This window comes from Bombus huntii, chromosome 1 (genome assembly GCF_024542735.1).
Source record: "Bombus huntii isolate Logan2020A chromosome 1, iyBomHunt1.1, whole genome shotgun sequence".
Taxonomy (NCBI): domain Eukaryota; kingdom Metazoa; phylum Arthropoda; class Insecta; order Hymenoptera; family Apidae; genus Bombus; species Bombus huntii.
The window spans coordinates 11,074,542-11,534,305 of NC_066238.1; the positions used below are offsets into that span (position 1 = coordinate 11,074,542).

Below are 459,764 nucleotides of genomic sequence, written 5' to 3' on the forward strand. Positions count from 1 at the left end.
AGCGGTAGATTTTGTTTGAATCAAACGGTGATCGATGACTCGGGCTTACATTGGGTTTAGGTGTGACACAGCATTTAGGAGAAACAGTGGTGGCAACGCATAAAACGCGAATACTCCTGAAGCGTTTATATGCAACATTGAAAATATGATGTATTTAATCGCTTTTCGTTTTCTTCTAAAAAGAATTCTGTTCTCACTGATTCTACATCATACGATTCTTGCTTGAATAACTTTGTATGTAAAATTCTGAAACAGCGATTATTACGCTTAAGCCTCGTTCGGATTAGTTAAGCGATTTGAAAGCAAAATGGCTTGACTAAGGTGAAGAAACGTAAGAATTTGACGGGATATTTTAATTCAAGTAAATGATAGGTTCACACTAGAAACATTTTTCCGATGGAAACACGCTTCTCGCAATTTCACGATACGTAGAATTCTACCAATCACAATTCCCCATAAGCAAAAATAAATATCCCACGGTAGAACAAGATTAACATTACTCAAACTAACCGCGTTTTCCGTTAGAGATAACGCGTTTTCATATCGAGTCGATCGAAGGGTGAAAGCGTGGGCGGAGAAGGGAGTCACAACGAGATTGAGTCCCCGCAATAATCCATCGCGAATTACGTACTCTGACGACGCTTCGTCGTCGACGTTAATCCAGAAAGGCCGACGTGATTGGCAGTGTCAGGCCGTGGGATGAAGCGCCGTGGCGCTGGCAACCGAAGCGCAAGGAGAGTAATTTGTATTCACGTTAGGTGTTGTCTCGCCACCTGGCAGCCCGGCCATCCCTTCTCGTCCTATCCGCCAGTCGCCCACACCTTTTCTCCCTCTCTTCCCTCTCCTTCTGCCATTCTCATCCTTCTCGTCCTTCTCATCTTGTCTCTGCCCCGACGCGCTGTCCGTCCCGCCAGCTTGACGTATGTCCCCATCGATCACTTTCCTCGCAACCCCCTTCTGGCTCGCGTTTCCACGTCCACCTTGCAGTGCGCAGCGCGCCGCGCCATTGAAATTCCAACCGGGTATAATAAGGTTTTATTGCTTTCGCGGCTGGGCTCGAAAACAAAAGGGAGAAGGTCGAAGGGTACCAAGCAAGATAGAGCGGGGGGCTGCTTGCAGAGGACCGACTTCCGAGAAGTTCCGTTCGGAAGATACGTAGTTACAACCGGGAGTCTCGTTAAATCACCAACGACTATTTAAGAGATGGATGTTTGCGTATTCGAAAATCCCGATTTTAAATCGGTAAACGGATCGTTAACTTGGAGATGGTCCTTCGTCTTTCGAGAAAGAAACGATAAACGAAGAGAAGTTCAAATTGTTAATGGAAACGGAAGAGTTCGTAACTCGAATCGTTGAACTTGGAACATTTGATGTTTTTTAGTAGTCTGTTATTTTTCTCGAAGTAAGTGTCACACGTGACGTGTCATTCGATGAAGCGAAATGGAGAAATATCCGTGCTTCGTATTTCGTTTCGCGCCGACGATAAAAGCGACGTATTAAATACGATCCTATTGTTCGTCAAATTCTATTCGATATCGTTATCGATCCGGGAGTTGAACTGGCTAATTCGTGCTGGAAGAAGCGGACGAGCGAGATCGATCGGAACGACGACGCGGAAATAATCGGCAAACAGGCAATATATCAGTAGGGTTTCGGACCGGATACGCGTCGTACGGACTTGTTAACCAAAAACAAATACGACTGGGGTAGGTTCTAACACGAGTCAAGGCCCATGGGATTATCCATCCCATCTCGTTTTCGTCGCGTCCCTGTCAACCACCATCTGGTCTTGCTTTTGACGATTTATTCTTATTGGATGTTTCCTTTCCTCTTTCCGCGAGGAAACATCGCGTAGTAATAAGAAGCAAAAGAAAAAAGAACGAAATCGCACGTACGTCGTCGTATTATGCAAACAGAAGCAAAAAGGAGCCGGGTCAAACAGAAAATACGTATTTCCATGCCGACAAGATAAGAGGTATGAAAGGGACGCTCTTCGTACGAGCTGGATAAAAATTTCTGTTGGGAACGTTGGGGAGATTTGCGGACTACGAGAGAGATATCGCGAAACGTACATTGAAAATTTGGTAAAAAGGATGCACATGTTCGTCGGAGTTGCAGGTGCGAAAATTTACAGGAAACGCGTCCGAATTCCCTGAGCCAACACGAAATCGCTCGTTCCCACAGGCATCGACCGTGTGTTTTCATAAGATACGAAAGAGAAAGTCAAAGCACGGCCCGTATCTCTCCCCATAGAGAACCGTAGCTACCGAAATAGATGGATATTAACAACGTTGCACGGTACTTCCTGGAATGTATACTTTCTCAAACAAGTAGAACGTCTTTTTCTTTTCCTTCTCTACTAACGGACACGGACGAATAGTGAATATTCCTTGTCGTGGAAGGGAACAAGATCTTAGAGAGAGAGGAGAGGTATCGTTTCTTGGCCACGGGTCAACATTTATCACATTCAGAGGTTCGCCACTCGTTGCGCGGTACAAGTGTACGTGGACGAAGGTATCCTTTGATCATCTTCCCATCTGGTGTAAAAGATTTAGACCGACCAGCCCATGCTCTTTCATCCCTGCATCGTTCTGTCTGCGAGGCGGGCTTTGCCTCCCTTTCTCGCTCTCTTAGCGAACCTCTCGCCGCCACGGCCGTTTGGGAATACAGCCATTATCCTCTCGACATACAGATGAAAGCGAAACCTGACCACGGAATGGATTTATCCGGGAAAATGCGGCATAAAGGGGGACGAAAGTTTTCCGCTAATGCTGCCGCAGACGTTACGCGACCGCGGTCTATTTTAAAAAATATCCCTCGGTATTTTAATCGCGCTACCTTCTACTTTGTAACTTCCTTCTCTTTTAGCGCGACGTACGTTTTTAAGCAACAGCTTGCGCGCACGCGATTTCTCTCTTTGCTCTTCTTCGCAAGTTTCCCACGAACCGAGGCGATCGTTTCATCGAACGGATATTCACCGCCCGATGAGATCCACGGATATCAAGGTACCCGCCGCTCTACTTCCATAAATTCATAAATCCACCGATTTTGTTTCACTGGCGTTACGTCTAGGTGTTACGTAAATGCATACATTACGATTTTGAATTCGCTCGTGGCAATGCGCGCCCGTATACGAGGGTAAAAGCGTGCGCGTAAGCTGCGGTAACCACGCTGTAACCTTGGCAATTTAGACGTAAATCGCATTCTCGGCACCGCGGAACTTTCGCATGGCGATATTGTTCTGACACTACGCAAACACACAACGAACGGAGCGCAATTCCGGTACGGGTGTAGCCAAGGCTATGAATTATGCAACCCCTATTGGTTGCCAGCACCCTCCGGTGGACTAGCACAATCCTCGTATTCCACTCTCGCCCTGCCCTCTCTCTCTCTGCCCTCTCATCTGCTGTCTCTTCCTTCCTATTTACCTGCCTCTCCCTCCCTCACCCGTAACAATTCCACTAAATGTACCTATTGTATCGACCAACTCCTTCCAATATCGCATTCGATGCCACAATTTCGTCGCGGTCCGTTAGCATTCCGGTCGACTGATTTTTTGATCGTTCGAGCAACGTTGCGTCACATGGTCCCGCTGTATCGAACAACACCTGTTTGCGAATTGCGTGTTATTACGTCGAGAATATCGATCCATCGACTGATTGGAAATGAGGCTATAATTGCGTGCAAAAATTTTACAAACTGAGCCGGTTTCGCAGCTTTACTTGGAATAATAGGGAATAAAAATATCTCGTTATTCGTTAGAATGTGTAGAATTCCATAATCCGTTCGTCCGTATTCATTATCGCGTGAATAAGCGGGAAACAGGCTGCAGTGGTCAGATTTTTCGGACCTTTAAAAACCGATCTATTGTAGAACACAGGGCGCGACACACGCGTGCGTATACGTTCTCGTGCTGCGAGCTAGACGTAGTATTTACGGCTAACAATAAATCCCTTTCAAAGGCACACGCAGCGAGTCCATTTAGCGTTTTCTTCCCGCTTACATACAACGAACGTAGTAATTACTCGTTAAGAGCACGGAGGTTCACAGAGGGAGAGAAAGCAGGCTTAAATTCTGCAATGCGTCATTTCGTTCGTGCCATTAAAACTGTTGAGATCAGCCTGGCAAAGTAAAGAGAGAGAGAAACAGCGAGAGAGAGAGAGAGAGAGAGAGAGAGAGAGAGGAAAGCAGATTGAGCAAGAGGGATGAAGAGAGGATGAAGAAGGAAAGCTAAGCGGAAAGAGACTCGTAGGAAAGCGAACTGGAGATTTCGACACAGAGTAAGACAGAGGGCGAGGGGGTGAACAGAGTAACGCGAGAAAGGATCTGAAAAAAGAGCGAGCTTTTCTCGATTCGCGACTGTGCTATGCAGTGGTAGCGTGGCATTTGAAACGCTTAAAAAAGAACGCGTCGTAAAAAGGACTGGATACTTTGATGCGGGTTGTACGTTTTATCTTGAAAAAAGGGGAGGTGCGAGGACCGAAGGGTGCTTTTCTCCCCGTTTTCCGTTCTGTCCTCTGGCGCTAAAGAGTCGCGGCTGCTATCTTCCTTCCGCAACGCCATTGCTAACGGGCTGCCGTTATCAATGGCCCTAGCCTAATGATTTTCAAGCGGACCAACCGCTTCGATCCTTCGCCACTAGACTGCCTGCAGACATCGTTCACCATCCAGTGGCCACGATGAATATTTAACGACAACATATAAAATATGATATGCAGCGTAAAATCGTGGCTAAATTGTTCACCCCTGGCAAACTCTCATTAATTTCAGCATCGTTCAATGATAATAATGTCCTCGTGCGAAGTGATTCATGAAATCGTCGTTGACGTTTATTTCTGCTTTATTTATTATCAGATCAAGGCACGGCTGGTTTACGATTAAATCGAAGTGTGGCTTAATTAGCCGGCTAAACGATCCTTTAATTCGAGGATAGAGGAGAAATCTTGATAGCGGTGTTCGGCTCGTCAACCGTGAATATGTTTCAACGATGAAGCTCATCCGGTGGTTTCGGATGATTAATGGATTATCTTTGGTTAAATGCATCGACTTGAGAAATACCAATCTGGAGGTACGAGAACTGGTCAGGAAATTTTGGTCAAAGTTCAATGAGCTGGTAACATTCTGACATATATAGGAATATTGTAGCATCCTGATTATCCTAAAGAGAAACGTAATCTTTTCGAAACAGACCTTCATTGAAATTATTCGCCTTTATGGAAATCACAGCGTAGTCAAACAACAATTTTTTTCAGCGTAAAACGCGTCGTGCGTTTACCTGCATATTTGTAGCTTACGCTTTACAACTGCGACATACATCTCGTAAAACGTGCTGGGGGCGTCGCTGACAACGATAAACGTAAACACGTTTTTGCGCGGGCCGCAAAAAGATGTAAAATAAATCTGTCCGCAGTAAGGAAGGCAGGGTATTTGGTAGACTTGCCTTTGGGTAGAATCAGTTTCTAGTATTTTAAAAAAGAAACAAAGGGAACGATATTTGCGATGCAGAATAGATTTATCATGGAATTCTACAAGGAATTTCCATTACAGGGAAGAAGCTTTTCACCGTCGATTGTCACAGATCGAAAGACTGGATATCGTTTATCGATTCCATTGCGCGACGATAAATTGATCTTCGACCACACCTCCGGCCAAGACGGATGATTTATATCGTTATTATTTCGCGGCGGGCATTAATAGTCTGGCAAACACGGTGGAAACATGTCAGACGCACGCGAAACAGCGAAATTCCACGGGGGGACGTGCACTTTTATTCGTCTGCTTCTTTTCCCTGTCGCGGATCGTTAATCATTCGCCTCGCAGCGAAGAAGGAACAACGCCGAAACAACGAGAGAGAAAAATAGAGCGCGATGAATGGAAAAAATAGTGAACCGAGCTGGGAATTTTTCAGTCAAGCGCTACATCACGTCGTGAAAAACACCACACGTAGTCCCACGGGGGTGTTCATGACGCTATTCAAATGTCTAGAACCTCGTACCTTGCCCAGGAAGATACATTTATAATAGCGGGCGCATTTAGCATGTCACTCGAAAATTATGTTCCATTCTGCGAGAAGAACGTAAATTAATTACGTACGTTCACGATCTGGATACTTGATTCCTTTTTTGCCACTTTATCTGGGTATGACATCCAGAAGCATTTTCTGAGCTATTTCTCGAACGACTTCATTTTATTTATCGTACACTAGCGAATATTTAATATCGCAGCAGACCAATATTTTAAACCATGCAACATGAAAAATTCATATAGGAATTACATAAGAATTTATGTAGTTTATATAACCTCCAATTTTACAGGAATTCACTTCTCGAAAACGTTCGATTTCTTATCGATCCCTAAGACAGTTTGTCAATGATCTGTCGACATTCGTTTTGATATTTCTCGCAATAGCTGTTGCCCTTGAATCCTTCGAGTTCCAACTCTACATTCAACTCCGCTGGAAGATACATATTGCGCCACTGTAATATTTTAATCTCTCAACCAATTCAAATATAGTTAGTCGCAGGAGCATCTGCAACCTTTCGAAGGACTTCTCAAGGCTGTTTACGGTAGCGCCGAGTCTTCCCTGTGAGGTACGATGAAAAGGTAGACTTTCATAAGAGGTGCTGATACAATTCCACTGTATGGTATGTACGACGTGTAGTCTCTCGGGTTACCCTGCGCTGGTGTACCGTTACTCGTGCGTGTGTGCGCGTATACATGTGTTCACATAGGCCCCGAAGAGCAAGGATCGATAACACCGGTCGCGAACGGGGTACATTAAGGCTATTTTACGAGTATAGGATATCTGGAAAGCAATACTCTATTCTTGAGGATCCTTTAGGTGGCGCGATCTTTACGGCATAGTATACATGCCTCCGACATTGTAGAGTTGACAGGAAAAGAGAGATACACCCCCGTGGCATGCTACGCTTCTTTGAGGTTGCGTACCCCCATAGTCATGGGGCGCGAGATTAATTCCATTTTTCCTTGAAGTGAACCGAAAGCAACTTGACTTACGCTTCTTGCAACAGTGGCTTAACTATTAATTAATGTTTGTCATGAACATTTTTGTCAGGGTTCTTAAAATTTGACGAATCTTTCTACGTTAAAAGTCCCTAGCCAGTAACTTGTCCGTAGTCAGTGTAATTTTAAAGAAGCGTCATTTTACAACATACGGTATGGATATTTTGAAAAACGAAAGAAAAACATTTTCATTCAGGCTGCTCGTCTTATTGTATGGTTGAAATGATTCGTAAAAATGAACGTATCTCGCGTTGTCATGATATTACGACACGCAGAATGGAACTTTCACTGCACGTTACTGAAATGTGCCACCTTGACATCTTATGAAAGGGTAATGAGACGTATTCACGAAGGGGCGGATCTCTAAAGTTTATATTCTTGTTCGTATAGCGGCTGATTTGTTCTATCCTGAAATCATTCCGTTTCACAATCATCCTTCGAATCGCGAAGATTTATTCGAGATTTATTCTAGGAAAACAAATATTTATTACCAATTATTTATTAGCCACGATATATCACGGATTATGGATAAATTTGATGATATTTGATCGTAAAGGGAAGATGGAATCGCAAGAAGCATCGATCGAGCGTGTCGATCGGGCATTTATACGTGTCGCTAATGAAAACCGACAGCAATATATCCTACTGTCGCGTCTTTGCTCTCCCGAGATCCTCCTTCTAATATTAAGGGACCATCCCGACTGCGTTAATTAGTAAACTCGCTGGCTGGCTCGGTTCTAGCGTTGCTAATGAGAATTTGAGTAATGACGGTGTTCTCGCGACTTGTCCTCTTCGTCTCTTGGCAAATTTGCCGATGTGCCAGTGTCAAGACCCACCGAGATCGATAGCTCCTTTGAGCGTATTTGCGGGAATATTGCTCCGGTTCTCGATAACCTATCTGATATTCCTCGGTACGACCACGCTCTACGCTGCCGATTTAAAATAGTTCATTGAACATATATTATAATACCTTTTGCGATTTACTTTTAGATTCTAGTATTCTAGAAATTCAGGATATTCACCAATCTGGATGTTAGCAGTTTAGTAGGAATATCGTTAAAAGATTGTAGCCTAGCTATATTAAAATAAGAGTTAAAAATAAAGATCTACGTTAAAAATGTGTGCTTAATGCAAAGTAAATACAAGATTTCTTATTACTGTAATATCTCATATGTTTATCTACATGTAATGAAAACACGTACACTTAATTGGATATTTGCAGCAATTACGACACTAAGGCAATTTCAAATGGTCTCCAGTGAATGGAACGAAACGTGACCGATGATAACTGTCGGTAGAAAGTAACCGAACCGCAAGAATAAGACATTATTAGCGATACTCTAATTCAACCGTGTGGTACCCGGTTATTTTCAACGAGTGAACCGTATCGAATGGGTTGGCACACGAAAAGTTTCCATTAATTACACGTACCGACTTACCCGCTGGCAGTGGAATCGTAAAAGACCGGCTGAGTAACCTATTTTTACCCTCGATCTGCATGCACCGAGAGAGATTTAAATATGCATCAGAATGATAATGAAAAAGCAGAGTTCTAAATCTCGTGGGATTCGTCTCGCTTTGTTTCGCTCTGGTTCTCTATGACTCCGATAAATTCAATCGACCTGCTTGCGCGTTTGTTGCTTGTTCCTTATCTCGAGGTAGCTTCGATTTGAAACACGTATACCGGCAGTCTTAAGGACGTCTCCGGTCCTTTGTATTCTTAGCTACTGAAGGGGGTTATCGACGAACAAATTGGGGTTGGAAGCTCGTGGATCGTGGCGCCACCCTGGTAAAAAGCGCTCAACTACGAGGGGATAGCTCGAAACAACCCTCCGTTGGTCTCGGTATTCGTTCACGTTTCTCGAGCCGACTGGTTGGTCGAGATACAGATTCGAGTCTGACTTCTACGTTCACCACTAGAGGGAGCATGTGCTTTGTAAAGCAAGCAAACTATTGTTATTTTCTCTTTTGTTTGTTATATTTTGATATTGATATCGTTTCCTTATTTATAACGTTCCTTATATAACGTTTCATTATTTACATTCATATATTAATTGAAAGAGAATACTGAAAGGTTTTACGTGTTTTTGACAAGAAGTTTTATATAATATGAATTTCATCGGAATAAAGGCCCCGGAAATTGTCGGCTCAAATTCCATTGTTTTTTAATTTCAAGACAAAAAGGGGAAAACAAATATCCGATAATATAAACGTTTCACAAACGCACACACATTTTAAACCATAGCACCTCGAAGCTGATAAACACTTCGAAAAAGGTTGCTCGTTCTTCATGTGGTACTTTATCACAGTTCAGACACTAATACCCGCCATATCTCTTAATGAAAAGTGAAATGTCTTTGGAAGCCGGTCTTGCCTCCCCAGCCTATGTAAGACCAACCTAAAACTCGAACCAGAGAAAACGGTTCTCGCCTTTGTCGAGTGTTCTTTTTGGCAAGGAACCTTCTCGCGTGCTGCACCGCGACGAGAGAGAAAGTCGAATGGAAAATTATTTACGACTTATTCATACCGCGGGCCAGACTCAGAAGGGAGGGTTGCGCGTTAAAAGTTCCAGCAATATATCGCGCCTTCCTTATTGTCTATGCAAATCCTTGCCCCAACTCTGTTAAAAATACCCCCTTGTATCTGAACTCCCACCCTCTTGAGCTCGCCCGTTTTGCCGGCTCTCGTCTCGACGGAGAACGTCGACGGGAAGAAAAAGGGGGTTGGAAAGGCAAACGGAGGGAACAAGGGGGGAAAATAGAAGAAGCAGACACGAAGGAGAAGAGCTTCGATATACCCGCCTACGTCGTGGCTCCAATCTTATTTTTCCACGAGGCGCCGCCTCCTTTAATTTATCTGAATTTAAATTTAACGAGAAATACCGGGGCTATAACGGGGTGGGGGTGGAAAATCGGTGGTCGACTGCCGCGGGAGCTGCTTCGATTACTCCACGGCATCTGCGCCCGAAAGCTCCGGCAAAGCTCGGGACTCAAGGTCGCTAACTAGTCCCTATATTTCTCGAGCTTTAAATATTTCGCGGATTTCGCAGCAAAAGGACCAATCTCTTAAGTAGCTGCGACCTGATTTAGTAGACGGCGAAGTTCGCGGCTACCTAAAGTTTGCGCAGTCCTTAATGACGCCCTTTCCGATATTACGGAAGTATTATCGAGATTCCATTTTGCCAGATGCGAAGAGCGGATTAAATGTATCTTATCGGCGAACGGTTTGCACACGGGACCATGATCGCGTTGCAGGTGCCCGTCTAGTACGAGTCGATACCCGGTACGCTGTCATTAAGGCGTCGCCTAATTTGCCTCTGAAAACTTTCGACACGATTACCACTGACATGAGAAGTGGCGGGTGAAGCATATGGTTAAAGGACGGGGAAGCTTCAGTTATTACGTAAGTACGAGGCGAGTATTCCATTAATCAAGTTAGACGCGACTTCGCAACCAACTTGTTAGCAGGATGACGACCGGGTGACGAAAGAAAGAGATAAATTGAAATGGTGGAAGAGAGCGTTTAACATTTTATGTAGCGGGTGGTAAGTTTAACGCGTAAAATGATTATTCGTAGTTAAAGTGATGCGTACTTCAGTACTCCGCCTTATAATTTTAATAAAGATCTTCCATCATTATTAATAAAAGAGGAGCGGTGAAAGCCTTACAATGTATAAAGTCGAGCGGTAAAAATGTTAATCCGAGGGGGTGACGACATGGAAACGCTTAGCCGGTTTATGTTACAACGATTTAACGAAAGATTGTAGGTACGAGATTGAATTTGAGACGAAATATCGCTTCATTCGGTTGACAAGTATTAAAAAACGAAAGAAACGTGGGTAAATTCGTTTTACGTTTTACGGTTTCCGGCGTCTCGTGACTTAACCGCATTTGATCAAAGCTGTAGCTCGTCCGCGACTTGTACATCGTGACATCAGCCCGTTCTTTAAGATCTTCGCAGCATCGGGTGCAGCTTATGCATAAATATACATGCTAAAATTGTGTACACTAAATTTCGTCCTTTTGTGGAAGCGAAGGCTTGACGAAGCTCGACGAGGCTCGATCTTCCAGGCTTTGGTCGAAGAAGCGGACAGAGCATACGCGAAAAGGAGTGGCAGACAGAATTCAGTTTTGAAAGAGGTCACCACCCTATAAGAAGAAGGGTAGTGCAACCGCCGCGCTGCCCTGAAATATGGCGTTTCTGCATTTAGCTTTCGAATGCCTTTCGAGCAGCCTCGTTATCTTTGTCAAAGGGGATCTCTGGAACGCGGAACAAAAGGAAAGTGCGGCTGGCACGAAGGGTGGTGCGCAGAAAGAGCGGAGAATAATTTATTCTAACGAAGAACCGCAATTAACAAAATGTCGCTCCTTTTTAAACGACGGCTATCTTTTTCAAAATCGTTCGAGTTGCTTTCATCATTTTCGCGAGAAACTCGACGGACTGGGCGAAGTAAATTTTAATGAACAACGAACATTAACAAGCCGCCCGTCTTTCTACTTTGAACATTTATTTTGCAAGTAAGAATAATCATAAAAATAACTGTAAAATTATAGGAGAAAATGTTCAAACTGCTAGATACTATTATTATCATGTATGTATAGTATATATTTATGTATTATGCGTTATTTTGTATGCATATCTTCGAAGCTGATTATCCGTACGAAAGCAAACATTGGAACGCGATCACCGATTGCGTCTATATATTCTTACATAAGTAACATTCCCATGCGAATAAAATAAGCTACATCATCGGAGTGTTCCGCCTCGCCTCCTCAAATCTCGTCTAGTCTTCGATAAAGCCTAAGGGTACCACGTTTCAAGGGAAAATCCTTATTTGTTCGGCGTTTTGCTTAATGGGAGATCCATCTTTTCCCTTCAGGAGGGATTTACGAAAGCCTTATGGGAAAGTATGCGATGTGCCAGTACTCGTAGCGATGAAGATTAAACGAACCTTTTGAAGGATTTATACCATAAAAAAAAAGAAGGTAGCAAAGAAATGAAGTTCCCCGATCTACGATAATGACATTGCAACTTTGTTCTCGATATTTCGCGTACGCATCTATTTGTGAGTTCGCGTTGTTATAAATATCGTTAAACGTGTAATGTATGTGCCGCTTATAGGAGGACATTTTTTATGGGCATTAAATTCGCGTTTTACCCTCGCGAAACGCGGGTATTTATATTCATTGTTTAATATTTATGATCGAGGTCACGCGTAAAATAGCTTGACATAAACGAAACGGGACGAAGTCATGGTGTTTTCCATGGGGAACGATATCGAAAAACAATTGCTGGTGATAAATAAGAAAAATTGATTCGACGGAAGGGAGATGGCTAACGCCTACGTACTCGATTTCCCCCTGTTACCAAGACGTATATCCCACCACAACCCTACGATATCGAAAACCATACAATATTTACGCTTTCGCCAGCAAACGCATAAATATTTCAGGAACAGCGGCCCTTTAACCGCGACGCTCGCGAAACAGACCTCTCCCCTTCGATTGATCGTATATTACCTTTATTCTGCTATACCAACCGATATAAAGTCAGAAAAGTAATGCAAAGTATCTCTTTTTCGCGATATTCAATTAAATGGAAATTCTCTATGGATATTCATGAATATAGACGCGGAGTATCTAAAAATTAGAAAGATCTACAGAGGAAAGGCGGTTAAAATTCCAGCGAGTTCTTTGACCGATAAAAAATATGGTGACGAAGTAATTAACTATGTCATAAAGAGAATTTCTGTGGGTTAACTGGAGTATCATTTTTGTCCCCTTGAGTCCAAGGAAATATTCATATGGAGCCATAGGTTTTGCGAATGTACGTGATTTCGATATCATCGCGAAGATTATTATGGATCTGTAAGTTTGAACGACCTTCGAGACATCGATAGCGACAACTCCTATGCCGTGGAGTCCGAGTTCAGCAACAGTGACAACATCCAGATTATAGGAACCGATAGCAGTAACATAGCCTAGGGTCGTAGCAATCGATGAAGATGACCCTCACTTGAAATCAGTAGCATGGACATTAAGGTCGTGAAAGTCAACGACATACTCGACTATTCGATTCGATCTTTATTTCGCGATCTTTATTTTGGTAGCTACACTAAAAACTTACAACTTCTTCTATAAAAGGTAATCAGTATTTGTGTCAATGTTTGGCGTCCTTCCCGGTAGTTCTAGATTTATCAATAAAATATTAAAACGATAAAAAGTCCCCAGTAGCACTCAAATACCTACTTGCAAAAACATTACGGTCAATTAAAGTAAAAGAATGTTCAACGACTGGAGTGGTACTTTTTCAGCTAAGATAGAAGTAATGGGAAATGAGAAAAATAGCGAACTGCTGCTTCTATGCAATGTCCCCGGCCGTCTGACTAATTGGTAATTAGGCGACGCGCAATTAATCATACCTCTTAACCCCCTTCTTTCCTTTCCCGGTCGAGCCAACCGAGAATCTCGAGTCGAGGAGCTTGAATGTTTAGGTCTATTCAGCTTGGCCATTCGTTAATGAAGTCGCGTGTCGGGACGCCAAGTTCATTTCCCTCTGAATGCGACGAGTCCGAGAATCATAATTACTGTATTCTGTACGCATATCCCTGCTGATGCGAAACGTGCACACGCCCACTCGGCTCCGCCCGGAATCTCGATTAAACCCATGGCCAAACGATACTGGAATCACCAGCACTCACGAGCATGTGATCGTGACCACGAATATTCTGTTTACCAGCGTGTCCAAATTCTAGTCCTTTCATTAAGCTTCTGTTTTATAGTTTAACGTTATCACGTCAGACTATCTTCCATATTCCATGCAGTTAAATTAAATCAATTAAACAATTTCATATGGAATTATTAAACGTTCCAAAGTCTCCACGTTACAGGTACCTATTACATTTTTTCATATATGATTCTTTTTTTATCTCATCGTTCCTTTTGCTTTTTGATTATAATAGTCAAACGTATTCCATAATTGTCTTCTTTCGGTACGTAATTTATGCTTATCGCGTACCAGCTTCACAGACTTCCTTTGATCTTTTCGATAGATCGATTTCAATGCAACGACGCACGGAATGCCAATCAATCGCACGACCCATTTGGATATGGCGTCGCGGTCAGCTGTTCTATGAATTCTCTTTTATCCGTCGAAAACTGAGCTATGTCACACGAATCGGCATTGGCGCACGACCACACGGGTGTTAGCGCATCGACGTTCGCCAATGTGGACGGAGCCGTGTTCGCGCATACACACCAGTGAGAAACCGCAGGTCGTAGAAATATATGTACCTTCGGTGGAGGGGTGATTGTATAACATGATCAGCACCCGGTGCACGCCTATAACGTTTTGATTATAGGGCACTCGCATTTGACTCCGTTAAACCTGATGCCGGGATTTGGCTGCAACTCGTGCCGACTTCGAATCGAACCAATCATCGCCAGCTCGTGATATCGAAGTCGCAATGTTCACGCTCGGTTTAAACCGCTTACACTAACGAATACGTTATACACGTTGTATTAAGATGCCGTTAAGGTTGAGTAACGAGGCAATCGATATATTGCCAGCCGGATCGTTGATAATCGAGGCGTCTCCATTTAGCTTCCCCCCCGTCTGATTGCAAAGTTTATTTTACCGTTTAACCCGCGTAAGAAGTTTCATCGTGTTCCATTTATGTCAACGATGATTGCGTTTTAATATAGATCAACGATATACGATCTTCGTTCGATTTTTTTGACCGAAGGTTGGTCAAACGTTAATTCGAAATGCCGAGTTCGGTACAAGCCACGACACGCTTTATCCGTGTGCTTTGTTCGTTTAATACAGTTCCGCGGATGATATACGCCGACTTCGTGCGCAGGTAAATAATCTGGCACAAAGAATCTTACGATCCTATGTGTTCCAAACGTCTTTCACGCGCAATTATTTATACCGATGATGGAGTTCTCGAGGAAAAGTACCGTTGGAAAATAACGCACGACATTTCTCTGCATCGCTTCACAATCGGTGCAGTGGTATCGAACTTAATTGTAGCTGTCGATCCGGCCGCGCACGTTGGATTTAATTCGAGCGTGAGCTACCTAAAGCGGTGCACAACCGAGCAGCTAATCAACGTGCCGTTCTCCCTCTGTATTTACAGTACTGTCGATTCCTTCTCAGCCTCGATATTCCTGCTCGTATGCAGCTTTGTATCTCACGTTATGTAGACACAGAACGTAAATATCCTGTTCAGGTATTTGTACACTTTGCGATGCATTTATCGTTTCCTGGCTGGTCTGTGACTTCACTCGATTGTAACCGCTGTCACGTGTACGTGACCCATTTACTTCAGTTTGTTTTTTAACCCAACAAAACTGATACGTGGACTTTTGACGGACACGAACAGCCGTTCAATCAGTGAACACGTCGATGTAATTATTGTGTAATATCGGCTCTTGCTCGTTATTTAAGAAGCACGCAAAAGTAATTCGCCTGTGGTGTTCTCGCGCGTGAAAAGCAAAAACCTGGATAATAGCATTACACATACGCAAAAAATAAATGGAGTTGGATGTTATCGACATAAAATACATTCTTGCTGGAACTGGAGATATTTCCAGAGCTGCTTTACAGTACATATTACGAACGATTTCAAAATGGGTATAGAAACGTTGAAGTAGAAAACTATTCAACCTAAACTCTTTAATTATATTTCGTTACGACGTTTTACATTGCTAGCCAATCAACTAACTACGATTAAATAGATTTCTCTTTATAATAATAGGATCAGATCGGGGTGGAATTGAGGAAAACGGTAAACGTTACATAATGGAAAAATACTCGGGAATATATTATGTAACAGGTATTATCTCTAAGATTCAAGCAACATGTAATAGAGAATCGTTCGCGCTATTATCAATCACACTTCTAAGAATATCGATCGTTCGACTATGTCATGGGTCAACAACGACCCACGCAGAGAACATTCAATCACGTCGTATAGCGCGTTTCCGGATTACATTATTAAAACAGAATATCGTAGAATTTGCACGCACAAGTGTTGTGCGAGTCAACAAGAGGATTTCCTCAACAAGCGGATCCCTCGAGATTTCGCCGCCGCGATTTCCAGTTGCTCAGCTTTTCTACTTTTAAGCGACGCGTAGATAAGAACGATAGGATTAGATTTACCACCGGATGCAAACCATTTCACGTAACCTACGTCGTGAAAAAACTGAACGGAAAGCGATAAACAACGCGTCACGCCGCGTTTTAAGACATCAAACCGATCGTGTGTTAGGAAAGATATACTACAACGTTCGCCAAATGGATTATTGGCCGCCCGACGTGAGCAGTAAAAAGAAATAGAGAACAAAATGAGAGAAAGATTGAAACGCATGGCCGCTGGCCATGGTACCAGAAAACGTTTACAAAGAAACAGAAAAGATGGTAATTGAATTTTGTTGATTGCAAAACGCGAAATCGAAACGACGATGCTCTAATAACGATCAGCCCAATAAAACCGAGGTATGTAACGTGCAAACGCAAACGATCCTGTCACGACAATTGCAATTGTCACGTGAAATGAGAATAGCGTGTCTCCGTGCTATTCTCTCTGCCCTTCTCCGCGTGTTTAATCACTCTTGGCCCGCGTATCCTTTCAAAGGATGATAATACGTGCTCGAAAACTAACAGTCAGACAACCATTAATTTTAATCCTCCAGCGAATCGTTCGTTTGAACTACGATCTCGGCGCGATCTCTCCTTCTCTCACAACAGACTCAAAGAACACTATGAGCATGTATAGTTCTATGCCATGTTCAGGCATCGAGGAGCATAGCAAGATTGAGAAAAAACTCATGATTCCATTCGCGAGCAAAACAAAATTATAGGAATCCATCAATGTCTGCCGGTCATGCCGGCACGTTTGCCAACTGTAAATACAAAGCGAGAAAGGAACGTAAAAGAAACCACGTGGTTAGACTATAGACGCAGAGGATGTTAAATTGTGGCAATTAACTCGATACGTCGTCTTTTTTGACTATGGTCAAAGAAAACAAGTGTTTCAGTGTACGTCGAAGATAAAAGGATAATGTACGCTTGCTATCGGATAATGTAATTTACGTAATTAGTTGAGTCAAGCAGCTTGTAAAGAGAAATCTCGGAATTTAAGATACGTTTGGAGCAAGCACAATTTACTTTCGAAACACGTGTGTATAAATATTATTTTAAAGGGGTTCCATCTTAATTTCATAATTTAATTATCCTACTAATACGTTGGCAGAATACAATAAATTCCAACTTGAGAGATTGAAATATTTTTGCTAGCAATATTTATGTAACAGTATTTATAGTAATATTTGTCCTATTTTTGTTTCCTTATTGAAATCTTAGGACGCTCACGTATTTTTACAATAAATCACAAATCACGACAGAAACATATTAGGGAAACGTCGTGTATCAGAAACAATATGAATGCATCCATCTTGCGAATCCATTCTCTGATAAATGGGGCCGGTGGACAAAAAGACGCCGTGCTGATTTTGATATGTTATTAAAAAAGGTAGGGAGGGAGGAAATATATCAGATAAGACGAAAGAAAGGGTGAATGGGCGAGCATGTGGTCAATTCTTGGGTGTCGGGTAGTTGCGCAGAGGACAACCCTGATTGGTCCGTCGCCGCCGGTCGGCTGACGCGGCTTGTGGCTTTCGGCTCGACGAGCTTGCCTCGACTCGCTCAGTCGCACTCGAACCGCGCATCGGTGAGGGTGCTGTGTCGCCCTCTCTCGGCACCTTCTCCTTTCGGTGTATGCGTGTGTGCGTACTTACGGGAGCGGTTGCCACGCGAGTCGTACCACGTTGTCCTCTACGTTTTTTTTTCTCGTTTCGATTCGCGCTCGACTGGGACAGTCAATTACGAAGAATTATTAAATAACCGAACTTTCAAGGTGAAAACAGTACGAAATCCTATACATCAGGCGATACGTATCTTAACGGTTTTTTTGTGTTCCTTGTTTACCTTCGACAGTCGGTAAGAAAGTAAAACAACTCGTAAATGTGCGACAGAATAACATTTGAATTTTATATATTGGCACTATTGTTTCACATCGTTAGTGTTATCGTTTGAAATTTTCATGCCGACCGTTTGTAAATTTTGATAGTACATTGTACTGGTATGTTCTCTGATTTTACGTGTTGCGTGGTTTAGAACGGAAAATTTAAAGTAGTTTAACGAATGTAATTGGCAATTTCATTTTAAATTGGACGGATGGTTGAATGCAGTCATATATGAGGTGTCAACAACTTTAACGACATAAACTGTCAACATACTCACCGTGCGCTCCATCTTGAAATCGGGTAACGATTCGACTTTTGCCAGATGATTATTCGAGCTCGTGCTTTCGATCGCCAGTTGTTTTCTTTTCGGCCACTCGAGTTCGACGATCCTTTAAAAGGATATCGGACGCCATTGAATGTTCGGTACTGTTCCCAGTCGGCGCGAGGACACAGTGAATAGTCGGTGCGCGCGTGTTTGTCGTCGTCGTGCAGTTCGTACTCACGGGAGTACGGGGAGTGCGGGAAATAGATCGTCTTCGGCGTAATCTGGCGTTGACGTGACCTAGCCTAACGTAACTTTTGTTTGGGACATCGGTCGCCTCCATTCCATCATCTATCCTACTGTTTCATCCATTCGGTGGTCTCGTGTGTGTGCCTATCTTTTCTGGAGTTGTGTACGACTACATCGAACTACAGCGGGACTGACCTCATACGTTTTTCTGGTACGTAATGCGTTATATTTATTTATTATGGCAGTTTGTCGCACCGATTTATGAATAGGTGTCATGGTTGCACAACCTAAGTTTCGATACCATTTCGAACGATCGTGGTATTTATCTAACAGTTCTCTCTCAGTATAATAACGATTTTATGGAAATTAATGTGTTGTTTTAATTAGAATTTCACAATGAACTGTTCGTGTTATCACCTTACTTGTTTGTTTAGAACTTCTCGATACGGAAAGTACATATTACATGTTTCACGAAATGAGACGCCATTTTGATAAGCTTATATTACTTCGATATTTTGCGATACATCGCACGGTGAAAAATTTATGAACGCGTTTCAAAGCGAAATTAAAAAGCAAAATATTGGCATGCTCGGGCGTTTTTGTAAATTTGTTCGTATTTTTTTAGGTTGTATCCGCTCTCGAAGATAGTTTTTAATCGAAATACGATATAACCGTCGGATTTATGTCGCGGATACGGTATTTCAGAGAACACGAAAATTGGATTTCAATTTCGCTCGCAATATCTTCCTGTTCAAAAATTGTTGATTCGAATTGAATATAGAAGAGACGTTCGTTCTCGTCGCAATATTTTCCAGGCTTCTAATATCTATGTCGACATTGCGCGCATAAATAATTTTCGCCGTTACCAATATTGGAAAACGTTCCTTCGATACCATAAAACACATACCGGGATTATAATTCATTCCCGCTAATATTCAAATTTTCCTCATGCTGATACGTTTGTATTTTGTAATCAGCTATAATTACCGTGCCTTATAAAATACGCGATAAAAATTATTTTCCATCAGTCTCATAAATATATAGATAGAAATATTAATTAACAACATATTACATTTCAAAGCAATATTATAATTTAGGTTTTAGGAATTGATAATAGATATAAAAAAATTATCCTATAATTTACTTTGTTTTAATATGGTAGTTTTGAGTGGTACATTCAGTTAACTTTCTTAATAACATTTAGGACCAACATTATCTCGTGTAAAATTGCAAAAAACGTATGAAACATCTGTTCGCTAACGGATTCATTAATTTTGCTAGTTTCGATTTTCAAACGCTCCTCAAACGGAATAGTAAATAACGTTAAACATAAGAGGACTGCGACGCGCTCGGCCGTCCACGAATTTTTCATTTTACTTGAAAATTCATAACACGAGTCTCGTTTCGTTAAGCGTGTCGTGCCCTCTTCCGAGCGTGTCCCGTTGCAAAGAGTTGCTTCGCCGCAGAAATAATATTCGCTTTGGTGAGTTCAAAGCTTTGCCAAACCGCGGCTAGCAGCGGAGCCTGTTGGCACATGGTGCTGAAAATAGGCGGACACCAGCGGTGGTATTGCATCTTTCATCACGGGCCCGTTTGGAACTGCTGTTCCAGTATCTAGAACCGTGATTAGAGAAAAGAAAAAAAAAAAAGGAAAACACGAGGACGGGGTGGTGGGCGCTAATTGGTTAATGCCCGCCATTACGAGGTTTACAACGGAGCTGCTAAAGGGAATTAAAAATAGCTGGCCTCCACTCGAGTGCACTGGCCAAGAGGACACTTTTCGTTCTTTTATTACCTCCTTATTCATCGTTTTCATCGGTGCTGCCGTTAATCGAGAATGCGCAAAACATTTCGAGCAGAGGTCGTTTCGTGGAACTAAATTTCACTCTCGTCTCTTAATTTTCACGTAAACTCGTTTCGTTTTGGTAAAGTTTGAATCCCGCCAATCCTGTTTTACTTCCCTTCATTTCGATTCCCCGTCGTTATACGTTTGCCTTCTGCTTGTTTGTTGAATTCCTTCTTTCCCTTTCAGCCTAATACTCTCGTACATGGAAATCAATGGAATTTCTCTACTTTTTGTTCCTCCGCCTTTTTCCTCCGTCTTCCAAGCTGTCGCTCTTGTTCGGTTTCGCTTTGTTGCTCGGTCACGCGCATTCTCGGTATTCATTTCCACGAGCACGCAGAATCGTCAGCAGCTTCTCGTCGATCGGACAATCACGCTAAGGTCGCGAAAACACTTCGTAACAACGTTCTTATCGCGTTTCATGACTCGCGACCTCGTGGCACGTAATCCGGTGATTAGGGCTAGTCGAATGTTTCACTCGCTGCTCGAACACGAACCGATCTGGTTCAACATTTTCTGGTTCCTTTAAACAAACAAGAACCGTGTACGGGCTTCTTGTCGATCCGTCTCTTACCACGACATTTCCTCCCCACCAGGGTTTTATTGAAATCGTATTTATTGAAATGCCGTTGACGTTTTGCAATCTGTAAAATCATTCTGTTTGATTTCACGGACGATATCAACGCATTGTTTAATTCCGTTCTACGCGATTTAATCAGCATCATGGTTTATTAATTAAATTACGCGTTTTATCGCAATCTGCACAAGTTTAATTGCTAAATGACGTTGGCAAGGTTTTGGCTATTTTGGTGAATGAAAATTCATGTAATATGATAAGCGGTCACTTTGTCCTGTTTCGGGAGCACTAGTTACGTATGTTTCATCCATTTCATGGATTTGTACATTCCATAAGAGAAATTCTTTTTACGATATGCGTATGCGAATGAAGGAATTGAGGAAATGTAGGAATCGAGATGCTTTCTATGGAACAGTACCTGTAGGAATGTTGTATACGAGTATAGTATAGGAAACGTCGAACTTTTTTCTCTCTAGTCTTTTTATCGATAATCTGCGTACACGTAAGGATACGCGCATAAATGCAGAGCTCCCTGGCATTCGTAATAGCGAAAGTATGAGAAATTGAAAGATTCCAGATAGCGGGGGTTAGAGTTCTCCAGTGACGTGCAAGTCCACGGAGTCACGTGAGGTCGAGTGACTTACACCATCGTCCTTACTACACAGAAATACACTTACGCGCTGCGACATTCATTTTCTGCTATCGTGAGTTGTACCTAGGCGGCAGGCGAGTCGCAAGATTGAAAAATTCCAGATAAAAATGTTACATTGCATTTTCCACACTCTCGAACGCTTTTGAGCAACGAGTATACAGCGAGTATACAGCCCGACCGTGTACATGGATGGGGTCTTATTTTATATCTTTTTTGCTCAGTTTTGCGTAATAAAAGCAGCTACTTCCATGTTTATTTATTATTTAATAAAGTTATAGTCTTTCTAACACTTGGAATAATTTGAAAATATTAATAAAATATAGTAGAAAATTTCGGGAAGATATTTTTGATAGATTCTAGACGAATAGATATAATTTCTATAAAAAGAGAGATATTTCGTGAAAGATATGTTTTAGCTAGTCGACGAACGTAAACGAGTTTTGCAACGTTAAATTTTCACAAAAGCTAATGTCTTTCTTAATTAGCGTCAATTATTTTGATAAAAGATCAGACGATCTTCAATGTAAAAGAGACACTCCTAATTATTATTTCGTTAATCTTTTATATATTTCAAATTACGATAAGCATTACGAAGCATTCTCTAACTCTGCTTTCTAGTTAGTTTGCGGAAGGTATGAGGATCTCGCATAGCATTATATTTGTGCAACCTTTTTATAGGAAGAAACTTTGATATTTCTTTTACAAGACTATTTCTTTTCCGAATTCGAATGTATCCAGCAATTTAAAAGTTATACTTTGAAGATTCGTAACTTTGATATCGCTAAAGATAATTGGATCGAAGGTTATAGTGCGAAATGTAGGAATTCCGAAACGAATTTCGGGCTGATCGTTCAATTACATTTTTTTCCCGATTGAAATTTACTATGCCGTCTTATTCTTTCGATAGAAGACGAGTCAAATGATAAACGATTGTAATTTTTACTGCCGCTAAACAATTAGTCGCAATTACAATTCACTTTGACAGCTAATTGGTATCAATGGTTTATAAAATCCAAATTCGTCGTAGATATATTATTATGTAATTCACTGTGTTTTGTTTCGTTAAGTTACATTTATTTGTGACAAGATCTGCTCTTAATCACCAGATCGGTACGTGTCTTCCTTTAATTCTTTCCCAGACCTTATTAAAACTAAGCATCCGTCAAGCGGCGCAATAACGCGTCGAACGATTTCGTGTTCATTGTGTATTTAAGGGTCCATAAAGTAGCAATGTCGCGAAAATTTGTCTCGGCGTGCGAGAGGGCGTCAGATGGCTGGTAGCGAAATTTGCATAAAGGGATTGCGACGAGGGACGTTCTCGTTTTCGTTTTTGGGGTTTTCGCCACGCGGTATCCTCGCCCGTTTCGTTCCACGAACGCCACGAAAATGCAAACGAACACAGAACGTACCATTTTCTCACGTAATTGGTTTCAAGCGAAATGAGACGATTTTCATTGCATCGTCCCCTATCTTGTATCTTGTCGCGATCGTATCGCGAAAATGGCAGTCGTTTCACATTCCCCCACTTTCTTTGCTCTACACGTACAAATTTTCGATATTATACAACGGCGGCTGTTAAAATACGCGAGTCATCGATTCGACGTAATTGAACTACCATTCACGAGCTGACAATAATATTTAGCCACCCAGACAGGCTCGACTGCCGAGACCACTTTGTCGTTCCCGAACTAAACTCCGGCAGTGTCGTTCCTCACATGGTAATAGCGCAAGTTCACGACGAGATTCGATAGCGTTTAGTTACCTGGTGTACAGGGTGGAAAGACTGCTCGCGGTCGCTGCCATTAACACATACACGAGGGCCCCTCGTGTGGAGGAAGACGGCGGTGCATTTATGGACGGTCGCACAGGATGCAGTGACAAGCAGCGTACGTTTCAGTCGGCGGCAGCACTTAAAATTTCCATTTACTCGTTGCACGCAGCCGTTCGTATTGACGTACGCTTAGGTACGTTTTCGAGAGGGTTTCGCGGACGAACGACGAAGAACGCAGCAGCCCCCTCGGTCGTCGAAGTCACTGCACCCGTCCTCCGCCGTTGGAACAAGCTTGGAAAAAGACGATGTTTAACGCGAAAATGTTTTGAAGCATAATGGCAACACTTGACCGAAATACCGGGCGGGGAGTGGAAAGAAGCGTTCTCAAAGGCGGCGATACCAGCAGCAGACTTCTTGCATTTGCGCGTGAAACACATACGACAGAGAACGGACCAGAAAGTATAAAGCAGCGGATAAAAGCGTAATTTCGAAGACGCATCAGGAATTCTCTGTGCGAGGTAGACGTCTTTGTGGATGGATATGTGTTCGGTCGTTATGCAGAAATGTCTCCAAGGAGTCTCCGTAGAGATCACTTGGCGTCACTGTGAAAGGAAACACGATCGAATAAAAGTTCATCGTTTAGGAAGAGGTATTTCTTCGTTTTTCCTTCGTAAACTTTTTAGAGACGCTTCGTAGAAAATTGGAAGATACTTGGTAATCATGCGCTTGGTTCTCGCGCGTGTATCAAAGAATCGAGGCGAATGCGATAGTCGCTTCAGGATCGATAGAAATTGGGAACGCTTGAAGCCTGTGCGTTAACTCCATGATGCTCAGCTCGTTGTCCGGGATCGATTCTCGTTACAAGGGGAATTGCTGATAGCAGGGAAAAGAGTTCGGATACTTTGTACGATAATACATTAGGTCTCTTTTGTATTCTACGACGCAAATAGAACGATTCCCTTTTACCGATGACATCCCACTTTCCATCGAAGATAGACATTCTCCTTGATTTATAAATCATCGAACACATCGAATCGTCTTTGAAAGGCGGTAAAGCATTTAGAATTCAACGTTCGTGTCTGGCTCGTGCCTAAAAAAAGAACTTGAAGAACTTGAACGCAAAACTACATATATGTTTCCTCCCGTTGCACGCGTTTCGCGCCAATACCTATCCAATATTCTGGCAGACGTTATTGAAAATTTGCGTAAAAAACAACACAGGATAGGGGGACGATGTAGCAGCAGCTCCTGTATTTAACTTTCGAATAAGGACGCTCATCTCTTCGTATCCTTCAAGTATTTCGGTAACAGCGTCGTTGACCATTCGGAGTTCAACTTGGAATCTGCAAAATTGTAAACATCTAGAAACAACGCCAATACCTTCGTTGCCTCCTTCGTTTGGAAGCTCGATTTGGAAACAGAGGCCTGTGAAAATAGAAGAGAGAAGAAACTAATGTTGAAATTAAGAGCATCTTTAGGAGATCTTTTGCTAGCTTGTGAACGAGCTCGGTGGGACATTGGTCCGTGGAATTTCAACATATCCGACATACCTGGACAATTTAGTTTTTACACGGAACGAGATGGAAGGTGGCACGGTTGAAATCGACGTGAAGCTCTGCATTACTGCGCCATCGGTGCGATCTGCGTATCAGGAACGCAATTACACCACGTGCAGAATGCAATTATTGGAATTCAATTAATGAGAGCTGTCGGATTCCGTGCCAGATTCACCAAGCAGGAACAAGAAACTAATGATAATTAGGTGTATGTGGGTGAAAAAAATTGAGCCAGATAGTCGAGATTCCGACGTTCCTGTTAAGGATGTTCCTTGGAGATCGAAAGGATAACTTTTCCGTGAAAGTTCGATACGCCTGTGTTAACGCTTCGGCACGTCGCACCTGTTTCAGAAATTGATGCTTCTACGAGACTCCCGTGGGACAAGACGTGTGGAGTTCTCTTAAATAAGGGATCGAGCTCAGACACGGCAACTTGGAAATTGCGGCCGTGACGTGGTTGCGGTGATCCCTCACGTGCGATCACGATCACCCCTTGGATAAACAGCTATCCCCTTTGTCTTTCGTTCGTCTTTGCGTTTTCCCTGTTCCGGTTGCTTACCAAAGTCGCAAAGACAGCCTCTTTCCAGGATTTTGATATCTAATACCTGTTGAAATTGAGCCACGTAATTGCTCGCCTTCGGCTTCATTTCACCTCTAGAATGAATAATTTAAACGTCGAGTGAGATAATTAAATTTGGTGGAATGTATTTATATAAATTTATTGAACGTCAAGGTACCTTTATAAAAAGATTATTTCATTAATAGAAGAATTTCATTTCCTTCGCTTCGTGTATTTAGTATACTTCATTTATTAAAATGTCTTAACAAACCAATTATTCTTGTAACTGGGACATTTACAAGGGCAGTCAAAATATGGTACAAAGGATTTCGCGCGACGTAAATGGTTTTACAGCTACCAAGTCGGTGGCTGTTCAAAGTGCGATGCTCGACAAAGGCTGTGAACACGGACAGAATGTAATTACCGCGCGAAGTGTACCCGTTTCCCCTTTTTCATTTTAGTTACAACGATACAATGCGTAGTGCAAAAATTACCTACGCGGCCTGAGCCACGTTTCGGAGCTTTATCGCGTTTTAACGTCACCGCGTTGGGCCAATATTAAGCGCGATATAAACGGCGAGTCGTGCTCAATTTGCTAGACGAGGTGAAAATGAGACTAAAAAACGTGCCGTGGGCTTTACTGAGAGTTTTCGGCCGTCGCAGAGTTACCCCTCGCTGTGTTTTATTTTTTCACGACGGACATGCCGTATCAGCATGGAAAGTGGAGCAGGTTACAGCGTTTGTGGTTCATATGTAGGCTAGATATTTTCGTGTCTTTGCAACTATGCCGCGTTGTATTTTCTTCGTTCAACTACCCCATCCATCCCTTTTCTCCATTATCTATCTCTTACTCTCTCTCACTTTTTCCCCTTTAATCTTGTCTTTTTTCCCGACCCAACCCGGGGACAGGCGAATATTTTACGCGACTGATATTGCGGGACAGGCACCGGTACCACCGCTACAAATGATAACGTGAAAACGTTTTGCCGAGATTCCTCTTCTCTTTCACGGTTGACTGCGGGTGAAAAATATAGAGAGCTCGCTCGAACCACATTATCTCGGAGTGCGCGTTGATATTGATACTATGTTGCGTGAAAACCAGTAGGAAATTTCAGCACTGCTGGAAAAATGAATTTGTGACATAGTACCGTTAAGTACATGTAGCTCAATGTATTTTCGATCGGTCGAAACTCGACCGCGATTTGACGCGATCTTTCAAACACAATGTACTATCCAACAACTGCATATTGGTTGGATAGTATACGTGTCATTTTATTCGTGTACACGTGTTGTTAATGATAATATCAGGACGTTAAATGATATAACACTTCATCGGATAAATGGAGGTGATAAAGTCGGGGTTACATTGCGGGTGACTGACATTTTAATTCAATTAGGATTCGTACGCGAGCTTCCGTAGATTTCATTTATTAAGTATTTTACGAGGAACTAGGACAGCGCGAGCTCTTCTCTAATTTATTGTGTTCGGAGAAACGAAAATTTTTCTTTTTCCTTAGAACAGTTTAGTCGGTCATTCGGAGAGGTTTCACGTTTTAATTCTAGAAGACAGTAAGACATCCTAAAAAGCAGTATTTCTACTTGAAATAATTACTGTTGTATTATGTTACGGTAGTTTACATGACTCAGTGGCGTTTATCCTGGATGCACATTTAGATAACTGACCGGAGGAAATTAATAGATAATGTCGTTAGGTTGCAATGTCTGGAAATAAATTTTCTTAAAATGGGCATTCTTAAAAAGAAGCAAGCAAATTAATAGCTAATCTGTATCGTAGAACTTCCGCTATTTAATATCAATTCAAGTGCAATGTGTCATCTAGGTCAAGCGATTCGTATTCATAGTCATGTGCAGCTGACGGATAATCATGAAATTCGCACCATTATAGTCCGAATCTCGGGCATTTGAAAGTCATTTGAAGGTCATCGAAGGTTACAGAGGTTATGTTATTGTCACTAAAGGTCAATAAAGGTCCTTGAGGTCGTGTCACTGGTCATTCATAGTCAAAGTTCATAAAGCCCATGTCATTATCGTTCAAGCTAATTGAAAATTTCTAAAAATCGAGGTTATGTCATTGACATGCAAAATGATTCAGAATATATGTATATATATTCAGCAGAATATTTATATAATTTGTGCGCAAAAATATTGCAATTTATTTTTAAATAATTTTGATTTTCCAAGAACGTTTTGATTTTAGGGAACGTTCAGTATCCCTCAGCATGTTTCGATACCTTATATCGTCATGTAAATCATGGCTACGGTCACAGTGTTTGAAGTTCGTTCACGCTTCTTCATCGCGCTCGACCGAAAAGCGGAAATAGAGAGCTTACCGAAGGTAAATTTTCGTGTGTCCCGTTTTCGAGAAAATCACGAGATACTGTCGAGGGTTTTAACGGAGCACGGCCACGTACTCGTCGTTAAATTAAGCTGAACGGTTCGGTTCTACAAACAAATCAAACTGTCCTGAAAGAGGTTCGATTGTCGCTTTGTGGCGCCCGGTTTTCAGAGTTTCTCAATAATGGAGAAATCGGTGATTGGATTGTCCTATGTATCATTATGCTTTCGTCATCTCTGCTTTTGAGCCAGATATCGGATGATATTATGCTAATTGACTACGTGCTCGAATGTATAATATCTTAACGATGATTGGAAATTATTTTTGATAAATACATCGCCACTGTGGAGAAAAAATTTATGGAAGAAGAAACGTGCAGTTTAACTATTTTCAATCTCGTTTAATCCTATGTTTTTCCATATCGTTCGATATTATTAAAGAACAGGAAGATGATTTATGTTTCTTCATTTTTCGTGATATTTTATAGCGACTGTTTTTTTACAATCAGCTTGAATTGACGTTTTACTCGAAGCAGAAAATAGGAAGTTATCGGAACGGGACCGTGTATTTCTTTGATCATGGATTTACACATCGCAATAAGCAATTTTTCTTGATAAAGCTGCCTCGAAAAAATTTGTATTGGCGCTTTCCTCACGAGAGTTATGGTTAAGCAAGTGGGACAGTGGTCCTGTGCCGTGGGTCAACGAAGTAAATTTACGCCGATGAGAAAATTCCACGTGTATTGGATCGCCCCGATGAAATGAAATTAAATTTTCGTAAAGCTGTTCCGGGATAAAATCGAATTCACGGTTGTCTTGGCCAGGCCTGCCTGTTCAAATTACAGCGAATCAATTTGATATAGTATATAACGTCAAAAATTCTAGCCGATTCGGTTAACTCCGGCTATCGAATCGAAGTAATACGGAAAATTGTCAACTTCAATCGTCAACCTGTATCGTGCAGCTTGATCGATATCAATTTATAGATGGATGCATCGTATTTTCAAAAGTATACTAAATCCAAGAAGATTAATAGAAGGCGATTTCAGAATTTCGATATGTCGATATACTAGTTTACTAGATAGACCATTGTATTTAGTTTCATCATTTTGTATACCGTTTCATATTTCTTTCAAATATTTCAGTATCGTCTCATAACGTCCTTTAACGTCATAAAAAAGAAAGAATAGGGTGAGCTTCGTATAAGAAAATAAAGTTAAACCTGTATCCATGGCCCTCCATCCGCCTACCTTTCTCTTTGATATTCTAATGTTTCTCCAACCTTTTAGAACCGCTACTTTATTCAATTTTTTCAACCCTGTGCTCTCACATAATGTATCCATCTGGAAATTAAGATGTATTACCTCTTATACACACAAAAAAGAAAAAAAAAAGGAAAAGAAAGTAAGAGACACGATTGCCGCGCTTTTCTATGGATAAATTTGATATTTCAAAGCTTACTGTTTATCATCCAAACATATTTTTTTCTAAATTCTTTGTTACATTATGTTTACAGTTTATCAGCATATATTTCCTTGATTAGTAACAAAGTTATAATCGAACGTCACTCGTTTTATGATTATACATCATCGTTTAATTTTCATACGCTCTCATTTTAACGACATCGTCAAATTGAATTTTTATGGCTATTAAACGAGATGTCGGCTGATAGTTAGAACGGATTCGATTGTTTGAATATTGAGGCTTCAATTCTGAAAACGAGTGAACTGTACCTTGTTAACAAAGATTTCCACGAACGCGAAAGTTAGCATATTACAAGGCTTCGCTTGCGAAGTATACGTAACTGTATTCGTTTGTCAATTTCCTATAATAAATCCCGAGTGTTCAGTGTTCAACGGCAGCGTATCCGATGACATAACGCTGTAAATCACAGACACCAGTTGCGTAGTGGTGGGAAAATAGTTGTTGAATTAATATCTTCGCCTTTCATGCACGATCTGTTTTATCAGGAAGGAATAGAAAGATGGATAGGTGGATGGGTCTAGGGAACAAAATTCTTTCGGTATCAATCTCTGTTCGATAAAATCTCGGATTGATCGATCGCGCTTTCTGACATGCCGCGGAGATCTTTTTTATTCCTGCCGTTCTGTAATATCTTGTTTTATGGTTCGCGTAGTAATAGAAACGTCTGTGATTAAATTTATTTCACTCGAATGATCCGCAATTTATTACAGCTGCTCCTAAATTTTCCTGCATCGCGTTACCTGTCGATATTCTTTCCCCGTGCCGTCCTTCACGCACGTATCTATACACTCGTGAAATTCACGAGTTCGTTTAGATGTGTTTCATTTTCCGCCGATAAAGAGAGAAAAAAAGAAGATGGAATTCGACAATCGTTTCTGTAGTCTATTTAACATTTAATTTCATATATATCTCGAACCGTAGATTGCTGGCATTCTTCTTTCCAGTTACCTTTTCAGACCTTGTCACGTACCGAGAACACGATGATTTTTATTATTGTATGTTGGAAACGTTAATACCTTGGTCTTGGGAAGCGGCGGAGCCTCGTAATCCGTTTACTCGTTCCATTCCGTACTTTTTCTTTTGTCGCTGATGAACGCAGCTTATTTCTGCATCGATAGCTTCGTAATCCTCTAATTTTGCTTTCTGAGAAATCTACGCACGTTGGATTAATTAAAGGACAAAAAAAAAAAAAGTAAAAAGGGAAGAAACCGAACGGGCTGGAAGAGGGTTAGAAAAGGGAAAAGACGGGAAGGGTGAAGGACTCCCAGCAACGCTGTCAATAAAGCCTTAATTGTCACGCAGAGCGCGGTCGATCGCAGAAGTGGCCTTGTTAAACATCGATTGGCATATCGGAAAGTTCTGCCAATGACGGTATATCTAGAAAAATCGTGATTTAAACTACCAACCCCTTCTTACAGCGTTCGTAGCCTCGACCTCTTCCTCCATGCTGCACTCCTCTCCTCTACGTTTCCTTCTCCGATCTTTATTATTCCTCGTGACTCGGTGGCTCGTTTTGCACATTTTGTTCTTTTCTTTTCCTCCTGGGAGCACTCGCACATGCACTCGCATTCGTTTCCGACCCGTGATTTTCTAAAAGGCTCTCGTACGGTGCCTGAAATCTGTTCTCGGTTTCTCTTCCTTCTTTTTTCTTCTCTTTCCATCTTCATCCAACTCCTTGTCTCGTTCTTACGACCTTCGAGAAAAACAAAAAATGTCGTTCCCGCGATGCTTTCGTCGAATTTCACATCCGCCGCGCGGCGAACAGGATCGTTCAAATTAAAATCGCGATTCGATCGATTAAACTTGCGTTAATTTCCTGTCGATCCTGTCGTCGTTTTGCAACGACAGAGGGTGTTTCGGTATTTTAAATGGCTGGACGCTTATCAGCGAAACGTTCAATTAAAATGTCGATGCTTGGATTAGAGTCACACGAACGACAGCTTAATCGAAAGATTACCCATCCCGGCGAACCTGTCCCTCGATTGCCGATAAAACGCCGCATGAATGCAAATTTACCACGAAACTTGCCTCGTAATCAGCGTGATTATCTGTACGTGATCGAGCCGCGCCTCCTCCGAGACGTTGTGCGTTATTTTGCTCGCGAGCCTCCGTCAAAGGAGTCGAAATCGTGTCACGTACGTACAAGTTTCGACATTTTTTCGCAATCAGCTTATCCGCGCCCATCTCTGCCGGCTATTCGATTTAAATTGATCGTTTTATCAGGCCGTTTATGTCGAGATGTCTTATGACGTGGCTTTTCGCTCGGATTACCTGCGAATGTTTACGCCGCGGCTCGATAAGCGCCTTGATATCACATTACTAGCTAGGTAATTATAATTAAACTCTTACTAATAGTTCGCCGGCGACCGCTCTACGATGCTATAACTGCGATGCTGTACTAACGAACTCGAATAGAACGTTCAATTAAATGCTACTTAGCACAACCGATCCAGAATCCTGCTTTCGCTCCCGCTATCCCTCCTCTTTCCTACGTTTGCCACGTCGAACGGGGGATCTTCTGCCACGCTAATCACCATCCCATACTACTGAAAACGCGCTCAAACCTCACACCAACGAACCGTATATCCTCCAGAAGGAGATGAAATTGTTCGATGGTTCGTAGTCTCCTGTAACCTTCGACAAAACGACGAACTTGCTGGCTTTCGACGCTGATGTAACTGGGTCGGCTACCAGCTGGTCGACGAGGGCGTTATTGGCCCGCTTAATATTCGGATAATTTGTCGATGATTTCTCTCTTAGCCTTCCCTTCTTAGGCAAAATAATTCTCTCGCATTTGCAAGGGAAATTTCACTCCTTCGTATATTAGTTTTGAAATGGCTCATTTCGTTAAAACGTTTGACGTGTATAATTTTGGAGTATATCATTTCGAAAGACTTAGATTTTAATAGTTTTAGTTTGCAAATGACGAACAGAGTTAATAATGTAGTTGAAGCCAAACGTTTAATTAAGTTGAAATTTTTAGAATCGAAAATTATGACATACTTTCAGACGTATTTGCGAATCATACAGCAATGAATATTGCAGGCATATTTGAACACCATTTGCCAAACGATCCATTCGAAAGGTTTCTAACATGGTGTTTTAGCTCTAACGGGATGAAATATCGTTTGACCTGTAACATCTATTGTTACTCACTATCGGGCTCGCGAATATTTATCATTTCGTTGCTGCTCGATGGAAGCATGTGCGAATATTCCCCGCGTTTCATTCTGAAAATCGGTAATTTATCAGACGTTGCATTTCCATACAAATTCACATTTTAAACTTTCTATTCCCACCCCTTCCCCTTTCTCTCTTTCTCTCTCTCTCTCTCTCTCTCGTTTTTTTTCTTTTTTTTTTTATTCGAATGAAAACTCGCAATTTTACCTTTTCATTGAGAATAAAACATTTTCCGAAGTTTAACCCCATTAACGATCGTAACAACAATAATAACGAGCGACGTCGAATGCAGTCAAATATTCCTAACGTTCCGATAATAAAATTTAACAACAGAATTTCAATAAATTAATGTCAATAAAACTTCAATAACGAAATTCCGGGCGCAACTTCCGATACGTCAGCATACGCGCGAAACGTATACCGCGATACGCTCGTTTAAAATTATTTGCTTCGTGCACACACACACACACGTTAACCTGTAACGAATTTCAACACGAGAAAAATCGTGGTTGCGGGAAAGTGAATTTATATTCAACAGCACTCGAGTTCTATTCCGTCGCTATCCATTTTATACGGAACCGTCTTCCACTGCAATCCGGCTTTAAGCATTCGTGAGATTTTGATCGTCGACTCTGCGCAGAGCTCGAAATTTATAAAAAAAGTTTGACGCATATGTGTAAAACCTGTCGGTGTCGCGTTATAAAAGTAAAATTCAACGTTCAGAAGCATAAATTGCAGTATGGAAACCATGAAAGTTCTAATTTGCTTTTAGTCGCCTTCGCAAAAAGAACAAAAGCGAGATAAAAGAGATTGGTAACGCAAATACTCGAAATCACACCGCCTATCATAAAATTCGAGCGCTTTTGATATCTCTATTTCAATTTCAAAAGCATCGCTATTAAACATGTTTGAATGACGATCGGCTCTCAAACGCAGCGTGCTAATACTTCATTAGAATCCCGACGCGTGGGCTCGCGCGATCGCAGGTGCAAAATCGTCACGTCGTTGCGACAGCTGCAACTACCTGACAGGTTGCGATCGTGCCAAGCACGTTGTTTAACGATAATTATAACGTCGCCATTTAGTGGACGCAACGATTGTATAACGGGTGTGCATGTGTTGTTAGCATGTATGCTGGTGCTAAAATTCAGAACCAGGAGGAATTTCTCAAAACCTCGCTTTCTATCCCGGTCCAACCGTTTCCAAGAGAGACAACGGGAAACATTGGCCGTCTAGCGTTCCACTTTCCCCGCAGTTGTTATCATTATAGTGTCTCGCTCCGGCGAATTTATCTTGGACCATATTTCTTGTTCCGGCGCACTCCAGAGACTCTGGGGATGAGTTAGATTCGAACGTTCGATATTACGCCGCTATCTCTGTGACCGTGGTGCCGCTTTATAGTTGCACGGGATGCCTCGAAATACGTCGCGTATCGCTGCTTAGCGCCATTTCACTTTCACGCGTGTATTCGTGTCCCTCACCTCGCGCACGTGTATGCTCATGCAGTATACGTCGCGATGAAAACAAGCTTGATATATTGGATTGGCCATGGGAGGTGCTAAAATTGCGCGGAGCTACTGTGTTTTCAATATTCCAACGAGATTCCGTGGGATACCGAAGCTGAAAATGGCGAACGAATTCGATACCTCGGTGAAATTAGGTATTTAGGAAAACGATCGAAACACATCGAAAGGATATTGCCGTCGTTTATCTTCGCGTCGCGTCCTGCAGCTGAATTTTTATTAAATGTGGATTTTATGAAGCGACGGTTTGAAAGGTAAATGATGAAAGATTTGGCTATTCTTTTCCCGATACGCGTATTATATTCTGTATCGCGAATATAGAGTACCTACCATGGGAAATATTGATTCTGTCTGGTGAACGATAATTTCTCGTTACCATTTTATGATGCCGCTGAATTATTACGTTTATGAAGCGGGTGTATATATTCGCGTGTGAAATATTATCCTAATGAGTGGTAGGTTTCAGTGAACCGGCTATTTCGAGGTATAATATTCGAGTGCGCATAGAATAGTCAATTAATTTCGTAACTCATATTTAGCCGTGACATAGAATATTATATTATGCGGCGTGTAAAATTATGAAACGAAAATTTCGTATTATCGGCTCATTTATCCAGAATTGCTACGCTCCGGTAAAAAGCTCGCGGCGTTATAATCGAAGAAGCGTCGCGGATATTATAATCATTCTGCTTTCCGCTCACAAGATAATTGTGTTCATCCCATCGAAGTCGTTGAACCTGCTAATTACACTCGATTGCTGGAAAATGTGTACCAACGTATGCGTCATTAACAGCCAACTAAACGATGCACGTTACATTTTCTTTACTTCGAACCCGAGAACCTGTTAACGAGAGTCGCTATCATTCGAAGTAAAATACGGCTAATGTACGGTGGAAAATTTTCGACGTGGTAATTCTTCGCGTCGAAAGCGACGAATGATTGATCGTTTGGTTCAATGCTCTTTGCGCTGACTTCCACTTGATTTAGATTAATGAAACGAAGCTTAGCCTTTTATCTCGCGTAAGTATACGTCGTTTCTAATATGCGTGTAATTGTAATATCACTGTAAATCATATCAATACCGCGAATGTAATAATATCACGGTGCGTTTACTCATAGATTCATATTTATTTTAAACATACAATTGCAGATGAAAGTTTAACATTATTACATGTTCCATACCATCCAAAGATCTTGAGGCGAAATCAGGCTGGCATACCATTTTCTTAGAAGACCATTTAGTAAAAACTTTATCGAAGTTATTAACAAGACAAATTAGCAGGAGATTGCCATTTGCAATCAAACAATGTTTCAAGATTCAGATGACACGTTTTTAACATTTTAATTACAATACGATCTCCTAGTGGACAGATACATCGAAGTTCGCGTTCCGATTATCTATACAACGTAACGTGTTCGTATCTCTACTCGTTCCATTGGGATTATTTATATACTTTTTGGTGAAAGCTGGAATCACGAACTGTTCGGTGAAATTGGCCAGTGGCAATATCTGTGACGTTCGATTAAACTACGGTGTCGTGTAATCTCGAATGGATCACTTTCAGATTCGCTTTAAGAAAATAAAATATTCACCTAGCCATTTCCGCTTTGCACGAATTTCCGGCGATGATTCGCGGGTGTATTCCCAGACCGCGCGACCGACTAATAGCGACTACCGTTTCGAAATAAAGCGAACGGTGCAATTCTCTGCATGTTATCATTGACGTGTGTGAAATTTCAAAGCGAGAACTCGTTTTAATCACGCGGTTCGCTCTCGGGGATTATTTTCGCCATGTTCAGAACACCGGGCGCGCCTACAATCGGCAGATACGAATCGGAGATGCCCCGATAGTTCGAGTCTCGCGTCGCTCTGGGTATTGCCGCGTGCATTCGTTCTTTCAAACGAATTACACGCTCGGTAAAAACAATGCCAGGTATTATTTCTTGTTGCGTACCACTGCTCGTTTTCGTATCGACAAATGTTCCCGGGATATTCTTATTCGTCGATCTGTCGTTGATCTTCGTTGCAAGTTGATCTTATACAACTTTTATAGAACTCTTCTATAGAACGTATTTAATCGTCATTCGGATCGAATTTATGGCGATTATCATGATATCGTGCGAACAACATGCGCGCGTGGGAAGCCTCGCAAATTCACTGCAATTACAAACGAGAGCGAATCGAAATGAAAAATAAAAATGGTGAAAAGGGGGTATAACCGGGGAAATTCGTTGGTAATTTCCGATTGTGTGGCAGCTCGTTTGATTCCCGCGACTCGATGGAACTGACCACGCGCGACAACGTTCTCGCATCGGCGCGCCTCACGACGAAGATTTTTAAATTCACTGATCGTTCGAAACGGTCATAGGTTAACAATAAGTTTGCTCAGTGAGATAACATCGTTTATTTGATGGGAAATCGCGAGGTTGGGATCGGATGAAGCGGGTCGCAACGCGATTTCGGGGAATCATTTTCAACGTGCACGGCTCGTCGCGTGCATAATTGAGTGTGCATACGCACGTACATACGTAGGTACTAGACGCATACGTATCGTTGAACGTTACGATAGTTTCCGGTCGTAACGGAAACCGGCTGGTGTTCGTTGTGTCGATACGACTCGTTGAACCGTGTGTTCACCACCAAATTGTACGTGTGCTGTAGTAGGTTGTATACGCGGCGTAAGGCAGCATGATACCGTCGATTAATTCTGAAAAGCTCGAAAGCGCCCGCGGCGTCGTCGAAGCATTATGCGATCGGTAGACGCGCGCAGACTGTAGCTTCCGTGGCTCGCGCTTCTATACGCGTGTGAATGCATCGGAATGTCGGAGGCCGAACAATGTTGGCGCCGATGTAATTGTCACCTGTGAATATCGGTCCTCACAGTCTGACGATCGCATTATGTACGATGCTCGAATTTTCGGAACGAGTCTGGACGGCTCGTTATCGCTGGCTGCGAGTTACGCTCCGGCGTTAGCTTCGTTAAAAACGATCGCCGACGATCATGTTCCGTGTGCTCATAATTTTTAGTTAACGATAGTTGGCGGAATTTGGCCGATCGAATTATACATACTTGTTTATTTGTTTGTCAGGTCTTGTGAAAAATTCGAACGTTTTTTGGCGGCCTGTGATGAAATAATGTTTATCTTTTTAATTATCATAGAATCTATCGCATTTAATCGCGTTCCTTTAATGGTTTTTTTAAAAATTGTGCAGTTAATCTCAAAGTTAAATCGACGACGAGTCTATCGATATACGATATCCGGTAACCAACGACAACTATACACGAATAGCCGAAAAATTATGACGGAATAATTTGTGGAATTCTGCGGAAGAAGTATCTGTTAGTTTGCTATGTAATACCGTCTTTACAATTTGGGAGCAATCAATTTCTTAGTAAATTAGTCTTTTAGAAGCAAAACATCGCGTGACCTGTCCGGCGATTTTGAAACTCCGAAAATTACTAACTTTGAAAATTGCACGTGCGATGTAAAAAATCGATGGTGGAAACACGCGAAAGTATAAAATTTCGTTTCAAAGAGATTTGCTGTGAAATCAAAAGAACGCGTTAGCTGGCTAATTGGCCATGATTTTCAGTAGTAATAAAGGTCGTAGTTCTCGAAGAATTTCCAACTTGATCAGGCGTACGTTAATAAGGTAGCAAGATTCCGAGGCTGATATTTACGCCTTCACGGAGGGAATTCCTGTGTAAAATGAAGGCGCGAGCGCTCGCGAAATTTGAGAGCTGCACGGAAATCATATTTCGCCGATATTACTTTCCGACGTGACGACGAGGTAGCTCGGTAAACAACAAGACGAATGAATGTTTGGAATCTTGACAAATGCAAGGAACTATGGCACTTCGGTGCGGTACGGTGCTTCGTATACGTTCGCCGGAAAACGTTCGTCGGTCTCAAGTGAAATACGATGGCATACGGTCCGACAATATTTAATTGCTCCTTCTGGCGGAATAACTTGCTGCTTGGATAATAATGCCGGAAGGTATGGGAACCTATTGTCGAAGAAAGGGAAACTTCATCGTGAAGGAAATTGTTCAGTTTCCTCGCGCTGATTCTGCCAAAATTTCGAGAGAATATCGAGACATTTCCGTGGTGCTCGTTCCCTTAGAACGTTCGATAAAATTTTCGAGTCTGTACGATCTTATAACAAATTCTACCTACGGTAAATATCACGGTAAATACTTCATTATTTATTGCTTATTGTTTATTTATTGTTTACGGGAATAACTCGTTAGAACATATAAAGTTGATAGACAAGAAGAATGTACGTATATACATATAGAATAAACATTACAATTACAACTAAAACTACAATGAAGTATATAACTTTTATAATAACGTATAATAACTGTTTGATGGTGGAAGAAGATTCAGAGAATATATCAATTGCGGAAAGTGCATTATTAATGTTAAGGATCATGCGATTTATGCTGCTGCGGTAAGCAAACTCAGTGTTGCGTGGTTGAACCTGAAAAATTTCGTGGTGACACAGATTTCTCACTGAAGCATTAATTGTGGATCTCTCGGTAATATCGAGGCAGTCTGTGAGACCATTAGACACTTTACGTTGAAATAGGATGTTACGGAGCCTTCTCTTACTTTCCAATGATGTAAAGCCAAGATCAAACGGAATTGGTCGATAGTCGTGGCAGGTGATTGTAACAGGCTCACCACGGTGTTTCGCAGCTATGTATGAGAATCTGTACGATCATCGCTAAAGTTTCAAAGTTAACAAATCTCGGATTCTATCGCTTCTAACGCAAATAAATTTTCAGGAGTTACTGGATTCTTTCGCGCGATATTAAAAAAGTTTTCAAGGTTTAAGTTATCGACGTATCGTGAGTAGATTTTTGTCTTTTAATTCTATGGGTTGGAGAGCATGCAAACAATGGCTAATCGCCAAAGAGCAGGAGACATCGGGTCGCGAATTATCGGGAACAGTTTGAACGGTAGGCGGACACGTCTAGCCACACCTGTTCGACGATTATCGATTTTCGGAACGTTTCGATGTGGAATCCAAACGTCGTTGGTAGACCTCGCGGCAACCGCCACCCGTCGACCTGACGTGTTATCGATTATCTGTCCCTGGCTATGAATAATCGCGTTCAAGTCCTGTATTACGACCGAGACTTTCAACGGAAGACCAGGTTAACCGCGAACTTGGACGATCGATCGCGCCGAATTCCTGGATCGTTCGAAAGTTGCCTGGAAAGAAGCTGCCGGTGGAATCATTGGTATTCGCCACTAAGATCGCTCTCGAGAAATCTAGAATAGATAGTTTTATTGAATCACAGAGGAATTTGGGGTTTCATTGTTCGAAATCAACGAAATTTAATCTCTGTTCGCTTAAACGTGTCAAGTTACTCTTTTTCATCGTGTTTCGCGGGGGTATTTGGCAGCTTTTGTAGAATTTATACGGATGGTATTAAAGGTTGATAAATTTTAATAGGTATCGATTGACCCGCTAATTCGAGTTAACACTGTGAAATTTTGTCCATCGGCGATTATTACATTCAATCGATTGGGCCGCGCGAGGAATTGATCCTATATCAATTACCAATTGCATTATCTATTTTAACGATATTACTATCTTACGTTTCAATAACGCTCGACACAATTACGTCGATCAGCTCTCGCTGTTGCATGCGCGCGTGTCGTGATTGAAAAACAACCGTTGCATGGAGCAACGTTAAATATGTATTTATAGCTCCCTCGTTGTCGCCGTTGTTTAACATTAAATACAGTACATTGTAGCTCAACGAGCGCATACGCGTCAAACAATAATCCGTATTGTGCACTTTGACCGATCATTTTGAAAGTTATCTTGGTACGGGCGAATCGGATTAATAGCGTTTACTCGTCGTTCGATGTGTATCTTAGAAGTTAGTTGAACGGGAATTAAAAAGTGAAATTAAAAACGGGAATTAAAAAGTGAAATTAAAGAGGAAGAAAAAATATTGAGAAATTTAAACGATCGAAAGTAGAAGAGGAATCAACTGGAGGAAGGGCTGCGTACAAAAATTGATATCTACAGGCAGGCACGAAATTGCAGCGGGAAGGCCGCGTGTCGGGAAAATCAATTCGCCGCTACAAATCCATTATTAACTCAATCTAGTCAATTTTAGACTTGATTCGGCTCGATTCTGAGGCTTCGCGCGAAGCAACAGTTTCTTCCTTTTCCCTGGACGTAACCTCGTAATAATTTATTTCTATCCATGAGAAGTGCGCCGGAGAGGGAAAAAACGCCGTAATACCGTCATCGATCGAAGTCCGCCAATAAAATTGCCTACACGGTTTCATTCGCGCAGAGCTTTTCAAGCAACGAGAGGAATGTTCGGAAATAGACGTCGAAATGTAAACGGCGAGAATTTGAGAATTTTGTACTGCTCGCAATTTTTCCAGTTCCAACGAACCAACCAACCGCGATGGACGATGAATTCGTCGACATCCAACGAACGAATTCTTCTCTATCTCGCGCTATTCTACGTCTTTGTCCCGCGACTATCGCGTCGTTGTAGTCCGTGTTCCGTGATCGAGATTGCAACCTTGCTGTGAAACAGGATAGATAAAAAAAAAGAAAGAAGAGTAACCGAGGATCGCGCGGAATCTCAACACTGAACGAAACTGGAGACATCGGTTTCGCGCTGACTTGATACCCGACAAAAGGTGAGGAATTCCTTGTAGCCGCATCAACCGTCTTACCGCCTCTTACCTTCTTTGTGGCTGCTTAAGGAGGGAAAAAGGGGAGCAAGCATCGTAAAGAATGTCTTGTTCTTGGCAATCGTCCGAATATCTCGGTCTATATAGACACGCCGCGAGGTATAAACGTCGGGAAACCGGCATTCGAGTTATTCCAATATTCAGAGATAGATGTATAACTACTACGGGCTTTTGCTTCGTCCTTCTCTTTTCATCACGCGCGAACTACCATTTCCCGCTTCCGTCTGTTTCCCGATTTCGCTCGTACTGACCCTGTCGTCTTCCGGACCTTCTACGCCACTCGCTCCTCTCTGCTCCTGTTCTTTGCTCTCATTTTTGCCTTTCCTCTTTTTCTGCTCTTCTTTTCTTTCTCGTTCTTCTTTCTTTTTTTATTTCCCTCTGTACGCGGTAGATTTTAATCTTGGCAGTTTTTCACCGTTTCGTACCTCTCGCTGCTTCCATTTTAGAAGTTCTACCATTTCAGTCGCGCCACTTTTCTCGCGCGTTTGTCACTCTGTCTCACCTTCGGCATAGTACTTCCGCGCCTACTGGCTCGTGCAAAGAGTCTCCCAGGGCGTATCCATTGTATCTATGTCTCCGGATACGGAAGGTACGAATGTACTCGCGCGATCCTCCGGGATTCATATATACTGTATATCTGTCTAAGTGGCAAGATGATATTTTCCACCTACGGGACTTCCCTTTATTTCGATACACGGTCTATGCGTGTCTTGCTTTTTCTCACTGGCCTCTACCATCCGCTTTTCCCCGCTTGTCCAACTTTCCAATTATTTCAGATTTTTATTTTCGTTTAGCGAACCGACGTGTGAACTATTAACTGGTATTTCTAAAACACCGCTCGCTGTTTCGGATTTCAACAAAGTCAACCAATTATCAGTGTGATTGTTCGCTAATTAGCAACTTGTTGAGAAAGCGAGACGAATAAGCTGCCGTTTCCTGAAACTTTTGATGAGAATGTCTCTTACGTTGACGCTGCGACGTTTGAAAAAACCGTCTACATGCGTCTTTTTGTTACATTCCCCGTTAGTTCAGCGTCGCTGTCGTCGTCGTAGTCGTTTACTTTTTTCCCTCATCGTTTGTTTTTTACCCGGAACGCCAGTTCTTTATGACTCTTCTCAATTCCTTCCTCTCCGGCGTTCTTTTCTATTTAAGAATTTCGGGCCTACCCCAGGCGTCCCACCTCTCTCTCGCTGCCTCTCTTACCGCTATCCCACCTCGCTCCCTTTCGCGACGCCACGGAATAATTTAAAAGCTCATTAGCTCTGCCATTTCTTAAGTTCGGGATAAAGTTGGCGGTAGGTCTTAGGAACGCGGGTTTCAGTCGTTCCCTCTGCTCCCCCGCCGCCGTCCTGTACCGCCCATCCTTTTGCTGCACTTCCTCTTCGTTTCCTTACTATCCATGTAGCTCAGGATTCAGCTAGGGATCGTGGTGGTCGTGTCGGTGGCGACGCTGATGGTGATGGCGGTAGGAGCGGTTCACAGAGAGAGGAAAGGAATATAGGAAGGGGGTTGAGGGCTTCGCTCGAGGGGACTTGGTGCTGGTTATATAGCCGCAGCCTGGCCTCCACCACATTGGTTTGTCGAGCCATTAATCGGAACAGCTTTATACCAGGAGATTTATATTGGATTAGGTTGTGGGGACTAGCGGTGGTTTAGTTTGAAGGCTCTTCGTCTCATCTCACTGCCAACCCCCACTACTCGTTTGGTCGCCTGGTCGCCCCCAAGTCGGTTAACTACTATCACCCCGTTTAATGAACGTCATTCCACGGAATTTCTTTCATCCTTTTGGCCTCTTTTCTTTTTGTCGCTCGGGTTCTTTGAAGTTTATTAAAGAACCAACGCGGCCACGACGTGAGCTGGAGATTGGTAAACCGATGCCACTTCCGTTCCTCCAGGTTTTTCCTTGAGTGTCGGGCTCGCGGTTGTAATTAGTATTCTCCCAGCGTAGAAGTTATTACGTGACGGTACTTATAATTAAAGTACTTGTATGTTCAACGAATGGAAGTGCTGTGTAGGGAACCGAGAGGCATAGTCGAGGAAAAGGAAAAAGTAGGAGACGAAGGGCGGGCTGGGGGGGGGGGAGGAAGAAAAATAGAATAAAAGTTAGAACGAATGCGAGAAGTTATAAGAATCGCGCGGTATTAGGATAAGCTTTTGTTTGGTTAACTCCGTTCCAAGGACCAAGCAGCACCTGCATCGATCCGAACTGCCTATTTTTGAACTCCCTTGTTATCCTGGCCGTATCTAAAGTTCGCGTGTGTTCGCCCGGTGCTTTCGGGAAAATCAATACTTGATCGTGCGTCACCTTCGAAACTTTATTCGCCGTCCGATCGTTGGAACAAATATTTTATCCGACGCGTCGGAAAAGATAACGATCCTATGGAAAATATGCGATGAAAAATTTTCCACTCTGCTTTCATCGCGTTATAGAACGCAAATGGAATTCGATATTCATTCGGTTAAGAGATTTTTCCCAGGGCAACGCACACCCACGCGATTTCCTTTCATCTCGTTTTTGTCAAAGCGACGCCATCAGTGACTAGGATAAAATTTAATAAATTCGAGGATGAGGAAACCCTCTCCTTCACCTGGTATCAATGTCGACGGGGGGAAAGAACCACAAAGTGATGTTTGATGCATTACGCTTCATCATAGTTCGCTGATCAAACCACTTTAAAGAGTCAACGTTTCATAAAACACTTTCATGATTTAGTACTTTATACGTAAGTCGTCTGCTTGATACGTATTACATTACATCGTCAGCAGAAAGAAGGTATCGATGATAGAGATTCCAGTTTATCCGATTTTTCAGATCCCTTCACTATTGCGAAATGAAATCGGGTATCACCGTTAAATCACCATCGTTCGTTTTGTAACCCTGGAACGGTTAACGAGATCGTTAAGAGATCGCAATTAACATTAAGCATGTCCCTGTCATGGTTTCATATAAATTGTTAGAATTATCGCATAATGTTCACGAAACTGCTCAAGCTCACGAAACCTGCCCGAAATCAGACCTGTACTCCGCTGTTGAGTTATGACGGCTGGATAACATGAGCTGAACTTCGCGACGTATTAGTTAATCCTTCAGTGATGTGCACGGCCGTGAGAATAGTTTCTAGTAAAAAAAACTCGTTCCCTTTGATCCGTGATCGTACGACCAAAGTTTCATGATGACGTTAATTTCCTCTTTCGTAATATCGCTGTGATTTATGTTGTTGCGGAATATTTGGGCCACTCGGAAGCCGAATTAGTCAAGTTCGCCTTTCAGAAACAAATAATTTACAAGTTTATTTATCGCAGGATGGCATGGATAGTAATACATTCTAAGATACATTTAAAACACAGTGTCTGTAACATCGTGTTTCAATTTATGTAGTTGACCGATGTGACTTTTGAGCAGCTCGTTTGATCAGCCTTATTTTTCTGTCAAGAAACGCGTCAAATACTCGCATCAATATATTTTTAATCAGAAATCTTCATTTCTTATCGATTACACCTCGATTTCGTTTGGTGGAACAGTGAAATAGAAACGTACAAACGAACGACTTATTTCGTGAAACTCGCGTGATCGTCTAAAGCGATCGCCGCTGATCTCTTCATCGTCGCAATAAAATGTTGAACGGCAAGGAATCATCGTTGAAGAGAGACGTCTAAGTGTCAGAATCTCCGTGGTGAAAGGCGCTGTCGGAAGCCCGCGAACCGGAGCGTGTACGTCCGGACGTGGAACCTCACGGCGGACTAGTTAACTCTGTTTCTACTTCCAGCCACGGTAACCGAGATATCTCGGCGCGAGTCGTTGGAAAATTTCGCTAGTAGGAAGCGTTGCGGCCGCAGAGGTGCCTATTTTCTTCCGTGTACAGAGCACCGGTGACCGGTTTGAGAGTTTTGCATACGAATACCTACGCGTGAAACGAAAGAGGTTTCCAGTAGAAACATCGACTCTCCTGCGGTGGAGTTTCCAGTCCGACCAAAACGCGCTAATTTCGGACGTTTTCGGAAGACCGATGGACGAAAGGGGGCCCAATTAACTCGCCCACAGCATTTCGTTTAATGAGATTTAATGATCGTGCACCAGGGCGAAAGTGTAGCAATTACCGTCGTTTTTTGCATTTTAATCCCGAGACTTGCTCATTTACATAATTATTTAATTGAAAATTAACGCAGATTATTTACGCAGATTATTAAGATTTCAGAAGGTTATTAACGCAGTTCGTATTTTTGTTTTAACTCATTAGGTCAATTATATCGGCTTGTCAGATATATGCATCTTTTTATAAATATTTATAAATCGACATCACGTGTAATTCTACTTCAACAAAAACAGGTTAATACTAAAATTCTTATTTATCAGTTTTATCGATGCATAAGAGAAATTTCGCTAAATCGTACGAAAAATCGAGAACGCGCGTAACCTCGTCGGCTAAACATTTACCACGCGATCGAGCTTTCTCTTCGTCATCGATCAGTCGTGCTAGCCGAGCTGGTCCATTGATTTCACGATGTTGATTATGCCGCGGCTAGGATGGGTTTAAATTTCACGCTCCACCGGTGAACCCCGTGGGTGTGATAAGGTTACGTAGCGGAGAGCTTTAAGCTGCTATTGAGTACACGAGGTTTAGCGGTTACCCTTCGCGCGAACAAGAAATTCCACTTGGAAGCCCGAGCGCGAATATTAGATATCTCGTCGTACGGCGTTGTTGGCGTTGAAATTATTGCCACGGGGGGATAGGGATCGTTTCGATGCGTTTCACGGCTTGCGGTTGTGCAAAGGGCAAGTCGAAAGGGGAACATAAGAAAGAAGGCAAGTAAGGATAGCGCGCATTGCAACTAGCTATTCGCGAGTTGATCCTCGTCGATTCCCAGGAGTGACACCGCAATCGATACATACGACCTGCAAACCATCGTTTTCTTGCTCGTTGCGCGCACTTTCGCCTCGTTGCATGCTGTTTCTACACGTTTCACGAATCGCTATGGCCAGCCATTCCATTACGATTCGTGCATCGAAAAACTTCTATTTCGTAAAACTGTTGAAGACGTGTAATCAAATGCTTTCAATCATATCAAAATACGAAGGAATTGATTAGAAATTGGAAATTCCCGGACAAGAAAGAGGAAATCTTTAGAGAAGCTGGAATAATAAGCTTGCATAAATTGTTTTAAGATTCCTTCAATAACGCGGTATTAAATGAAACGCAGACACGCTGTTTCTCGAATGCAAATATGAGTTTGCCAGTGCTGTTAGAGTCTTATCGCGTGAAAATAGCGCCGCGATAGCGTGCAATGAAAGTCTCGGATCCGTACAAATTGAAGCGTACAGGGACACCGTGGCAAGAAAATAGTACGCAAATGTGAATATAGAAAACAGTTGAACGGTGTTGATGTTATAACGTGTAACAGGGTTATTTTCTTCAGACTGATATTCGTTGAAGCTCGCCAGTAGCAATTTTAAACGTAAACACGATTGCAAGTGAGAAGGCGGAAACAAACATTTATTCGAACATTTTCATTAGCTTCGTGTCTCGAAACTCGCCTATCTATTTCACGATACCGTGGCTGCTGCACTTTCAGTATCGTAGCAAGATACTGCGAACGAGAAGTTTCGCAAAGTACCATCGTAAATGAACTGAAAACAGTAATAACCTGAGCGAAACCAGGACAAAAGAACTCGACTCATGGATCTTGATGAAGATAGAAAACGTTAGAAAGAAACTGATCGTAATCATTTCGTGGCGCATATCAAAGAAAAGGAGAAATCATTTCTATCAGCGATCGTCTATGATACACGGAAGCTTCTAATATTCTGCCGATACGAGATCTAGAGACTTATCTTACTTTCTCGTAACCTATTAGGTACTCATCGTATCGAGGTAACATTTTCCTAATACACCGCAAAAGTTCGTTTAATGCGAAAAGCTTTCGAAAAGATTGCTACTACACTGATGTATCGAACAGTTGCAACCCGAACTTCTTGGATATGACTCTGAAGTTACATCTTCATAAAATGACTCTGACGTTGCTGGATCTAGCTTCAAGTGACTTCAAGATTGTTAGGTCCCAAAGATTTTGTATTCATTTCATGTTAACTGAACTCTGTTGTATATGAGATAGAAATTGATGATGATATCCTCTCCAGAGTAGGTTTTTATTACTTTTCCCCGATTACTATCGTGGAAAGTTATTTCGAGTTAGATCGATTTACTTATTTGAAATACAAACAACACGAGATATAGTGAACGGATTACGTGTATCTTTCTTCCTGATATTTATAAAATTCAGTCTAAAACGGCGCATATTTCAGCCGTTCGAATAAAAGCTTTTTTCTGTTCGATTTACATAAACGCGATTTCCCTAAAACTTTCAACGCGGCGCGTGCTTTTTTCCACCCAAAGATAAATAAATCATAACGTCGCGTGCATTTCAGCGACGACATCGTCGCTCGCGACTTTCTTCTCGAGAAAAAGCTACGGCGGAAAAAGTTTTTCCCCGCAACTGTCTGAATTCGTAAAGAACAGTTCCGCGGAAGCGGCGAAGATCGCGGAAACGTCGTAAGTCGCGATCATGGAGTTAGCTCGCATTATCGCCGCTTATTCTGCCGCTTCCGCGAGAGAAACACGCAAACGTTAAGAGCTAACCAGCTGACAGACTGTTTCGAAACTTCTCTGCCGCTTCTTCACCTTCCGTGTCCCTTTCGTTTCGCTGGCTGGCTTGTTGACTGGCTTGGCTGACTCGAAATTCGTCGAAGGAACTCGGCCAACTGCTTGGCGGAAGGAGAAAAGGGGCGACGAAATCTAACCTCGCGGGAGCGAGAGCGAAAGCCAGCCAGTTTCCGGTTTCTTGGACACATCCCGTGCGGAAAGTTTTGATTTAACAGACACGCCCTGCTCTGGATTCTCGGCCCGACTGAAGTAACTTGATTTTCAGAATGGCTTGTCATCTCGACTACCAACCGGCCTATCCCTTCTCCTGAATATAATAACCTCGTTGTTCCCCATCTGTGGTTCTTTATCCTCGTTTCCTCGTCTTTGTTGTACAACGCGACCTTTCCCATTGTTTCTCTCGGCTCTTATTTCCTCTTCTAGTCCCCGTTATTCTTTCCGCTTTTCCGTTTTCCTCACATGGAGTTGCTCGACACCCTCGCCTAGTTGCCTCGTGCTCGAAATAAAGCTACTCTGGTTTCCACGTGTTACCAAGAAACACGTTACATCGTATGGTATCGGTATCTACTCTATCGAATTCTCGTTACGGGTATCCTGGATCGAATTCGTCAATTATTGGGCAAACTTCCGCGATGATTCGAGTCTCTCAAGGGGATCGCTGTTCTAGTTAATTTCTTGGTTCGGCGAACACTCAGTCATTGTGATTAGGACGATCGAACTTACCCGAAGAGGCTTCAGAGAAAGTAGATATATATTTCTGTATAACGAACTGTGATATATTTGACCGGAGTAGGTAACATATATAACAAATATAAACAATTAAAACAGAAGAAAAAGAACAGGGGTGTTTAAGGTTTATTTTGAATGGTAAAAAATTAAATTTTCTTTGCCTTTATACGCACGAAAGTACGCTTTGAACGGTATACGGGTCGATATTAACGAGATATTGTTAGTGACGTGGAAAATTTTGGACAACACACAGACGCTGTTTAACATTCAGAGATCGCGTGACAGGTTAATTAAATACTTTGTACATGGATTTCTACGGGTAAATTTCGCAGTGTCCGTGAGATACTAATTAATACATGCACACAAAGTGGAACAGCATAGGAACGTTAAATGCTTCACTACACAAAGCATGATATGGTGTAGGCAACTCATTTGTTCCAACCATAGAAGGTCATCCTCCTAGAATTTACGTGTATCGCGGTGAGATAGAGTGTAGAGGCAAGAGATGAAGTATGATAGGAAGCTGAGAGCGGCAGGGGAGGGGAGAGTTAAAGACAGACGAAGAAGATAGGGAAGTATAGCGGTCGAAACAAGGATGCAAAGGCGAAACACAAAGACGCAACAATATTCTCCTTCCATCGTACTTCAGTTAGCTTGCATTATAAACCAGAAATTTAGTGCTACCCTGGGATCAACCACTCTCGAGGAGAGTACCACTTCCTAGCAACGACCCTAATAATGCCATTAGATACATCGCGAATCCCTAATCTGGGGTTAGAAACTTGCATAATTCTCGACTAGCGCCTCGCTTGAGTTTGCTGCTTCAAACTTGGCTGCCAAAACTCGCGCTCGCGCGCGAGTAAGCCAACGATGTTGTATTCTAAAATCATTCGCTCAAATATTACACTCCTGAGTAATAAGTTTGCCCTCGTTCGCGATTGAAACTTCGCGTTGGCTTTGTTTCACGATCGTGGAGCCGAGCAATCGAAATCGATACGATCTGTAAGCGTTAGAACGATGGATGGATGGTGTTCTACTCGGGAATAGTATCGATTATTTCGTAAGGCAAGCCTCTGGCACGTGGACGTCCCCGATTCGCTTTAAGTACGACGTACCGATATCGGCAGTCTGGTAATGAAAGCTCCGCCCGTAGTAATTACTTTATCGATACAGTATGGTATACAGCGATTTTTCTCAATTTCCTCGCTTATATCCCCAAGGTTCCGCGGCCTCTTCCGAAGAGCTTGGGGATTTATTTATAGAGTAGCCATCGCGGACATAAGTTTGTCAGACAAGAACCGTGGGTTGCGGAGGGCAAGGATAGAGAGCAAGGGCAAAAGGAGAGGGATCTGTAAAGGGTGCGAGCAGAATGGAAGCAGAATGATGGATTTTATATCTATACATAGGTATAGTATAGGAACTAGTGGCCATGATACGCCTCGGAAAATCACCAGGGACGAACGATGCTTTCACGAACTTTGCCGCGAGTTCTCGACTCCTAGCCATTTTACCTCTGTCTCTGTTTCATCTTTATTCCTGTCGTCTTCCTTCGCTACTTTCCTTTTTCCGACCTTCGTTATCTTTATAGTTTCGTGATCTTTCGCTGTTCCTGCATATCTAATCACGATTGCCCATTTCTGTCGCCTTGTTTTCTATCAATTAATATAAAACTACTTTCTCGGTTGACGTTCCTTTAATAGCGTAATTTCGATCCACTTCTTTTTATACGGTCAAATTTGTCAGTGGCTCCTATTGCAGATCGTTAAGTCGTACTTTGTTCCACGCTTCTGCTTTTATCGAGACCATGATGCTCATCTAAATTCTCCATCGCATTGGTCATGAGTAAGTGGTCGCTATTCGAGAAAGTTTTGCAGCAGACCTGCCTGATTGAGATTTCTCGCCGTACTAATGTACCAATCTCCATAGTAAGTAATCATCACAGCATCTCTAGGAAACTTCTTAATTTTTCTACTTAACGGGACGTGCCGCCATATTAAGCAAATTATATTCCCTAATGATCCGATAATCATTATGGTTAAAGACGGAGATAAAAGAGTAAATGTAAATGTAAATGTAATGTAAAAAAAGAGTAAATGTCGATATAGGATAATATTAAGTATGGCAAGTGAAGTTAAATACAGCCTTTTTAAGGACCAACATTTTTGGCGAAAGAACATCATCTTTCATAGAGGCTATCCATGAGTCACTTTGCATGTCATCAATGTGAAAATGAAAACCTGCGTGCCATTTGAATCGTAAACACAATCGTGCATACGATTGATACGCGCCGTGTGTATAATTACGTAGAGGATCATAGTGATGCGGTTTATCTGAGCAAACGATGGATCTACGAATATCTGATTGAGCAAAAGGTAACATCGATCGGACCCGAATTTATGCGCCTAAACGTGTGTTTATTGATGAGACGGCTGCAGGCGAAAATACCTTAATGGCTTCGTTACGCACGGCGGAATTTTCAAATTCACCCCTAGGCAATTGTTGGGGCTACATGATAATACGTTCTGGCGTATTGCGAGTTTCAAGTGTTTCCTTCACATACGAGCATTTAATTAGTTTACACAGTCTCCATTATACCATATAATGCACGAATTTCCAAACGAAGTTTAAATTCTAATACGATAATGTTTATAATCATAAGTCAAGATGGAAATGTTAATCGTATAAAAAATAATACGCCCGTATCCGACGTTATGTTAAAACATTATAGGCGTGGTAAAGTGTATTAGCTGCTTAAGTGTAAAGTATTCAGCGAGTATGGACGTAGAAATACAAGCAATAAAGAATGGGTTTACAGTCAGGTTTGCAGTCGAAAGGGGACAGTATTGTCCGGTTCGCATATTAAGTTATCAGATCAATTAGAGTTATTGCTTTATTCCGGCTCAACGCTTCGAAAGTTTTCGCGGAGCTGAGCTAGCTCGTTACCCAGCCAATTTTGCGGCTCGAGCGAAAACCGACGGAGTGTGAAGCTCGACTAAAGTATTCGCGGAAAACAAATAGCGTAAGGCAAATGGCGAAGAGTTCCGTTATTTTTCACCGTTGTCGACCAAGTCAAACAGATTCACCGACTCCTGCAACAACTACCGGTTTTATTCCAGAGCTTTTTCCCCCTTTCTGACCCCTCTGCTCCGCCTCTTTTTTATTTAATTCAACGACCGTAGAATTTCACGTTTGAGCGCGAGATGAGAAACGAAAGGTGAAAAGTTGCCATTCGATTGTCGGATACGCGAAAAGTTTGGGAAATAGTTTTCCATTGATTTACCGCTGCGCGTCTCCTTCCTCTCCGCTCCATCTGCTCTACATAGATCCCATAGTTAACGCGAAATTCGAAACTCGTGATTCGTCGTCGTCGAAATGAAATATTATCGGGACAATGGTGGGTGTTCTGTAATTGTTCGTCGTAATGTTTCATCCCTGTCGTGATGGTCGGGACATGGTCAAGAGTTCATTAATCGCAAATCGTCGACGTTTAAGTAACGACGGAAAAGGGTGAAGTACAACTGGCAGCGAGCCACTGTGATTTTAACAGAATCAAGATTTTCGTTGACTTTTTATCGTCGTCCCTCTATATCATCGCGTTTCCGATCGTAGCGGGTCAAGTTCGTTAACATAAAGGAATTCAAGGATGCTGTGAATGAATTCGCTCTAACGACCGGGCAGGGAGTGTCACTTACCGGAAACGACGGCGGCCGAATCGATAGCGTGCGGTTCGAGTACTTCGTGAGATCTTTCATAACATTAGGCGAGCCGAGCACTCGGCAAACGACACTTCTCGATCGTTTCAAGATCTGCCAGCCACTGTTGCTGCCATACTTTACTCGATCTTGAAGCAACTAGGACGCGAGAGAAAAAAATCAAGTTTAAAGATCGGACCGATAATCACCAGATTGCGAACAATGAAGTGTGAAATTTTTCTGTTTTCTCTTCAGAAATTCTTCAGCGAAGTGTAGCGATTAAAGAAGTAGGGTAAAGTAAAATGTAAGATAGTGTGATAATGAGGATAAGACGAGGAAAGAATATATTTGAGAAAATCGATACAGAACTCTTGCCCGCGTGTCTTTGTATGAACTTGCAGTTCTACTTCTGACCATATTCATAAAGGGAATACAGAATGAAACGCTTAAATCCGTTACAAGAAACTTTATTCCTTTTCATTATACGAGGAATCACATAGAATATCTACATCGAATTATCGATGTAACAATTTTCTCTGAATATCAAATACCTTTTTCTTCTTGAAGAAGATAACATTGTTCTTTGCTTAAATAATATTTCCAATATCTATGTAACTATATCTAACATATTATCATATACTTAAAAATCTATTGTACGTATTATCAGTGATAAGATCTACTTCTCTCTCTCTTTTTTCCAAAATCTTTATTTGTCCACCGATAATAATAATTCATCGCCTCATCGTTCGTCACCCTTAAGACTTTCCCCCATTACGTCTTCATGAACATGGGGAAACAGATTCATCACAGAGACAGTTCATTCGTGGAAACGAACGTGCGCAGATCGCATTGTAGCACCTCCGCCGTAAAGTTTATTAGATTGAAACTCGCAGTCACGACGAAGCAGTATACATGGATGTTTTATCGGTAACAGGCTCTCATACACGTTCCTGTCTTTTGAGCACAGTCGGTGCTTTAATGGCGTCCTGAGCCACGCTTTCGAGGTATTTATACGCGCATCAAACCGACTGTGCAAGCTCAAAGCGCAGTCTGCGCGATCTCAAATACCTCTGGACTCTTTCATTCGCTCCTCCTCGAAAAGCCATCCAAGTGAGACGACGCTGTAACGAGTGCACAAACCAATCCCCTTTTTTACCTCCTCGCTCCTTCTGATGCACCCTTCCTTTTGCTTTTCGACTTTCCGTCGTCGTCTCAGCCATTTATTTTTCCCTCGTTCTCGACGATTCATGTGTTCACGCATGCCGACGAACTTTCTTCGTATTCTGGTTCGCGCGTTTTCCATCGTCTACGATGCAAACGAGTCGCCTAAGACCGATTTACATTTCCATTAGTTGGCTGGTCTCGCGTCGATAAATCTGGTCACTTTTCTTGTAGGTGCTAGCTGCACCCGAGACACAACGAAACGCACACGTTCTCTCTGTTTGTCTGCCGTTGCGGTACCGATGGCCAGACCTAATTTCATTAACGGCGGTTTACGACGCGTTCGCCGTGAAAATCTCTATGCAAACCGAGTTACGCCCGCCTCTTCCATTTATGCTTTCGTACACCGTTTGAAATATTCGATTGTGAATAGAAAAACCAGCTATACGAATTGTTTGATTCATTGAAACGATTGTTTCTTTTTTTGTGCTAATTCTTTTAACACGTTCCGTAGCTACGGGGAAACAAGTGTTTCGTAGAATTTTAAATCCGAGAGTGAAAACGTTACATTGGAATATTTAATCGGCAAATGAAATAATATTTTATACGGAAATCTTACTTCGATATTCTCTTGAATTTGCTGTGAATTTTATTTGAATACTTTATAGCGAGGATCGTAAATCACAGGTGCTTTACTTGGAATACTGTTAGAGAGTGTCATAGTAGTGAGATCTATGCACCGCTTCTTATGCAAGATGTAAGACCAGTAATTAACAATAGCGTATCGCGCTGTACTTTCTAGGCATTGTCATCACACACGTCACGCGTTGTGTAAAGTCATAAATCTATTCTCATTCAACTATAATAGCTATGGACTGCAATATGTGTTAACCCTTTGACATAGAATGTTTCTAATAGTTACTTGAGCGATCGTTAGCTATTTAGCATCGTGTTAACGCATGGCATTATAAGGAAAAGAGTTAAAATTAATAGCAAAGCAGACTATAGATTTTTACGCTTCATGTTTTTATGGACACGACTAAAGAGATGGAACTTAAGCAAAGATTCGTTTTACATATTAAAAATTACAACGAGTACTCTGCTTTGAATATTTTATATATCACTAATTGTATTATTGTATTTACTGCTTTTCTGTATTTTAAAATTTTAGCCATATAATTTAGAAGCCATCTAAATTATTTCTTTCCTAACAAATCTAATACACGGCTCACCTAACTATTACAATACATCGTATTTCTAATTCATAAAACGTGAAACTACGAATTGTTTCACATTCTAATGAAATAAATATCCAGGTTAGCGTTCTCGTAGAAGGAAATTGAATAATAATTCCATGGGAAATTTAGGAGAGCATTGGGAAGATAGAGAGAGATAGGAGGCATCGAGAGAAAAGGATGCTCGTCGGGCATAAACTGGAGAACGATGTTGCGAAGTCGTAAATCACTCTCTTAACGAAAATCTTTGTTGCAATTTATGCGAGGCGAGCCGGTAAATCATTTCGCGAACCGATGGGGCAATTTATAACAATTAAGTGCGCGGCTCCGCCGTGACTGCTCCGAGGCAGCGCGAAGGAGCTTTTCTCGTTGAGAAAAGGAGGCTGTAGCTGGCTCTGCGCGTGAGAACCGTAATAAGTCTTAATAAGTACGCCGGTAGCGGCACACGCTTTGAGAAAGCCGTGCGGTCGTGTTCCTTCTTTTCCCTTTGCTCCTTTTCTCTACGCTCCATCCTCTATTGAGGCCAGAGTATTGACTCGGTTGCATTCTTTCGCGGCGATAAAAAAAAAACTCGGAACGTCAATTATTCTATGAAAGCTTAATTACACTCGGTACCCTCGTTTTTATTAAATATTTGACTCGGTTCGTTGAGATAGGAGTAGAATCTGGATGTTGAGCTTAAAATGTGATTGCTCTTTTAAACAATCCTTGTTCCTTCTTGCAAGAGACATTCTATTTTAGTCGTTAATACTACATAATAACGATGGCTTCTCTTCGGAGTAAAGTTTCAAGTTTCAAAGTAAAGATCAATAGTTTGAGATCGACATCATTTTGTAAGGTAAGCTTATGTTTTCAAAGACATTCAACGATGACAGTGTAGAAGCCGTTATTTTTATCGCGATAAATGTCTTTTCATTCACAGCGTAACAGTGTCTTTTCATCCCTTATACATAGTCGATGATTATCTTTACGTTTTTTGAGTCTTGTCGTTTGTTGTCGACTCGACATCACTTTGAGCAACTTTCAACGATTGGACCAAGTATTAGATGTAGGTTAAGCAGACGAACAACACATTGGGGCGAGGGATGAACGAATTCATAGGATAACGGGTCAGGTGAAGCTTAATCTCAAAGATCTCTGACATGAATCTCGAGGTGGAGATTTATTGCCTCGTAATATACGAGCAGCTAGTCGAGTCCAGTAATGTTACCCACCACGAGAATTATGCTCTGTCGAGACATGAGATTTTGGACTCTCACCCCTGTAAGTTTTCATATCTCTGTGATAGGAAACCATAGAATCAGTAGTACGATCGCTATCGAACGATCTATTAATCCATGAGCAATAGGAGAAGTCCGTACACAAAATCGTAGGTATATTATAGTTGTGTCCATAATTAATTTAAGGAATTTCAAAATCATTTGACAATTACTTTTTTTCATATTGTATATTATACTTTTATTACTGTATATTAATAATAATGGAAGCACTCTAAGCAAATAATAAATTTCTTTTACAAATTAAAAAGTTGTAGGATCCGAAATCTATACAATTTTGTAGAGATTTCCTCTAACAAGCCTTTCGTGTCTTCACAGGCACGTCACCCTGGTTACACCCTATTTTCTTCACCCTTTTTTTCGTCCTTGGCTCTAACGATTAGTATGCCTGTTGAGAAACCGCTCTTGATTATCATATTCCCATTGAAGACGATTTCGGTTGGATTCCAGTAATTTGCCGGTGCACCGCGAGGAATATTCATTAAGCGAGATACGGGGAACGCGATAAAAATTCTAGAAATTTAGCCAGTCCAACGTTTCTTGATTTTTCCGCCGGCCGGAAGCTCTTTATTTGATCTTAACGCATATCCTGCTCGTTAAGATGCAGACGGGCGAAGGAGGAGTGTGAGTCACTGGTTCGTTGAGTCACCAGCCAGCCGCCGTGCCGGTGCGCCGAAATTCCGGATGCGCCAATTACGCAGCCCGATAATGAAACGAGCTTTTGCCAAAAAGTGCATCGCCCCAATAATGGTCACTTACTGTCAGGTCAGCCTATTGTATTATTGTCAACCTTTGTATTAACACTTGGTAATAACAATAGTTTCGTCGCTAATGGAACGGTATGTACACATCTGATTGTTCCTTTCACTACTGACAACATAAAAAAAATTATTTTCGCAGTCATTATAAAAGAATTTAATTTTCTTCCTTATTAGAGAATTATTTATAAAAGATCGACGTATTAAGAGATTTCGATCGATCGACTGCGAGATTTTGGTATAAATTTTGTAGTTTTTAAATATCAACGAAACACACTGACAAATTCATTCAGTTCACGCAGTGACGATGTAACGTCTAGCTCGTTTCCCAGGGACGAACTTTGAAAATCGATTTTTGCAAAGCCAGCGTAATTACAATGACGGATCCAATTAGAGCGAACGAGGCTCTGGGTGTCGCGTAAGTGCACCGAGAATTCGCTAAAAGTGAGTATTCTCGTCAGGTATTCTGATTGGAATATCTAATCAGGAGTCTATGAGGACCCCGGAGACGAGACCGCCAATTTGAACCGGTGCCAGCGCTTTCTGCGTGACATTGGTCTCGTTGGCAAACGTCGAGCTCGGCTGAGTCGAATTGAAACTTGAACATTCGTCTAGCGTTTCCTTTTTTCCCCCCTTTTCTTTCACTAAAAAAACTCAAATTGCTGATCCTCCAAGTTTACCTGCAAGTATATGTTTTCGCACGATGCAACGAAATTTTAGTTAATACCCTAATGACTGAACTTTTGCTGGTTGAATTCACTTATCCGAATATGAGCTCCTATTATGGGCGGTGAAAAATAATAGGGAGAATTGACGAGATCCTATTATACGGACTCCAATTATAGAGTCTGTGTGATCGTCGACAAGCTCAGCTACATATATGAACTTGCACTGTACTGATGATTTTGACTGTACGTGGAATCGAGATGCGACGAACGATAGAGCTGTAATTACAGATAGCGGGGAAACGTATGCCTGCGTTGTAACATGATGTAAAAGTCACCGATACTTCTGTTCACCCCCGTTATATTGCACACCCTCGACCGCGTCTAGACGCTTCGTGCAGTCGAGTGTTATCGTGAGTGGTAGATACGGCATGTGGAGCGAATGACTCAACGGTTTGTACAGCTCGTGTGTTGTATGCTGTTACGTGTCCCAGACACGTTTTGCAACATTCTGCAATCTAGGGTGACATATTGCTCGGCAACGCGAAAAAACCGTGCTCTACCTTTGTACGACTGGAAGGGACGTCAGCGGTAGCTTTGCTCCTACTAGAAAGTCAAGAAAACCTACACATCGTGGTATGACTTGTTCACGGGTGCTACGTTTGACACGTTCACTGCGGATTTCATTTTCATCTTCCACGATGCTCTGTGCTAACAAATAGTTTTCGTACAATACCTATCTGTATATCGTAAAATTTTAAAAGTGTGTTTTACACGAATTTTATGAATTCAGTGAAATTTAGTAGATTTTTTCATCATCTTCCATATTCAATCTTTATTTGTAATGCAGGAGGAATCATCGTTAACACGAAGCTTGAATATCTCGTTTTATATAAATAAATTACAGGAACATTTTTACCCCTATGTGACGACTGTTATACATTTACTTGAGAAGTAAAATAGTTCATATAGTTTGATAGAATAATAAGTGTAATTTAAAAATGGATTGGAAAATTCTCGTCGAAAGACGTGATATTGATATTATTGTACCTTAAAGATAGTACTTTAACGTTAACATTTAAAATTCACTGGTTAAACCAGTATGTGGAAAATGAGGTGTTTCGTCGTTACCTTTGCTAATACTATCGATCGCAATGCGTTGCCGATTGCTGCGCAAGATACAGTAGCGATTGAATCTAAATAACGATACAGAGTCTACCATATGCTCCTGTTTCGTACAGGATGAATATTCTGATGTAGCGGGCTGTCAGGTTTAGCACACAATCAAGCATTATCAGGTACGGTCAGACGGTAATTAATGGCTCGGCCTGGTCAAACAGTAATCAATAATCAATGGTCACTCATAATCAGGTCAATGGTACGAAGCCACATCACTTAGATCGGATCTAAACGTCATATCAAATTCAAAGGTAAACATCGGTATATACCGAACGGCTGGTCACCGTATGTTCTGTTAGCCGAAGTCCAAATACAATGTGCATCCGTGAATGAATCCCTTTAATTATTTTATCCCTTCTCGCGGACGATATTCATTTAAAAAGGAACGATTCGTATTAACGATAATTCGTAAAACGATAATATAGGATATTCATCAAATGCAAATGCAAATGTATGTTGGTGACGATGTGCCTTTAAGAATTTTCAAAGATAGTTCGACGATATTTTGAGTTGGAAGGATTTATGGTAGATGCTTAGACCGTACGTACCTGGTCAGTGAGAGTGCGAATGGAATTGTGTAAATGCTCAACGATAACTATACCTACTATCTCGAAGACACATTGCTGTCAGATATCGAAAGATTGATTGTTAGGCACGAGAGAGTTTAAGTACAGCAAGTAATCCCAGGTTACGTTGTCTTAACACTAAAACTAACCAAATGACTCGTATTAAATTCTTCGTTTTTGCTATACTTTTAATTAACAATATATAACATACGTAAATACATATTAAAAATCGATCATTCTTGTGCTATAGAATAGAAATATTATTCGTGAAAGAACTATCTCCATAGTAAAAAAGATGAAGGTGCTTTCTGATTCGAGGACTACGAAGAACATCAGGCAATTGATCTCACAACTTGAAAAAATATTTGAGTGACCCACGCAGTAATTTGGCAATAAAATTTTCTTTGCCGAATAAAAATTTCTAGCGTAGATATTTTTTCAGTTGAAACAGAGAATTCGCATCAAAGAAACAAACGCCACTTTATGGGGAAGTAAAGAGGAGGAGGATGAGACTGGAAGCTTGGAAGTGGAGGCAACAACGATTAAGGTTACACCTCGACCTCTAACCTCAGCTCCACGTTCGCGTGGAATCTCTTCTGGCAATAGCAGCCTCGAGTCGAAGCTTCCTTGCTCGTTCGCGAATACGTAGAGCTGCGAGTCTCGTGCAGCCAGTGCAGAAGCTATTACTCGACGAAAACTTACTTTTCTCGGGGAAATTACTTTCACGAAGTATCTTATTTCGTCGGCGACGCGAGGAGAACGGCGCGGCGTCGTTGCTTTCCCATTTTCGAGATTTCACCGCCGAAGGAGCGGCCGGCAGGATCACGGAAATGCGCCTGCGCCATTAAGCGTATTTTCGGGTGGCTTAGGCTTCATGCTCATAGATCAAGACAGCTAGAAACAGAGTAGGCTTCCAATTGAATGGGGTCGATCGTTTACTCGCGTGGACAACATCGTTCAACCAAATTAAATAAAGTTTCCAGTAGGATAAATACAACGAGTGATACCCTAATTGTTTGGAGGGGTTGGTTTTATGAAGGGTCTCTCGGGATACGAACGTTTTGATTATATTTGAAAATAGGGGAACTATGATTGATACCTTTATGCGGATGAATTTTCTATTTATCAATGACATATGGATGGATGTTAATTTTTGTGCAATTTTCGTGAAACGTTTACAACACGCTTATACGATGTCAAAAATATCATTTCAGCGTTTAACAGATACGTTTACAGTTTACACAAGCCAAATTTTATAGTTTCCCGATTCGAATCGGGCAGATATTATCGAGCGATAAACGCTGTTATTACCAATTTCGAGAAATCCTTCCTCCGTTGCAACGCTCTCATCCCCATCGGTCGGTCTTTTGTGAATTCTTCAACATATCGAGCCTGTAATCCGATATCGACAAATCCGGTTAAAACGAAAACAGTCACTTAATACATCAAGTGGAACAGGCTGAACATTTGTTGAGCTCTCTGCAAATCCTGGAATCCATATCGTTGGTAGGTCGCTGTACCAGCAACAACGGGACGAAATTTCGCTGCAACTTTTCGCTATACCATGCCAAGGTTTTTCTTAATATCATAGAAACGGACTTTAATCGGATAACGTCGAAATAGCTACGGGATTAAAGAACAAATCGATTGGATTTTCATAATTCTTTTAGAGAAAAGAAAGAAAGCAAAGAAAGAAAAAGAAAGAGACATACTTAATTATTAAGGATCTTAAAATAAAACGCGCATTTCACTTCGACCGGAATATTCACGGAAATTACCACGGAAATAGGCAAAATAGAATCTCTTGCGCGAGGTAAGCCAGAATGTGGGTTAGGAAGCTCTAATCAGAATACATTGAATTATACGGTTATCGTGGCCACGCATAACGTTGCATAATGCGAAGCATTCGATCAATTATGCGACGATATTTGTGCTTAATTATGCAAGTAAGCCAGGCATTCTCGCGCCGTTATCGGCAATCACTTTTCGGCCCCGATATTCGCGCGGATTACAGATTCCTAATCACCGATGCCGTTTGTCCAACTTCGCACGATCCGATCGCGATAATTAACGAACCGTTACAGGCGAAATGATTTTCACGTTTGAATTATTCTTCCGTTAATTCCATTCCAACCGCTAATGCTTCCATCTTCTATTGAAATCGGACGAGAGAGGCGCGCGTCCGATCGCGCTAATAACACGCCGTATCCTTTTCGATTTCTCTTCCGACTGTTCCTCATTTGGTTCTTATCTACTCGCGGACGCTTCTGGCCCCGAGGCAAAGAATTTGCAGTTTTAATTATTACTCTCAATACTTCACCGGGTTCCGCGAAAAATTAGATTTCCGGCCGGAATGGTTTCAGCCTCCGCCCGGGGATTACCGCTCGTAATTCAACTTGACGGGCGTCAGCGGAGCTCGATACGGAAAGGAATCACGTTTAATTCTTAAATTTGCCTGATAATCCAGTTACCGTGGACTTCATAGTCTCGATCGATCGGATTCGATTCGATTCCCGGTCACTGGACACGCTGCTTTCGATATCGATGGCGAACAGTATGTACGTGCGAATGAAACAAGATGGAAAAACCAGTGGATTCGCTTAGTGAGAGGGATGAGAGCGTAAAAGAGAAAATCTAGAGTGGCAGTTAACAAGAAGATAACAGGAACACGCGTGCTCGGGGATGAAAGAGGCAAAAAGCGTCTGCTTGAGATCGTGGCACGCGACCACTTGCATTTCATCCCTTTGCCCCTTCGTTGCTCGTCTCACCCTGGCTCCCTGACTATCACTCAACGTCTTAACCCTTTCGTAACGAGTAGACGGTACGCGTGTCAGCGTCTACCAACGAAGAAGCTTTCTACCAGTGTCTTCTTCTTAGCGCTGGTTAACCTTTCGTCTCTTCCATCTGTTTATTTCTCTCCGTAAGAGCCGTCTCTCGGTTCTTCATCCTCGTCTTTGTCTTTCCATTGGTCGTCGTGATTTCGCTCCCAAGATCTCTCGTGTTCTCGCGACCAACGTTATGTCTGAGATCTTTATGACTCGACGTAAAGGCAAACGACCTCGTCGTCACTCTCTCTGGCTATTCGGCCGGAAAGAGAGGCCGAAAGGCGGAGGACCGCGTGAAAGAGGAAACGCTAGTCGGCGAAGGAAATAAAGCATTTCGCGAGGCGACTGAATGCAGAAGGAAAGGGACAGAGGGGATGGGCGCATAATTTTCGTTTCTTCCGCGGCCGTATTTCGCGGAGACAATGCCGCCTGGGAACCGCAATCCTGGATGCAACCGACCCAGAAAACACGTCTGGGATTACTGTACAACGATAGCTTGCTTTTCTACCATGCCTATTTGTCTCTGCGGCTACGCGTCCACACTTTCGTCCGGCAATGGCTGTACGGGGGAACTGAACTACGTGAAACAAAAGTGCGAGATGGTTTCTTTTTCGTGGTACGGAGAGACATAGAGAGAAAGAGAGAGAGAGAGAGAAGAAAGTTAAGGACAAGCGATTAGACATAGCCGGCAGACGTTACCGTGAGAGCGTGATTCTGGATTGGACGGGCAGATTAAGTTCTTCTATGTATATACTTTGTGATTATCCCGTGAAATCATGGTTGGAGACGATTAGTGTTTTTATAGCCATAATATTGTCATTAAAATACTGCGTATACGAACGTTCGCGTCTTAAACGAGTTTAAAGTGGAATTTCTTATGATGAAAAGAAGTTAATAATGTCTAGGAAATGGGAATTGGAAAGATCTAAATTATGTATCGTACTTAAAAATGTATTTTATTATGTAACCGGAATTTCTACTTTGTTGTTTATGTTAGGTGGCTGGATTAACCTGTGATTAAAGATAGATTAAGTCTACCTGTAATTTCCAGGAACTACCGATTTAATTTGACGTTGATAGTCGTGCCAGATGTAGACCTCGATCGTACAGTATCTACTCTGTTACGACAGTGAACGTTCGAACTCACAGTGCATTTGCCTCGATCGAATATCTGGGTGGTTCGTTTTAATTAACATCACGTCTCTACGTAATAGTGAAAAATGAAATATTCCGTTAATTGAACGATTCGAAATAGGAAGAGGTAAGATAAACGTCGTTCAAAGCACGTCAACCTCTAACCGACGTTCACATATCGATTCCCTATGGAATCTCTTTGGCGGAGATTGCCTGGATCGTCCGGTTGAATGCGCGGGAACCGAACTACGGAAGATGGGAAACTTCCGAATGCGGACGGGGTCCAGGTCGAAGTTTCTTGTTAAATTTGTAAGGCTAGAAACTTTTTCTATTATTAAATTCGCGACGTAGGTTATCTAGCGACCCCCTTAACTCTTATTCCGATAGAAGCTGGAAGCCAATCGCGTTATTCCGCGAATTAAACGCGATCCATCGACATATTCCACGGTGGTATTCGGAAAACTGGAAAAGTTGCTCCTGCAGCGCGGAAAACTTTGTATAGAAGCTAGATATTCTCAATAATAATAAGAAATGATTGTTAACGATAAATTATTGTTATTACCTTTGTTCTATCGGGTCGTTGAGAAAGTTCGTAGCGTTCCTGAAAATCGATACTTGCAACTTCTATCGAATAATGAAATACTGGTAACTCAGAATTGGTCAATATAAAGGGAACTATCTTGAACGAAATAACGTCAGAAATCATGCTAGGAGCTTAGCTGCAGCTTTACAAGTACTTTCGAAAAAAACTTTTACAAATCTTCTTAAAACATTTTTTACAAACATCTTTACAATTTCACAAAAGATCGAATATGTTGAGGCTTACTCAAGATCGATAAAAGTATGTTAAACTAAAAACTACTTCAAAAAATTTATTTCTTAAAAGATCGAAATATTATTTAAATCACGGAACTATTTGAAAAGGTACTGAAATTATTATTCAACGAAGTGCTAATCTTGTGGAAATATATTGTCTTAAAATTTTTCTTTCATTTCTAAGAACTTCCAGTACTATAAAACAATGTACGTATATATATATAATGCTGGTATAATAAGAAATAGGAAAATATAAGAATCTCCATGTTTCTCTGCCACGATATTTCAATACGAATAAGATCCGTGGCATTCGGCGCTGAGTTCGCGGAACTAACCTCGCAATGTAACGCCGTGTCATCGAATGAATTCGTTATTAGACTAAATAACTCTCCAGCGAACCGAAGGGACAGACAAGCGAATAGACGAAGCCATCCACAAAGTTACTCGATGAATCCGCTAGGAATAGTTTGTCAGTGTCTTCGTCAAATTTCCAACCAGTCGCGATACAATCTCGCTCCCGTTTTCGCATTAAATCAGACGTAGGTTGGTACGCGAGCGTATTTGCACGACCTCGCCGCGCGGTTCTGTGCCGTCGCATCTCGCGACGTCTACGAATTCCTTAAGCGAAATATTATACAGGAAAGCAGCCATGGTACAGGCGGATATGCGCGCCAGGCCTGTGTTTTATTGCCGGCACGCTTGGATAAATATGCGGACGCTTCCACCACGACCTCCTACTCGGCCGTAAAAATGATAAAGAAGGGTATCGGCTGGCCGATCGGACTGAGATGTAGAAATACATACGGAAACGCGCTGTCGCGAACGCGGCTACCTCTTCCGCCCGTCCTCGAATCAATATTGAATCCTTTTCCACTGTCACGACCGATTTCAAACTTCTTATCGCGTCGTTTCTGCCGCGAATCGTTTTCCCCGCGCTTGTACTTATAGGCAATTTTGCACACGATCGTCGAGATATCGAATTTATCTATTCGAGTAGTAGGAAGCATAGATCTTTACACGGAACAGCTTCGAGCTTACTAGAATTAACTTATCGCTTCTGATTTCACGTGTGCTTGCAGGCTTTCCAATCGCAGACGAAGATGCAGTGAAACGTTGGACGCGCCGAGACACATCCCCCCACGATCGGTGAGTACTTTTTTCTATCCAATCGTGTCTTTTCATTCGTATTACCTTTAAGTCGCGAACCCACCGCGTTGGAATGCGATTGGCTGTCTCAATCGGAATCGAGTTCGAACGGTAATATCGTTGGCGGTGGCTTAAAAATTTCTAAGCCCCCGGAACCGAAGATTCGTGGCTTCCTACGAAAAGTGCCCAAAACTTTCCCGGCACGAGACGTTCTCGACCGCGATGATTTCCAAGCGTGGAATATTATTCGGTCGAGCGAGCTGATCGGCCCACCGGCTGCACAGGGCGTCTCTCATGAATTTCATAAAGTTTCATCCGTCCTGTACATTGGAAGTTTCACGAGGCCCGTGAAAATTGGCGCCTTTCGACGCTCGCCTAAAGCTCCGTCCAAATCGAAATCTAAGCTGCGGCATCAATATACGGCGGCTCGTACTATAAATCCTGGTCGCTTTTCTCGCTGGGAAATGGGGTTACGAGATGCGGCTGCTGCGACCGACCAATCCAATCAAGTTACCTGAGAGACTTATGACAGGAATTTCATAAAACGAGGAAGAAAGGGCAGCTTTAGGCAACGACGAACGACTACGATAATTCAGACGATTTTCAGCTTTTTACTATATCCCCATCTTATTTCTTGTTCATCAGCATTTAAACTATATTCTTAATCGATTTTCAAAGGTTTTATCAACGCGACCACTCCATTACTCGGTCAATGATATCAACTTTGTGCCCCGGTATAGTTCCAGCTACCAAGAACACCCGTTTCATCGAATCTATTAATTTAATTTCAAACGCGACCGGGCTTTAAACGTCGCTAGTCATCGTACGTCCATCTGTGTCTGTCCTGAGCTCCGTGTAAAATTCATTCCCCCTTTATAACAATAACGACCCTCCGTTCTCTGCGTTCGCTCGCTGAATCATTCATGTTGTCGAGGGGGTCAGGTTTGTGGAGTGTTCGTCAGCTACCGTGCGATTAACGTGCATTAGCCAAGGCAACTTCGCGTCCCCGAAGAGGGCAAAAGTGGCCTTACAGGGAACGAGGAAGCTTCGAAACGCGCTCCCACCACGCTACTGTATCCTATTGTCGCTCTACCTCGTTTCCCCGCCTCGTCGTTAATAGAAACGTGTCCGTACATTTAATTTTTATTTCATTATCCTCAGATATCGTAGCTACTAGATTCGTTGTTTTTTTAAACTCCCCCATCCCTCCATCTTTTCATTTTGAACTCGCGACAATTTTGTATTACGAACGAATAACTTCTTCCTCTCCCTAACAATATCTCGGATGAAGTTCTGGAGAGACTCGATCAAAAGATCGAGAATGCTAGTCGACGAAAACGAAACATGGCTAGAAAAGCAATAGAAGAAACAACTGGCCGGAGCTTAACTACGAAATTGAAACGAAAATGCCATACTGTATCCCATACGCGAAGGAAGAAAGAAACAGAAGCCGATTAAACGCTTTGTTTTCTTCCACTCTCTTAGCTCTTACCCTTTTCTTCTCCGCTCGCCTCTTACATTCTGCTCGAGAAAATCCAGTCGATGCTGGCAGAGTCTAGGCACAGGCAGAAATCCGCGGAAGCGAAGGCAAGGCTAAGTCCGTTGCGAGAATGCGTAAGCGAATTACTGAAGTTCCTCGGCGAAGAGGCTCGGGATCGAGGGTAAAAATCCTTTGAGCGCCTTCGTCGAGGCTCCGACATCGGGATGATCGACGAGGGAGCTGGGGAATGCTCGATCTTCGTTACTAGTGGAGACGCATTAATTCGTGATAATACGATCGTCAGACTTCAGCCACTGAGTACAGTGACAGTGATTTCGCGATGTTTAATTGGCTAGCGAATTGATCGATTCGTGTTTTAACGCCTTTGATACGGTGCTCGTTCGCCGCGTAGTGTCACTTTACGATAACCATAATACTTATCTAAATCGGACGATATCTAATAATTATTTAAATTGAGAAATTGCACAAGAACTGACAAACTACGTATACGTAATGAAGTGCCGGAACGACCAAACGAGAGAACGTATACAATCGATTAAAAATGATAGTAGGCTGTATCTACATTTTTGGAAATTGACGAGTTTAACCGATTGTCGACTAGACGCTCGTAGTGAAAAAGTTAAGGAACGTTCTTCGATTCCTGTATAGAATAACTCGAAAGAGATTCGAGATTGCCATGGCCCGAGCTATTGACTTTTTCCCACTCGTCGGAATAAACTACCTTTTTAGACGGTGACTTCTTTGTATCGAGAACGCGCGCTGCTGTGAGTTCCTAGGATTTCTTGCGGTCGCAGTGATACGCAATCCTGATCGTATAAATTCGTTCGTATCCCTTTCTCTAGGTCTCGTTCTGCCGAATGTAGGGCGTGGTTCAAGGAAAATACGGTCGAATAGCATACAGCGATGAAACCGTTTCCTTCTTCCGATCCTGCAATCGAAACGAGCTCGGCCTGCTCTTCGTCGAATCGAAACAACGATTACGCGGACGCTGTTGCTTCATTGCAGAAACTCGCTACTATTTTGCGACGAAAGCCTCGAACGTATAGTTTCGTATCGACGCTGTTGTTATCAGAAATAATAAGGTCGCAGGCAACGGCGGGTATCCCGTGGGAATCGGTTTGTTTGACGTGGTTCCACGACGATTCACCCACCCACTGACCGAACAACGCATCACCACTTGACCGACTTTTCCGATTATTTCTGATAACCTTGTTCATCTTCTAGTTCTGTTCGTCTAGTTTCTCCGATAACATTTCGCAGGGTATTTCGACATGGAATATATATCGAAAATGTATCTAGATATTACGTTGAAAGATGGAAGAGCAAATTGCAAACTATTGCGGTTTATTAGATAATTAGAAAAATTGGAGGAATAACCAATGGAGATCTGGCAAACGGTACGTTTAGCTTTGGTACAGGTGAAATATGCAGATACCGCGTTTGTATGCATATGCAACAGTGGCCACAGTATAAATACCATATTGTGGGAAAATATTTAATGACGTATCGACAAATGTGAACCGCGCGAGGATTACACAGGGCTCTGCGGCACATCGGTTTCCATTCCACGCTACCACTGATTGGTAATGTTTAATGTTTAACCAAAAAACGGTTAACTACATTTGTAACATCGCGCATCGTCGTTATTCGATAGCAACATTCGAGAAGAACGACCTTTTTACATAAATTTTTGATCATTTTAAAATTATAATTGAACAATATTAACATCTGTTGACAGTTATAATTACAGAAGTGCAAAAATGTTTAGATTCAGATCGTTAAATTCTTATTATTAGGATTCAACAATTTAAAGAATGTAAAAATACGTATATCGGAGTTTTGTTATAAAAAGACGAAAGCTTCGAATTGGTAAAATAAAAGGTTACTTGATCCATTTATAAAATGTTGTATAATAAAACTATATTATACATACGTTATCGACTATAAATAGATCTCGTATAAATGCGCCATGCTGAATGAGTTTTGAAATCTTTTTAAAAGAATGCGAACGAACTCGTTAGACAATCTAATTTTTCTTAAAAATATCCATTGTTCTTGCATTTTATTAGGAAAAATAGAAATAAAGGTAAAAGTATTACGCCTATTAAACCGCACGAAGTATGCAATTACACCAATAAGGATGGCTCTGTCTTAAAATCGGCATCGAGCGGAAGGAAGGAGAGTGGGGCGCAAGATTCTAGCGTCGAAGGCGTTAAGCTAAGCCGTAATCGTCTTATTCCGTGTTAAATCTCTTCTTCGCCCGGCCTTCCGTTCCTCGAAAGCGCTTCCGACTACAGTGCCGACGATATGACTTGGCGCTATTGTCTCGAGCTTACAGGCACGGCTACACGCTTATAAGCCGCTGGCTTCGGAATGCAAGGATTAAAAGCCCGTCTTGCTTTCTTTGAGGAGAACCTCCGACGGCATGGTTGAAATGCTCCGTTGCCGTAATGTCACTCCGACCGACGACAAAATAAATCAAGAATTCGCGACCAGCGTACGCATCGTTTCACTGGTCTCTCCCCTTTTTTCTTTTTACCTTATTTCTACTGAATTTCATATTCTTCTTTTCAAAGGGTCCCAGGAATTCTACAGAAACACTGCTCGGATTCAATTAGAGGAATTGTCATGTCATTGAGTGGAATACTTTTTTTTTAATTCCACTTTCAAAGCGAAAAAAAGATTTCAAGGAAAAGAACGTAGAATATTTTTCGAGGTTTTTGTGGAAATTTTTCTCGACTTTGTAAGGGTATTACGTTGATATTGTAGCGCATTTTAATATAATTAATTTTGTAATATAATTGCAACTATTCGTGGTTTTCGCCGAAGGAGTATCCATAAAGCGGCGTTTAAAATCGTACGCGTTATTCGGTAGTATTATAGTTCTTACGCTAATGTGCTACGATGATCTACGTTATTTCATCAAACACTTTGTACAGCGTTTATACGAGAATTTTATTCGCCATATCTATCATATTCCTGAAACGTTTTATGGTTATCTTAAATTACGTTGAAATAAATTTTGGATACTACGTATGGCCCGTAGTGCGGATAGTCGGTCGGTCGTCAAACCTTTCTGTGTATCGGTATGACCGTATGATTTAACGAAACGGGCAAAGCGTTTAACAAAACGGAGAAGATATCGTACAAGATGGACCGGACATTCGGGTTTTTACGCAAAGGAAACGTTTCACTTTGTCAAGCCAGATTCGATATCACGGATATCGGACTAACACAGTGCAATTGGGGAGTCTAGAATTCGAACTCTTATATAGGTTCCATGGAACTTTACGGCTTCGAGTATGCTCATATTTTCCACCGGTTCAGACATTCTTGCGTGTTTTACGACGACTGACGAGACGACAGCTATAGCGAATAATAACGAGGGAAAGGTCAAGAAATTCCGATAACGCGATTCGAGTCTCGGAATTCCGCGTGAAATAAAAATCCGATCCAATTTGAGGTTTACGATCCCGCGATCCTATTTCTTCGTAAAAGCGTTGACGATAAATAATTTCGAACACATTCCATCGTCAAGAAAATCAAGATCCCTTTGTTATATTTCCATGATAAAAGGGATTATTCCTGGAGAATATTCCTGGCGTACTACGGGTCTAAGAAAGCTCGATCGACGTCTCGAGATCGCTCAACGTCTTCCGCATTATCAATTTAAAGCTACCTTTCTCTCATCTTCTATTCTATCGCAAATTCTATTTCCACGCTGATTTGTCTTCTCCCTTCAGGCGGACGCACGGCCTCGTAGCGCAAAAGTATCTCGCGCATCCCCATAGACCTCGGTGAAAGAAACCTTTTCTTCGGCCGGAAGGAAAGAATAAATATTTGTTTCGCGGAAATAGCGTGTAACCGTGAAAACAATCGATCCGACCGACGAAACCGAAACGCCAAACGGATTTGCACGGATCGAAGCCACGGATTCTGTCGTTGAAATCGACGATCTTCGAACGTAATCCGGAATGGTCCTCTTTAGGATCGTTTCTATGCGCGCGTCGCAAGGTCGTTCACCGAAAGATTCTGCTGATTCTTTCTGGACTACTTTGCTGAGGGGAATAATGCCGTCCTCCACGAACGACAACACGATCCTGCTTTACTCGAACCGATTCGTTGACCGATTATTAGCCGGTCTGGCGAACCATTCACCTCGACATGGCTGCCGCTTCGCTTCTATTCTATACACGGAACGTCTTTATGCACCGCGACATAAACTTCCATGGAGGTCGGAAAGAAGAGCGGAAAGTGCTGTCGAGAATGCCAAAAACCTTTCGTTGGCAGAGTGCACGGACAACAGAATATCGGCTCGGTGGCTTTAGCGGTCTACGATCACCGGTTAAGGGGGAAAACGACACGAGGCTTTCCATGTCGAGTGTCGTGTTTCTTCGTCGTTGATGCTGTTACGTATAGAAACTGGAAAAATTCTTTTTCAAGCTTCTGTGCAGGAAGAATTTTAGCCAAGCATTTATTAAAAAATTTGTGCTAACTTTTTTACATTCCGCATTAGAGGTATGCATACCATGAGAATTCTTGGGAGTCCTTGGCTAACTATACTGTTCGTGTAAATATGTCCTCTGACCTGACCTCCATTGTCTCAGCGTTTATGACAATTAATGTAGCTTTGAACGGAAGCTCTCAGAGTACCGTGGCTACACCTTGTGCAACTCTATTAGGCTCCTGTCCCCAATTCCTAGCTATCAGTAGGTGACAAGCGGAGCAAATTACAATTTTGTCTTTTCATCGGTTCATTCGACTAGACCTGATTCTCGTGGTTATAAAGAAATTTTTTACCTCAGCCTTGTTTTTAGTTTGAACGTGAGCGATCTATCAGAAAGAACTCTTTTAGCGTTTAAGCTTTATCGATGAGCGCCTTTCCTTTTTCTCCATTTCGTTCAACCTCGTTTTCTCTTTCATTTACAGCACCACAAATACGTCGACTTCTATAATACTATAACTGTCGAAAGAGTATATAAAGTAACAAATAAGATTTTACAGCGTATAGCTAGCTGGTCGAACGTTGAACGTAGGTCGGTTAACGAGAAACGCGTAAAATACGGCTGACAGTGGCAACTTAGAAGGCGCTAATATCTAAGCAGGGTGTATTCGCAGAATATAGTAGGCGATAGCGGAGAAGCTGGCTAATAACGTGGAAGATTACACTGGCCGCTTTTGGCAACGCGCGTACTTTCCCCACGAAGCGATCACCCCATGGATCGAATAGCCTAGATTCCCCTACCTCCTATTTTACCACCATCGTTGGCTCTCCGTGGCGAGATAAATTTTACAAATCGCCCGCGGCTCGATGCTACACGATCCTGCGTTTTACCACGTTATTATATTATACCCTCCGCCGCGCCGGACCGGCTGTAACGCAAGACAAACACATACGTCCCTGACAAATGAATTTTATTACACGATTTCTGGGATTTGCACGACATTAATTAAATCCAGACTTTACGGATGGAACGAGTATCTTCCGCTCCAATTCGAATCTTCCTTTTCACGTCTTGTTCCGGATCCTCTGGCACGTTTATTTTAAAGTTACTTTTCCAGCAACGGATTACCGGATAATACGATTCTCAACGTTTAACGAATAAAACTTCTTTTCAAAGATATTTCATAATCCCCGATGTTAATAAAAATGACGACTTTTAGTGAAACTCTGGACAGATGATAATAACGATCTCAGAAATGGAAAACAAATACTCTCGGAGGAAATACACAGGCTCGAAAAGGTATTCGAATGCTTGTAGGCACTTTTCAATTTCGTTAATACTTTTACGAGTGAACGAGCACAAATGTATAGAAATGTATGTATCTGATGTATAGAAATTACAAGATATTCAATGCAAGTGTATATTTCGCAAAGACCGACATGATATTTAAATATCAATTATCCATCCTATTGATATCAATTATCCGTCCTATTGGTAGATCTCAATGTGCAGTGAGTGGTACTTAACCGTACTTAACATTTACAATATACTGAAGATAGATTCATGCTTTATACTAATTTTTTCATTGAATATTATGTTTACAATAAACGTCTTGTAATTTCTATATACATGGCAAATTGGTTTTAAATTCTACCAATATAATCACGTCGTATTTCGCTATAGTATAGTACTAGTGGAACGTCGAAATTGTTTATACAACGTATACAATATAGACGTAAAAATTTTCTATGGTAAGTGTTCGAATACTTTCGTTAGCCGTCAATTTGGCATTCGAATTTCTGCCATTATAGAAAATGCAATCCCCTGAAAACGAGTGGAAGGCGGCCGGAACAACAAAGAAAACGAACGCCGCGAACTTGACGCGAATACCGACAAACTGGTGACTGGATTTCTCCAGTCGAAATTCGCCTGTCCGAGCTTCGTGCTTGTTAGTCTAATTACTTGTAAGTGGAGTTGCGGCCGTAACGAACCAACCGACCGGCTGCTCCAAAACTTCTCGACGAGTAAACACGCTCGGTGCCGCAATATTATTCGGCCGATCCCTACTCACCACAACCCCCTTTCCACCCCTGTTCGTTTTCCTCTCGTCTCCCTGCGTGTAGCGTCCCTCTTTTTCTTCATTCACCCTCCGAGCTTCGCGAGCAATCTTCTTTGCGCAACCAGCAATTTTCTCCGACCGCGGGCGAACGACTTCTTCGAACAAGTTTTCATAAGAAGCAATTTCGCGGCAGGGGTAACTGCTTCCAATGCATTATACTTCCTCGTTACAATACTTTCCATCAGTTCACGAAATTCTATTTCTGGTTCATGATAAATAAATCAATTTAATCGGGCTGGTTTGTTACCCGCCGCGCAGATTGCTCTTTTTGCTGAATTTCGTCTCTGAGATCGTGATTTGTGCGTTATTTTGCACGTTAGGTGTATTTCTGCCTTTTTACGTATTCTTGGTATTAGTAAATGTGCACGTATTCTCATATATTATTCAGTTCAGAGGTAGTTATGTGAATAATTAAGAGGATTAGGTTTCAAAATATAAGTACGCCGAGTATATTCGGCAAATATTTTTTAATTCACAGTCTACAAGAATTATATTCATGATTTATGAAATTCGTACAAGCACTTTTTAACTCTCGACAGCTGCTAATATCTGAATTTTGTAGATTTCCTGGTATATTTTCTTGTCAAATTTTTTTTCGCAATATCCTCGTTTCGTTTATAATTTTAAATATTCTCAAGCCTCCCCATTCGCATTTAAATCTTCGTTTTTCCCTCTGAAATATTTTTTAGTATAAAGCTAATGGAACTGAAACTTCTCGTACGTGTATTTACTCGAAAGCATTTATACTCGAAACTAAAATTTCTCACACGCGTAACACGACGATATTAGTTAACTCGTCCACGTTCTGATTCTGAAAACAGAGGGCAGAATTTCCATTGTGCTTTATAAAGTTATTGTTAGCTTAAGCAACGCAGAGTTATACGAACTGACACGGAGCAGACGGTACTTTTTTTTTCGCAGCAACAGCGTAACGCTGCACCTCGTGCCCGATGAATTCCCATATATCGTAATCAGCTTAAGAACGGATGCGCGAGTGTTCATTCAAGCGTGTCTCATAGTATTTGCCCGCAGTAAACTTACACGGGAACGACGATGGGCTGAATGCACGTTGCCGTCACAAAGGAAAAAGAAGCGCGACTGGCGAACCCCCTGTGAAAACAGCCTCGCGGAAAAATTTGTTTATTCCGGTATACGGCCGTACGGGAAGAAGCTTCGTCTTCTGGCGACGTTGAATCACGTTGTGTACACTGTCTCGGTAAATTTCGCTAGCATTTCGCGTAAACATAATTAACCTGCAATAATTTCGCTCGCGGTGGAAATTCGTGTTTCACCATACCTTTCGCGGACGATAGTGGGTCACGTCATTTGAAATTATTTCTCGTTTCCTCTGCGTTCGAATTAATCTTGTAACAAATTAAACAGATCGAATCGAAAGATTTTTGAGACATATGTGTATCTTTATGGTACACGTTTGAGGATAGCTTTTGCCAAAAGTGAATTTCAGTTCAAACGAAAGTTACGTTTTAACTATGTTGCTTTTCCATGCTATGTCTATGTTTTAATAATCTATTAAATAATATAATAATGATTATGGATGAATACAGGGATTATACAAATTTACGGCTATTATATAACTTTCGACTCGAATGATTCATTCGCTATTCTCTGTCTCCCTCTCTGTCTCCCTCTTTCTCCCTCTCTCTTAAAAGCTTCACACGCACATCACACAGTCTTGTTAGACGCAGATAAATTTTCATGCATCCTAATCTGTGTGTGCGTTCTCCGAATAAATCTTTACTCATTATCGATACCTCGGTATAAACAGCCGCTCAGTTCATTATCATTTCATATGAATCATTTACGGGAATCCTCTCTTCCGCTCAAATTCGCGCAAAATTTTCGCTCAAAATTATGGCACCATATGTACCTTAACAAGCAACGAACGTATTAACTCTCCGTTAGCTTTACGTTATACATTCGCAACCTGTGTGAATCAGAACCGAGTATGATACACCCATCGGTTGGTTTAGATGCATCGTGTCGCGTTGCAGATGAACATCGCGTGTATTTAGTAAAGAAAACGAAGGGAATTTGAGCGTTCGATCGCAAAAGCAGCGAAGCAGCCATGAGCAAAGCTTATCGCCGGAATAAACTTCAAAGTCGCTTAATGGCAAAACTAATTACAGACGGCGTTCCGCGCACGGTCGCATGGCAGTGTACAGCTGCCGGGATTAGCGTGACGTGCTTTTCGTGTCCCCTTTTACGGCCGGCACGCAGTTCTCAATGATAACATGGTCGCTTTCGAGTTTCGAGGCTTGAAAATTGAAAAACTTACGGCCGCGCTTTCTGCTTGAGCTTAATGCGTCCAGGAAGTAGCCGGTAAGCACGAGTGCTTTCGTGACATCGGTAACCTAACTTTTCTTTTTCGTTCTTTCGTTCTTTCAAACTTAGCCGTTTTTCCTCTTAAAGTCGTCTATTAAATGGGAAGATTAATTTCTGAATAATTAATCGTCCCGTAAGAGGTTATTATGTCAGACAGTGGGTATATATTCGAGTTCTTCTTTCGACGAAACGTCGTTTCGTTCCTCGCAGTATGCTCGTCGTTTATCCATTGTTAAAAAGTTTCTCGATGTTATCACGATGCAGGTCCCGATTCTATGCACGCTTTCATTAATACCAATAAAAACACCCTCGCCCTCGTGCTGGATTTTTTTCACGCGGTTAGTCGAAACACGCACATTCTTGGAATTCTTATTTTCCAAACGAACCCTTGATAGTATTTAACACTCGTAAAAGTCATTCACACTAGCGGCGCTAACGAGCTCGACATACGTAGCGAAATTTTCTCCCGAATCCTGCTGGCATATTTTCTCATCGCGTTGTATTAACGGAGTCGCGAAATAATTGCTTAGCACGGTGAAGTGACCACGATGAAAATTTTAAGTGGAATTTAACCATATAACCGTGGCTGGTACAGCGCTCCCTCTGTATTTTCAATTTTGCAATTTTCAACGGTGTCCCTTATTGAAACGTTAATTAATCTCCCTACCCTTCGATCATCCTTCGTGCGTTTACTTTTCAGCGTCAACGTAAACAATTTTATTAAAAGAGCAAATTAAAATTCTTTAATCCCGAATAATTATTCGAGTAATCCGACGTCCCCTTTTAAGCCACGTTTCATCCGAACGATCGTCGAGATAAGAAAGTAATTTTTTCACCATCATTCCAGGGAAAAATTGCGGATAATTTCGGGTGTACCATGGCACACAAAAACTTTCAGTGGAATTAACCTAATTACTTTCAAACGTGAGGGCCGTTAAACTGCGACGTTGCGCGTACCGGAGTAATCCTAACGTTTCGGGGAACGACGCTGTTAAAATCACTGTTCTGGAATGCGACTGCGTTCTGCCTCGCGAGAAACGTTTACCGTCAGACCGGCGATGTATGTAGCAGCGTATAAGACGTCAGCGGCGTGCACCGGCTACCCCCGCCGCCACGGGCTTCGTTACAATTTATTCCATGCTCGTCCTTTGTAATTAAAAAAGCCCCGATTCATTAGGAGCGTCGCCTTAGAATTTAATTGCTTCGCCGATGGAATTTCTTCCGGTGGAATAACAAACCACCGGCTGAAAGAGAATTTTAACGGAACGCTGCGGCGGATTTCCGGAATTACGTTTGTAATTCAACCCGCCTGGGAGATGCTGGCTGCGCGGAACGAGGAAACGTTAGAGACGTCTTCGACGAAAATACCAGTTCTCGTCGAATTACGATGTAAATATCCGAATGCTACACTGTTTAGTTCTTTATCGGAAGTGCTAGGAAATGCAGGAATTATGTCTTTACATAGTCTACTTTAACGTTTTCCAAACATTATTTCAAAAGTTATTTCTAGCTCAGTCGGTACCTGTTGGAATACGTCATATATCGACGCGATACGACTCATTAAAATATAAGGATATTTTGTGATCTGCAGACTCGATCGAGATGATGTGCAAAATGATAGTTCATTCATAGAAGTCATTCATATACATTATAGAAAGCGTATACTCGCGTAGAAGTTAGTTTTCTTTTTTTTCATCTTAATAATCACTTTGTAAATGCAAGCTTGCGTGTAATGTAATGCTTGTGTTTAAGCAGTGTAACCTTTTCTTTTTGTGTTTACTAATGTACTTCTTTCTATCGCTGATCGCTAAATCTTCCAAGCAATTATAAGGAGAAATTTTAGCAATACCCATAAATAACAAAGTATCAAGTCCTTAGAACTGAAACCAAAAACGATCGTCTCACGTGTAAACTCGTAATTCGCCTATAATCGATTGCACGCGGCATCGTAGCCAGCTGCACGTTTGTTCCAATTACATCCCGGACCATTACGGCGTATATGCTATTATAGTATACGCAATAAACTCTCGAGGCAATGCTGAATATTTATTACTATGGCGCGTGTTTACGTTGCACAATGGCACGGGAACCAGCCGAAGACGGCATCATAGAGGATTTCTACTCATTGCGACTCTATCCTAATCTAAGAAGACGAGTGCCGAGTGAAACAGAGACGGCTGTTTGGAAGACGCGAATCGCATAATTGGAGAACGCGTCGTGTCACTCGAAAGACAAGTAACTTGGATTCGTTGATATGACCCAGTGCGCAGAGGGAAGCAATCGAGTTAGGTTAGTTACGTCGAATTCAGGCTGCCACAATGGATGAACCGAAGGCTCGTACGTCCCGTGGAAACGAGTGCGCCAGGCTATAAAGAGTATCTTTACGTTTGCTGGAACTGGCGCGACCTGATCCACTGTAATGAGAGACTTTAGAAGCCTATGTGTACCTGTCTCCTCTGTACACACACGAACGGAACACAATTATTGTCGACAAAAGTTCTCTCTCGGTTTACTTTGCAAGTTATGTTCCTTCGAGAGAACCTGTTCACCGTGCCAGAACCACGTGCTCCTTACCCGAGGAGGAATTTAGTGTTGATACGATGGAATCGATCGTGGAAAAGCAACCTAAAAAATTCACTTTTATTGCTTGCTTGGTTGTTGGATCCCTGAATTATTACTGAGGATTTATCGCTTTAAAATGGCAGAAAATTGTGTTGTGTGTGTGGCCTGTCGAGGGAACAAAAGAATCTGAATCAGAGGATTAATAAGTTTAGCGTTTAAACGTTGAAATGAAATAATTTAACGTATAAATAACACAAGCAGCAGATGAAAAATTCAAAGCAGTATAATTAAGTATCATTGGATAAATCAATGGTATTTCTCTGGATGATATTTTATAACGGTATTGTAAAAGAGCGTTTTATATCAGATTAATATATTGGGTAAAAATAGGGAGAGTGAGGGTAGATACCGTAACGTTAAATGGTAATTAAATATCAGATTAACAAATGATCCTTCTACGGCGGAGGAAGAAATGTAAAGGGTGTAATTGAAGCCGATCCGACACGAATCGGCTTTCACGAATTCCCCTCTTTTTTCCTCTACAGTGGATTAATTAATCCACATCGTGGCTCTTTCATTATCGCAACGTCGGGACACGGTATACATAAATTACGTGTCGTGCCAGAGCGACAATGTCCAACGCCATTTTTCTGTTCAGTAGCAGCTTGTCACAGTACGCATATACAGGGTGATGCAGTAACTATTATTGGTTTTATATACTGGAAACGGTAGAGATAACGAGTTAACTTTTATAAACTTGAAATTAAAAAAACGAAATACGATAGATTTGTATGTGAAAGCTCTAACAATAGCTCAATTAAATACTATTGGATTCCGTATTGGATTTCATATGGGAATTTCCGGAAACAAGGGTGCCGATTGTTAGTGAAACCAATACCAATCCAAATACTGCCGATGTACTGGAACAAATACGTAACATTAATAAAATAGTTTTATCACGATAAAGACCCTTTTCTTCATAAAGCAGATTTTTTATACACAGCTTTTATTTTAATTATATATACATATAGCAATTACGAAATATCAATAACATTTACTGTGCTTGTATACGATTTTATGAAAGTAGTAGCAGATTACAATTAAGAATTGAGAAATAAGTAAACCGAATAAGGATAGATAGCTGTAAGGAAAAGTGGACAGTCTACGATAAAACATTGTTAGCAGCGTAACCAATTTAGACTGTAACTCTCTCTTCATAATCTTAAATGTATGTAAATCGTTTAATTAACAGTTTCAAGTAGAATTCGAATCCCAAAAATATCTACAAAAACAATCTCAATTAAAATTTTGGAACTAAGAAAGCTTTCTTATTTTTTCATAAAGTTCGGCGTTATACGATATGTCATCGACATGTTTCATTCTCTTCCAAGCCTTTTCCATTCAATGAAACAATCCGTATACGGTCTCGATGCCATCGCGTGTATTAGAAAAAGTCGTTAATTACGTTGGCGGATGGATTTTGTGGCTGACAGACCGGTCTTTCCGGCGTAATAATGTTTTAAAAAACGACTATTTCGCGAGTTTACATAGTAATAAAGAAGCACGACATGTTTACGAATAAATATGATGATAAATATGAAACGTCGAATGCCGCTCGTTTATTAACGATTTCGTCTTTGCATCAAAACGAGCGAAGCGTCAAATGAGTGGTCGGTATTTCCACAAACGATGAGCCGTATTCGTAATCGCCAGTAGTGAAACCTTCGTACAATAACGCGATTGCGATTTGTGGCAAGCAACAATAAAGTAATCAATGCGGATTTTTGCTGATAGCGATCCTTACCTATCTGCAACGTGAATTTTGAATGGCCACGAGTGACCCAATAGTCAAGCGCTTTATCAATATGATTCGAACAAACAAAGTGTCGCTTTTGTGAATTAGCCTCGAAATTTTGAAGTTGAAAACGCAATAGTTTTTATTGCGTATAATAGGATTATATGGAAAAAATTCCAACGTTTGGAATTCGTTGCTCGTGAAAAACAAAAAGATTAGCCAAAAAGAGCATCGTTAAAAATACTTCGTATGTTTTTCCTATCGCGACATTTCGTTTATCGATCGATCTGTAAAATGGTTTCTAGAGAGGCTCGTGGTTATTTGCGTTCGAGGAAGACGCATTTTGAACCAAAAAGATCGCCACGAAAGATGACGCCCCGCTTCATTAAAGACGCGTTGGGAGCGCGCGTACAAGAGACGGACTGGTGCAGCAACAAAAAAGAAGAGCAAGGGAAAAAGAAAAAGAAGTGCGGCGTCCAACTTTGAAACTCAAATAAGGTACTTAACAAGTGTCGGGGCGGTTTCGAGGTTGGAAAGATGGACGAAAGAGAGTTTTCCTCCCGAAAGCTTCAGAGCGCACCAAGTTTCTTCGCTATGCTCAACTTTGTATCGTGATGCAAAAAGTGCCCGCTAATTTTGTCCCTCGGCCTGTACGTATGCATAAAACGCAGCCGAAAGTTCTCGACCAGGAATACCGATGCTCGTTGTGATAAACTTCATGGACATTCGAGTTTTATACCAGGGTATACTAGAGCTTTTGTATTTTTGTATCCATCGTGAAATAGGCGAATGCCATTCAGAGTCACTTCTTTTGTTCGTGTCTCTTGTATTACAATTTTTTAATGAATAATATTAGTTACAACTACGCGATCTTATTTCTTTAACTGTTTTCTCAATGCTGACTGGTAACGATAATTTCTTCTCATAACGCACGTAAGCCGCGTAAATTGAACGAAAGTCGCGAATTCAGTTATATGTAGCAACCAGACGTAATCGAAACGATTCGTTTCGTGTGAACGAACGAACTAGATATTACATATGGCAGCGATAAAAGGAAGGAACGGAAACTAACAGGGAAAAAAAGCCGTGTATTTTAAGCGAAAACACGTATTTACTTTCGCGGAGTAACGGGTACACGCGATAGTTGCGAGTCGACGAGTTTTCGGTTAAAAATATGCGGCCAATTTACCAGGGAAATTGTTCCATGAGAATTTCATAAATCACCGGCCAAATATCAATTACGTCGCGATGCATTTCCACGAGGAGCAAGCGAGGGAGCAGAGAAAAAGGAAGATGTAGCAGGAGGAAAAGAGAAATGGAGAGAGAGAAAGAGAGAGCTGTTAAAAAGTGGAACTACGCAACGATTAGCGTAAATGGCTCTCCCTCTGTTTCCCAGGCCTGTAACCGGGTTATTTTTCTCAGTTTATACACGTCACCGTGCAGAAAGCCGAGGAAAACGCTCTCTTGCCAGTCGATACACGCGTACCATGAACGGCCCGAGTTTCAGAACAATGTCTTTCCTGGAAGCGGCGAGCTTCATTGCGAGAACAACGTCGAGGTAGCTCTTTAATCACGCCCAGCTGCACCGTCAGGGAGAGAGGGGCGGAAGTTTCTAGTTAAACAATACGAGAGGTTGAAACTACCCTTTCCGCGTTCGTTGTTCGCAGCCGTAACTAAATTTTAATAAACTTTCGATCGAATGGAATCCTAGGCAAACTCTATATAATCCTCTCGATTCTTCGCCTGTGGCCCGAGGAGACTCGCCTCGAATTATTTTTTACGATCGATTCACCTTTAAAACTCCGGCAAGCTCGCCCGGCTAATGGTTTCTCGATAAAAATTAATAACCGGCGATACTCGTATCAGCTACAGACGCGTTTGCAGAAACCGAAGAGTCGACCCGAGCCTTCGAAGCTTTAAAGAAGATACTCGTGCAGAGACTACTTCCTCGAGTATTTTCGATATCCGGTGAACTGATTCGTACCACTCGAAATTTCCAGTGGATTACCAATCGATTACCAGTCGATTACCAGTCGATTACCACTCCAAACCTCGAATCATCGAATATTTCGTATTTCCGTTCCATTTCATTCTGTTCCATACGCGATAGTTTTCAACATAATTAACATACCACTCGAAGCGAAAGGATTATACAGCAGGGTTGAGGGATTTGCACGCATACTAGGAAGTAACACACGGTCGAAACAATGTGCAGGTACGTACATATCAGTGACTCGCAGGCCTTTAAAGACGAACACGCATTGCGAAGCGGCGGAATCCCGAAGTCGAAACTCACTTTGACGAGGAAGTTAAGCACGAGGAACTTGCGCTCCGCTCGTCTTCGTAATTTGACAAGCGGAATTCATGGCACGCGGCACACAAGGAAAAATCCAGCCAGAGGGTTGGGTCGGTTCCGTGAACACGCGAGAACTTCCATTGCTTCTACAGGTAATTGACGAACTGCTCGGCAACGATTTTGGATAAAATATCGAGGCTCGTTGAATCTCGCCTGCTGCATCATCCAATTTCGTAATACTTATCTCGATTTTCCAACCGAATTTCCAACCACATTTCCACTTGACTACGTTCCAGGCGATGCCATCTTTAAACGATACGCGTTACTCTCCGAAGAAAAGTCTGATTCAGGTTTTTAAGCGGCTGTAACCGGCGAGAAAGAAGAGAAAGACGATTTCTGCGCTGAAGTTCCCCGGAGGTGGCTTTATCTTCGTGGATCAACGTGACCCAACGAGCGGATCGTGATCTCCGAACGAATCGCCTGACGGTGTAGAGGGTTACACCTGGTGGAACGACTCTCCAAGTGTTTGCTCGTTCGAAATCGTTGAACGTGAATGCCGGTACGTACGGTTGTCGACGCTGGTTTGTGTGGTCACGTGGCAAACAATGAAAATCGGAAGTTCGTAGGATCTGTGAAAAGTTTGGCATATCGATCGCTCTCTCCGTAGTATAAATTGGCTTTTCGTGCGGATCCGTAGGATCGAATGTGTAGAAGTGAATTTTCGAATTTATCTTTAGGCTATAAGTAAGAATCCGAGGGGCAGTTACGATTTTACAGAGAAGGAATAAATCTCGTAAGGAGGTCGAGAGGATCGAAATAACAAGTAGCCGGATTGCTACATAGGTGAAATAGAGTTGGTGCAACATTTCTGTAAGGAAGGGGGGGGGGGGAGGAAGAATTGGTCGATCCAATTGTCCGACCGGGATTCGAAAGCCTGGCTCCTTCGTTTATTGCCCTTACAGATTGAACTCGCTGGGTCAACAAATCTCCTCTTTATACCTAATAATCGATAACGTTTGCTGTCTATAAAACCTGTCGGCGTACGACCAAAAAATGCACGTCGATTTTGCAATTACATGGTCTGTAAAACTTGGTTCGAATGTTAGGCCTGGAAAAAGAAAACCTTGCGCGGATCCGGTTAGTTCGTTCGTTCGAACGATTCGTCGAACGAGCATGAAATCCAACCTTTCTCCGGGTTCAATAAATTCAGCTTGACGATCTCTTTTCTCTATTGCGTAGCAAACAACACGGAATATCCGATTAACCGTAAGCTATAGCGAGCGCAAGAACCGAAACAGCGAGTCGATGCTAATTGGCAGAGGCGAGCAGAATAATTTCCAACTAAAGATACAAACCAGCGTTCAGTGAACCGATAAACCGTGTCGCGAGACCGCCCTGCTGGACACAAAGGATCTTTTTCGCAGGGGCGGCTATCGCCTCACCATGGAAACAAAGTGTACAACTTGCACGCACAAACCCACGAACGCACCTGTCCAACACACACACACACATATGTAACACGAGACGACGCAACGACTCGCATCGAGCGCGTCATACAGAGGGAGAGGCGTGCGAGAACGACGTTGACGAACTGTGAAGAATCCGATTCTCGGGGGTGATAATCGATTATAACTAGTTAGCCCGTCACGCCGCGCCGGCGGCCAACTGATGTGCGATAAACACATCACCCAATTACTTGCGGTGAATCGGGTTGCGTTCACGGCACGCAACGCTGTCAACCAACACACAACACGCGCGCAAAGACGAAGCAAGCAGTCGCGTAAGTATACACACGTCAATGCGCCTGGCCATTCGGGGATACTTTCGTACAAAGCACACGCCCGAGGATGGATCGGGAACAAGCTGTAGCGAAAGCTCGTTTCATCCTGCGATGTTGCATCCACAGTCGTGCAAAGCGGAGCTTTGCTCGCTTATCGCTAGACGATGGTACAAGCGTATACAGGCGTTCGGTGGACCGTGGTTTCGCATTGTCGCATCGTCGTAGGCCGTTGAATCGCGCCCGCATCGTCTGGTCGAGTGCGTGCGAACACGAAAATTGAATTTCGCGCGCTGCCAGGGCGGAAAAAAGGAGGGGCCGTACGTCGCATGCAAAAAGTTTCACCGGATGCTCTGCCGACTTTCACCGGCCACGTTTCTCCCTTTTCCTCTTTTTCTTCCATTGTTCTCTCTCTACCTAGCGTTCGACCAGTCTCTGTTTTCTCGCGCGTTTTACGTACGTCCTCTGTCGACCACCCTTTCTACATCCAGCGCCCACCCATCTCCACCCGTCTGAATTTTCACCCTTCCGCGGGAGCGTCGGATAACTTTCGGCTGGTTGGAAATTTGATTCGAGAAACGCGTTGTGACGTTTCGCACTGATGATAGGCCGGGAAATAGCCGATGCAGAAGAGTGATTTCTGCGCGTGGTTATTCGGAAAATTCGTGGAATTCGGTACAACTTCGTGTCAATGTAAAAACAATCCTTTTTAGTTTCAATTATATTTATCATTAGAGCCTGATAGCATGTGATTCTTTCTACGATGACAATATTAGTCCTCTTTATGAAATAGCGTCCCTTAATGTAATCTGTAGAATGTTCTCATCTCTAATGCGGAAAATTGCCACGAAAAAAATGATGCGATCATGGGAAACTGATGTTTCTAAGGACGATGAAGGAACAATAAAAAACTAACATCACGTAGAGATATTACGATCACGATTATGATATTAGAAAATCGTATAATTTTAAGGACAACATTGCGAAAGCTTTTCTTTTCTCTTTAGAAAATTGGGGCTCGCAGAGGCATAATCGTGCAACGCGCGGAAACATTGATTCGAAAGCAACGCCCAGTCGATTTGCATGCGTCACTCGGCCCCTCTTTCACTCTCTCTCGTTCCCTCTTCTCGCAGGTCGAGACCCATTTACGGGGCGTAGACTTGCAACCTATTATCGACGAACTGATTCGCCGATGTTATTGCTCTTAAATGGCCTTGGACATGCCGCTGGTTTTTAAGAAATCTAAAAGCTTTCGTTCTCTGATACGCGTGGGTGGATTAATCGGCCGTTCTTGCGCTTCGAGTGTCATATTTTATTCTGGACTTTTGAGTGCTGTGGTTTTGGAGTGCTGCGGTTTTGGAGTGGTGCTATATTCATCGACCATTTCCCGACTACTTTTGCAATTTCTGTTTTTGTTGGCGGAATTTTAAACGTATAACTTTAAACTTGCTCGAGATTCTGGGAACTCGATATTTTCAAATGTAAGTTAATTTTAAAAGACCCAACTTTGTGAGCAGCAGAGTATTTTATTTAGTAATGAATCATAATGAATCAAGAGAGGCATCGTGCTAAATTGATGCTGCGCGCCGTGTACCATGCGTCATAGGTTGAAATGCGTCATTTCGAGATAAGATAAACGTAATGGACGGGTGCGCCACGGAAAGTTTAGTATTAGCGGATAGTTTGTAAGGGGATAGACTTTTCTCCCGCCACTCACGGGGACAGCTTGAAATGCGAATAACCTGTCCGTACTTCGCAAACAGAATACCGAATTTACATATTTAAATGTTTGATGGTATTCCAAAGTTGGATCGAGGATGATTCGGCAGTATAGGCTTTTGCAGGTTGTGCTTTGATGCATGACTCCATTTCAAATGTTGGCTAAAGTAGTTCGAGTTAAAAGCACATTTAATTAAATAAAGTGACGACTGTTTTTATTTAAATTTCTAAAAATTATATGCTATATGACGATGGACATTGCATATATGTATATGTATAAAAGTAATAATAAATCATTTGCTATACATATATTTAAACCTTTAAACCCAATATATTAATGCAAAATTTTTACGAATAATGAAAATGCAAAGTAATACGACACAAGGAAAGTAAAGATGTCTGTCACCACTTCTATTTCGTGGATTCTCGTGGGATCCGATTAGGACACCACCCCGAGCTCGGTTAGCGTCACCCAGAAGTTGTGGGATTCGCCTGGTGTCACCCTAAATTGTAGGATTTGGCTAGCCCAGATTCGTAGGTCTCGATTGGCGCCATCGAGGAATCCTGGGATTTGACAGATTGACGCGATCTAGACCACAACATACGTCCCTTTTCTAACTCTCATACAGCGTAATGGAATTGATAATGTATCTAGTAGAATTATATGTATTGCTTGGTACTTCTAAAATATCCGACAATTGTTAACTTTTTTTAGTTTAATTGCTATCTTTATTTTCTAATATCTTTTACACAATCAGGATCCTATAACTTCTGCTCTTCGTTTCTAGTTCAATGCACGTGACAACTCGAGATTATATAAACTGCCAAAATATTTAACCAAAAGTTTCGAATCACTTTCTCAATTGCTGTATCTGTATCGAGTCTTTCAATAATTTTGTTATTAATCGTAACTCGATGCTATAGATATCAATAATGATTTCCTCGCTTCAATAAATTTCCGAGAGAAAGATTCTTTAACACTAGAAATACCACACTAATCAAAATGACTGGTTCTACAATTTTATAAATGTATCAACTATCATTTAGAGATCATGGTCCCAGATGGATTAATAATACCAAAAATGTACTACATAACATGGAATTCCTTCCGTAAGAAATTAATAAATCAATAAATATACAAATATTCTATTATTACGTATTTTTTAAAAACAAGCCATTTTGACTGATTTTGGTAGAAATAGCTTCGTGTTAACTATCGGTAGTTCTAGTGTCAAATTAATAGAATTCAGAATTCCTGTGTCTTATAGAATACCCATTTCGAGACTTTTTACGTCTCTGTCTCTTCAAAGCAGCTGCCTGTTCCATACCTCACTGAACCAACAATCTTCCCGTAAATCAAGAATTAAAAGTTGGTGCAAATCAATCTTGAGCACTGGCGATCCAATGGAAGGTTGAGTCGAGGACGTAGATCGAAATCGATAACAGAATCCCGTTCGGTTAATCTCGAGATGATTTGCTCGCAACCGGAGACAACTTTTATCCACGGGTTTCTGGTTACACAGAAGTTTCTACTTTCTTCCGCGAGGTGTGCCTAATCTCCGGCTGTCTGTCAGGAATCGACGCGAAGCGGCGTAAATTTCTCCAGTCTCCTTTTGGAAAGCAGGAAATGAGATTACTTAATCCACGTTGTTCCAGCATCGAGACCAACCGTGAAAATGAAATATTCCGCGTTACCGCGGAATAGAACCGGAGCTTGAATGTTCGTCGACGCCGTTCGTGTTAATCTAATCCTGGCTGAAAGTAATTTTAGCGGTGGACGGTTAATTTGCCGCGACGCGTATTCTTCGCGGCAGTTTCGCTACAGTGCGGTGCGCCGAGAGAAAAAAACGCTGCGTTTTACCGACATCTGCGGACCGACGTTTTTTTTATGTTTGCCCAGCGGTTTCGTTGAAACATCGAGGTTAACGAAACGATCGATAACGTGTTGATAAAATTACTTTTCGGAGTTGAACGACAGCGATTTCCTCGAAACGCACAATGTAATAGACGATATATAAATACGCACAGAACAATGGGTTGATTGAAATCAAAGTGTAGTATTTTATGGATACTGATTTAGTTAGAAGCCGTCCGAATTTAAAATGAGGTTGTATATTTCATAATATAATAACGAGTTTGTAAATATAAAATCTGAAAGTGTGTGAAATATTTATTTGTCGTATTTCATTTTTTTGGAAGATGAAAATAATGTTCCATCTGAGATATATTCGAATGGAAATTACAACAAGCATGACTTCTTACTAAGTAATTGCATAGAAATCACAGTCGTGTCACTCAATTTATTGCAACACGTGTTGTTGAATCAACGATAAATGGTAACTTGACTTTAATTATTGAAATATCGAAACGTAAAAGGAAGGAAACTTTATAAATTTATTACGGTTAATTACGAACTATTTACAAAACAAAGTCTTACAATCTCCTAGAAAATTTCATAACTTTAAATGTAAATGCTCGAACGTATCGTTTAACAGAATATTGTAGGCATATTTGGATGCATGAACGCATCGAGCCGTTGTTCCAAGCGTGTTTAACGAGGCTCGTTATGATGATATATTAATTTCATTACTTTACAGTTCCTTCGGCGCGAATACGACTTTATGAAATTGACCGTTAATCCACGTTTATTGCCTCTCGTTTTACGTCCGCCCCCCGTTTTCCCGAGGCCCTGATTTCGCATGGAACCCCCGAAGGACAGGCATTTCCATCGACGTGCCTCGAGAAGTCGCCAACTAAGTAGTTGCTTTCCACTGTAATCACGAATACGCTTCCCTTCGGGACACATTACGTCCTGCGACGCGAACACTCGAGGACAATATCGTCCAATGATCATCCTTTCGACCCTCGGCACCGTTATTTTCTACTCAACTTGTGTGTTCTATGTTCGCGCTTCTACTCAGGACCGAAGTCCTCCAGCGTTAATCCTCCTACGGGCTAATTGCACCTTTTAAGCTGTGTTTCCCGGTATATGCTATGTTCTAAGAAACTACTCTCCGAATCTAAGTGGAATATTGTCTAAATATTCGCGAGGAAAATTCGTAATCGTAGCATTTCTTTGATGAAAGAATTTTCCTATATTTTTCTTACTGATATTTTTCTTTATGAATTGGACATGTGTATAAAAAATATAATTCGAAATAAACTATCTTGCAAGTTTCCAGTATAACTTTCGAATTCAGATGGAGAAAAGGAATAGAAAAAGAAGTTTCATAACAGGAGTTATTTATGAGATTTTTATCTAGTTTGTAAATATAAAACGAATAAAGATTTTTAAGAGCTTTCGTAATTGTCAATTGAAACATTAACGCTAACGTTAAATTTATAACTAAAACGGAGCGATCTGAAGCAATTTGTACAATCCGTCTTCTTCCAGAAAACCTTCTTCGATTATTTATACCTCTGAATGTTAATTTCCGATAGATTAATTTACTATGCAAACTTCTACCTTCGATACCATCGTTCGTAATTATAATGGCATACAGGTTGTACGGAAATTTCATATTCTGTTCGAGACTATAGCCGAAGACCACTGATCACCTGTACTTCAAATCAACCCCGAAATCAATTACGTTTTGTTGGACCGTGTTACAGTAGGATGTAACTTTTGGTTCAACTATCTCCAACAATATCATTGGCCGAACAGGAAGCAGCGCAGAAGGTGGTGTTATATAATTTAGCTGGTTTCCCCTTGATTTCAACGTTGTTTGATCTGGTGACCCGTCGCACTAATGTTCTCCCGTGAGTTTACGCGCGGCTGTACACACAATCTCCGCGCATATTTGTGTATTCGATAGAGCAAGTGCCTCGTCGTGGTGCATCATCGTTGTTCCATTGAATGCAGACGCTTCGCATCATCTGTCGCTGAAGTTGATTGCGGTGCCAGGCCAAGTATGTGTATCGCCGTGTCTACAGTGAGAGGAGAAATTGAGGAACCTGTTTCGAGATCACCGCCTGGAAATATTTACGAATGTTCCCAAACACGGTGTGTTGCTCTCCCAGGATTTTGTACAACGTGGATTTCCTCCATCCGTGAAATATAAATCTTTGATTTGTATAGAATTTTGGTAAAAGGAAGAGTATCTGCGATTTCTAAAGGACAGGATTATCATTCAAAACGTGTATTCGGAATCCTTGTCAAAGATAATCTCGAAAGCACCATGTACCCCGTGCTATTTCTGTAAAAATCTTCTGTATCGCAAGGACGGTTTTCATGGAAGAAAGATTTGATGTTTTCGGTAGAACTCGTATTCGATATCTATAAGAAAGTAAAATAAGATTCAACTGCTTCTGCGAGGACGTACGGTTCTTTTGTAATAGAAATCTACGATATCTCTTGAATAAGATTGCTATGATACGACGATTCATGGTTCTCTGAAAATCCACGTATACGATTCCTATCGTACGTGTATCCACTTCATTGCACAATATCAGCTTTCATCTTTATCCTGTCGTTATTTCAACCCCTCCGTTTTGTTTGACTTTCTTTCGCGGAGAAGCGTTTACACGTCGTTGGAGAAACGTCTGGACGAGCAAGGTAACGAGCACACGCGACACGCCATGTCTGAAGGACGTTATTGTTAATTTTCTAGTCGTGGTAGGTTGCTGCTCGCCGATGACGCTAAAACGACAGCGCTCGTTGCAACCCTTGGCTTCGTTTACGGTCGTCGTTTAAGTCGCGAGTGGTGCCCTCGTTATCTCTCGACAGATGTGTTTACAGAGCGTGCCAACTATCCTTCATCTTGAACGTTCCTTGACTTTTCGTTGTATCTACGCTTTGATTAATTACCACGAAAAATCACTGCTGACTTTTGTTACCAAGGATTTCTTAGGAAAACAATACTACGTTCATGCGTTTATTCCGCAATTTTCGATCGAATTGCGCTTTTATGCTACTTGAACATTTTCTTGAATTTGACTAAAATACGAAGAAAATCGTTTTTGGTATCTGTGACTTTTCATTTCTATTATATAATTGAAACCAAAGGGGATTTAGAAATCAAAATTTGGTCACCGTGGCGGGTATAATCTTCACGGTCGGATATCAAAGTTTGCATGCTGCAGCATTTTCGTAAGCGAATTGACGGAATTCTATGAAACTAAGAGTTCGAAACTTTAGCTAGGACGAAGTAGAGTTAATTTAGAATATTAGAGTTTTGCTTCAATTTCTATAGGTAAATGTAAGGCACTGTGTACGCGTCTGTAGTTTTCAATGCGTCAATCAGTGTTACCTTAATTTAAGAGCTGACTAAATGACGGAGGTTACTATATTACTCTGACGATTCTCTTGCATCAGAAGGATTCGTGTCAACATGGAATTTTCAAAAGTCCTCGTCTAACTATCTCGTTCATACGACTATATCCTTTGAGCTGACTTCAACTGCCCTCGCATTTAAAGTAAGAGCCTGTTAAGGAGCCTTACTAATGACTTCACTAACAGACTCCGGACTAACTCTTCCTTTTCTTTCCCTTCATCTTCCCGTCTCTCTTCACTTCCTTCTCTTCGTTACAGCGACGTGCTATTATTAGAAATGGAGAGTCAATGTTGTATCGTTTATAATTTTACGTTCTTTGGAGAAAAAGATGAATTTTCTATTCGATGAAATTCTTTTTCCGAGGAAAACGAAGTATTTACTCTTTCCCCTTTGTCGAAACAAGTTTCTGGAAATACTTTTATAGAATCTTGAATTATAATATTGGAGTTTCGAGAGTTTGTAGCTGTATATACCTGCTTAGGTGAATTGGTATAACAGAGGCAACCGAATATCGGTAGTCTCGATTTTCACGCGAGCAAGGCGACATAGCATTCTTTACGAGTATCGTTCACAAGTATCGTTCACAAGTATCGTTCACAAGTATCGTTTCAATATATTCTGTATTATAAATTCTAGACTCTCATTGATCGTTTCATTCCTTTACCTTTCTTCTTCTGTTAACCCCTGACAATATGAAATTTTAGATATCGTAGAGTACGATCTTCCAGAGCAAAATATAGAAATGACACATTACTTTCAAGTAGTATTATGGAAAATTCTATACCCATATAGTAGAAATTATTGGGAAATAAGTCATTCGCGTAACAAGAGTTTAACTGATTCTCGCCACTGACTTGACTTTTTGTTTATGCGATAGTAGTTCGAGCTCACATAAGTAGAATCAGTCAAGAGTCAGACACTATTTCTACTGCACCAGTGACCAGATCGCAATACATTTTCTAAATTAAAACGAACTACGTAACTTTGTCAATGGTAAGTGCAACGCCTGTGTTAATGAAACTTCCAAATGTTCTATGTAACACGCGTAATATGTTTTTGAAAGACGTCTACGAGCGTTCGAATACTTTCACGAGCCACTGTAGCTTTTTGAGCAAATATCCGACTCCGACTAGATGTGTAGCATCATTTTATATCAGCTTTCACTAGACGAATAAAATAAACGCCACGCCAGTAGCGATTACGTTTGCATGTCGAACGAAACATCTTCTTTATGGAGAGCGGCGATTTCGGGGTGAATATCATCGCGATCTGAATCCGTAGTACGGCCGGGGTGCTCGACGCTGCCGGAAATTGGAAAACATTGGTTATCGGGCGGATCTCTCGACGATTTTACGAGCTCACCCTCGGATTCGGGGCTGGCATCGGCCATTGAACGGCCATCGAACGGCCATCGCGACGATAACGTTGACAGCGTGGATGAAGCGTCGCGACCATTCGTGCACTTGGAGGCCTCGCTCGAGCGCGTAAGTCACGTAATTTTGTTTGCATTCGCCGTGGCGATAGAACACGGGAAATCTGGCTGTCGAAACCGGTGATTTAACCATGCGAATTCCTGCTTCGACTCCCCGCGTAATTTGTTTGACCAATTAAAATGTAAAACAGTCGTCCACGCGGAAGCCGAGCACGCGAATAAACGTCCGTCTCGTTTTTCGAGATTCGCTTTAATCGAACAACGTTGGTTTGTTTCACGGTTTCTAATCTCGCCGGGCTCTTGACTTTCCCCTTTTCGTTGATAGAAGAGGGTGGATAGAATATGTAATCTTGGTTGCTTGCGTTAATTGCGTATGTTTAATTCGTGGTGAACGGCTCGTGAATAAGGGTAGCTGTGTAGGTTTAATGGACTATAGTATGAAGGGTTCTGTAACAAATGAAATATATCTCTTTTCTTTCTTTCTGTATATTTAACGCCCTTTGTTTTCTGTCTACACTTTCCTTCGATTTACGTGGAAAAAATTCGTTTGATTATATTATCGTACATTTACATTATTGAAGGTACGTGTTGGAATATTTTGCTAGAGTTATGGTAACATTATTTTTTTGAATTGTGTATTGCATTAAGTTTATAATTCCTCGATGTAATCGTAGAGTTGGAGTGTTTGCATTAATTGCTTGATATATTTCCTATTGATTTGGAAAGATCTTTTTTACCTGATGTATCCAGTACATTTGCATATTAGTTTTTAAAAAGATACTTTATTATAATATTTGTAACTATTACGTGTAGCCATAACAATAAATAAAATTGATAGAAGTGCACACTTCTGGAAGCAGATTTGATTTCGAAGTATTTTCGACGCTGACCCTCGTTAAATAAAAAAGTTGGACGCATGACGTTGTCTCAATTCCTTACACTGTTATCTGCGAAGATAATTATTTCCAGCATCGTCGTTCATTACATCAATATGTTGATATCTCCGGTGTTTCATTTATTCGGCGTATTTATTTCTTCTGATGCGTGTCTAATCCCCGAGCATTCGTTTACATTAATTTACAAACACCAGCTATCCTATCCGTTTTTGCAAGTATCGTTACATCGAATAATCTGCCGGCCTCGACGAAAATATAAAATCATCGCCGAATGGAAACGAAATCCGATTAATTTTGAATATTAATTCACGTAGGATTAACGTTGTCCGGGTGCACGTGGGGTTCCATTTTAATCTAATTTTAATTGAATCGCGATCCATCTAACGCGCTCGCGACTACCGATTTTAAGCCGCGCGAAACAACAAGCCTCGCGTACGATTTCCCTTTTCCTCTTTTTCTTTTTTTCTCTTTTTTTTTTTTTTTTTTTTTTACCGAGTAGGCCCTTTCACGCGTACTTCCGTCGGCTATTTTTCTCAAACATTAACGTCGCTGTGCGCGCAGAATTTGCTACAAAGCGGCAAACAATACCGGCAAGACAAAGAAAGGAAAACTAAGGGTAGTAAAGAGCTTTGAAAGTTGCTCCAGAGGCTGTTCAGGCGCTAGTCCGAATGGGCACAGAGAACAAAAATCCACGGGACTACACGGTAATTCAGAGAAGTACGTCATTTAATATTCCTAATCAACTTTTTACTCGAATTACCATCGTACCGTAAAAAGAGAGAGAGAGAGAGAAAGAGGCGATTCAAAAGACGAATGAATTTCACGTTTCTCGCGTTTAAACTTCGTATGGTTCCTGAGTTTAAAACAATTAACAATTCTATGAGATAATTGGTCTTATTGCGTTTAACAAGACGAACAAAATTTGATGGAGCTATATAACTGACAGTTTAATCAGTCGATGTAATTAAAAGTAGACGCAGATGAGCTTCCTTCCTTAAAGATTAACTTCTCAAAACATAGAGCTGCCAGAAGTTCTATTATCGCGCGTGCCCCGAAATCTTGTAAATTACGCGAGCTTACGGCCAAATTCTCGACTATAAAAGGAACGAGCGCAAGAACCGCATTCTCAAAGTATTAAGGAAAAAAGAGAAGCGGTGGAGGGAAAAAGGAGGATCGGAAGCGTGTGGTCGAGGAGAAAGAAACGAGAGAGAATCGCGAGAGAGGCTCGCGCGGATCGATCGTTGGAGGCCAAGTTTTCTCGTCGGTTTCATCGACTTCGTATCGACGGAAGGCCAGGCCAATTACGTACGATTCCCATTGCCTTGAGTATATTATCAAACGGCGTTCGAAAGTTAGCCTTCCATCTCCTCGATCTCGCTCGATGGCAACTTCGCGTGGTAGGAAAAGAAAAAAAAAAAAAAAACAAGCAACAGGAAACTTTATTTTTTCTTACCCGCATCTCCTCGTAATTCTCCTCTCCGTCTTACCTCTAATCATCAATCTCTCTTCCTGTTCGGTCTTGCTCATTTCCGTATCTTCGAGATTCGCCGTTTCTTCGCCGATGATTCGAACGAGAAGCCCGAAACCAGTTCGAAAAGCTTCGACAGGCCGTACAGTCGGATAGTTAAACGAACATCGAGAAGAAGGTGGCGAAGGAGATTGGGAAGGAGGAAAGTTGGGCAACTTACAGCCGACGAGTCTAATCGTCCAAGTCGCAGCCAAAGGTTTATTCCCGGCCGAGAGCCGAGTCTGATTTATGACGCGGGGAACCGGAGAAACGGCTCCCGCTTGGTTTGGTTTCCGCTGATCGATAGATCGGAACGAATTATCAACGTCGATTCTCCGGAACTCTGATTGGTTCTACGAATCACTCACGGTAGAGCGGAAGGTTCGACGTACTGGCTGGAAATATCCTCGTTCGTTTTACATTTCGAGATGATCAGATGCGCGATTTCTCGATTCCGTGGCATTTCATCGTGAACGTCTTACGGGTAAAATCCGAGCGATGAATAGACGTTTGGTTCTTTTCGTCGGCCGAACTCGTGTTCTCGTTTCACGGTTCTATTTGGTGTGGTATTTTGGAAAATACTTGTTCAAAGAAGCGATAATTAACGAAGTTCTGAGCGAAGGCTCGTGTTGCTGATTTATTTTAAACTTACTCGTTTCGCGCTCGACTTGCCGCGAAAGGGATTCCGATTACGGATTTCAATCCACCGTGCGGGAATTCTGATTTCCAAGAGAAATCATTTCACCAAGGAGACCACTTTATACCTCCTGTAGCTCTCAATTTGCGTAGTCCGCCCCCGCTACGTTGGATCAGCGAGTCACGGATACGAACAGCCGCGAGCTATTCTTCAATCAGGTCTGCTCATCGCAAGGATCAATCAATGAAAGTCTCTCCCGCTAGATCGTTGTAAAAAATGTTTGATCGAGCACGTTCGAAAGAGGAAGAGACCTCTTCGATATGGAGATTGTCGGGTAGTCTTGAGAGAGGAACGATCTTCTGGGAGAAACGATGAAGAGACGTTCATCGTCTATGTAGGAGAAAAAGTATTCTCTCGTAATACAAAGAAGAAACATAATAGGATTCTGTAAAAAGAATTTATCGTTTATCACAAGACATACATTTTTTTTTTATATAGTATCAGACGTTCCAATTTCAGAAACAAAGAACTTTCTGTTGATCGTGGAAAGCGTTTTATTAAACGCGTCTGAATGTCTTTGGCTGAAAAAAAAAGAAAAGAAAGGCAAATGGAATCGCTTCGGTGTCGATTCGTGTTTCACCGATGATTCTGCCAATTCCATTGACCTAGTTGCATTTTCCGGTCAGAAAGCCGGCTATGTAGATTGAAAGAAGTCTGGAATGCCTGAATAGAACGCAGTGGCGAATAATAACGGAACAGTTGTGACGTTTTGCCAAAGCAATCGTTAATTCGTATTCAAAACAGATCGCGGATATCGTAGCTGCTTCGTGCTTCCATGATGATCCGGCTAATCTTGCTGACCCGGTTGAGGTATCCGTTTATATTACGCTGTTCAAACCTTGGGCAGAACGGGAAGAGAACACAGAGACGGTGTGTGAACGAGATAGCGAGAAGGGAAGAGAGAAGAGTAAGATGGACGGAGATGGGGAAAATCAGGGGCGAAAGAGAGAGAAAGGATGAGATACGTGGCTACACTCCTCGTTCCCCATATTATCTTCGTGCCGCTTTGGTCTACATTGGACACGATCCCGTAACTCATATCACCATGTGTCACCGGCTTAATCTAATTCACGATCGTTGGCCGTCGTAACTCATACGAGAATAATTGGCCGATCGATATTTTGACCGCGACGCCGTACGTCATGCCACCGCACCGTCTCGACGTTCCTGTTCGTCGTGGCTATCTTTCGCACGCCGGACGCACACCGATTTCGTTGCTTCGTAGGACCGCGCGCCACGCTTGTCAACCCTCTCCTTTGATTCAATCGAACGGGTTACATGTACGCTTCATAGATTTGATGAGATTACTATGCTATTGCCTCTGTCTCTGTACAACCGAGAGGATTCGAAACGTTGGATTTAACGATTATTACGATTATTTTATTTTCAAGTATACAGAGCTTGTATATAGGTTTTTTGTGCAATTTTATTTTATGCGACGAATATAAATTTAAATTCAAATAAATGTCTGTATATTTGCAGCACATTTCGTAGTATATTTTATAGTATACAGATATACGACTGTTATCAAAATGGATCAGAAACGATTGAAAAATTCGGTCGAAATGTTTTCAATTATTGGATGTGTACGCGAATTCGCCAGCGAAATTCAAGATCATCGGTTCGACGAAGCGTCAACAGCTGTCCGGTTGCATCAGTGCTCCGATTTTTTCGGCGTGTTGTCATCGATCGAATTCGCAGATGCATTTTTCAAACTCAATATCTAGAGAAAATCGAACGTGCCGTTTTGACAAACAATACGGCAAAGATGCATGTTTTTTTGCAAATGCTACCACCATAGACTGCCCTGAGCGAAATTTGTTTTCGCGTCTTTCCAAAGCGAAATGAACACGACCGTGACGTTTCTGTGCAATAGCGAGCTCGAAAAGTATATTGGAAAGTGGAATTTTTTTCTGTCGCTCTTTTCCTCGTTTTCTCTTCTTTCTGCTTTTGTCTTTTTTCTCGTCCTTTTTTTTGTTCTGTTATTCTAGCTGACAGGCTTCTCGCGTTGATTGATTGTGACGAATAGCCAGTGTTGCGAGGACGTTTGCCTCGTATCGGCTGGTGTGTACGCATTTCAAACACACTCAGAAACGAGTAGCAATTTAATCAGTCGTATATGGTATTGCGCGCGTTGTCACGCTACGATCGCTCGCACGGCTTTTGCCGTTTTTACAAGAACCTTCGATCGTATATCGTACGATAATTCATTTTACGGATTATCCGTGTTATTCCACTCCTTCGCGGAGATATCGCGAAGAAAAAGTGGCGGCAGCAACCTGTAACGTTAATAATATCTTTCCTTATATGCATACTTGGAAAGAAACGAACTTGTGCTTCGATGACGCTCGAAATCATCTCTATCATACTTTCATGCACTGTTTAACTTCCGTAAAGTTCCTACATTATTATCGTAAAAACGTAGAAAATGAACTTTTAAAAATATATTAATATTTCAATGTAGAGATAATATCTGAATTAATTTACAAGAATAGAATACAAGCTGTATATATTTCATTTCAACAGGAGCGTTTTAGAATAATTATCGCACCAGAGAGTGTTCCTGACGTTAGTCGATCAAATCCCGAAACGGTCTGTAGATGACACTCTGTACGTGTCACGATAAATCCCTTTTACTGCGACAATTCAACAGTAATGTCCCGATACGAACAGTTGTAACCCGCGACGACTGTTTCCCCGTTACATCCACTTTATCCGAATCGTTCTCGTTTTTCCGGCACTGATTCTCAAAAGAATCGACGATCGACGGGAGCACGAACGAACCGGTGGAACTATGGCGCCCGAGTGAGCGGGTGAAAAAAACGTCTCGTGCGCCATATATCCGACAAGTAGACGAGAGATATGGGAACGTTGAAAAAGTCGTGAAATAGTTTGGGAGAGCTCGAAACGTGTTTTATGAGAATAGTTAACACGGTTCGGTACACACGCGAAAATTCCTCGATGCAGTAGTCGATCAGTGGTTACCGCGATAAAGAACGAGACACAGGGAGAAATAGACTAAAGTGGACGTAAGAGAAACTCTGTTCATGTTAAAGTGCGAAGTGTGACGGATGAAGAGAAAGAAGAAGAAAACGAAGCAAAAAGAAATGGAGGAAAAAAATAGAAAACGCGAAAATGCCATTCGAGAAGGGTGGGATACTTGAACTTTCTGGCAAGTTTCGAGCACCGAGCTACTCGAGAAGTTTTCAGCTGGCTGCTTTCGCCCTTCTTCCATAGATTTACCCGTTTTGCTCATCGGCGGCGAGTTTCTGCAATTTGCGCTCGCAACATCGCTTCAATTATAGGACAGGCAGATTCGCCGCTCATTAAAAGCGGTCAGGGTCCGTTCTTCTTTCGTGCTCGTTCGACAGACCTTTCCATCTTTCGAACAGTCTATCCAACTTCTTCTTTTCTTAACCTCGTTACTTCCGATACAGGCTCGATCGACTGGCTCCAAATAAAGGCGAATTTATCTAAAGTTGAAGTTTTCGAGGAGCACCGAGCAGCGGCAGCCACTCGAACAATAAGCATTCCGTTCTGCCTCCTCCCTTACTTCCTTCTACTACCCATTCCTTCGGCCTTTCTTATTAATTTCTAATTAATTCAACGAGAATATCTGCGAGACGGCAGACGGCAGATCTATTCAACAACGTCCGTCTGTGACCATCGATCTTGACCTCGTTCCGCCGCCTTTCTGCGCGTTCGATGACCGATAAAAAAAGCAAATATAAAAGGAGAAGGAAGATAGAGAAACATTTGTCAATTGGGAGTAATTCATTCGCGATTCCTTATCTGTAACAATTCGAATAGGTCGGCTTGTTTTCTGTCGATGCATGAAATACGATGCGTCTAGAGGCTCGACCGATTTAACGAACCGCCATCGAAATTGCGCTCGTTCGCCGGTAACGCGGTGTAAATATTAGAAAGCGGCTATTCTGTAACGCCATCCGTCCCGCTGGGAACAATTCGTTGATTTCTGCGCGCACGCAGATTCGATCGCCATTATCGCGACCAATATCGAACCTGTACGATGTCCGATACGTTCTCGTGAATATTTCGATGAAACGCGTCACGATTTTTCTTGTTTCGAGAAACGAGCGAACGATCGGAACAAGGTGAAACGGTGACGTACGCCGGAGAGATAAAATATGGAAACGAAGGCCGGTATAATTCATCCGTGCGTTATTCGCGTAAATTTGTATAGCGTCGAGTAAAGTCGTCCAGCCCGCTTTAAAGCGTACATTTACATGGAACAGTCCGTATCATCGGATCTCCCGGCTTGGTCCAGGCTTGAACTAACGGATTACCGCCAGCTAATCCCCCGCGGAAAATGTAGAATCATTAATACGCGTTGATGGCGCGGTGTCTGTGCGGTGGCCGCGTATTATCCTAGTCCGCAGACTCGTCAATATGTATCGATGAATTAACGCGGGCATAATAAATTCACGTCGGTTTTTATGCTGCGATCGCATGTTAATCATGGTAGGGTTAGGTTGCTGTGTCAATTTTCCATGATATTTAGTTGGTTATATCAGGGAATTTTTATAACATAGTTCGTGTAAAGACACGATGAACTTATCATAATTTCGTTGAATGATAACCGATTGTATTTATATAGCAAGTGACGGATTCAAACGTTACAGATTGAGTACATAAGATTAAAACATGAAAGAAATGGCGAAGGCGATCGTTGACTGTTTCGCTATAGCTTACAATTATTTCTATCGTTTCACGGAGACACTATGATAAAGATTCCTACAATAACACGATATGAAAACTTAGAATCCGCAGATAAAAGCCTTACACCATAGTTGATCAAGAATTATCAAAGAGGATACGATAACCGACGCAAAAACCACACGTACGTGTACACGCGGACGAAAACCAAGCTAAACAACATTCAATACCTGATAGAAATGATAATCGGCACGCATATACGCGGGGAATAAGCTCGAAAGGATTTTACCGGGCGCTGGAATTATTTATCATTACGGATTATGGTCGCTCTCGTCGGCTATTAAACAAAACGAAAGCCATAAGAGGGAATATGCGGTATGATGAAATATCCCAGCGGACGAATGGGGAGAGCATTAAATCCACGAGCAATCTTCGCGCATGCAACTAACAGTACCTGCTCGTTCGGGCTTCGACGGCTGTAATCTTGCATTCTGAATTGCTCGGCGAATCGCGATCGCCACTCCGGCAAACGGGAAACGAGCTGAAATTAACGGCCAAGCTACGCTTGCTCGCTCTTATTCGCATAATTAAACAACAAATTTTTCTGTCGACGACCAACGATACCTCCTTATCCCGTTTCGTCCGTGTCCGGTATATGCTGAATTATAATTCACTCGTGTTTGTCGAACTGTTTCGACGAGAATAAAATCGATCGTTCTGCCGAGTCAACGACTGTCGATCAATCGAGGACGAGCTTCATCGTTATTATTCCCGTTTGCAGCTTTTGAAACGGCACACCGTGTCTTGCCTTTGATGTCAAAAGACGTACGAGTGGTGACCCTTCCGTTAACGATATGTCGAAGCTGCGATTTGAATCGAGACTTTATAATGGAACGATATCTCCGAGAGGATCGTTGTACACCTAGAACAGGCGGCGATCAATATTCTCCTGTTTGAGCCACGGTTTCTACACACATATTCGTGCTTGAAAAATACACCCCATATTGCCAGCTCTTCGCGTTGTGAAGATAGGCACAAAAAGTTGCGAAAGAGAACTTATTATTGCGTTGGGTGTCACATTTGACGTTACAGTGAATTCGGATTCATCGTATGTTGGAATACAACGATATTAATCTCATACAGATGAGGTGAAAGATCGAACGGATTCTTCCCTTCGTTGCCCAGCGATATCCCCACTAGCGTGCGTTCATTAGATGTACCGCGGCGGCTGGCGCGTGTATGCTCTTCCGAGAATTCGGCGGAAGAAGCGTAAGGATATGGATGAAACATTGGGCACGTCGGTGTCCTGCTTTGACGGCGTAGCGCTTTGTATCGCGAAGCTGCTTGAAGGCTCCGTGGCACGTGCCGCCACACAGGCATCTACACAGGTCATACTCATTATTGCATAGAGAGTGGGGTTCAAAATCTCTTCAGGGGTCATGGGTCACTAAGTCAGTCAGTCTGAGAATAACTAGCCAACTGTCAACATTCCACAATACTCACTTATATTTCCTGTAATTTTTGTTTAATAAATATCACATAATATTATTTCAACATAAACATTGTGTCTTCCACAGATTATTAATCTTAATTTCGAGATTAAATTCTAACGTCGTAGTGCCGAGTTAATTTAGTTTGAGGAGAGTTTGAGGAATGTTACCCTCTTTGTCCGAGGATATTTTCCTAGAATTCTAGTTTTGCTATAAATTTTGTAAAGTGTTAGAGGTTGATGACGCGAGTATTATTAATTATTCTTGCTGAAATACGTAGCATTGCGCGGAATATCGTGAAAATTGAAACGTGGTAAGGTCAACAGAGTGAAATGAATAGAATTGTATTAATTTTTTCGAAATAATGTTGAATTTGAACGACGCGAATTGAACGACGCGAACCGGTAGGAAACGCTGGTGAATTTTCACCAGTTTTCCAGGCGTGCATTCCGCGTGCCATTGACGCGTAAAATTCGGCCTGGATTTAAATTCCACGGACGACAGAACATCGAACGCATCCGTGATGGGATTGAGTATTTAATTAGGACAATCGAAGGGTAAGATAATTGAATTCCGGAGTCGTTCCACTGGAAAGGCGGGGATGGATCATTCATTATCAATGAATGATCTGTTCTCCAGTGAGCAATCATCTCTTAATTTTCTAGATTGTCGTATGTAAGTATATCTATATGCAATTATTCTAATACGTTACCAATTAATGTCTTTTCGCTTTGAATAACCTTTGAATTATTCAAGAAGAAGCTCAAGCGATAGAAATTACAAATATCCAAACTTTCGAATATGTAATTTATTTCAGTGAAGAACCTTCTTAAGAATTTTCGTTAGTTTTAAAGAGATTATTTTGTCTTCCAACGTTTAAGATTTACTCGTATATATTCGTATTTATCGTAAAATGATTAAAGAACCAACGAGTGTATCATCATAAATGAAAATTCGATTAAACGATAATGGAGAACCTTCCGATCTCTTTTTGCCTGATTTTCGATGGCATCCGGCATTTTTCTTCTCTCCCTTATACACCGTCGGGTGTCCCTTTTTTGGTTCAATTTAATGCCGGCGCGCCAGATATTTGGAATAAAACGTGGAGGAACGTGAAATCGGTGGCTGGTACACGTACATACTGGTGTACGTATCGGAAAACGATTCAGGATCGAAGATGAAAACCGTGGAGCGCATCGTGCACGGTCGACAGTCACCTGGAAGAGTCACGTGGAGAAAAATATCATCGGCTGTGAGTGATATTTGGCGTGAACGGGAGCAAGAAAGACGATTTCGTTTCGCTTTATCTGTTTGCCGTTCCCCGCTGCTTTATTAAACTCGGTTGCTGCCCAACGATAGAGTCATTGCTCTTCCTCCGAAAAATACGCCGATATTAACGCTACAGTTTGAATTTCGAATCCAGGGACTGGAAATTTTAGTTTTTCGAGCCGCTCGTTGCTTATTGAATTTTCACTCGTACGACCATCAATGGAAACCGGACACGAACTTCGTTCAAAACGATTTTGCTTTCAATCAAAATCGGAGAATTTTCGAAGCTAATAACAACTTTGCCCAGTTTGCGGTCCACCAGTGAGGACCTAAACGCATGCGGATTTCGCGTTGGAAAAATCTCGGCACATATATTTTTGCCAGCGTAGCTTGATTTCGCTTAACGATCGCGGCTACTTTTTATCTCGGACCAAAATTTCGAGCATGCCGTTTCCAGGGCAAGAAAAACACAGGGAATAAACGGGCAACGGGGTCAATCCGTGCGTCGAATACGCTTTAAAAAATATGTCGTCCGGTATCTGGTGAGCAAGGAAACACGCCAGCAAATACGTTTTTCACGTGCACCTCACGACAAACAGGATGCGTATCTTTTCTATCGCGATATCTTTCCGTCGCTAGCTGTGTCCAAATAACGCGCGGAATGCTCGTATATTCCTGTCCGACCATGTAAAGCAATTTCCTCGCAAGGACTCGTGCGTTGTTTCGCATCAAAAGGCTGGCGCTTCGTAAATCGCGCGGAAGATGGGTCGTTCGCGTAAGCTCGATGAGAAACGATGCTGTGCAACGGCGGCCGATAGCAGGTGCGGAACACTGGGAAATGAGAAGACAAAGTCCGGCGTTTCTCTCGCAGGTTACCGCTTGCTTCGAATCGCACGATGTACCCGATACGTGTAACATCCGCTGCCTCTTTCTTTTAATCGTATTACCAGACTCTATATACCTAGAACCGATCGAAAATTGAATTAACTGTGTCCAACGGTACCTTTGAAATGGTAACGTTACTTGAGTAAAGAAGAGGATGAATTGCGGTTCGTATCAAATTTAAAATTCCAAAACGAAGTTTATCCCAGTTCTGAAGGTGTTAATGTCCATCGTTCTAAGATATTTACCGTTCCTGTTCTGGTTACTTTTACTTTCCTAGCAATTAATATGGCACGCATCCGCATTAAAAGAGAGCTGGTTTGCTGATATACCTGCTATAAAAATGCCATTAGCAGAGAAATCACGATGATACAAGATAAAAATTTGTCGCTTTCGCTCATACGTGACTATTTGGTCGAATATAAAGTTCCGCGAAGCGTCTTTATCGAGTAAAATCGAATCTACCGTTTCCGCCCTCGCCAGGATGATCCTCCGTTAACTTCGCGAACGTACCACGCCTTCTCTCATCCACGGTTCGTGCCAGATAAAAATTCCCCTACGGGCGGCGACAATGCTTTCGCCGATCGGACGTGACAGGATGAAGAGGTGAGAGGCGAATAGGGTGGAATTTGATACAAATGCATGAGAGACCAGGATGACACGGACCCGGGCGAAAGTGGAGCGAAACAAATAAGGCTGGCTAACGTGGCTTTAGTAGCGGCTATATTTTTTTTCCCTTCCTCTTTTCACTTCGTCCCGGGCATTATTCGGCGCGGAGAGAGCTCCCCGGCCGCTCTATACATATATCAGCACGAGCCAGCCTGTACACGCCTTTATCTCCAAGTATATCGCGCGAGTAGATAGCTGGCGTCCTATATAGGGAATCGTGACTTCGTTTTAAATTCTCTCGACTCGGGGTAACGTCGTTCCGGAGAGAAATCGCCCTTTGCACCGACAATAAGGAACGATAGCGCGGGAGGATGAAGGGCGCGAGTATACATAGGGAGGAAAAGAAGCGAAAGCTTCGTGTAGCTATGCATTTCCTCGATGCACACACCGTACACGTCTCATGGCATCTCCATCGATTTCATCGATCGTTTTTTTTTTTTTCAGCTGATTTACGATGTCGCTCGTCATCAAACTTTACGCTACGTGGCTGTAACGTGACACTCGATTATATGCTTACTTTGCTGGCGACCAAGGAACCCTACTCTATGAATTTTCGAGGCTACATATGATTTTTCGATGAATTTTTCGAACATTATGTGTTACACGAATACTCGATGATTGGTATTATTCGCGTTCCAGGGCGAATAAATAATTGAGTGTCCTGGTTGGAAGGAAGTGGCGTTTCAGTAGATTAGGACGGGTCTAGTCAGATATATCGTTGAAGAGATTTTTCTAAGCCAATTCTTCGATCGAAGAATTTCGAATTTCTGCTCTTAAGTGGGTACTGAATAATGCAATGTGTTATGCAATCGTGTTTCGGTAGATCAGCAACTTCCTGAACGGATATCATATCGAATATCATACTAATTTTTTGAATTATTTCTTTGATGGAAGAATTCTTATCTTTTCTCTTCAAGTGCTGAAAAGTGTAACATTTTACGCGCCAGACATTTTTATGGAGTGACATACTTGATTTATAATAGGGTATGATATAATATTGCTTAGCTCCCAGACCGTAATTAAAATCCAAACTTTGCAACAGATTAAAACTTTACAAGTCGATGCATACTGTATTATAATTAAAATGTAGCTTCCGGTGTCGGCGAACAATAACAAAATTCTATCAACGAAATCCCTTTTGACCATCCATACAAAATAAACGGTTGCGACAAAGGTATTCTTGTAACACGAACTTTCACGAACAATTGCAAACTTCCGAGATGGTTTGTGCTGAACGAAGTTGGCCGAACTGGAAAAATTATTCCACATTCGCAGTGTTTAACATTTGTATAAGAAGCAATCGAGCAAACGCTTACTTGAAGTGTCGGCCGCGAGCAAAATGGAATTTACTGGTAAATGCTTATTTTATTAGGCGCTGATATTTCTTCAATTGCTTGATTGAATTGCTCACTTGGCTGATTTATTCTTGGTTCAAGCGGATTAGTAACAAATGATGTCAAGCGAGCTGATAAGAGGAGTGGAACGTTCCGTTAAAGGAAATGGATTGGCTTAAATGACATAAAATTTTTGTTTCTTCAGCTTCAAGACATAGATCCAAACCCAGTTACAAAACCTAGGTTTATTTCTGATATTTTATTAAATTCACAGCGACTATTCGTGATATTTCAATTTCTACCAGTGTATTATATATGCAGGGTGGTTGGTAACTGGTGGTACAAGCGGAAAGGGGGTGATTCTACGCGAAAGAAGAAGTCGAAAATATAGAACAAAAATTAAAAAAAAATTTTTTTTTTAATTTTTCCATCGAGACAACGACCTACAGTGAGATCCGGTATAACGAGACGTGATAAAGTGCACGCGTACCGAGCGAAAATCCAATGTCGATTTTCTCGAAAACAAAGCCTCAAACGAAAAATTTTTATTCTATATTTTCGACTTCTTTTTTCGCGTAGAATCACCCCTTTTTCGCTTGTATCACCTGTTACCAACCACTCTGTATAATACAATTAGGAGCCATCGGAGAATATTTTCCGTGTCTACGTAAATGTTTCATAATACTCGTTTAAAACGATCCAAAAGTACATTCGCCAGCTTGAATCGCAATTCGAATGATCAAATCAATTTTTCTCCATTAACCTAAAAGTCACTTCGGACAACATAGATATCTCGATCGTCGACGTTGATTCGCACGTTGACTAAAGGCAAGAGCCAAGCGCTAGTATAATTTCAAACTCCTGCCGAAACGTGAACGTGATCGTCTAGAATATATACAAGACCGACGCAACGGTCGACGGAAATCCAGGTCGCCTTATGACGAGGCTGGACCTCCGAAGAATCTTATCGAACTACGTGAAAATCCGTGAACCGAGTTAAGGGTGGAGGACCAATGAAGAAGGTTGGGCTGGACGATCGAAGGACCGACGACACACACGCAAGGTGGAAGGTGTTGAAGCGTAAGTGGATGGAAGAGGGATGATGAGAGAGGATGGAGAGAGGAGTAGGTCGAAAGGAGAACTTAAACGCGGAATAGCGTCGAATAGGCGGCACTCGTCCGGTGCTTCGAGCCGTTCCGCCGATTTAATAACGTAAATTGTGCGCGGCTCGCTTTAGCAGTTCCGTCACGAATTTTTCTAAAGCACACTATCGAGTGTTCGGAATCCTGCTGGGAATACAGAGATCTCTCCCTACAGAACAGGGCTGTGCGCGACATCCCACGAGGCCCTCCTCTAACCAGTCACCTCTTTATTCTTTTCCTCTTTCCGCCGTTGCTCTTCTCGTCTGCTTTTTTCCTCCGTTTTCACGCTTCTCCTTCGTCTCCTTTCCTTCTTTATTTCGTTTCATTATTCCTTTATATCTTTTGTTCTTCCTTCTTCTTTTCATTCCGACATTCGATACAGTCTGACTTCTTCCTTTCTTCTGCATCTCCTAAGTCGATCGCGTCATACGATTCTAGACCATACCGACAGCTTCAGCGTTCTTCGCGTAGATAACTCGAGGTGATGGGACTGCGTCGACGAAAGCTAAACGACGAATTGCAGCCTGGTGCTTACGTGACTCGCATTCGACCGTTTTCCGACTAATATGGCAGCCGTGAAAGCGACATGGTTGAGCTTCCTATCCCAGACGTTCTTACCTCTCGACGACTCCTGCTTTCTTTTCTATTCTACCCCTTCTTGTTCTTTAGACGAGCAACCTTAGGCTTTGAGCTACTTGTAGGGGAGGTCGCGGCTGAAAGAGAATCGGATATGACGGAGACGGTTATACGATATATTGAATCCTGGTACAGAGAACTTGCTGATGGGGTTTCGGGGATGGCGCGACGCTCGCAATTGCGTCCGTAACTCGTAGAACAATAGACTCGGTCGGGAAATGGAGCTTTTCTTCTATAAAGAGGAATTTCAAATTGGTTTACAAGTTCCTTTTTTCCCAGGGCTTGTTTGCCCCCATTTCCTCACGGACTACGGGGAAAATTGAGTTCTATCGATGTCGCGTTACAACGTCGTGTTTACCACTGGATTCGCCCGTACTCTTTTACAACGGACAACTATACGACTCCCTGCTTGTTTCAACCTGGATATCTTTCCACGAAAGACTTCCTGCCTCCGTTGGAGGATAAACAACGAAAGAATACATCGGCCGACCTTTGAATTCTGCTTTGCTTTTCTCTAACGATCGAAAATACACTCGAGTCGAAACCGGTTTCACCGGTGTCTTTCCTTTCTACCGTTGTAAACTCGCGAGAGGGAACAAGCACGAGAAAAAGTATACGAGCAAAGGGAATACGCGAGGAGCAAACTCAAGCGAGGGGTGAGAAAAGCGTAACAGAGCGTCAGAAAATGGAAGGAATCGTAGGTACGGCGTGAAAGGCGTGGCAGCGCGCGTGGTCGAAGAATTTCCAGTTACGAAGGCGCTCGGTATTTGCATGTGAGTAATGAACCTGGCACGATGGGGTTGAAGATGAGACAGAACGCGACGCCCTGGAGGCGGCGAGTCTCGAGGAAAGGACGCGAGCCGAGCTGATATCAGCGCCTACCAGACGCGATAACCTCTCATGTATGAAGTGTAGTTAACCGGCCACTCGGGCAACCCCTCTTCCCAACCCCTTCTTTCGCCCTTACGTCACACCGTCTGAACGACTTCTCTCTTTGTCAAGCTCGTTCCCCTTATTTACCTTCCGCCTCCTTCTTTTCCCCGCTGTTTGTCTCCTCACCATGGGACGGACGTCCCATCTGCCCAGCCGTGCACTTCCATTCTCTGCCACCTAGTTTTCCTATCCAAAGTGCACAGCTCTAGAAGAGTTTGCCGAATAAAAGGGTCCCGGAATGTCGTCCACGGAACTTCCGAAGTCAAATTGAATGAGGACGCTCGCAGCCTGTGATCGGCTCAGGCTCCTGAAATCCGGAATGGAGACTTTATCGATGAAAGTTATTGTTGTCTCGGGAAGAAAATTCCACGAGGCGGTTATGCGGATGGATAACATTAGTTGGTGGCGCAGGAAGATGTGCTCTTTGTCGGAATGGAACGATTGGTTGTATCTTTGAATTGAAGTATCGTTTATAGCATGGGTGAGTATGCAGATCGTGTTGCTATTAAGATACGTTGGTACGTAAAATGGGTATAAAAAGTATTTGCATATCGTTGTATTTATTATTGCGTTTGCATATTAAAATAATCAGGTCCATTAAGTTTGCTGCCATTTGGCAGTACTTTCGTAAGACTACGAAAAATTGCTAATATAAAAATGAAATGTAGGACTTGATAAATTAGGTTCAAATATTTGTTTTTTATAAAATACTAGAAAGAATTTGTTGGAAAGTAACGTTATGTAAAATGGTATGATATCCGATATTCTTAGAATTCGATTCAGAACAATCACTAGAAGGATAAGATAGACAAATTAAAAATGTGTCGAGGTGATACACTTTTATTCGAACTAATTGTTTCTTAATGGAATGTTAGACAAAGTTTCTTGAATTGATAGTTTAAAACTTTACGCAAAAGTTGATTAAGTTAATCCATTGATTAACATCATTATGCTACCAAATATTCTTTTTATGACTTAATCAGAAAAAATCACTATTCAATAACAAGAGAAGAAGTATCGAATATTCGACGAGATATATCTAGTGCCGGTATTTGTTCTCTAACCAGGCGGTGGAAAGAGTTCCTTGATCTGATGACCTAGAATGGACAAAGTTAAAAATATTCATCATTTATGAACAACGAAATTAATAGTATTTCTTATTTTGTTATCGAATCGAAGGAACCGGAGCGAATAACCCAAGATACGTAACTACGAAGAGAATAAACGGTCATTATCTAACGATAATTCCGTTTACGTTGATGTCGGGGTACTTTCTTGAATCTATAGACAGATTCTCTTATAAAGGGAAAAACACACCGACAGAAGAGGGTCACGCTAGTTTTCCCATAAAATCTGCTTTATGGGTTGGGTTGTGTCGCTTCGCGGATGCTACCGAAGTTTCCAGACTGTCGTCATAAAGCGCCATTTTCACTGCTCAGAAGTGCCTAATAGAATTGCAACGTACCACGGAGGAAAGTTACGATTAAAGGATAAACCGTCTTTTTCCCGTCCGTTGTCGCGAGAAGTCGAACAAAAGAAGGCCGTAAGAACGGTCGTGCGATCAATCTTCGATGAACGGGCAAAAGTTTTTTCATTTAATTATTTTTAAGCGGCGCTCACCATCGACTATGGCGTTTATCGTTTGTTTTCTTCGATTTCGGTATCGAACTCGCCACTCTCTGAAAATTGCATTCCAGCCACACCAGGATCGTTTCATTTCCTTTAATATTTTTCATAAAATTACAACGTTACAACGAGGGACAAAAGCAGTCGTGTATTACGCAAAAATGGGCGCAACGATTCAGGTGGCCTTTAATAGCTCCATCATCCACCAAATTACAGTGGATGCTGTTCCCAGCCTCTTTCGCTCGTGATGTACCGAGTGTGCTTTTCACGCAATTATCTCGAAATGGCCTTCGCAACCGATAAGAAGCCACGCACACGGTATAACCAAGAACGAGGGGAGGAAATACGTGGTTCTCCTGTCTCGTAGTTAACATTATCATCTATGTAATTCGTCTGGCAAAACGCGCACATGCATCTTCACGAGTCATCATTATCAAACATATTATTCTTATTCGTTTCATCTGAGAGAATCTTAAAGGATCCACTCGACGTGTCTCGAGCAAGTCTCCAAGTCTGAGAACAAACTCTTATTCGTACTTATTGCGTAACGCGGAGAAACAATTTCCATTTACGTCGATAATGGCCGCCGAGCATGGCGTTCGTCATTAAATCAAGAGGTCGATCACGTATAGATAGATGGCCGCTCATTGAACGGGTAACTAATGGCTCAAGTACGTAACTTGAGTTTTAGCTTTACCGGATAGCGGTTGGCTCTTAAAGAGATTATTTCGAGACCCTCTACTCCGGACCGTTTGGCGAACCATGGCCTATTCCTTGAAGAGCCTCCTATTCTCTTCCTATGGCTGGCTCCTTACGCTTCCTTGACTTCCATGAGGTACTCCGTCTTGTCTTGCCCGGTAACGATGAATATACTCGGCGGAGGATCGAGAAACTGCGGGTTGCCTCTCCTTGCTGTGAATCGGACCGTACCAGCGGGCAAAGTAAAGCGAGAGAACCAGCAGAGGACCGATGGAGTTCATCAAAGAGTGCCATTTATTATTTAGTTTGCTGCCGGGGGAAATTCGAGTAATGGAGTTTTGAGTGGTCGCGATATTTCTTAGTGTCCGCGTGACACGAGGACACTCGCTCGGAAATTTCTTTCGAAGAAAAATTACAAAGGCTCCGACGATATAGTGGTTCTTGACGTTTCTGTTCGGCCGTTATTGGGATATTAATTAAAGATAAGTGCTGAAATTCCCTGTTAAATTGTATCGAAACCTTTACAGTTTATTATTGTACCAGGTGCTTTAAAAGGTAATTTTATGGAAGTATCTATATACGTGTAAGCTGAACATAACTGTAATATTAATCGAGATCTGTTTCTTTGGTAAAGTCCTACATAATTCTGAAGTTTCCTCTCAACTTTCTAAAAGACCGTATCTAATAATAATTTATTAAGATGCTCGTAAAATATGAATACCGCATTCAATTAATATCTCGATAACGTCTGACAATTATCGTCACGAACTACTTTATCTCCGAGCCACTTTCATTACATGCTAAAATATTTTCATCGACAGCTAATTCCGCGTTAAACAAAATGAAATAATCCCTATTACTTGAAATATCCTGTATAATAACAATTTATCAAAGCGCTGCTACAGTTCAAATTCTAACATTTCTCTTCGTCTGACAAGCAATGTCCAGAACTGCTGTATCTATCAGCCACTTCTATCACAGGTTAAAATATTCTTATTAACTGCCGATGTTCCCCATCAAATAAACAGATGGCAATGATTCGTACTTAATTCGAAGCCTACCACTTTTCGTTAACGTTAATTCTGGTTTCCGGCGTTTCATAATAAACGACTACTTTGCGCCGTGAAATAGTAGGCGTTAAAGTTCGCGATAAAAAATGCTACGGCACCCCGTCGTAAACCGGCGCACTCTAAAGGGTGAATCATAATTGCTCACTTTGTCGACGCGGGGGTGCGAGCGAAGCGCAGACCGGCCTGTTAAAATATTTCCTCCGGCTGGCGGCGTTTATTGTTCTCCCTGTTGCCATTTCGTCGTGATAGGCGGCCGCATGCGCGCGCGCGCGTTCTCGTCAGCGCGGCCCATGAAATGTGCTTTTCACGGATACGACGGTCGCTCCAATCAAAGCTCGCGTTCCCTTGCCGAGGAACTGTTCCACTCCGAACGAAATATCGCGAGATTATGCAATTTGCGGGAAACACGCGAAACGCGTACCCATTGTCGTCCCGGGGAGGAGGACCGACGCATCTGGAATACTCGCACAGCTGCTAATTTATGATTTACCGTTACTTTCCCTTTCTACGACCAGCGAGTGTATGGATCCTCGCGTAAAAATGAAACGAGCCACTTGTATTCGTAATTTTCGGTACGTTAAGCGAAACTCGGTGCGCGCACGAAAGGACAGAAACGCGGAAATTGGATGCCACGAAGATTTGTTTTTCGAGGGAAACAGATTGGAGAATCGACCGAGCGTTTAAGGGTCGTCGTTGCGAAGCTTCAGTATTTTTAGATGAGGGTGTACAAAGAAGAAAAATGGCAGCTTTTAGGTTGAAAATGTTACAAGCTACACTTGCGGGAAAAATTGGTTGGTTGTTTGAGAATGCTGGTAATTGAATATTCGGAATATTTGACGATCAATTTGGAGCGATGTTTTTAGAGGGTTGAATAATAATGTTGATTGATTTAAGTAATGTATTGACCGACTGTTTCGGTATAAAAATAGAGAGAATCGTTCGAAAGTATCCAGCAATTGGATAAAATGATTGGTAGCATGAACGAAACGATAAATCAATATGCACGATATGTAACCGTCGACTCTGTGTGAACTCTGTCAGTGCGCTTTTACGTAGCCATCAGGTGGTGTACAGCTGATACGAAACGCTGCCAGGAAAACACGATAAGTCAACAGAACATCGATTTAACACGATGGGAAACTTTTGATAAAATGATTTTTACCTAGGGAAGACAACGTCGTTGTTATACTTACCTTTCTTTTTTCCAGAAACTATCTCGTCTAAAGATTTTCTGGTCGTAAACCAAAATTACTCGTTGGACGTAAAATCGTGAACAAGTCGGGGAACGACCACATTTAAAAGTTCCACCGCGAATAGTTTAGCGACCGTTGGTTACTGACGCGTGAAACATTATTCTATCTTGCGCAGAACAAAGGTTCGCTCTGGTCTGGAAAAAAGTTAAGTCTGTCCATTGTTCCTTCGAAGCACTTGCTTTTCTTTTTTCAGAAGCTAGACTCGAGTCTAGCAATGGAAACGTTTGCGTTTCGAAACCAATGAAATTCTCCGCCGTTGAGTCCTCCACAACGAGTTTTCGAGTTCCGCGCGCGATTCATCTGCACCAACGTCACTGTTTCTCACCGACAATAGCGATACATTGAATAATATCGGGTCCGCTGGAGGACATTGAAACATTTTCTGCCTTACCTTTTAAACAGCTCGTGAAACCGCACTTATTGTTTATTGCAAAATATCGCACAACGAGTTCTGTCGTGTATTGTCGCGCACGCGCGATATACGCATTTTGTATGCGCAAGTATAGAGGCTGGAGTGTGTGTGTAGACGCATCTTGTATTACATGCTGGCGTATTTGCGTGTTGCTTTACATACTGGTGAGTTTGCGCACGTGCGCACACAATGCAGGTCAGCAGATTTTGATGGCTGGATCGGAATACAGAGAGGGCTTCGATTTGTTGTGGGAAGGACGCACAAAGGTTTAAATGGAGTGGAAGTTAATTACAGCAAGTGTGTTATATATGGAAGATATTCGAACGTAATTATTATGATTCGTGATTTTTCAATCAATCGGTGAATTGTTTTAAAAGAATTATTTATTTTCTGGTCGAAGGTCTAACATGTAAAACAGCGAAACACTGTTAACCGGTTGACCAAACAAATAGTACAACGTAAGTGAATTTCGTCATGATCCTAGATAAAATTCAAACCTCGTTTCTACCATGTTAAATCGGACTATTGAATTTTGTACTACATCGAATAACAGCAACCGTGCTTAGCAAATTGCAAGCCGACGTTACCCATTCAGAAACAGTATCAACTTCCATATCAGATAACGTCTTGTATTTACTCATCCCTCTCGTTTTACAACGAACTATCAAAATTCAAATTATCAGCAACGTTTAACACAATAGAAGCTACGTAGAAAAGCACGGTGCATTGTACGATGCCTTTGAATTTTATTTTTTGTTGGACTATACACCGACACATTGTTAAAGAAGGATGTCAAAGTGCCTGTGAGACACATAGATGTTTTTTCATACAACGAAGTTGATGCGATAGGAGAAGGAAAGGTCAGTCAATGCGTGTCGATCGAACAATGTGCATCGTGTTTAGCCATACCATTTGATGCGGTTATTTTTCTTATACTATATTCACGCAATTAATATAAAGTCACTTTAATGTTAAATATATGATAATTTGTAGTTTAGCATTATTACACATTGTGTATTTTCTGTTTACTAGCTCGCTTTCATCATTGCGAAAGAGAATTGTTCATTGATAAACAGTTAAATTCAACATTTTATACGTTATTAAATTACACTGTCGGAACTTGGAGAAAGTTTCATTGGCTGTTGGCTTTCAAAGTATGTGTCAAGTCTCCAACGCTAATAAGGGTTCCTTGAGCGTGCGGCGACCTAGATAAGGTCATAAATCACCTCCCAAAATATCAAGTCTACTTTACCCCCTACTCGAATACCAGCCATTGTCCACTGATCCTAAAGCTCACATAACGCCAAAATCGATCGCAAAGTCACATCCTAATGTCACCCTGACCATTAACCAATGTTAAACGTTAAATCTTCGAAATTACTGTAAAAGTCGTAGAAATGCAATGGCAGAAATGAGTTGAAATCTAACAAGCGTGTAAACCAGAGGTTATAAATCTAACTAAGGGTACGCCAACCGTACTGCGATTCGTGATTTAATAATCCAACCATCATCCGATAATCGGAATTACTCCCTTCTCATCCAAAACACAAATTCGATCGTGTAACATTAATTTGTGACAGAGATAGGATGTAGAAATTGCATTGCCTGTACCTATATCACTACGTTGCGTGAATATCAAGCTAAATGGCACCCAATAATATGCAATACTATTGAGAATATGTAAGTCAGAATTTATTTAAATTTCTCCATACCCAAAGATGATTTTAAATAGTTACATTCAAAAGTTAAAAATTCGCGAAAGATATAGCGCGTGCGTCTTGTATTTTTAGTTTTAAGGTAATTATTTGTTTGTTAGAACTGTGGTTCAGTTACTTCATCTAAAATACAATCGTTTGCTTTTAAACAAATAGTCGATGATCTAATCTGTTGAAGTTGCGTAAGAGAGCATCGTGTCGAAAACTCAAATGTCAGTTTCAGCCGACAGATAAAATAAAACGTTTTTATTTTGAGAAAATACACCCACAGTTTTCCTCCATATCTGTATGGTACGCAAGTACAATTGTAAATTCGTGTAACTCGTGTAAAATATAAATACATATATACGTGCAAATCTTATATTATCAATACTACCAGTATTATTTCAATCTATTTTTAATTAACAAGTTATCAACGAAATACCTTTACTGATTTTAAATTAACACATGCAATGCGTCGCACAAAATCAAAGGGGTTCCTGATGGCGAAAATTGATTTTTCTGTAACATATGTTCATTCGTCCACGCGTTATCCGTAAGAAAAGAAGAAATCCCAATGGCGCGTATGTTCATTCATCTCTCGTATTGGATGTGTTAATCAAGAGGACATTGAAATAAAATGAAACGAATGAGATGAAAATAAAATAAATGAAATGAATTATATCTTATACTTACTCTAATTCTCTTAACACTTAAATTGTAAACGTGGGTATCCCGTGTTCTATCTTGATCAGGTTGAGTTCATCGCAAGGTGGCAGATAAAAAATCTTTCTCTTCCCCTGTGTAAAAAAAGTTATTTGGCAAAAGTTTTACGATAACCTTAATTTAGAACGTTTGTTAGTTAGTTTGTAAGTACCAACTACTGAAAAATGCATCGGACATGAAAGACCCACGTTTTTACACTTTATGAACACCGTAAAAACGTTTACGGTCCAAGGGTTAATTAATATTAATATTTATTCGTCTATTAAAACAAGTGCTTGGTCCGGCTCGTTTATCATAAACCGTTTGTTTTCATTAACTTAAAGCAAAAAATCACGCCAAAGTATCGCAGTTACATAAAAGAAAGTCTCTTGAAAATTCGAATACAGGTCAAAAGCGAGCATCGCCCTGCAGTCAGTCATTGACACGATTCGAACACGTGTTGGTCGCATTGGTCGAATGTCGTATTTGATCGTGTGCTTACACAGGTCCATACGGACGTCGTAGTAGCACGATGAGAGTCGCGTTGGGCTTAACATTGCCACGACATACCTGTATATCATACAGGACATCGGGCGTCGATCGCGGAAACCTGGCCGGCGTCGATTATTGCGTTAGTCGAACGGAAATTAATCGGTCGGTCGCGACCGCTTTTCGCCTCCGGTGTATCGAGTTCGCGTGATTCGTTCTTTCGGCGGGGCGCGTCCGTTTTATGCGATACGCCATCACCCCGCGCAGCTATGATAAATACCGTCGCCTGATTTTCATACAACCGACATTCCACCCTCCTCTCCAAAATGCTGTGGAAAATTTACGAGAAATCGTGGATTCGACGGATTCCAGGATTTATGGAGATTATATTTAGTTATTGAATTCGTTTCGGTGCGCTCGGCTCGTTGTAAACGCGTCAGCTCTTTATTCGATCGACTCAGTGTGAGGATACGTTTCGATCGTATTTCTCTTTGATTCGCTGTTTGAAGTGGTGGAGCGTTTCGTTTTGATAAGCATTTTTAAATATGAATAGCGTTTTTCTCTTTGCGTTTACGTGCCATTTTCGCGGACTGAATATATCAAGGAATTTAAGATTTTTTGGTATCAACAAAAAATTAGAAACACGTGCGGAAATTTCAATTTTTCAATTACAATGGTAAGTGGTAGATTGTTCTCGCCTGTTCCAATTATTACTAAACGTAAATCTGGAAGATTATGTATACGTTATAATTATTTAATCCATATAGATAATGTATTATGCCAGAGTATGTTTCATGGAAAAATATTCCGGTGTTCGTTTGTACATTCGGGTGTACAGGTGCATTCAAATTCTTAACATGCATGTGAATAACGCTTTGATTCCTAATAACCTCTGTCACTATAAAAAAACGCCAATTTTGCTAAAAAGATAAAAAAGTATTGAAATTTTCGAGTAGTCCCAATTCGGCGATCGTTTGCTCTGCATGAATTCGATCGGGGATTTTAAAAACGAACTCCACGTTATTTCTCGTTATTTAATACGTAGGCGGAAATTTCATGAGAGTTCGAAATATTTCTCGTCGAGCGATCGCTTTTATTTTGACCAGTACATTTATTAAGACCGAAAATCTGCCGTTTAGCCGTCCGATAGTTTTACCCGATTGCCGAGTAAGCACGTTCTGTGAATTCCGCTAATTGCTGCGCTGATTGGCGGAAATCCAACGTGTCCAGCCGTACAGAGTGAATGCTGGTCATTAACGCGTTTAAAAGTCCTCGAAATGTTCGAGTTCTACTGATACTCGTCTTCCGGCGCGAATCGAGATTCCGAAATGTCTGGCACGATCGTCGCATCACGTGCAGAATTCGAATTCGAATTCGAATTCGACTTCCAGAAATTCTTTCCACGACGTCCTATTTTTCGAAATATAATTAAAATTTCACTTTGTCGGTGGCAGTTCCGCTACGTCGAAGCTCCGCTCGTTAATTCGATCCCTTTCCCTTTAGAATGTTACCCGGCGTTTCCGCCTTCAAAACGTCGTTTCCCCGTGAATATTAACGCCGACCTCTATTTCTCTCGCCCCACTTCGTTCTTTACCCTTCTACTCGGGTCATTTCAATGCGAGACACCCATCCACGACGGTGTCGTTTGTATAGCAATTTAATTAAGTAAAGCTTTAACACAGATATCTGCTTTCCCGACTAATGAAAAATATAAATTAAGTCGCTTTAATAACAGCGCTGCACTCGGAGAAGGAATAACGAGCCGGTAAAGTATCGTCATCATTCGTGCATCGTCCCCCGTCTTCCTATCACTTGATGCGAAAACGAGGGAAAAGAGCTCGTTTTGTCGTTTGCAATCACTTACACTTAAGATTCGATCTTTGATCCTTTTAATTAAAACACGAACGACAATGGAGGAAATTAAAACTTGTCGAAAGATTGAGAAGGAATCGCAGATTTCTTGGAAAGATATCGACAAACAGGTTTTATCAGAATTTCAGTGGAGCAGGTTGGGCATTAGTCAGACCTCGTCGAGATTCTACGATTCGACGTTTGTGTTCGTTGGCGTTCTATGCTAAGGGAATCGCTCGATTTTAGAAAAATTCTACTCGCTATCGAAGGCTCTTCAACGTCGACTCCTTGTCCATTATACGTACAGTTGAAATGGTGTAGAATTTTTGCGCCGTTCCGTGAAATCGATTTCGATTTTCCGAGAGCTAAGACGAGCCACGCGGTACTCTGTATTGAAATCGAAAGGACCGTCGGAAACTTTACAATTTTTCCTGAGCAGACGATAAACGTTGCACTTTGGTCAACGTTCCGTATATTTTCCGTTGAATGCATGTTGCTTTATCGGTTCTTCGATTCGGTAAGCTGAAATAAATCGAAAATGGAAGAACGCCGCAGCGACAGCGTTCCTGTCGAATATGCAACGATCAAAATACATGAGAGAGAGCGAGAGAGAGAGAGAGAGACAGACACAGAGAGAGAGAGAGAGACAGACAGACACAGAGAGAGAGAGAGAGAGAGAGAGACAGACAGACACAGAGAGAGAGAGAGAGAGAATCAACAGTAAAGATCGATCGCATTTTAATATTACCAACTTGTGCTTTTTATATTGAATAACTTTCTTTCAAAAAAAAAAAGACCAAATTTAACGATATTTTACATTGTAGATAATTTATAATTTCGAAACCATGGAGCTTTCTATCGAATGAAAGTCTCGTATAAAATATTTACTTCTATATTATATGTACTTATGTACAGAATTGACGCGTAACACCGATTAATTCTCTATGTTCGAGCTTTTTATAGAAACTTTGAACTGCAAATTTTTATAGAAACACGATGTAGAATAATTCTGAACAACATCGTTAAGCTTCCCATAGGCTGCAAATACGTTTCCATTTCAATCGTTCTCTAACAATCTGAATAAACATCAATCAGATAAACAACCAAGTACGTAAACTACATTTTTGTAAGAGAAAAAGAAATAAGAATCGTCAGATCATTTTCTTCTTTGTCAGAAACATCTATTGCTATTTACCCATCGAGTAAAAGATTTTCTTACTTCTTGGCCACGGTGAAGCGCGTAATCGCCTTAAACGAATCTCAGACCGACGAAACGCGAACGTTCTTGTCTCATGAAAATTTCACGTGAGCAGTGCGCGGACGTCAAGTTCTAGATCCGACAGAGATCTTTACCGGGCGACAAAGTGTCACGGTGTTCTCCCGATCGAATAACCGTGTTTTCTCGAATCCTCCGGCCGTTCGAAGGAAAGAGACGCGATTATTCGAAGGTAGCGAGGTGAGCACGGCAGAAGAAGGTTAAAGGAGAAACGATCGAGTCGCAATTCAAACAGAATCCTGAAGCTCGAATACGGCGTAATCGAGACGAGGCACGCGTTATCGATTGATCTCTCGAAGGCAAGCTGGATCCGTTCACGAAAAAAGAAACGGTTGGACCTAAGGTGTATCTAACAATGCTCGGGAACTACCTACATAGATGTTATCCTGTTCGAAGAATCGGTAAATCCTTGCTTAACGACGATCGACTTAGAAGACTTTATAGTTTCCTGCACTTTTCTCCCTGTAACACGTTTTCTTCCAGCCCCCAGGGAGGCTTACTCACCGTTCTTCTCTTTCCACCTTTCCCCCCCCCCCCCTTCAAGTAATCCGTGATACATTAGCCGACGTAAAAAAAAAATAACGAGTTTTACGTTTTTACCATCTCTTCTCCAGTGTTGTCCGGAACTTTAATAGGTATATCAACCTTGAATTTTATTAAATGTATTAGGCTTACGACCGTACAGGGTTAGAAAGTTATCCTTGGAGAACGAAAATTATTCCACTGTTTCTGATAAACAATTATTCACAGCGAATAAATAAGCGTTATAAATAAGAGACGTATTCTAATTGAAATACTGTTACCTTCGATAACATAGCAAGTATATACAGTCCTTTCGTGAAATTTAAAAATTCTGAACTGTATTGGAATATTTTTGTAGAGGCAAAATGTGCAACGCAAAACCATCTCATCGAATTGATCAATTTCCTCCAAAATTTCTCTGTCCCATCATCGTGACGTTTGACGAAAAAAGAAACGAAAATGAAATACTAAATACCTTACGTGACGATCTTGTTTCCAATTGCACCTACTTTGCCGCATTCGCCGATTGTCTCGGCCAGACTGCGTTATTTTGTTGGAGCATTCTCTCGACAGGTCGCGACGGCTAGCTGAAAATCTTTCTTGAACGAAGGTGTCGGCGGGGCTTGGTTGTCCCAGGAGGTCGAACGGTAGCTGGCAACCTGTCAGAATTCATTAACTCTGTCGCTTGTATCGTGTTTTTCCCTTTCCACGAGGAAACATGGTTCCCGGGACGGGACCGTTGCACGATTCGCAAAACTCGGTCGGAAGTTGGTAAACCGGCGTCGCGGTGGTTCGCGAAAAACCGTCTGCGATAATTCTGTCTAGTTGGTTGACGACGCGTAAAGGATCCCGCGGGATCGTCGGATAGAAGATCGGTTAAAGAAACTGGCAAGTTGGAAAGGAAGACAAAAAAAGGCCAGGGAGAAAGGCTGACTGGTTGGACGAATGGAAAGGAATGAGCAGTTGGGGGAAAGAGGAGTGGGATCGCGAAGAAGGAAACGGAATAAAATTTGCATCCGAAAATCCTTTCGTTCGGCTCGACCCCCTCGCGTATCCTTAGTCTGTTTCTCTTCTGTCTTGTCTGGCTTCATCCCGCGGTAGGGCTAGGAACGTCGGCTCGTCTGCATACGACGTAATGACGGTGCTCGACATGCCGTGAACGGAAGAAGGAAAGTCCATTGGACGGAAGCCGGGCTCGCTTCCGCATCGTAGAGCCTGTTTCGTGTCCCGTAGGCTTGTTTGCCTTGCACGGGCTATCGAACCGACACAAAAGCTACAACAGGCATCACTCTAGTTTGGGTCCACTCTGTGGAACCTATTCACCGATATCGTTTCTGTCCCCTTTCTTTTCTTTATCGTGTTTGCGCACCTTGTTTTCGATCCGAGTTTATAACAGCTAGATCGAATGAATCGATGGACAAATTGGAATTTGATCGACGATTTCGGAACTGAGAGTCCGCTTTACGATTTTTTCGTAATTTATCTTATATTTAAATCAGTGGCATTCACTGCTGTAATACCGTGTCGAGTGCTACACATCGAAATATTATATGTGGCACGAAGAAAGTATATTTCATGATTTATACAGATGATTCTATATTTTTGGTATTAGAGTGTATAGATAAGTGAATAAAATACGACCCACGAAGACTTTATTAATTAATTTTCACGTTTAAGATCATCTTCATGATATAAATTCTTAAATGAAATTCTATCAAACCAGAGTCACTATCTATACTTTTATCAAGCCTAGTACATGATTTACCTTTGCACTTAATTATTTTTATTGAAGAATCGAAGTTCAAGTTATAATTGAAACTAAGTTTTCTTACTGGTATAACGTATCTTTGTCGAGATGGAAAGAAAATTCGTACCACGAATGCGATTCGATGTTATTCGAAACGTTAAGGATATTAGAAGTAGGATATCAAAGCGTGGAATATGGTGGAAGTTCGCGCGACTGAATTTCTTTCTTTGAAAATGCCCTTCTTCCGTTTAAATGGGCAATTTAAGTGCCTAACGATCCGCTGAAACATTGAAAACGGCTTTTTGCGAATGCGTCGGAGATCCGTCCGGTTAGACGACGAGTCTTGTGTGCGGAATTAAATTAAAATTAAACAGGTTCCTTACTTGTAGGTAAAACCTAGCGTTCCAGAGGTCGGGGAAGGAAGTTTTTTGATATTCACAAATGGTTGCTCGCAAAGAGTACTTGTTAGGTGAATTGCTCGAGAAATTGTTCACAATCCGACGATTCTCATAGAGTTACGCCATGTTGTACCAGGAAGTAGATTCGGTTATGTTATTCTAAAGGCAATTCAGACTTCCCGGAGTATAATTCAATAGAAATTTGAGTGTACCGGAGTGACCGGAAACGACGTTTATTTTTAACGTTTATTAGATAGGGCGTCTAATGAATTCGATTCTTCGCCAGATAACGATGTTGACCCAGTTTTATTTTACATCAGCGTTTCACCTTTCCTTAGCTTTTTCCCATAGTTGGTATTTCTCCATTTATCGCACGATACAATGGTACAAAGCGTAGGTGAGTAATAGGGTATTCAATGCGACGTTGTTTATTTAAAATTTATTGCGATAGCGCATTAACAGAAAACTTATACCAACTTGTAATTTAATACACTGCGTTTTTGGTCTGTGATAAATTACCTGCCTTTGAATCATTTAATCGTTCTTAGAATTAATTTACATGATTTACTCAAAATAGAAACTCGTAACGCACACCAGACAGAGAGAGAGAGAAAGAGAGAGAGAGAAAGAGAGAGAGAGAAAGAGAGAGAGAAAGAGAGAACTTTCTGGTTAAAGGATTTTAGAATTTAAATGAGTTACTGTTAAAGGAAAAGGAAAATGAAAAGCTGAGAGCTCAAGACAGGACATTGTTACAGGTTGCAACGTCGGATCCCAACGTCTTTAAAATTCAAATACACAATCGTGGAAAATAAAGAATGAGAAAAGCGAATTTATCCTGGTTTTCAAATCGTCGTTGGATCGCCTTCTAGAATCCAACTAAAACGTTATGAGAAGTGAAATATACACAAACGTCTATAAGCCAAAGTCAAGAGAATTCATTATAGATCGCGAACTCAGACTTCAAACGTCGAAAAATTCAAGTAAAATAAGGAGAGCAAACCTTGTTAACTCAGCTCCGAAATTCCTTGGCTATCGAATTAAAAAATTGACGACCTTGGCATCTAAATATTCCACCGTTGTGTATAAAGGGATTTGCAAAATGCAATCGAGAGATCATGTCAGCTCGCAAAGCGGAAATTTTTCAAAAAGACGAGCAGTTTTTCGCGGTGTCGTTTAACAACAACGGTGTCACAGTTCAACGAACTATCGCAATGTTGTGTCACTCTAACAACGCACGGTTTACGGTTGCGTGTAATTCGATCTTTTCCACGCTCGTTATTGGCTAACGATCGATAGTTGCGAACAATTAGAGTGAGAGTAAAGGGAAGCGAAGAATATCAACTGAATGATCTCTCGATAATATTTTTTGCCTTTTATTTTTTTTTTTTTTTCGTGCTTTAATCGAACGAGTTTCGTTGCTCTATATTTTCCGTTGGTTTTGCCTGATCTCAACCTACCGACAACAAATCACTTTCGTCGGAAATGGGGAGAACGTACAACCTAATTCTAAACGCGTGGCCACGTGATCGGCTATTCAAAGCGTCCGATCTCGAAGTTCCATTATAGGTTTCGGGTACATGCATACCACCATATCTTACAACCTCAATACAGGACGTAACACTTGTTTCTGACGGCTTTACGAGCCTCTTCGTATTCTATAGCTATATATCAGATAGTATACGGGGTTGGCCTCGCATCCTTGAAATGTTACACGGAAAACAAAGACGTGTTCTTCCCCGCTCGTGTGATATTGAACTTTGCCATCATATATTTATATCAGATAAATTGCGCCGACTTTTCCCATTTCGCCTGTATCGTATAAACGGTAAAAGCAGAAATTTGGTCTTATTTCTTTTCCGAGTTGCTTCGGATGATTGAAATAAAATTATTATTATACTAATTTATGTGTTCCACGTGGAATTTCTTTTTGATACGTAAATTAAATCAAATAGCTATCTTTCGGTAATTATGTCTAGAACTAGCAGAGTAAACCAAATCGATAATTATGATTTTTTCTAGTTTTATAAATCTACAACGTGCTGCATACCTTGTAATTTTAATAATCTATTGAATTATTTTTCTTACCTTTACTCATTCTATATTCATTTTTTTAGAACAAGTTTCATACTTCTGTTTCCAAGAGTTCTAATATTAATCAGCGATATATTTCCCTTACTTTCCCCAATTATTTGTTATTTCTCTATTTTGTATTCATTTTTCATTGTCACGTTTCATTGTTTATCGTTTTGAATTGAATCCTCAAAAAATGCGCCACTTATGAAATAATCTGACATATTTACAACACTACTGATTAAACCAATGCGGTAATTTAACTCCTAGAAATGTAACTACAATAACTAAAATTTAATTACTAGTTCTGATATTATTATTTCCTAGTCTCATTGAAGGCTTTGCTCACGTGTCTGTCACTGACGCACAGTTTCTACTTACATCGTGAATATCCAAAAGTTAAGGCGCATTCAATTAACGCGAGGCAAATCCGTGTTGCGTAAATACAGGCTTAATACATCACATGCCGTTTTAATACCACTATAATGTTGCCAGATTAAAGTTGTACCGCTACTAATTATTTCTAGCCCTTCCAGACTATAGCCGGATTGTTTAGAGCGCGGCCTTCCTTTCGCTCGTACAACCGTTCTACCCACTCGGACTACATACGTACATAGTTGTACACGGTCCGGGAACTTCCTACATAGGACGACGCGGTCGGAATAACTAGGAGTTTCAAACGAATCCCAGGGACGCTTGGTGCACAAATCTATAGCATAGGGGAAAAGGTCGTAGACGAAGTTAAACGACAGAAGTGTACGCCTAACGGATGCTGACGGCAATTGAATTCGGTAAATGACAGAGTCTTTCGTTTTGATCTTTCGATTAATATTTTATAATGGAACATTGTACTACAGGAATGATTCGATCGCAATTACGTTGTCATTCATTAAATATAAAATCAAACGTATAAACCTACATTTATCGACAATAAAATAAGGGTGACATTTCTGTCTTTTTTCATCTTTCGCACGACTCACACAAAATTCTCTAATTTTTTAAACATACCTGAATCATAAAGCAGTCCTTTGAAAAATCTCGCGCATACATTCTTGAAAGAACGTAACACATACGGACTTTCCCATCGAACAAATAATTTTTCTTTTTGAATAGACAAACTTTCCTGAAACTTTAACAAAATTCGTATATTAACTCGTATTGCGGGATAATTTCTACGTGCTCTTTTCGACGGATTCAAGAGTAGATCAAAGCGATAGTCGCGTTAATCAAGAGCATTCAGCTTCGAAGGCTAAAGGTGTGAAAAAATAATGTTGTAACTGAATGCTTGAGATCATAGATCTCTTAGGAATGCCCACGTCGAATGAATCACATAGGGAAATACAGAGAGAGAGAGAGAGAGAATGTGCGAATGTGAGAATAAATAGTCGTAGGAAATACGTATACCAGTGTTTTTCCGAGCATACAATGTATCTAAATCACATTATATTATTATTCAAATATAATATTTCTCGCCTTTCATATTCTACGTGTCAGGTCTATCTATAATGTAATCCAACATTTCTAAAGTATGAAAGAATGTTAGTATGTACACGGATTAAATTCGTTTGTATATTTGATAAATCAAATAAACTGGGATGTATACATCCTTTCATATCTGATAAATCAAATGAATGTAAATGTGTACATTCGTGATGCGAAATTTTTGTTTGGACGCCGTACAAGCAAACCGACGTTAGGATGTCCGCGAGATATGTCAGACGTTAATGTAGCAACGCGAAGCGCATTTGCAACGCCGGTTGTCGTCCATCATCGTCTACACGCGTGAGTTGTGTAAGCTGCGCGTTCGTGTAAAGCAATTGCCATTACACGGTCTCTTAACGTTTTCTCCAGGAACGATCGTGTTCATTAATAACGAAGGCGCAATTAAAATTTTATAGCCGACGAAGTTACATTAATGAATTATTCATGTGGGACACGCGTGATTCTGTGTCTACGTATACTTTGTAAGATTTCTTGTACACGATTTTAAAGCTGGCTCTGACCTACATCGGGGTGAAAAGTTCAATATCCTTGAAATAAAAGCAATCTCGAAGCGTGAATAATATTCCACGTTTTTTTAGCGAATACGACTGTGGAATCATTTTTCTCAAAGTTACGATAAAAATATATTATGTGAAATTGACTTTAAATCCAAATAACGTGAAATAAATTCTCAAAAAGAAAAACATTTCTATGTAAATATCAACTTTATTTGTTCATTTATTATTAGATAAATCGATCATTGATTGGTTGGAATGTACGGTAAAGCTAACTACGATTTCCTCTTTCAATTAACAATAATTACAAAGCGTATGATTTGACCAAGCGCAAACGAATGCTATTAATGCTATTTAACAACATGACATTTAATTGAATCCAATGATGTAGAAGTCGGTCGAGCTTTATATGGCACACAACGACCCGTCCGATCCTCATTCGTGCAGATAGGGGACCTATAGAACCTTATCCGACACGATGGCAACTCGTAGGGCCTGATTTAATGCGAATAGAGCATGATTGGATTCCATTCCATACAGACTCGATTGGATCTTATTCAATGCCGATAAGATTCGATTGAATCACATCCGATACAATAAGATTCGATTGAAATATGTTTGATACCTTCATCGATAAATCATTTGGCAGATATTTCAAAAGATTAGAAAAATATTCCTGTTATAATCCAAAAGCGTTAAGCAAGACTCAAATCTATTGTTTTCTCGTCTGACCTAATGCGGTACTATTCTACTGTGGCTGCCCGTTTCAATGATATGCCGGTAGATCTGTGTCAAGAAATTATCGTAGAATTTAGAACTGTGAATCGATACATAATCTTTTTAAGATTTAAACACGTTTAAGTTTCATTTAGTTAAACAGAGTCGAATCAAATTTCGTTGCGGTGAGATTATGGTTGCATTTGTTACTTCACATAGGCAATGTGAATTGAAGCGGGAGCTTCGCAGTTCTACCGATTTCAAAGAGAAACGATCAAGTTCTGGAAGACCGAATGTCAGGTCGAATTGTACCTGTTTCAAAGAGTTTCGATTGTCCTCTGTAACATCGGAGGATACCTAGTCGAATTCCACTGTCATTCCATTGTGCTCGAATCACCTTATGATAAATTCAACCACCGGTTTCATCGGTAAAATACAAATATGAAACATTGTCTTTGAAAGAATATCTTAATCCGTTTATTAACTAATCGTTTATCTCTTTATACGGTTTTAACGTCAGCTACTACAATAATTTGAATTCGAAGACTTTTACAGAGATATAAATCGTATTAATGTCAATACGTCGACTTATATTACCAACAGGTTTGAAACGTTTGTCAGTGACGTTTCTGTGGCGTCTGCAGAGGATTAACAGGGATTATACTATGCGCAGGTTATCGGCGAGAACACTCACCACCTTTCGGCCATCACGATGCCAGGAACGTGCTCGATGACCGATGCGGTCAGAATCGTCGACAGTTAGTGATGAGGAGGAGCAGGTTGTCGGCTCGCCGATGGCTCAGGTCACCAGCAATATGCCAGTTCTCGAACCCAAGCGGGATCTGGGTCCTTTACGAGGACTTCTGATCGGCGTTTTCCTCCTGCTGTCCCTGCCACGGTGTCGCTGCTTCGACTTGGGTAGGTCAAAAGTTCAACATGTTCTTATAACATAAATTATGTTTCGTTTTTAGTAAGGCAGTTCATTCAGGATGTTATTTCTGTCAAATACTGCTTTACTATAGTAATTTTGATCTGTCAAGTATATATTGCATTGAAAATGATCAATATTTTATTTTTGACATGAATAATAGCTTCCTATTTGATCGTAAAAATTAGTATCACTTTCTTTTTTCTAGAAATGAATTTTCATCGTTTAATATAATTCTATTTAGTAGCATGTATCAGTAAAGAATTGAAATCTGCAACTGTGGTTCCGAAAGATAATTTAATGAAATAATGTAACTTATAAAGTGTTCCATTCTCAGGAGAAATGGATTACATATGGGTTACATATTTCATAAAACAGAAATCAATATAGAAAGTGATAATTTAAAAACACTTTTAAATTCTTCTATGAATAAATTCTATCTCTTCTGCAATGACCGTAACAATAGAAAATGTCCATGTCAATTCGAATATCAATTCCTAAGTAGCTCCTCGTAATACGAGAGACGTCTCATTCATTCTTTTCGGTAATATGATTACATAAATATCCTCATCCAATAAACGTCATCAGACACATACAATCATGCCCGGTTCATAAGAGCGTAAAAAATACTTGATATCACGGGGGGTTAGAAGCTTCTATAATTCACTGGTTGAGCCGTAGTTCAGTAGCAGGTGTGGCCACGATGACCGTCGTTAAAGCGATTTCGACTGGCTGGAAAGGAGAAGATTCTCACACGAATGGGACACGGTCAACAGCCCACGTCCGTGGCTGTAGTCTGTCGTGGAAAACGTATACCCGGTGTCGTCTAACTCATGGTTCGCGCGGGTCATTTCGCCAGATAAAGGAGGAGAAGGTGAAACGAAGGAAAAATATTGTTCCATTTGTGCGGCGACTATTCCACGAAAATGAATTTACCTTAGTTTTGTCTTTCCCGTTGTCTTCCAGCGTAATATCGCCGGATGCTAAAGCGGAGAAAAATTATTCTGGAATTTTTTTCCCCCTTTGTTCTCGCGCGTATACACACACGGGAAAACACACTATGCGGCGAGGTTAAAGTGGGGATGAGGGGTAAGCTACGCGACATGCAGCGCCTCCAGGGATTCTGCACGGATTTCTTTTCCCTTGATACGATACGACAGAGATAGAACGAGTACAAGCATAAGAGAGAGAGAGAGAGAGAGAGAGAGAGAGAAAGAGAGAGAGAAAGAGAGAGAGAGATACAGTTTCCCTGAAAGTCGGGCTGTAAAATTTAAATTTTTCTACTATGCGCATTGGCAGCAACGAGATGGAAGCAAGCCGGAAGCGAGTGCCACTTTGGCCAAGGTAATATACAATTACTACGGCGTGTTGCACGCGCCAACGAGATATGTACGTAGTCGAATGCGATTCTTGGATGCGACACGGACCGCACGAAAATTTTATTGATTTAGCATATTTTCCCGGCATTCAGCCTGGAAATTGGAGGAAAATTACACGTGTACATACGCGGCTGTAACCGCGCGTTATGGAGTCCGCGAGATGAATTTGTAAAGAGGAACGAGGAACGTTTTCCATACCATGCGATGTTAGCGCACCGTTTATTCGTTAACTGCGATCGTCGTGTTTCTTATTTTCGCGTATGGCTCGTTTTTTCAAACGTCGTGTCACGTCACTTTTTATCATCCCTCGAAAATGTCGCGCAAAACGCTCTGTTTTCCATGAGAATTTGCTGTTCTGACGTCTCATTCGCGATGAACTTTTTTGATTTCTTAATTTACATTTACGATACATTACCATCAAATTGCAACGTGCTTGTGTCGAGAAAATTAGAAATGACGGTAAAATACGTGAGAACGTAAATGGAGATATCTGAATAAATCTTCAGGTAAACAATTCTACCCTCAAATTACGTATACATACGTGCGATGTCTAGAACTGTTCAGAATGAACCCCGTCGTTATTCGGAAAGATTAATATTCATTATTTTTCTCCGAGGCCAGGAAGTCGGCCGCTATGGAACTACGCACTCAGTTTCTATTGTACGACCGCAAATGAAATGTCAACGGCACGATGAATTAACAATACTATCTAATAACTGCTCAGACGCAGGCGAGCAGGCATACGGCATACGGCATTGTGCCGATTCATTCGCTCGTGCTATACGCATCCAATGTCTCTTATTGCGTATCACTTACCCGTGATGTGTTTGTACATATTAATTATCATCAACGAAGAAAGTACAGTGGCTACAAACAATATTTGCGCACACCGGTATTTTCCAATGAAATGTTTCTTCATCAGGTTCTACATTTTATTTTTGTACCTAGTAGAAAATTCTCCTAGCGATACGTAAATACTACGATAAATACAACGGTGTACAGATACTTTCCGTAGTAATTATATATCATTCATAATACCTGTGAATTGTCTCCTCCTTTATGCCTTTTCTTCTCTTTTGTTCTATCAGTTTACGTATCGAAGAAAAATCGATCCGACCTCCCTTTCTTTCCTCGCTCTTGAGATTTTTGTATTTCAATTAGCCAGGTTATTTGCATCGAAGGCAGAGAAAACTAGTTGGTTCCCTTTTCAGATGGATTTAATTAACGCCAAATATAATCAAGGCAACGCGCAGAGCCGGCTGCCGATCGATGGGTTTCGGTATTCATGAGTCAATAGGCCATATTATAAAACGGCTCGGGAAGAAAAATGGCGTCAAGGGACGATCTTTCAAATTGCAAATTGATTAGCGCTTTTCTGGTACGCGAAAACGGTAACCGGTTGTATTTCATCGCTCCATGCGTCGCGTCGAATTTATTTTATTGAATCGGGCACTCGTTTTTCCGCCAACTAGTTTAATTAATACGCTTGAACAACGATGAACAATGAGCCCGTTTAAGGATTGGCAGTTTAATTCAAACGAAACGTGAATTATGAACGAACGTTTCGGTGCTTGGCCTTCCGTGTACGTTCGAAATAGAAACAATCCTTTCCCGTTGAATTTTCTGCCAAAGAAGATTATCAACCGACAAGCAAGATATTATTCTCCTCGTATTATTGTCTAGAAGCAGACACGTTTTCTTGAGATACATGCGCATGATACAGTTGCGATTCTGTTACGAGCTTCGTAGTTCAGGATTCCTCTTTGTTCGACTAACCATCAAACGAAAATAATCTGAATTGTACTGCGATAATAAATTGTATTGTCCGCTAAGAATATAACGAATCCACTCATAAATAGGAAGTATAAAGAACGATCGGGTTTGAAATGAATCTTGAATGACGCTATTCAATATTAGAAAATTAATCACTAGTAATAGTTTTATTATAATTTTATCGCATCAACCGATCCCTTTGTCTCTGTTCTTTTTACAATTAATTAATATTATTTGCGTAATTACTTACCTAACCTCGGATACTAGGTTTCAGAAGGAATCCGTCAGCCGTGTAACCAAGTCTAATTGGTGGTTATGTAGCAAAGCACAGAGCTATTTTCCTTCCTCAGCCTTACGGAAACGAACAGAAACACGTGTCAGTTGCAAATGACAGTTGCTTAGAATATCAGACATCTATAGATCAACTAATATTCCTATTAATTAAGATCTTTCTCCAAACAACCATTTGTACAAACCATTAGGTACGCGAAATTGTGATCGTAAGAACAATGAACATACGTGTTTCAAACTACGCCAAGAATATATATACACAAATACCCGTATCTTCCTCTGTACGTTTATGCCACTGACAGATCGTTGCAAACCTTCTCCAGTTCGAATGCTTTCGCAACGAGTCTGTCAGATCCGCAAGTTCCGTGCAATTTTTGGCCAAGAGAGCACCTGCGCGAGGTTCGTGGAACCGCGAACTACACAGTCGGTCTGTTTGCCGCGAGTTCGATAATTACAGCACGGCTCATCTAGTGGCGCAGTTTGCCCCAGTAATGGATGCTGCATAAAGAGGCGCAGTCGGTATTCTGGAAAGCACGATCGAAGTTACACTGACGCCAGGATGGCGACAGTTCTAAGGATTGAATTGCAAAGAGAACTAGGCCGTGCCTATCTGACAAAGTACAGTTTGCACGGCGTAGACGGGCATGCATATTGGCAAGCCGGGGAACAATGGGCGAGCGTGTCGCACGGCAAATGTTTTATTCCAGTGAGCAATTATGTCAGTGTACTTAGAGTTTCCAACGCGTGTGCTCGTCGATGCGCCTCGTCGGGCAACTTCCCCTCTGTGAAGTATACGTTACTCCCATGAAGTTAATTTACCGCGTAGTTTTCATTATCTTTTCTTCCAAACGTTTTAATTTTCGTTCAATACCGGCGTAGCTACCTTTTCCTGTGAGAAACGACTCGTTGCTATTATTTCGGTAGAGCGAAAGTTTCGTTAAAAGTTTTGGATTTAAACGTAATTTACGGGATCGTCGATTTGTCAATGGATTTGTCTATGTAGCTGATAGTGAATAGTTTCAAGGGGAGAACTGGATCCGACGAGAGGTGAATTCAAATTAACGTAAAAGCAATTATTAGTTCGGCGTGGGATTTTAAGTTAACAGGGTACGCTAGCGAGAACTGTTGGTTTATTGTGCCTGGTCGATGTTGAGCGTTTATCGAAAGGAGTTCGTTCTGATTGTGTTTTGGAAATGATTGTTGAACGTGAGGAACTGCAAACAATCTCCCTGGAAATTGTCCTAAACAGAGCTCGGTGAATCAGTCACGTACTCCTGTTAACTGCTTCGCCATATCGACTTGCGTTCCTGCTTAGGCACAATTTAATCGTTCACCGAGATCTATTCATAGAACGTTCTCGATTTTACTATTCCGTTTGTTTTATCATTCTGCGGAACATAATACGCAGTTAACTTTGTAAGAAATGATATCGAAATCATCGATATTAAGCAAAATTTTACCCGCGCGCGGTAATATTTGAATATCGAAGGTAGATTCGCAGAATGCGTAAGTTATAATATGAAAATTTGGAATTTTTTTCATCTAATTATCGTATAGTTAACAGAATTGAATTTTTCTATTCTAAACTAATAACCAGGGGAATATCCAAATTGGAACTGGTGTTTATAACTCCGTTTTTCGCAAAGCCAACGTTCGACTTTCTCGAAAAAGAAACCTTATTTTCGTAAATTTATCTAGCATTGGAAGATGACAAATAATTTCGAATTCCAAGGAGAATTGAAAAGCATGATTTTCGCGATTCGCGTTATTCTATGCATTGTAATTTACAGAATCGACCAGCATAGCTCTTATTTTCAAGATAGAACTCTGAAAATCGATTTTTATAATCCTAATCATAACACGAATTAATCGTTTCAATCGTAAAATCAAAGTTTTCTGACGTACAGAGATAAAGCGTATTAGCGCAACAAGCGAGAACTCGCTCGATGTACTACGTTTTAAGGAAAACAAGTTCGCTCGGCAACGTCTTACACGAAACTGTGATTCGTGCGCAAAGTCGGAAAACCAGTCTATTCTGTTTGTATGTATAAGACAATATATATACATACAAAACAGAACGGTGATGCAGGCGAGTTTGTAGAATTTGGAGAAGTAAGAAGCCAAGACGAAGTTTCGTCGTAGTAACACCGAGTCACCAACATGAACAGAAACTAACTGTATTACTGGTACGCATGACAATCGCAGTTGGTAGAATATCAACTCAAGTTGCGCGATTGCGACTTTCCAGCGACCCACATTTTGCAACTTCATCGTTCGTTAAGTCATTTTCCTGAGCAACAACTTTCTTCTAAACATAGTCGGCTATGTTTGTTTTATCGTCGTTGCAATATCCTCTATTCGAAAAATCATAAGCTTCGCGGCTATTTCCAGTTCAATATCTTTACGAAAATTCGAAACTTCGAAATATTCAAGTACCAATTAAAACGAAACAAACATATCACACTATTCGATACGATAGAACATTGTATTTTTAAATAAATTAAATCAAATTTTTAAATTTTTAAATTTTTAAATAAAATGAATAAAAGCAAATTTTCGTCCGTTATAACGCTGCTTGGCAAAAATCATTGCTAGCGTGTTGGATCTCTCAGGATGCTAGCCAATCCCACGTCCGCTGCATTCTGCAGTTTTGAAACTTTCCAACGTAACAGCAGTTTACTGTGGCTTAAGTGAACCGGCACGATATAGGCTGTCTCGTGCTACGTCACTATGTATTGAACAATTTATTACAGTTGGTTATCTTCGCATAGTTGTACGATCTCTCGTACATGCTATCATTTGTCCGCCAAACGTTTACCCGATAAAGTCACGTAATTTTTACTCGAACAGAGAGCAAAGAAAAGATTGAATCTTTTTAAAGAAAGGATAGCTTCAATCGATAAATATGAAATTAGAATGGTGCAAGATATTTGTGTCAGGTTATGGTTTTGTTTTATCGCCGCTAGTATTTTCGTTCCTTTCGTTTATCGTGGTCAACTGGCAAACTTTTACGGGGAAGGGAACGAGGAAGGAAGTTCGATCGCAGTTTGTCCGTGAACGCCGATTGGGTTCCTTGTGTGCACACAACGAAGTCACACGCCGGTTGCGACTTCTGTTCCCGTGGATTTCGTTGGAGAATTTTCACACGGACCCGTAACCATGCCACTGCAAACTGTACGTACATGTATTTTGCGGTAACGTGGCATTTTCCAAATGAATTCGAAATTCCCGGTGTAAATTCGAGCGTATAAAACAAATTATACGGGCGATCTATTAAAATCAATGCGGCGATTGAAAACAGTTTGTTTGTCATCAGTCAAGTTTTAATTAGCTAGCTAAATAACAAAATACGTTAAATGCGCGCTCGACCCGTGGAAAAGCGTATTTTCTCGTGATTGTTCGTCCAAGTCTAGTTTATGCAGAGTTTCAACCTGAAAATTGCCACCCGTTTCTCATTCATTAACGTTTAATTTTGCGCACGACCAATCCAACCCCACTCTGCTTAATATAAAGCGGCCCATAGTTGACAAAGCGCGCGCGAATAGATATTGAGTTCTGACTAACGCCGTTTCGAATCCTTTCAGGACAATGTACCGCGGCACTGGGCATGGAGAATGGCGAAATCCCCGATGAAGATATATCGGCCAGTTCTATGTACGATCCCAGTCTTGGCCCGAAACATGCCAGGTAAGTGAACAATGATATCGCGAAATGCTCGACTGCAGTTAAGTCGGCCATTTTGATTTAGCGCTATAGTTTCTAGCTTTGTTGAATGCATGCGAGTGCTGCTTGATTGCAATTAATCGATACGAAGGATCTGTTGCTTGAAATTCAAATTCCTTACTAAAACAAGGTATTAAACCAGACGAATACATTGGTTTTCTTTATCGAACGGTTTAACCAAAAGTTACTCTCCCATTTGTCTTAACGATTTGCAAGGAAAAAAAAAAAGAAAATAATACAAGATTAAGAAGTAGAAGATACGAACCTAAAAAAGTTCTACGATTGTATCACAGAATCGGCTTTTAATTCTCGACCGTTAAAGAGACACGGAGTATCGGTTTGCCAGAAGTTAAAGAAGTAAGTACTTACGTTGAACATCGGCCAACTGGTTGGTTTAATCAACTTTGCCCAACTCTCATCCCTCTTTTTTCTCGGTTGTAGGATTAGGTAACGGTTCTTTTCTTCTCGTGATACACTAACCTAACTACGTTATCTCGACGATAGAACATTTTTTTCTTTTCGCAATATGTAACGATACGTTTGCTCAACACGCTGCAATACACACATAACGTGTGTTGGATAGCGGTGAGCGTTTAACTCGGTCGAGTATGTAAACGCAGCGGGTCGTTTCCGACGCGGTGGATATAAATCTCGAGCGTTGGAATGATTAAGCTCGATAATTCGACGTCTGCGGCTCGGAGGTTAAGCCCTCTAATTGCGTCCAGATTCTTTCTGTTTCGCATTCTGGATCGCGTGACGCGCACGAACGTTTCAACAACGCGGCTGCCGGCTGGTATTTAGCGAGTCCACTAGGCGGCTCGGTTTTATTTCTTATTACAACGGCGAGATTAAAATCTCTAGGCTGCCCGGGGCAGCTAGAAGCATCCCGTGCCTTAGCTCGACTGGCATTAAAATGTTAAATAGCACATGGCCTGCAATGCACGCTTATAAAATCCTGTTATCGAGAGCCAGAACGAGTATCAGATAACGAGATGCAAGAACGTAGCTAATAAACTGTAAATATCGAATTAATCGCTAATCGATAGGAAGGGAAAAAATGGCCAAGAAAAAAAAAACGAGGGAAAGTGTTCGAGCAAAAGGATAGGTTCGAATCGATCCTTTTTCACGGTATGAAAGTCGCGAGTAACTTCGTTGGAAGAAAAATCGCGAGGTCAGATTAACCTTGATACACTCGGAAGCCGAGTGTCTATCGTTTGTCAAAAAGAGGAATCGTCTTCCTGACATTTTTACCAGCGATATTACGATCCTGATTCGTTGCGAGCGTCGGACGGCTGACAGCCAAATCGATTCGGCACATTTACGAACCGAGGCAATTTATGAGGGTCGCTAGAAACGCACCGCGGATATCACCGACCCATGTCTGTTAATAATGCGCCTCGACATGCTCCGTTTCGTGACGTTAGAAATAATATTGGGAGAGGCGCGATTTCGCTCTACTCTTTGCTCTTTATTCGCTTTATTAACGGTTCGATTTGGAACCGAAATAGAGTCTTTAACGTCGATGATTCTTTTCAAGCGTTTAAATAGTTCGCCGTTAAAGTTGAGAACGATTTAGTAATACATTATCTGCAATTGGATCATCAGTAATTGTAATTACGCTAAGATACATCATTCAGAAAGATACAGAAACTTTTTTTAAACTATAATATACACATATCTAAAAGATTTCTAATTTTATCAAAATAAATACAAGTTAGAATTCAGATTATTAAACCAATTATAAATTTTCAAACAAAAATATAAATTTCGTGACACAAAATACGGCATGCATTTACAGAAAAAATGAAACAGTGTCCAATTAAGTAAATCGCAGTCCTCTTGTACAATAATATTTCTTTCTTCCCGATTTCGGCGCTATCTCACAGAGCTAAGTAAGACAGAAAGCAACTTATGTACTCGATGAACTCGTTTAGAATCCGTGTACAGGCAGAGAGGGCAGTAGTTTGGTCGTTTCCAGCGAGTTTGCAGGTGCATAGAGCAGGCACGAGCCCGGTTCGATGTAACGGAGGATAGAATCGAGGGAACGAGTGGGTGTTGTAGGGGCGCAGGGGGAGGAACTGGGTAGGGTGAACTCGACCCCTACAAATTACCTCCAATTTCGTGTAAATTCCTCGTTCCTGCGTCAGCATAATACCTGTATTAGGACGGCCAGCTCGGGCTCTTAGGCGGCAATAAATCTGTATTAGGGCGAGGCGTTGCTCCTCTTAGCAAAAGGGGTACAACGCCCCTGGGCCTGGCTAATTTTTCACCACCACGTTTCGTCTACGACCAGCTGTCTGGCAGGATCTCGCCCTAAATACAATTCGTCGGGCAGTGAAAGAGAGACAAAGAGAAAGAGGAAAAGTGTGAGCAGTCGTCGTCCTCTCGATACATTGTCCTCGTTTCGATTTTCACCTCTCTCCAACCGTGACTTCGTGCGACGACGAATTAGCCAACAGTGGCCGCTAATTAGACCGCAATCGTGGAGCTCTAATTCGCTTCTGATTGTACCGCGTCATCGCGTTAATCTTCGCGTGGAATTCCCGGAATCAAGATTCAATTTGAGTTTCCGTATATTCGTTGGTCGAACAACTGCTCTGAAGAGAGAGAGAGAAGAATAGAGGAACTCGTGGAAGATTTTGCCAGATGAAAGCTGGAAATTCGAAACGACACGATATCCACTGCTATGAGTAAGGGTTCGGTGACTGTGCCTGCTTACGTTTATCGCGATACATGCGCGTTATCTCGCCGAGATTGACGATAAGCTCGAACGTGCCACGCTAACGTACGATTATAATTATAGATGGAAGATACGTTTCCATTAGGAGGTTCAACCGTGTATTGCGGTGTAAGATCAACCGCGTTGCAGGATACCTTTGACTCACGAGTTAATTTATCGGTACGACTGCGTTTTTGATGACGAATAAGTTCATCTGATTTCACGTGTTAGATTAATGCCAGTTATTACCCCATAATTTACGAAGTTTCCTCCTGGGAGTAGCTTTATTACGTTAATAGCTACATGTCGTCGTGTTATTTCTTCGTGGATCTATTCCTATTACTTTGTTGTGAAAAAATGACTACAAGGAATAATTACTTGCTTATTAACGTTTATGACTTTCATAAAAAATTCATATTTTCACCTTAAGTATACGTATTACATACAAAAGCGTCGTTCCGAATTGTTTGAGATAGAAACGATGTAGCTTTTATACGTTGTTTGTATTACAAACGTCGTCGTTTGTTAGAAATTCAGGAAAAGCAATCTACTCAATTTCTCGAAGGAACAACACAATTTTTGCGGGAGGTTCTGAAACTTTAAGCAGCCCACCGCTGGGCGCAAACCTGGCTTTTGTCTTCCGTAACAAACAATGTCGCGTTTCGTTCGAGCGTTACAACTCTGACCTATATCCGGCTTTGTGCCGGGCGTTCTCGATTTTCCAGCGTGAAATATGCACTGCATTTCCATCGTATTGTTACCGCACAAAGGTCCGGCTATCGTGGGAAGCGACGGTTTTTGTAATCGGCTAAAAAAATGTTTATCGAAAGGAAGCGCGAAAAAGAAACGTATTTGTCGTCCACTCGCTGTGTAAACCATTTTATACTGTCCTGTCGTGGCCACTCTGGTTTCGCCTATTTCCACACAATGTATCGAGTGGAATTCCTCTGTCAACGAAGACAAAACGCTGTCCTCTGAAATTAATTCGAACATTGTGTTTTTTAATCCTCGACCTTCCACCAGTTCCCGAATGTCAAAACTCTCAAAGTGAAATGTGAACGAAAACGTCATTGTTATTCATGAAAGCTTAAATTTAACGCTATAATGGCCGGTAATGCCGCAGTGTCGTTAGATGGCCGCTAATACTACATTGGTGTCACGTGTTATTTACCTATTTATGCGTTTCTTTAAATATTCATTACCTTTATTTTACTTTTCAAATTGCAATCAATGAATTTTCTTATGAATATAGCGAGAATCACATTTTAAGAATTCTTAATTTGGAAATTATACTTAGGTGAAATTAGATCGACATAGTCTTAATGTTCTATACGTTCGTCCAATATTAATAATGTAATTTAATTTTTATATAAAAAAAGAAATATATTTCTTATAGAATCTCTTATTACACGAAATTGTAAATGCCAGGAAGAAAGGATAGTCATCGTTGATCACGATTAGAACAGTCATCAAGCTAAACTAGGAAACCTGCCAAGATTTCCTTGATACCACTCCCAGAAAGAGCGTGCGAATCGTTGGGGCAGAATCACGTGAAGTAAACTCAGAGAACGGGATACAAGAAGGCTAACGGGGTTACATCGCGAGGACACTCGTTCATTGGGAAAAAAACGAAGATCGATAATGGCTTGCGGGAGTGGATGAGCATCTGTACGTGCTAGGGAAAAAGTTTTCGTTTTCGTGGCCGAGCTTGTGACCGTTCGTATCGTTTTAGAACTGGCACGAGACGGAGGGGCGCACGAAGGAAGAGTCTCGAAAGGCGAGTCGAAGCCAAGTGGGAGAAAGCTACGGTAAAAACGCCAATGATAGAGAGAAAGAGCAGAATGACGAGTTGGAGAAAATAAAAGAAAAAAAGCAGACTGAGAACCAAGTAGGTAGGAAAAAAGGGAGGTGGGAGCCAAGCATGACAGGCCAAAATCTTCGACAGAGGGAGCACGGGGTGAAAAGGCGGAATCACGCAGACATAAAACGTCCTACGGCGTTACGTGCGCTTTCAGCGGTCGAAGCCAACGAAAAATGGTGGCCATATTCTCCCGACCTTCCAACCGGGGCTATCTTCCACTTTGTTACGATTCGAAAACCCCGCTGGCTCTGGTCCCTCTCTCGTTCCAGTGATTTATGAACCGACAACTACACCCTCCGTCCTTCGCCATTCGCCACGGCGTATCCCCCTTCCTTACATCCCCCTCTTCCTTGTATGTCGTAGTCTCCTTTTATTTTTTACTTTTCTACGTTTCGTATCGCCAGGTACGTACCGTGGTCCCGCGTGGCACGACGAGTCTCGATACGTCATATTATGCCCGAAGGAACCGTCTCCCCCTAATAGTCTCTTACACCCCCAGTCGTGACTGTTCGCGTGACGACGTTACACGATCGCATAAATCTTGGCCAGCCGCGTGGACTGTGGCTGTGTATCGATGTAAACCACCGTCGGATTTTCTCTGGCTTCGAACTCGAGCGAAGCCTCGAACGGCTGACCGGTGCGGTTCCAGGGATTTCGGGGCCAAGATCGGCGAATTGTTTCGATAAACGAAATTTACGTGGCAGATGTGTGAAACAGCGCTCGCCCGTTCGAAATACCGGTTCATTCGCGGTCGTTGAACGCGATTTAGGGGGCCGTCGGTGTTGGCCCGAGAGTGAGCACTATTTGGGAAAGAGATTTTGGAAGCGTATGGTTATCGACCTTCCTAAATGGCTATACCATAAGAGCTTCTTGCAATGGTATATGATAATAGGAAGTATCGAGCGAAAGGACGAAAATTTATCGACTAGCGCGTACACGACGATTTCTGTAAGCGTTAAAGTCAACTGTATAGTTTCGTGATTTTTACGGGTATTGATGAAACAGGATGGGACTGAGCTCGACGGAGATAGACGAAACAGTTGGAAATTTCTTAGTGTCATGGTTTATAGCCGCCTGTAAAATTTGAATTCCACCCTTGTAAGTTTGTCCTGCTGATTCTTTAATGCGGCTTTTAAAAGTACCTGCAGATTGAAAATTTTATACCTAACGAAACTAGAACGAGATAGTCGCGCAATTTAACATCGCGGAAAATTCCTTTCCGGAATCTACTCCGTTTTCTGCTTATTTTAAGAAATGTTATCTGGACCTGTCGACTAGAAATGCCCTGACTATTCGACGAATCGGATGACTTGCTAACTTATGCATAATAGCAGTTTTACGATCGAAATAACCCGTCTTAACATTCCATAAAAGTAAACCGTGGAAGCTTTATATCTGGGTGATCAATCGGCAACCATTAAATCGGACGACCCTTGAAAGTGCTTTATCCATGGAAGCCACCCGCCACCGGCCCGCTTATCCTGTTGAAACCTCTTTGTTTCCTGGCTCTCTACATCCGAGACGACTGGTTTCAACGCAGCGAGTTTCCCTTTATCCCAGAGCCGATTCGTTCCGAAAACTCAGTGAAATTCTTATCGTAATTGCACGGTCCTCGACACCGAATCGAGGTTATGCGTTCAACGACGCTCGCCAATTGAAACAAGGAAAATTGTTTGCAAATAATTGCGAATTATTTCCCCTTTCGTTCGAGGGTAATCGTACTTGATCGTCCTAAAATCGATCCTCTATAGCTAAACGTGTCGAAGATTCGTCCAGGAGAAGCCCTTATCGACTGTAAGCCGGTGATTCTCGACGGCTCGTTCTCGATTTTCCTTTTGTTTCCCTCCAGTTGGGATCTGACTGGCGACTCGTTCTATCGAACGCGAATCCTTCTTTCTTTCTTAAACCGTGCAAAACCACTCGACGCGCGGAATGATTCATTTCGAAGAGACGGTAAGAGCGGCCGTTTCAACCGAGATAACATCCAATCGCGCTTTAACAGCGACGTTCTGCCTTCGTTAAATTAACATACTCGTTAAGATGTAACTGGGTCGTCGACCACGGGGATATAGCAAGACTGCGATAAGTTAGCTTGCGCTTTTTGCGCGACTGACGTGAAATGTCTTACGATTTTTCACGTGTCTCCGTCGAACCATGACGCTCGACAGTGGAAAATCCTTGGGGAATTCTATTCATTCCTTAGACAGTCTTTTTCTTATTTTTATCCATGTAAAGGGCCGACAAGGGGAACAGAAATTGAAAGTGGAATTTGAGACGGTTCTTTGGAATTTCTTATGTTTTTTTTTTTTTTGGAAAAATTATATTTAGAAAAAGTCCACGTTCTTGAGCTTCGATGATGGTGCTACGACGATCGTCGCGCGATCTCATGAACTATCATTTCAATGAACACGCCAAAGCAATCAAACATGTATCTACACACATATGTATAATATATAGATTCCTATGCGTCTGACTTCTCACATGTTACATTCATCAGAACACGCAGTGTAGCCGCAACCTTCCTGTTGACAGGTGCTAAATATGAAGCAAATCGTATATGCATTTAAAATTTACATCAATTGCGACTGTCTTCCAAAATTTGTCGTTAAATTTAACAAATGGAACGAAGGAAAGATCGAAATCGGATGTAACAATTTATTTCGGAAAAAATGTCAACGCTCCATGTACGATGAAAAATTGTTCGAAACATTTGAATTGGAAGCACAAGAACGACACTACACGTGATACATATTCATGCGACAATCTTTGCCCACATCCCTATCCAGTTTCACGGGCCTCAAATATTGACGTACAGCTGGACAACAAGCTGCACTATCGACACGAAGTTTGATTTCGTAGCACTGAACTTCATAGAAAATTTTATCGAGTCGATATCCGAGTCGCTTTGACGGAAATCCACTATCTCACGAACGGAACGAGCGCGTTTCATCCTTCGAATTTCGGTATCTTTAACAATTCCTGAATGAATAGTGTCAGAGGCAACTTTATCGTCGGCATGCGAACGTTCGTTCTTTCAGACGGCGGATTAGAATTGAAAATCAGCCGAGGAGGAGCAGGAAATTCGCGTTTGCCGGAAGAAATGCGATCACGTGCCGCCCTAGGCTTACCAACTTTATGATCACCCCGTGCATAAACTTCGTACAAAGACCGTGCTAGTACGCCCACATGCTTTTAGTTTTATTTAAGGTCACTGTCGTTCGTAGACGACAACTGGCCCGTTATTGAATATCGATACTTATCGTAAATCGCGCTGCCGATGTCCGCGTTCTTCTCCCGAGATTCTTCCGCGATTGAAAGAAGAAAGTCGACTATTCAACGTTTACGGGATACTTCTGCAAGTATAATGCACGAACGGCGCCTCGCCAATGCGTGGATTGTCTTTAAAGATTGTTTCTCCGATGTTGGAATCGCGATGCAGACTGTTTGGTAGCGACGATGTGTCTGCGGGTCACGAGTTGTGCAGTAGAGTTTGATACTTTTGAACATTGTTTGATAAGTTTTATCTTATTACCTGTTGCAAGGCTGTACGAAGGAATATTCCGAGTTTCAGCTATTTTTAGCTTTGACTTAAGAAATAAAGTGGCCATAAAAAGTATTACTATGCACCCTTATTTTCAAATGAAGTGCGTTTTTTTATCAGGTTCCATACGTTTCATCTTCATAGGATCACATCTTTGAAGTCGTATGAAAATATATATTACGTTACGAAATTTAACATATTTGGATTTCATTAATTACTGTGTAAATGCTATAATTATACAATGGCGTTTCAATACTTCTCATAGCCACTGTATGAAGAATATGGAGAAATGTTTCAAAGGCAGATAAATGGAATTGCGCTGACATTTGTTTTATTTAAGAAATAACTTTAGAAAGCAATATGAAAATTATACGTATATTTCAGTTTTCTAATGGAGATCTATATTTTTGATATCTACGTATATATGCTCTCTCCTTTACAAAATATTATATTCCAACATGGTATCAAACAAATCATGTTGTATTTAATAAGATAAAATAACGCGTACAACTGGCAGGTTATAAATCAGCTTTTTCAATAATCATAATGAGATGAATCATTTTTACACGAACAGTATGCGACATTTCCGGGCGTTACAAGATTACAAACATCGTATCCATGAAATGCAATCGAGAAATTGGTTCACACATTGTTACGGGTTCCGCGTCCCGATTGTTTTTGAATACAGACGCGAGATCGCGTTATTTCGCATGATTTTAAATTGCGGTTTATTTGTTTTATTGCCATAACAATTTCGTATGCCGTGAAATTGAATGTGGCGTTGGATATCAAGATTACATTTTCGTTAATACGTGTGCTCGTGTATGACATCCGACTATGTTTCAACTTAACTTTGGAACACGAATTTGTGCATTTTCAACAAGGAAATCGTATCTAAACGTCAAGCCAGGTTTAGGACCATGTTTGATTATACAGCAAAAGCAGACAGTAGACTGTCATTAACTCCTAAAATAATCAAAAGTATCCATCGTAATTAACCCATCGGCCACCCTGAAGTTATATCTAACAAAGTCATTTTCTCATATCCCTTGCCAATTTTTATTATCCAATCAGGATCAATTTTTTCTTTCTCCCACTACGTGCAATTGTAATGCAACACTAACATAAGCCAGATTATAATCCAACTACTCTATGCGTGATCATCACATCGCTATGTAAGTAAAACATTCTCAAATCGCTACAAAAATAGTCGACTAGTACTCCATATAGTTTCATCGAGAAAGACGCGATATACATGTATATACGCAATCGCGAGTCCGGCAGAACAGGAATCAACTTTTCTCCAGAGCATCAAGCTGGGAGAGGGGCATTTATTTTTTCATCAAAACGGAGCAAAACAGAAGGATCGTGTGCGTCAAACGCGAAACACGATTCGCGTGAATGCGAATGCAGTCGACAGCGACTGGTGACGGAAATAGAAGAGGGAAAAATGACACGGTCGCTTTGTGAGCTGGTGATATTTTCTGATTTAAAGTAACGAGCGAAAACCGTATCAAGGTATCGAATTTCCATGAAGGAGTTTCGTCGGTCGATCTGCCTGGGGCTTCGGTATTATTCCGCGGCGAGCGAAGCGTAGAAAGACGCAGCCGATAACGAAAATCTATTTGGTTGCTTCCGCGTTCCGCGAGAAGCGTGTGAACACGACCTCAAGCTTCGTACATGGCCGCGTACGTGCATCCTTATTCTACTGTGTTCGTGCGTATCTCACGCCTGGCGCGGCATATGCACGTACCGCTCGATTTTCAGTTTCGATTCATCGGGACCGAGGCGAGTATCGAACCTACGTATCGAACATTCCGCGCTTCTCTTTATTCCCCTTCCGGTCCCCTGTGAAACCGTGAGCAACCGAGACGAAATTCTCGTTAGCGATAACGTGAAATTCTATTTGCAATCATCGGTGACGCGGCGTGTCTGCCTTATCGAGTTCCAGCAGAAAGTCTCTCCTCCGCGAGTTCTTCAACTCGGGATCTTTCTCCCTTCCGTGCATATTTTCGCGAGAAAGCGCTGCGTTTTCTCAGCCAGCCCACCTTCGCTCGTCGTTTCTCGTAAATTCGCGTGCACGTTGGAAATCGGATTTAAAGCGAACCCGATTTTATCGGGATTTCGTTTCGTTCGAGAAGTTTGTCTGTTAAATGTTGGATCGGAATCAACGTTTACCGGCCGCGAAGGTAAGCCGGTAAAAGCGTTATCGTCCCGCCCCCGTCCCTCTTTTCTACGACGATTAAGGTTTCTTTCTAAAGGTTGCAAAGTTTTCGGAACAAAGTGATACGATCTTCTCTTGGTGAATCACCGCACGTAGAGTACAATGTGCTTTTTGTTTCTTTAGTTTCCACTCTTTTCGTTGTATTCTTGATGCGAATGCTCGTTTAATGTACAACAGATCTCCATTTATCTAAACTCCAATTATTGGAATTTTAGTTAATGCCCGTTTAACTGAGCATTACTAAATGAAAACTTTCGTTAGTTGAATTTACTTATCCGAACGCGAGCTGCTATTAAGTTAGTAACGAAAAATAATAGGTAAAGAGGAAAATTGGTAAACTTCTTAATAGGAGTTCGTATAATTCATATAATTATGAGCACCATTTATTTGAACATATCGGGAGATAAACAGTTTATATTGTATTTATAATTGGATTTCATTTAATAGTAAAAGTTCACCAATTTTCTTCTCCGCCTATTATTTTTATTGTTACTCAGATGAACAGAGTTCTACCGTAAACGAAACCGCGAGAAACCGTTGCTATTTTCGTAGACGGTTGTAGCGTGCCATCGCTAGAACAAAGAATCTCGTCTGACGTCGTTACTGACCTAGCACGACCATCCTCTGTCCTGCTCTCACCCTCGTGGAAAACTTTGCTCATCGGGATTGAATTTAGGTTTTGCACGATAGCGGAGAGTTTAAGTCGGTACAACGAGTCCGAAGTTGTTGTAGTAAGTTGTTGTCTCACAAAAGGTGAATCACGTATCTCTCGGCGACGTATGGGCGTCGTACGACGAAAGAGTTTCCGGTCGAGTCACAGGGATGACTTTTGCGGATTGTCGTTTCTGATATATGACGAGCCGAAACTTTGTCCCCGCTTTAGTTTACAGAAGCTTTCATTATGCATGTGCGCCGTCGGAGAGCTCTGTGCCGCGGCAATTTCACTTCGCAAACACTGGTAAATCTCGAATGGAATATTCGATGCGCCCTAGACGGCTGAATTTCATTTTTCCTTAATGGAGTTCGCTATACTATACCACGCTGTCACTGTACCTTCGGTATTTGCATGCTTAAAGGGGTATCGATAAGGGTTTGTTGTCAGAAATTCTCGATTGTCATCCGGAAATTTATTATTATGGACGAAGGATATACTTTACCATTTAAAAGCATCCAAATGTTCGTTTATTTTCGGCAAGAGGTATCTTGATTAAAAAATGACGAATAAATCGAACACCAATCATTTTATTCTTCAGAATATTACATAGAATATTATTATGAGGCGATTCATTTTTAAACGCTAATATACAATAATAAAACTTTTAAGCGATAAAACGTTTGTAATTGCCAAGCTTCGTGGAAGCATTTTGTTGCTTGACAAACTTTTGAATACAGCGATGGTATCTCAATAGTAAACGTGTGCACCAGTGTATGTACTAAAATATATTGCTGCTATACTTTCTAATAAGTAACATAAATCTATAGTCTACTGATTCCATAGAAGAGAAACGAGGGCTTCTTCTAATTATCGATTCATAGACATTTACTTCAATTTGCTACAAGTCGACCAACTTATCCTAACTATTAATTCGTACGTTGAATTGGTCGAATCCGGACAAATTGATCAAAGTCTATGGATGCTTACGCAACGACACTTCGTGACATCTCTTTTGTCTATTAAAGTTAGGGTTATCGAAATATTATCGATCGTGTCGAAAGTAACGTTAGACATTACAGGTATCAAAAGGTTTCGGCTTGATGCTCCAAGGATGATCTCGTAACTTTATCGTTTGCCAGGTTATTGAATACTTCCGATGTGCTGTATAACGCGAGCATTTAATTACGATATTAAGTCCATTGAATATCCAGTGTGCTTTTCAATTATTAAATTCGTTCTAAGGCAACGTTTCATCATGCACGCGTATCTCGTTCGAAACCTGCATAACTCGTACAAAAGCCGTCACAATCTTTGTCCCAACGAATTTAGATACACAAAGGTGTTTCACGGATGGGGAACGTTTTATTTCAGACAACGAAAGCCGCTCGCCGAAAAACACAATTTACCTTTTATTTTCTACGCGGAATGTCTGCCATTGTCGCCGCTGAGATTTCCTTTTTTGCCGAAATTTTTTTTTGTTCCCATTCCTCCATTTTTTTAACATATCGATGTTTCACGTGCCCTTTACAGTCGCGAAATATTCTGGGGAAAACGAAATCCTCGACAACGAACGCCGGTGGAGGCTTTATAACCGATATCGGGCTGAATCGCGCCCGATTCAAAAGTATAAGTTTCCAACGACGAGTTTCAGCGGTGTATCAAGCCGAAACAAAATTAAAAAAAAAAAAAAAAAAAGAAAAGGAGAGAAAGAAACAAGGGAACGTGCTTAACAAGGCCCGCCAGACAGATATTCACGGAGGATAGTCGTTGGACACAGTCGACTATGTATTTCGTCGACTGTCCACCGTTGAAATATGCTCAGCCACGCAGTTTCAATCGTTCCATAGCGATTTCGCGTAGCTTTTGCCGAAAAGTTTCCGCGTTTCCGCGGATATGCTGACTCCCTTTGTTTTCCACCCTCCTTCCATCCTCTGTTCGAAACTGGAACACTCGAAGCATCGATTAAACTACGATTATTCAACAACGTACCAGGTGTGAAAAGTTTTTTGATAATTTATTTAAATCGGTCGCGATAAATTACCGCAGCCGCGGTTACCCTTCTTGTCTCTCATTGTTTCTGTTCGTGTAGACGTTTTCATTATCGCACTAAACTGTCGTCGCGTGTACGCTTTATTCTCGTGATCAGAGGTAGTAGATTAAGGATTTGGAATATCAACTTATCGTAGAACGGTGTTCATTGCAGTACTTGTGTAGGAGTTAGATTTCCGTAAAGGTTTTTGTAGTTGTAAAATATAATTTTCATGCTAGATAGAAACAGTAAAACTCTGTTTATATATACCGCGTTTCAAAACTGCAACATCGTAATAAAATTTTTAATCGCTATACGAGTGCGAAGTACAAAAGTTAAGAAGGCTTCTGATTCTTCGATACATGAAACGCCAGATTTCTCTATTGTAATGTTCTTCTTAAATGCGTATACAGTGTAAAAATGATCTGCTGTTATTTTAAATGGTATAGAGACTGACTGATATGCTACAATCCAAATAACGTTACATCGTTACGTCAGAGTTTCACAAGGGTTAAGCGCGATACAGCAGACACGGGGAAATTGTAGTTACCCCGGACGTGATTTTGTTTCTTGACGGTGTTTGCTCAGTGCTGCGTGATGTTTCCTCTTCCACAGAAGATTAGTTGATCTTATGCTAACGGTTGTTTGCAGTGCAAAATTCAGGCTTGTCACTACCGCGATGAAACTTGACCGCATTCCATGTTTGCGCACATGAGTAAACTGAATTGTACGTATGAAAATGAAGTTAAACATGTATGTACGCTTGTTCCGCACATTTTATACCCATTATCATATAGTTAGTCTCTAATCCCTCAGCTCTGAGAGTTGTGTCCGTCTGTGTCTGTGTTTCCGTTTCTTTATTACAATCTAAAACCTGTAGAAGCTGTAAGCACGTGCAATTGAAAAAACTCTTAACAAATAAATAATATGAGCCTTTCAGAAACTGCAACGACTGCCACATTAATAACGAAGTTCTCAAAAAATGAAATTATCAACTTGCATAAGTTTGTTTATTGCAAAATATTATAAATAAGCGTAAATTTCACGGAAATTCTTAAAAGATTGTAAATTCAACACACCTTTTTTTACTCTTTAATTTATGGGGCTGGTCGATATTGCTTCTCAATGGTTTACATATCAAGTAAAATGGTAACATTAAATTAACTTGCACGAAACGTTATTTTCAAGAGTTTGAGGAAATATCTGTCTATGAAGATTAAAAAAAAAAAAAAAATACGAACGCTTGCAATTATGGATTAAAACGAATAAAGCCTGATTTCAATTTCACATTCCAGACGTTCGCAATTTATCTATCGGTCGAACGGAGAATAAATTGCAAATTAAATTCCAGGTCTCTCGATGCCCTAATTCCCCGCTTACGTTCAATTTACCACTATGTATGTTGTATCTTGGGGTTCCATCCGTGCGTCCGATAAATTTGCCATCAAACGAACGCGACGTTCACGACAAGACCCCAGTCCATCGAAACACGCGACGTCACATCTAGCCGTGCACGAAAGTTCATACGTGGCCCGCATCGAGAACCGATGGAGTCGACAGCTCGAACTCGTGACATCGAAGTAACGAAAATGGGATCGCCCCATTTGCAGATTGAGTTTGACTTGTGGAGGCTCTCCTGGGGGGATCGAGCCGGATGCGTCCCGGCTCCTTCCATCTGTAACTGACGCCAAGGATACGCGAGAAGGACGAAGATAGGGTGATATGGTATTATAAATGTATAAGTCGTCGCTTTTTCATCCGGTTTATCGTGCTTAACGGCGGACTTTGAAAAAGGATCCACGAACGACCCCGCGTGGCTGGTGCTGCCCTCACAGGCCGATGTCGTGCGGAAGCTTAAAGAGCCGGGGGTCGTGACGGTAGAAAAATCGCTCCATTTCCGCCTAATAGATTCGGCAGCAAGGTCTAATTCTGGAACGAGCCCTTATGTAGGATAAGTCCGGTGTAAATTGAAGCGACCCCTTGAAAAAGTTCCTTGAGTAATCTGTACGACGATTGCGGTCTTTGATCCTGCTGGGATATCCCAGTCCTCTTGAATAAAGTAGATGTTGATAACTAAGTTGCTAAAGAAAATAAGAATTCGAGTGAAAGATAAATGAAATCGTTATGTTAACTATTAATTAAATTGTAACTTGAATATTTGAGGTTCATCACGGACCTATTCGTGTTTAGCGAAGAAGCGAACGATATCATCCTGAGAACTTTATTTCGAAGCTTTTCTTATTTGCCCTTCTCGATAGGTTAAAACGGTTTCATAACTCTGGCCGGATGTCATGGATGGCCGTGATTGACGCCTTGCGAATTTTCAAGACGATTTACTAAAAGAGCACGGACCAAAAGAGACGGAAACTAGAAAGAGAAAGAGAGGAAGAAGGGTGGAGTATGAGAAGGAACGGTTCTATTTATTGACAAGTGCTCCGTATCGAGATCCAGGGATCGCTTCGAAATGGAAGCAGAATCAATCCGTGACGTTCCATCGAGCATCGCTGTCATTCAGTATAAGCTTTAATATCGACGGTTCTGGTATGACTGCAGCTTTTTCCTCCCTCGTTCTTCCAGCTCAGACCACGCTGCTTTTCCATCTCCATCTCTCTACTCGTACGCGTACGTACGTACCTCTATGTACTCATTCATGCATACACACATGTACACACGTACGTATGCAAGATTGTATGACGCGCGCACGCGACCGTGTACGGGAATAGAAAAAAAAAAGAGGCTCGATCGAGCTCGCGTAAAATCGCACCGGGGCAGCCGGAATTTTCACGGATCATTTGGCTGATGGCATATTCGGCGGCAGCATTCCCGGCATATTCGATAACCGTTCCCGCAAGCTTCGCAAGCCCGGGAGCAGCAACCAACGAGGGACAGGTGTGCGCGCGAGCGTGAAAGAACGCGCTGCCTCCCTGCTATATATTCGCTTGTTCTCCCGCTTCCCATTGGCACGCCATAACCCGCCGCTTCCCTATAAATCCGTGTCGCCGTTCTCCCATCCCCGCGTGCCCCCCTTTTACGATAGTCCATCGAAAATATTCGATCGACCGAGCAAACTGCGGAGAGACTCGTTGACCTGCGAAACAAGTCGCGCGAGCAAGATTGGAAAAGTTAGGAGGACACGTCTTTGACTCCGGCTGGTAATAGGGATTTCTTTCAGAAGGGACCTTCGGCTAAGTTCCTCGCGAAAGAAGCGTGTCAGCAGGTTTTGGACTGGATAAAGCTCTCACGCTCTAAAACTGCAACTGAATTATTTGTCCACTCGGCGAAGACGAAGGGAAGCAACACGTGGTACTCTTCCTCGGTTGTTTCGCCACGTGTCGTTGCGTATGCAATAAATCAGCCAGCGAGCTGAGCAAGTGCTGTTACTAGATACTACAAGAGTTGATTGTGGTTCTAGGTGTTTCTGGTTGTTTGAGACGTCCAGTTAACTGTGTAGTCGGGGAGAATTGTTTAGTTCGAAGGATATTAGATTGTTGGCGTTTGTTTATGGAATTCTTGGAAGTATTGTTAGAAACAGGCGTTGTTGCTGTGTGAACAAGTATTATATACTATGCTATACTAAATACAAATATTATAGGAAATCACGCAATACGAATGTCAAGATTTGTTGAAAGAGCTTGACGAATATAATAAAAATAAGATTGAGTAGCGACAGATATGAATAAGGGAAATCTTTGATTTAATATGTTCCGTGTAATTGATGAGTTTTCTCAGTATAATATTAAATATATAGCTCTTTTTATAGTTTAACATTGGAAACGGGATAATTCTTAAATGCGTTAAGAATCGTTCTTCTTACAGAGTGTATATCTGACGAAACGAACTGCTAGAAATTTTAATCAGTCAGTTAATGAAAATGTACTGTGATAGTCGGAAATAACATTTGTATTTGCAACGTCTGCGCAGCATTTTATCCAAAGATTTATATCAGTGCACCTTGTTTAATTTAGCTTATATAATTACCAGAGTTAAAATCACAGAAACATAATTACTTCCAAAGGCACTACAGCTCTTACCTTTTGATACGTTTCAGAACCACTGCCCGTATAACTTGCCGTTAAAAAATGTACCCTCGAGACAGAATTAATTACAAGAAGTTGAATTTCCAACAAATCAGTGAAAAATTACCCTTCGATATTTGTTCGAACGGTGAAATACAAGCGGCCAGTTACCATTCACCGAATGTTAAGCTGAAAATCCGAGCGAAGAGGGGCAATATTTATAATTCCCGTCGAGGAAACGACCATTAAGAGATTAAATTACCTCACTGCCTCGAAAATTTCTACAATATCGAATCACTCGTTTCCAATCTCCTCCATCTGTGATCCATTCAATCTTCTTCCTTCATCCTTATTCTCCTCCTTTTTTCCATTTCTATCAGCGGTCCCTTATTTTCTGATACTGGTTTCGTACACTTTTTAAATACATCTCTTAACACATACATACACATATAAAACGTTTCTGAATTTCATTAGCAATGTCCTAATTATATTGGTAGAACTTGAAAACAATCTGAAAATCTATATAGAAGTTGCGAGAGATTTACTGTAAACATATTTAATAGAAAATAAGTACACATAGCGAGTGTTAAAGATTGACCCACTTAATATCGAGACTTATCAATATAATGTTTAAATACTTTTGTATTTTTACTAAATATCCTGTACATTTTGCCATTTATGGATCTACCAATCGAACTTTACCAATATAATTATGGTAAAACATATCTCAGTCTCAGCCTCATTACGATTGTAATAATATTTCAAAATGTTCTGTATAACGCATAATGTATCGATGAAAGCTTTCTCCAAGCGCCCAAATATTTTTATCAACCACTGTATGATCCAGCGTATATTCCGGGCATCGGGCTCGAGCTTGTTAGCCGAAAATGCATACTTTTCAGCGTCACACGAGTGGCTGTTCGTCTTCCGGAGTGCACCGCGCACTGTAATAGTCGCTCATTTCGCGTCTAATTAGAGAGAACGTTAGTTCTCGTCGAAACATTACCGCTATATCGTGCAATGTTCCTAGTTTCACTCGAGTACGAGTGTCTAAGGGGTTTTCATGAATCTGGGAGTGGACCGGGTTGCGTTGACTGCTGCTATCACCGAGATTGCCGTATTATAGAAAAATTTAATTAAATTCGACGTTCGTCGAACGCGCCAGCAGAATCACAGACGAAAGCTAGATGCCGTCATCGCAGCGAACGATGGAAGCTCACGTACGCGGGCAGATAATAAAAGGAATCGAGCGGCCTGCGAACGTGGCTCGAATATCGTTCGCCGTTCAGGGACTAAGTCGTCGAAAGTGACCGCGCCGTAAATTCTTTTCGCTTACACATCGGTGATCGTATTGATTTACGAACGACACCAGCGCTCGACAAGGCAACTTTATAATTCGATTACTATATATATACGGTTTGCACATTCGGTCGTTCATTATTCGGGATGTATCGTCGCGAATTGACAGTACGAGGGTTTAATCCCTCTGTCGACTGGAAAAATTCATCAGGGACGTAGCTCGAGTATAGAATACTGAATAATAGAAGTTAATTTTTCACGGAAGTCTGTACCGTGTACTTCGTATGGGAATAGAACCTTATCTCCTTGAAATCAACACGATTACTTAATCAAATATTGCTGTTTCTTGAAAACTAGCACGAATGTCTGCAGTTTCTAAAGATAAATTACATACCTTAGCCGTTACCATGCCAACTACTTCGCGAAGTGAAAAGAAGAAGATGGAAAGAGAAAAAGAACGAAGCTACCTCGGGTGTTAGTTTTACAGACACGATCGTGATGGCTCATTTTCGAATAACAAACGTAGCCAGGACTCAAGGTTGGCGAGACGAGGATGGTGTTCGGTGTGGCGTGTGGCGGTAACGATCGCAGGTCATTAGCAATGCTAATGCACCTTTCGACTGATGAGGCAGCGTAATGCCTCTCTGGTCGGCCGAGCTTCCACTCGGGCGCATTTCTCAGCGAGGCTACTTTGGAGTGGCCGAGCTATAAGGCTGCTTGGCTTGCTCGGTCGGTTGGTCTTCCTGGCTGCTACCGTAAATTTCCCCGGGACTATTGGCTTCCTATTAGGATCGAACTCCGTAACTATCTTCCAAGAAATTAGAATACTCCAATAGCGGGATTCCATGTAAAACAGCAAAGGGTTAGGCTTCTAATTACGAAGCTGAATTATCTTGTTTCGATTCGATGCATTTTGAGGATGACAGCACGGCACATTTGTTTGAGAGATTTTCATCAATTGATCTAGTTCCTGCTTGAGTCTACCTTTGATATTTTGGAAACTTTTTGTTGATAGAGTTTTGGCAGCGTATGTAGATACAGTCGTAGGATAGACGTCGACATCAGTTTTATATTATGTTAGTGATTGACGCTCAGAGTCTACGTCGATGCAAATATTTTCAAATCTCACTTGGTCTCGACATGTCCCATTTCTTCTTCTCGTCGTTCAATGTTATATAAAGAGTTCAATAAAAGTGTGACATAAGTGAATTTTTGTCCAGAAATATGATAAAATATACAAGAAACGAGACACATTGGTGACGTACACACGTGTTCATTCCTGACATTCATACATTCGTGACAGAATGAATTATACATAAAATGTATAATTCTTTTAGGAATCTTCAACTTTTCTAACTTAACTATTTGCAATCTTCAGTTTTTTTGGTAAACAATTTTTACATAATGTCACATTCACGCCAACGCATACAAGTATCCGCAAATAAAATTGATGTTGAGGCAAAATCAGCAAGAGTTTGAAGGATTAGTTCGAATATTGAAATATAACTATGCGCAGTTTCGTCACTTTTATCAGTCCTCTGCGTCCCTCTTATTAACCAATTTAAAATACGACAACCTTTAACCAACAACAAAGATTCGTGTGTTGAGAGAAGATATACCTATTGTACTATGATCGATCTAACTCACATTCTTTTCTGTATTCGTTTTATTTATCATCTCTACGCACAGAATTTTAGTATTACTCAGAAGAATTTCATCTATCTTTGGAACCTAAGAGGGAAGGTTTCCAGTCCGATGAAGTTGTTACAGTCGCTGTTTATGGTCTCCTGTAGAATTTTATGATTAAAGGTACGAGAACCCTTACGTATCTTTAACTACCGCGTTTCGAACTTCTTTTACGCGTTTCCTGTTCCCGAAACGAGGCAAGTGCAGCGTTTTTCTGGTGGACGAATTTGTTCTGGTTTCAAGAACGAACATAAGAGAAGTCCTCGCGATTCCTCGAGCGTCGTTCTCTTTCATTTTGTTACGGCCGACACTGTAGTGCATCTGGCCACGTTGATGACGCTATTAACGAAAGAAACTGTTATCGCTATCATGCTACGTACTCGGCCATGATTCGATTACGTAAACGCGGCGGAACGCACGCTTCTTGGGAGGTGACCACAATCTTCATTGAAACGTCATGGTTAACGTTTTGCCTTTGCGAGAGTTGTAAACCACTCAGAAGGGAATTAAAGTAATTTCGGTTAGGAACGTCGTGTGATTTTAAGGGAAGAAAGAAAACTCATCAAGATGAAGTGTCGGATCTCTGCAAAAGTCCGAATGTTCTCAAAACCGTTTGCAGATACAGATTTATGATCTTAAATTTAGTGATTCGATATTTACGAGTAAATAAAAAAGGCGTCTTAATGAAATTCAATTTTACAAGAGCTACTTGTGTAATGTACTCGTGAAATCAAAGATATTCAACAAGTGCGATATTCGATACTTGTAAAGTATTTATATTCGAAGGATCTTTTTTATTAGATTGTATACTTGATTTCATAGTATCGATGTGAAAGTACTAGTAAATGACACGAAATTTAATAGACTTCGATCTAATCGACTAGTATATACCTAAATATTAGAAGAAATACAACGGCGTGGCAGTAATTTTTGTAGCCACTGTACATACGTACATTCCGTATTATTTATAGACTTCAAAATGCAAAACAATGTTAATTGTTTTGTCATAGCGTTACAACCAACAGATACCACAAGTTACTTCCTGACGAAAGTAAGACATTGTCTAATAACTTCAAGACATACTAAATTAAAGTATAAATTTACGAACTGTCTGCAAACTTACTCGCGAACTTTCAAAACATTGTATAATCCTTATTAACATTCTAAAATATCATTACGCGTCTCAACCACGCGATGCCGTGCCATCAAACTATATTTCAACGTCAGACATCCATGTAAAAAAATTATACGCATTGGGAACCAGGCTCGACCAACTTTCAAATATTGTCAAGAGAAAAAGGAATAGAAATTTGGTGGCGGGCATCGGTAGCCAGACGTTCTACCATCGTTGTCGAAATTTTCAGCGATCTCTGTGCGGCGGTTAATTTCCTTGCTGACGTAATTAGCCCGCAGGAACGACAGACAATTAGCGACCTCGAGGCGATCGTGGAATCAGTCGGTTGAAGGAGAGGTCGGGGATAACTTTATTCGAACGAAATCCTGGTTGAGGCTGCAGCGTTGCAGGGAATTTCAGCGGTGTGACTAGCTAGGTCTGCGGATAGGATAGACGAAAATGGGCTGAGAAGAGAGAGAGACACGAGGGATAGAAGGAAGGGGGAGAAGAGGGACGAAGCCAGGACATTGTTAACAGCATTGCTGCCTAATTAACCGCAAACGCTTTCAGTGGGTTTCGCCTGGTCTATTGTTTACATGCGGGCATGCCGCCTGTATGATAGTGCTCGACGACCGAACCAGCTGAAATATTTCCATGAAGATTCTCCAGCCGCTTTGTGCCGTACATGCATGGCGTCTATCTGGATCGGGACGTGGATCGTATAGGATACACCGGAAGTAACGTCCACTCGTGGGAAATTCCATGCTTTTCCAGTGAAATCGAGCCTGGACTCTCGATACACCCGCAGCACGATTTCGCTCACGGCGGATCTTTTGTCGGTGAAAATCTTCTTTGCTTTGACGATCACGATGAAGTTTTCTCTTCCTTTCTGCGGATAAGAGGATCGCTGTTACTGGTTGTATAGGGAGATGATCGTAAATAGGGGAATAAATGGATGTATCAGAGGTTGTAGAGTTGTTAATGGTTATAAGATGGAGAGGCGATTATCTTTTTACTTGAAAATATGGTATCATAATATGAGATTCGATAAAAAGTAACGAAAGTTTGGCAGGTTTTAATCGAGATAAGTTATCTTGTCATCGATAAGATGAAGTAAGCACTTGATCCTCTTTCAGGTATTTGGTGTGTTTGAATAAGTGCTTGTAGTTAAGCTTGAAATGTACATACGTCTGATCCATGGTCGCAACAAAATCTTTAATATAAAACATACCGAAATGAAAAATAACATAAGTTGTAGAAATTCTGATCGTTCGACATTTATTACAAACTCCAGTATCGCTGAAATAATCCAAATCGTCTAACCTGTTTTAACACATTCCATTTGTTAAAGTACACCTCACTCGTACCAGAGATCTTAACGAAAATTTTAATATAACGCAGTGCAGAATACGTAAATTCAACAAATCCCAGTGCAATATTTAACCCAAATGTCATCGTCATCAAAATGATCCAAAATATCCAACCAGTCTTCTAACTCGACTGTCAAACTATCCCATTAATCGGAACGATAGATCGCAACGAAATAATAGATTAATTACCAGTAGCAGTTCCGGGTTGAGCTCGGATCGGAACAAAGTATCGCGGCCTGTCAGAGGCAGGGTTTGCCCGCGGCGAGCCAGTGGGTCAGCTTTCATTAATTTTAATTGACGAGGGGAATCCGCGCAATATCGGGGGAAAAAGTTGGCCGGTCTCGCCAACCGGTAGAGGCGAGGGTTTCATTTCAAGACGATTACCGGGCTAACGAGCTTTGAAAATCAAGGAAATTGTATCGCGGCCTAGGAAGTGCAGCCGATGAAGTCCAACGGTCGAGCTGTTTAGCAGCGAGCCACCGCCTCGCGAGCGATAATGAGCCACTCGGATTGAGCCGCGGTTCGCTCGCCCAATATCCTTAATTCCGAAAGCTCGTTGCGCGGGGCAAGTAGAGCTTAAAATTAAACTCTGCCGGCTAACTTTCTTATCGCCCGATGAATCTCTGGCCCGTATATAATGCGATCTTGTTATCGGCCGCGGCAGTATTTTTAGCTGGGAGCACGCGTGGAAAGTCGGCCGTGGTATCTGCTCAGCAAGTGGACTGAACGTGAAGTCACGTATCCCGTATGGATCGGGGCCACGTTCTTCCAGGCTCTCGCTGAATTAAAAACTCGTTTCGTGCTAGAAATTATGGGTCTCGTTTCACGGAATGTCCATGATTGTGTATGGCCAAGGAAACGTTTGGTTGGTTCTTAGGAGGAATATATTAGAACGTATCTCCGTTGGAAGATTATCGTGCGAGGGATTTGTTTGTTGGATAAGAAAATGCTTTACCTCGTGGATCGTTCAAGTTACGAGCATCCAGATTTCGATACGGACGAGATAAATTGTTTCGGCTCGTAAATCGTTGCTTCGAGTATGAAGATACCCGTGAATCGAGCCGAGAATTTTAGGCTTTCGTGTTACATAGTTTCTACGATGTAAGGCATCCGGGAGAAGTCGTATACGGTAGGAATTATATTCTGATGTTTCACCAATATTGTAGTTCGCTTCTCCAGATATTTTGTAGGATAGTTGAGTTGTAGATAGCTTTGTGACTTGTAAAGCGATAAACGTGGAAGAATGATAATTATATTGAAATATGTTTAAAAATTTCTTTCTCTAATCTATTTTTTTTATTTGATGCAACCATTCCCAAACGACATTTAATCTTTTGAAATTCACATAACATTTTGATTATGTTCACATGACAATTTTAAACATTCGGTTCAAATACTCCTCTGTTACACCGTTAACTTTTCCAGGTCAAGTATTGATCATTCGCACTTCCATCGCTTGATAAAATCCTGTCACGTTTACAAAGTCAGTGCATCGTGCAATTCTTAAAGAAGCTATATGATATCTGAAGATATAATTTCAATGCGAAATTGTAACAATACGAATCAAGTATTCTCGAAGTACTTTTTAATAAATTGAGTCTGTTCATTCCGTCGAAGCTACGCAGATATAGGGGGTTGAAGCGTGGATAATAACGGCGTTCCACCGTCGACGAAGTGGCCTGGAATCGAAACTGCTTTGTCGTTGTTCTCCGCGTCGATGTTGTATATAAATGGGTCAGAAACGTGTGCGATGATTAAACGTCGATTGCTTTCCCACCTTGTACCAATGTCTATCTCGCCCTCTCACTATTTTCTTCTCTCTCTCTCTCTCTCTCTCTCTCTCTTATCTTCCACGTCTCCTGACACCAACGTTGAAAGCCATTATCTCGAAATACGGATCGACACACATAAATGATTATAAATAACTCAAAATCGATAGTGAAAAAAGATCCCCAGTTAAACGATTGCTCGTAAATCAATCCACACGCCATTAATTTATACGGGTACATCGGTCGATCGTTGTGTGGAATCACGCTCGTCAAAAAAAAATACAGGTAAAGGCAATGAGTGAGCAAGAAAGAGAGAGAATGAGAGGGGAAGGAGGAAGAGAGAGAGGGAGAGGAAAAAGCAACCATTAATTATTCTAGTACGCGTATCGAAATACTGAGGGTTGGAAAATAATGTTTTTCCCCCTTGGCTGGTGGGAAAGAAAATTTGCTGCACACCCCCAAGTTAAATACAACCTTCATTGCTTATTCATACGAAACAAGGGAGCGGTATCTCCGGCTACCGAAGGAAACACGAAAAGATTCGGCGTTTTTGCACGAGTGTCTCTCGCAGATCCCGTGATATCCACGTAAACGTAGAGTATGCTCTTTGCACGAGAATATTCCCGCGGCGGAGCCGTCGTAATAATTCTTGTCGTAATTCCTCGGTTTCCCAGGCTGAGACAAGACAAGGGCGGCGGCGCTTGGTGCCCGAAAAATATGGTCACGAAGGAGGGCAAGGAGTACCTCGAGGTGAATCTGCACAGTCCGCGTATACTGACGTCCACCAGGACCCAGGGCAGGTTCGGGAACGGCCAGGGGGTCGAGTACACCGAAGAGTACTTCGTCGAATATTGGCGACCAGGGTTCAACAAGTGGGTGCGATGGAGAAATCGACGTGGCATGGAGGTACGTACACACACCTTCTGGCTGCTCGCTGTCGATCGATTCGAAAGCGTCCGGACCTTCTTTTTTACCTTTTTCCTCTTTTTCTGTCGACCTCGCGACCACTCAACTGTCTCTTTTATAGTCGTTAAGAACGCGACGACGTTCGACAACTCCATGGCGCAGCTTTGAATTCATTTAAAAATAGAGTCGATTACGTATTCAGTTGCATTTGCAACGACGTTTCGTCATGCAATCTTTCTAGAATGTTGATTTTAAGCGTATTGATCTATTGAGATTTATTTGTACGAAAGAAATCGTATAAGAGAGTTCGGTAGAGGTATCAAACGGTTTTTAAATGATTAAATTGAAGACTTTTGTTAATTTAAAAAGTCTCGTTTTTGCGAACGTATAAAGTAACGTATAAAAGCAAGAAGAGATTCAGAAGATATAAAAATAAAAGCACGATTAACTGCGCGTTTGCGTTAAGTGGAGAAAAGCAGAGTGGAAGTAGTAATGGATCGCTTATAGTCAGACGCTAGTCTCGGCCGTTCACGCAGACGCTACATCTTCCGGCAACTTTTAATACGTGCATCATCTGGAATTTATTTTGAGAAAAAAATTATTCATCAACTTCGAAACTACGCTTAAACTTTATAAGCACTGTTACTTAAAATTTGTTCAATGCCCCTCGACTAACTCTTTTAGAAGTGATTAAAGACATTACGTGAGCTGTGGTTTTTCATAAGCTTTACCAAGAAATCACGTTAATCGTAAGTATGTCAAGAACTTATAACGAAATCATATAAGTAGTTTATATTTCTATATTTGAAAGCACAATTTCACGTTTCTTTCTTTTTCTTCTTTTCAATTTCGTTATCACAGTTACATTAACAGAGGAGCACGAGAGAAGGACATTCAATTTTAAGACTCAACGAATTTTTTCCAAACTTCGACTCTTTCTTCGCCCGCATTTAAAGTTCTTGCAAATATTACTGGGTACTAAAAGTATAAAGATAAAATAAATATTCATTTCATTACTGTTGAGCGTTTAGTCAGTTTATAGCATTAGACATTTCTAAACTTCAGAATAGTCTGGCAACGATTAACTTTGTGATAAATTTGTACTATGCCAGACTCTCGGACATTTGAGCCGCATCTGATCGACAATTTCGTTGCTATTTCATGCTAAGTTGAACAAATATTACACCTATTATACAAACTATCGCTATTAAAGACTCAGAAGAAGAAACGTATATCTTCTTGACAGAACCACCAAAACACACACATCCTATAAAAAATAATTGCTTATCGTTCCTCTACATATTTACGAACCATTACGGATTAAATCATCACGTGCAACCTTGAATTACTTTTGCAAAAGCTGACGACTAAATTCGATTTCTTTTTTCTGAAGCGTAGCGAATATTGTAGCCGACAGATTTTTATACGAACGACCAATTATAAAGCAATTTCGCGGCGAGAGGCGGCCGTACCGGCAGAATTAATGCGGTGCCACTCTTTATAATTGCTCTCGTCAAGGAAATCGGATTACAGTTTTAGCCTGGCTCCAGTGGAAAAAGGAAGGGGAGAAGAGGGGGCTGGGAACAAAGCGGCGCCGTCGCGTAATTCCATTCTTTTGAACGGGAAAATCTGCAAGTATCACGCGGAAGCTTTGCTCTCGATAGGCCCCGAGGCCGTCCACCATTTGTATTCCCAAACGGTCGAGCGACCGCTTCCAACCCCCGTTTCGTTCACGTTGTGTCGTGAACGCGTATCTATAGCGCGTAAACCGGAGCTGCCTGTGTTAGGTCAGTGTAAGCTGCCGTTACAACGGAGCGACGTGTTAATTAACGTCTCTTTAGCATGATAATCTGTACGCGATATCCATTAGCTCGTCAAAATACATCATGCCCGGTAAAGCGATTTACCGGCGTCAATGAAATTACGAGGAACAGGCCTTCTCGTGACGTCGCCTTAAATTACTATTACGCGCGTGTGCACACGCCAATAACGACGATATGTGTATGGATGAGACGGCAGGGAAGCGCAAGGATGGTCAGTCGCGATTATAACGAGGAGCTTGTGCTCGACGACGTGTTGGGAATTGTATGTCTTACGGATTAGTTACAGGAATTCGTGACAAAATTTTGGAGTAGACATAGAACCGTTTGAATTATTGTTGAAGTATTCCATTGACCGTATTTAGTACAGCGAAAAGGTAGTTTTTATATTCGTGTATTGTGTTTATTTTAATTAATGATTCAGTTACTTTGCAATTGCGTAATCAAAATTGTACATACATCGACGAATTTTTCTTTTTATATGGTATAGGAATATGAAATGGAAAACATACTGGTCTTTGAAAAATACAATATTTCAAGTGAATTCATTTTATTTTATTAAAAAATAATGTTAAAATAATGTAACCGTGATTGATTTTGATATCCTTTGTATACATATGGTTATAGTATTATACTATGAACAATATTGAACGCAATACTACATGGTTTCTGATTACACAGTACAGCTAATTCTCTTTTTAATCTACATCTGTATTTTCTGTCTTTTTAGCTTAAAATACACTATCTTTCTCTCTTTTTCATTCAACTGAGACATTTTATAGACATCTCTGAATATTCGATCATGCAACCAGAACCTCAGGTGCAAGTTGTTTCGCACACTAATCCCGAATGTTCTTGTTTTTACATTCTTCTTTTGCATTTCCAATGTTCGAAACTCTGTGACGCGCAGTTTTTCATTTTCACACCATTGTTGATGCTTTCCTCGCAGCAGAGAGAAATTTCTTATAGAGAATATTATTCAAGTCCCCTCGTTCGTCTCACGAGTACACCTCGTGGGTTAATTCCCTAACGTTCTCTCTAGATTTTCACTAAAATGCTCAGCTTTGCTTGTACTACACAAGAACACAAACCTACCATACACACACGGTCCCTTAAGACTAAACGAATTCTGCGGAAACTAACTAAAGGTACGAAAGCTTCATACTGAAAGATACTCCGAAATGAGCTTGTTCTTACAAAACAACGCTCTAAAATTTTTTCTCTGGTTCACATAAAAAAGAAATTTTACGACGTTATTACACTGCACTTTCTATGATCCTTTTGTACCTGCGGACAGAAAAAAATGTGGTAAATCGTATTATTGATCCAAAGAATTTCTTGGAAATAATATTTTCGTTACTGGACAATAAAAAGCATTAAATTAATAAGAACTCAGAAGATTCTACAATATTTTTATATTGGTATAAATAGTTTATTTTGATAATATATCATTCGTTCAATATTTTACATTTAAAAATTATTGTATCATTAACTTCGAAACCAAATTTCCTTAATAATATATTTCTTAATATTTAAACGACAATAAAAAGCGTTATTACAATTATTTTGTCTAACTAGAAAATACAATGGAAGATCGTTGAAACGATATAATCGAAGAAACCTCGTCCAGTATTGAGAACAAGAATCGCTATTGTTCGCGGTCCAGTTTAATATCGGCAAATGGAATTTTAATGGATACACTGTTCGTTGAAACAGCCAGCACATAATCAATCGTAACGAGCCACGCTCCATTTTTCGATTTGTCTCGCGTTCTTTTCATCACGCGGACGCGTCGATTAAACGATTGTCGCTCGAGACGACCATAAGTGGACGGAACATTCCGTGTTTCTCGATAGTTTCGTTTCCTTTCTATCGACAAATGAACAGGTTCTTCGGTATGCTATGCTCTTCAGCGTTCGACACGTTAAACTTTGCCCTGGAATATCGGAAAAATTGTATTTCATATACGTAGAGCCTTTCATGTTGATATATTCCTTTCCTCTTTAAATTTTCTTCGATATTTTTCATGAAATTTTAATACCAAATTTTCGTGCACCATCGTTGGATAATTAAGCAGCTTCATCGAACATTTGAAATGCAGAAGCTAAAACCGATAAGACTAGAAATTTTCAAAGTCTAATTTAATATGTCAAGTTTGGTAATCTTTTAGACATTTTTTATTTCGGAATATTCCGTCCTTTCACGTTTTACCTGCAAAAAATAAATTATATAGTGCTTACGAGTTTTATTTCTCCATTCTAAGGAAGCTAATAGATAATGATAAGCAGTTTTGAACTTAGCAAACCAAGCAAATCATTATAAGCATATCTTCAATTTCCCTCCTCCACGAAAACAACGTAAAGCGAAGTTATCTGTACTCGACAAGGAAAGTCTCACGTAGTTATTCTTCTCGACCGACTACGATAACTTAGCCTGATATTTCGATACCCGGATGGCACAACGGGAAAGCGTCCACCGCGTCGTGAAAATACTTGTGAAACTCCGGACTGACTTCCGTCACGAAATTGTGTGTCTCGTTATTCGACGAGCCTCTGTCGTCTGAATGCTTCTTGGTGTTCTCCTCATGGCACGAGAGATTCCTCCTTCTGCTCCTTTTTGTCTCTCTCTCTCTCTCTCTCTCTCTCTTGAATGCACACCATACCGACGTCTGCTCGTTTGGGTACACACAACACATACCATCGTGTGTGCTTCATCCGGTGTTCTTCCCATTTTCACGCAGATTCGCTCAAAGCGAGAAAGCAGACGTTAGATTCAGGCTTCTCGGAGAAGGGGTGTACATTCGAAGGAGCAGAGAAGAAGAAGAAGATGGCATATGGCACAGACCAAGAAACAGACAAAGAGAGAAAAAGAGGGAGGAGATAGTTTAAGGGGGAACGGAAGTTAAAGGAGGATAAGCGAGAACACGAACGTTTACCCTGCAGCCTCAATCTGGCCGGTATGTGATCTTTGTGCACGCGCACCTTCCTTTTACTCCTTGCACTTTGAATACGAGCAGGAAGAACGAAAGAGCCCGGTTCACCGGTAGAGAAATGAGAAAGAGCTAGGGCTAGGTAGAAGAAACGAGACACGGGCTGTACGAGGGGTTGGGGAGGAAAAAGCAAAACGACTATGTTATCGCCCCGTTGTACGTGACCCGTGCCCTCTACGGGCATTTTTCTACGGCAGACGCGGCCGCCACTCCCACAAAAAGCAAGGAGGAATGCGAGCGCAACGAAAAACGCGCCTTCCGTTTCCGATCGACCGCCAGCGAAATTTCCATGCCGTCACGATTTCCTTTACCTTCCTGTGAAATATATTAAATGAGAAAGAGAGGGAAAGAGAGGAGAGAGGAGAGAAAGGAGTAACGGAAAGAGTAAGAAAATATTTCCAAGGGCTTCCTTTCGAATAGTTTACGGCGAGGGATACATGCACGCACGAGAATCGACGTTGGAAAACCGGTATGAAGGGTGGATCCGGAAGGTGGAACCAGAAGCGAACCCGTGTCTACCTTCTGAACGGAGAGCGCTATTTTTCCTAGAAAAAATGTATCGCCTTACCGCGAACGCAATTTCCTTCGTTCACGAAGTATATTAAGTGATACGAAAGAAAAGATCAAAGGGATTGTAAACTGTGAACGTCGAGACGCGAGTCGGAAGATTGTTGCTGGAATACTTCGCGATGAACGTACGTGAAACGCGCAAGGGAAATTACTTATCGTTATCGAACGAACTATCACAGAGGTAAGTGCACCTTACATGCGCCGAGTAATAAATTACTATTAGAATTCTTTAATATGAACGGAACTCGCATATAATAAATAAAAGAGAAAATAGAATGACTTTAACATCGTAATTGAATGCAATAAAAAACTCACGTGAATAAGTAAAAAAAGTAATTTCGTTATGAATAATTCATTTAAAAAGAGATTGAAAATCAGAATGTAAAATGTAAATTTAATGTAAGAGACTCGCCGGCGAGTTATGGCGAGTTTAAGGAACAGAGCTTCGCATGCTGTTTGTTAAGATCGAAAGCAGACGATTGTTCGTGTAGCCCATATCTTGACCTAGATTTTCTACGTTTTAAGAGTCCCTTCTAATTTTCTCTTTCGTGCGCGTGCACCATAAGCAGAGACACGAAAATACATTACGAGGCCGCTCCCTGTAACGGAGAATTAAGCCAAAAAGAAGATTCGTTTCAACTCATGGTACAAACAGTGAAAGAGCAAACGATATGCATCAGAACTGCATCCTGATGAAAATGGAACGAGATATGATACCGTACGATACCGTCTTTTCCTTTCGCGTCAGGATGCTCGTTGTCGTTCCTGTGGTGGGACAATTGCCAACCGTGGACGTGTTTCATTAGCGTCCGTGTACCGGCGCCAACAGGAATTACCTCGACCAGCCTCATTTACGACGTTCTTCTACTTACATTCGTTATGAAGTAAGCACCGGCAAATTAAATAACTCTGCAGGGAAATATTATAGGAATGTTGAATTGAGGATAGGATTTTAATACGTGGAACCTGAAGCGAAACGTGATGATAACTACGTCCAATAATGAAATTGCGATAATGTGTTTACTGAAATTTCAAACTCTGAGTTTCAAGTCTTTGAGTCCTGCTTTCTCAATTCCAACTTTTATCGATTCTCCAGGAAAATATTATGAGAAAATATTGTTGAGTAGCGTATAGGATCTTAAATATGTGGAGGCTTAAATTAAATGGAAATGGAATTCATTTAATGATAAAATTGTAATTATGATTTCAGAGGAACTTAAAACTCGTAGCCTCGATTCTTCATTCGTCTTTCTTTATTCTACCTTTCAGCGAGTCTTCAGCTGTTAAGCTATTTTGAAATTTGTATACGATTAGTTTCCTTTCCTTTGTTTCACTACTTCTTTCGTTCGATACAGTCATCCTTAGACGATACTCGGACACGTGCATACACGTAATATCTTCAACGATCATGCACCCTTCATTCATTCAACAATACAACATTTTCCATATGGTTGAATATATATTCGACACACTGCTATTTCCTTATTCTAAACATTTTTTAATATAATATATATGGAGCGGAAAAATATTTGTTTTATCATCAGCGTGAAAAAATTTTGTTTGTCATAATAAAATAATGACAATTATACTAAAAAAAGATACGCGTATCTCCCTCAAATAGTATCAGTGACTGTCGCAGGTGAAAAACAAGTATTTAAAATCTTGTATCTCTGAAAAGTAAAAATATCATTGAACGATGAGTATGAATTGAAACATCAGAATGAAAGTTAATAGGATGGAGAGAGACTACGTTCATTGTTATTCGTAAATTTAAATTTTCAAGAAATCGCGCTGTCGAATAAACACGCTTATAGCGTAATAGCTTTAAATTATAGTAGTAATGGTCGTGCGTGGAATTTATTGCGCATGGAGCTGAGATTCCGGAAGAAAAGGAGGACAGTACACGCGCGAAACAAGACACGGTTGCTCCCTGATGATAACATTCCCAGAGGTGTGTCGCGATAAATCCGCAGGTGAAAGTCAACATGTACCACTATTCTCAGTGAGGCTAAACATATATCCACGTTTTACGTTATTTGAAATAGTCTTTCTGTTGTAACTTCTCGCATCTTTTCAGATTTCCAATGCTACAGACACGGCCAATATATCGATGACTTGTTAATACCTTGAAACATTTCTCTTTGCAATTTGTATTCTAATTTAGTCAAATATCTCATCCTTCTTTCGATTATTATCTAACATTTCAGTTTATACTTTTAAAAATGTTAATTTGTATTTTTTGACTTGAACCTCTTAATTGAATTACTGAATTAAAATTCGAGTTAAAGTTTTCCTTTTGAATTGTTCAACCCGCGTAAGGATTTTTTTCGATGTCAATGGACCTGGTTTCCGAAATCAATTACAAATATCCCAATCTTTTTCAGCAGTGTTTAAAAATTAATAAAGCTTCGGGACAACGTAGAAATATTTTTTTCATGGATCGAATGACATGAAATGAGATAAATAGCCGGTTAAAATGAATTAGAATGCCTTTTAGAATTTATTAAAGCGACAGAGCGATGGCAAAACACGCGTTTGGCGTGTGGAGATGACGAGTCCTCGAGACTTCTGTTTGACTTGGCGACCGCGCGCCGCTTAAGTCCACAGATACCGACGGTAATTTCCATCGAAATTTCAATCTCGTTTATCCGCAAAGTAACTTCCACGAGCCCCGTCCGTCGCAGTGATCCCTCACCCTTCCGTCGCGCTGTTTCACCCCTCAAGCGACCGTCGCGAGAGACTGGCAGCACGTATCGAATTTTAATCAATCACCGATAGGGACAGCCAATTCCAAAGCCAATTAACATATTCATTCTGCGAGTCTGCTCGCTCTTTTTCCACTGATTTCAGTGAAATTCAAATTGCAATATGGTGAGCACCATTACTGGCCGAGCCGTGCAGTCATTACGCGGCAGTCATTACCGAGCGCGTTCGTTCGCAATAATATTACATGGGTCTATAGTATAAAAAGGAAAGAAAAAAAGAGGAAAATAGGGGAAACAAAGAATGTGAGATGGAAAAGATACAGAGGAAAGAGAAAATCAAAGAAACACGGCCTCTATTATCAAGCCTGTCGATTGCGTTCGCTCGATAAAATGAATTTTTATAGTATCGCCTTATTAAAATGGTTCTCGATTCGACGTAATTAAAACAAACCAAAGCAAAGCTTATAGAACTCTCTCGATTTCTCAGTAGCCTAATATTTACAGTCCTACAGGTCTTTCATAATTATAAATCTCCTTCTGTATTGCTTACAGAAATATTGGAGAACTAGAGAATATCGAGGTAAAAGCTCTATGACAACGAAAGTATAAAAGCCATCGCACTTTTATTACGTAATATGTACGTTCACCTAACGTTTTCTGCCGATGGCAAAAATAATTGTTAGAAAAGAGCACTGACCCGCGAAAATAAGCAAGTATCGAGATTCGCGTGGCAAATGAAAATTCAGTGGAATCGAATGACATAGAAGATACTGTACTTGCGCTAGTGATTTTAAAGTCCGTTTATGGTATCATACGTTGGTTAAATTGGTTACTCGATAAGGTTGTCATCTCTACTCGTCAAATTTGTGGCGCGTTTAGAAAATCAACCGAGCTTTTACGAAGAGCCGGAAAGAAATCCCGTTTCATTCCGTCTAGGAATTAAGGAGAGCAATAAAGTTACACGCGACCGAGCCAACAGATATTTCACCTGTCTTTTTTGGATTCGCTCGTGCCCGTCCTCTTCCCAGGAAATTCAATGCGCGACAAGGGGAAACTAGAAAATTTCTCTCTGGCTGCTCGAACATGTAAATGCACAGGGTGTTTCGTGAAAATTTCTGCCTGCTCCCGGGACGATGTCGCGACGGTTCTTGACCGAAAATACGCGTTCGTTCGTGACGGTAAAGGATTTTAAATCTTATCCGGCTGTCAACGCGAAGACAGTGGCGTTATCGTAGTCTTAAAATGCATAAGCAAGACGAGTAAATTTATCTTTTTAACATTAAGTATCTAACTTTTCAACGAGAAATTAATTTTTACTAAAGCGAGTGGAACCAACGTTATATCGACAAACTCCTTTTGATGTGAATAGCGATTTTCTTCGAACACCATTGTTCGAGTTAATTAAGATTCTGGTATAAAAATTTAAGGATACATCATAAAGGTACTAATTATTGTTTCTACACTGTTTGCTTAATATAATTCAAACTACATATCGTTTGAACTGTTCGTGTTTTCGCATTGCAGTGCAATTATTTCACATAAAGACCCGAACTGGCATGGGCCGTGATTAAAATTTCAATGATTGCATTATAAATCAAAATCGCTGGAAACTCTGTTCGCAGTTTCATCATCGACAGTTTCCCGAATGGTTAATACACCAAATCGATTCGCCGAAAGTCGAAGTCGTTTAAATATTTCTCTCGTCTTCGAATCGCCACAATATCAAATATTTGTATCACTGCCGTTATATTTCACGCGTTTGCAATGGAAGAATTGAATAATTCGTATCACAATCGGTAGGGAAATGTCCTAAGGAATATCCAACAGCGGCGAATATATCGTTCGGTAACGATACAAACACGCGGTGTTACGTGTATAATTTATCGCGCGCGTGGTGAGAGCTGTTGGAGGATGTGCGCGCATTTATACAGCATCGAACCGGGTATCGGTGGATTACGGATTACCGGCTCGAACGTGGACACCCTATTAGCAGATTACCGAGCGGCCCTGAAACAATTTTCTACGGCCACACTTCCTCTCTCTCTCTCTCTCTCTCTCTCTCTTTCTACCCCTTTCCCCTTCTGTTCCCCGGCTTTTTTCCGGCGACCAGATCTGCCTGGATTTTTTTTCTTTTTCCAATCTCTCCCTCGGTTCTCTTTCCTCTGTACGCGGCTTTATCAGAGCGCAGGCTCGATCGGTGAGTGCTTCCATCCAGACGAGAGCTCTCACCCCGAGGCACGGAAAAAGATAGGGCTGAATTTTGTTCCTTTTTAGTCCTATCCCCTCCTTCCCCGTAGGTTCGTTTCGCACGATTTTCGGAATATTTCCAGCATCGACCAAATTCGTTTTATCGTAAACGAATGGTTACAACTGGTTGCTAGTGATTTTCAATTCGTGCAACTGTCGATGGTAGTTTCCCAAAATCGACGCTGCTTTGTTCGCGTGACTCGAAAAATTTGATGCCTTTTAACTTCTCTTTTTTTCTGTGCTGGGATTGATTGTTAGAAAATCATCATTCAGGGTATTTGTGAGAAAGTGTACACCAATCGCGTGGACAGCGATGGTTCGTTAAGTCTGTCATGTTTGGTGAAAGAGAATAATAGATTCGAATATAGAATAATAGAATAATAGAAGAATCGTAATAGTCGACTGTAGTACAATTAAATTTGACCACAATTAAAAACATTTGTTTGGTTTAAGTTAGATAGTTATTCTAGGTAACTTGTCTAAATTAAACGAAAATTTTCCATGAAAAATATTCAATACACGAGAATCTGCAGACACTGAAAGAGTATTTTAATCATTGAAACGAAAAATTCAACATCGACGGACTGAATGAATCGACAAACGCATGAATTTTATAAGTAGCAATTTATAGAATCGATCCAATAAACCTTTAATTCACCATTTAATAATATCATTTATTCATTATCTTGGAAACGTCGACTACAGACAATGTTCAAGATCTAAAGAATTAAAGTCGAATAAAGAATTTAAAGTATCTCTACTGAAAATAATTTGCAAAGGGGCTGATACAATTTTTACTTTTGTTAACCCGCGATACCTGTTGGTAGAAGAAAGATGGAGAAGGATGTATATTAAGAAAAAGGGCTCGAGTTCGTTGAGAGAAGACAAATTCGAATTATACGGGTTTTTCGTTAGCTTAACGGGGGAAAGATTTCAGCCGCAAGCGGATTAGAGACAAGCTTCTCACCGGTAACCTCAGGATCGAGATCTCGCTAACGATAATACGCCGTTCCGGAATATTTTCCTCTTACATTGAGCAACAGTCTAACGACCGTGCTCGTTAATGAACATTAACCGAGAGAAGGAAGAGGAAGATGCTTCCTTCGAATGAAATTAAAGGAGAGAACGAACTGGCTCGTTCCTTTTTCGTAGGTGTCGAGAGATGCCATTTGGCTAGTTAAACGTTGCTGCTGCTTCTATATACCGGTTATTTAGTTCTCCGTTTAAACAGATAGAAATGGGAATTGTCAAATTAACGAGGTTTTCATCGCTGGAAATTGGGTTGGGAACAAGATTAAAACGTATATTAACGTGCACAGATGCGTTATTATATCAAAAAATATTACTGTTACATTTTCAAAGTTGTCACAGAGGAACGTTTCCCTATTCTTAATTCTTTGCCTCTTGGCGTTAATTCTTTGCTCCGCTAAATGGATACCGAAACAAGGAATATACCTGCGTCGATCAAGTTTTACACCCTCATCTGCAACGTATAGCTGACACATCATAAAATCTATATGAGCTTTTAGAATATAACTAAAACACGTATCTCAATGACTGCAAGATCCCAATATAGAGTCAGATATTGAGCAGATAAAATCAGAAACCAACATTACATCAAGGAGTTTCGTTTCTTAAGTACAATTTATGTATCTGCAATAATTTGCAAATATCCAGACTTAACAACTTACGGGCAGTACAATCATGCTATGCATAATGCTTATTTCTTTCTACATATTTTTTCTTTTCAAAGTGCAAAGTATTTAAATATCATGTTTATATTTTATATTAAACACTCGATTCACGTTAACGTCAAAAACTTACTCGCTCGCCGTAAAACAGAGGTCTCGTGAATCCGTATTTTTCGAATTTCCTACCTTTGTCTCGTTCTACGAAGTACAACTACGAATTTTGTAAATGTCCCTTTATGAAGCTCCGAAACGACGTCGAAAAACGGTTCCCCAGCCCCCGTAATTCAAACTCTGCGCGCTATTAATTTCGTGGAGCGGAGAAAACGTTCGCGTTATTGCTTTTCCGAGGCGGCTGCGTCGTCTGACAGTCAAAGGTCCCCGCGACTGACTCAAACGATATTAAGGGAACACAACCCGCGATATTTCGTTCACGTTGGATCGAGCACGTTGAAATTAAACAGTTCTTCATTAGTGGGGTCCAGAGTAGCCCCGAAATCGGCCGCAAACAGATTAGAAACGTGGTCTTTTCCGGCGCATTGATACTAGAAAGCAATTGACTACACGGCCCCATGAGAAACGAAACGGAAATGGGACGCGCCGTGTAAGCTCGTTCCGGTTTTTCAGCTCTGTAAGACGAGGCATGGATATCACCTGCTCGGGTTACCTGGCATCGACCTCCTAACCTCGTCGAGATAATGAAACCCGGCAGAAGACGTTGCGCCCGTGGCTTTAATTCCATCAGTACACCACCTTCCCAGAGCAATTCCAATTTGTTCCCCTCCAACGGCTTAAACACCATGCGCGATGGAACGTTTCGTGCTGCTTAAAAAAAAAAGTTCACCCAAGATTTATGGTGCCGTGATGGATAATAAATTGGCTTCTTGCCTAGAAGAGTGATACTACCTAGAAAAGTAAATTATTCAGGATATCGATGGAAAATAGAAAGTTGGAGGGACAACGTTATTAATTACTGAAGTATTTAACGACGATGAAATGCTTGTTCTTTTATAATTGAAGTGTTTGCAATTATAAGAAAGCAGCTTTAATGTTTGAACTAGATTTATTAGAAGAGAAAGGAAGATGCATAGGTTTCATATTGAATGTACAAAAGATTAGTGCTAAGAATATTAATGGATTATGAATTCAAAATACGTTTTCAAAAGTAATTTGATCGATGCCATTGATTGTGAGTTAGTTTTTATTGATTTACGCAAATTAAACGGAGTACAATCTCTAATGAAATATTGTTAATAGATACGTATTCTTTTGAGATTAAAACGAACAGAGAAAAAATGTCTTTGTGAATTGTGACATTCTTTTTGTTAAATTGTATAATTATAACACTTTCATTTTAGTAAATAGATTTTTTTGCAGATCAGTTTTACTGATATTTTAGAATTGATGGCTTTTTACACATGTCACTCTTTGATTAAGTTTATTGGATAGAAATTAATTGAACGTAACTGTATCGTAAATGCAAGCAATTTATTAGGAAGGAAGGATTTTCTTACCGAAGGGGATAAAAGTTGAGTTACTGTAAATAAGGAAATAGCAGATTGTTTATAGTGTGTCTTACCTACGAACACGTAGCTAATAAAATTGTAAACGTATCGTCGAAACTTTTCTGATCCTGTTTCTTATGTTACGACCTGATAGAAAACGCGTGTGTCCTATCGATCGAGGAACCTTCTTAATAACTTCCTGAAAAAATATTTTCACAACGAAAATATGCGATTTTATGATAAGAAGAAAACATTTTTATTAAAGGTTAGGAGAGCAAAACTTGCTAACTTTAGAACTGCTATGGTAGGTTCACACGCTAAATGTCACGAGGGATCTACTTGACACCCGTAAGTTGAAAGTAGATTCTAAGATTTTCAGTCCAAAGTCTCATGCTTATTATCTAAGATTTAGCAAGATTAGTCATCTGTAACTTTCAGTTACAGATGGGATTTCACTAGTTTCGACTTTAAAACGTTAAATACAATTTTTTGGAGAAACTGATTTTTATGAATCTGATCTTAAGAATACCAAGTGCAATGTCTAACTTTGTGAATTCAAACTCGTACTAATTTCAACTCACCAGTACCATCGATGAATATTACTTATCCGTGGTTGCGAATACCAGATGTTACAAAACATTGATTGCCTTTATCACTGTGAATGGTCTGATGGTTCTAAGCTCGTACGAATACTATTTGCTACGTGTCTTGAGTTACGGACACTATGTTCTACAAGTGAAAGTCTACGCAAATCCTTTGTAGGTCCAGGCTTCCAGGCACTAGTCCTTCTTTCTATTGCGATTTTGACTAAAGTTCAGATTTGATTCTAGCAACTAAATCAGATATCCATAAACGTATTATCTCGGAACTGCAACCATATACACACTTTAGCCATGATTCCTTTCATCGTACCTACGTGCAAATTTATCAAGTATAATATCTAAAGCTCACGCTGTCTAATCTGAAACACTAGTGCGACACCTTGGGTCGCGACGACGCACATAATCGCACTGCACAAACACATAAATAACCAGTATAATATACAGGGAATCTCTGGTACAATTGCCATCCTATTGCAACGGCGAGAGCGATCCATCTGAGTCGCCGGATATATGGGCTCCCTTCAGAATGATCCTCCCTCCTTCGAGCACGGATATCAATTTTATGTGTCGGTAGGACGATATCGGCCTCGCTCGCTTCCACCCCATCCTGCTGCTTGTTTATGGCTGTATTAATTATTCCTATCGCGTATTCGCCGAGCTACGCTCGCTTCTATTCCCACACGTTGCTGCAGTTGCAGTTGTAATGCATCCGCGGTCGCTCGTTCCGAGCTAGCCGATATAACCACTCGCTCTCGTGCTCTTTCTCTCTCTCTCTCTCTCTCTCTCTCTCTCTACGCGCAACGGTTTAAGGTTTAAGGGGGCGCGTTCCATTTGCGTGCCGTTTACAACTCGCTGGGCCGCTTACAGCTGCCTGGCCTGTATAACCCTTTGCTGTATTAAGTCCGCGTCAGAACCGCTACGTTGCTACATACGCTGCCAATTCAATGGCCGATTGATTCACAAATAGTAGTACAGCGATCCTCTGATCTTGATACAGCCAAGATGCCAATTAGCAATCAAAAACTAAACATTGTTGAAAGAGGCAAGAAATTGAGATTTTTACTTCAATTTTATTTGAATTTTTTTTTTTAAGTAAGTTGTTATTAATGAGCTTGTGAATTTTAACAATTGCTTTGGCTAGTAGTACGCTACTTTATTTCGTTACTTTTTGTATAAAATAGCCAGTGCTAGCTTGCACATAAAATAGCCTATCAGCAATATGTTAATTAGTAAGGAAAAATTATTACGTAACTATTACCGAATTGCCATGTTTTATTTAAAGGTTTGAAGGAGTAGAAAATAACAAAATTTTCAATTTCATGTTTCTTTTCATGGAAGTGAGGTTGAAAGTTTAAATTGTTTCATTAGCAGGAAGATAAAACGGAGATTGAAAATTACGTTCTCTTTCCTCTGTGATTTTCTTCGAGAATCGTACATAACCGATCTTGGAATCGTTAGAATCTATTTTCAAACGAGAGTCGTCGTTATTAGATCCCCGTGACCCTGAGTTCGCCAGTATCGGCTTCCATGACCCGAGAGGCTCGATATTGGATCCCGTGACCTCGTGTCGTGGACCTCCTGTCTGGCGAGACTGCAGTTATCGACATCGTGTTTCACTTCCTTAAATGTCTTAAATATTTATTCCTTAACCTGCTTACTATTTTCCTTAAAATATCATTAGAATTCTAATTAAAAGAACTAATTAATTTTCTAAACACATCGAAATTCAAATCTATATTCAATTAGACATAAGCTCTTCGCAACAAACATCAAGATTTACCCGCTGATGTTTAACATAAATTAAGTGATTTTCATTGTGTTATGCTCCAACTACGTCATTATAAATCTGTTATTTATTTCTTATACTACACGCTACCAAATATTAAAAAATAATAAAATATGCGAAATTTTTTCGTAGTTGGAAAAATATATTCGATGTTATTATTATTTCAATTTTAATCATTCGTGTATACTTGTACGGAGCAATAAGAAGCTTATTTCAGTGTTTCTAGAATTGTCTGGTATTTTCGAGCAATCTTTTTCTATCGCAGCATTCAGCCAGTAGCTTTGTCATTCAATGGTCAGACACGAAACGCGCTGCTATACGGATGAAAAGGCGCAAAAATGCTGTCGCCTATTTCTAGGTCCGTCTTTCTACAGAAGAGTCGCGACGTCGGATTTCATGGAAACGGCACGATCCATTTAATATATCAGCGAAGACGCCGGCAACATACGACGCTCGGGAATCGTTCGATCCGTGTGAAAAATCTTGGCGAAAATCGGCTTTCGACAGACAGCGTATCATTCCGTGTAACTCACGACCAACTTTCACGATACCGCCGTTATTGATACACGGAAAAGAAGTTTCGAGCAGCACGAATTTTTCGAAAGCTGCATCATTTGAAATATTCATCGTGTGAGCATATAGAATACTGTTGTCGATAAAACAAGTGGAATAAAGGTGAAATCTAGTCGTGCGTCAGAGGGTTTGCACAATTCTGACTACATGATTTGAAACATGGTCCTAAAACATGCTTCTATACTTTCAACACTTTTATATTTTAATACTACGGAACTGTTTTTAGGTGAAATCAGCGTGTTATCGATATTCAAACAATTTTTCGTATTAGAGTTTATAAAATAATTGTTCGTGAGTAATACGAAATTCACATTCTCTGTCTCTTATTTAATTTTATCTTCCTGTGTATTTAGTATTTTTATTCTCTTTTTTTTATTGCCTTCGTTTTCATCATCTTCATCGCTTCCATAATAATGCTATTACATCTATTTCTTTGACAATTTGAGTATGATATTTTCGGCTTCTCAAAAAGCAAGTCCAATCCTTGCCTAATATATTTATATTGTTCAAGGCAAACAAACTGTCAGTGTCTTATTTCGAAAGGCAGATAATTAATCGAATTATTAAAGAAAACTCATAATTTATTTTATTTAGCATAGTTTTATTTAGTAAAATAATACAAAAATATTGAATCATCCGGAATTATTCATAAAATGTGCAATCTTGCATCTACTGTATAATTTCTTGTAAAGAAGGAATCTTCTTTCTACTGATAACTTTCTATAACAACTCTTCTATTATACTGCCCATTTCTTGCTCTATATATACATATAATAATGGCAGAACACCATCAACTTTTCCCTTCACAGTATTATCCTCCCAATTTTGGCCCTACTCGATTCGTCAATACATAAATGGATCTTAAATGAACCTGTGCACGCATAATATCTGATTTCGGTTTCTTACAACAATATGAACACGGCCTGAATATTTGCAGAATATCATCCATCGTGATCTCGTTAAATCAACACCGTGGTGAATATGGTAGACGCGCGAGATCAAAGCAGCCGCGAATACAATTCACATATATCCTGTTACGTTCCTCTCCAAAATAATATACAATCATCCGAATCCACCTTGGTTTTCGCAACAGGAAACGTCAGACGGATCAGATTGCGGCCGCTCATATTTTTCGGATCGAATAACAGATCGGCCCCGTTAGAGATTCTAATCCGAACGGAAAGGCAAACGAAACCCGTGCGCACGTTTGCTCTTCGCACGCGATCGACCAAGTCGCGCATACATACATATATGTACGTACATATATGCAGTCGAGGGTAAAAATAAGTAGACAGGTAGTGGAAATAGGTATCGATGAAATTTCGTTAAATACAGCTTGCTTACACAAAAGTGTAAATATTACTTTCAATTATCTACCACATAATTTGTGAGCACATATCTACCACATAATTTGTGAAAGGATATTTAATAAATAAAACTGAATTACCTATATAATGCTAGAACCGGTTCGATTAAACTTCACTGATTCCTACTTCCACTACTTCTACATTTATTTCTGTATCTACCTGCATATGCGTACACGCGGATTTGCTTCGTTTAGTCAGTCGGATTCGTCGTTCGCGGTTTGATTCTCGGCCTCGATGTTCATATTTCAGGCTCGTATCACGGTTATCCTTCGAGGAGTTACGTTCGGGTAGCTTGTTTCTCGAGAATCGATCGAACGTGGACAGGAAGAGATGGTTCAGACTGAATGGAAAGACGAGAGAAACGAAGCAGCAATGTCCACCGCCTTCATCGAGATTTAACGCTGGCATTTACATTTAGGAGGACCTCTCGAGGTGTTGTTTGCTAATCGGATCCGGAAAATGGTGCTCGTGAAATTCGTTCTGAACGCTGTAAACACGCTCCATTGGTAGTTCGATGCTCCGTCCATCAGCGAGCTTAACAAAACCACCGTCTACCATTCAAGTAGATCTCATCCTGTCTCTGAATCTGAACGTCCAGTCTCGTTGCTCGTTCTTTTATCGTTTCTAGGCTGAAGGAACATTCCAGACATTGGCTGTGCCTCGTTCTTTTGGAGGTTTCGTTAAAAGTTTCCCGTTTTTTTTTGTTTTCGTACCACCACTTCCTTTTATCCGCTCGTTTGCTTTCAATATTCACGGAATGGAGATCGTAGTCGCGAGACTAGTCTGGTTGGCTGAAACCGATGGTGATAAAGGTAAAGGAAGTTCTTGTAGGAAACGTCGATAGAGTGGCTGAATTTTTCTTTTCTTCCCGCACGATTTGTTTGGCATGGTGTTCGGTGGATTGTTGGATGGTTTGAAGTACGAGTATAGCGCGGAAAGTGGCTTTGAAAGGAACAATGACTCGAACCTTTGTCGAACTTTTCTTGTCAATTTTTATTGCGTTAATATTGTGGGAGATGTTCTTGATGTTTTGAAAGGGCGTAAAGACCATATGATCGGTCGAATTTTTGTTATAGTAGAGCGTAAAGTTCAATAAATATGTTACATACTTCCGTAAGATTTGAACAAAAATATCGACCAAATATAGAAATGTTTACTACTTTCGAGGAAATGAATTCATCTACTTGATACATACACATTTGCCACAAAATATTACCAAACTTCCACCAGTAAGATTCGATATTTCATTGCTTGCAAATAAATTTATTTATCAAATTCATTTTCTGTAACATTTATAACAACGTCATAATGCTATTTAATACGGTATCTTCTACTTGAAAATTCATTAAATCTCTAACACACACACTTAACGTTGCTTCTTTAATCAAACGTACTCTGTTTCTAGAAAATCTAACATTAAATTTAATTAAAGAACTAAAGATAAATGATGTACCTAAGAGATTCCAAAACATTCGGTGGTAAAGGACGATGAACGATCTATTTTTATTTTGTGTTTCAGCTTCTAGCTGGTAACAATAATCCGTACTCGGAGAAGGAACAGGTCTTCGACCCTGCGATCGTTGCAACGAAAGTCCGTTTTATTCCTTATACCTCTCACATGCGGATCGTATGCATACGAGTGGAGCTTTATGGTTGTCCGTGGACTGGTGAGTACAATTTATTACAGTTACTTTTGCCTCCTATATCGCAGGATCTTGCTACTTATTTGTGACAAGATATCCACCGCTAAATATTGAAAAGAACGATGCAGTAGTTCCTTCGGCATCGAGTATTTTTATCATGCTGTCAGTACTTTCCGTTTTATCGGATCGAGGAGGGAACTTCTTACCGTTGGAAAAGCGTGCACGCGACCGGGACCGTATTTCCTGCGTTCTGTCAGCGTCGATTTTCCTGCCTCAAAAATCTAATACCATTCTCTGGCTGTCGTTTGTCGCTTACTATAATTCCATTCCTTTTCTAGCACGGTGAATGCAATAAATAGTCGCTGAAAAACTTGCTTCGAATACAAAGTGGTTTACCACTTTAACTATAAAACTACTTTCAAAACCGATCCAGACAGAAATGAAATACGCTTAATCTTGTATTCAGTTGGATTATTGTGAGCCCAAGCTTTATAAGTAGATCGTGAGCGTCTACTTTTTGGTGGGAAGTTTGAGAGTACAAAAATGCAAGAATACATATAATATGGAGGAACATGTAATAGGTTGTGACGTATGAAATATCCGAGTCTTCAGGATTCGTATCACTGAATTCTAAAATGGATGCTTCTAAAAGCATCTGCTTCTAAAAGGTATCTGCGTAGAAAGCTGTTGAGAAATGAAAGTTGTATGTATATATATAAAAGACAAAGTTCTTAACTTCGGTGTAACATACTACGATACATCTAAAAGTGTACAAATGTTTATTGAAGAATAGAAATTCTCAGCGTTATTCGTAACTCCATTACTCATACATTTGCAATCTATTCTACAGATATATAAAATATTCAAACTACAGTACGCGGTGAAACATTTGGAAGATTCCATTTTTAGATTAGACTTTTCCTTCAGATTCCATTTTTAATTGTATTGTCCACAGCAATTCTAAATTTCCAGACAGTTTAAAATTTTACACCGTTTACTTATAAGTTTCTTCCGATTAATTCCTATTCCAAGTTTAGAAGATTGCATGAAACAAAATTTATCAGCTCGACCCAATAGCACAGGTATGTTGCGTTAATTTGACCCCAAATAGGTTCACAAAGTCTCATCTGGTGTAGGAACTTCCAGCTTCGATCGTTATTGCCGTTCTAACAATAGATATTGTTACCTCGTATCGACGTTGTTCGTAGGTGGTGGACGTTTTAAGAAATATTTACACCGACGATGTTTGTTTCCCATTATTGAATCGGTATCGTTCTCGCAGTATCGGAGGGACGTGTATGCACGGTTGAACGATGGGACAGCAGCCGCTTGAAAAGTCGCCCGAATTATCAAGTGTACGATATTTTTATTGGTACGTCGTTAGCGGTGAAAAACAGCGCGACCGTAAACGAAAACTTGCGTGTATTCAGTTTTGGTGTCGGGCCAGCTGTGCAATTACTGTAACAAGAACGAAAATATTTTTCATATGCTGAATGGTGATTCTAGTCGAAATTACTGCAATCGCGACTGCTACGAGCCTCGGTATTACTCTCTGCGTATACGTGCGTGTATTATATGTATGCGCGTATATACAACATATATATTTTTTTGTGAGTTTTTTAACCCCTTCGTGCCCCCATCGCATGAAGCGAACAACACCATGATAAATATAGATACGGTATTTTTATTGCGCTCGAAATTTATCGTTCGTGCCGTTTTATCGGAAAAGAAAGCAATAGGAGGGGAAATCGGTGCCATTTTACCAACGTTCTACACCGCCGGAAGCTCTCTGTTCATTTTTCCCTATCATTCGCGCAAACGGCTAATTTAATACTGTCAAGCTTTTAATCTCATCCTCTTCTCTCGAATAGATATTCGTCGTTGTTGCACGACGGACCATTAAGAATGCAATTGATTATTTTTCGAGCGGTAGCGTCAAAACTCGTACTACGTTCTTCCCTTATTGGCATCTGTCAGTTCTCGTCGCGTCGAAGACGGAAGCTTCGGAATAAAAATCATTTCTCTGTATGTCCTATCGCCGCGAACGTGCCACTCTATCGGATGTCAATCTCCGACGCCGTAATGAGAACGTGCACAGATTAAATTATGCGATTCTTGCGGGTCTCTTAAATACCTGTCGAATGGTAAATTTTATATTTATATTGATGTATATTCTCTTCAATTAGATGTATACTGAAAACCATCGAAATCGCAGAACAATTTTATCTTGTGACTTATTAGATTAAAGTTCGTCCTCGTGTAAAATACGACTCGTGCTTCGGTAAGCTATCTGTGAATCTATATTTGTATTAATTTTCATAAGTTAGAAGGCATATTGACAGAATTCTCTTACAATTTTATTTCTTTATCGATATTATCCAACATTAATTTGATTAAAGTTTTTAAAATTTTAGCAACTATGAAAACAAACAATCTGATATCGGCCACTTCGACGAATTTTAAAAGTAGATCGAGTTACTTAGAAGCCAAATTGACTAATTCCTTTATAAAGTTATTAATTTCACGTTATACCGATACATAACTAATATTCAATATCTCAAGAGAGGAAGCCTTATTTTCATAAATTTATTTATCACATGTAGATACCACAGATGCTTGTAAGTTCCGAAGAACGTTTAAAAATCGTACCAATTATAATTTTCGTTTCTCTATACAATTTAATTTATGAAATCGATCAGCGCGGGTTTTCAGCCACGATCGAGTCTCAATCCTTAAATTACTCACAAACGAACCGTATCACTAAACTCCGGATATCTACGGAAGTTCATATTTCTACGAACACAACGAAAAGAGCAGGACTTAGCCAGATCGCTTATGAATTAAATATACCTAACAAATACTATACTTTGGGATATTTTATATATTTTTTATAATACATGCATTCTGTAAATTTGTACACCTTTAAATTTTCCGTAGCTGCATAAAAATCCGCGGTCTACACGTCAGAATATAAAAAGTAACCACACGGCGTTTGTATAAAGATTCGAAAGTTTCCCGGTGGCGTCTATTTCCTGAGGACGTGCGCTTTATCCAACGACCAAGCGCAATCTTGTCACGTCTCGTCGTGGAATAAAATGTCCGTCTCATCGCCGCTATGATGCATAGTTCACGAACGTACCGTGCTACTACCTTTTTTGTTTTCTCGGTTGCAGACGGCCTGGTGTCGTATTCCATGCCCCAAGGAATTAAGAGAGGATCGGAGGTTGACCTTTCCGACAGAACGTACGACGGCAGGGAAGAAGGAGGTTACCTCTCCGGGGGACTTGGTCAACTTGTCGACGGGCAAAAGGGTCCTGACAACTTCAGATTGGACGTCAGTGGTAACGGGAAAGGTGAGCTGCCTCGTGCTGGAACGAGATTAACGCTAGAGTTTGATCGTGTCTAGATTAGCGTGATAGAATCGTCTGCTACGTTCCGTGCTCGCGAGTTACCAGCTGGTTCGTTTGCTTATTATTTCGTTCCTTCTTCCATCTTTCCCTTTTATCCTTGTTCTTTTTCCTTCTTTCTATTTTTCTTTCTTTCTAGCTCTTGTTCTTTCGTTGTTCTTTTTTTCTTTTCTTCTTTGCGTTACACGTAGAAAGGATCGTTGAAATTCGGCTTGACAGGGCTGGAGGAGCTAGTAAAGGGAGGAAAAGGAGAATGGTCTGCGGGTGGAAAGAAAACAGGATCGTTTAAGCTAACGGGGCTCAGTTTTACGGGAATTAACAATTCTCCTGCGGGTGTTTTCTCGAGTATTATTAAATCTCAATTGTAAATTCGCTGTTTCGTTTCAACGGCGGAATTAAATTTGCTGGGCGTTATCGAACTGCATACATATTACAACAGGTAGAAGTTTCTTTAGCTCTAGTGGAACGTATCGATGATAAAGAAACTCGATGGAGAAGCAAATTGTTTTCTTCGTTCTGTAAGAAAAAGTAATGTATCGATTCTGTAATGAATCGCTAGCTCCGGTCTTTGAAATAGCTCGATTTTTACGTGACAACTTTTTTCTTAAGTATACTATTGTCCTGGAATTAATTATAGTTATTAGAAACGATATAGTAAGACCGAAAAATTGAGTTTTTGGGCGGTGATATCGATTGATACATCCTTTGAAAGTCTCTTAAATTTGAAGCTACACGCATTAATTAAAACTGTACGATATTAAGATCGCTGTTTGCTCAATAACAACAATTAATCTGTTATTGCCAAAAAAAAGAAGCAATTTGAAATTTATGTATTTTTCAAAAAGTCAAAGGTTTTTAATCCTACAAATATATGAATTTCTTCCCTTGATTGATGTCGCCACCTTATTACGTCTTTTCTATCAACCTAACTCATACAGCTCATACGTAGCCAAGTTAACAAAAGATCTCGCGAGGTATCTGCTGCCGGCGCTTAAGCCGGCGAATAAAATTTTCCTCGTGTCGATTCTAGGTGTATAGAGCAGTCTAGATAGTGATAAGAGAATTCTAGGAAGCTATGTCTGCGAAGGCTAGGATACTCGGACTCTTCCGGAGGCAAACGTGTTCCACGTCGCACTCGAATCTGTTCCAATTTACATTTATATTGAACCGCGGACTAGGCTGCGAGCCACGATGCTGTTTACCGGCTCCCAGGATACATTTGTGTCTTTCCATTTACGCCACGGGACAGGCCGAGGCTACGTACTTTCAGCTTCTTAAACTTTTAAACCCGTCGAGACTGCGTGCACCAGCCACTCCTTTCTCTCTATTCTCTGCTTAAACCTCTGTTGCAATCGGAGTCTCTCGAATCGAGAAGAACTGGCCTCTTAGCGTCCTATGCAGCTGCATCCCGTTTCTATTTTCAAAAGACTCGTGAAAATATTTCTTCGCTTCCATTCTTAGTCTGCTTGAGACGATGATGAAGAAGCCACGTCATTGTTTCCATCGTTGTCCAGAAAGTTTCTGTGAAACTTCCGTTTCGTTGGCATGGATGCACTCACTGTTGCATCCTCGTTCTCGTTAATAAGTTTCCTTGGTTTGCATGCAAGAATGGTACGAGAACTGTGATCAGAATGTCAGCGGGAAACGGCTCGTCAGCATCGGAGTGAGTAATTAGGTCATTAGGTAATAACTTTCAGATTGAAGTTTAGCGAACGTCACGACAAGGACAGGGACCGTTGCTGAATCCAATATCGTCAGGCTGAATCTGTGGTATTTTCTAAATTTTTCCGCATCCAGATTTCTTTGATCCGCCGCCTTGTTAATAAATCTTCTCCGTAAATTTTTCGCCAAGCTGTTTTGTTGAATGACGACTTGTTACTCAGCGATGTTATAAATGATTACGCGTACAAAGTTAGTTGTTTTGATGAATGGAGGAGCAAGAAAAAATTTCAACATACAAAATTCGAGTCATTAATAGTCGTCGTAGAAAATTATATAAATGAACTTCGTTCCTCTATCGCTTGCGAAATTATTTAAAAGGTTTAATTAATATATTTTTGTTCCGTACCGCGACCTAGTAATTATACACTTGTCCATTTCTTCATCCACGGTAATTCACAATTCTTTTCTATTTCTATAACAACCTTTCAACACTAGTCGTTTCTAATTTTTTAAACATGCCATGTACGTTTTCTCATTTTTATTTCTCTGTCGTTCCGCTTGTCTAACGTTTTCTTTAACACAATCGCTCGGACCTGCAACAATCCTCAAGGAGTCGTTGCTGTCGTGTCAAAAATTAGTCTTTATCACCACTGATTCGATCTGCCTGCCATAAGGTTTAGTGTTTGCTGTCGAGTCTTTTATTTTCACGATGCATTAAGTCCAGGCGCTCCTTGGTTTCTTCATTACTTGTAATGGTTAAACGTTGGAACATGCGGAATTTCCGCGTGCGTCACTCGAGGCTACGCTCCGTACTAGCGACTGACCTTCAGTTTGGAGGCGACCTGTTCTCATTTTTTCCTATCAGTTTTTCCAATGAATTAGCAACGATGACCGTTGCTCTTACTTCTTCACCGAAAATGTAAATTGACAAATTCTCTTGTCCCATGTTCTAGTTTCCATCTCAAGTTTTCATCTTTTCCACATCCACCACCTATACTTCGCTTGTACTCAGCTCTCCGCACGAGACACACAGAGAAGCGACACTGATCCGCTTACACTTAACATTCATCCGTACGTTCAGCCATCTTTGTGTTCTTTGCGAAATGTATAGCTATATTTAAACTGTAAAACAAGGTGTCAGATTCATTCGAAATATCGTAATCGAAGTAGAGAATCAGCTGGCTCGTGGTGTCGATCCTAATCGAGACGAGAATTTACGACGTCGTTGACAAGTCGCACAGCAGACGCGTTGCTCCGTGAACACAGTCGAACAATCTTTGTAAAACCATTCAAATCAAAGACCACAGGAGAAAGAGAATATTTTGCTTATATTCCTCCCGTCCAAAGAGTTCCAAGTTTCAAGCATGCGAAGTTTTCACAGATACAAATCCACGAAGAATATATCATAATATAAATATTAAAAAGAAATGTAATTAATACAAATGTAAATTACGGAAATACAAATCTACAGAATTTGACAAAGATCAAGAACTCATCTACCATTTCATGACAGTTGATATTTTTTAAATATTCATGAATTCGATCCGAATGCGAAACAAGAAGAAAGTTTCATTAGTATAAAATGTAACATAATATACTATAAAATGAACCAAGAGCGTATTGAATTTTACAATTACTCTCCGTAGAAAACAAGGAATACAGCTCATCGCATTCCTGCCCTTTGGCCTACAGTCATAACCCTTGGAAAAATAGTTCTACACCATGACTACTAAGCTGTTCCTCATCTACGTCGTTTAAATTCTCTTTAGAAATCGATAACACGTGAGCGTATACCGTTTTACGATCACCATACGCTCGGTAGTATAGTTTCAGGATGGTTTAAGTGAGAAAATCATCAAGCTACGGAGAGTTCACGGTGTGGTATATACCCGTTGGTTCGGCGGTTATCTTACGACCCTTCTGAATGTTCAGAATTGATGGTAGATAACGGCCGAAGGCGGCGGCGGCGACGACGACAGGAAACTGGAAACTATTTACTCGGGGGACGATATTAAGGGTGGTTTATATGAAGGAGGATAGATCAGAGCGATATAATGCTGCTGCACTGCTGATCGTGAACATTGTCGATAGAAAGGGAAAGCGGACAGCAAAAGCAGAGGGATGGATGTGCCATGGAAAATCCGAATGCCTACAGCATTCAACGAACACGACGAGTTGAAACGAAACTTCGAACTTTTAATAAGCTCCGAGGGATCGAGGTAGGCTGCCTAGTGGAACAGCTCGACCGATTCCCGCACGAAGGCTGCGTGAAGATGGAGCTGCTTTGTCTTGGTACGCTCGACATCTTCTACGCATCTTTCATCCACCCTCAGAGAATTCGTCGAGGACGAAAGAGAAAAATGCACAGAATTTATAGCGCTAAGAACAAATCTCGGTTGCTTCGGAGAGGTACGATCATCGTGTATCTACTTCTCGTCTTATAAAACGAGATGAGAGGGCAGGAGAAATTGAAACGTAAATAAGAGACGCGATTATGGGGAGAATCTTGGTATCTCGCTGTTGACACGTTGTAATATTATGTTTCTAAAGATATTTCTGTTAACGCAGTGTAGCGTTCCGTATACTGTAATTATTGAAATTTCGAATAGCACGGGGTTGCAAGCTTTGATACGCCTGTGAACGACGGAAACTCGGAACGCGTTCTGAGCTGAATTTTGCAAGGTCACAGGAAGTTTTGGAAGTAGGGTCAGATAGCAATCACTCGACCTTATATTTCAATGTAACAACTAATATATATTCTATACTTAACAAAAAAACAAGTAAAAAACGTATGTAAGAATAGTATATCCGTATACACGATGATTGTGTTGCAAACTCTGTTTAGAATCTATGGCATATTAGTTCTTATAAATAATTTCAATGAGATTTATGTTTTCATGCTATTAATAGTGTATGAAGTTTAGTGATGAACTTTGTGACTTTTTTGCTAATGTATAAAGCTGATAAAACGAGACGTCAGATCACCTCTGCTTTAACATACCCCAAATTCTTCTCATTGAATATTTTCTTTGTAAACGTGAAAGCTCTGGAATTGCATATTCAATCCTTAAACATTCAATTCTTAAACGGAACTCATCATTTCAATGGAACAATGATTGTAGAAAAATCCATCTGATTTTAATTACCATGTGATTACATATTTCTTTTTACAAGAAAGTTTTTTTTTTTAGGTCATTCACAGTAAACTTCCCGGGGAGTTCATTTCGACGAATTCACGTGGAATTCGTAAAATCGCGCGCTCACGAAAGTTCGGCCGGAAAACCGCAGCCAGCGTCCGGTTAAAGGCGGAAATTCGAAGCGAACCGCGAAAAGTAAGAGAGAAACCAGGTTCGGAAAAACGCGTAACTCGCGGTCGCGGCCGGCTTTAGGGTTATTGCAGTCCATTTTCAATCCGCGCGCACTTCCCCCATGGGGCTCGGTGTGTTCGTACGCGAATATACTCGAAACAGTGGTATCTGGCGTCGCGGATCCGTGCAATAACTGCCGCTGCGGCTCCGTACCACGAAACTCTTCCATTTTCCGAAACCGTGTTCCGTTGCGCTTGCGGTGCGTATCCACCGACACACTTTAAAATAGAAGTTCCAGGCCCATATATAGATCTGGAGAATAGTTTTCAATCGAGAACCAGGTTACCGAAAGTTAATTCGAAAAGTAATTAAAACACAGATATGTTAAAATTTTTTTGAAAGATTCGAGAGATTAAAAGGAATTCTTTTTATTTGGAGTTTAAATCCAACAATAAAATAATGTTTCTTTCAATATACTTAGACGCACAAACTCGTGCGTAGTCTTGCATTAAGTAGCTTTTAAACAATAGTCCGTTTCAACGAATCTTAGACAATAGGAACGTTAATAGATCGCGCAATTATAAAAATCAAATTTGTTTAAATCGGGGGAGTGTAGCATAAACTTCTTAGACTTGCCTCAAATTACACAAGTTTACGTCTTGCTTATTATCGTTTAAATAAAATGTGTTTAGGGTTATCGAGCCTTGAACTGCATCACACGATAGTCGATATATTATTTGTTCACGAGATTATCAAGTGATCAATTCCACTGATATTTTACATCAGTTCCACTTTTACGCTCCCATGCGTCAACCAATGATTTATATAACTATCTCAGTCGTTTGCATACAAACTCTAATCGCTTTTGTGATGCTACCGATCTTTTTTTTTTTTTTTTTGTAGTTCTCTCTTTAGATTTAAGCTATCTGTATATAACTCCATTTATAACCACTAATTGCTTACCTTTATTTTTTGTTTCATTCTCTATTATTATTTATCATTATATCATTATATCTTCGTTATTATTAACTTATAACCTGTTATAATCTGTTATATTCGATATTGCAAGAAAGGAATTTATTATTTCTCCCGTAACTTATTTAATTAATTTCATTGAATTTAATAATGTAATATCACGTTACAAACCGTTTGGAAGAATGATAGGAATATCCGAGATAATATTTCGGCGAGGATCGATGATACCCGGAGGCCGACTAACAAAGATAATTCCGGGAAATTAGCAGCAATGGTAAACCAGTGAATATAAATTAGGAGATGGTTTTAGTTCAGTAGCCGGTTACGTTGCCTGTTCCTGAAACTAGAGAATGGTGAGTCGGGTTTTCGACGAGTCACGAAGGTTGATTGTTAATCGGTGGCCAAGAGCTAGTCGAGGGAATGGGGTTGGCCGGAGAAAAGTTGGGAAAGCGATGAAGGTAAGGACGTTTCGTGCGAGGCGTTCTAGTGGACTCGTTAGTAAGGCTTAAACTTTAAACGGACTTTCTTCACACAGACGAGTTTTATATATCTTTCTGCTTTCTTTTCTTTATCGTACGTGTAAATCTAGATTTTAGAAATCTATGTATTTAGTTTGTGTAAGGTTTAGAATATTTCATAGTTTCATTTATATAACTTATTGTTATTATGATAATATTAATAAAATTGTTGTTCTAAAATGTTCTCGTATATGATAATATAATGAAAAATGAGTGGAATGAAAAAAGGATAGGATATCTGTTAAAATGTAAATTCAGGTGACAATATCGATGGAATTAATGTAGCAAAGTATTCTTAGACAGGGTGAGACACAGAACGATGTTTAGCAATCGGAAATGGTCGAGGTAGGGTAAAACAGAAGGGAGGATTCGTTTCGTGCTGAATCCGTTAATGGACTTGTCAGTAACATATAGGGAGGGAAAGAATTGGTTGATCGGATTGCTGGACCGAGGATTCGAATCGAGATTTTTCATTTGTGGACCGATTCCACTAGCAATTGCGCTATCTGTTCTATCGACGAATCTTCCCTTGCCAATCTAAAAAAATTTTTTCGAATTTACATTTTGAATCACGAATCTACCATGTCCCTTTGTGGATATTCAACTTACTCGCTGCTGTTAGAAGAAATTACAATTTTAGTTCATTCCATTCCATTAACATAACATTTACGAATTTAATCATGAAATATGAGATGCGTGTTCTATTTAAATAATTCGCAAAATCTGAATAAAAATTTGAAGGAGACAAGAAAGCAAGTGACGAGACAAAGCAAAAGATTTCATGTTGCGAAGAAACGAGAGAAAGAACGAAGCTACGATCTTTCGCGTTTAAATTCGCCGGTGAAGAGCGCGAATTCAATGCAGTCGCAGATTGCACGAACCGCCTACTATTTCGCATTCAGCTGACGATTAATTAAGGCAACATTCAAAGACCAGCTGTCGTTCGGCTGAAAATAGGTTGGCATTGGGAACGGGCCGAGGCTGAAAGGACATCGCACAATTTGCAACAAATGCGTTCACGTTGAAACAATTTGTTCGTTTGATAGGGACCGGCCCGTTCACACCACGCGGCAAACAGATTTCACGTCATGGCCGATTCACGGATTATTTATGTTACAAATTTTATTGTCTCGTTTATCGGTACGCGGTGTCGATGGGGTAATCGGATCCAACGACGTAACGTATCATTTTTCAGATTCACGAATGGAAATATTCTCGTCGTATTCGAACTCATCGCGTGATGTTCTCGTCCATATTGTTAAAAAATATAAACGAGAGAAACAGAAAAAAGATGCGGAGAAGAAGAGAGAGAGAGAAAGGGAGAACATGAAAAAGGGTACATTTATATGGACGAACGGGACTGAAAAAACAGTCGATCGTTCGATTGTGTTTCAGCCGATCGCCGACGTTGTTAAACTCGAATTAGTCGCGGATTCGAATTTTATCGAACGCCACTGGTCGGTTGTCGAATGGCGGACGCTTCTTGGTACACCGATTCGCTGTGATTGTTGAAGGATCGATGAAAAGACATTTCGTGTAACGTTTTTGTCAGGGTACATTGTGCGGCAGAAGTGTAACGAGGCAGGATTAAAACGTGACAGGTCGATGTTTTTGTCCATCCGTATTCGAACGTTTTAAATCGGTTCGAATGATTCACGGGATGTAGCATTGTATTTTTGCAATAACAAGCTTCTTTTTCTTGTTTAAGGATACGAATGGGTAGGCTGGAGAAACGACACACCAAGTATGCTCGGTCGTCCCGTTGAAATAACCTTCGAATTCGACTATTCGAGGAATTTCACTGCCATACACTTGCACATGAACAATTACTTCACCAAAGACGTGCAGGTACGTTCAACTTCTCTTCATTTAGACTGTGTTGCAAACGTAAAATAACGCAGAAAGATTTCCCCGAAAGTATATTTTCTGTTACGGTATCTCCAAAAGCGATATCCAAACACGATTCTCCAGATTAATCCGCTTAATATTCCGATTATAGCCCCTTCTATGCGGAGATCGATGTTTGTTGAATCAGTATGAACTCGCTGCGAGATCCATGAATTCGGTATAATTCATTAAACTTTGTGGATGACTCGTTAACGAGTAAGAAAGACGTGAAAATCGCTCTTTGAACGTTCCTTAAAGCGAACACGCGTTATCTTAACGAAGCCATAGCTTCGTCGAAATTTTCTCAAATACCTTAAAAGGGAATGAGAAAGATAGAACGAAACGATCCAGAACTTTGAACGACGCCCCATCGTTGTTAAACTCGCGTAAACGATCTCGACTACGTTTATCTCGGAAATCGTGCGATAACGTTGCATCGCGGTTTCCATGGCAAATTCAACGCGTTGTAAAAACGCACTTTATTCAACGCGAAAAAACAAATCCGGTAGCTTTTCCGCGATTCGATGGACAGGGAATTAAATTTTTCATTCGATCGGCCCATATGGTTCGACGCTTTTGCGTAGAGAAACTATTTTGCCTCGGTTGAACGATGGTTATTACGTTGCTCCATATACTCACGCGATACGTACATGTAGCGACGACTGTAGACGAAACAACAACGGGAATGGAAGCTAAAGAAAAAGAAATAACGAAGGAGAAATAAGGTAGAGAGAAAAGAAGAGAAGAATTTCCATCACGTTCAACGATTCCCTCCCCTGTTTATTCGTCTACCAATCGCTTCATCTTCAGCCATGAACGCGACTGTATTCTCTACACATACGTGATTCTTCCGCAGGTCTTTTCCTACGCGAAGGTTTATCTTGGCACCGGTGGAAACCAGTTCAACGGCGAACCCGTCCATTTCTCGTATATACCGGACCTGGTGTTGGAGCAGGCACGTGATGTTACCATAAAGCTTCACTCGCGCGCCGGCCGTTTTCTGAAGCTACAGCTGTATTTCGCGGCGCGCTGGATCATGCTCAGCGAAGTAATCTTCGAATCAGGTAAGGGAAACACAACGGATCTCTCGATAAAAATCTATTTTTCATCCTACTTCCCCACCTCTTCGATTCACATTCCGTAGACGAGAGTGTGTACTCTAGGGTAAGAGAAAAACGGAGACATAGGAAAATAGGTAGAAAAAAAGCTACAGAGACGTCGGTAAGAAACATAAGGGACGAAAGGAGCGAAAGAGGGAAAGGGATCACGGGAATCGGGATAGCGAGATATCGAAAACGAAATAACTTCACACGGATTTCAAGGCTGCCATGGAAACTTCGCCAAGAGTAGAAACCGCATCCGGTGCACGTTTCGAGGCCGTCGCTTGCGAACTTTGGATCAAGACACGGATGAGTTTTAAAGTCCCTCTCTCCGCAGACACCCACCCGGTCGATTCGATTTCCAATTTTAGATGACACGTTCGCCACCGTGACGATAGAATCGTTGAAAAAGATGAAGGATAATCAGGCAGCTGCGCGCGAACGACGATACGTCAGAACGTTCATCCTTGATGGGACGATGAATTCTGGAACGTGGCTGACAGACGAATCGCCGATAGAATTTTTATTCGCGTTCCTTCTCAATAGAATATCTTATACTATGAATTGTTTTATTTAAAACTTTTAAGATTTTTATGTCAGAGAAAAAGTCTCAATAGTGAGTGACGTGGAAGATATATTTTAATTATATAAAGTAAGTACCTGCGAGACAGATTAATATTTATTAAGTTAATAACTCAGAAAGTTCATTCAAAGATTTGAATTTTTAAGTTCCACCTTCTAAATTCAAACTTTTAGAAACAAAGTTCTAAATTCGAAAAATAGATTTCAACTGGATATGTATTATATATAACGAAACTATATTTCATATTTCATATGCAATCGAGAACGCGCGTCTGTTTATCAAAATGTAGCATAATTTACGAAATGAAAGTCGCGTCCACAGCGATCGTGTTAAATAACAAACTCGGTAATGAATATTACAAGTTGAGAAGAAATTTACATTATACTTTAACGACACCTCCCTCTAAACATTCGAGGTTAAGAGAGTGAAGAGAAAAACCGCTCGTTAATTCGAAAATATTCCCGCTGCTTGTAAAACATTCAAAGGCGGTCTCCTCAGTTATTCCGGTGGTGTTTCTCGGTCGACTCGGAAGCATCAACGTCCAAGAAAAAAGGCGAAAGTATACGCGGCACGTTACGCGAATCAGAGCACGTGGTCGCGAAACAGAAGCGAAACTTGGACGGTTGCACCGCGAAGCGCACGCCCTCGAAAACTTTGGTTCCCGTGGCGAACAGCGAAACCGTCGTTAATCATTCTCTCGGTGTTCTATTCCTCCGTTTCCGCGAAAGATAACTTCGATTGCTTATCCTCAAAGTGGCTTGAATTCCTCAGCATCCTCATCCCATGCAATTCGCCTTAGTTTTTTCGCGAACGTGGCGCGAATCGTCCTATTAGACTTCTACTTAATTTCTCGTCCCGTTCCAGCCCTCTACTCTCTTTTATCTCTTTCGTAATTTCGATTCGACCGATTCAATTGAACGGAGTGCACAGATTTTTGTACTACATAAAAGGAAAGGAAAAGTTCGTATAAAAGAAAAAAGAAGAGGAGAATAGCACCACTTTCCAGCAATTTGAGTAAACAAAAGCCAAGAGAAAATCGATCAAAGTTAAATTATTTTTTCAAACTATATTTTCAAGCTATAAATTTATGATCAATTTACACAAGTTTTTGACTATGTAACTCATACCTTTTTTCTTTTCTAACAAAAATACGATTTAAATATCGCAGATTCTCCCTGATAGTTGCAAATCCTTCAATTTTGAAACAATTTTATTATCCATCTGAGAATGGCAGAGAATGACTGGGTTGTATTAAAACGGAAATTTCCAAAGTGGCTACTTTTTTATAGTTCTATTAAAACCAACAATCTCATCTCGCCCTAAGCATTAAGAAGATCACCCTACTAAAATTACGTGATAACCGTATTAATTTCGAGGGTGGTTAGCCCCTTACTGTGTGTTTAAAAGAGCCTCCCCTTCCGTTAACATTCAATTCCTTTGATGGCCGCAAATTTCATTAGTCTCCATTCCTGATGTGCAGTAATCTCCGAATGGAACAACACCGACGATGAAGAGCCGAGGAACAAGAGTGCCATTGTATTGGCGACCGGCAGTCCCTATCAGAATAACGAGGGTCCACTGCAAAGAGACGAAGTAAAGGCCACTTTTAATAAGGAGGAAAACAACGATAATGCCCGTAAGTCTCCCCGTCGGTTTCTGCTATTGTTGCATCGAAGGACACCCTTCGTAATTTTCCGCACGATTTCCACTCTTCTTTATTCCCTTCCCTTTCTCTTCTCTTCCCTTTTTTCCTTCTGCTCTCCAGATCGCTCGTCTTTTTGCTGTTTGGAAGCTGCAGCTTCGAAAATTGAATGCCGATCACGAGCGGCCCTTTCTTTCCCTTGCTCGCTTTTCTCTCTGTTTTTCTCTTCTCTTTATTCGCATTTCACCGGTCGTGTTCGCGATGTTTCGTCGCGAAACCTTTCGCGATATTTCGTCGACGCGCAATAAAGTTGCAAAAAAAGAAGTAGGAATAAAAGAAGAGAAGAGGAATTTTATTTTCAACGGCTTCGTCACGGGTAATTTTTGGCCGAGAGCTTGTCCAGTAACGACACGTTGTATAGCAGCGACACACAATACGTTGTTTCGAAATGTCGAAGAACAGCGTAGCGATCGATCTATGAAATTTTACGCGAAATATAATGTACAATATATCATGCATATTTCCTTAAGGTATTTTGTTAATCGTGATTAATTTAATTATCGATGAATTAAAGCTAACATAGAGACTCTATTTTTCACATATATATTATTTCCTATAGAATCAAGTTAAATTATGTTATGTGTATGAATGTTAATACCTTATGAATACGCTATAGTATTGTAGTATATGTCATTATAAATGCAACAATTCTCGAAGCGAATAAACCATTTGCTCTATTCGGAACGAAAAATTATTTCGAATTTTGAAAGTACTGACTTTCTAACTAGCGCGCATTTGAATTTTCTTCACCTGTTTTGTGAGTCTCCCTTAAAATTCTAAACTCTGTTTTCGTATTTAACTAGCTTTCAGATAATGCAATGAGTACAATGCACGATTGCTTGTACATTTCTAAACATCTGTATGCGGTATCGTGGAACATAACGTACAATGTTGGCGATAAAATGATTACTATATCAGTCACAAGTTGACGTACCCACAATCCTATTACTTTTCAAATGAGCTGTGTACAAACCGAGCGATCGCGATAAACACCAAAAAGCGGTGAAATTGTGTGCAACGCTATAAAAGCAAGATAAAGTGTTTATACGCAGGTTGTACAGCGCTCTAGTTCCTTTCTTCCCGTTCCTTTTTAAATGCACCGTAACGTCTCCCAGGTGTTCTAAAAAATACACGGTCGGTGATCAAAGAAACGGAGCGGAAGAGATCGACAATACTCTCTGCGGCCTCTATAAACCGATAATGTAGCTATGCTTCGTCTTTTGTTTCACCATCCTCGAGTAGAAAGCAAAATCTAATTAATTTCTTTTTCCCCGTTTACTACCACTGCCGAGGGAGCACTTCGCTTTGAATCCAAGTGTTAAAGGAAGTAACTCTTAAAGTACTGACCGCCCCATTCTTTTACCAATCGTTTTATTCGACAAACTGTCCTGTTGTCTTGGAGTTTCTTTTTCTTTTATCCATGCTGCGGACATGAAGTTTAACTGATCGTTATAGTTTCTTCCGTTCGATCGACTTTTCATAAAGTGACCGAATCAGATTATATTGGACTTTTCTCCTTGTTCACGATCCGATTATTCCTATATTATATAATTATATAATTCGTATTATATACTTGTTTGTTTTGTGTATACGTTTACCGAACCTAATTCATGAGGTTCTTGTACACAAACTGCTTGAGAAATCACGAAATTATGAATATGATAATTTAGACGTACTTTGTCCGTATTCGTGCAATTATTATTATTTTACTTGGAATACATTTTTTCTGCATTCAAATAACATCGTAGTCAATCGGTACCTTTGTTACGGCTGTTTGCACGATTCGAGTATTTTCATTGTGAGTTTCTTATTGGTACTTCGAGTCTTACACATAGAAAATAATCATAGAGAATTGTATCGGACAAATATAACGGATGCGCAAGCATTTCTATCTATTGCTTGATAAAAAATTTACGTATAACTGTGCCATGATGAGTAGCATTATCACGCCGGAGAAACCAGATGTACCAAGACGTTATCGCTTCGATCGTTATAACTTGCGTGATACACGCTTTCTATAATAAATGATGCATCGTATTTATCTGTTAGAAATATGATATACGTAAAATATTGGCATTTTTATATTTAAATACAACTAACGACTTAAAGATATAAATCCAAAAAAGGTCCTGTTATTTTTCAAGCATGTACAGATAGCTATAACATGTACCGATTTCTTCAGTAACAAGATAAGATAGAAATAACAATCATGATGTAATTACAAGGTCTGAAACTCCTTTGCCGCGTTATAGTAACACGAAACACGATGTTACGCTGTTGCCAGGAAGAAAATTAAAAGCCTTTACATTCAATCGATACGCATGCAAGATCGCGCTCGGGTACGTTCAGCTTTTCACGCGATGAAACCAATATTCCGTTTCCTGCGTAACGATTCTCAGCTTGCAAAGGGGAGTGGAAGAAGCGGATAAGAAACGTTACGAAGCATAACGTTCGCTTTTCTCTTCGTGCATCCGTACGAGAAGCAACAAAACGAGATGAGTTTCGTAGCGTTCTCAAGTGAAGCACGAAGCTGCTTGAAAATTTCTTTCGAATAACAGGAAACAATGGAGAATAACGAAACAACGTTCGCTCGAACGTTTCCTACTGATTCCTATGAAAGCACTTCCTTTCTGAATAATTTTACGAGACAGACCGAAGGTTATATTTGAACAAAAATGCTTTTTCCAAATTTAAAGTCTCAATTGTCGATCATCCTCAGTGACCAAAGTAAGAAGAAAATCGAATTTTACTTTCTCTTACAAACTTGTATTATACGTTACAGTAACAAACGTGACTTTTGCATCAGTTCGTACTTAAATTAATTAATAAGAATATTTCTATAGTCGTCTACATTTATAGAAACATGCATCGTTAAGAGGCTGCAGATGAATTTGTGAAATTCCTTACGCTCGTTGAAAATTCAAAAGTACGGAAATGTCCAGTATGTATATAATATGCAAAAATATATAAAATATCCGGATTGAAGTACTCGTTATCTCTCATAATTTCTGTTTAGACTCCATACCAATAATAATAGGAATTTACCTAAAAATTGGCATTATACCTATTATTGCAATTTGAACTCGGAAACACTCATAGAAGGAAAAGTCCGCGAGTGACGATTGAAGAACCAATAAAGCTTCAGAATCACGCAGATCACGTGTACGCGTAGGCTTTTTCCGCATTTCTTTCTTTTTCCATTCCGGTTATCCCGTCATCGAGGTGCGTTGAATGACAGTAAAATGACAGACGACAGACGTTCAATCTGGCAATAAAAGCAACGAATCGATAAACTACTGATCGATCGTGATCCAATTACGACGAGCATGATGAACGTAATCATCATTATCGAGCCATCGTGCATTATGCGAAGCTGCCTTCACGATAATATCCAGCGTGATAGGTCGTGTACTTTGGCGTATTAGGTGGCCAGGCTGCATACAGATAGTCGTGTACGCGTACGTGTTTCGTGCATCGCCTACAAACGATCATCTATAACTCGTAAATGCGTTGAAATCGAACGAACGCAAACGACGTTTTGCTCTTCTTTAGTTGCATCGATTGCTTGGTATTCAGCCAGTTATTGGACAATCAGATCTTATCTGTATGAGGCTGGGAACATGAAAGATAATGGAAAATCCAATGCTACAAATGGTCAGATGATCGTTTCGTTCGCGAGGACAAGTAAAATGTCGATAAGTAATTCGAGAGATAATATATGTCTTGACACAAGTGTTTTACATTTTAAGGGATAATATTATATATTATCAAGATATATGTGGATTTTTTTGCCTTTACATATACATACGTCAGTTCCAGACAAAACCAAGGAACCAGAATCGAAGCAGTTCGTCGGTCTCGTTATCGGTATTTTGACCACAGTGATCGTAATGCTCCTGGCGGCCATTATGTTCATTTTTTATAGAAATCGAAGGTTGAAAGCTGCCCTCGCACCTTCGACGTTCTACGATCAACACGGCGACTTGAAGGTAAGAAAAATTCTTCAAACTTGATTAACCGCGATTTATATCGATATGATTTGCTGAATGTACATGTATATATATGTATAGTATATATAGAATATATATATTCTCGTATATCCCATAGAAAATTAGCTATCAGCAGGTTCGCGTTTCAATACTAATTTTCGCTGTAATTCAGCTGTATTTCGCGCGGGTCGATACAGAACAACGAATAAACATACGGAGCATAAATAAAAGAGCAGAACAAACAACAGAATCGCAGAATATTCCGGCTGAATCCAATCAGGCTTGTGAATCCATCGTTTAAAACTTTCGAATTACCTTCGTTTCAGAGTTTACATTAGCCAAGTCTCATTTAAAATCCTGCAGACTGGCCGCATTTATTTTGCCTTTTACCGTTTCGAATCGATTTCACTGTTGTTATACAATGGCACAATATAAATCGTTAGGAACGCGAGACCGTCGCGTTTCCCGTTCGATTTCGTTGCGGCGAGAAAATGAAGCATCGAACGCAACCTCGTTAACGGCTAACGCTTTAATTCGAAGTCAGCAATTTGCCAAATGACCGAGGCGAACTTGTTTCCCAGTGTTACGGGATTTTTCTCGACTATCGCGAGATTCATTTGGAGTCTAATAAAGCGACCGGTAACGCGCGGTTATTTGCTCTCCGTTTTCACTATGCGTTCGACGAAAAAGGCTTTTGAGCAATCATGGAAAACGTCTTGGCGATGTTAGGCGCGCTGACGCTGGATACGAGGCATACAAGTGAAAAAGAGAGGAAGAAGCAGAGTGGTCTGACCAAATATTTTCCTTAAAGCAGCCAAAGGGACGAATGGGATTGCGCATCGATGGTCGAAACGAGGGATCAAAAGGGTTCCTCGATAAATAACCGCTAGCTTCTAACGAACCGAATATTCTTTATAGCAGAGTGTTTTAATTGTAAGGCGGTTGTTGGTGAAAGTGGTCACGTTTACTAAAGTCAGGGATTTTTAGCCATTTTCATCTCGTGCCGCACGTGAGCTAATTATTAAAATTCTGACGCACACCAAAAAATATATTATATATGCTTCGAGACAGGGTACTCACACCGGACAATTTTTTTTATTTGTCAATCTAAGGAAAAAAGGACAATGCCCTTAATTAAAGAGTCAGGTATAGCACGTTTTAAGAATTTTTACTGCATGTAGATGAGAACCAGTGTGTTAGATCTTACCTCGCAAATAATCTACAGTCTCAAAAGTATAAGAGGAGTGTTTGGATAGATAGGTTGGGATTATGGAGCGTCCGTGGAAGGGCAGAATGGAAAAAGTAGAAAGAAGGACGAAAGAGAAGTGATGGGGGAAAAAGAGGAAAAGAGAAGAAGATATCAGAAGTATTGAATAATAGATCAGTTTTAATTCTCGTTGAAAAAAAGTCGAATCTTTCCGTTACAAAGTATTTCATCATCTTTATGATATCAGCGGATACATGTTCGTAAAAATATTTCGAGATACTTAAAACACATGGAGCGAGAATATAAAAGAAGGATCGCTTGCGACCTAACTAGGTCGATGCCCTATATCGGCGCTGTTCAAGTTAAGCTACAGAGCTTAAGTAGTCCCCTTCACTCTGTCTCGATTTACCAAAGAACAGAGTCACTGGCGGACATCAGCTTGGACATGACACACGTATTACTAGAACACGCTCACACTTTCCCAAAGAATACATTGATAAATCTGTCTAAGCGACGACTAAGAATTTTTTTCACTCGTTTTATGGTTGCATCAAAAGTGCAAAAAAGTTTGAATGGATTGCTGAAAATGAAGGCTATGTGACACTTAGTTTGAAAGCAGAACATAGCGCGTATGTTCCAAAGGGATTTTAGTTTATAATGTCGCGTTTAATCCTTGTGATTATTAAAGTATTTTATTCATTACCATCCGACGATAATCGATACTTCTCTCAATAGCAATAGTTCCGCGAGAAATTAATTATAGATTTGTTATCCCTGTTTCAAATTCTGCCAAATCCTCGTGAGTTAGCTTGCAAGAACGTCGAAGATTCACGATAATGTTTAGCGCAAAAAATGTAAGTTATTAAATGTAAAAATATGTATTAAAAATTGTTTGACGAAAATTATTCCAAAGATATATATTTAGAGAAATGGACCAAGTAATGGTCGTCTAACTTCCGATAATAAAAGACAAGAAAATATTTAATGACACGTAGTGGACGCAGTAGGATTAATAACAAGCTGAACTTCGTTCGCGTGAATGGACAGCTAGTCTGAGTCTTGGACCCTTCCTCTGAAGTGTACAGAAGACAGTAATTAACAGATTGCTGAACGATGGGAAATAATAGGAGCCAGACGGTGGCGCTCGTTTCTCCCTAGACGCTTTCCAAACCTATTCTCCAAAAGCGAATTCAACCTTAAGACAGACGCGGTACAATGCTCTGACATTTGCAATTAGAGATGTGACGCCAGGGCTATATTAAAACCGGTAATAAACATTAATTATATTTCCGCGTTTCGCGTAGATGCTTCGAATGGGCGACTTATTGTTCGGGAAAGCTCGAATTATCGTTCTCCTACTGTCTGCTTTAGTAGAACACAATGGATGTTAGACAAAGGAGCTGCGAAATACTTTCGTGATGAATTGTATGGTGTACAATGCCACGATACAAAACTTTATTTAAAAAAATGTTTAGTTTCGAAATCTTGTTTTATTTGTTCCAAGAAAAGTGACAGACTATGCCAATAGATATATAGAAAAATTCAAATTTACTCTTCTATTCAATTCTATTAACATTCTATCCAAATGTATCCTTTATTCTACCATCTTACCGGAAAAAGAAATTCAGCAGAGAATCTAAGGATAGAATTTCTTTATTTCCGTAGGATATCAATATCTCCGTTTTTCCCTTCAATCAATCAAAATTCCAAATTTAATCGTGTCAAATCAAAAACCACTCTTTTATTTCCTCCCGCTAATTCTACCATACTCATAAAAAGAAATGCGACATCACCTACGTTCACGTATGTATTACATTCAACAAAGCACTAAAAAAAAAAAAAAAAAATCTCAAGCACACTTCCTCCTCCCTGAAACGCTGGTATACACAAATAGCGTGGTTCGCGGAGACGCAGCTAATCTTCTCATCGGATCATTACAGAAAGAAACAAGAGCGCTGCCGGTGGGGTTGGCTCACGTTTATTACGAAGAAGCACTCCCGTTAGAAAAGGTCTCGCAGGTCTCCCTGTTTCTCCTCGCGTTGCGTCGTTCAAGTACAACGAACCAATATAATTCCCGCTGAATAAAATTTTTCCCAGCCATGGATATACATATATACCGGCAGTCGGTCGAGCTGACTCCACTTAATTAAAAGAGCTAGTCGTATGACCGTATTGTCGTCGCGAGACGTGCGTTATCTAGCTCGTTCGCCCGCCCATAAGCAAGTCTGTGTACACACGTTCCTGTCCTCCTTTCGTCTCGTTCCACGACGTCACTCCCGACATTAGCCACCTGCTACTTGTCTCGCCTCGACGTTGCAAAGCCCTCGAGTTTCGCGATTTCCCTTTTTTTCTTTCCCCCTTCTCTTTTTTTATTTTTTTTACGTTGGCCGACCTTGTTTCGCTTCCGACAGACTATGAGCTTCCGCTGCGAAAGAAAATTCACGCGAACGTCGATGTCTTGAGAGAAAGGAGAGAAACTCGATTTTGTTAGGTTTGTTTGCTCCAAACTCGGTTTATTTTAAAGATTCTAGCGTGGATGTAGGTGAATTTATGGTGTTATGATTGGTTAGTAGTTTTTATTTTTATGTTATTGCTTGTGGAATTAATACTCAGTTAGTGTTCGTAGAGTGGGTGAGATTTGAGGCTTTGAATTGGAATATTGTCCATTTGAGATGTTTGAAAGTTCAGTTTTAAATTCGGAGTTTCGTCTGAAATCGTTGGAATGGATTTTCGATGGGACTTTGTGTTAGGAGTATTGTCCATTTTTCACAATTATAACTTTTTATGATTCAGTCTCCACATCTGTGATTTTGACTACAATTATTGGAATATAGGTATGTATAATATATGAAACATTGATGAATTTTTGTATTTCAAATTTTTTCACAATTACAATTTTCAAACGTCTAACTTTTGAACCCAAAATTTTGGAAAAGTTAATGTAACGAAATTTTGATGAAGCTTTAACCTAAAATGTTATTTATGCTTTTACAGTTATAATTTTCTAAAATTTGGCCTTTAAACCCGAAATTACGACTGAAATTGTTTTAATAAAACTTTGATAGACTTTTGAATTGCGAGTTTCGTTTATTTCCACAGTAGCAGTTTCCTAAAATATATTCTCTGAAGCTAGAATTTGGACCGTAGGCATTGCAACGAAATTTTGATGAAGCTTTTGTAATTTTCTTAAACCTAGTCTTTGTACCCACAATTTTAACTGAGATCATTGAAATGAAATTTCGATAAATCAAAATAGATATTAAATCGACGTAAAATCGTACTGTACCGTTTCAATTGGCGAGATATCTGCAAAAAGTTGTTATTCGTTTTCTCTATAGAAATATGATTACAAACCCACCATTTTCACCGATAAAACGTTATATGAACAGCGTATACAGCTGCACAAATTCCATTGTCGTGAAGCGAAAAGTTTATCTGATTTTTTCATTGTTGCTTTTAATCCATGAAAAATTTGTGGGCGATATTTCATAGGTTAGTGGAATTCGCTTGATGGAGGGACGATGAGATATTTATACCTTTCAATACGATGGTCGTGTAGGTTTTAAAATAATGAGTGAGGCACTGCCACGATGATGAACGTGTATTGTTAGAACGAAAGCCGGATAGTATTCTTCATGCTCTTCTAGGTTGCTTCAGAGTAGATTTGTTTCGAAATATTTGTACGCAAAATTATTAAATTACTAGTCACGGGTGAGTGAGTCGTGGATGAGAAATACGACGAATACGTGGAACAGTTAATTCCGAATTGTCGAGTTCCTCTGCTACGAATTTCTGCGATTTATGTTCCCAGAGAAATACTAACTTGCTCGATACTAACAGAAACTTTCAACCAGAAATAAATTTTAACGTTTACGATTCATCGATCGCTCTTCAATCAGTGCTTCCACGGCTCATCGACGTTACATAGTGAAATAATCTCTTTCTCTTTTAATGCTATCTTCCTTCATGGCTTCGATGTAATAGCGAGCATAAGCTTGAAGCGTTTCGTATAAATGATCGAAACAATACCAACTTGTTTGAATTTTTTACGTGTTCGTAGTTCGTAGTCGTATTAACGTGCTCTGTAACACAATGTCAGGTTCGTGGCGCTGTTTCACAGTTCGTTACTTTTTAACGTATCGTGAAAAATACGTGTTTTCTGAACGTCAACAGTGACGCTCAACAGGAGTCGGTTTTCTGGCCTGTCGAATAACGGCACATAGAATCGAATTATTCTCTGGTATACTTTTATTTTGTTCTTGGAATTCTCCTTCTTATCTTACAAAATTAATTTTATTCCTTCGTTCACCAGATGTTATTTTTATGTATACGTTTATAATACTTATTTTTAATGAGACACGGCACAATGGAAGTCAGTTTCTTACAACTCAAGTGTATTCACTCTTCTGGTCTTTCAAGTCGTACAGAACTTGCTAAAGACTAACTCGCATATTTCTTCTACCATGACATTTATCCCTGCATTTATACATTTTCTCTCTATTAATTCAGGTAAACTCGGGTGAACTTTGTAAACATTTCAAGAAAAGATTTGAGGGCGTCCATCCAAAAACTTGGATGACTACATACCCTTTTGTGTTTCGAACTCATATTTAAACTTAGATATATTTAAACTTTATACATATTTAAACATATTTAAACACACATACATATTTAAACTTTTATATAATTGTCATTGCCACGTGATGTGAACCATTTATGGAAAATATTAATATGTAAATATTCATAAAATTCAACGTAACGTGAATAGATATACGTAGTATTCAAAGAATTATTCGAATAATAACAAACACACCATGGTTCATGATATATCATACAGTACGAAAAGATTATGAAAACGAAATTATTATAAGAAGCTCTTATGCCACTCGAACATCATAGTTAAAAAACTATATGATCTATCCCTGGATACTCAAAGATACAAACGCGTTAATCTTTTGAGCAACAGACGGAGATTCTAACATCGTTTACCATCTCCTGTCCTTAGACTACAGAAATTTATGTACATTCGTATTTTTACGAATGTGATTAAACAAATTGAAGTTATGTAAATTATTTTCCGCGCCATGTATTGTAAACAGTACTATACTTTGAACGTTTCGTATATTTTTACACATTATCTGCACTTTGAGCATTTCTGCACTTCCAAAATTCTCATAAACGTAGAAAAACCGCAATCCTCGTAACATTATAAACTTTAACGTTTCGAAATATCTACAATTTAATAAAATATAAATCTCTACCTGGTTCCACTTTTTCATATTGATAAAAAAATATAAATTTACGCAAACATCATGTGATTTAATGGCATCATCAACAAATGTCACTTGACAACTCCGTTAATTACCCAGTAAATTTCATCCCCTTCAAAGGAACGGCAGGAATTTCTTCCTCGTTGGTATAATGGGACAAATTTTGTCACTTTCGTTTCGGGTTAGGCTGGCATTGGAACGAAGGCTGGGCCTAGTAACCAGCTGCGAAAGGCACGCGTGATTTCATTAAATTTCATGGAATTTATTATCCTGGAACGGCCCGATCCGTGACGCACGCTAGTAAACGCGCTTTTATTCCGATTCGGTATAGAGTATGCCAGAGGCGTGGTGGCGTTGGTGGCAGCAGGGATCGTAAAATGAGAGGGTGAGCGAGTTGCAGGGTTGGGTGGGAGACGTTCAAAAGTGAGGTAATGCGATTACCGACTTTAGCTGTGGGGTTCGTCGCGATACGAGGGGCGGCCGAGCGAAAACAGATTATTTTAATTTAAAGCAACAAACTCCCTGATTCTCGTATACTGTAATCCTCCCCGCAAATTTGACGTACGCGTGTATCCCGATTGTCACTGCCAGTAGTTTCCTGGTTAAGCATTAGGAGACAATCTGGCCACAGGCTGGACCATCTTCTTGATGAAAGTCAAACAGATTCTGCTACTTTCTTAACGTCCATTATTTTCGTTCCCTCTTTTCTGGTTATCGTTTCTGCTGGTTTTATTATTTTGGTATCTTTTTAGTCAAGTTGATTTACATGAGCTATCTGACTAAAGTTTGGAATTATTAAATGTTACGTAGAATTCAAAGGCTTGAAACGAATTCGATTTGGGCTTCTATCGCCTTAGAAATATTTAGTAAAATGTCCTAGGAATAAAGTGAATTAATGTTGATATACGTGGAATCGATTTGGAATTAACTGACTTCTAATTTACTAACTAATTAATTAACTAATTAGATGCAGGTAAAAAAAAGAAAGGGATACCGAATTTATAGGAGAGTGGTAACAAGTGGCAGAATTTTCATTTTGAAAAAACTGTGGATAAGTGACGTTGTAAAATGGAAGAAATGAAAAATGAATAATGTGCTAGATTCATCGTCCTATTTTTCGAGTTTCCTCTGGACAACATGTTGATTTACCGTGTAGAATGGCCAGAAAGATGGATCGAAGAATTTGGAGGTGGTGCTCATAAAGGTAGAAAAAATGTCATGTTCGTGCAGACCTGTGTATCAATCTTCGTTAAAACTCGGATAATTTATTTGATTTACAACGACGAATGACGTGAGGTGCTTTTTTTTTTTTAGTGTACGTGATTAGACATTTAATATTTGTGTTACAGTGGAAGACAGACACGCGAAACATATTTTACAACAATCTGCAGCGAAAATTTGATTCGAAATAAATATTATATTTGCCTGTCTTTTTTGTGTGTTTATTATTTGCCCCATTTTGTATGCCAATCTTTCTCTCATTATTGTTGGAAAGAAACACAAAACTAAGCGTTAACAGGCGAAATTATACGAATTTAAATTTTCACGTTTTCACAATTTTTGTTTCTATAAATTACGAAGAACAAAAAATCGGATCATTGACTTCCGATAGTTACAGGAATAAAAATAGAGCGGAGAAAAATATAGGAAATGATACAACGTCAACATTTTTTTGATCTTCTGATTTTGATATCAAGCGACTAACTTGATTAATTTAGTATGACAGGCGAAGAAAGGAGAAATCTATCAGATCCAAGAAAAGATATATTAATTCATACCTTTCAAGATTTCAAAAAGATCAAGATATAATTAATCTTATAACAGTAAAAGCATTTGAAATATTTTTGATTTTGAAACTAAATGAAAAGAGGAAATAGCATTGATAGACGTCGTATTGAATTTAAAAATAGTTTCCACGGGAAAAGATGGAAAATGTTACGTATCATGTTTTCTGCAGTAGATCTCAAATACAATCTTCTCGAAATTGAATATACACGCATACGAATAAGCAAAAAATGAAGGCAACATACAAATTGCTCATTCAAATTACGTTTCAATGGATCTTCTAGAACACATTATCAAACAATGAATATTATTAAACTATTATACAAACATGACTAAATACGTGGCTTATTATACAATCCTCCGTACGCTCGCGAGCATGAAATTAAACGATAACATCGAACGTTCGATCATTTGAATTTATAATCGTGGTTCCCTCGATTCAAGCGTACACAGAAACTCAAATCAAAAAATAATAGAATTCAACTGCTATAACTAAATTGTGGTTCGAATGCAACTGAATTCGTCGAAAAAGGACTGGAAATTGGTGAGAGGATAAATGACAGTCTCGCAGGAGGAGGATGTCGAATGGAGGCGGAAAATGTGCAGATATCCGACAGGTTGTGCAGCTTTCGCCGGTACGGGGGCGAAAATGCAGCCATGGTAATGAAAATGGCAAAAAGCACTCCGTCGCTAATTAATGGAAGATCGTTTTGTTCGTGGAATCTACCTTTGGGCGTCTGGGATTTCATCAAGTAGCACCGGGCTCGGTATTTCGATTCACGTTTTTATTACGTTTATCCGTAGCTAATTATATTGCGCCATATTTATCGCATTCGCCAACACGAAATTGCTCTTGATGTGATGCAATTATTTCACCGTGCAATATTACTCTTTGATCGCGATAAAAAAGATAAACATCCCGTAGAGTCTTGGTAATTCGACCATTGTAAAGTTCTCTTCATTTCGAATATTTCCCTCCCAATTTCGAGCTCCTGTTTCCCTTTTACCTTCGCTGCTTTTTACAGCGCGCGCAACCAGCAACGAAAATCTACAAGGAATTTTTTAAACCTTTACCAGAGCTGGCATAATTTAGTTCGTTTCTTGTATTCCCTCTCGAGCTGAAGAACATCGCACCATCTGCAATTACTTTTCAAATTGGTTTTGTAATTTACATAACACGCTCCCGCCTACGTTTCTATCGGAAATCAAGATTCTCTTACGCAATTAAAATAATATTATTCGTGAAAGTTTGCAAGTCACGGGTCGCAAGTTACTGGTGCTAACAAATTTTCTTGTATATTAGTAATTGGTTTGGATACAAATCAAATTTTATGATCAAAGTATCCCATTCGATGTAGAATTGGAAAATTATAAAGGAGAAGCGCTATAATACAATTTATATATTATAATCTGTAAGTTGTCAATTTACTGATATTATTAATTGGAAAATTATTATTCATAACATTTACATGTTCGCGAGATATATGCTCGTAAACAGTTTCCGAATTTCTTCAATGATTTTCAATTTAGGATTAGAAAGGTAACTTCAATCTCACGATAGGAATCGTAGATTATTGAATGTTTTCTTTTTTATTTTCGTAATAAACTCAATACGATGTTGGTTATGGAGAGAAACGTTCTCTATGTTTATGAACAAATACGTCACGATAATAAGTTCGTTGAAGCATTTTCGTTGGTTATAACCAGAAGCTAGTTATATGATGGGTATCGGTCGTCGTTTATTTCATCGAGTTATATCGTGAAACGCCGAGGGCGTATCCATAACGGAAGGCGTTTCAGCAACGTATCGGGCACGATATTTTCCAATAAAAGCGTCTTTGGGTCAATCGAACGTATCCACGTCCACGAAAAGGTTCAGGGATGTATCAATCTAAAGGGTCCTTTTGTGCGGTCAATTGATATACTCGCAACCACGGCAAACACTGTACGACCGGAAGGGAACGTATTATCGTTCTGTCCACGACGTATAGCCTGATTTAAGGGAAATAGTCGATATTTTGGAAGACGACAATACGATGATGATCGTCGTATGTATTGATAAACTGCCCTTTTCCCTTCATTTGGATTGTTTAGCTTTGTTACATTCTTTAAATCGTTTTGGATTTAATCGTGTTTTTCCCATTAAGTATTCACTTTTCTTTATTGGGACGTCTTCTAAATTTAAAAAAAGGCACGAAAGAATTGAAATGTTTAGATTTTATCTTAGCGTATGTGATTTTAAAAGCTTATTTGCTTGTTCCCAAAAAGAAATTTACTAAAATTCGGGAATTATAACGGAATTAATAGAAATAGGATGTAAATATATTATATAATTTAAAATGTAAGTACCACAATGAAAAGCGTCTTTGTAACATTTGTAATTTTATTCCGATTTACAATACATTTTCGTGTATTTATCTTTTCCTGCGCATTAATTTGCATGTTCTTGTTAATGAAATATGCCTGGGTTATAATAACGTTTCGTATGAATAATAAAGGATAAGGACAATATATTGTTTTTAACGTTCGGCGTGTGTTGTTAATTTTCAGCATTGTGCATCGGGGAATTACATTATTCAGTGTTATAAGTGGATTTAAAACGACGAAAAGAGCTTTCAGTAATGTTATTTGAACCGTTCCACGTGCATAAATATTTGGAATTACACGCGTGTTTCTGTGTGAACGATTCCTCTCAATAACTGAAATCGTTTTTCCGGTGATCTCTTTTTTTCAACCGCTCTTTAGATATTTCAATAAAATTCATAAATATCTTTATAAAACGACAATATTTTAATAATGCCATTATATTCAATAATTCCATAAACGACTCCGTTATTAATTCTATAACAGAGAAAACGAATCCGATGAATTATTCTAACAACGAAAACTTCTCTATTTAAATTAAAGGAAAAACCGAACGATTCGACGGGCGTTTGAAACAAGTCACCGGTCGTGAATCAAAGCAGAAACATGGAACTCTCTGCGAGTGATTCTTTCCCTCTCGACGGTGTTTATTGTGTAATTACTATTTTCAATTAACGCACGACGGCCGGGATCGATTATTTTTCGCTTAACCGAAGATCAGTCGAAAATGCCACGCGCTGATTGGTTTTCCCGTAATTAATTTTTCCGACGTTCCGTTGTATCAAATCATACGCAGCTGCCGATCATCGAGGGACTCGTTCGCACGCCCCCGAAGATTTCCACGTTGCCAATTACCTGCGTGTACCCCCGGTTTTCAACGATGGATAGCCGAGTATCGTCGAGCAAACAAGCGACCACGATCGAAATTAACGTCGAACCCTCCGTAGCCTCTATAACGACTCGTTCGATAAAGGATCGTGGCACGTGTACTTTCATACCATTTCCCCTGTTCCATGAAATCACTGATACTCCAAAAGAAACCTGAACGCATCGAGTGATGAATCTCACTGGATCGAGTCAGAACTGGGTACGACTACCAATCGACGTTGCTTCGAATGTCTTGAAGTACCTTCGAATGTCAGGTCATAAGGATTGAGGGAAACAGGGACAAGACTTTAGATAGCCCTGGCGGGCTAAAGAGAGCCGTTAAGAGGATCTGGATGACGCGAAGACGAGCAACGTGCAAGAAAAGGGGCGATCAGAAGTAGAGGGTGATCAGTAGAAAGAAACGACAAGGAAGTAAGGAAAGAAGGTGGAGCGAGAAAGGAAGAGGAGGAAGTGGAAGGGAATCACAGCAAAGAGATTCGAGCAGAATCTCGATGGCTAAGTGGTTATCTTATCTTAACGGTGGTTGCGCGGAGCATCTCGCCAAGTCTGGCACCCTAACGCTTCCTAAACGGAAATTAACACCCCTCCTTAGGTTGCGGTGCCCTTCTCGTCGGGTCGTCTCCGTGACGTTCAAGCGGAGGCAAGCAAAGCAAAAATCAATGGATATTATATCGCGACTCTCCGGAGAACGGTGCTCGACATGATCCCCCTTATCGGTTCTCCGGTGTAGAAGGAAGGAGCTCGGGACACGACGCTTCTGGCGAAGGATTGTTTGTTATACAATGAAAGCGTTAATTTCCTGGGGTGGCACCGTCGATCCAGCCCCGCGTTGACGAGTTCTTTCCTCGTCGTACGAGCCTACGATAACACGCGGAGACTGTCGAGGAACGGGGACGCTCGATAAGGAAACTATATCGGACTGTGTTCCTTCGCGACGAAAATACACGCCGTCGTAACGAGGCTTGTTAATTAATAGAAAAATACAAGCAGTGCTGAAAACAGAGAGTTGAGCTTTTCGCTTCTAAGAGATTCAGGTGTATTATTTTAGAATTGACATTCTCTTTTTTCATCTTTCGTCTATATTTTCGTTTTTTATTTGTAGTTTGTTTTTGGAAGTTTCTTACTTTAACAAATTATTGATTGAAAAGAGAGGTTGATTATGAACGAACGAAGCGATCTGAACGATCCTCTGATCCGATTTCCTCTGCCAGGGAGTGCCGAGACTGATAATTACCCGATGATACGGTTAAATTTTATTCAAGAGAATTACGTGGACCGTTGAATGCGTATCGATGCATTGTGTCGATAATTACGTCGTGTGAAATTATTAGCCACGCTACGCTATGCCGCGGTTCTGTGGTTCTTTCGATCGTGACGACGGCTGATATGCTTTTCATGATAAAACCAGCACCGCGTCGCCCGGAATTGAATTTTGACGGCCGAATCTCTCTTCTATCTTTTGTCTTAAATTCGCAACACGAACGATATTTGGAAAACCTGGAATCGAGCGAGTGATTATTGATCCCGCTTTAAAAATATTGCATAATCCGTAATTGAGTATTCGTTAAAGAAGCAGGCAGGTGTTGTTGAAAAAGTGATGCAGGTGATAGAATATAAAAGGCGTGAGAAAAAACGAGTAAAGAAGCAGTGCCGCGCTCCAAATGAATTATGCATCGGGTATATTATAACATGAAAGTATCAGTTTGGTGTGTAAATATGCAATGAGAATGTAAAACTGGTGGAGAAAAAATTCATGCAAATTTTGCTCATGCCTCGGACAACTTGATTTTCGGTGGTCTTATTTTATTCGACCACTTGAATAACTGTTAACATTTCGCGCACGTATCGATTCGCGTAATCGTCGAACTATACTCCATTTATATATTAATTGTTCATACCTTAATATGTTAGTCATAAATATACACAGAGTATCGTGGATAATTTCTGATCATTACCATAAGTGTATATGTAGATGTGGAAATATTTTGTGTAACCAACAATAACGAATACCTTTGAACGATTTAAATAACCAACAACCGCCAACAAATGAAATTCCTATAAAGGTAATAATTGTAATATATAAATAAAAATTCAGAATAAGGGAACGTTAATAATTATCAGCGTATAATTATCATGAAATACACGGGTGATCGGTTGATCTTTCCTCGGATATTCATAAAACAAAAAGCATGCCTCGATGGGCCATGAATATTCGGAATGCTCGTGGACGGGGTGGGTGCGCTGGGGCGAGACAGAAGTGGTGGCATGAAGTGACGGAAAGTTTCCGGTGGCGTATCGCTTTTACTCGCGTGGTATACACGCGCGACGTGTGCATAAATGTCAGGTACATTAACAGGAACGCTCAATATTCGGCCGCAGGTCTCCGTGCAGGAGGAGGGTGAGGACAAGGGACCAATTTGCCCTCCGCTTCCGGCGCAGTACCACCCGGCCGCCTGCACCATGACGACACCGCAACTACACAAAACTATCACGGATTACAGCGGTTGGTAGCGACGTTAAGTGCGACACTTAAGCCTTTCGAATTCTACGCGTGCATGCACGGTTAGGCCGATTTAAATTAATTCGAACAGAGAACCCCGCTACTCTGAATTTCACGATTATCAACGTGCCCCGCGTAACCCGTTGTCCAGAATTATTAACCGCTAACACGGAGCCCCGCCCCCAGGAACCATTTGATACGGCAAAACTCGAAATTTTCGTAATAAGCCAAAGTAGAGAGTTGGAGCCAACACGCGTTTAACCCTTTGATCGGCTCGGTGTAATATGTTTGCGAGCAAGGCAATGGTTTCGCTGGTAGTTCCAGCAAATGTACAGGTGCGCGAGATTGGGTTAAAATTAATTTAGAGTCTGAGACTGCAATGTGGAAAACTAATATAAAGCATTAACGAAGTGTAGTGGATTCTGTTCCATGGTTTTAATATCCTAGTTGTTCTAAAAATTTATGGATATTATTTTTTAATATATTAACGTGTACGATGGATATGATTTTTTTAATAAAAAGATATTTCAACGTATCAATCGTGTGGTACATGAGAACTATTGAAAGAATTTTTAGTTTTGAAAATTTTTGGATATTTTAAACAAATAATTAACACACTTGTTGAATTCTTCTATTTTTGATTTCAATTCAGTCGCTATTGATTTACGTAGGAAAGTTTTTGAGTTCCATAGTCGCTACATTAAATAATGGTTAATAGAAGCAGAGTACCTCGTAATTTAATGCATCGAGTTCAAAGTTTTTGTCTGCTAAAAGTAAGCGATTTTATGGTAGTTCCGCGGTGGTCTTGCTAACGTTTCATCCCTTCGATATTTGTTAGTGCGCGGTGCAATTTAACAGCGGGGAAAACTCGAAATGAGTGGCTCCACGTTGCGGTGCATTATCGAGTTTGCGTTTGACTAAAATTACATAAAATCGACGGTGGGCTATAGCCATTGGTCGTGATGATAAACGCAACACCTACCACGATATGCAAGCACACAACGTCCGAATTAAATTGCGGGTTAATGATCGATGGATTATTACAGAGTTCATAGTACTTAAAGACGAGGCTTGCACGAGCACAAATCATATACGAGCCTCGTCATTTACCAGGACCCTTTAATTCGTTTTAATTTTTATTCGCAGCTACAAAATGTTCATATATCCATGCATTCCTTCCTCGCTTATTTTCAAATGTTTAAAAGTCAAATGAAATTCCACAATGATTAATTCTCGTATAAAGCTTCATAAAGCTCAAGGAAAAGAATTCAACTTAACAACGAATACTGTTTCAAACCACTGTTTTTTGCCACATCGTGCCTGCATTGCTCAAATAGTTGACCAATTATTTCGTTTTCTGCTACCTTGCCGACGGTACTGTTTCTCAGAACGGTGTAAAATTACCCCGAGTACACTCGAACCAGTAGAATTAAAAATAAATTTCGCTCAGTTAATCCTAACTTTTAGTTCGCTATCAATTAATCACGCAAACTGCGATATATAACGAATAACCTTATATAATGCATCGAGTTAAACTCGTCTGCTAGTCGCGATTTCACTGCAAAATCACATATTTCCCTCTCATTTGAAGCCATCATTCAAAGCACAAGGGGATACATAAAAACTATCATAAACCATCTCAAAGAGAACACAGAGGATAAAACATTCTTATATCATAATAAAACGAACGTGTAACAGAAGAAAGATAGTGCTCGGTAAAAGAAAATGACCGAGAGAGAACTCCCCTAAAAAAGAAACGAAAGAGGAAAAATATAAAACGAGAGGAAGTGCTCGTTTGAAAGTTTCGAGGAACATGAAGCGGGAGCAGGGGCAGGACGCGGGAGGGAGGTTTGAAACGCGCCCGGGGTAATTTCTTTCGTGCACGGCGGCCATCGTGTCTCTAACCTTGTCAAAATTCTTTTTTCCTTTCCGCTCACGGTATCGGCGGACAGGGATCACGGAGGTGCAGCCGGTTATTCCGCTGTTGCTGAGCACGGCGATCAATCTTGCCAGGCCAATTCCGCCGGTTCAAGAATATCCATCTAATCCGCCGCCCATACCGCCACCACCGGAAAAGTATTACGCCAGCACGGAGATCTGTAAGGTGAGTATCAAAAATGTACGGCAGACATGCGATCCGTGACGATTAGTCCTGGTCGCGGAGTAGTTTTGTGGGCTGACGGTGGGAGGGTATTAATGCAGGCCACTTGGCCTGAAACTGTGTCAAACACTGGTTCGTGACTCTGGGATCTTTCGTCGCCATCGTGGCAACTACTTGAATCGTTTCCCTTTCGCGGGCCTTGCCGCGAGCTTGTCCAATGAATCCTCCTAACGCCTCGTTGTTTTCATCAAGCACACATACATACACACGCGCGTGTATGGTCAGTTATGTATTTTACGTTCTATCTTGGTAGAGGCAATTAGCGTCGTGATTAATTTCTTATATTTCATTCTTGTTTTCTTTTTCTTCCAAATTTTTTCGTCCCTTTTCTTCGTCTTTCTCGCTTTTTTTCTTCTTTTTTTTTGTAAATTAGGGCGCTTAAAGTTCGCCGTACAGCGCCCAACGGCGCGTGCTAAAACGATTCGCGCAGAGTATAATGAAGCTTAATGGATGAAAAACAAGGCAACCAAAAAGAACTATCAATCATGACTAATGTGAGACTTGGGAAAGGAAACGTCTTACAAAAGCATACACTGATCACCGGCCGATAGCGTGAGGGCCTGTGATTATTGATTGTATAACGTGCATGTAGTAAACGAGTATTTTAATTTGTACTCTTATTTTTGGACTGACTACGTTTGCCCCAAATCCTTCGCGTGATTTTAACAGTGGAATACTATAGCGAGGTGTTGCTAATTCGCCATTCATTTTTGTTTCGGTTATTTGTGTGAGATGGTAGCTTTTTGTTATATCAGCTATGCGGAAGTCAATGTGATTAAATTTCATTAAAATTAATCGTTTGATTCGTGAATAATTAGACATTCGCCGTTGTAGTCTGATTCTATAATTGAATAGACTTGTTCAATACCATATTGGAAATGTTTCCTATATTATTTGTTTCCTATATAGAGCATACAGCATACAGCTAGCATTATATGTTAAGTATAGCATTGCACGGCTATCCTTTTTGCGGTCCTGCAACTTTCTATATGTCCATGTCGCTTTACTTTCAATCAACATAATAACAAAAATAAAATAAAAACAAGAATAAAAAAGAAACATTAATGATCCAAAAGGTGCAGCAGAAATAAAATTGTAAAAAGAGCTAACATTTATCATTATTAAGTTAACGAGTATAGACTCGTAATGCGATTAAAATGTATGAAAATACCGTAAATGCGAACCAAGAAGAAACTTTGAATTTTCTTCTAAAATATCTCTTCCTAGGTAACCCGATACTGATATCCATGGCATTACCACGTCTTGGTTTTTATTACAGAATTCCCTGCCACCGTTACCGCCGTCTCCGACACCGAGCACGCCGCCGCCAATGAGCGCGAAAGCCTCCAGTAGCATGACAAGCTACAGTCCCGAGGATATGCTTACGGAGGAGGAAGATGAGGTGCCCGAGTGCATCTTAGACTTCCCCCGGGAGAAACTCAACATCGTTGAAAACCTCGGCTGCGGATACTTCGGCGACGTTCACATTTGCGAGGTCGACAGGTTTCCTGGATACGACGAAGTTTTCCGGAACACTAGCAGCGACCTGGTGATCGTTAAGTCCCTGAGACCTGGTTCCTTGGATGCGCTTAGGTAAGGTTCTTGTATTATCGAGCATCGCGGAGTCGTCGAACCGCGCATCATCCGGAAATTTCACGATATTAAGCAAATAATTTCAAAAGTGTCGATAAGAATTATTTTCAGTTTGTTCATATTCGAAATATCAAGACGCGTGGTACAAACTCAAATATTTGCACGGGTATTGTGAAAATAATTGGCAGGAATTGTATATGTTTTTCGTCGAAGAATGTTCGTGGTATAATCATTGTGAAAGTTTTGCTGATAATTTTGAAAAACATGAGGTTTCTTCAGATTTAAACTTTTGCGATACGGTGATAAGTAGTTAGGCGATAGAAATATGGTTCGTTAGATGTTATTAAAATAATTGATAACGATTGTATATATGTATGTTTCGATGAAGAGAATTGATAGTAGAGTACTTTCGAAAGTTCCATTTCAAATTCAAAATTTCACGACAGTCGTATGTTCGGTCGGGTATTATCAAAATAATTGGTAGGAATTGATTGAGATATTTTTCATCGAAGGAGGGTTTCTGGTATAAATTGATTGTACGTATGAAAATTGGCAGAGAATTTCGGTATGACAGCCGGTGCAGAAGCATTGGCTTCGAAATGTATCCAGCTGCAGCGCAATAAATTGCCGTCGTGTCAATAGCAGAGTAATAATTGAGTAATAGTTTGTCGCGTGTGGCGCACGTAGAACGGTTGTTACAGCGCGTGAATGAAAACAACGTATCGGAGGCTGTTATTGACAAACAAGCGAACGATCCTATCCTCTGAACGCATTTACCTTTCTCTGGAATACAAAAAAAAAAAAAAAAAAAAAAGGAGAGAGAAGGAGAAAGGAATGAAATGAAACAGACACCCCATGTAGCGAATCCTATAAAACGAACAGGAAATTATTAAGAGTATCTGTACGAAAGCAAATTATCGGTTCGCGTCTCGAGAATGAATAAACCTTTCAGTCCACGTTCGCTAAGTATTTTTTGTTACGATTTACCGTGGTAATTTCTTCACGCGCTTGTAAGCGAAACAGAAGAGGGCGTCGCATGGAAAATCGGGAATCGATAGCAGCTACGGCCATAATTAAATTAGCCGATAGAAATGAATCGAACAACACGTTATTGGAGTACTCGTTTACGTCGCTAAATACAGTGGCCGGAACTATTAAACGTCCGATATTTCACGCCAATCCAAAAATATGGAAAGTATAGCATAATCGGGAGAAAATTATCCCGCTCAATTATACACCGTTATTCTGATTCATTTACTATCCATCCCAGTCTCCTCTCTCTCGTATCAACCAAACGGGAGAGGAGATTTGCTGTGAAATATAGGGCACCGATAGAAAATTATCCCAATCGATTATATTTAGAGAGGCCGCGTTAATACGATAATTCGATAAACGTGGCGCAAAGTGATTTCGTACATAATGACGTGGCCCGTGTATTAAGTTGCTGCGACGCGATAATGCAGAGAAAGTGTTTAAACGGTCAGTGACTGACGCATAATCGAATAACTTGTCCACGCCGTTGTTACTTTTCGCGACGGGTTGGCCTTTAACGGTTCCTAAAACTGTCTGGATCGTTGCCTACGATTGACAATAGCTTGGTAATTTACAGTACAGAAGTTTCCCTTTGACCTGAACCTCTCTGACGACGCTGCTCGAACCACGAGGAAATTGTTTAAATCCGATCCTGTCTCGACCGTCCTTTTAATAATCGAGTTAAAACGTTTTTAATGCGCACAAAGTAACATTGTGACTTCAAGTTTCTGGTTATGAAGCTTCTTATTAAACAATTCTGAATATATAAGCTTATGAGGGAAAAGTAGAACGCGTGTTGTTTTGATTTCATCCAAGTTTTTGTTAATAATATACTGCATATGAAATGTAATGTATACACTCTGCCAGGTACATATTAATTTTTAATCATAATCATTCAACGCATTCGTAATTGATCAAATTTTTATTAACTGCAGTGATATATGCCAAGAACTAATTTTCAGAATTTCAATTTTGAGATATCTACAGAAATTAAATCTGCCTTTATTAGAATTTTATGATCACCTAATAAAAGAATAATTAATAACAGGGTCATTTTAATTATTTTTGAAACACCAAGCAATACGCATAAACAATATACAGCCATCTTAAGGATATCATAATTCTGAGGTGTATTAATACAATGGAGTAATGAATTATTGACTGTTTATGTATATTTAAATTAAATGTCTTGTAATTTCTATATAGATAGAAAATTATTTATATATAGAGAGCTTGAAACAAATTTGAAAGAAGAAATATGTATATAACTAACAAGCTAAGAGTCGATCGATTTAGGGATTGGAAGGCAAAGAAGTAGGATCGGAGGTACACGATAAAGCGTGTCCCGGCAAGGAACACGCGCTGCGTTATCGCTGGCGCAGCGAAAGGATGATCCGGGTAGACAGGATCGGGGATTACAGAGCTCGGCAACGGAACGTTCGCGGAACGTGTATTGTTGTCGAACGGCCTCTTAACGGGGAACCGGAAATACAATCGTACTGGTTTATTCCTTTTTCGCGCGACAGACCGCCCGATATCCACGCCAGCACAAGAAACGGTAGAATCCTCCCGATAAAAGCGACAAGAAAGAAACCTGTGACGTCTTCTATTGCCTGATATCTTCGATTGGATTTGTTATATCTTCTTTAAAAGATCAGGCAATTTCATTTTCCAGCAAAAAGAAACATTTAAGATAAGCCGTGTTTTCATTGAAACTTTCCGTTTCTCTAAACAGTTCTAAGATATTCTTCACCGTCTTTCATCGTTTCAAACTTTAATTAGAAAAATTCGGTGTGAATTTTCGAAAAACTACGATCCAGCATACGTCACTCGACGAGAAAGTTTCGATTCGCTTCCCTACTACTGAAAAGTTCTTCTCTGACCCCCAGAGAGACGCATTTTCCGGTTTGCGAGTTGACCTGCCATGGCGTTAACCGTGCAACTTCTTTGTCGCTTGAAATTAGCCAAAATAGTGAAATTTATTAATTAAAAGCCAGTGGGACGGGCCGACGTCGAGTTTCCACCGGTTAACGGCCGCCACAATTACTGCCTGAGGAAACCGGCGCAATTCGTTGAAACCAACGCTGCAACTTTACGCCTGACATCGTATAAATGCAGCCGCTTCACGAATAACAACGCGTCCTTACGCAAATAACATACGAATCCATGAAATCGATCTTCGTGCGCTGTTGTTCGTCCCACGACCGAGCCTGCTTCCGACGTTGTTACGTTCAGAAACATAGCCCTTATCGAGATCCTAAATATTAGACAGCTGAAACACAAGCAGCAAGCTCTGTTAAACATGGAACTTGCGAGTGTTCTCGAAACGATAATCGCAACAGTAGCCGTTATCCCTGGGCCCGTGTTACGTAGCTACAATCCCTCTTCTATTCTTGCCGTTGTTTTCCCATCGTTCGTCCCTTTTCGTCGCTCCAAATATATAGAACGAAAAAGAGAAAGATAGAGAAAAAGGAAGAGCTTACGGGTACAACGACGCGATACTCGCAGATAGAGTGCTCACATTATTTCCAGTATATCCGCCAGTATTCAATAGCCGTCTGGTTGGTAGGGCAGCCGACTATAAAGATATTACTTCCGAGTGTCCCATGTATTTTCCAGGATAGAATTTCAACAGGAAGCAAAAAGACTGGCACGGCTGGCCGATCGGAATGTCGCGCGGCTACTCGGCGCCAGCCTCGAAGACGATCCCATGTGCATCGTATCGGAAAATGGCGAGTACGGGGATTTGAATCAATATCTGCAGAGCCACATCGCTGAAACGTCTACTGTGCACACTGCTAAGACCCTCAGGTATAATTAATTACGATGTCTCGTCGGAGAAATGGTACTTATTAAGGATGAGGCAGGATACACTGTAAAGATCGCTATTAGAGTCTTAAAAATGCTATTTGCTTGTATCTTTATTTAGTTTTATACGTCAGTAAGATATTGGTACGGTGAATATCAAAGGATTATAAAGTATCGACAAGATGAATATCAAAAGATTATAAACAGCCTTGTGAAGTATTTCGTTTTCAGTATGATTCTACGATGTGCTTGATATTAAAACCGAAGAAACTTTTATCTAGGATATATGATTACTTTAATTTCGTATGAGTTTATTTGCTGTCAAAGAATTATTTTATGAATGGCTTTATTTCGTTGACTTTTTAGCCATCAATTCGCAACAGCCTGTATAATATAAACTAACTTGACTTGAAAGGCAAGAGGCACAGTGACCTTTAAATATTCAACATATCTTAGAATATGAAAAACTACTGGACAGACCATTTTAACTAACGGGAACACGTTATTTAACTACTAATGTAAGAGAAATAGTAAAACGTATCCAGCGAACTTCGGATAACGTTTTTTCCTTAATTACGACAAACTAAAGCATGCTGTTAAAATGAGGTATCGATTGCTATTGGCACTATCGACACATTGCTGGCGACAAAATGGTGTTCCATTTAACGAGAGAGTTGAGACGCGCAATGAGACCAACCTTTTTCATCTTTTTAGCCCCGCACGCGTATGCACGTCAGTTCGAATGGCGTTGGAGTTGCGCGTGGAAACGCGACGTATCCGCGGATCGTTTGGAAAGTGCTCGAAATACGAGAAATCGGCTGAAAATGAGAGGCAAACGACAGAGAAGATCATCGGTGCTCGTGACAGCTGTCGGCGCACCGTGTTTTTCCCGTGCGTTCGTTTCCGGTGGCCACTGCAAGAGAAACGACCGATAGAGCTCGTTCACTCTTTGTCTTCGTCCAGTGCGGGGAACCGTATCGATCTACAACCAGCTGGAAATTTGCGTACCGAACGACTCCCTGACAAATATTTTGCCACCGATAAAACGAAATAACTCGTCCGCAGTCTGATACATTCGTACGTCACGTGATTTCTAACGAGATAAACGTTTCTCGAAAGTCGGAAAGGAAGGATAAAAAGCACGCGTTGCGTCGGTTCGAATCGGCATACGTTCGACGAGTCGTGCTTCCATTTACGCGTGCCGTACGATGAACGAAAATAAATCGCGCGCGCGAGGAAGTGAACCGAAAACAGAATTCACGCACGTTGCACGAACAAACATATACTCGTCTCTGTCGTTGTACGTTCTTGCTGGTTAGAAACTCGTCGCTATGATAACCGAGAATAATGACGCTACTAAGGATCGATAGTTTTGTGAGAATTTTTATTCGACTATCTTTGGTTGAAATGGTAGGTATAAAGTAGAATGTAAGACAACTGAAACTAAAGAACAAGTATCATTTAACAACTAACTCAGATACACATCTTTTACTCTTCTATTTTTCTATTTCTTTTACTTCTTCCACCAAACTCTTGGGTGTGCTTACATTCTTTCGTATAAATCCTAATTTCATCCTCTTCCTATATTACTATTCTTGTAATTAAAGCGTCCTCTTCAGTATTTTACCATTTTCGCCTTTTAGGAAAAGTTATATTATACATGCTGTTTCAAAATAATGACAAGTATGTATTGTAATTTGGATGAAAAAGGGCAAGGTCGATACAGAGAAAATGATAGAACTTCGGTTTTGTCAGCTTCAAAATGGGACAGAAGAACATTTTAACTAAAAAGGGGAGAAAAAAGAAAAAAAAATAGGAAAGAAAGAAAGAAGGATAGAAAAGGGGCAAACGTTAAGAACGTTCCACTCGTATACAATACTCGCCTTGAATAGGAAATAACACTAAAAAGGGGAAAGACCAACAAAAAGAGCACCAAATTTATATCTACGAATGCAGAAGGGAATGCGGTCGATCTGGCCAGCTTTTGTCGTTAATGCAAATGGTGGACGCGCGTTCGTCTGTGCTTCGAAAGCGTCGTCATTTGCGGTATTGCGAGCCGATACCAACGAGTCGCTTTTGTGTACGGAACGAACGTTTAAACGTGTAGACTACCACGTACACGAAGGCAGAATTTCACTCCGCGAAACTTCTGAACGTAACCGTCTCGTTCTTCGTGTTGCAGTTTCGGCACGTTGGTTTACATGGCCACGCAAATAGCATCCGGCATGAAACACCTCGAGGAAATGGACTTCGTGCATCGGGATCTCGCCACAAGGTAACGACAGACAGTTTCTCATAGATTACTTTAAGCCGAACTTTGTCGATCAGTCATTCCCACGTTCGATGGTACAGCCACGTTGCTGTTTCGCCACATGAACGCAAACGCGTTTTCTCCGTCGACGGTTCGTTCGACCACGGAACGTTACTTTTGTTTGGGCATCCGGTCGATCGCGCATGCTGTTCGAACTGTAACTTCTCTGCTTTGGTATTTCTAGCAAAATTGTCGCTACAGTTTTGTCACATGTTTCGGGGAATGGTATAACGATCGATGGGAAATGTAGCGTGTAACTGTTAATGCACTGGGCGTTCGGGACACTTATATTGTTGTGCTGGTTAATGAGCTTCCACTAAGTGTAATTGCTTTTGTAGGTTTCTATTTTAATTATTTTCGAGTAAATGAATTTTAAATCCATTAATATCTTTATAGTAATGTAACGTTAGGAAAATATAAGGAGAGGAAGGAACAGAGGAGGAAACGTTTTATCTAAGAATCTATTAGAAAAATCATCGATGAAGCTAAATACCCAGAAATGATAAAGTTCTTAGGATAGGAGCGTCGAGAACGGAAATAGTAACGTCTTATTTTACGGTATACTCCATTGAACTGTTACATTTTTCTTGCAAAGTCAGGCAAAAATTGAAGTGTGGACTTGTTAATGAGATCTTCACCTAAGAGTCGCGTGTCTTACGATTAGATACCAGAATACTATAGAAAAGGCCAAATCATAGAAACGTATATTGTGATGATATGTTACGAAATACAGTGATTAGCGATGATTTCCTTAGAAATTTTGCCGCAGTATAAAAGAACTCTTCTACACGAATAAAAATAGCCTTCCAACAACCAATATAGAGCAACAACTGCATCGTTATTTAAAAAAAAACAATTTTTATCATGAACGAAGATTCAAGATGAACATGTATTCTACCAAAAGAAGAATCTTTATTGTATAAGTTACAACGAATAGTCTTATAGACTATAACAAATTGGATAATTACCATATACTTTAATTAACGTTAATAAACATATCCAATTTTCTTTCAACGCTGCCGAAGCGTTGGCAGCATTACGTCGCTACTTCCGAGTCGCATTATAAGGACTAAATTCCCTGGTTACAACGTCGCCAATTCCTAACCAAGGTTCTCAAGCTTCGTCGATGTGGAAATTACCTGGTTCCAGTTGTGCTGGCAGATCTATGGGACGTTCTGCGTGGCAGAACCGTTAAAAGGGAACGAGTGGACCGGAGGATGGCTGGGTCACGTGTTCGAATTATTAACTCTAATCATAAACTTTAATTACAATGGCCCGCGGCGCGGCCGTCGCATAAACGCGAAACGCGCGCGCGGCCTGTGGCGGATGAAATTAATTGCCAGTTGATTTATAGAAACGAGTTCTGAGCAGCGAGAACACACTGGGTAAGCGACTAACTAATGAAAAAAATCATATACAGAAAAAATATATTTTTCTGTATTTTGTTAATTCTTTGCGCTCTCATTAGAATTTTTTACTAAAATAAAGTCTCGTGTTCACTAAACGATTCACTAAATGATCAACGTTTGCTTTGATATAAACGATACGCTGCAACGTGTTTAAAATTTTCTTTTAATTCTGTTTACAAAATGACGCTTATTACTCTTCTGTGGCATACCCATATGTGTACGTACATTCAGTTTCTCTTTGATTCCAAATTAAACAATTATTCCAGAAGATATACGAGAGAGAAAATCGTCGTAAATAAATATTTCACGGTGTACAAAAACCTTTCACCAATAATTAATCTTAACGCTCGATAGTAACATATGCGTTCATTATGTTGCTCAATAAAAGCAAAAATTAATTACCTCAAATAAATTCGTTTGCGAAGAAATTAATATTGATAGCACAGGTCGTTTGCGATTAATCGAAAATCAACCTCCCTGATGTGACTCCACGTTGCGACTCGATTAAAAATGAAGAATATTTCGTCAAATAATCATTGTAGTATGAAAAGATTAATTAGAAAGCTTGTAGCGAAACGCTGAAACGGTCGTTACGGTGTTAAACCATGGCGTGAAAAGATATCCTTGGGAATGCGGTGAAAGCTCGAGGATTGCGGCTATTCCGTGTTACAAGCGAACTGAATACCGCCTCAGTAGCTGCTACTAAACCTCTTCTGTGCTCGATTCGTCGCGGTAAGCGGCCAGTTCCGTGTAGAAATCGGCGTGAAACTTTGAACGATCGTCGCGTTCGACAGAATCACGCTTCCGGTAGAAGCGAGCCGTTTAAAAGCGACGTCCCTCTTGAAAACGATCCTCTAGAGTGCATCGTCGCTCAGCCGAGGCTTAAGAACGCGCGAAAACGCGCGACAGACCGACTCGAAAGATTACCTTGAATTTTCGTTCCGATGAAAATGGTTTTACCTCGAGCCTCAAGTTATCATTCCAGCTTTCCACTCGCTTTAACCCCCCTTTCTCCCTTTTCTGTTATCGGAAACGCTAATTAGCCCTTAAGTAATTAGTAAAATAAAAAAAGGAAGATATATAAGAAAGAAACGAATAGAGTAGAACGATGAGTGACTGTCATCGGTGAAGGGAGGTATGTTGAATCGGAAGGAATTGTTAAGCGGATAACAATGAATTATGGTCCGTAATTAGTGGATAATGACACATGGTACAAAGTTCCGTTCACATCGTTGAATCAGTGCGTGTCACAAGGGAAAACATTCTCATTAGTGGTTTCTTGTTAAATTTAATGGTTGCCAGAAGCTACCCGTGCTTTTGGTTTATTTACATAGCGGTTTGTATTTCGTGTACCTGGCTGGTATCAGAAATATTTAGTGATTTTATGTCTAGCTTACTTGGATAAATTATTTTGTCGGGAATGACACAACGTATGGAGAAGAAAGTAGCAATGTTTAAATAATTGAACGAACGTCAAATGCTTCCTAAAAAAGGGTCCTCCATGAGATAAAACGATGAATTATATAAATTTCACTGGAAGCTTTAATTTTAGCGTTCCAATACTAGCTATGTTTCAGTTGATAATTATAATAGCTTCCAAAGAACTTCGTTTTTTTCATACTTACAAAAATAGACCGGAATATTTGACTAGAAAAGTACACATGATATCTATACGTAGATATATTGACTATGGATCTATAGACTCTTTTTTCAAAAAGTTCTACAATTGTTATTCAAATATGTTCTCGAAACGTAAACTCATACAAGAGAAAAATTACACCCAAAATATAAACTTCCACTTTCTCTGTCGAGATGGATCAAGTCACTGGTCAAACACATATGGATCGTGCGAAAACCATATTCTTCTTTTGGATCGCGTTGATCCAGTCCCGAGATCGTAAACAATCTTCGAAGCGCGATTCACAGCAATACATTCGTGTACGTGTTCGAGTATCGGGATAGGAGAGACTGGAATAATCCACTCGGCCTCGAAGACGGATTATCTCTTGAAGTCTACTGTATTTTCACGTAGCGGGGTGGTTTTGTCGCAGATAAAGAGCGTTGGCTCGAATAGGAAGTCTAGAGGAACGCTATGGTCGATTGAGAAAGCAAAAGAACGAGTAGCTGGGAAATAAAACGGGCCACTTTTTCGCTCAGCGAATATTTAAAATCCTGAATATTGAAAAAGTTAGTGACCACTAATGTGGGTCAGCTGAAAACCATCAGCGGCTGTAGCCACTAGCGTGCCAGCTGTTGTAATAGAAAAAAATGGCGAACTAGAAACTAGAAAGAAAGTGGAATATACGATGGATCGGTTTATTGGTGTGTTACAGAAATTGTTTGGTGAGTCGTGGTTACACGGTGAAAGTATCTGACCTAGGTTCCGGAAGAAACGCCTACGCAGCCGACTACTTCCGGGTCGAAGGGCGACCACTTCTACCGATTCGATGGATGGCCTGGGAATCTATGCTAATGGTAAGTCGTTAATTACCAGTTAATCCGCATCATAGGGAAATGGTTGGTCCTAGTATTGGATTTGTAGCAAAGGTACTCACCCATAGTTTTGTACTTTGATTGGTCAGATTGACGGATCAGGTTTTTTCTGTTTCATTTTCAAAGTTAGAGATTTATTTATGTTCGAGAATAATTGTGTTAGTCTATCTGACAGCACTACGTGTGACAGACAGTTGATACGATGTTTGTCAATGTATTTGATCAATTGACTCAACGGTGGACAGTTGCAGTACGTTCTAATTAAGTCGATTTATCCTTCGCTACTTTTTTCCGGTTGCTTCCTAAATCAAATATCGACGCAATAAATCGTGGGTTCTCTATGTATCCTTCTCTGTATAATTCCGTAATTCCGAAAATGCTTTCAATAGCTCACGGTTACGAGAGGGAAAACGAATCAAGTTTGATCGTGACAGACGCCACACAGCAAATTGTAAACGATTTTTGTCGCCGAAGCATGGGAGGAAAAAATAAAGCGAACGCGATCGAGTGGTTTTATTTCGTGCCGCCTCGGTCAGTGATATTTAAATGGACTATAGCTACGCATCCGCGCGATGAAACTCGGTTTGGCTTTCGCGAATACCCTCTCCCGGTTGTTTTCGCTCTCTTCCCTGCGTTGAAATCAAAGCCTCGCACGTTCCATGCTTCGGCCGATGAAAGTTCCAATTTTTTTCTCCATTCTTTTATTTTTTCTGTTTTTTTTTTTGTGGCTATTTTTGTTGCGCCAATATTTGCCTTAAAGATTCGTACGATCCCCGTTGCGGCGTGTTGAAACAACAGTGATTACCGTTTAATGGCGGCTTCTGTACGTGCTTCGACCCATTTCGACTTCGAATCTGCCTCGATCCAGCGGGATCTGTTTTAACCCTCCTTCTTGTTCAGAAACCTATCCAGCCTGATCCATGCGGATCGGAGGAACTCGAAGTGGATTCAAGCAGTCGAAGCGGGTTCGGGAGCTGCTAGATTAGGTCACATTACGGAGCTAATAACCTAGAACGTTCGCATTTTAATGGTACTTTGATAGTTTTATTGTTTAACAGTATAATTTCATCGAATACTCGTTGGTATGAGAAATTCGAAGTATCGACTAGGAAATATTTAGGGAAATTAAAAAATTAAAGAATTAAAAAACCGATGTATCATCATACGCGAAAATGAAGATCTTTGTTATATTTATTACTATATCTCTTTTTGTCCGGGTTCCCATTTTTTCCTCTGTGCTTATATTGTAAGCAATAACAAATATTTGTACCCTGACATAAAGGGAAAAGTTTCCTAACGTTGAAAGTATGCGTGATATTTTTGAAGCGTACCCAAACCGCCGCGGTGCACAGTTTGCGGTTAGCACGCTCGATAAAAGAAGCAGGGTAAACATCAACGTCTAGTTTGCGGTGGTCGAGCTTTTTAACTTAATTTTTGATGCGCAGCGTAATAACGGCCTGCGCATTTTTTCCAACTACTATACCGATGTTTATTTTTACTCCACGTTTTTAACCAGAGGATGAACAACTATTAGGCTGTCCATGATAAATATCACATTCAAGATGTGATAAGAATGTTCTATTGAAAAAGAAATCTTTAATCGAAGAATAAGCTTTACAAAGAAAAATAATCCGAAAGTCGTTTTTGTATGTTACATTTTCGAGAGATAAAGTATTGCTGCTTAAAGAAAATTACCACTTACTGGCGCATTATAATACAATCATCTACTTGAGAGTGTAATAGATATAAAATATAATAGACTACAGCTTTCTGAACAAAACAATAGAAAAACGAAAATAATTTTTAAATGTTTTATGATTTTAAGATGTTACAAACGTGTACGTCACAGATATTTCATATCTATGTACCCTATACGTATATCCCATACGTATGCGTCATCAATTCTAATCGAAGAAATTTGTCTTTCGATTTCTTTCAATAAAAGGCTTTTCTCAAGGACTTTTATCTGTTTTATAAATGAGAACATTTTGTAAAATTAAGTCAATGTTTGATATCCAAACATCTGAGTTCATGAAAGAAACGTGACAATTTCGTTCGAACGCGAGGTCGTATACGTTTTTCTCTTAATTTATTCGTCATACTATCGAACGACCGTTGTTCAAAAGTAATACAAGCCGGTTAGCATTCATGGACAGGCACGCTGGGAATGAAGTCGCGAAAATACGTTATTCCGCGTAGCGACGCGCGGTTACGGTGAATTTATTGGCAGCGAACGGTATGCCAGTATATCAGTGTAACGAACGGTAGCGTTCGCGCTTTCGCCCAAGCCCGACGTATTTTATTCTCGTGTATCCTGTTTTTAATTTCTCGTTTGTAGCCGTCGATATCGAACTGTCGATCCGCGAAACCGCGAAGCATCAGCCCGATAGAGCTGTCTGCGGTCGCGTGGCATTAACGAATCGGGCTTATTCGCTGTTTTCCTGGGCCTCGTGTCATCGTGAAACCGTCGTAAAAGTCCTGGCCAGAAAACGCGTTTCACCAATTCGTTTTCGATGTCCAACGAATATGTATTTCCTGCTTAACCAACGATTGGAACACGTTCGTTTCATTCGTCGGTTCCCCGTCAAAATTCTGAACGATTTCGTGATCGTTTGTTGGATTGATGGAGGGGTCGAAAAGGGGAGGATGTCGATGTTTACCCTTGGAGAATCTCTGAAAATTCGTATCGTTCTCAAGTGACTAGGGGTGCGTGATTCTTCTGGTGGCAGTTTTTGGGCGTTTCGCAAAGGCAGAAGCAGACTCGTGTTGGAGCGACAAGTGGAATAAGCACGTTCGTGATCAGACACACGATGAGCCGCTCGCTCTCTGTCTTACAGAGGTAATTGGGATCAGGAATATTTGGGGAGACGCGAGTTTCGTGTTAATTGGATGCATCGCAGCTGTAACTGCTAATGTTAGTTTCTCTATAATGACAAGCCTCCGTGCTTTAATTAAATGATAGCGGGTAACGTTAAACTTAATATGCCTTGATCTTTTTCTTGTTTTTAGCGTGTTACGTTATTTTTGCATGATGAGATATCATTTTAACCATTTTAAGAATTTATTCATTAGTACTGTAAGGTTTAATTGCGTAATTTTTAAGAAATAGTATTTATTCATTGTTAATTAAACAATCCTATTTAAACATATAGTGGCAACGATATAAATAGATAAATGTTTACTTGCAAATCTAACGAATTGTATTTTATGAAGGATAAATTCGCATATCTTGTACTTTGAAGCACTGTAAACGATGTATTTAAATTTCTATTTCGAACGATAATTACAAATCACAAGTTAATTTTGATAGAACTTTCCCTGGTTCCTCCCGTTACCTTGACGACTAAAATGTATATTTCAACTACCAATAATTTATGGAATATATTCCAATAAGTTGAAAACCTGTAATAATTAAAATTCCAAATACACGAACAATGCTGGTGACGGAACTATCAATCTAATATTAGTAAATGTAATTTACGGACGAAAACCTATCTGGAAGCCAAAATTCCAATAATTCTCACAGTAAGGACATTCATCTTGTAGATTCTATTCGTGGAAGTGGCTGAGATCGAAGCTTCGATCGACCCATCATCGCGGACCCATTAGCATCGGAAATCGCGTATGAATGAAATCCGTGCAGAAGCAAATTGATAGCTAAATGGTAATTCGACTAAATGGGAAACGAGCGGGCGATATAGTATTTTGCCGCTCGTTCACGTAGTCATTTCGAATTGACTGCGTCGTTAATGTTTCATTATTGCCATCGTTTATCCATCCTGCGCCATTGTACCCGTGTTAATGAAACGAGCCCATGGCCATGGTTCCGTGGCAATGCGCGCTCGCGTGCGTGCCAAATATCTCCCCAAGAATTATACGGAATTAGCGTCGATTTAATGATTTAACGTTCGACTTTATTAAGTTGAACGCCAGCGCGAACTAATGTCCCGCGATTGGCTCCCGTAAACTTTACGACATTCAACCTCGACTCTCTCTCGAACTGGCGACATTAAAGTTAATGCGTGGCGGTGCAGGGGAAACGCTCCTCCATTCGCTAAGAGTCTAGCGTTTCGAGTAAAAAGAATAGGTTAACCCAGAGAGGATAATACCTTTTAGAGCAAACACTATCGCGGTTAAACAATGACTCTCTTTAACCTTTCAGTGTAAAAAGAATATTCTTTTGGATTGTATGGAAATATCTTTTGTTATCAATTATTAGTGGTTTGACTGCGAATGTTTCGACGTTTATAGAAAATGTTATTTTGTATCCTTATTCGGATACTATTTCTGTGTGTTCCATTTCTTGAGTTCATAAAGATATAAATCTCCATAAACACGTGCAGTCTATTAATATATTATTGTTATTTTATTATTCTTTGTTATTCTTTAATTTATTATATGGTTATCTATTATTCTTTCATAAGGAAGATATAATGATATAAGAAAGTTTTAAAATTAACGTCAGTTTCATTGAAAATAAATATGTTTACAGTTTCTGCAGTAAATAGATTATTACAGTATGTTTCGCCTATGCAACTTGAAGTATAAAGATGTTAGTACTGTATTCCTCTCTTGTTCGTCGTATACTTATTGATAAATATAATCGGGTTAATAATAATAAAATCGGGATAATAATATTATCCCGATAAAAATATTCGCCGACAGATTTTATTGTATGCAAGCCGTCGAGATAACGAAGCTTCGATGAAAAATTAAGCTCTTGTTGATTTGTCGGACAATTCGATTTTCATTTAAACTCTTAATTACTTTGCCGTAATGGCTAATTACGGCGTTGAATTAATTGGCGTAACGATTGCTTTAACGATCACGTTGAATTTATCATAACTTGCAACGTGCACGCACATCGGCTTAAGAGTCACAGGTTTCTGGTACATGCGTGTTCCGTAAACTTGTTCGTGGCACACTACAACGTGGGCTAAGACAGAGTAGTACCATGAAATTACGTAACTAAAGCACTCAAGTTGGAGTAATTTCTCGTCAAGCAACGATACCACCTGCCGTGCTTACCACCCCGTAAATAGATTTCTACTTCGAATGGCATTTACAGGACAAGCCTGTCGAGAAAATCTCCCATGTTACGTTACAATATATTTTTTTCAGTTCCCTCAATGGATTACAGTCAGTTAAAAACGAAATCAATCTTTGTTCAATTTTGTTTTTCGAAAATCGGATTTCATTTTTCTTTTTTTTTTTGGTCACCATCGTTACGTCATTGTTTAGAGCGAAACTGTTCGTGTAATAGGATAAAATATATCCCAATTTTCGATACATTGTTTGGAAACACATTCGATTATCGTGTAAAAAAAAACGATAATCCTTTGAGCGAATTTAGAATGATTTAAAATTTATAATCCCCTATTTTAATCACTATGGAGATTGATTCTATTTTTTTGGATTACCTATATGTGATTATGATTATGTAATTTTGAATGAATTCAGGGAAGACATACGTCGAAGAGCGACGTTTGGTCTTTCGCAGTGACACTTTGGGAAATCTTAACCTTCGCGAGGGAACAACCGTTCGAGGAGCTGTCTGATCATCGCATCGTCGAGAATGCGACTTATTTTTACCAAGAGGACGATAGAAGGGTAAGTACCTTTCGATGTTTTCCTCACGTTATGTTAACATACGCAAACTAATGAATCTAGCGAGTATCTTCGATCTAAATGCCCTCTAAATCTTTTATCGTCATTTGTTCTCAACCTCTCGATTAACTTTCCTCCTCTGAACAATTATTTCTGTTTAAAAAATTGAAATTTATAGGTACGGTATACCACAAACCTCAATTTCCAAACAATAACATTTTAACTATGATGTCGTTATGATACTAGAGATAAATTTAAAATAATTCCAAATTAGATGATCAGAAGATTGAAATTTATATTTAAAATTAAACTAGATTAAACTAAAGTAATTAAAGAAGTAATGAAAGGTAATCAAAGTAATCTTAAGTCAAAGTAAATAATTTAATTATTTAACTTGCAATTACTAATTTTTAACTATTTAATTACTAATCTAAGTAAATTTGAAATGAGATTAATCTAGATCTCGAAATATTCTTTTGCTTGACAATAGATTCGATTGGACGAACAATATTTTTCGCAGATTATTCTACCATTACCAAAGAATTGTCCCAAGGACATCTACGAGCTGATGCGCGAGTGCTGGCATAGGAACGACGTGGACAGACCGAACTTCCGGGAAATCCACATGTTCCTCCAGCGGAAAAATCTCGGTTACAAGCACGTCGACTCGAACGACACCTGATACAGAGAACTAGAAGGCTGGAATCTTATCCGGCTTTCTATGATCGGCGAGCTGAACGGAAACTGGTGGAACTGTCCTTCGACGACCAAGATACACCAAGTCAGACCAAGTTAGTACACCAAGGTCAAAATCCATCTAGTTCGAAACGGCGAATTGTCAGGAACAAAGGTAAATGTCTGATGGTGATCATGTGATTCGTGATCAATTCTTCATTTTTTTTTTTTTTTTTTTTTTTTTTTACTAATTATTCAAACGAATTTAAAGACTGTACGATTACACATAGTGAAAGCTTGATTCATACTACTTGATCACCTTTAAAATATCGATTCGTTATCAACATGTTCTGTCATTAATATTTACGGAATGGTCTAACTTTTATTATAAGAAAATCGTTATAATTTAAGAAAAAATATTTCTATATTTTTGTCAATTTTATTTGGTGAAGGAATATGAGACTATAATTATGCATATAACTACGTAAAGCACAATAAACGAATATACTCACCTGCGTGAAATCATCTGGAGGATGGATCTCCAGCCGCGACATCCGATACGAAATGGAACGTTTCTAGCGCGGGCCAATGGGCGGAAAGCACGTTCAATAAATCGCACACACGCCGTTCTGAAATTGATACTGTCAGCAAACAAGCTTATGACACCCGCCGCAACGGCACTCATGTCACGTTCAGAATACACGTGGCTCGGACTTTGGAAAATCGCGAAGATACAACAAACGTTTCCACCGTGGCGAATCATTTCCGGAAACTCTTCCACGTGCCTCTTGCCCGTATGTGTTTCTATCTGGCCGAGAAACACGATTTCTACCCTCTCGAACGCTCCCCGTAACCATTTCGTGTCTAGAAGTTACAAAAAGGAATAAAAGGGTCGCTCAAACTCCGAAACGTTGAACAGCGGGTCGTCGATTTTGATAAATCAGCAATAGCTTCTTACTGTCTTCGCCGTAACAATTCTTATCGTATTAAATAACCGAGGATACAATAATCGAACGATATTCTACCATATCGTGTATCGTATAACATAAATCGAAGACGAATCCCAACACTATAGACGACACTAGAAAACCTGTTCCTAGTTCGTTAACCGTATTTAAACACGAACCTGGTGGAAGCCAGGATAAAAATCGACAGAAGAGAAAACACGGTTGAATGTACACGCGATCCTTCTTTCATAAGATTTCATTTAACGTCACCGACGAAAGAGGAGCCGGGGATTACGCGTGAATTTTTCTAGAGAATTTTTGTGGGCAGCTCCAGGCCATAAAATTATCGATCGTGTTCGATGGCAGACGATACTAAATACACGCAGAGATAATCTAAGTACATATATTAGTCCCTGGTTGGATTCGTCTAAGAGGAGAGAGGCTGAACGATGTAAAGAACGGGGTAAAAGGAATTCCTTGAGCCGCTGGCTTACGTTTAAGTTCCCTGAAACTACTAATAAGCTTAAGATGCGCTTAGCCGAAGTGCATAAATGTTTGACAATACCACTAGAGGTTGCAAGTATAAAGAAACAAAAAAAAAGTTCATATATATATAATATATAAATGAAAATAAATATAGCGTGTAAAGAGATGTTAAAGGGTTTAATCGATAGCGTAAAATTTATTAGTGAGCGTCGTTTTCAAGCAGCTTGCATTCCCCTCGGCGGTCGCGCGGCGTCGTTTCCCGCCATCGTTCGACCTATCGATTCGCGACGCTTGCTCGATGTCCCGAGGACCGAAACTAGCGATACCACGAGTCGAATGTGTCGTCGTTCTACAGACCAGGGAACGTATATGGGGTGAATAAGGGTGTGTATGAGAGAGAGTGAGAGAGAGAGAGAGAGAAGCTCGCGTGACCTGAAGTTACGTTTATAGGAAGGAATAGACACGGTCCATTTACCCGGTGGATATACTTTTGCTCGTCTTTTACAGCGAATTTTTGCCCCGTGATCGAGGGTACAGAATAGTTCGCACGAATAATCGTTCATCGATTTTGCGTTTTGTTGCCAATCACGTGACTTCTCGCTTCTTTTTTCTTCCATTGTCTATCACGTGTTGAATACACGGCATATTCTGTGTCACGCTTAAGAAAATTAATTTGCGAAGATCCTTGTAGTGTGTTAGATCGACTATTGTTGTTGCAGATGTAGATGCTTAATTTATCTTTAATAGAAATGAAACGACTCGTGAAAAGATATAAGGAAGGGAAATTATTGTTGTTATGACTTTTCTTTGCTTTGCTTTTTTTAACAAGCAAAGATTTTTACGAAGAAAAACGTATTATGAAAATATAGGTATTTGCAACGAGTAAATGTTTATCGGGTACATGAATCGTGTTCAATGCGGAACAATGAGAAATTTATAATTGTTAGAACGAATTCGTAGGACAGAATACATAGCAGACGGTAATAAAGAGAGTAGGATAATAATAAAGAAACGAGGATGAATGGTGGAGAATGATGGCGTACAAGGGACGCTAGATCGCACGATAAATCGACGCGTTGTTCTGAAAATTTATAACGTTACTCAGCTAAAAACAGTCACTCTGGTGGTCTGTAAAATATAAATCGCCGTAGGAAATGTAAGTGATAAATGTGCACGCGACTGAAAGTGGTTCGATAAAGAGACCGTCGATCCAGCACTATTATTTGTTATCTTTCCATATGCAAAAGGAGCGCGATATATACGAAGAATAATACACAATAATTGTTATATTTTACGCTGCGCAGGTTCTTCAAACGTTTATTCAAACAGAAAGGTTACGACAAATATCGATAAATGGTCTTTCTATAGAGCTACACGACCGTCGCTGCCTGAAATTAAGCGAGAGTGGTTTCATTTTGAATATGAAAAAGTCTATGATATTGTCTATGACACGACGTTGGTACTTTATAATATAATCTAAAATTAAGGTCGACGACACTAAGTAAATACTGCCATTGTATTAGGGGAACCTGTATGCGAAATCTCGTACGAATCCTTTCCCTTCGACACGACGAGAAACGATCGAAATTTGCGTTCAATTCGTTGAAACGTCTGATCGAGAATAGCGTTACGATCTGAAGGAAAAAATAATTGAGTAACAATAAAGGGACGAAAAAGCGTGAAGAAATGAAAAGGAGAAGGAAATCGCGATCGATCGTACAGAACACGAGAGAGTCGCGTGGCTAAAAGGAATCGATGTACATATCCACTTTGATGAGCTTAACGAATTATTATCAGTGGGAAATTTTAATTCGACTTTGTGGATCGTCTTCTGTGCGATCGAACGAACGATATAGGCGACACGTGCGCACAGTGAAAACTTCCTACAAATTGAAAGAACAAAGATTATAAGAATTTTTCGCCCGGTCGCACGTATGTTTGGAAAAAATAGAACGAAGAAAAAAAAGGATAGAATTAGAGATCGAGTGAATTTCAGCAGTTTCTTCTCTTTTTTCTTCAATTACCAACGCGGCCATTATCTTCTTCATTTCAGCCCGATCTTCTTTCATCGTTAATTCCTCGTTTATTCGAATTTATTTGAATTTATGACGCTTCCTATTCGATTTGCGTTCAATCAATAGAGCAGAGAAAAACCGGACTCCTTTCGCGCGATTAATTATCAAAATTGAAATTATCGATTATCCGATAGAGTGAATATTATTAATTAAGGATTGAATATCACGTATCATTGACATATCGTCCGTTTCGACGAGATAACGTTTATTCTGTCCGGGGAACAGGAAGAAATGCATATCAGCTTGAAAATGTTCGAATTCTGAATCGAACGGAAGTAACGCGACACGGTAACGAGAAGAATTTTCATTACTTTATTAATATTTCGAAATCCTACATATCTCTTTGTGATACTATTAGTTTAATCGTTTCTGTTTGTAGGAAGAATTTCTGTCGTATGAAAAAAAAGGCTGAAAGAGCGAAAGTGTGAGAGAATGGTCGAGAGTATTACACAGAGAGAGATACACCTATAAATAAATATAAATATAAATATATATATATATATATCGAAAAAATCGTTGAAGATTAAGCGACGAAGAGAATTCATTGAATTAATCGTTTCCATTGTAGCGATATGATATCGTACGACATAGGAAGGAGATACTTTGTACAGTTTGTAATAACAAAATCTCGGATACGCAAATATGGCACGACCAGTATTCCATTGATAAAAAGAAAAAAAAATAGAAGAAAAGGAGACACCGAAATCGTTCCATTAATTGTTCTCGCGGTGCGTTCTTATATTTCAAAAGCGACGGGGCCGGGACCACAGGCCGGTTTTAACGTTTCATCGTCGCTATGTTCGACTCCTTCGAGCATAAAAAGTGGGACTCGACCATTCGCGTGCCAGCCTCGGCCATATAGTTTATCGCCTCCGTTTTTATTTCAACCGAGACATAACGCGGCGCGTGGTAAAAATTATTAGTGCACTCTGGATGTGTACTATTTTGCTGTACTATTTTATTATGAAGTTCATTCCGTTTGTTGCTGCATCATGGAAGATCCAGGATTCATTCGAACACCCGTAACAATATCGCAAAAGATTTGGATTTTTCATAGGCACTGAAAGAAATAAACCATGGGCCAAGAACTCGAAATTAATGTCTGTTCCAAAAAATCCAAAAAATTAAAAATATACATACAATTTAATATAAGTTATATTAATAAGCTCATAATTATATTTATACTTTAGACAGCCTTGTCCTCACGAAATCTATGGAGATAAAGAAAATAATCATTTGGATTAAAAATTTACATTATAAATTCAGCAAAATATTCCATGTTGAATATAGTTGAAAAAATGGGAAATGAATTTTCATCTAGCTTTTTGTTTTACGATGAAAGTCCATTTGTCTGAACGGTTCGTATAATGAAAATTCAATGATTTTCCTCACTACCTACGATGTCTCGTTTAGATAATAAAGTTTGCTGAGCAGGAGTTCAATTAATTAGACGTTACCTGAAATTCCCGAGGAATGGAATTTACACAAGTAGAGTCCAATTTTATGATGAAAAACAAATGGAAAATTTTTATTTTTCGTGGAAGATCCTCATACGTTTCCCAATAGAAACGGTTACTCTCGCTGTTCGAAATCAGGCCCCGTCTCTCCTTTGCAAACGAGCTTTGTTTTTCGCGCGTATTTACGCAATAGAAGCGCTCGGTTTTCGTTGTTGGTCCGCGAGTCGCAAACAAAAGTCGGAACACGGAAGTGCCGCGTACACGGGAATTCCACGTTTGCCGATAGAATTTAATATCCGCTACCTTCGTTATGAAACACGATCGCGCTTTTTCTCCCTTTCTATCGGCCGCGCGTGAATTTTCGTTTTTCCAATTCTGATAGAGACGCAACATCGAATCAATATCTCCTCAACGTGTCTCATAAATTGCGAGTTTTGATAAATAGCGAGAAACATTATATAAAAATATTTTTTCTCTTTTCCTTCTCTGTTTCTTCAAGATTCAAAGAGGTGGACTTTATTTGTGAAATAGTTTAGTGAGTTTCATCTTCTTAACACGATATGCGTGCTGGCGAAATACATATATTTTGTTTTATGTATTAGGTTGTTTGGAAAGTTCTGCAGCCAGATTTTACTACTGCATTCAAGACCTTGTTTGTGGCTTTTCACGAATGTATCGTGGCTACAAAAAGTATTTGCGCCATTATATTTATTGAATCATTTACCTAGTGATTAATTAGATCTAAGTATGTCAAATCATATCGTCGTATAGTAGTACCTTTATATGGTTACAATAATTTGGTACAATGAAAATGAAACGTAAAACCTGATTAAAAAACGCTCAATGCGGGAAAATAATATATTTATTTATTTTTCAAAATACGTATTAAATATTACTGGAGAAATTAGTTGCAATTGGAAATTTGATGTATAAGTTATTTTATAACAAAGTGTATCTTAGTCGATATGTTTCGTATTAGTATCAGATACGAAATTTCGTAGTGGAGATTTCACAAGCTTTTTGGATCGATTGATCGATCTTCGTAAAACTTTGTGATGGAAAGGTGTCGAATATTCAGAATCAGTCTATAGAAACACTGAAAGATTATTTTAATAATGACAATGAAATATTCAACAGCGACGGAATAAATTGCCAAACATTTAGATGACTATCGTAAATAATAATGAATATTATTAATATCCAAGAATAATTAATAGAAATTTTAATTAGAACAATCGACTTCTATTCTATCAAAATAATAATAATGATAATAATTAAACATAGTAGAACTTTCCGACCAACTTAATATATACAAATCGAAAGCAATTATAACTGACTGACAAATAGCAACAATTGGAACTAATTGAAAAATATTTACCGCAACAGAATAGTTAGCTATCAGACAAACAAAATGGCACGTAATAAAATGTCTGTATGGCAATGTAGTTAATCGTAAACTTCTCCATTTGGAAATGCTGGTTAAAAATTTCAGGAAAAAACGGTGCAATTTCTCTGGTTTACCGCTATCGATCGAAATTCAGCGATGAAGGCGGAGAAATGGTAGCGCGTCTCGTTTAGACAAATAAACGTCGCGAAATTCGTGGATTCGCGGAACACGAGCACGTCTACCAATCTCCACGTGCAAATATAAACGGGTGAATGGGTTGCAAATAAGCGTTGGCTGCTCACGGCCGTACGTTGTAGGGCCAGTTATCTATCGTTTATCAGTGGGCGTATTGACTATTGTGCGTGGTTTAACACTCGAAATCCCTTCCACTTTTCCCTGTATAAATGTCACACACGTGTATTTAATACGTTTGTACATAGCGATTCGTTTTCAATAAATACTCAGCGCTTTGACTTTTATCCTTTCCCTGGTTTTTGCTTTTGCTCCTCAAACCGAATGCTAATCTTTTCAAATAAACGTTTTTCCGCGTTTTATCGACGGAAAATTTCAAGGAACGGCAATGAACATCGTTTTTCGCGATTAATTCCGGTTCACCTTTCCCTATTCGAAAGTACGGTGCAACTCTTCGCCAGGTTACGTAACAGGAATTCCCTCGCAGCGACCAAAGTTTCTCGGAAGAATCGCTCGAAAGGAACATCGCGGTCGCCGCTGGCTGGAAGGTAAGTTGTTATTGAATTCTGCTTAGTTTCTTCAATGTAAGCTTTTTCTCCTAGTCGCTTTTTTTCACGTTCTCGATGCAGACAGCGCGCTCTTATAACGTTTGCAGTCTCTGGTGTATCGTCGATCCTTGGATCCCTCTCACGTGTTGCGGTAACGTTACTGTACGAAAGAGTCTCGTTTCCAACTTCTTCTCGACTGCGAATAATTTATTTTCGACGAGCGAAGAACGATCGGTTAAAAGCCTTGCCAAGTGTACTCGTATAATTTTCGATCACGATTTCCGACCATTTTTACGCTGCTGACAACTGTCAATCGGTATCGGCTGAGCGAAACAAAATTCACCGCTGGAATCGAGGAAGATTGATTTAATTGGAAACGCGCTCGTGCAAATAGAGATCAAGTAATCCGAAATCCGCTTACAATCGAATCAAATATGAAATGCGTGATCGACGTAAGTGTTGTTATTATATAGAACGATCGCAAATCCGATTAGGACTAATAATAAATACCGTTTAAGGACTCGATTAATGCTACTTCTATCTCTTTATTTACAGACAACTCTTGAGTACTTGCATCAACGATATTCGTATTACAGGAAAATTTCCACAGTATCAATATTTACTGGATGCGGTATTGTTACAGTATCGTAGCGCTGATATTGTGCATTTAGGCAGTTTTATGTTTCTAATAACAGAGTTGCACGTTCATTATCGTCGAGAGTAATATAAACTTGCCAAATCGCATGATGTTACCGCAGTGAGATAGCAATGTTTCTATAAACGCAGACGAGAGCTGTGCGATTCGACAGGCCGATAGTTTTAGAAATACAGCGTTGTTTACTATTCTACTGTAAAAAATATACATAACCGAATGCACATAAATAACGTAGCATCATTGCTCGTCCGAATCAAATCTTATTATCAGGCTGCGAATTTTTATACACGTACGAGAAATTCAAAGGTGTAAAAATGCATAGAATGCACACAGTATGTAAAAATATATAAAATATCGAAAGTACGATACTCGTCATAATATTTAGTAGGTTACGATATAAATATGCAAATTTTTATAATATATTTATTATAATACAAATTTACATAAATATCCGCGATCTACTTATTGGAAATATAAAATTACCTAATTCATAGGTCGAAAACCATATATTTAACGTAAAAATATCTCCTACGTTTGATTCAGCTTGATCCACTTCGCGGATCGATCCGATATACATACATAAATCATCGGGTTTTGTCGTGCTCGCGCTGACAGCGGCCACGTTTTGCAAGGCGGTTAATGGAAATGAAATCGCCGGACGATTTCCATCGGCGACAAACGTCGAGTCACGTTCCCTCGAACCGTCGTGGCTTGTTTCTCGATGCGTGTACAGCACGAACACCGCGACATATTCCTTCGAACGGTCGTTATCGACGCGCTATCACGATGGATTTGCACGATGTGTCCGGATATCTGATAGAGTCACGGGAGACTCGAGAGTGAACGAGAAGGATAGAGAGCCTAGGGACAGATCCGAGCGGAAAGGAGAGGGAAATAGAAGAGGGACGGAAGAAAAGGGAGCTGTATCGCGTGTCCCTCGTGACCCTGCCGCAAGGGAAAGCCAGAGGGCGAGATCCGGAGGAGGGTTAGAGTCACGAGCGCGACGTTAATCCTATGTGAAACACTCTCGTCTTTACTGCCTCTCGAATTTTCCACGGGATTACCCGTAACAGCCGGTTATCTTTATTTTGCACGTACTTTCGGTACGTTGCCAGGATATCTCTCGCGTTTGATGTGTATATTTGTCTGTGGAATGTTTCCTCGGTAACGTTACAGGATATTTTATTTTTCTTCGGCTGTGAAAAAGACGATACTGAGATAGTTTATAAAGTACGTATGAAAATATTGGAGAGGTTTGTTTAAATATTTTTACGCGAGAGAGGGAAATTGATAGAATAGAAAAGAATTAATATTGTTAACGGTATTTATAAAATATATTCGGAGAGAATTTTATATTACAACGATGAAATTTAAGGCCATCGAGCATTTTGGAAATGTTATTTTTAACAGATAATTCTACGTTTTATTATACGAAAGACTGTGTCAACGCATTCGCGAATTCGTTATGAAGAAAGTCAGAGGGTTAAATGTGACGAGGGTTGGATATGGGTATAACACGTTAATCCTCCGCGGCAGCTTACACGATATCCTACCTAATCCTTCTATCGAAAGGAATTAGTCTTCTAGAATATGTAGTCGTTTCAGAGCGAAATAGGATGTTTAGTTTTTTCTCCAAACGTCAACGTAATAACACACAAATACGTATCAAAAATTTGATAAAAAATACGAAAAATCCAAAAGGAAACGAGAATAATTGTAATACGGATATATATTTTAATACGATTCGGAATGTTTCGAACCATGTATTGCTGAAGTTCGATAACTGCAGACATTACAACGATATTGGATTATGAATAAATTTTCACGTTACCGTTCGTGTTACAGAAAAAGGATTTAATTTATTTAACGTGTTTCTATTTCAATACGTTACTGCCGCGGATACTACCGATAACGATTTGTATAATTATCGGTAAATTCTATACAGTAATTAATTCCCGAATATGAAATTTATAATTGATGTAATAGAATCACGGATACATTCCACCGAGCTTAAATGATTAACCCAATTAATATTAATTAGGACTGAATACCGTTCTAATGTTTTCCTGTTTTATCGCAGAGGAACCTGCTACTGGTGCATATGTTCGTACAAATATTCGACATAGCCAAACTGTTTGTCAGGGTCTCGAATTACCGGTGCAGACATGCCCGAACCGATGTCAAAGAAAACAGATTACACGTTACCAATTTGCGTAACCTGTTTCGTTTCAAGTATATATATGTAGTTTTTATTTTTTTTTTTTTTTTTATCGATATGCCGAGTGATAACGACATCGTATCGGAAGAACGCGAAAATTTGACTGCATCGACGATCCATTTTTAAAATAAATATCCCCGATCGTAATAGAATATCAAGAATACGAGAATGCACGATTGCGAGCAATAGTAACGTTAAACGGATGCGCAAATTAAAATACGACCGGTCTCCAGCTTTTTCTGTTAGCATTCAGCCTTGCGTGGAATATCGCGTTAATTCATGTCGCAACACGCGGGAAATGTTGTACCTGTCTACCAGGATCAAGATATAAGTTACGTCGATCCATGCTGCAGGACGTTTGTCGGTGTTGGGGTACAGACAAGTTTCATTTATGAAATGTTGAATACGATAGTGGTAATATAGAGTGTTGGATTGTAGGTAGGTTTTTCAGTCGTGTAAATGTTACATTAAATAATAATTACTATATTTAATGGTAAAATAAAAATAACGATTATGTAACAAATTATACAACGAATCTCAAGCGTCGCACTGATATTCTGTCAAATTCTCATTCTGCACTTTTATTCTTTATCTTTCTAAAGATTTAGACAATCGTGTCAGACTTTGGATTTCAAGTCAGATTCTTAACTATCATTAATCTCATCGCGAGTTCTTATAAGTACCTTGAACTGGAATCTTTTTTATTTTACCAAATATTTCTACTAGCTTGGTGAAAATAAAATTAACGATAAGCAGTAACAAAAACGAATAATGTTTGTGACGATGGATCATCCTGTCTAATATCTTTTATCTTAAATATCACCATTTTCTTATTAAAATGAATACCAGACCCCATAGCATAGACTAGAAACTGACTATCCATTTCAATACGAACGAATGTAAAGTATGGCCATATTTCACCAGGTGATCGATATTAATCCCAACCCAATGTACCTGTTAACTTACCATCGGGGACGTCGAACTCTAGGACGCAGCCTTGTGACAATGATCGAGCCCTGCTCGCCCCGAGTCTCGCAAAATTCTCTTCCACCCTGATTGAATATTATTTATCGTTCAGACGTCTGGCTGTCCGATGATTAAGCCGATGTCAGAGACATTGGCTAGCCAGTCTCGTCATCTCTTTCTCTTTTCGATAAAATCGATAATTCAGTATACGTTTTTCTTTTCTCGTTACTCTCCTCTAAGGCGCGTTTAAACGTAGCGAACGAATGCTTGTTCCTCTCTTTCTCTCTCTCTCTCTTTTTAGCAAAATCTCTTTAGTAAAATTAAAGTATAAACGAGCATTCTTCCGCTGTTTAGCAATTGTTCGGCGAACGAGTGTAATAATTTAACGTAACGCGAAAATAATTCACAATGCAAAGGCAACTGTAATAAGATTTAAGAAGACTATAAAGTCTCTAAGACAACTCTCGCAACACTAAGACGACTTTAACAACTTTAAGAAGACTCCCGAAACACTGAACTGTATTCAGAGAGTAGTTCTCACATAAACCTTTCTCATTCGCTATACACACGCTACTTTGAACTTTTTATCGAACAGGCTTTTTAAGCACGTATCCCTTTACTCGTTCGTGTTTGGGTATGATCATCGTCAAAGGCTTTCCCTTATAATTCTTACTTTCACTTTCACCTGGCGTATTTTTCAAACCTACTTGAGAAAATAACATACATGTTCTCACGGTAGCACAAATTCTGCAATTTGAATGTAAAGCTTTTAATTTTTATTTTAAATGCTATGAAAGGAATAAATCTCTTATGATAAAAGATAGTTCGACCAGCTACGTATGCACAAGATTTCAACATTATTGAGGTAAGTGTTCTTCACAGTACTTTTACTGAAATACGTCTTTACCTGTATTGTTACGTTGTTAGATTTCCTAATCCCTGTTTTTTTTTATATATAATGTCACATCTGTACTTTCTCTTACATGTCTTTTCAATAGTTAAGCAACCTATAAGTTCGTCAACGCTAAACATTTTGCAGCAAAGGAACAAATAAACTGTTTATTCCCTTAGCACGTGTATATTAGATCTTGCAAAATCAAAATAGCATCAAGATCGCACATTTCGTTCGATAATTCTTTATAATATATCGTTGCCACTGTACATTGTATCTTTAATAGAATTTGAAAATTATATACGTGTTATATGTGTTAAGAAGACCTTCCTGCAGCGTTTCATTCGCGTTTAATCTAATTGTGCGTAGTTTAAAGTGTTACCAATAGGGAGTCGGAGAACCCTGGAATTCGTGCGTTTATAAATTACGCGAACGAATTGCCGTGATGGCGGCTGGCCACGTAAATTTGCGTATCCCCCATCGTAGTAATTTTGTCTTCGCCGAATATACGACGCATATTTCGACGTGGAACCGGTATATCCCTAACTGCATTAATCCTTTTAATATGAAAGTAACAACGCTCGGTTCTGCTGCTCGCACCTGGTGCTTTGTACCAACGGAGGAGAGAGCGTCGAGAAAGATGGCAAACAAAAGCAAAAGGAAGAAATAATATATTGCCCGTGGCTTATGTCGCGTTTTAAAATAGTCCAAGATAATATCGGAGAAATCGGCGGATTAATGAAAAATTATGACAATGGGCAATGAATTCTCATTTATCGAATGTAAATAAAAATATCTGAAGGAAAAATTTACCTGACCGTGTAACGAGAAATAATAATAATAAAAGGTAAAAAAAGGGGGAAGAGAAAAAAAAGTAAAAAATTAGTTAGCTGAGCTGCGTGGAAAAAAAGAGTTGTTATCGATTGAACTGACGGAACGCTCACGGTCTAAATAATAATCGAGAGCGCGGCCGTAATGGCTCTTCTGTTGTTCATCAAACAGAAGAAACTAATCAATCAATAGTCAATTTACGGATAGACCTGGGCACTCACGTGATTAACCAGCGCGTATTGTTACGTTTCCGTGGTGCACGCAAATTGTTTATACGAGTTGAAGGTTAATGGACGGTTCGGCCGATCGATGAGACGCGATACTTTTATTTGAAACAAATCTAAACGATTGTTTTTCGCCACCCTACCCAAGGGAACGGAAATTTCAGCATGGGAAAACAAGTTAATCCCGAACGATTCCGCGCATGATCGGCTATCGTGGAAATACATCGGCAGAACAGGAAAAGACATACATGAAACCGGAAATGATCTTTGTAGATCTTGTAGCAGCATTGAAATCGGAAGGAACAGGCTTTCCACTTTTGTCGATTGACAAAACATAAAAACACATGTGTGGTCACATATGGATTCTTATGACGATAAAAATAATTGTGTTTCCATAGGAAAAGTTCGAGGTATTTACATATTTCAGGTATATGGAGAGGATTCTTTTAAAAAGTCTTAAAATATTCAGAAGATGTTATAAATAAAAGGATAATAGAAAATTTATTGGAAAAGAGAAGAAATTAGGGAAGGTGGTGTTGACCTCGACGATTAAAGTTAATTAGACAATGATGCTACGAATCTAAAGATCACAATTTAGTATCTTGACATTCGAACTTCCTCCTAACTTCTTCTGCAAGTCTTTTCATCCTTTCTTACTACACGGAAAGTGAGATACGTCTTGATACCAACAGGGAGCAGCACTGACGAAGATATTGGAGAACTTCCGCCAATTTAGAAACTTGTAATATAAAAGTAGTTTGTGAGCAAGGATGCTAATCATTAGTTTATCGTAGGAAGCAAGCAACGCAATTTTCGCGATAGAAAACTTGTATACCTTTTCTCAGTATATAGATCGTCTATTTTGATCGCTGCAACACTTTCTAGATGGAAAACACTTGAACAAGGGATTCCAATAAAGAAAGGAGAGATTTTTATAAAAAGGTAGATTCACAAATTACCAAAGATATGGAAGTTAATATAGGATCATCATGCACAATAACGGGATCATCTAATTATAAATTAAACGACAAAGTAAACGTATTAAGAAATTTAGGGATGAAGAACGGCAGAAGTTTCCTACAGTTCAATTCACTTTTATACTTACCGCAAGTAAAAGAGTAAATTTTCTACAAAAACGAAACGATCTTGTCTTCTCTAAATAAAGAAAATAAGGAATTAAGAAAGCAGACATCGTTTCTTCCTTCTTTATCACGAACGTTCTTCGACGTTCCCGTTAGAAGATGGCATAGTCCGTGTCGTCGAGTATAATTGAGTCCTACGAATCCGCCTTAACCGTAACGCCTTGCCGTACGGAAAGAAGCACGAACAGAATTATTGGATGTTTGCTCGTCGAGGAAGTAGCTTAACGGCGGTGGACGTGAGCGGACTTTCGACTGCGTTCGAAATAAACGAAAGACGCGGTCTGTTCTCTTGTTCTTCGTGAGGCTGTTCTTGGCCGGCTATATTTCTCGTAATTTAAAGGACCGCGGAATTGTCGCTAAAATGATCACCAGCTAGAATGGAAGGATATTCTTTTTGTGCTTTTAAATTTCAGCCAACATCTTATCCTTAGTATTTTAATTGACAAGATACGACGCTAATATATTTGAAGTGTACTTTGAGTTCAATCCCAATAGATAAGAAATAAATAAAATAGATCGAGAAATTACGATTGATAATTAATCTGTACATTATTCATTCGTGTTTTAAAACGTCTGGCGATATGAGAGTTTAATAAAATACCGAGGATAATAAAAGTGCAATTTACGTCTTCGGAAAAATTGGCAATTAATTATACACAATTTGAATATTGATCGTCCATAACACGGTATAAAATATATAAAATACGGTATAAATAAAATAGGAGCTATCAGGAAATTCCTTTCAGACCATTTTGAAACGATGCCGGTTCCGCAGCCGTGAATTCGTTTCGTTAATTAAAAATCCAGAGCTCGTAACGAAGAGATCGTTAATGGATTGCAAAAAGGAACGAAGGAGAGATCCGTGAAAAATTCATGGTGTCTCATCGAACGCAACGATTTCCCACATTTCCGTCTATTGCAATTAAAAGCATAATCAACGGATAAATATTACACGCCCCGTTCCGATTCTGCCGCTGGATCCAAGTTGAAAAGAGAGAGTCTCGCTGTTTTTGAGTCTTCCTTCGCGGTTCAGTTATTTTTCACCGTTTCGCCCATTATTCACGAGCATTCAATTAAATTAATCGATCCGATGGTTCGCGTTGGCCGTTTGGCTTTTTTTCACGGCGACAAAGCCGCAGACTGGATTTTTCATTTTCATTTCGACGATGCCCTTCCGGCTTCGTCTCGCCGTCTGCACGTTCCGCAGCCATATCTCGTATTATTGATCGTGTCCAGGCATGAATTCCGGAAGTTGGCCGGACCAGATGCAAGAAATTCATGCGCTGAAACCCTTTTGAGATGCATCGAGGACGCCTCGTCTGTCTTTGCGTTTCCGTTCAACTTCACCGACTTGCTCTGGCAACTAGTGGAATCGTCCCGCGCTAGTCAGCCGGCACCGTCTACCCAGACACCGACCATTCGAACATCTGTGCGAACGCAGTAAACCGGGTGTTCCTTCATATTAACTTCGTTGTTATGTATCACGTTAAGGATGAATGGATACTCTGCAGGAGCCTTGTTGTTTCTTGAATTCAATTCGGTGTCTACTACGAAATTATTGAAGGGAGAGATGCGGTATCGCTTTGAATTCATGGATGAAATCGCTTGTACGTGTCTTGAAATTGGTTCTATGTGTATGAATATTACTAACTCTTCTGCTTTTTATACACGTGTTTTACCATTTTAGTAATAGCCATTCATTTTAGGATAGGAAAGGAATATGAAATGAGATACTTTCTTTAAAGAAAACTTGAGTTACACGTAGTTTCTTCGGAACGTCATATATTTAATCGAAGTAACTTGAACACGATTCGATACATTTTGCCAACAACGGGGCGAAATTCAATAGGTGTTATCCGAGGAAAACAACAGTTTCTATACTCCAATGTGATAAAAATAGTAGATAAAAATCTATTCGTTGTTCCTGTTACGTACAATCCCGTTTTATAAAATTATGGCGGTTTTTCGCACAGTTTACCTTTTTAACCTTCTTTTATCATTTGATAAATTGTGTAATAGAATGCGCAATGGAATCCCAAGAAATATTTTTAAACGATGTTAACCAATTAAATACGATTAACTTGGAAATGACACAACTTCGAACGTTTCTACAATCCTTCACTTTATCTTTCTTAACTTTTACAGACAGAGGAAATTACCACATAAATATCGGAAAATCATCTCACGCGTCAAGACAAAGCAACTTTGTCTTACTGAATGATTAAAGAAAAACGCAACACCGAATCTTTATACGGCACATGAATTTCGAAGAAAAGTAAGCGTTGTCAAAATCGCGGGACCAAGATTCAAAGACTAATAGACGAAGACGAAAGCTATTCTCGTCCGTTATTCTCGGTGAATCGAAGAAAATATTCCCCGCACGATGCAATATTTGCTTGGCGGCGAAGCCCGCGGCGAGGTTGCCGCTCGAATGATGGATGCGTCGGAGATTACGTTCTAAGAACGCAGCGTTCTTTACGTTGTCAGCAACGTTGGGAATAATTGAAAGCGGGGAACGTTGTTGTTGAGCTTGATGAAACTTGATACACTGGAAATAGATTACACAGAGAAGAAACGACAGGAGATCATATTCAGTTAGATTTTAGCCGTTTGAGTCCCAAGCAGCGATCGTGCTGTTTAGATTTTGTGTCGAAAAGTACTAGTACATTCGAACGCTACGGACGACTGACGATATTTTGTACTTCATTGTTATCTTCTCGATAATTTTTATTGAACAAAACTTGAAATATTTATAAACCAATAGTACGCATATATAAAAATATAGATGTATTTCATAAAGTAACATACATAACGAGTGCTATTGAGCCTCTTGCTTCTCTTCGCAATCGATTAAGACAAGCGCTATCGCGCTGTTCGGGATTTTCCGACCCTGTTTTTACAATGACCCCTGGGACTCAAACGGGTAGATAAAAGTAATAGATAACGAATAAAATATTTTGGAAAATATCGCGAAGAATGTTTAAGAAATCAACGTCGAGTTGTTCAGAAGCTTGAGATACATTTAAAAGCAGGAGGAAGTGCTGACGTTATAATAAATAATGTTTTAAAATTTATGTCGAAACTCGTGTAAAATTTTTTCACTAGAAATTTCATAGCTTGTAGAATTTCATTAATAATAATGATTCTGCTGTGTAAGTGATTCTAGGTAATAAAATTTAGAAATTTTCTGAAAATGCAGTTGACTAATTTGACTTCTTAAAGGCTGAGTCAATATCGAATAAAAAGAAAATTTGAAGGTAGAATTTGATTTTTATACGAGCGAAGCTCACCTAGTACTAAAAGTAACTAATTGCATTTTGGTATTAGTTCTCCATCATACTGGTATTCGTTACTCCGCGTAATATCGCCCTTTACGCAGTATTTACTAGACGAAGGCATAGGTACGCTGGACTGTAAATAAAATTTAACGAGGAACGTAAGTGCTCGTTTGTCCTAAATTTTTATGCAGATTCCATATAAATATTCAATGAAGTGTCCCGCGTGCTGCTTTACGTTTAACCTCTCGTATATTACGCGGCCTCGGGTAATTCCTTCTCCTCTGCCATCGATTCGAGAGAGGCGTGCTGGAAACAAAGTGGAATAAACCGCTTCACGGTCTTTCGTGAGTTGCGACCGCGTACACGTTGCAGAAAGGAAAGATAAATAAATGAAACGTTAACGTCAAACGAATACTTACAAGTGTACCAATTCGTTAAGCTTACAATATAAAAATACAAGGAAGAATAGTATAAAAAAAATATAAGACGACGTTCAAGTACAACAGCGCACAAATGAATTAATAGAATGCAATACGGAGAAGTACATAAAATATTCAAAGTATCGTGCAAATTACGGTAAAATAATTTCTATCTACATCTGTTAAAATTATTTGTATAAAAATATAAATTTGCATAAATATCCGTAGTCCAGCGATAACTTAACAGCTTTCATCAAACTATTTACCTATTTTAAATTAATATAATGGCGCCTGATGTATCGAAACATCGTAAAATTTACAAAAATTTGTACCTTTTTTTACGCCTATCGCACGCAACAGTTTGAACGAAAAAATATGATTTTACGTACGCAGACGTGACACGAAAGAAATCGAATACACGCGTTCGACGAGAAGGGAAGTTTCACGATGCACGAATGCAACTTAGCTCGTTCGACTTCGTTCGCGACAGTCGCGACTCTTCTATCCCAGGGTAATTTATTCGATGGCCGGGTTATCGTAAATTTAAAGTCGGTGGAGATGAGCGAGCTCGTACGTATCGAATTTACGATACCGCGAGCATTTACGAGGCTGCCGGAACGCGTCCGTTTCAATTTCCCTTTATTACGAGGCACGAATTAAAATTGCGCAAGATCGTTCAATCACTTTATGCATATAACGTATAATAACCTTATTCATTTCAGTAGCGTACTAAATGCAGCTCGAATGGCTGTTCCAAAAGGCGTTCGCGGAATTTCATTACTTCGTCAAATGAAATTGATACTATATATATGAACGAAATCATAGATATATAAACGAAAAAAGAAGCTCACGGACTAGTTAACTCAGAATTTCAAAAGTGTCGATTTTCGATCGACGACTATTATACGTGCCTAATTCTATTGCGTAAAATTCGAAATTCCGAAAGTCCGAAATTTTTTAATATTCCTCGATGAGAAAAATAGCAACAAATTATGACAATAAAAGATCAAGATGTGATTTTTCGAAAAATTAAATAATAACAATGATGGGTTGAATTAAATTTAGTGTTTAAATATCGTGATACGTAATATGAATAATAATCCAATAATACCGATAATAATTAGATTCCGTCTTAGTTCGTACGTTGATAGAGAGTAAATTGTAAGTACATGTATAACTAGCCCGTTTACAGAATTCTGGCTAATGGCTACTTTTGGCTCCTACCTGTGACAATTCGACCGTCTCGTTACACGCATTTCCGATCACGGTTCATTAGGAAATTATCCTAGTAGCGGTCAATGAACGTCACACATTCAGCGATACCTTTTACAGTATTGAGTATTCAGTTAATGATCGAGTGATTTTACGAGCGGAAATAATCCTGCAATTATTTTCACCCGCGTAATTGGGATACACAATAGGAAATACACAATAGAAAGAAAATGAGTTTCCATGATATTAATTTGATAATTACGTCATTTATGAATACTATGACATTATGAAATAGAAAAAAACACACACATTTCTGTTAATTTTAATTTTTCTTGCATCATTAATCACTTGAACTGTACGGACATTCAGCTACCATTTCTACAAGTTTAGAGAGAGAATAAATGATAAAAAGATATATCAAACTAGTTAAAATTTCAACCGCAGTTAAATTAATTATCCTAGTACTTTTGATATTTTTCACACGTTCCATCCATTTCATTTTCATCCATTCCAGAACAACTATATTTCATTTTTTTGAGATTTACATCGTTTACCATTTCAACTCCTTAATTATTCATAGCAAAGTCTTGGTGTTTCTTCTTTTTTATCGGACATGTTATTAACTTCGTTAATGAACACCGTATAGTCGAATGACCAGTCTTATCGTTTAATTTATTCCGTGCATTTGTAACAGAACGCGAGCCCGAGCGTATTTGCCGCAATAAGGGCAGCCCGTATTCGTTTATATACGGCCGACCTCCAGGGAAATTATTTCAAGTACTCTATCCTTGGGCTTGCTTAAGAAGCTGTCGGTCAGGAGTGCGCGCTCCAGTCGGATCAACGTGCGCGGCGACCAGCTCTTTCTCGTTCTCTCAAGTTAAAGTTTAATCGCAAAAGTGGCCCGTCGCGGTGCCAACCGAAACAAGAAGAACGGAAACGAACATGCGGCGTGAGAGGGAACACGATATTCTCGCTCGACTGCCTCCCCTTTCTTCTCGCTGTTTCTTTTGATCGTGAAACAGTGAAATACACAAGAGGAAAGCGAAGAAACAGATTTCCAGTTGTTATTTTTCTTCGCGAAAAATTTCTTTGGAATTCTGAATGAATAATGATCAAAATCTGAATTTATAATGATGAAATGATACATCATATAAGTCGTCTAGTCGTCAAATTTCTATTTTGATAAAGAGATTCACATAAAAGATTTTGTCTTTTGTCAATTTCTAAATTGACTCTAAATTGACTTTAAATTGACTTCTGAACTGATTTATGGGAACAGGTATCGCTTGTTCAGCAGTAAATGCATCCCATTTACAAATGACGGAAGTATAATGTAATTTATTTACTAGAATACGATCTGTTTGAGTTTGATGATGATGGATATTAAAGGTACTTATATGTTTATAGTTCGTGTTCAAAAGGGGATGTTTGGCCCGTTTAGTATGATCGGTGAAGTTGTCAAAATTTGTATTTCTGAGAGAATGGGGTGCAGAGCGAGTGGAATTGAAATAAGGGTTGACAGTGATGAGTGGTGAGCTGGCGGATGACATGGCCAATAAAGTCATAAACCCGATGGATTCCGGAATCATCCCGTCTCTAAAATAAAATATATTTTGGACGGCTTGAAGTCAATTGGATCTTTAAATTATCACTAAATCCAGTTAGCTCATAAATCTAATGTCATAGCGTGTCGTACTTTATGGTTTCAAAGAGTTGCGAAAGAATGACTATCACTTCTGTCAGAAAATAGAATAATTTTACAACTTTCGATATTTAATATCCAATGTTTGACTAAAATATTTTCAAACACATGCAACGTTTCTAATGACGCATGCATCATGATTCATGGAAGAAATTTGAAACTGGATGAGTAGCGCTGCATAAATAATGTGTACCTGTGATCGATGGTTTCCCATCTTTGATCTACGTGTAAATTGTCCGTCAGGTATCGCGATTTTAATAAACTATTATTTTCACTAAAATCTCTTTGATCCTTTCAAATCATTGTAAAAATATGCCGAATATACTTAAAAAAAAAGAAAAGAAAAAAATGCATAAAGAACCTTTCGACGCTGTTTCGACACACGGTAAGATCTCACGGCGACTCGTTATCATTTCATAAATTATTACATAAAAGAGGTGTCTTATTCCTGTACGATCGAATACGTTAAATGGAAGGAGCGGTTTACGACTCGTGGTTTCGATGTATCGTGACCGCAGCCCGATCGATGTTCAAGCGAACGTGACTAAACCTTCTTTCTTTTTTTTTTCTTATAGAGGGTGAGAAACGAGACGGTGGCATTAGCGTCCCCTTCGCAAGTCGGTCGAGTAGTATGGGTTGCAGGTGCGAAAATTCCATTTCTTTCCTCCTGTCACAAGGCGCGGCCACAATTTTCGTTTTTGGCGTACGTGCATGGCCCTGCCTTTAAATGTTCTACGAGTAGGCGAATGGATAGAAGAGGAGGGGCAGAAGAGATCCTTGGTCCCGGGTGTAAAACGTCCTGCGGAGCCTTTTCGCCTTCCCCTCGGTCCCTCTTCGCCTGGTTGGAGCTCGAGACGGGACGCGATCGGAAAACCTTAGCCGAGCAACGTGCTTGAGATCAATGACGAATTTACTTGACGCGTGTCAAACGACGCCACGTGAGATATTTCCTCGTGCCGTGGGGATATCGTTACAAAACGTCGCCGATTCGATCAAATTCAAAGGACATGGGCGCATTGCTCACAAAATTCAAATGCCATTTTCCAGCGCGACAACTCCTGCTGTTGGATAGCTTCTTTTATATCTTCCATATTATACCTTCTTATATCTTCCATATTCAGAGGAATGTCGAATACGTGTGTTCTTGGCTGATCACTTTATAGTAAATTTCACTTCGTGCACAGAAATCAGCAAAAGCTTAGAACTATATGTAGATACATAGTTTCCACAAAACGTAGTTAGATGAACGACAGTTCCTCACTGGCATCGTTTAATGTTTCTTTGTTTTTATCAGCAATGTGTCTGATAATGATAATAATAATTTTATTAAATGTTTTTTCCCTTGGTATTCATATAATATATTATTTCTTCTTATACTATGGTCACTGCTACCACTAATCCATGTCCAACGCTATCTCTATAATCTATATTATGTTTGACCATACATGGACTAATGCTACTGTATACAGATTATAGAAGGATTCAGTTAGTTCTATGTCTGACTCGTCACCTACTTATGCTACTGTAATACGTGCAAAAAGCATGGATTCGATCAGCCATAATGTAAAAAGCTTCTTGCAAACTGTCATAAACGTAAGGTTATAAACCGTGGTAAAATTATATTTTTCATGTAAATAACACGCATAGTATATTCATAAAAAGTTCGAAATACCTGCATGAATCACTACATACTATCTTTATAGCTATACACACTACTCGTCTCTTTATACAACCACACCATTGACCATCAATTTCCACTTTCATCAACCATCTCCCCATATACAACTATGCCATTTGCTCTTATGGCGACACACGTGACTCGTTGCGATGCACCACGCATTCGCGTGACACGTGTCCGTGTATGGACACCTTAAATCACGGGTCCGCGGCGAAAACGCGCTGCATGGCGCCCTTTAACGGCCCGGGACAACACGGTCGACACCCGAGACGCGTCAACGATAATGCAGCCGACACGGACGTACGCTCGTGCGTGGATTTACGAGGCACGTGGCCTCCGGCACCGCCTTAATTTCGAAATTGCTCGACACGCACGACACGCGTCGCTGCTTTTCTCGGAATACGCGGCCAATTCGCGAATATATCGCGATTCAAGGGTACCGCGACGCGGTGCAGCGCACAGGGCTGAATTTGTGTTGTTATCGCCAGAGATAAATTGCGGTCCTACTGTCGTACGAGGAAGTCGTTCGAGCGATCGCTCGAAAATTATTGGCTGGGAGTGTAAATGTCGCTTTGTCATTAATTCCACGCTGTCTGAATGGATTAAGGCGCGGATAAGCGCAGTGTTGACGATGAGGATCTTATGAAGAACCGTTTTGTTCTTGGAAACTTTTACATTTTTTGAGGGGTTTGTGGTGTGGTAATTAAAAAAAGGATTTCGGAGATTTGTTATTCTCAGAGTCTATAACGTTCATCGAGTGTCTAATCAACGTAGGTCTTGAAGTTTATGTCTTTTGATATTTGAGACTTATAATTTGGTGTATTTCATATTTTAGCAATTTATAATCCAATCAATTCATTCGAAGCGGGCAATGTTATTGTTGGATAATGTAGATTAGTTAATGTAGATAATGTTAGATCAATAAGTGTGCGATGCATATATTTTATATCAAACAATATGCAGAACGGCAAGAGTGTTTGGGAACATACGTGGATTTATCCATGATTTATACACACCAATATTCCATTATAATGGAAGAGAGATACGTCAAACATCCCTTGTAAAAGAGGAAATTAAGTTCCGTGCCTTCTCATGACTTTTTTATTAAAATTACTAACTCTATTATATCGTGTAATTATACGTTCTCTTAGATTTCTTCAATTACTAGCTCTTCAAATCGTTCCTTTTATTTATTTAACGTATTATCAGAAGATTTACCTAACAAACAACTTCTCCAGAAAAATCGTAGATTTTATTCCCATTAAAGCTTTTACTCTTCCCAGCAAGTACCAGAAACTCTTAATCAATCTTTAGAACAGAAATTTAGATCTAGATAATGCAATTAACAGTAAATCAAGTTTCAAATATACTTACGTTATTTCCACGTCACAGTAAACCGATTGCAATGCAAGTTGCACATTCTTAACACTGTGCAGCCATCCTCTGTAGCTTTCTGAGCTCACGATAATACGCCGCTAAGCGTGTACTTACCCGAGACTATGAAATTCCTGGGAGTACAGTCGGCTACGATGCCACTGCCTTAATTTTAAACTTACCCTCCTCTGGCTGAGACTTTAAATTCTACACGAATACACGACCGCATAAGGCAACGACCGGCGATGTGCACGCGTCGCCGATTCCCCGTAAAAAATACGAGAAAAGCCATACGGACACGGTACACAGGCTACTACATATTTCAGCTTTCAAGTTGATATCCCTTCATATAGTCGATAAAAATTACCGTCACGACGTGCGTCAAAATTTCTATTCCGAGTGGCGACCAACGAACGAGTCGCTTGAAAATCGAACAGTTCCATTTGGAAGCCGTTTTGCGGAACGATGTCTATTGGCCTTAAAAAAGAGAAATGGGGAAAAGGGACTGGTAAAGTTGAGTGTCTATGTGTTGCGTAAAATTTTTCAATGCAGCAAAAAGAAATATTTGAAATAATATTTTTTCACATCTGCGCTTGGTAAAAGTTATAAATTTGTAAAACGAAGTGTAAGAATTTAGGTTCTTTCTTTTTGTTCCACTACCGAAGTGCTGAGACGAACAACTGATTTCCATAAAACTATAAATCAAGTCAAACTTAAAATTTCTAACAATGTTGAAAATTATTCGTCGCAATAAATCAGTCAAACACCGATTTATTTGCAGCCCATTCTCTCTTTCCCAGCGTTTTTCTATAGTCCGCTAGTCTGCAGACTTGTTCCAGATCTCAAATTTCCCTCCTGAAAATTGCAATTAGTAACCAATCATCTGTTCCAATTTTTTGCTTCTTCCTCTCTACTTAATTCATCGCTGCACCAAAATCATACACTGTACATCACAGTTTATAAATACACTCTTATATAAAATATGTTATTAGAGGGAAGGCTATACATTTATTAAACTTTTACTTTCTTATCGATAACTTAAAAAATATAAATTTTTATTACTTTCTAAATAATTATACCTCAATCCAATTTTGATTATTAGAACTTTTTAAATAATTCGTCTTCCACTTTTATCCCAAAAATCTTTCGCCCTATTTCTCGTCAGTTTTTTCTATTTATTCCATTTTCGTGCAATGCATTCCTTTGAACCTAGGTAACCAAAGGAACATTCGAAACTCAGAGCAACGACTGTCGTCGTGAATGATTAAACGCGTGGCGCGACGTTCCGAGGTATAGGGTGGAGAAATCGGCGTCGTAAACGGCCGTAAAAAGGAAGTGACGAGGCGCAAACGTCTTTCCACGTAACGCCAGCACCTTCGTCACGTATGTAGCGAGTTCCAGTGTATGGTCGTGCTCGATTAAAGCTCAGTGAATCGCAGGACAGTCCTTTGTCGTCTATTCGGCCAGACACCGAGCAAAGAAAAGCGTTAACGTAGGAAGATTTTCGGTGTCGTAGTCGAACCAGGACGACAATCAGAGGCACGTGTCACGCGCGACCGTCTGTCAAATTGCTTTTTCTGGACCACGGTCTTGATGTGGTCGTTTAACTTACGCGAGTTAGGATTCCGCAAACATTCTTCTTTAGTCAAATCATCCGAGGACTTTTCTAAGAGACTATCTTGCTCCTTTTTACAAATTTGAAAACACAGGAAACGTACGTTTGCCTTCTGTTTTCTTGGTGTACTTTCGACTGACGAACTTCTACTTTCTTTGTCAAAACTGTTCTCGCGAGAGAAAGTATGCTGAATACACGCGTTAAAATACGAAACTCGGGAGAACTTGAGAGAACGAAGTAACGCACATGGTTCTTTGATGATATATATATCTCTGTAGGAATGTTGGGTTATATACGTTTGGATTCATAAACTATTGAGTAAAGTAGTAGTAACAGTATTCGAGAATAATATAAAAATGTGTGATAACAATTAGAATACATCATAATTATTGTTTTGTATGAATGAACAGTTCCGTCAAATTTTTGCTCGAGATGTTAATCTCTCGAATTTCTCTATATTCTGAGATCTAGCTACTTATTGATCGATTTCATTTCTTTTTTCTATAATTGCATCCATATTAAATGACATTAAAAATAAGACGTTAAATTAAACCGACGATACGCGAATTATTCTACTTGTACCGCTCTGTCATATTTACTATTACTTTTTCTGCGAATTGTAGAAGCTACTTTTTTCTGTTTTATTAGAAATCGGTAAGAGATTCTTGGCATGCTAGCTAAACTGTAGAAAAAAGCAAATATACCCAAATATTACTAAATAAATGAATAATTCACAATTCTCTATCTCAATCCGACTTTTTGAAAAACTTACATTTTCTACAGCCGCCACTCTACTGAAGCAACGGCACGCGAATTACAGAAACTTCTCTGCCCGTGAATTACAGAAACATCCGCCAGAACGTAGCGCACGAGTGGTAGTCAATTATTCAACCGCGGAAGGTCAGGTAGGGTCCGTGTGCGGCTCTGTAAGTCATCATCCGGCACAACGAAAATTTTGCGCGCGTTCGAGCGAGCTTACGAGCAGAAGCCTGGCATTACATAAACGCCTGACCCTCTAGCGGCATGCAGGCACACGTTGAAACAGAATTACGCGTAACGGCGATCCTAGCCCGGCTATGCTAAATTCAATTTTCACTATCTTTTCATCAGAATTCCTTTCATGCATGCGTTAGTGCGCGGATGAAACGAAGCCCCCTTTTCCCTTCCCCTCAGTGTACCCATACTAAACGATAACCTACGTTGGTCGGTTACGAACGTCGCCGTTGTTGCGTGTCCGTCCGTTTGACACCGGAATCTCGATACACGCACGAGAACGTGCTGGCCCAATCAGAATTTAGTATCACGCATGGACAGACACAAATTCCATCTGCGGTCGTACGCGGTACAGCCGGCGCGTATTCCCAGAAGAAATATTCCTGGAATCCGTTGATTGTCTCGTGCTACCGAAGGATACTCTTATCAAATCGTAGACACGCTAATTCGTATTCGGTTTCGAGTTTCTCCGCGGAATTAAAAGTACGCGAGGGGGTCGTTGAACTCGAGCTTACTTCGATAGGAGATCTCGCTCGTTATACAGCAGCATTCTTTGAAAATAACCTGGATAACCTGGAAAATAACCTCTTTTTTTTTTATTTTTTTAAGATTTGTAAAATGGAATTGGGGTATAATCGGTATCGTGGAAAAGATCGGCTGCGCTTTTTTTAATCTTGACAGAGATTAAAAATACATAAGGGAATTCTGAAATATAAATAGATGTTCCGTTTATGTTCTGGATTAGATATTATTCATTGGACACTGGGAAGTTTGGAGAGCGAAGAGAATTATGGCAATGGAGAATTCGTTCATAACGGTCGGATATCAGGGGAAATATTTTTGTGATCAGAGTTAAAGAGAGGAATTATGGAAATTAGTTGGCGGCGCGTACTGAATTTTCTCGGAATTATACGTAGAAATTGTGGCTTGTTAGAGTTGATAGTAGTTTAATGACAGGACCACATAACCATGTATGAGCATTTAGCTAAGCAACTCGAAAATATTAACGTAAATTCGTTTTCTTTTTATATTTATTACATGAATAGAGAAAACGGGAACAATGTACGTTACTACCTAATAGTGTCAGCATATTATCAAGAAGGACACCGAGCAGGAATTTAAATAAATCACTTACATATAGGTATGTAAATCATGTAAAAAGGTGGGAATGTAATATATGTAAAATTTGGAGAAAGAAAGAAGTATCTTTCTGTATAAAAAACTGTAACGTTATTCTAACTAAATTAGGGCATTGTATCGTAACATATTTGTCAAATTAATCCACAATTCATAATCCTGTCGTTACAACAAAAAGTAGGAACCATTCCTTCGGTTTTCATTCAACATTTACAACTTCCATGGAAGATTACATCAACTGTGTACAATAACTTGAAAATACATATTCGTATACTTTCGCACACACAATTTTCCTGCATTCTATTACACTTCCCAAATACATCGACGTGTACGTTCATATTGTTTGGGTAAATTCTAAACACAGCTAGAAACCGATCACTAGCAAAAAAGTATTCGATACGTACAAATGAAAAACGCACTCGTCATGGTCGAAACCAAACATTTGGAATTCGTTGAGTGCTCTGTCCAATGAGGACGAGAAAGAAAAAGAAGGAAGAGAAAGGGCAAAAATTCATTTCGCGTTGCTTCTTTTTTCGAATTGTGTCACCTCAACGACGCTGCTCGATTCGCCCGGTAACGAGAACTTATGCAGCAACGCCGCTGCCCGGTTACCAGCTACAAGCCCAGCGCCATTCGCTTGTTTAACTATTCTGTATTTACCCGGAATAGATGGAATCGATGCTCATCCCGCGGCGCGTTTCTATTTCGCCACGTTTCTCCGTGCTTTCGACTTCCCGGTACACGTAACGTCGCACCAACGAATATGTATACACGGTGACCTATTTTAATGTTTAAAAAGATATACCGGTTGATAGGCCGAGGAGAAAAAAATTGAAACAGCCCCGAGAAACTGAAACACGCGACAAGGTAGAAAATTGTCCGCAAAAGGTCAGATGAAATGCAAAATATACTTAACCTATTTTTCATTAACGCTTTGATGCGTTGACGTTTTCACTATGATGTCGCATATGTGTGAACTCGTTGTTTAATTTCAGCTTTCTACTTTTGTATATGTGCATGTTACATGACAAAGTAATAAAGAAAGAAAAATGCTAATTTGTACATTTTTCAAATGCTAGTTTATACTACGTGACGCAGCTAAATTGGAAGTAGCTTAATATCGGCAAAAGGTTATCGGTAAAAAAGAAGAAAAAAGGCGTTGTACTGATAAGAGATGTAATATTGATAAAAATTGGCGCAGACTTCTAGGAATTATTCTATATATCCGGACTAAGATAGTTCACTATAATTTTGAGATTGGTTAATTAGCTAGGAATCTTGTTATTAAAGCAATGGAAATTGGATTATTTCTAGATAGCGTGTCTAGACTTAGAGAAGTATAAAGTTGATTTAATTGTCCTAAGAGGGAAGGTATATTTAAATATGGTTTCCTGTGGTTTGAGGATAAGTTAATTAGGAGTCTTGATTATTAGTGGAATGGATTTTTAAATGAAGACAGGAATTAGGATACAAATGGATTGTTCTGGATGTTGTGTCTCCAATTATTGAAGTACGAACTTCATCTATTTGATCTAAGAGAGAAAATCTATTTAAATATGTATTCATTGCATTTCTATGAAAACCGACTGAACAGCTAAAACTCTCAATTGGCGACAAGATAAATTTTTAAAGAAGATTGGAAAATTAGAGAAAATTGTAGTATCTGTGGACTTGCTAATTTACAATTTTATCACTATTATATATAGATACCCTTTAAACAGATCAAAGATTAATAGATCATTGGCAGACCTATCGTAAGATCTAACATTTGTGGAGTTCTTTATTAGATCGAATTTAACCACTAAACGTAACAAATATACTTCAAATATAATTCAAATTCCAGGTAAATAAATTCATAGCAGCCACCTAAAAGCGAGCGCATCGATGCCAAACGCATTTTAAATTCGACGAAATCCTGCGGAAAGGAATATCAGCGTTATCGATACCTGATCCGTCTATTTTCGTCGAGAAGTTATACTCCTTCGATGCGCTCGATGATTCGCTGAAGCACGTCCGCTATACGAATCTTTCTTCCGAACCTGCGCAATGTCGATCGATCATCTCTGGCGCGCGCTCAGCCTGAAATAAATCTCCGACAGGGACGAAATATTTTTCTTGGAGATAAAGGTGACCTAAAACCCCGTGATAACTTCAGTCTCTCGATCGACAATGGCCTTTAAGACACATTGACCATCGACACTTTCTCGCTAAAGCGACACGGACAGACGAGCCATGTTACCTAACAATAAGTCTGAAGCTTAAGGACTTTGGTATGTCGGGTAATCTGTCTGTCTTTGGATTCTAAAGATTTGAAGATTCTATTGGAATATTTTTATTGTTCAAGAATTTCCTTTTGGGCTAGTTGATTTCGGTCTTCTTTCTCTGATATTTATCTGTAAGTAAGATCATAAAGATAATTAAAAATAATAAATAAATTGCATAAATTATACTGATCGTTCTGGTCACCTTTTGCCTGAAATAACGTAGATCAAACACTATGGCTATAGAAACAGGAGAATTCTGGAGAATTATGATGACATCTCAGCAAAGATGATATGAGGAAACAGAAGATGATTCGTCATGAAATTGAAAATATACAATAATATTTTATATGTGAGGCTTTGTTTACGAAAAGAAAACAATTTTACACAATAAGACAACAAAATGATGGAAAGTACATCCTGACATTGTCTATGTGTATAAATACAAAAAGATGTAGATGTAACTTTTAGAAATATATGTTTCTCGAAACATGCAAGTACTACATGTATGCATGATATATTTCTAAAATAATTGTTTCTAGGTAAAATCTGATATCCAAGAATTTTAGTCTGCCCTACAACTTATTTCTTTATGAAGAATCGTTATTTCCAATTTTATTATCTTTACTAGATTATGTTAGACAGAACAAGAAATAAATATAACGGTTATCGATAAGATGGTAATCAGAAATACGTTCGTTGAACTTTTAACAATTTCAATCAGTTAATAACCGTAACCAATCTATTTTCCAATATAATACTCTATTTTCTGCAAATTTTTAAAAGACGATCATAGTACATAATAGATTATTTCACGAATGATAACTATAGAATTGGAAACGGAAAGATAATAATATTGTAAGATATTTGGGAACTGTATTTTGTTGAAATGAGGCTAATCTAAGTGGATCGATTATTTGAATGATAATGCGAATGCAGTGTACAGTGAAATCGTAATACTCGATTACACGAGACGTTTTATAAATGAGCTCGAGGTATGTGTGACACGTGTTTCGAGGGTGTAACCACGGGACGTATTATAATGTTTCTTGGAAGCTGGCCAGAATGCAGGTATTCATGCTGGCGTCGGTTGCCAAGAGCGCAGAAACGTCTAAACGTTTCCTCTGTAATCTATACTTTTTCTCCTGGATACCGTAGTCGTTCGAATATTCAATTGGAGCACCATCGTTGTTGGAACGATCGAAATACTTCGAGGAATCTTGTGCAACATTACGTAGTCAAAAGCAGATTGCGAAATGGTCAACAACGTATAACTTGACTCGTTGCTGTTTCCACCCTCGAACATTCTCATCTATTTTGATTGTACGAGAAATAAAATTATCGTCGAAATATCAAACTTCTTCAGAATTTTATTTTCACTGCTGAATATAGTGAAAAATATAGTTATGCTTATGAGAAGTTTGATAAAAAAGTGGATTTTTTTTGATTGTATAATAAATTACTAAAGGGATAAATGTACAAAATGCGACCACAAATGTAAAAGTGAATAGCAAACAAAGTCTTATACTAAATTACATCAAACATGTAGAATCAAACTTTTCTTCTGAGACTTAATTGCGAAGAAAATCGATTTTAAAAATTCGTTACGTACGTAGTATACAAAGATGTAATTCTTACAATTTTTCTTCGTACTTTTTAATCCAATAATTCGTACCATTCGCGCAGACATTCTTCTACGTGGATTTTGTAAAAAAAAAGCTGAGTCTCAGACAAAACAAATTGTATTTTCTATACCATCGATCTATATCTGCACAAAGAATCACCTGCTTGTTTGTCTAATATTTTCAGTCGCGCTTATGCTTGAAGCAAGGACGGAGAACAGAGAATATCAGTTTTTCGCGAGTACTTTTTTTCGCGGCCGAAATCCGCTTGGCGTACATACGTTATTCAAATTGGTATTCGCGCATGCGTTCCACTTTCGAAATCGCCGCAGCCAAATGTACGCGTAGTCGATTTTCCCTCTTTCTGCCCGTAAAATCTTTTTCTCGCTTGTGCAGCACAAACTGAGTCACAACTATGAAGCTTTCGTTCCATCCACAACGCTCATTGGTATGCGAGTACACGGTTTCTCCGCGAGACCGGCGGGAACATACATATCTCGACTAGGCGGCTGCAAAACGGCGTATATACACTCGCGACGCTGACGACTCGACTCTACCGAACTGTTTGGCCGAGTATGTGCCAGATACGCTATTATATTGTGCCGCTAGTGGCTCACGTTCTCCGATAAGGTATCTCCAGGCGCCGTCTTTTAAGTTTCTCGAATCTATCTTGCCCTATTTCCCAACCGATAATAGGGTGTTCACCCCTTTATAGGAACGTATCGCTGTTTCAGATATGCTGACATTTTCTTCAAACGATATGACGTCTTAACTTGATAGAAATAAGATTATGGTTACGGTGGATGCGTATTCTGGTGAATCATCGTGTTGATGGATACACTGGCGCACGAAAGTATTTGAATTAAAAAGTGAGAATTTGAAAGTAATGGAATTTTATTAGCGCTGCAATCATATGCAATTGTCGTGATTATATTAGTAAAATTTGAAACAAATCTGCAAATGTATACAAAATATCGTATTTATCGCAAACATGTATTTAATGCGTTTCATGTTAGTAAAAAATTAGTATACAGAATCTTATAAGTGTATGCATTTTGATCTCGACACGTGTCACTCGTCAGAACACGTGACCACGGTAACTAAGGCCTAAATGAACGGAGAAGATCAACAAGCATATATTTTGTGCAAGTACGTTGTAGTCGGACGAGTAGTATAGAAGCTCACGTGGTCAGACAAGTAGAAGAGGATCATACTTGGCTAACCAAACGGATTAAGAAGATACATACGTGGTTTTGTGCATAGAATTCAAGTATATACGGGGAGATTAATAGAAGGAGAATCAGTGCTGATGACAAATTGAGTTTATAATACGTTTTCGAGAAACACAAGTTTGAATGGATGCCAGTGTCTTGGGATACGTAATCTCTAAAATTTATTTCAATCCATAGTCAAGGAGGTGATGTTAAAATACGTCGGGGAGGAATTATATATTAAATTTATCTTGAAACAGTACAGTTTCTTGCTAGGATATAAATCAATTTTCTCGTAATTATGTTCCTATCAATTTCGATCGGTGTGCATTTTTATCGAAATTCCGTGTCCAAGGCTCTCTTTTGTATCACGCAGGACGCATTCTGCACAGCGAAACCAGTTACTCCCACCGATGGGCACAGCCTGTACGGTACCGGGATGCGTTTTAATTCCGATTTATCAAAGCAGTGACAGCGACGTGAAAGGATCGGATACGTCGCACATGTGCGGAATGTGTGGTCCATCGCGTCACCCCTTAATCCTTTTGCAACCCCCTTGGGTAACGGCGGCTCGTGACAAAACTAGTGGACACCGACAGCTTTGTCTCACGGAAAGCCCCTGATACAACCTATCGAACGTAATTCCGTTATGATTTGTCGTTCTCTTAATAACGCTATTCATTACTGTACCGTGTTACAGCAATGTAAATTTGAAAGACAGATACGATTACGCTTGGGAAAAATTCCATTTGTCCTTAGTCAATTCTACCGATCTGACATTTATTTATATCACTCTGTTAATAAACTTTTCTTCTGACCGCTTCCATTTTGCTGTCTCTGCGTTACCTTGTTCGCTGACTCTTTTTTAACAACAATCATTCTGATGTATTCTTTTTCCTTCTTTTTCTTGCGGACGATGAAAACGTTCTTAAAACAAAACTGGGTAACAAAACGTGCCACTTTTACCACACCCCTTAACGACCGGTACTTTCCGCTAGTGTCATACGGTCGTTTGTTAAATACGGTCTCAAGCTGCGTGCACGGTTTTTGCAAAGTCTGCTAACTTTCGTCGTTAATTAAAACGTTACGATTGCAAGTACGCGTATTAACTAAGCGCGTCGTGTGAAACCCCACGAGTGCCGCAGTTTAGGACAATAATTACGGTAGACTAGACACCGGTGGCCTTGTCTCGTGAAAAGCACTTGACGCGTCCCTTCGGACACAGCGCCGTGTTGCGCCTGATGTAATTCAATTAAACCGTTATTATTGTCCACGCAGAAGACTTGTGTGTCGTGCTTAGACGATTGTTTCGCTTCAATTCCCATAAACTATGACTTATCTACTCTCCGACGATGCTCTTATCGACGAGTCGTGGAAGTTTTTTTATTGTTTTATGGCAGACGTTTCATATAGGATATTTTAGGCTTTTTCACTCAAGCAATATTATTATATTCTATGACTAAAAGCAAGACGTAAAAAATACGAAATAATCGACGATCTTAACTGAAAGGATCAACAAATCGTGGAAACTCGATTCGTCGGTTCCTAAGATCATTAGATATCGTATCGTATTCTTGCTCATGGAGAAAAAATTTACTCACCAAGAGTTAATACGTGTTAGAGATTAATATAATTTGTAAAACATTCACTGAAGTAGAAATAAAATAGTAATTTACAATTTTCAATACAGAGAAATTTTGTAAAAGCGTTGTGCTTTTTATGAAAATAACAAGCGGTGGAAATAATTTTCAAAAATTGATTGTAAATACGTTTTGTTAAACATTTGAAATTTAATATCGGAATAAATTCAATTTCCCATTGATATTAATTCCATGCACATATAGGTGTGCGACGATTTAAAACAGATCTAATATTAAATAACATCAATTTATTTTTGTATGTTTTATCAAATTGAGAACAAGCTATTATTATCTCGTATTTTTACAAGAACTTTTCAATCAAGTATTTACGAGTCCACTTATTTATAGAATATACTCACCATTCCGTACAAAATGAGATACTTTGTCTGCATTAAACAAATCGATTCGTCTGATGCGAAATGCAAGAAGCTGACGGGGTTAAATTTTTTCAAGGGTCATCAGTGTGACTAATTATTCAAATAAACATGCCGGCAATGGAACAGATCGCTATCGGAAACGCATTAACGCAAGCCAATGCAAATGGAGAGTTTACATCTCTCAGGAAGACATATGTGCTCGATAACAGCATTCTCTTCGCCCTCGTGACTCGCGTTCTCCAACGTTCCAACAGTTTAGACGCAAACTTGATACGCTTATTTGACAAGCAAAACGAAATGCTATTCATAACTGAGAGGTTCTATCCTCGAAGTCGAAGCTACGATTCCATTAACATAGAACGTGTCAATGTGGAAATTACAGTGCCAACAATTTAAAAAATAGAACCGATAGTTCTTCAAATAGGTTTATAAGATTTTCAGAATACTTCTATCAATATTTACTTAATTAATTATATTAATTTAATTGAGATGTTTCGTGATCCCAAAATTTTTGGACGATATATGTAATATAAGGTATCGAAAATTGAATTTGAAATTTCGACGCTGAATTTTATCAGTAAATATCGTGGAAGGTGAGTAAACAAATGTACGCGATATTTTCTCACATTTGTTTTACATAAAGCAAGGATTATTAAGATTTGCTTTATCAATTTACCCGCGTGAGATTTACCAGTATTATAATTTTAATACGAATCGAAGCAAGCTATTCATGGTGTAATTACATTTTGTACAACTTCATATTCAATGCTACAGCCGAAATTCGTGATGTGTTCCTCCAATCCCAAAACATTTCGTAATTTCTTATGTAAACTGACGTATATCGACCGATATGAAAAGCCATAATTACACATTTCTAACATTCAATGACGATATATCTCATTATTTAAAATCGTTATCCGACATAATTAAACGTTTTAATCACTACTTCCCCGTCCGTTTCATCCCCCTCTATAATGCATATAATGAAAATTTTCATTATCTCTTTTTCTTTCATTACCGTTCAATCTTTGTGTTTATCGTTCGAGAATAACGGATAAGCACGATATCACGTCGGCATTGTTAAAATTAATAATTATTAATACTCATTACGAATCACATTCTCTTTAGGCGAAACGATTTCAAAATCACGGTTGAATGTGATAAACTTATTACTTTAAGAAAATTAAATATATTCAAATTGATCGTATTAAATATTGATAACTATTATGATATACTATTGAAAAAGGATCTTTAACGTTACAACAAGACAAAATTCAAACGAGGGGTCACATTTTTCATGTTTAGCTCGAACTTAAGAAATTTTCGAACAATAAAAAGATACAATTCAGTCGAACATGATTCAATATATAACGCAATGACGATGCCCATAATCATACATCGTGTAATTACAATTCTATAGTCATCTGTTTAATCAGCCTTTAAAGTATCTCAATACGTCAGTTTGTCTTCCACGGACCTGCTAAAACAAAGAATCAACAAATGAAATACGATCGCAACATTTCGTCTTCGCAACACAAGACCCCATAAGCATTCATCATTCGAACACGGTCCCCGACATTGAATCCGACTGTGTCTCTCCCGAAAAAAAAAAAAAAAAAAAGGAAAATAACAAATCTTATTGACGAAGCATATCGATACGCGTTTCAACGTTAGATACACGGCCTATCCAGCGATGGTCGGTTTTTTCCCTTCTCCATCAGGCGTCCCAGTTCGATTGTTCACCGGATACAGACGCTACGAGAGAACGACAACGTCGACAACTGCGGTGTGTGTCGGCCTCTCCCATGAAAAGCACTCTCGATGTGCGTTCCATCGAGAAACGGGGCTGTCCCACATCGGACGTGCTCGTTCCCTCACTCCACGTTTATTTCTACATATGTACGTAAGCGCGTGCCAGCATGCTGCTTACATTCGCCGCGGGGACAATAAAGTAGTCTCGAGCCTCCTTCTGACCGAATATTCCTGATCCGGCTTCTCGTGGCGCCGCGAGTCGGGACATAGCGTGTCAGCAGCCGAGACATTTCCATTTTATTGGAACCCTGAAACGAGTATCGCGAGGAAACGGGGCTCGTTTCGGCTGCTAGCTTGGAATCCGAATTGAGTGACGTGCGAGCACTTGGGACGCGTGCCACGGGACACTATCTGCATGCGTGGCCTAACCGACGTCCTTCTGGATCCATCGTACAAACTGGGAATATTCCAGTGTCCGTGCATTGTTCTTCTATGTATATAAGTTTCATATCTTGTTTTTCAAGAGGGTGGTACATCGATGTGGAATCGTTGGAATTCCCGTGTGGGGAAAGAGAGGAAGTAAAAGGATAGGGGGGGGGGGGGGCTAGTTATCTCTTAACCTGTTAACTGGGTCATTTCATAACCAGAGGCTTCTGGAATCATCAAATTATAAATTGAAGAAGACAGATGGACTTCTATTAGATTCGAAATTTATGGAAAATTTGATTTATTTATTTTAAGGAGAAATGTAACGGTAAAAAAATAGTGGATTCCTACGTAAAAAACTATTATGTGTAAGACATTGCCGATTCAAATGATGAATGAAGAATTACCGTGGATAAAAATTCACTGGAATACATATCTTTTAAATTAAAACACCAATGAGGTGAAATTAAACGTTTTGTTGTTATTCAGTATTACAATATTTACAAACAACTTACACAGGGTGAGATTTCACCAATGATAGCTTTCAAGGATCATGGGAAGTGATTTAATTGAATATTTTGGACGTTTAATGGCTGCGCGTGTATAAACAAATATATCAAGAGTGTAAACGGAGAATGTAAATAAAACATTAGAAGTACAAATGGGGAATTTAAATAAACAGATGGTTTAAATATAGTTTCGGTACTGTTTGTAACGTAAGAGCTGCTTCTAAATATATGCACCGGTATATATGGCATCAATGAATTCTGCGGATTAAATGAAAAGTCGCTTGGAAACATCAAGGAATTTTAAAATTGTTTCCAGCAGTGGAGGTTTAATGAGGCAATAAAAATCCATGCGCTCCACGTGTTTGCTGAAGATATTCATTTCATCGCAACTATTCTAATATACGTAACTCGAACAAATATTCATTTCGCAGTGTTTCGTAAAGAGCTTCCATCCACTTATTTCTTAAATTAACTTTCTCCATAGCAAAACTAATACAAATATTCATAGTAACCTTTAATTATACATCGTAAAATATTCTCAAACAACTCTTAATATTATTGTACGCAATATCTTGAATTTTATTATTATGAAAATCTCGTACATATAAGAAATTCATATCGTAGTGAGAAAAGAACTTTATTATTAAACTGGCGATCTTCGTGCATTTATGGGAAATTTCAAGCTATGGAAACGCATGAAATGTATATAACGCGTAAAAATAAATTGTAAATTCACATTAATGCGACGAAAGAATCTCGTTATTAAACTGCGGATGCACTCATTGCGAGTTTAAAAGTGTAAGAATTCACATAATACGCCAAATTGTACATAATACGCAAACATACATCTAAGTATCTGAACTATAGTCGTATAATACACTATAACTAATAATAAACTTGTTATGGTATTTAGCGAACAAAACTAATCATCGAACAAGTTACATTTCTCTAACTATGTTAATAAAATATTTGCAAGAAACATTCGCAGTGCCCATGCTTTACTTATCACTTTCATTTCTCTATTGATCCAACTCGTTGAAAACTAAATGGACGATCTAACGATCTTCCTTGACCAGTGCCGCTCGCGTGAATAACTTCACGCGATTCGTCTACCACGTATCCACTCGAGTTCATCATCGGCGTCCTATTCCAGCCAAGTCCATTGGTAATCGGTTTACTCGGAGGTATTCGCCGCGGAAGTACATCACTCGGGATTATTGCGTCAGGTGAATCCGTTGCGGGCCGCGCGACGTAACCTCGACGAATGTTCGCGTGTGAACGCGTGGACAGTTCACTTCTATAACGAGTGTTGCGGTTCTGGTCAATGGGATACGATTAAACTGTCGTCGATAGCGAAGTTACAGGTATAAAGTGAAGCTTATTCTTTAAAATTCTTTTTCGTCGAATGTACAGTGGCTACAAAAAGTTTTGTCATGCCGTTATACTTATTATAGCACTTACATAGTAATTAATTAGGCTCAGGTGTATTAAACTTCGTATCATTTAGCAGTACTTTCATACGGCTACAAAAGTTTGTAGTTATGAAACTGAATTGCAAATGAAAATGAAATGTGTATAGAACCTGTGAAAGAAACGCTTTGTTATAAAATAAGAGTGCGTGCGAATAATTTTTGTAGTCGCTGTAGATGAAGAAATCGAAGCTACGATTTCTCTTTTATAGGAATTTTAAATGGAACGTCGAATAGAAAATTTTGCTGGAGCTATTGAATAATTTTTTATATATTTTGGTCGTGGTATTTTAATATTCTAATTTTTATAAGAACGCGAATAAAGAAGTTTAATGCCTTAGAAAAAAGTATTCTATGAGATAATTTAATTTTAAATGTTTCTCTAAAGGACAACTGAATTTATCTATGGTAGAGTTTCATATACAGGAATTCATCAAGAGACAAAGTTTTGAACGTTTCTATACGGAACAACTATATTTATAAATTGTAAAATTTCATTTATCTAAGTTCGTTGAGAGACAAAGTTCATACAATGAGAGTTCGTCAATCTTCTTCACCTATGATTTTTCGTTCACATAATAGCAGTTCATGTTCAAACGAGTTTATTCGACAATAACTTCGCTTAATGGGACATTAACTAAAATTTCATTCCACTAAATGGATTTCAGATAAATGGAGTTCTACTGTATTCGTGAAATAGAAGCCAATGTAGAATTTATTTCATTAATTGCAATTTGAATGCGTCTGCAATCTGATACTACATTTTATTATTTACAAATATCAAGAAACATTCTGTTATTTAAATTGTAAACTAAACTCGTTGTCACGATAAAAATTTAACTTTCACACAAGAAGCCTCATCGTAAATCAAATTCGCAGGTTGTCATCGGCGAAAGTATCGGCCTGGTGTCGTTCGTGATTCTGCGACGAGCCCAGCAGTTTGTGTGAAATTTTGGTGTGACGGCAATTTTCGAAAAACCAATGCCGCGCCGTTCCTGGCGTTTTCGAAAGTTTCTGGCGGCATTCAACGAGTGAGGCAGGGTTTATACGTACATGCAACTCTCCGTGAGCTTGGCTGCCAGTCCGAAAAGCCACGAAGGTAATACGTAATACTGTCGCGACAAAAACCAAACAAGATTATTTATTACGAAGTAACATTTAATTTCCCCTCCATTCTCGTTCCGAGTTTCGAATTTATGTTTGCGCCTCTGTGCAAGCAGTTCAAAGGAGTTATTTATGCTTGGTACTGTTTTAAAATTTAAAACGGGACACAGGGAAAAAATCGATGTTCTATTTTCTTCGGTCTCAAAGAGTTCATTCATAATTCGAGTTCAATGATCAAAGAAAGCGACGCTGAAATGAGTTCTTTTTCTCGATGATTAATTTTCAATGAAATTCCCTAACATTACGTAATGTCCTGCTACGGATGAATACTCTGCATAAATATTCTGTTTCTTAGGGCGTATTTACATATCATCGATCGAAAGTAAAATAAATTACAAAACCAGTACTTTGGACATGGATTATCAAAAGTATCATTCGCGTAGTCCCCCCTGTAATAATACCTTTGACATTTAATTAAGGTTTCAATGAAAATTTTGCGTTCGTTTTAATCAGCGAATGACAGAAATCCGTTATTTGTTGCAGAATGGAATAGGTAGAAATAACAAAGTTTTGAGAAAACGTGATCCAAAGTTGTCGTGTCGTTCGGAACGCCGAGGAAAATTTTGAGCAGCTCTCGAATACAGATAAGGGCAAAACTGCTGAAAAGTTGGAATGTTCTTTCGAAAATGTCTTTGCAAGAAATCTTTGTGCGCATCTTTAAAGAAACGTTCGCACATTTTAAAAGAAATCTTTGAACACATTTCAGGAAATCTTTACCTATATTTATACATGTATAATTCATTACAAATGTTAACTAATAATATTATTCTCAAACATCGACAATTTTATATATTTCTGGAATTTTCCTCGTTTTATCGGTCTCGTATACTTTAATTTGTACTCTTTAACAGATTGTGATTTCATTAATAGTTATGAAACACCATCTGTGATATCTGAAAATGAAAAATTCTGCACTCGTACCGGTTAGATTAACCTTTATTTACAAATTTTATTTGTATCCATAAATTTTTCTGCTTATGCCGAGTGGCTGACCTTTCTGGGTCAAAATTTTCAAAAACATTGCCCGGCCTATCTACCGCAGAGCGTAATTGCAAGCAACTAAATGTTACCCCTTAAAGCGACTGTTCATAAATCCAGTCAGTGAATGAGTAAAATATTAACGTGCGCCCGAGAAAATACCTGTATTTGACAAACAGCTACATGAAAAAATAAACCTTACAGGTGGTTTCATGTCAAAGATAGAACGTTCGTAATTCAACTTCTATTTTAACCACAATTAATACCTTCGCAATAAAATAAAGATAATAACGAATTCTTTATATCATTGCTATATATAATCGTAAAACAACATTTTCTTCAGACAAAAATAACTTTCAACATCGCGATTTACGTATTTCCTCTGCTAGTAAAAGTAATAATCTTGTGTTGGAGAAATCAAAATATTATATACGAGAAAATACATAATGCGAAAGAGAAAAACGAGTTCTTGTTTATACAGATTATAAAAGATGATTCAAATTCTCAGAATATCATCGTGACAAATCCATAAAATTTTTATCAAAAATTCCTAATTGATCATTTTGACTGTAATTCTAATATTAATTATTTTTCTTTCAACAGAATACATTTAACTGTTTGCTCAGCAAGTTCTCTTCACATGCTTCCTCATCTCGACCAAGAAAAACGCTGTTCGCTCGAGTCACGTTATTATTCTCACAAACGTGTTCGATTCTCGTCGTAGAAGCGCTTCTACAAGAACCAACGTGGAACGACTGCAAAATACGTGGATGTTGACCAGAACCAACGCGTTTTCCATCCTCCCAACATCGAACACATCTTCGTCTCTTTCTCCCTCACCCTCGTTTCCTGCTACCCTCCACGATTCGCTCTTTTGAATTTTTATTTCCAGCGTAATACCAGGCAATCGAATCCAACCTGACGCACACGCGGAATCTGGTTCTACGTGATTAACGTTTAATTATAATTACGGGTCATTGATGCCGATAAACTGGCGTATGGTGTCCCATTACCATCGACGGTGATTACACGCGAGACACGGTGTCGCATTCGCGCTGAATATCCTCCTGAGATTAAAAAAAAAAAAAAAAAATGAGTCTCTGATCCAAGGTAAAACGTCATTCCGGCGAACGAGAAAATTTCGATTAAGCCACTGCCGATTGCACGTACGCGTTAAAAAAAATTTTCTCTTCTTTTTTATTTTCATTCGCGTTCCTCTGTCCTCTCATTATACGCCGTCTCTCTTTCTTTCTTCTTTTTTTTCGTCGTCGCGGTAGTTTTAAAATGGCCATTTAAAGAATTTAGCGTATATTGCGCGTATGAATTTTACGCCCGGTGAAAGTGATTTAAATTCGATACGTTCCCGCGGCTGTGGCACATTACAATGAAAATTTATTCAACGATCGAATTTAATTATTCTCACGGAAACTGGCCGAAATTTGTTCGCGTTTTTCAGGGTATTTAGCCATTGGATATATAGGGGGAAAAAGACACGTGCACGGGGTAAGCGTGTCATAGAGTGCAGCTGTTTCTTCTGTTCGCCGAAATCCGCTGCCGAATGTCTTTGAGGATAAATAAAATTGTATTTACACACACCTGTGTTTTATGAGAAGATCGTCTTGGTCATTTATATGTACAATATTCTATATTAATCGTGAATTTTCTGGGACATGCGATCTTTACAGGATACATACGCACCGCTTTATTATCATTTATTTTAAATTAAAAATCTACCTATTTGACTATTATGGATGTTCTTATACGATTAACCCAGATGTCAATTATAACATTTAGAAACTAATATTTCTTACAATCTTGTAGGACTAACGAGGGAATTTTTATGGACAGCTTTGATAATTTTATAAAATTTGAAGCAAAGTTAAGGAATTTTTACTTCTCTTTGCTAACAGGCTTATGCGTTTGTCATAAATTTTAAGCATATGCAGGAAAGTTCTGTCACAGAATTGGAGAAAATATTGATCTATTTCCCTTCAACTTTCTTCTTCTCCAACCATGGTACTCGAAGATCATCGATGGAAAGTTTGAATTCAAACAAATAAATCGTAATAAAAAAGCTATTTCTTTTGGTAAAATCGTCACATATTCCTTATTAAAAACATTTCCGAAAAATAGATATTAAAAAGGTTTATCTTGGAATTTGATTAAAAATTCCCAAACTCTGACCACTCAAATATTCATATTCTACTGGTATAAATTTATCATATAATCTACGCGAAAAAAAAAACAAAAAACAAAAAAGTGAAAGAGAACAGATTGTCTATGTAGCAAATAATTCCAGCGAAATATTCTAATTTAAATTTTAAACTCTGTCACGGCGACCGTTCCTCTGTCAAAGATAAAAAATCGTTTTTTTTTAATACTAAATACAAATATTTCAGAACAACAATTTTCATATAATACTTACTATACTTCGAATCGTCAGAGATAAGGACGATGATTAAGTGACTTAGGAAAAAGAACGAGGATGGATTGGAAAGATACATCACGGGATAAAATGGTAACTACGTGGAAGCATTGATAACGGTAAAAACGAAATTATTTCCTTAGTTGAAATAACTCATGTGGCCGATAAATTTAGTTCGAATCGAATATCATGCTTGTCTCGTTGGCTGCGCCAGATATCTTTGGGTAGAAAGATTCAACGACCGAAACCACGAAACGCACTGTACCGAGCTCTTCGTTCTTTCGGATCTTCACCAGGTTACTTTATTTAGTCGGTTTGGTGTAGTATTTAGAAATGTTTTCGCAATGTGAAATTACTGTGTGCTAAATTTAAATTTTTCGTTCATCGAAACGAAATAAGAATGAAACTATGAAATAAACGCGTGAAGCGAACGTGACAAGCTACCTTCATACATGAAATACAACAATGCCACTTCATAATTAAATTGACCAAGTTCATCAGTTTCTTAATTGACAAGAAGAGATGCCCGTTTTGTTACCAGAATTGGTTACACGATTTGTATTTTGTTCTGCAGAAGTCAATTAACTTCGATGGAAGTAATTGATGTGACATCAGTGTGATTTAACTTTAAAAAGTTTTCGTCTAAATTCGTACAAATATAGCCCCTGACCTGACCTCCATTATTCTGATGTCTAAGACATATGTCTGTTAAGGTAACTTTATTGATGAACCTATCAGTAAATCAGGGGAAAACATGTTTCTTTTTCTTCCCTCTTCCTCTTCTCTTGTTATATAGGAAATATTTTAATAAATAATACTCAAATATCCATGAGCACTAATTTTAGTCATCGACCGAGATTTAGGTGCTAAGATTGTCTATAGGTATTAACAAAATTAGGTTAGTTTAATTATTTTATCTATAGTGTTGTATATAAAAAGTGTCTAAAAGATGGTGAGATGATAATTATATTTCAAGAACTATCAACATCGTCAAAATATGATAAACAATCTGTACTCGTTACTTATTTTAAATTAATCGATATCTGTTTAACAAATTATCAACGATTTCTGAATTAGACGTTTCTTAAGAGGCAACAGCAGATTTAAGATAAAAAAAGTATCTTCAGTATCTCCATTGAATTAGTTAGTGTAAGACTTTTGTAGGATACTGTATACTTCCACTCTACTTTCAGTAATAGTTCCAAATGAACGGTTTCCCAGTGGGACTATTTTGAAAGAAATAATGCTGATTTATATTAGAGTCGCTAATAAATGTTTTTATAGAACGAGTCTCACCACATTTTACACACATTAGGTGGTATCTTACTTCCATTATTCAAATTCTGTACATAGCTACATGTTGAAAATTGTCATGATGAAAAGAAAGAAGCATAGAATTGATAAATTAGGAAAATAATAGCCTTTAAAAATGTGAAGATGTGTAAAATACGACACAAAAACGTTCTTGTACGACATTAGACAAATGATTCCCAAATTGTATATCCGGAAGATTCTGGAAACAGAAGCTTTCAATCGCTCGGTGAATTAATCAGTAACCCAAATCGATGGTTCGCCATTGAGTCAGTCAAAAAAGGGAGAATCAAGAATAGAATTACCAAATTCTCTTTCCTCAAATATTCGTCTACGCGTGATCAAAATTGTTCTAAATTTCATTCTCACGGATCATGAGATATATATTATTGGATTTAGCTGTAAAACTGCGCAGACTGCGCATAATATGCAGAAATACATGGAATATTCAAAATATAGCAATTATTGTAGTATTTAGTGGGTAAAATGTATCTTTGCGTAAAACCTATTTCTTTAACAGCTCATCAAAATTTGGTTTCCCATTAATATTCACGGTCTACTTATAATATTTTTTCTCTGATTTACATATGCCATTGAAGTATCACGTAAATTCCGTCAGTTTTTGTATTTATTATATAAATGAAAAGAATAAAACGGGTATAATGTTACAACCTAATATATTATAAAAACAATCGAAAGAAAATCCGAGAAAGCCAGCGAAACAAATACACAGTTCGCCCTGGATCATGAATTAACGAGAAAGAATCACCTCGTTTCTTCGAATGGAGTACAAACTTCCATTACCCTAAAACATCGAGCCATCGACTTGTCGCCAATCGGTATCGTCGACTCGAGACGTCAAGAGAGCAGAAGAAAAAAGAGCAAAAGGGAAAACCAAAGAGAAAAACGATCAGAGTGAAAGGACGAAAGAGGAGGCGCGAAGAGCAACAGAGAAAGCGACAATGAGAAGGTCGAAGATAGGAAAACAAGGGGAACAAGACAGAAATGACGCTGTTTCTTAGCGACGCGATATTTCAAGCACGTCCACGCGCTAGGAAACCTGAGAAAGGGTTTACGTCTTTGATATGTCGCTGGCTGGGTAGATTTATTCCGAACGATGGGGAGGGATTACTATTTGCTGTATAAATTTGCATGGTAGTGGCGTAGATACAGAGAGAGAGAGAGAGAGAGAGAGAGAGGGAGGCTCTCGAAGAAGATACAGCAAACGAGCGGATAGAGAAGCAGCAGCTGGAGAGGAGGACGACTCGCGGAGTGGAAAGCCTCGTAAATCTTAAGCGAAATCTAAGATCGGTGATTCTCGCTTATAGGTTTACACCTGTAGGTGTGGCAAAGCCTGCTACCGTGAACTTTTGTACTCTTCCTCGCGAGAGGAAGGCAAACAGTACATGCTATAGACGTTTGAGCTGTAGACGTTTGATGGATCAGCGCTACCGTGCGGATCTGGAAACGAGTACGAGTTGTAAAAAGTAAAGTGGTTAGTATAAAGATTTGTGATAGTGTAAGGGATCCTTTTTATTTCGTTAAGTTTGATTGGGATCGAAGGATAGAGGGAGTCTGTGGTTGTTAAGATAGTTCTTGTGATGGTGGAAAAATGTATTAATAGAGAATGGATCTTTTCAATAAAATGTAGAATCCAGTTACGTTTTTGACCCTTTAAGTTTTTGAAAGCTGAAATTCTTGAACCGTTGAATGTCTAAATATTGGACTGTACAAATTCGAAGGATAAAATTCGACAAATATCGATCATTCCGAATGTTGATAGTCGAAATAACATATCAACGTCCAGGCATAACCACGTAAGTGACTGATTGCACGTTAAATCCGCTAATCGATTCCTTCCAAACGTTTTCTGTCAAGTTTGCGTGGACGTTTCTATTTACACTCTCGCGCTTTTAAAAACTCTGTGACAGCTTCTCTATCGAAAATAGACTTTCCATTTACTTATCTGCCCATCAGTCTTAACCGAGCAATATACCTAATATAAAACAATCTTCTAAAACCGTAATTATCACAATCAACATTAAACGATCGTAATGTAAACGTTCGTTTCAAACTGGCACTGTCTTCGTTTTACATCGATTGAAATAACCCAGAGAGAACTTGTTCGTATAAATTCCGCCAATTACAGATGCGCGCGATAAGCTGAAATTAATCGATCTACCGACTAGGAAAATGCGGTTGCCCATTACGAAATCACCAGGCCACTTGGGAAGCTGTTTCATCGATAGTACCGCCTACGACTGACGAATTTTTCACGATATTAATTCTCTTGTTCCCGACGGTACATTCTGGCCCGGCTGAATGAAACCCGCACTGGTTTCAGAATCAAAGGATCATTAATACGAATCCCGACTTGCCTCGAGACCGGCTCCGGCCATTGTATTCGAGCCGCGGAACGAGAAAACGGATTTATAGAAATGAAGATTTAAGGAGAAACCCGACACACTGTGCTCGATGTACTTTCTCTCCTCTTTCTACCTTCTTTCTCTCTTTTTCTCTTCTATCGAGCTACGTCGAAGTTTCCCTTGAAGCTATGACGTTATTTTTACGTAAACCCTTACACGGAATGCTCATTCTTCTTTAGTTCATTCTTAAAAGCGAAGAACGAGATTGTTCTTCCCTAAGTTGGCTTCCCTAATTAGTGTTCCTCGAAAATTTGTGTCGCAATTACGGCGAGGTGCGTCGGAGAATGGGACAGAGATTCGGATGATAAAGAGCATAGTAGCGCAAATGCGTAGTATAATTTATACGCTGTTGAGGTGGAATGAATTAGTACCAAGCCCGAAATCGTTTAAAATCTATCATGCCGACGTTAAATCGGACTGGTTATTGTTTAACATTCCAACTACTCGATCAGAATCGCCACACTTATCGCTAATTTAGATACATCCTTATAATTCGTATTAGTCCGAATCGATAATAGAACAGTGTTGATATAACTGCAGGATGGTTCTGAAGTTGCTGAAAATTAAGCATATTATATTATTATATATATGTGTATGTAGATAAAATGAAATGAGTGACTTCCTCTGTGATCTTCATATGGATTAATATAACAATATTAAGTGATTAATTCAGGTCAAATACCATGCAACTCTTAGAGTTAAATCTAAACTTTGCTGTTATTCGTATTTCAACATCTCATTCGAAATTACTCTGCCATTCGTACACAGTAAAATCGAATATTATTAATATCATACATCGTATAGAAAAATTACAGATGAAAAATATATTAAGTGAAATTTTGGTAATTCTTTTGTATTGATGTTATTTAGTATTCAAAAGGATGTACTTTGGTATAGAGGAGTAACATATTCGGTTCAAAGACATGTTATAAGCCTTTTAGCAATGGATAAAGAATCCACGAAGTTTTGTGAAAAACCGTACTTCCGAGAGAAACCAATATCTTTTATGTAAATATTTTCAAAAGAACCGTATAACGAAAATAAAAAGACAGTTTTGGTAATACATAATCGACAAGATATGGAATTTTAAAATTTCCCTCATATAAGGAACAAAGCATGTGACTTACCATCGTTTGCGTTTTTTCTTTGTGCTTTCATTATATATTCTATCTTCCTTTAATTAAGGACAGAAGCTAGTTACGACGAATTTCCAGCAAGAAACCGTAAGTTTAAACAAGCCGTTAAAAGCTTGTTAAAGGAAGGTAATAATGTTCGTACGGCCACAAAGCAAGGTATCCGGCCAATTTCCAAATAAAAAGGGAAATAGTACAAACGAGGCAGGTAGAAAGAATAGCGTGGAAGTATCGTATTCTCCAGGTTCGAATGGTTGCAGCTGCGTCGAAGCACACCAGCTTTCCTCAAGTAGCCACCCATTCGACGAAATTCCGCGATACAATGCCATCAACGACTTTCTATTTTTACAAAAATTCCATACTGAAATCTTATTTCATGAGAAACACGTTCGAAAGTGTAGGATCGGTCTTGTTGGCTGGATAATACCGTCATCGCGATCCACGCGTCGAATATCCGCTTCTGACCCAAATAACTGGCTGCAATATGCATTTTCCATTGGAAGCGTTAATATCATCGATCGCTACTCACAGGACAGCGCATTCACCGCGGCCACGACGTCGCTATCGACGTTTGTTATTTATTTAAGGGACCTCTTTTGATGTTTAGCGGGCGTCGAACAACGTGACGCCACTTCAACGATGCGCCACGTCCAGCGTACAACGTTCCTCGCGATGAAGCACCGTTCATTTACGTATCGATCCACGCGTCTTTTTTTTTTACCCTCGCGTACGAGTGCTTTCTCTCATTTAGATCTTTCATTGCCAGCTTTGTGAATGCCAAGAGGTTTTTGTTGATCCGTTCCGGAAAACAGGAGTTTCCTGAATACCGGACTGCTTCATGCAAATTGTTAAGCGAAGCGTGATGTACTTTCTCAGGTACTTATGGATTTCGGAACTGGCAATGGGATAGAATGGAATCCAGATAGATGGAGTTTCTTCATCGGTGGGGTTTACCAGTTCTTAGGAATTTTCATTCTTATGGTAATTTGAAAATATATCATGAGAAGTCGTACATATGTAAATATAGCCAATATCAGTTTTTCTAACTTTTGAAGATTTTTGTCTACGTGATAAGATAACCGCTATACCTTTCACAGGTTAGTATTTTGTAATATAGTAAATGATAGCTATCGTTTGATATTAGAACTGTCTCCTACAGTATGAAGTATACAAAAGAAATGTAAAAAGTACATGCGTAAGATAATGTATAGAAAACAACAAGCTTTTATTCATACATTTTTCAAAGAATCATACAAATCCTCCAAAATATGCTACGATAGATTCATAATGTTTCTATAAAAAATTACGAATTGGTTATTTTGACCACTCTGGTGGTTGTAATGTTAACATAACTGAGAACATATTTGGAAATTCACGTGTGATAGATACACCACTAGTCGGTGATTTTCTTTGGTTTCGTTTTCTGTCCCCTCTCGTTTACCGAGGAGATTTACCGAGGTGCACTTACCCGTTTACATTCAGTGATACGAAAGATCGGTTTTCACATCAGCTAAATCATGATTCAATATCCGTTGTTTCCAGCCGGATCCCCAAAGAGCATGCGGCAAACATTTCCTATATCTGTTTGAAAACAACGCCGAAACACAAAACACGCGCGCCAGCCGTGTTTAATTTCCTTGTACCGTTGCACGAATGCGGTGAACTCATTCGTGTGGGTTCCACGCGAAATTCTACACTATCTAATAAATCCTGTTCTACTCACGCTCGTGATTATTTATTTAAAATATAAATCAGAAGCACACGCGCATGACAGCAAACGTAACGCATTTCCAGGGAAATGGAAAGAGATGGACGTATAAAAAGAATAAACTGGTAATTTTAATTTCATTCTTTTAAAGAAATACTGATATTTGTATCTGTCTTTTACATTATTATTATATCGTTATACGATATTGTGTTGGAGATAAAAAAAGATTAATGTTTCACTTTCATAAATTCATTTAGCGGAAAAAGTGATATAAAGAATCGTAAGTTTCGAAACAGATTATACGAAATAATAGTTGTAATATCGTCATTTTACTTTATTTCCTATTTTAGAAAGTTAATCATCAGTGCTTTTGAACGGTTCATACATTACATATTATAACGTATTGCACAGTATCGCGTGTAATCGAGACCAAACACGTAGATTAAACGTAACTCTATACGCATTACGATTAACGTAAATGTACACCTCACACTATCATGTATACGGTGAAGTAATAACTCGATCGATAGACCGTCGCCGACAGCGTGTGTCAAACGTACTTCTAGCGCATCATCGATGCAGCGCACGGTTGGCATGGCCGCAAATTCTTCGCATGCAACCACCGCGAGGCATGCAATCGTCCATTTTACGTGGAAACACCCCCATGACAGCTCTGCGCTCGCCCCTCGTCTACTGGTTACGTTCCTGCCTGATTACGATACTCCAGAAACCCACAACTTACAAAATTCATTTTCTTCGCTTCGCAGCGTAACTATATCTTCCCTATATAGACTCTAGAGTCTAGTTAGTAATTTATGCGGCAACATTGCGTATCATTGGTCGCCATTTGCAACAATTTATTCTCAACAATTGAAAATATACACTTATCATATCTACAATAGATCTACGATATCTATATCTACAATGAATAAGTTACAAAGAAGGTAACGGCGGAAACATTGACTCATACTACTGAAATCTATAAAAAATCTATCGAAATGTACCATCCTCTTCAACGCTGCCATCCGCAGATTTCATATTACAAGGCATCATTGGATTTATGTAAGTTCATTTAACGTCAGTTTGATGATCAATTTGTGAAAAAGAAGAAGTCAACCATGAAAGCATTGATTCGTACTACTGAATTATATCAAACAATATCGTCAGTCCTTTTATTCTAGATTTCTATAGCTCACCATTTGAGCGCAGATTTTCCTACGTATAATTCAATTTATCAGCTCATTCAACGTCGCCTTGATGATCAATTTATATTAAGAAAACAACGATAAAAACATTGACTCATAGTATTGAAATCTATCAAATGGTATCATACTTACAACGTCACCCTTTCATTCGATGATTCCAAAGCTCAACCAAGTATGTTTTGGGCTCTAATCGAATCTACAGGTTCATTCACCGTCGCTTTGTACGATACATTAAACATCATGATCAGTTTACGAGGAGAAATAAGACAGGGAAATTGACTGTTGGTCACGAGCGTTCTCTTCCATAAATTTCATTCAGGAAGTCAGCGAAACGCAGAAGGCGGAAAAGTTTCACCCAGAAACTTCTATAATTTCATTCGAGTCCCCGTGACGAATCCACTCCAGATATAAGAAGCATATTCAACGTCGAAACGGTTAATTCGCGCGACGACTAGGACGAGGACGTGGCGCGCAGTCACGAGAAGCGAAGAAACTTTCAATCCCTGTGTTCGCGAAACGACGCGCTCTCCCACGATGACGCCTGTATTTATAGAGCGTCGAAATTATTCGTACGCGTGCAGCGATGGAGGGTAAACATGAGGATAAAATGAAAGGAAGAGCAAATATGATGTATGAAAGTTATTACGATTACTTATTTACGCGCTGCTGGCTTTCGACAACTTATCGCCAAATTCTGGAGTATCTTATTTATGATAAATTCCAATGGGTTTTTAATAGATTGTGGATGTTTATGTAATTTGATATTTTTCTGAATATACCTAAGGGAATGAAAGCTGAAGAAAAATTTACTTTTCATCTATCAGATATTATAAAGAACATTGTACTTCGAATATTTTATACAATTTTGAATACTACGTGTATTTTGTGAATTTTTGAACTGTACAGTTTCCTGTGAATACATAAATAACATTATAGTCAGATTAGTCTAGTTTATATACTTTGTTTAATAATTAATGCGGATTAAATATCATTGTGGCTTTTGGTTAGCTTCATTTATTGGCAATCGTGTTGGGTGATTAGAAATATTTATAGAATTGATTTAATCGAATTTTAGGTATATCGTAAGATTTATTTAAGAAATAAGAAAATATTTGCTCATATAGAAATTTGGTTTTCTAAATATTTCTATAAATTTTCCATTTATTTGCAAGCAATCTGTTCTTACAAAATTCCTATTAAATTTTATAGCAAGAACAACAATTTGTGCATTTTAGTGCGTAAATATTACCTTTCCATCTGTAGAATAAGTTCGATGCATTGGTTCGATTCTAATTTAATGATTTGACGATAATTAAAAAGTTATTAGTACACGTGTTTATATTGGATACTGTTTGTTTTCGTTTTCTATCGATTCCTCCCGTGGTCGAGTATTCCGAACGTTTACACGCTGATATTCGTTCGACCACAGCTAAATGCCGTCCTGTTTACTTGTACGCCGCAAATAAATGTTATCGTAATTGTCTATAATTAATAAGCGATCGATGGAATTAAATTAATTTGCGTGGCTTTCGATTACACCATACTGTTATATTACTAATAACGATCGTCCAGTGGCTCGTTACGGGTAAACCATACTTGCTTTGTGGCACGCAATTCTCCATAAAAAATGAAATATTTTCCACAGTTTATAACGGTGTGTGCATTACAAAAAAATTAACTATATAAAATTACGTGTTCTTTTTTAATGTTGTTATCGCTATGAGATTTGTTTACATTAAACGATGATTTAATGAACCTACAAAAAGCATTTAGAAGAAAAGTCAATGGCAAGTGGGTCTGGAAAATGTGAACTAGTGAACTGATTTCTCATTTTCCAGTCGTCAAGTCCATAAAGAATATTTTCTGCGATGGAATGTCAATTTTTGCTACTTTGACGACTATACACATTATGACATGTTATTTGCTATTAAATTTGCAAGATCAGCGGGACTAAATAGAACCTTTGGGTGAAAAGGTCAAGGTCGGAAGGATCTTCTATCTTGTAACACCGGCAGGATCTTCATTATTTCTGTTGGAAGTAGTCTAAAAATAGCGGCATTCTGCGTGATTCTGTACTAATCAAAAATCAATGCACATAATTGATACATTATTTTAATAACACTACAACGACAGCAGAAGCACAATTACAATTAGTACCAAATTAATGGCATAACTTTGGTAATATCTATATCTTCAATCAAATATACAGAAACGTGCATTTGTACTATTAAGAATATAAAAATATCCAGTTCCGGTTGTCATCAATATAAGATCGTAACAACATCGTATGTATTGACTTAAAATTCTATTCCACCATGCATCATTTTGAATGCAACTCTATATATCGAGCTATCATTGCGATAATAAATCCTTCCATCGAGGGTCGCTTGAAAGCTCCATTTCGTTGAAAAATGCGGAGAAAATCGACGTTGTGATCCATGGTTTCGGTTTCAGCTGTCTGTACGATTGGTTACACACTGTTTACCGCGTCGTTAGAGAAGTTATGATTCCGCGTAAAGAGGCTCGGGCCGTGGCAGGCAAAATGAAACGAACGTGGTGAACGAAACAGTCCGACAGAGGGATTTCGAATGGTCGAAACGGTGGGAAAAAAAGAGGGATAGCCACGGAGAAAAAAAAAATTGGAAGAAAGAGAGGGAAAAAGGAGGAAGAAATATAAAACACTCGGGAAGAGGGAAAGGTCTCGCGGCTATGTGCAATTTCGTGGTCGGTCGTGCGTGTGTATTGTGTCACGGGCAACCAGGAGGAGAGAATGTAAAATGCGGAAGAATCGCTCGTTGGGAAAGGTGGATCGAAGAGAAACGAGGTCGGGGGAAAAAAATTGAACCCGCGGGATTTCATTGGCGCGCTACCTACCGCTGCCACGGTCAGTTTCTGTCGAGTTATTTGCTCGGGGGCCACGGATGAAAATCGTGACGAGGTCCGGAGCATCCGGGGAAAATGTGTTTCACGCGAGAGCGAAAGTGCCGGAAGAAGCGCGTCCAATTGGAATTAATGATTCACGATGGAACGCGCTTTTAAGATCGCTGATCCACGTTGATTCTGATCGTTTATGGTCACATTCTGTTATCTTCTGTTGTGGAACAATTATTTGCTTCTTATTGTCTGAATGTTAGTTGACGCTAGAATTGCATTTTCATATTATTTTAGTCTGGCGCGTGTCTAAATATATTCACATAGATGATTATAATTATATTCTTATTTCGATAAAAATTATCGTTAATTTTGCAATAGTTCTAGCACTTTGTAGCAACTGAGAAAACCAAAGGTCTAAAATTCGTCATTTCGACAAGTTTGATAGTCTTAATCTTAAATGTATGGGAATGAATATTAACTTGTTTTGCAGGAAGAATTGTACAATTGAATTTACAGCTAGCAGGATTTTACAGGATAATTTTAATAAATTAGAAAATTGTTGCAAATTAATTGGAAAACACAGAGAACCATCTTTGAACTAAATAATATATTACTTTGTTAATCAAATCTATCGGCAAAAAGGATCAATAAAGAATCATTTGACATTTTTAGTTCATCAAATTATGAAATACTTAAAAGTATTCTCATAGTGAAAACACATTTTTCATGTCAGCAAATAAGTCAAGATAATAGTTACCGTATAATAATTTTAATGATATATCATGTATTATTTAATGTAAATTCTTTATATCATCGTCCAGAAAATTGTATAAAATTATAGACGAATAATTATCGAATTATTGACAGTTATATTTCAGTATTATGCTCATTGTTTCTATTTTTGTTGAAATTTGACGTGGTTTTTGAGTGGTCTGGAATTTATCAAAATTCTAAACGAGGTGGGAAAAAAAATTCCAACAACAGAAACGGTAACGATGAATACGCGGCAAATTCGGGTGAAAATTGTTTCTCTGCGTGCACACGGTTCGGAAACGAGAGTGGATACGTTGTTTGGAAAACGGCGCAAATTGTCGAGTTTTGTTTGACGCGCTAGCGTGATCGATGGTCTTTTAAACTTTGTTGCCATTTAAGATGTTGCAGTTCCCTCCATTCGTTCTCTTTTTATTTGAAATAATTAGAAGGTGCAACAGCTGCACGCGATTCTTGCTCCTACTTTGCGAATGCTTGTTGAAATAGTGTAGAATCGACTGAAAATTACGATATTTAGTTAAAGAAAGAATATTAAAATCATTTTTCGCACATCGTGTCGAAAACCCATATTTTCTACGATTTATGTCAGAGAAATTTATAACAGCTATGAGTAATGTACGAAAAGATATAATACTGTTTCCATAGTGGTGCATATTTATTTCGTTTTGCCGATTCGTCGTGGAAATAAACAATACGCTGACGAGCATTGTAATTTATGGAAATGCAATCGTAATTTTGGAAGTCTTGCCAACAACTTTACATTAACATTAACAATTTTATATTTTCTCAATATATGGATAATGACCGTGACAAACAGATTTGCGATGCAATTACAATTAAATTTAACGTATAACATAACTAAATCGCATATTGAGCAAACAATTAGGCGAGATATTTTTTCACAAAATCACCATAGCTCTTGAAACCATTGCGATATTGATGGAATACCTTCTTAATTGAAAAGACAATTTTTAATCCTCTTTCTCTTCATAAAAAAGCTAAGATTCTTAAAGACCAGTGCTTGGAAATTGTATCCTTATAAGAAATTACAGGAGAGTGAGCGCTTTCTCGTCCATCTGGCGATCTTCTATTACTTGTAGCTGCGTGGTACCTGTTTTAATTACTCTTCGTTACGTCCCCCCTTTCATTTTCTTTTTTAATCGAAGCTTATATTGAAATAATTATACGTTTCGACCACTCTAGTAATAATGCGGAGCGTCATTAAATTTAATCAGCACGAAACCGTCTGGATACGCAATGATGATACTTAAAACTGGGGAATTAATGAAGCTCCAAGTTTGAACGTTTCAAGGGAAAGCAGAATCAACCGTAATCCTCGTAGACTTGATCCATAAATCTTGCTAACGTACGAGTCACTGTGGAAGCTAATTTCCTCGATCCGTTAATACTTCCAACTTATTCCTCCTCCGCTGGAATATATGTTATACTCAGCAAAATTTTTCACCTTTTCGAATAAAAATAGGACAAATTTACGAATATATTTTTATTATTACGAATATATTTATAAAAATTCAATGGTGGCTAGGTTAAATGATTTCGTAACTTAATTTAGTTGAAATGGTTTGTTGAATGAATCAACTCTTCGTCCAAATAGAGTAAAAAATTTGATTTATTCGAAAAAATGGTTTGTTGCTTATTAACTTCAAAAGGATGATTGAATTTATTTCATTTTATCACTTTTACAAAATACGAAAACTGAATTATTACATTGAATTTGGACAAAAAACTATAGCAAATATCTGAAAATACCCAAGTATATCTATGATAATAGATAAAAGTATTATTAGTTCTCATATACGAAATTTAATTACACGTTTCAGCTACGTGCATGCAAGTCTACGTGAGAAGTGCATATACGATGAAACATCTCAAATGTAAAACATCCTATCAAAAATAATATTAGTTATGATTTATGAAATTTGACTCTACGTTTTGCTTACTAAAATACCTGCAAATACGTAAGCAACATTACGTCGATGTGTAAAGTGCATGTACAGCGAAACGTCACCATCGATTATACAATACCAGGTAACACCAGGTACAATCGACGTTAAGTAGATCATCGGATCGCGAGAAAAGATGAGGTACGAAGAGGGTAAGGCTAACCCTAAGAGTTAATAGAGATCCGGTGTTAACTAAGCGCCGTAATCCCAAAGGCCGCAAATGGTCTAAGAGCTACGGAATACCTCGGTGACCCCTTCGGTCATATAACCCAGCATTTATTACGAAAGATTTTGGAAATCCATCGAGCGCTCAGGGGTGTCGTAGCACTAGAACGGGGGTAACACAGTGGTTACCCGTGAACCGTACGAGGGGCATCCATTAACTAAGCTCGTAATCCCTTCAGTTAAGTTAGCACATGGTGCGGCCGACGGTCCATCGTTCGTGCACCAACACTTAAGCATCGCCCTTAGCCGCCGGTTGATCTTCCGTCTCCCTTAGTCATCCAATCTTCCCATCTCTGTTTCAACTCTACGAGAAGCTATCTATGTACGTGCACGACACTAATCATGAAATCGTTCCTGAATTTCAATACGAACTGTAATTTGTATGTTTGCCCCGTTATGGGAGTGAATGTTAGTTGGACAGATTTAGTAATAAATTTGTGATTTATTTTGTGGCACGTGTCGAAACTAACGGGAGAATACATTCCGATGCAAGTAAAATGCAAAGACTTCTGAGTTATTGTAATTTTTCCGACATCACTAATTGAGACCTATCGAGAGATAGAATCTCTTCAAGTTACACTTAGCTCGTTATTTTTTAATTTTCGTGTATTATACTCTCTACTGCCATACTATTGTCTTTCTTGTCGATGGAGCAATTCAAAAGGGATAAAATATGTATTCATACTACAGGCCGAGAATCTGGAACTTTCGTATTATAGCAACTTGAATTTGAAAATGATCGTACTTTACGGAATTCAGTTTGAAAAGGTCCACTTGGAATTTGATTAACTTAAAAAGTTCTTTCCTCGGAAATCTATTTAAATAAAGAAAAAGTTATTATCGACGTTTGCAGCGCAAATTTTTTACCAAAATCATAAAAAGATTCGATATAAGTACAACTGAGAAAATGATTCCAAAATTTTGGGGTTAGAGATGAACATATTAGACTTTTAGTCATTTTTCACGTGACTGGCTTTCGTCGATGATTTAGATTAAACAGTAAAAGAAACGTAGTTAAACTTGAAGTGCTTCTGAGAAGTGGTAGGGACCATGACCAATGACCGCGCTTAGCTTTGAATAATGAAGAGACGCTCGTCTACTTCGCTAGATCCCGTCTTCCAAGCGATGGCACGTCAGCTGTTCCACCTGCTCCGTTGTACGGAAAGCGTTTGGAATCCAGGATAAACGAGTATTTGTTTGGACTTTAGAAGCTACCACCGTACCAGGACACATGTAACAAATTTGGTTTGTTAAGGTGTAATATACGGAGAGGAGGTACCAGCAAAATGTCCAGCAGAAAGACTAAATATATAGAAACGAATTAACGCCAATTGGTATCTTATGTGAAATAATCATATTGCAGTGTGTAAACACGAGATATAAATATTTCAAATAATATGTAATTTTTGAATAATATTAAATAAATAATAATAAAAAACGTTATTAAAAATATTAAATAAATAACATTAAATAAATGGTCATTAATCTAAATAATGTCAAATGTAGAAATAATAATTAAAAGCTTTTTAGCACGTCCTTAAATTTTCATATAAATATTCTGATTCATTTAAAAGATACAAGTTGAATGAAATTATTATTCATGGGAAACGTGTCCGTCAATAAAATATCAAAATAATTCCACAAAACACGAGATAAATGACAACAAGCAATAACAATCCGATAAACTACACTTGAAGCAGCAGATTGTATGAAAACCTGGATAATAATGAAGCTAGACTGCAATCATTTAAAATCCATTCCAGTTACATAAAACAGATTAGAGACATAATATTGTACCGGACATAATGCATCACAAATATACGCAATACGGTTAATAATAATTACACGGTTAACCTGCAAGTTGTCAGACACGGTACAGACCATTCAAAAGTTATGAGAATTTCTATCACCTTTTTATCCTTCTTCTCTCTTTTTTCTCTCCTGTTGTAATAACATAATTTCATAGGTTAATCAAAAGATATATAATCTAGATCCTAAGCGATTCTCCAGACCGTTTGACATTTTACTTTTGATTTCTCAACTTAGTCTATTTGGAACCTTACGATCCCAAAATCATGAATGTCGAGGTTCCACAACTCCGAGGTCCAGTTCGAGTTTCAATGACCACCGAGTGAAGTCTCACGACCACAACGACGCAAGGGTCAAGATCTCACAACTTCACATTGGAACTCGTGGTACTATAAATACAGATTAATATTATGGATCGGACGTGCTTTCACAAGTGTTCTAAAATTTGTAATAATTCTATGGATTTTAGTGAACTTTAGTTATTTCTATGAACTCGATATCGTTTCTATCTACTGTGGATCCAAAGTTATCAGTATCATACTTTATGAACTTCAAATGAACTGTACCTTTACTCAATTGACCATTTGTCTCTGTGAACTCTAAATAAATTATCGCATTCATTCCTTGCCAATCAAATATTATATTCGTTTGTGACTTGTGTTTCTGCGTTTTTAAATTCGTAATACTCGCGTTATTAATGTCATACTTCCTGTATTGGGTCCCTTGTCCTGGTTTGTTCAGATCTGATTGCGCAATTCCAGCGATGTTTGGATCATGTCCAACATGCCTGTGGTTTACCAATTTTGGTTTCTGCTAGCCCATAGTCTTTGATATCACGTTCTACGTTTCAAATCCAATACTTCGTTTCTCGTGACTTTGTGCTTTATTATATCCGGTTTATTGCACCACACGTATTTTCTTTTTTTCTTTTCTCTTTCTTTCAATCGAATTGATTCGATATTGCTCCCAGGAATAATTTTTACATGTTAAAGCATCCTACAAATAGGATACGATATCGACACGATATTATTCCTTTGTCGTCGCGTACAATTACGTCATAGTTATAAATATCGCACATGCATTTTATCCGATACTTCGACTGATACGAGAGTATGACTTAATGACGCGTGGTCTCCTTAATGACACAGTGTTGTGTTCTCTGCTAATGTAGCGAAGATGGAGAAGGCCTGACCTATTGTGTCGGTAGAGTAATTGATCATAGAAGCATGCTGTTATGAGACACGTACGATCGCGCCAACTTGGTCGATATACCTATACGTGGATGAACGTAAAAATTTGTTTCGTTGGAAATACATCTTTTGTTCCATTATCAACGTTTTATCCGGATATTTTGCCGAAAACATTTCACAACGAATAAATAACATTGTTCGAGAGACAATTGGCTACGTAATAAATTTTTCATCAAAAAGGCATTTTCTTTGATTCTCGGCACGAATTGTAACTGCCCATACTTTTTCTCCATCGTTTATCAAACAACAGATGCTGTCACCGAAGGATTACTCGATCCTATATTAACGTTTCATCAAACCTTCCAAATAATTCGTTGTTATTCAGAGGTGGTAGATATCAGTGTCTCTGTATACGCAAACAGAATGACTTTCAATTCACATCTCGACGTGATTGATACGGTCCAGTTGTACAATCTCCATAATATGCAATCAAACGTTAATCGATTTTTATTACTTGAAAGAATAAAAATAGGATAAAAAGATAGATATCGTTCGATATTCTACAAAAATCATCGCGATAAGAATGAATCATAGTCGCGTCACGGAATAAATATTTTCGTAGTATTTTACACGCAGGAAATTAACAATCGTATCAACGTTTGTCATGATCCTATACAATTCGCTGACACTTTCAATTATTTATCCAAATGTAATTATTTAAAATTACTTTGTTCGAAACATCGATTTACGTACGGCTCACACGAGATATAAAATGTAAAAGGTATATATGTAACAGGATAATACGCAGTATATTAAAACCGTTGTCTATAAACCATGCAGACTAACATCGTCTATCGCTTAAATATCGCAGCTACCGTATTTATATGTTCATGTAGAAACACTTTGTTACGAAACGCCCACTATGATCTATAAATACTCCGTAGATACCGTGTAATATAATAACTGAAATAGCTACATAACAAATGATGTTAATGTATAAAACGTTTGGAGTGTCCACGAACTTCAAAATTATATCAGAAAGAAAGTTATAAAATGTAGCATTTGATACTTACAGAAACTAACGAACTAAATCTTAAAAATCTTAATTAAAATTTATATAATTGTACTTAAAAAGCTAAATGGCGTCCATTTAAAAATTGACTATTTTTTAAACTAATTATAAGTAAGGATCCTTAAGGATTTAGAGTCTTAAAAGAAAAGGACAAAAATATTAAGTAACAAGGAACGACCAAACTTATGATTTTTTCTTGGTCAGACAATCGTTTTCAAACACCACGCAACGAACATACTCTGTTAATTTTTCCGTAATTTGCCAGCGTGGCCGAATGCTAGAAAAATGCCATCTAAGTTTTAATGCACCCAGGATGCCGCTAAATTGTGACGCAAAAGCAAATGCCCAATTGCGTCGTAAAGCATTTATCTTGTGTTTCGAACGATCCACCGACATTACATACAATTTTCTTCGCATTACGTCTAATTGACCGTCTGATGTCAGTGCTAGCTCATCTCTTTCCGCCGTATATCGATCTTCGAATTATGCGCTGATTACATGGTTCGCCCATATTGTGCATGATTTATTCGTGCGCCTCGTTCCCCTTTCGCTTTACCCGGAACTCTAATTACAGGTCTAATGAAAAACATTTCGTTCCGTTGAGATTGAAGCGCGCCGTTCAATTTCTTCGTAACATCGAAGCCAATGACTCGAGCCCCGGATCGATTTCTAGTATCTCAAATAAAAAAAAAAGGAATAAAAAACGGAACTAAATAAAAATTCACTGTACGAGCCCCTCGAGTTCGCGTGCAACCGTTGTAACGACGAACGATCAACTTGATACAATTTCAATTCCAAAAGCCATTTAATCCTGCACAATGGTAGTCAACTACGTAATGAATCTTCATGAAACCCGTACAATGATATAAAAGCAAGTTACCAAAGCTATGTTTGCGCGCTTTCTGCACACGATTTTCCACTTTCCCCATAATGAATGCACGTACTCATACGAATCGATGGTGAAACGAATACACGAAAATCGCTGTTGCGTAAACGAGCTTCGTTTCGAAACCGCGTTTTACCATCTTTTCTTCATCGGTACTCTTCGATGATAATTGATAACAGGCGAAGGAAGCTGTGCTAGGTATAATTAACGTCAGATCAAGTTTATTCGCTGACTTCTTTACTATTTTTCAAATTAAAATCTCAATACCTGTGTTTAGTTCATTTAATTACTGTTACGTATTATCAAGAAAGCTCTTAATTTTCAAGGAATAATTAAAAATTCACAACACTTTTATGCATTTTAATAATAATCGACATACCATAAATCTGCACAGTGGCAGGTTCTTGGATTCTTCCTAGTTTGTATGCAGCACTTTAAAGGCGATCGATTCTTCAGGATAATGTTGCTAATGATTGAAAATTTGTCTTGTTTCCTATTGGTTAACATTCAGTCGTCTATCTTCAAACGTCGACTACCTTGACGTTTTAAAATAATCGAAATTTTCTATTTTTCATAAAATTTCAAGTGTGCACAATATTGTATTAAAGCGATTGAACGAAACTCAGAGTCCTGACAAACTTAAAGAAATGAAAATTATACAAACGAAAGTATATGATAAAGATATCCAACACGGTTTTTTTATTTCTCATAAGAAAAAAATTTTGTTTCAAGTCTAATTCAAGTTTCTCACGTCGTGTAACTCGATTATCTTCGATCGAACTGGAAATAATTACAATATACGTTCCAAAATAAAAATGCCTAAGTCAAGTAACTGTTACAGCTAACTGTAACAATGCAATTACTCGGGTGCATTAGGTGATTCACATTCGAATTTCGCGCATTTTTAAAGTCGTCCTTATTAGTCTCGCGAGGGTATCGCGTGCTTATCGACGATTCATCGGGTCTGACTTTCGACCATGAAGATAGGTAGATAGATAGATAGAGAGAGACAGAGAGGGAAAGACATAGTCGACATTCTAATTCGCTTTCTAGAGAAATAATTAAGGCGCGGCCGTGTCCGCGCGTCCTCGACCAAGGGACGAAGGATAACGAGGCTATCGTCGGAGCGATAATCTCGAGACGATGAAGTTGACTGTCGTTCGACTAGGAGGAAGTTTCCCAAGGAGTTCCTTTGTGTTCACGGGCCATCGACGCGAGCAGCTCCGGACAAAAGCGCGAAGAAACATCGCGAAAGGATAAAGCGAACGAGGTTGGGGAGGACAACTCTCACTTGAAATAATGGATGGTGTTTAGCTTTTAATCCGCGAACGCTTGTGCTTGGAAAACGATCTTGAAATGATAATCAATCTCGAAGCAGTTCTCATTTGCGATATTCCTTTGTTCTCTCGTTGGCTAATTATATCGTGAAACGTAAGACCTTGCGTCTTTAAGACTTTTACCTTTGTTCGTAGGAATCGGTTAAACAAGATGTCTATTAATCAATGAGCTTTTCTTAAGATTTTATTAATTGACAATTTAATTAGTTGGAAGGATTGATCTTAGACTCTTGCGATTTTTAGTTTTGATATCCACTGTAAACCTTAGTCTTGAATACTTCAATTATACGAATCTCTTATTAAGCGAAGGATTGGAATCCCGGTTCGATTAAACCATTAAAGATCAAAAAATAACGCGTTGCAGTTGTGTATGGACAATATTATTGAAAAATATGAAAGAAATAATATACGTATTGTTTTCCTAAGGCATAAAAAGTGTACTATTAAAATACCAGATACGTTACATAAGCCTACCACAGAAGGAAGAGCAAAAATTTCATGATGTTGCTACTATTATATTCCTTCAAACTTCATAAAATTATATGAACCAAGTGAAAGGAGAAATAGGGATGAAAAAATAAATGGAGCAAATCCCTTCATAACCGTATCGTCGAGAAATGGAATTCGATGAAGGAAATTGAATGAAAAAAAAATTGTGAATGAAATAGTGGCCTTTAAGGAATTAAAAAAATACGAAAGATACAGATGCGTATCAATATTTCTCGAGCGAGTAACGAATTATCTTTTTTCCATATTTTTCCAAAACTTACTTTAACGAATGTTAATAAAAATTATTAAAATTATTTCTATCCAATTGATCCGCCCAAAAAAGAAACAAAATTTTTCAACATCCTTCGTTTTACCATCGTAAAATTTCCTCAGTGTCCCAAGAAATCAGAACTAGCGAAAAATTCAGGTAACACTGCCAGCAGAATAGCGGAGCTTAACGACGTACATATCTCAGGCGTTATGTAACGAATATTTAATAGTAGGTAGTGTCGCGAGCGGCGCAGGGGAGAGCGTCGGGACGCTCGGACGTCATCTAATATTTGTCTAGAAGCGGACAAGCCCGTAAGCTTAATTGGAAGCAGGCAGGACTGTGTGCCGATCCTTTTTACGAAAATCCCAAACCATCCGTCGCGATATCGTATTCCTGCGGGTCCTCTTAACAAATTTATGTACACGCTTGTAGTAACGATGGTTCACACGTGACCGGATATCGTATCTGAACTATGATATACACGTAAGTCGAAAACCAGCAATAAAACCACGTAATTGTACGTCGCGGGGATTCTGGTTGTTTAAGCGCCTTAATGAAAACACTTGCGGAAATCGCCGCGTTATTCTATGGCTTGTTGTCTATTTATTCGCGTCATGCTGACGCGCGCTGAATTTTCAGAAAATTACGTGTAACAAGGGAAACGTATGTACTTAAACTTACACGTATGTGGAGAACTGTGAGGGAAAATCGTTGGATAGTTGGTAAGTTTATAAGAGAAAGTTTGAATCGGCCAATCGTGTTGCGGATGAGGCTACGAATACGGGAATCCTCCCGTTTGCCGGACGGCCGCTCTAATTGGGCTATTCGACTCGTCGATGGATCTGCCGTTCCGGAGCTTAATATTCGGGAATAAGAGCCGCTCCGGGTATCGTTAGTTAAGTGTATCTTTCGCTGAGTGGAGTTTAAGTGAACCGTATTGACTCTTCTTTGATTTCGAGTGAATTTACTTCACATCGAACAAAAGAATATCACTTGAGATCGATCGATCTTCGTTTCTTGACTAAATGCTGGTGAGAAAGGAAGAGAGATTTTATGCTGAACGTTGTCGTTACATAGAGTATTCCAGTTTCCTTTAGACAGTATCTTGTGTACGCGTATCAAATAACTAAATATCAAAGCACGTAGAGAATTCATTCGAAAGCTAGATGACTGATTTGGTAAAATTGAACCAGATTAAAATGATCTTCTTACAGCAATAAATGTAATTTTTTGGTTTTGTTATAAATTTTGTATTCATAGGAGTGGTGAATATACATATATGGCAATATACATATATCAACAGCTTATGATTATATCGATTATCAACGAATTTATGCTTTGCTAACTTTTCCCTGTATTTCATATTTTTGAAATAACTTTTTAATACAGTTTCAAACGACGCACGTTTTTATATTTTTTGTTATTTATATCGATAGAATATACCGACAATATTTGGCTAGAAGAAACTAGAACACCTTACATGAAATATCGTTTCATCTTCTTATTCACTGTTATTTCCACTGAAATCGTAATCGAAAAGTGTGATTGATGGAACGATTTTTACACAAAAGTGACTCGAATGAATTAAACCGATCAGAAAAAAAAAAGAAAAAGAAAAAGAGTTTGAAACACACTGAGTTCATGAAAATTTGGAAGAAACAACTTCTTGGATCGCGAAATAATTCAAGAAGCCACACGAGAGGGAAGGTGACAATGGTGGTGAAATCACAGAAGGAAATTCATCTAGCGTTCGTTGTGATTTCAGTGAACGCGTAATAACGTTGGCAAACGGATTGACGAATCACGGACAACCGCTGTTTGCCTTTGTCGACCACGCGTGACGTTGAATCCGTCGTTGATCGACGATTATCGTCGGCGACGTGCGTCGATCCACAATCGTTGCCGACGAATCCTAGCATTAGTACAGCATTCAACGCGTGTTAGGCCTTGATCGGCCTACAATTTTTACATCAAACATACTAAATACAAAACGCAAAAAAGAAATTCTTTCTATTAACACTCCAGAAAGTTGTGGAATATTCTCAGCGACTTTTTCTCAAAATTATATATTATATATATTATATATTATTATTCTATATTATATATTATAAACTATAAAAGTATCTTCGAATACATTTTTTAGTTGATATTTCGATGGGATACATATGTATAAATTTACAGCAATGTACAAATATTTTCAAAATTAAAAAAGCTTACTAGAGGGTGAATTGTTTGTTTGCAAGAATTTAATCAACGAGACGCATTAAAAGATTGTTGGAAACATGTGGAAATACGACGCTCTTGAAGCCGCACTTAAATATGTAATTAAATACACATCGTAGTCGACGAGGTAAAAAAACTGGAAAAAAAGATCGTGAATCATCCGTACACTCGACTGGTTTCCAGTTTAACACGCACCGCAACGGCTCCTGGGATTTTAGCCTCCCACTAACTATTCGAGAATCGTCAATAACGTATAACACGTCGTACGAATTGCATAACAGAGAGACGTGCAGTTTTCGATACTTTTCACCCGCGGGGAAGAGAAATGAAAACGATGAAACAGATAAGTGAAACAGAAAATAATTCATAATTAATAGAACGGAAAATATCAAGCTACGGCTCAATTAGTGGATTATTCGATTATTCGATTACTCTGCGCAATTAATAACCTTTGTAATAGCTTTCTAAATAATACGACTCGTTAATATATATATGACTTGAGAATAGCATACTAAAATCGAATTACAGACGGCAATGAATATAAGTGTCGTGATATCTGTCAATTTATTCTGAACTAATACATAACAACTGGTTTATTTTTCATGGTGCGCTTAGACGATTGAATAACGGTCCTATTTGACAGTTTAACAGCATTAAGTACACATATAAATTCGTATTTAAAGGCAAATAACATAAAATAATGTTGTTACGAACTACCGTAACAATTCTCTCTCGAAATATCTTCTTAATCCATTTTTAACGAAGTTCAACGATTTCGAACTTCAATCTCGATTTCAAGTATCCGTTCGATTTTTATCATATCGATAACAAAACCACACCTCTCGTTTATTTCACAATCATCATCGTAATTCAGCCGGTCCCATTAACCTGTACAACACGCCAATCAAACGTCCCGAAAACGTCCAGGCGTAAAACAAAATAATCGCGCCATCAGCTGCAAAACCAGCCTGTGCCGATCACCAGAGAACAACAATGGTTTACCCGACTCGCGACCCTCCGTCAAACGAGATTCGTACGAAATCCCCGCGCGGATAATGCAATCGCCACCAAGGGAGCCAATATTGGCGGGGATCGGAGAACAAACTCGAGGGCGAATTAAGGTCGAACAAAAGATAGAAGGGACAAGAATCGTTCGAGGGATTCAGTTTGGAGTATATTAACCCTCTAAAGAGGATAAATTTCGAGGAAGCATGGACTATTGTTTAATCGTGACGTTTTCAGGTGTAATATAAAAATTTCATTTGATTTATGCGTATTATGTTTGCAATATTAAATTAATAATGGTGAAGTATTATTACGTTATACGGTAAAGTTTATGAAATCATTGATTGATAGAAACGATACTCTTTCCTTCAAACATGTCATCCAACACTTTAGAAATATCTAATACCATACAATCTGCCTTTATGATAATAAAAATAGACAAACTTTTACGATACGAATCTCCTGAAACAATTACTATTTGCTATATCTACAACTTCTTCCTTCTCCGAAGAACCTCCACACTCTACAATACTCTATAATAATATTTTAGAAACATCTAACGCTGTACATAACGATTAGATAACACAAACTTCTATCAATTTATGCAACGGACCAAGTCTCTCGCAACGATTGCCATTAACACATCTAATTTATCTTCCTCCCAAGACAATCCAATACTTTATAGTAATATTGTAGAAACTAGTTATTCGAGAAGCTAATTCCTTTCCATGACAATAAAATCAGACGAACTTCTATTTACAATTACCAATCTATACAACCATATAAGTCTCCTAAAACGATTGCCATTCACTTCGTCCACACCTTATCTTATCTCTCTCTCAAACAACGTATAATACTTTATAATAAGAATTTACGGGAGGACTAGGTATTTTCACGCCTAGGAGTCTCTCACGCCTGCAGAGCAGTTCTCTCACGGGCAAAATAAGCTCTCGTCCAACGCGGCTGTTAGACACCCGTATAGCTTGACTGCTCCTCTCGTTGTGCCTCGTCCGCTCTCGTCCCTTTCGCCCCGTGCGCGCCCTCCCAGCCCTCCCTACCCCACCCTTCCAGTCACGGCCCGTAGTCCTTTCCCCCTCCATCGAAATCGATGCTACTCGCGGATCGCGAGTTCAGTCTGCGACTGGCCACCGCGTGCGTAACGTCGCTACCTCTGTCTCGTTTTTGTTTTGCCTCGGGCCTCGACCCGAACACCCCCTCATTCGTAGAACAATCCCCCTTCTCCTTCACGCGCTTCCTTTTACCACATATACAACGATCAAATTGTAAACTGTTCGATTTGTTTTCGTCACGATATCGCGTGTTATTGTTGCGTCGTAATCCGCGATCGGAGTCGATCACGTGTGACATTGCGCCGGACGGTGTACAACGTTGAGAGAGGAAATTTTCAAGGAAAGAAAGATTAGTTTTCTGTGAAGGAAACGGAATGAGGAAAAACTCAGTGACGAAGCGGAAAATGTATCAATCGACGATAATTCGATGCGAGTTCGGGAAACGATCCTGAGGCGATCGGATGTGTGACGAGGCGCTACCGTCGAGGATAACAACCAGCCAGCTCTACGGCTGTCCCCGTGCGAAGGACACTTGATTGGGTGAGTGGATATTTTTATTTTTCCAAGATGATATTCTTTCACCTTCGAGACATAAATAGCTTCTGTAAGAGGGGAATGTTTGTTTCTCTAAAAGAAGAAGTGTTTAGTCCTTATCGAAACATTCTAAAAAGGCTCGCCTCTGTTAGTCGTGCTATTATTCATGGAATTAACGCGAGATTTACTCCGTTCGAATGTACGCGCATGGTGAACGGAAGTATATCGGCGGGGCTTGACGCGTTCGTAATTAACACGGTGCAAACGGAACAAAATGTTCACGCGGGCTAACGGGAAATTAAATGATATCCCGTTTAACCCTATCCGGGTTATCGTGAAATATTTCCAGCGGGGTGAACGCGTCGATGCAGACGCGTAACGCGAGCTGACAGCCCGTATATATGCTCGGAACTAGTAGAGGAGTTTACCGCTGGTCAGTCGGGCCAAGTTTATCACGGACCGACATTCGTTTTTCGGTTATTCACTCTACAACGTGAAATATCCGCGGATCTCTCGTTCGAACAACGCTGTCCATTCGAAACCGGCGTAAACTTACGATGCACAAAGTGACACAGTTCTGACACTCGATCGGAATAAATTTAACATGGTATTATGTCAGCGGCGCTCGTTTGTCCTACAAATTCATCGACGAAAATTGCGCGAACATTGCAATGCAATTCCCCTCGTTTCACGCGACGACATCGAACTAGAAACTTCAATATTTCCGCCGCTGGAAGCCTGATAAGTTAACAGCCCTGGAACGCGGGAAAACTCCACGAATTTCATATTCTAATTCAACCACATATATTGAATGCAATTTTTAAGAAGTTTCTTTTGAAATGGCAATTAGGAAACGTTTAATTATAAAACAATTAAATAACCTATTAGATTGAACTTTGAGTGCTAGAAGTAATTAGAAGGACCGAGTGTTTTCGATTTGGGGGTGAAAAAGAAATTCATACCCATCCAAGTTTTGGGAAAAACATGACAAAATAATGTGTCGACAATGTCTAAGTAATTTTCCTAAAATGAACGAAGAAAGATGATAAAAAAGAGAAAATTGTTAGTGTTAAAATTACATATATATGTATATACATTACAGTGAAGAGTCGGATCTGCCATAATTGTTAAATCTGGTTAATGAAGTCCCTGAATTTGGCCCAGGTTATCCCGCATCGCATTCCATCGCACAACATTCCATCTTGTTTAGTGTACTTTGCACCTTAAAATTTATTTAATATACCAAACCATAGTTTTACTTTGATATCGAAACTATCTCACAACTCTACCTCTCCACGATTCTGAAGATATTCCAACGAAAAATGTCTAGTTTGTAAGAGTCAACAATTCTAGACATTCAACGAAACCTGGAAATGTATGAAATACAAAAACCGAGCGATAGAAATGATTGGAATAAGGAAGATGTAGGTGGACGATATAAGAGTTCATCGAAAGTAGTCCAACCGTACGATTGATCAGCCAGTACGGCTTTACCCTGACGTTTTCGGCGACAGTTTCCATTAAGGTGGTCCTGTGGACGTCTCAGTCGATGTTTCGCTCCGCAAGAAATTTCATTTTCCCCTCTCTTTCCTTCCGTAGCGTCCACCCAGTTTTATTGGACGCTGTCCTTCAATGTCCACTGCCGGCTATCCACGATATCGTGACACGTAGCGCGACGCGGTCATAAGCGACCCCGAGGAAGTTGGTTAATTAATTGCCTTTGGAAATATAATCCGAGCGTCGAGTGTAACTAATCAGGGAGAAACTCGGTCGGACGTTGACGGGCATGTTTGCTGCACCTATCACGTACGGGGATGGAAATGTAATTTGCCGGGATAGAGTTAGCCTCGTTGAATGCCGTGGCCAAGCTTCGCCGCCTATTCTGCCCATCAGCTGCAATCTCCTCGCGGCGTGCCACCCATTGATCGCCACCAACGATTTTGCATGTAAGAATCTAGAAGCTAGGATACACGGGGCCGAGACTTCGCGTGGCGAACGTTTTAACGTGGTAGTTCTCCGGGGAATAGGCGTTAAAGGGTCGAAAGGTTCGTTGAAGGATTGTTTCTTCCTCGTTTTCCATCGGAAAACACGTGAATTCTGTTGGAGAACTGGAAAGTACAGTTTAAGATACTATATGGGTAAATTGTAAAATTGTAAATTGAAACATTGTAAAATTAGTCAGGATTTGAAATGAATATGTTGTGAGTGTGTTTAGGATCGAGATAAATAAATTGATAGAAATGCAAATAGATAATCTATTGAAAGCTACGGTGTTGTTATAAGAAGAGACTTAGAGACTTTGCTTATATTGAATAATGAGATAAGTGAAGAGGGAATAAAGATTGAAATCTTGATCAGAAATTTGTAACTTTTCCTGAACTGTTAATGAATACCGAGTAGGTTTTAATCAGTTGCATAGCTATTTTTCAAAATTTCTTATCAGTGAATGGTGCTATAATTATGTATTATAATATGATGTATAATATTATTCCCAACTGTAGAAGCGTAAACGAAATTCCTTATATCAGCCGCTGTCGAGATTCTCCTTATTCTTTCTCCTCTCTGTCTCTTCCTTTTTACCTGTAAGTGAAACATTATTAATGGTAGGTCTCTATGGAAATTTCTCAATCGAAATTTGAACATAGATTACATTGTACGGTTCTAAATAGCACAATCTCGTTATAATATCTTGACCCGTACTATATCTTTTTCAATGGATATATTTCGAACTCTAAACCAAGTAAATTCTATTATTTATTCAGTAGTCAGATTCATTGTTCTTGATATTCAGACGATTCTCTTCCGTATACTAGTCGTCTTCGAATTTCAAATGTATGGAAGTAAGAATTCCGGGATAGGCGACTTCGTCAGAATACTCTTCCTTAAAACAAAAATATTCGAAGGAGTAATAGAGATTTTCTTTTCGCTTGAACATACGTACGGTTCTGGACTGGTATCAAGAAATCTGCTGATTCCAACCCTAACGTCTTAAAAATTTCTCTGTCTCGTTGGATTTTACGTATAAACAGTTACATCGAACCGAGTTCATGTTTATGTATAATACTCGAGCACGATCAACGACCTCGACTTTGGAACCTTCTTTCTCGGAAACAGACCCGGTAGGACAACAAAATATTCATAGCGTCTCGAACCACGCTTCGGAACTTTTCCCTTAATCCCAAAACAAACGTTCCGTTACGAAAAATGCCGAAGATGCTGACTTTCCATGCTGTAAGCGATTATAACAATTTTAATTAAATGAAAATTTAATCAATCCCGGTAATCGACTTCGTACATCCGATCGACAAATTAAAACACGCATACAATTAGCGTCGAGCATTCAATTCGCCGCGATTAACGCTTGTCAACGAATAAGGGGGAGGGTGGAAAATATTAAAAAATGAACAAGACACGAGGAACAGTGGTAGGAAAAAGAATGAGTGGCTTGTAACGTGCCTCGATCCTAGTCAGAGTTTCCGATATTTTATCTAAGAATATATTCCGATAGTCGGATGCAAAGCTCGTATTAGAAGAGAATGAATTATCGTCGAATGAAAATTAACTGAGTCTACAAAATAGGTATAGGACTGTTGACAAGACTATTATTTAGGTATTGCCGTGGCTGTTTTAAACAAGGACTCACATATGAAGAAACGAATCAGTATATATGATAGCAGCAGCGAAAAAGAGAAATATCTATAGTTTTAATTATTTTATTAAAATATTAAATTTTAGTAAAAATGAAGGTATATCGTTCAAAGCACATCAGTCTAGTTTGAAAATATTTTGTCTTCAAAAATAATTTTAACTACAATGATCACGTTTTCCTGATTTAATTAAATATCGATCTCCTGTAGCATAATTACAAACAAAACATACAGTAATTCTGTAATACGACGAATATTTGCCTAAAGAAACTTGAGAATGGCGAAATACCATTTTCCTTTCCTGAAAAGATCTTCTGTTCAGAAGATTTTCTGTTACAAACCCTCCTCTTTCGATCAAAAATCATCGAGGTCACAAGAAGAATATAGAGCGACGATTCTTGAGAATTGTACAAAAATATTCTGATTTCAATGTCGTTTGCAGCAATGAATTCGCTAGATGGTTAAACTGGGACGATTCGCGATTAAAAGCTCAGAGCTTCGGGTGCACTATACATTTGCATATAGGAAGCTCTGTATAAATTCCGTGGTTATACTGCGTCAGAAGCAATAACGCAACGCCAAGCAGAACATGTTAGAGCGCGTTTGCAGTTTGCAAAACGGTTACGTACGATTCGACGTTACGCGTAAACGATTGATCATACACCTCGTCGGTACTTCGAACACGTCGACGTTGAGGATGCTTCTCTCTCTCCCGCTATTTTTTTTTCTTTTTTTTTTGGCACCAGTGATCGACTAGAACACGACTCTTTTCACCGCTCGAAACGTCGAAGTTTAGTAGCTTCAACGAGTTATTGTGGATATTTCGTCGTAGAACTTTCGGAAATTCCCGTGCGCATCGTTGAGTCGGGGCTTGTTCAAACGAACTTGCGAATCGATACGTGAACAACAAATTTGCTGTTATATTTTAATACTGTATGGTATTTACCGAGACTGAGCGAGAGGGTGCTGCTTGGTAATCGCGATAATTCAAAAATCATGAACCATAGCCATCGTAGTTTCCAAGATCAAATTTTAACATTACCGATCGATAATCGAAATATTCAAAATGTTAATAACGCTTTTATTGTACGAAATAATGCAAGCATAGGGTATTAGCAGAGTCTATAATACAGTACTGAATGTACATTCTACTAGCAGAATATTTGAGAGCTGTGAGATTCTTCGATAAGTTATTATGTTGCCAGGAAATTATTAATGAAAACCTAATAGGAAAATTCGTATTATAAACTGGTCGAATAGATTGTTAATTTGTAAAACTGAATTCTTCGACATTTATTCTTGCTTCGTTTACCACGAAGTTATTTGTATTATAACAAAAAAAAAACAGGTAAAATTATGCTAATACAGCATCGGTATTGATGTATTAATTAATTAGTTTCGTGGATACCATATTAAATTTTGTACCAGTTAGTCCGACAAAAATGTTGTTACCATGAAAATGAAGTGCACTAGAGCTGACAAATAAACATTTCGTTGAGAAATAACTATCTGCAAATAGTTTCTATAGTCAGTTTCTGTATTAATGTTATAAATATTACGAAAATAATTACAGAAACTTGACGATAAAACTTTTATAGTAAAATTAGATTTTCCATCCATTAATATCGTTTATTGCCGAATAACTTACATTATAAGAAAGAAATAAAGTGATTGAAAGAATCTTATAAATTCCGCTTTAAAAATTTTCCTCTATAATATAGATAGGTTTCCCTGAATGTGCCATTACAAAAAAACACAACGTTTAACCGCTAATCTTCTCTAAAAGCGCCTCGTACTACGTCATTCCGTTCCTCCCTTGAATTTCCCAACCAAATTCGTAGCTTGCAATCAGAAGATCCATTCGTACGCACCAGAATGCTCAAAATCTGCTATACGTCGAGGTCGCGGAGGAAAGAATGGCGACCGCGTATTCGCGAAACCGCGGCGATAAAATCACATTCAGAAACGCTGCGTACGCCTAACATTAACGTGCGGTATGCACTATCGTTGCGGTACGGCAATACAAATAGGGCTTGCTTCCGGCTGCGACGGTTGCGCAGCTCGGCTTCACGCATCGCTTACTCATTACTGCACATCCGCTCGAAATCGGCGCCGCTTTAAAGCCGCGAAATTTGCTTTGGCTGCTCACGAACGCGACTTTAAAGCGACCTGTCGGTTAAGAGTGCCCGCTGGCAAATACCGTTTTACTTACAGCGCATAAACACGAATCAAGTTCAAACGACGTACGAATACGTTGTACGCGATGCGATACCGTCGCTTGATGGAACATACCACGTTTCACAAATGCGTTGCCTAATTTACGTTTCTTTCGATCTTGATAGGTGTCTGTAGGAAGTAAAATTTTTTACAGAGACTTAATGATATTTGCAGTTGAAGGTTCTTACGGAATTTTGGTTAAATTTATTTTAATAACATATTATTCAATAGCACGATTCTTAAGGGGTAGAATATAAGAAAAATAAGTGCAATATCGCGATGTTAAGCAGAATTTTCTGAAGAGAAATAGTGGAATAAATTATTTGGATAATTTATTCATAAAGCTAGACCTTCTGGTTTTACAATACTTCGTTTGTATTATCACATAATTTATTTTACTATGGAACAATGTGAGAGATTTTGAAAAATACTAAAGTCCTAAAAATTTTTTCTTGGTACCTTAAAAATAGAATTTCCAAATAATATAACTGAATTTTGGAATAGCGTCTTAGCTCGAGTTCTTTTGACATAGAAGAGAAGATGAAATAGGAATGGAAAAATCGAAGAAAGCAATTATTATCGATATTAGACAAACATTGGTCATTTGATGGAAACAAGTTTTGTATTTCAGCAGATACCTTAATGATTCTTTGACTTCAAACCTTCTACGAGCTATCGATAATTATCGAAACAGTAGGAAATGGTAGCTCGGTGAAATTCATCGAATTTCGTGCCCTCCTTCCGCTCGAGGTCGTCGCTGCTCGAATGATACCCGCGTTTCAATGGAGTACGAAACAATTGATCCATAAATCACGCGATCAAAACTGGGCTGGGCGGCCGGATGATTTATAAAAGCTCGATGTATCGTGTGAGAACCGAAGCGACGAAAAAGTCTCGCGCGATGTTACAATTAATCGCATTTATTTACGTACGAACAAACCGAGGTCAATATTACGCGACCAGCGCGTAAAAGTTTTCCAGCCAATTTCACAGGGAAATATGTCGGCGTTGGAAAACTGATAAAAATAAAACCTACGATACGAGGTATTTTTTTACTCCTTTTGTTCCCTTTATAATTTTTTGTTTCTGTTCTTCATATATTTCGCTTGTGCTTTTTTTTATTTTTTTGTGTAGTAAATGCACATGATTAATCATAGTTTTTTACTTGGGCACATCGCGTACAATGTACCATGAGGGAATTGAAGCTTCTACCCCACATTGTTCGAGAATGTTCGCGTACAAACCGAGTTTTCGTTTCGCGGTTATTTGCGGTGACGCCGCGGTGCGACAACGAGAATCGCGAGTAATTAATACCAACCTTATACGTAATTAGTCATTGAAAAACAATGTTCGAGAGGACAATGACAGCTTGAGCGCTCCTCCGATCTCGGTGATCCAGATTAATTAAATTTCATTGCTTAACGGGCATTAAACCACCGCACCGCCGCGAAATAACATCTCGTATCATTGATATTATAGCGTAGTTTATTAAAAAACGATTTTGCATATATAGTGGCACCTGAGTCAACGGAAGATTTGAATCGGAAAAGACTCGTATTATTGTGCTTTGGAATACCAACGTTGTTTTGGTTTGCTAGGTTCAAAGGTAAACAAACTCCAGACAAAATATTATCGCCGCTATTTGTAATCGTCAACCGGAGTTACATTTCAACTTTTTATAATGACATCGGTCGATATAAATAAACGAACGTGCTCTCTAGGACAATCATATAATCAAATAGTAGCATTGAGCGAGCTACGATTACGATCGGCATACACTATCTCTGTACTTAAAGTAATTTTAATATACTTTGACTATTACAATTTTATCACTCGTCTCTTTAATAAACCAACTAACACGTTTAATATTCACCTCACATATTTCACCAGTTTTTTTGTTATACGTTCGAACGATCGATAACAAAATTCAACAAATTCGCAAGAATGAATTTTACGAAAATTAAGAGTCGATACACGCTTGTGCTTTTCCAACAAGAATTAGAACGTAAGGGATGAAGTTCAGAAATCGTTTTCGACCCTTTTTCATCATGAGTGGAAAATTCTGAATGATTATCGCCTCTAGTTCTTATAGAGGAACTAAGAAGTAATAATTGTTGTAAACAAATTTATAAATCACAATAGAATGGTACAATGATTAAACGGATAAGAGCACTAGAAAATATTTATAGAAAACAAAAATACAGAACAGGAAGTACAAACGCGTCCAGAAAATACAGTTAAATGTACATATAACTCATAAACTATCGTAAAAGCTTAAATGGTAACAATGTAAACGACTTTAATTTTTCATTACAATCTGTATAGATACGTGTCGAGTGTTTTGTCATAGATTTTCAAACATGACATTCTCACATTCAAAACAGAAAAAGAACATCCATTGCGAGTTTTACTGCTAGCTATGCTTTCGCTGTTCGTTACTTGCCTTTTAACTGATTAAACCGCTCCCTCTCAAAGATTCCTAAAAGTGATTTAATCAGTAACATGGGAAGAATTCGGAATCCTTGGAAAACGTGTATAGTAAAATGAAACGATCAGGTTACGGCACATCATCGTGACCCTTAAACCACGTTGTAGGAAGCTGAGGAATCGTTACAGTGTCGTGTGATTTTTTATTTAACCACCTGGATGGAAAGGGACGCGTAAGCCACGAACGATGCGGGATAGGTCATATTTTTATCTTCGTCGTGGCAAACGATACCTCTAAGTAATTCGGATCGATCGAACGTACAAGTTTACGAGCCGAGGTGATAGTTTATCGTTGAACCGCTATTCGATTACTTACTGTAGTTTAGAGTTATACGAGCGTGCGTGCGTGCGTAAGTTGACCACGTATACGAAAACTTTGAAGCATCTGTGCTTTGCAAGATCTCTCGTTCTTCCTTGTCGTGATATAAAAATAACGAAAAGTTTGGTTATTATGAAACCCAGTTCATAACTTTCTATTGATATTGCGAACTTCTCGTATCTTTTTATTTTTTCTGAATGATCACACGATAATCAAAGCTTTCTCTGGACTATATCTTAATTGCATTTTCGTGTATACATATTTTCCTTCCATTTCTCTACTTAATTCATTCCATTTGTTTTTAGTTCTTCTATTAGAACCAAAAACGATAAAGGGATATATATTTCACATGTATTTATTTCGTTTGTTCTATATGTATTTAATTTATTTTGCAAACTTTTTAACATACTAACACTTATTATTGATACCTTGACTTATTGTTGATACTTAATAAACGCAAGAAATAATAAAATTTAACTCATTATATCGTATCTTATGATTTTATAAGAAATCAAAAGTTGATATTATTTGGCTCGTATATTTTGCAGCTTACGTGTATATATAAATACACGTTCATGTATAGTGGGATAAGTACAACTTCTATGAAGGAACGCCATCTGTTGCATCTGTCGATTTACAATGGCCAGATCATTATTGATGGCAAATTTATCGCATCATAAATAAAATTCAGCGTAAGACGCGCAAAACGCTTCTCGCTGCCGCCGGCTGCAATCGATACACTCGCGAACGATGTTCGACGAATTTGCGGTATTCATCAAATTGACGTCACCCCCCGCGACCTGGTCGCTTGTTTTTTAACGGAACGAACGAAACGAACGGTCTTTGCGAATGCTCGGTGCACGATCGAATTAAAAGCTGCTTTAAGCGACTTGATTTTTGTTTGAAGAGCTGTTCCTTTGACCGGCCGATTCAATTTCGTGTTGCGTTTAATTGGATTTTTATAACGCGGAAACGGGTAATTGCAATGATCGGTGGCAATTACATTTGTCTGTTGTTCACGTTAAAAAATATACGTACATTATTCGATAATCGTGTATAATTAGTATAATGAAGTAATCTCGTTTGCCTGGAATAATATATTACTCTTCAGATCCATTGTCTGAAGCATACGATGAAAACGTAATAATACGAAGAGATATTAATTCATACATGGGTTACATTAACGAACGATGGAGGAAGATAAACGAAGGAACTCGATAAAAGTATCTCCTTGAAATTCGTCTCGTACCGAGAGTCTCTGTTTCTATAATACTCTTAAGTATTATAAAGTATATACATTTCTCCTTTGTCTGATCATGGTTAACCTTAACCACTGCTACTCTCTTTCCACTTTACCGAGCTCGAACAATATATTCCACATTTCGGGCTTTATCATCGGCAATATAAACGTCACGATGGAACAAACTATCTTAATATTACTCATTCGTTATCGTCGAGTCGCGGTACGTTTCTCTCCGACGATTTTTAACGTCGTGAATTTCTTCCTCCCGTTCTACCCTGCAAACGGAGGTTAAAACGGGAATCTTGAAAAAAAAAGAAAAAAGAAAGAATAATAGCGTAGCAATGGTTACACGAATACTCCCGTTAATTAACCAAGGTCGTTCTAAATTTGTTTTCTAGCCCGTTCAACGTCGGACCATTGATCAATGAGGTCGACGATGATTAGTTCGGCTCCCTGGCTCATTAGAACCGCCACGAAGCAATAAGTCGACAGAGTTTTTCATTATTCGCGACACGTAGCCACGCGATTAGTTCAGTTTTTATCCCTACTCTCTTTCTCTCCCACTTTGTGTTTTATCGTACTCAAGAGGCAAATGACCACGACAAATGACCAGAACGGATGACAATTAATGGCGATCGATGTCATTGCCGATCGTTATCGAAATATTCTGTGCATATCAGAAAATGCACTTTGTGAATTAGACGCGTTAGATGGTCCCGTTGCATTAGTCGATTTCAAATATTCATACATTTCGTACCACTTTTTCTCGTTGAACGATTCATGCTTATCCGAGAAATATTTTATTTCGAAATAGATGGACGTGGATAGATTTTTAGTTTCATTGCGGTTCATATACTTCTACAGGTATATTACTGTGCATATGCGGCGATTTTCGTCCAGCGCTAACGACTTTCGCATCAATTGTACAATAGAGCAGTAACCGTGTTTAGGTATTTACATTTCGAATTAATTATATTTCCGGGGTATATTGTGCTCGTGCAGATAAATTCGCGGGGAATTTCCGCATAAACGGGCGATATTATAAAAGCCTTTCTGTGCTTCGATCCCAATAACCAGATGCTTTCGTATCCCGCGGTGCATTCGTAAAACTCGATATTTCATTATAATCCTCTTGTCGATCGTAACGTTTTAACAAACAGCCGAAATCTATCTCACTCTTCACGTATCTAACACTCGCGATTAAAACCTCGATTTCAAATCCATCCAACTAATTTCAAGGGACAAAGAGAGACGAGAAAGAAAGAGTAAAATAAAAAAAACAATAACATGCATACAAGCATAGCGACAATTACAGCAAACAAACCCAGAGACAAACGCTGAAAGGTATTAAAATTGCTGAAATAACCCATCCGTGAAATTAGAAAAAAAAGAAGGGAGACACCGAGAGAAAAAAGGACAAAATGTAAAAACGAAATGAAAATACCGCGACATTTCGAGCGTGTCGTTAAATTTCCTGTCTTCGCCCGATAGGGTTGATGGCAACGAGCGAAAGCCGCGAGTATAGTGTGATTTTTACCATCCGAAAATAGCCAGAGCCGTCTCATTAAGAGCGCTTAAACTAATCCAAAACGGAGTTAGCAACAGAGAGATCAGAGAGGCGATACAGCACTCGTACATGCGATACAGATCGAACGTCGTCGTTTTGAAACTCGCTCGTGGAATTACTCGCATTCGTCTGACCCGAGGATTTCACGCATCACGTACAGAGAATAATCCTGCGTCTCGTCCGTCGCTTCACGATCTGATACCCTGGACCGATGTTGATGCCGCTATTCGACATGGCCCGTTTCCCTTTCTGTTTCTCTACCCGACTCTCTGTCTTTATCCGTCTGCCTGTTTGCATCGATGTTACACGGAATTGAGTATGAAAGGCTTAGCGGGGCTATAGAGTGACACTTGCCTCTCCGATTACTTCTGCTCCGTTCGATTACGTTCTCCTTGAAGCCGTCTAACTCCTGGATGGTTACACGTTGCGCAAAACTCTTGGGCCAATTCAGTGGTGGAAACTTATCTCTGAATTAAGCACGAGTTTGATAGTGTAACGTCTGTGCGATGGCTTTTAGTGAAGCGAGATGTTGTGGAGAACGTGAATACGAGGTATGATTTAGAAATATAAGAACTACTATTATATAGTAGAAATTTACGTATATTATATAAATATTGTATATTAGAAATTTGTGTATTTTAGAATATCTTTTACATTACAATTGCTCTACTTCTATTGGAATTATTTGCTGGAATTGTTTTGTAACAGTTATCTTCAAAGTTGTCCTTCTCAGCAGTTCCGCTTCGTTTCTAACATGTTTTCTGTCATTTTTCTGGAAGCTAAAGTTATAGATATTTTTAAGGGTAGATTTTAGACCAGTTTCCGTATTTTCTTTTATTCTATTGTTCATTTGATAACGATGCCCTGTTTGCGAGATCTTTGGGTTAAAGAACAAGAAGAAATTACAAGATAGATAGATAGATAAATCACAACGAAGACTATATATAGTGTTTTAAAGGTGAAAGTAATTTTATGTTTGGTTGAAAACTATTGAACCGAAAAGAAGATAGTGTAATCCTTTTAAAAAACGAAAGACACTATCACTCTTAGAAAAATGTTTCTTTCAACTTATTAGAGATTGAAATATATTCCAAATACTTTTTGACTTGATCTCGAGAAATTTGTTAGAAAATAAAGGGAATTTATAGCTTCTTCATACATCGTAATTAATATTACATGTGTTACGCGAATTTATTCTGAAGCATGTTTTCCTCCGCGGTGAGAATGCGATAAGGAGGGCTGCTCTCGCGCGTCGGATGGAATATGCAAAATTTCATTAGTGGGATGCGATACCATTGTTAGACTTATTAATGTATTCTAAGGCAATTTTACGTTAATGTATAAATGAGAGAAATGAGCTGCTCGCTGCTGCTGCTGCTAAATAATAGAGTTTCACCTGAAAATTGTAATACATGTAATAGAACTCTAATTAGATTCGCGATGAAAGCAGCAATGTATACGATGCGGTAGACTGAAATCTTAAACTACCTTAATGCTGTGAACATAACATCGCATTAACTATCGTAAAAATACCTGATTAACAGAGAACAATTTGTCAGATTCAATATACTCTTACATAACTGCCTGGTTAAGGATTAATATAGTAAAGTGAGTACAAAGTTTCGAAACGTGTTACACTTTTGCCTAACTCTCAAATAATGTATTAGATTGTCCAAAAAGTTTCTTTCGTATTATAAGAAAATAATAGACTCACAATGTTTTTTGTTTTATATTAGTTTATTGAATTATGCATGAACATAATAATAGAAAATTAACGAAATGGATCATACCTAATTCAATAAAATAATATAAAGCAGAAATTGTTTTTCATCTATTATCACCTTATGAAACGAAAGAAACTTTTCGTACAACCTGATATAATCTGTTAATATATAACGCATAATGTATAATCTGTTCGATTCGATAGTTAATAAAGTCGTAACTGCATTTTGCCGTGTCTTCGTAAACGCAACAAATATAAAATATATTGAGATCTTTTTATTATCAAACATGTGTAAGCGTAAACATATAAAGTGTAAATATAAAATCGTATAATACAATATAAAATCGAATCAAAACATTTTTTCTATTTTCGCTTCTTTATTAATATTTATAAAAATATTTCGCGTAAACATCTACCAGTTATCTGTGTATCTGTTGTAGTAAACGCAACGTACAATCCCCATAAAAGGCAACAATGAACTGATTTAAAACCGCCATTGCAATTCTCATCCTAACAATAGTATCTAGAAGCAATAACAATTTCGCTTAAAGCGAAACAGTAAGCCACATCACTGAATTTTCCCGTACAAAGGAACAAAGTGATACGAGTCGACCAATAGTCAAGCACTTTTGCGCAATAGTAGTCTGTTTACGTTTAAATACGGCTAATATCTAACTAAGCTGAATACTATACAAGGGACGTGTGTGTTGGCAACAGGATATTGCGCGATGCTTACACGAGTGTGGCAGGCGCCACAGAAACCAATATCCTTAATAATACAGAAGCGGGACGGTAAATTAAAGTCGGATATCGCGGGGAATAAAATGGATTTTCGCAAAATCACATGGAACTCGAGAGTGTCGTTGGATAAGAGCGCAGGCTTTTGGCTACGGCAGAAGAGAGAGGGGAGGGAAACTGAAAGAGGCGCTTTGTTCGAGCACGATCAGATTTTCAAAAGACGCCTTAACGGGGCTGACCCTAGCGGTAATAAGGCTTTCAAGATCCCCTTCGGGCTCGCTCGGGAATGCTAAACTTCCTGCGAACTGATGGCGCCTGATTGGCTCGTTATTCCGCGATGCTCCGTTCGAGCACGATAGATTTGGATGAAATATTGAGGCTGCGATGGAATCGTTAAACGCGAACCGATCTCGGTCATTACTTTCCGTTACTTGCTCGTTGACGCTCGATCTTAAAGAGGTTTCATGTTATTCAGCCTCATTATCGGAGGCTATTCCTGTAAATACTTAATGAACTATCTCTCATCCGATATCTTATAAATTGATTTCTTATCGGTATACATAGGCTCGCGAAGAGTATTCGATCACTTATAAAATTCTTTTATAAATTCATTATTTGTGTTATACGGAATATTTTGGCATTTTATATCGGTTCAGACGTATACCATTAGAACATATTATTATTATTATTGTTATTAAATAAATTGGTCGTTTTAATGCGTATACATCGAACATCCGGAAAATACTGCTGTCATTTATATCTTCTGTAGAAACTATTACTATTAATATAGGTCCATTTATAGTCTTCTCGTTTCTGCCACGGTATTAGTTTGGCCAATACTCGTAACAACATATTCCATCTTCATAACGAGAACCATTAGAGTGATTGACGGGGCTCCATCACAGAATTCCATCGATTCTCCACAAATGGTCTTCAGACATTCCAAAACCTTACAAATGGGCACAAGTCTTCAGACGATATCTATAAAACTGTACGCGTCTTCTAGACAACATAGGGTAAATTCCAAACAGTTCAAGTTTAGTTTACGTAAGTGAATATTCTTCAGTTCTGCTCTTTGAAAGATTTTAATGACACACTAATGCAATTATACCACTCTATCCTGTTCAATTGCCTTCTCGTCTGGTCGGTACAATATTGTAGCCCATCATCGAGCATTAAGACTGTCATTGCCTTTGAAAACGTGTTTACCACTCGAGTACCCATATGAGCTATTGAAACCGTGGTTGCTTGTTAATTGTTATTGGGCAACGTTGAGAAGCGTAGAGACGTCATTCATGGGGATCAGGCCGCTGAAGCACGTATCATTACACCGTGCATCCGTTAATGACTGCCTAAGATGGACTTGGAGTGCACTCGAGGATACCGAAGTTTCCTACCAGGCGCGGCGGCGAGCAGGAACCGCTCGTCTGCCTCGTTAAGATCGTTCAATGATACGTTAAGATCCACTTAGGCCGACTCTAGCTCGAACATTATAACTACAATACGAGCTATGATTGCTCGTGCATGCTAACGCAATTGTTAGATCGAGCGTAATTAATACTTTGGTCATTTACCAGCCCATTTCCCATTCTCTAGACTTACTTAAGAAAAAATTCAAATAAAGCTCACGAAAGTATTTGGGCATTTGCGTGTGTCGTGCAGAAGTATCTGAAGTACAGACTCAATTATTCAGTGCATTAATAAGCCAGAATATTCAATGAAATCATTTTTAGCACTAATTTTATATTTGCTCATTGATCATTGAGATCGATTGACACGAAGATTATTTCTCTGCCTACATGTTGCTTATTTATTAAGCGTATATTTATTGTGTATAGTAAATGTTTGTGATTTCTATATACATTTTCAGATTGGTTTCAAATTTCTCAATATAATCACTATGATAGCATTAACACGACAATACGTAAGACGAACAAAAATTAAAAAAATAAAAATAGGATTTATGACGTAATACAGGAGAAGCGTTCGTGCATATATCGTAAACATATTTATTAGTATATTTAGAAAACATAGTTGAAGTTAAATTAAGATTCGGTGTAACATAAAAAGATGTAAGACGAGTTGAAATTAGAAAAATCTGTAACGAATATATATATAACGTTCCCAATAAATCTCGTCATGCCGTATTTAGGAACAGAAGCAATTTCGTCTCTAAACATGAAAGTGTCTAAACATGACCCACTCTCGTCTTTGTACTATAGTTTAGCAAAAGTTATTCGCAACATTTCTGATAAAACTCTTTATGAGTGGAAATAACTCTGTCGTCTAATGCAAGAAGACCAAATATAAAGGTCTTTCAACGCCCTGAACTTTTACGGAAAGATACTTATTCTTAGTTATAGCTCGACTTCAATTAGCAGATATAGCATTCTAAATAATCAATTATACCATTTCTATATTTAAAAGAATCTTTAAAATTGAGATCGTACGCTATCCCTAGCGCTCCATTCAGATTCAGCTTGTCTACAATTCCGTATCAAACCACTTCACACCAAGCGTCTAATTCCCGCGGAGCTCACCCTCTCAGACGTGTTCCATTAAACGTAGCCGAGACCAAGCACAGCATCAATCGTTACGCTTAATCAACACCATCCTCCTGCTATCAGACAGCTATCCAAACAACCGTCACAACAATTTCATCAAAGACAACAGCCACCCTCCTAATAAATCCCAAACCTAACAATCCGATTGTTATACGTTGAGGCAGCAAGACAAGCAAGCATGAAACTTCCAGCGTGATAATAGTCAAAGACAAAACGCGTATTCATTTCCACCGGCAAACGAATCGTTCAGCATTCCGTGAAAAGGTGGAACGATAGCTCGGCAGGCGCGTATTAGTGGCACTCTCGAACGATGCTCGTAGGCGCAGACCAAAAGGAATATAGGAGGAGCGAGCAACTCTCGAGCGGTCAAGCTATCGAATCTGCAGCCAGCGTTCATACGCATCCGTTAATAACGGCTTAAAACCAACTTTCGAGTCCTCTCGAGAATGTCGAAGTTCCCTCCTTCTGGCCGGGACTCGTCTGCCTCGTTAAAGCGCAGCCTGCTCGGTGATATCCGCGGCCCAGGAACACGAGGGTGAAAAGGAAAGCTGCGGTGAACTGAAACGAGACAGACCCGGGCCGCGCGCGCTACACTCTTAGAGGAGTAGACAAGGAGAGCGAGTAGATTGAACGGCGCTGCCGCCAAATTGCTTTCGGGATTATTCGCATCCACCTGACTGTTTCCAGGCCGCGACGCCGCGAGGACATAAAGGATCGCTGGCGGAGACGTGGGCGTGCGATACGCGCTCAGCCAGTTCGTCAGCTCAATCTGGCCAGCGGCCAACACCCTCAGGCGCTTTTCGCTCGTACGAAACGGTACCCGTTGGCGATTCCGTGTCAGGACTAATGCGAGCCGTGGCGCCCGATACGGAGCTCGGCTATTCTGATTAAACGTAGCCCCTGGTGGAGGACTTTCGTCATTTCCGGCCGACTCGCGCCCCATACTCGCGCCAATTTTCTACATGTGTCTAGTGGATCTGGTAGCGCGGACGTCGACGTTCTGTAGATGGACGAGATCGAGCTTAATTCTGTGGGATCATACCACGATTGTCCCTGGTTTTGGGAATTTTCATGAAGGAAGTCTTGTTTCTCGGAAGCAATTTTTTCGAATGAGAAATTATATCTAAGATTATAGCGAATCGTAAAAATATTCGAACGCGTAGTATGGAAAATTTATATGAGTATACGACGAGCGTTATACACTGTTGAACATATTCATTATATTTATTCGAAAATTGGAACAAATTTTACTTTATTTGGCATTCTATAATGTTAGATATGATGTAAAGGAAATAATAGTAGCAAAGTATTGAAATATCGGTAGACGTCCTGATACTTATAACTAGCAGTGTACAAAGCCTCTTGAAATTTCGTTGGTACTGTAACGAGGCACGACTATCGCGATTATAGAGGTAAAATTTGAAAATCAGGAAACGTACAGGTATACAAATTGCAAGGTATTTATCACGAACATAAACTTAATAAAAAAAGAAATTAACGCCCTTTCGAAATTCTTCTGTAAGAAGAGGAATTAGAAATTTAAAGAAAGCATTCATCAGTAAGATCCATAGCTGAAATTGTATAGAATAAAAATGGGTAAATTTCATTCGACTAAAGCGGGATATACGCGACATAGTGAAAATGTAATTTTATTATGCAATCGCGCGAGAGCAGAGCGTGCAATATTCCGAAAACACTCACCACTGGGGAGAACGTAAAGACAACGAGAAATAAGACAAATACTATCCCGGGTTTCGTTCCCAGACGTGATGTATCTCGTTCTGATTTAACGGATCCGCATCTCGTATTCATACATCAATACACGAGGTCAGAATTTATGAAGAGGGATGCGATACTGAGAAAGCAGCACGTTTCCTTACGCTCGGATAACATTGCATCCACCGGACTAGCGTAAAATCTTGAAATGGCAACGTTATATCACACTGTGTACGAAGCCACAGTGGCCAGTGCATGAATAGGTAAAGAGTATGTCGATTTGTCCACTGAATGGAAATTGAAGCGAAACACGAGGAAAATTAGATAGACACTTCGAATTCTTAATGTGGAAGTCTAACAGAGCAAATGGCCTGTTTTTGAAATGGATAAAACGATATATTGGACGTATTATTTGTTTTCTGTCATTTTGCTTTTTTAACCGAAAAGAGCAATTTTAATTCATTCAAACCAATTTTTATTGTGTGATAAAACATCGAATAACGTGTATCATAACTAAAGTCTTTTTCATTTACCCTCTAAAACCGAGAGATTATTCTCCCAGGCTCGGAGATATAAGCAGCATTTTTTGTCACGAAATACTGTTTTGATGGAATAACAAATTTGTCGATGTCCTAATAAAAGAACGTTGAATATATTGTTAATCGTCTGAGTATATTGTTAATAACCGAATATGTAAAAATAAATAAACGAATCGAGCATCATTTCGATAATAATTCGATTCCATAAACCTCCGTCATTCACATACTACAACTTCTTGTCGCAGCAGAGTGGAGCACAACGGTCGCGAAAAACGCGGGACCCACGGATCGGCTCGATAATTCCAATTTCAACGGAAGTTTCTATTTATTCAGGCTGTATCGGTATTCGATTAATAACTATCGGGCGCGAAATAATGCGATAACTGAACCGACGGAGGCGGGTACAAGCGGACGGAAGATAAAAGCCCTTCCATAAGTCCAATAGGCAATGACGCGCGATAAGATTATCGGAATAATGTAACGTGAAATTGCATTAAATTTAACTCGATATCCATCGCGTTGAAAAATGCTGAATATCGCGCCGGAATCGCGCCTCGCTAATGCCTTGCTATTTCCTTTTTTTTTCACGTTAGTCTTTCTCTCTCTCTCACTTGCTATATTTTTTCCTTTTTGTTTCTTTTCTTTCGATATTTCATTATTTTCTTTTATCTTCGTTATTTTCAGTCTCTTTAGTCGATCCTGCATAGGAGCCAGACATTACGAGGCGCAGGGAAATATTTCACACGGAGGCTGACGCGAAACTATTGGCTCGCCCAGGAACTTAATTTTGTTAGCAATCTAGAATTTGCTGCGGCAGCGAGAATCGAGAACTCGCGGAAATCGGTCCAGCCGCACGGCGGCGAATTTGTATTAACTAATTGCGAGCATTATTTATGTGACGCTGGCTGGTCTGTTGCGATATCGCCACTTTCCTAGTAGTTTCGCCATTCGACCAAAGAAAATATCGTAGAAGGTAGAAGAGATACACAGGCCTACGAAAGTATTTGAACATTTTTAGAAGCATTTCGTGAATAAAACAGCTGTGTTATACGAAATATTTTTTCTTTCACTGTAATATTGTTTATCGAAAGTATTTTCCGAAAGTGGGAAGGAAGATTGAAAGAGCGAAAGGGAAGTTGCCTTTGAATTATTCTATCTCTTAAATTAACTATGCTTTTAAATTCCATTTGTACCTCAGTGAGTTATTAAGTTCTGAAATGAGCAATGTGTTTGTTTTCGATAAAACCGGTAATATAAACAAAAACCGTGCATTTATTATTCAAACATAAACTACTAAGACCTTTTCTGTTTGCAATTATTAAAAACAATAATGTAAATATTCCTTGTAAATACTTGTAAATATTGAGACAGAGATACGATTACATCTATATTTATTCTTCTAGTATCGTTTTAATTATAATTAACAAAATATAACATATTTAGGTACACACTAAAAGTCGATAAGTTTAATGTTAATAACTGACAAAAAAAATTGTTTATAGTCTAGAACAGATTGAGTTCCGAAAGAGTTTATTGAAATAATGATATGCAAAAAGGATCGAGAGAAGTATCATTATTATTTATGCACTATTTATTTAATATTATTCAGATTACACACTCCAATGTAATTATTTCACGTTTCAATTATTGCGTCTGCTCATAAAGAGGCTACGAGTAGGCAACGTGGTAATAAAAATTAATAGAAATTAGTATAATCCTTTCCGCTTTATATCACGTTGAAAATAAATTCTGCATTAAAATATAATATCTCCCACTGCACAGTAAATTATGAAAAGTTGCTGAAATTAATATATTCCGAGTCATGAATTTTTTAAGATTCCAATCTTGCGAGTTATATAATGAAAAGTATTTTAAATTACAATGGTTTGAATACGAAAGCGTTGTAAAAACTGTGTACGAAGGAAGATAGGGGATAAAAGTACACGCGTGTGTAATCTGAGTTTCGCATCGATTTTCTGTTTACCGCGCGAGGGCGAAATATTACGAATAAAATGTAGTTGAGCGTATATTTCGAAATGGTGGAGAAAACGGGAAAACAAGTAGAGAAGTATGTAAATGATAATATAAATACGTCAAACGGCGCATAAATGTAATAAATAGAGGGCCAGAAATGTTGTTTACATTTTATCTGCGGCTCATCGGTAACGGTACACAATTCATAGAAATCGTTATAAACAAAGAAAAAAACTCATCGGGAAATGAAACATGTTCCGTTGTAGAAGATTATTTGTAATAATATTTTTTGTTAAAACGAGCGTTGTTTCTTACTTCTCTGGTTTCAAGTTCTACTTGAATTAACTCGCAGCGAAAATAACAGGGAACGAGAAGAATCGTGGCGGATAATTTTCTCAAATCAAAGTCAAGAAGCAATCTCGAGCTCAAGCTAAATTTATTTAAGCAATCTTGTCAACTGATTCTTCCAAAGCTACTTTTCGCTCTTCTCTCTTGCGCTTGGTCACTTTGAAAAGATCCACGTATTCCTGAAAAACAGTAAATTATGTACAGAACGTGGCAGGACACGCGGTGCATTGCAGATGGGAGCTTATTTTATATGCAAAGTAAGTCAAAAATCTAGAATATAACATCTTCGTTTAAAGACTCGTTTCGAGAAAATTCGAACATATTTATAATAGTTCAGAGTTACTTCTGTACACGTGCATTCGATGAATTCTCGAATTCGATTTTCTCGGAAACGAGGCTTCGCACGAGAAAATTTCATTCTACGTTTATTATTTATTTTCGCGAGTAAAATAACGCGTTCTACCGTATTCTGCATATATGCTTCTCGAAACAGATTTCGGTTGAAAAGACCCGCTAACCAGATAAGGATAGAAAAGCGCGATAAGGATAGAAAATTTTCCTCGCTGAGAGAAATTGGTTTTCAAAAAATTATTGTTTCTTGTACATGCAAAGCAGTGGTTAAAGGAAGAGGCAAAAGGAAGGAATAAAAGCGAATAGCGTGTGTCGATAATAAGGATAAAAAAAAAAGAATTAGATTTAGCTGGGACAGAATTGATCATTGGTTCGTCTGGGCTATCCTTTTTGAATTTCAACAGAGAAAGGGGACTCTCGTTCGTACGAAAACTGTCTTACGAGTTACTGCATTTAATAGAGTACTGCTAGAGATATATACGTGGTTTGTGGCTGTTGAAACGGTATCAGCCGTTAGTGGATTACTCTGCTCCGTGAAAAGAGCTTTCCGTCCTTTTTGACCGGACCCTTTGAGCGGACTATTCGAGGAATTCAGATTTCTATGTATTTCCCGTGCTGAGGTGCATTGAGCTACGGTTTATCCGACGGATGAAATGTTTAAATGCAAATTTTAAAGAGTTGACGGGGAGTAAACGCATTAGGGATCGTTTCCTCTTAATTGCAACCGAGTAAGCGAGCCTGGTGCACGCTCGATGACGGGGTTATATCCCTCCGGTTTCTGCTAGCGAGATTTCTTTTCAGAATATTTGAAAGGGCAGAGAGAAGGATGCGGAAGGAAACGACGTTGCGTTTCTCAGCGCGAAAACTACTTTTAAGATTGCGGCTGGAGCCGAGTCGCGCTCCATAGAAACGCGATTTCGTTGAAATTCGCCCTGGATTGTTCGCACCGTTGCGTAAAGCGCAACGAGTATATGTTTTGGAAATTTCAATGTGTGCCACTTACTAACAGGCAGCTGGTGCATGTACACCTTTGGTAGAGGCGAAGAATTTTCTGTATACCTACTTTCTGAAATGGAAGTACGTATGTAGAAAACGTGACTTTAATATCATATTTGTAAACTCCATTTTAGTTAAACAAAGTAAACAAGATTCTAAAGCTACGCATAGTTTAGTCAAGCTGAATCTAAGCAACTGGAAACAATTTTACTAATGTGAATTTGGCATTTTGCACGGTGTCAAATATTCTTCGAAATTTTATGCGAAATCGACGCTTTCTCAACTATTTCTTGAATCGATAGGGTAACATTATTTCTAATTTCGTTCTTGCTAACATCGGTTCCTTAAACTGACCCAACTTCAACTATAAACCACTTTAGCTATCCATCTTCTATTAAATAATTCCCTCATAGTCAGATTAGTTGGGTTCAAAGAATTTCAACACAAACTCAAAATCGAATTACTTCAATCGATCAATGACATGTTTAGCTCGAAGAAGCCTTCACAAAAGATCGTATCTCTTTCAAGGAAAATTCTCAATATCCTTTCCAATGGATATCCTATATATCCTGTAATAGATCAATGGTTAATAATCGTCATCGAAATATTATGTAACCTTGTCTAAATATTTTCCATCTTATCATTTTCCCTCTCGCCTCTAATGGAAATCTAAAATAGCTTGGAAGATAAAAGGGTGGAAACATTGCGTAAACGAACGCCTGAACGAATAACACCGAAATGAGCCACGTATAGAGAAACACCTCCACTGTGATCGTCTTCTTCGATTGGTTCGATCTTTCCTGTTTCCTATCCGTAGAAGAAGAAGATAGGTCCGATATCTTTGGCGTGCAATCAGGCCGCGGCACGAAGTCAGGCAGCTGTTCTATCGGCACTGATATCTAACTTGGACCGCGAAAAGAATCACAATCGTCCGGTCGAATCGATCCCCGCGTCTCTCTACTATCGAGAATAAAGCGATAAGAGCGGCTGAAAGCTGGATCCAGGGCGAATCGCGATCAACTGTGGACTTGGGACGGGAGTCTGTGGATACGATTCGATGACCCCCGTTCATAAAGAGAACCGTGTTTCCCACGTTCCTCTTTTATTCCACAATGTTCGACGTGCATCATTAATTGGCGTCTTTTATTTTCTCTCGATTAACAGCTTTTTTTCTCGTACTACGAAAGAGTATTAGGTATCTTGTTATATCGTATTCGCTATTTATTTCTATTTCTTATTCTTTTTTATTCTATTCTTAACGCTTTTGGAAATAAATATAAACATCGAGGACGTTGATGCATAAAGCGTGAGGATTAGATAAAAATAGACTGTGGGGTGCCACATACTACACCTTTTGAACGAGGATAAAATGCAATTGATCCTTCAGATTAATCAGAGATCGGTCTATTGATTTCTGAAAGATAAAATATTAATCATGAATTTTGCTACTGAAATGAATAAATCTTTTTTCGTGTATTTTTACTTTTCCCTGCTAACGTTATACGTTTCATCAGTTGTTTTTAATATCCGTGCCATGCAATGCCAATTGCCAGCCAAAGTCTTTACCGATTAATCATGTATTTATTATCTAGATATCATTGATCTAATTTGCATCACATCAATCGAAGACAAAAATTTGTCTTATTGAAAAAAATATTTCGAGCTATAGTTTTCTACATTTATTTCATAATAATTACATGTCTAATATCCTATGACAAATGTAGATATAGAAAGACGTAGCGCATCGTATACGAACATAACACAGAAGGAGAAAAAATTACGCAAACGGTAAACTCGAATGGCGCTCGAAGTATACTCGGATTCAGGCGTGTTACTCTTAATCGGTTTCGCGTTTTAGCTGTGTACATTTATACGATTGCTCGTAAAATCAAGCATCCCGTGCAGTTTATTTCGTCCGTTCCCCGTACGACACTCAGTTAGCTTCATCGGATTAAAAAGAGGCCATTGTTCCGAATGAATTTGATGGAAAAAGGGGATGAACCAAACGAGGTTACCGTGTGATGACAGGTAAATGGCTGATTTTATTCGGTATATCGGGGATTTTGGAAGACGAACTATGACTCAAACAAGATGGATCCTTTCCAATATACGTTGACGGACAGGATTTCTACGTTAACGGGAGCAGTTGTATCCTAATCCCTGCACAATTCTTTCATGAGTCTTCTACGTATAAACCGAAGCATAGGTTTATTTATTTCTTTTTTATTTTGTATCTAACAAATACGAAAATGGAAGAATCAAAGAAAATATTGATACGTTAATACGAATTAGTCTTCAAAATCCCCGTTTCGATGCTACTTAAGAAAGGTATGTAATGATATCACATCCGACATTCATTGGAACGTGGGCTGACATGTATATTTTTAAAATATGAGAGAAAATGTTTTGAATAAAAACGAGTAATACAGAGAGAGAGAGAGAGAGAGAGAGAGAGAGAGAGAGAGAGAGAGAGACAGACAGACAGACAGACAGACAGACAGACAGACAGACAGAGAAACTTATTCATCACGATGTAGTATCTAATATCATTTTATGAAAATCCTGCGATTAGCAGAGGCGTGTAAATTAATCGACATAGATATATGTATAGAAAAACGTGCAACCTATTTTCACGCGAATTTCATGAATATTTTTTCTAAATGAATACGGATATTTCTCAAAAACATATACATATATATATATATTAAAAATTGTTTTTTAAAATGTCACGTGCGCGCGAATCCCCTTTGTAACGTGAGGTGCGCGTAGTTGGCCGATTTCAATTTTTTTCCTCCCCCGCACGCTGCACACCGTCGAGATTTGTTCAATTTCCTCGACAGGATTTTCGCGCGTGTCAAACGGCCGACATTGTGCGGCGAAACATGTTCCTCGAACAAACAGATTTCACGATACGCATGTAAACAAAACTTTCAATCGAATACACCGTAGTAGCAATTTTCTAGAAGACCGACGATCTATTTCACGGTTTACGGCTTTCGATAAATTGTTAAACCGTTGTGGGAATGGTTGGCAATAGAAAAAAAGGGAAAGAAATAGTCATAGGGGAGAGTAGAGGGAGGGGAGTGAAAAGAGTCGAACACACGAAACAAACGTCACCGCTTTCCCTCCCGAAAGATACGACAACCTAATTGCTTGTAAAATCTCGGAACGTAAACGCGTTGTGCGATCGTGACGTGCGGTTGCAGCTGGACGTACTGTAGTTGGTTTGCAATGTGTGTACATGTAGGCGTGCGTGTACACATCGTCTAAACGTATATTTGCGTCTGCGAACGATCGGCTTAATGCGCAAAATGATGTGTAGCTAATTCGATGTTTCACGTGGCTGCTGATCTGACGTCAAACAGAACCGGATACGTGTCACGTTCTTCAGGAATTCGAAAATTTTCAGACGCGTTAAAAGATTCCTCGCGAACAACTTTTTGAATAGAAAGTAATCAATCGTTTGTTAAATCCCTGAGTGTAATTCGGTATCTAAATTCCTAAGATCATTTAAAACAGCGTCTTAAGATCATTCCATGTTAAATCAATTATTTTTTAATTTAGGGATATATGCTATAAATCTTTTTCAAAATAAGATATGACGTGGTGTATGTGAGATTACGGAGGGTTTAAGTCATAATTTTGTTGGTTTCTGTTGAATTAATTACTTCAAGAAAAACTCTACACCTGTTCTTTTGTATACCCGTGACCTGAATTACCGCTATTACTAAGAGAACAGAATTTAGTGAAACAAAAAATTCTAAATAGAGAGAAGTCCATATTATTGTGCCCTTGAGTATAAATTTTGTTTTGGGTTACAAGGTATAGAAATAAAAGAGCTATAAGTAGATTTCTGTTGCTGTTTCTTGTTGCCTTCAGCTAGAGCTACAAGGTTAACTTTTTTGGTAATGTCCTTTGCTACATATTGTAACGCTATAAGAGTAAGGATCTGGATCAGCATACATTATACTTATACCTTTATTTATTTCAATATATTTTTCTATTACAAATTCATCCACTCGTTCCTCTATCAGTCAACCTCAACAGTTTCAAAATGATTTAAGAAATGCGATGTACTGTTTATCTCGCCTTATGAAGTTAGATAAAATTTATGGGCGCGTGTATCTGATTAACTATTAAAATTATTCAAAAAATTAAGGTATTGTGTTGTTCATATAAAATTACAAAAATGTTAACTTTACGGAGCTTCGATTTTTTCCATTCTGATCTATAGGCATGATGTTAAATAAGAGTTAGAAACGCACACAGATATTGTACGTATTACAAATTTTCAAATTGCTCGTAGAAAGTATCTTAATACTCTGTCCCACTATTCCGCATTAGAAATTCTGATCTACCTCGTAAACTTTCATGTTCGAGGCCATAAGTCAATCGTCGTTGACCTCGAGGAGCCATAAAGAATCTTATTAAATCTCGGAACGGTTCCTGCCATAAACTACAATAACTCGTGCCGTGGAACCTGATATCATTAGGTATTCTCAAAAATGGCGGGGCAACGTTACCCCTGTCGTAAAATTCATTCTTATTCGACGCACTGAAAATGCTCGGAGGGAAACGGTTTTCACGAGGGAAGTAGGTCGCCGATATAAAATTAGTTTTAGATCGTTAAATTATTTCGCGAACGGATCTCTCGTTAACGTCACTGCGCAAAACAGCAAAAAAAGAGAGAAAAAAAACAGAAGAAAGGAAAGAAAGAAATGGGAAGATTTACGTTTGATACAGTCGGCGTATGTAAGTCATGTAAATTTTAATAGGATTCTCAGGGGATTAAAGAGAAAAAGAACCTCGTCCTCGGAGCTTCGGTAAACGAAGAACGACGAGCAATTGTTATTTTAAGGCACGAAATAAAAGTCGATAATTGGAGTTGATCCAAGGCGCGACGCGACTGGAAAACTGGCTGAACGACGATAGGCGTCGAGGCAACGGAACGACGTCGAATTAAGCGCTGTCTAGCTGAAACTTGGAGTTCCCATGGACGAGTAAGGCGATCCGTCACAACTTTAAACTCGATATTCGGCCGCCTGAATTCTAGTGGCGTTAAAAATATCGACACAAGTGATTCGAGTCGAAAGCAATTATTCGAGAGATGGATTTAAAATATCCCTGCAAGCTTTTTACTTTCGATACGCGCATGATGTTCAAACATCGTACGAACTTGTATACAATATCGACTGCAGCAAAATGTGTCAGCCGCGACACTTTGCTGGAAACAGCTTGTTTCACTGCATCTCTATCGGTCACGAAACATAACAAACGTTCTATCTAGCATCAATATTTTTGAACAACATGCTTTTGAAAAGTTTTCATATTATTGAAAGGAGGTGAGACATATATACTATAGGGTGCAAGCAAAAAACATACACGCTGGAAAGTAGACAAAAAGTGACGATGTTATAAACGTTATTATTTGAAATTTACTGCTGGAAATAAATTATTCAATTCTTGGAAATTGAACATTAATCCTCCGCCAGTCTAATGAAATTGTGAGATTTCTCGAAGACTCGTATTACAGAAATTGAGGAACTTCCAAGAGGTCCGTATCATAGATATATGTACTTGAGAGGAAAGACTGAATTTCGAGGAAGTCTGTTCTTTTTAAATTGACCACTGAAAATTTCAAAGTTACCCGATAACTTCGGCTCATCGAAGTTAACTATCTTCACTAACTAAGATTATCGAAGTATACTCGTAATTCAACTGTTCGGTATCAAGTCCCTTTAGTTAGTCGGGACCTTTGAACCTTTTGATTTCGAACGTGAACGTTTGAACTATGGAAGACACGGTAATTGAATACGTAAGGGTGGTCGGCAGTACGTAACAAGGAAGGAGTCGGCGTGAGTTTACATCACTGTAATCGGAAGTTTCGTACAGGTGCGTCTCAATTAAAAGGTAGCTGACTGTGACGACATCCAGGAATTTCGTCGGTCGCTGAAGGGGTGAAAGAGGGTGGTAACTCGCGACAACGGGACACAGCCGTGGTATTTACCAGCCGCGAAACACGTAACACGGAAACTGACGGGGCGCTAATTCAATGCTTCGTGACAGCTCTAATCTGGCGGAAGGAAGAGCCATCGCGCCTTCCGGGAGTTAAACGCTAGTTAGACGCACTTAACATTCGTAGGGAGGACTCGTAGAAACTTTAAACTCGATTCGTCGTTCAGTCATTCGTCGTGAAATTTGTTACTGCGCTCCTTTCTTCTTTGCTTCAAATAGAATTTGTGCTCCACTCTATCCGCCACCTGATTTAGAGAAATCTTAAGTTCTGTGCAACGGTAAAGTTGACTAATTCGTGTTGTCTTATGTCCATAGACTAGAGATGTACACAAATGAATTTTAATTGCGAGCTCCATTGTATCCGATAATCGATCGTTATCGAATGAAAATACAGGGTGTCTTGTTGTATGTAGGAAGTAGATACTGCAGAGATAGATTCAAGAGACCAAAATAGCAAACGTAACTCATACGTCTTTTAAAGTTACAGATATACTGTGTTATGCGACTAATATAATCTTGTTTTCCAGTTATATTCTGTTTTGTGTTGTAAATGTTAGAAATTGCTCGAAGTGAGTACTTTCAGTTTCAATATGAACGTGACTGCGTCTCATCATGATCGTTTTATGTAATTGTCTTATATACATTTTTACATACATTCGTCTATATATATTAATAATATCAAAATCATATTCTCCTTGAAACTTGTCATAATAACAACGAAATATCTCTCAAATAATACGATTATATGGGGTGAAAGGCAAAACAAAATACAGTAATTTTGGTTTCGCAGTTCGATTACCACCGGGACCATTAGTTTATGTCAAAAGTGGCGCAGCCCGTGCCAAGTATCTGGTTGTGACTATTTCCTTTTCCCCTTACGCATGTTTCCACATTATAGTCAGGAACGATTAATATTTTTCGCCGAATATGAAACCCCAATTTCTATCCATCAGTGGCAGCAGAATGACAGAATATTTCCTAGTAAGAAGCCCCCAATAGCAGTCTTTCTCATGGAAGAAAAAAGCCAACAAGTTGAGTGAACAACTTTTTGGCGAAAAAAATTCTGAAACCAAGCGCGACTACCCTAGTTTATTACCACCAAATCCGCTCTTTTCCCTTGCATCATAATTAATATTCTGTCTTTATTTGCAACTTCATCGTGCTATATACCAGTCTTTTTATCTATGAAATATATTGTAGAAATTTTACTGCTTAAATATTTTTTAAAGCATACATTAAATACACGTTACATGTGATGCATGTTGAGCATTCTTGCATCTTTAAATTTTCCATAAATGTCTAAATATCCTCCTCTAGTTTCCATAACGCAGATTACAAAGATGGCAGGATATTATTCTACGATATTGTAATATTATTCTATAATATCATTCTACAATATTATTCTACGATATTTCAATGAACATATGAGTATAATATACTTTCCATCCCTGATTCAATTCACTTTTAAAAAAGTGAACTCCATTCCCAGAGAGAGCACAATTCAATGAAAGGAAGAAGCATAATTAAATTCATAAAACGATAACCTTTGTCCGGCAGTTAGTTATTGAATATAATAAGTCGTGCGAAACACGGTACTATATACGACGCGAAAATTACGACGAACATTCTGTTCGTTGAACAAATATTTTATCCCACCGTTATCGTGTCGTATACGGGATTATCGAGGTAATAACAGGAATTAATTATACGAGTAAGAAAAGGCACGTTTGGAAAAAAAAGGCAGAAACGAGTGCAGTGGATGATGTCTGGTAAAATAAGGAAGGAAAAATTAATGAGCTCGTAACGGCATAATCGGCAGCGTGTGCAGTGAAACTTATAGGTTGGTTCGGCAACAAGAACCGGAAACAATTTAGTAAATCGTGCGTTAAAAATCCCAAGAAATACATTTGAAGAGGGAGAACCATCGCTGACCGAGCTTTCTAATAGCGAGCGCGATTTTCTGGGAGTTACGAGCCCGAAGAAAAAAACGGGAACGGAAGAGAAACTGGGAAAAAATGGAAAAAGAGTAACGGAACGGCTAGGGGGCGGGCAGGGGGCTGAGTGCAATAATTCCGAAAAAACGCGAACGAACGCGAAAATAATATTGGAAAATTTATTTTCCGCGCTCGCAGCTGACTCCCGCTGTTTGTTTATCTCTCGCTCTACACGCACCCACGTATGTACGTAGATAGATACGGATTATACAGGGTGGATCGTAATTCGTGGTATAAGTGGGACGAGCGAGGTTCTACGGATCAAAAAGGATGAGATTATAAAACAAGTTTTTGCTACAGAAAGTTTAATTTTCCAGAAAAATAACTTCGAATATTATTATAATTGAATATGAGGGCGTACTTTTGCTAAAAATCACAAATGGAAATGTTTTCGCATTTGGTGTAGTGTAAGAATTTATTTATTATAGGATATTACGGATACATTGTATCGCGGCATTGTATCATTTAACGAAGGAAGTGTCGGATTTCATTCTCATTGATTTCAATAAATTTTGGCGTGTTAATAAGATCATATACGTATATAACAATCGCAATCGTGATTACCAGGACATATAACCAACCACTTATGAGTTATTATAGTGGTCGCATGTTAGACATATATTGATACAAATTTTGAATTCTTTTTTTATCTATTTTATTTTTAGAATATAAATCTTTATATGATATACGGCTATTATGTCGTTTCAATTTATTTTTAAGCCATAACATTTTCCAAACACTACACATACTATGAATTATAACTCACCCTGTATATATGACGGTGTTGCATGCAGCATAGAAGAAATTTGCCGTTTAGCTCGTTCCTATGGATATTCCCTGATTACGTTCGTGTAAACGCACAGAACCAACCGCGTGACTCCCTCATACTTACTGATATTACTCTTTTAATTAATTACGCGGGGAAAAGAGTTGAAAAAAGTGGGAGGACAAGAAGGACGGTCGGAGTGGGAAAGGAACGTGAGCGGAAAAGCAAACGATCTCGTGAAAGCGTAACCGGTTAGAGTAATATAGATAAAGCTGTAAAATTCTGCGGATTGAATAACGTACCTGCATATGTAGGTTGAATTTTAGTTAATAATAAATGACTATCTTCAGAGACAAGTTTATTAGGGGCGAAAGAAAATAATTGTTTTCAATTCTTTTGAGAAAAATAATGTACACATATGTGATTACAAAATTAACTATTTATGAAGGAAGATTTTTTATGTGTAGATACTTGAAAATATTTTTTATTTACTATAATATTCATTATACCTTTTGAAATTATATTGAATTAAAGAAAAGTGAAATATATATGTCAGTGAAATATATATATCCTTAAAACGACACATACATATTATGCGTTTAGGTATGTGAAAACATCTGAAGTCGCATACATGTTGCCTAGAAATATTTCCACTTGTTCCTTTAAAAATAAACGAATATATTTTCATTGTGCAATAAAATATTTCACCAAATGCTGTGCTCTTAAATTCCCTTTATAACTATTTTCATATATGCACAATAAAATCATCACGTAATCATCATGTATAAAAAAGCCTGTAAAGAAACGCGCGTATCTTCTCAAACAAACCGTAATCGTGCAGATTCTTCAACGAATAAGCACGAGGGTAAGCACTACGACCACATTCGAGGCTATTCTACCACGTTCAGAAACACGATGCAACAGAACAGAGATTCACTACGTTGCGAAATTCACCCTCCTGACCAGAAATTGTATTTGCCGTAGCACAACTGAGTCGACGTGCAAAACTGTTATAAATCTAGGAGGAAGAATCCACGTTGAGCTCAATAAAGGCAGAGGCTGTTTAAATGGGAAACAAATTAACCCTTCCACACGAAATTCTTCGGTGTAAGTGGCGTTGTGATGCACGCGTGATCTCGGGGCCGACCCGCGCCCGCTTACCACCTCGACACGTAGAAATTTCATTCGCGAAATTAATCACGGACTCGCGCCGATGCGCGAGGAACGCGTCCATGCACGTGAACCGGCAATGGCCACCAAAATTTTCGCATGTAATTAAAAAGAGTAGCGGAGGAACGCGTCCAACGGCGTACAAGCATAATTAATGAATAGCATCGAGAAAAAGCATCCGAGATCACCGCGGTGATTTTTAGCTAAATGAACCCATTCGAAAAAGGGGAATTATTAATTAGAGCTTTATCGTCGAGCAATGCTTTATGAGAAATTTTAATTGATCAATGATTAAACCGCGCATCGGTGTTCGCGATAAATCCGCTAGTGGAAGATTCGAACAAAATCGAGATGGGAAAAATTGTGTATAGTCGTGAGGACATTGCAAGACTTTATAATTAGGCTCAATTCTCCGGCTGAAACTTTGAATATTGGTATTGTATTGTTCATCACAATACTTCGTTATGAAATATTTCATAAATGGTAAATAAATTGCATTAGAATATGGTTGAGTTGAACTTTAACGCTCTCCGGTCCTTTATTTTCTTCGAACTCTATTTCTTTATCGTTAGGAAATTTCTTAAGCTTAGAGAAAGGATATGAGAGAATCGTTATTGACATGAAAGATTTTCATAAAACATTGAAAGTCCTCTAATCTGGAAGGCTCTCTAGTAATAAAGTAATAAGTGAAGAGAAGATAATTCCTATGCACAAATTATAACGAATGAAAGTAATAGAGGGAACTCTTACGCTCACTCATGAAGATAAAACGTTTGGCAGATGGTCTAAGACCTCTGCACTGTACAAAAGAAGATGTAAGAGGAGACTGAATGATTTCCATCGTCATTGAATCATCTTTAGAGGTCAATTCTGGGGTATAGAGAGGACAGGGGATGGGTGAACGTTCCATTTGCGTTCATTGTGGTCTTCAGTTACGTTCCATTAGCGACTCAAGTTCGTTCGTCCTATTCATGCCGCGCTCAATTGCTGATATTAACTTCATGGCATTCGTATCAAGTCATGTAACGTCTTGAATTGTTTGAATCCATACAGTGCATTGAATTTACTATGCTTCCTTGTTTCATCCTTAACTAACACAGTGAAATGAAAAACACCGTCGATTTACTAGAAGAGCGTCATAATTAAAAAACCTACAGTTTTTCAAAGTTTTACAAAACCAAAAGTAGAAAATTATTAATTACATTAACAGCTAACAACTTTTAGATTCAAGCCATATCTTGAATTGTAATATTGTTACTATTACGTTGACAATATCATTAGATAATCATAACATTCGTATTCTAGTACGTAAATGATGTTTTCGGCTCATATTTTCAGATTCAAAAGCGGCGATATTTTAGATACGTCAACGTTCTAGTAAATCCAACACAAAACTTTAATCTGCACTTGTAAGTTACAATTATGCATAAACTACATAACCTAACGCGTAATTTAAATGAAAATTGCTCGGACTTACCATCGTGTGTCATTTGACAGGTAAATTATAAAAACGTTTATGATATCTAGGATAATATACGGGTTTATACTGGCAAAGTTAATGGTTTATCCACAAAAATACTTTGTATTCTTGTGGAAAACTCCCCTATTTCACAGAAACAACGGTACAATCCGTTCTAGAACCACGCACCGCGAATTGCTTTTTGACTAAACCGCCCATCTTTCACGGCGAACGACGGTTCTATTTCCCTTTGTTTCCCTGTTCGGCGCAAAATCAGAGGGCCGATTTTCGAATGGCGGTGAAACCTAGCTAAATTCGAGGGAATACGTTATTAGTGGCCGGGTACGAATTGTGAACGTTCCCTTGACATTTTATACTCGCGCGAACACCAAATATTTCCAGCGAATCGCGTTGCTCCCGGGTCCGCGGTGTCACAGTCGGTTTTATCTGCTCATACCGATCAAATTGAGGAAACGGGGAACACGAATTCCCGCGTTCGAGCACGAATTTCATTCGATAGTAATCACGCGCGTTTACGCACGCTATTCCATTTTGAACACATTCGCCTTTCGCTCGAAGAAACCTTGTTACTGCGAATAAAAGAGAAAGTATCGAATTTCGAGCGAATCTAATTTACAACAAATGATCGATGATAACCGTGTTAATAAAAAGAGAAACTTGAGAATTTTCTATTTTAAACGGATAGTCTTTTTGGTAGTAAAAAGTCGTGATAAAGAATAAGGATTTTTATGTAGATTCGAATTTTTTGTTAAATTAAAAAGGTAAATATAATTTGGGTAGAGTTCCATTAAATAGATATTACTTTGTATATATGTAGATTTTTTCGTATTATCTGTATTCTCTATTCTATATTGTATATTTTATCATAATTTTTACACGTTCAAATTTCTCATAAATATATAAGCATTCAAAATATGCAATCATGACTATATTAATAGAAGCAGCTGATATCACGGGATATTGGGTTTCAAGCAAGTCTACTATAAAATATATAATATAAAATATATAGATAAAAAAGAAGAAAAGTCTAAAGTCGTGTTTTTAGAAAATCGTGATTGCATTGAAAAAGATGCAAAATATAATAATTATAAGAAACATCGTGTTATCGACATAATGAAAAATATGGCTATGAAGAGAACACGTTAAGAAATAATCATAAAAGGATACTTTAAAGAACCCGTTATTTGTAACACGTTCGACATGAACAAGTACATCGTGTGTAAATGTTTAATATTTTTATTGCACGTTGATCCTTTGAGATCAAGGAGAAACACTTGAAATATTCAAGCAGAAATTGTATTCTCGACAATGCACAGTCGGCTGCTGTGCGTGAGAGGTCGAATGATATTCTACGTAAAATTCAACTATCCGCTGCGAGAAACTTCCTCTGTCTCCTACTCAGGCGGCAAGGCAACCGAGGCGTTTTATTCTTCGAGACGTTCGTGGCTCTCGAGACCATCGACTTCGTCCCGTAATTCCGCGGGAGTGTCGCGACAAACTTGTAGAATGATATTTCCGTATGTGTAGGGAATAGGGAAACGTGAATTATAAAAACAACACCGGCCTCTCAGATACTGTGTATCGAAGTCGAATAGCATTTTCGTTTGTGTTTAATGAAATTGTTTTCTACCGATCGTATTTAATAACTGTTGAGAAATGTTGGATTGTTATACATAACTTCGTTTAAATGATACTGCTTTGTATTTAATCGAAATGTTTAATCGAAAGTCCAAAGTTCACACATTAAACTCACGAGTTGAAACAGCTCTCGTAAGAACGTTAAGTATAAAAGTATATCTCTTAAGAGCATAACACTATCAGAGTATACACCTATTTTACATATCCAACTTGTATTGCCCTAATAAACTCTCAACTTTGCTTATTAACCACGTTAAACAATTTAAGTGCAACAAATTTCCTTATCTTCAAACTATGGCATTGCTATATTACACAGTCTTTTTACGAGTGAAACTTGCATTTCTCCAATAACATCAGCGCGTTAACCGTTTCGCGACCACGAACGAGTTATCTCGCGACGCAATACTGTTCGTAGGACGCGGCAAAATATCGTTCGTACGACGCCACGGACGAGATATCTCGTAAGCCTGTTTTTCTGTAATTACAACTCTCGTCCCTAATAAACAAGCACGGAGATATTTCGTCCATGGCCATCCTACGAACAACATTGTACCTCGAGATACGATGGTTGCGAAGCGGTCAATTTATGAAACAACTTAAGTAGACATACTTATAACCTATTTCCTATTTCAGCCTATTTTTCTTCAAAGAAAAGAGTCTCGTATCCGCCAATTTCTTGAATCAACGAATTAATAATTAAGACTGAAAAGTCATTTTACATCGCGTTACCGTGCAAGGTCGAGCCTGTTCGTGCGTCGCTTCGTCAAACTAGAACCGGATGGCATAAATCATCGGGAAGGTCACGAGAAAAATAACAGGCAAGGTTCTCGCAACGAAACTCAGGCTGAAACGAAGCGGGGCAATCGATACCGCGCACCCTTCGAGAAAAAGAACATGGAATTAATAGGGGGCGGAGAGCGTGTCGAGGAATAGAAAGTCGAGCGGAAAAACGCGGTTGGATAAAGGTAAACAGGTTCGTATTAGCGAGTTTCGTACAGACCATGGAAGGCGAGCTCTTTCGAGCTCGGGCGCATCTGACATTGACGAATGAAGCAGGAAGAGGTATCCCTGTCGCCCTTTTGTGACTCTCTCGCTTTCTTTCGCGACCTGCTCCGTCCCTGTCGCATTTTCTATCCACCGCAAAATTAACTACAGTCCGTGGCAACGGCACTCGGATAATATTTATTGACTTTCGCGTTCGAAAAGAGGCCGTATTTTTCGCGGCCCTATCATCGCGCTCGATTTATATGTTGCGCACGGATGTGTAGCTTCGGAGAAATCGCGGACCGGGTCCATAAATCAATCCACCGACTCGCCATTCCGATGAAAACGCGAGGGGGTTAATTAACCCTCCGAGAACAGAAATGTCGAAAACGTCGATCCAACGGGAATATTGGGAAGTGACATTAGGTTTTGCAAGCTATCTTCTAAACTTGTTTGTTTTAATTAGATTCTTTTAGTCTTTTGTATCTCACTGGCGCAGTTGCAGTGGCAATGATAGGGCAGAAATTGTTCCCTGTGTTGTTTTTACCGATAGAAAATGGAAAAGGAAAGAACGTTACTGTGTAAATAAGTTTAAATGTTTCTTTTCGGAATAAAACCTTTGATTCTAGAAAGTTTCAGTGTAGAAGTACACTGAAAGTTGTTGGTGATTGTATCCTGAGAATTTTCAAAGTTATTATAGTTATTTTCCTCTAAGCTGAAAAAGATATATTTTATACAGATAAATGTAACAGCAAATATAATATTGTTTATATATAAATTATGTTGTTGTTTAGTTCACGTATGTATATACCATAGTGCGCTATTGAAGGCTAAATCAATTACTTTTGGTTAACAGGAACCGATGTTTTCCTTTCTTTTGATCTTCTTGAACCAGCTTTCTCACGAAATGTGCTTAGCGTCCTTAACACTGTTATAGTAAGTGAAACTAACAAGTTCCCCGAATTCAATTAAATTTAGTATAACTCTTGCAACAGCTACATATAATATATAAGTAACTTATTCTGCACGAAAGAATTTTTCTTCTCTAACACTGAAGCGAAATGCCTATTTATTACTTGATAAACGAACGTCTCGCGGTTCTATTTCGCCCGCTATCGCGACGTGACAACGAATCGCTGGCGCGCCGCCGCTACATTTTAATTCACGGTACATTTACAGAAACAAAAGTCGGGAAAAAATAAATAGAGGCAAATTAGTGAGCTCGATTAAACTACCAAGGCGGTGGTTCGGAAAAGGACGGGGCCAGATAGGTCGTGACATTGACGAATGAAGCAGAGAAAGGTATCCCTTACCCCCTTTTCTAAACGTTCAGAGCCACTACGTTCCTCCCCATTCCCTCTCTCTCTCTCTCTCTCTCTTTCTCTCTGTATCTTCTATTCCCTCTTGTTCGTTCTTTCGTTCGAAACTAGGAAGGGCTCTCTCCTTCTCTCTGTCCCGCCATTATGCTACATAATTTACTGGTGGCGCGATGGCGGTGGTTACGCCAGCGTCGGCAGCGGCAGACCACCGCCACCCCTACCCCTTCGAGTTAACCGCCTAGCCTGGTGGTTATAGGGGAACGAGGGTGCTGAAGGACCCTTTGATCCTGCGATCCCCACGAACTGCCGCCGCTTGTGTTTGTATTGCCGTAAAAAGTGGGCCACCGGAAAAAGGCCCCTCCGCCAACCCCCGAACACCCTAATCCCTAGTTGAACGCTTCTAATCGCTCCGGACGAACCTGACGCCTCGTTTCTGCACGACTTCTCCTCGCGGTTCCTCTGATAGCTTTACGAGGGTTGATTTAAAGTCACACCAAAAGGTGTCTTCCCTCTTTTCTCTCTCCCTTTTCTTTTTTATTTTATGCGATTGAGACTTAATTCTTCTTTGAAGAGTAACCGAAAGATTCGTAATAAAAATGATCCTTGTCTTTGTTCGCACTTTTTCCCAGCAAAAAGAAAGAGTAGCCTAGTTTCTTTGCTTTTTGTTTAATACGTTTTAGCCTATTCAGTGACAAGATATTCATCGTATTACGCAATCACTGTAAATGAATCTGTATTATATAAAGGAATTGTATTCAATTCACGAAGTTGTTGAGCTTAATTCTTATTGCGGAAGATATATCAAGATGCACATCATTTTTCATAATACTTGTTGAAGTAATTACTTCAAGAAAAACTTTACATCTTTTCTTTTGTATATCCGCCACCTGGAGACCGCTGTTACGAAGAGAATAGAATTTAGTGAAACAAAAAATTCTAAATAGGGAGTAGTCCATATTATTGTGCCCTTGAGTATAAATTTTGTTTTGGATTACAAGGTCTAAAAACAAAGGAGCTATAAGTAGATTTCTATTGCTGTTTCTTGTAGCCTTTAGCTATAGCTACACACCAAGGTTAACTTTTTGGTCATGTTCTTTGCTATAAATATATGAACGTGCTCCCTATCATAGCTTCTTCTATTGTATCGTAACACTGTAAGAGCGAGGATCTGGATCAGCATACGCTATACACTAATACTTATACCTATCAGTTAACCTCAACAATGCTGATTTCAACATGTTGTGAATTTTGAAATTTTCTAACTGTACGCTAGAATTATTACCAAAAGGATCGAAAGACTCGATGGAGTTCATTCCCGTAGGAATTGTTCGAGTTTTTGGATTCTTCGTGTTCGTAATGTTCCTATTCGCTTATAATTAAGGATATGTCTGAAATAAAATTTCTTTAAACAAAATGTGAATTATACTGAATGATTTCGATAAGTTTTTACACTTAACCGCGTCTGATCTGATAATTACGATGACTCTTGAAGAACAAATAACAATTTTATAACAGTCAGATTCTTTTTTAGAAAACTTTCCAATTGTATAATTAAGACCGTAATCCAAGAAAATGATAAAAGAGTATGAAATCAAAAATTGTATAGATTTTCTCCTTGAAACATTCCATTAAAACTAGCGATACTTTTGAATATACGTCATAGCTCTTCCAACTTTCTCCTTCATTAAAACATGGGAAAAAAGTAGAAATATCGCAAAAGTTCCGGAAGAATATATTTTCAAAGCTGAAGTTTCCCTCTTTTTCTTAACAAAGGAAGATTTAATTATAAGTTTTCTAACGTAGGAATTTGTCATATCGGTAGTTGCAAGGTAGGAACGTTCGTTTCGAGCTCGCGATGAAATTTATATCTCTCGTGCGCTGCGTGCTTCTCTGATAAGAATAATACCAAACCGCTCTAATATTACACCATAAAAAAGTGGCAAACACTGTTAACGTTCAAGCTTCTACTGGCTGAGTACATGCATTCCAAACGTTTATCGTGTCGAAACGAATCGCTAATTCGCGGTCGCGTAAAGGCTTTCCAACCATCTTTCCAAGCGTAAGTGGCGAGATATCAAAGCCTGGATCGATTCGTGTGTAAACTGAATTACACGCTATTTTCGTGAAATTGGAAAGATCTGCCTGGCTGTTTGAAAGTGTCGCGAGCCACGCAGAACTTTGCAGTTTGTATTTCACGAATGTGTCACGAACAACGGTAATGAGGAAATAATTGCGTTCGTTCGCCTCGTCCGACAACTTACGCGGAAACACATCAGCGTTCGCCGCTTTTAACTGAAAGCGTGAACGGTGTTGATTAAAATCACCGGGACTTTAATGCCTCCTCTCGATATTGCCGAGTTTTAGTTAAATACCGGATTCTACGAAAAAGTAACGCTTTTCTTTACTGCTCGATAGTGTTTTATGTAATTGAATAGAATTCTGTAACTAGTGAATTATTAAATTGAAAAAGATACTTTTTATTGTTCGCTAATTAAGTAACTGTTTAATGAAAACTGACAGAAAATGTGTATTACATGAAATGTTCCAGTAAGAGGATGAATAAATTTTGTAGAGGAAATGATATTCAGAATATATCATACGGAATATGTCTTGTAGATAAAGAACATTGTAATATCGATAAAATGTCACGGAGTCTTAATTTAACATCGTATTATATTTAAAACTTAATAGACATTTTAATTAAAATTGTGGATAGAATAATCTGATAGAGAAACGGATGAAATATTAAAGAAAAGAAAGATTATCTTTCTATGCATCTACAACAAACACTCTAGAAAATATCATAATTTCAAAACCTACAAATAATCAAGTTATATGTATACACTATCACGACTAACAATCGAACAAAAGTTATGAATAGAACAATTTATTTAAAAAATAGTCCTCTTTAGTAGGTAACCTATTATGCAGCATTTTCTTATGAAAGTTAACGAAACCACGGAAGGTAGACCAGAAAGGAAGTAGACCGCAAAGAGTTAGAAGACAAAAAAACACAAGCCGCAAGAAAAACAGCAAGATTATATCCCTTTATATAAATCAGAAAAAACTTGTCATCTAGTTCCTTCATTAAATTCCCTCGTTAAAGTTCCTCGTTAAATTTTAACATTAACAAACATTATATCGATCCAAAAATCCAATCAACCAGAGTGTTTCTTCGAAATATGCAACATGAAAATACTCTCTTAGCCACATCGTTGATGGAAATCAGGAACTTCCGTACCACGAAGCCATAATCGTTCCGTTCGAACTAACGGCGGAAAGTTGCCCTGACCCCAGCAGACGGAGCGATCGAACAACGAAAATACCGTGTACACACAGCCGTATGGAAACGCAAGTGAGATATCCGATTGGTCCCAGGGACGGTCCGCACGAAGTTTCCTCGCGATTCGACGCGCACCACCCTGATACTTTATCGCGTAACAAATGGTAGTTCGATCGTACGTAAACATTTCAGCTTCCCATGCCGCAGAATGAATGGCGTTATGGACTATCGAAACCACAGCTGCGCTCCCTCTCGCCATGAGCGAGATATGGAATTAATAGAGCCGCGTTTCGCGGGCCCGCTCGTTCGGCTTCCTGCGGTTTCCTCGTAAACGTATAAATACAACTAAACGCATTATGAGATACCTCGCAACTAATTATCGTAGCCAGTGATGAATCGCGTTACGAGCGACCCGGTGTAGTCACGGATACATCGTTGGCCCCAGTGGCGACGATTATCGCGAAACTCCGTTTCCCGTTTCCATAACTTTCCGTATCGATGGCCCGCTCGTGCTTTCGCTCGTGCTCTCATGCTCATATTCATGAGGAGGGGATACGATCGAAATACACTCGGAGAATTGGACGACAGGCCCGAACGATGTAACTAGCTCGACATAAAGCGAGAGGATACGCGCATTACACGTTGCATGGGTGCAGCTTGTACCTCGGTTCGTGACAGGAATTTTGCTATGTTCGCTTTGATGCTGTACGCTGGTTAGGTATCTCGAAAGAATGAGCTGCATATAACGTAATGGAAAGGATATCTCCTTGGCAAGCGTGTCGCCGAAGTAGGAACGAAGATTTCGAATTTCAAGTGGGACAGCTGTTACGCGTGCGAGAAGTTGGAGAATGTAATTGTAATTCGGGTAGTTTGCGAGTTGGAAATTCCCGTAATGAAAGCGGAGAAAGTTTAGTCAGGTCTGTTTCGAAAATTGATTTAACCCCGTTGATTATTCTGATTGATTCAGAGAGCGGAATCGTCTGAAACGATCGACGGTGAAATTTCTCACAATTTAATTTTTTATTCGAAGGAAAATTCTGCTGGAATTTATGGTGGAGATTTTGTACGATGATTAAATTGGCGACACGAAAGAAACGGCGACTCGTTAGACAGTCGATAGAGGCTAGCTCGGGATCGAATATTTATACATCGCGTTTAAGAACGTTGACCGTGCCGGCGACCTTTCTTCCCTTCTTTTATTCATATTCTTCATTAGAGGCGGATAATAGAACGGCACGGCACAGCAGGTGCGAGTAGGTGCATTTACGCGCGGACGATGTGCGTGGAGGCGAAAAACGAGAGGCAACGACGTAGCGGTCTGCTCGATCGAACGTAAATAATGTCTGATCGACACGGTAACGTGGGTTACTCTCTCGTATCACGTTGTCGCTCGTCGTCGTGATCCTCTCGTTGCTCGTAGTCGACCACCACCACCACCACCACTCCTTTTCCTCTCTTCCCTATAATTCGCGCGTAAACGTGTCGCGAAAGAAACGAGGCTGATCGGTCGTTCGGTAAAAAACAACGTCACGTCTGCATCGTGACGCACGATGAATTAATGCTTTTCCTTTTTATGAATATATTAAGTAACTTTTACAAATGCAAATATAAATACTAACACATTTCAGATCGACATATTTTACCATTTTCGTGGAAGCTAACATTTCTTCGTCATTATTTCTATTGTATTTTTATACATATTTTAAAAATGTTCCGTATAACACATACAATATGGATATGAAAATTTTCTACGGTAAATATTTAAATGAAAATTCGTGAAGCAGCGTATATTAGTTCTACGACGATGTTAGTTATGGACGGTTTATTTTTTACTCCATCTCAAACTCAACAGCTATAATACGGTTTACAAACTTTATTCTACAATTCATTCGTCCAGTAAAATGATTCTATTCAGACCATTCAGATGTTGGTTGAGTTCTCAATCATTCGTAAGAGATATTGCTTAAATCGGTTAAATATGTATACAATACTGTTATCAATATTCAGCTGAATACTGTCTAATATTATCAAAGAAGAGAAACAAACACAAAGGCAATGAAAATTAATATTCCTTTGGTACAATAATTTTGTCCCGTTAGATTGCTTGGAACGTCACAGCAAGGGGAAGATAAGAGATGAAACGACGTAAGGAGAAAGGTGCAAATTCGAATTCGCGCGATAAAGTGCCTTTGTATAATAAATTTACAAGAAAATTTACAGAAAGCTCGTTAAACATTCAGGTTGATCTACTTTTCACCGTAGCTTCACCCCCATTCCATTTCAGGGACTGCAATTACCCGTTCTTTGAACGTATTAATTACCAACGCGTATCTCTAGCCAGAAGAGAGAGAGAGAGAGAGAGAGAGAAAGACCGTAATCTGGAAAGGAATCATAAATTTAACGAAAGATCCTCTCTCGACGAGAGTTAAATATTAACTGGAAGTCTGGAATTCGAGCAAACTTGGAATCATTTTACCTCGGCCAAACTCTGTTTTCCATATTTCCCCCGTTATTTCCTCTTTTCCGGCTCGCTTGCCTGCCACTTTCGCCGTTTCCCGTAAAAGCTGCGACCGCTTAAGGTTCGAAAAGCGTCTAGGAAACTATCGGCTTTCGTACTATAAAGTATTATGCAAAAAGCGACGCGACTCCGGAGAGGAGTTGCGCACGTATGTGCAAAGGCGTTCTCTTCTGGAGCCGGGAGAGTAGAGAAAAGGGCTGGCTCGGCTTGGAAGAGCCGTCCAAGGAGAAAGAGAAGCACATAGGGACAGAGAGGAGTAGAAAAAGAAAGAGAGGGAGAGAGAGGGGAGGAGAGAAAGGGAAACGATGGACTTTTGGCGGTGAGTGGTCCTTAAAAAGAGGCACGAGACTCGTGCGGTGCGCGATGGCCACTTGCCGCGGATGAAACGTCAGAAGCCGAAACTACACAGAAAACTGGGGTGAAGCGGTGTTGGTAAAGCGGACTCGCGCACGCGTGCGCGAGCGCACGATGCACTCGTAACCACAGCGACGATAATGCCACTCCGCGAATGCATCCAAAGGGAACTGACGAAGCGTCAGAATTTCAAAAGCCGCTTCTGGACTGCAAATGCATTGCGGGAAGCCGTGTTCCCATTTCTTTATCCCCTTTTTTTCTCCCTTTCTATCTCTTTTTCTCCCTCGTAACATTCCTAAACTGCGAGTCTTCCTTCTTCTGTTTCCCCCACTCTCGTTCTCTTTTTTCCCCTTTCTCGTTCTCTTTCTGTCTTCCTTTGCCTTTTTATTTTGTTCGTACTCATCAAAGCTGGAAACACACGGGTGCATATTGTTTGATGTTCGCGGACGCGCGGAAAAAGTGAAACGGAATGGTTTCTCGTTAATGGACGGAATTGGGTAGTTTCTATCTTTTGTTCGTATCGAAATATCACGGCAAGCGTGTCAGGGATTTGAGGATTTGACGAGGGAACGATCGTCAAGGCGGTGAACCGTGGTGTTGTTCTTGAAAAAACGGTTTCTTTGCTCAACGCTGCACCGTGTTTATTCCCCTTTGATACGAGCGCACTTCAAACTTCCCTTAGGGTCTGATACCTCGTACCCTTTCAGCGCTTTCCTTCCTCTTGTTCGAAAGAGAGAAGAAGGACGGCTCGTAAACGTTTTAAGATCTCGACTTGACGTTTCACGAGGGTGTAGAGCTTATGTTGGAGCGTATGTAAAACTGTTTGAAAGTATATCGAATCCTTGAGACCTCAACAATTAAAAAAGGAACAAAGTTACACACGAAGCTTGTAAGATTGAAAAGCGCAAAGAACGAGTATTTATGATTTAATTGCTACGGAAATTTGTAAATCGATTCTTTCATCCTTTAAGAATTAATACGTTAAACGAATGAACTAGCACATAAAACTGTTCGATCAAAGCGTATAAAGAACGAATATTAACCCTCTAATTACTACGCATATCTATAAATCGACTCCTTCGAACTTGAACAATTAATACTCCGAACAGTTCGAATTATAATACACTCAAAACTTAGCGTTTAGATGAACGTCACGATCTAGCAATATCTCCGTTTATACCCGAAATGCAGATGTTATCGCGACAATACCGTTTCTCCGTTTCGAAGCGTCGCTTACGGTAGCATGCCAGTGACACGATAAAATTAATTCCCGCCCACAAATCGGCGCGTATCCTACGGCAACCGCAGAAACCAGGGGCTTCTCGAGGACATACGTTTGTACGAATGTTACGCGCACACGTGTCTACCGCAAGAAGAAGATCCATTTTCTCCCCTCTAACCGACCTTCGAATCGAATTCCTCGGGGTTGATCCGCATTTACATATGTAGCTGCTATCTATCTGTGTGTCTGTGAATATATATGTGTGTAGCGTAGTCTGAAAATTAGTAACATCGAGCGTCATCAGCCACGGAAGGTTGGAAGGTGATGGTGCACGCTTCATCTGCAGGAGAGAGCTCGGCTATCAACCGTTTCGCTTAAGCAACCCGCCATCCACCTAACCCGCCATGCTTCAATTAATATCGACCCACCCCCAAAAGCACCTCCGTAGCCACCTTAACGGTAATCTTCTTCCTTCTACGCCCGTGTCTAGGTCCTGTATCCAATCAGCGGCCACGCTCGCAATCTTATCGTGATGCAGCGTCTAGTTTGCCAACCATAACATAACCGTTAAACGAGCTGACGACAGTCGAATTAAGAGAGTGGATCGCGAACCGTATTAAATAAAATTAAGACTCTCACTAGCTATCTACCTTCTCCCAATGAGAAACTCCCGACTCCGATATTGCGATATTGCGGGGATTTTATGGAACTTTCAGAGCCGCTTTACGACACCGTGGGGAATGCTTAGAGGGGAGTTTCTAGCTGCCGCGTGTCACACCAAAGATTCAGAGCGTGTGGGGACGAAAATGAAATCATTGAAATAGATTCTGAGTCTCTTGAGCAATAATTTGTCGATGACAATCGAATATTAGGAAATTGGCGAGTGGTAGTTTGAGATTATGGATCTTTGTAATTTTATATTACTATAAGATTAAGAATAGGACAGTCGGATTATTTGCGGTTCGTAGAATTTATTTCTGGAAAGTTTTATTTGTTTTACCACGAAATTTGCCAGTATCAAGCTTAAGGGTGGTAGAAAAAGAAACACGCACGAAATGAAACTAATTATATTCTGGGAAAATGTTTGGTAATTTTGGCAATTTTATATTAAGCGATGTTTATATTTCGTACCCTTTATCGATCGTATATGGGAGAATATTTATTAATCTGTGAATATTAACAATTTGTAATTTGCAACTTGGACAGTTTCATTGATAATATTAATTCAATTTCAAATACAAATTCTGGTTTTGGAGAATTTCATTGCGAAGATTTCCACTAGCAAAGAAAGTATTGATTACTCAGAATTAATAGAAGATCTCGCGTAGATATTTTTGGAAAATAAACATAATGTATTTCTATGATTTTTAATATTTATTTTCGTTTATTGAGTAAGGGGATTTGGTAATTCTAACTGTTGACTATTTCGACAACCAGTTTGATTGCAGCTTTACTTACGCTTCGTCACGTATCGGGGTAGAGCGTTTGTTTGGTTTCGCACAGGCGTGTTTCGAGTAATCGAGCGTTCTGTTTAATGGTATTCGGATATTGGATTCCTCCAACCATAGCCAAACCCTACCCAGAACTTGTTGCACTCAGCGCTACTCAAAATTACCTACTCTTCTCTATCTTACTGGAAGCATCGTTCGAAAATTCTCCGATCCACCAGTTTCGTACGGAGATCCGTAAAGTATGTTACGTTCTACGGCTAATCTTCCTCTCCATTGCCGATTGAGTAGAATGTCCCTTATCCTTTCCAACGACATGTTATCACCGAATGATTCGAACAAGAAGGTTCCAGGTAACCGTACCGTTTCGTTTTATCTCGTCGTGCGTAGTCGCAAATTCCTGAGAATCGAGAGCCAGAGAACAGTAACTTTTTATGAACAAGAAAAATCTTGAAGCGAGAACTGAGGATACAGAGGATCGAGGAGGATGTAAGAGGAGGATGGGGAACGTTTTGTGCGGTGCATGGAGAAGGGATCGTTTAAAGAAGCCCAGCGTATATAGGGAGACGGGTGGTTGGATCGAAACGGGGGGGGGGGGGGGGGTGCAACAATGGTGGGAAAATGTGCCGAGCATATTTCTCATATCTTATCGCAATAGCCGCTCCTACCGGAGCAGAATTCTCCCTTTCGAGATGACGCGAACGCGCGTTCCTTGAACTACTTGTCTGAATAGTAACTTATGCATACTACTTCTATCGGCGGAACGATAATGACACAGTGGCTATGTCGATACGGCGGCGTTCCACCGCACCCCTGAAAAACGTCCCAACTTGGTCGAACAAATTGAATCTCGTTCCCTATTCAACGAACAGTGAACTCGAACGACTCGTGAAGAGAACCGTGTAACGTTCAACTTAACCGAATGTCCTCGGCGACGATGTCGTGTGAGGTTTAGAAAATTGTTTTTAAATATTTGATCGAAAGAAGAGGGTACATTCCGTTTGAATATTCACGACCTTGTTTTATTTTGTTACCAGCTTAAATATCTGTGACATTGATGAAAGTTTTTGGCATAAGGTTTTGAATATAGGTAAGCGAATTTCCCGAATTGAGAGATACGAGGATAGAAGCAAGGGAAATGACAGTTATTTTATTCATATATCTTAACTTCCAAGTTTAACTACTTTTATGACGCACTGGTATACCGTTGATTATCTGTATAGCAAGTAATTGAAACAACGATCTTCAGTTTTAATATTGGCTTGCAGTCACTATGCTATCTTTCGAAAGTTTCCAAGTATTCACTCCTCAACTCACCGATTATTAGAGAAACACTTTACGTAGTTACGAACTGAGCTATTTAGAAAACCCTTATTAAATTATTTAATATGTGTCACCCTATAAATAATTTTCTTTCCTTCATACGTACAATGGATAAACCTAAAAACATATCTGTAAGTAATCAATTAGTAATATATGTTCCCGTTAGTAATTTATATGTTTAATAAGTAATATATGTATTAGTAATATATGTATAAGAATGTGATTATTCGCTTAACGAATATTTTTCTCTGCATATTTATCACATAATATTAATAGAATTCATACACAGAGTAAAATGTATCGATCTGAAATATTTGTTCGGGTGCACACACGAAGCGATTTTCACGACACGCGGCTCTCAGATAGGGAAATAATGAATCGACGATAAAAATATTCATCGGTCATTACCAGCGACGCGGTATCGGTTCCGTACATCTTGAACGTAGACACGGCATTAATGATTAAATGTAATTCCAGTAAATTACACGTCGCTTCCGGCAACCGGCGTTCTCTAACAGCAGGGCGACACGAAACGTAGATGCACGAAGCGCGAGCTCACAAACCTAGTGGCAAGAACAAAAAATTGGCAGAACAAGAACACGATCGGTGAATTTTCGTTCGTCCCCCATGAAATCATATCTGCGTGTGACCGTTGAGCCTGTCAAAACTGTTACAGAGAAGGGAGAAGGGATGGCTTTGACCGCTAATTACCGATAATTACCCGCCACGATGCGCTCTGATTAAACCGTGCATCAGTGAATGAATGAAAATGCGTTCCGCTTCATATTATCATTATTTTCAACGAGCATTGTGATATGGAAAATTAAAGAGGACTTAAGAGGATTTAGCCCCTGCTGAATGTTACTCGATTGATCATCAGCTTGCCTACTAAACTAGCTATTATTTTACTACATGTGGTATCGTTTCGAGGGTTTTAAGCGATTGTCGAACGTTTACAATGCATCGGTACGATCTTTATTTTACTTCAAGGAGATATTTTAACATAACATGCTTCTTTAGCATCTTTATATTATGGAGGAATCTATACTGCTTGTTCTATTATTATATTTTATATGTCCAGATTTTTGTAACAAATCATTCATTAACAAATTCATTTATATTCTCTGATGTAGTAGACGTATCACATTTACCAGGAACAAACCTCCTTGAAATGTTAATGTACAATCGCACATTTCTATCTACACGCTCGAATCGTTCTGGAACGCAAAACAATGTCACGGTGCCAGAGTTCGCAAAGAAAGCAGAGAAAGGAGAAAAGTAGGAGATCGGCAGAGATTTAGAGACGATGTCCATTAACGATCGTGAGCGTGTGTACGCGACGTCGGGGTCAGAGTCGCCGGTACGGCCGGCAACGATAAAACACGCGGTGGACGCCGCGCCAGAGGGAAAGGCGAACAAAATGCTACGGTGAAACATGTTACACGCGTTTCTCACGCGTTATCATAACTTCAGATCTGAGGCTTGGTTCGAGGCGTCGCGTCGCCAGTTTCCTAGCAGCACGGTCGAACGGTAACGTATGTACACTGCTTCTACGATATCGGCCGCGTATACGAACGTATCGGCGCGCCGGCGATAAGAGCGCTCGCAGCTCAACGAAAGGTGCGACGAACAACCCGCGACCGGACCGGATTTCTTCGTTGCTGAACTCTCCCCCGCGCCGTCGTGTCATTGAAATGGAAACACCGCGATAAAATCGACGACTTTACGAGTGTACACGTTTCGCTCGTTTACGTTCTACGATGGCTGGGTTCTGTCTCTTCTAGGCGATGGTAGTGCAAGTGAAATCGAGAGCTTTGAAGATGTTGAAAGAAAGAGAGATGTTGCTAATAGATTTCGCTCGAGAAATTTTTTATATTCGATTTGGAGACAGAGACGGAGACTGTTGATGAAAAAAAGTTGTGGCAATGAATTCGAGATTTCACATTCAGCTGAATGTTTATTATCTGTTTGTTATATTTATATTTAGTGGTTTATTTCGCAGAAACATCGAAACAATATTTATTGAAGTCAATATCACGCTTATTGGTTAAGTACATATGTACGTAGAAATTTTCAAAACTAATTATCTTCAAAACGAAACCTTACGCTAAAAGAGCTTCTTTCCTATAATTCCAACATATTGTCCGGGAAATAAATAATATTAATATATATATACTAAATTCGTATACATTTATGCCATAAACTCTGCTGGATATTCTACAGTGTGACGTGTTAAGATTATTAATTTCTATGAAAAATCGAAATTAGAAATTAAATATCACCAAACATCAGCAGTTTCATTTTACGTGCTCCTAATCTCTTCCGTGGCACATCCCCTACGCTTTCCAGCTTATTAGCCTAACTCATTGACACGGAAGGCGTGCAAATGACGATTAAAATCCCATAATCCCGAGCAGAAGCTAAGGTCAACAACCCCTGTTATCAATTTACACATGGTAGAAGCTCGATAAGTGCCGAGTGTCGTCGGTTGGTTGGCGTGGACTGAATCCGTCGAATATTAACTACAGCAATCTAAAATCATTCGACCAACTTACTAAAAAATAATCTTCCTAATCTCCAAAAATTCCTCCACGTTCCATCAAATTTCTCTCTTGAAATCTCTCTTGTGAAACAAGTAAAAATAATTTGAATCCGTCAAACTACAAGAAATCGGCAAGCGTTCGACTAATCTCAGTCAAAAAACAATTTTCCAACAGTCAAATTATTTCAATTATATCAAATTATTTAAAGTCGTTAACGTGCAAAATCTTCTCCAAATTTCACCAAATATCTCAACAACCACGAAAATCTCTGCTCTAAAACAAGTGGAAATAATCTGAATCCATCGAACGTTAATTACAAACGAAAAAGCTTTCGTGAAAGACAATGTTCCTAATCACCCAGATTTCAGCAGATTTCGCCAAATTCCCCCGAGTATTCCACGAACAATAGAAATCTCTTCCCTGAAACATTAAAAAATAATCATGCAGCAGTTTGCATACAACGATCCGTAGTTGTTCTGGTAAATTCTAAAATCCAGGAAAGAAGCTTTCCGCTTCTAACGAGGAACCTCTCGCCTCCAACGGAGATTTATTAGATACCTTCCGGCCGAGAGGATTCGTTGACGGTGGTAACGTTGGCGAGGAAACACGATCCCAACGGCGTGCGAGAAGCGCTCTGGCAAGCTTTGTGGTCCATAAAGAGATCGCATATATACGCGAGCGAGAAGAACAACGCAGTTTGAGAGACATGCAGGCTCCGCGTGTTGAATGGAACGCGTTACACGCTCTTATCACGGCGATATACATACATACGTTCATCAGTATAGGAGAAGGTAGAAAGTGGGCGGATAGGTGATAGAGGCGGAGTAGGAGGAAAATTGTACACGTACACGCAAAACGGCTCCAGGTTAACCGAACAATGTAACGAGTCTCTGTTTCTATTCCCCTGTACGTCCTCGACAATGCCGACAGCGTGAAACGCGCGCCTGCTAGCTGCCAGGGACTTCATTAGCCGCGTTCGCCGCCGCAACGCTGTGTATCGCGTGCCAACCGCGCGTTCATCGCCTAACGAGCATGAACCGATGCATTGTGCGCGAGGAACAGGTTCGATCTTTAATCCGGACGCTCCCGAGAAACCATCGAGGACTCCACGAAATCGTTTCGACTATTCTGTCAGCGAGTATCGAGCGAACGTGCGTTGTTAAAAGCGGCCGATTAGGAAAAAAAATGGGTTCGTTCGTTACCGATGACTCTTTGGATTCTGAAGTTTCTTTAACACACTCGGTATGGCACACAAAATAGAAGGCGGTCCCTGGTGGCTGAAATTGATTTTTCTACAACATGTATCCATTTACTCAAGCATCACCCTCAATAAAACAGAAAATCCCGACGACGCGGACGTTCGGGTTTTCCGAATTGAATGTGTTAATACGATCGGTAATTTTAGTAGCATTTTGCAGTGATGCTTTTCGAAACTAACAGTTGTGTTTCTGAAAAGATGGTAAATATTACACAATAGTCTTTTTCTCGTGTTTCATTCACGAAAAGAAAATTAAAGGATGATTTTCAAAGTATGAAGTAAAGTATTAGCACTTATTGTTAATAAGAAACTGTATATCTTCTTCATCAAAAATGTCTTTAACTTTCTGTATATCAAAGTACGTTTGAACGAAAACGTTCGACATAATTTATCGACATAACACGAATTTATTGACACACACGAAGTTTCCACGCGTGACAGTGAACTTAATATAAATCCCACGCACCCTGCAATTTCACGAACGATAGAACAGAAACGACATAACGCGATCAAACTAATTCGCGACGAGTTCCCAATCACGCTGGAAGAATATTCGAACGATTTCCGCATAAAATCGAAAGATAGGGCCGCATACATGCGTTCGTGACCAGCACGTGTTATTGGCTTGAACATCGACATCAAATATTCAGCGACATTTATGAAAGCTGTGAAAATTTCAACGAAACTTAATCGAGCACGCGTAGAGTCGCGTGCGTGTTATTCCTGCCTTATGAAAAAGCGGAAAAGTCGCGCGAGGCGTGTTACGAGCGATCGAGGAGAAACTGTATGAACGCAATTTCCTATCCCACATTAAACGTTTTCACCGTGAAAACAATCGACGAGCGGTTGCATTATTTCACGCGATAAAAAGCTCATGCAACGTGGCTGCGAGTAACGAGTGGGCCGGTTTTTACGACGCGGAACGACGATAAAAACCATGGAAAACTGCTCGCGAGAAGAGTCCTCGAGACATAACGAGAAACACGAAATCCCACGGCGATTAATTAATTGTGTACGAGACAATGATTCGAGATGGATACGCTTTATTGCGGAGACGAATCCACATTCTGCTTCTTTTCCTCTTGTTTCTATTTTCCACCCTCGATTTCTCCTATTCTTTTTCTCCCTTCTTTTTCTTCGTTTCTTTTTCAACCAGGAAGAAAAAGTCGATCGCCTAGATGCACCGGTGGCTCGGATAAAATAATACGCGCGCTAGCAGCGCGCAACGACCGTGGAAGAGATGCAGCCAGGACTTATCGCTTATCGATACATTTTTTTATAAAGTCGTGAACGCAACGGTGTAATAGGAACTAGATATAATACTTAAACATCGGCAATGTAGTACTTAAACGATACCAAGTTGAAAAAACGAATGCTCCTCCTCTCAACCTGTTCCCTTCAAAGGGACGTCGAAGTTCATGTGGAGAGCAAAACAATCTCTATGTATAATCAGTACACAAATATGTATACACCGAACGTATATACCGAAAGTGGAAGTTCGTTTGGTAATTTCACGAAGAATTTGTATTTAAGTGAGAGTTTCTATTCAGAATTGCTCTCGTGAAACCCGGGCGATTATTACTGTTATATTATCAAAGGTAAACAGCGGCATTCAGTTCGCAAACCGTTCTGCTCTCTGCTCTCCATGACTCTACTCTGTTTCTATTGCCGACATGGCACAAACTAATAAACACGGATAAAGGAGAGAAGAAACAAAAGGAAAGGAAAAAATTGCGCGGAAAATGTCGCACGTATCTCTGCTTCGATACGGCTTTGGTCTGTTTCAACCAAATGATGCCGCGATCCATAGACGTATACACGCAGCGAACACAAGTAGGCGCACGAATGTCTGCTATCGGAGATATCGTTTAACGATAGCGAAACGATACGATCGTAAATCGATAGAAGACTAGAGAGCATCAAACCTGTGTGACACGAACGAAAACCGTCACGCATACCATGAACGGTATGCAAATTTTCAAAAGCACGGCCCGAGGAATTACAGAAATGTACTACGCTAACAGATCTGTAACCCACCAGAGAGAGAGAGAGAGAGGGAGAGAGAGAGGGAGAGAGAGAGGGAGAGAGAGGGAGAGAGAGAGAGAGGGAGAGAGAGAGGGAGAGAGAGAGAAAGATATAGTAAAAAGTGAGCGGTGTGGACGCGTTGATGGGAGAAATGCGACCTGCGAACCCGATGAGATATATGGATAACGCAGGAAAGTTAGCCGAGTGACATTGCGCGTTCTATTAATCTCGCCGAACGATACGCGACCGAGGTGCAAAGACCCAGGGTAATTTTTCAGATTACTGCTTCCTGTATGGCGAGTTAGCTTTAAAAGTGGTGCAAATAGCGGCTGATTATTATACAGTATTTTACAGGGGCCTGGTATTTCTGTTATTGCATGTATTCATTTATACCGCTGTTGAACATTCATTTTTCTGTTATAATAAACTCCAGTTTGCCCATGTTATAATGGTATGTACATATATAGTAATTTATTATTATGAGAATATAAATAATTAATTCTTTCATTATAAGTTGAATTTAATCGTATATTTCATATATTTAGATAAAATATTTCATTAATTTCGTCACTTTTCGCTATACTGTCGACTGTATTATTCATTTTTGGGAACAAGTATGCGTTAAAGTATTCTTATTGTGTCGTTAATGGAAAATTGGAATAGGGACTGTGAAAATTGGGTTGATTTTCGGTTCCCGATCGGAAATAGTCGAAATTATATAAAATTATGTACAAATTATCATGACTCATTATTACAATCTATGATAAGCTATACCATTTCTCACTTTTCTCAATTCTCCTCTAAATTTACATTTTCATCTATGTATTACAACGAAACATAATAACTTATTTTTCATCACACTCAAGATAATTTAATGAAATGAAATTTTAAATAATGAAACTCACACAACAATAACAATACTCTAAATCTTAGAAGCTTCATCTCGTAATTAATCAATATATATATGATACTACCTATGATGCATCACTACACTGTAATATCTCGAATAAATAACATCATAATATTAAACTACATCCTAACTCCGACCACCTCCAAATAGAACCTCTAATATATTAGACACGTCACTCTACCCTTCCTACCCATAACAACCATTTTACACCAATTACCCTCACGTCATCATCCTATCTCTAAATAATTCATGCAACCATAAAACAGTCAGAATTTCAGGCATGCAGTCAGAAGCATGTAGTCTGTGAAAAATATTGCAACATACGTGACTAGGGAAAGGGCAAGTGCTAAATAGATTCCACAAACACGTGGTCGTTATCTCGAAACGATAGACTCGAGAAAGCCGCGGGACACTGCGAAAGGAAATTCCACGAAGGGTTCTGGCGGATTCGCGTGAAACGGAAGGGCGAAATTCTCCCGGCACTCTTATGTGTTGCGATAGCTTAAAACCGCAGGGTACGCGATAATAGGCAACGATAGGTCCACCAGGGTGTAGGCGGTGTTCCACAAGCTATTCAGAACGAAAACTCCTTTGGGAGTACGTCTTACACGCGGACAAGCAACCGCGGCACAGCAGGATACACAGATATCCCGCGATTCCGATTTCTCAATTGTCGAGAACAATATTGCCGCCGAGAATGTATTAACCTTTGCCGAGGGTAATTTGCCCGGGGGCTAGTCTTGGAAAGTCTAGAATTTAACTGTTCGCCAGGCAAACTACTTCGGTGGAAGGTAGCGAACGATAAGAGGAATATTTATCGTCACGTGTTCGTAATATTTGCTACAAGTGGGAGATTCTGCGTTTCTTCTAACGGCTATAAAGTAAATTTTATGTGTATTATTTTTCAATATAAGAAATGTTTTTGTTAATCGTGACATAGGAATTTATTAAATTGTTTGAACTAAGTGCTACTTAGGTAATCGATCGATCAATTAATATTTTGTCTTGAAGTATTTCCAAATATCAAATTTCTTTTTAGTAATAGCTTTCGTAGTTTTTTAATCATTGGAACATAATCTATGTAACATATATGATGAACATATAATACGCTGGAAATATATCGCAAAACCTTCACGATCGAACAAATTTTCGAAGCCTACATTCGAAGCATCATTTTCAATACAAATAATTTACCAAGTAGTGCAAACTCCACGGCTGCTTAATTTCCTCTGCATGAGTCCACAACAACAGGGTGCAATGCACTCCGCAGCAACAGAGTAAAAAAGAAGGTCGAGCCACCGACGGTATAATGGAATTGGTTTCCAAAATTACAAAGAGAGATAAAGTTCGAATCAGCAAACGGTGCGTTTTAATTAACCCAATTTCAAAGGGCCGAGAAACGGTGTTATGTTGTGTTTCAAGTGGCCCTCTCCGACCTGGTCAGTTCGCCGATTTTCATTAACGGGATCTCCGCGTGCGACGAAAATTTCCATGACTGTAAGTACATGTTCGTACGTAACATTCAGACTATAACATTGCAATAGACAAGCGATGATAGTATAAATAGTGCTCTTATAGAAATATATACAATAAGTATTGGCTACAATAAACACACATTGGCAGACCTTTTTATCTATTATAGCTTTTACGTACTAATTAATTAGATCCAAGTATATTAAATTTCGTATCATTCAGTAGAACTCTCGTATTTATAGTCATATTATTAATGATAGGAAATTTAATATATCGTTAGTTAGATGACAAACAGGAAAAATAATAGAAAAATAAATTATTCGTTATCGAACTATTGAATTTAGATTTGGTCTGTCATATTATTCAAAATCTTAGATTAACTTTCATTCACATCATAATTTCAAGCATTCTACTAAAACTCTATATCATTCATACTTTTTTATTTTCCTATCTGTAAAATCCCCTTAACTTCAAAAAACATTCCTACATTACCTAAGGATAAATCAATAATTCCTTTCCCGTCATTTCGTATGCTAACGTATTCTCATATTCGATTTGGTAAAATCTTGCCGCTCGTAAAATCGTCGATGGGGAAACGTTCAATGAGACGTGGTCGTTTTTCGACGATTTTCGAGGGTAAATTTCGAAGGCACGGGTATCTGGCCCGCGATACGAGGTAAGTCTCTGCGCAGGTATCGTCTGGGATCTGTCTTTCGGGATTTCGAGCATTCGACTGACTACAATCCGCAAGTTTCACTGACTCCGGTTCTCGTGGTCCATAAAATCTCGAATGTATTTTGCAACGGCAGCAGAAAGGAATTGACCTCGCACAATCCTCGTCATTACGCTGCAAGTCCTTGGAAACTACTTCCGGATCTCGAAAAATTTCACCGAAACCGTTCTTGTCTTGCCTTTAACGGTGAAACTTCGTCGCGATACGGTGCTCGTTTATGTCTTCTGAGTAACCGTCTTGCCGTTCTTGCAGTCGTTTCTATCTTCAATATTCTTCTCTTATTCTTTTCTCTCTCGCGAGTTGTTGATATAATTGTTGAAAAAATTTTAGGTCGCATAATGACGGAGATAAAAATTAAAGTTCGTACGCAGAAGACTTCCAGGGCGATTAACGCGCGAAACAGAAGAGGAGAAATTAACACGTTAACTACCACGGTAGTCATCGATGACTCACGATTTACTATATTTTTTAGGATAATTAAAATAAGATAAATTTCGTGGACTGAAAAATTTTCAACAATGTGACTGATTTATTGACATTATTAGAGAAGAATGTGCGCAAGTACGATATAATATAATATTTTGCAAAAATTCAACGTTTCCGTATAGTATGTTTCAATCTATTGCGACTCCCAAGGCAAAATATATAAAACTCGCGTAGCAGTTAATGTGCCAAACGATACATTCAAAGTTTAATAGCGATACCGGAGAAATGTCTTGGACGAAGTGAACTGCGTGTACTACGAACTTCGACAATGGATAACGAGCTATTGCAGTCACATCGGACGATCGATACTGCAATGGGCTAGGCTCCTTTACACACGGTCATCGAAATAGGAGATGTACATATATCTCGGCTATCAAATCCATGAAAACGTAATCGATGAATGTCGAGTGCGGTTAATTGTTTGCACGAAAAAAAGGACAACGATGTACACAAATTTTCCCCCGTTGGAAATATCTACGTTTACAATAATTGCAATTAGCCTCATTAATGAGGATATTTGACACAGACACACTAATGTTACGAGAATGGAACCATTTAATTAACAGATAATCTAATATACCGAGTGTGGTAATAAAAGCTTAATAAAAATCACGATGCGTGTCATTTTACTATGATTGTAAATTTCATCGAATACGGTTATCGACTTTTTGAAAATGATGGATTAATTATGTTACGTAAAAGCAGCGAACAACAATCTTTTTATAATATAACGTATAATATAATCCTAATATGACAAAAACAATGTCAAATGCGGAGACATTTGAACTCATGTAATCACATGTTGGTATCCTTAAATCCATACAATATATGTAAATGTCATCTGAACTCGATTGATTCGATGATCATATCGTTGTGAGTATATGACAGACGTGGAACGCTGTAGTCGTATGTATGCGGTAGAAAATTGGTCATTAGCGACATCTCGAATATTAAGTAAATAAAAAGAGTAGTAACTCGTTTCTGAAATACAAGCAAACTTCATTTTGTCAATACCTTTGCATAATGTTTGAGAAACTGTAGACTTAGTTTGGTAGATATATAATAAAAGTTACCACCAACCTAATTTAAGCACGTCGAGTTTAATGAAGTAACCACGATAAAAATTATATTTATACTGCTGCTATAGTGAGTAAAAAACGACGCAAAAGGAAGAAACTCCCGTTACAATATTATCCAACTTGGCAAAAGAAATATTACATGTACAATTCCACAACTAGGTCCATAGATACAGCCATACCTAAGAATGTAGATCCTTAGATGCAATTACAAATGACCTTGGATCCACATAACGGTTAACGAGGTTCCAAGAGTACCGATAGTTTTGGGCAGATATCGGTGGTTCCAGGGTTTCCGAAGGTATTCAGGGTCTCAATGGTTTGCGGTGATCCCGGAGGTTCCAAGAGTTATCGGAATCTAGGTGAGCTATTGATGGTTACCAAGGTTCCTAGAAACATCGATGCTGTCAGAGCATTTTGGCATCTTCAAGGTCTTGAAGGTAGATCTCAACAATTCGGAAGCCTCACAAATTCCCTAGAATTCGGAACAAATCTTTGGAACTTCGTAGAATCTTTGCCACCTCTGAAATATTTTAGGAACTTTTACATCCCTGATCCTCGAGAACAATTCAAAAGTTCGAAAGTACAAATTCAGAAAGTTTTTAGAATTATTAGAACCTTTCGTTTCTCAAGAGTCAAATATTTCAGAATCCCCTAGATTCGCAATATATTGAAACGTTCACTTACATAGGGAACGTAGAAATACCCTGAGACGTTCTGGACCTCCTCAGAACCACTGAGATCCTCGATACTCCTGAGGACGCCTGAAACTTCTGAATTCGTAGAATCTTCCAGAATCTCGTGGAAACCCTTCCGAAACCCTTGATATCCCCGGAAATTCTTGAAACCAGCGGAACCTTTCGGAACACCCAGATCCTCGAGATTCTTGAGACGAGAGTCGGGGATCTCGTTGATAGGCACTATAGATTAAGGTGATTCTTTTATCAAGTACAACGATATCTCGGTTTAGTTGTACCGTATCTTGAAGGTTTAAGGTTTTATGGTCAGGGTGTTATAGATTTAGAGATACTTTTATGGCGAGTCTTTTGTGTTTTGTGACCTTCTTTATCGGGTCTTATGGAATTTAGGACCTATTTCACTGTAGGATTTTAGTTATAGCACGGTGTATAGATTCTATGAATCGTATAATAATTTTTACTGATACGATATATTTTCCTAAAAGTACGTTCTCTTGAGAGACCTTATTTATCAAATTTTTTAAAACTCCAATCACCGGGTCTCACGAATGGCAAAATTTTCAAGAATCAAAATACGCAATACCGCAATACACGTGTTTTACAATTTTTAAATATGAAAGTACGTATACGTTAGAACTTTTCAACATAACAGTACGTGCATTTTAAATCCTTCCATAAAATACCATTTTGCACTTTTCGAATCTTTCGTATCGCGTCGCAGTCGCTAGGATTGCAGCCAAAATATCACGAGCATTCAGGCACAGGCCGACAGAGACTTTGACGCCTTTCGTCTCAATCAATTACATCTCATGCCGTTAATTACGCTTTGTCTAGTTGCTGGGACTGAATCGGGCGAAATTCCGTTCTTTATTTCGCCGATAGACCAACCAGATGGCACGTCGAATAGTAGTTGCGTGACCGTAAGAGCCGTTTCCGACTGCAGTAAAAATGGAGCAAAGCCAAAGGAATGCCTCCCCTTTTCTCTCGTCTCGTTTCCTCTTACTTAGTCTTTCACACGATCTGGCAGAGGAACGCAAAAGTGCAAGGCTGGGCTAATTGAGCAGGGACTCGATTACAAGTCGATATTTCTGTGTTTCTCCAGGCGATACACGTACCACAGGGACTATCAGGGTTGACTGGTTACCTAGTGTCGTGCCAAGCGAAAGGAATACCTGAATCATTCGTGGTTTTACTCGTGAATCGATCAAATCCCCTATTTTTAGGGTTCCTTATTCCCTATCGTTCGATGTTATTACGGAAAAGGTATTGATAAAATCGTACATAAAATATTAAGTTAATGCTACGCAAAAATGTTTACTATTTTTTAATTATTATTTTATTATTTTCGGAAGCCTTAACATCTGTTAAAAAATGATTAAAAGTACGAGATACAATTATATCGAATACCAGGAAAGGTATGAAAGCGTTCTAATAGCTGCGGAGGTTCTTCTCTACTTGTATCTGCGTTACGCGTCTATTCTTTTACTGTACAGTAAGAAAATTGAAAGAAAAGGGTTGGCTTTCCTTTTGATATTTAGTCAACTTAAGTTTCAGACTATGATTTGCGACACGATGTCTTGACAATAAGTTGATATAATAGAAGAGAATATCTTATCAACGAGCGAGATATTAAGACATGGGGAATTATATTACAATAAAACTCGTCTGCAGATAAATAGTTTATTAGAGCTCATTTAATAAGAGTTCACCTATAAATAAGTAGAGTCAGTCTGGAAGAGTACATCTAATTGGGAACTAATTAAAATTTCATTCAAATAAATAGAATTCATATATTCATTATAATCCTTACAAAAGTCAAACTAATTATTCCCATAAAGTATAATGGTTTAGTTTCCGAAGAATTAAACCCTGATTACTTTCGTACCAAAATTGAAAAGTTTTCAGAAGAGGTCGATCTATTTGATTTCCCATATAATTCATATTTATGACGATAGTTGCCAATTTTTGACGGTTTCTACCCCCTGAACGTGTGACCCTGTAAAGATCAATGGTTTTATCGGATCCAAGGACAACGGGGAAACTAAATTGAGAAGGACCGATAACGTTTCGAGAACGCGAACGGATGGCGTGCGTGTCGCGAGGAATAAAAAGGCGAGACGAGATATATCTTGGGAGATTGATGACTGGTACGATCGACGGTGCCTAGATGAATGTTGGTATTTTGTATTGTAATGTATATTGAGCTGCTCGGGCTATTTATTTCCGAAAGATCGGGCTACCTTGGTGCTTTGACGACATGATTTATTATAGTTCCGTGGAAGAAGCTCGATTATCGATAGGCCACTCAGAATTTTAGTATCGCGCTACAACTACCTACTTGGTAGTAATTTTAGTACGATTAATGATATTCCATAATACATTGAAGAATATTTTTGCAGAGATTTCTAATCTGTAATATATTATTGCAGAACAAAGATACTATTATACTATATATTAATAATTTATCATTCAATCTCTACCTTGCGTTTGTATCGATGATTTAAAAGTTTGTAATAATTTAACTACGAAAGTATAGTACTTTGCTTATTCGTTTGAAAATATTTAATCTGTTGCCGTGCATCGTAGAAAGGCACGGATATTTAAAGAATTATCGACTTATTATTTAATTTCCACCTTAGATTATCGTCCCTGACACACATCCGAAGTTTCGTGTTCTAAAAAAGGAAAGAAAGCAAGGTAGAGCAAGTAACATTCAGAAACTTAAGAAAGTAGTCAGGAACTTAAGAAAGTAATTTTACCGGGCGGCGCGGCGCTCGAAAGTATATAAACTTGGGAGTAAATTTTTTGTCTCGATGTGTTTTCAGGCGATTGCCACGAGCTTCCATGAAGACACCACACCTCGGCGACCATGAAGACTGATTGCCTGCCAATAATTGCCAAGTTCTGCGCGCTGCTGACGCTGTTCGGAACCAGCCTCGATGTTCGAGCACTCGATATACGTGAGTAGCCAGACACTTCCTCTTTTTTTATCCCATTCGGCCACCTACTTTTTTTTCTTTCTTCATTCTTTTTATTTCCCAAATTGTCCCTGGATAAATTGCACTCGAGTGCACTTTGCCGACAATTTAATGCACGCTACCATCCGCGATTATTAATTAGATAAATTCCATACGCACACCGGAGAATACTATACCACAGCGATGGTATTCGTCGGTCGTGTTTTATTCAGATTTCAATCATTTCGCTACGCTGTACGTATAGTTGGCAAATTTTAATAGACCATGAATATGAAAGCGACCGTCACATGGATACAAATTTCATTTTAAACGACACGGTTTCTCCTCGCGTTCACAGTGTCGCGAAATACATTATCTTTGACAATATCTATTAAGTGTCGTGAAATTCGATTCCGGGTTTAATTATTATACCAGATTTGGCTAGCCGCGTCTCGCGCGTTCAACCTCCCGTAGCGGCACTGGATTTCATCAATCGCGGAACGCATGATGAAATTCGTGGCTGATCGACAAACGCCAGCGATCGGCCGAAAAATTGTGTACCTTTAGACGAATTCGTTTCCGTTATACTTCTTGCAAACAATTTCATATGTCTTCTGAATGTGCTAGTATAGATCGTTCCTTTTTATTTTCACACTTTTCGCAGCAGTGTCTTTCACTGTCACGCGACTTGGAAGTTGTATTACATTTTTTAAATGTTTCGTTCGATTAATACTATATGATTATATTAGTCTTCGGATTTTAGATTAAAGTAACAACTATAATGAATTATCATTCTTTGCTTCCTGCAAGCAAACAAGATGCTTGTAGTAGAGAATCGAGACATGTCGCTTGTCAATATCTAATTATAAGTTACTTTATCCAGAATTCCATTTGAAAAATAACGTGCGATATTCGGGGCGCCTCTTGTTTTAGTCATTGTATTATTCGTACTTTCTTTTATTCGTTAAATATTTCATTTATATCGCTGATTTACAAAGGCAATTAAATTAGTCAGTAAATTTAATCAATATCGTCCAAGCCAAATATCAGGATGCATTTCAAAAATACATTTTTCTTTCTTCAAACATGCAGAATACCAAAATATGTGAACATTGAAATCAGTTCATAAATTAAACCCGAGCCAAATATCAGAGTATATTGCAATTTATTTCTTCAAAGCTACGGACTACTCTTTTAAAGCTTCGATCGAACATTACTACCTCGTACCATTAATCAACATACTAAAGGATCGGTTTCACAGTTTCTCTCAGCATCAAAATGAACATCAAAGTCGGTACTAAATTAAAATGCTAATCAGAACACAAATATATCAACAAATAATTCTTTCTTAATATAAAATCAAAATACAAGTCAATTTCTTTCGGTGTCAAATAAAAATATCAATCAATTTCTCTTTATATCACATCCAAATATACACCAGTTTCTCATAGGACTGAATCGTTTCAGAATCAAATTCAAATATAAATCAATTTAAACCTTTCAGTGCCAAATCGAATCACAAAAATCAATTTTTATTAATATCGAATTAAAATATAAATAAATTCCTCCTAGTATAGAATCAAAATATTATGTCGTCCGAGTAGTTTCTTTCGTTTTATAAGGAAATAATAGATCCACAACATTTTCCGTTTTTATTATTTTATCGAATTACGTACGATCCATTTTGTTCTATCAAAATAAAGATCACAACGTTCGACAGATTTGGTTTTATGTTTGTATAGAGGTTCATTGTAAAAGACTGGTTTCCTTCAGACTCATCAAGTCAAAACAATTCCAACAAGTCAAAATAGTTCCTATCAATATCGAGTGAAAATACGAGTCAATTTCTCTCAGTATCAAATTAAAATACAAGACAGTATATCTGTCAGTGTTAAGTCCTTTTAGAACCAAGTAAATATGAAAAAACATCAATATCAAAGTCTCTAAAACTTAGATCAGGAAATGGACGTACCAGTTCACGCTTCCGTTGAGGATAGCGAATTTTAGCCAGCGTTGCAACCACGGGAAACTCATTTTATTCGGTTCGAAGGTACCGTGTTCCGGTGTGTTCCTCTTCGCCGATCTGCCCCGTCAAATTTTTCATCGGAAGCAGGTGATCACCGAGTTTTCATTTTCCTCGTCGGCAAAACTCGGTCGGTGGGGGCGCCATCAGTCTGAAGTAATGATTCGCTATTCCGCGCCCGCCCGGGGGATCAATTATTTTGAATCTAATGCGACAGGATAAATTGCATCCCGCGGAAGATTCCAAACTCTCCCTCGTCGTCGTTCCTCGTCTGGTCGTCGTTGTACATCCGATGGCCGAGGATAGGGACCGATTTTACGCCGTGAGGCAGAGACCTGTCTTCGGAAAACAACCTCCTCGTTACCAGGTCCCCCGCATCCCATCCCGTCACTCGACAAATTGCCAATAAGCAAGTTCCATCGATTGCTCTGTCGGCGTTCCATGTATATTAAATGTCCCTGGGTCTCGTTCAGGTTCTACGTTCACCGTTCAAGAACCGTATTCCCGTTCTCCCGAGTTTTTCAAAGAAAGTCGAGCAAGAGAGATGATTTATAGACGTGTAATATGCTGCGCGGCCTCTAAAGTGCCATTTACATGTCGCTCTTTATTGTTCTTGTTAAATTTTAATTCGCTTTTTAATTTATGGGTGTCTAATATTGTTTACAAATCGTAAGTTTAACGTATATCCTCATTCTGGAAATAATCGGGGTATTTATGGAGAATGAAGTAAAGTTATTACGAGAAATTATTACGAAGTTTCTAAGGGATGTAGGAATTATTATCTGTTGTTTGGAAACTTGGATTACAAAGAGAGACTTGTAAGAAAAATGTTTTTCTCAGTTGTGTATTTTATCTTTGATCGCTATTTTACATAATTCTGGTACTCGTATTATTATCTTTCTAGCCCAGAGAATTTTTTGGAGATCAATACATTATTATCCATTCGTTACTTTCTTACATATATCATAAATACGTTTCACAAATGTTTACTGTTCTGTATCGTTATCCTATACCAATACAAAATCCCGATCAATAGATCTTCTTCTTGGAGATCTAAGACAATTGTCATGTTGCTTACGCAAGATCACTGAATATTGTGTTACCTACGAACAGGGATGTATGTTAAATAATTATAAGCCTCTGTTGGAGAGAGTTGTCATCGGAGACAATATCGATTTTTATCAAAAAAGAAAAACTTCGAAAATGTAGACTCCACTTAATCTTCTTCCTTCTTCCATTTCATAAGAATCAAATGAACGCATTGATAGATTTCTGTGATGATATCGCACGTCCGTTAAAACAGGTTCTCTTAAACGGCCACTTAAATTACTTCAAGTAGAATAGTCCGCGTTTAGTCAGACGTATACCAATCGTAATATCTATCACTATGTATAATCTTAAATTCTAATTCCAGTAGACAAATACAAATCGCGGAGATGAAATATTCGTATCATAGTAATCTAAGCCAATCACAATATCCTTCCTCCCTGAGCAAACAATTACCACGATTTAAGACACGGCACGGTGCCCCATGAATCGTCGAGGACGCGTACAAAGTTTCCAAGATTATCGATGTTTTCACAGTGACGCTATAAAGAAGCTCTGTCCGTGTCTCCGCCTCTCATCACATACCTGAAATATCGTTCCTCCCGATATAGGAAAGATCGAAGAAATTCCGTATACGTACGCTCGAACCTTCGAAACTTTTCTTTATCCGTCCCCCATAAAACAGACCTTATACGTGCTCGAAACTCCACATGTATTCCGCTACTGTACGCCCGACTTCCGACTCGCCAAAGTAAATGTCCTGCGCGAACAGAAAAAAAAAGTTTTAACCCCGACCTGGAGAACGTCTCCTCCGATTCTTTCTCCTTTGATTACGAGAATCGAGATCGGTTAGAATTTGCTAAAGTTGTGGATACACGCTGCGTCTCACTACTATGAAGCTCAATCTAAAATTTTAAGGTTCTCGTATGTTATCGGAAGACTGTAGATTTTTGTGCGAATTTATATGTTTACGAATGGAACTGAAGAAATAGAAATTAAATGGAGCTTTGTTTTGTATATTTTTGCGTCCTTAAATTTTCCGTAAACGCATAAAAATCCGCAGCCCAGTTAGAATCAAGAGTGGTAAGAAACCGCTAATGAAAGTTTATCGTAATTTATATCTCGTACTGATGCGGGAATTGAAAATGATAGGACAATTTCATATTAATGTCATGCAGTGCATAAAGAAAGTAAAATAACGTGAAAAAATGCATGAAAAATTTAATAAATTTATCCGTCTAAATTGTGTAATTTAACCGTTGTGCGCCGGAAGGAAAAGAATTAACGATCGAAGAAAAACCGGATGGATCGAAAACAGGAATAGCAGGGATGTATACTGCATGCTATATATCCATGGAATGGTTGCTTGAAATTTTTAAAAGCCTCTTTCCTATGGAGCTCCGCAGGTTGCGTACCTTCCTCTGTTTTGTTATTAATGAGTCGATAAATACGTAAAAGAAACAGAGATAGAGAGAGAGAGAGAGAGAGAGGAACGGTATGATTTCGAAATTAATGTTAGATAAAACGGAAACCACCGTGGAGCGTTTTCAACTTTTTTACCTGGATAATGCTTGAAAGGAATGAAAACCGCAATGGAATATCGGGGCATTGCAACTGTCGCTGGAATTTCCGACGCTTGAAACTTTGACACGAATGTGCTCGTCGTATGGTCGCGAATGAAAGATTAAGAAAAGCGAAACGAAACGACGTCGACTGATGCAAAAGTTGCATAAAGCCTCGCAGTGGCTACAGTGTTTACAAAGAGCACTCGACAATTTTCTTTCTGCAGCGCCATAACTAGAAACGTACAGTGGCTCGCGAAAGTATTTGAACACTGATTATTAGACTGCGAATTTTTATGCTATTTTATATTTTTATGAAGTGAACTAAAGAAACGAAATCTACACGGTAGTTTATCTCTGCCCAAAATAATGACAAGTATCTCACTTTCTATATCTTATATATTTTTCTATATTATATGCATTTCCTGGAGTTTTACATTTTGGAATTTTTTCAAATGGAACCTACCTAACAATTCGTTTTTCCTGCTAAAAATTACGACAAGTGCCCCACTTTGCATATTTTATGTAGTTTTGTATATTATACGCATTCTCTGGGTTTTTGCGCTTTGGAATTTTTGCAAATGGAACCTATATAGTGCATAATTTGTTTCGCCTACTAAAAATTATTTTTATATTTCATTTTGGATATTTCATATACTTTTGTGTATTATATTCATTCTCTGAATGTTTGCACTTCTAAATTTATCATATACGCATACAAATCCGTATTCTACCAATCATAAAAATCTTTCATGTGTCAAAACAGTCGATGTTTCATTCTGTCATCGACCTAGTGAGTTCACCTTTGACCGATCTAATTGCCAGAAGCATAATTGGGAATAAATGATCGAAGGAGATGAAAGAAACAAATGACACTAGTTCGAACGGCAGGATTGGTTGGACTTTCAGGGAAACGGATGGAACGTGTTCCGTTTGTTCGACGCTGTACATGTCTCGCATCGATCACGACTGAGCTTTTTACGCTCTCGTTGCAACGGTGTTTTCTTCTCGTTCGATGCGATTTCGAGCATGTTGTTTACGGCAAGCAACATCGACCTATTTTGATTTTATCGATTTCCGAACGTAAACGCGAAAACGAAGACACTGATTACTCTTCAGAAATCAATAGAGTCAATTGTCCACGACGCACAGCCTCGAAACATTGACGTCAATCAACCGGCTGTTCCCTCAACGAGACCCGTTATCGTCGAGAGGGAAACTAAACTTGTAATCAACCAATGACTTCTTGATTTATTGCGAATATTGCGAATCGTAACATTTATGCATGTAGGGTACTTCGCTGAAGAGTAATTTTGATACAACCGTCAATCAAAATACCAAATTCGAGTTGACGTTAAATCATGATTTATTAAAGTGGGACTTTCTGAAGGGAATTATTTTTTATTTGAGGACTTCATTTATTGTTAACTTGCTTCGTACACGTCTTGATGAATCGAATTGAGTTATTTCTTCAGAGTCATTACAATATACATACTCGTTCATCCATCGATACCTTAATTGGATATCATCGTATTTTTGTAGAGAACAGATGAAAAAAAAATAATTCGAACATATTTGACCTCGTAAATTATGTTCTTCGAGTAATCTTTGATTTGCAAAAAGCGATCATTTGAAACAGTGTTCAAGTTATATTGCAAATACTCAAAGCGACGTGAAAACCAAGAAATCAGGAATTATAATCTGTCTCTCGTACAATGACAATACAGGCTGAATTAACATATTCCATATGATGATACATCAAAGAGAAGGGCGTCAATATTCAACGACGATGTCAGTACGTATAATGCTTTGATTATAGCTATAATGAATATCATTTGTTTCAATATTTTTCAACGATTTATTACATGTTCTAGACACTTTCAAGTAAAAACAAGAAAAATATTATTTCCAATGCTTATCACAGGAAATAATTGTAAAAACTCGCACATCGAACGTGTTAAATGCTATGAATATATTACTGAAACAAATAAGTCAGATCTCTAGATTACTCAATCGGACAAAATACGTCGAAGCATAAAAGTTCCTTACTCTCGACGAATAATAAATTAACCAAATAAATCTCTGAAAATCTCTCTAAAATTATTCTCCACGGTCGCCATGCACGCGTCCGATTTACAACGATAAACATACCAATTCTCGACTTGCTAAAAGCTCCATTCCGCCAATCTGACAAGAGCGGAAACAACACAGGTATCATCAACGTCACATCGTATCCGCTAAAGGTTAGTGCGATTACTCTCCCGTCGCGTTGCTGCAACCGAGTGACGAGTAAACGGAAACGCAAAGGATCGTGTAAAACACGGGAGAAAGAAGGGGACATAAGGACGCGTGAGATGGAGCAGCAAGAAGAAAGAGAGGCTGAGGACTGCAAAGGAAAAGGTCGGAAAGCGGGCGAGTTCATGGCGGACAAACCATTGTTGCAGGCTTTCGCCGGGTGCTAAGGAGTTCTGCTCGAAGCTTCCGTTTCCCTCGTTATGGTAAATGGTCTGTCTTGGTGGTTGAGCAAACAGTGGCACAAAGATAAGTGCAAGCACAGGACGCACTCGGACTACCATCTCGAGACGTTGTCGAGGACTTCTGGTCTTTCTCTTTGTTCCCCTCGTCGTCTCCTTGTCTCTCACTTTCCATGGACCTAACGCTGGTCTCCCGAAAGGTGTCCAGTCGGCTCCGGGTATCTGCTGAAACATGCATAAGGGCGACTATTGTTCAGGAGAAAATGATTACTTTGTGCACACTATACGAACGTATGAGAGATCGTTCTCGTAGTTGTCGTCGTCGTCGTTGTCGTATCGTTGTCCTTGTCGATTTAGGAACCGGAGAATTCCGTAGGAGAACCGCCGTATCGTCGTTAGTTAACTGATTTGAATGACAAAGGACCAGATAGGTGGTTAATGTATCATATTTGAACTGGTGCGACTGGATAGACGACGATGAATGCTACGATACGCAAAGCATTATATGTGAGAAGTTTAACGTGTAACTGCCGGATTCAGGTGATAATCCTTAAACTTGCAGTCATTCTCGTGTCATTGGTTTCCTGTACCTAGAGCGCGTTGCTCGAGCACGGTGGCGAACGTGTTTCGGCTTTTTGTTGCCCCGCGAGTCATCGGTAAGCTTCGTGATGTGGTATGCAGACAAGTGAATTTAATTAACCCTGGAATATTATAGTTGGATTCCTTGCTGGTTTTAGCGACAGCAGAAAGGTGTTATATTACTCGTTTGTTAGTTCACCTGCTATTTATCATGGCTGTTTATTATTTGTATTCCCTCATATTTTCTGGCTTTATGTTTTTTGATATTTCGTGATAATCTTCAGACATGAAAAGATTATTCAGTAGAAGGTTCGAGGTTGTTCAAATCGATTAGTAAAATTGTTATTCGACTATCTGAACTCTATTTTGACTTATGGTATCTTCACAATAGAGATATTTCATTTTTGATATTAACGAGATTCTATATAAATGTACATTACAGTATTAACCGAACCACTTGCAAGATATCAAATATTAATGAACTATTTAGAGTGCAAAATAATTAACTCGAACGAACGTAAACTAAAATGAATAAAATCAAGTAAAATCAACTCCGACGAAGTATTAAACTTTCGAAACTTTTCTGATTAAACCGGGAAATTCAAGAAAATACGATTCCTAAAACAAGAGTTCATACTTCTGTACGATTCGCCTGTAAACGCTTTGGAACCGCAATCTTAGCGAATGGCCGCCTTAAAATTTTCCAATAAAATCACATAAATAAATCATGAAACCGATCGTAAATATCTCATGAAACACTTTATTACGAAATCGCTGGAACGAGGGAAGTGCGAAAAGCTTCTTCGACGGAAGCTGACAAGCACCCTTTTATTATTCTCAACGTCCATTTCCGGACATACGCGTTTGGATTCGTTCTTCAGGTGATCTATACACTTTCATCGGGTCGAAGAGTTCCCATAAATCGAAGGTAGGGACGTTTAATCATGTTGGAAGTTCGGCAACTGGGCCAAATTGCTCAAAGAGGAATATTTCTACGCGTCGTTGGACCTTCCAGATAGTAACAAATTAACCAACTTTCAGTGTATTAGCTGGAAATTATTCGAACTTTGTTCGAACTCCTCTGAAACATTTATCCATTCGATTCTAGTCGATATTTCGTCTTCTGTTACGAATTCGTAAAAAGATACGTCATGCCAATACAGGGTGTTTAAGTAATTAAATATTTCTATTATGTTTATAACATGTGAATTTCCATGCAAATTTTCTATGCTTTTTTTAAATAAATTTATTTCAATTAACTTTTTAGGATATTCAGTAGGTGATAACTTTGGTTTATTCTTGTAGCGTTGAAAGTATTTAAAATTTTATTAATGTTATCGTTATTTAATCTAAATGTTTGAATTACTTATGGTATCGCTAATTATCGATGACTCCGATGACATCGCAAAGCCTCATTAGCGACTACCACAGCAGGCAACGCGTGTATGATATCGGAAAATATTCGAGTCACATAACTATAAATATATTTAGAAATCTGGAATATAATAGGGTGCAGTCGTTAAATAACTTAGAAATAAAGAAACAAGATACAGTCTAAATAATTTCAAATTTGTAAATTCGTAAATTAAATACTGAGAAAAATACATAATCTGTTCAAACTTATTGAACAGATGTAAATAAATTAAAAATTGATTAAACGAAAAACGGATTGATTAAACTAATATTCCCATACGTAAACTACCGTAACAGTATTCTTCTTGGTTAAATATTTTTTGAACGAAGGATCAATAGAAATCAAAAAATAAATTTGTTTGCTAACAAATAAAGCGAAATTTGAGCTTTAAATGATTATCAATTATTTCATGAGGAAATGCATCGAAAGACAACGTCGTTTTTGTTGTACGGAGGACATTTAATACTAAATAAAGCCATCTGAAGTAATCTATACTAACGTGGCGCGATACATAATAGAAGCTATGACTGGAATAATCGGTGAACAGTAGAGGCGAACGTACAAGAATAAATCGAATATGCACGAGGACAAACATTACGGCAATTATAGAGGGTATTGTGCACGTGTTTGCGCAAAACAATAGAGGACAATGTTACAATTTATTCCGTGTCTATTCCCAGCGTCGCATTCGATTAAGCTTCAAGCTTTTCTTTCATTCGTCGATCACTGAAATTCAACCATGCTCCTCGTCAGAACTTCGTCGACTTAAGTAAAATTCCTCGCTGTTCCTCCCTATTATCGCTTTTTCTTCTCGTTCTCTCTTTCTTTCTTTTTTCTATCAGATCTTCCATTTTCTATCGGAGAACTTTTGATAGAAACGTCCAACCTCCTCGATCTTGAATGCAGAAGAGTTCCGTGCGATCTGATGTTCCAATCTGAGTTTCCGAATCAGGTGTCGAGCGCAGGCTTTGGAAAATAGCAATTTTGGAGATGCGTATACTCTCAGAGATATCAGTAGTGTTCGTTGTTTATGAAAGAAAATATGCTTGTGTTCTATCGTCTTTGCACAAGAATAACAGCACTCCAGAATTCGGGAAAGAGGGGATTGAGAAAGAGCGTTCAGAAGGGTTGTCTCCAGCAAGAGTTTTCTATCATTTTCTCTGGAGTTATTTACAGTGGATACGAGTGGAGAAAAATACTTTTCGAAAACAAAAACAAAGATTATTCATCGTCGTGTGATATATAAAAATTTCTTGAAAAAGCTTGTTCGATACGACAAGGAAATTTATTTAATTGTATCGAAATCAATATCTATTTTATATAGAGATACATACATAAAAATTTCTTAAACCAGAATATACGGTATCAGAAGAAGATTTCAATTAATTATATTACAGTAAATATTTATCTTTTACGACACTACCTGTAACTTCTATGATACTGGAGGAAGATTAAATTAATTAGAATCAGTACTTACTTTTTACAATAGTACATAAAATTTTGTTAAAATATCTTTCGTAATATCAGAAGAAAATTTAATTAATTAGGTATACGAGAAACCATATTTATTTCTTACAGCACTAGATTCATAAAAATTTATTAAATCAACTACTACGATACTTGAAGAAGATTCTAGTAATTATACTTCATATTTTCACAACAGTATACACACACAAACAATTTCTAAAGTAACTTTCACGATTCCGGAAAAGCATTCAATTAAGTCTATTAAAATCAGTCTATACATGAACTGTTCGAAAACCACATTGATTAACTTGATAAATTGAAGAGTGCAGGTGTGTGATGGTGTTGCAAATTCTGTTCCTAAAATTTACCTTAGAACATTTACCTATTATTTATGTTATCTTCTTGTGATAAATAAATGTGTAGAACTTGTTTCTTGAGAATCAAATATCGTAATAAAATTAAGAATTTGAGAGAAAGTAAACTGGGTCAGTTTCGCTTCTGAGAGGCTTCGTTTAGCGCTCAGTTACGTTTTAAGAAAATTTGTACTTATTCGCTATGTTAAACAATGCCAATCATTTGTAAATCCATAAAAGAATCGACATCGTGGTACATCATTCGAAAGAGTAGAGTGGATGAGTCCACGGCTGTCCGAACGAGAGGTTATTCCCTTTCTACCGGGGCGTTTCTTCTCAGCCGACTGAATCGACCGTCCGTGACGAAAAGCTTCCCGGCTTTTCGCGGATTTGAAATGCAGAGCAGTTTCCCTCGACTATAGAAAGCTAGGCCGAGCTGGAGACGTCATCTTGTCCGATCCAAAGTCGTGTCGTCGGTTAATCTTCGATTCTCATCTTATTCCTTGGGCGTGAAAGAAACTTCCTTCTACCCGACGATGCCCGATCTTTCCGCAGGGCGAGTCTTATTTTCTTTTTTTCTTCTTCTTCTCTCTCTCTCTCTCTCTCTCTCTCTCTCTCTCTCTCGCCTATTAAACTTTCCCCCTGATGTAATACCTCGAGCAAGCGGTTTATTTGAAATGAAGATCACGCCCGAAGCGATCAGTGTAGGTTAAAGTGATACGATCTGATTTGTACTTCGATAATTCCTGCTTCCTTTGATCGTAGGGAAACTTGCATTTCGAAATTCACACTCAGCGAGCTTACATTCCTATGTGGTATTGCCTTCCCCGATTTTATTAATCGCGATAAAATTTGTCAAATATTTCACATCATATCATTTCTCGAAATCTATTGAACTTTGATTCGTTATAATATATGTTAATACCTACGTCTACTATGATTGCGAGGCTAAGATACAACATCGAAGACTTCACAATCAAGCTTGAAGAGTTTTATACGAATGTAACACAATTTATGCTAACTAGAAAGCGATTAGCATATTCTAAAGAATTCTGGATCATCGTATGTTAATCTTATTACTCTTACACAACCCAAAACCATATTCGATTTCACATATTCTTTCGTGACTCAAAGCCTATATTTCAGCCCACATGTTCCACCCTTGGGGATGGATTTAGATCCGCTATAATTCCGCATGACTTGGCACTTCGGTATCCTTCGTAAACTTCATTTAAAAACTCTGACCCAAGACCTCGATAGAAGAGATTTCAAAGATCTGTCTCGATATTACTCTTCCCTTGTCACTCGCAAAACAAAAAAGAAAACCACAGAAGGAAAAAACGATCGACCCCATTCGGAGCGTACGAACGATCGAAAGTACCGGTTACCAGCTAAACCAAGCGACGTCGTTGGTCGCTCCGGGGTCCTCCCAGGTCATCTTCTCGCGCCGTGCCCGGTATCGCGGCTTAATCTTCGATTCTTATCTGCCGGAAGGCTCGAAGAAGCCGCCTAGTTCGCAACGGTCCATTGTCTTCTCTGTCAGCATCTTTCTTTTGGTTTGCTTTCCCTCCCTACTGTCTTTTCTCTTACGGTTACAGCGAGCAGGTACGCGGCGCTTGCAGCTCGGTAACCTCTTAACGTGACCGAGGAAAAAGGGTTTATACCCTCGTAGAGTCAGAAGAAGGACGGAGAAGGGGTAAAGTGTAAAAGGGCGTCGCGTTGGATGGAGGACAGAGGCGGGCGATGAAACGAAGAGGAGGCCGCTGAAAACCATCTTCCGGATAACCGTATTACCCGCTGGCATTGTCTACGGCCAGCCAATTCGAAGTAATGAGACACAGTCGGTTGCAGAGAACAATCGGGCTTCCACCAGCGTGCAGGAGCCACGACGTGCCTTCCTACTTTCTCGCCCGCTATCTCTCCGCTCTGCGCTCGTCAACCATCTCTTCTCTCCTTAAACTTCCTCTTCCCTTCGTCTGTTCCATTCCGTCTTTCTTCCTGCGTGTCTTCTCCCGGCTACCTTACCCTTCGGCTTTATAAGGAGCACGTCAATTCTACGACGCGTAGTGCACACTAATGTAAGTCTCATCTTATTGCATTCTATTCCGTCCTCGTTTTCCTCTTTGTATCCCAGCTCCTTCTTCCGTTTTATCCTGTGTCTTCCGCTTCGTTTCGTTCTCCGCGCTTCTCCTATCTTCCTCTGTCGTTTTCATCGGCTTTTGTGTTTCGTTTCTCTCCTTCGGCCATTTCCGCGCGTTTTCCTTTTTCTTTTCTAAGGACGAGCGTTGATATTATATGTCGGCGAACAATCGCCTTGTAAACAATAGCGCATCTTTGGGACTTGAAAAGGAATCAGCGGTGACTAATGAGCGTAAACGCGAGCAGGGTCTTGGGAGACACGAAACGCTCGCGACAGTATTGTTCTTTAAAGTTTTCGGGAATGGAGCTTGGGATGGCTGCGGCATTTATACGGCAGTATGAAAGGAGAGCGAACGGTGTGAAGTCGTGTATTTAGAAGCGGATGGTACGTGTTTCGATGGAAAGTTATTAGGGTTCAGGTTTTTGGAAGCTGATTCGTGATCCTTACTTTCATTCGGAGAATTGCGGAGACCGGTGCAGCTTGCTTCTTGAAACACGTGGGCGTAACTCCGGGCATCAATTGGGAACGTAAAAGGAACGAGGGAAGTTGGTGAAAATATCTGTCCTATTTGATCTACGTTCCAAGTTACAGAGGTTTTTTATTCTGGTAAACCTTGTTTATAGCTGATCTACTGTAATTCATTTCACTCAGCTATAGATAGTCGTAAAAGAAATTTCATGTACTAAATATAAATGTGTATTTTATATTCGTGTAAATTCCATGTAAATTCTTTATTTCTTACAATAACAGGAATATAGCAATAAGTGTCGACATTTCATTTCTGCAATTATCAAAAAACATGCAGATGCTTTCACCAAAATTAATTCTGACTTTTATTGAAACAGAGACAAATACGCTTATTTATCTACGACATACCACTCTAATTATATTGTTCCGCATGTAGCATTTTAGATACAGGTCGGTTTTAATATTAATGAAGTACAAGTACAAAGTCAGGATAGATAAATGACGTCGCAGTACAGGCCAAGAATAGATAAACGTTAGTATTATTTCCTGTGCGAATAAAATTAAGGTTTAATTTTCATCCCGCTAATGAATTAAAATTTAATTTGTCGGATAAATATAATATATACACGTATGATAGAACGCCAATATTAAGTTATATTTATAGAATTTCGAAATCTACCACTGTTATGTATAGATCGAATCTGAAATTAATTTATTATCAAATTTATTCTAAAAATGAAAGGCTACTTTAGTAAACTTATCCGATATTAATATACAGCGTCAGTTACCATTATTTTCACTCCGTATTTCTCTTCTTATCTCTTATTAATATTTTGAGGCAACTTTCAAAGGACGCATCAAATATCTCCACCAAGAAATTAACAGAAAAGATAAATTCTGTTGCAACATTCCATTATGTTCACGTCTCTGTTCTCATTGGCTCGTGAAACGCGCGTCAAGTTCGCCTCTCGTCTCTCGCGTCGAGCCTCGTCATATCACGTCCTCTTCTTTTGCTCGACGCTCCTCTAGAATATTCATCTTCGCCGTCGTGCGTATACCGAGCTGGGATGCATACGATGTCACGTGTACGTGCTGTCATCTAGGTACACCAGGCCCCGTCATAGTGTAAACAATGAAGCAACACCAGGAAATACGCAGAAGCGATGGAAAGTTCCACGAAAACGACGATCCAATAGTCGTATACCTTCGTCGAGTTTCAGGAAAATCTGGAACCCTTTGCGTGAAGGGAGCAACGTTAATCGCCGTTTACATGTAAGAATTTTGCTTGAACATGGTTAAGACTTCGTTATACGGTAGCAGTCACGCAATTCAGCTGTAATCGTATCTCTTGTTTGGCGCAAGATAAAAGAGTGTCAGCGGAGAATGTCGAGTGATATGGTTAAGTCGGCCCGTCATTCCTCGAGACGTTTTACAAAGCCAGGAGAGAGAACGAAGGAAAAATGGTTAGGGAGAAGACGAATCTGAAAATTTGTAGAGAATGGTTATGACAGGATCAACTTACTAAATAAACCCCGATGAGTGAATTTGCGTAGGATTTATATGGGTTTAATATACTATACACGGTCTTCCACTGTTAAGAGTGGTGAATTTTCTCTACGAATGAGATAAATAGAGGAAACGATATACGAGATTTATTTATTCAGAAGACTCTTTTATAAATTTCCAAATTTTCATTACTGCATATATGGCAATGTCTTTTAATATTTACGATCATACAGATTTTCCAATTAAACTCTGTCTTCATCCAAAATATTCTGAAATTAATAATTTCGTCACTTGTATACAATTTTCCTTTAAATTCCTCACATATACATCAATACTAATATTTAAAGGGATATATAATTCTTTAACTTTATCCATAATTTTGTCAAATTAGATATTATATATATTTTGTACCATTTTTCCTCTGAGCACTTCGTATCTAATGTCACATTTATACACAAATTGGGAAGATACTCTATACGTACAGGAATCTTTGTTTCCCAAAAGTTGACACGAACAGCAGTCTCCTGCTGTTTCCTTGTTCAGTACCTTTGCTAAAAATTCAAGAAGGAAGGGGGAAAAAAGAAAAAGGAGATTCCAACCCGATATTATCGATCGAAGCTTTTACATTCGAAAGCCAGCCCCGGAATGGCGTTTCCTGTCACTTTGTTCATCCGCTCCTTCCAACTTCGTAATCAACGCAGCGATGCCTATTAGTCGTCAGACCAGCGTGTCCTCTCTCACCAACCATTATTATCCTGACTACTGATTTCACCTGCAGCTACGCGGTTCTAATTAAAGTGCCTGAAGTCTGTCACTCCACAGATGACAGTGCTTTCAATGTCATCGGGAGTCTTCCTGTCTGACGGTGGCTAGAATATTGAAAGCGATACCATAGTCGCTGGAAACCTGGGCAAGGGACCAGGAAACTGTTTCCGTATCACGTTACGGCTTTATTAGCGACATAATATTCGTCTCGGCCGAAGATAATGAGACGAAACGTCGCAGGGTGATGGTTAGTAGTAACATTCATTGACAACTAGAATGTCACTTCATTTTACAGATTTTCTTCCAATAAATGTTTTTATTCATAATTAGGATTCTTATTTTGTATTATATATATAATAATTACATTTTTTATGTTAATTTAAAAAAATTTTTTTCTGATTTTATCAATAATGTTCGATGCTGTCTTGGTATAAGATATCAAACAGGATATAGATTTTTAAACATTTTAATAATCCTATTAATTCTAATATTTTTCCTAATAATTTATTATCTACCTCACTCTCTACAAGTGTTCTGCTATCCTAATAATTTTTTACATTTACCTCACTTTCTGTAAATGTCCTAATACTTATCAATGGAAATGTAGATGTAACATTCGAACATTCGTATATTTTCTCTAATATTCTCGTTCTACTTTATAACTCGACGCAAATACATGAATTTATTTACGAAACTGAAAATAATCTTCTTTTATGAAGATACACGATAAATTTTTTAGGGAGGTTTTTTTATTAGATAATACACGAAGCGAAATGTTTTACAACAGCGGATATGCAATGTATTCCTCATGTTATCAAGGTTTCTTTTTTATATTCGAATATATTGAAATATTGTCTCGGAGTTCATCAGATCGTCGAACTTTTTTATGTATGTACAACGTTTTATTTGTACGAGCAATGTTAATCATCGATCGTACATCTAGAACCCTACAAATTCAAGAACAGAGAAAAGTGACTATATCCTGTGAAAATATTATTTATTAAAACGTATTTTGAAATTTACCATTATTTATACTATTCCTTGGTGATAATAAACTTATGGAAGCTATTTCTTTTTTACGAGATAGATGTTAATAGTCTACCGAGTTAATGAAATTAATAATGTTACGAAAAATGCAGTTGATTAATTCAGCTTTCAGAACCGCAATTATCGCGTCCACGTAATTATTATTTATCAAAGGAATAAAAAGGAAGCAGAAAATGAAACTACAAGTTTGCGTTAGAGGGGTCAGACAATATAAAGAGGGTGCATTAATCTGAACGCGAAATGGAACAAACGAACGCGTGTACGTTTAAAGTAAAGTGCTGAACGATTTTTTTACGGTTCGCTCGCACGCCAAGCTTAGAGGTTTATATTGTTCGCTAAAACTAACTACCTGTACATATTCAGATTGCTGGGATTTTCTCAAGATTTAGCCGCGTTACGAGTGTCTACGAGAATGAGGAAACGTTCTAGTCCCTTTTTTTCAACCGATATATTCGAGAATATTTCACCAGTTGCCCTGAAAAATGTAAGAATGGAAGGGGAAACGTCGCGTGCGTGCCCTGGTATAATGCTCTGGTGAATCAGCCAGGTGTCTGAGAGAATTTGAAAAGATATCGCTTAGGATTAATTTACGACGCACCCTAACGTTGAATAAAAATTTGCTGGAGGGTGTAGTGACTTAAGAACGATAAGAATTGTCTCTGTGCCATCTCGAAGATTAATGGAGCTTTAGACAAAATAAACGAGGCAAAGCGTATCCAAAACCTCTTGCATATTCCATGTGTATGCCTATACCGGGGGATTGAAAATGATCATTCTTTATCATTGTAAAGTCGTCGGATTAATTTGATGATAAATTTTCATTTTCACAATCGTATTCGAATGTGTATTATTTCATAAAAAGTTTGCGATACAAATTTGACAAATTTTTTTTACGAAAGAAAAAAGGTCAGTTCTCTATAATAATGAGCTATTTATTAGGATGTTTATTGTCATTTACTTTTAAGAGTGTAACGAATAATTCACGATGCAATAATAACATGTACTGTGCTTTTATTCGCCGGAAGTCGCACTGGACGGTCGTTGTATTATTATTAAAACGATGCACGCGGTTAGACAACGAGCACGAAGGGATTTTTGGGTCCACAAGCTCGACCTGAATGCTCGTTATAGACACACCTTGCCTCGTTTCACCTCTTTTACGCTGAACTTTCTTAACGTTCCGACTTTGCAGGATAACACTCGTCCCCATGAAGCTAATTTTACGCCAGTTACGATACTAAAAAGACGGGATATCCGCTTCCTAAGCATTCTCTAAAAACGAAGGACATGAGGTGGATAGGTCGTAATAAGTACTGAAGAATTACTAGAGTATAATTAACAGTATATTTATTAACAACACTCCCAATATACACTTTGTGTGGAATTCACTATGAGAAAATCGTCTATGTACGCGTAGACGAAATCGAGACCACGCGTTATTTCGTCAACGAATCGCTGACACGTTTGCGCGGCGTTCCGAAGTCCAAACATCATGTTTGTTGCTTCGAAAAGTCCGAAAGGTGTCGTTATCGCGGTTTTTTCGACATCTTTGAACGCTATCGGAATTTGATGATATGCGCGAACAAGATCGATTTTCGAAAAGATTTTCGATTTGCGCGAAGTCTTCGATGTGTGGCGGCGTGTACCTGTCGGGTACAGTGCGGGCGTTCAACGCACGGTAGTCGCCACATGGTCCCAGGTTTCCGTCCTTCTTCGGTACAACGTGCAGGGGTAATACCCACGGGCTTTTCGGTGGTCGCATCACGCCTTGTTCGATCATCATTTCAAACTCCGCCATAATCTGTTTAAGTCGATCAGGTGCGAGTCGGCGGGATTTGTTGTAGACAGGTGGGTCGGACGTCGTTTCGATGTGATGTACCACACAGTGTCGAGTTTTCTCTTGTCCGAAATCCGATGGACGAGTTAGATCCGGAAATTCGGCAAAAAGTCGGTGATACGTCGACTCATCGATGATTGTCTTAATCGACGCTGTTGTCACGTAAAATTAATAATAAAAAAGGAGTAGCTGAGCACTTAACTTGACCGTGCTTTTTTAATTTTGTAGGCTTTTATTCACGAAAATGATTAAATATAATATTACAATAAAGTGGTGAAATTAAAATAGTCGATCAAATCACGGCCAAACTGCACACAAGACTCCAGACTCAAGACTAAAGACTAAAGACTAGTCTCGTGGTCGAATGCTTGCACTTTTTATATGTTGCGTTTGTCGGTGTTGAGGGGCAAGGGGAGGATCCTGATTGTTCTACTTAATGGGGAAAGTCAAAGTAATGGGCAAAGGTCAAGTCAAAACCTAACAGTTCGCTGTCAGGTAGTATGGAATGGCGTGGATTTGGGTATGGTCGTTGTCACACTGTCTGGGTCGTGGCTGTGTATCTTTTTGTTGACAGGTTCGAGGTAGAATCTATGAGGCGTTTATTTCTTACGTCCACCCACAATTCGTAGTGGCTGAGGAAGTCCACACCGATGATCGGTGTGTCGACGTCCTCCGCTATTATAAAACGCCACTTTATTACTCGACGCAATGCCAGGTTGAGGGACACTAGGGACAGTAGGTCACGATGCGTGACCCGTTGCGTGACGAACCCGCGAACAATCATAGCTAAAAATTCACTAAATGGTAAATTTGCAGTTTCTTCATTCAAGCAGAATTTATTTCACGAAAAATGATAGTCTTAAAAGTTATATCGACGAATACCCTAAAAATTCTCAAACTCAATCTTCTCCAAAGTAAAACTCCATTTTAAAGAATCGTATTTTATGCTTTCTATTAATTATTGCAATTGATTGATAGCTCTATTTCAGCTGCACCTCTTATTACGCGATAGTTATAATTAATATATTATAGGCTAAATAAATTAACTGAAAGCTTGCGATTTTCACTTCAATACGGTCGATTCAGCAGTCGAAAAAGTATTCCCAGAAGTAGTCCTTAAACCGCAGACGACCATTCGACGCGAAATCTCTCGAAACCGTTATGGCACAGAGAATATTCTATAATTCCATAGTGAATGATTCATCGTAGTCCCTCCATTGGCGCTAAAAGTCCCACATTTTTCTTAGATATCTTTGATTTCGATAACACGTCTCGTTCGAGAGTTAGCACAGTCGTTTCCAACTTTTAAAAAAAAAGTCGTTTTCTGGACTCCATCCATGCGACTCGCGTCGCCGTTGCATCCATTAGCTCGTGAAATCAGGTCGAAGGCTTCGAATATTTCATCGATGAAGACGAAAAAAGATGCAAAACATAGAATCCTGCTCGTGAGATGAGCCAAAAAGAGATCAGAACAAAAAATTAGAAGAAAGATAAAAAAAAAAAGAAAGATAGAAAAGAAGGAAAATGAGTGAGTGGCAAAATTCAATATGGAGAGTCTTAAAAAAAAAACACCAGCAGGCGTCAGTCGGCCACTGCTGGTGGAATAGATTTAACGACGGTGCTTATGCGGCTTTCATAGACCGATGACTGGTCGAAGGGACTGTTAAAAAATTCGTATGGCCAACAATAGCGCGAAACGACCCGGTGTCCCAGTTTTCTCCATGCGGCCCATCGTATGCTGTCCCATTTTCTCTCTTCGCAACTTCAACGATTTACGACGCGCGATACACGAGCCACGTAAATTCGCATCCGACTCGTACTAGGAAAACAGTGCGTGATATTGGCCAATGTTCGACGAGTAGGGTCGTGTACATGGATCGAGATAAGCACACCATAGAACGAGACCTTGTCGTTAACCGACATGACAGAACATTAGCTTCGACTATCATTTTATTTAGTTTCGTTTTTTGCAATATTTTTTATTCTCGTTTGACTTTTGTTTTTTTTTTTTTTTTTTTGATGTAGTATGCCATTTTAAACTCCGCTTAACTTAGTCAAGTTATCTGAATTCGAGAAATTTGGAGCAACTTCGTGTGGACTTCTTACTTTACTTAATTCGAGATATTCATTCAACTTGCTAATCTCATCCTCCTTAGTCAAGTCACTTGACTTAGCGATTGTTATCAAACCACTTGACTCGAATTTATGTAATCTCAAACACTTTGCCGATATGAACTTATTATTTTAGTTGACTTGAGATATTCTTTCAGATTTCTACCCTCGTCCTCATCGATCAGGACATTTGATTTCGTGTTGCTCGAATTCGCATTCCTAATATACGTACCTGTTATTTTATTTGATTTAAAACAAACATTTTTCTTTCCAATTTTAAATAAAAATAAAGTTCTTTCAGCTTTTGTTTGACTTGAAAGGAACGATAGTCGTCAGCTGACGTAATTTCATTCCTAGTTTTAGTAGCTTTTTTCTCAATATCATGTTAGGTATCCATTGTTCACCATTAAATGTCCGTCCGAAGTAAAGTGACTTAGATTCAAAGAGCTTTAACTCGAGTAACTTGAAAAATTCCAAACGATTTAAATTCAAGCAGCTAATCTGAACGAGGCTCAACGTCGTCCTATTTGTCGATCGACGAAGTTCTAACCAGTCGTCCACGGATTCATAGAGCGGAAAAACGTTTTCGCTTGGTCCGCTGGAACGATTTCTGTTTGCCAAGTCGCGCTAGGAAGCGTGGCCCAATTCCGCGGGAACCTTTTCGCCAATCGAATTTGCAGCGTTTACCTAGCGATTTGTAATCTCCTGTTTACCCGTGCCGCGCGCCTTGTTACGAGTTTTTCTGGAATTAGTTGCGGAACCTAGTGCAACACGGGGACAAGTGTAGAGAAAGGTAGAAAAAAGGACGATAGGGACAGGAAATCAACGTGAAAAGAGAACTGGTATAAGCCTGGTGAGCTGAAATAAAATGTATTGTTCTTCGGCGGTTACGCAGCGGACCCTTTTATGCTAGTGGCTCGACCAACTTTGTTCGAGTAAAGGCGCCGATCGAATTGCCCGCTTGGTTTAAATACAACGAGGTGATGTGTCTATTCGTTTGAAAAAGGGAACGCTCGTTGATGGAACGAGATGAATCGCTGAATGCACAGTCTCTGGAATTACTTCAGTAACTGAACAAACTTTTCTAATTATCGATCTACAGAGTAGAATAGGAATATTTGTACGAGGCAAATAAGGATCGATTTAACGTTGCTGTATCATACAGAATGATAGAAAGAATGAAACTTCATTTCAATGACTTACGGTGAATGTTGAGAGGAATAAAAGGTATTTAATAATCCATTTTGCTGAGTGAAATGTACCTTTGTACTTCGTACGTGTGGACCTATATAAAGGAAACGATTTGGAAATATATTGATTAAAATGGTAGAAGAAAAATTGTTAGAATATTACGACAAAAATTGTCAGTAGTCCGGAGGAAATTTTAACAAAACAAAAAATGTAAAAAAAAAAATAGGTATGTGATTTATCTTTCTTCAACATAGATATATATTCATATGAAATATGACTTGGCGTATGAATACATATGTATTCACAACTATTCCATGCATTTCACTTTTTTGTCACACAGTATAAATATACATATATTCTCCATACGTTCCCATATATTTTTAATCCATCTATTCGTTATAAATAAGTTATACTCGCATTAGGTATCCCAATTAACTTGATACGAAACTAAATGACAAAAGATATATCTTTTCAACAGTTAAACGCTTGCAATTATACTTTTCTTCAAACACCCTGTATAAAAGTATACATACACATATCGATCGAGACTGATTAGCATAGGAATTGCTGTAACCAGCCCGTCATACGCAATGACTAAATTACCCTACATTCATTCTTTTGCCCCGGAGCTCGTCGCGAAAAATTGCCAACGCCAGATTAACCGTACACTCTGTCCGTTTCCCTTTATACCCTTGTTTAAAACTGGAATCATATAAGTTCTTCTCGCGAATAGCGTTCGCCCAGTGGTGCACGTCACAAAGCGAGGCCGTTCCCTTTTGTTCAAAGATAAAGGCTGAAAGAAACGCCATAGTATTTAGAGTCGAGAAACGCGGTAAATATTGCTCCGCCATTATGGTCGGATGAGAACAGTACTCTACTCGTTGCAATTCGTTTGTTAACATAATGACGATAAATTTTTATCCCGATGTTCTTTCGTTCGTGGTTTTTCATCGTCCACTTTGCCATCGTCACTCGATGTAACTATACGATTCTGTCAGTCGTACAAACATATCTGCGTGTATCTATCTGTGTGTATGTAACTATATATATGTATATGCGAGTGTGCCTACGTATATCTATTTACGTGTGCGTGCTACCCTACCGTATATCTATACGGACCTGTGTGTGCATCTATATTTAACCGTGCTCGTGTCTAGCTGTATCTGTGCGCGTGATATTCGCGTAGTGCTCATTTTCTATGAAAGAGCGCGGAATTAACCGCGAATAACGTTAATAACCCCACGTAAAATAGACCCGCAGCCTGTTTAAATTTAACTGCCCCGGCGAAAACTGCTTCGAAATTGCTTCGCCAAGACCGCGGCTGGAATTCCATTGTGCCAGACCTCCCCCGTGTAATAGAGAGCCGCGTGCTTTCTCTCTCTCTCTCTCTCTCTCTCTCTCTCTCTGCTCTTTAACTTTACGACGGCTCCTCCGTACTCGCTCGTTACAATAAACACGCCGTCACGATGGACGCTTCAGAAGTCACTCCCGGGGACTGCCGGTTTTAATATTCCGGCAAAGTGGCCGGGAACAATTACCCGGCCCAACGTCCTGGTTCTTATTAAACGTCTCTCTTTCTACCTTCCTGTGCACGACCTTCATCGAAACACCGCCCTAACCGCAGCTTTCTTCGAATTCGAAAGTCGTGCAAGAGAAGTTGAGTGGTAAAAGGGGATGAATGTTGGAGCTTGCGCGGAACATCTCAAGAAAGTGTTCTTTTCGTGGCTCGTTGGCTTGATAGCTTCCTTTTTTTATTTTGCAGTTGGAGAAAATCGAAATTGGGATGCTTGGTTGGTGACAGTGTGCCATACAATAATCAGTTGATAGACTTGTTTTTTTATATCGATAAGTTTAGTCATTTTATTTTGTTATTGTAGTGAAATATGCGAAGTCGTATTTATTTAGCCGTATTTAGGCGAAAAAGATCGAAGAAGGGTGGTTGGTTAAGTGATCTCTGTTATTGTGAATATTTGTAAAACTAATTGTGAAATACGATAATTAGTTGACAGCCTCTACCGCATATCGCAAGTAAAATTTAATTGTTCATCAAGAATATATTTTTTAAATATGTTCTAAATTCTTAATGCATTCCTAAGTATGTAAAATAATTTCATAACCAAAGTATGAAATAGAATATCTAAATAGACAATACAATTTTTGTATTCGTGTAGATTATAAAAAAGAAAATCAATGTGCAAGCGATACTGGGCAATGAATTTACGAGGTCCAGCAATAAACCAATTTCTAAGGTAGCGAAAGCTTTAGTTGAACGAGCCCCTAGGGATCCACGAGTTAAACTTCGTAGCCGCAGAATCGCCTGATCGTCGAAACTGACCCGGACTCGTAAATAATAATGAAAGCGGTCAATCGTTAATTCGAGACGCGAAGTTTCCGCGTTCCTGTTGTATATCGTTGAATCGCTAATTAGGTCTTCGGGACACGAACCGAAATCGATTGATTTCCGACTTTACCGGCAGAAGTCGTTCCGGATGCTGGCAATTGGAACGATCGAGCGATCACTGATTAATTTATCGCCCCTAAATGAGTCTCCCTGTTTCATCCAATTGGCACGATGCAACGCGACTGATAATAAGATATCTCGTAGTTTGAACAGATCGATAATGATTATCGCCAAATGCACCATCGGACACAGAATTTATGCCACCGAAGAAATTATACGATATTCCAAGTTTTTTTTCTTGGATTTGAAGAAAAATTAACTCGTACTATTCTATGCCATGTACAAACGTTTGTTCTTTTTAAATGTTCCACGTTTTCGTTGTATTTAATTATTTCTTCGAGAATAATTCTATTTTTTAACGTTGAAAGCGATCTAGTAAAATAGAGAATATATACAATCTAATGGTAGGTGGATTACAAAACGCTTAAATTTACTGCGCTTTTCGAATTTCTCTGTCTCAATCTCGCTTTCCTTTCGTCAAATAGAATTTCACGTTTCAGAAAGATTTTTAGCGTAACGCTGAAACGAGAAATTGTGATAAGGATTCTTTCGTATTTTTCTTAAATCTAAGAAATTCTTTAATTGCAAATCTAAACTAACCAAAAAGATGACTCTATCACTATCACGCAGTCCTATACATACGTATATTAGATCTATTGCTTAGAGAACAATTTGTGATCCTCAATGAATAACGGCGCCATATAAATTTCCCAGGTTTCGTTAATAATATGGCATAATATTCTCTTTCAAGTCTGCTAATTACGTAACATACGCTCAGAAAATTTGCATTTTTAACTAGAACGTGATTCATGAAACTTGCTCTTTCCACGCGGGAAGATCTTATCGGACAAGTTTTGAATAGGACACGCATTCATTCGTAATATTTCTGCAGCTATGGCAGATGTGTAATATACGGCCGCGCAAAGGAGACGTTTAAAAAGACGCGCGTCGAGACGCACGCGACGAGTTCTATACGAAGGGAAATCGGTGAACGAGGATATAAGAGGAATAATAAAAATCCCTGGAAGCTACAGATACCATTCGATCCACGCGGATATACGTCGCGTTCGGTATCGTATTCATCGATATCCCACCAAATATCGGCAGTCGATAGAACCTAAGAAATTCATGTTCAATCCAGACACATCCATTTACAAGGTAAAATACGGCTAGCTAGCGTGATGTTTCCTGTGTATATACATATACGTATACATATATACATGCATACATATACAGGGTGACCTGAAGGTTTAATAATCAAACTTTGTCAATTTATTCTATGAGTATAATGAAGTAAGAATTTTACATAAATACATGTGAATTTTATGAATATATTATGTGTGTTATATGAAATCTTTTGGAATTTTCTTAGCCCCGAGACACGATTATCATAATTATATTAGTAGAATTTGAATTCAATCTGCAAATGCATTAGATATTTATTGCAAATATGTGTTCAGTAAAAGATTAATATATAATATGAATAGCAGTCCTGAACGTATAATTACTGTTCAAAATGGACCATTAGATATCAATGTGTGGCTTATCAATGTGTTGAATAATTGAATGCACAAGTACTTTGATAACCTTTGCTAAATACATGCTTGCAATAAATATCTAGTAACTTCTATGTATGTCTTCAGACTAGCTGGTGTACAACGTAATCCCGTCTTATTATAATACTAAAGAAGTTTTTAAATATTTTATATAACATAAACATTTAATTTGATTCTGACTATAATTCAAAATTACAAGACTATGGATTGCGTAGTATGATATTTCTATCTTTCATTTTAGGTATAAGTTGTTTAAAGAGCAAATAAACTAATGAACAAATTATAAAGAAAAGATTAAAAAATTACTATTAAATCTTAGGACACCCTGTACATGTGTATATGCCAGGATTTCGTGCTGGCAGAACGCAAAGTCGCGTGGATATACATATGCATGCATTGTATCTCCATATGTATGCGTTTTCGTCTTGGAAAAGTTGCGCGAACATGGGCCACATCGGTGCCATGCCGTGCCTGGTCGCTTGTCTCCTCGTCGAATTGCCAGTCGCGTTACGTGGAAAGGCGGAAACGAATCCTCGTCATCCTCTTCTTCGTCGGACCCGTCTTCGTTAACGTTAACTTCTCCGAACGAAACGGTCTATGTCTCGTTTAAACGAACCCCTTCATGGCCAGCCGTGATCTTACGCGACTACTTTGCCCTGCATTTCCAAATGCCATCGTCAGATATCGTCACGTCTGCCATGTGTAGAGAACGAATGCTATCAACGCAAGCCGAATGAGAACTGTTCACATAACTGTTCAGACTGTGGATTAGGTTTATAATACCAAAGGCGATTGAATTGTGAAGATTAGGGGTTGAATGTGGATAATAGGGGATTCAGGTGAAGATTTGTGAGCAAACGCATATATGCGGAAGGATATAGTGGATACGTGTTCTGATAAATACGTCAGGGCAATTAAATGCATAATACAGATACTTACGAGTTTATTTCAGTTTCTTCAGATATTTCATTCGTCGGAATAACAATTTGTTAGAACACGCGTCTGCTGTAATTACAAGCTAAGTAGAAAAAGGCTACAAATTGGGATTGTCAAATTTAATGGAACTTTTAGGTCATGTAGCAAAATTCGTTTTCTTTATACTATATTCTGTTCTAGATCCTTTCATAGGCAATATATCAACAAAATAGCAATTGGATTCATTTATACAAGTTTCAATCGTCATAAAAATGTTTAAGATAAATTGGTAAATTGTATTTTAATCGGTCTACCATAGAAATATATGTTCTCACCATTTTTAAGCTGTTCGTCGAGTTGCTGATAAAGGAATTATTAATGGCTAATCGTTGAACCTTCGAGATTTGTTTCTCTGAAAAAATCGCTTCTAATTTCTACCGGTGTCTAGAAGTTCGCCGTTTACGTTTGCAATGGCGCAAAAGAATTCCAAGTGGGACATTCCACTTTACGTTGAAAGTTACGCTCGAAAGCAGAAATTAGAACAATTTAAAACTCTCTAGCGCTCGACGACGGAACAAGTTGGAACTTGCTAACGGTTGATCTTAGAACTTAGTAAAGAATGAGCTTAGGACCGGGTAAAGAAACCTGGCTGGCGGACCGTTAGAATTGTTTGGACACTGAACGAGCGAAACATTCGATACGTCTGGACGTTCCTCGACTTGTTGAACGTTAATACTCGGATACCGTGGGACGGTATTTCTACACCCTGTCACATTAGCCTCTCTATAAAATCTTAACTTCGTGACCATGAAAAAACTATGCTAAAAGTAAAATTTTTACGTTTGACGACCACAAGCGAAGAATACGATAAATTACGTTACCTATCTTTTATAGAAAATCATCTTTTCAATAAATACTAATTTTTATCAGTATCTTGAATATTTCACAAATTTTAAAAACATCGATTATGCTAATATTATTTATTCGTTTCACTATATATGTCGATTCTTGCACGTACATTTTTGTTTCAATTAAATCAATTGCTCATTATATACGTTGTCTTCTTCCATCACTTTTACCACCAAAAACCAAGTTCCAAATTCTATAGGAAGCTTACATATTAAATTCCCAAACAATAAATTCCCATTCGACAAAAAGTATTAAGACCATCAATAATATAGTTACAGTAAACTTCCTTTGCAATTCTGACTAACAGCAGACTATGTTTCTCAAAGCTGATGTACCACCGGTATAGCAAAACAGGCTCTGAAGATCTTTAAAATTCGATTCGATGTCCGATGATCTTCCTACGAATAAAGGACGTCCCTTTTCCTTTGAGAAACACCCAACTGCAAGAACTTCCCTCGCAGACGTTTCCCGTAAGCGCGTGCATCGTGTTGCACCGTCCACTTCGGTAAGCGTTACTAATGAATGAAAATCCGGATTGGAAACTTTCCTGTCACCCGTGCCACTCTCCGTCGTGCAATCGGCTTTGTCCATTTCTCAGCTAGAAGACCGACCTTCGTTGTTTCTTGTCACTCGATTCCTCCTATTTTGTCGAAACAACTATACGTCTGTACGTTCTACGATTTTCTCGTAAACGATACGCACATTCGTTCTTCCACATCGACCTCGCGCTTTGCATTTTCATGCTGTCCGTGTTTCACTTTTCCACCTTTCGCCTTCGCCTCTGTAGCAACCTTTTATTTCGTTTGCTTATATCGGTTTCTCTCCTCTTTGAAGCGTTGGGAGCATCGTCAGGTGTCCAGGCTATAATCCTGTTCGAACTGAACTCGATCGGGACAGCGGGGATGGCCCAAGGGTCGTGGCCAATGGCGTAGCAACGATTCCCTGGACCGCACTTGACCGCTCTTTTATTTTCACGAATTCCCCGTATCCCCCTATTCGCTAAAACCGGCCACGGCGGGATTGTCCCTCGGACAATGTGGAGAAAATTCCCTAGATTTTAGTTGCGTCCATGCATCTGCACGGGTCCCGTCCATTCCCATGCCGGAATTATTCAGACGTTCAAATAAATTTGCTAGACAATCGGTGGATCACACGGGAACGTTTATACGAAAGCTTCTTTTCATCTCTGGAAGGATATTTATGGATGTGTAATCGTAATATCGCGCTTTGGAAGGTGTAAAATGTTCAGTTTCTATATAGATTGGCTCGTGTAGCTTGATATTTAAATACTTCGCTGTAGAACATTATTATGTTCGTGTCGAATGTGTTATACGAAACGTGCTGAAATTTCATTAGCACTGTAACGAAACACTGCTATTACGATTATATCGATCAAATTTGATATTAATTCGGAAACGTGTATGGAGAATACAAAATATTTATTGCAAGCATATATTTAACAGAGGTTACCACAGTATTTGTACAGCCAATTATTCATTACATTAATAATAATTCACAATATCTAACAGATTATCTTTAGTGTTAATTACTTTGGTGTTTAAGACGGCATTACATGTTATATACCAATGTTTTGTTAAACATATGACTGCAATAAACGTCTCGCAAACTTTCATATGCATTTTCAGATTGCCTTCAAATTTCATCGATATAATTCTGATAATTGCGTCTCGCTACAGTGCTAATGAAATACACTGCCAAAAAGTCTCGTATAATACGCATAAAACGTATCTACAAGCGCTTGAATACTTTCGCGTATATCTTCATTTACGAGTACATAATCTCACTTGATTGATTCAACGATGCCTAAAGAAAGAAGTATAATCTATGCTTCGTTGATAGTGCCGCTTCATCGTTTGTTTCCCAACGGCGATGTCGCGATCATTAGATTTCATCTGTATGCGATTTGAAGAGAAAGTGAGAAAGGAACGCTTAAAGGATGCTTTTCAGCGCGAAAACGAGTTGCCCATTTCTCTGATTCCCTCTCCTGACATTCGTTGTATATACACATATACATGCCTATATACATGTACATACATAGAAAAGCAAGTGTATATGAAAAGTTTTAATGGCGTTCTGCAGGCCAAGTGTTTCGTCAACATGGGCAACGAGGGAACGACGAGGCGTCACGCCGATGGAAAAAAACTTTAACGAGGTGCACGAAGGAGGCCCGCCGGAAATATTAGAGAAGTTTTAAGAAAATGCAGCTTAAGCGTGTGCACGCGCGCGCGAGAGAGCTAGCACAGCCAATGCGCGGGAATAGTCGCGTCGATAAACTTCTTTTAGAAGGGAAAAAGTAGCGGCGGAGGATAGGAGAGAAATCGCATTGGATCGTCGGCGGTGGAACAGAATGGAGGCATTCGTCGAATGCAATTTTCCTGGAGAACTCGTCGAATACCGGGCGGAATTGTGATTTTAAACATCGTGTCGCGCGAAAAAAGAAGAATTTCTACCGCTCCCTGCCTCTCGTCTGCTCCCTTTCTTCGTTCCTCTTTGAAATTCGAGCGTCCGAGCAATTTTTGTCGGCTATTCTATCATTTCTTCCGTTTTTCTTTCCCTCTTAATAGATAAAACAGATAAAACATTGCTTTCGAAATAATCGAAGATATAATCGTTATCTATGAAACATACGAATTATCATAAAATTGTTACCAGCGTTGTTTTGATTCCGTTCCTTTACTGATATTCATAAAAATATGATATTCCATAAATATCCGTAATCTAACCATTATCGTCATATTGATATATTTATGCATAAGGATATTCAAACTCGAATATACGTACGTGTATGCAACAAACCTTGTAAACGTAGAATCGAAGCAAAGACCAATCAGTAGATTCATAGTAAACTGCTCAGTTCAAACGGAGCAGTTCTTTACGCTTTCGACGGGATTCTTCATAATCTCCATCGAGTCAAGCTTCAAATTAGCATCTGATCAAAGAATCGAATCTGTACTTTTATCTATCAACTACGTTCTCAACAAGAGAACAGCTGAATTCGTCGTTAAACCAGGGCAGATTGAACGATTTAAATAAAAATCAGATCAAACATATTCTATCACGATAGACATCATACAGATGCTCGTTATGTATGTAAAATATTCGTCTCGTTCTCAGCTACGATGTTTCACAGCGCATCGACGTGCAAGTGTAAAAGAAAGAAAGAAAAAATTGTGCAGGAGGAAGACCAAGAAAGCAAACCGACGAATTCTCGAGCAGGAGTTGAAAGTTTCACAAGAATAAGGCGAAAGTTAACGCGTACCAATCCTTTGATCCGGCTCAAAGGTTGAAAAAGTATTCATCGTCTGAAACGCCGACGGTTAACGAGACCAACGTGTTTCGAATCGCGAAAGATCTACCTTTCTTTCGTATAATCCAAGTTCGAACTAGGTTCAGGCTAGTAGATGGTCGTTGGCGATTCAGAGAAGCATAAAGTCGCGTGCGAGCACAGAGAAAACGGCACGCGTCGAGAGTCAACTATGACCGAAACGTTAGGATTTCCGCGTGTCGCATTCACCGCGAACGCCAAATTGCACGCCAACTCGCAAGACGAATAGTTCGACGTGGAATGTGTTGTAATGAATCCACGAAACGTTTCGAGCGTCGCGAACCTCGCGGCCGGATTCTCCCTATTTGAACAATAGCGCGAGAACTGTTACTTAGGGGCGGTGTGGCGGACGTGCAAGACATATGCGGCATTCCACAGTTTGCCAACTGAATTGGAGGAAGCGATGGAGGAGAAAAGGACTCTCGGAAACGATATCCGATGCTTTCTTGACTGATCAATAAGAAATCGAACGAGGAATTTTGATTAACAGTTGTCAGGATAGATAAAAGAGCTTTAAAAGCTTTAAGGAAGCATAGATGTCTGACCAATGTATGTACACAATGTATATTCTGCTGAGGAGCTATATTTTTCTATGTGCGTTTGATTTTTTAACCATTGGTGTGGAAATTGAAAGAATGTCTGCCCAAAGCAAGTATAATCTACTGACAAGCACATTCTAAAACGCCTGATTTTTCAATAGCCGCTAGCCGTCTGACTAGTACACGTATACTGTAATAATAAGTGGACTTTATACGTGTAACTACGTTTGATTTTTCAAACATTAGCGGGAAAATAAAATGAATATTGAAACAGGGATATCTGATCACTAAGGGTATAATCTACTTGACCGTTCAACAGTTACTGGGGAAATTAGAAAAGTGTTAAAGCAGCACGCGCATCTAACCAGTGTTCTGACTGAAGGTATAATCTACTAACAAATAAATTTGAATACATTTGATACTCCTACAACTGTTAGAAAATTAGAGTGCTGGAACTACAGAGGTATCCAAAGGCTATAATCTATTGACAAGTTCTAGACCTCCTAGATTCTATAATAATATGTCTGACGTGAATATAATTTATCGATTCTAGACTCTAGTATGTCTGATCCTTGAATAATTATTGAAAAAGTTGAAGAAACGTTGGAGTGTTGGGTATCTGTCCATTTCGAGTATATCCTACCGATGAGCAGATATTAACGCCTTCGCTCAGATCGGATTTTCATTACTAACGATGCTATATCGTTTCATGATTAAATATATATAATCTACAAATAGAATTAAAATATCATTTGAGAAGATACCAAATTAATTTACGCGCCTAATAAACTATTGCGCTTTCCTTTTTCAATAAAATCAGAGTCATTATTCAGGAAAGTCGTAAAACCGGTGAAAGTACGAAAAAGAACGTCTATATAATTTGGCGAGTTGATTTACGCCGCACGAAAGTCTAAAAGAAGTTGGTGTTACGGTAGTTGAGCTTGTCGCTGATTTATCTGAATCGGCAAAAATCGTTGGATGAGGAATAGCGGTTACAAATGTACTTCCCGTAAAAGGACATAAATTTTTTTCCTACGACTAGCGTTAGAGTACATAGGGCGGAGAGTCAGTCTCTCTCTCTCTCTCTCTCTCCCTCCCCCTCTTTCTCGCGTAGGGTACATAGGAACGCTGTAATCCGAAGTGAGGTAAATCATTCCAAGGTGCTTAACGGTGTCCTCATTTTCACGAAGCTTAACCGTTGTACAAGAGAAATTGCATTTCTGGGAGGACCAGGCCAGTCAGGGCCAGTAACGCATGCATCATGTAGCCAGGCAAAAAAAAAGAAGAAAGAGAGAAAAAAAAGTCATCCCGGAGAAGGACAGTTTGAAGTAACGTCAATCGTTTCTCCTTGAATTGAATTCATTTTTTCCCATCATCCCGCTCTGCTCTACCTGTTCTTTCCTTCCTTCCTTTTTTTATCCCCGTAATTACGTTCTACGTGTAGACGAAATTCCGTGAAACCAGTGGCCACTTTAACGGTGAACGCAACCCCTATACACATACACACCTACACATGTAATAGATAATTCTAACAAATTACATCGCAGACATAATGCACCGTAAATTAGCGAAGAATCGCGGTCCACGTAGTGACTGCATTTCCGCTGGCTCGTGACCAGAGAAAGGCACTTTGAGAGCGCTCTAATTCAGTACAGAAAATAAATTGTCGGAAGGTGCTCACCCGTGTCCCCTCTTTCAAGAAGTACGCCCATCCATGAGACAGAGACAGACAATGACAGAGACAGAGATATAGAGAGAGAGAGGACAGGAGGGTAACACGAAAGCATGGAATTTCGTGAGAAGCAACGAGAGTTGTACCGAGAGAGCGTCGCGATACGAACAAACTATGGCGAAAAAGAGATGCGGAGGAAGGGAAAGATAGGCGAAAGGTAAAAAAAAGAAAACAAAACGGTGAACGACGAAAAAGAAACGAACAGAAACAGAAGACAGAGAGCGGAGATATGAGACGGAAAAAAGGTCTCCTTTTTGCGCAATTTGCCCGATCGTAGGAGCAAATTTTCCCTGGTATACAAAAGCGCTCGACATTTTAAAACACGGAGGCCACGAGGCTCGCGATTGTCGCGTGCTCGCACCATCTACTCCCTTTTCTCTCCGTTCGCCCTTTTTCCCACTTTTCTCCTTGTTCGAGCACACTTGCTCACTCGCTTACTCATTTTCCTCTTTCTTTCTTTCTTTCTCTTTCCCTTGCCTGTCTATTTCTCTGTATACACGTGGTACTTGACGGAGGCGTGTATATGAGAATCGACAAACACGAACGAACATCAGCAGCGTAGCCCACGTCCCCGGAGGCTCGCGTTATTTTATGTCGCTTGTGACTCGAGAGCATTGCCATGCCCCCGCGCCTCAACCTTCTGGTTCCGCTTCCACCACCGAGTGCCAGGCATCGAACGAAACACGAAGACAGAAACAACGGCCAGAGGGTGAAACGACTGCGAGAATGCCGTTCTATGAATACGTTTGGAAGTTCAAACGCCTATGTGATTTGCATGTGTCTCCGAGGTGAGGCGACCTGCCGCTCGAGATAGACGCGCAGCCCCATCACCGACACCAACGCTTGCGTTGTGTATCTGAAACGGCGATAGATAGATACCCTGATGCCGAAGGTGAAACCCGTATTCTTGTTTTCTATGGACGATGGGAATTATTTAAGATTCAACAGCAAAGTACAGATGGAATTTTTTGAACGTTATTTTTTGAAATGTATGTATATTAGAGATTGGCATGAGTAAAATGTATTTTTGTTTCCTACGAACGCCGCTCCATTTGTAAAAGGAGTGGATGAAGCGCATTTGAAGTTAGGAATTATTTGAACCGTTTAGAAGCCGATCAATTCCATAAATGGAAAAGTATAAAAAACTTTAAAATCTATCTATCTATGGACTTAGGGGAGTAGGTCACTTATTTCTTGAGAAAATTGAATATTAATTGTATACTTATATAATGAAATTAAGAAGTTAATAAATTAATGAATAGAAGAATTGATCAGTTTGGTTTCTGAGAGACTTGTTTAAGATTCGAAATAAAAATGTATGTAAAATTGGAGAATTATTTTTGTTATCGAGAGAAGATTATTATTTGAAGTGTATACATAAGGTTCGATTCATACTAATATTTGATTGTTCCATTCTAATATTGTATTAGAGATCGTCGAGAAAGTGGAATTTAGTTGATGTAACGAATATGATCATCGCGAGGGATTGGGATTCCTAGTAAACAAACCAACCAATTTAATATCTGTAATAGCAATCAGAAACGTTCGACGTGACTGACACGCGAATCGACAGTAGAATGTGACCTGCCTATGGTCAGACATGCCTGAACATTATACTGACTAGTATTCCACGACAATTCAATTTATATAGCCAATCTACTATTTTACTATGTTACCAATCTATACCAATCTACTATTGTACCAATCTATCAGTGAGAAAAAGCACTAAACACAAATTGCTATGTCAAAATTTGACAGAATTCTTGTCACGTGTCAAATTATAGTTTGTCAGAGACCTTCTCCCCATAATTTCACAATGTAGATGGCTGCATCCATGGACAAAAAATTGTGCTGCGAATTTCAATTTAATTTATAAAGTCACTCCGCTAGTTTACTATGTTGCCAGTATAGCGATCTATCAGCTTACGCTTTTACGAAATAAAAATGAAAAAGTTGAACACCAGATTACTATGTCAAAATTTGACATTGTTATATAAAAATTACTGCTTTATCGATAGTCCGCGGACTTTTATACAGTTTATAAGCAATTTGAAAAATACTGCAAAAATATCTAGAATATATAAAATATCTCAAGTATAGCGTATTCGTTACGACATATACATATTTGACGGATATAACACCTCTCTCTACTTACGTCCTATCTTTAACGATATTCCTGAAAATATAGATTTACATAAATATCTGCAGTTTGTTTATCAGTCATCCGAGTTATTAAAAATTTCTCACAATCCAAATGAAAGCCATTCGCGGAAGATAAAGAAGGAAGGATTTAATATTACTACCCAAACTGTAGCTACCACGAAATAAAATGAAGAAACTAACGCATTAAATCGCTATATTAAGATTACTATTTTATCAGGCTATCATGACCTCACAATCCAAATGAGCATCATTCACGAAACAAACCACAAGAGAAATATTTAACGGTTCCACCCAGATTGCAAACTACAGTTATACGCTCCCATAGATAAGAAGAATTAACTTATTAAATTGCTACATACGAAATTGTATATCCATTTACAAAAGTTACTACTTTCTTTGCCACTGAAATTAACGAAATTCCTTCACTCGTAAATTCACAATCTAAACGATAGTGATTCGCTAAAGAAAGTACGGTACAACGATTTAATAGCAAATTTCGATGAGTTTCTTTGTAAAGGTTCACACAGCATGTGCACGAAATTCCTCATCCGTCACGAGCCAATCCGGTGGAATCTCATAGCGAGCACGGAATAGACGACGCCCGTCGCCGCTTGAAAATCGGCCGAGCACCGTGAAAGAAGTACGCAGATCATGAAGGATGCTTCTGGCATCGGTACTTACATTGAATGCGTGCACGTGCGCGGTAAACGATGCGCGACGTTGATACGCCGGCGATGCATGAATGCCATTGAAGACTCTGACAGCTTGGCGCAAACGGTCCGAGGAACGAGGGAGCGTTTCATTGAAACTTTTTATAACTTCCGGCGAACGGCCGAGCATTTTCCTTGAATCACGGTGGATTTGTTTGGCGGTTAGCGTCGGCATGTTCAACGTGAACGTTTCAAGGGAGGAGAAGAAAGTCGCGTTCCGCTGAAAAGTTGCGTAAACCCTCGCTTCTCTTTTTGTAGTCTCAGAGAGAAACATGTCGACTTGTGTTTTAAGTGGCGTTTAATTTCGCAAAAAGGGAATATCGAAATGGGTACACCAATGGTTAAAATAATTAACGACGAAATATTTCATGGAAAGGTCACTTCACCCTTTAATTCCGTTATTTTTATGGGCAAAAAGAAACTCGTGAAACGGAATGTTTTACGAGTTCTACCGAATAGGTACAAGCTTTTCCTGAAAAAAGCTATATTTATGGAGAATTTTTCGTTTGTATTGCGCTCCCTGTCAGAGTGAAATCGTAAGCGGCGATGTTTATTGGAAGAATCTTTTGCTTTATTTCCGCGGAAGGAAAGTTCGTCGGCTCGGTTTAAGGGAAAGCTGGCTTACTCGGAAAGGATTTCCGTAGGAGGATTGATGAAAGGGAAAAGAGGGAAAAGGTTTAATCGAGCGGAAGCATGCTTACCATCGTACAGCTGCCGAAGCCAAGAAGAACGTCTATGAAATCAATCTACCCTGCACTTGATTTTGAAAACCTGTTGTTAATAAACAGGCCAGCTTGTGAATGAAAAACAGGTTCACGTTGAACAGGACGTTTAACAGCTAAAAATATTTCCTGTCATGTAGTATTTCTTGCAATATTTGGAGATTCCAGTGTCATCGATCTCTTGATGGATACTAACACATAGTATTTCAGTGTTTGCTTAATTTAAACATGATTCTAAAATAGATCAAGATATAATAACCACTTATTACGCGTACATTATTTCGAAATACAATACTCAACATAATTAGAGAATGCCTATTATGAGACGTTTTATTACGTTAAACGATAAATGATGAAATATAGGAACATATATGGAAAAGTAATATAAGCTTGATAAATTGGTATATTATCCATATAATACTGCGACAAAGATTTTCAAACAGTTATTAAAAAAGAAAATAAATATATAGACAGAAAAATTAGATGTAAAAAATCGAATTAACACGGAGAACGATCTTCTAATTGTAGCACTGTAATATATGTTATTATATTTATAATATACTTAATATATTTAAAAGATTAATTGTCTCTTCTTGACGCTAATAAATTCATTTTTAAAGACGATAAATCTTTGTAGAACGTTTATAAATTGGAGATTCCTTCGTATATATCAAATCATGTATCGAAGGAAAACGTTAATCCTCTTAGAGTAATAATTTCAGATATTTTTCTTCGTCTTTTATCTTTCCAATTCTCTTATTGTTTTATGGAACACCCATAATATACTTCTACATTCAAGAATCTCTTACTTCGTTATGCCGTAAATGGCAGCCCTTCTGCAGAAGATTCCGCGTTTAATCCGCGCGCAATTGAAAATGCGTCTTCCGCGCGAGAGCGAAAGAACCGTCGATCCTCCTCATCTCGATAATGTAAATTTATTCGCGCCGATTAATCTCTCGCGTCTCACATTGGACTTGGCCAGGTCGCGCGGACTTTTATCGTCCGGTGAAAACTTTAATGGAAAGATTATACTCGAATGCCAGTAAACTTCGGGTAAATTGAAACGCGAATGAGATAGCTGACGGACTAATAAGTGTGTAGCGACCGGATAATACCATGTGGAGAGACGCTCGTCACTTATCCATCAACTTGCCGAGCAACGATTGCAGCGTCTATCTACCGATCGTGATTTTAATGAAAGTCTCGGAAACAGAGAAGCTGAAAAAAAATGAATTATGAACGCATCTTCAAGAAAGATATATTGATGCGTTATTGAGTTCGATGAGATTGAAATTTACTGTTTATGGGATATTATAAAGAAACAAACATTGAATTAATATATTTTTATAAACATAGAAATTGTGAGATTTCGGTGAAATAATGGTAATTACATTAAACGAATAATTAAAAAATTGTCTACTTCCTGTAAAAATTGTGACACACTCTGGTCTCTAAATTCGTATTTAACATTTTGCTATTATTCTTGTCAACATTCTCGTTCTTTCTACTGCTCTGTTTTTTATTCAGTAGTTATTCAACTATCTCTCGAAAATATTCTCAAGGATATCTAGGTGTTTAGAGTATTTTAAAGACATATCGAATCTTCAGTGACATTCTTTGTTCACACGATAATTCCAAATGTTCAATTCAAGATATAACACTTTATACTTTAAACCTAAATTACTCATCATACGTGTACCGTTCCAGCATAAACATTCTTAATTCACTCGACGAGAAATTCTATCGTTCGCACAATTACACCGAAAAAATTGAAACAGGAAATCAAATAGAGAGCCATTTGATCTGTCGTGTATGTAACATTGCGTTCAATTTTTTAGGAGCATCGAAACAGGAAAAATTGTCCACCACTCGCCGTTCCAACCTACCAATACGTCAACGATATTTGTATTCCCATGGGCGTATTATTGTCATAAATATTTCTAGACCTTTCGGGGTTGTGTTTGCTCGGTCGAACAACGAACTTTCACCGCATGATATAAAATAGAGCCACGAAGAAACCGTAAGGGAAAGATTAGAATTTCTACGATTTAGTTGCCAGGCTTATTAATCTCTCAATTTACATTTCCGCTCGCCGATCGTCGGTCGACATTGTACGATAGATATCGTGGAATGTGACTATGGAGTACGATTCCACGACGGAAATGGCCGTTCGATTCCTCGTTAGATCATTGTGCGCCATGATTTCTCTGGCAAACAAGGGGAGAACGGTGAATCGCTACGACCGCGATCTAGCAAATACAGAAGTTGTAAGCGTAGGTAACTATGTCGGTTATACAGTTAAGTCAAACACAGTAAACGACAGTGAAACTATAAAACCAGCACAAACTTTTTGAGAACCTTATGAGTTAATTACCTTAATAAACCAAGGATCTATCTTCGGTTCATTTTCTTCATTTTCTGCCCTAATCGTTTATTATCTTCCATACTCTTACATCATTATCTATCACAAAAGCATTGAAAGATTCGTAACACATTAAGTTGTCAACAAATCGCAACGTAAAATGATAGCAAGTCACAGATGAGGAAAGACTTATTCTGAAACTGATCATTTTCACTTTTATAAATTTCTTAATCTTACTACATCGTGGCTAATACATTTAACGTCCCATTCATAGGAACCAAGCATTTTACTTCTATAGATTCGTATATCGCAAAGAAATAATATAAATAACCATAAATTCCGAGTTATAAGTTAAATAAGTTAAATAAATAAGTTAAAAGAAATAATATTTGTAAAATAATTTCTTTCCACTTTCTCATGGCGTTGATCGGTGTGCCTTCCGAACGACTCGTACGTACAAACCGTACATATAATAACAAAGTTAAACGATGTGTTTCAGGAGCGTGCAATCAATCCTTGGGGATGGAGTCTGGCGACATACCGGATTCAGCCATTACGGCGTCCTCGTCGTATGTGACGAACGTCGGTCCACGAAATGGCCGGTGAGCGCATTACTTTTACGACGTACCCTTTTCTGCGTACCCTTGGTCGTCGAGCCGCCGTTAAATGGTACCACGGCTGCCTTTTTAACGCGCTTCCTAAAGGGAGAACAGATCAAACCGTCCCGCGACAGACACGCTTTCTACATTAACGTGCCGCTCATAGATGCCACGGCCATACTCCTCTTGCCTTCTCCCGCCTGCCTGTTTTCTGCTTTTCTTCTTCCTCTTCGTCTCTTTCTGCCATTTCTGCTGTCTCTCATTCGCGTCTGTAATTTAACGATCGCCGGCTGTCGCGGCCGTTTCGTCCGGAACTTTACTTTTAATCACGTCCAACGTTGGATGATAAAATTAATCGAGGCTCACCGCGACACTGTTTCCGCTTTTTCTCCTGGCGTTTGCGAAAATTACCAGCGACAGAGGAGGGAAAAAAGCGGTTAGCTCGATACCGTTCGGAGCGAAGTTACGCGCGGCATTGGCAGTTTCCCGCAAGAATTATTATCCGGCCGTAATTGCGTTGTTATTGGGGTGAAGTGAAGAAGCAATTCGCGTGATCGAGCACCGGCCACGACCTTGTCTTCCTGTACATGCTTCTGAACGTTCTCGTGCTGAGCATAGAATTTTTCTATCGAGTTTCATGAAAAATGAAATTGAGACTGCAGCTTTATGAGATTAATCAGGAAAGAAGAGGATATTCGAATGAAATTATTCGAAGTAGCTGTTAGAACTTTCGTTAGAATGTTCGTTTAATTACTACCGCGGAAGATTGGATTGCGAATGTTAAATCCTATCTTTATGAGTATAATTAAAAGAAATGAAAATTAAATAGATACGTGTTTTACCCTTGAAACATTCCGCCCTCTTTAGTTAAATCGTCTTATCTCGCATTTAATTCATTTTTCAAGATGCGATGAAACATTTAAAGCTCTTCGTGTTCCTTACTTTTACGTGAAGTTACACATTATACTGGCTTTTATCTGCGCTCTTACGAAATAATGGCTGAATATTTTAAATTGAATGAAAAGCAAGAAAGACGGCATAGAAGAATAATAAAACTTCAATTTTCTCGAAATGATAGACAGGGTTTATTAAATAAGTAAGGCAGTATTATACTAAATGCTTTATGCTATAATTTTTTCCTATATCTTCGCAGACATGTTATGTGCATTCCGTACATTTTTGTATATTTAAATTTGTTATAAACTTGCATAAACATTCGTAATCTATTATTGCTTCGCGTGTTCGTTTCATGAGAACGTTTATTGAAACGAGCCTTCCTATTTACGCGTGGCAGCGATATTCAGTAGTAGTAGACTGCCGTGGTCAGACACTGGAAGCACCTTATAAATGAGGACCGTTCAGACGGCTGGAACACTTGGCGTTGCCATCCATAAGGGATGGAACTAACGTTCCACCATAATAAATACTTCGTGAAACTTCACTGAAATTTCTCACAGTCCTGAGAAATTTCAGAAAGAGCCACGCCAAAAACTTGCAGAGAAACAAATACCTTAATATAACTTTAACCGCTTGAACCCTTTAGTTGCGGGTAGCGAATACCTTAATACACGTTATTCTTCGTAACGTATTCAGTTACCCTCGTCTATTTATATAGCAACAAAAATTTTACCAAAATGTGTAAATTATAAATAACCTAATAAGTGAAGATATTAATTATTTTTTCATGAAATAAACGAATTTAAATTATTTAGTAATAACTTTATGAATAAATTACAAATATATAAAAACTGTTTTTATTTGGTCTACAAAACGTTTTGCAGAATAAAATCAATTCTTTCATATCATAACATTTTACAACGCGTGGCTGTAATGGTAATACAGAACAAAATCGTTGCTGATATTTTTATGCTTAATTAAATCACATCCCTTTAAAATATTCAAACATTTCCTTCCATATTTACAAAAAACATTTACACAAGTTAAGTAAATTCCATTAGGTGTATTAATAAATCTTTCATTTCAACAATAATGTAGAAGAATCATATTCGAAAATTCGTGCTTCAAGTATGTATACCTCGAGCACTAACGCGCAAGCACAATGTTGCACAAACAAATGTTCACTCGAAGTCCGCCAGAACTAAAAGGTTAATAAATCACACCTTTAAATCTTCCAATGCAATATCGCTACCTCGCAACAAGCAAATCGATCGACTAACAAAAGAATACTAAACTTCATTGAAAACATTTACAAAGACCATTCTTCTGACGACTATTCGAATCTTCAATCAAAAGATGAAACACGATGAAACACAAATTGGTTCTATTTATTTAAACCTCGTGTCCAATAATACAGCCAATCAAAACAAAATGCTACGACAAACGCTTTAACAGCTGAATACCAACATGGGAACACACGGAATGAAATCGACGTCGTTGACTCGCAAGAAAAACGCGACGGATCCTCTGATCAGTCGGCAAGTTAACTTCGTTATTAGGTAGGGAGCACGAGCGGGTCCAATAGGTGGTAAAAGTTTCGCGAAAGTTTCATTGGGTCGATTTAGAGAAAACGTGGGGAGCGTCGGGACGAGAGGAAACGCGAAAAGGAGGGGATTGGTTGGGAAAGAGAGAGGTTGGAGAAAAGAGGGAAAGAGGGACGGTGGAAAGAACTGAATCCCGGATTCGCTGTTTAAGTACACTTCCCTCGAACCGAAGAAGTTCTTGAAACCGGCGAATGGCCCCGTGAATTGTTCTTCTTTGTTCGAACGATGCTGTAATGGCCGGAGGACTATAACTGCGCCTAGACGGAGCTTCTCGCTCTTCAAGAATCGGTGAAACATTAACTTCGCGCCGCTTCCAAAACTGGTCTCCCCGCGATTCTTTATTAATTGGATACTTCCAATGCGATGTTACGGGACTACACGACCATATGAATATGACAAGCAAGAAACATGACAGACTATGAATTTTTATGAAATTTCATTTTTTATGGAGAGAACTAACGAAACGTAAATGTAAATGTGAAAAAACCTGCACAGTAGTTTGTTTCGCGAACTAAAAGCTGTAACGAAAATTATAAACATTATTTTTGGGCTTTTAATTTTATCATAAATTACTCAGCAGTCTAAGAAGGAGCAATTTTCGAATTCAATAATCAATATAAATTTCGTATTACCTAAATTGTCCTTCTGTTCGGTTGTCAGATTAAAATGTATTTTTCCGTCCTATTCAACTTCGTAAAAATGATTCTCGACTTTATCGTTCATAAAATGCTGTCAATTTCCCGGCTAGAAAACTTCTATTTGTGAGTATTCCTAGCAATTCCTAAAAACTTATTCAGTTGAAAGTATTATTTGTTGCAGCAGATCAAAAAAGAGGTTTTCGTTTCTCGATTCCGAACGTCGATATTCTCGATCGTTTGAAATATTTCGTGTACATTGGTCACGTTGATAAACATTCATCGTCATGAAAAGTCCCGTTAAAGAAATTTAATTAATTAACTCCGAGCAATTTTAGACTAGGAACTTAAAGTAGCAATTATAGCTTCCTCTCTCTCTCTATCTCTCTCACTCTCTCTCTCGATATTTACCATGTCTCTGTCCACTGTGGGCGGAAATATAATATCAATTAATTATGTTTGTCCAATTGGAATGAAAAATGACCACTGGCTATTGTAACTGGTAGAAAGGAGAAGGGGTTGAGAGTTGGTTGGATTCGGCGATATGGCGTAACGATCCGTGAATTGAGCTCGTACGATTTTGACGTGGCTACATTTTCGGTACGATTATTATTGTGCAATTTCAGTCGGTGCATTGGCAGGCCCGGTCGAACGAGGACAAATTTTCAACGGGAATGAAAATTGATTTTTGGGAACCCTCTTTTCGAGCCAACGCAAACTGCTGCGCGTGTCAAATTTCGATTCGTAATATCAATGCGATCGAACGGTTTACCAATTTTCTGTTTTTTCTTCCTTTCACTATTTATTTTTTTCCACGGATATTTCGTCGGTTCTCTGAAACGTGATTAATGAATTTTGCGAAAAATCCAGTGATAAATAATCCAGAGAGTATTATTGAAAAATTATCTATTTGAAATATAACAAAATTTTCAATGTTTTACGGGGTTTTAATCCCTCTCTGAATTTCAATGGTATATGAACGCGTATAAATATGTGTTTAATAAAATCTCATCAGTACCCTTGATGAACTTGAAGTAGAAAAAACACGATATCTATTTTATTTGTTACGTACTAAAATATTAAAATAACAATTTGAATATACACGTAACATTTAACTGGTACCAATCCATGCATTGTTTATAAGAAACGTTTATATCCAACTTATCTATTTATCAAGAAACCAACGCAGTAGTTTAAGTGGAATAAATTTAATCGATCTCATGTAGCTGCTCTCGTAAACAACTTAATCTAACTTGTTAAAAAATATCATCCCTTACCCAGAAACTTTTACGATGAGACAATTACAAGTTGATAAATTCAAATCAATTTCAATTAAGTCACTTTCGGTCCTTTAAAATAAAATGATACTTGAGAAAGTAGAACACCCTCAAGTAAAATAAAAAAATTAAAATATCCAAGAAAGACTAAGGATCCAAGTGATGAATTAACTCACATTTCCCAGTTAATAGATTAAAAGGAAAAAATTATCGGACAAACGAAGAAAATATCCTCGAATTTTTTTCCAAATTATTGATCCTATTATCAAAACTATTGATATTAATTATTGAAATTATTAACCAACGAACAAATTAAGAAAATGTCTCGAGATTTTTCAAAAATTAGTCAGTAAAAACTAGTCATATAATATTGAAAACGGTCACGGAGTAGCCATCGATCTAGACGTCTCATTAACATTCATCGAAACGAGCTGCAGCACGTAACGCTAACAAATTCTGACGAAAACAGGTTGCGGAAGGAGACAGCAGGCGGTGCCTGGTGCCCGAAGAGCCAAATAGAAAGAGGAATTCGTGAGTGGCTGCAAGTAGATCTTCCTGGACCTCACGTGATCACTGGTGTACAGAGTCAGGGTCGTTACGATCACGGCCGTGGTCAGGAATACGTCGAGGAGTATACTCTCGAGTATCGACGTCCTGGGTTCACCGAATGGCGGCAATATAAGCGCTGGGATAACAAAGAGGTACGTGTACTCAGGTCTATAGCATGTTAGAGGCGCGTGTGTTGACAGTGGAGAAGAAGTAAGTTAAGTCGGACGATCCTGAATAACGTGACCGTAATCAACCTACCTACAATTCAGGTTTAAGTAAACTCTGAGTTTGGCATGTATTTCATACAAAACTCTTTCAGTGAGATTTAGGTCGGCAGATTGTCGAGACCAACACGTGACTCTTAATACATTACGTTCTTCTTGTAACTCGAGCAAAGTCGTTATTTTGCACGAATGTAAAATCATCGTTGATCAATTGCTTCCTTGATAATTCAAACTACTTGTCAATTCAGATTTTCGATAAACTTCACCGAGTTTTACGCGCAATTTTCATACAAAATCTTTTCAACGAGATTCACAGTGGCGAACAAGAGAAGATTAATAAAATAAGTATAAAAAGACGATACGCGAAATGAATTTATATTTAATAAGAACAGCGAATAAATATAATATATTCCACGGGATAGATGACTGAGAACATTTGAAAATTGGCTCCTTGTTTCAGCTTCCGCGTCTAGGGTTTACGAGTAGGCTATTTTTGAAGGTTGAAACTGATGGTAATGATAATAGCGTGACATGAACTTCCTTTTGAGCAAATACATTCCAAGAATTGTCCTCTTATCTCTATATTTTTTGGGAAGCTATCAGGGTAATTTGATCAAATTATTTAATTTTGTAATTCAACAAACGATGTATACAGTGATACAATTTAATGGTACAAAGTGTCATTAAGAAAAGTGGAAAATATGAAAGACAAATGGTGGTGTGCGTTGTTAAAATTCCATTTCAAACAATGGTTCATTGGGGAAGAAGAAGTATGATAGAGTAATAAGAAGTCTCGATTTATTTCTCAGTGGAGAAGGAACTACTTGCTTTGCTGAAACGCTTGGATCTCCTTATTGTGATTCCATCGGGGTCGGCGATTCGAAGACGATTCGAGTCACGGGATTCGCGAACCTTTGCGTTACCTCTAACTGTTCTCGAAGATTGAACCGGAAAGGAGAAAAGTGAGATGCGGCCATCGATAAGTACGTGTACGCCGCAAACCGCGCTCATCGCAATCCTTCTTACAATTTCGAAGTTTCTTTCGGCGCGTTAACCGCCTTTTATGGACAAATCAAAATCTAATGTATTCGCTGTTATTAAAAGATGTCTGCTTCGCCGTTGGAATTAGAAAAATTGTTTTTACTAAAAATGTTCCACTTCTGCTTCTGTTGGATGCTATTTAAGTGATAATGACGGTTGTTAAATTGGCTCGTATCAAACAAAATTATGCATAGTTTTTTATAAATATCATATATTTAATCAAAGTAATTTTCGCATGACTTAATGCATGTTCACAACAACAAGTTTATATTTTCGCAATAACAAGTTAAGAAATTTCATATTCCAGGTTCATGAGAATTATCGGCTTTAGATTTTAAAAATTCTTGGAATGGAACTGTAACTTTCCGCTAGTCTAATTTATGCAGTAAAAAATTTCCTAGCAGTACTCACGGATCTTTTACTAAATTTGAATTAATGTGAGAAAATCACATAAATATTTTGATTATTCGCTAACTACCGAGGTTTTGATATTTTTATATCTATATCTTCGTAATATTAATGATATGTGATTTACAGTAAAATTTTCTTTTGTAACGTAGTTTATAATCGACGGCAAGATCAATATTGATAATCCATCAAATTTAAGATTTTTGAAGAACGATTTCTTCGTGTGTACGCTAAGCTAATGACGCGTTATCCATAGTTTTCTAAAAATGTTTAGATCACTTTTATATCTTTATATCACTTTTTATATCGCTAAAATCTAGAAAAGAATAAAAATGTAACAGTAGCTTGCACGAACGCGACGTACATGTCGATAACAGCGAATATATTTAACACGAAACTCGAGTCACGAGTTATCAGCGATCTCGAACGAATCGTTTCGAGATTCGTGACGATCTAGGTTCATTATTATTTAACGTTATCAATTCGCTAACTGGTTAGAATGCAACTGGAAAAACAAGTTTTCCGATTTCGACCGGATAGAATAAATTTCCAATGTAGCCGTTTCATTTGGTTGATCGTCGAATAATTAAGAGCCGTTCCAGGGGAATCGTCCAATTAAGCAATCTCGGTCGCGATAGGCGGGTTCTACAGCTGCGTCTGTAACGAACGATAATTTATCGCCCGGTGGCGTGTGAAGCAGCCCGTTTCGCGATCCTCGCTCGACGGACACTTCTACGGAGGAAATAGAAATTGGTGTGCACGAGACGAGTTACGTTATTCAGGCCGAATTGTAATTATTCTTCTTTCTCTAGGCTTTAAAGATAGGAAAGAAAAAGGACAGGAAAATTGGACGATATTATCGTTTATTACTTGTCCGTACGAAATGTTGGTAGAGTTTACTATATGGTACGATTATAGTAAAATATAGTACAAATTTGCATTTATATTTTACTGCTAATGATATTCGGCTTTGCCAATTCTTTTTATTTGCGTTATGGATCGAAGGTATTTGGATGCTAGCTTATTTTTAGAAAAACGTATGACAAGCTACAAATAAAACTGTAATAGTTACAATTTAATATATAAATAATTCTTCGAATAATTTCAAATATATAATCATGAATAATTATGAACAATTAAAGCAACAAAAATTTCGATCTCTAAATAACATAACCAGTATACTTTAGTTTTAATATTCTGTATATTTTCACATACAGACGAATTTCGTTTGTATGAATTTGCTCATATGTAATAGAAGTATGTAATAGAAGTTCACGTTCCGATAAGTAGATTCAGCCCACGCGAGTTCATTTAATCAGACGCAGACTAAAATTTCGTTCAAACGAAGAAAGCTTATATAAAAAGTACTCGTATCAAGTGCTGCTGCACTTCGTACATTATATTATTTTACTATTTTACGCGCTTAAGACTTCCATAAATCCATAACCATTCACAGTCTACTTACTGCAAATCGATCAAAGCATCCAGCTACTTACGAGCAGTAGACCAACCACGACATCCTGGTTTATTCAAACGATAATTTACACGGCCCGTCCGTGGAGGTGCATTAACCGTGACACTACCTTCGAACAGATGCAATCATGATCTATGTCTAACCACGTGCCCCGGCCTCTAACGCTGAGACTTCTAAGGGTAAGCTGATTGATATTGACATCGATTCGACCATAGGTAGGCCACGCACATCATCGTCCGCTTACAAATCGACTATCAACGCCCTTTACGTGGCTACACCATTATTATCAAACACAAAATTGTTTGGCGAAACGGGTAACTGAATTAATCGTATGGTAGTCACGGAAACTGTTACTCGGCGCAAGGACAGGCGGGCGCATTAATCGGACGTTGTAATTAAATCAGTTAAATTATTGCAATTAACCTGATAATTATACGGCTACGGTAATATATCGTCGAAAACGTTGTTCCACCAACAAATTTACTTAGGGACAAGCACTGATTAAATGCGTTTTATCGGAAGAATCAATGAATCGACCCCCTGTGTTACCCCCCCCCCCATTTTGCTCTGTAATTTGTCCAACGGAAATCGTTCACCGATTAATGGATCGCTTTAATTTACCAGCCGCTTCGACGAGGCCATTAATTAACGCATCCGCCGGTTAAACGTTGGTTAAACAACGCTTAATCGCGACGCAACAGCGAAAAATTAAATTCGAGTCACGGTGTCGCAAGCCGTTTCGCTTGTAACTGTTGCAGGTGTTGACCGGGAACAGCGACACGTCGACCGTGATATCACATCGATTGGTACCACCGATCTTCGCCAGCCAGATTCGTATTTTGCCGCATTCCGAGCACCGGCGCACCGTTTGCCTCCGAATCGAACTGAGAGGTTGCCAGGACACGGGTGAGTGATGTTAATGAATTCAGCGTAGGTGTACTCACTACCATCGAGCCACGATAATACGCGCACGCTTTACGTAGCGGAAGAATTGTGGTTACGAGATGGATATTCTAACGTTAAGAATTTACGTTTCGAACATGCTCTTTGATATTCAAACGGCGAAGACTTAAATTTAATATATTCGAAGTCTTAAGAGTTTACTTTTTGACGTTTAGATTTTAAGTATTCGACGCGTGAACATCGGAATTTTCCAATATTTGGGGCGCGGAGATTTAAACTTGAAGTATTCCAATTGCAAACGTTTAAGTTACAAATGCATATTCAAACGTTTAAGCATTCGAATAATAAATTTCCAAATTCTTATTCTATTTATTTCGAGTATTTAAATATTCGGACGTTGAACCATTCGAAACACTGATTTTCAAATATTCGCGTTTCAAAGTTTAAGTATCAAGTTTTAAATACCTAAATCCTAAATATTTAAATATTTCAGTATTCAAATTCCAAATATTCAGAGATTCCGACGACAAAAGCTCCGCACGATAAGACTACAAATCGCGAAAATTCCAGCGCGGGATACGTAAATCGCGGGGACATAAATATCAAAGATTCAGATTTCGACCTAATTCCGTCTACGATGGGGGGTTGGTGGTGGTCCCGAGAACGAAGAAGAATCGTAGCCGATGTGAATTTGCAATTCCACGGTGGAACGTACGATGGAAATACGACGACGACCGGCCGAACAGCCGGCGATTAATTTCCAAATTGCAATTTCGTTCAATTTGGCGAGCCGCTGCTGAGACGGCAACGAGTGAATCCGTAACCGGCGTTTGGAGTCCAACAGCGATGCTGGATCCTATTAACGCTGGTAACTGCGTTATACGAGCAAGCTCATCGACTACTGCTCCACCCTTCTGTCTCTCTGTATCACTCTCTACAGGCTACACATTTGTTTTCGATCCACTTCTGCTGCTTAAACGAGTCTAATGGAATCGACCAACTGGGACATTGTTGCAGCCACCGCGAAACACGTACGCGAACACCGACCGCCATTGTCGCCGCGCAATTTCTCGGTTATCCTGAACACGCAACGCGTGTCGACAACTTGCGGAAACTTTCAAGCATCCGTTCTACATCGCGCGACACTGAGAACCTCGCGATTTCTATGAACGCTTCCGTGTCAGAATGAACAAGCAACACGACGATATTGTCTCTAATTCTTGCAATGGAAAGAAGAAAGACAGTGGAGACAGTGGCGTTCTGAAACTAGGTTCGGTTCGATGGTACAGAAACGTGAATAAACGAGACGGGACATTGGAAAATATTTCCATTTTAAGACAATCCGGTATTTTTTCTTTTTTTTTTTTTTTTTTTTGCTTGTGGTATATATGCTGAAACACATATCTTGCAAGAAAACGTATGATATGAAACATAAAAATATTTTATAGATATACTGGGAAATATATCGTTCCTTATAATACAAAATAGGACTGCGTTAGCTCGTAAAATAAAGTTACAGAGTAAAGAATTTTAGAGAGGTAGTATGATTAAAGCTATTAAATAAGACAATGGAAATATTTTTTATTAGCATTTAAAATATATGTTTTATCAAAAATCATATTACTCAGATTACATATTTTTATCAAATCAGGGCTATGTTACTTCGAAAACACAGACCCGTTGAGTAAAATTAATTTCAGGAAGATAGCGTCGTCACTAGGTTTTATAAAATGAATTTATAAATACTTTCCTCGTAATTTCTCAAATATTTACAATGACTTGCGATAAGAAAAGACCGACTTTCGTCTAAAATGACTTCCATCCAGCTAGATAGGCGATCCGTCACGCTGTGTAGTATGCTCATATTTCCGGAATGAAAACTACCTTCAAAATGGGGCAACGTTTATTTCCTTGTATGCGAGATACGTCGTTTTATAAGAAAACTGAACGAAAGATTCATCATCCTTTTCTCAGCAGTGTTTTTGAAGAATTCTCTTTACTTTCTTAAGGAATGAAAAATGAATCCGTAATTTTGCCTACGTGACGAGGTGATTGATAAAACGGAAAAAGAAGCTTTATAAATGTGATATCGAGGCGCATGTAAAAGACGTAAAAGAGTATGTCGTAATTAAATGAAGTGTACTCCATTGTGTATCGGCAAAAGAAATACCATGAAGCCGTGGGCAATAACGAATCTACGCTTATCGATTTTTCATTAGCAGGTACGAACAATGACTTGCGAAGTAATTGAAACGATGCGTTTTAAAAATCTCGTCCGAGTGTACGCCGGATGAATACGCAACGAACGCGGGAAATTCGAGATTAATATTTCATAGCGAGGGGGAGCACTATCGGAGAACACGCGGATGGACACTCGCATGCAACGAGCCAGAGTATGCAAAAAACGCAGAAGGGAAACTAATTCTGAATACTTCTTTTTTAAATGGATGGTCCCTCGAATGGAATCAATTGACCCATATTTTTTTATACGCCGCGTATTAATATTTATGGTTGACATATTTATCAGGATTAAATATAATTTTCCAAGGGTGCTGCATTTAATAAAGCGTCGACGGATAGGGCAAAAAAAAACATGAAAGGAAGGATGGAAAAAAAGGAAATATGAATACTAATTAAAGCGAGCAATAGCGACGCTGCTATTAGAATACAAGAAGTACCAGGGTAAAGACAAAAAAAAACTTAGAAAAAGACACAAGAGGGAATCCTGCAACCTAACATAGCCATTACTACGGTAGAAAATTAACCGTGTGCTTCTTTGGCTTGGCAATTCTCCGATGATATTCTTTAGCCTTCCGGCGAAAGAATCCTTTCTTTTTTTCTTTTAGTTTTTAAATAAAATATCTGTAAACAAGGCAGAAATGCACCGAGGGCTATTTTTTAACATTTCAATCTAACAGGAAATAATCAAGCTACGTATAACAATTTCATGTTTCATTTCGCATAATTCGTCTCGTTGCAGTGAGGTTTCGTAATGGCCATACCCTTTTACTCGTCGCGACATTCGCGCATGGATATAATGAAATTTCTAACTCTGTTTTCTAATTTACTGAAGTAAAAAGTCAAACGAAGTGGAGTTTCATAACGTTCCGTTAGGTCAGCCTTTTATGTTTTTCCTTTCTTTCCACAATCCTGTCCTCCATTCGTTCCTTTTTTATTTCTTTCGTGTTGGTACACATCTCGCGTGCGTATGCGCGTGTTTGCTTTTAATCATAATTTAATTTAACTCAAGCCGGCTGCAGCTGTTAATGGAGAAAAACTTTTCGCGCACGGATTGTTAATTGTTTTCGTCACAGTCTCCGGCTAGCTCGTAGTTTCGTCCCTCGACCGAACATAATAAACGAGAAAGAAGGAAGTTTCGACAGAAAGTTTTTACTTTACACAGATTTGACAATGTCCAGGGTGGTTTGGTTAGAAAATTGAAAAGCATTCAGCGATCTGGTGACATGAACTTTAGCCGTGGAATTCGCGTATAGTGAAAGAGTTAAAGCTTACCTTCACCTCTAGTTTCTGATATTTTCATCCCCCTGTCATAAAAATCTCTCAATGTCTGCGTTGTTCTTTCGATAACGTATTCTCGACGTGGACTTGATTTTTGTTATTTTTAAAAATTATTTAAGATGTAAAGTAGAATATTCTATTTAAAATTTAGCTGTTATAAAAATTCAAAATAGAAAAAATTATTAATAGCGTGATAAATTTTATTCGTCGACCACCTTTAGCTTCGAGATAGATTTAGTTGCGAATAAAAATGTATATAAATATATTAGAATATTAGAATTCGTAATATATATCTCTAAAAATATTTATGCAAAAGGAATTTATAAAAAAAATTATGAAAGAAGATATTTCCTTGAATAAAAAAAAGGAAGAAATGATCAAAGATTCGAAATCTTTACACTTTACTAACAAACAATTATCGGAATTGTATATCAATCTGTTATTTAAACTTTTAGACCACGATAAAGCTAACTACGGCGCTTGTGAAATATATTTCGCAACTTTTGCAGCTATTTCTTCCCAAAGTACGTAGTTTACATATAGGAGTTTCAATTTCGATAACTATGGAAGAAGAGATAGTTATTTATTAACTCTGTTTGATGAATAAAGTTTCAGAGGATATCGGAGGTATCGAGTTAGGTTTGGGTCAGGTTCCAGGGAATTTCGGGAATCTCAGAAGTCTGAGAGGACATCGGATGTCGATGGTTTCAGAAGGTTGCAAGAGTTTTAGAGGATATTGGAGAACATGTTGTATCGTAGTCTCTAGGGGTTTTAGTTAAGTTTAGGTTAGGCACGTCGTTAGATGAGATTATACAAAACATTCAGGAGGTTCTAATTATTTCAAGGAATATTAAAAATATTTAAAGTTACTGGATATTTAGGAAGTTTCAAGGAACGTCGTAGAACTCCGGGGAATTTCAAGGAATATCAAAGATGTTGAAAATTACAGAAAGTTTTATGAATCTTGAGAGTTTGGTGAAAGTCTTGAGATACGTATCATAGATTTCGAAAATTATATATATATTTCTTCTTTTCTATTTTCATAATATTTATGCTATCATTACGATCATAGGAGAAATTAGAACTCAAAATAGGGTATATTTACATTAAAAAGCTATTAATATACTACCAAATATTCTACGAAAAATCTACACCAAATTCTCAACAGCACGTAAGCTTAGAAGTATCGATAACGCTCTATGTGGAACCTAATTCAATTTCAAGAGTACGTTGTTCTCATCATGTTACGTCATGAATAATTCTACCTCGTAGCACGTGTCCGTGAACGAAAGTTCTACCATTTAATACGTGGATCAAATACACAATATCCCATTGATCCTCTCTAAACATTACAACAAATGACTGAATCCAGTCACTTAAATCCTCTATATTATTCATAAAATATACTCGGTAGAATTAGTTATCTAGAATGCTATGACAATTCGAAAAAGGATACTTATGTACGTATACATTAAAAAGATAATGTCAAAACGAAAAAGTCTTGATAAACCTGGATCGTGTAACACCATAAGAGCACATTACATAAGAAAGTTTCTCCGAATCACAGACATCCAACCGATAGAGTGTTCATTATCATACGTAAATGACGCAGAAACTCTGAAATATTGAAGCTTGTCCATTAACAACCGCCTTGTTTATATTTTTAATTTAGAAGAAACAATTTGACGGAACCACTAATGGAATCAACAGAAGCTGTCGAAAATATATCGTTTCTCTGAAATTCGAAAATACTATCCATGAAATACTGTCGTACGATATGGGCACATTAACATTACAAATCACATTAAAGAAGAAGAAAGTGATATATATATGAATATATATATATTCAGTCTTAAGCTGATTTATAATGAAATTTACAATAGAAAAATTTCAGGACCTCGTTATAGGCTATATGTATATAAATATATATCTTAAATATATTCTTGCATATTATACATACGTGTTCTATATATTTTTGTGCCCTCAGATTTCCCGTAAATGTCTTACAGCTTCGGTCATATTCTTTCGACGAATGCTATATACTCCCAAAGTTCGACGAAAATTTTCTGAAAGACCCTGTTTAATAAAACACATATTATGTATTTTGCGCAGAGAAACGCGACGTGACCTGGCGCAGCAACGCCGCGGTATATCAATATCAGTGTAATGGCCGGCTATTTGCATAAATGATTTTTCTGGGTCGCTAATGTCGAAGAACCGCCAACAGGGCGCGCGAAAACGACGGAAAGGCAGAGGTGGAGGTCGACTCGGAACAGGCGACATGAGAGGTTTCACGCTATAAGAAGCGTTCAGAACGTGTGAGATCGAGCTGCGGTGGGCGGGAATGTCGGATTTATGAGGGCCATGCACGACATCTGGTTAAAACAACGTTGCTACCAGCCTAGACCGGTGAACACGAAAGATTACTCCCGAAAGCCGGGCTAGTGACTCGGAGAACCAGCTACACACTTTTTTTTATTAATATTCTTCAAGCTCGCTACATATTTTCTGAATTTTCACTATAATCCTTGCAAGGAACTTGAAGACTCCTTAAAAAAGATTTTAGTGGTGGTTTGTTTTTAAAAGTAGCGTTTTTGTGTATAACAAATTATTTTTATGTAAAAAGTATACATTATGGTTCCCACTGTCTACACCTCTGAGGGTACTTTAACAATGAGGAAGATTGTTAAATGGAAGGGATAGTTAATCTGGGATAGTATTTGAGTGTTTGATGAAGATTTGATTAGAATGATTTCAGACGCTTTTTAGATAACTTATGTACATTGTTTTAAATCTCTCATCAAATTGTCGAGTGTTAGAATTTTTATAAAGTTTTAGATAATTGATATCTTACGGCATCTCTCTTAACATTCTATGAATATGCTTAGTAGGCCTAAGAGCCTCAACGAAATTTCACCCTTACATTGCTTGGAAAAAGATCGTTATTTTTATCGAAAAAAAATCAAAGAGAAGAATCAAGCGTTTAACTTAACAAATACCAGTGTATAACGTAGTAAGATGTTTGTAAGTACTTTGGAATTTTTTAGATTTTTTGGAAGCTTAAAATAGAACCTTTTCCTTGGGAGTTGAACCTTTATACTGTATCAATAACGTTGATGGTATAAAAATTGCTTTCGTATTGTTATCGCGAGTAAATAATAAGAAAGAAACGAAACTGGTGACGTACTTCTTTTCGAACGAAAATTTGTGGTTCCAAAAGAGTTTCACTGAAGAGATATACTTAAGGTGCTAGTCTATCATATTAAAAAAAATTTTGAAGTATAACGGGTTAAAAAGCGCCTACAACGCCCCTGAACTCAAAATCCGCACAGTAAGTTTTCCAAGCTGCGACCATATTGCTGATCGTCACGCCATTATAATTAAAGACTCGGACAACCCTGAACTTCGCAAGGTTTCCACAATGACGCTAGAACAAAACAACCAAAGAGCAAAAATATCAAATTTTCTCTAAAAACGTTTCTTATATTCCTATATATATATATATATATATATATATATATATATATATATACACCTCTACCTAGATTTCAGTGAAAATCTGTCTAGCGAAAATCTGAAATTTGGCGGCAAATTTAATCAAGCCTGGAAGACAACAGGTCTGAACTTTGACGAGCTAGTGGAGAGAAGACGCGTAATCAATGTCTCGTTATTCGTTGCCGAGGAAAAGTGGCTTTTGAAAATGACCCAGACCACGGGGCGGGGCGCAGTGATGGAGGGGAGGATTGATTTCGAAACTTGTTACGAGTGCACTCTTCGCCTTTGAGGGCAACTTCCCTGGAAATTGCTCTAACGACACTCGATGAAACTTCGTAATAATTTGTGTGGCGGCCGGGAGGAGGATTGCTGGCGCAGATTAGATTAGCGGATTGCCGGATTACAGGGCGAAGTCGCGGTAACGGTGGTGTGTACACGGCTTCATGTTAACACGGGATATGTACTTTTAATGTATGCGCCACGGAAGTTGGCGGAGCATCGACGCGATGTCTTTAATGGATTTCACTGGTTGATAAGAAGTTCTGCAAATTATGAGAGTTTTCGCTATACCTATATTTATTTTTGCTATATCTGCACGGCCCACTTGCACGATCGAACTAATATTACCAGTGAAATTTTACTAGTCTCGAGTCATTAAATATCTTTGCATAATGTTAACAAGATTGGTAACGAAATGAATGGTATTTTTTCAAAGTAAATTGTACAAGTTATATCGCTAATTTGTCTATCGTATTTGATGTAAAAATTATAAAATCGTAAAAAACAAATCTACAATCTACAAATTGCAATTTGCCAATTCGCCAATGTTATTAGTTGGTAAATTATTATCCAACAGCGTTCCAGTATGAAATATCGGACCATACGATAAATTCCTGTTGATCTTTCACTGGTGTATACATTTCGAAGAATATTATAGAAACCGTTCAAAGAATGTGGAAATATACGTATCTGAATGTTTTAATGAAAGATATACATCTATGTATATAGAAACAGCATAAATAAGTTCTTAATTAGGTAGATTTTACATGAAAGAAACTATGATATTCGTGTTTCTAAATTAAAAGTAAACTCTTGAATAAGATCGAAGAAATGAAAGGATATAATTAAATTTAGAATTCAAACACAAGAAGAAATATATTCGTATATTTATTTGTGGTAAATTTGAAGCTAAAATATGAATTGGAATGATTGAAGTAAATAGGTCGTACAGACCCTCTTACCGTTTAAATCTAATTGTAACAGCTACGAAATTGTATCACGATATGTCGTCTTTATATTTTTAGATATATCTCTTCGATACAGTCTCAGGCAAATTTGGTTAATTTTCGTACACATTTGACAACCAGATGCTGTAATAATATTCAATGTTCCTTATGTACAAAATTTCATTTAACTTTACATTCACATTTAGCAACCACACCCTTCGTCATATTTCTCTTAATTGTTCGATCATTTTCTTCGGGTTCTCCACTTTTTCATACTGTTTTATCTTAGCTGTTTTATCTTTTTTTTTAAAGAACTGTAATTTTCATTCTGACAACGATCCGTAATTTTGATTTGATCAAACTGAACGGGCGATTATTATTATTATTATGGAAACTGTTGAAAATAGATTAGGCTGTAAAAAAATTGCTACTGCCATTCATCGTAAAAAAATTGCATGATAATTACTAGCCTACTTTTTCCTTACCTAGTTTCAAAACTAATTTTAGTATCATGCATTATCGATGTAAATTTAGTTTAGATCAGAAACAAGGCTAAACTCTAAGATATCTCGTTATAGAATTCTATCATTGTCTATTGTCATAAATGACTAACGATCGTAAACTCAGTCAAACACTGTTCAATCGCGTCGTATAAATATCTCCGTGGGATTTGTATATGGAAAGATTTATACCCAATTTACTCCTAGCCAAAATCGAACGATGTATTTCCTGAAACGAATGCTAAGATTCAATATTTTCTTGGCGCAGCAGGCAACCGGAGACTTGTCCGAAACCCGTTCAACCGCATCGCGTGACACGGTTCGCCGGCCACGAACGTAGACACCGTAAAATATTGAGAGCAGTTAGGCGATTCCAAACACGACACACAGCGAAGTGGTCGCCGTTTTTGTCGTTCATTATTAATTTTCTCGCCACGAATGTCCGACCTCTTGGACACGCTCTCTCGACACTCTCTCCGCCGATCGGAAAGATCAGTCACCCGACGGATTACTTTTCCATCTAACCCTCTGAAAACTTCTTGTCTGAATTTTTCTAACGAATTCCTAACATCTATCCATTATTCCTCAACATATCACGTCGACACATCGTCCAACTTTCCTTCCGAAGCTTACCGGAAAAATTTATCACTTTCAACCCCTTCAAAAAGTTAAACGAAATCCAACAGCGATCCAACAACCGACGACTATCGAACAGAAAAGAATAAGTTCATTCTGAAAATATCATTTTCATCGAGCTGGAGAGAGTTCAAACCGACTACCTAACGAAATGATACAACTGTCAACGCAGCGATTCTTCTCTGTCCCATCTCTCTTCGACGTCTCGACCTCGCAACCTTCCAACTTTCCATCTTCGATCCCCTTTACTAAAGAAAGAAATCTGCCTCTACTAAACTCTCTAAACTAAAAGAAATCCAACGGTGATCCGACAACCTCGACTATCGAAAAGAAAGAATGTTTCATTCTCCAAGTTTTATTTTCCTCGGGATGAAGGAAGATGAACCGTCTACCTAATGAAACAATGCTTTCGACGCAGCAATTCTTTCTCACCTTCCCGTTGTTTCGCCGACGCAACCCTGCAACTTCCTTCCTCGGGGTGCACGAGGCGAGAGCAAAGGAATAACATAAAGTTGGCTGGTTGTTCAACTTTGTTTTAAAAGAGAGGAGCATTGTCGTCACAGTTGTCACCGACGAAACTTCTCCGCGATGTTTCAGGTGGAGTGGTGAGCTACACCATACCAGAATCCCCGACGGTCGAACTTAGCGACATCTCGTACGACGGTAAAAGGCAGGACAACTTGTTGACCGATGGTCTAGGCCGGCTGATCGATGGAGAGGTCGGCGCGGATAATTACAGGCTGGACATGGGAGATGGAAGAGGTAATCGGTGGGTGGATATATGAAGGGGTGCTAAGTGCCGAAACGGAAGGCATCCAAAAGAGGTTCTCGAGCCTCCGGAGAAATCGACGCAGCACGTTGTCGTTTGAGTCGCTTATTTGTCAAGTTGGTTAACTCCACGATGCAAAGATCAGAGAAAATCGATGAGATAGTGCGGGATAAGCACCGATCGAAAGTGCTTTAGCTCTAGAATTTCAAAAATTTCGGAAAGCAGAGTTAAACGCTTTGGCCCGTGAGCGACTCATTTGCAGTTCATCGAGTTCCAAGATTATACGTCGATTCCATTCGCTATAAAGCAACGATATCGAGTCTCTGAATTACGATGCCGCGCGAGGAACTTTGAACGCCCTTTTGCACGTGGCATAGGCAACGAGATACTTTTCGGCGAAAGGATTGATTCTTGAAACTTTGAAACCGGAGTATCGATTGCAAGAGTGAAAATAACCCGGCGAGAATGATATTTAAAATTTTTAAGCGTACGCTGAGGTAGAGATACTGGAAGAATCGATTCGCTTGCTGAAAAGGAGTATGGTACGTGTACGCGTGCAAAGAATTGGGAAGTTGACATTTTTATTGATATTATTAGATTTTGATTTACTTCTTTGTTGTTTCCTGTTTTATTACCAGAGCTTCCTAGCTTAATGATTTCGCAATTTTTCCAATGTTTTCGTGTCGATTTAATGGTGCTGTAGTTTATTATTTAAATTATTATATTTTCACTGATATGATGTAGTATGTTGAGTAGATGTAGGTTTACTTTGATGTTGGAAAATATTTCTTTGATACAGCATGACACCCTAGTGTGTTACTTACTATTACTACTTTTGTCAAGTTCTGCCAAAAATGCCAATTGACTGGATGTAAAGAAATAGAGGATGCCAAAAATGAGAATAGATAATTGAATAACATAAACCTTGAAAGACGTCTGTGGACTGAAAGAATTCCGACAATAATATACAAAATATTCGACTAATTTAACTTTTTAACTGTCAAAGTTATAAACTTGAACTACGTGTTTTCTATAACTATTCAATCCAAACAGATTCGCACATACTGATAGCGACATCTTTAGAGACTGACAAATTAAACTGGTTAAAGTCTGTAAATTACGTTGGAAACCTTTGTCAATCGGTACTTAGCACCTGCTAAAACACACGAAACAGTAGATTACGCGAAGACGACGCTTTACAAAACAGAGAATCGACAGTGGAATGATGGAGGTGGGTCGGAAGGTTGAAGTTCTCGTATCCGGAAGTTACCCCGAACGGAATCAATTCAATTAACGAGAGAAACAATAGATCAATCGCTGCTCAGGCTTTAACTTCGATTCAGGTTAACGAAGTTGCCCACCCATGGTGTACGGAATGGATTCGTGGTAAATCAATTCCCCGCGAAACAGATACTTTTTCGTTCGCAGGCACCGGATGGGTCGCCTGGATGCGCGACACCTTCGTCGACGATTACGTGGAGCTCGTGTTCGAGTTCGAGGTAATCTGGATCTTCGAAGCTGTGCACATCTACACCAATAATTATTTCTCCCGCGACGTGCAGGTGGGTAATCTTTTAATGCACCCATTCCTCTTGCGAATCCACATAAACCACCCCAACGAAAGATAAAACTTTTAATGGCCACCGCTCGTCGTTAGACGGTTGCGATATTTTCCCTGAAACCAGATTACGATGCTGTCCTGCACGCCGATTAAAAGATCGACTTCGGGCATATCGAATTTTATATTAGTTACGATTTCAAATTTTATAACTGCAGTTTTCTTTCATGAAATATTGATCATTATTGGAATTTTAACGTTGGAAGTATCATAGCGAAGTAATTCATTGGCTGATGGATAGATCTAAAAAATTGATGCTTTTTAATTAATAAATAACTGTTACATGTTATCAAGTTCGTTTCATTTCCTGGAAATATATTTCGTAGTTCAAGATACGTACGAATCTGCTGATTAATCAGTGCTTTTGGTTGACAGAGAGCAGTGTTTCTCTTTTTTTTCAAGAAAATCTATGTACCCGCCATAATACACATAATATCAGTGGCTTTGTCTGTATGTGTATTTCTCTTCATTTCTATTTTGCTAAGTATTAATTATTCCATAAGAAAAAATGATAGGCTACGCGAATTAATGTATTAACAATTATCGAATTACAGTAGAAGAAAAATACACTTTCATATATTTTGTAGCACCTGTTCAAAAAAGAAAATTATTCCATACTGTTATGTGTTCTTCGAAACCAACGAAAAACTTTAATTTTTACTTGAATTCGAAAACATTTTCAATCGTCTTATTTCAAATATTTCTTGGGATGAAGAAGATAAATAAAGATCAAACATTTCTCACCAACGTGACACGAAGGAAATTTCAATCGTCATGTGGATTAAAAAATCGGCTTTAAACTCAACTCGACATATCTTGCACGTTGAAATGTCAATGCGATGCACCGGACGAATCGTTGGTATTTCCTTTCATCTGAATGAAAGGCCTCGCCATTAAAAGTGAGTCGGGGCTTAAGTACCGGTTATTGCTTACACGGTCCATCTACTAACTCCTATTAAACCGTACATTTCTTTCTTCTCCAATGGCTGATCACTCACCGCGTGAATTTCTCTCGTATAATATATCGCATTGTTACATTATTACACGAGAATTAATGTAGACGGCGTCGTTAATCGAATGATATTTTAACTAACGCTGAAATTGAAACTATAACGCTGACAAGCGTAGAAGCATCGTGATACGAGTTGCCATCCATAGAGAATGCGATTAAATTTATCGAGTTACGCGATGTATTATATCCCCGAATTAATTAACTATCTAATTCTGTGATCGTTATCGTTCCCAACGAAATGTATTGTCTTTCATTGTAGATTATTGTGCTTACACCGTTCGATTATATTTGATTAAAATCTCCCGAAAAACATGATATTACGTTATCACGATATTTTAATTTCAATTCATTAAAACAATTAATAATAGCGAATAAATAATAATAGTCTGTTACAAAATTATATATGACGGAGAAGAACTGACACGTATCGTCGATGTAATCCCATCTTGGATTTTGTATGCTCCAGGTATTCTCGAAGGCGGATGTCTGGTTCAGTGTCGATGACGATACCTATGAGGAGGAACCATTATCTTACTCCTACATACCGGATATCGTGCTGGAGAACGCGAGAAACGTGTCTATAGGGTTACACGAACGCCAAGGACGATTTCTCAAGATACATTTGTATTTCGCTGCCCGATGGATCATGATCAGCGAAGTGACGTTCGAAGGAAGTAAGCCTTTTATCGCCATCACACGTTCTTTCATCAATCAAAAACGATCTACAGCCAATATGTCGACTAATCAACAAGATTTCGCGTACTAAGCGTGCTCGTAATCTCTTTTTCTCTCTCTATACTAACACGGTTTTACGTAATTAGAGTGCACTCGTACGACCATTGGACCGTGGTAATAAAAATCGCGGCGACTTTCGAACGGTCGCTTAATTACCATTTCACGGACCGCAACATCTCGTCAGAGCCATTGTTGAATCGATAACGAATAGAGCTGGTAACGACAGCCGGGATTTACCTGTTTTCAACGTGGGTCACGGTGGCTTTTTAACTTTCATCGCGCGTTTGTCTCGAATATCTACTCCCTATCTTTCCAATTTCATCGCGCGATCCTAATGGCCATTCGAATTAACACCGCGATCCGTTGAACCAATGTTCCTGCGGACGTCCCCGCAGGGACCTCGAGCTAATCGTCAAAAAGAAAGAATTTCCGCGGAAATGAGAGCCAAGATCGAATAGGAAATACGAATAAAGCAACCGATCTGTTAACGGTGCTTGGTAATTCGATGTCGATAAAATTGAGAAATCGAGAACAAAATATTGTAATATTAAATTTTGAGAACAAGATTTTATTTATGGTTATTATATATAGTTATTTATTTACGGTATTACAACACTTTCAGAAGAAATGAATCGCTTTTCTAAAACCTTTTCACTCTCGGATATCCTAAAATTACTAATGTGTTCGCTAATTTGTTCCTTATAATACGGTGTCCTTGCAAAAATACGTGGAATCTACCTCTTAAGTAACCAACCCTTAAAATTGATTTTCGCAAACATCTCAGAATCGACGATTTTTTAAATTTACTCGACTACCAAGCCAACGAGAAATAAAATAAATAAGGAAAATGAAAGGATCGTTGCGCGTGATTATTGCAAACAGCTTAGCTTAAATATCGCGTAATTTTCCGGCGTTCAATGCGAAAGGAATATCGGGCGGATCCCAAGATGGGAAAAAGGCTTTGTTGTCAAACGGTTTAATTAGCAAGACACGTCTTCTTGTTCCAGCGAATCCCTATGAAAATACCACGGAAGAGTCAGCATCCGAGTTCAGTAACCGGGAAATTCCAATGAACCCCGAGGTGGATCTCAACTTGCAAACAAGTAAGTGACTCGACGGTGGCGGCATTTAATTCGTATCAATCTCGAGTTAATTACACCCGGAGCATTCGAAACTTTTCCGTATCTATCTTATCTGGTACGCTAGGCTCGGATATATCAGCTTTCTAAGTTAGATATGTACAGAGTGGATCATAAATGCATGTCCATAACTCAGGAGCTGAATCTTTAGACTAAAACAAGTAAAGAAACGCTTTATGAATATACACGCCTCGGTTTTCTAGCAAAGGACGATCAAAGAAAATGTTCCATTAGATTGTTACTTTTGAAGCCGATCTGCACACGATTTGCGAGAATGAAATACAAAACGGATTTGTATGTGGGACATATGTACGGTTCATAAGACGTTTTTTATTTTATCGTAGTGCATAGATTCAGGCTCTGTAATACGAACATGCATTTATGACTCACCTTGTACGATCGAATTAAACGAGATCGTTGCATGATCGTGAATGTAATTTCGGTCAAGGTGAAGAAAAAAGTAATTTTTTCCACTGTGAAAGTACCAAAGAACCAAGTTAAATACGAAGAACGTCCATACGCACGTGTAATACAGTTGTGTAACTTCATCACGCTTAATTATTACCCTTTGTTCTTTACCCTTTAATCGGGCGACTCTTACACTCTGATTAAAATTTGCTCGCTTGGTTGCACTTGGGGTTAAGATACATGTACTAGCAGTGTAGAACACTTATATCTTCTTACGCCATAATTTGATGCGCGGTATTAATATTCGTAAGAGGTACACGGTTAATTGCTCAAAATCTTGAAAGATCCTTAACATCTTTTAAAGTAACATTCGTGCAAGGATCTTCCATCGTCCGTGTTACTAGTCTTATGATAGTATATGTATTCGTGTTAATAGATTTACAATGCTACTTATACATTAAGTATATTCTTTGGGGAAGTTTGAACGTATTACCAATGTGAAAATGAATTGACGTTGTTCATTCATGCTATAGTATTTCAAATACGATTCAAAACTTTCCACGATATTATATGTATTTTAGAAGATTATAATAATTCTCCGGCAGAAAGAACAATCAAACTCGATTTACAAAAGTCCATTAAACCAATCGTTATCTGTATTTTTTTATTATTCCCGAATTAAATTAGCAGATTAATAATCGAATTACGCGAGGAGAGGTCGTCCCACTTCTTACTCCGGCGCAATCATCCGTTCGGCATCGGTCCGTCAGAAAATCAATTTCCCAATTTGTTCGTCCGATTATACAGCAGAATAAGCCCTCGATCGAGTTTCGTCCTCTTTCACTTTGTGAGTACATAAGGTTTGTCCGACGAAGTAACTTCATTAGCGAAACCAGGCCGCCATTCTTTGCCGAGCGGAGGATACGATTAGAGAGGATTCGCGAGTAACCGTCGGAGAGACGGAGAAACTTGGATAGTTTATAATTCACGTAGCAACTTCGTCGTAACGTAAACAATTAGTCGGATTAAGAGGGTACTCGTTCGAGAAAGGGAGCAAGAACGAGGAAGGAAGATGGGGCTCGCGTCGATCCGGTCTTATTGTTCTAATGAATCGATTTCATCGAGGTAAAAAGCACACCGCGAGCTTTTTCCATGTTCCTGCAAAAGGCTGGGACACGAACAAGAAAGAATATTTAATTTCTTTTTGTTTTAAAAGAATAAAAAGTATTTGTATATTAATCGAAGGGTTCGTAACTAGACAGCAGACTTTTTCGTATTTATGGGAAATTTAAAAGTAGAAAAATCCATATAATGATCGTAGCAATATGAATTTCGATCAACATTCGCAGTCTATTCTTAATAAAAACGATTCTTGTCAAATCTTCCAATCTCTTAAATAATAATGCATTCCAGTAACCAATAGCCACGCTCGCACAACGTCGATATTATAACAGGTAATCTATCTTTAGTTATCGTTGGATAAAAATGAAACGACTTTTGTCGCGAAGTCCACAATTTTATGATTTAACTGGATATAATTCTTCTCTGATATAATTACAGATACGGTCATAGAAATCACGTAATGTGGGGAATATCTTTTTTAAAAAATTAAATCTTAAGTTATCGTTTAATGAAAATTAATTGGATTCATGTAAAGCTTTGTCACGAGTTCCACAACTTAATCAGTTAATTTAAAATAACTTTTCTGTAATATAATTACAGATGTATTCTGATATTATGTAACGCTGTGAATACTTTGTTTAAAAAAGTTCTGTTTCACAAAATCTATGAAACAGAAATAGAATATGCTATTGTTTTTCTAGAAAGACAGAAACGTTGAAAAGAATCGTTCTTGCTATAAGCCTTTCAATTTTTTTATTATCCAACGCGAATGTCGGGATTCCGAGTCGAAGAATAAACCACGTTGTTCCCCTAAAACTGGTTCATCCTTACCGCGTCAGTTGTTCTGAAAACTTTAACCATGTCTGAATGCATCCACTTTAATTCAAGCAGGGGAAAAAGCTGGGTTTTACAGAACCATAACGCGATGAACCACTTTTTTATCCTATGAAAACTCTTCGCTGCGTATACTTTTTGACGAACCAAAGAATCAAATTTCCAATTATCAGAATGAAATTTCCCATATCGGTATCGTTCGGTTCTTCGACTCTCTATTACCCCCTATATCATTCTTTTCCTCTTTTTCGCGATTTTATTTTGAATAAAAATATTTGTCTCCGAGAATGTTATTCGAGGAATATTGCGTCAGATATAAAAACATAAAGAAATTATTTTTTAATGATGTAAATTATAAAATTCTCTAACATCGCGTTCCATGTATTATACAAAAGTATAAATGAGAAAATAACCACCATTTTTAACATATCAACGACCATTGACGTATTACTACATTTTTTCATAGCTCAAAATCCATACAGATCGATTATATCAGTAACTCTAGGAAAACGATAATTTCCTGTATCTATTTCAATTAATAACAGTAAGTGATACTGTAAATCAAATTTTTGAAATTCTCTATCGTCCTTTAATTGTAGAACCTTGTGGTTCTGTATAATGTGAGATATCGATAGGATTATTTAAAAATTATTTTGGATTTTAATAAGATTGTTTAAAATTGTCTGAGACGATGATAATATTATCTCGGAATTATTTGAGATTTTAATAGAATTATTTAAGAACTATTTGAGATTTCAGTGGAATTACCAGCTACGAATGCGTTAAAAAAGGAAGACAACCAAAGAAACCAAACGTCGGAGGCAAACAGGAAGCGACCAAGACACAGACTTAATTACAGGTCCCTGATGGACGAAACAGCAAACTCCTCTTCGTTTCCCTGTGTACCGAAAACTCAAAATATTTCCTCTGGACCATCACGAATAAACGAGCAGTTTGCCAGTAGCGCGTGGTTGCGATTATCCAGTCGAAAAAATAAAGGAGCGCATCGTTAGAGCCAGCCATAACGAGACTGGCACGTGTATACGCGAAATCTCGGTTTTTTAACATTTCCCCGCGCAAAGAGACAGAAAGATAACGTGCAAAAACAGGAAAAGGAGATAGACAGCTTTACGTCCAAATACGTGTCATTCTGAGTCCGAAAACCTGCTTTACTAGCATAACAAAATAAAGTGTACGTATTCAATTCATGTCGAGATTATCCGCGAGTTACAATGGAATTCATGAAAAATGCACGAGGCATCTTCGGGAAAAATAATTCAATGAAATTGCTATAAAACATTGAAAAGATTGGATTTCAAATAAAAAAAAGTGGGTTTTGTATATTTAATTACCAAAGTGATCGAAATGACTAAATTTGTAATTTTTCATTCGTCAATTGAATTCTGAATAATTTTTTCGTAGATTTCGGGGATATCGAGGATTTGAATGGTTTTCCTCTTTTTTTTTTTTTTTTTTGTCTTTGTAAAATATATTGACGAGGGATTGTGTCCCCCGTCAAATTATACATTTTTATTTTGACTCTTTGATACAAGTTTTATATTTTAGTCGTCAGTGGTACCTAGCAATGTTAAAACGCAAATTGTTGCGATGATGAGCTTCATTAAGTTATTCATATGCTATTAAATTAAATTTACCTACACTGGTGATTATATTTATTTAAAGAACTATTCTCAAAACACGTGTAACGTGTATTCTGGATATTAAAATACCTTTTAACCGACCGCACAAACGACCGCAAAATTTAACCTCGTTACCCGCTCTCCTGGACAAACATTTTCGCACACTCTTTCAAATAATCCAGTAGTGGATAACACTTCTTCCCTGGGCAAGTTTGCCTTTCCAACAAAAAGACAACGCAGGCAGAAAAAGAGCAGTAACGCTTAATGACTGGATAAAGCGCGGGATTAACAGAGGAGAGCCAGGAGTACATTGACGGAGAAGTTCGTAGCGTCGCGTCGATGTGAAATAAGCAGTTAATCGGACGAAAGTGGAAAATTAGAAAAGAAAGTGGTCCGCTGGTTGGACAGAGATTAGACAAACAGTGACGGAAACGGTTTAATTAGAAGAGAATCTGCCCAAGTGTAATCACGTGTTCCGCAGGCATTACCGCGCACCCCACAAATCCTCTAATTTTCTCGTTGCGTTTCATCCAACCCTTCGAGCCTTGATATCGTTGCAAATAAAACAAAAATCGGACGTACAGTAGGAAAACAGCATAGTATGAAAACGAGGGACCGACCACGTAAACGCAAAAATAAGAAAAAGCAATGGAACTAAAAAAGAAAGAAAAATAGAAGGGGGGAAGAAATAGGGAAAAAGAAAACGGGGGAAAGCCAATGGAAGCGAGTAGTATCGAAACAATACGAAACGGCGTGCTGTTTATGCCTGTTGATATTATCGTCGAGTGCCGCTCGAAGGGGAAAAAGAAGCAAGATTATCGGAAAGGAAAAGGAGGAGGAAAAAGAAAAATGGTAAGAAAGTCTAAGAATACGTAAGAACGAAAAGTAGACCGCAAGGAATAAGACCGAAAAGAAAGTGAACAAAGCGATGGAACAAGATAGAGATGAGGAACAAAAGAAATTAAAAGCCCTCTGGCGTGTCCCCCTCCATTTTCCTTTTTTTTTTTTTACTTGTTTTTTTTTCGAATCGATAGAAAGGGCCGTCATTTAAAGAGTAGATTTTCCGGTTCGAGTCGTCTGGTGTACGGGTCCACGGGGACCTGTGATCCCGAATTAAAGTCGAAATTGCAGGAATACCGAAGCTAGGTATAGAGGTAACTTGGCCATCATTTTACTTTTCTCCAAGAAACTGTGTCGAGGAGCCGGCTGATCGAAGAAAATCGGTCTCCGAGTCTCTGGGCCGAGCTGAGATCTTGATCGCCACGCGAGGCCACTCTCGGCTGGCTTATTTATTTCTCTCGTAAAACCGGCGTCGTGACGCCGCCTCCGTTTTCGTTGTACACGAGCCGCACAGCCGATAAAACAGCTGGCTTGGCCGACATGAAAAATTAGAAGAATGTAACGGCGCATTGTAAAGTCACTTTATCGAGCAACCCGCGCTTCGTCTTTCTCCAACTTCACCTTATTTCTCTTCTTATTCCTCTCCTTCTTCTTATTATTCTTGTTCTCCTTCCTTTCCTACCTCGTGTTTTTCGTCCTCCTCCTTTAGCTTTCTTCCAACTATATAAAGTTTCGCTCTCAGTGAAACGGCGATTAGCCTTTTCCTCCGGTTCGCGATAAAATGTTACGGTTTTTTAAGCGACAGAAAGGGTAAAGAAGGGCATTCCGGGTCGGCTGCGCCCTTTAAGAGCAATAAAACCGTTTCCAGTGGAAAAAGATTCGTCCGTGTCGCGAAAAGGATCGCTTTCACTCCACTAACTCGAATTGCATTCTTCGTTATTCGATTAACCTCCTTTGTGTCGATGGGCTATTCGAATGCTCTCAGTTGCAAACAGTCGTGTATATTTGTTTGTTAGTCGATCTTAAATTTATTAAAACGAAGAAAAAACAAAGATTAAGCATTAACTGGATTTTAAAACGATTTTAAATATTCCTTTTCTTCTGTTCTATTTTACTTTCTTATATAAACATATAATTATCGAATTGAAGGCATCGTGATTTTTACATCGATCAATATGGAGGAATGATTCGATTCATTCCTTATGCGAAGAGAAATAAAGATACAGAGAATATGGTTGGCGAACGTTCTCCATTAAAGCGAAACATTTGGCATAGTTACAGCAGCGGGAGAGGGTCAGGAATATTTAGAGGTACTAATAGGTGTTCTGACTGCCATTATCCTACTTCTTCTGCTGGTGTTCGTCATTATTCTACTTCTGAATCGACGGCAAAAACTTCAGAGTTCGCCGACCGTTCTGAAAAATCCATTTGGATTCGCCATAAACATGAAGGTAAGAGCCAGCTCATAAATATGCCGGAACTTTTCCAGAACGATAAGACGGATTTTAATTTGTCATTAAAAGTCCTCAAACTTTGTCATCTGTAGTATATACCAGTCAACACTAGCGCGTTTCGTTCGAAACGGGAAATAGAAAAGTAGTCCATTAACGAATATAATTGTAAGCGATGTAGAAATTATATTTGGCTAATATGGCAGGTTTTTCTGCATACTTTCGATCGATACAAACAATTCGAACGGTTTACAGGGACTCCTACTAAATTTAACTCCCGGTGGAATGCTGACAGAGACTGCCAATCACGTATCGCCGGACATGCCAGAGGACGGAAGCATGCACGAGTCTTTGACAATGGAACAATTCAATTCACCCCTTGTCAGCCCACAGTATAAATCTACGTACGCGATAGTGGCCACTTCCGGTGAGTTTTATAACACGAAATCCTTTGCTTCTTGCTTTCGAGGAACGCAGATAAAATTTTCCCCCTTCGCAACACACGTAGCCATTGAAGCTTGAATCGAGTAATTTACTTTATTACCTTTCTTCAATTTTGAAGGTACACAACATCGTACAAAAGCCTCACTGCAAAACTATTGCAAGGTATACGTTACTTGTTTTATAATGGCAAGTAAATATATTTATAGAAAATGTTTTCATGTGGAAACTTTTAGATATTTTTACATAGACTGGGTAATTTATGGTTTTTCTTTATTTACAATCTCTTTTTTTTTTAATGCTACGTTAAATGGTATTCTGACCTAAATAACGTAGAACGCGTGTGACTCGTTTTAAACAAGAGAAAGAAGTAAAGAAAATGAGAGACAAAAATTAGTCCTGTTTTAATATCAAAAGAAGAATGGCAGAAAATATATAACTTACCATCTTCATCACTGTGTTTTTTGATGAACATTTATTTGCTGCTTTCATATAGCTCCGTCACATACATTTCTATGTTATTTCTTCTATAAAACGTTCATATGTAAAACCATTTAAAAATTCCACTTAAAGATTATGTCAGTATAAGTCGTGCTACATTTTTAGTCTTTTATATGAAGTAGTGAAATATCAGAAATAAGAAATTCTTCCGAAGGTATCTTGGTTTTTCCTGTATTCTACGAAGCAACGCGTTGAAGGTAAATAAAAATCGATTTCTTTCAAGAATCCCCGAAAGACCTGAAGGACGTGAACGTCTCGGAAGAAAGCGTTCGACTCGATACGAGACCTGAATCAGCCATAGGACCACCGAGTTGTTCCTCATCGCCGACAAACTCTCCCGCACGACATTCTCAACACTACAGGACTCTCCAAAGTTACACCAGTCCAACTGCGAAACTCAATATCGCAGCCGCGTCTAATCACCAACGGGACGTCGATCAGATCCACTCGAAACGTTGGCACACAGCTCCTAAAGAGAAACACAAGGTTCGTACGTAGCGACCATTAGCTTTAACCAGCAATCTAGAAGATGAAATTGATTAGTCGACTCTTTGGTTTCGATAAATACAGATAAATTGGAGAGTCTTAATTATGATTATTATGAGAGTCGTGAATTCTTCACGATGAAACAAAATATAACAGAAAATACGTATCTTTTATCCTTTGACAAAGGTATTGAACTTTTGGAGCTAGTACGAATCGAAGCTAGTTTGAATTTATAATTACAATTGCTTTTCTATATATCTACGAAATGAATAAAACTTTCTCAAAATGATTCCGATATTAAGGCAGAAAATACACTTGATATCTATGTACGAGTATACATATGTAAATTCAATATTCACCAGAGACCTGTAATTCTTTTTTAAGAAGGATCCTTAATTACTCTCAGCTGAGTCTAGAAAATTAAATTTCGATTAATCGAAATGAAAATAAATTTCAAATGAGAAGACCTAAAGTTCAAAAATTGAATCTTTATCTCTTCTATAATGTAACTCTACTCGCCCACAATGAAATCACGTTACAGTCTCCGTTTACTTAAAACATATCTACGCTTTTCATTTCGGAACACTAATAAATTCAAACGTCCGGTTATAAAAATATTTTTGTAACAAATTGCAACGAACGTTGACGATCTCTGTATCGTTTTCACAGATACCCGCACCTGTCGTCAGCTGGAATATCGCGCCCAGCATGAACAAACCGTACAAGTGCAAGGAGATAGAGCCCACCAATATACCGCGACAGTGCCTACGTACCACGGAGAAACTTGGCTCGAGGAATATCGGCGAGGTACGGCGATAAACGATTGGGAAATGATGCGCTTCGCTACGTGCACGTGCACGTGGAATGCAGCTCCGCTATCTCGTGAACGCGTTTCGTTTCTCTCATAACTAATACGAAAACGCAGATGATGATGAAACACGATTCTCGTTTTCCCGGGTTGCATTAACCTTTAACACTCGCTTGTTACGTTCGCGACTGTTTAATCTAAATTTGCTCGGTAATAACGTTGATATGAGAAAGGGCAGTTTAGTTCTTCGCATTCCGAAAATTTAAAAAATACGATTAATTATCGATTTCGATATATTTTCACGGCGGAAATCCTTATGGTGAAAATCGAGAGTTTTGTTTCGAAAGAAAAAAAGTTACAAGTATCTATGAATTCGTTGAATTTTTTTCCATTTTTTATCGGTTTAAATGATACACAAAATTCCATGTCGGTAAAGTACGAAGGGATTAAAAACGTAAAAATTTATAGAAGATACGTAATAGGCAAAAATATGTATATAACCCCCAAAAATACTACATATTACGGTATAATATTTAGCGAATGAAACAAATCCCCATTTAGAATATTTCTTTATCTCCTTATTTGTCCATATGTTTATCTATGAAAACACGAATTTGCGCAAACAGCGGCAATCTGATAATAAAAATGTGTTCTTTTTCGTATTTTGTCTAGTTCGAATATAAGAATAAAGATAAAAATATTCATCGCGAAAATAAAGACATTTGTCACGTTTGGAAAAACCCACGAAACTGATGTAATTAGCATAAGATCTGTGTTAGCAGCTGAGTCGACGTTAAAATCGCGTGATCGATAAACTAAATGGTATCAGTGGCGATGTTACACGCTTTTATTACGACTCCACAATACACAGTAATACGTTCGTCTACAAGCTACAAGGAAACTTTACCCGCGGAACATCGAAGGGGAACGACAACGGAGCATCGGGATAATGCACTTACTGTGTACATTATGCGCGTACATGATGTGCACACGGACACAGATTTCCGCATCGATATACTTCCGGGATTCATTGGTTTATGTATGCATTAACGACGATAACAGGCCGAAGAAGCTGCGAAGTGTTGTCTTCCAGCCTCTTGGACGATTAATGCGCAAACTGCGTGGCGTTGCACACCATTTGCACGCAACTTGTCTCGTAACGAGAGTACAACGATATCTAGGCCAATTGCCCATTATTGTTGTGTAGTTACAAAGATTAATGACATATAAATGTAGTTAAAATTGCACGGAGCCGTACAGACAAAGTGTCATACTTGTTTCTTTCCTATTTTATACAAGTATGATATGTTACAAGAGTTTAATCATAATATTTTCAAAATCTTCCCTTTCATCTTAATCATTGTCTACTATATCCTTTTCTCAGTCATTCGTTAGTTAATCAATTCTTTTAAGGATAAATCTCAATTGTCGTTTACTCTTCGTATTCCTTGTTCTTAAATGAATACACACCTTCGTAATCTTCAACCGAATACATCAACTAAGAGCATCATATTTTACTTCCAACTAAAATTTCATCTACGCAGGATACTTAACCGTTTCTCAGCACAGCATAAGAAAAATTCGTAGAAAGGACCAAACGTTCTGTTACGAGTTTCATATCTTAAATATGAATACGCGCAACGTAATTTAATTTTATTAGTCATGATAAATTAAAGGCGCGTTTGTATCTTGCGTTAGAAATAATAACTTCTTAAATCATTCGTCCTGAATACACCCTCGTTTCATTACCCTCTAAAAGAATTTACGTCCACGAAATTACAAAAAGTAAAATTAACTCCAGAGAACTGTCCAACGCAAATTTATACGATTATTATTCGAATTTCCGAAAATCTACTCGCCTTTCCTAATTTCCTTTTTTTACGATTTTCAGGCGATAGTATGCGAAGCAGTCGGATTAGAGGACGTGGTAGCAGATGCTCCGAGATTGGTGGTGGCTCGCGTGCCTACTTGCGGCGGTGACATTCGAGCCGGTAGTACGACGGACCAAATAAGAGAAGTCCGATTTCTGTCCAGCCTGTCAGATCCGAACGTAGCTCGGATCCTGGGAGTGTGCACCGTGGAACCAGTCCCGTGGACGATCATCGAGTACACGGAACTCGGTGATCTCGCCCATTATCTTCAGTACAGTGTGCCACTTACGGGAACGCTTAGGCCAAGCTGCAATTTGAAAGCCCTTAGGTGAGATACCGCTATTCGCCGCGGTGCACCGATTCTAAAACGATACGTACGAGCATCACAGGGCACGCGGATAATTCGAACATAGCCTTATACGAGCGTTACGAAATGAAATCGCGATGGTACCACCGATCACTGTAATAATTCACGGATGAATAATATATTCACTTGTCGCGCGGCCTCTCTTTTATTCGGTACAATCGCAGCCTGGTTCGTTTATAACGTACCCGATTGATCTTAATGGCACTTCCGCGTTATACAGCTTCCGATTATATACGATTACGAGATCGTACATTACTCTTGTCGTAGCTGATAATGTTCCGCCAAGTGTTTTGTTACTCGGATAATAATTAACGTAATATTTTACATTCGCGAACGTGAAGAGAGGAAAAAGAGAAGTTCCCGAGAAAATTTGAAAGAGAATGAAGCTTTGCTATGGAGCATTAATCCCTCAATTCCTGTAGGAAGTTATAAACTTTAGCTTTTATCTATTGTACGATATATGCAAGCTGGTAGTTTAAAAGTTCTAATGCACTCTGGTAGAAGGTTTAGGTAAATGTAAATTGTTATGTTTTGAACTTATGTCATTATATAAATATTTAATGGTACGTACATAACGACTATCCATAACGTCGAACACCCACGTTCACTGGTTTTATCATTAAGTAAGCTCCTTTGCGTTCATTAAAGTGATAAAACACAGCAACAAAAATTTGTGATTTACAAAGAGAAAGAAGTATTTCACGTATTTCGGTATAAATTTTTGAAGCCATTCATCCTAGATCACGTATAGTTGAATTTTACATTACAATTCAAGCTATGAGAATTTTAGAATAAATAATGATTTATTCATTCAACCTATAGAATCGACGAGATAAACGAGCGAAACTCCGGTGAAGGAATGTTCGAAAGCGCCGTGATCTTAGAAATAGAATTTGTTTCGTTCTTGTATGAAAATAGAGTTGCTCGTACATTCCATAGATCGGACGACGAACGAACGAACATCAATTAACGTTGACAGGTTCAAAAGCAAGCATTATATTATGATTTTAGTCAAAGCTGCCTGATGTACATGGGGACACAGATAGCATCTGGCATGAGGTTCCTCGAGTCAAAGAATCTGGTGCACAAGGACCTGGCAGCCAGAAACTGTCTAGTGGGCCGCTCTTACACCGTGAAAGTGACCGACATAGCGATGTGCAGTGACCTTTACAAGAAGGATTACAGTGACATAGGCGGCAGACCGCCGGCGCCAATCAGATGGCTGCCGTGGGAAAGCATTCTGCTGGTAAGGCTAAATGATTTTCGTCAAGCGAATCTCGTTCTCTCTTTAACGAGCGCGTTCTAGATCGATCGACCAGTCCATAAATGGGAATAGTACCAATGAACTTGCGCGTTTCGATTCTAGGACAGGTACACTTGCTCGAGCAGCGTCTGGTCGTTTGCTGTCACTTTGTGGGAAGTGATGAGCCTGGCCAGAGAGAAACCTTTCCAACATCTAACCAACGATCAAGTGATACAGAACGCAGAGCATATGTACTATGGGGCTGAGTTACAGGTATTCGAGTGTTCCCCTTTTCTTTATAACGTATATTATATTTTAAGAATAAAGATATACGTGTTAGATATACACAGATACATTTTGTAAATTCTTCTTTTAAAACAGTTTACGATAGTAACGATATTTTCACTCGATAAAAAGACGGAAATATTCTTATTAAGCTTTCAAAGACCAACATGTTATTATGCTACATTTTATTTGTTATTATTTTCGGCTGATTTACATTGTCGAGTTCCATGGTTTAATATAGTGGCTATGAAAGAAAAGGGAAGAATAAATGGAAACATTTAGTCAAGATACTTTTCGTTGCTATATCTTTCACCAATTAAATCCTACAATTTTACGAAGTTCGAAGAAATTGTATTTACGATGCTATTAACATAATTTTAAATCTTACAAACATTTTTTGTGTCTCTGATACATGTAATGGAGTTCTATTTATGTCTTTTAATAACATATTATTGTTCATATATAACATATTATTAATTCGATAAAACAAGCTAGAAGATTAGACAAGTAACCTCTTTAACAAATTTATATTTTCGTTTCAGATATATCTTCCAAAGCCCACGATGTGTCCGGAAGAAGTCTACAGGATGATGTGCTCATGCTGGCGGAGGGACGAGACCTCGAGACCGACGTTCAAAGACATTTATACGTTCCTGAAAAACGTAATCGCGGACTATCGACCTGGTGCATAAACGATCCCACTAAACTGTGATACAAGAAAACGGACAATGAATCTCCTCTTGCCGACTAAAAACTCCTGACGTCGGGACTCGACGGAAGTGTACAATCGTTAGTTTTAGTGCATGCTGTGGAGAACGAGCCGCGCCGAATTTTGAGATTTTCTCGATCGTAAAGAGATGATCGAAGGAGAAATTTTCGCGATGCACTTCTATCTTTGAAGCGAAGCAAGGCGAAGCCTTGAAAAGGGTTCTTCTGTTCTCGATCTCTATCTCTGACTATCGATCGGGCAAAACTAAAAACTTAAAAAGATATAAAAATACGAAAAAAAAAAAAAAGATGACGACTTCGCTAGAATCTCGGCGAATTTTTGCCCGGTCGCCCGACGAACACGTCGCCTCGATATTTTCTAGTCAGCTCGGTCCTTCAATTCCTATGAAAGTGCTATATATCGTGTACAGTATTCTGAACACTGAAGACGCGTATACCGCGATGCTAAGCACCGATAAGTCTATCCACTTGTACATACGAGACTAGATACTGACGCTAGGTAAACGCTGGGAATTTTCGCGACTGCTGGTGCCTTCGAAAAACATTCAATCGTGTTCCTTCACTTTCCTCGAATGGAGAAACTATGCTATACACGAATTAATTACACCGATCTTAATATATTGTGTACAGGAATTACATTTTTTAAGTTTTGAATATTCTTAAAGATCTTCGACAGAAGTGGCGTCGTTTGCTTGTTTTCATTTAACCCCAGTATAGACAGCTGAGTAAATTATACAACGATCAATCGGTAAATCTATTATTTACCTGGCGTACACAGTGTATTAATAATTTATACGAACAATAGACGTGGTAGAGCATAAATTTTCCAAGATCACGTTTACATAACGATCCTATATAAATCTCTGATCCTAATCATCGCATTATATCGCGTTATAGAAATTCTACTATTTCTCGAAGCGACACGACGCGCCCACCAGCAACGCAAACCTCCCGACTTATACTTGTACATTCGAAAGCCCGTCGTACGTAGCAAAGTACTTATATCGTTCCATTGTATTCCTTTCCGTTCGAAAGAAAGACCTCACATCTTTAACGGGCGTAGATTCGAAAAAAACAAACCCGACTAAACTCTGTTCTTCGCGAGAAACCTAAACGCATAATCATCACGCTCCTTCCTTTGATTTACCATTTAAGGGCAGAGAGGAGAGACAACGAGAGAAAACAAGGCATAAACGATCGCTGTAACGCTGCCAGAGGAATCGATCAAGCGATTCTGAGCTCTTCGTCGCCTCGAATTCCGAGAACCGCGAACAGAACGTTTGAACGCCACCAATGCTACCAACCTGTTTGATGGTAACGATAATGTCAATAACACATCGTTGCAGAACGTTGACTATCACAGGAAAATTGTTGGTAAAGTGCCAAACGGAGTGAAGCGTTCAAACGTTCCCCTCTGCACGCACCTTTCTGTAATTCTTAAGATGGATTCAAGTATACGTTGAAATGATTAACAATAAAGTACTGAGTGTTCCTTTCTGACTGTGACTGCGTTTTCTTTTTCTTTTCTTTTTACTTTCTATCTTTACGTTTTCTATGTCGTTTTTTTAATTGTGGTGGATAAAAATAGAGGCTGAATGCTTTCGGAAAACGGTTCAACTATCTCAATATTAAGTAAATAGTAGAAACTTACGCGTCTCGAAATCTCACGTAAAACCCAGTTTGGTAAATTAGATAAGTTCCAACATTGTTTTTTGATAAGATTCTAAGGTGGTCTCGGTGAACAACGCGTTCAATAATCTTCAAAGTTTATTGACTCTCAAACGCGTTAGTTCGCCAAAGCTTTCCAAAGAAACGATTTTTCCTTGAATTTAAACGACACCGTGAAGTCAATGAAATTTACTTACAAAATATGCGGTTCGCGTTAAGAATAACGTGTTCCTGGAAATATTCCCTATACCTGGAATAATATCACGAAACAACACGGATAAAGATACGTATTATTCGGTATTTTTTCTTCTAGCTATTTATCTGCAGAGAAATATTTGTCTTCCATAAAAGGAATAAGATAACTACGTGTAAATTTCTTCATAAAATTCGCAGAGGTGAAATTATCGTTATTACGTGGTATAGTGACGATATAATTTCAATGTCACTGACAAAAAGAATATTATCGAATGCTCATAAAAGCCTCGATAAACGGATGTGTACTTCCATGAAAGGTCACTTAAGACGTCCAGATCGAATCATCGAGAATAACTTGAGTCATTTAAACGGGTATCTGAACACGAAACATTCTCTCGCCAGTGGCAAAGTGGTGTCCTTTAAGTAAAGTTTCGACCACCAACGGCTACTACAGTCTCGATATCTAAAAAGGTTGCCGGAACAATCGTCGCTCGGCCAGGTATGACCAAAGTTTTCGAATCTTCGAGGTGGTTCCATTAAACGAAGGGGATCGGTCATAAATCATCGGTAAACCTTTTATCGACACAATTCGGATAACATTGCTCTGCGTCGACAGGAGGCTCATTAATCTTCTCCCGACGAAGTGCATGGATCAGACTCGATCATAACCGACCCGCTCCGGAAAATTAACGACAATTTTATGGGAGCTGGTAAAAACTTTGAGACATGCTTCTAGTGACGCATTAGCGTTTTTAATCTTTCCGATGAAAATTTGTATACGGTGAGGTACGCTATAACGTAGTAACGAGCAATTTTTATGACTAAGATCAAAATGCTATAACGTGCAAGGACGCTACAACGAAAAGGAAGAAAGATTAGTCGTTCTGTCGATTTTTTCACTAAACCTTCGTTACGATGGTAAAGAGTAAACGATGCGAAATTATTTATTTAAATTATATTTTTCCACTGATTAAATCGTTGTACTAGCTGTAACCATGTGGTCCTAAGATGAATTATTCCTAATAACGTATGCTTATGCTTACATCTACTCATAAATGTATGTTACAACGAATACATGCTATAACAAGCGTGGTTCGAGAATCAATACCGCTCGTCCTAACATACTTTATCGCACCTACATAGATATATAAGATTTTATATATTCGGAGAAAATAAAAAATAGAAATCAAGAAACATAGGGAAGACGAAGATCTGTGGTCTTATGTATTCTAGAATTGATACAAAAATCTCAACAAACAAAATCTTCAGAAAATAACCACTTTACATAATAAAAATCTACATTTACAATATCTACATTTGCAAAACGAAGGCTTGAAACAAATAGAAATTAAAAACCTGCGGTTACATGGATGCCAAAGATCGATACGAAGATCTCAGTTTGTTATCTTTAACATTTATCTTAACGAGAAAGAAAGGTAGGAAGAAATTACTCGTTATCTGTAGTAAAATCTAAAAAATTGTATATAAATCTAAAAACACATACTCTCCAAGAGTTATCTTTAATGTCGTAGAAAAAAATCTTCGATACTTCTCCTCTCTGTGGTAGGCAAAAATGAATAAAATGAAAACATTCGATATTGCATGGATGTCACAGATTAAACATTAATCCAGTCGTCAACATGCCTAACAAGCTGTACGTGCGTCAATTGTTTACTCGCGAGGGGAAGTACGAAAGCGCGCTTCTCTCCGGAATTCACCGTGACTGATCGATCGAATTGCTTCAAGACAGAACTAACAACGTGTTCGTACATTGGTCTCGGAGAGATAATGAAATGCACGACGACGAAATGGGCGGGCGGCCGCCTGTGTGCGAGTGTATACGTGTCGCGTAACGTTGGTCGCTTACGTTTATATAATGCTCGACCCGGGAAAGTGAGACCATTGAATCGTCGACTGTCAAAGAGGCACGCGTTCCTCGACACATCATCAACGACAACATGAAGCTCTGCCCGTCTGTTTTTCTCGTCGCCCTCGTGGCCACCCTTCTGCTCTTCATCGGTAAGGAAACAGAAATCTAACGATCAAATCGATTAACTTAACGCTAGAACTATCAGATTCGTCAAAAGAATAGTATTCAGATTTTTCGCTTTTGTAATTACTGAAGTAAAAATATGACTGTGTATATTTATTACCTTTATTATATAATTATATTTATACCTATTTATTTCTATATATATATATATATATATATATATATATATATATCTGTTATTTATTTTTATATAGTTATATCTGCTTATTTATTTCCATTATACCATGTTAAATAAATATATTTACATTACTCACAACACAGGTTGATAGTTATAATGTTAACCAATATTTTGGTGATGGATTCGAATAAGTAAAGTATCGCAGGGTCTTATAAATCCAACAAATCTTTGCAATGTACATATTAAAAAGAAAAAGTTTCTTATATCAACGCCTTAAAGATGGTAACAATTCTACAAAAGTGAATGACCTTAAGATCAACGAAGAGACTCGACTTTATAAAGAATTTTCACTCGCTTCGTCACGCAGATATTCTTTTGTAAATGGTAGGAGATATCAAGGTAATTCGCTTCTCAGACTAGCCACTTTAATTCAACGCTATAATCTAAACACTTGGAAGATAATAGAAGCAATCTGTTCTTATATTGAATATAAGTATCTGAATAATTGTGAATTTTATCAAATTATTCACTCGTAGTACCTTCGATCTTTTTCGTTCGATGTTTAACTGTGACTTTACATTGTGGCGGCATACAAGACCCATAAATAGCTACAAACTTCTCTTTGATGGGACGAAGAACGAGTGGCTTTCTTTACCGCGACACAGCAACGTCCTGGTAAATTGAAATATTCGCCCCAGCGAGCCCGCCTCAACCCTTCCATCGTTTTACTCGCTTCACTGACCTCATGTTCCATCGAAACTCTTCTGTCGATCGTACAAAATTTCGTCGCACGATGTCCAACCAATTACTTAAAGATCCTCAACGATGATAGGCTGATAATACTAATGTTCTATTTCCAGAGTATACAACCGCAAACAGCATATGTCCTGAAGAGAATTGCCTTGATTCGACGAAATGTAACGATTGGGTAGTTGGTGGTACGTGTCCACGATCAAGTGACACGTGTTGCAGCGTCGGTAAGTGTATTATTTGATCTAGTATGGTTTTTAAATGGAGGAGTTGAGGAACTTTCTGAAAAAAGTGTCTATAAATCTAGTTATTTTATTTTAAATCTGTTATTTCGTTCACGTCACATGTACTTCATAATACAATATACTAAATAAAGCAAAATTTATTCGAGTTTCCTGATAAATGTTTTCGATGAGCCTGTTTTCTAGCTCAATAGCTGAATTATTTTATGAAGATCTTCTTCATTATACAAATATAAAAAGAACAAGGTTCTTTAACGGCAATTATAACTATCGGTCGAAACTTAGCTGATATTAGCAAACTAGAATTAATACTTTTAACCCATTCAAAATTCCAGTCACTATTTCGTCTTATGGGTCCGTTTTCCAGGAATCTCTTCAATTAGACTTGAATTATTATTATATAGTCGATGATCTAGAATTTTCGTAGCTAAAAGCAATAACTATATGAGAAACAAGAATATTCATTTTCTCGGTTGGTTACTAATAAGCAGTTCGTGAAAGGAGTTTGACGTTAGGTTAGTTTGAAGCGTAATTTACGTATTTCCATCGTTTGCACGAGTTCTTTATTGATGTCCGCGAGCTGGTATGGAAACGGCACGCTTTCGTTTATTCCCGTCACGGTATAAAATACACACAGAAGACCGATGGTAATTATGAGGCAGTAACGATAACGTAACCGTGCGTTACAACTGGATATAGCAATTTCACGCTCGCCGGTACGGCACACACGCAACACCATAATTTCTACTGTGCCAAATCGAATACTCTCGAGATTCACTTTTGCGCGCCGTGAATTTCGAACGAACACGTCGACGAGTTAATTCATGCGTCACTGTGTCCGCACTTTCACGAAACATGTCGCTAGCCTACTACATCCAATCGGCTCTTTCAACTTTATTCCTCTTTAGTATTCATTCAATCTGTTCTTCTGCCCCATCTAATGTTTCCTTTAACTATTTCTTCATTCGATATTTAAAAGTGTAATTCATCGGACAATACGATACATGATTAAAAAATTTCCAATACGCATTATCGTATTGCACGTGAATTTTAAGAACACAGTGAAGAGATATAAATTTTTTGTCAATGTTTGTTGTTAATTTTTTGATTATGATGCTGTTTTATAAATAAAAAGGGGCATTTTAATATAACATAAGTGAGGAGAAAAATATTCTGTTAAAGTTTAAAGATATGAAACAGATAATCGGTTTGTAAAATATTTAGGTCGATGTACAAACACGTATTTAATTCTTAGATCAAACAAGAAGAAAGAAGTAGAATTTTTGTGCTATACGCGTCAATAAAAGACAAAAATGTGACTTTTCTTGTATGATCTCCGTCGAATTTTTCTTTCTACAACATCTTGGCAGCTATATCATATCAGAAAATTTCTTTACCACTGTCACGCATAAATATGTACGACCTCTTATTTATGATTTCAACCGGTAGTTTCTAGAAACTCCTCACTGACATGTCAAAAGTAGTATCGACTCAACAAAAAAGCAATCCGTTATCAAACGATCAATTCTCCTACAATTTCTACATCCTGTTCCACTGTATGGAGACAATTTCTGTTCACAGTGAAATCGGAATATAGGACTCATTGCCGGCACTTCGGAGGCGAATGCTTGGACTCCTGTAACCAGTTACTACGTCAAGCAGCGGTCGATTGTCCAGCTGACAAAGTCTGTTGCACGTTAGTTTAATCGATCAGGAGGGGAAAAACAGGCAACAACAAAAGGCCTGTCCAACGTCTGGATCGTAGTGTTAATGTAAGCGATTAGTTTCGACATCAGCTGCGGCTCGTATCTGATGCGAACGTAATATCACGCGATGCGACGCATCTGTTCCGTAGAACGGTAGAAAACCGACTTAATTGGTTTTACAATTACAACGGTAAATGCGTGGCGTGTGGGCTAAGCCCGTATAACGAATGAAAAATGGCGTACTCCGCGTGATAATTGCGAATACGCGGCCTGTCGCACAGATGTGGTACTCGTCCGCGTGAAATTAGTGCAAATGTGAAAACGTTGGCTTCTCCATACGTCGTGAATGTTCGCGGTGACTCGATGCATTCGTTTCAACACCGAGAGGAGACTATAACATGTAAAACGCTACATGGTCACGAGGAGGAAAAGTATTTATAATAAAATATTCGTGTCTGACAGACAATGTGGAATTTACTCTTTTACTCTAGAAACTTTTCACCTATTATCACCAGTCAATGGCTACTATTTATCACTGTTTGTGTAAGAGATTTTTATAATTAGATCATTAAAGATATGACAAGGACGTAGGGTGTGCTTTTTATGCTACGTAGGATAAGGCATTGGGGCAATGAACGTTTATCGCGTTATTGATCGTATTTTTCTGATAAAGTAGCAGACAATAATATAATATCCTTGACCGATATTTCCGGTTGTGAAGTTATTATCTGTGATCAATGTCTACATTTCACGAAGAAAATGAATCATCGTTGAGAGTATGGAACAATCACTCGGATAGGACTCTTTTTATCTTTTCCTACTAATTAATTTTCCTACTAACATCTTATTTACGAGGTCGGAAATTATCGATAAATTGGAAAGCATTGTTTAATGTCACGAAGCGAAAGAAAAAAGATTATAAAATATGAAAACTTAAATAACATTAAACTTGAAAGATAGCACATGAAATAAACAAGTTTCAAAAAACCAACAGATATTAATATATTTCCACAAAATGATTATCATACATCGTATCGTTGCACAATAATCGCGTCGATATAAATCCAACGCGAGGGACAGCGAGGTACTGAAAAGAAACAGGAAGGACGCGCAAGAGAGTAAAGAGAAGCAGGAAGAAATAAGAAATTGATAGGAGGGGTACGCGTAGCTGCAGGCAATGCAGGCAGGACATTTGATGGTGCAGAAACGCACGCACAGGAGATTTAGAGTCGTGTTGGTCAGCCCTCGAGGTGCTACTCGGAGAATCGTGTGCAGAAGAGAAAGAAAAGACGCCAGAGGCTTCTTCTATCGTTGGCCATCTTTGTTCGCGAGATAAGAAACCATGGAACGGTGACGCCTTCGTTAATGCGAATTAACGTTATAAAGTGTTGGCGTCTAAAACGAAAGATCATTTGAATGCTAAGATGTATTCTTCATCTACGATCGAAAAAGAGATGAAGAAGCAAGAAGGAAGAGGTACCTTGCCCGAGGCGAAGCATGAGGAACATGTGACACTAAATATAGAAACACGCCACGGACGAGATCGAGGAATTCTCCGGGAGGTAACGAGAGAAATATCCTCGTTTCGATAAAATAGAATTAAATGACAGATAGTAAAGAAATTGCGAGGAAGAAACGGATTAGTACATCGATGATCTACTATGTTAGAAGTGGTTCATTTTCTAAGAAGAGTGCATTTCATTCATCCGGAGGGGGAAATGTGTACCATATTATCGTGATGGTAGCAATGCTTGAGTTGGTAATAGGTAGATGGCGAGTTTTCATGTAAAAATTCTAAGGTACAAAAACGTATAGAATGCACATAATATTTATTTCGGATTACTATAAAAGAATAGGAAATTTGAACTTAGTATCATTTTAAATGTTCTATAAGAAACAATGCTTTAGGAACAAATCCTGATTTCTACATTACATGACTCCAGCAAAATCTAAATCAGAGAACAATGATCGCTTACGACAAACTTTTCACATTCGCTCGAAACGACTTCATCCTCGATCCAATATCATCTACGAAACACCAATTCCTCGAACTCCATAAATCCTCTCCCAAATTTTCCCATAACTAATCCCGGATCTCCAAATCACCAGACCCAAAATACATCCTCATAATGCGTTCCCTCCCACGAACCGCAAAATGACGCGAAGAAGTTGGAATTATCAAGACGAACGCGAAAAGACGAAAGTAAGTAGAGAAACGGGAAGAGAGACGAGACGAGGACGAGGACGAGGACGACGAAGAGGAAGATGATGAAGAAGAAGTACACCTTGCCCGGAGCGCTGCAGGCAGATGCCAGTACGTTGGTACGTGTACTTACATATACACACGTAAGAGCCGTTTCGGTTAGCCCGGGGGCGAAGGCGCGGAATCATGCAGCGTAGAAGAAGAAGGAGGCCCCCGCCTCGCCCCCCGGCCCCCCTGCGTTGTGTGGAAGATGCCTCCGAGGGTAGACGCGGAGGTGTACCCCACCACGAAGTACAGCGGAGCAACGGTCGTTCCGCTGCGGGCACGGAAACGAGAGGAGATAGCGGCGAGCTTCGTGCGTCCTCTTCACCCCCGCCTCCGCCTGGCGGCTCTCCGCGGGCAGAAAGGGTGAAGGGCGGAGGGCACCGTCGAGGTGGAGGGATTCACGGTGCCCTCCGGACATTCAACGAGACAATACGCTCCGTGAAGCCTGCGGCGACTTCACGGCGGACCACGGCTCTTCTTCTCCTGCTTCCCTTCTTCGTCCTCTTCCGTCTTCCCCTCTGCCTGTCGTCCTCGTTCCTCTGCCCTTTCTCGTATCGCGCTTTCAGTCCCTGCTACGCTATACCTCCTACCAATAGTATCGCAGCTCGTGTTTCATCGTTTTAACCGCGTACGTTCGCGGTCTCCTCACACTATAGAGAAATCTGATTCTTTTTATTACAGAAACAGATTCCGAGTCTTGATCCACCTTTTTTTTTTTTTTAGAAATTATTAAAAGATTCTGCAACAGTGGATAAGTTATAGAGGTAGATCGTTGATTATGGTGTGAGTTTGTATGGATTTTGACAATTTTGATGATTTTGTTAATTGTGAGTATATTCTTTTGTATCTAAATTTCTCTATAATTATGACAAAACACAAAGCTCATTGCGTATACTGACAGAAATCTAAATATACGAAAAAGGTAATCTAGAAGAAATGCTCTGCGTTCCATCTAGTTTAACCCTTAACCAGTGTGACGCGGATCATATGATATACTCTCTTCCACACGTTTACCATTGTTACTGTCACATTGGAAATCTTTCACATTGGAAATCCTACGTTTGGTATCCTTAAATTACGAGTTCGGCTTTCCAGTTGTTAGTCAAACTTCTGATTAACTTTTTACTCATCGCTTATTTATCAACGATCTGACCACACCAATTCAGAGTAGAGAAGTTCCATAAAGGATGGAGGAAATGTAGTTCGCGAAAGATGGATAAGGGACAGCGAGCTCGTCATTTTACAAGAGATGGTAACGAGGATTACGATTAGGAGAGCGCGGAAAGTTTGTCCCTGTTTCTTCAGGGCGAAGAAACTACCGGAGCTGCTGCATTTCGTCTTTCGATGTAATAAAGTGCAGCACGGCCTCCAGTCGGGGTAGCTTCTCGTTCGTTCCGCCGCTCTATATTTGTCTTTCCTTCTTTTCCCTGGCCCTTTCCCTCGGCCTTTCTCGCCCTCCACCTTTTCGTTCGCCTTGTATGCTCGCTTGGAGGGAGTAACGATGCCCTGGGGCGCGCCTCCGCGGCGCGGCTCCGCGGTAACGATAAGCAACGAAATGAAATATTAATGAAGTACCTGAACGCGCGACCATTTTTCGCGGGCGTCTCACAACCGACGCCTCGGGTGTCGAAGAAAAAGTCGTCTGGCTCGAGGGGTGGGTTCACGAGGATCATCGTCGTCGTCGTTGCTTGAAATAGAAAAAACGGCGAATGGTTGGGAGAAAGAAATGAGAGAAACCGCTGACGAAAGCGTGTTTCGTTTCTAGATAAAAGTAATTGATGACTCGGTCAGATTTTATTCGGCGATCCTTCAGAAGGTGAAGAAGCGGGTAACTCCGTGTTTCTTGTTGCAAGTTTCTTTCCTTGACATTCATGTACTATGAAGATTTATTGCAGAAGCACTTAGAGAAACTATTCATTAACATAACATACATACGTAATGAGCTGACTGCCGATTTTTATGGATTCATGAAAAAGAGGGTTTAAAAATGCAGAGGATGAAAATGTACCGTAGTTTATAATATCTAACAAAATAGTTACCCGCGTAGGCCCAATTTTTTAAATTATACACATGAAAACTACGAATTACAAACTATGAATATACTTGAAAATACGTGAACGACACCAAATATTTTATTATCCCGTGGAGTACATGGGTATTTCATAACTCGGGAACTCGTTTCAATAATAGATAGGAGACACGAAAATACCGTTAATTTCCTCTGAACAACTATCTATCTGAACATAAAAATATTATTACACATCGCTAGATTGCAGCTTAAATAAATTGAACAGCATTAAGATAAAAACGACAAAAAAGGGAACAATTTAATACGACCTTTTTCCTCGATGATTTCTTACCTGGATGCAATTATCCATCTACATGGACATGGCTAACATGGATTCGTCAAGGAGAACGCGGATCGCTTGTGAAAGGGTTAATCTATCGCGATATATCATTCGAGCACCTGGCTGGTCGTCGCGTCGCGCTGTGCAACGTCAATCAGTGACACGCCGATCGATGTTTTTTTGCACGCGAAGCGTTCGCTCAATAATAATTAACGACCGACAGTCGTATTTTCAATTTAAAAAATCTCACTACCGCCCGTGAACTGTCATTTGCATCGATCGCGCCTTTAAACGTGCTTCGAAACGTGTTCGACTAAAGTTTCTCTTTGGAAGAGACAGGTACGCGTATGTAAGCGGTGAGAAAGGAAGAGAGGAAGGATAACGACGACACGAGAAAAGCAGCTGATAAACGAAACTTTCGACACCCCGAATGAGGCATGCACGTCCAGGTAACCAGGAACAGGATACGCGATAACCCGGGATCTCGACGCGAACAGCCAGCTAATTCGCCGAAGCCGCGTTTTCGCGAACAATGCATGAAAATAACCCATTGCACACTTTTACCACGGTGGTTCATGTCAGCGTGGTTGCATTTGCGATGAATGCGAGATACCCCGGGCAATTCCCTAATTGCAGTGAGAGGCAAACGAAGCGGGAAAGAGAGAACGAGATGACCGCGGCGCTGAAGGGAAAGAGAAGGTGAGATCAAGAGAAGGACGATATGGAAAAGGTGAAAGAGAGAGAGAATGTTATCCGCTGTTCTCAGCGATGCTTCGAGCGCTCCAGAATACACCAGAATTCTCTCTCTGTCTCTCCGCGAAGCTTCGCGGAGCATGCCACTCTACATTCACCTTCCTACTCCCTTTCTGTCTCTGTCTCTGTTTCTATAACCAGCAATCCTATCCTCTTCGTCCCTCTATCTCTCCCTTTCTGCGACGTGTGCAAGAGCTTCGAAGCGCTCGAACGCCCCCGCGAGCCAACACGGGCCAGCGCCTTCTTCGTGTATCACCGTCTCGCTCGATCTTCACGATCTTCACGAGTCGCCCCGGGACCCGACTGCCTATAAGCAGACTTCACGGACGGAAGAAAAGGGAACGGGCTGCTTTACCAACGTTTCCTCGGCTGCCTTCCACCGCCGATTCTCCGCTGTTACTGTTTCTCTTCTCATCGTTCTCCTCGTCCTCGTCTTCGTTTTCTACGTCATTGCTTCTATTTCTTTCGATCGTTCGTCTTAATCGTGATAAAACGGTCACGTGGTTGTAGCTTGGTACGAAAAGTATCGTTCCGCAACGATCGCGATACGGTCTTTGGATAAAGATTAATTCTACGTATTCGTTGGTCTCTCGAAGGAAATTTATCGAATCATATTATCATATTCAATTTCCGTCGGCTTCTAAAACAAGCACAAAATCAGCCACGGAATAACGATTTTAACCGTGCTATACGCTTCAATGTGCACATCGATGGTATTATTGAATTTTCCATTCGAATTGTTTTTAATAACCCGGTATTTGAATGAGGCAAAATTATCCCTGTGCGGTCTTCTGTAAAAGCAGTGAAAAAACATTTCAAACCACCGACCAGTACCTATTTATTCAAATTCATAAAACGTGATATACTTTGCGTATATTTGTAAAAAATAAAAATGTAAGTAGGGAATAAAACGTAAAAATACAATGAAAAATAAAATTAAATACAAATCTGTTTTCGTCTATCCAGCCTGTTTTTGTTCGCCGCTCTTCTTTTCTGTCCTGAACACGATCGTTTTATCAGAGAGTAACGATCTGGAAATAAACGATAACCCAATTAATCACGCTACTTCGTTTGTTGACATCGATTCCGCCCGCACGATTGCTCGGATAATACGATCGGATCGGTGACCACAATCGCGATATCAAATCGTCGAACCAAATCATTGGAAACTATCATTGGCGCACGAATCGGTTGGATGTCGGGTCGATGAAGCTACACGGTGAGATGGCTACCTGCAACGAACGTAATTACCGCTCGGTTCCAGCGGAGGTGAGGTCGAGGCGAGCAGAAAAGCCAAAGGGGCGAAAGTTGGCGGAGTACCGTGACGCATTTTCGTTTAACAAACCGATAAAAGTTTTCTGCTTATTTGATAATCTCGCAGGCTACTTTTATCATAACCGAACCTTTTACCATAGACTGTGAGCTGGTCGTTGCGCGTCGCGAGGAAACGCCAAACTTTGACGCCTAGCCGAGTAAATCTTGTTTGCCACGTAGGGAAAAGCGTACAGGACGATAAATACGCGAGCGGAGCAAAGCACGTGAGTTTAAAAGCACGGCGTGGCCCGCCGGTGATGGTTAATGGAGTGGTTATGGGAGAATTATTAGACGAGTGTGTGAGATTAATTGCGGTTAAGCCTCCTCGTTAAACTCACCGAACAGATTGAATTATAGCCGTCGGTGACGATAAAATAAACCCGCGTTATTACACTGTAATTTTCTTCGCCCGTGGATAGGTTGTTTCCTTTGTCGAAATATGCTTCTCGTTCTCTTTATCCCAGAACGAGAGGACGAAGCTTTCGTTTCGCCCGACGCATTGTGCCTCTACATCTGGCGCATTAATCAGAGTTCCCGTTATCAGCTGTCGTTACGAACGAAAACGATCCGACCGCAACGATCGAGCCCGGTAGAGAAATTGAAAAGCGAATGGGAAACGTAGAGGAGAGAAAAGACGAGATGCTCGACAACTTTCAAACTTTCTGACCTCGAACAAACTTCTGCCTTTCTCCCGGCAACTTTAACCCTTAAAGCTGGGCGAACAACGGGGCCAGAGTGACGTCCCGCGTGTAACTTCAAGTTCGAACGCGAATTATTGGAAATTCGATCGTACACGAGCGTCGACTTTAACACGCCCTCGTCGGTCGATAACGAACATGGCGGAAATTATTGAAATTCACGGGGTCATTAGTCTGATGCGGTCCACTCGCATGAGAATAACAATGTGCCGGCGTGATTCTGCGCCACCGATCACATTTATATTCATTTTATAATGGCTGCAAAATTATTAATGCGACGCACGAGGTAAAACAAAAAACATATCGTAAATACGTAAATTATACGGCCATCCTGCCTACCGTAATAATATAATTATACGGTGCCTTCCGTCGATGCGCGAACTGCCTTTCGATACGAATTTTATACCGATTCCACGCGGCCATCGAGATCGTGACGATTCTTCACGCAATCCACAACCTCCATCCTGACGCCGGGAGGATAAAACGGAACCAGAGATGATCTTCGATCGACGATCAAAACGATCATGCGGTCCCAGTTTTATACGTGCATATATCGCAAGATGATTCTCTTCTAACATAATAGCACGATCACGATCGTTCTGACAAGTTGTTATCATTCCGACATGGCGTGTCTGGAAACATATGTGGCTTCTGGCTTCCACTAATCCGCCTCCGTTGCATCGTATGCCGAGTAACCTTTAACTTCCACGATATATTACGTATGCATCCCTTCCCCAAGTATTAGGAAACTTTGAGTTCGAAAAACGAATTAAGAACGAGTATTCCACTTCATGAAACGATTATATCATTCATAATTACTCCATTTTTCTTTACCTTTATTTGTTCGCAACCATTAATTTGCATCCGATTAATTGGATTTATCGTTTCCTTGATATTATAAATCAAATGTCACATTTTATACAAGTGATTTTTAACAAAAACTGTCCTAATACTTACGAACGATAAGATACCATACGTATACTTGTGTTACGAAAAGGCCAGTCACCTGAACGCGCTAACTCATCCCAACCATAGTAACTCATCTTTACAAAGAAGGACCGAAACGAAACGCCGTAAACCTCTCGCACGTGCGTATATATCATCCTCGATCTTATCGTACGTCGAGTTCGAAACCTCGCTGTATACGCCACATGCAACCGGTGTCTCCAAGACACGGATCCCTCTGCTAGGACTTTAGAAACCATGAATTGCACGATTTTCACCGCAATAGCGAATCATACAGGAATTCGTGATAGGTTTCGTGAGGACGTATAGCAGAGAAGGAGAGAATGAAAGAGAGCCTAAAGGCGGTTAATAAACGTTATTGGCGGGGTCCTGGTCGCGCTAGGTGGGAGTAAGGCCCAGAGCACATCCCACGGCCATCTATGGGAGCCGCCTGCCTTTTCTCAGGGAGCGTTCGATGACTTACGTAAGTCTTACGAACGCGGGACGAAGATGGAAACGATGGCCAAACGAGGATAACTGGCTGACGACGAAGAAAGAAAGTAAAGGGGGGTGAAAGAGAGAAAAAGGGGCATCGCGAGGCAGACTCGAAGAGAAGGAGCCCGGGGGCTGTCTGGAATCTTCTCAAAATGATTCACAGCCTCCGGTAATTTACATTCGCTTGCGTGGGTGATCGTCGGAGGCTCGGTATCCGGGGATCGAGGGGGGATAGTAGGTGGGTGGCAGGAGGGGGTGGTCGGGGGCCGCCGGCCATACTCCTCTCTTTGCCGACTGCCATCGAAAAGGTTAAACATACACCCACAAGAGGTCACGTAACCAGCCAAGAGAAAGACCGAGTTTACCAGCTACCTTCCTTCCTTTCCCTTCGACCACGGTGGCATACATACGTGCGAGCACCGTGCACGCTCGACACCGGTGCACATCGCGAAGACCAAAATAGAAAATCAGGAGGAAGGGTGAATACTTCGATGGATACTGTATTTTGAATCTGTAGCCTCGATGAGGATTAATTTCTTTTTTTCGTGTATGTGTGAGATCTGAACGTGAGGTTTTTGGAAATTGTGAATGCTCGATAAAAGAAAAACAGACGAAGAAGTAGAAGGGTGAATATTTGAGTAGATATAGTATCGGTGAAGGCCCTTCTCTTTTCTAAAAGCTGAAATTTCTGAATATTTGGAACCTTTGACAAGCATGGAGGATAAGTGGAGGGAAATGGTGTACCCTGAAACGGTTACAATATCTTAAATCCGTGGGCTCGTCAAAGATCGTTCTGTATTTTGCGAAGCTGAAATAATGTCAGACAAAGGATCCTTTTTACTTCGAATTTAATGCTTCCAGCTCGTGACTTAATTCGATGGACCGCCAAAAGTCATCCTGTTAACGTTTTTTGGCCATCTGAACCGTTCCAGGGGATCCTCAAGTACTCAATTTGCCCCTTTGAAGAACTTGATGTCTTCATCCTGACATACACATTACAAACTCTGAATCTACATGAAGATGGACAAATTACTATCGTATAATCTTCTTTGTACAACATCGTTTCCTTAGTCATTTAGAAATCAAAGACTAAAATAGCCCTATCAGTGACTGCGTACATAATGATCATGGTTACACGGCAAACAGAAAGGAAAACGTCAGTTAGCGCTTGACTGGATCTTCGAGCTCGTAATTAACCGTAAGATTGAAATTAATAACGCACAATCATTCGTACCGAGACGTTCCTCGAAGACAAAGGATTCCACGATCGAACAAGCATTCAATCATCGTTTGTTTTTCCACGATGCACCGTCAAGCCGAGCATACCAAACTGGACAACTCCAAAAGGTACACACCGCGTAGGAGTCACGTCGTGGTTCGTTACGAGGCAGAAGTCGATAAGCATCCAATAAAGTATCGGTTTCAGTGCGTTGCATCGAAGTGTGACGTTTCACGGCGATCCGTGCTCGATGGATACACACCCACCCGGTTCAAGGTAATTTTCCACAGACGAGGATTTGCATATCAACGGGAAGTGAGATGCACGCGCTCGCGCAGAAACACTCGCGTCCTATATCCTAGTATTAATTGCTCTGTCTTGCATGGATAACATTTTCTATCTCGATTCTTCGTGTTAATAGAACTCTCACAGCCGCTAGAGGACAGAAAATGAGATATGAAAAGAGAGGAAAAATAAATAGAACGGAAACAGAAGACGAAGGAAGATGGAAAAAGAAGATGAGGAGAAACAGAATAGCGAGACAGAGAAACGGAGATAAAAACAGAAAGGAAAAAAGTGGAAAGAAAGAAAGAGACAGAGGTGGCTCACCAACCGAGGCTCTCGCCTTGGGCACGACACGACCCGTTTCAAAGACACGTAGGGCCAAACCAGAGGGCAAAGAGGAGGAGGGAGAGAGAGCGACTTCTCCCTAAAATATGCGGACCCACGGGCAACACTCGGACTCTCCTCGTTACATCCTGCTGGACGCCTCAGGCGTATACTGGTCCGCCATGCCGGCAGTCTGTATATCGTATGATACAAAAACATCACATTATTTTCATCTTTCTTCATCGTAGCAATCGTTGTCTCTGTTCTACGCTCTGTCGTTCGTCTCTTTTCTTGCTTTTCTCCGCGGACGAAGGCAAGAATGCCTCGGGGCATGTGACCACCATTATGCCTGCCTTCCTACTCCTTCTCCACCTCCTCCTCATCGTCCTCCACCGCCTCCTACTCCTTCTGGTCTCTGTGCCCGCACTCGCCACTCGGTGTATCCTTCTTCCCTCATCTCGTCCTTCCTCGAGAATTACACATTCGAAAGAACCATTTGAGAGATACCAGTCGCGAGACCAACGATTAATTATGCGTTCGATACCCGATGCTTTTCTTTTAGAGGCAATTCCAACCAGAATTTCTAAATAAGTAATGTTTTTCAATTAAACGAATTGAAACGAATTGGATGATTGATTGTGCTAACAACGTCCATTTGTCATTTAATCTATTCAGTCATTCGGTTCCAATATTCCTCACACTGTTTAAATCGTGGATTTCGCGTTGGGTTTTACACTAATTTTACGACCTTCATCCGTGTGCATTATGTATTTTATTTCCACTACTATTCTTTGTATACACCAGAGAATTCGCTTTATATGATAAATAAATGATAACAAATAACTAAACCGAATCTTGGATACGGGGATCTGTGATGTACAAAATGAATTATGGAAGAGGACCAAAGTCTTTGATGGATTCCTTTACTTGAATAAATAAATAATCAACGTTCCTTGATTCCACGCGTCTTGAAAGTTATACACATTCGTATATCCATGTTTTAAAAACATTTCTTTTCATTTGCTTATTGTACAATACCATTATAGCTCATCCCTACATGATGACACTGCTTACTCGTAACGATAATTGTTTTTCAATGTCCAAACCGAAATTGAAAACTATTACGTAATCAATTATAATTCCTCTCTGTCAGAAATAAACGACATTCTGATTATAAAGATTCGAACGAGCTTCTCGAACATTCAAAGTGTTATTTTCTTCGGCCGTTTTCACGGAGCGTGACATTTAATAATATTTTGTAAAAAGATAATTAAACGTATAATGGATTATCGACAAATCATACAGGCGAATTTTATGAATTCACGACGCTCGTGGTCGTAAAATACGAGGTTTAATGACGTCTAAACGTGTCCCGTACGTTAAGCGTCAATCTTTTTCCCAATGAGCTTACCAGACGGACAAATGAATACCGTATACAACCATCAATCTATTAGGCTAGTGGAAAAAGCTAGATACCAAGATAAGTAATAAATCGACGTGGATGCACGTGATTCCGTAAAACTAGCGGTAAACGGTGTTCGTTTTAGTCCATTAGAAAGATAACGTAACGAGTGAAAGCACTCGATGCAATCGAATGGATGAGTCGAGTGCGTATCTGTTCCCTCTTCTTGCGATCTCCACCGATATATATCTATCGGTGAATTGTGACGATCGGCTAGCTCGATCGATCGATCCATCACCGTGGACGGTAGTTGATTCAGAATACATTCGTCTCTTCGCGCTCAAAAAGAACGAGTATAGAATGTTATCCGTTCGAATCATCCCGTCGATGCCATTTGTATGTTTTTATGGATGAGATAATCGATCAGCCAAGCAGGATCAGAGAAATGAAGACCACAGAGAAGATACGCAATAGGTTTATTTTTGTCAATTTTCTGGTTTTTGTGTAAAACATACGCAAGCAAAATTGATTAATTCCATCAAGGTTAATTCATTTCATTTCCGACACTAATTGGGTAATTTAAATTTCAGGAAAACATAGAACTTCTGACTTTCATTCCACGATCCGTAAAGTTGAATATGTCTGTACACGACGTTCCAGATCTACTTAACGCGGATCGAACTAGTACTTGCATAAATTTCAAGCTTACAATGACTCACACAGTCCACCAAGAGAAAAAACTAAGTAGTACAAAACTGTCTTCATTCGCGCTAATTAATTCTCTTCTCGTTGGTTTCCATTGCCTCTTTATGGTACTCTTTAGAAGGTTTCTTTTCCACGCTGTACTGTAAGACTGGTGTAAAAACAAATT

The 459,764-nt window shown here is 39.3% G+C and overlaps 3 protein-coding genes and 3 long non-coding RNA genes across 10 annotated transcripts; 5 read left to right on the top strand and 1 right to left on the bottom strand.

Annotated features, from left to right (window-relative positions):
* The first annotated feature begins 17,742 nt into the window (after positions 1-17,742).
* On the top strand, positions 17,743-239,412 carry LOC126868167 (discoidin domain-containing receptor 2). Of its 4 annotated transcripts, none has more exons than XM_050623383.1 (20): positions 17,743-18,027; positions 18,376-18,775; positions 64,579-64,645; positions 127,239-127,483; positions 134,521-134,623; positions 159,617-159,848; positions 179,220-179,367; positions 182,517-182,696; positions 190,922-191,061; positions 191,957-192,164; positions 194,264-194,419; positions 198,299-198,474; positions 212,368-212,491; positions 214,441-214,592; positions 215,929-216,242; positions 219,894-220,085; positions 222,265-222,357; positions 226,136-226,277; positions 231,756-231,905; positions 232,423-239,412. In XM_050623383.1, exons 4-20 carry the CDS (start codon positions 127,303-127,305, stop codon positions 232,582-232,584), a joined length of 2,853 nt encoding a protein of 950 aa, XP_050479340.1. In that variant the 5' UTR covers positions 17,743-18,027; positions 18,376-18,775; positions 64,579-64,645; positions 127,239-127,302; the 3' UTR covers positions 232,585-239,412. The 4 variants fall into 4 exon arrangements, with proteins under 4 accessions (XP_050479340.1, XP_050479319.1, XP_050479330.1 ...); XM_050623362.1 differs by having other exon boundaries at positions 18,490-18,775; XM_050623373.1 differs by having other exon boundaries at positions 17,743-17,944; positions 18,490-18,775.
* A 22,348-nt stretch (positions 239,413-261,760) lies between these two features.
* LOC126868254 (uncharacterized) lies at positions 261,761-262,284 on the bottom strand. Its single transcript, XR_007690558.1, has 2 exons — positions 262,245-262,284; positions 261,761-262,137 (listed from the first exon to the last, which is right to left on the bottom strand). It is a non-coding gene; the product is annotated as an uncharacterized LOC126868254 (long non-coding RNA).
* A 64-nt stretch (positions 262,285-262,348) lies between these two features.
* On the top strand, positions 262,349-264,916 carry LOC126868247 (uncharacterized). Its single transcript, XR_007690557.1, has 3 exons — positions 262,349-262,400; positions 262,493-264,518; positions 264,623-264,916. It is a non-coding gene; the product is annotated as an uncharacterized LOC126868247 (long non-coding RNA).
* A 6,065-nt stretch (positions 264,917-270,981) lies between these two features.
* Positions 270,982-275,355, top strand: LOC126868242 (uncharacterized). Its single transcript, XR_007690556.1, has 3 exons — positions 270,982-271,167; positions 272,152-272,371; positions 274,018-275,355. It is a non-coding gene; the product is annotated as an uncharacterized LOC126868242 (long non-coding RNA).
* Positions 275,356-300,856: 25,501 nt separating this feature from the next.
* LOC126868195 (discoidin domain-containing receptor 2-like) lies at positions 300,857-441,631 on the top strand. Of its 2 annotated transcripts, none has more exons than XM_050623427.1 (17): positions 300,857-301,348; positions 363,313-363,447; positions 403,344-403,446; positions 408,326-408,557; positions 412,311-412,458; positions 422,429-422,593; positions 424,029-424,162; positions 425,697-425,904; positions 426,973-427,068; positions 433,224-433,399; positions 433,655-433,826; positions 434,565-434,827; positions 435,497-435,634; positions 437,527-437,834; positions 438,885-439,119; positions 439,240-439,389; positions 439,944-441,631. In XM_050623427.1, exons 2-17 carry the CDS (start codon positions 363,357-363,359, stop codon positions 440,091-440,093), a joined length of 2,769 nt encoding a protein of 922 aa, XP_050479384.1. In that variant the 5' UTR covers positions 300,857-301,348; positions 363,313-363,356; the 3' UTR covers positions 440,094-441,631. The 2 variants fall into 2 exon arrangements, with proteins under 2 accessions (XP_050479384.1, XP_050479394.1); XM_050623437.1 differs by having other exon boundaries at positions 433,230-433,399.
* A 2,243-nt stretch (positions 441,632-443,874) lies between these two features.
* LOC126868237 (uncharacterized) lies at positions 443,875-447,448 on the top strand. Its single transcript, XM_050623514.1, has 3 exons — positions 443,875-444,012; positions 445,025-445,141; positions 446,738-447,448. The coding sequence occupies exons 1-3, from the start codon at positions 443,952-443,954 to the stop codon at positions 446,860-446,862; spliced, it is 303 nt and encodes a 100-aa protein (XP_050479471.1). The 5' UTR covers positions 443,875-443,951; the 3' UTR covers positions 446,863-447,448.
* The last annotated feature ends 12,316 nt before the right edge of the window (positions 447,449-459,764 follow it).

Excerpts from the sequence above, each read along its gene's own strand:
- LOC126868167 (XM_050623356.1), top strand. The coding sequence starts at position 127,303 with ATGCGGTCAGAATCGTCGACAGTTAGTGATGAGGAGGAGCAGGTTGTC. Across the intron at positions 134,624-159,616 it reads CTTGGCCCGAAACATGCCAG|GCTGAGACAAGACAAGGGCG; the intron begins GTAAGTGAACAA and ends TCGGTTTCCCAG. Across the intron at positions 159,849-179,219 it reads GAAATCGACGTGGCATGGAG|CTTCTAGCTGGTAACAATAA; the intron begins GTACGTACACAC and ends TTTGTGTTTCAG.
- LOC126868195 (XM_050623427.1), top strand. The coding sequence starts at position 363,357 with ATGAAGACTGATTGCCTGCCAATAATTGCCAAGTTCTGCGCGCTGCTG. Across the intron at positions 437,835-438,884 it reads TGCAATTTGAAAGCCCTTAG|TCAAAGCTGCCTGATGTACA; the intron begins GTGAGATACCGC and ends TTATGATTTTAG. Across the intron at positions 439,390-439,943 it reads ACTATGGGGCTGAGTTACAG|ATATATCTTCCAAAGCCCAC; the intron begins GTATTCGAGTGT and ends TTTTCGTTTCAG.
- LOC126868237 (XM_050623514.1), top strand. The coding sequence starts at position 443,952 with ATGAAGCTCTGCCCGTCTGTTTTTCTCGTCGCCCTCGTGGCCACCCTT. Across the intron at positions 444,013-445,024 it reads CACCCTTCTGCTCTTCATCG|AGTATACAACCGCAAACAGC; the intron begins GTAAGGAAACAG and ends TTCTATTTCCAG. Across the intron at positions 445,142-446,737 it reads TGACACGTGTTGCAGCGTCG|TGAAATCGGAATATAGGACT; the intron begins GTAAGTGTATTA and ends TTCTGTTCACAG.